The sequence below is a fragment of the Podarcis muralis genome, chromosome 1, assembly GCF_964188315.1.
Source record: "Podarcis muralis chromosome 1, rPodMur119.hap1.1, whole genome shotgun sequence".
NCBI lineage: Eukaryota > Metazoa > Chordata > Lepidosauria > Squamata > Lacertidae > Podarcis > Podarcis muralis.
This window is the reverse complement of record NC_135655.1, coordinates 90991660-91481129: the sequence shown is the minus strand read 5'-3', so window position 1 is coordinate 91481129 and position 489470 is coordinate 90991660. Positions and strand designations below refer to the sequence as shown.

At 42.2% G+C, this 489470-nt stretch overlaps 4 protein-coding genes and 3 long non-coding RNA genes across 20 annotated transcripts in view; 5 read left to right on the top strand and 2 right to left on the bottom strand.

Annotated features, from left to right (window-relative positions):
- The first annotated feature begins 4251 nt into the window (after positions 1–4251).
- On the top strand, positions 4252–186551 carry ADCY5 (adenylate cyclase 5). 4 transcript variants are annotated; one of them, XM_077934935.1, is made up of 22 exons: positions 4252–5746; positions 6249–7113; positions 109653–109802; positions 113789–113910; positions 133336–133447; positions 133607–133734; positions 138415–138573; positions 140363–140504; positions 146802–146942; positions 154864–154886; positions 158656–158800; positions 159963–160060; positions 166502–166589; positions 171261–171377; positions 171933–172097; positions 173543–173718; positions 177529–177561; positions 178323–178455; positions 179413–179676; positions 180706–180910; positions 182481–182605; positions 183584–186551. In XM_077934935.1, the coding sequence occupies exons 1-22, from the start codon at positions 5712–5714 to the stop codon at positions 183713–183715; spliced, it is 3558 nt and encodes a 1185-aa protein (XP_077791061.1). In that variant the 5' UTR covers positions 4252–5711; the 3' UTR covers positions 183716–186551. The 4 variants fall into 4 exon arrangements, with proteins under 4 accessions (XP_077791061.1, XP_028599192.2, XP_028599183.2 ...); XM_028743359.2 differs by having other exon boundaries at positions 4252–7113; positions 173597–173718; XM_028743350.2 differs by having other exon boundaries at positions 4252–7113.
- Positions 186552–187143: 592 nt separating this feature from the next.
- On the top strand, positions 187144–192790 carry LOC114603916 (uncharacterized). Its single transcript, XR_003708183.2, has 5 exons — positions 187144–187224; positions 188330–188381; positions 190254–190396; positions 190859–190917; positions 192618–192790. It is a non-coding gene; the product is annotated as an uncharacterized LOC114603916 (long non-coding RNA).
- On the bottom strand, positions 188200–210628 carry SEC22A (SEC22 homolog A, vesicle trafficking protein). Of its 3 annotated transcripts, none has more exons than XM_028743373.2 (7): positions 210490–210628; positions 200862–201065; positions 197550–197713; positions 196337–196531; positions 194113–194231; positions 191713–191778; positions 188200–190794 (listed from the first exon to the last, which is right to left on the bottom strand). In XM_028743373.2, exons 2-7 carry the CDS (start codon positions 201041–201043, stop codon positions 190594–190596), a joined length of 927 nt encoding a protein of 308 aa, XP_028599206.2. In that variant the 5' UTR covers positions 201044–201065; positions 210490–210628; the 3' UTR covers positions 188200–190593. The 3 variants fall into 3 exon arrangements, with proteins under 3 accessions (XP_028599206.2, XP_028599222.2, XP_028599216.2); XM_028743389.2 differs by having other exon boundaries at positions 188200–190641; XM_028743383.2 differs by lacking the exon at positions 210490–210628 and adding an exon at positions 210203–210320.
- Positions 210629–210689: 61 nt separating this feature from the next.
- On the top strand, positions 210690–214123 carry LOC114603911 (uncharacterized). The gene is made up of 3 exons (XR_003708182.2): positions 210690–210828; positions 212907–213067; positions 213839–214123. It is a non-coding gene; the product is annotated as an uncharacterized LOC114603911 (long non-coding RNA).
- A 15743-nt stretch (positions 214124–229866) lies between these two features.
- On the bottom strand, positions 229867–385509 carry PDIA5 (protein disulfide isomerase family A member 5). Of its 3 annotated transcripts, none has more exons than XM_077934924.1 (17): positions 385377–385509; positions 356398–356524; positions 350897–350984; positions 331667–331750; positions 328981–329026; positions 322732–322824; positions 312619–312679; positions 305823–305890; positions 302342–302433; positions 302172–302243; positions 297878–298014; positions 268666–268736; positions 267297–267460; positions 264258–264388; positions 252175–252245; positions 234805–234939; positions 229867–231479 (listed from the first exon to the last, which is right to left on the bottom strand). In XM_077934924.1, exons 1-17 carry the CDS (start codon positions 385446–385448, stop codon positions 231399–231401), a joined length of 1593 nt encoding a protein of 530 aa, XP_077791050.1. In that variant the 5' UTR covers positions 385449–385509; the 3' UTR covers positions 229867–231398. The 3 variants fall into 3 exon arrangements, with proteins under 3 accessions (XP_077791050.1, XP_077791055.1, XP_077791053.1); XM_077934929.1 differs by lacking the exon at positions 385377–385509 and adding an exon at positions 384972–385010; XM_077934927.1 differs by lacking the exon at positions 385377–385509 and adding an exon at positions 371546–371648.
- Positions 385508–402693, top strand: LOC144328986 (uncharacterized). Its single transcript, XR_013394377.1, has 4 exons — positions 385508–385647; positions 386036–386087; positions 397662–397745; positions 401339–402693. It is a non-coding gene; the product is annotated as an uncharacterized LOC144328986 (long non-coding RNA).
- Positions 402694–423366: 20673 nt separating this feature from the next.
- SEMA5B (semaphorin 5B) overlaps positions 423367–489470 on the top strand; it is a 358315-nt gene continuing 292211 nt past the window's right edge. For 3 of the 7 annotated variants that reach the window (XM_077934894.1, XM_028743299.2, XM_077934871.1), the window contains exon 1: positions 424505–424853. The gene's annotated coding sequence lies outside the window, so the exon portion shown is untranslated. Of the gene's footprint in view, positions 423387–424503; positions 424854–425102; positions 425373–489470 lie in introns of those variants that run through there. The other 4 variants (XM_077934909.1, XM_077934914.1, XM_077934877.1 and 1 more) reach the window with 3 other exon arrangements.

The window sequence follows — 489470 nt, the reverse complement described above, 5'->3', positions numbered from 1 at the left end:
CCTCTTTTCTGACAATGATTGTTCCCATGATATAGTCAAATTCTTGAAATTAGGGGATGTCCACCCTTAAGAAGGGTTGCCACTTCTTACGCAGCAAAAAGGAATCAGCTGCAAAATCTGGGTATGGTCTGCACATGCATGAGGCTACCACGTTGCCAAAGCCTAGCTGGTCTGGTTTTCATCCATGCCTGAATGAGAGGCCACTTGAGAACCACAAGTACACTAGGCTGGGTCCTGTGATGTCAGGAAAAAAACAACAAGAAACTGCATGCATTTTCCATGAATATAATCTTCTAAAATCATCATAAATATTACACAGATAGAGACTTACATTTTTCATGCAGATGAGGCAGACACAGTTACACCTGACCAACTGTTCACTCCCAAATGTTGGTAGTATATTCCTTCCCTTCAACTGCTGCAACATGGCTAGAGACAAAAACAGGGTGTGCCAGGGGCAGTTCAGGCCAAGTGTGCCCATTCTCCCATGCTGTGAAATGCCCTTCCATGACAGATTTGGCAAGTATCCTCTCTGCCAACCTTCAGAAATCTCTATAAGATTTTTTGTTTGTGTTAACAGGCATATTCAGTGGTTTAAACTTTTTAAGATGAGCCAGTGATTCTTGCAATTATTCTGTATTTTTATGGGATTTTATGCTTCTGGAAATTTTGTTATACACCACCCTGATATTTATGTGAGAGGCAGTTTATAATCTGTTTTATATATAGAAATGAAAAAACCCTAACAACTCATTTCCAATGATAGGAAATTGTAAAAAGAAAGACCTGGAGAAGGGGGTGGAAGAAGAAAGGAAATATATCACTGCTCTCTTTTTTTCTGCCCCATGACTCACCGTACACCTTCAGATCCTATACTTTGTTTCTTCCCATTCCCGTCCTGTTCCCCACTACTCTGTTAATCAATTAAATTTGCAGATAAGACAATCGTTCTGAAGCAGAAAGTACATTTTCTTTGCTTTTTAGGTGATTCATGCATGTGTTGTAGGAGGCATTGTCTTGGAAAAGTCATTTTCCCTTGTGAAATGTAATTTTTAAAAGTAGTAAAATATAATACATTATAAAATTGCTGTCTGATTAATTGGTCATTTTAATTGGTCAGCATGTTAAAGATATTAATATAAACATGAGAACATTCCATGTATGCTTAAACAGCTGATGCAAGAACTTAATTGGTATAAATAAGAGAGACAAATAGCTAAAGCCACATTTACTGTGGTTTTATTTTGCAAAATAATATAATATATAATACCTTTATATAATATAATATATATAATACCTTTACCTTACTTTGCAAAATGTATATCCTCTTCTAGGTGCTGCAGCAATGTCTTAGGATGCAATCCTAACCACTGTCACTATGTGGAATGGAGTGATGGGGCCTCTGCTACATCTGCAGCCACACAGACGGTGGGAGGGAAAGGGGGAACAGGTAGATTCCTACACTGGCCTGGATTTTAACCTGGATTTCCTCATACCTGGTCTGACACTTTTAACACTTCACTACTCTATCTCTTCCAGGTGTTTGGTTAACTTTTGTGGAAGGGGCAGGAAATGAAAATGCTATTTATTAGAATGCTGACAATACTACTAATTAGGATGATGGCATTCCTTATTAGCTGACACTTCTCAGTTTACAGTATCAATTTTTTTGTTATGAAACTCCTTGCTTTCCTCAGTGACAATGTGACCCATTTCCATTGCCACCATTCTCTAATACCTTTAAAGCCTTGTAGTTTGGTATAATAGGTCCAGATGTGTGATAGGCACAAACATTGGAGAAAGGATGAAAGATTAAGCATAATTATTTAAGGGAAATTATGTACATAAGAGAATACTGATATTTACATTGGAGTCTTTAATGTTTTTAAATGTAGCTGACTACACCATCTAAGTGGCTTGTAAAGGTACCCCTGCCCGTACGGGCCAGTCTTGACAGACTCTAGGGTTGTGCGCCCATCTCACTTAAGAGGCCGGGGGCCAGCGCTGTCCAGAGACACTTTCCGGGTCACGTGGCTAGCGTGACAAAGCTGCATATGGCAAGCCAGCGCAGCACACGGAAACGCCGTTTACCTTCCCGCCAGAGCGGTACCTATTTATCTACTTGCACTTTGACGTGCTTTCGAACTGCTAGGTTGGCAGGCGCTGGGACCGAACAACGGGAGCTCACCCCGCCGCGGGGATTCGAACCGCCGACCTTTCGATCGGCAAGCCCTAGGCGCTGAGGCTTTTACCCACAGTGCCACCCGCGTCCCGGTAAGTGGCTTTTACCTCAGGCCAAATTCCCTAAACCTCCCAAGCTAAATTCCCTCACACACTGGTCCAGCTACTTGGTATAATACACTTCTGACTGACCCAAAATCTCATCCATGTTTACTTCTGGGAGCTTGGACAGTTTAGCTGACTTTAAAAAAACAACAGTACTTGTGTAGTCATCTTCAGATAGGACCATTATACAAGGCAGCATTTTAGCCTAAACACTTGTGATAACGAGCTTAAAACTCAGGCCTCCATAATCCATGTTCACCTCAGTTTTCTCTGCCTCTCACTTCCCTCTTCAGCTGTCTTCCCACACTGCCTTTCCCAATTGACATTCCTCACTGAAAATCATCTGATTGACAGTTAACTGTCCAGAACCTCCAACCTTTCAGAGTGTGTTGTCTCCCAGACAAATCAGAATTAATTTATCTTATCCAAGCCTTGTCTAAAAACATTAAAAGCAATCATCGTATTTTTCTTTCACCAAGCAGGTTCTGCTAAACAGACCTTAAATGGGAGCATAAGCCCAAGGCCTCAAACTTTATACTCTGACATCAACAGAGCTCACTGAAATATTTTTTCAAAGCACAAAACATAAGCAGACAATCCTATCCAAATAATTTCTCCACATGCCCTAAATGTTGTAACTCTTATTATTATTATTATTATTATGAGTTGTGGGTGCCAGGATTTGTGGGTGCCAGGTTCTAAATTCTTGAGTCTTGGTGTTAGAATTTATCTAATGTTAGAGTGTTACAACTGGTGGTCAGACGCTGGATTTAACAAATTGTTAAAATACAGGCCAAACCACTTTCCTGTGTTCAGGAAATTGCCTGAGAGAATGGGCAATTCACAAAGCAAAGACTCAGGGCCTGACAGCAGATGAGTATGAGCCCCTCTTTCATCTGGGAAAGAGTTTGCAGAGACAGAGCAGGGTTGAGTTTTAGGATTGCAGTTGGCTGGAAAGAAAGTTGGCGAGCCATGGCTGGTGTCATTTGAATCCAAAGCTGTGGGGGCTATGGGATAAGCAGGACTCTCTTAGGGTGTGAATGCTGTGAGCCCCTCCATGGTAGGCTCAGGTTGTATATACATTATGTGTAAAGAAAACATATATCATAAAGACACCGCAGTCTCAGCTGTGCCTCATTTCCAAAAGGAAATAGAAACCCTGGGTAAGTGCCTGAAACCCCTGGACTCACACCACTTGGATATTGGGGTAGCAGGTAGTAATAATAATAATAAAGCTAAATGGTAGATGATGCTGGGGATGCTTGATGCAAATTTATTTCCTTGTCTCTATATGGGACTGGCTAAATCTTGAAAGAGATTTGAAGTTTGACCAGAACAAACAACTCCTCTGGCTCCCCAGCTAAAAAAAAAAAAAACACAACACGAGGTAGCACGTGCTGTGAAATGCCCAAGAACCGCAGCTGCCAGTCAGAGTAGGCAATACTGGGCTAGTGATCTGACTCAGTAAAAGGGAACTTCGTATGTTTATCCACGCAGGTTGCTCCTCAGTCAGTCTAGGTGGGTATTCTAGCTGAGCTTACAAACACAGAAATAATACAATCAGCGTAGCAACAGTCCTTAGGCAGGTGATTCCTATTCCGCCCTGCTGTGATGAGGGCGCTTTCCTCTAAGATCCGGCTCAGCGGCAATGCCCCCGAAGGAGTTAAAACTACACCAGAGGAGGGCCCCTCCCCCCTCCCCAGCTCCTCGCGCGCGCGGGAGGCGGCCATTCTTTAATTATTTATCTGACTCTGATTTTTTTTGCAGATGCCAGCTGCAGCCGCGGCTTCCAACATTCCCCGCCCTCCTCCCTCCTAACTGGGCAACCTATTGGAAGGGAAGCCGATTCAGCCGCCCAGCTCCCTGGAGCCCGCGCTGTGGCGGAAAGCGGCGGCTGGTCGCCAGCCAATCGGGCCGAGCGTGAGGCGGAGCCATGCCGGCCAGCAGCTTCTGTGGAAGAGGGGCCGTACAAAGCCTGGTTTTGAAAGGGGCGGGTTGCCTCTCTCCTGCGAAGAGGAGCGTGTGAGGCAGCGAGCGCGCGCCGGGCCGGGTGAGGCAGCCGCCGCCGCTGCAGCTTCGCTGAGGGGAGCCGGTCCTGTTATCTGCTAGGAGAGGCCGAGGCGGCGGCGGCTCTTCGCGGGAGGTGCCGTTTCTCTTTGCAATGAGATGAGGACCACTCTTCTGGCTGGCTGCAAGGGGCACAGAAGGCTGCTCCCTCCCTAGCCCTCCACACCGCACGCCGATACATTGAGACCCAGTAGAAGCAGCAGCAGCAGGAGGAGGAGGAGGCTGGTGGAGTGTGCATAAGCAGTACGGAGTCAGCCTCGGCGGGTCTTTTTCCATCCCCTCCCCTCGTTGTGGAAAAATTTGTGTGGTGCTGTGGGATTCCCCCCACCCGCTTTGTTTTTGTATTTTGCATCGCTGCTTCGGCGGGAGAGCGAGCCGTGCTGCTTGTTGCTGGCCCCTGCAGTGGAGACAGCGCATCCTCGCACGGAGGCAGCAGTGCAACGTCGGCTTTTTGGCGGAGGACTCCCTCCATGGATCTGTTCGCTGGAGAGATGATATAGACGCAGGAATCTCTCCTCTTCTGATCACCCACCTGCGCCTCTTCTTCCCCTCCCCCACCTCTTCCCCGCCGTCCTTGATTTGAATCACCCTGTAGATCTTGTTTATTTTTATACATTTCCCCCCCTCCCATGTGCCATCCCAAGGGCAAGCAGCACTGCCGTCCCAGCAGCCTCAGCAATCCCACCCATTTGGTTCATTCGAGCAGGGAAAAGGATGATGCCTCCGGCACTCCAGTCTCCGATTTGAGTCGAGAGCTTGCAATAAATACATTTAACTCAAGGCTTCGAGGGCTGCTGCTGTATGCCATTCCTTCCCCATTGCAGCAATGTCGTGTTCGCCTTGAGAAGGAAGAGCCGGGAAAGAGGGGTGTCTGGGAGGCTTGCTTGCTTGTGGTTCTCCAAGCCAATTTGTAGGGCCACCTTCCTTAAATAGGAGGGATCAAACAATGACCCAGCCGGCTTCCCAACGCCTCCAGCGCTGCTGCTGTGGCTGCCCTCTGCACCACCTCTCTAGATGACCAACAAATAAGCAGTTGCCCGCGGGGCAAAATTAAGAATGACGGTACTGGGTCGTTTTGCTCCGCTTCCTGGAGAGCGTTATCAGCGACTGAAATATGCAGCCTCTTTAGGACCTTTCTGACCAGCAGGTCCCTTTTGCGGCGGCAGGATCGCCTTGACCTCACACTGAGAGAGGAATTATCGTGGTGGCTTTTTCCCTGATGATGCATTTCGACTGGAAGGTGGTCTTTGCTTAAGGTGCGGGAGAAAACAAAACCCCAGCTGCCTCCATCACATTTGCTTTTCTATGCATGGAAGTCGTGTTTCAACAAATGGCCAAAGCACTGGGGACTTGTGAAAATGACAGAGTGGGAATCCTCACCAGAGTTCCATAGGTAGGGGAACTTGCCTCCCAGCTCTCAGTGGATCTCTTTAAATTCTGGTTGAATTTTTTTTTTCTATTCCCAGCAGCCTCTGGAGGGAAGGGGAATTCAACTGGCTGGCGAACCAGTCACCTTAAGGGTTTGAATTCCTTTATCACTGAGAACTTTGTTTTATTTGGACTCGGCCAGGACTCACACACACACACATGTCTTTCCTCTGCTGCACCTTCCACCATAGGGTGAGAGAAACTGCTCAGAAGTGTTGGTTCTTCCTTGCTATGAGTGGAATTCCTTGTGATTTTATTTCTCTCCCTCCTACTTCTTTATAACTTGCCCCCACAATCCCTCCCCCTTCTCTTCTGCCTTGGCAGGGCATGTCCCGCTCCAACAGTGTGAGCCCTCCGGGGTTTGCAGCTTCTGCTGTGCCCAGGGGTGGAGGTGCGGAACAGCATCGTTCTGCCTGGGGAGAGGCTGACTCCAGAGCCAATGGCTATTCCTATCCTCTTTCTACCAGGGCCTCAGTAAAAAAAGCTTCCCGTATGGAAAGCAGGTGGAGAAGTGATGAAGACTACGAGTCACCGAGCAGCAGGAACCACGGGGTGAGTGGCTGCAGGATGATGAGCTTCAGGTCCAAGTCTGCCTGGCAGGATCATGGGGTTGACAAGAGCCAGCACTCTCGCCGTGCAGGAGATCCATCGCTTGCCATGAGTCCTAGACGCTATGGTGTGGAGCAGGGTGAGGTGCATCCACGCTGTGTGGAACTGGGGCTAGAGGAGAAGCGGATCAAAGCCAAGATTGATGAGTTGGAGGAGGAGGAAGAACTGGATGGCGAAGGGCGGTCTGAGATGGTCTTCTCCATGGGCAGCTGCTGTGGTAGCTTGCTGCAGATCTTCAGGTCGAAAAAGTTTCAGTCGGAGAAACTGGAGCACCTCTACCAGCGCTACTTTTTCCGTCTTAATCAGAGCAGCCTGACCATGCTGATGGCAGTGTTGGTTTTAGTGTGCCTGGTCATGCTGCTCTTCCACACCGTTCACGGCTACTACCAAGTGCCCTATGTGGTGGTGCTGTCCTTGGCCATCCTGCTTATGGTGGCTCTGGGTGCCATCTGCAATCGCAATGATTTCCACCAGGACCACATGTGGCTCATGTGCTACTCTGTCATTCTGGTGGTGTTGGCCGTTCAAGTGGTTGGCTGCTTGCTGATGCAGCCCCGAAGTGCCTCGGAGGGCATCTGGTGGACTATCTTTTTCATCTACAGCATCTACACCTTGCTGCCAGTCAGGATGAGGGCTGCGGTCATCAGTGGTGTGGTGCTGTCTGCCATCCATCTGGCCATTTCTCTCAAAGTCAATGCAGAAGACAAGTTCTTATTGAAACAGGTAAGGCTGGGTTTTTGGATGCTTTCACAGCTTCTGGTTGCTAGTACAAATTTGGACTTGGTTCAGTTTGAGAAATAGTTGTTTTCCCAGGAATTATGCAGCTACCAGCTATTATTGTGGGGATTTGATTTATTGATTGCCCTGAAGTGTGAAGCAGTTATTAATGATGACGATCCCTGTAATCACCTGAGTTTCATTCCCAGTGTTTTTCATGGCTTCACACTGAATGATATTGTTTGCCTTGAAAATACAAATGTTAAAAATATGTTTACTGTTATGTGCCTGAAATTCAGGACTGATTTCACTAGAAATCACAGAGAAGTAGAAATAAGGATTTCCTAACTTGCTGCAAAATTTAGCTTCTTATTGCTGAAGATATAGATTAGAATAGTCTAGCTACTTATCTGCTTTTTAGCAATTAAAGCGGCATGGGAAGGTATCCTTACTATTTACTATGGGTGGTATAGAGTCAAAAAAATTACATTGCAATGCACCATTGTCAGAAATAGCATTTTTTGGATAATGCATTTTTGCATTGAACCTGAAATTCCTGCCTCTGCAGTGCTTGGGAAAGAAAGAAAAACTTCTGTTTAAATATTCTGCATACCAAAGCTTCAGAATTATTTTTTTCAGCAACCAAGTACCCCAGAGTTGTCTTTCTGTTTAGTAAAAATAGCAGTTTCTGTGTGGAAGTGCGTGTGCACATGTGGGTTGCTTGTAGCTTTAAGAATACTATTTTCACTTTAAAAGTTGTGTGCTGTTCTGATGGGTAGGCATTCACTTCATAAAGTTAGGAAGCAGGTGTTAAGATTACCCTGTTGCAGTATTGACTCTCCACACACAACTACAAAAGGACATGTGAGTTAATATTTAAAATACTCAGTAATACATTGGTTGGATGCATTGTACATAGCTCTTTATGTCCTGAGGAGGTAACATTTGAAATCTGCATACCTGGACCTGCATACATATTTACTGCCTTGGGTGCAAAAAATTTCAAAGTATCCTGTGAGAAATTTCTCCTTAAACATGACTAGATTATATTTTGCTGAATACTGCTTTATTTGCAAAGTATTCATTCACCTATGATTGATTAGCATTCAACCACAATTGTATAGATAAAGTAACTGGTTTATAAATACTTTGGTAAGAACCATCCATGGGGAAGGGGGGGAGAATCTCTTTGGGTAGAAAATTGGAAGTCCCTTGTGCTACATTGTATGAGGAACCCAATGAAGACATGTGCTGTGTGTTTATATATCCATTACTTTAGGAATTGCTGGCTTAAGCAATTTGGGATTGTTTTATTTTGCCTCCATCACCTAAAGAGAACATGTAAAATCTTCCCATACCTATTATTCATGGACATTGAACAGGCACATCCAGATTTCTTACAAGCTCATAGCTAAAAGCAGCAGCTGCAAGCCATCAAATCCTTGGTTCAAATCTCACCTCAGTTATGAACTCATTATGGAACTTTAAACAAGCTGCTAAATCTCACAGCTGTGGCCCTCACCCATCAGCAATATAAGAATTATAATACTGGACTACCTCATAGGATTGTTGTAAAGTTCCTGGATAATTGGCTCTCATTTATTTACTTCCCCATTTAGTACAAACATAGTTCGTACTAACATATAAAGTGGTAAACTATGGTGACCTTCTGAACCAGAGTAAGAAACCATAGTCTGATGGATGTAATGGCGAACTGTTCTGAATAGGACAAAAATAAGTTTATCTAAATGAATAAAGCAGTAGTGAAGGAAAGGAGGGGCTCAGGGGGATCGCTGGGCAGCACGGGGGTGGGGCTGTAGGGAGACATGGCCTTTGGTGGGTGTCTCAGGCGTTGCAGGGGGGCAAAGCCACTGCCCATCCCTCAAAACATCAGGTATGGAAGTTTTGGTGATTTGTTCAAAAAAAAAGCTCAGAAATGGTGGCGGCTCCCCAACTGGGGTTGCTATGCCACTGCATAAAGAGAAGGGACAAGGGACTGTGCAAGCCAAGACTGACCTTTTAAATGGCATACTGTATTTTGATGTTACCTGTGAACCTGCCCAGTGTATGTGAAGTATGTGAAATGCCTGAAACTTGCTGTGTAAAAAATAAGTGTTGCTAGCCAGCAATAACCTGCAGCTTCTAACTATGAAAATGTGAGCCATCTGTGCTATAATTTAGTGAACTTTTTATTAGGTTTTTATTTAGGTTCATGCTATGGAACAGGTCTTCAAATCTAAGTCGATTTTTTCCACACACAAAAAAGGTTTGTAATGATATCTATTGTGCGTTAAGGCTGTAGGCAAGAGCTTATATTTAGAGCCATCTGATACTAAAAAATCCATATCGGGAACTGCCTCACAACTGTTAGCAGGCATTTTTGTTACCTAGGCTGTAGCTTGTTACCATGGAAATCTAATTTTTCTTTGACACTGCCCCACTGATGCATACATTTCCTTTCGTTTTCTTTCTGGTTTGTGGATTTTAAAAAGTGTGGCGATGGATAAAAGCCAAGTAAATCAAATTATTTTCATGCCTTTCAGCTGCTGCTATTTTTGGTTTTCATTTCATTCTTTCCTAATGAAATCCTTATTGATAAGTTGCTTGTTGAGGGGTTATATTGCTATTGATCAGTAGTGAAACTAATGGCTGATGCTGCAATCCTTTTCACACGGTAAGGCCCGTTGAAATCAATGGGAAGACATGCATAGGATTGCACTGTGAGTGGCTAATAGCTGTGGCTTTATTTGAATCAATGGTTATATCAAGAACAGGTAGGTGTGTGTGCCCCTTCTTTTAAGATCCTGTGATTATACAACATTTATAAAGATCTCTAAAGTTAGAAACATTTGCATCAAGCATTTTATTCTTCACTCTTGCTTTATTATCTAAATCTACCATGTCCCCAAGAATCTAGTGTGTCATTGTAATAACATAAATATAAGGAGGGAAACTCTGACAAGATTCATTAGTCTTTATCATAACTCTTTTTTTCTTTCTTTCTTCAAAATTCCTTGCATGTTTTTACTTCAGGAAGAGTCTCCAAGTTCACATCAAAGTTCACTTTAGGTGAAAGCTCAGTGGCAGCACTAAACATTTCATCTTTTTCTACCTTTTCATTGTTTGCTGCTCTACAGAATTCTACTGGAATACAATGGGTGGTAATCAACCCTATTTACATGAATGGTCCTAAGTTAGTCATGGCCATTAATTTCTATGGGTCTATTTTTGAATATGACTGGATTGTATTCCATGTTAATGTGTATGAGGCAGATTCAAAGCTTAACAGGCTCTTGTACTATTAGTTCTTTTTATGGCAAGATTATTTTTGGTGCAGCGCTGAAGTATCTAGGCATGCATCTTAAAGGATGGTGCCAATATATATAGTTCACTGAAAATTAAAATGCACCACAAACATCACTCTATTCCAGGGCAAAAGCAAAATATGAAGGCACTACTTGCTTGCATATAAGTTTCTGTGTTATGGCCATATGCTTTTTTTGTGCGATATAGGAATTAACATTAACCTAATATTAGCCGTTGGTGACCTAGAATAAGGTGTAGTTAGAGAGTCATAGCAACTGTACTTTTGCTGCTTCCCCGCCCATTGCATTTTTATTCTAGCCCTTTTTCTTTTCCAGCAGAGTCCTGATAATAGTTTTCAAACAGCTGCACCATCATGTGTCTTTGTTTTATAATTATTCTCTGATCCAAGCTAGGCTCCCAGCTGTTTAGACCTTTTAACAACAGCTGTGTCACAACAATACTCTATTTTAACGCTCTCTGACCTTGAAGTCTGAGAACAAGCTACATGTGGTGTCTCTTCACCCTACAGGCTTGCATTAATTAAACATATTTGATCCAATAGTATGCTGAGTAGCTTTACTATGGGTGTAATAATAGCCTGCTTGTCCCTTCATGAATGGATGGAAGCATGCATGTGAGTTCACATGTGCCACTTGCATTCTGTAAGTGGTACATCATTCACACATACAACTCCCTCCAAGAAAGCTTGTCTCTGTTTTGGGAAAGAGTGAAGCTGCCTGTTCTTTCCAGTGAAACATCAACTGACATTCCAGATAACCATCTCATCAAGGTGCTGCTTGTTGAGTAAGATCTAATTGGATTGTAGTGTTGCAGAATAGCCTTAATAGTAACACAGCCATGGTTCATGGACACTTCCTACTGCCTGTCTATTTTTGCTGATTAGGAATCAAAAATCTGGTTTTTGTCTCACTTGAATTGTCTTTTTATGCTGTAGGCCAGACGTTGCCAACCTTTTTGGGCTAGAGGGCACATGTGGACTTTTGAGAGAGTGCAATGGGTGCCAGTCCTAAAATGGCATAATACGAAATGACTGCCATACCTAAAAGAGCAGAAAAAGACAAAGTATGTTGTGAGCATCTGTTGCCCCATTTATGCATCGGGAGGGTGGGGGGGATATCTATATTGCCACTGTTACACCTGCTCACAGAGAAAAACTCTTTGCACCTTTCCGCTGTTCAGAATGGATGGCAAGGTGGGCCATCCAATATCCAGGCACCCAATAAAATGTGGTATGTTTAAGGGGGCATATTCAATGCAGAAGAGGCTGAGGTAGTGCAAACAGGAACTGAGCAGGAAAAGCATTTCTTGTGGCTTTTTGAACCAATAATTACTTAGGACTTTTGTGAGTGTCTTAAGAAGTACCGGTGAGCACACTGGTGCCCTTGGGCACTGTATTGGCAATCTGCATGCCAGAATTGAAGTTCCTGTCTTAAAAAGATGTGTGTCAGGGAGGGGAGGGACAGTATGTGATGCTATGTAACAGAAATAGAAGTGTCATGGTGTGCCTTATTTTAGAAATGTTGAACTGAACTTAATTTACTGCCTACTATTAACTGTGGCAAGAAAAGCTCTAGAGTTGGCATTCAGCAGACCATCTGAATATTGTCAGTTAATCACCTATTTGTCTCTGGTTAAATACAGAGAAGCCAAGATTATCCTTCTGCAGGAAGCAAGCAGCCTGTCTTTTTAATTGGATCGTGGTTTTATCAGATAGGAATGAGGGCTTCCTTCTATCTGGTGGTCTACACATATTCTTCATTGTGATCCCTTGCTCGGTAGTAAAACCCACAACCACATTTAATAGCTGATCTTTGTCTTCTAAACTTTTTTATAGTTTAAAACAAAAATTGTAGTTGTGCAACCTGGGTTTTCTTCCCCCAGGACAGTGTCTCTGCTGCATTTCTCTGCTATCCCCAGCAATGTCTCTGTGTCTCTGTATGCAAAGTGTTTATCTGTCCCCTATCTGCGGAATGTGTGCCTCCATGAGTGTATGCACGTTTTTGTCATGTGATCTGTGGAGGAATAGCCAGCCTTTAATGGTGCCCTGAGAGAGGTTAGCCACCTCTGCTTTAGAACATATTAATTTCATTATTTCACAACTGTTGATTAACCTTTGCAGTTAGCATGTCTTTCACTCTCTGTTAGCATTTTGCTAAGTTAATTCTTTAAATACAGTACTTGGTAATGATATTGTCCTTTGAACCCAGCCTTCCCCCACCCCCCCGGCCAAGTGAACATGCTCACTGAAAACTGACCCAAATTAATTGAGACACTGAAGCATTGTTCACTTGCCAAGTCTTTAAAAGGGAACATCATTCTATATCTGAATGGATAAATGATATCTTAAAAATCTGTTTATAAAGGGCAATTATAGATACAAAAGTCTTATGAATGTCATTCTCACCATCACATAAAATGAGCTCGTTTCTGCAAGCTCACTACAGAATAGCTTGTGCTCTTTGAATTTGATGACTAGGGCACAGATCATAGAACCAAAGAGTTGGGAGGGACCCCAGCTGTCATCTAGTCCAACCTCCTGCAATGCAGGAATACTGCCCACTGCCATACCTGGGTGGACACAAACCACCAACCTTTTGATAAACTGCCAGATGCGTAGCAACGGTAAAATGCATTCTAGATCATTCCAGAATCTGACACTGAAAAAGATGGCACATCTAGAATGGGTGACATTGGTTCAGATATTACTGTAAATCATAGTTAAATGTTATACATGTGAGCTTCCTCCTCCTCCTCCAGTATAGCCATTTCCATTTTCAAATAATTGCCATTTGTCACTTTGTTCAGACCATGAGCTACAGTTCGTGTTTTAACTATGCCTTATCTGAACAATTCATGATTATTAACCATGGCACAAAGTTGGCTTGTTTGGTTTATCTACAGTTTAGATTGGTTACAGTTTATCTGTATTCATACATAATTCCAAATCACAGTTAATTGAGAATGGAAGTATATGCTTCTGATCTCTTCTTTATAGCTGTGTGGGACGGGGAACACACAAGCCCAATGATTCCTGCATATCGCAGGAAACTTTGGTTTAGCTTTGCATGCAAACACAAAAACATGTGAGCTTCATTGTCCAAATGGACATTCTTGATGGGTACTGGTTGTTGTTTTTTTGCATAAGTAAGTGAAACATAAGCCGTATCTGTTAAGATCTCTTTGGCATCTATTTTTCTCATTTTTACATCTTATTTTTCCAATTTCTTACCGTTTCTGCATTTAAGTGTTAGCCTGTGGATTGAGGTTACCTTTTAAAATGTTTTGCATGGTGCCTAGTTTTTTTTAGTTCCATGGGAATAATAAATAAATGTAGTAGCAGTAAAAAATAAGTTATTGTAGCTTTCAGACTTCAGCTGCAAGAAAGTTATTGTCTATTATTTATTAGCAATTTTCTGTAAACTTTAATAATTGGTTTATTGCTGCATCACAAACAAGGCTATTTTTTCTCGAACCTGTATTATGTTTAGTTAGCTCTTCAAGCAGTAATAGAGAAAATTGTAGCTGGGATAAGAGTGCCAAGGGCGGAGGGAGGGAAGCAATACAGTGGTACCTCGGGTTAAGAACTTAATTCGTTCCGGAGGTCCATTCTTAACCTGAAACTGTTCTTAACCTGAAGCACCACTTCAGCTAATGGAGCCTCCCACTGCCGCCACGCCGCCGAAGCACAATTTCTGTTCTCATCCTGAAGCAAAGTTCTTAACCCGAGGTACTATTTCTGGGCTAGTGGAGTCTGTAACCTGAAGCGTCTGTAACCTAAAGCATCTGTAACCCGAGGTACCACTGTACAACTGTTTGGGGAATATGCACTTCGGTCATCAGGGCATTGCTTAAATGAGTTAAGCTAACAAGTAAAATTTGCCTTCTTATTTTACTTTGTAAATTGGGAGTGACTTTAAACTTGTTATCGTTTGCAGCTTGTCTGGGTCTTTTTATAAAGCTGGAACAGTTCTGGAATGTTTTTTTCCCCCTTGCCTTGGTCAGTTCAACAACGGTTTCTTGAGTGCCTGCCATTAACTGTGCTTGGCATGCAATTAACGCAGGAGATTTTATTTGAACATTGTAGACTAGACCAGTTATCAAACAGTTGGACTTCTTGGTTGCAGTACTGATGATGTGCTAAAACTGGTCTGTGTTAACAAGTTCATGAGAATCTAGGCAAGAGACAGGACTGCTTGTCTTCTGTGGTGTCATGTCTTGTATCTGCATCTGCAAAGTGCGTATAAATGTTGGTCACTTAATGGCTGCAGCATCAAGTGGTGACATGTGTGAATGTGCCATGAGCCTCTGCATGTATATGAACAAGTTAATCCATTGAGAAGTGGCATATTATGAGATTCTATAGAATCATTCAGCTAATGCTCAAAGAATTAAGCCTTTTTTTAAAAAGGAGAAAATAAATGGTTAGAACTGCACATTCACAAATGGTTAGAACTGCACATTCATAGTTCATTTTTTTATAATCTTAAAAAATGCAAGACTTCATATTTTCCATATAGGCACTTGTGTGCGATTTGTGACCCACCAAGCCAAATGCAGCCCATCAGTTATATACGGCAATTCCCCAGGACATTACAGATGCCCTACTTTTGCTGACTGCAACTGCAGAACCTGAAGGGAATGATTCAGACCCTGCCTCTCCACAATGCATTGTGAAAAATCATTTTTTAAATTCAGTCTGTATTAATTTGCTCCATTGGGAATATGGACAGTGACCAAAAGCCAGAGCCACAACTAAGAGAGCTTAGCATTTCTTAAATACAGTGCTTTTTTTCCTGGGGGGACACAGGGGTACTCATTTCTCTAAACATTTTGTGAATCTAAGTTTGGCCTCATTGAGGGGCAGTATTTCAATATGAGTAGGAAAAGGAGAGTACCCCCTAAATATAACGGACAAGTGGTGAAATATTGTAGATACCTATTTAAAACAGTGAAAGTAGGATTCAAAATAAACAATGCATTAGATTAAAATGATTATAATACAACAGATGAAATTACTACATTGAGGCTATAGCTATTAGCTGCTTAAGATGAAAAGTGAAATATAAGAAAGCAAACATCATTTTAACACCTTCCCTGCAGTACTTCTAATTTATGAGCAAGAACAGTGAGAATGTTCACTAAATCAGGGATGGCCAACTCCTATGAGACAGCGATCTACTCACAGAATAAAAACCTGGCAGTGATCTACCCCTTTTGGGGGGGGGGGTGTTTCAGGGCAAAGCTGTTAAGATTTTTATTTTTATTTTTAGGGAGTAAAGTCCTGTGTTTTGGGGGGGGGGTTTCGGGGCAAAGTTGTTGAGCTCACCTAATTGTCACTGATGAAACAATCAGCCTCACTGCAAAAACTCCTTCTGTTCTGCAGATCATGCAGCAATGGAACACGGGGCAAGGGGGCAGGGCAGGATTCTATCTATTTTAACATCTCTAAGGAAAGGGATCCAGCGATAGACCGCAATCTACCAAAACCTGTTGGACATCCCTGCACTAGATTATAGAGGCAGAAAAGCATATTGAAACAAGATAGGAAAAGTTACTTGAGGACTGTATATATTCCCTTTACGTTGAGAGAGACTTGGGATCTTTGGTGAGTAATGAGTTTAAAAAGATTGTAAATTTGTAAAATATTAACCCAAGGTGTCAGAATTGTCATGGCTTGTCCATGACGATTGGGAGAAATTAAAAAATAGGCTACATTTTTCTCATATTGTTGCTATGTGAGCCTAATTGTAGCCTATTTAAGGCCTCTCCTGGAAGCAGACAAGCTTGCCTGATGAAATGCAAAAAGCACAGACCCACTATCTTCCAAAAACACTAAGCCACGATAATCGAACATGTGACCCAAGAGCCGGATGCAGCCCTTGAGGCCTCTTTCCGTGGCCCTCAGAAACACTTGGTGCCCCCCCCCCCCCCGCCCCGCCAGCCCTTGTGCTGCCTTTCCAAAGCCAGCTAAGCAAAGTGCTGGGTTTGAGGGCTCTCACAGTGTCCTTTCCAAAATCTAGTTAGCACTTTCCCAGCTTTGAGGAGCAGGTGAGAGGGTTCTAGGACCTTCCAGAGTCTCAGGCCTGCTTCCCAAAACCCTGTGCCTTGCTTAGCAGGCTGTTGCAGTCCATTTGGTTATGTAAGGCTGGACCACCCCGCACTTCAGGGAAGGTGCTGTTGGGACAGGGAGTAAAATAACCATAGAGGAAATCCAATATCAGCTAAAGGTTGTATGAAAGATCATGAGAGCAAAAATGTGGGCTCTCCCAAACGTTATTTGTTAAATAGGTCCAAAAATCTAGGAAGTCGTTACTGTACTCTTCATCTGCCCCTTCATGCATGGTCAGTTTATAATAACATTCAGATCAAATCTTTTCCCTATAGGAGGAAAGAGAACAACTCATGCTGGCAGGTTCACATCTTTTTCTAGACTTCTTTTTAGACATCATCCTCTGCAAAACGTTAAAATGCACATGGGAAGGCAATGTACAGGTCTACAGAGAACTCTTTATGTTGAATGGCTGATTAATGCTGGTGCATGGATATTGTTTAGGAGTTATGGGTGGGGTTTATTACGGTTTAAGAATTGATGCCTGTTTGATCCCCCCCCCCCCCCCGTTCCCTTTCCCTTGCATGATGTGGGGCTTTTTTGTTTTTGTTGTTAACTGTAAGATATGGGCAAGAGCTGCCTTCTTTTAAATGACACCATGAAAGCTAGTATGGGAGCCTTTTTGCAGGGAACAAATGCTCTAAATAAATAACTGATTTCTTTATTTATAAATATATGATGTAATCCACCCTGACGTTTCAAGTGAAGGCAGGTAAAATATATAAATAAATGTAATATGTCACAAGCTCCACAGGACTGAGTGCTGATAATACGTATGACCATTTATTTTTCATTTTAAGATTAATGTAAACTCTGTGTCTTTCAGGTTATTGCTGTAATTCAGAGGAAGTAGTAATAAAACAGCCTGTGACACTGTCTTTGTTTGTTTTGGAGTAACTAGTCAAAAGTTCAGTGCTTGTACAGTGCGCTGTATTGCAGAAATTACTAGTTCTCTTTGGTGGTTTTTCCAAAATAGTATTTGCTATTATTTTAGCTTTTATTTTTGGACAGATCTTACCTTACAGTAATCTAATGAACCCCTTAAATCAGTATTTAAGCAATGATCTACCCACTGAATAAATCCCAGAAACATTAACTGATCCAAAATGCCATGCCCATCTATTGTTGGGTAGAAGTTTCAATAGGCAGTATATGATAAGCTTAAATTGTCTTTATTGGTTACCATTTTCTTCCCAGACTCAACTTTTAAGGTGTGGGTTTTTCCCTTAAAGCAGGAATGGGAATCTGTGGCCCTTTGGCTGTTGTTGGTCTAAAACACCATCATCCATGGCCATTTTGGCCCTGCTGGTTGGGCCGATGGGAGTTGTAGTTCAAACATTGGAGAAGGGGGGAAATTAAAATTCTTGCAATCTGGGTCCTGAGTATCTTGTCATAGTTTCCCCCTAGGATTCTCCTGTGCATTGTTGTTGTTGTTTAGTCGTTTAGTCGTGTCTGACTCTTCTTGACCCCATGGACCAGAGCACGCCAGGCACTCCTGTCTTCCACTGCCTCCCGCAGTTTGGTCAAACTCCTGTGCATTAATATCAGCTTAATGCTCTGCTCCGAATACCAGTGATTCTTAAAATTACAGATTTTGGGGTGGACACCCCTGAACCCTAGAAATTAATAATTGTAGGATTTTGATTATTTGAAGTATTGATGGGAAGATTGGAGGTCAGTGGAAAAGTATAGGCTAAGTTTTCTTTCCAAGTCCAGGACTTCACCTGGGATAGAGGCATCAACATGACAAAAGGGATTGATGGCCCATCTGAGAGGCTGGGTGTGGGCAGACAGAGGCTGCCATGGTGATGGGATATGGGTTGGAAGTGTCAGGAAAAGAAAGTCTTTAGCAAGGTGTGTTGGGAAGAAAAGGGGGTAGGAGTGGGATCCATCTTGGGCAGGCTGGCTGAGAGAGATGACATTGACTCCAGGGCACTGGCGGAGGAATGGGGGGGGGCGGGGAGCACACTGCCCCCGGCACCATAAGGGAGGGGGTACCATCGCAGCTGCCACCCAGACATGCACCATGCACCCCCCACAGTGCTGGGCGCCATGCCCCCGCAAACAGCACGCCACGACCCTGTGGGTGGCATGCCATGCCCCCAGGATGCACGCCATGCCAGCCACGCCTCCGCCCCCTCTCCGCCCCCCGGTGCCAGAGCATGTAGCTTCGGCACTGCTCCAGGGTTGCACTGCTGTGGGGGACAAGCCCCACTGAAATGGCCATGCTGTAAGATCTTGACTCCCTCCATTCAGACTGAAGGTGGGGGGAAAAATACTGTTTTAAAGCTACAACACTCTTCACTGTGTCTCAATTCTCCAAAGGTACACAGACCCTGGGTGAATGCCTGGACCCCCACAGAGTCTTGCAGAGAGTGGGGGTGGCACCCAACTTTTGTAACAATATTGTCTTCAAGGAGCAAGGCAGTTTTTACTAAAGTAATTTCCCCCTCTATTTAATTTTTATTTTATTTTTTGTCACCCTTGCAGATCTGTCTGCCATGGTTTTTAGTTGGCACATGACTTCTTTCTTTTTGCAACAGACAGTGGGAATTCTTTGACTCACCCCACAAACTTCTGAAACCTCCAAGAGTGCCTGAAGTCATAGAGAAGTGTTGAACAGCTCTGTAATGTAAAATTTGCAGTGTATTAGTCTGAAGTGTATTAGTCTGAAGAGACAAAAACAGTGATAATTGAAGAGGGAAATGAACATTCCTTATTTAAAACAGATATCCTGTTCCCAACGAAGGCAGCTGGGCAAATGATTTGTTCCATCTTTCCTGTTGTTAGTATTCTCTATCTGTGATGTCATGTCTAGGAAGCGATAGAGAAGAGTCTCTGACAAAGTTACATGAATTTTGTGTAACAGGTTTTTTTCAGCTGCCACACCTAAAGAACCAGCACTGGACAGGTGAGATAAGCTTTCTTGTCTTCGTCTTTGGATTAATGTATGCATGTATGTATTACATATGCATGCTTTCTTCCTTTGATTAAGCATTTCCTAGATTGCTATTTGCTTTGTCATCTCAGGATGACAACTATGCAATTGGCTATTATCCAGCTTTTGCAACACTCCAGAAGACAACACATTTTTTTTTTAAAATCAGGCTCCTGTCACCTTCAAGCTACTCAGAAATATAGAACTGTAATCTGGGAGGAAAGGGAGGGATTTCAAAGGTTGCATAATCTGTTGTGCTATTGCTTGTCTAAGATCGCTGCCTTATAAAACAGAGTGCTGCTAAAGCAAATAGAAGCATAGCTCAGTTGGAAAGCAGAAATGACTGAAGTGTTGGGTAGTTCTGTATTTCTCAGATAATGCAAGCAGCAGGTTGTTAACCTGCTACCAGAGTAGCCTCTATGCTTCCATGAAACCAGTCACTTCTCAGAAATATTGAAGAGAGAAATGTCTACAGGACTGAGAAAATGGTTTCATCTACAGAGGTATTCTGCTACTTCAGCTGGCTTAATAGTCATTCCCTCAATTAAGTGGGGGGTGGGGAGCAGGGGGAGACAGAGGATGCACTAGGGATCTTTGATGGATAATTATTCAACACCAGAATATGACTACATACAATAATCCAACAAGCGAGAGAAACATCTCAGGTGGCTATATCTAAACTAGGGATGGGCACACTTGCAAATGCAGGATCCCTACTTTTTTTTTTTACTTAGAACCCTGAGATCTACTAGAAAAGAGAGATGATGAAGTGCTGAGTTACTGAGGAGCGAGTGAATTACGGATGAGTGATTAATTTCTCATATCTGTCCCTGGCTACTTCGTTCTCCTCTACGATGCAGCTCAGGCCTCTTGGCTAGGGAGCTGCTGCTGGAATGAAGGAAAATACTGCTCTCTCTTCCACTGTTGTTTTTATCCTATCACTTTCATCTCCCCACTATTCTTTTTCCTTTTTCTAAATCTGCTTAGTTATTTGTGTGATGGTTGGGGGGGGGGGAGCACCACCATTATGGAAGGGAGGAATTTTTTTTGAAAATTTGGTGGTGGCAGCTTTTATCCTAATTTTAGACAAGGTGACTGAGGGTTCCACTTCCCTTTTTCCAGCTTGTAGTGGCTCCAAGACACTACAAGGCCCTCAGCATCCTCCCTGCCACATCCTTCTTGCCATGTTTCCAGGTTCAGAATGTCTTTGGCCAATGATGCTGCCTCTTGGCATTGCATGTCTTTCCCCTGGGCACTCCCAGAAACTGAAGACTGCAGAGAAGCTCATGAGCCATGGAACTGTTTTTTAAACTGTAAACCCATTTTATTGTTTCAAATACCTTTTCTGTGTCTTTCTCTAGCCAGTGTGGTGTAGTGGTTAAGAGCGGTGGTCTCATAATCTGGGAAACCGGGTTCGCGTCTCCGCTCCTCCACATGCAGCTGCTGGGTGACCTTGGGCTAGTCACACTTCTTTGAAGTCTCTCAGCCCCACTCACCTCACAGAGTGTTTGTTGTGGGGGAGGAAGGGAAAGGAGACTCCTTAAAGGGAGTGAAAGGCGGGATATCAAATCCAAACTCCTCTTCTTCTTCTCTAGTGAGACTCTCTGCAACCTCCCACCTTCCCACAATGCCTGGTATTCAAAGGCATGCTACTCATGAACATTTGCTATTATGGCTAAAGGGAGGTGTTTCCTTGTGATGGAGCAGATAGGAGTGGCTCTGTGTTGAAGTTGAGGCAAGATGCAATTGGTATAAATTGGTGCAGGATAGGTTAGCATCCTCATGTCTTGAAGGTACAAGCCATCCTTGCCTGGTGTTTGCTGCCTGCTTGACTGCTGGATGGCTTTGGAGCAGCAATCCCATGTTGTTTATTTAGCAATTATATCATGTACGCCAAAATCGGTTAGGTTTCTTTTGTTTACAAAAGTGAATTTGGTTAGATGCCCTTGATTATAATTGTACTGTGCACTTCTTTCTGACCTGGCATTAGATTTGTCAGAACTTTAATTTGTGTTTCTACCTTTACACCCTGTAGTCTCTGCCTGGCTTATAATTAAATCCTTCTGTCAAAACCAGGCAGTCAGAGATATTACACGGCTTGTTTCATTATTTCTCCCCAGGTGCCCAAAGCTTGCCTCAGGGTTTGGGGATTTTGTGAGAAGACAGAGCAATAATGAGTTCCATGTTTAAATGAGCAGCAGCTTTTAAGGGGAAGTCCACCTCTGTGTTATTTTCTTTTTTCCAGAGTGATGCTGTTGTGTGTGGAAGGTAGACTCTGGCCTTCCCACTCTTTGTAGCACTCCCTTTTAATATATTCATCAACACTGAATATTAACGAGTAGCTCTTGTTTACTGATCCAGCTGTAGCTCAGCACTTTAAAATCCTGCTGACTTAAGTGCAAAGAGATTCAAGCACATGTTTACAGACGGATACATTTGTGTACTGCCCTTTGACATCAGTTTCCAGATAAAATAGCCATCTAAAAAATAAAATGACAGGGACCACAATTAAAAGTGGGACCAAGAAGCTTAAGCCTGGAATAATGGAAAAGGACTTTGCCTGGTGCCAAAAGGATAACTGCATAGGTGCTGAACAAGCTTCCCAATGCAAAGAATTCCCAATGCAAAGAGTCCCCCCCCAAAAAATGTCCAGTCCCTGGTTGCCCCCTCCAGGTTAGATAGGAGGAGGAGGATGTCATGGGCAGGTGATTTGGGTCCATGTGTAGGTTGATTCAGGAGAGGATGTCCTTGGAGATACATTGTTCCTAAACCATGTAGGCCTTCATAGGTGAGTACCAACACCTTGTATTGAGCCCTGAAATGGATCATGATCTCCGATCACATGAGATTTAAAAATACTTAATTTTTTATTAGCTTTAGTATCTATATATCTTACAATGTTGTTGCCTTGGTTTTTTTCTGAGAAAGACATCTTAAATCACCATAGTGTGTGTGTGCTTACAGTTAAAGCTGTCTTATTCATATGGCTTTTGATCTATCCAGAATGATGTGGCTGAACTGGACAAGTAAAACGATCCAGTTCATAAATGTAATGTAAGACTGAAGAATCCCTTGAACATCAACCTTGACTTTCTAGTAAACATAATGTGAGGCTGCCACAGTGGGAACCTGTGCAGTGTAGACTGATTCTGCTGTGTCACACATGTTTTGGAGATCCAAATTCAGGCACTATTTCCCTATTTCACAAGGTTGTTGTGAAGTCAAAATTTGGGTGTGAGTGTGTAGAAATGTATGTAACATAAGTTGATATGCCACACTTACATCATTGCATAATTAGGAGTATATAAATAATATCAAGTATCAATTGGGGTCATCTCATGCATGGGTGTTATAGATTTGGGTTTAGTTTGTGTAAGAGATTCTTTTTAGACAGTATCTTGGCACTATCTTGCCAGGTGGAGAGTGGAATCTAAGCAAGTAGGGGAGTCTTAAATTTATTGCCACTCCTTGGCAAGGCACTATGGTAGTTAATAAATGGTTGTTTGTATCCATTCTGTCTATTGAATATTGTTTTTAATCAGTTGACCGATTGCTTCATCTAGTGCAGGCACGTCCAGTTCCCAAGAGACTGTGATCTACTCCCAGTATAAAAACACTGGTAGTGATCTACCCATGGAGGTGGGAAAGGGGGAGCAAAACCAAAGTTGTTAACCTTTTTGGGGGGGAGGGGACAAAACTAGTTATGATAATTAAGGGAGGGGGGAACCACTCACTGAAAACTGCGACACTGCGATTTAGCCAGCTTCCGTATCAGATCTTGCTGCTGCTGCTGCTGCTGCAAAAAAAGGTCAAACAGAGAAAACGCCAGGGTGCAGACATTAAATGCATTGCATTTGGAGAGCAATTGCTAGGGAGCACGCGATTGACAGCAGACATCTGGGGATCGACCTGTCGATCTTGATTGACTGGTTAGACATCCCTGATCTAGTGCAATATTGCCTACACTGCCTCGCAGTGGCTCTCCCGGGTTTTAGATTAGAGTCTGCCCCTGCCCTACCTGGAGATGCAGGTGATTGAACCTGTAATCTTTTCCATGCAAAGTGTATGCCATGGGTAGGCAAACTAAGGCCCAGGGGCCGGATCCGGCCCAATCACCTTCTAAATCCAGCCTGCGGACAGTCCAGGAATCAGTGTGTTTTTACATGAGTAGAATGTGTCCTTTTATTTAAAATGCATCTCTGGGTTATTTGTTGGGCATAGGAATTTGTTTGCGGTTTTTTCCAAAATATAGTCTGGCCCCCCAAAATATAGTGGACCGGCCCCCTGCTGAAAAAGTTTGCTGATCCCTGTATGCTGTACCACTGAGCTATTGCTCTTTCCTTATTTCTCTCTAGCTGGCCTGCAGAACAGCAGTGTTTTGCAGCACAGTTTAGCCAGCCAGACCTGCATTCTGAACTGTTTGGTAAAATTAGAAATGCCAGTATCATGAGACTGGACTGTCAACACTTGTTCAACTTTCTACATAGGGTAACAGTAATTCCAGGTTTCTCTTGTGGTGCACTTGAGAGCTATTTATTATCCCAGTCTGGCAATTAGTAAAGCAAGTGCAAACAACCCAGGTGTATTCTGGTTTCTTAATGCCTGTCTCTTCTTATCTCTAAATGAGTATAATTGAAGAAGGGTCTCAAAGGAGGGAGCTATTTTGAATATACTAATTTAATTTACCTAACACTTTATGTGATGCTGCCATCTGTTTTGCTGCTACTCAAGGAAGCTGGCTGTTTTGTTGAAGTGATTTAAAACGAAAACATTGTGGGGCTCACCTAATGGCAGGAAAGTTGTGGCTGGATTAGATATCCAGGAAAAGTATGTTTTAGAATCATAGAATTCTGCAGGGTCATCTAGAGCTCTAATTTTGTCACACTTGTTTCTGACCTAGCCTCTAAAGAGCTGGTGTGGTCACCTTAACATTTGGCTGGTGCCCTTAAGAAAAGATTGGTACCACTGTTTATTATTTGTATTCCTCCTATTCTGCCTCTTTTAAGTTGACAAACTCTGGAATACTCTCGGGGACAGGCAGCTATTTTAAGATATGAGTTACAGAGGACTGCATGTTACTGAATGCTAATGTTGTGTTGATAGCTTTAGTAGAATACGTGAGTATTGTCCATCTATACTCATGAGTGTACACGCCATCTTGCAGATCACAGTGAAGGCCTTTAACAAAACTACATTCTATGAGACACAATGAAACATTGTCTACATGGCCAAGAAATCTTTTTTGGCACTTCTCCCCAGATCTGTGTTAAACTGGATCATGCTTATTGTTTCCATGGCCACTGAGGGCATAAGCAAGGTCTCCTTTTAGAATTTCCTCTATAAAGTCACCTACTTACCTGAATGCTAGCTAGGTATGTTTTTGCTCATCAGCGATATTAAATTTGCACTTAAAGAAAACAACAACAACAAAAAGCACTCAACTCTTTAAAATCTGGGAATAAAATTCCCTGTATTTGACAAGTCAGTCCTTTGTCTGTGGATATGGTAAGAGTCCAGATAGGGAAGGGCCAAGTTTCTTTGGTAAAGGTCCCCCTATCTTTGCTTTGCAGTTGCAGTATTGGGATGGATGGGGCGTGTTCAATCCTCACCACCTTCCTCCCAAAGTAGTTGTGGCTGAGGGATGCACATCTCATGCTACCATTTTGCTCCCTTAGAAGAGAGGTCTGCCAAGTGCAGTGTCTCAACTGACTAGGCTGGAAGTTAGCCTTAAGGGAGTTGTCTGGCTTTAATGCTTGCCGCCCTTCAGCCTGGGTTTTAAAGTAGGAAAATTGGGCTTGGATCAGACCTGCATTTAGATGTGCTTCTACCAAGTCCCCCACCTACCCAGAAAGGATAATTTAAACTACAAGAGGCAGTGCCCCTTTATGATTTAAACCATCACAGGAGGGACTGATTGGCTTTTCTCTAAGCCAGATTTTTACCTCCTGGTCCTGGGATAATGGGGCACAACAGAGGCTATGGTGTCTTTATGATACATGGTTTATTTATACATAAAGGTAAAGGGACCCCTGACCATTAGGTCCAGTCACGACCGACTCTGGAGTTGCGGCACTCATCTCGCTTTATTGGCCGAGGGAGCCGGCGTATAGCTTCTGGGTCATGTGGCCAGCATGACTAAGCCGCTTCTGGCGAACCAGAGCAGCGTACGGAAACGCCATTTACCTTCCCGCCGGAGCGGTACCTATTTATCTACTTGCACTTTGACGTGTTTTCGAACTGCTAGGTTGGCAGGAGCAGGGACTGAGCAACTGGAGCTCACCCCGTCACAGGGATTTGAACCGCTGACCTTCTGTTCGGCAAGTCCTAGGCTCTGTGGTTTAACCCACAGCGCCACCCATGTCCCTTTATTTATTTATACATACATACAACCTAAACTTAGATGAAGGGATTGCAGAGCATTCACATTGTAAGTGGGCCCAGCCCCCCTCCATAAGCACAGCATTTAGAAGTGTGTCTTTTTGTTACAGCTTCTTCCAGTCAGCCCATATTGTGTTCCGCCCCTTGCTTCTCTGCTTGTCAAGCTGCTGGCAAAACTGACACTTTTTTTCCTTTTCACTTACACCATCCACCCTGAAATCCTACACCCCTTAGGCCTCTGCCCCCCAATGCACAGCTGGGCAAGTGACTCTTCTCCTTTTCTGGCTGTGTTCTTTCTTTTTTGATGGTTTCCTGTGTTTTCTGCTTTATTCCTTGCAATAGTGTCACTTTGTTCCATCTGACTATGGCAACTCAGGTATTTTTAAAAGTAATTATGTCATGTTGTTTATAATTATGTTAATCATAATGCTAGCATTGACAATCCTGTGGGTTCCCACATCTAGTCGGATTAAAGGGAGATGACAAAATCTTGTGGGTTCCCACATCCAATCAGATTAAAGGGAGATGACAAATTGCTGTGAGTTGCCAGATCCAATTAGATTAAAGGGAGATGAGGACAAATAAGGGCAAGGAAGCGAAGGGCAAAGAATGGTGTTGAAAAGCACAGTATTAAAATAATGTGGGTGTTGTTGCAAGGAGAGCTAAACGTTGCTGAAAATGGAAAACATTTTCCTACACATCGAGAAAACAAAACGAGGCAATAGCAGTCCTATTGTAGACTAGCTACAAAAGAATAAGATGTCAACACATTGTTGTTGAACCAAAAATTTTATCATTAGCTAAAGTGGTGCTTCAGGTTAAGAACAGCTTCAGGTTAAGAACGGACTTCCGTAACGAATTAAGTACGTAACCAGAGGTACAACTGTACCACCTTGCTACAGGATGTTACTATGCACACAGTATCAGCAGCTGCTATTGGGTTTTCAAAATACAGTGGTACCTCTGGTTACATACGCTTCAGGTTACAGACTCTGCTAACCCAGAAATAGTACCTTGGGTTAAGAACTTTGCTTCAGGATGAGAACAGAAATCGTGCTCCGGTGGCGTGGCAGCAGCAGGAGGCCCCATTATCTAAAGTGGTGCTTCAGGTTAAGAACAGTTTCAGGTTAAGAACTGTTAGAGTTAAAATAGTTTGAGAGGAGAAAAACTTCAACAGCAATTGCCTGTTTTCTCCTCTGGAATCTGCCCTCTTAAGGACATAATTGAATATCCTTGCTTTAAAGTTCTGTCAAAAAGGATGTTGGTTTTGAGTTTCAGCAGGCTTGAGATGATCTGACCTTACTGTTTGCAGTATGCCTGTACAGTGATCAAAATATTTTTTCCTCCAGCACAACCACAATTAAGAGAAACAAGAAAGGCTGCTACAAATTGTGGAGTTAGCACAGTGAGATCATTTCTGTCAGAACTTTGAGATATACATACCCTTCCGGGTTTAATCATTCATTATCCTTTCCCTAATTGAGGCCTTGACCCAGTTTGTGGCTTAGCTTGGGCCCTCTTGTGAATTCTAAATGGCAGTAGGCTGTGTGTCAGGAGATAACACATTCGGGCTCTAACCTCTCTGTCATACGAGTGATGAGAAAATTAAGTTCAGTAAATACAATCTGCATTATATTATGCATTCAGTTACTCTGAGTGAAGCAACCATTTCAGGATTGGGAGAGAGAATAGCACAGTAATGGGACATGGGAAGGAAACACAACGTGATGCCACAGCCATTATCTCCTGTCTGTGTCCTTTAATTGAGCAGATTTAAATGACAAGGCTGTTCTGAATTCCCTCTTTTTACGAGGCTTCAGGCAGTTCCCATGTATTAGTGATTAATATCTGTCTCTAAAGATTATACTGTTGATACAATTGTGTAACAGACACCTAGGCACTGTGAAAATAATTGCATCTCATTACACAACAGATGCGTTGTGTAAAGGAGCAAGGCCCTATAAGAGCCTGCCTCAGGGATTCCTTCATATTGGGCTTTATTGGGTCTTGCTTGGCTTTCCCAATACAGTCCTTAGGTTTGTCTGTACTTTCATTTACATGCTAAGTTCATGAGTTCATGAATTTTGTTATTCATGTGCAAATCACCTGGATATTCTCCCGCCACACTCACCACACAAAGGAAATACATCACTGAAAAAAGGACAAAAGAGGAAAACACAGATTTGTATAAAACTTGTATGAGCTAATTTATGCATATAGAAACGAATTAAGAAATAGTTGCTATAATTTACATAGAACAATTTCACTGTACTTCAATAGACTGTAATCAAGTGACCTGTATGCCTGTTAATTGTACTGTCTAGGTGCTCACTGTTAATGCTGATTTTGCTTTGATGGCTTCCTTTGTTTCTTTTTTTACAATCAAGCGGTATATAAATTTTACATAATAAATACCGTTCTGTTGCTAAAGTCAAATTACGTTTTCCATATCCTTGGATTACACAGAAAAAGTGGCCTTTAATATATCTTTTCTGCTTTGGGCTCTGCTGAAAACAGTTGCAGAATTCCCGATGCAAAGTAAAATATTTGGAGTTTATTATTTCCCCAGAAGATTGGGATGTAAGGGCAATGTAAGGGCTGAGCTGTCTGTCATTCAGAAGATTCTGAACAGTAGGGTATCCAGTCCGATCTTCTCATGAGGTGGTTCTAACCAAAGGAAAAAGCAGTTCACTTAACTTTCAGTTACAGAATAAGACCAACTTTTGATTTTTCGAGAAAACATGTTTATGATGTGGTCAGGGACAACAGACACAATCTTCCCCACGTAATTAAATCTCTGCTTAGACCACTACACAGGTTAAATAGCAACTGCATTGATAGCAATGATCAGAATCAGCCTAGGTGGGCAGCTTTGCAAGCTTTTTAGAGATACAGTGGTACCTCGGGTTAAGTACTTAATTCGTTCCGGAGGTCCGTTCTTAACCTGAAACTGTTCTTAACCTGAAGCACCACTTTAGCTAATGGGGCCGCCGCGCCACCAGAGCACGATTTCTGTTCTCATCCTGAAGCAAAGTTCTTAACCCGAGGTACTATTTCTGGGTTAGCGGAGTCTGTAACCTGAAGCGTATGTAACCCGAGGTACCACTGTAATAATAGTAATAATACAGTAATAGTCTTCCTTCCAGCACTCAAGGCAGCAGCAATCTCCCTCCAGCCTCCCGGGAGCCTCTTTTAGTTGTTCAGGGTGAGTCTGGGCCCCGCCCTCTAGGTTAGGTGGAAATGGGCCTTGCGGCAGGGAGATCTGTGTAGCTTTCCTCTTAGAATGTTTACTAGACAAAGTGATTGGTATGACTCAGCTTGAAGTGCTGATAGGGATCAGTCCCATCTCTGAAACTCCCTATGAGACTCTCAGTTGCCCAGATTTGCTAGAAATGAGTACTCGGTATTTTGACTGGCCCTAGATTATTTTTTCAAGTGAATTGTGTCCTTTCAAACTGACTCTGTCTGATCTCATGCTGAAAATAGGCAAAACATTTATCTCTGCTTTTCATTTGCCTTTTGGCTATTAAATATGAGATTTGTGTGACCAACCATGTTGCTGAAGGAAAAATCCATTGACAAGATTTGTAAATGTTGTGTCCGAGTCAGTGGAAATTCAGGCTCTATTTTTAAGTGCTTATTGCCTGAGATGTTGTGCACCTCTTGTATCATTTGGAGGAAACTGGTACCTGAATTGCTTATATGAGAGTGTGTTGTATGGGTATGATGGCTTTTTACATTTGAAAGTAAGAATTATTCAGCTTTCTCATGAGAAAAAAACAAGAACCTAGTACATTCTAGCCAGGAGATGTCAGTCCCTGAATAACAAATTAATGGCGGCAAAAATGGCAAGGCAAATGCGTTGCTTGCTTTGCTCTTGCACCTGTATTGATATTGTCACAGCTGCCCATTTTAAACATTGCTGCTTCGATGAGATTTTAGCTGTGGTTTATGACAGCCTCCTGAGATGACTAATTAGGATTAAAGTCTCCATAGGCCAGTGAGTGTGGGAAACATTTCTTGGTCGCAGATGTGAGCCTTGTTATCACAGAGATGTATAATAAAATAATAATCAAAGCCACAGGGGATGAGAACACAGTGCCTAGGCAAAGGGAAATTAAGAAGTGAACAGTGAAACAGATGTTGTGATTTCTTTGTAGGAGTGGAAAACTGCCCAAAATACAGCCCTGGAACTTATTTAGTATAAGCAGCTGCAGCATACAGTCCAGTTCAGATATTACAGTTGCAGTTCATTAAAACAAACCAGGATTAAACAGTTTTCTGATAGCTTGACTAATCATAATTGGAACGAACCACAGTTACGCAAGTTTTGAGACATTACAAGGAACTGTAGCTAGTTTAAAAGCAAAAGCTTTTGACCTGTGCAACTAAGGAGACGGGTGGGTGTATGAGTCTGAGGCTTATTAATGTTGCACCCATGCTTGTTGTAATGCAAAAATGTCTTCATAATGGGGGAAAAACATATTTCCTTTCAAATATATTTCCTTTCAAACTACTGCAGTTACTCTTGCTTCAGATGTGTGCAGGGCTGTAGCTAGGTGGTTGTAAGGTGGGCCCCCGCCAGGGGTGCAGGGAATGGGGGGGGAGGGCAAAATCAGCTTAAAATATGTCCATAAATATTAATATTGATTATTGCCTCGTAAGAAATGGTTTTAAATAGAGGGTGAATTTAATGGGTAAAAAGGAGAGGAGGGTTGGAGGAGAGGCGGAAAGAAGAGCTAATTTGTCCGTGGCTAGGGTGCGCAATCTGGACGGTTCTGCCAGGGGCGCAAGGTTACCTAGCTACGGTTCTGGATGTGTGGAATCATTCAGTTATGCACCACCTATTGCTGGGGAGGGAAACAAATGTAGACTAAAAGAGAAACAGAGCAGTTTGATTATTCATTGTGTTTTACACCCACCAACCAACACTCAACAATCATTGCATTTTACACTCACCAACAGCGGATTGTATAAGAAGAGGGCACGGTCAACTATGCCTGTGAACATGTGCCCTGTGCTTCCTAAGTTTCTGGAAGTATGTACCTAAAATGTAATATTTCTGTTGGCATACATTAAGTTGCCCATCTGGGTAAGAGTTCTAGAAGGGTCCTAAGTTCATAGGTCAACATAGAAGTTGGTTTTCATCTTCCTGCTATACAGTGCTTTTTTTCTTAAAAAAATTGTTTAGGGGCACTCTCATTTTCCTACCCATATTGAAATAGTGCCCCTCAATGAGGCCAAACTTAAATTTACAAAATGTTTAGGGGTATGCGTCCCCCTGAAAAAAGCACTGCTGCTATATATAAATGGAGGCAATGGATGCCTGAAAGCAATTTCGAGTGAATCCCTTCTTTTTCACCCCCCCCCCACCCGGAAAGTGACTTCTGAAAGGTGGGAGAAGTAGAGTTTGAGCATGTGACCCTAACTTGTAGACGAGGAGTTGGGAACCAGTGTGACTGGGCTACAACTCTCATCATCCTTGGCCATTGGCCATACTAGCTAGGGCTGATAGGAAATACCCAGCAATATCTAGAAGGCCACAAGTTTCCCATCCCTGCTAATGAAATGCCCCATCTTTTTTGTGTGTGTTTACTTGGTCAAATATTGAATACCACCAAACCAAAAGTTGCCATCTACATTTTGTAAATGTTAATATGAGAGCAGTGGCAAGGTAGTTGAGCCAGCTTGACATCCACACATGTATGAGCACTATTTGTTGCATTACCTTGACAGCTTAGAGAGCTTATTGATATATGAATAGCAGAGTTTTGAAGATTTGACCATCCCAGTTCAATCTCTCTATTTTTTGAACAAAAAAGGGACTTCAGTTATGTTTCGTGGTTTCATTTTTCTGTGGCAGCAATCTTTAAATAATGGAAGTCTTAACCACAGTCTTTATGCTACAAATCATGTGATTTGTAGCATAAGGACTCTAGTTAGAGAACTTACATTTTGTTGTTCTGCTTATCAGCCAGTGATGGATGTGACTTGATTTATGGTGGTAACCTAAGTTGTTTGGAAATGATGCCACCATGAGATTCTGTATGCCTGCCAAAGTCCTCTGAATTATGAGTATCATAAAACAAATCTCTTCAGTCACTGGAAGAAACAATTGAGAATGGAAAAGGTCAAAGCTATACTGTGAAACCTGCGTACCTTAAATAACTTTTGTGTGTCCTTTGGTAGGAGTGGCTGTTTTCATGTTTGCTTAGAAGCCATAAAACAAAATTACTGCTGCCCATTGCCTGTAATTCAGAAAGCAGCTAGCATTTGCCTGATGATCTTGGAAAACCTAGTGAGAGAAAACTGTTATATAATGAGGTTTTGCTATATGTATATTTATGCCTTTTCTGATTCTGTTGGTGCTGTAAATGAAAAGTATGGATGATTTAAGTTTAATGGTTTGGAAATGTTATTTCTTTTTGCTCCACTTTGTGCCCTTTTGAATCTCTTTGCATCCTCAATATATTGCCTTGGAGATTTAGAGTATGGTATGATAATGGAGGTGTGTACAACCTCAAAAAATTAACATATATTTTAGTGGTTGGAAGACTGATTGCAATATGTGACACAGTGATGAATCAAGCTGTGATAAGGCCATGAATTTCATACCCATAGCCAAGGCTACTTGTTCACCCTAACTGGTTATTGTGATCAGTCTAGACGTCACCTTTTGTAGTGTCAATTTCTGGAAAGGTATTTGGATACATAGGGTAGAATCTCACATTACCAACAACATTTCTAGATCACCTGCATTGATGTTCAAAGTAATTGAATCATAGTTTAGAAATACGATCTTTTGCTCCTGAGTTTTCTAAAGCTTTCCTGAGCTTTGCCATCACATTTGCAGGGCCTCTGTAACCCTCAGGCTAATTTTTTTGTTCATTGAAAGCTGAAAGATTTTAAGAACCCTAAAGAGAGCCCAAAGAATTGCACACAAAAATGCTTTAAGAGCTGTGTGCAACTCATTTGTTGACAGGTTGTTAGTCTGCACAATGGCTGATCGGTCTATAGTTTGACTTCATATACAGCAGGCATGTTGATCTACTCCCACTATAAAAAAAAAATGGCAGCAATCTACCCCAGTGTTTCCCAACCTTTTTTGGGCAAAGGCACACTTGTTTCATGAAAAAAATCTCGAGGCACACCACCATTACAGCCCCGTGACGTCAGCGCGCAGCGTCACGCCGGGAGGGACGCACGAAAGTGTAAGTTTCAATTTTTTTCCCTCCCCCTTGCCTTCCTTCTGTGCCAACCGCCAAAAAGCCAAGAAAAAAGCCAAGACTTTAGGGCAGCAGGTTGACACGGAAGAAGCTCCTACCTAAGGACAGGTGCGACGGCCGTGTCCTCTTCTGCCACACTTGGCAGCCCTGCCTCACGGTCGTGACTCCCACCCTGTTTTCTCCCCGCAGGTCGAGCGGCACAGGCAGCCCAATGTGTCCAGCCCAGACACAAGCCCCGCTTCCCCACTCTAGATCCTGAATGCGACCAAGTGCTCTGGACTCCCGAGCAGGGTGGGAAAGAGGACTCGCATCTGGTAGCCTCCGGGCTCCTCGCCTGCTCGAGGGATGGCATTGCAGGCAAGCTGCCGGCCGTCGCCATCGCCGCCCCCTCATGCGAGTGGACCTGCCCGGAGTGGTGGGCCGGGGGAGGCTCGCTCTCTGTGGGGATGTGGCCCGCACGCGCGGCCCCGCTTCCACCTGCCCAGGGCTGAGCTCCTTACCCGCGATCTCGGTCTCGCGCACGCGGATCCCACTTATTCTGAAGCTCGCGCCACTAGCCGGGGCTCTCACACTGTGCCAGGGCGAGGCGGCGCGGCCCACTGACGTCATCACGGCTCGCCGCCGCCCTCGACTTCCCTGTTCCCTCCCCTCCCTCGGGTCGCCGTGGTTACTGAGGACTGCAAGCTGCTCGGGCGAGCGTGGGGCATTAAGTGGGAGAAGGAAAATTAAAATTAAAACTCGCCTGAAGGCCGCCTCTCCGGATACAGTGGTGCCTCGCAAGATGAAATTAATTCGTTCCGCAAGTCTCTTCGTCTTGCGAGTTTTTCGTCTTGCGATGCACGGTTTCCCATAGGAATGCATTGAAAATCAATTAATGCGTTCCTAGGGAAACCGCCTTCAGACCAGGTCCGGGGACAGTCTGTCCCCCGACCTCTTCTGAAGGCTGGGGGGGGGGACAAGGGCTTTTCTTCCCACCCCCAGCATTTTAAAAAACCCCGGGACAGCAGAGGACTTCTCCGCTGTCCGGGGCAATCTTAAAATGCTGGCGGGCAGCATTTTAAAATCGCCCGGGACAGCGGAGGACTTCTCCGCTGTCCGGGGCAATTTAAAAGCCCCTGGGAAGGCAGGCAGGGGGGACAAAGATTTTCGCCCCCCGCCCGCCTTCAGAAGAGGTCCTGGACCTCTTCTGAAGGTGGGCGGGGGCGAAAGTCTTTGCTCCCCCCTGCCTGCCTTCCCGGAAGAGCGGAGAAAGGCAGCGCGTTTCACCGCTGTCCCGGATGGCTTTAGAAGGTCCTGGACCTCTTCTGAAGGCGGGCGGGGGAGAAAGCCTTTGCTCCCCCCTGCCTGCCTTCCTGGGAGAGCGGAGAAAGGCAGCACGTTTCTCCGCTGTCCCGGACGGCTTTTGAAGGCAGGCTTTTGAAAGCCGTCCGGGACAGCGGAGAAACGCAGCGCACCCTTGCCGCTGCCCCCCGACTTGGCTGGAAGGCTGGCGGGGGGAGAAGCCTGCTCCTCCCCATCGCCAGCCGCGCAAACTCGGGGGACAGCGGGAGAGGCGCAGCGCGCCCTTGCCGCTCCCCCCCGACTTGGCTGGAAGGCTGGCGGGGGGAGAAGCCTGCTCCTCCCCATCGCCAGCCCCGCAAACTCGGGGGACAGCGGGAGAGGCGCAGCGCGCCCTTGCCGCTGCCCCCCGACTTGGCTGGAAGGCTGGCGGGGGGAGAAGCCTGCTCCTCCCCATCGCCAGCCCTGCAAACTCGGGGGACAGCGGGAGAGGCGCAGCGCGCCCTTGCCGCTGCCCCCCGACTTGGCTGGAAGGCTGGCGGGGGGAGAAGCCTGCTCCTCCCCATCGCCAGCCCTGCAAACTCGGGGGACAGCGGGAGAGGCGCAGCGCGCCATCCCGCTGTCTCCCGACATGGTTTGGAGGCTGGCGGAGGGCTTCCTCCTCCCCCAGCCCCGCAAGCTCCCAGAGCGATGCCAAAGCTGCGCGCAGCTTCGGCATGGCTCTGGGTCCCGTTCTGGGGGAGGGGGAAGCTCGGGCTTCCCCCGCCCCAGCCCCACGCCTGGCGGTGGGGGAATAATTTTTTCCCCCTTTATTCCCCCCCCCCGCCAATTTTTCCCGCGGCACACCAGGCAACGTCTCGCGGCACACTAGTGTGCCGCGGAACACCGGTTGGGAAACACTGATCTACCCATTGGATTGACTTTTGTTGTTGAGCTTTTTTGGGGGCCGATCAATAAGGATCACGTGATCGACCAAGGATGCCCCACGATCGACCGGTAAATCACGAACGACAGGTTGGACATGCCTGATATATAGCAACAGATTTACAGCTTACTCCTAATTATGTTTACTTTGAGCTTTGTCCCACTTCAGGTGTTTAGTTTGCACATGTAAAGGGGCAAGTAGATACGTTGGGGAGCCAGCACCCACTCCCTTGATAATGCGAAACCCGCTAAGCACACTTCCCAGTCAGTCAGGGTTCCTATCCTTTTGCTGAAAACTCCTAAACTTGAGTAGAACAGTACTCTTCCGACAATGCTGATTGGCCAAGGAGAATGCAATAGAACACAACTCTGTAGGGGCCCTTAGTTACCCCCAGTTGGCAAATGAGGGAGAGACCCTATTTATTTTGGATCCCTGTTTCAGTTTAGGATTGGCCCCTTGATTGGAGGTGTATGTGAAATGGAAATCTCAAACCAGATGCTGGCGTTTTGGCTCATTACATCTGTTTCTGAAAACAGCATTGTCTCCCCCCCCTGCAAATTATCAGCTGTTTTCAAAAGTACTTGTCAGTGTATCAAACTGTGTATAGTCTCACATTCCTTGCTGCTGTGATTATGACAGTACTTTCAGGCCTGGCAGGTGTTGTCATTCGTTCATGGATGTAAGGATAGTGTAAGAACGTTCAGCAGCAACTGCTATACCTGTCCATGGGGCAGCACACCCAAGACAGGAGTTATTATAGGGCTCGTTGTGGCATCAGACAAATGCAGCCCTGCATATAAACAGTGAACTTGTAGAAACATGTTGCCTCATTTAAAATGTAAACGACTTGGATAGCTGGAAATAGAAAAGTTAATTCAGATTCTCTTTAATAGTATGTTACTGTTTGCAAGATGTTTTTGTTTGTTACTGAATTCATTTTTTACTATTATTATTTTTTATTAATAAAAGAAACCAAATATAAATAACATAAAGAAATACTGTTATAGCAGGTTGACTACAGTATAAGATTGGATGTTATCACTGAATTCTTGTTATACATGTATCAAAGCAAATTTTGTTATACCTTGTTTATCTGTTAATTTTTGCACTCAATTATTCAGAGTTGCATCCTAAGAGGTACTGCTATTATAAAATATAATTGGTGGGGAATCTAAAAATATTACTAGTTCACCCCCCACAATACTAAAACCCTCTTTGCAGACATATTTATGTTGGACCCTATTGTTCTGAGAAGGAGCAAAACAACCCAAGTTGATAAAACTTCTGTGTTCAGTCACCTAGAGGCAAATCTTACCCTGCCACAGGCAATCATTACAAGCTATTACAAGCTGGTACATGCATTTAACTGAGAACGAGAATGTAAACCTGCTGATGTGGGGGAGTAAAACAACATTTTCAAAAGAGATTCTATACATTTAATTTAACTTTGAAATATACTTTTGAATATGTCTGTTTTGCACATGTAATGGGTTGCATATTTGCCACATTGGCTCAGGGTTCTGCATTATGAGAGGATGTTAATTGCTTGGGGGGAAATGCCCCAAAATAGCTTTGAGTTTTTATTAATTTTTTGCACTAGTCCTGCACAACTTGAGGACGAAATTACTATGATTCCTCTGCATCTTTGTTCTAAGTAACCTTTCTCCAGTTATTATTTTTTACATAACTATTTCAAATGGAAAGAGTGTGTGTAGGCTGTGCAAAAAGTATATTGCCTGTGTGCATTTCAGAGGAAACCAACATATTGTATATTGTATTGCATAGTAACAGGGGGATGACGTGATGCATACAGGGAGCAGTGTGAACTTTCACGTAAGCAGTTCTGTAACAGTCTCAGTTACAATTTGTCTTTGGTTTGAGCCTTTTAGCTGTATCTTGTGCTTCTTTTAATTAATGGGACATAAGAACTGTCAGGGTAAAAACAAATGACTAATCTAGCATGATATCGTGTCTCTACTGGTCTTGGGATCAGATAGATGAGTATGCAGGAATGTAACAGTTATAATCCATCTCTGCTGGTGATTCCTTGCTTCAAATGAAGAGCAACTTGTTTAGTGTTGTTCACTGTGTCTCTGGTGGAAATGGCTGTGTCACTGTTAATGGGTGCTGGTGGCATAGATGACTTGTGGCATTCTTGTGTATGCATGGAGTTGGGTATGTCTAGAAAAGAGGAGTCTGAGAGGAGATATGATAGCCATCTTCAGATATCTAAAGGGCTGTCACATGGAAGGTGGAGCAAGCTTGTTTTCTCCTGCTCCAGGGGCTAGGACCCAAACCAATGGATTCAAGTTGCAAGAAAGGAGATTCCAACTAAACATCAAGAACAACTTTCCGAAAGTAAGAGCCATTTGACAGTGGAATGGACTCCTTCAGAAGGTTGTGGACTCTCCTTCATTGGGGTTTTTAAATCAGAGATTGGATGGCTTTCTGTCATGGAGACATTGCATGGGGTTGGACTAGATGACCCTTGGGGTCCCTACCAACTCTGTCTTGTGAACCTTCTCTGCTTCTTCTCAATGGCACCAAGCAGTGTGAGCTTCCCTGTCTGCTCCCCACCCCAGCAAGTGTTTATACAGCTTTACTTGAGAGCATCCTGCTTGCTGAGGGCCTGGAGAAGAAGTGGACAGATAGATGTTCATAAAGTAAGCATATGTGTCCTTGACTTGAGTGACCTGACCATGTTCAAGTATTTTTAGAATGGCTTACCCAGAAGGGAGAGTGGGTCATAATGAAGATCTGCTGCAGTTACTTTGCATTGCACCCTCTGCATAGGGTTCAAGCCAGAAGCTTAGATTTCTGATAGATCTGAGTATTATCAGCCTTCTTATGCATCATTTGCCTCATAAACACTGGGATGGTTTAGGTGCACATCAAACATTAACTTCAATGCTTGAGCAGAAGGTGAGAGAACCCTTGTGGTGTGTTTATGGGAGTTTCAAATGTTAAAAACACACACACTATATGTAGTTCTTTACATGTCATGTCCTCAAAGAAAAACTTGATTGATTCATCTTTTGAACTATAAAGGTCATGAACACAAACTCATCTCAGATGCTTGCCAGTTCCCCTTTTATCTGTTAGGAAAGATACCAGAAGTAAGTCTTTCAGTTTAGTAGGAGTATGTGATTTTAACTATAGAAGAGTTTTGCTTGTGACTAGAAAGACTTAAGATATGTTTAAAGGTGGCTGTATAAAAGCGTAATATCTGACTTCCATCAGTATCCCTGTTATTTGTAAAGTAGAACACATTACCAAGCCTTTATCCTGCAGGAAGTGTTCCTGGCTTTCAATAAGACATAGAGGTTAGGTATTCACACACACTTTTGTCTCAGACCTCCAAGCTACCTCTAATGGGTAAAACCTAATGGTGCAGAATCAAGTGAAAACAGACAGGGGACACATTAACTGGCAGACAACCCCGGTAAAAAACAGCAGTACATAACCAGCTACTGGCACCTCCAATGAACAAAGAAATGGTAGACTAGCTACTTTCTAATTCATAGGAGTATTGCAGTCATGAAAGACAACTCTTTGCATTGGTGTGTGAACACAAATTTTCTTCCATTCATGGAATGACTAGGTTGGATTCCACCCATTGTGCTTTTTGTGATATTAGGTGATTTGAAAGTCCTCTCTATGCTGTTAATCTGTAATGGCCAAGTTGCACATGTAAATCATGTGTGAACCAGACTCTTTCTCTTCCCCGCCCCCTCTTTTTCTAGCTGCTGACAAATATGGCTCATGTTCTGCAAAATTTCTGTATGTAAATGAAATTCTGCTTTGGTTTAAAAAATCTCACTATCTACTTATGTTGGATGTGCCCCAAGCTCTTTGGGAAAACGGGATTATATTCCGTATAGCTAACCTAACACAACCTCACGTTTTCCAGTTAAATGAGAATATATAAATAAAGCAAGTTTAAAAATGCATACAGCTATTTGTGTCTCCCCTGTGCATACTATGCCAAATATTTCTGCAATTGCTTCGTTAAATCTTACCAAATACAATACTGTATAGATATAGCATTTTCCCAACACCACCCTTCCCTGCTTAAACATTTTCATTTTAATTAGTTGTTGACATCACACGGATTTGTTCCATCTCAAGCTGCATAAGACCTGTAAGCTCTGTTCGCTGTTGAACAAAATCTGATGAAACTTGTAATTTTATACAGGGAGTACTTTCCAAGGTCAGAGTTGTACATTATTGGAAAAATGTATTGCATATGTGAGCAGTATTAAATGGTTGGTGTTGGACAGTGCTTACTGAAATGCCTATGGTGAGTTTTTAGAATCGCAGTGTCCCTGTGTAAGGGGCCTGCTTGAGAGAGAGAGAAACTGGGAGACAAACGAGGTTTGTCAATGACAAACCTTGACTTCTGTGAGTACTAGTTTGCATGTAACACTAAACCAAGCCTCATGGTTTTTTTCCTCTTGGCTCCAGGCAGGGAAGAGCAAAATGGAGGTGATTGGATAGTGGGTATCAGCATGTTGCTTGTTCATGTTAAGCCACAATTTATTTCTTACTGCGAATCTGTGTGTGAACTGTGTGAATCCAAATTCTTTTACAACTTCATCCAGGAGAAGATTCAGTAATACTGAAGGTGTAATTAAAATATTATTGGGGGGGGGGGGCAGGGAGAAACATTATATATATATATGGGAAGTGCCCAACACTGCCTAGGAATTCAAAGAAACATACAAATATTGTGGTTTTTAGATGGATAGGGTACCATATTTGTTCGAGTCTGATGTCCCATCAAATCTAATGTGCACGTCACTTTTCAGAACCTTGAAACCAAATAAAGTATTTGCTAGTGAATGTAAATGTGCCATCAAATCTAATGCACACTTTGTCTTTCACAGCGTAATTTGGCCAAAAAAGCTGGGCATTAGATTCAAGTAAATAAGGTAATTTGCACGCACATTCACACATACCTCTCAACCCAGGTGCAACATGACCAACAAATGGGCAAAATCACACCAAAATAACCTTTGGATCCACCATTTTGATTCAAAATGGTGCCTGGTGTTCCAACATCAATGAATATCACTACTGCCACCTCATGCCAAGTTTGGCGACAATATCTCAAGAGGTTTCTGAACCTATAAATAAAATATAAAGCGGATAATGATCAACAATAGCACATGCTCACTGCCTAGTTCTGTCTCTAATGGTCCTGATAGAAGTGACCACACAACTGGATATAATCAAATCCACAGAAGGTGTATTGAGCAGGAGGGAAGCATGTCACACTCTTACTTAGTAGTAAGGTTAAACATTGAAATGCCAGTCTCTATTTCTTGTGAAATAATTAGATGGTTTGAATGGGCTTCCAAGGTTAGGCTGTAATTATTGTCTGATGGACTGAACTGCTGGAAATAGGTTTTGAGCCTTAGTCAAAAAACCTACTCCATAGGTGGAATTAACATATAACCATTCTAATTAGAATAGGCTCTGTCCTCCAAAGGATGCCTGCTAGGCAAACTTAATTATTCTCTTTGCAACTTGCACAAGAGCCAAAGCAATTTCTACCTGTTTCTTCAAGCACCAGGGATGGTCCAACAGCCAGAAAGCAAATACCGTACAGATTTCTTGCTCCCTGTACTAATAGTATGGAGCTCCCCCAGCTGTCTTTTATTTCCTATAGTGCAGGCATAGGCAAACTTGGCCCTCCAGATGTTTTAGGACTACAACTCCCATCATCCCTGACCACTGGTGGAAAGTGGTGGGAAGGTTAGGCACTGAAAAGTAAAACTCATAAAACATTGCCATTCTCTGTGTCTGAGATAGTAATGTCAGCTGCAGGAATTATCTTGTCCATTTGTCATTTCACAAGGTAATATTAATTACAATTTATAACAGATTCCAATGTGCTGCTCTCTCTCGTGATTCTACATTGTGCTTTGGAATAGCATGGGAAGTGAGAGGGCACACACCCCTCAATTTCTTTCTGTGTCAAACCCAACAAAACCAGAAGTGTTTGTGTACAAAACAGAAGAAATTCTTTGCTAAGAATAGAGAGTATGTTGCCCTGTTCACATCTTTCGGGAGTCTATTTTTAGTCTCCTATGGAAGATTCAAGACCTGGCACTATTTTGGAAACAAGAGAGAGTTAATTTCACTCTTATAGGCACAAACATGTCAGAACTAGATGAGTTCCCGTCTTTGCTGGTTATTTACAGTGGTATTATCTCCCTCACTTGTCCTTGATGTTCCACCTAGACAGTTCACAGCGGGCCAAACTAGACATTACCTTGGCAAATGCATTTTCCTCCAAAAGCATTTTATTTTAAAAATCCTATTTAAATAATAATAAAAAATCACTTTTTTGATTATTATTATTTTTAAAAACCATTGATTTTTATCCACCCTGGACTTTATCATGGATGTGGAGCCCTAATTTCTGTAAAAGCAGGTTGAGTTAATTGCAGCAACTTCTCTTAGCCAGCTGTACCTGTACCTAGAGTGATTTGAGCTTCATTCCTTTCTCAGCAGTAAATACTTTTGGACTTTTTGCAGACAACTGCTGAAAGGCAGTGCCTTAGGACATACCACCTTAGGTATTTGGAGTGAGTTCTGGAGGCTTGCTTTTAGAGCAATGCATTGCTAAAGAGGGCTCTGGAAGCCCTGTGCTTTTGTTTAGGTTTAGAGGGGTTGCTATTTACTCTGACTTAGTTTTTAATTGCTTGGGTATATAGTCCTTCCCTGTGTGCCCAGAGGGCTCCCCTTTTGATTTAGTGATTATTTTCTGAACCCAAAACACACACAGGTAGCTTTCCAGGGTACAGAGATGACTAGGAAGTCTGTCTGTTGTTCCTATATCTCCTTACAGCTTGTGCTCCTTCACTCAGTCAAGTTACAGGAGCTCTGTAGCTCCATAACGTGATCAAGCGGAGGCAAACTGCTGGATGGGTGTATGGGAGATGTGGCCAGACCTCCCTTTTCCCATACTGGGATGTTTTGCTGCCAGCACATCCTGAGAGGTCAAGAGTAGAGAAGCAGGGCTCTTTTGAGCCCTGTGGGGATCCTCCGTATGCAATGTAGTATACTAGACATTTAATTATTTGCAAGTGTTTAACTTTCTGAGCACTAGAGGACTTAATGTTCTATTTGTGTTGAAATATTATGGATGCTATTGGCATAAGCACTCTTTGGCAGTTTAAAAATGGCTCTGAAAGCTTTTAGTGTTTATATTTCAAGAGCAAAGAAATCTTCTCAAGAAGCAAGGCAGGTTTTAAAAGTTATTAGAGCTGGTTCTGTTGTACGGGCAATGAACTGCTTGTGTTCAGCCTCTGAATCCTTGCTCTGTGTCTTTTCCACCTTTTGGAAGTGCGCTTGGTGGTGGTGGGGTCAAGAACAGGCCCTGAGTGCTTTTCTGTGCATTCTCAACCTGCACTTTTGTCCTTCACTACCATTTTACATTAAAGGGACACGGGTGGCGCTGTGGGTTAAACCACAGAGCCTAGGACTTGCCGATCAGAAGGTCAGCGGTTCGAATCCCCGCGACGGGGTGAGCTCCCATTGCTCGGTCCCTGCTCCTGCCAACCTAGCAGTTCGAAAGCACGTCAAAGTGCAAGTAGATAAATAGGTACCGCTCTGGTGGGAAGGTAAACGGCATTTCCGTGCGCTGCTCTGGTTCGCCAGAAGCGGCTTAGTCATGCTGGCCACATGATCCGGAAGCTGTACACTGGCTCCCTCAGCCTCAGTCTTAGGGTAATTTTAAATGTCATCACGCCAGTTTTATCGCTTTGAATTTTGTTTGGCTGCTTGTCTCTAGCATTTTTTGTCGTATCCTGCTATGGCTGTATGCTAATGCAATAAAGGTTTGATTGGCTCCCTCAGCCAGTAAAGCGAGATGAGCGCCGCAACCCCAAAGTCGGCCACGACTGTACCTAATGGTCAGGGGTCCCTTTACCCTTTACCTTTACCATTTTACAGAACATGTAGAGGGAAGCATGCAACTCCCAGTGAATCCTGTGTGGAACTTGTATATTCCACAGCTATGAAGCATTCAGTGAGTCCATAATATAGGCTTCCATCACTGTTCTGTTTCTTCCCGTTCTAAGCACCCATAATGTGGGTTAGTCTGGGGCCTGTGCACCTTCCCTTAATGTAATCCTCATGGATAATGCTAGTTGCCACAGCCGTGTCCACCAACAATATAACAGCTGGGAAAGTTACACAGACCCAACTCCTTCCTGCATTATAGGTAAGTTGTACCCGCCCACCCCCCAAAGACCTATTTTGTGATTCTTATGGTTCTTTAGTTTTCCTTGCCTAATGTCTTTGTCATTTATGGTACAGAAATTTGTCTTTCTATTTGATCTGCCTACTTTGAGACTTGAGACAAGAGTTGCTAATATTTGTGTTCAAAAACTCTTAGCTCTGAACAGTTCTTTGTTGATTAACACAGTTTAACAACAGATTTTGTGTAATGCCCATAGTTGCAGTAGTTAATGAATAATGGTTAAACAGTGCTTTCAAAGCTGTAATTGCAGTTCTCATTATGAGGAACCTGGGGTATAGTTAGCTTAGGGCTGCAATCGTAAACACAAGTACTAGGTAGGAAGTACATAGTCCCATCTGTAGTACTTACTTTTGAGTAGGCAGATTTTGGATTGAGCTGCAAATGAATACAGAATAACATAATCAAGTTTCTTCATACATTCTCTATTTTGCTTTAAGTAAGTTTGGAGAGAACAAATAATGTTTTCCTTTACATGAGTTGGGGAGAATAAATAATGTATCTCTAAAACAAACAGACTAAAACTGTTATATTTGGGTTTCCCTGGCCCACTGCAAAAGCATCCTGCCACTTCCAGTTCATAATCTAGATTCTTCTTAGTGAAATTCTGTCACCTAACAGTCAGTTATATCACCATTTTTGGATTTCAGCCAATACATTTCCTCTGTGTGTATGTTTTAAGTTGTTTACTTATAAGAAGAGCAAGCTAAGCTTATTAATTGGTCATATACTTTTCCAGATGGTAATAAAAGTGTACATTGCTGGCCAAGATTGGCTTTGGGTCTTTTACTACCCCACCTTCCAAACCCATGGGATTTCAGGTAAACATGTTGAAATCATCTTGCAAGTTAGACAATAACAGTAGAGCAGGAGAAACTGTTGCCTGGCAACCAAAGGAGATGCTACCCAAAGACTTAAGCTGAACAGTTTTGTGTTTTGTACACACTGTGGTGGTGGTGGTGCAACTTTTTTGAAGGCAAGGAGGACAGAAAGGGAGTATGATTCATTGTGATTAAATGGAAATGTCTTACTTTGTGTTACTTCAACCTGAGCAAAACAAAGAGGTGTGTATACTGTGTGCTGTGTGCACCTGCTCTTGCACTGAAATACTAATTTAATTTATTTATAAATTATTCCTTTTTTACAGATCTTCAAAATATGCTCATTTTTACTTACACATTTTCCAAACACAGGCTATCAGTTCCAATATACGTGTGTGTGTTCTAATGTGAGCTGGAAAATGCACAATGTGACCTCTTATTCTGAGTTAGTCATTTAATACTTTCATGAGCAGAGCAAACTGACCCTGATATTTTGCCATGTCGGTACTTAATGCATTTAAACAGCCTTTTTAAAATTAGGGGGGAAATGAAATGATTGTTCGAAGTAGCTGGTTAATTACAGATTTTACAATGGGTTTCTACAATCTTAAGATTTAAGGCCGCTTTTCCTTTCTCAGTGGTAATGCTTAGAAGCACCAGCCCCCCCCCCCATTCAAAATCAAATTATTTGATGTCTTCAGAAAACTCTGAGCCTAGGAACAGTCAAAATTTGAATGTACGCTTGTTAATGTTTCTATTGAAATTGCCTCCTTTCATCATAAGGGCAGGAGCCCTGAAGGTATCACCTTAAGTATATATATATATATTTTAAATTATTTTTATTAAAAAATTTTTTCCATAAAATCTCCAGTCATCATTTTTCCACATCACATATTTTGGTTTGTTGAACCTCCCTCAACTCCTCTGAAATCATCCATAATTACTCTCCTATCTACACATTTCTTAATTGTAATATCGCCTTTAAATAAAATTGAGTCCTCATTTGCCTTCTTGCGATATTCATTATTTTTCACAAAGCCTCTTTAAAACATACTAGCGTTGTATTCTCCTCACATACAGTTTTCAAATACTCTCTAAATTTTCCCCAGTCCTTCAAGAACTTATGATCTCTCTGAAATCTAATTTTTCCAGTTAGTTTGTCCAGTTCCGCATAATCTGTTAGTTTTGTTCTCCATTCTTCCAAAGTCGGTGCTTGTTTTTGTTTCCATCTTTGGAAACAAGATGGAAACAAGATGGAAAGATGGTCACCTTAAGTATATTAAGACCACAAGCTTTCTTATTTTACAAATAATGCCTTTAAAATAAAATATATTGTTCCAATGTTTTGCTATACTTTATAAGCATTTGGAGAACCAAAAAGGGAGAGAATTGTAAATTCATTTTTCATAGGGGGAAAGTGCTTAGAAACACAGCTAGGTCATAAAAAATACGACTTCCCCAAGTTGTTGATTCCAAAGCCCCAAGGCAAATACTGTACAATGATTTTTTTAAAAACAGAAAAAGTGTTTTTAATTTAATTTTTACTTTTATAACACACTTCACATTATTTCCTTGAAATTTGCTTGTCAGAAGCCATACTCCTGCTTGAGATGTGAAAGGTTTGTTTTTTAAAATAATGTAGCAATTTATAATGCAGCACTTTGCAATGTGCGTTGGAGAGATTATAAGTGGGCAACAGAGAACTTTCTTTTAAAAAATAAAACTTGCTAGTTCTAAAATAACTTAACATTTAGTATGGCAGTGTCTTTTGAAAAGCTGTCCGCCCACTTGAATCCAAACTTTTCCCGGATGTCTTGTGAAAAAACAGGAGAGAGATTATCTGCATATCAATTGGGTTGCTTCTTACTCATCCAAACAATAACTTCCATGCGCTGAAATGTATATTAAGATGATATCAAAGTTTAAAAGCAGGAATGGTGGGGTGGTGCCATGGAGCCACCCTCCTTAACACTGGTGTTGCTGCCTCTTACTGGGATGGAGGCAGGGCAGGGAGACATGGTGCAGTTCTCCTGTTCCGTGTTCATGCTGTTATTCCTCTCTCTTAGTTCCCCCATTTTTTTTCTTTGTCCCCATGCCCTTTCATCATCAGGGTTTTGCTCACTTATTTTTAACCCCTAAAGCTTCTTTTTGTACTTCTGCAACCACAGGGTTTCCCTGAGGATGCTGATACATCTCCCCTCATAGTTCAGAAGGAGCAGTACTTGGAGAAATCTATTTGCAGTTTTGTTTAATCCCTTTTGTAGCCCAGTCCGTAAGCCCTACCATACGGGAGCCATAGATACAGTGGGCAGCTCTAAGTGCTGGTGCAAGGAGGTGTCCTGCTTTGTCTTTGCAATCAGTGGCACTGCTTTGAGGAAGCACATAAACAGCATAGCTTTGCCTCCTGCGAGACTGTTGTCTCCTGGTGCATGGTTGGTTATGTGTTGGCCTGCATATTTGAAGAGCTGGCATAGCAGCTAGTTCTTTTCCAACTACTAGTGCTTTAATTCACCATCAAGGGGTTAGTCAGTTGTATTTAAAGAGCTATCATAAAGTTGGATAATGCTAGTACACTTGCCATACAAAGGGTGTTGCTTTGGTTCATATGTCGTGGGCTTTTATTAATCTATGGTCACAAAATAATTGCAATAGGATCAGGTTACCTATCTCATTTATAACCAGAGACACACACTATTATGTGTAGTATTTCATTTGCTGCTCAATAGCAGTGTAATTTGGATGGCATACAAAAATAAATATTAAAATGCAATTGTCAACAAAACAATAAAAAGCAGAATACAATTGTCAGTGGCAGTGTGTAAAACTGTTTAATAAGGTGCACATCATCACTAAAAATATAGTTCAGATTGCTAATGTTCCATGGATTAAAAGTGCATAGATTTGAAAAGATTAGGAAAATTAAGGGGTTATCTGGTACTGAAAAGTGTATAAAGAAAGTGCCAGCCATGTATCTCTAGAGATGGGATCCCATAACCGAGATGCCACCACCGATACTGTCTCCCCAATAGCCACCAGTCATGCCCTGCTTGGTGAGGTCACCTAGGGAAGGGCATCTGAAGATGATCTTGTACAAAGAGCTGATTCCTCAAGTAACCTAGTCCCAAGCCTTTATGAATTCCTCCTTACATTGAATCTGTTTCATGTTACTGTTATAAAGCTTTGCCAGTCTCATTTTATCCCACTATCACAGTCATGGTGGGAAGGACAATAAAGTGCTGTCAAACAATTTCCTGTGGCTTTCTCTTGCTTTCGTAATATTCTGTTTGACTTTGGATTTTTGTTTGAATGTAATAATTTATCTTCACTCTCTGTGTACATATAATCAGTTTTCGCACTTGACATGTACAGATATTTATGTTTGCCTTTGGAGGCAGGTGTTCCTCTGGCCACTAATTCATTACTGCAGCAACTCCCAAACGTTTCCTGTGGGAACCACTCTTTCTCCTTTGCAGTGTTTTGAGCACTGCTGCCTTGTAAATGGCCTGAGATGCACTCACATAAAACACGCTGTAGGAACATGAAGTATAGGTATGCCTTGCCTTTAAAGCAGAAATAATTCATGGTTCTCTGGCTACTGTATCTTGCTATTTATTTATTTGAGAAAATTATATACCGCCTTTCATGGCAAAGCCATTCAAACATGGCTTACAGGCATAATTAAAACAATTTTAACATTGCCAAACAGTTTTGTTGTTGTTGTTTAGTCATTTAGTCGTGTCCGACTCTTCGTGACCCCATGGACCAGAGCACGCCAGGCACTTCTGTCTTCCACTGCCTCCTGCAGTTTGGTCAGACTCATGCTAGTAGCTTCGAGAACACTATCCAACCATCTCGTCCTCTGTCGTCCTCTTCTCCTTCTGCCCTCCATCTTTCCCAACATCAGGGTCTTTTCTAGGGAGTCAAACAGTTTTACCAATTGCCAAACAGTTTTACTCTTCTGCAAATGAATGTGATTGAAGTACATACAGCAGTAGTGTAGCAGGACAGTGCAGGATTAGAATAAGTGTAAAATAGCATCACATGGCCAAAGGAAAGTGCTTTTTTGTATTGCTCTTTGTTCTTCCACAGCTCTATGTATTCTCACTTGATTGCCTTGCAACCCTGAAATAGAAATTTTGTCTCCCTTTTCAGTCCTACTTTAGCTGATCTGTTGTGAGCATGCACAAGTTTTACTTTCTCAGTAACTTCCAATTTAATATTAAATATTATATGAAATTGCCAGAATAGAGTTGGCTTTTATCTTGGCATATTCCTTGTCATGCCATTATGCTCTTGGGACATAGCGGCTGTCCTTTGTTTCCATACTTCTATAAAGTGTTATTTGAAGTATCTTATCTTCAACATGTTTCTCTCTTTTAAAACACTGAAATACCAGCCCTAGTGTTACACCAAGAAATTCCAAACATGCAGAATCATAAAATACCATTTCTACTATCTCTCTTGAGTGGTGGAAAATATTACGCAACAGAACAGTATTTCCCTGGGAGATCCATAATCACAGCATCAGAGCAAAAGAAAGAAACACCTTGTGGGAATTATTTCCCTTGTAGATGTATGGTTGCTACACCTTTATGGTCAACAGTCCTGTGGCAAATCAGTGTTCCACTTAAGAAGTGTAATCTAGTGGCCTCCTGGTGGATAAGTTGCATATTGGTTATGATGGACCCATTCCTTAAGCTGGCAAGTAATTCAGACACTCACTGCAGCGGGCTTACTCATTTCAGAACTGCTGGAGCAGCAGAATAAAGTAGACTGGCCCACCAGGAAGCCAAAACATGTTCAGCCACTAGGGGAACTGATTGTCAAATAAAAGTTAGTTCTCAAGAAAATGAAGGCCTTGAGAAGGATGGGAAACAGACAAACAAACTCAAAAGTAAGTCCTATTGAGTGTGGTGAGACTTAACTCCTAGGAAAGTGGGGTTTAGGGCCTTAAAGAGTCCCTGAGCCTTGTTTTATTTTTATATTTTAATGGTTTTTACACTACTATACATAATAGTTTTTGGGTTTCCCCTCTCATTTATATCTGTAAGTGTTCTTAGATTTGTTAGTTGCTTTGAATGACTCTTGGTGGAAAACCGGGATGTGGGTGGCGCTGTGGGTTAAACCACAGAGCCTAGGACTTGCCAATCAGAAGGTCGGCGGTTCAAATCCCCGTGACAGGGTGAGCTCCCATTGCTCGGTCCCTGCTCGTGCCAACCTAGCAGTTCGAAAGCACATCAAAGTTCAAGTAGATAAATAGGTACCGCTCAGGCGGGAAGTTAAATGGCGTTTCTGCGCGCTGCTCTGGTTCGCCAGAAGCAGCTTAGTCATGCTGGCCACATGACCCGGAAGCTTTATGCCAGCTCCCTCAGCCAATAAAGCGAGATGAGCGCCGCAACCCCAGAGTCGGTCACAACTGGACCTAATGGTCAGCAGTCCCTTTATCTTTTTAAGCACCTAATAGTGATATACTTCCCTCAGAAAGCCTAGAGGCCACACCAACTGCTTTGCCAGTGGAAAAATAGGTGCTGCTGCTGAAACAGAACTATCTCTTGCATGCCACTTTTAAGAAACGAAATAGCATGCAGTTTTCTTTAAAACAATTTAAGATCAATCTCTCTTTAGCTTAGGGTCACGGGGAACAAAGCATTTTCCATGTTAAATGTCTTAGTATTTAAAAAATACATAAATGGAAAACACTGCCATTGGTGCAGCCTTCCACAGCTCAGTGCCCTCCTCCTGCTTTGAGCAACAACTCTCCTGCTAGGCTACTGTAACCCCTTGGAAAGCTCCAAGGCTATAGTACCTAGCAGCCAGAAAACTTGGGATGATTGGGAAGGAGGACTTGCCATCTCTCTCCAGCTTTTCCCCATTTCTGTTGCACTGGAGGAGAGACAAGGAAGCATGGAAAGAACTATCTAGACCAGGGGTAGGCAACCTAAGGCCCGGGGGCCGGATGCAGCCCAATCACCTTCTCAATCCGGCCCACGAACGGTCCGGGAATCAGCGTGTTTTTACATGAGTAGAATGTGTCCTTTTATTTAAAATGCATCTCTGGGTTATTTGTGGGGCCTGTCTGGTGTTTTTACATAAGTAGAATGTGTGCTTTTATTTAAAATGCATCTCTGGGTTATTTGTGGGGCATAGGAATTTGTTCATTCCCCCCCCCCCCCAAAATATAGTCCAGCCCCCACATGGTCTGAGGGATGGTGAACCGGCCCATGGCTGAAAAAGGTTGCTGGACCCTGATCTAGACCCCACCCACAGGATGCCAACGGCATTTAAGCCAGCCTGCATTGCCTGCTTAGAGTGCAGCAATTTATGGGTTACTTTCCCCCGTCTGAAGATTTATCTTGATTTTGTACCTGATATTTATAAAGTTTGACTGACACTGCTTTACTATAATATGGACTTTATGCTGTATCATTCTCATCAGATTGTTGACTTTATCCTAATTGTTTGAGAAGTTTTCTAACTAATTGTTTTTCAAATTGCTGCAGTGTTTTTATACTTCTTTGATTGTTTACTCTGAGCCACTTTGGGCATAGCCTACCATAGTAAATCTGCATATAAATTAGTTTCAATAATCCAGAACCTGTTTTATAGCAGAGCCACACAAATACACTGTACATAGTCTAAAGGGCATGGCAATGCATGCTTATAAGGCTCTGGTCTCTAAGGCTCATAATCTAAGGCTAAGCAATGTCAACTTGGGCTAGTTTGAATGTAACGCTAAGCCAAATCATGGCTTAGGTTCCCAGAGAGGAGGTTGTGGCCAATCTTCCTGCTGCTGGCTGAGCTACCATGAACTGAGCCATGGTTTGGGCTTAGTGAATCATCCAAACCCAATATCATGGTATGTCTCCCCCCTTATCCTTCAGGCAAACCACTAGCTGTAAACCCAAGAACTAACCTTGGTTAGAGTTCATGGAAGAGATAAACCATGGTCTGGAAGAGATAAACCATGAGCCTGGGTTTGGAGAATATTCTCAGCTAAACCATAACACAGCACCAGGAGCAAAAGGAACTAGGATGGAGTGCAGCGGTCATGGCCACAATCTCTTCTCCCGGAGTTTGGTTTGGTTTAGTGTGCTGTGCAAATAAGGTAATTATATGCAGACTCCACAGATAACTTGTTTCATGACTTCTGGCTGTGGCACAGTTATTGATTTCACACATAGAGTAAAGTGAAGTTTACTCTTACAGGTTAAAAATAATAATCAAAGACTTCCATTGTGAGGTCCAGAATGCACAATCCGAAAAATCCATTTTACTGATGGGGAACACCAAGAGTGAGGCTAGTCCTAAGGAAACCAGTGAATCCATTGCAGAGAACTCACTTTCAGGGCAACTATCAACCTACACAAATGCACTGCATTGCCAATATATTAAGCATCCAGAAAATATCTATTTTTTGCAAACTAATCCAACACCCCACATATCACACACACTTTCTATCTCACACACAACAGAAGTCAAGTAACATGTCTCTCACGCTCTCTTATGTCACCAATTCTGGCTCCATCAGCTAGGTTGGCTCTTCTTTGGCTTGCAACTGTTTGCTACCTTACAATACAAGAGAGACAGGCTGAGTTGGTGCCACAGCGCCACCCGCGTCCCAATTAGGTGCTTAGCACCAAGCAAATATTAACTTTCACAGTCTAGTGAACCTCTGTCAATGCTTTTGATTATTGTTCATTATTAAGAGGTGTTGTTAGACATTTGTGCAGTAAATAATCAGTGTAATGCCAGCCATTAGGAGCAAACCAATGCACCCAGTCAACAAATCCACCACACCCAAAATGGTTGTGTAGCATCCCATTAAACATGGGAACTCACTTCTATAGGATTTGATAATGACCTGTGATATAACTAATTCCACAAACAGGATTTGATGAACTTATGTAATGTATTGTCTAATGAGGTTAGGGCACCTATCTTTTTACTGAGGATTGATGCCTTCAGGCATTATGTGAGGACCTTTAATTCTAAAAGCAAAGTGTGGTCAAAGTGGTTTGGAAACACATTATTTCAAAACAGAAGTGCCGGGGAACGCAACAAATGCATGTTTGTTCAAAAAACTTCCACCACAATTTAGAATATCTGTTTCTACATTCATAGTATACCTCCCCCCTTTTAACCTTTCTCTTGTTATGTTTAGTTCTGCCTGTTATAGATTGATTAAACTTCATTCTTGGCAGTGTGATCATTGGTAATCTATACATTGATACCTTGGGTTACAAACAACTCGGGTTACAAACGCTTTGGGTTACAAACTCCGCTAACCCGGAAGTAGTACCTCGGGTTACAAACTTTCCCCCAGGATGAGAACGGAAATTGTATGCCAGTGGCGCAGCGGCAGCGGGAGGCCCCATTAGCGAAAGCGCGCCTCAGGTTAAGAACGGTTTCGGGTTAAGAACGGACCTCCGGAACGAATTAAGTTCGTAACCAGAGGTACCACTGTACTATCTTGCAGATTCAATCCTATGTACTCTTACCTGGGAATAAGCGCCACTGGATTTGGTTGGGTTTTATTTCTGAGTAGACATGCATAAGATCACATCATAAATCTCAAAGGAAGAATCTATATACCTACTTAATACATTTAAAACACATTCCTTTTAAATGTCCCCCTTTAGATTATTGTCCAAACTAAGAGAGTGAAGTTCTCCCATCTGGTATGCCTTGGGGCAGTGTTTGAAATTAGCCAGGCACATTTTGCTACTGGCATGGGTCAAATTTCGACCACATGGCTGGCTGGCTCCTCCTGCTTTCTTAAGCAGTTAAGCAGGATAACTTTCTCTCTCTCTCTGAGTACATGGTTTACCCCCTCCCCAGTTAATCCCCACAACAACTCTGGGATGTAGATTTAAGAGGCTATGACTGGCCCAAGGTCACTCAGTGAGCTTCATCACTGAGTGGGGATTTGAACCCTGGTCTCCCTGGTCCTTGTCCAACACTAACCACTACACCACACTGGTTTTCCAGAGGACTTCTGCTATGGGGAAGCTACATAAATTAAGCAGGGTAAATTAATATGGGGAAAGCAAAATGTCACGTAGAGAAGGACCTGAAATATTTTCCTTCAAGCTTTAATTTGTTTTATTCTGGATTGTTTTATTTGTTGTTTTAATGTGTTGTAAACCACTTTTTTTTATAAAAAAAGTAGTACAGAAATGAAATGAGAGATAATAATCTCATGGGGGGGGGGGATGCACCTAGATAGTCCATTGTGGCTACCGTAACCTAGGTTTAAGGCGCCAGTTGGCAATTAATTTACATACATGAGTTTCTAACATTGCTTGGGGGAGTCCTCCTTCACTCTATCCAGGCGCAGAGTTATTACTAATAAAATAAGGGGACTTCTCTGTTGTAGTCTGGAAGGCAAGTGAGCCATCATTACACAAATAATTCAGCCCTTGATAGAAGGTGACAGTTATTCAGCATCTTTGCACTCAGGGGATGAAAGTGAAATTGATGAATGCATGACTAAATCTAAGACATGCCTTTTAATTTTGCCGCAATAGAGAGTAGGGGGAAAGTCAATTAGGAAGTACAAGAGAGGATGTAGCTGGCAGGCAGTCTTCCCTTCTACCTAGTCCCAGCTATTCTCAGGAACAGCAAGACTAAGACAAATATAGAAACTCTGAAAACCACTTATTGTATTTTTCTGGAGAAGCATTTAGGTAAAAAGGGATTTAATTTATTTCCTGGACTTGGATTGCAAAGAGAGGAAAGGAGGGGCAAATCTGAGAATATATATATAGATGGGAACCAGCACTACTGGCCGTGCATTTTTAAAAATAGCATATTGGGTAGTGAATCCCTAGAGGAACGTGTTTTGTCCATGGCTCTTACTAATTGCCTTCATGATGAATTTCCTGGTTGGATGCTATCAGGGTATTTCAACAAAGACACTATGGATTTTAATGTAAACCCTACAGAAAATAATTTCACAAGAAATGGCTAAGTGAATATAGTCTCCTGGCAGTCAAGAGTCATCTAAAGGGTCGAGGAAGTGGGGGTCTGACCACCTTTATCTCACTGGATCTAGCTGGGGAAACCAGCATTGTGGCTAAGTGAATACCACATACATTACACTTCACCTTGCCCCAGGACCCTGGAGTTGAAATGCAGCTGCTGTGTCCCATCTGTTCTGAAGGGTCTTCCTAACTCTCCACAGTTAGATATCACCTTATATATGCTCAAGGTGTACTAGTTTACATTTCCAAAATGTGTGGCTTTATGTAAATCCAACTTGTTCTTGCATTACTGATTTTTTTAAAAAAATCATCATGTTTGGCTTTTAAAAAGCAATAAAGATAAAAGCACTCTCCTTCCTTTTCACCCCAAGCAATCCAGTATCCTTGCATTTCTTTCTTTCTTTGGGTTTCTTTTTCCCCACTGGTCAGCTCTGCAAGTCAGTACTATGTCTGAAAGCAAGGATTTGATTTTCATACTGTGCAGGTTCAAAAAGCTTCCCAAAAACCATTAAATTGCCCAAACTAGAAGATTGCCTGGGCTGATTTAACAATGGCCAAACTTTTCATTCAGGTATGGTTTATTAATTAACATGAATAAGCCTGGGTGAGCCTCAGGCGGCCCCGGTGGTATAGCAGCCAGGCAATTCCATTTTCGGTCACATTTTTGTGTTACTTGTGAATACTAAGCTATGGTTTATTGAAACAAGCCATACTTAGAAATGAAGGTTTGAAGTTGGCGTGCTTCAGCAAACCCTATTTAAAACTACAGCTCATCTATGTTTGGGCATAACACTCAACTTAGTTAAAAACGAAAGCAAATGCCTCCAATCGTATCCTCGTAAATACACTGTCCTCCTTTCCCCAGGCTCATCCACATTATGTTTAACAAGACCAGTAAATGAAGCTGGTGATAAGTTGGTGGCTGGATTGCAAACATTGAATTTCTCTGTAACAGTATTCAAATAAACCAACCTTTAAAGTGGCATTATCTTGTCCTATAGTTAGCATATTCTGGCTCCAGGTTAGGTTTCTTTAGGAACTGCCTAACAAGTGCCTTTTTTCCCCAAGGAGGCTGTGACTGTTCCCACACTCAAAGAGGAATTTACTAACCCTAGGGCCCATCCAGAAAACTCCCTATTTCTTGCAGTAAGACAAGATGGGCAAGGGTCCAGCACACAAATAGTTGGCTGAACCTGCCTAAGCACCTCATCCACACCCTTGGGCCTCACTGACTGAAACTGATCCAACAATGCTGGATCAGGCAGTCTTCTGGACACCTAGTGGAACTGCACTAAATATGGAGTCTAAATCATGACAGATGCGAGGGACTTTATCTTCAAAATGTCCTGCAGAAAGTTTACAGATACAGTGGTATCTCGGGTTACATATGCTTCAGGTTACATACGCTTCAGGTTACAGACTCCGCTAACCCAGAAATAGTGCTTCAGGTTAAGAACTTTGCTTCAGGGTGAGCACAGAAATCGTGCTCCAGCAGCACGGCGGCAGCAGGAGGCCCCATTAGCTAAAGTGGTGCTTCAGGTTAAGAACAGTTTCAGGTTAAGAATGGACCTCCGGAACAAATTAAGTACTTAACCTGAGGTACCACTGTACATGCTTGGGGTGAAACAAACTAAAACAAAACCACTGTCACAAATTTCACCATTACAAGTGGTAATAGTTCTTGGATGTGGTCTGAATTGTGTTTTCTCCTTGCACCAATGTCAACAACAGGTCACACGAAGAAAATGCTGTTCTGGAATGGTTTGAGTTCTACTCCTCTTATATTTCCTTTTCCTGAGGGAAGGGAGTTTATTCAGACCTTCCATTAGCGCAGGAATTTGAACCCAATAATTTTTGTACTTTCCAGTTTTGAGTCTAGGTAATTGTATTATATGTAACAGTATTATTTCTAAGCCAATTTCAAAATGTTCCTGATGATGGAAAGCCAATATTTGTAACCAAACCCTAAGAATAATGTAATACACATTAATGAAGTAGTTTGTTTTAAATCTTTTTAAAACTTGTAAATCTTCCCTGCCCCCTTTGGACAGTTGAAAATTATTTACTTGGTGGAAACCTTTGCTGCTAAATGTTAATACATTTCCTTTTGTACGATAGTTTGGGAATCAGAGTTAAAGATTTAGGAGAGTGAGTTATTGAATCAAGCTATTGGTAGGCATTTGAATATTGCTTTTATCTGAAACACTTGTGGTTCTAACAGGAGGGGTGTGTCCAGTGTTCGAAACTCTCATTGTTCTAGGTGCATTTTCGACAGGGAATTTCATTAGCGCGAGCAGTTTCTGAGCTCTGGGTGCAGTACTGCGCCTAAGATTTCAGATTTAAACTGCAGAGTGGAAGGAAAGGAGGACTTTTTTCTGTCTCCCCACTTCCAGCTACTCTCTGAAGACTGAAGAAGAATATTCTTAAGAATATTAGGGGGGTGGGCAGGGGAAGGAGTAGACCATGTGAAAAATGAACATAATATTTTAGCTGCAGTTCGTTCATTTTCAGCTTTGTATTTTTGTTATTAAAAAAAAAGCATGCCTAGACATTGTTGTGCCCATGACCTAGGTTTAAGGTGCCATTTTCATATTTCAGTTTCTAACACTGGGCGTGTCCTGTTTTGCCACTTGAGGCAAAATAGGAAGTGCTGCCTTGCTGCCACTACCTACCTGCTCTTGCTGCCACTGTGTTCCTTGCCACCACAACATGCCCCATTGCATCTGCCGCTGGTGGAGAAGCATTGTCGCTGCCATCAGCACCAATATCAAGCAAGACCACAAGTCTTCCAAAATGGACACAATCTTGCCCAAAATCTGCACCAGTGGTGGCAGTGCTTCTCTGCTGCAGACAGAGGTAGTGGGCAGGCAGGGCTCCTGTGGATGTGCTGCCTAAGGGGCTTCTGAAGCCCCACCCTGTCTAATGGCTGGGCTGGCTCTGGGTTTTAGGTTATTCCTGCTAAGTGAGTAAATCTGTGAACTGAAGTGCAATTGATAACATCATTACTACATGAAAACTCTCTAACAATTTTATAAAAATATAGAATTTTGCAGCAATGGCCAAAAAAGTTTGGGGGGGGGGGACAGGACATAAAATATTGACATTATTTGGTTCATCCCAATGATTCCCCCCCTCCCCCAAAGAACAGTGGCCTTAAAATGGCCTCAAATCAAGAAAGTTATAAAGAGATTTGCAAATGACCAATGTATGCAATTCAATCACATTCAAATATAAGAACTCTGCCTCTGTTTATCAGCCAGCTGTTTCTATTTCTCATTAGGTGTGTTGTTTGTTTGTGCTGAATTTGTATTTCATAATGCAGTTTATTTGCTAACTCTAGTCTAATACTGTTGTCTTATTGTGGAACTGTCGATCTCTTTCCAAATGTCAGGTTCAATTTTTTATTTTTTTTTATAAAAGGGGGAAATACAGGAATTGGAAAAAATGGACTTGTCTGCCATGTAGCAATTAAAATATTTTAACCCAGTCAATTATGGGTGCATCAGTATGTTCCTCATACACCTTTGAAGTATGGGTGCATGTGAATGGGAGTGCACACAGGTAACCACACCAGGCCATTTTGAGTACCTTCCATATCCTTGCCCATCCCACCCTCTCTGCTTAAACCCATTTACCAATGGAACATCACAGCCAACTTAATGATGCCCCCAAAATGTCTTCCATGTTTTCATATAAAGAACATGTAGCCTGCCATGGATGTTACAGAACATTTGCAACTGTGTCATGGCTGATCTTCTAATCAGTAGATGTTGGCATTTACCAAGTTTCTAGCATCTACTATCATATATTATATACATGTATCTGTTTATGTGTTGAAACCTCATGGAAGTTGAATTTCTTGGAAGTATCTAATGTATCTCTGAAAAACAAAATAAAAATAAAATAGTAGTAGTGGTGGGAATAATAATAATAAAGATGATGATGACGACGACAACAAGTTCTAGAGCTGGGGGGGGGGGACCTAGGTTATGGGGTTGCTCTGGTTTGTAATTTTTTTTACTGAGTCCTACCGAGTTGACACTGACTCTTAAGAACCTTAGGCTTTGCTGTATATCAGAGGGAGAAAAAGAAAGGTTTGAAAGTGTACCACTTGGATTGTGCTCATTACTTGCAGAGATATGCTGTATAGCCTAAGGAAGAGGCTTCACCCTCTACTAGCTGCTAATTTCTGTAAACATATTAAGGAGCACACACTGGGGTGCAGAAGGAAAAAGGCAAGGACAACAAATGCAGCATGGGGCTGGCGAAGCCTTTGGGGGTTTTGTTCTCCCCTTTCCTTCTCTGAGTTAGGCTTTTAATAGACCTACTGTCTAAGTGGGAAATATACTTTCCCTGGCATGGAACACAGGCATGTAAACCGCCTTCTAATTGAATTTTCCTTTTTGTTGGTGAGATAAAATGCCCTACATACATCGAAGGGATGTCTTGGTTGCCTAGCTGCTATGTCACCCAGTGGCAAAAGCTGAATGCAACACAATCTGTGTACATAAAGCTTCGTTTTTCCTGACCGTTTCTGCCATGCATTGCTGGAATGCCATTGTTTCCTTATATGTTCATCTGATGCTCTAAATGAGTGCATGAAAGGGAAAAAGTACATTACCCTCAGGGTTTGGGGCTGCCATGTGCAAGATCTGTTTTCATTCTCACTTCCACCAGAGCAAGCTTAAAGCTACATTTTCAGTGGCTATGAAATGCTGCAGGCAAGTTTTTAGTCTACTGCTTCTGGCTCTCTCTGAATCCTAATGAGTTTCTTGGTCACTTCATTTGCTGGAACTTAATTTACAGGAGCTCTTATTTATTTCCTTTTTGTGGCCAAGCACAGAGAGGTCACTAAAGGTTATATTGCCAAGTCCTTCCTTCCCGCTTCCCACATATTTTACCTACAGAGATGAACAGATGCCCCAAAGGACAATAACATAATACTTTATTATCTAGATTTATTTGTTGGTGTTTAACACATGCTCATCTGAATGAAGTTTATTAAAATGGTTCTCATCAGTGTCAGACGTGTGTGGCCAAGATGATGCACATATCTGGCTTATTTGGTGTTCCTGCCTTGACATTTTCTGGGAATAGTTTCAACACACCTCCACTTTGGTGGCCTGATCCAGCATTCCTAAGCAAATTTTGCTGGGCCTCATTGATTTTGACGGTGAGAGCAAAAAGGAAATAAAAACAGATACTGCACAGGGGTGGGTGGAGCCCCACTAGTAGTACGAGTATAAATCATCAGATGGATAATTTGATGAGAAGTGATGTGGTGAGCTCCCCCTACTCAGTTGGATCTGCATGGTCGGGGGGGGGGGGCTGTGTGAGGGTAGCCACACCAACTGCTGGTATGTGCCACTCCCCCCTAAAGGTATTCCAGACGGGAATGCAGCCCTTAAGCCATAAAAGGTTACCTAACCTCCTGCAATATAAAATTTATTGAATGGTCATTTATGTGATACCTATAGATCCCATAGTTAAGTTAGGATGCAGGCAATGCCCAACTTATGTGGGGGTTATGTCCCAAGGCACCACACACTTAAATGAAATAATGCATATTTGAAATACCATTGAGAAAGCATGCAAACACCTTGTTTTTCCTCTGCCCCAATCCATCCCGTTTAGTAATGTTTTCAGGTCACTTCTAAAACATGAAGTCAGGACAGTAGCAGTGCATGTCTGACTCTGTCACTGGTGGTGCACCTGTGGCCCCCCAAAATCTCCCTGCCCTGCACCTGCCTGATAAACTGTAGGAATTTCGTTGTTGGGAGATTGGATTCCAGCCCACTGGCTGCTTACTGTAAGAGGAATTATTCTGAGTAAACTGTGGTTGACCTCAAGGGCATTCATTAACCTGCATCTCTTCCTGTCAGAAACTGGAGCTTCTTCCCACCTCTTCTGCTCTCCCTCCATGCCTTGCCACATTTATAGCAGCTTGTGTTGCAAGAGAGTGTGGCAAAGATGTGGCTATCCTTGTAGCTTCTGCTATTGCTTTATTTGTAAACTAGTGAGATCTTTTGAATGGATGAAGTTTATGTAGATTTCATCATGCAGTTTAGAGAGACCAGCTTTCTATTTTAGGATTTTACACTTTCATTCGTCAGCATGGTAAAATCAATAAGGAAATGTGAAATCAGTAACAACTGTGAAGTGTGTCAGTGTCTCACTCTGTAGTGCTGAATAATCTCTCTTGTAGCTGCTGGTGTCATGCAGAGAAAGGGACTTGTTTATAAACGATTAGTCCACAGGGCTAGGGCCAAGAATTAATTTGCATGGAAGTTCTCTACATCCTCGCACGTGAGACCCTTTATATAGCTTAGTGCATTGCATCTGGTTAGCCATTGATCAGTGTTAGCCAGGACAGTGTATCTTATTTTGGTGCTATGCTCAGATAAACTAACAGACAAAACATTGCTTTTGATGAAGTAAGGAATTTTTCTTTGGAAGAAGAAGAAGAGTTTGGATTTGATATCCCGAGAACTTCTGGTGTAGTTTGTTGAATTCCAAGGGACAACTACAAGGGATGTTGGAGGCAGGGTAGGCACAGCTGGTGAGTGTAAGGGCATCGTTTAGCTTCCCCTGCTGCACATAGAGGAGAGGTAAGGGAATCAGCCCTTAGGTATTTTGTACATCTCATGCAGATTTTCAGCAAAAGTGCAGCTACAGTAATGCCCTCCAGTTTATGTTGGCAGCTCTCCTGACATTTATTTTAAAACAGTGATGTTAAGAGGTCTTGGTGGTAAATCAGTGCTACCCGCAAATTTAATTTTCCACCTAAAATTATAGAGTGCAAGCCATACTCTCTTGAAGTTAGGGTGAACCCCATGAAGTAGTGCTCAGCGGTAGAGCATCTGCTCTGCATGCAGGTTCAGTTCCCAGAATCTCCAGGTAGTGTTGGGAGAGTTCTTGTCTGTAAAACTGTAGAGCTTCTGCCAGGCAATACTGAGCTAGATGGCCCAATTCAGTATAATGTAGCTCCCTGTGTCTTGTGAACTTCTTGATATTTCCAGGTGATCTGTGCCCTGTATTCTAAATCAGGGATTCCTCACTCTCTTGGGAACTTAAAACCAGCATTTTGGGGTCTGGCTTTGCACAGATCTTTCTGTTCTGAGATTAGAGAACAACAATTCAGTGAAAAACAGAGTCTCCCCCCCCCCCATTTTTGTATTATTTCCTTACCTGTTAAAAAAATTCCTTCTTGAACATTAAAATATGGGCGTGAAAATTGAATCTCATGAAAATTTGGCTCTATTATTTCCCTCCCCAAAAGGTTAGGTGAGACTATTTATAATTAAGCATATTATTACATATGTTATATGTGTGCCTAGCCCAAAATTGTTCCACCCATTCCTGGCTTTTAGGAGGTGGGGTGGCATACTTGGGGTTTACTTGCACAGAAATTTTCATGAACCTTATTCAAATATTATATCCATGCATGGACGTCTGATTTATCTGAGCTGAGACAGGCATATCTAGTGAAAGGATGGGGGCACATTTTCTTGCTCTCTGATTGCTAATGGTAAAAAGATAAAGCAGGGTCTCACCCAAACCAGGGCAACCAAATTTACCTTAATGTTGTTGCCAAACTGCATTGTAAATGTGGTCATTGAAATTATTTAAGGGGACACTTAATTCAAAGTGCTATGCTTTCCCAATCTTTAACTGTCATCAGAAAGGTTTGCATATATATTAAGCGATGCCAGGAATGCTTATTCCAAGCAACAATTTGGAGTTGCATTGGGGTTGGGGTTGCTTGTTTCTCATCAGCGTCAGGAACCTAGTTTGGACATCAGATCAGTTTCAAGACCCTGTAGCTTGTGTGTCTTTCATTTGCTGAAGATCGAAGCAATTCAGTTGTGAGACCACGGGGGGGGGAGGAATTACCCAAGGTATGTGTGTGAGTGTGGTCCATGTTTTGAGACAGCATCCATGCCCTCTTTCCCAAGGGCATCTGGCTATCCACTCTTGGAGGCAGCTGCTGGGCTGAATTGGCCTTGTGCGTTCCAGCAAGTCATTTCTTAGTATATGTATTATTAGATAAGCTGCACTGCAGTTCTCCCAAATCAGATGGTGGCAGCTGTTGCTGCTTCTTCCTTTAATTTAATAATTGTCAGCACTTAGTCATGGGTTGCCTAGAAACTATTATATCCTGTCTTTAACTATCTCGAAATGTTTCAGTGGTAGATATATCTGTCATGCAAATCTCTCGCAGCATGCCTTCTAGTTAATTTTAAAACGAAACGGCTTGGTCAGGCACACTGCAGGATTGCATAATGTGTCCTCAGACCATGCTTATGGATTTCCCACATTAAGTCTGATTTAGCCTTGGAAGTGGTCCTGAAGAGTAATCACTAATCAGTCACAAATGCAGAGGATGTACAGATGGTGCCCATACGTGGTCCCCTGGGCTTATGTAAAATAGAGATCACTATCTCCTGTGTTTCTTTGTGAATCTAAAGATAAATGGAGAACATGTTTTAATGAAAGTATTAAGAGAGAGAAAATGCGTAAGTTGGGTACATTAAGAGGTATTGCTGTTGGCTGATTTATAAGTGTTTATCTCTCTTCCTACTAGGTACAAGCCTTCTGATCCCCAATCCTTGCAGAATTAAGTACCTTTCATTGACTAGGTGCGCAAACTGTTCCGAGGTTCTGAGGGCCAGGGAAGGAGAGCTAGCTAAGCGGAAAAGACAAAAGTATAGCTAATAGAAAAATAGACTTCCAGGAAAGCGCCCGAACCCATGTTGGGAGCAACCAGAGTTTCGTCTAGGAGAGGAATAGGAACCTGGGTCATAAGAAACAATGCAGAAGTCGAAAGCAGACAATGAGGAAAACTGTGTCAGGGTCACAGGAAATACAGAGCCGGGACACAAGGCCACACGAACCTCCCCATGTATTTCATTTATCATGTGAAGCCTTCTGTGAGTCCCCCTAACCTCTGGAGGTAGGCAGATGGTGACTGGAGAAACCCCCTTCTCATTTCTGGCCTCGTTTCATGTCAAATACATTTCCTAGCAAGCTTTGTCTGGCACCAACACTATTTTACTTTTATTTCATTGGGTCTTTTGTTGTATCAGTTACCTTAAACTAGTTATTTTTATTGCCATTACTGAAATTATTGTGTTCAGCCATTTTTAATAGGATAGTGGTGTTGGTGTTGTTTTTGTTGTTGTCATTTTCTCAGGTGTCCTAATTTAATTTATATAACTCATTTCCAAATGTATTAACTAAATTCAAGAACTATTTCAATAATATTTAATTTGGAAAGCATTCACTGCTTTCCAACTGAAAGATGGCCTCTAAATCTTTGAATCAATCAAATAAAATATTTGGGGGGGTGCATTTTGGGGTCTGCCTCCGGTGCTAAAATGTCTTGTGCCAGCCCTGACAAAATCACTCCTAGAGTTCATAGACATCTATTTTACTCCTCCATTCCAAATGGGAGACAATAATGACACCAGGCTGCATAGCTTCCACTCATATTTAGTAATCTTTCTCAGTGGCTACGCTTTTCTGAGTCTTCTGGTTCTCTCCCCTCCCCCTCCCCACCTAGGAGCCTAGAGATAGGGGTCAGGGAAAAAGAAAGTTTCTCAGTGGTCCCTTTCCAATCTCCAACGAAGTTAGGGCTGCAATTGTCTTGTCCTAAAAAGACCTGCTGTGTCAAGGTAACTTTGTGGCCTACAAAATGTTATTGGAGTAGATACACCTACACTCAGTGCAATAAATGTATCTGAAGGAGTGGTGCTCAAGTTAAAGGCTTGATAGCATTTGGCTACCTGACATATGATGGCAGGGGCCATCAAAAACAGAGGCCAACAAAAACAGAAAGGGTATAAGCTCAACAGTTGGTGAAGTTTCTTGAAGTAGCTGGGAAAAGTGAGGAGCTATGTCATAATCATGTTAACCAATAGGGGGCAATTTCAGTCACTCTTGATGTTTGTAATTTTATGAAAACTTTCAGAGCTAGAGCATATTATTACATACATATTGTGTCTCTCAGTGTGTATAAACATGCACACTTAATGTGTTGACTTAATAATTGTTGATAACATACTGAATTACGAAATTTAGATGAAATCTGCTATTGCTGAATAAAAAATCTGGGAAGAAATTTGACAGGAAATAATTTTATAAGCACACCTTATTTGAATGTGGATTATGACTTTCAGATCATTCCAAATTCATGATACACCAGGATAACCTGGAAATCAGGATGTATGTTGTAATGGTAACATGTGAAGACCAATCATGAAGGTTTATCTTATTACTCGTCCACCTCCCACATCTATAACCAGTGAGGTTAATTACAGGATTGGCCTTGTACACATTATTCAGGGCAATGACTGCATGTCAAGTGAGTTTTTGAATCCTCTGGGCTCAAGGAATGCTGCATTTCATAATATTTAGGGGTGTGCCTTCTCTCCCATTTAACCATAACTGAGCTAGGGTTGAAATTTTTGCCCCATTTGCTAACATCTGTTTCACAATTCTCTGTCTGAATCTTAGACAAGACTCCACAAGAAGGGGAGAAATACTTCTCCATTAGCTAATTGGCAAACATGAGATTCAGTCCAGTGCTAATGGAACAAACTGCACTTTCCAGACAGATAACAAATATATTTTCCTGGGAGTTTTAGAGGACATTATCCTAAAAACCCAACTGTCAGCTATTTTCTTCCACCTCACCCTGCTTCTACTTCCTCCTTTTTTAATGTATCATCTTAGGTCTATTCAGATATAACTAGAGTCCTACACAGCTAGCACTGCACACTACATATTCAAACTTCATGTGCTAATTATACATTAATCTGTTTCACTGTATGTACAAATGTAAGGGAAGCTACAACAGACTGTGGCCTCTTAGCATATGGATATACATTGAAAAAGATACACGTACAGTCATCATGTGGTTTGCACAGGGATGAAACACATCCCATTTGAATGTGCCCATATTTCATTCGCATAACTTTTTGTTTCACACACTTCTGTTTTAGCATATGCAGTTTGCATATAGAACTGCTATCAACTGATTACATAATCTTAAAAATGAAGTATGTGCTAAAGTATGCTAGCAATCTGGTAACGTGCTGGATCACATCATAGTGTGTGAAAGACAGCAGTATGCCGTTTAGCAAACATCCCAGCAAAGGTAATGCATTTTACAGGCTTGAAAAACAATACTTTTGCTTGAGGCAGCATTCTGTTCTGGACTATTTAAACTGGGGATTTGAGTTGTCTGTGCTAAATGCGCAAAATGTATCAATTTTTTTATTTATTTCTGCAGTTCTGCATTGTCAACGTAGTCTTCAAGCTGAACTATTGTAATGCTCTTAAATGTTTCGTTAATCCTATTTTGAGGACAAAATGAACTGACTTAGCAAAATTGAAAGCTCTTCTAATTTAAGAGTGAATATTCAGAAAATACACAAATTGTATCCCATTACTTCAGAAGGTACATCAGAATAATCTTTATTTGCATCAGCCACTAGCCATAGCAATAAAATAAAATAAAATGTACTGAAGATAGAGGTAAAAAATTAACTATACAAAATACATTATGGAGGTTTACATCAGTAATCAAATAATAGATTCCTTCCAGTAGCACCTTAAAGACCAACTAAGTTAGTTCTAGGTATGAGCTTTCGTGTGCATGCACACTTCTTCTGTGTATCTGAAGAAGTGTGCATGCACACGAAAGCTCATACCTAGAACTAACTTAGTTGGTCTTTAAGGTGCTACTGGAAGGAATTTTTTTTGTTTTGACTATGGCAGACCAACACGGCTACCCATCTGTAACTCAAATAATAGATCTTATTCTAATTGGCCCTGCTAAAATTTTTGCAGTTTTTGCTGTTACCTGATTAGCTTGATCTCCTAGAAGAAAGGACACAGTAGCAACAGTTGAGCAACCTGGTATGGATAGTAAAGAAGGTAAAGGGACCCCTGACCATTAGGTCCAACCATTAGATCCCGTTGCGGATGACTCAGTAGAGGGGTAGGAACCTCACTCCTCAAATCTTTATAAAGAGTGCAAGCTGGAAGCACATGAGCTACTGATGCAATACTTCCATCTCTACATGGACATTACTACTTTTTCAGCAGAATTTTTTTGAAATTGACCCTCAAGTACAGCTGAGGGCAGTATATTTAACCTTTCACAAGTGAAAGCACAACTGTATTTTGGAATTGTTAAATTCCAAAATAGGATGCCAAAGTGTCAAAATGACTAGGTGGAAAATAATCATACCATGGACAAAATTTCCTTTTCGTGGCCAAATTATTCTGTCGCTCAGTATCATATACGTGCTGTCTAATAAAATTATTTGCTTTAGTGAAGCTCAGTGTTAATAACTACTGTGGTGATAAACCAGAAAAGTAAAGCTTTTGGTTGACAATTTTAGTCCAAGCGTGCTCATGACAATCTTGTAATACTAAGGGTAGTAGACCAGTGGGGTTTAAATTTAGCCAAAGCCAATAATTAAATGTCCTACCTAGACCAAATCTGTAATTCAGCAAAGGAGAGACTAGCCTCCAGGCGCAATGAAACATTTGGAACACAGGATGGAACAGAATTTTTTTTGCCTTAGGAACTTAGATTGAACAGTATCTGTAGATCCAAGGTGAGCATCTGTCCAAATCTGCCCCATATAATAACTCTGCTAGGGGTTTAGCTTTAAACACTTCAAACGCTGATGGTATGTGATTGCCATCTTTTGTATGGAAGAAGCATGTCAGAATTTTGGTGCTTTAAGATGCTTTTTCCTTTGCATGTTTCTGATGTGCTCCCCATGACCCTGTTGACTGAAAAACAAGGCCAAGGTATTTAAAGACTTAAATTGTTCAGTCAGCTGATTATCCATATACCATCTATGGGCCCTATAGTTTATTGAAAACACCATGACTTTAGTTTTCTTGTAATTCACAACCAGCTGTGTTGTATCCCATTATGAGATCTTTTGGACAAGGGTCAAGTTTCATCAGGACAAAAAACAATTTCTAGTAATTAATGAATTACTAATTTCATTATACAAGCCATCCTTTATTTGTTGAACTTTTGAAGAACACTGTGTATAGTTCAGCTAACTTCTAGAATTGTTTACACAATTATTCAATCCAGAGGATGATTAAAGTGTCAAGTGGAATGTCATATATATGCAGGGCTTTCCCCCACCCCCAGCAGGTTGGCACTATTGACATTATAAAAGAACAAAGGAGGTGTTCATGGTGAGTTCTGGCACCTTTCTTTCTAGAAAAATAGCTCTGTATATATGTATAATTAACTTTTCTCTCAACATGATTTCTTAAGGAGCATCACTTTGGCAATCCAGTGCAGTTCGCTTGGGGTGTGATTCATGTTATCTCCCAAAGCAACATAGATGGAATGAGGATACCTGTTCTTATCCCTGTTTGCAATCTTGTCTATTTCAGTGTAGGAAGTAGGTGATGAGCTCTATAAATTGTACATGTCTCATTACTATAGGAGATGTTGAATTAATATTCTAAGATTCTTGCTATCTTCTGCTCTCATTTCTTTCATGAGATGGCCATACATACTTTCAAATCCATTGTTTATCAAATGAATCTGATGAAGTAGGTTGTTGCCCACAAAAGCTTATGCAACAATGTGTTAAGACTTGAAGGTCCTACAAGATTCTTTGTTGTTTTGCAGCAACAGACTAATGTGGTTATTCATCTCTTGTGTTCCCCATGTGAATGACTGTGCACCCACCACACAATTAAAGTACACCCCCACCCCAATGTGCAACTATACTTTATTAAAGCTGCTGAGAATTGTAGCTCTGTGAGGGGTAGAGTACAGCTCCACGTTTCTTTTGGGCGTGAGTGTACGCAGTGTAAATGTATTGTGCAGGCACAGTTCAAATTTACCTCCCTAGAGGAAAATGTTACATTGGTAGGGTAAGAAATCCCTCATGTGATATTATCAGCCTTAACAGTTGCATTTGGATGTATTTTTTTTCCAGTTTCCCCACATCACCTGGTACAGGTGATGACCATTTTAGGCATCTCCAATTGATGCATGATCCAATTGATGCACGGGTCCTTTTGGACCCAGAAGAGGGCGGAATGGGGCAGAGGCACTTATGCGCACTCCGCTGACACATGCAAGGGGTGGGAATGGAACCCCCATGTGAAATGATCGCCACATGTATTAACCTGAGAGGAATATTTATTTATTGTTGCATTTATATTATACATTTCCACCAAGAACCTCAAGGTGGCATACATGGTTCTGCTGCTTCCCCATTTCCCCCCAGCAATAGGTAGGTCTGCTCCAGAGAGCTTCCTGAATGAGTGGGGATTTGAACTCTGGTCCCAGTCCAGCACTCTAACAAGTGTACGGCACTGGTTTTCTATACAGAGAGCATATTTTTTTACAAGTCTTGCCCTGCCATTATTTCATTAGCTATTTTTACAAGGCTAGTCAGTGAATTCAAAGAAGTAGCAATAGAAGAAATGGCACGTGGCTCTAGCGCTCGGTGTAACTTAAGAAGAGAGAGACTCACTTCCCTCCTGGGTTTATCCGTAAGCCTCAAAAGCTTCTTTGGATGCATATGAATTGGCTCTTTAGTCTAACCTATATCTTGTCAACTAAAGCATGCCTTTTGATTAATCGCCGTTCCCATCTTTTCCCTCCTGTAGCATGCATTTGACATGCTGACATATTTCTTCATGGGAGCTTAAATGTTTAGACATTTCACAGTAGGTACAAAAGCCTTGTAGGTAAAACCAGCCTCTGAGATACTTAAAAAAAAACCATTAAAAGTTCAAGCAAGAACAGAAGCTGTGGTTCCCTTTCCTGCTTTAATTGTTCCTACTTGTTGACTCATTTGCACTTTGTACTTGCACTTGGCAGGAGCGTGGGTGAATAATGCCTCTCTTTAACTTACTTGTGTGAGTGCTTGCTTCAGTGTGAAATGGGGTTACAGTGGAACTATTGGCCTGGAAGGAAAGTTTGAGAATGTAACAATTCTTTGCCACTGTGACATAGTAGCTGGGGTTGATGGGAGTTGGAGTCCATCATCTGGAGGGCATCACCTTGGCCATTCCTGTGCTGTGGACATAGTTTATGATAAAGAAATTCCATACCCTATTTGATGAAATCGCTTGCATCCACCAGCATCTTGACTCTGCTGTTATAGCAAATGAATCTCAAGGGGGGTTCGGAGCATAGTCTAGTCCTGTTGTGTTGGATGAGTTTTCGTTGGTAAGGATTGAGGATGTGGACCAGGATGCTTGGATCGGTCAGGCCAACCACTTGCGCTCAGAACCTTTGCCCCTATTTACAAATAATAATGTAGATTAATATCCTTCTTTAGGGGCTATCCAGTTTACACATGCCTATTTACACTATAATGCTGTGTTTTGTCTTTGAGACTCCTGAGGGAAACTTTAGAGAGAAGCAGAAACTTGACTGGGGGGGGGGGAGAATCGGTGCCTCTCCACATGTTCCTGGACTACCTTTCCCATCATCCATGCTGACTGGGACTAATGGCATTTGGTAGTCCTGTTAAGTAATTGCACTACTATAAATTCATGGTTGCTGCTGGTTTCCTCCCCAGGTAGGAAAGGCAGCAAGAAGGGTATGTATCAAGAAATTGGGGGTGGGTGGGTCAGAACCACAATATCCGCAGGGTCAGTGTTCAAGCTTTTGTTCCAGAATGACTAGTAGCTAGTACACTGCTTGTCCACAGTGACAAACTTCATGAACTTCAGCACCTGTTGATAAACAGAGTCAGAATAAATTCATATGCTGCACCTGTCCCATCTGCCTTTAAAAAAATCTGCCACGTTTTCTAGATGTGCATTGTTTAAAAAACAGTTTGACAGAGAGGTTTATTCACAGTAATTATTTAGGCAACCAAAACAGATGGTACAGGTGTGGCAATGAGGAAAAGAACATTTCAAGATATGTTTATTGATTGTACAAGGTTAAGAAAATGTACTTGTCTCTAGACTCTTGACTCTAAACAGGTTTTGCACATGCTTAAAACTAAGCTTATGTTGGGTATTTAAAATAACAGAAGATACTAGAAAAGTACAAGGTTTTTGAGAGTTTATCAAACCAAGGAAGATGCATATTATGGTATGTATGTGCACATACAGAGATATGTAAAATAATCAAAATACTCAAACTTGATTTTTTTATTTTTAATACTTGTATATGCACATTAGCAGCAAACAAACAAAAACACTAAGCCAACAACTTGATTTTTTATTTTTAATACTTGTATATGCACATTAGCAGCAAACAAACAAAAACACTAAGCCAACAATAAATGAGAACTTATATAGGACACAATCCATGATACAAGGCTCCATAGCGATGGTTCTGCTGATTGAGTTCTGTAATTATTTTATTATTATTTATTAAATTTGTGTGCCACCCTTCAACTCTAGATATCAGGGCAGCTCAGAACATAAAAATACTATATTTAATAGGCGGAACTGTCTATTGAATTCAAATTCACACTAATCTGAGCAATATGTATATAATAAAAAGAGCTTTACTCTTAAGAGAGAGTCATTACAGAGCTGACCAGATGTTTACACCATTGGGTATTAATCTCTATGGACACTGTTGCTCTGCTCAGTGAACTGAGCCGCAGCAATTGCTTAGTATTAGATGTGGAAACATGAGAACAGGAACAAGACAGGGTAAGCCAGACACGCTGGTTCAACACTTTTCCTTGTTCAGCCTGGTTGGCACAGAAGGAAGACATGAATATGGGCCGGATCCACAGTGAATCACATCCATGTCACAAAGAATGAATTGTGCAGCTGTAGACCAACTTCATCCACATATGTTGTCAGCGTTGTACCAATAGTGTTTCCGGTTCTCCTGGGAAGATAATGAGGGAGGTGTTTGGTAACTGTGAGCTTGCTGAATAGAAGTGACACAAGACTTTTTGGTACCTGAGGCAGAAAAAGTGAAGTAGTGCTCCTACAGTGTTAAAAATGTCGTAAACTTTCTGTACTTGGATGGTACATCAGATTTTGTCAACTGATGTGATACCAGTGATTTCATTTCCCACCCCTTATTTGTAACTGCTTTTAACATAAGAGGATGGGGTTTTTTGGGGGGGTGTTTGTTTTTGCTGATTTACCCCTCCCCAGTGAAGCCCCCCCTTCCCTAAAATTATGTTTTAGAGAGATTGGGATGCAAGAATACAACATTTTCTGTCTGGTGTAGTTGGGTAGATTGAGCAAATGTAGGCAGATTTGTTTAGTTTGCATAATACTATATAATCTGTACAAGTCACAGAATGTATTTAGCAATCCCCCCGCTGGGCTCAATTTGGAATCAGGCTTGTTAAGAAGAGGTTGTTTTTTTTCCCCTGTTCCCCCCACCACCCCTGTTCTTATGCTGCTTGAAATCTATTTTGAGGTGGAATAGAAATTTACAAAGGAAAGCTGTGTGCTGACTATTTAGAAAGATTGTTAAGGAAAACTGAGATCCAAGTTCTGCAATAACAAATGGGACTAATTTGCTTCTCTTGCCTCTAATGCATCTACCTTTTGTCTAGCTAATATCAGTGCTTTTTGAAACTGGTAATTGGGATGAGTTGGTATAAGGGATTCATTCAAACAAAGCAATAATTTCAGAATGTTTTATTTCAGCACATTCCATGAAGCTTCTCACTGTGAGGGAAGATAAACTTATATAAGTACGAAAGTTTTATTTAGCCAGAGTTTGCTATAATAATAAGCAGTTATATTGACATTCCTAACCCCTCACACTCACACACATGGTTCCCTCCCCTTTCATTCTTCAAGAAATAAAATTGATTTAATTTGACAGCTCTAGACATTTTTTGCCCCTATAAGGAAGTTCAATTCATTTCAACAGAAAGTTCCACCCCTTCCCATCTGAATGATAGCTTGACTGGGTGAGCCCTACTGACTTTAGCTTCCACTCAGGAATTCAACATACCACTGTTTGTTTGAAAGACAGTGTTGCTGGTTCTTTGCTGATACAGCTGCAGTATATAGTTTGATTTGCAAATGTGAGAAAAATCCTGCCGTCCTCCAAAAAAATAAGAAAAGGAGTCAGGGAATAAATATTGGTTTATTCTTTCCCGAATTATGAGTCAAATTGGATCCATATTACATCACCAGAAGTGTGATGGGATCCAACCCTTCCACATATACCTCCAAATCCTCTCCCAAGCACCCACCTGCTAATATTGAAATTAAGATTATAATTCTTACATTCATATTGGTAAACACTTTGAGCTGCCAAAATTCATAAATCGGGTCTTTGGAACTACAACTTTTGATGTCATTTCTAGTTTAGTTAGAAAGGATTTATTCTGAACATTCAGCTCATAAAAACTATGGGGTGTTATTTGCCATACCTAACAATCAAGCTTTGCACTATAAATGAAACCATGGCTTAGCATTAATGCAAACATGTGTGGGATCAAAGAGAGAAGATTGCATCCACTTTCCTCCTTCCTGATAGCTGTACTGCTGTGCATCACTGAGCTATGCCATGTTTGGCTTATCAGATTGTCCAGACTAGGTTTCATGGTTTACCTTTTTGGGACAAACAGTCTGTACGCTTGTGCTTATCTGTGGTTTGGCTTAACATGATGTGTGAAGCAAGCTACTAGGTATATACAGATGACCCAACTACACTGCAAATGAGTATGCATTACACAGCCAATGAGGGTGAAAATGGGTATGTATTACACAGCCATCAGCTGCAGTTGTGTAGGTAAAATGTGTGTGAATTGTGTGGGCTTGCAGAGTGCAGTGAGATAGCAATTCTAGATAAGGTGGTAGTTTGAACACACACACACACACACACACACACACACACGAGTATACCAGTAGGAGAGGAAGGAAAACTGGTCCTATTCCCTGGTTGTGGTGACAAGAGACTATGCTCTCCTGGACATTTTCCTTTTTCTCTTGTCTAGAATATGGCAAGTGATTTATGGTGCTACAGAATCTCAGTTCAGTTTTTTTCAAATTAAGCCCATCTCTCATAGTTGTTGTCTCCCACCACAACTCTGGAACAAATTGCGTAGCAAATCCTTCCAAGCCATCTCATTAGTAGAATTTAGGCTGTGAGAAAATACCCTATTAATTTATTGTGCACCATAGGCACCAACTCCTTGGGGCCAAGGCACTTGGAGGAGCCCCAAATGTTGTTTTTTTGAGAGGGCAGGCCCCCCCAATGTTCAGAGGGCGGTGAAGGGTGAATGTGGAGCCAGGTGCAGCTTAAGTGGTTGGCAGCTCCTCCTCCTGCCATGTGCAAGCGGGACGGGGAAAGCAGCCCCCCGCCAGTGGCACAGCAGGAGGAGGAAGAGGAGGCCAGTACTGGAGCTGAGCACAGCATGGCGTGGCTCAGTGGTTGGCAGCTCCTGCAGTTGCTGCTGTTGCTGCCAGCACTAACCAGGGATAGCTTCCCTTGTCTTTCCCTTGCGCAGCAGGGGGAGAGGGAGGAGTGGAGCCTTGCTGCTGTCATGTTCAACTCTGGTTCCTGATACCTTGCAATGTCACACTTGTAACATCAGGATGTTGCATTGGGCCCCCACAATCTTTTTCTGAAGTTGGGGCCTCTGTTCTGCACTTTAACGTGGTTGTAATTGCGTTCCTGTCTTTTGCACTGGTTCTATTATTCTTTTAGTTGTTTGAATGAATTGGTTTTTATTGGCTTGTTCTATATAATTATTGAGTGCCTTCTTGGCAGAAAACTGTTTAATAAATTTTATGCATACATACATACATACCTACATAAATGGGGGGGGGGCATTTTAATATGAGAGCAATGGCCATAAAGAATTTGTCAGAAGTGAGCTTAGCAGGTCTTCCATCATGTGTTTAGGAATTTCTGTCCCTTGTATAGCTCTGTGTAACTGTAGTCTTGTCCAAACTGCCCCCGCCTTCCCCATGCCATTTTGCTTTGCTTTGTAGCTGACAATCTAGAAATTTTATTTTTTAAGAAAATCAGTAAATGTTGCAGATATTGCTATAAGAATGTACTTGATTAAAGTTAATATGATTTGCTTATTTGGTATAATATTGCTTCATCACTTCTCTCTTTGTGCCTATTGCAGTGCAGAAAGCGTTTTACAAACCTTACTTACCCTCACAACAGTTCTGTGTGATAGAACTATAGGATGAGTAACTTGGTAATATGATATGCACCTGGTGTCCTGTATGACCTTCCTAGTATTGGAATTGAACTTGGTTCAGCTCCCACATCCTATCTTAGTACTTTTGCTAGTATACCTCAGTAATGTACCGAGTTACCGTATTTTTCGCTCTATAAGACGCACCAGACCATAAGACACACCTAGTTTTTGGAGGAGGAAAACAATAAAAAATATTCTGAATATTTCACTGCGCAGCGAAAGCAGCGATCCCTCTTGCTGTTCTGGCTTCTGGGATAGCTGCGCAGCCTGCATTCGCTCCATAAGACACACACACATTTCCCCTTACTTTTTAGGAGGGAAAAAGTGAGTCTTATAGAGCAAAAAATACGGTATGTACTGTACTTGTTTTCTCAATGTAGAATTTTGTTGAGGGCACCTGTATGAGTCCTCTCCCCACTCCGTTCCAGAACATGTGTGATACCCACTATAATGTGATACCCATCATAAGTTGTTCGACTGTTGTTCGGAAACATGGAAGGTGCCGGAAACATGGAAGGTGCCGGAAACATGGAAGGTGCCCGGAAACATGGAAGGTGCCGGAAACATGGAAGGTGCCTAAAGAAGCCAGGGTGGCTATCTAAAGAACTTTTAACTGAGTTAAGATTAAAAAAGGATGTGTACAAAAAATGGAAAAGGGGGGAAACCACCAAAGAGGAATTCAAACAAATAGCCAGCACGTGTAGACACAAAGTCAGAAAAGCTAAAGCACAAAATGAACTCAGGCTTGCTAGAGAGGTTAAAAGCAACAAAAAAGGCTTTTATGGGTATGTTCGTAGCAAAAGGAAGAACAAAGAAACCGTGGGGTCACTCAGAGGAGAAGATGGTGAAATGCAAACAGGGGACACAGAAAGGGCTGAACTCCTCAATGCCTTCTTTGCCTCAGTCTTCTCCGATAAAGAAAACAATGCCCGACCTGAAGAATTTGGAGCAAATGATTCAGCAGAGGAAACACAGCCCAGAATAACTAAGGAGATAGTACAAGAATACTTGGCTAGTCTAGATGTATTCAAGTCTCCAGGGCCAGATGAACTGCATCCAAGAGTATTAAAAGAACTGGCAGATGTGATTTCAGAACCACTGGCAGTCATCTTTGAGAATTCCTGGAGAACAGGCGAAGTCCCGGCAGACTGGAGGAGGGCAAATGTTGTCCCTATTTTCAAAAAGGGGAAAAGAGAGGACCCAAATAATTACCGCCCAGTCAGTCTGACATCAATACCAGGGAAGATTCTGGAGCAGATCATTAAGCAAACAGTCTGTGAGCACCTAGAAAGGAATGCTGTGATCACCAATAGTCAGCATGGATTTCTGAAAAATAAGTCATGTCAGACTAACCTGATCTCGTTTTTTGACAGAATTACAAGCCTGGTAGATGAAGGGAACGCAGTGGATGTAGTCTACCTTGATTTCAGCAAGGCATTTGACAAGGTGCCCCATGATATTCTTGTAAAGAAGCTGGTAAAATGCGGTCTTGACTATGCTACCACTCAGTGGATTTGTAACTGGCTCACTGACCGAACCCAAAGGGTGCTCATCAATGGTTCCTCTTCATCCTGGAGAAGAGTGACTAGTGGGGTGCCACAGGGTTCTGTCTTGGGCCCGGTCTTATTCAACATCTTTATCAACGACTTGGATGATGGACTCAAGGGCATCCTGATCAAATTTGCAGATGACACCAAACTGGGAGGGGTGGCTAACACCCCAGAGGACAGGATCACACTTCAAAACGACCTTGACAGATTAGAGAACTGGGCCAAAACAAACAAGATGAATTTTAACAGGGAGAAATGTAAAGTATTGCACTTGGGCAAAAAAAATGAGAGGCACAAATACAAGATGGGTGACACCTGGCTTGAGAGCAGTACATGTGAAAAGGATCTAGGAGTCTTGGTTGACCACAAACTTGACATGAGCCAACAGTGTGACGCGGCAGCTAAAAAAGCCAATGCAATTCTGGGCCTCATCAATAGGAGTATAGCATCTAGATCAAGGGAAGTAATAGTGCCACTGTATTCTGCTCTGGTCAGACCTCACCTGGAGTACTGTGTCCAGTTCTGGGCACCACAGTTCAAGAAGGACACTGACAAACTGGAACGTGTCCAGAGGAGGGCAACCAAAATGGTCAAAGGCCTGGAAATGATGCCTTATGAGGAACGGCTAAGGGAGCTGGGCATGTTTAGCCTGGAGAAGAGGAGGTTAAGGGGTGATATGATAGCCATGTTCAAATATATAAAAGGATGTCACATAGAGGAGGGAGAAAGGCTGTTTTCTGCTGCTCCAGAGAAGCGGACACGGAGCAATGGATCCAAACTACAAGAAAGAAGATTCCACCTAAACATTAGGAAGAACTTCCTGACAGTAAGAGCTGTTCGACAGTGGAATTTGCTGCCAAGGAGTGTGGTGGAGTCTCCTTCTTTGGAGGTCTTTAAGCAGAGGCTTGACAACCATATGTCAGGAGTGCTCTGATGGTGTTTCCTGCTTGGCAGGGGGTTGGACTCGATGGCCCTTGTGGTCTCTTCCAACTCTATGATTCTATGATTCTATGATTCTATGACTGCAACTTGCACCATCCCTGACCATTTGGCAAAGCTGGCTGGAGCCAACGAGAGTTGTAGTCTGACATCTAGAGGGCATCATGTTAGCCACACCATGTCTTATGGCAATTATGGTAGCCTCAACCTTTCAATCCCATCTGCTGCTAGTTGCTTAGCTGCTCTTCTATCCACACTAGTCCTTTTCAGTCCGTATCTATCCTCAGCCCCATAGAGTTGTGCCTATGTCTCCAGCCATGCACTATGTTATTTCTGTTTAATGTATAGTGCCTAGAACCCCTGCTGTCAATAGGAGCAGTAGATAGAAATGGATGTCCAAGGCATTGCATCTTCTCCAGCCACATCATCATGGACATCCCAGCTTAAGTGAAAAATCAGATATGGGGCAGTGAATATCAGAACAGCAGCCTTACTTCTTTCACCAGCCTTTCAAAAGCTTGCTCAGTTCTTTTTTCTTTCACTTCTGGTTTATTATTGGAATTGTTATTAAAAGAAGCCATGATTCATGTACGGAAATATTAAAGAACATGTTTTAACTGAAGGCATTGTTTTATATTCCCTAAAAATATTTAATCAGCACATACAAAATTTCCATCTGGCATTTCTCTATTTGAAAGCTTGTCTGTCACAGTGGGAATTAAATGACTTTTGAAAAGGCCAGTTGTATCCTGGGTGTGCACAGTAGTTCTCTTTCCAAATAGTTCTAAAACAGCAAAGCAAAAGCTGATTGCAGTGCTAGAATGATATAATTTGTCGGAAGCAGCCTGTAGAAACTAGAAATGTAGCTTCAGCTGTATACTGTATGGGCAAAGTATTTTGCAACTGCAGCAAAAAGTGTTGGCCTCAACACTGGCATTAAGGGTTGAAATAAATGCAGAATGAGCTGTTAGGATTCAAAATCACATACGTAAAGCCCTCAATGCGATTAACACACACAAAAATTACCGTAGATTCCGGCGTATTAGGCGACTGGGCGTATTAGACGACCCCCCAAATTAGCAGCTGCAATTTGGGGATTTGTCTTATAAGCCCAGTCGCCTAATACGCTGGGCAGCTCCGTGTCAGGAGAAAGCCGCCCGGCGTGGAGCTGAGCCTGCCGCTCGCTGCTGCTGCTTCGGAGCCGCCGCCGCGGCGGGGGGGGGGGGGGGGGCTCCGATCCGTTCCACCCATACCCGGTGTATAAGGTGACCCCCGACTTGTTAACCTCTTTTCCGGGGTTAAAAAGTCGCCTTATACGCCGGAATCTATGGTATTAATGTGAGTATATTCGTTAGGAAAAAATGTGTACCTTGCAGAGCATGTGTTTATTTGCTTTCATCATTTGCACATATGACATATACCTTTTTCTACAGGGTTTTAATGCTCAAGTCAAATAAGGGCTACACTGCACATTTATGCTTAACATTCAGTGTTAAGCTAGCTCTCCCCTTTTACTACAGTGGTACCTCGGTTTACGAACTTAATCCATTCGTAAACCAAAACCGTTCTTAAACTGAGGCGCACTTTCCCTAATGAGGCCTCCCGCCGTCGGTGCCCTTCCACTGTTCGGATTCCGTTCTTAGACCAAGGTAAAGTTCTCAAACCAGGACACTATTTCCGGTTTTGTGGAGTTTATAAACCAGATCTTTCTTAAACCGGACTGTTCTTAAACCGAGGTACCAGTGTATTACATGTTGTGCAGGGATCAGTTCATTCTGAAAATGCAGAGAGCCGGGAGTGGAGCCTTATCTCTTACTTTTCCCGTGCATCAGAATTAAACCCTACCCTCTTTTCTCAGTGGCTAGAAGGCCAATGGGATGCGCCCCCTCCCCCCAGAAAACACTCTTGACATGAATTTTTGTGGCCTGTGGGCACATTTGGGATTTTGGGACATTGTCATAAGCCTTAACCCCTCTTGTTTCCTGTCCTATCACTCACCAAACAGAGAAAGCAGAGTATATGATTTCCCATGAGGTCTGTATAAAGTCAGATTCAGTAGAATTAAAATGGATCCTCTTGAATTTGCCTGATTTCACACACTATAGAATATCTCACTTCACCTCTGTGCAGAATGTACCTAGAGCAGAAATTTATTCTTTCATTTGTAGTAAAAGGTGGTTGACACTTCTGCACAATACTGAGACATCGTTATCACCTTGGATAGTGTTGTGAGAAGGAAAACCAAGGAGTGAGATTTTGATTTCTTTGTCCTGTTAGAAAAATACTTTTTTCCAAGGCTCATGAGTTAGTTTGAGCACAGGACTGATGAAATTTAATTAACCATGCTTTTCTTGAGGCTAGGTCCTGTGAGCATCAGCTGAATCAGATTATGTAATTCCAAATATAGTTGATATTTGACCACACTGAGTACTTAAGATGAGTCTTTGCCTTGAGGTATTTTGAGGTATTTCCAGGTTTTATAGTAGGGGACCTAGAAGAGGAAAAGGAAATGAATATTTCTTCTAAAGAGTTGTCTCTCTTGGTTATGTTATGAAAAAATAATATAGGTATTGTGCTACTGGAATGTAAACTTCTATTGATACTATTGGGGCTTGAGAATTTTGAAAAAGTGCCAAGGTTGCCAATCACAAATGATTGCAGCCAGGGATATAACATGACTGCCACCTCCAGTGGACCAAGAAAAGGTACGGGAATATAAAATGGAGCAAAAATGAGGGGAAATCTGCTTTACTTTACTTTTCTTTGTTAACAAATTGTTTGAAAACCTTTTTTCTTTTCCAGACAGTGTTAAGACTTGGCTGCTATGTTGTCTGTTGCTGGTGCTCTGGTGTAGATAGGAGCTAGAAAATGAAAGCGAACTGTATCCAGGAATAATATTTGAATCACTACAGACAGCCATACACATGCATAGTCAAACATAAAAAGACATACAGTACTTAATGCCGGATGGCAAGTATTTTCTTTTTCTATCTTAATGGAATAGAAAAGAATAGAAATGCTGGGGAAATACACAGAAAATACATAAGACAACTCACTAGAGCAGTAGTTGAACCCTCATGTGGCTCTGAAGGGTAGGACTCGAACTAATGGCTTCAAGTTACAAGAAAGGAGATTCTGACTAAACATTCGAAAAAAACTTTCTGACAGTAAGAGCTGTTTGGCAGTGGAACAGACTCCTACGAGAGGTGGTAGACTCTCCTTCCTTAAAGGTTTCTAAGCAGAGGTTGGATGGCCATCTGTCATGGATGCTTTAGCTGAGATTCCTGCATTGCAGGGGGTTATACTAGATTACCCTTGAGTCCCTTCCAGCTCTAAGATTCTATGATTCTATGTAAGATGTGAGTTACCTGTACTTATCTGAAAGTAAGTAAATAAAATATTGCACTTCATGTACAATATTGCGAAGCACAGTTAAAATGAACCCGATTCTTTAAAAAATAGAAATGGAATATGAAAGTTCAAAACTGTTTTAGATTTAGCACACACCATGAAGAGTCGGACATGACTAAACAACAACAACATAGTTAAAAATGGGCTTTGGGGTCTAGATTTATTGCAATTACTGTTAGCTGATTAATCTGGTGACCTTGCTGCTAAGAGGCAGATAAAAAAATTAGCAGTGATTAAAAAAAAATAGCAAAAGGGTTTCTAGGTGAAATTGAGTATTTAATGTGTTAATTGTGTAGTTAGGGAAAAATGAGATGGCAGACGTTAATGGATGGAAATAAATTGCTTAGATTAGTCCACATCTGCATCTTTGAGGGGCATCTCCTTCCTTTTTGGTCTACTGAAGAATATGGTAATTCCCTTAATTGAGTAGATCAAAATAACCCAGCATTGTAGCTGCAACAGTGGCCAGCGGAGCTTCCAAGGTCATGACTCCCATTCCATTTTTGTGCTAGTTTTGTTCCACAGGCATCTATTATAGTTACCAGTAGTAAACCATTTGATTGTTAGCTATCAAGTCTAATAACTATTTCTATACCTAATTGTCATGATTTTGGAGAATTCACCTACTAGCTATCGTTATATTGTGGAGCAGTGGAACAATTTATTTATTTCGTATGTTTAGGACAGTGGTGTCCAAACTTTTTTCAAAGAGGGCCAGATTTGATGAAGTGAAGGGCCGTGAGGGCCGACCAAAGGGCCAACCAAATTTGTTGACTTTTTTTTAGGATTGAAGAGGGGTTTTTTTTTAGGATTTTACCCCAGGAAATAAACTGCCACAGGGGCCGGATTAAACCAACCAGTGGGCCATATTAAGCCCCCAAAATGGACTTTGGACATGCCTGGTTTAGGAGGATTTTTATCCTGCCATTTCAGGATGTAGAAACAGTGAGGGGAACTGCAAGTCAAGCTTCTGAATATTTGTTGTCCTGCTTTTTTTTTTCCTGGTTACAAAGTTGATTGTTTTACAACCTGAAGCAATCAGCAGTCGTAGAGAAGAGAATCTGGGAACAAGATTAAATTAAATCCATTTATCAGAAGCTGAGGTCTGTGTATTTAGGTATAAATAAATAAAAACAGCAAATAAATATGTCACTTTATGAAATGAAAGTAAGAAGTGAAGCACTTGTAAGAGGAGGGAGAGAGAATAATAATTACTAGTAAAACATATTGTGAATGTTTCGCACTGGCCTGCTGGGCTTAGCTGAAAGTGGGAACCATTTCATTAAAATCTTCTCAGAATGGAAAGACACAACTCTTCTTTTGCAAAGGATGTGTGGAGGTTGTTGAAGTAAGACAAGATAGTGAAAATGTTCACAATGAGATCCCCAATTGACTGGAATGTGTGTCTTATATAAGAAGGATTTCCCTCACACTAGATGGGCTTTATTTGCCATTAGTTATATCAAACAGCAACAATAAATAGCATTGGGATGTGATTGCACCCAGTACATGACCCCTGATTGGCTGGGAGTACTTGATGTGTGCTGTATGTTTGTTGTATGTGTGCTGTTTAAATATTATATAGGACACGGTTGGAGAATCTGTGGCCTTCCAGATACACAGTGGTATCTCGGGTTAAGTACTTAATTCATTCCGGAGGTCGGTTCTTAACCTGAAGCACCACTTTAGCTAATGGGGGCTGCTGCTGTGCCGCCGCTGCACAATTTCTGTTCTCATCCTGAAGCAAAGTTCTTAACCCAAGGTACTATTTCTAGGTTAGCGGAGTCTGTAATCTGAAGCGTATGTAACCTGAAGCATATGTAACCCGAGGTACCACTGTAGTTAGATTGCCATTTCCATCAACTCCAGCCAGTATGGCCCATATATCTCCTTTTCCAGGTATAGGGTTATTTGATGCAGTGTTGGCAGGGGTTGTAATCTGTACCATGTGTGTAAGTGGTGCTGTTTCCCACGCAGATAGAAGAGCTGCATCTGCCAAAAAACACACATACCTGCCCTCCTCTCCATGAATATTAAAGGTATTGGAGCATTGTTGCCTTGCCTTCTTTTAATCTTTTGCACCACTTGCCAAGATGTTCACAGCCTGCCCAAGTTTAACTTGATCATGCTGCTCCTGGCATGGTTTCTTTCGTCTCTGTTTCTGATAGCTGATTCTTTCTTCAGCTCAGTTGTTTCCTTTTTGGTTTCTGGTTTTCTTCCATCACTATTTCCTCACCAGAGCTTTGCCTTGTCAGGGTCAAATAGGCACATGTGGAAACAGCATTTCCCAATGGACTAGTCAGGGTTAGTGTGGTCATTGGTTTGCCTTTGTATCTTGCAGACACTGAAGCCAGACTGTGTTAAAATAAACTATGATGGTATGTTCAGATTTTGGTAACTATGGTCCTTTTATTGGCTGCACACCATCCATTACCTATCAACTATTTTGCCCATTGTAAAAAAATGAAACCAGACCCCATTTACCTAATCTTTGTCATTGACTTTACCCCAAATCCTGACAGCTGGTTTTCATCTGCTTTGGATGAATAATAAGAGTATAGTCAGGCCTATTTTTGGTAGCAGACTTTAATTTCAGATCCCCAAATAAGGCACAGGTGTAGTTATTTGTCCTTTCTCAAGACCTCCCAACACAACTGAGGTATTCCAAAAAGTTAATTTTGATTGCATTAATTTAATACACAGTTCTCCAGTTGATCAAATTTTAAATAATATTTTAGAACTGAGCTACCTGATTAGCAGAATCAGATATGATAGCTCTTGTGAGACTTTGCCACTTCAGGTTACAGAGGGGACACATGTTTTAACATTCCCATATGTTAGAGGTACCTGCTTACTGCCCTCCTGCATGAGGTGGGAGTAGCAGGAGACTGATAAATCCCTCAGGTGTATGACTAGATGGTGATCTGGCTGGGCTGCTAACTAGGTACACCATGGTCCAGATCCCATTCCAGGAACCAATCAGTGATGCTGGCTGGTCTTCAGAGAGTGGGGCCACAGAACACAGCAGAGGAAGAACCTCTTCTTTCTGATCTGTTCCTGCGATAGAAACTGGGGATCTGGCCCAGGTTTCAGCACTGTTAATCACTAATTCCTCTCCCACAGTGCCTTTGTTCTTATCACCTTATCACCACAGTGTACTTATCACCTTGCTATGGACAGAGATTAAGACAGCTGATGTGGCTAGGAAAGAATTTCATCTACGTTCATGAATGGCTTCAGCGATGCAAGACTTTTGCCATCCCCATAGCAATATACTTTGTGATTTTAAAATTACGTTCATAGTATCATCACAACTTTCCAGCAGGCCCTGGGGGAATTGGTCAAGATTCATAATTGGGGTAGGTGTGGGTGCCCCCCCCCCCCAATTCCTCCCTGGGGACTCTCTTCAGGGATCTTAAAGTAACAGTCCACAAAATATCAGCCCACACCAAGGTGGGCGCGAGTTTGCCTTCTTCACACTAATGTTTCCCAGCTTCTGGACTGAGTGGTTGCAATTGGGTTGTCGGGTGTTTGGATCCCTACCATATGCTGCACCAAACTGTAAGATCTAACCAATAATTTTGTGTTCAGGTAGGTAGCCGTGTTGGTCTGATGCAGTTGAAATAAATAGAAAAAAATTGTCCAGTAGCACCTTAGAGACCAGCTAAGTTTGTTCTGGGTGTAAGCTTTCGTGTGTATGCACACTTCTTCAGATACACTGAAACACCAAATATACACAGATACACTGAAGTCACCAAACCCTTATATATAGTGAGAGGGTGGGGTGGGGTTTTTCTCAGAAGGGTGGTAGGAGATAATAAAATATAATAATTTTAATAATAATAATATCCACAAAATATCCACACAAAATAATTTTGTGGATTTAGATAATTATTGCTCTGCCAGACTGTTTCTCCCCTTCTTGCTGTGGGTACATTAAAACTCTGCTTAGAGATAACTAGTATGCCAGGGAGGTGGCTAAGCTACCACAATTTCCTTAGGCATGCTACTTTTCCAAATGTAGGGAGTTTTTCTTTTCTAAAATAAAGGGAAACGTGTCTTTCACTCAACCTGCACAGTTCGTGCGATTCTGCTGATGGGGTTGACTTTACTCTTAATTTCAAGCCACAGCAACACAGCTGAAGAGTAGTGAGTAAAGAAGGTGCAGTACTATTTTCACAAGTAACTGGATATGATCTGTTTTCCCCAGATAAATCAGTGCTGTTTGTGTAGCTGCTTTGGGAATGTGGGATTGTAAAGCTAAAAAATTCAGTATTGTGGCAAACGTCAGCCTTCATGCCATTTAGGATAAGGATTTTCAAGCCTGTTCTGTACCAGGCCTTAATCAAGTTATTGTGAATGTAAACAAACGTTTGTTTGAGTTCTAGTTTTAGCTCACTCACAAGAGAAATAATACTCCTTAAAGGCAAGTTGTTTGTTTTTGTGAACCAATCCTAAATGCTCTGCTGAAGGGTGGTATAGAAATGTTTTCAGTCAAATAAAATAGAGGACAGGACAGGGCCACCCGAGGCAGCTGTTACCTGAAATATTAGGGAAACTTAGTTGTGAATTGAGATGTCAAGTAATGTTCTCCATCTTAAATCATCTGGAATCCCTGCAATCTCTTCCCAAAACACTGAGAGGATTGTTTGGGAAGTTTTGCAGTTGCTCAGAATCTCTATAAATATCACCCTGCATGAAATTTTACATATATGTTCCTACCTTCATAGTTCTGTCTTTTCTTGCACATAAACCCTGTCCTTTGAATCTAGCCTCCCTATTTCCAGATAGAGAGATGGATGTCCAAGACTTGGTGCAGATCAGTGTTTTTTGCAACATAGGAGTCTTAGTGCCTATGCAGGGGTTTGATAGCACCAAACATCTAAACAGAGGTGTTTTCTTCCTCAACAAGGATCGTAGCTTTTAGATTTCTCTTCCTTCCCCAAACTTGCATGTCTCTATGCACATTTACAGACAGTACTGCTGAAATATTAAATTCAATAATAAGGGGTTGGGTTGTCGAGCGTTTTTTGTTTTTAAATAAGAATGCTTTTTTAATGTGTTTGTTTATAAAGCTAAGTCTAGGAATGAACTACATCCATGTTTTAGCATTTGAGATCCAACCTTTTTGTTTTTTCCTCTCTTAAGCATGCCAACTCCCTTGCTTTGTTCTAAAGACCCTGGCACTGGGATTGTTTCTGTTCTCTGCAGGAACCAGATGAGGCCCAGTACAGCTGATGGGTTCAGAACACACAGGGTGAGACCTGAAAGTCATTTTGATTGTTTATGCTTTGCAGGAACAACACAACAAACGAAACGTCCTGGAATGCCTTGTTCTGTGCAGATTCCATTATAGAATGGAATCTACCCAGTAATAAAGTTCTTATCTGCTTCCATGATTGATATTTGGGCACTGGCCACTTTGCTTTCAACTTTGAGTGCCTGCCTATTAATATGAATGTCATCTACTTCTATTAACCAGTTCATGAATTTCTGTATACCCAAAGCAATGTGTAATGTAGGAAATGGATGCCTCATGTTTGAATCCACTCACCTAATTTAGACAGCAGCATAAACTGATTGTGTAGTTGTGTTGCTTTGCTTGTAATTGAACCCACACTTAAATCTGTGGTGAGAGTTGGCAGGAGTGGGCTTATCAATATAAGTTAGGGTGCAAATTGGGCAGGTTCACATGACAACTTGAGTTTGGGGCAAACATTTCTATTCAAGTGACATTAACAATTCTATACACTGTATACCAGAGATTCTCAATTTTTCTGCCCCTGTCACCACAAAGTGACAGGGCAGGGTGAGTGGTGAGTGGAGGTAGAGTTTACATAATCAGCTGACAATTACCAACATAATTTTCTGTTGACATATGATCATTCTTTGGAAGTTCTCTAAATTCTTTGAGACAGCAATTTCCATGTCTGTCTATCTATCATCTATCTATCTATCTATCTATCTATCTATCATCATTCATCTTTCTTTCTTTCTTTCTTTCTTTCTTTCTTTCTTTCTTTCTTTCTTTCTTTCTTTCTTTCATCATCTATCTATATCTATATCTATCTATCCATCTATCATCTATCATCTCCCCTGCAGAGGACAAGCCTCTGTTGTGAAACACAGCAGTGCAGTCCTACCATTAAGTCCTGCTGAATTCAATGGGATTTCCAGGTAATGCAGGTTAGGTAACATTTGCTTTTATGTTCTTCTTGTGTGCTTTTCTGGGGGAAATGCTTTAACACCCCCAGATGTTTAGCAGTGCAGGACAGAGGAAGGAGTGGTTAAGAGGTGCATGCCATTGCTTAGTTCCACCTTCTCTCTTGGGCCCCATCCCATCCCCTGTGGTCACTTATCTACCCTGCCTTTCTAGTTTCTGATACCCAATGTCAGGTTGCTCTTCTGTGGTGGAGCAGGGAGCTATTGCACCTGGACTCAGCCAGCAGGAGACCAGATTGCAAAGAGTAGTGGGTTGTGGGAGTGGGAGTGAGTATGTGAATCAAAGGTGTTAGAAGACACAGCAGATGTCCCAGGCCACTGCGTGAGAGGTGGCCTCCATCCTGCTCTTTAAATATGGAGCAGGGCAGGAGTGTCAAATGTTGGGACAGTGTATTTGCTTATCCTAGTCATGTATCCTAGAACTCTGCTTATAGACCTATGAACTGTGTGTCCTGCGACCGTGTGCTGATTTCTTTAAAAAAGCTTTCTGGTTTCTGAGTACTATGTCTGAGGTTGGGAACCAGGACACTCTTTTAGTCAGCTACTTGGTCTATCCATCATAAGGTCCATATATTTCATTCCCCCGTCCCCTCTGACTTCACATGCTCTCTAACCAAATCCCACTGTCATGAATGTGGCAAGCTGTTGGTGCTGGCCCTGGTCCAACCAAAAGCCTATGTTATATGAACGGGGCATTGCAAGTAAGTGAGGAGGCACTGGGTGGAGGAGGCTCACTAATGGCCCATGGCCTACCATTTGAGAAAGCTGCCATTTGCAATTTCCATAGCAGCAGCCAGGTAGTATCAGTGGCTGGGACAGATTTGACACTTGCTCCCTATAACACACGATTAATCACTCCAGAGGCAACTTCTGGAATGTGTGTTAGTTCTCAGTGCAAATTTTCTCCAAATTGTGATTAAGCAGCTCTTTGGTGCCACCTTTAACTGCAGTGAAAGTTAACCTCCATTTCAAACTGGCAAAGTTTGAAATAGGTTTCAGATCCTGTGTTAAGGGGAGCAGTGATCAACAGATGAACTGCTAAAAGGAATTTGAGGAGGAAGGGGGAGGGTGGAATTTGCTCTGGAGAGATGAGGGGCTATGAGGTAGGAACATGTGTTCCACAGGCTGGGTGGTTTATGATAATAGTGGGTTAGCAAGGGGCCAACATTTCATCTACACTGGCCTTTTAAACCTGGACCATGTTGTTCTTTTGCTTTATGTTAAGGGTACATTTCTGGATTCACTTACTCGTTTTATTTTATTTTTAAGTACAAAAGTGTTGCCTGTTACATGCATAAAATGCTGTTGAATTTCGCATGATTTATATGATTACATAACTGGATTATAGCCAGAATCTTGAGAGCTCCAGCCTAGCTTTAAAAAATTCAGTTTGGCTATAAGCTAGAACTTTGTACTATCCAGACTTCTCTGTACAGCCTTTGCTATGTTTGAAGGAATGCAGTCTTTCTCCTTGAAAAAAAAAAAATAGATTGCTCTTCATGCGGTTTTTCACAGCTGTAAGGCAAAACATGGCTCACTTTTGCTCTTTTTTTCTTAAGTTGATATTCTTGTTCTCCCCTCCCGACAAAGCCATATAAACATTATTGCTTCTAAAAGATAACAACGTTTTGATTTGTCACTGTACAAAGCTTAGAGATTTCAGATTTATCCATAAAATTAATTTTTCAACAACTGTCATATAGTAAACTAGTACTGAGGCTGACTGAAGATGATTCATTGGTGGAGACCAATTTTAGTCACTGGGTCTGTGTGAGTTTCATCTGCACTGGCCTTTAGGGCACACTTGCTTATTTTTAGAGGCTATTTTTAGTTCCACTGTGTTACTGTAAAAGGCAATAAAAAATACCAAATGTTAAAGATGGCCATCCTTTGTAGCTTTAGTTTATAGAAGTATATGTCGCCTTGGATGCCCTTCAGAATCTCAAAAGGAAAGATGGGCTGAGGTGTTTTGTCACATGCAAATTTATTAAATGTATTAAATAAATTTAATTGATTAAAGGGCAGACGATAAGACTTTTGGCATTTTGAACTGTATGACTACATACATCAATCCAGATTTACACTTGCTGTCCTTTTCCACTTTAGTCTGTAATCAATGGAAATGTAGACACTATCATCAAAGATGAAAGATGCCTCTATCACTCACTTTCACTATGAGATTGTAAATGTCTATGGGTTATATACAGTGAAGTTGTCCCATTAGCTCAAGACCTTTGGTTTGTGCAATGGAACTTCCTTTCCCTCTCCTCACCTTGTGTGTTTCCCTAATTATGCTCTGGAGGGTAGGGGAAACTTCCAGAACAGATTTGCTGGGGTGCATGGAGGTGAGGAGAAGGAGGGGGAATCTTCATAGCACAAGCCAAAGTCCTTCCAAATGGAACAACTTGGTTGGATACAACTCCAGATTTTCTTCTCTGTCTTTAACATGGGGAATTAAAAGTTCTTTGCTTCAAAGTAGGTACAGATAAATAATTTTTAAGTGTTACAATCCAGACACTAAAACAGGGGTATCCAATGTAGTGCCTTCCATATTTTTTGAACTACAACTCCCATAATACCTTATCATTGGCTTTGCTGGCTGGGGATGATGAAAGTTGTAGTTCAGGAACTGAAAGGCTATCCCTGCACTAAAGCAACAGTCAGTTTGCTTGGTTCTTGGTTGTTCATGTCTTTCTTAATATCTGTTGTGCAGGACGCTTACCGGTAACATCCTGACCATTTGCTAATCTCTCAACCATGGTGGTATCTGAAGAAGTGTGCATGCACATGAAAGCTCATACCAAGAACTAACTTAGTTGGTCTTTAAGGTGCTACTGGAAGGAATTTTTTTGTTTTGACTATGGCAGACCAACACGGCTACCTATCTGTAACTCTAAACCATGAGTTAGTAACCTGTGACCCGAGGATGAGAGGATGGGAAAATTCGTTATACTAAGTCAGACCACTGGTCCCTCTATTGTCTACGCTGACTGCAGCATCTCTTCATGGTTTCATTTTCCCAGCCCTGCCTGGAGATGCTTGGGATTGAGCCTGGGCCTTCTGCATGAAAAACAGATGTTCTGCTACTGAGCTACAACTTTATCTTTGTCTAATTTAATGAAGAGTGGCAAGGGGGGGGTGGAGGGCAAGCAGTTGGCAAGGGGAGAGAGAAGTGCCTTTATGTTTTGACCCTGCCCACTGACTTTGGCCTTGTCCACCATTAAATGGATTCACATTTAACTGTTTTGGGGTGGTTCTTGTATTCCTTAATTTCTCCCCTAACATTTTTGCTCTTCTGCAAACTCTACCCAGGCCTGCTGATTCGACCCTCTTGTGTGGGGGGTGATAACAAGTTTGTTGGTGTGTGAGGGAGGGAGGGAGGGAGGGAGGGATGGGATGGGATGATATCCTTTTGCCATCCCTGTAGCTTGGAAGAGAGTAGCCTACAGTGGAATCCCAGCTGCAGCAGAAGCCTGAGCTAGGTTCCTGCATATACAAGAGGCGTATGATACTTTAATAGTAGCTGTCAGATAACATTAGGACATTGTTGTCACAAATAAATCGAGCAAGAGCTACAAGCTACAAGAAGCCAACTGAGCAGATACAAAAGGGCAAGTTTGTCCATTGGTATTCACTAAGGCTGCAGAGAGAGCTGCCTGCTCAGCTGATTGCTGGTTTTACTGTTTGAGGTTTCAGAGCATGAACTGGTAGAATCACATTTATCTACCAATTCATTTTCTTTTCTAAATTGTCATAAGCTCAGTTAATGGTTTTTAAAAGTGAGAGTATGTTTGCTCAGCTCATGTAACTACTGGGCATGTATCTGAAACAAGCCACTCAAATAGACTTTATAGAATTTGACCTTAGAAACCCTTCCTGCTTTCCCTATTTAATGGGTACAGTATTCTCAACCCTGCATAGAACTGGATGCTTTGGGAGGAATTGAACACCACAGTAAGGCAAACATTTTGGCATGCCAGACAGAACACTCCCCTCCTTCAGTCTTACCATACTTTCCTAGACAAAAGGGGTTTGGAGTCAGGGTGCTAGGGTGATACTAAAAAATGGCAGTGAGGCTGAGCAGTTTGGTAACACACTATAGGAGAGTCTCAGTTATTACTGACTTTCAAGTTGCAGACCGGTTTCTTTAGTTTTAGACTTCTTGTTTTTTGAAAATGGAAGTATTTGTGAAAAATGCTCATAGTGGCTATCTTTAGAAACAATTAATCTGATATATTTTGTACAAAACTTCAGATGGCAGAACTGAGGCTTTAGAATGTTATTGCAGAATTGACAAAACTATAAGCTATTTGTAGAATCCTAAATGGAGTATGACACCCTGAATTCAGAGACTGCATCTAATTCAGAATTCCCTTTACATTTTTGTTTCACCTTTAAGGGAAAAGTAGACAGTTAAATTCACATTGTTTATGAACATCTCTTAGTGGTTTTTACTCTTTTAGTACTGTAGCAGGAACCCCCCCCCACCCCAATCATTCTGTTTGCACAAACTTCACACACACTCACACTCACACACTACATACGCCACATTTCTGTTATAAATTCATAGAAAATCAACCATACATCGGATTTGCACTGTTCCATTTTTTACTCCATGTGACAAGGACTATCAGAGGGGGGTGGCTTGGTTTCTGGTCCGCCATAATCCCTTCACCATCCCAGCACATCCACAGGAGCCCTGCCCAGTTGCTATGTCAACCCTGATAATCCCAGACAGAAGACAATCAAAATCACAAAGAACAGTGGATTCACCACAGACTGAAACAAAGGACAATGATCAGATCTTCCCTCTGGGGGCAGGAAACTGCAAACTCCCCATTGTCACCTGGAAAGTACTCATGGGGAGGGGGAAAGGAGGAACCAGCTGGGTGACAGGACACTCAGGTTACCACCACAACTCCTCCCTCAACCCCTCCTTTCTGTAATGTATGCATGATGTTTCTGGGGGTGGGCTTGACCTAGAGGAGGGGAATTTCAAAAGTTTTGATAAGGTCTGGCACACCATCTTTCTGGGTCTTTTCCTCTCTCCTGCAAGTGAGGGGAACACCCTGATGCATCAGTTCAATAAAGGCCAAGCCTACAGGCTGCTGTTTTGCTCCAAGTTATCCTGGTTGGTGTCTTTGTTTTTGTCCAAGGGAGCCCTCAGATTTTTTCCGTTAACAGTACAAAAAGTTAGAATGTTATACCCAGTTTGAGTTTTTGCAAGTAGTCTCCCTTTAAAATTCATTTAATTTACAATGACTGACACATTCCTTATATTCCTCATCTGACAACTCTTTTGTGTCATGTTCAACTGCTAAAAGATTTATTGCGCATAATTTGACAGGCTAACGACCAAATAGGAAATCATGTGACTGTTAACACTGTTCTTGAGATAAAATTGACTTTTTAGCTCTGTCGGTTAAAATATGGGAAAATTTATGCTTTTGAAAATCTTTTAGAATTTTAAACAATGTTTTCAGTCTCAGTAGTGATAGCACCTCATGTTAGACTCAAAATGCACTAGGCAGATGTAATTTCTAAAGACATTCTTTTTATGCTCACAGTGTTCACACAGATCATTCTTTCCTGGTGGGGACTACCTGATCTGTTTGTTGACACAGTGAGTGTGGGATACTCTTAAATGTTGAGGCCCCAAGTAATCAGCTGCCTGGATTTAATGTCACAATACTCTGTGACATCAAAGGGTATGAAGTCAATAACCCTTTGTCTGCCTTTGTCACAGCTGTCCTGATGCAAGAGAGGAGTATTAGTGCCTAGAACAGTGATGGCCAAACTTGGCCCTCCAACTGTTTTGGGACTACAACTCCCACCATCCCTAGCTAACAGGACCAGTGGTCAGGGATGATGGGAATTGTAGTCCCAAAACAGCTGGGGGGCCAAGTTTGGCCATCACCGACCCTAGAAGAAGACAGGTGAGTATTTTAAGGGCAATGAGAAACTTTTTTACTCCTAATTCCAGCGCCATGAGCATCTTTCCCTAGGTTTAAGTAATCTATTCACAATACTAGTTGTGGGTTCTGTTGTATTCAGCTCACAGTAGACCCTTTGAAATTAATGGACCTAACATACTCATGGGACGTGTGTGGCACTGTGGTCTAAACCACAGAGCCTAGGGCTTGCCAATCGGAAGGTTAGCGGTTCGAATCGAATCCCCGTGACGGGGTGAACTCCCGTTGTTCGGTCCGTGCTCCTGCCCACCTAGCAGTTCAGAAGCATGTCAAAGTGCAAGTAGATAAATAGGTACTGCTCTGGCAGGAAGGTAAACGGCATTTCCGTGCACTGCTCTGGTTCACCAGAAGCAGCTTAGCCATGCTGGCCACATGACCTGGAAGGCTGTCTGCAGACAAACGCCGGCTACCTCGGCCAGTAAAGCAAGATGAGCGCCGCAACCCCAGAGTCATCCACAACTGGACCTAATGGTCAGGGGTACCTTTACCTTTAACATACTCATACTAATTTCAGTACGTAATTTCCAGACACTGGGTAGACCTTTAAGTGCTTTCTGGCACAACAATAAACAATAGGTACAAAACAGTTCAAGAAATAGCCATCTTTGAGAGATTAACAAATAAATTATGCTAATAGAATTGGTTACCTAGCGCTACATTGGGTACAACACCAAGACTTTGGGAGCAGCTATAGGTTACCACTAACATGATGAGAAGGCATGTGACTGCCACCTTAGGCTAAACTAAGGTCTGGACTAGACAAAAAGCAGATCACATGGTAAACTCATTCTTGGACTACTTCATATAGTAGATGTGGGCACTCAGAAAACATAGGCAATTGGCATGTCAGGGATGTGTTTAAGTTACTCTGAAGGCATGTGAGACCTTGGTCCTCAGGGTTTAGACGGGAGACCACCTGAGAATCACATGTATACCCTATGTTCCGTGACAGAAGAAAGGTGGGATATTAATGTAAATAAAGAATACATCTCCATGGCATCTGGTTTCCTCTCTGCATGGATTTGTTTATTTTAATTGGGGAGGAGCATTCAAACATATTGCTCCCCACCAAGTGTCTACAGTGGTGCATGTTGGACAGTTTGAATAGACTACCTATGTTTATAAGAGTAAATGTCATAAAAACATAGTTATTGCGCACTTATCCCCTAATCTTTGCGTGTTTTTGTCTGCTTGGTATCATTCTTCATTAATCAAAAAATAAAATCTGCACATATTTGAGTATGTAAAGTTCTGTCTTTATTGCTTAATTAGCTCTGCTATGCATGCCTCCTCATTATCACTGTTGGAAATAGAACCAGGTCTGGTGTATCTGGTGAGCATCAGCTGTCGAAACAGAGTTGAAAGCCCGCAGAAACAGCTAATGTCAAAAGTGTTTGAACTACGACACGATTCTTGGCATGTCTTACACATGTCCTAATATGCCTTGATTTGGCAAGGGGCCTGAATATGTTGTGTCCAGCCAACCATGCAAAACTGCATCATTTTTTGGAAATTATATCCTTTCTATGGCTTCCAACTCTTCCACTTGCTTCTAGAATCTTATCTGTTGTCTTTTTTAAAAGCCACTAATGAGCTCTTAGTTTCTTTGCTTCCCCCGTAACCCTCCTCACCTCAAGTCAATTAGTTCTTGCAAGAACACTGCTGTGGAAAAATAATAGTTTCCCATAAGTATAGTTATACAATATAATACATCTACCGAGGGGGGTTTATGTAGCCAGCTTGCATTGTAATCAAGTATTGAGGTTACATGGGGCAGGGGTGGTGATGGAATGGATATTCCTAGATCTCAGGAATATTCAGGACCCTGAGAGCCTAGACTCTTAACAGTTACAGGTGTACCTAATCCTTTCACCAGCCATCATTATCTTAGTCTTAGATATGGAATGAAACGGCTTCCTCACACATCTATGCACCAACAAGAAACTATGCAAGGAGGAATGACTGTGAAGTGAGGGACTCCTTTCAAGGAAAGGTGGGTGTGGATGTCATCACCACTCTGATGGAAACCTATTCCACATCCCAAATATCACTCCACATGAGTGTGATTGGAATGAGAGTTGGCACTGTGGGCCGAGAAGGAATCCTGAAGCTCAGGCTCTACAAGATGTGTATTCCCCCCTGCTGTCACATCCCCAGCTTTCTCCTTTCTTTGCAGATAATCATAGTGAGAGAAAAATGACTTATTGTATGTCCTTTCCTTTATAAGAATTGTGTGGAAAGGGCTTTTGGGTGGGAAATGGATGTAAGGCAGCTGCATGAGGAGGAGAGAGGCTTTAAAGCAGTATCATAGCACTTTAAACAGTCACAGAGCTATAGTTTGTAGAGTGGTTTCACAGGCAATCCCTCATCCTAAGGAACTCTGGGAACTGTAGCTCTGTGGAGGGAATAGGGGTCTCCCCCATAACAACTCTCAGCACCTTTAACAAAACTACAGTTCCCAGATCCTTTTGAGGTGGCACAGCTGTTTAAAGTGGCATGATGATGATGCTGTAAATGGCATAGTCCGCAGCTGAGGCCTAAGATTATAGAATAAACTTCAGGGTGAGGCAGGAAGTTGACAGCAGCACTCCCTTATAAGACACAGCAGCCTGATCAGCCTGGAACAAGCTTTGATTTTGAATTACCTTTCATGTTGAGGCCTCACCAGTTTAATTGCTGTAAGATGTTCTATATATTCTGACAGCTCCTCTCTGAAGATGATTTGTTTCACTGTATGCTTCTGTGATCATTACAACACTTGCAGCCCTCACTTTTTTAATCTGTTCGCCTCTAGCATGCTTGGTTTGGGGTGGGGTGGGTGTGTAGTAATAAGAGGACAAATGCCCAATTAAACATAAAATTGTTTCTGATGTATGTATATTATGGGTTGGATTCCAAGATCTTGTGAGTGAAATTCCACTGGCAGAAGGAAGCAGGGGTAGCAATTTTCATTTATTCTCTCTTCCCCCTCCTGTTCCCAAATATGCACCAGAGGGTTGGGGGGGGGCAGGTAGCTGAGTCTGGGAGGTAGTGTCAGGGGCTGCGGGAGTGGAGGAATCAGCAAAAAATCTCTTCCTCCACTCCATCCATGAGCAGGACAACTTTGGATCCAAGTCCATGATGATAATTAGTTTCAGCTGCTTTCAAATATAAGGTGGCAAATAATGTAAAGAAAATGAATAACTATAAATACAGTGCAATAAAAGAGTCAAGTAAGTGAATCTTTATAAAAAGAATCAATGTATCATGAACAGAATGGAACTTTCTTCATAGTTTTTTGTTTTAATTAAGGCTGCACTGCTTGCTTGTTGTCGCACAAACTGTGAGTAGGGTGATAGTCAAAGAGAATAATTTGTCCATTCGTTATCTATGGAATTTTGTACCTGAATTGGGGCTTCCAACATGGACCATCCACTTTCAGACCCCAAACAGGCCATTTTCAAGTGCTGTGGTCAAACTTTTCAAAACTTTGGGCTTGATTCAACTAATGGGTCCTACCAGGGAAGCCTGCGCAAAGACTGTGGGGTTTCCTCTTGTTGCCTTGCCCTGAACAGTGCATTAGGAGAAGAGAGGGGAGATCATTCCAGCTGGTAAGTAGAAGTACTTTTACTGATGGACTGATCTAGAGCACTGCATTGACTTCGTCTCACAGTTTATTTGCTCTGAAATAAATAAGGCATCATAATGCAGGGTGTTTAAACACATCCCATTATTGGAAATATCTCCCCACTCCCCCCTTTTTTTTAGTTTATGTTGGTGGTGCTTGAAAAAGCATTTTTTGCTGAGAATGAGACAAAAGAAATGAATATATATGTCACAGGCATTTACGCCTCCATCCTACCCTATTAAAAACCACCTTTAGCCTCCAGCTTTGCAGAAGGAAGCTGTCCCAGTGTAAAGTGCATTATCTTTGAGACAATCAGAGCAGTAGCAGTTTATGCAGGCCTGTGCAGAACTTGTCCGAGGCCTGGGGCACGAGTCATGTTAGAATAAAATTATAAACTCAAACAAAAAAGCAGCCGGTCCCTGGCAGGACCTCCCAGATGATTTAGCCCTCCAAGGCCTGGGACAAGTGTACCCGGCTACCCCACCCATTGCACTGGCCTGAGTTGATGTCACTTTTAGAGCTCCTTAAAAGGGATTTTTGTAGAACATCTTGTGCAAGAAAGTCAGATGAGAAACAGCTCGTCTTATTAGGTTTTGTCTGATTCAGAGCTCAGATGCTTTCTGTGGAATATAAGAATAGCTGTTCTAATTTGGTCCTCATTGGTGTATTTTGTGTTTGTGTACTTGGAACACTTGTATTATAATAGTAAAAGCATAATTTCCCAAGAAATTGCAGGGCAAGAGAGGTCAGGGACTTGATGCTGTCATCCATTGCATCCGTGTTCAGGCAGGATTTTCCCTTTTTGAAGACTTCCTGCTGGGTTTTATTCTCTATTTATAAATGTTGAAAATTAAACTGTCAAGTACAAGAGATCTGCTATGAAAATATTATTTTTTTAAAGTAGATTCCTGAAGGACCTTTATCAGTTACTGTCAGGGCTGGCCCAAATTAGTTTGCTGCTTAAGGCAGAATTTCATGTGTCAACCTCCTCTCTCCATCATCTCCTTCCTCTCCTCCCATATACGCAGCTTCAAAACCTGTTCTGCAGGGTTGGGGGACCCCCTCCCCTTGAACAGATTTTGGAGCTGCACAGAGAGTTCTCATTGTGCAAGTGGAAGTCTACTTGCATGGCATTATTTCACCCAATAACAACAAATTAAAAAGCAACAATTTGCTGAACTTTCACATTGCCTAAAATCAGATGCCTGGGGCGTCCACCTCATTCTGTCTATAGATAGCAATGCCCTACAACAAAAGTATGTTGTCCATATCAAGAGTTATTCTTCCTGAAGTCATGGGCTCCTTTGGGAGGAAGTGCAGGAGATAAATTTACTAAATAAACAAATAAACAAGAGGGTGATCAGTAGTAGCAAAGCTGTGATCAGATGAAGTTGATTAATACTACTGGGGAGGAGTTGGTGAGACACTCGTTATGATTTCTGGCAAGATACGGATATGGAAAATAAGTGAAAGCAGTGCATAAGACTTTGATGCCTTTGCATTGGTATCACATCTTCAACCATACCCCTGAATTTTCTGGCTTTCACCAAACAGCATTCAGTTACCTTCAGTCTTGCCATTGGTAGCTGCTGAACTTAAATTACTTTTGCAAGTAAATGCCAAACTAGATGAGATGTTGGCCCTTTTTGATTTCATCTCCCTCCCTCCCTCTCTCTCTTTAAAGCAACAAAGGAAAGTGGGCTTGGATTGAAGCTGTATCGTAGGTTGATCGACTTTCCCCCTATTTTCATGCTGTAAATTCTACTACTAATATACTATTTGTTCTTTTAGGGGAAACTGTGGGTAGAAGAGTGTTCCTATCATGGCAAATCTATCTGTGTGTGATTAAATTGGGAATGGCATGGAGTAAAATCATTAACCTTCTCCCGCACTATGGCCTTGATAAGAGTCAGGGTCTCAGCTGCTGCTTTTAAAAGGAATTAAAAGAGATAGATGATACAATTACAGATCGCCAATGTCTCATCTAGTTTGACTCTAAATTTGTGCCAAAAGTTAAATATCATTTAACTTGTTTCATAATTTCTCCTGGTGCTTCTATATATTGATCAATGTGTTAGGGTCAGTGCAAGACCTCTTGTAATTTTCTTGGTGGTGTATTAATCAATTTTCTACTCAATGAAAAAGTGTGTCATTAGCCCACTAATATGGTAAAGCTGCTTGCAAAAGACATACAGTGGTACCTCGGGTTAAGAACTTAATTCGTTCTGGATGTCCATTCTTAACCTGAAACTGTTCTTAATCTGAGGTACCACTTTAGCTAATGGGGCCGCCGCGCCACCACCGCGCGATTTCTCTTCTCATCCTGAAGCAAAGTTCTTAACCCGAGGTACTATTTCTGGGTTAGCAGCGTCTGTAACCTGAAGCGTCTGTAACCCGAGGTACCACTGTATATCTTACATGTATTTGTTTAAATTGTCAAAAAATTACTTTGATATTTTCATAATTGGTATTTATCTGCTAGAATTAGTACAAGTCAATTTTAATTTGCAGATTATTTGCACATGTGCTATATCTCTAGTAATGGTGTCTTCGCAGGTTTAAGTAGGTTGGAAATGGTAAAGTTGGAGTAGGACTTTATCTGTAGAGTATCAGTAACTTCAGGTTCATTACCATCTCCCCAGCAACTTTCTCATTGCTATTGGTAGGAGCTGGGAGTGTGGAAGAGTGTGTTTAGAGGTAGAGCCTGCAGGAAGGTAAGAGATTAGTGGGGAGAGGCTACTGCAGCTCAGTGTTACAGCACATAGTTTCGCACACAAAAGGTCCGGGGGTCAGCCCTTGGTTTTTCTGTTAGAGCTGCTACCAATCAGAGTATAATCTGTTAGATTGGCCATTGGTTTCATTCTGTTCAGTAACATGTCCAGCTGCCCCTTAACGTTGTGATTGCAGTGGAAGGGCAAGGCATACGTTTTCTTAAAATAATAAACAAACTGGGGTCTTCTACCTGTGAAACAACCACCCTGTCTGTACACAGTCCACTAAAGTTCTCCTTCTTGAAAGAGTAATGCCACATGGATTACTGTCTCCAGACAGTAGCCATTTGGAGACTGCTTTATGTAAGATGTATCATCGATCTGCTGCAAGTGTTTTCAATGTACTTTTTCACTCAAAAGAAAATGCAAGTGGGAGTACATATTCCTATCACAAACCAATTAATGCATCACCAGGGAAATTAGAAGGAGTCTTACACTGACCCCGATACATTACTCAATATGCAAGAGCACTAAGAACATTTTATGAAATGTGGAGAGACATTTAGCATAAATTGGGTGTACAAATGAGTGTTTGGAAAATGGACTTAAGTTAAGATAAAGTAGAGATGTTGCAAGTGGCAAGCCAAAGAAAGAAACTGAGTGACCTTTGTCACCTTAGCAAGTACCATCCCTGACTTATTGGCCATTCTGGCTGTGTTTGATTGGACCTTGAGTTTCAAAGCCATGAAGTTGTGCAGAACCAAAGCAAGTTAAGGGAGGGAGGAATGTATTTTTTCCCCCAGGTGATCGTTGCCTTTTCTTCCCCTGCCGCTCTCACAGATCTTTATTTTTCAGATATGTGAGTTTTTTGCTTTGGCTTGTCTTAATGAATAGCATTCATGCTGTGACACACCATTTCTTCTTATAATTTGCTCCTTTTTATTAGGCAATTATGTAACTGATTACATGCCTGTGTTGTAGAGTGCCTTGTGTAAACTCATTTGATCTGAAGTGAGCACAGGTTTTTTTGTTTTAATTTAACAACCTGTTTGAACTCCTGTCAGTAAGGCATCAAGGCATTTACATGATTTCTTTCCATGAGCCCAGCTGGCCTTTTTAAATCAGCAAAAACAGTTGTAGTCCATAGCTGTCAATATTTCCCTTTTTTAAAGGGAAATTCCCTTATTCCGAATAGGATTCCTCGCAAGAAAAGGGAAAAGTTGAAAGTTATGTTGCAGTCAGGTCCTTCCTGAAAGATTCCAGAGCTTTGTGGGCGGCAGAACAAACTTACACAAAATTCTAGTGACAGAGAATCTGTAGTCCTCCTGAAGTTTTTGAACTCCAGCTAGTCCCAGCAACATGGCAAAAGGGCAGGGATGCTGAGAGATGGAGTCATCAAAGTCTGCAGGGCTACAGGTTCCCCATCCCTGTTATAATTGCTTCTAGGATTGTGATTCTGTTCAGTGGCATTGCAACTTCTCAGACCACCTTTCTTCCCACTGTTCCTTTAATACAAAATTCCAAAATCCATATTAGGACAATACGTTTATTAGGCCAAACAATATATCACAAAATAGGGTTCAAGCCTTTGAGTTCTCCAGAACTCATCAGACTAGATGGGGCGTGGGGCGGACTTAAATTCAGTAAATCATTGCTGTAGCTGATTCCACTGGGAAGAAAGTGTAAGTAGCATGTTATGGATCCAACACTGTTCTTCTGTCTATATGACATATGTAAAATCTTTCTTTAAAAATGATAGGGCAATTTGTAGAAAATTGTCTAGGTAGAAAAGAGTTATCTACAAAGTGTTTTTTCTATAATTGTAACTATGTTGAAAAGTCTCCTGCCTTAAAAAGTGCCAGGATCCTTGCTGTTTATTAATTAGAGAGGTTGATTATGGCTGAGGAGTGTGGAGGTACTCCGTAGTGCATGAGTCAGTGAAAGCATCTCTTAGACAGCTGTTTCCCTACACTGCAAAAGGAGAACATGCAGAGTTCATAATTGCAGGAGACAGACAGCTAATGAAAGTCCTCAAGGACATGGGATTTGTACAAACTACTAACTATTTCAAAGCAATCTGTATGAATCTTTGTTGGCGATGTCATCTGAGATGATTACTTTGAATAGTCTCTGTGCATCCGGCTCTCTAGAAGTAAAGTGCTTTGAGGCATATTCATAATTAGTTGCTTTGTATCATGACTGTCTAATGACTTCAGCAACATCAACAAGCAATACAGAGCAATGACAAAATGCCAAGTGTGCATGAATTTCACTGGAGCTGTTTTGCAGATTTTTTCTATAATTTTTCATACACAGCTCTTCTGGGTGTATAGAAACTACAGTCACAAAAGCCATATTCAGAATTAAATGTGCACAGGGAGGTCCTGGGGATCAGTACACTAGTTCCTCCTCCTGTTGTCATCCCGTGTTGTGAATCAGGGAGCCTTCTGTACAGGAGGCTCCCTGCCTTACAGGGTCACCCTCCAACAGGAATGGTGATGGGTTTGTGGACTTAGCATGCTCCCTGTGTTGTGTGTTTGCTTCACTCTAATACTGAATGCCTGAAGAGGCATTATGTGATGCTCTCCAAGGTCTTTTGTTGGATTCCACATTATTGACTTGGTGTTTATTGGTACTTCCTGTACATATTTTTACTTTTCCATGACGTTACATGAAGTCTGTGAGGTTCAAGTGATACCTGGGCTTTCCAGTATAGTATGAATATTGACTTTCCATATTTGCTGTATGCCAGAAATTCTTAAGGGGAAATTGTCTGGTCTTAAGAGGAAAATTGTCTGGACTTCAACCTGGCTGTAGCTCCCGGAATTTCTCAGGAGTCGCAATAAGAGAGGTCAACCATGTGCAGGCAGCCTGCTAGTTTACTCCACTGGTGGATAGGTTTCATATCAGCTGTACCTCTAGAGAACTGTTATCAGGGAAAGATATTGACAGCAGAACTGGTTGTCAAGAGAAATCAATTAGAAGTACAAGAAGTGAATAATGGGAGAGCCTTGAATCCTTTCAAAGTTGTCAGCCACAGTGCTGTATCTCTCCATGACAATGTTACCTTGCTGGCAAGGTAACACTGGCAAGAAATCTGTTTCCTGATCTTTCAACGCTAATCCTGGATAGTGGACAGCACTGTATAATATGGAGTAGAACATTATTTTAGAAGACTATAGGGTCTAAAACATCAGGCAACCAATAGAAGAGAAAATTCTTTTCAATGGGAAATTTTCGTTGCTGTCAAAATTTATAATTATTTCTAAGTATATATATTGTTAAACTAAAGGGGGCAGCAGTAATGCAATGGAGCTTTACATATTTTTTCTATTTTATTTTGCAGCTGATTCCATTGCTAAATTCGCTGACTAAGCTTCAGGTCCATGGTCCATATTTGGTATCATGTCCCTTTGATTCATCTGCCAACTTTTCTAGAAGACTTGACCACTTAACATGTGTCTGTAATGAGGGTGTTCCAAAATTGCAGTCCATAACTTCTGCATAACAAGGCCCTGAAATGGAAACGGATCAAAAATAAAATTGCCAATATCATAATTTCTTTATGCAAATTCATGCTGCAACCAGAGCTTGAAACACTATGTATAGTTCTGGTCCCTATATCTCAAAAAGTATGTTGTTGTGTTGGGGAAAGGTGCAGTTTGAAAAGGGCAACCAAAATGATCAAGTGGCTGAAGCAGTTTGCCTATGGGGAAGGGTTACAACCTTTGGGGCTTTTTAATCTAGACAAAAAATAATGTGTGGACTTTGTGCAGGTGTATAAAATGGTGCGCAGTGTAGAGAAAGTGGATAGTCATAATACTGGAATTTATAACCATCCAATGAATCTGAATAGTGGAAAATATATCTGCTTGCTCCTGCACCAGTTTCTGCAGCTTAATAACTTGCATTGTTATTCATGTCACAGGTAAGAAAATAACAGAGGTTATCTTGACACCATCTCTCTTTTAAGCATATTTTCTGCCTATAATTGTCTGTTGAATGGCATCTGGTGTTTGAATAATCAAATACAAATGTAGCAGAGTGGTGCAGCATACTGACACAAGATGGTCTTTCGCTCTGTTTGTGGTGACTGTACAGTACCAGGCTTTTTCCTCTGAATTACTACATAATAGGGTTACTCTACCTATTCATTTCAGTTTTTAAAGCAACAGGATGAAACTGATGAAGGAGTTCTATCTTTTGAAGAAAGTATCCTTGGAGAAAAAATAAAGCAAATTAGATACAAATGTAATTTGGCAAAATCTTACCTTTTTATCCAGGCTTTTTGCCCTTAATTTGAAGTGTTTTGTGTATTTGCAGGTTCTTTTATGGGATAGGACCTAAGACCTGTCCTTTATCTTTGTAGTAGTGTTTTTCGGGTTTTATTGATTGGTTGTCATACTTGTTTTTAGTGTTTCAGTGTTACTGTAAGTCGCCTTGAGTCATTTTTGTGAGCAAAGTAACAACAGCAACAAAAATGTTTGCTTCAAAAACACAGCCATGGATTTCACTGGTTTATGTCATATTCTGTCAGTCTAACTTGCCTCACAGGATTGTTGTGAAGATACAAATTGGGAGTGAGGTTAGTCATGTATGTTGCCCTGGGCTCCTTGGAGAAAGGATAGGAATAAAAATTTAACAAATAATCTATAAACTACCCGTGTTGATGTCAGGTGTGTTGGCCCCTTGCTGAACTTTTGTTCAGGGGCTGCAGTCTCTGCTTCAGGTTCAGAGGTTGTTATCATATGGGTGCTGGGGGTTCCCAGTTTAATGGTGGTGCTCAGGGCTTCCACTTGGTAACAATGGTCCTTCAGGTCTGAATCTGGGTCCAGGTCACTGCTGGCCTTTCTGATCACAGCAGCTACCTCTTTTGATGCATGATACCTCTTCATATGATTCATGCATGAAAGGAACTTCTGTAAAATGAGGACTAGTACATGCATTTATCCCAACTGGCAGAGAAGGGATATCAGATGTTTTTGTTGGTGGGATTGTAAAAACAATGCCCTGTGTTTCTCTGGTGTGTTTTTTGAAAATGTTTCTTTAAGCACCTTGTTTCAAATGAATGCAATACCTTCTCAGACCCAGGCAGAGAGACTCCATATGCTTTTGTTGCCCTGCTTGACATCAGTCATGCAGATTTTATTCTGAAAACAAAATAATCATGTGGCAAGAGAAAAGGAGTGCAATAGCTGCATCAGAAGAATGGGATCATGACAGTATGGCATAATTTACGATCCCATGTAATAATATGGCCCAGTGTTTATTATGCTTTAAGCCTTGGAAATGGGCAGCATGTTGGGACGCTACCACAGTTTTAGAAACATTGGTCTATGGCAGTGGCTTTCACCCAGTGTGCCATGGCACCCTGGGGTGACTTGAGGAACATTCAGGGGAGCCCTGTCGGGGCATCCTTTCATATCTTCCAGTCCATATCTTCCTGAATTATCTGTCTCTGTCTTTCTCTCCAAGGAACATTCAAGGGAGCCAGCAGCTTTAACTTGCAGCCCATTATCTTCCTGCATCTCTCCCCCACCATGTTGATCTTCTTAAAATCACCGCCCTCCCCCCCAAAATCCTCCCTGGCTTCAGTAACTAACAGTTCCTTAATTTTACACCAAGGGCTTGAGAGATGCAATAAAAATAGCAGAGTAGCTTGATGGTGTGTGTGGAGGGATTTAAAAATAACCCTGAGAGTGAGGAGTGTTTTCTGTGTTTCCCTCTCCTTCTACCCCAACATCCCTCCCCACTATTTTCTCTACCTCTCTCCACAGGCAACACTCCCCCCCCCCCTAACAGTCACCCAGCTTTACGGGGAAAGGGAGAATGTTGCAGAAAAGAACCATGTCTCCATGTGTGTCCAGCGCTGCATTTCTCGCTTTCGTTCTCCACAATAACAAAACCTTTCTGCTTCTGATCTTAATCTTGTTTTGCATTCTTCTCCCCATGTGCACACTAATTTCAGGAAAGGCAGGCTGGGGCTACCATGTGGAGTATGTCAGCTCAGCTCTGCAAAGCAGCAGTGTTGCTTGGGTTCCCATCGGCATGTGTGCTCCCACTTAGGCGCTTGCCAAAAACATCGCCCAAAAGAAGGCAGGGTGGAAAGGGGAAATTCCCCCTTACACGCAATGGAACCTGAATGTAAGTGGCTCCCACAGGTTAGCCGTGGACTCAGAATGGTTGAAAACCACTGCTCTAGGGATTATTCCAAAGAACTTGGGAAAGGTGAGTTTTGAGGAAACACTGGAAGGAAGAAAATAGGTAGGTAATTAAATGCCTGGGATACCTGTTCAGGGATGTAGTTCTAGGCATGAGGTGCAGCAAAGAGAGAAAGGGCAGATACCTTTTAGGGAGCGGGAAAACTTCAGACATTGTAGGGTTGTGACTAGCCAAGTGAAGATTGCAGTGAGATCACAATTATGTACAGCTAAATTGTACAGCTGTCGTGTGAATAACATGACTACCAGTGCACTCTCAGTAATTTTTTGACAAAAAGTCTTGTGTTCTTAAAAATCCTTTGGTGCCCCTATCTTTTCTAGTTCATCAGGTGCAATTCCTGTATTTCACTCGTAGCTAATCTTGAGCAATATTTTTAGTTATAGGTACGTTAGAAATGAGTCAGAATCCATTTAATTCCCTTCGGAATCTCAGCTTCGGTTTCCTAATTGAATTTCATCCCTTTACGATGATGAGAATTAGTATTTTTTGCTCTTGTCTCACTTTAGTCAAGTGTTGCATAAAACACACACATATACTGTTTCAAGAATGGCTATTTCAGACTGTTTTTGGGTGCTTTGCCACCTTGACTTTGCAGAGAATTACAGTAGAGTGATTTGTATAATCACTGTTCTTAGTGGTGTGTAAAAGGCACTAGAGACATGGAGGGTAGTTTTTCAATAATGCTGTGTGCCTTGAGTAACTCATTATAATTAACTGCTGTGTTGATGGGAAGACTTGCCAATGCCTTCCCATGTTATGGGTCTTTGATTGCTTGAATATATGGACTCTAGGGGGGGAAATTCATAGCATGTGAAAGCTATAAACAAAGCAGGGTGGTATTGGGTTTAATTCAGTGTAAATAGATACTGTAGGGCAATGAATTACCATATTGTCAGTTTTACACATTTAAAGATGTATGCAGAAAGATGATTTTGTGTGTGTGCAATCTGCTATACATAACTGTACAAGGAAAGGAGAACAGTCTGCAACACATCCTGTAATCTGCTGTTGCTCACTTCTTGCTTACTAGTTTTTAGAGTTCTCTGTGAAATTGTTATTCCTCATTAAACAGTTTGCAAAGTTTGTACTAAGAAGCTACATGATTTCAGTGGCGGTCCTACACAAGAGTTAAAATCCATTCTGCTGTGTGAATTTTATTAGCAAATATTATGTGAATGTGTGAATATTCAACAAATATTTGATATTCAGAATCAGCTGCCAACATTTTACAGCATCTTACATATAACAACCAGCATTTAACGGATTCTCGCAGCTGATACACAGTCAAGTCCATATTTGACAGCATCTGACAGCTAATGCAATAGCATTTAATAATCTTGTACTAGCTTTATTTATTCCTGGCAATCAGTCAGAAAATCTCTCACATTAAATAGGCTGCTTTTTCTGTTTTTAGGATGTTTGATTTGATCCATTACTGTTGCTTATGAATATTTTTAATACTGTTTTACATTTATTATTATACAAAAAGAATAAAAAGATAAAACTTTGAGACAAAACCCCCCACCCTTATATGACATTGATACTATGATTTTTCTCTTCCTATAATTAGTAAAAGGACATTACTCTATAATAATTTTTATTTGTGCTGACTTCTCTTCTTTAAGCTTACGTTTTTGTTTGCTTAGGCAACTGAGCTTCAGTAATTGCCAAATTTCTTTACATATACATGGTTTAGTATTTCTCTCTCTTTGCTATTACAAATATTGAAGCAAATAAAAGGTTTGAAATGAATGGGTGGTGTGTTTTTGATATGATCTGCTGAGTGAATTTTAGTACATTTAGTACGTCACAGGGATTCGAACCGCCAACCTTCCGATCGGCAAGCCCAAGTCTCAGTGGTTTACACCACAGTGCCACCCGTGTCCCTATTATATTGTTACATTACTGAAATAGCATAAATTAATTTTAAACTACAGTATTAACAATTTTAAAAATAAGCTTCTTTCTTTGCTTTGTAATATTCAAATCTATCCATCCATACAATTCTACCTTATATCTTGGATTTTATAAAATTCAGATCAGCCACTTGCACATCTGAAAAGCCTTTGGAACAAACTGTCTCCAGACTAACTATGAGCTGTGTGTTTAAACAAAACACTAAGCAAAACTTTGGCTTACTGTGCAAAAACCTTGGTTTGTAGCAAAAAGACTATGGAGAAGCAAAGCAGTTCTTCTCTAGGAGTCCACTTACTCACATAGGCCTGCTAAACCGTGGTTTGGCTTAGTGTGACATGTATTCCCAGTCTTTAAGTCTTGCAATGATTACAGCTAAAGTTTCTTAACTTAAGACAGATAATTGGTCAGACATAAAATGGGCATGAAATTTGTATATTTATTCCTAATTTTCCCCTTCACATCTTTATATATTGTTTTAATGTACTTTGAAATATTGCCTTTGAGTTTGTTTCTGTAAAATGCAGAACAAATGTAGCTATTCCAAGTAACCAACTGATTTATACTGTTTTAGTGATATATGTGAGCCACTTTGAAGATCAAATTTGTGAATAGATGGGATATAAATTCCATAGCTCATTTGCCTGGAAATAATATTTTGCTGTGATCTAACAGCTGAATCTCACCAAGAAAGCATGTTTCTGGGAGTGGGAGTATTTGGAATGAAATTAAAAGCCTTTCTGTCAAAGAAGTTGAAGCGCGACTTTGAAATACGAGGGAAGGAAAAAGAAAGGCTATCCTATTTTCAGCTCTCATGCCATATATGCAAATATCAGTAAGTGCTAATAATTATAGTCATCCATCATATATTTTATAAAATTCTGAGCTCATCGCAGATTCCACGAATGTTGAAACGTTTATGCAGTCGGGCACAATAATTGAAGGCATCTGAACTTTAGCAGGCCAAGATTAAAGTGTTCTAATGAAGTGCCAGTGCGGTAATGGCATTCTAAAGAAATACATGTCTAAGGATATGTTAAAAGGGCAACTCGGTAGGTTGAATGTCCTTCTAAGGTTCTGCCAAGGAACATTGAAATAAAACACTTTTAAGCAGAGGCACTTTGCCTTCAAGAAACTAGTCTATGTTAAACATAGTGCAATAGGTACAAGACCACAATCAAAATTTCAAAATCTGAGAAAGGAGTTTGGAAGCCTACACAAACCCCTTTGTTAAAACAATTTTGATTAAAGGAAGGTATAACTTTCTCTAGCATAAAATGCCCTTAACAAGTCGGTATCCTTTCTGGTAAAATGAACTAACACTGTGGTCCTTTCCCCCAGCTTAGTTCCTTGAGGGCCGCCCGCCCCCCCGCCCCCAGTCTCAAATGATGGTGCAGTTTTGCCTGGGTGTTTCATCTTACAACCATTCTGTCCCTTGTCACTGCGTTTTTCTGCATCTATCTGTAACAGCCACAGCCAGAACTTGAATGCAGGCTCCCCTCACCAGGTGTACTGCTTCACAAACTCAAAACAACCCTTTCTTCCTCAACAGCCCACCATTCTCTTCTCCTTTCCTGGCCCAACTGCCCCCAGCCCCCGACTGTCACTTTCCCAATGTTCCATATTCCCTTATAAGTGATTTCCAGGACTCCCCAGAACTGCCTAACTACGGTACCCCCGTTTTCCCTAGTCAACTTGCTGTATGAGGTATACAGTACTACCTTGGGTTACATACGCTTCAGGTTACATACGCTTCAGGTTACAGACTCTGCTACCCCAGAAATAGTACCTTGAGTTAAGAACTTTGCTTCAGGATGAGAACAGAAATTGTGCTCCAGCAGCGCGGCGGCAGCAGGAGGCCCCATTGGCTAAAGTGGTGCTTCAGGTTAAGAACGGACCTCCGGAACGAATTAAGTACTTAACCCGAGGTACCACTGTAGTTATATATGTATGCCTGTCAGTAGACTAGGTTAGGGCCGGGCAGAAAAAAAGATATAAATCTTACGTTAGATCTCTGAGTGATTTGCAGTAGATTGGCAAGGGTTTTGGAGTCCAAAACAACAGCTGCACAAAATGATCCCTGTACCTGTCACTACCTTAAATTACATTACTGAAATGAGGTGTGATTAGAGTACATAATCAAAAGTGGACTTCTTTGTGGAAAGACTGGGATATTTGGCCATCTCTGAGTTAGGTGCTTATTCATCTCCCTAATGGGATTCTTTAAAACTTTCCAGAACTCAGATGCTGATGGCTATTGCCATGTGTATGACCATATTTTAAAGCAAAGCAAGAGGTATCTTCAAATCTGTTAACCAAAACAGCAGGAAAATATCCTGTGTCTGGCTGCCTATGTGACCTCTTCTGTAAGCAGGACCAGAGGATAAATATTGCTACTCTTTCTGCAGCTATTGACTTCCATAAAGATAATTTGCTCGGAGCCGAAGACAATGATTAGATATATGGTTCAGAAGAGGGCATTCTGGCCTTGGATCTGGTGCTATTCTTACCCTGGTTTCTGGACTGTAACCAGTTCTGTCTTTCTTTCCTTCCACTATTTCTTATGCAGCTGGTGTCCAACATCCTCATCTTCATCTGCACGAACATTGTAGGTGTGTGTACACACTATCCTGCTGAGGTGTCCCAGAGACAGGCATTTCAAGAGACCAGGGAATGCATTCAAGCTCGTCTACATTCTCAGAGAGAAAACCAGCAACAGGTAAAAGAAAAATGATGATGATAATATATTCAAGGATGAGGGTTTTTTTAGCTTGATTGTCTTATTTTGTTTTATATATTTTTGTGGTGAACAAATTTCCGGGCTTTTTGTGTGGCAATATAGGTCTTGCATAGGAAGAATACAGAATGTTCAAGTAATTCTGATTGAAGTTGTGATTTGATAGAGACCTGGCTTTTGCTGCCGTTTGTGGCTGCAGGAGAAAAGTTCCCAGGACTATGATGATCTCCAAGGTTCAGCTGTGATCGTTGCTCAGGCAAAGCCCAAGTCTGACCCAAAAAGCTTTAATATATCTATCAGGTTAGGAGAAATCAGTAGGTGGTCTGTGGGGTGAGGGAGGTAGCCATCATGAGCTGAGAAAATATCCTACTCCTGAGAACATTTTGATTTGTAGCACTGAGTGGTTTGCCAAAACTGTGTTCCTGGTTCCAGTCTTATCACAGAACTTTAATTTACTTCATCAGCTTTAATTAGTAGCATTCTTCTGTAAGTGTGGCTCATGATAGAGTGTCTGTGAGCAATCTAGTTAATTTGAGAGCATCTTTAAGATGCATGTAGGAAATTGTCAATAATCTAAAGAGGACTGATGATACATCTATAGACAGAAATTAAGTCTGATTCCACCCACATTGCATAGATGCATGTTTTGTTATCCTGTACCAAGCTGCCCAACTCTATCTAATGTAAATACAGAAAAGTAACTTGGGGTTGCATCTAATCCTAGTCCTACTTAAAGTAGACCCATTGAAGACAATGACTAATTTAGATTCATTAATTTCAATGGGTCCACTCTGAAGAGAATTTACTGTATTTTTCGGACTATTGGACGCACCGGTCCATAGGACGCACCTAGATTTGGGGGGGGAAATAAAGGCAAAAAAATTTATTCCCCCCCCCGCCAGGCGCGGGGCTGGGGCGGGGAAGCCCGAGCTTCCCCCTCCCCCAGAACGGGACCCAGAGCCATGCCGAAGCTGCGCGCAGCTTTGGCATCGCTCTGGGAGCTTGCGGGGCTGGGGGAGGAGGAAGCCTTCCGCCAGCCTCCAAACCATGTCGGGAGACAGCGGGATGGCGCGCTGCGCCTCTCCCGCTGTCCCCCGAGTTTGCGGGGCTGGGCCAGCCTTCTAACCAAGTCGGGGGACAGCGGGAAGGGCGCGCTGCGCCCCTGCCGCTGTCTCCCGAGTTTGCGGGGCTGGCGACGGGGAGGAGCAGGCTTCTCCCCCCGCCAGCCTTCTAGACAAGTCGGGGGACAGCGGGAAAGGCGCGCTGCGCCTCTCCCGCTGTCCCCCGAGTTTGCGGGGCTGGCAACGGGGAGGAGCAGGCTTCTCCCCCCGCCAGCCTTCTAGCCAAGTCGGGGGACAGCGGGAAGGGCGCGCTGCGCCTCTCCCGCTGTCCCCCGAGCTTGTGGGGCTGGCGGTGGGGCTCTCCTGAAGCCTGGAGGTTGTGGGGCTGGTGGGGGGGAGAAGCAGGCTTGCTTCTCCCACCCCCAGCCTCCAGATCAGGTCGGGGAATAGCGGGATGGCGGAGCGCCGCCATCCCGCTATTCCACGACCTGATCTGGAGGTTGTGGGGCTGGGGGGGGGAGAAGCAGGCTTGCTTCTCCCACCCCCAGCCTCCAGATCAGGTCGGGGAATAGCGGGATGGCGGAGCGCCGCCATCCCGCTATTCCCCGACCTGATCTGGAGGTTGTGGGGCTGGGGGGGGGGAGAAGCAGGCTTGCTCCTCCCACCCCCAGCCTCCAGATCAGGTCGGGGAATAGCGGGATGGCGGAGCGCCGCCATCCCGCTATTCCCCGACCTGATCTGGAGGTTGTGGGGCTGGGGGGGGGAGAAGCAGGCTTGCTTCTCCCACCCCCAGCCTCCAGATCAGGTCGGGGAATAGCGGGATGGCGGAGCGCCGCCATCCCGCTATTCCCCGACCTGATCTGGAGGTTGTGGGGCTGGGGGGGGGGAGAAGCAGGCTTGCTCCTCCCACCCCCAGCCTCCAGATCAGGTCGGGGAATAGCGGGATGGCGGAGCGCCGCCATCCCGCTATTCCCCGACCTGATCTGGAGGTTGTGGGGCTGGGGGGGGGAGAAGCAGGCTTGCTTCTCCCACCCCCAGCCTCCAGATCAGGTCGGGGAATAGCGGGATGGCGGAGCGCCGCCATCCCGCTATTCCCCGACCTGATCTGGAGGTTGTGGGGCTGGGGGGGGGGGAGAAGCAGGCTTGCTCCTCCCACCCCCAGCCTCCAGATCAGGTCGGGGAATAGCGGGGTGGCGGCTCTGCGCCTCCCCGCTGTCCCCAGCTTTTGGGTGCAGGCTGCTGCCCGCAAGCCTTGCGAGCCCGCGGGACATCCCGCCGGGCTTGCAAGACTTGGGATAGCTTCCTGAAGCCTGGAGAGCGAGAGGGGTCGGTGCGCACGGACCCCTCTCGCTCTCCAGGCTTCAGCAAAAGCCTGCATTCGCACCATAGGACGCACACACATTTCCCCTTCATTTTTGGAGGGGAAAAAGTGCGTCCTATAGTGCGAAAAATACGGTAGTTGGCTACAAGCCTTTGGAATTCACTTTTAGAGACTCACCAGTATGCAATAATTACTTCTGAAACTGAGGTGTCAATGATTCATATGTCACCTTTTGAACCCTTTTGGTTCTAGTGTACACAATAAAGATTTTAGTGCTTTTTTAATATTCTGAGTAAAATGTGTTACTTTGCTATCTTTCTGCTCTGGTTGTTTTGGTCTCATATAGGGACTGAGAAAATGCACTACTGAGAATATGAAACTGGTGTTTTCCACAGCAAACGGTTAAAATGTGAAAGGCATCCATGCATGTTTATGCATCTTTAAACACATGCACTTTGGCCCCATAAAATTTCCCAGATGCACACTTTATGAACAATTGTAGTGTAGTGCAATGGAGAAGATTATCTTCATGCTTTTGTTGTAATGTGCAAAGCAGCAAAGTACACGAGTTTCCAGTAGCGAGATAGTGCTTCTTATATTATTTGGCCACAATTCCCTATCTAGCTCAGAGGCAGACTCAAGAGTGAAAGATAATGTGGGTTTACTGGACTTCTTCATCGCCGAGGACACTAGTTCTTTCTTCACTGCCTCCAAGCCATAGGAGCCAGCAGTTGCAGAACAGGGCAATGGTCCTTAAAAGAATACGCAGCACCTCAGGGATGACTGAACTAATAGGAGTCTTCAGAAGGCTTCAGCCTGCTGCTGAGACAACAGCTCTTCCTAAGTGAGTCCTAGCAAGCATTGACTGGTGTGAGTTCTCCAGGGTGCTGACAAATTACCCAGCCCATAATCTGGCTGGATTTGACTGGACATGCCTTGCTGTGACCCTGCTTTTTAGAATATGGCTTCTTTCTTATCAGCATTAACCTGGCCTCCACTGGGACTGTAAGCCAGAAGAAGGCAGGACAATGCCTATACATTTCAGTATCAGTAGAGAGTTCTGATCTTCAACCTTCACATTTGACACAAGAAATACAAAACTTGGATGCAAGTCACTTGTTGTCATTTCTTCATAGTTACTGAAGCCATAAACGTGTATAAGAAATTGGATTTGCTGCTACATAACAAATAAATGAAGCCAAATTTCATGAATGATATTTTTTCCTTTGGCCTACATAGGGCTCGTGGAATGGCCACAAACAATGCACAGTCAACATGCATTCTGTGCACCACCAACTCCGTTAAAACAGCTACCTTTTGATGTTGCTAACATTGGAGAGTCTAACTTCTATGAATGGCAGTTAAATTGGAACTGGAGAGAAATCTGATGGATTATGGCTTGCTTAATTACTGAGTGGAATAGGATCTTAGATAAAGGCTGGCTTTATGGAAAATATCCATGATTCTGCCCATTCACTGCAGAACTGATAGCTTCATTTTGTTTATATGAGATTAGAAGAGATGTGTGTTTGTGTTGTTAAATAGAGAGCAGGCATGTTAATTGGCTCATCTGTCTAACACCACAGGAGCGCCTCCTGCTCTCCGTACTTCCTCGCCATGTTGCCATGGAGATGAAAGCTGACATTAATGCCAAAAAAGAAGATATGATGTTTCATAAAATATACATACAGAAGCATGACAATGTCAGGTAAGTGCAACAGTAAAGGCGTGGAATGAACCCACAACACAGTAGCATGTTTTAAAAAGAAACGAAACTAAAGCAAACAATATGTATGTCTGAGAGGTAAGCATAAATGGAATTTCTTTGCCATTTTTAGCAGCAGAACTGCAAATCACAGATATATCTTTAAGGGAGGGAGGGAAACAAAATTCAAAGCAACTCCAAGCAGACTTCAGGCCTTGGTGTGAGTTTAAGGATGACTTCTTTTGCCTTTTCCTGCCTTTCCTTCCCTTCTACAAGGTTTGTATGTGAGAGTAGAGAGTGAGAGACTAATCTTTGCTGGTGTCACATGTAGGGAAAACCATGCACATAGGAGGTAAAACAGATTTGATTTGTCTTTACGTCTTGTTGTTTAACCAGTATAGAAATTATTTGACGCTCTTATCTCAAATGTCGATGCAAAGCGAAGTTTCATTTTGAAAGTAATACAAAGCAGTAACTTACCACTATGGATTTATCTGCCTAAGTCATATGCTGAATAGACCTATTGAAATTAATGAACATAACTAATTTAAGTCATTTGGTTTTAATGGGTGTACTCTTGAGTCAGATACAATCCTATGTCTTCTTCTTCTTCTTTTTTAAAGCCTTTTGAGTCCTAAGACTCATAGGTTATTTGAAAAATACTCTAATAATATTTTCTAGCCTAGGCAGCAAGTGATTTCATGCACTGATAATCTGATTATCTTAATTTGCACTAAAACCTGTGTGTTTGCCTTTAAAATGACTTGGTCCCACTGAGTCAAATTAAACCAGTGCACCAATACTCAAACTATTTAAGCAGAAATTCTTGGACTGACTTAATTAATCTTATCAAATTAATTGAAAATTAATCAGCTGAAATCAAAGGAGTACAGCATAACTGATCTATGCATTTCAATCTGTGCTCTTTAATTAGAAGAAACCTGCCTTAATTGGCCTTGTTGACTCCAGCATTATATACATTTGACACTTTTCTGTGGCATTTGAAATGAGACTTTCAAGATCAGAGTCCCCATCCAGCAACCTCACTGGATTTAAACCTTATTTATTAATGTCATCTAAACAAACAACTAGTTTTAGAAGGAGGCCAATTTGCTGAGATGAAGGGAGAACAATTAAAGATGAGAGAATGGTCACAAGGTGGAGGAGGTTTGAAAAAAGATAGCTGAGAAAGGGAACATAATTAAGTATGTGTATCTTAAGATAAACAGATGAAAATGTTTGCTGTATTTAGCTAATTGTGCCAACACATAAAATTGCGAGTTTTATAGTATCCTTGTATCTTAAATATTGTGTAACTTCTCCAAAGGGTAGAGATTTATAACTGAGGAGGGTGAATATATGCTTTCACATGGTTTTCTTATCTGAGTTCACATTGATAATTGCTGACTTGTAAGTAGCCATTTTCCTGGTGTCTAAGTTTTTTTCTCCCTCTGCCCCTCTCAAGACATCAAAACATCACAAATAACTAAATCAGGCTATTTAAAATTTCCTGAGCCAGTAATTTCTGAGGCCTTCATTACAAGGATAGGTGTACATAGGAGACTTGTATTTTTTTTTTTATAATATTTTTTATTGCGTTTCTTTTCATAATTTTGTACATTCCAATCCATACAGAATAAATTAAATACAAGAAACAATTTTTTGATTTTTTTTTTACAAAAGAAAACATTGTACTTCCCCACACCTTCCCGATCTGCATTCTTTATAATAACCATGTCAGCAATTTATTACCTTATTTCAAACCTTGTTACCACTTTCAATTATTATGTAACCGTTATTCAATAAATTATATCTCAAATTTGATGCCTTTAAAATAAACATAATATGGTTGGTTCACTTTGTCTTCTTTTCTCTTTTATCACTTATTTTGCCATTTACTTAATCATATTTGCTAAAGCATAACATTTCCAATAACATGCACTATCTTAGGATTCATACAACTTATAATATTTTTGCAAATAGTCTTTAAATTTTTTCCAATCCGCCTCAACCGATTCTTCATCCAAATCTCGGATTCTGCCGGTCATTTCAGCTAATTCCATGTAATCCATCAACTGCGTCTGCCATTCTTCCAACGTGGGTAAATCTTGTGTCTTCCAGTTCTTTGCAATGAGAATTCTTGCTGCTGTAGTAGCATACATAAACAACGTTCTGTCTTTCTTTAACACTTTCTGGTCCACCATGCCCAGCAGGAAGGCCTCTGGTTTCTTAGGGAAGGTATACCTAAATACCTTTTTCAATTCATTATAAATCGTTTCCCAGAAAGCCTTCACTTTTGGGCAGGTCCACCAGAGATGAAAAAAAGTACCTTCTGCCTCCTTACATTTCCAACATTTATTATCAGACAGGTGATATATCTTAGCTAGCTTGACTGGGGTCATGTACCACCGGTATATCATTTTCATAATATTTTCTTTCAGGGCAGTACATGCCTACATAGGAGACTTGTAAAAATATCAGTTTGTCTAATAGAAACAAAATTGTTGTTGTTATTGTTTTATTTGTACCCCGCTCATCTGACTGGGTTGCCCAAGCCACTCTGGGCAAATATAAATATATAAGCAATAGCCCTAGACACATAGTTATCCTAGTTATGTTTGGGATGTCCAGTTTGCCTTTAATAAAAACAAGGCTCTAGACTTGTAATCAGAAAACAGGTTAGACATGTTTGGGTAGTCACTAGCAACAGTTCAGAAACCAGATATGGACCTAGGCAAATGTTGAGAGGCCAAGTCCATCTAGTTCCAATACCAATATCTGACCTGCCTGTCATCATTATCATTTCTTTGAAACTCAGCGTCTTGGTTGCATAACAAATGGCCCAACCTAGGTATAGTTGTTATACTACTGGAGTCAGCCTCTCTGTGGTGAGTGATCCTGGTCCGTGACATGTATAGGACTTACTGCATGGAAGTTGGATAATTTCACATTGAACTCCACAGTCCTGCTCCATATTTTTTTTATGGAGAGCTATAGTGACAGCTAAGATCTGTGCAGTAAGTGGGGCTTTAAATAACATAAAAACAACATGTCACACAGAAGGAGGAGGCAGTTTTCAGAAGTATCCACTGATAGACACTATGAACTGTGCTCTGGCCATTATGTATCTGAAGTTGTATTGGCAATGTGTGGTGAATAGGAACAGATGGGGAGTAGGGGAAGCAACTGAGCAGGTAACAACAACAAACAATTAATGACTTGAAAGATTCAGCACTAGCTCCCCCCTCCCCCAAGAACAAAAGTAGCCCTACTTTTTTCTTTTTTGAGTTTGTAAATTTTATTTTCAGTTTTTGAAAATTTACAAATATACACCTTACAATCACATATTTCCAATACATATTAGACTTCCATCCCCCCCTTTTCTGGTTTCTTATCTTATTTAAATTTTTAACACTGCATTTTCCACTTTGCTCCATTTTTAAATTATTCTACAGTTAATCTTGATAATACTCTTAACTTCTTGATTTAAGTTAACCCTACTTACTAATGCACTTACTTGCATGCCACGATTTTTGAAATACTGTATATCACAAATGTTCCCCACTCTTTAGTAAATTAGCTTTCCTCTTGGTTTCTTACCACACCTGTTAATTTTGCCAATTTTGCCATTTCGACATAATCCATCAATTTAATCAGCCATTCTTCCTTTGCCATTTCAACATAATCCATCAATTTAATCAGCCATTCTTCCTTGGTTGGAACAGCATCCTCTTTCCCTCTCCGAGCAAATACCATTCTGGCTGTGGTTGTAGCATACACAAATTTCTAAGGTCCTTCGGAATTTCTGTATTAACTATCCTTAAAGGAAAAGCTTCTGGTTTTAAAAGTAGCCCTACTTCAGCCTGATATAAACGTATACAGTATCTCTCTGGTTGCTTCAAATCCACCTTAAGGGTTGCTCAGCTAATGAACACTGATCTGGGTGCAGTCACCTTTCATGTATGGTGGTCCTCCAGGAACTGAACAAACCTATTTTTTTCTGTCTTCTAGGACTGCAAAATAGCAGGCTTGTTAGCTATTAGGTTGCTTACAGTCCATGCTTGGGGCATTGCCTTTGGCTTATTACACATTGGTAATAATTGTGAAGGCTTGTCCTAAATGCATGCTTCAGCAAGGCCAAGCTTTTGTACTTAAAATATACTTTGAGCAATCACTTATTTCTGGTTCCATACCTTCACCTGCAATTTTCTATACAGTGTTACCTTGGGTTACATACGCTTCAGGTTACATACGCTTCAGGTTACACACTCCGCTAACCCAGAAATAGTGCTTCAGGTTAAGAACTTTGCTTCAGGATAAGAACAGAGATTGTGCTCTGGCGGCGCAGCAGCAGCAGGAGGCCCCATTAGCTAAAGTGGTGCTTCAGGTTAAGAACAGTTTCAGGTTAAGTACAGACCTCCAGAACAAATTAAGTACTTAACCCGAGGTACCACTGTAATTAGCTACATGTTCTTTAATGCATACATGTAGGTTCCTTGCACTTATAAGCTGCACACAGGGACTAGCTCCATATGCACACTAGGTCCTCTGAGCTGGCCTGCTTAATCCACCTTTTTCACACAGTACATAGTTAATCAGTAGAACTCACTTCCACAGGAGGGTGTGCTGGTCATCAACCTAGATGGCTTTAGAAGTGGATTTGACCAATTCATGGGGGAGCGGGCTACTGATAGCTACCAGCCATGATGGCTATGCTCTGCTTCCACAGTTGGAGACAACTATGTACCTGAATACTAGTTGCTGGAAAATCCAGGAGGGGAGAGCACTCTTGTGCTCAGCTGCTGCTTGTGGGCTTCCATTTGAGACACCTGGTTGGCCACTGTGAGAACCAGATGGTGAACTAGATGTGTGGCCTGATCCAACGGGCTGTTCTCCTGCTCTTATGATCTCTTGGTACTCTGCTGGTGCTCCATAAATGCTAGCTGGTGCTTTGGGCTGGCAGAAGGTTGGCGCCTCAGTTGAACAGGGTTTTGTGTCTCATCTAGAGATGTCTCTTGGGGAAAGATCCCTGCAAATTTTTCTGGTGGTGGTGGGAATGGGACCAGGAGGTGGCATTGGTTAAGTTACACAGCAGAGAGCAACCAGAAGACAACGGCTCCCTGTGACCTTGGCTGGTTTAGAAACCATGCCATGCAAGGGAAACATCAGGTTGGGAAAGTCCTGCATTCTTAGGCATCTGTGAAAGCCACAGATCCATGTGTGCACACAAAAAAGGGCACCCTCTCCAACCTCTCCAGTTGTAATGCACACATCTCCCGGCTAATCCATCTCTGAAGCATCTGCGGAACACCAGTCACATCTGGCAAAGCTCACAAATGCTCTAGTTCAGTGTTTCCCAACCTTGGGCCTCCAGCTGTTTTTGAACTACAATTCCCATCATCCCTGACCACTGGTCTTGCTAGCTAGGGATGATGGGAGTTGTAGTCCAAAAACAGCTGGAGGCCCAAGGTTGGGAAACACTGCTCTAGTTAATCCAGGGTGTGTGCAAGGAGCAGTTCTGGACACCTAAGTTTTTTCTCGTATGACAAGTGGATACCAGGGAACAGTCTAGAGGTTCAGCTAGGCCCATCACTGCTTACCTTTCAGCAGGCAGCTTCAACTTACCCTTTTTCAGCGTGCATTTTTTGCTGTTGTCTTTTACACTGGGTCTCTGACTGCTAATGTTGCAAGATTGTGGTTTTTACTGTTGATGATTTTGGCTTTATTGTTTCTAATTTTGTTGTTTCTAATTTATTAGCCAGCTTGAGTATAATTTTATAAAAATGGAGAGATAGAAACATTGAACATAAATGCATAAAATAAACAAACTCAGGAATGCGACAATGAGAATTACAGTTCTAGGGGTAATTTACCCAGGATTTCCTGTCATGCCTGCTCATAAAATATTTTAATCTAGTTGCTGTTACAGTGTTGCGTAAGTAGAAGTTAGTGATGCTGTGAAATCTATCTCAGGCTCATATAGTCACTCGTGATGTGAATTATGACTATACAGTATATTGACATTTCATGGGGAAGCAAACATTCCCACTCTCAGAAAGTTAAAATGTGAGAAACTGCTTTCACACAAAAACAGTCTTGCAGCAGAAATTGATCTTTGCCTACATCTGTTTGTGAAAAATAATGGTCACTGTCAAAAAAATTAAAATGGGATTTCCAGGAGCTCTCAATTCACTTTTTAAAGTAAATAACACAAACTGCACTGTTAAAGCAGTCCTTTTTTTCCATCTTGGACTAGTTTATAGCAGACATAAAAGCACTAAGATATGCATAGATTGTTTTTACCTCGTGGTTTTCAAATGGTATCCCATTGCCACAATAACCCCTTAATGGTATCTGGAATTTGCCAAATATAGTCATCCTGGTACTATAAAAAGAGGTGTCAAGCTCAAGAACAAAAATTACTCACCATTTATATGCCACTAATTTTTTCTCACCAATGTGTTCTTTTTAGAGGTTGTACCCAGATGCAATGAGAATGACAATTTCTGTTAAGTGTTGTGAAATATACTTTGATTAAGGAGTAGCAGTTGTTGTCACTGTCAGTTAATTAGAATGGCTTGGAAGGTGGAAGTTAAACCAGCATTTGCTGGAATACAGCAGTGGACTTGTCAGCTCTGTAAATAAAATACATGTTTAGCTTTCTAATGTGGTTTGCTTAATGTACCAAAACATACCAATTTGTTGCTTCATTTATCGCTGTTTAAATCCTTTTAACAATGTAGTTGTAAGCAGTGCAATCTGCTTCAGAATCAGTTTTTCTGGCTTCCAACCATGGTTTTGTTTTTGTTTTTTGTTAAATCATTTTTATTAATTTTCCAATTTAAAAAATCCAATTAACATATCAAATCATAATCCAATTAAAATAAAAAACTAAAATTAAAAAAGACCATGGTTTTTTACTTATATTCTCAATGCAGGTATAGGGCGGTATAGAAATTTAATAATTAATAATAATAAAGTCTGTCTGTAGAATGGTTTTTATTAAATTTGTGTGTAATTATACTGGGTGTCCTTTGTTAAAGATTAATAAAGTTTGAGCGCGGGGGGGGGGGGAGTGTTACTTGTATACCATATCTAAAGTGTCAGTAAGGTAAAGGTAAAGGAACCCTTGACCGATAGGTCCAGTCGTGACCGACTCTGGGGTTGCAGCGCTCATCTCGCTTTATTGGCCAAGGGGGCCGGAGTACAGCGAACCAGAGCAGCGCACGGAAACGCCGTTTACCTTCCCGCTGGAGCGGTACCTATTTATCTACTTGCACTTTGATGTGCTTTCAAACTGCTAGGTTGTCAGTATAAAACAGCAATAAAACAAAAATGTGTAGTAGCCAAACACAGTCCATGACAACATTAAAAACTTAAAAAGAGTAGACAGTAAAACATAAAAACAGCATTGAAAACTTGAAGAACCAAAAGGTCTTCACATCTGGCCCAAGCAGTAAAAGAGTTGCTACTGCTAGGGATGGACAAATCTATCCATTTTGGTTTCTCTCTTTTTCCCTGTTTTAAGTTCAGTTCACCATGTTTCACCATCAGTTTGCAATTTTTTTAAAAAAAAATCTCAGCATTTCTTTAACATTTTCAGCATTTTCATGCACGTTTCTCCTAATCTACACACTTTTGTATGCAATTTTTCACGATAGAATGCTGTTTTCTACATTATTTTCAATAACAGATGCACTTTTATCCACTGCTCTACCCAAGATACAAATTTTGTGCACCTTATTTGGTGAGACAAATGCCTAGCAAAATTTGGAGAAGTGTCTTGTTTGGAGAAGTACAAATGAGGTAGGTTCACATTAAAATGCAGACTAAACCAAATTCCCTCCATCCCTAGGTGCCACTGATTACATTTGCTTGATAATGGTGCTCTATTGCTGAGGGCTCTCCCAAATATCCTGTCTGTTGGCCATTCATTCTAGGCTAGGCTCATTCATGGCTAGGCTCTCTCTGGTCTTGATTAAGCAATTATTCCGATTCCATTGCTGGGAGGTTATACAACAATGATAATTCATTCAGTAATTGGCTTACTGAGTATTTATATATCTTCTGTTGACCATTCATTCATTCCATCCTTTTCAGTACAGTTCCCCATAATAGCAAATAAAAAATCAGTTTTTTAGAGCAGTTGTTTTGTTGCACTAGGGTGACAGAATGATTTAAAGTTAAAGGGAATTATTTCCCAGCAAGGCAGGTGCCTTAACATTTTTCGGATGGTGATAATTGTTTGAAAGCTTCCTGATAAGCCTGGAAGTGCAGCGGTGGCCTCACACTTGCTGTCTGTAGCCTGCTTATTACTCATTGCTTGAATCACTGGCCACGCTCCTTATTTCCCCAGATAGAGGGATACAATCTTTCATGCTAAAACCAGACTGTGAAAAAGGTACCCGCACCTAGCAGCAGTCATTACAATAAATTGAAACCAGCTTCAAAGGTATATTATAGCAGAATGAGCAGCTACCGGGTATCAAAGGAAACACTTTCAAAGTAGTGCTGGTGCCAGATTACTCCCTCCTGGAGATACCTGACATTATAGAAAGCACTTATAAGAACAAACACTATTTGTTAAATCATCAAATGTCCTTCAAATCCAGAACTGCACACTATTGATCATTTTACAGTAGAAAGACATTGTGACCTGACATCTGGAAAGGGTGTCCATTGATGGCACTTGCAGTAGGTGAGGTGGAAGAATGCCTTGCCTAAGAGCGTGCTTTGTTGCTTCAAATATAGACATTTCACAGCCCCACCAAGGAAATGAGGCTCTGCTGTGCCTTTGTTGTCAACAGGGAGCGTAAAACTTGTGCTCCAATTGAGACTGGATGGGGCTGTCTGGCCTTCAAAACCAGAAGAACATACCAACTGTTGTACTCGGCCCACCACAACCGCTTTCACATTGAGTACATATTCAGCAAGAACAGCTTCTTTTATGAATTTTCTGCTTGATTGTTCAGTGTGGCTGCTTGAGAATTGAGCTCAGTTGGTGCTGACCAATGTTGTGAGCAGCACAGTGGTGCTTATGGTTATTTATTTATTTATTTGAAATGTATGTGCTGTGTTTTCAACATGGGATCAAAATGGCTCACTAGAGAGAAAGATTAAAAACTACATTAATAATATAATTTTTAGAAAGATAATCCAAATGGCTATATGGACTGATTGAGGCAGATATTATCTGGTTAAAAATATCCCAGTGGCATTCCATTGTGTCAAAAGCTGCTATGGGGCCAGTATATTGACTATTAATGCACATTGACTAATAATCACTTATTTCACATTCAAGCACCTTTAACTAAAACTAATTCATCCAAGAAGATGGATGGTTTTTCTTTGGGATGCTTCCACACTAGCGTACTATTCTGGAATTGCCATTTTTTATTCCTTCTTTACTGCTTTCTCTTCTTTTTGCCAATCTAATTTAGGCAGTGTGTGTGTGTGTGTGTGTGTGTGTGTGTGTGTGTGTTGTAAATAAATAAATGTGCTCAGTGCTTTTTTTCAGGGGGCACTCAAGGGTATGCAGTACCGGCACCTCTGTTGTTGTTGTTGTTCTTGTTCTTGTTGTTGTTGTTGTTGTTATAAAGTGTTGCACTTACTGTAAGAACTTCACAGCACCTATTTTTTTAGGGGGGAAAGCACTGCATGTGCTTACGTGCAAATAATTATGTGCAAACAATATTCATTGTTATTACACTGTTATACGAATAAACAGTTGAATGCAGTGATTAGAAAACTGCCTCTTAGGATTCTATGTAAATGTAGGGGGGAAACTGCCTGATTTGTTCATTTGGTGTTGTGTGGAATCACAAAGTTCAAATAGGAATTCATGCTGTGCAGACTCTTCAAGCATCTCTATCTTACAGATCATTAACAGAAAGTATGCTGAGAACCTTGGTGGTGCTTTTAATTTCATAAGCTGTGAAGGGCAACTAAAATATTAATAGAAAAATTGCAGTTAACAGAAGAATTGCCAAGATAGTAGCTCTGCAGCAATGGTCAGCATTTTGGTCTTTCCCAGCATCTTGTTGAAGCTACCGTTGCTGGGAAAGACAGCTGGCCTCAGAGCCCCTGAGAAAGAAAGAGCTATAAACTCCAGATCAGAAATAACTACTTTGATAATATTTTCTACTTGAAAGATGGCTCCAGTTGAGAGACTGTGTGAACATTTATGCCTGTTACAAAGTTGTGAATAAAAACCAGACAACTAACCACATCTTGACTTTGAGCACTTCCTTGGAGTATTGGGCTAAATCATTCATTCCCAACCTGGTGCCCTCTGGGTGTTTTGGACTACAAATCCCATCAGCTACTTGGAGCATAACCAGTGTTCAAGGGTGAGGGGAACTGTAATCCAAGACCCCTGGAGGGTACCAAGTTGAGGAAGGCTGGGCTGAACTTCCTGCAGACAATCAGAAGCCGCACTTTGGTTTCCGAACGTTTTGGAAATCGAATGGACTTCTGAAACGGATTCCGTTCGACTTCCAAGGTACGACTGTACAAATCAGTTGGAACTCCAAGTGATTATTTAATACAGCTCCTGGTATATAGACTGCAATAGCTAAATCAAAACTGATTTAGTTCACTACTTCCACCATAGACAATTTACATATATTAAAAGAGAGGGGGGAGAACTTGAGTATAAACATCCCCATTTGCTTGTTTTTCATCGCTCAACTATTGCTTATTATTCTCTGAAAAACTCACTGAGCTAAAATAGCTTAACTTTAAAAGAATAGAATAGAATAGATACACGTTTTTTAAAGTATTATACGTGAATATACCATAAGCACAAATGTCTCTAATAAGCATTAATGTACTAGGTTGCGAAATACACAAGTTGACCCTAGTGCTTCTGCTAACTAGGGTTGACAGCTTACTAAAATAATGTTTAGAGATACAAGATGCATTTTAATTGTGATGATGCATGCCTTCAGATAGTTCAGGCAACCTACTTTGGAACCCTGACCAGTTCTTAAAAGTCTTTTTCAACTACATGGAATAGATATTTTTTGGAAAAAAAACTGCTGACATATTAAGACCAGGAATAAGAAAGTTGTACAATGCTTCCGGAGCACTCTGCTTCTTAGCCAAGGCTTGAATTTTGTTGTTCTGTGGCACTATAAATAAAGATATTAGCATCAGTATGTAAATAGGCTTCTATTTTTGTTCAGTGCATTGTTTAGGAAAACTAGGCCAGTTATTCAGTACGAAATGTTTGCTGTGCAGCACTGAGCCTTACCCGTTTTTTCCAGCCACTATAGGCTTCTTGCTTTTCTGCAAGATATCTCAATTGTGCTTTATTTAAAATGGGGCTGGCTGTGGTAGGCAAATCCAGATTTCCGGAGACTTTGATGATCCTTTGAAACAAAGAACCAGCTCTTCTTAACGGAGCTTTTGTGAAGGCCAGGGTGGTCCAGTCAGTCAGTGCTTGACAGTGCTGTTTGCTCAAACGCCAAAAGCAAGTCTTTACCGCTTATTTTCAGTCTTTAGTCTGTAAAAGGCAAATAATAAGACTTGGCCAGCAGGGGTGTTGCAAAGAGGAACAAGAGCTTAACTGATAAATGACAACGTTTAAAATATTGTGATAGAGAGGTGACACACTCGAGCTGGCCTTCTGGGTTGATACAAAAATCTCTTTGTTTGAAAACATTAGAACACTATCATTACGTCAGGAATGGGCCCAGAGACTTCTTAGAAGGCAATCCATGCAGTTCTGCTCTTTCAGTTAGGAGGGTATGGCCATGTAAGTTGCTTGTGTGTAGGGTGCCAATGTGTCCTACACTACAGAGGACGTCCTTTTATTTGAAGAGCTGTCCATTCCAAGTCTAGTTCAAAGATAAAGATCCACATGAAGGGATAGCAAAGCCCAGAAGTTGCCCAACATCTGTTACAGTAAAGGTAAAGGTAAAGATACCCCTGCCCATATGGGCCAGTCGTGTCCGACTCTAGGGTTGTGTGCTCATCTCACTTAAGAGGCCGGGAGCCACCGCTGTCCAGAGACACTTCCGGGTCACGTGGCCAGCGTGACGAAGCTGCTCTGGTGAGCCAGCACCAGTGCAGCACACGGAAACGCCGTTTACCTTCCCGCTATAAAGCGGTACCTATTTATCTACTTGCACTTAGGGGTGCTTTCGAACTGCTAGGTGGGCAGGAGCTGGGACCGAAGAACGGGAGCTCACCCTGCTGCAGGGATTCGAACCGCCGACAATACGATCGGCAAGTCCTAGGCACTGAGGTTTTACCCACAGCGCCACCCGCGTCCCTCTGTTACAGTAGAACCTGGCAAAATGAACAGGCATAAAAGTCACCTGATTGTAGTCTGCTCCCCATTGTGGTGAGATATACTGTATTTCTATTTAAAGAACAGCATTCCCCCCCCCCTAAATTTGCACCTATACGTATAAATTAGCTTTTAGAATTTTAAAGCAAATCTCTGTCCTCTTTTGTCCACACACAAAGCATTACCAAAAAAGAGAACACCTAGGAACTCGTGTTGGCGTTTCACTGAGCTCCTTAAAGGAAAAGTGACATATAACTGGAATAAAGGAAGGAAGGAAGACAGGCAGGCAGGCAGGCAGGCAGGCAGGTGGTGGTGGTGTGTGTGTGTAAATTATTGTGTTACAGTGCAGTCATAACCCTATCTACTGGGGCGTGCTATTGAATTCAGCTTGAGATTTCATAACAAGTAATGAAGAAACAGTAAACGGAACTCCTAGACCCACTCTATAAGGTACAAAAATAACCTTTTCATGAATTTAAATCATAATGTCCAGCTCATCAATGTGAGATGTATAGATGCTCTATTTATATACTGTTTATATGTGTGTGGGGGTGCAGGCGTGTGACCAGATCAGCAGAAAGTTGCCTTTTTGTTTTGGAAAGCACAGTGGGAAACCAGAACTAGGAAAGACATTATATAAAGCTAGTTTTATTCTTTCGCTCAGTAACATTGTGTTGAACTAAATTGTTCCATCGATATCCAGCTGTCTTGTCATTGTGATGGGAACACTAAGGACCTCAGTGATGACAAATAGTGTTTGTGTATCTTCTCCTTTTATATAACTTCAGGTCTTTCACTTGCACTCAAAGGACTATTTTCAGATCTGCTTTTATATAGTTTATTTTCTTTAAGATTTCTGGCTTCCTAAGTGGTCATTTGATTTCATGAAGAAACAATCCAGCATTTTATCTTTATTTTCTGGTATAGCTTTTATTTATCTTCCTGGGTCTGCAAATTTAACACCAGCAGGTAGCTTTCCAAGCACAAGTTAGTAGAAGTAGTGATTCCCCTAAATTATCCATTATTCTCTGAAAGGCCACCATAAGGTATCTTTAACAGAACTATGCTGTGCTTAGTTTAAGCTTCTGTAAGTTTCTCCCAAACCATTCAGTGATTTTCTGGTAACGTTTTGCTAACTGTAGCTAGAATTATTTATTGTATGCAATAAAGTTGGAGATCAAAAGTCGTTTAGAAGAATGGGATTTTCCTGAGACTGAAAAATTAGCACTAAATAATAACTAGTTCTTCTAAACACAATTCCTTGTAACTTCATTGATAGTTTTCTAATTATTTTGCTAATGTAAATTAAATTGTATGTGACTGAGGTGTCTAAGCCAGGGGCCAGCAAACTTTTTCAGCAAGGGGCTGGTCCACTGTCCCTCAGAGCTTGTGGGGGGCCAGACTATATTTTTTGGGGGGAAAGGAATGAATTCCTATGCCCCTCAAATAACCCAGAGATCCATTTTAAATAAAAGCACACATTCTACTCATGTAAAAACACGCTGATTCCCAGGCCATCCATGGGCCAGATTTAGAAGGCGATTGGGCCTTAGTTTGCCTACCCATGGTCTAGGCACTGCCATAAGAAAATATATATAGGCTTTTTTTCTTATGGCATTGGAAATTTTTAAGCAGGTATTGGATGGTCCTCTGTCACAGATGCTTTAGTTGAGATTTCTGCATTGCAGGGGGTTGGACTAGATGACCCTCAGAATCCCTTTCACCTCTACAAATCTATGATTCCCTAGTATGGAATTTGCCTTTTCCCACTCCTGTCGTACACTGGGTTGACAACTTATTCAAGCTATCTACTGTGACCCCAGAGGGGACGCGGGTGGTGCTGTGGGTAAAACCTCAGCGCCTAGGGCTTGCCGATTGCATGGTCGGCGGTTCGAATCCCCGTGGCGGGGTGAGCTCCCATCGTTCGGTCCCAGCTCCTGCCCACCTAGCAGTTCGAAAGCACCCTTAAGTGCAAGTAGATAAATAGGTACCGCTTTATAGCGGGAAGGTAAACGGGTTTCCGGTGCTGCTCTGGTGCTGGTTTGCCAGAGCAGCTTCATCACGCTGGCCATGTGACCCAGAAGTGTCTGCGGACAGCGCTGGCTCCCGGCCTCTAGAGTAAGATGAGCGCACAACCCTAGAGTCTGTCAAGACTGGCCCGTACGGGCAGGGGTACCTTTACCTTTACCTTTACCTTACTGTGACCCCAAGGCCTCATTCCTAGTGTGTCACCCTCAGTTCAGACCCCATAAGCATATATGTGAAATTAAGATTGAGTGGGACCAGATAGACCTCAGGATCCCTTCCAACACTACAATTCTATGATTCTGTTAATTCTGTGAAGTGCAACTGCTATATTTATTTTACAAGGTTAGAATCATACAGTTAAAATAGAAAGGCTTTTTCTAAAGAGTGGTATTCTTTTTGTGAGCATTCATTGTCATGATACTTAAATGGGCACATTTGAAATTTCAGTTAGCCGAGGCAGATGAAATTTGTACTCATGATCCATCAGGCAGAAGCAAGAAACTTCTAGCTCAGTTTGTGGAGGCAAAGTCATAAGCTGGTGTAGTTATTTTGCACATGAACTTCCTTGTGATATGTCAACATGGATATCTTGGGAGGTGGTGGAATCCTGGGCCAAAGAGTACTGCTCTTCCTTTCCACAAATAACTTTTCTCCCAGAGAGGAATTTTGCACACTCACATATTTTCTGCAGAAAATCTGTAGGTGAATTCCAATGGAAGACAACTAAAGCAAATCAGTTTTACTGTGTCAACATATAAATAGACCATTTTATTTTGTAGTCATATGCAAGGTCAGATCATTCTTGGAAAATCTCTAAAGCTATCACCTGCTGTCTGTCTGGATGCTGCTGTTGTTTTAGTGTACTGCAATTTCTGTGATGTGCCATGGAAAAAAATTATATACCCATTATTATGGAACTGTTCTGGTATTAGAAATATTTTTCCCCCTGAAGTCCATGTTTCAGATCTCATTTCAACCACACATTGGTCTTAAGGCAAGCCACTGTTTCTCAACCTCAGCAACAGGACTCAGCAGTACTGATCCGCTTTAGAAGATGCCACTAATTAAGTGGACTCTAGCCCACTAAAGCTTAAGCTGTAATTAACTGGTTACTCTTTAAGGTGCTATGAGTTAAGTACTCCAAACACTCTAAAATGCTCTTTGAATAATTGGTGCCTGTTTCCACCCTGTACCTTTTCTCTTGTGCGTTGTGTCTTTTCAATTGCAAGCCTGCATAATTGTATGAAAGCCACTCTGAGAGCATTTTTGGCTGAAGAGCAAGGGTACAAATGCTCTAGATAAGATCAGAAAATAAATAAAGATTGAAATGTAAAATGGAGTGAGCTAGTCTTGACCCATTCTTGGCTTTAATCAGATCAATAAATAATTACATTAGTGTTTTCTTTGGCTATCACTCGTAGCCAAGTAATATTGTCTTCCATGAACATGATCTTCACTTACAGTGAGTCCGTAAGTGACTATGGAGGCCAATTCTGGATCCACACGTCCTTCCACATAGAAAACATAGGTTTCCAAACAGAAGTTGATCATGTGAGGGTTTACCAAACTCTTAGCATGTTTCTCCCTTTCGTCCTGAGTTTGAGCATCTTCAAAGTCCATGACACTTTTGGTAAAGGCTGTTCTCCGACTGAGTGCTCGCAGGCCAGTGTTTCCCAATTGTCAGTGTTTATACTACATTTTTAAAGATTTGCCTTGAGAGAGTCTTTAAACCTCTTTTGTTGACTACCAGCATTATGCTTTTCATTTTTAATTTCGGAATAATAGTTCCTTTGGAAGACAGTATTCAGGCACCGAACAACATGACTAGTCCAACGAAGTTGAAGTTGAAGAATCATTGCTTCAACACTGGCCATCTTTGCTTCTTCCTGTACACTGGCATTAGTTCACCTGTCTTCCCAAGTGATATGTAACAAATTTTGGAGTCACCATTGATGGAATCTTTTGAGGAGTTGGAGATGGCATGGTCCATTTTTCACAAGCATACAGTAAGGTTGGTAGTACAATAGCTTTGTAAAGAAGCATTTTGGTTTCCCCGCAAATGTCCCGGTCCTCAAACACTCTGTACTTCAATCAGGAAAAAGCTGCACTCGTAGAGCTTAGGTGATGCTGGATTTCAGCATCAATGTCAGCCCTTGTGGAAAGATAACTGCCCAGGTAGGAGAAGTGATCGACACTTTCCAACGTTACACCATTGCGTTAGATTTGTGGCGCTGCAGAGGGGTTGTTTTGTGCTAGCTGGTGCAGCACTTTGGTTTTTTGGATGTTGTGCAATAGGCTAAGCTTTTCGTATGCTTCTTTGAATATATTTAGGATGGTTTGGAGGTCATCCTCTGAGTGTGTACACACTACGTTGTCATCAGCATACTGAAGCTCTATGACAAAAGTTATGGTAACCTTTTTCTTTACTTTCAGCCTGCTCAGATTAAAGAGCTTTCCATCTGTTCAAAGAATGATTTCTACTCCAGTAGGGAGTTTCCCTTCGATAAAGTGTGGGATCATGGTGATGAATATAATAGAGTTGGGGCGATAACACAACCCTGTTTAACACCTGATTCCACTGTGAATAGTTCACTTTGAGAGTCATTGTTATCTGCAATTGTTGCTGTCATATCATGGAGGAGCCAAAGGATGTTCACAAATTTATCTGGGCAGCCGATTTTCAGAAGGACAGTCCCCAGGGCATTATGATTTACAGTGTTGACTTTGTCAGGTCAATAAACACCATATACAGGGGTTGGTTTTGCTTTCTGTATTTTTCTTGAAGCTGTTGAGTGGTGAAAACGATGTCCACTGTCCCCCTAGAAGGCCGAAAACCATTTTGGGATTCAGGAAGGGTAGACTCAGATATTGTTAGGAGATGTTTTCCTAAGATCCTTGCAAGAATTTTGCCAGCCGCAGCTAATACAGATGCCTTGACAGTTTCCGCAATCCATTCTATCACCTTTTTAAAGGAGATTGGTAATTTTGGCATCCCTGAAGTCTGCTGGGATCTCCTCATTAGAGTCATTGAGCTTGGTATGCTGCTGAAGCTAAATAATGTTAGTTTGCAAGGTCATGTATAAAAAGCAATGCAACTTGGAAACATACTGTGAGCCTTATTATTTCCTCCTGTGGATTATGTAGTACAGTGAATATTATAATTTTTTTATAAGAAAAATAAATCAAAGGTAAGGAGCATAAAGAAATACTATTACAGCAGCTTGTAAGCAGCATAAGCAGGTTGAACATTATCATTGAACTTGTTCCAAAACATTACCCAAAAAACCACCAATATTTTCTTAAACCTGTTAAAATGATTTACATGTATTGTTTTGTAATCAGTTACAATGGACCAAATTTCTAAGTTGATTTCAATATAGTAAGAGAGATGTTTTGCCTCTCAATTTTTAGCTGTTATAATCTTAGCAGCAATTATAATGTTGGACATTATTTCTTCCAAGAGAACAGAAGAGGTGGTTCAGCACCACCCTACCCTCGTCTAGTTGACTGTGCTGTGGGAGTCATTGCCTCTAAAGCGATCTCTCTCTGTGTCCATTGTCAAAGAAGGAGATACAATAAATTGCCCCTGGGATGCCCTTCTAGGGACCATAGGAGTGCAGCCTGTGTGTGTGTGTGTGCGCGCGCCTGTGTGTGTACACCCACACCATCCTTCTGTTGTGAAAAGAAAGTTCATGGTGGTTCACAACTTATTAAAAATAACCAAAAGAGGTTTCACAGAATGCGTAACAGTGGCTTCTAAAATATGGAGGTGATCAGATAATAATAATTTTTATTTTTATTTATACCCCGCCCTCCCCAGCCAAGGCTGGGCTCAGGGCAGACCATACACAGTACATTTCAAATTACTATTAATCCTCAATAATTATAAATGATCAATAATAAATTCAGGTGGAAAGTAGTAGAGCAGGAGTTGAAAGGTCCTCTGGTTTCTACCTACCCAGTGAAGTAATTTCACAGGCCTGTGAGGCAGGGATTAGTCTTTTGGAGGCAGGGCTTTCCTCACTTGGTTTAACAGTTATTCTTGATTCTGCTATAATCATTATTATTTAACTTGTGAGTATCTTAACCTGTTAATATGATGAGCTTAAGCAATGCTTCACATTTCTGACTCAGCATAAGTGGAAAGGGATGGGGAGCACCAAGTAATGGTCAGCTGAGTCACTGAAACAAAAGTACAAACCAGTGTAAGTACAAGTATGCAACCTTTATTTTTTTAATGTTAATTTAGTGGAATCAAATGAGGTGTATACTAGTATACTGGTCATCTATAAATATAGATAAAGTTGACCATGTTTTTATTATATGCATTTTAGTATTTTGTGTAAAAATGCATTATATCCTTGTAATGAAAAAATAGGTGTGGGTGGGTGGGTGTTGTGCATCACACTGACAACGACAATGATGATAAATTTATATACCACTTGGTATAAACTTGAACCACTATATCATTTGTTAAAATTTAAACTTATCCCAGAATGGCATAGAGAGCGATTAAACTGAGCATTCTTAAAGTACTAATTTGTGGAATGTAAAGCAGATATAAAATATGCATTGGTCCGAATTGTCTTGTGCTATATCTTCAGTCACTTGTTCTTCTTTGTGGTCATACGACCCCTTTCATGTTAAAACGCAGAGCACAAATAGCAAAGAAGAAAACTAAGAGCCATGCAATATATGCAGTTTAGCTAGCACAGTCAACCCATTGAGCTCTTACACACAGAGCTTTTTTTTTTTGTTTTTATAGCTACCTGGTCAGAGATATTTGGGACTGTATCTGAGAAACTGTATATAGCCTGTCTCTTGTCGAGGTGCCCTGATAAATTCATCAAAAGAGGATGAGTAATAGGATGTCTCAAACAAGAAAAAAATACACTATGGAAAAACATATATTAAGAGTTTTAGGGATTCACACCTATACTGAAACTGATTTCTCAATGGTATTTTAAGGAGTCCAACATAGGGGCATGCTCTTATGGATAAGGAAAGTTCTGCATAACTTGGTAGATGGCAGAATGAATGAGAAGCATTTATTTACCAATATCTGTGTTTCCCACGGTTTTCTTTCCCCTTTACTATCCTTGCAGCATTCTCTTTGCCGACATTGAGGGCTTTACCAGCCTGGCCTCCCAGTGTACTGCCCAGGAGCTGGTGATGACGCTGAACGAACTCTTTGCCAGATTTGATAAACTTGCAGCTGTAAGTTTCCCCTCTTCCTTCTGCTTCCCCAAATGTATTATAACGGTGCCTTTCGCATGATGTTGCTTTAGACTTCTGCAAAAAAATTCATTGCCCTAAGCGGCAAACTGTTAACATCCTGAAGTAAAAGTGCTTATTTTTCTTCTTATTGTTTTGCAGGAGAATCACTGTTTACGTATAAAAATCCTAGGCGATTGCTATTACTGTGTGTCTGGGTTACCCGAGGCAAGAGCAGACCACGCGCACTGCTGTGTTGAAATGGGAATGGATATGATAGAGGCTATCTCGTAAGTACCAAGCACCACAGGGAGGGGCAGTGGATAAATAACAAATATAGATATATATATATATATTGTGTGTGTATATGTGTGCTTCCAATTAATTTTATATCTTGTAAATCAATATGACTGTTTCATACCAGCAGGTCAAAGTCTAGCTGAGACCAAAGTTTTGGGTGGAATAGGAGAGAGAAAGCTTCTGGTACTGGGGGAAAGCCCCAGATACAAGTGCAATAAAGAAGACTGGGGGGAGGAGGACATTGTTCCACTTGCAGCAGCTGTGGTGTGACCCACTGAGTACTTGTCATCCCTGCACTATACATGCAGCAAAGTACTTCTGCAGCTCTTCAGCACAGGGAAACACAACACTAGAGAATATTAACTTGACTTGTCAAGTGCAAAAAAGAACAAAACAAATGTATGAAGCAAATGTCCCCGAAGAAGAGTGTATGCTTGAAATATCAATATGATGAATGTTTAAGGAATTTAAATATACTGGAATTGGGGGGGGGACACACCTTGCATTGTCCCTCCCCTTTTGTAGTTCTACTTCCTTCATGTTGGTTTTTCAAGAAGTCGCTTACTATTGTTTGGAGTCAGTAAAACAACAAACTGACCATGGTGAAGTTTTTGGTAAACAGATCCTCAGTGCTAATTTACAAGTAGCTTATTAACAGCGGCCTATGGAAGTGCCAAACCTGGTGAATGGGAGGAGCATATTTGGGTCGTGGGTTCCTCTTAGGGCAAAGTGGTGGTACAAACGGTGTATTGTCATCACTTTCCATGACTGCATATTCTGGCATACATGTCCAGCATCCATGCTTGCATGATGATGCAGCTGGTTCCTGTCATGCAGATAGCAACTATGCAGGGCCCTGATCCAAACTGGGATCAAAGTGGGGCAAAGCTGGTTCCTGTCATGCCATGGACTGGATGCAAATTCCCCTCCAGAGTCTAGGTAAAAAATATTCTCACCAAAGTGCTCAGCACTTTGCTGAGCTCTTTAGCTTAGCTTGGCTTGTGCAGATGCTCTTTGTGTCTAGATGGCTGCTGGTGTTACAACTGGAATAGCTGCAGTTAAAGTTCTCTTTGATCGTCTGCTTCAAGCTGAAGGGCAGTTTGGGCAACTAGATTGGGCAACTAGATTGATGAGCATGGCAGTGGCCCAGCTAATGTCCCAAAACAGCTGTGTGCTAAGATGCCAAACCTGAAAAAGTAAGGACATTATGATCTCTTTTGTTTTATGTTGAACTTCTTTGCCTGAGGAAGAGTCTGTGGGTGGTCAAAAACTTGATATTTCACACGATTGAAGGCTCTGTTAAAGATATTGAGCAAAATCCCAACAAAGTTAGGGGCACCTTGAACTTGCATATGCAAGCAGTTGATTGTCATCTTAAATCATATAGATTTCTGTATGACATAGAGCAGCAACTTTTCTTTGGATTGCACACATTCTTTCAACCAATACTTGACATCTCCATTTCAAGGTAAACAATCTGCTTCTTAGTTATCCTTAAAGCTCTTTACATGAGACCTCCAAGTATAGGGCAGTATATAAATTCAATAAATAATAATAATAATAATAATAATTTCCACGAAATAGATGCTGAAAAGCTACGAAAGCAAAATAGTGCTGTGTTAATGTTTCACAAGCATAAAGAGCATCCTAAAAGGACCAGCAGTTTTAGTGCTTGCCATTCCAGCATTCTGATTTTTATTACCTTCGCTTGTCTGAGAAGCATTCTCTTTTCATCAGAGAATATGGAGGAGGCAGTGAGAACAAAAAGTCTCTCACTCCAGATTTAGCAAAGAGATAAGATTGTTGAATCCTTTTCATCCCACACAAAGTGGGAACCAGGTTTTTCAAAGCTGACAGGGAACAATTTGTAAACAAAAATGGAATGCACTTCAGTGCCTGTATCGGTGCTTTATATAAAACACACTGCTGCTCTGTGGAAATGCCACAGAGCCTTGCTTGCAGCCCCAGTGAATTAGAGAAAGCACCACATTGTATCAGGGTCAAACTAGAAAAGATTCATAGTGGGATGGGGAGGAATTATGTGGGATTTAGGCACCTCAGGTGCATTCATATATACTCCCCTCGAACTAAGTCCCATTGAAGTCAGTAGGGCTTACTTTTGAGTAGATATGAACAGGCTTGCACTGAATGTTGTCAAGGACAGTTTTGAGAAATGCGACAATTGCTTGGCCTGATGTGAGCAGCACTAAAATAAACAAGGACCACAGCTTAGATTCTGCCCTCAACAACCAAGGCTTGATTCACATACTTTGTTTTGCTGTATGCAAAAAAAACCCTAGCCATCCTCAGGTACACAACCATGTGGAACACCATAGGATAAAGATGAAAGCAACCTGTTTGGAAGTGTTCTCGCTGCATTCATTTTATCAGTATATTCCTTGTGAGGTAAAAGTTGTGAAAAATGATGCTGCAAATTTTTAGCAGAATTCAGCAATCACTGTGCAGATCACTGATGGACCAACATCAATGATGTCATCAAGAAGCCAGTGTGGTGTAGTGGTTAAGAGCGGTAGTCTCGTAATCTGGTGAACCGGGTTCGCATCTCCGCTCCTCCACATGCAGCTGCTGGGTGACCTTGGGCTAGTCACACTTGTCTGAAGTCTCTCAGCCCCACTCACCTCACAGAGTGTTTGTTGTGGGGGAGGAAGGGAAATGAGAATGTTAGCCGCTTTGAGACTCCTTAAGGTAGTGATAAAGCGGAATATCAAATCCAAACTCTTCTTCTCTTCTTCTTCTCTCACATCTCTGCAGCATTTTTGCCCTCAAAAAGAAGTTTGTCTTTATTATTAATAAAGCAACCAATCAATGAATAACCATACATGTGCCTTTTTAAAAAGTGACATGGTATCTGCAGCATGAAGGAAGGGGCAACACTATAACTGAGCCAGTGTTTGAGTCATACAAATGCTGCCATACAAATTGTGAAGCTAGGAGAAAGTGAAGGTTACAAGGAGCTCCTCTGATTGCACATAATGTTTGAGGGGAAATGTGCAGCCAATGGTTACACTTTGGCTGAGAGACCTCCTGTGAATTATGTTTTTATGTTGCATTTGTCTTCACACCTAATGTTCAGCATGAGGTTCACAGGGGAAATAAATGTCTGGTGTTATCTGATGCCTGGGGAACACTGGTGATCTAAGATCATAGCATCCACTAAGGGCCAACCCCAGCCCCTGGAACAGATTTCCTATAATTTGTTCACCACAAGCCCTAAATTCCTCCCTCTTGGTTCCTGTCTGTTTCCCAGTTTCCCCAAAGCTTGGAACAGGAGAGCTTAGATCATGCAAATGATAGAAAAGTTGAAAACCACTTCTGAGCTCCATGACCCCATTCTGAACTGGGCCTGACAGCTGTAAAACTCCACGGTAGAGCTGATCACAGATCTCCTGGTGTCACATGTGGTTTGTTCCTAATACAGTTGCATAGAAAGCATGTCAAGTACTCTGATTGCTGCACACAACACTATATCAGAACTCCCATGAGTTGTGTTAGCAGTATGATCCTCTCATTACAGATATTACACTCATTACTCTGAGGCAGGAAGAACAGAGCTTGATACTACCTTACGGGCAGCTAAGGCAAGAGGCTTGAACGAAGAACCACTCAACTCGCTCTGCACTAGTTCTATTAAATCAGTAGCTAATCTGAAATGACACCTTCCCATGTCTGCAAAACCTTTCCACCAGTAAAGTTGCATTCTGCAAATAAAAGGCAGAACTGGGGGAGCAGAGTGCAGAATGCAGTTTCTGTCTACAATGCGGTCATGCTTGATTCATTAGACAATCCGACCCATGACATCTTCTCATTCCACTGAAGTTAACTGTTACTCTCTGTACAGCACAGCCATCCTGGAAGTGGCTGAGCTATGGCGGCTCCCCACAGCAGCCATAACATGTCCAGTGACAGCAATCACGAGCAAGCATTTAAGGTCTTTCAAGGCCAAGAGTCGCCTCAGTGGTTTCCTCCCTAATCCCTAGATATAATTTCATTGCAAATTGCTGTGTTCTTCCAAGTAAACTTTTGCCCTAAAAGGCAAAATCCCACAAAGGATTCCAGTGATAATTTTGGGAGCAAGCTTTGTACATCTGAGAGCTCATTAGCATTGGAGCCTGTTGGGAGTAACTGAAGAAGACAGACCTGTCTGCTCTGCTGCTGCAGCAGCTCAGCATGTCTTGCTACAGTGAATAATTCACATATGTATTATGTTTCATCTCTGGAACATTTGATGCCCGGTACTCTGTGAATAAATTGAGAGCTCTGGAATCTTGTTCTTTTTCTCTTCACAACATGGCTATTATGTTTAATGAGGCTCTGAAAGCTGGCAAGTGATGTCCAGCTTTGGTGTGGAAATCAGAGGCCAGAGCTCTTTGCCATGCCCCAGATATCCCCCCTCCACACACAAAAACTGTGCTTTGAACTGAAAGCAAATTGACATCCTTGGCTAACTCCTCCATCCAGTGATTTGTGTTGCTGGTCTAGCCAACCTTCACAGTGTGGTTTCTGCCTTACCTAGTGAAATGTAGCATTTAAGCAACACTGTATGTGTGTGTTTACATTATTTTTTAAAAAAACTGAAGACAGTCTCTTCGGTTCAAATGTGTGCCCTCTTCAATGTCTTTTATTCCCTCCCCCTCCTGCATCCTCTTCAGATTAGTGCGGGAGGTGACAGGTGTCAACGTGAACATGCGAGTTGGGATCCACAGCGGGAGAGTTCATTGTGGTGTCTTGGGCCTCAGGAAATGGCAATTTGATGTGTGGTCAAATGATGTCACATTAGCTAATCACATGGAAGCAGGCGGCAAAGCGGGGTAAGAGAGTCCTGCCTTTGAAGTCTACTGTTCTATTTGATTTTGCTCCAGTAACTTCTCTGCAGCCTCACATTAATACATCTACCCTTTAATTATATTCTTGGATATGGGAATTATGGACAAGCAATTCTACCTAGATTCGGGCAAATTACTAACTTTTGATGTTGCGCTCTCTGTACAAAAGGAGAGATGGGAAGTACAGCGTGTCCAAATAAAAACTTCGGATGCCATTTCTTTGCTTCTTCCTGTTCATGTTTGTTACCAAAAAGTGGACTTTAAAATCCTGATCTGGCCCATAGAAATGGTATAGCACAAATGGTGCAAAACTAACTCCTCTTTCTCTGGGTCTGATCTGCCCATGTAGCAGAATGCCAGACTCAGGAGGTGGTGTATCCTACACAGGGAAAGGATTGCTACAATTATCCAAAACTTTCACACTCCATTGTTCCTTTCTCCACAACTGCTTTCTAAACCACAGACACTAAAACTCAATCCGCAGAGGTTTCCTTTACTGACCAACCATTCCAGCAAATCCTTTAACTGGAGAAATATTTATGAAATTTAGAGCTGTGCTGAATGTTCACATGCAAACAATGTAACAAAAACAAGTCTGGTTCAATGGTCTGGTTTGGCATGACACACTAAACCAGGGGTTGTCAACCTGGTCCCTACTGCCCACTAGTGGGTGTTTCAGGATTCCAGGTGGGCGGTAGGGGGTTCTTCGGCACAAGCTGAATCTTCCTTCCATCAAGCACTGGTGGGCGGTAAGGAAATTTTATCGTCAAGAAAGATGCATTAGTGGGCAGTAGGTATAAAAAGGTTGACTACCCCAGCACTAAACCAAATGGTTGCACAATCTGACTAAAACTATGCAACTATGAGGGTCCTTGGAGAGGCCATGTTTTGCTCTTCCTGAGTCTTATTTGCTGCTGTGTCATGCTAAGTTAAGGATGTTGTGCTTGTTGTGCAAAGCTGGGCCATTGTTTTCTGCTTTCACTTGGAAACAGAACCTAAATAGGCATGTACCTGAAAAAAATGCAAAAAGAGGGGATGCATCCCCTCTTTTTTTCCAAAGTGTGAAAGTATTAATAAAAAGCACTTGCACACACCATTGCAGCTTAGCCCTAATGAAACTACAAATCATGGTCACCAACACAAGTTGCTCCAATATTTTATTCCATTTTTATTCCATTTAAAATGTTTTTGCTCTGCTTTTATCTCCCAGCTGAAAATTGAAACAGTTAACTACAATAAAAGCATCAGTAAAATATGCATGTGTGTGTGTATGACTAATAGAACCCCCCGCTGTAGCCTCATTAAATTTTCAGTATGTATATGTCCCCTAAAAATTGTTTAAAAAGAGAAGCATCTACCCTTTCCTTGAAAATCTGGAGTCAGGTGAAGGGTCTCTTTGTAAATGAGCCAAGAAGCCTTGACCCTAGCTCTCATAGGGTGTCTCTTGACCATATCAAAGAGAAGAGGGATAGTTAGGAGTGGCAGTGAACCATTGCCTGTTATTGGTGATCTGGGGAGGCATAGGTTGAATGGTTGAACAAATAAAATAACAGTTTAGTCAAGGGATACTTATAAGCACAGGAAAACATAGGCATAACGTTTGTTTTTATGTTATTGACCTCTACGTTAAGCACAAAACTGTGGAACGATTATAGTGGCAGGGTAGGATTTCAGTACAACTTGACCATTCCATTGCATGTAATAGTTTTCTCTTCCAGACTGCTTCTTTCTCAGTTCATTTTTACTATTTGGTTGCCTTTTGTCTCCATCCAAGGCGAATCCACATAACAAAAGCTACACTGAACTACCTGAATGGTGACTATGAAGTGGAGCTTGGTTTTGGAGGAGAACGTAATGCTTACCTCAAAGAGCATAGTATTGAGACCTTCCTCATTGTACGATGCAGCCAAAAAAGGGTAAGAGTTAGCCAAAAGTTATAATAGGTTAATAGTCCAGCAGTGGCATATAAAAAGATGGTACCATAGCTACATACCCATGACAACCTGCTAAGCAGGAAGTGGAAGAGTCCATGGTGTAAAATGGTTCATATTGAGTTCATGTTGCTCTCACTATTTAGAGGATTAGATGCTCTCCTTTCTTTTGATGAGTTTACACATTCCATTTTTTTGCATAGTTTAGTTGCTGCAATAATAATTGTTTTCAATGTGTCCCCTTCTGGTGAAATCACATTTTTTTTCTAGCCTGACCTGAATAATATTTTATCAGAAGTGCTGTACTACTGATTTCACAAAGGTTTATTACTTACCTTAAATCCTAAAAAGTGCATTTAGAATTACAGATTTTGGGTGCTAGTCAACTAAGATTTTCTCAGAAATTAACAAATGTGACTACAGTAAGTTACACAGTAAGTGGAAGGAATTCAGGATCACACTAAGACAATTGTTCCATCAGGGCAAACATTTCAGCTTGCCAGACAAAACAATCCCCCCTCTTCCCCCCCATGTGCCATTCGAGGAGTTTTCCCAGTCTGCCCCCCCCCCCGGCAATTGAGGGGTTCAGGAGCGGGGAAGCCCTGTTTCCTTGCACAAGACTTCTGCTGACTGGACCCATGAGTTGACTTGCACCCAGAAGACCACAGTAATATAACGGGGAAAGTTATTGTATGAGATAGATTGAGCACGTAAACAAATAAGCATGACTCATTTGGAAGGTTTACCTTGTGGATGTTCCTCTTGAATGGATTTACCTATCAAGAATAATGATCATGGCAAGTGGTTTCCCGGTCAGTCATGCTGTATTGACTGCAGATGCTATGGTCTATCTGGTTTTTATTTATATTTCTATAGAATTTTTGGTTGATGGAGAAATCTTGTCTCTAGAGCTTAGTGCACAAGCTTTTAGATGCAAAAACCTGTATCCATTTATCTTTTGTCATCCAATTATTTTGCCTTGGTACCATTATTACAATCTAGCTCCCTGGTGAGTCAATCAATGAACATTCTGGTTCCTCGTGATCTCGCTAACAATGTTAAGCACAGAGAAATCAGCTACAACTGTATATGAGATCAAGGCAAGAGGTCTGTTTCCTATGGTTGTTCACTTGTGCCAAACCCATCTTTGGTTCACTCCTGAACACAAAATGGAGGCTAACAGTGAAAATTTATAACATCACCCTATGTAGATATCTTTTTATGGGCAAACAAACAAATGTCCTTCAAAGACCTCTCTATAGGCTGTATCTGGATTGTGTCCTACTGAACTTGGGTACAGGTTGCTTGGGGTTTTCTTTCTAAAAATGAAGCAATAATGTAATCGAACAAAAATGTTGAAAGTGATGTTTAGAGCAGAAATAGTTCCATCAACTCCTAGGAGTTCAAGTCAATTGTTTTCCAAGTGGTGTTCTAGAAATCCACCCAGCTGAACAAACAGAATGATTACTGAGATGACTTTCATGTGATCCTAATGCAGCAAGATAATCAGATAATCTTAATATCTCAGAATTTATTAATTTCAGCCAAGTTTGAGTCCAGTTCATATAAATTTACTCTGTTACAATGTTGCTGTTAGAAAAACAAATCAGTCTAGAAAGCACCACTTAGATGGATTAGAATGATGAATCCTACATTGCTTTGGGCAAAGTAGCTCAGAGGGTGTCATATATGCATGAACATGAACTGAGTGGCATGTCCACAATTTACACAGCAGAATAGAGAGCTTTAATTGAAATGAAGAAGAATGTGGAACAGAAAGAAGCATAATCAGAGACAGAAAGATGTTAATTTTGTCTTTTATCTCAGCTTAGCACAAAGAACAGTCTTCAGAGCTAACAGCAATGCCTCCTTCTGTACCTTTCCCTATCTGAACCCTGCATGCAGTCTTTCCCTATGCTGTGCTTGCGGTGGAATAAATAGCTTTACATCTGTTCTTTGCTCCGATTTGAGGAATCTCCCGAACGCATAGCTAAAAGAGGCTGATGTTGGTCCATGGTAACACTTAACATTTGAAAGTACAAAAGAGCTAATGACAAGGAACAAAGCATTTCTAAGACTGCAATCTTGAGTTTCCTTACCATAAGAGGCTTGGATACTTATGAATTGTCCTTGTAAATCATTCAGAGTTTTGGGAGAAACCTTTCCCTTTGTGTAAAGGGGGAAAAACAAACTGTCTGAACATAGCGACCTTTATAAATATTTCAGCATTAAATTAGGGAAGCTCTGATTTTAATCTCAGAAGGTTCTTAAAGTAGATTGTTCTTCAGATACTTAAAAATAAATATGGCGCACTCCATTTTGTATCAAGAGCTACAAATCCAGGCAATGACAAAAAAAAAATGCTACCAATCATTTCCAGACAAATAACAGTAAGTTGTACCCTGAGCTTCAGGACACTATTAAGAAGACAGATGGCCGCATTTTTAGGAATGGAGCATATATGTTTACAGTTTCAATTTTATATGAGCTGCTAAAAGTTTGCTGCATTTTTCAAGAGAATGGTGACTGTGTTTGTCAGCACTCGAAGTGAATGACTTCATTTGCATAAACTTTTTACAATTAGCAGCAAAGTTGGCAGGTTTGCAAAATGTGCTTTATTTAGCACAAGCAGCTTGGCCTGCAGAAGCTGTAGGCTTCTCCCCCCTCCCCCATACTGTGTTTTATCTGGTGGGAACTGCAACACACCTAAGACAATTTGTGGCCCATTGCAAGAGTTCCTTTTATTGACTTGGAGGGCTATTACATCACTTTATTATAGCCATAGATAAGTGTTTTCCTTTTATCTGTTCTTAGCTATACCCCACAGTAGAACTGCCAATAAAAACACCCTCGCTACTACCTCACTACCACCCTGGGCCCTGTGGTTGTAGCTCACAGTAAATCTGGAGAGAGCTCAACCACAAGTCTGAATTCAGACAACATCCTAAATCAAAATGCTAAATCAAACATTTCCTTAGCTTGCCATGGTATAGCAGCTGCACGCTGTGCTATGGGAGTTCATTGTTCCCCCTAAGGCCAAGGCCTGGCGTGTGACATGTGGACCAGGCCTTTGTCTAATGTCTTTTAACTGGTGCTAAGAGTTGTGGGCTTGTTTGTTTGGTCGGTCCCTCCCCGATTACTGTTATAGACAGAATAATATTAAAACAACACAAACAGAATATAGAAAGAATACCCTCCAAAACAGAAATGTGCATTAACAGTGCAATTCTGTTTACTGAGTTGCAGCTTCGGGGCAGGATTCAAACAATGATTCCTGCTAGCAGAAGCCCATGCAAGGACTTCCGCTAGTATAGTTGGACTTTCCCCTTCTGTCTTTCCTCCAAGGCTGCAGAATTGGCTGGGGTGGTGAATGCCTGGAAGAACCCCCAGAACAGTGTGGAGGGGGAGGAGAGCAGGGGTTGTTCCATCTGGCAAGCTGAAAAGCTTGCCCTCACAGAATGATTGCCATTGTGCTAGGTGGAAATTCTCTCTATTTGTTTTAAATAAACAAACGGCTGCACTGGTTTCATTTGATGTCCCAGAATATATCAGATTAGCCTTTACAAGAGAGGTAGCTGTCCTAACTAAGGCATGTCAGAATGGGTACCGAGGGAAATACCGTATTTTTCGCTCTATAGGACGCACTTTTCCCCCTTCAAAAATGAAGGGGAAATGTGTGTGCGTCCTATGGAGCAAAGAAGCCATAGCCCCGCGACCCTCTCCCAGTTGGAGAGGTAACGCGCGGCTGTGGCAGGAGCCTCTATAGCCGCGCGTCACCTCTCCAAACGGGAGAGCGCGCGCGGGGCTAATGAAGCCCTCCGCGACCCTCTCCCAACTGGAGAGGTGACGTGCGGCTATGGCAGGAGCCTCTATAGCCGCGCGTCACCTCTCCAACCGGGAGAGCGCGCGCGGGGCTAAAGAAGCCCTCCGCGACCCTCTCCCAGCTGGAGAGGTGACGCGCGGCTGTGGCAGGAGCCTCTATAGCCGCACGTCACCTCTCCAACCGGGAGAGCGCGCGCGGGGCCAAAGAAGCCCCCCGCGACCCTCTCCCAGCTGGAGAGGTGACGCGCGGCTATGGCAGGAGCCTCTATAGCCGCGCGTCACCTCTCCAACCGGGAGAGCGCGCGCGGGGCTAAAGAAGCCCTCCGCGACCCTCTCCCAACTGGAGAGGTGACGCACGGCTATGGCAGGAGCCTCTATAGCCGCGCGTCACCTCTCCAACCGGGAGAGCGTGCGCGGGGCTAAAGAAGCCCTCCGCGACCCTCTCCCAACTGGAGAGGTGACGCGCGGCTATGGCAGGAGCCTCTATAGCCGCGTGTCACCTCTCCAAACGGGAGAGCGCGCGCGGGGCTAATGAAGCCCTCCGCGACCCTCTCCCAGCTGGAGAGGTGACGCGCGGCTATGGTAGGAGCCTCTATAGCCGCGCGTCACCTCTCCAACCGGGAGAGCGCGCGCGGGGCTAAAGAAGCCGTAGCCCCGCGACCCTCTCCCAGCTGGAGAGGTGACGCGCGGCTATGGCAGCAGCCTCTCCGCTGCGCGCCTTTCCGCTTCTCCCCAACCTGCTCTTTGGGGCTGGTGGTGGGCTTCCCCCCCGCCAGCCCCAAGGAGCAGGTCGAAAGGAACCTGAAGCCTGGAGAGGAGAGGGGTCGGTGCGCACCGACCCCTCTCCAGGCTTCCAAGGTAGCCGCCTGAAGGCGACTGAACGCACCTTAAACGGCAACTTGTTTTAGAGGGGGAAAACAAAAGGGGAAAATTCTCCCCCTCTCTGCGCAACGCCTCCTGCCGCTTCGCTGAAGGGGCGCTGGGCAGAGAGGGGGTGAATTTTTTCCCCCTTGTTTTCCCCCCTCTTAAACAAGGTGCGTCCTATTGTCCGGTGCGTCCTATGGTGCGAAAAATACGGTATGCTATCCGTGCTCAGCTGGGCTGGTCTTCCATCTGTCTTCACTGCCCCAGCGATGAGACCAAGAGACCCAGTCCACTCTGAATATTCTTCTGAGCTGGATTGTTATTGGTATTAGAAAGTAAGGCGAGATAAAAAAAATTGCTGCTCCATTTTCTCCCACATCCTGCTCCAGTGAAGTTAGGACTGCAGGATGTACTGGCAAACCCTGAAATGAAGAAACCTCTTGAAATAATACAAAGTGTCTTTCCTAAGTGCTCAAAGCATTTAATACACATTGTTCTCAGTAAGTCAGAAATATGATCGTTAGAGAAAGTTCATGATATGACAGCTCTTATCTGTGAATAGGAGGGTTTTATAATGTAATGAAACAGTTTTAAAGAAAGATAAAGGCTTGGTTTTATGGCAGCTTTTTAGATAACTACTAGTTGCAAAACCCCTAGCTGGGCTATAATAAAATGTACAGACAATGTCATTTGTTCATGCCATGCAATAAATATTTAGCTGCAGATTACTGATTTGCTCTTTCTTCCTTTTTTGGCATCTAGTGAGATATATTTTTAAAATCTGTAGATGTAAAATCACTTTCAGCTGGAAGGCAGAAATAGACAGACTAGGAATGTAAAATAAATCATTGTGGCTATTTCTGAAAGGAAAAAGCCAGCTAAATACATAACTAAGTGAGTTCATAGTATTATATTTTTAGAAGCTCTTGAACCTCACTTTCGGTCATAATGCAGCATTCTCGTACTAGACATCTGTAGTTGGAGCTCTTCTACATTAACCAGCACTTTTTGGATGCAGAAAAGAGAAGGCATGGTTATCATGGGGTTCAATTCTCCTTTGCTGATCTTTCTGTGATTTGCCATTTATGAATTTTTTGTTTAATGCGGCCATGTTCAAATTCTTCTAACAAATTTTAACCCTAAATGACTCAGGCTCCATATACTTGAAATACTACCTCCTTCCCTATAGACCCTTTTGGGTGCTAAGATGGGGGGAGGGTTCCATGGTGGGATGGCGGCCTGGGAGAGGCCATTATCCGTGACAGCTCCTAAGTTGTGGAGCTCCTTTCCCACACCTTCATCATACAGCTTTCAGCGAGTGCTGAAAATCCACCTCTCCTTTACCATGGCTTTTGACACCTTATTTCTGTAACTTTTGCTATTTTAAACGTTTTATTTGTTGTAACCTGCCAGGGGACCATAGGGTGAAGGGAGTGTAATATAGTGAGTAACATGAGAAGAATACTTATCACAGCCATTCAGTCTTAAAGATTTTGGTTAATATGCTGGTTGAGGATTATAAAGAAGTTAAGACAGGGTTTAGGATGACATATAGCCACTGAAAATATAATCTCTTTACTATGTTCTTCTTTCTAGAAAGATGAGAAAGCGACAATAGCCAAGATGAATCGTCAGCGCACTAATTCCATTGGCCACAACCCACCACACTGGGGAGTAGATCGCTCCTTTTACAACCATCTTGGCAGCAACCAAGTTTCCAAGGAGATGAAAAGAATGGTAACGCTGTTCAGTTTTATGCAGCAATGTATTGCTGTTGTGTGTGAAGTTTGCATGTGTATATGTAAATATATATTCCTATATTTAGTCTATGGTGGCTGTGGCATTACTATGTTAGGGAGCAATTGAGGTACAAATCAAACCAGATACAACATGCTCTATAAACCCCGAGCTCATAAACAGTAGTTCAAACTTTAAAGAACAACAACAAACAACCCCCAAGTAATACTGTTTCTAAAAAATAGTGTCCTTTACGTAAACTGTGAGGACCAGCCAGAGGGTTGGATTATATCTCATCAGTATCTGCTGCTGGGCTCAGGACTGACTGACGGCAGCAGTAGGAAAAGACTGGTACAACCCGAATTGCATCAAACATCTGATGCTAACACTTATCCTAGACAAGGCCATTCTTACTACACAATCTGAAAGGTAAAGTAAACCCTGTAATTTATCTTGCATTTTCGGGGGGGTGGGGAGTCCCACAAACAGCACTGTCTAAAAGGGAATGTGGAATGGCTTACTAAACCCTATTATGTTTCTTGCAAAGCAGTCTACGTTGGGTCTACCCTGTCTAATCTGTTTTTAATTTATTTCTGTTGTTGTTGATCTCCCTCCTCCCCCAGTTAGACTAAGCAAGGGTTTCTCACACAATGATGATGAGGCAGAAGATGAAATGCAGAGCTCTTCCAGATGACCTGTTGATTGAGCATTCATTTTGATTTGCTTGGACAAATCTTAGGGAGAGGTTAGACTATGTCTGGTCTTTATTGAAAATTCATTCTGATTAGTTTGCAAGGCGGTTATTTGAAAATGAGCATTCATACTCATTTGTTTGTGTGGCAGTCATACTTCCCATTAATCATTCATTCATCCCTGTCATTTTCCTAACCATGAGAAGTCCACTTTTAAAGTGGGTTTGTTGCATCAGGGCAACTTTAATCCAGTTTAATTGTGTAAACCTAATTTTCCAGTATGTGCTTGAATCCTTTTGGCAAAATACCGGCAGTCTGGAGGCAGCCTCAGCACAGAACAACAATTAAAGGGAAAGTTTCACATTAAAGAATAAGAAGTACTTTCACCAACAGCCCAAAGTTCAGTGTTAAAACTCAAAAATGTACTGTGAAAGTGGCTTGTGGGCTTGACTACTGGGGAAAACACAGTACTTGCTTCAGCTGTATAATCTGCTGGTCAGACATGAAGCAGGAGCCCCTCACCCATCTTCAATAGAGGCATTATTGCTTAGCTGGGCAATGAGTTTGGGAGCCTAAGGACTGCCAAGAGTGGCACTGTCATTCAAAGCTCAGCCCAGCCCCTTTAGAAATGAGAGACACCACATTCCTAGGTGTAACCCACCACTAGATAAGAACATAAGAAGAGCCTACTGCATCAGGCTAATGACCCATCTGGTCTAGCATCCTGTTGCCACAGTGGCCTACCAGATGCCTGTGGGAAACAGAATATTCAGCAAAATTGACTTGAACTCTGTGAGTTCTTCTTAGTGTGTCCTGTGGATGGTCCATAAACCCTTCCCCATTGGGTTGGAGGAGTCAAACAGATATGGAACTTGTTCTTTTGTTTGCCACAGAACACCAGGTGTTTCTAGGGTACAGTGTCCAAAACCAGCTTAAAGTGCAGTCCCCTGAATATTTACTTGGAAGTGACAACACTCTTGTTCAGTAGGACTTACTCACAAGTAATTGGACCCAATTTTGACTGGATAAGTTGCCATTATGGGACGCGGGTGGTGCTGTGGTCTAAACCACTGAGCCTAGGGCTTGCTGATCGGAAGGTCGGCAGTTCGAATCCCTGCGGCGTGGTGAGCGCCCATTGTTCGGTTTCAGCTCCTGCCAACCTAACAGTTTGAAAGCACATCAAAGTGCAAGTAGATAAATAGGTACCACTCCGGCGGGAAGGTAAACGGCATTTCCGTGCGCTGTTCTGCTTTTGCCAGAAGTGGCTTAGTTATGCTGGCCACATGACCTGGAAAAACTGTCTGTGGACAAACGTCGGCTCCCTCGGCCAGTAAAGCGAGATGAGCGCCACAACCCCAGAGTCGTTTGCGACTGGACTTAACTGTCAGGGGTCCTTTACCTTTACCTTTAAGTTGCCATTATAGGAAGTAAGTAAGTAAGTGGTGATAGAGAGAGAGAGAGAGAGAGAGAGAGAGAGAGAGAGAGAGAGTGTGTGTGTGTGTGTGTGTTGCAGTATCTAATCAAGACAGGAGCAAGCTGCTTTCTTAGAAAGTTTATATACTATATTTATTCATAGTTTAGTGCTGAGCAGCTTGAATACCCTCTTGGTAGTCATATTGGGAAATTCACTGGGCATATCTTAGCTGTGAAATAGACACTTGCATTCTCTTTACATGTTATTTATATGTTTTCCTCTCATGTTACGTTATGATAGATTTATGGAAATTATTGAAGTAAAAATGTAACATTAGAAACAACATTAGAGCAACTCGCAACCAAATTTCTTGCAACACCCTGGTTTAGAGGATGTAGGCTTATCATTCTGCATGCATCAGGAAGACAAACAAGATAATAAATCCTCAAATTACTTACTGCATAGTAGTACTATTGAAAATAAGTAGGCTTATTAACAGAAATGCACCCTGAGGAAAACAAAATATTGAAAAAGCAATATCAGATTCACCAGTGCTTTTTTTTCTAGAAAAAGAGCTTTTTTTAGGGGGATCACTCCAGCACCAGCAGCGCTACAAAGAGTTGCCGGAACTCACCAAAAAGGTGAAGGAGCTCTGTTCTGGTGAGTTCCAGCTGGGGAAAAAAGCACTGAGATTCACTTCTATTTTAGTATTCTTATTATCATACCCACTTGTTTCACATAATGTTCTTTCAAATACCTGTCCCTGAAGTTTCACATATTAACTGTGAATTAACAGAGGGCTTTACCCAATAAATCTGTTTCCTTTTTAAAATAATGGTTCTTTCAAAGATAAAGATACATCTGCACTGCACACTGACTAGAACATGTCTCATATTAAAACCAACTGCACAGCATGTAGGGGAATGCAAATTATGTAATTAACTTCATCCAGGTATGCAATCCTGCACATCCAAATTAAGAACATGCTTCTGAACCTGCATCTCTTTCAGAATATGGCATGAGACATAATTACCTGTAATGTTGATTCTGTTTAAAAAAAGATGGAAAAAGCAGAGATTTCTACTGGCTGTAATTGAGTTGATCATATAGCACTGTATGTTTTTTGCAAACATATTACTATGACTAATTGTACATTCACTATTATGCAGTTTAACCAGCTTGAATATATTTGGTAATATGGCTTAAAAATGAATGTTGCTGGTGTTTTTTCCCTCCTTTCTTGTTATTTTGCTTTTATGCTCATGCTTTTCATATGCAGTTTTGTCAAGTAGGAGTAGCATAATATCAGTGCAGCTGCACCCTTTGTTCACATAAAACCTCTCTTGGCTTTTTGGTCATGCAAACTCACAAAGCATGATGTGATTAAGAGATTCTAATCAAGCTAGCATGTAATTATAATTAGATGTTGCTTTCAATTGGCGTTAGAAGGGTGCTTGCATCATCCTATTCATAGGAAAAGGGTAGTTGTGCCAAGAGGTGTTATGCATCATGTTGTTAATTAGAGTTTGCTATGTCTAGCTGGTGATTCAGAGGGAAAACATTATTATTTATTGTAATATCAAACTGCAATTTTTTTAAAAAAAATACCCTTCACTTTGTGCACTGTATGAGTAGAAGACATCTTGAAACGTGAAGATTGCGCAACTTTTCTCTCTTTAACTTACTTGCAAATGGATTTTTTGTGGGAATTGCATGTTTCTGCATCATAGCACTAGCTTTGGAGAATCTGACACACAAATAACATGCGTGATTTGTGTTTCTTACAGTGAAAAATGTGGGGATTTGTGTACTGAGTATGGGCTCAGTGTTGTGCTAACATTGTACTGATACAAAGAAGAGTTTATTTGTTTCCTTTGGCTGACAGCATTTCAAATATGCATGTTGTGACTAGTAATTGTGCAAGCTGGAGGGAGTATGATAGGCTAGAGAAAAGGTTAAAAAAAATAAGGATGATATCATTCTCCCCCTATTTTAGTGATTTTCAAATATAACAAAACTAAAAGCAACAGCAATTACATTATTTCCAACCCATCCTTCTCCCAGAAGTATAGAGATAGCGTTAAATTATAATTAAAATACAAGACTTAAAGTGATGCCTATAACAAGAATGAATCAAACAAATGTATCATTCAACAATGTCCCATGACAAGCTGGTAGAGGGTAGCTATGTGCAATAGATTGTGCATATTTTATAAAATCAAAGGTAATTTAATAGATGCAGTTGTTATCCTTGGTATCCATATTAATTTCCCTTGCCTACTATTTTAAAATACTTTTTCCTTGTTTTTAAAGCATCAAAAAAGCTTGCAAAGTGTGTTTACCAGAGATGATACTGGAATGAGAATGCACATTGCAGGGAACAATGCTTCTATTATTCCACCTTCAACTCTCTGAAAAAATTATCTCTGTTTCCAGCCATTGTTGTCTTTCTTTGTAGAACATCATTTCTTTCTTAACTGTTCTCTCTTTGCTCTTGGAATAGTGAAGACCTGTGTTTTATGATTAATTTGCTTCTGGATAGCTCCACTAACTACAAACCTGCAAATCTCTTTGCCCCACTCCTACTTCCCCCCAAAAACCTATGCCAAAGCTGGTACTGTTTCATGTTACAAAACCCAAGTTAGGAGTTTATAATTAATCAAACTTTTCTTAATTATGCTTCCATGCAATTGTGCAATGCACTAGAAAAACCAATAGTATCCATCACAGAAAATTACATACCAAATAAGTCACAAAACAGAAGTTCCTTAGCCTACAGTGCAAAGCAAACATTGCTAAAATAGCAGTTTATCATACTGGGTTAAATAAAAGAGTCTGAGGTCGTGAACATGCACCAGCTGCAGGTATATGAGTAAAATAACTTGCTCAGCACTCTCAGTGCTGTTTTCCAACACAGTGGTTATGTTTGGGCACAGTGTCACGCCATAAACCATGGTAAAACATATTAGTTCACACACAGTTCTAACCCTTTCCCAATGGAACCACCTTGTGGGGCTGCATGGGGTTTGAGGCAGCTGAAGCTGGCTGGTGATCAGCCCCAGGTTTCGCAGCACCTCCTGGGTCCCATGTGTGGTTTTGTATTACCTCCCTAAAACAAACCTTCACTTGTTCAGATATAATGCTAAAACAGTTGCTCCATGACTTGTTTTCCCGCTGGAGGAAGACAGGAGTAAAATACTTCACTGTCTCTTGTTGCTTTAATTGGTGGGGCAGAAATGTGTGAAAGAGAATCAAGAGTTTCATAGTTGTCTCTTACGTTTTTAATGTAAGGAAACTGCTTATTAAGTTAAAAAGAAATATGACCTTTCACATGAGATACTGTTCTTATCTCTTATCTCCTGTTGTGGGAAGCAGCTCTTGAACTGCCAGCATTACTCTTTCCCTTGTAATTTTACATCTTCATGCTGTTCATCAGACCACAGATAGCTGGCCTACCTGTAGCATCTTCTGGTTCCTTCTCTCTTTTAAGCATTGCTCATGTCTCTGTTTCTAATTTGTAGCTTGGCTTGCCCCCTCATCCGAAATCATCTGTTGTTCCATTCTCCTGAACTTGGCTTTGATTTGCAGCTGTCACTAACCAGCCAAGACTGGACAGCTCACCTACTTTGTTTCCATTACTTTGTTTCCAAATCATTATCTTACTGTCCAAGATTATGTTAAAGTGTGTACTTCCATAAATCCACAGGCCCAATTTTGTTTGTATCTGTGTGTGTGTGTGGTTTTTTTTAAGGTGACAATTTGAAAATTTGCTTGAATAAAGAAGTCTCATTTAGATTATCTGAAGCTTTATATGAGGGGTGGGGAACTCGCTCCCCTGTGAGCCAATCAGAAATTATTTCCAGGCACCTCTGAGCCGAGCTTAATGGGTGGGAGCTGCTGAATTTCCAATCACCTGACGTTATTATTATGTCAGGTGACCCATTTTTACCTACATGATTTGAAATTGAACCGTACAGGCAAAAAAACTGTGCTGCAGCACTTCCCACGCACTGACAATCAGCTGTTATTTGGAGCTTGGAAAGTACTGCACACACTGCCAACACTCAGCTGATAGTTGGCATGTAAGAAGCACTGTACAGACTCCGCTGATCCATGGTGCTGGCAAAGCTCCTATTGTCCAAATTCTGCCTTTACGTTTCCAATACCTGATATGACATCAGATGTGGGGCAAGTGAGTGTGACTTGACCAAAACAGTCTGGCAGGCCAAATGGGTTGGAGGTTCCTTACCCCTGTTTTATGTGAACAGCCTTTCTCAATTTTTATGGGTTGCTTTTCATACATAGGTTATATATGTGGAGGGAGAGCAGTGGCAGGCCACATGCTTTGCACACAAAAGATCCCATGTTTAAGTCACCAGTATCTCCAGGTAGGGCTGGGAATTTCCCCTCGGAAATGCTGGAAAGATGCTGCAGCATCATAGACTGTACTGAGCTAGATGGGCCAGCGCCCATGTTTCTTCTTATGTCAATGGCACCTCCAGTATGGGTTTTCCTAAGGAGATATGCTGTCGTTCCCCTTAAAAAGCAACAAATGGGAAGTGTCCTCAGTTGTGAAAGATTCTTCCCTCTTGTAGCAATGTTTGTTGCCATGGTTTCCTTGATGGTGGTGTTGTGGAGTGGGTAATTCTTTTTCCAGGAGTCTCTGCATAGAGCAATTTAGGAACTCTCTCATGAGCATTAGTTAGCCAAAGTGGAAGAGATCTGGAAGTGATTGACATAGAGATTGTGTGCCAAACATGAGTGTGGCCAGAGTCTACCATCAGCTTTAGGAAAACCTCTGCTCTGAAATGCCTTCACTGTTTGTTGCTTTAAGGGTTCCTTTTCCCAGTCCAAACAAAACAAAGTAGACCCAGGACAAGCTAATATTTACCAAGTAGCCAAGAATCATATTTTTGGCATATATCTGTGAGATATACAGAGGAGTTTAGTTCCCACTCTTTTTTGGGGGGGGGGAAGGTTGGGAGAGTGCTCTTTCCCCCTTTTTATGCTAGTGTCATGTTTCTGAACATAATCAGGGAGATATTTTTGCAGCAAGATCTTTGCAGAGATGAGCAGTTGCTGTTCTGTTCCCAAGGTAACTCAGAAATTGTTGGCAATTTTGAATATTTCAAGAAGGAGGCCACTGAAGGACTGGTTTGCCCAAGCTTTCTTTCTTTCTTTCTTTCTTTCTTTCTTTCTTTCTTTCTTTCTTTCTTTCTTTCTTTCTTTCTTAAGATACCTGGTATCTGAAGAAGTGTGCATGCTCATGAAAGCTTATACCCAGAACTAACTTAGTTGGTCTCTACGGTGCTACTGAATCAATTATTATTATTATTTACTTATATTGATTGTTTGAATTAATATAAACAAGTTTGATTGAGTTAATTAATCATTCAGAATGCACTAAGCAGATCACTAGCTGGTATCAGTGATGATTTCAGTTTTTTACAAGGTAAATATCCAGATCGACCTACCAATCAGTCACTACTTTAATACATCATTTGTAAGGACACATAGTAAAAAAATGAACCACAGTGCATTGTGGAAGAGTTTTAGATAGAACAATATGATGTTTACATCAGCTGGTGTATGACACAGAAGTTTAAGTGACCAACTTTATAGCCTTTATGTTGAACTTTACTTTATGTTGAACTTTACTTTGACTCATAACTGATAATGTTGCCTTCTTTTGGCATGACTGTTATCACCGTGATATGGACAAATGGAAATATTTAGTAGGGTAATGGTTCAGAATTCTTCATTGTACTTGAGGTCATTCTGCTAGCTAATTTGTATATATATTTTTTCTTTTCAGGGCTTTGAAGATCCAAAAGACAAGTAAGAGAAAAAATATAATTGATTCCTCTTTATTATAATGAAAATTTTCAGGCTGGCCATCTACAAATTGTGGAGAGGACCTTCTCGTTATAATACATCGCCTTAAGTCACAATTTTCCTCATTCAATGTTTATTAGGTTTTGGAACACAATACATAAGAGGCTCATAAAGCCCATGTGATGAATACATACATAACCATTACACCATCCTGCCACTGGCATTATCTTTTGTTCTTTAGGGGAGCTTTGATGAGCCACATTTTTAAAAAGGTTGCACGTGTAGAAAGGCTCTTAAACTGGGTGTCACCAGTTTGAGAAATTCAAGAATAAGCAGCTACGGGGGAGGGGGGTTAACTAAAAAGAAAGTGAGAGGGAAAAGAAGAGGAACTAACTCTCAGCCTTACCTAACTCACAGGGTCATTGTGATGATTATCTACAGCAACCCTGCATTCCTGAACAACTCTGTTTCAAGATGGACACCAAGCACTGTTTGGTTTCATTCTCTGTGACACATCTAAAGTATTATTTGGAGCACTCCAAACATCTTTTTCACATGGCACAAAGGAAAAATGGAGGAGAAAGTTAATAGGTGGGGGAAGTGTAGAAATCTATTAGCCCTTTTCTGCATAACCTCAGAAGTTCAGGGATGCCACAGTTTAACTGCTGATTGTCGCCTACAAGAGCCCTGCAGAGATTGCCTGATGTAAAGTCCTGTAAGGCTACTTCATGTTAAAGGAGGGGAGCACTTGTAGTTCTCTGACTATGAAGGATGTGACTTCATTGCCAATTTGCCAGAAAGGAGATGCTTCTTGATTAGTCAAAACATGAGCCCTGCTGCTGCTGCTGCTGCTGCTGCTGCTGCTGCTGCTGCTGCTTGTATTGTTGCTGTGTAGCTCCTGATCCAAAGATGGGAAGTGGAGGAGGTAGTGACTTAATTATTGATCTCCAGCTTTTGTATCTATGTGCACGTGAGAATAAAAGTAATAAAGAAGGATAAGGTAATAGCTGGATGCCCCATTACTTTCAAACTGTATAAAGGAATGAGGAAATAGGAAGAAACCATCTCTATCACGCCTAAAAAGAAAAATGTTGGAAAAAATCAAGTGCTTTTTAAAGTGTTGAATTCAGGATCTGTATAGCTCCTTCTTCCCATTTTGTTTACTTTCAACAAATATTTGAGATTTAAAAAAATATTATTTCCCCCCTCTCTCACAATTCTTAATTGCTTTCATAAGACTAAAAGCTCTATAAAATGACTGTGGTAAGAGCCATTATACAAAGCTTAATTAAGAATCATTTTCCAGGAAATATGCCCTTCTTTTGCAAATTTATTAACAAGGGTAATTCCCACTAAATGTCTGGGCCTTCTTAGGATCTTTAACATGTTTGTTTGTTTGTTTGTTTGTTTGTTGGTTGGTTGGTTTGTTTATCTAAATCTTTTACCAGGTCAGACTGCCTCAAATTAGTAATAATCTTTTGTGTTTGAATGAAAGTGTTTTTTAGAACATAGATCTTTCTTGTGATATGAAAATCACTTATGAAAAAATAACTTCACTTTAAAGTTTTTTGTCTAATGAATGCCCTAAATTCTACTATTTTTATCAGGAAAAGTTTATACTAGGGATTATAGTACATCTCTTTAAACATATTTTATCTAGATTTATGAACAATAAAACTGACTTTAATAAGCATACCCTATCTAATACTTAGGTTGCTGCTGTCTGTAACCCCAGTATACAAATTAGATTGTAATGGCATCTGAGGAATTTCAGATATGAGTTATATAAGGCAGGAGTGGGATGGGAGACAGAGAACTCCAAATTCACCACCAGTTGCCTAATTAAGGGTGTTTGTTAAAGCAGCATTTTTATTAGAGATGCCAGAGAAGACCAAGTGAAGTTTGTTTGGCTATGAAAATCTGAGGTGAATAATTCAAGATCTGGGCTGTGCAGTTGTTTGCTGCCATTTTATTAAAACATGGCTTGTGCTAAATGAGAACATTCATGGCACAGAGGTAAAATGGCTTTGAAGTCTCTGCAAAGGATGTGAGGTAGAATGTTATAGGTTCTCTTCCATGTGCCGTTGGTGAGATTTTTAATGTCACCCCCGCCTCCAAATCAGTGGGTGATATAAAGCACCCTACCACCTATATATATTGATAGTTCCCCTGCTGTCAGGAAGAATGAAGGTGTTGGGGAAGAAGAGCGGTGTCTTGAGGTAGCGGGAAACATTCCCTTAGAAGGGATCCATTCCTTGGGGGACAAACAGCTATCTTCTTGTGCAGCCCCCCGGGGCACCAACTTAGATGGATTTAAAAGAGAATTGTACAAATTCATGGAGGGTAGGGCTATTGATGGCTGCTAGCCATGGTGACTGTTCTCTGCCTCCACAGCTGGAGGTAGTAACGCTTCTGAATGCCAGTTACTGGGAGCCACAGAAGGGGAGAGTGCTCTTGTGCGAGAATCTTGCTTGCGGGTTTCCCACAGGCATCTGGTTGACCACTGTGAGACCAGGATGGTAGACTAGATGGTCCATCAGTCTGATCCAGTATGTTCTTCTTATGTTCTTGGAAACAGAGCTAGTTTTAAAAATGTAGAGATCCCTAACTAGATTGCTCATTCATTTCTTAATAAAAGAACTTTAATTTTCTTAAGACAAATTTCAATGATATTTTTAACATGGTTAACTTGCTATCCAAGGCTTATACTATTTCAGTTTTCCCATAGCAAATATTAGATTTTGACTGTGAAAAGAGCTGGAATTCTTTACTTTGGGTGTGATAAATCGTGATAGCATAATACATTTATTTGGTCTTATTATTTGAACTATGAATTATGAACATAAAATCATCAACAAGTTCAAAAAAAATTGATACTACCTACCATTCATAAGGGGTATACAGCAGCCATGAGGTAAAACTGAATTATTTACCTTTGGGTATGGGGATTTTGATTTTGTTTCCTTTGAGACGGAGCTCTTCTGCTCTACTGAATAAGGTGACAAAATAGAACCTTTTTCCTCACAGGGTTTACAGGGCATTGTTTCTTATCAGATGTGCAAAGATCCCTTGAATGTATTCTGTAGTTATGAGTGTGGCTTCTAAAGAGGTCAGTAATACTATTTCTGAAGGCAGGCAGGTTAATATTGTAGCTTCCCTCTGTAGTTCAAGAGGCTGACAAAAGAAACCTAGGTGTTTGTCTTCAGTATGATCTGCTACAGTCAGGTTGACTTCTTTCATATGAAGTCGTCAAATCAGCAGCACTGAGAAAGCAATGTGGTCCCTGCATGGTTGGGTGAGCCCTGCAGTATACAGAAGGACCATTTTTGCAGCTTAGAGAATCCTGAAGGATGTGTGTCTGGGCCACTGCTGTTAGCAGGTGAGGATACACTGCAAGGTACCACTTGTAAATTTCCTGATAGCAAATAACAGTAAAGGGAGATGCTTACTGCAATTCATGAAACCCAAAAGATTGCAGTTTCATAAGTTGTCACTGGGTTCTCCTTTAGGGTCAGCATAATGTGAAGGCTTATAGGGCACTGATGAAGCTTGGAAAGGCAGCCTTACGTTGAATTACAAATGCCGCCTACATTGCTGCAGAATAAATTCATGTTTCCAAAATGACAGTAGAATTCTTCCTTCAGACTGTCAGTAGAAACCCAGCGTAGGCTTGCAATAGGCAAAAGTGATGAACTGATTCATCCTTTGGGTGACACATTGTTGAAGGCTCTTCTGGTGTAAATACCCAGGCTGACTGGTCTCTGCTTTATAGGAATATCCAGGAAAGCATGAATCCGGAAGATGAAGTGGATGAGTTTCTAGGCCGCGCCATTGATGCAAGGAGTATTGACCGCTTACGTTCTGAACACGTTCGCAAGTTTCTCTTAACATTCAGGGAACTTGACTTGGAGAAGAAGGTAATATTCCTCAAAAAGAGGTGTTTCTGTGGAGGTCAGTTAAGAATGAAACCAGACAGATGATGGTGACAAATCTGTATCTTTAAAGTTGTAAAATCTGAATCGGTGCAAATCATTTGTAAAGCAAGGGGCATGGTTTAAAGTTCAAGAGAGGCATGTGAATCAGATGCATAGACCCCCCCCCCAAAAAACCCACTGCTTCCCCCCCCCCAATCTCTCTGAAAGCTTTCCCCCCTCAGCTCTTTCATTTCCAGTATTGGAGCCCATTGGGGAGAGTGGGTAAAAATTCCCTTTGGTATTCAGCTGAGGTAAAGAGGTTCACAGTTTTCTCCCCACACACCTTTTTTTTTAAAGCTTTAAATTGCAACCCCCAGTCTCCACTTCTCACACAATTTGGGAAGACTTTTTAATGATTTCAGTCTGCCATTGTCATTTGTATTTCGGCCCTCAATAATCTTCTGTTTTTTCTTCCTCTTCCCCAGTCTAAACATCGATACTTAATAAATTTATATTGCCCTACTAAAGAACTTTGGCCTCTTTTTACATACCAATGCTTCTCAGATGGCTCCTAGATAGCAAAAAGCATGTTGTCAGATATGGTGTATTGGGAGACAGTATTTGTACATTAATTTCAGCTGCTTTTCCAATTGCTTTATTGCATTTGGTCCTGGGCCATGAGCATATTTGAACAGGTGAGGAAGAACTGATGAGCTGCTTTTCTTGAAACTTTGCATATATCTACAATGTTACATGAGATCTCAGAATTCATCATTCCTAATAAGAATGCTTCTACACATTTTTTCATAGTTTTTCCCTTTTAGTTTCTGAGTTTGTTTAAAAAATTGCCTGCAAGCAGCCCTTTTTTGTTGATATTCTCTAGGGGAGGCACTAGTGAAGGAAACCTTCAGCAGATGTTTGAAGAAGGTGATCTTGGCACTGGGTATTTTGTGTGAGATATGTGTCCTCCTATCTAATATATGAATTTGTAGTAATTGCCTATAAAGGTAGTATCAGTTTATTTCCATTTTATAGCCCCCTGTACCACTGTCAAGCTGACAACACAGCAATAAGGGCAGAGGCAAATCTGTTAAGAAATGCAAGATTCAGAAAGGGGCTATAACATGAGAATTCACTATCTAACACATGGTTCCTTTCCTTGCAGTACTCCAAACAGGTGGACGATCGATTTGGTGCATATGTGGCTTGTGCCTCCATAGTCTTCCTCTTCATTTGCTTTGTTCAAATCACAATTGTGCCACAGTGAGTAGATCTTTATATCTTCCCTTGCACAATCCATCTTCCTTTTTACTATCCCTGGCTTCTTTGCACTAAAGTGAAGTAAAATTCTTTCCCATTATGTGTGGCTGTGTGGCAAACTGCAGTGCTCATGTTGACATTCATTTCCTTTGGTATTGTAATGTAATATTGGTTGATACTAATATTATAGTTTATGTCTATTTATTTCTGCCTTTGAGAAATATGATTTAGTCTATTTTCACATAAATATCACAGGAAAAGACCCTGTGGGTGCTTATCTAGGGTACTACACTTTGCAACATTGTAATCTATGCACAAGTAGAAAACTCAACACCTGCATTTGAAATGAATCATGAACATAAATAACATGCATGCAGCTTTGACCATAACGCCTAAACTTGCTCAACACAGAATACATAATCAAAATAAAAACAGAAACAACCAAATAACTCTCCCCCATGATGTATAGCATAAAATATTCTTATAGTGATATATCCTTTTCAGCAATGATGGCTGGCTGTGTCATTTATTCAGAGGTACAACCTCTCCATTTGCTTTTTTTAAATTAAAGCCATTTTAAGTAGTATTTATTCCACATTGACTCCATTTTTTTCTGATCAACTTGTTTCTCCAGTATCTTTTCTGCAAAGGTTTTTGATACCATTGTGGTATTGACGCTGAGTAGTTTATGCATTTTGGATACTATTTCCCTTACTTGCAAGTGTTATAAGTATCTATATCAAATGTTCGAATTCTGTTATTGATCCAGTTGGTTCAGTTTTAACCAAGATTGAAACTAAAATGTGTTATTTGATGCTTTGAAACAAATCACTTTTATGTTTACTAATTATTTTTTTTAATAAGTTATTTCCTGCTTTGCTGTTTGTCCTTTGGTACAAATGTTTTAGTCCATGACCTTTCTCTTTCCGCTCATGGTATTGTTTGTCATCTTCTGGATCTTAAAATATTGATGGAGAAATGGTATGAGTGGAGTGGTTTTTTATGCAAGTTTTTTGGACTACATATTGGAGTTTTGCATTATCAGCAGTAAAGGTGGCTGCAATTCCACCAAGAAGCTGGGTTCAGGAGAGTGACAGGGAAGCAATGTGAGGTGAGGTAAGGGAGTGTGGAGATGAAAAGGATGGAAAAGTTAGTGGCAGGAAACAAGATGTGGCTGAAGTCACCGTGTTCCCCCCCCCCCCCCACATATGAAACTTCTTAGGCCTTTTACTGCTGCTTTTATCATCCTGGCTTGTTCTTCTTCGAGGCTAAAGAAAAAGCACTGTGCAAGGAGAGGCAGAAAATCAGTTCCACAAAGCAGCGGGAGCCAAAAACATGTAATCTAAAATTTAGACGGCTCCATCTAGGAAAACTGAAGAGAAATCAAAAAAGAGGCTTGCAGCTAAATTTAGGTCGATCTCTTCACTTTAATGTGTGATTAAAAGCTACTAAATTTATTCTTTCTGGCTTAGCTCAGCATCTCTGAGGCTTTAGATCAGGGGTCTGTGATTTCCATTATTCTTCAGTAATCACAACTGTTACAGGATTTGTGCCTTTTCTGAGCTTTTACAGAAATGGCCCAGTAATCACAGGAATAGGGACCTTTGCCATGTTCCTTGAAGGTGCAACGCACCCATCTTATGTAATGTTGGGAAAGCATCTATTGCTGAGGCAAGGTCTGCATTGCTGTTGGCTTTTTTTACAGATGAAGCAGACTTTCCAGTTTTCCTTTCTGACCAAGAAACAATTTTTTTTTTTTGAAGCTATTTTTACTTTGGAATGACTTTCCATTATGTGCTACATGTGTCTTCAGGTGCCAGGACTTAGTGGATCCTAGGATTACACCCCTAGAGCAGCACATAGGGTGGGGAGAGGGTAGATTGTTCTGTATGGCAAGCAGAAATTATTGTTCTGACTGAATAATTGTAATTGTTCAACATTGATTTCCACCCACTGCCTAAAGATTCAGTGTAACATATTACACATTGCATAACTACCCATATATATATATATATATATATATATAATCATTTCTAGTTGTCTTAGCTAAGTAACAAATATGGCAGAAGTTGAGCTGGCTCCAGAGTTTGCTTTTAAGAAAGATCTCAAGCAACAACCATATACTGGGTCATCCTCACAGGCAAGTGATCTGCCTACAAACCCTTTGCAATGAGCACCTACAGATTTCATCACTTTGATAATTCTTAGTACCCTTCACTTCTTGTCTCCCAAACGCCATAAGAGCAACAAGAAAGGTAAGTCAGGGAATTGTGCTATAACAGCATAAGCAGTATATTCTTTCAAGGAATGGGGACTGCTGCCAGGACAGTGGAAAATTGTATGCAAGCAGCAAGACCCTCTCCCTCCCAAGTATGTGTCTGTTTGCATCAATGATATGATGCTGTTTCCCTGATGGTCTCTGTAGTGCCAGGAGAAAAAGAAAGTGGATTAGATTTGAGCCGGATCCAGGGCTCATATTGGCAAAGCCCTCAAGCATCATGTGCTTCAGGCATGGTAGTTTGTCTGGATGTTGCTAAGGCAATCCAGAACAACGTGATCTTGGAAGCTGCCTGATGATAAGACTTCGGTTATATTGGAGAATGCAAAGATAGCCACAAAAATGTAGCAATGTCAACTAAAGTATTATTTGCTGAAACTGGAAATCCCAGGCACATCTTACTGTAATTCAGTTCACAGGGTTGTAGGCTGTGAAGCAGGACTCTAGTTATAATTTTACCCATAATAAAACTGTGGTACTGTGGTGTAAAGAGGCCAGCTTTCTACTTAGTGGTGGTTCAAAATAGCAGAGGTGTTGACAGTAGTTTGGCAGCCATGTCTAGAGTCCGGAATCAAAATACACACTGCAAAAAACGATTAGCAGCTAATTTTCACTTTTGCTCTAACAGCTTTGTGGGGAAGGTGAAAGCCATCAAGTCTGAGCTTTAGGACAAATCCTTGGAGAGGTCATTTTCCCAGCTAAACTTACCCTGCAAACTAACTTTGGCTTTAAAGCAATAATGCTGTCATTACTTCCACTGCTGGAGAATTCTAGGAATTGTGGTTTGTTGAGGACCCTCACAATTCTCTGTTAGACAGCCACTAACTCTTTCTCACAGGACCACTTGGAGATTGGGGTGGCATGCAACAATATTAAACTGATTTATCTGCACCCTTTTTGGTTATCCAGAACTCCAGAACTCTTCATCAGGCAATATGCCACACAAAACTGGGGTGAGGGGTGGGGTGAAATACAGGGAAAATTAAGAAGTAAAAAATTTAGACTAGATGTTGACAAAGCTTCCTAGTTAAGTAGAGAGCAAGAAATAGACAAACACTTCAGTCTTTATATCAGCAAAATTAAAAATAGGAAGCAGTCCTTGAGTCTTTATCCCAGAATCCTGGGTGTGTAGCCTGATAACTGTAACACCTAGCAGAGACTTGATGAAGGAGCTAAATATAAAAACTTACCTTATGGCTGCAATATCCAACCTGATTATGGTACATTTCCCCCTCCCCCCTGCTTTGTGTAACTTTTTACCTGATTAAATGTTCTGGAGAACTCAAATGTTTTGCCATTATTTTGTGGCATTTTAATTGGTCTTCATAAAGGTATTGCTCAGCTGTGTATTTTAGAGGTTCATTGCTTCATTTGCTTTTTATTTGGAGTGTAAATATTTGTCTGTAGTGCAGACATTCTCTAAGAACGGCTGGGACAACCAAATTATACATATAAGATGGCTCAATTCAGACATAACCATCTTGGTCTTGTAAACTATAGTTCATCAGACAAAGAATGAGGCTTATGCCCACATGCTCCTCTTCTCTCCTCTCTTTGCATGTCTAGCTTCAAGGAAGACTTCTGCTTTGTAAGCAGCACTTAAACAAGAGTTTCCTGGTTCAAACTAGTTTAAGAAAACTTCATTGAAATTAGGTACTCAAGGAGAGATCATTCTTGGCCCCCAAACCATGGATTATCGGATTGAAATCATTATGTCTGAACCAGTTCAATGTTTGTGATATTGTGTGGCAATGGATATTTGTGCGTTGAGCACTGTAAATGTCCATGAGATACTGACCAAAAGCATGGAGGGGTCCAGAAATGAAAACTCTCAGCAAAATGGCAGTGATAAATTTATTACAATCAGCAGGAAAGCCACAAAAGCCTGATGAATATATTAGCAAGTAGAAATGCTCTTTGTAGTCAGGGAAGAGCATGAAACCCAGCTGGCTTTCATGTGGTTAGCCTTAATGTTACCGTGCGTGATAATGATTGTTGTTGAATTATGGATGAGGTTGAGCAATAGGAAGGGAAGGGTGAGCCGGTTTTGTTTGTTTGTTTGTTTGTTGTTTTTAATAATGAGGTAACATGGAAATGTTTCACTCATAAATCCTACATGGCAGTGATGTTCTGAATTGAAGTGGAGGTATTACTCTGAACAAGCCCGTATAACCTGGATTCTATATGGTAGCTGGGAAACCGATCTACCCAATACATAGGTATCAGTACTGGCACAAGAGAAAATATTTGTTCCCTGCTCTGGCACTATCAGGACCTGGCCCCACCTTCTGTGCTGAGGTGGCAAAAGTCACTGTCATTGCTGTGCCACTCACTGTTCAGTTAAGATATTCTAACCAATGCAACTGGGCCACAGACTGGACCTTTTTTCAAAATTGGAAGGGTGCAAGGAGGGGTGATGAAGAAAGAGACAGAACTGTCTGATTTTACCTAGTGTTCTGTGCACCATTGAAACAGTTCCCTTCCACTAATGTGACATACCAGCCAAGTTTCATACCTCTACTACACTTAATAAAAACATAAGAAGAACCTACTGAATCTGGCCAATAGCCCATCATAGTGCAGCACCCTGTTTTCACAGTGGCTAGCCAGATTTCTCTGGGAAGCCCACAAGCAGGTCACAAGTGCAACAGCATTTTGCCTGTCTGTAATTCCTATCAACTGGCTTTCAGAGAGGCATAATGCGTCTTGACGGTGGAGGTAGAATTTATTGCAACATGCAAGCCCCCCTCCATTTAAAACACATATAAAAATTCCAAGGACTTCACACAAAAATGGAATGCTACATGGTTTGATTATCAGTTAGCTTGGATAGCAGTAAAACAACAACATGTAAACACTTTTTTAGTTATACTCAATAGTCATAATTAATTTATAGATGCAACTTGGTTCAAAAGTCATTCACATATCTAAGGGTCAAAGTAGAACTGGTGCTGGGGGATCCAGAATCTGATCCCTTTTATTTTATATTCTAGGCAGCTACGAGGGGACGCAGGTGGCACTGTGGGTAAAAGCCTCAGTGCCTAGGGCTTGCCGATCGAAAGGTCGGCGGTTCGAATCCCCGCGGCGGGGTGCGCTCCCGCTGCTCGGACCCAGCGTCTGCCAACCTAGCAGTTCGAAAGCAACCCCGGGTGCAAGTAGATAAATAGGGACCGCTTACCAGCGGGAAGGTAAACGGCGTTCCGTGTGTTGCGCTGGCTCGCCAGATGCAGCTTTGTCACGCTGGCCACGTGACCCGGAAGTGTCTCCGGACAGTGCTGGCCTCTTGAGTGAGATGGGCGCACAACCCTAGAGTCTGTCATGACTGGCCCGTACGGGCAGGGGTACCTTTACCTTTACCTTAGACAGCTACACAAGGCGGAGAGGCCAAATTAGACTGGGGAAATAGCTATGGGGTGGTGGTGTGTAGAAATGAAATTCTGCTTTCCCCCACTCCCAATTTGAAGCTACATGTTGCCCCTCAGGAGAAATGTAATCTCCAAAGAGAAGATTTGTTCTTGAGTAAAACCAACAACAATCCATGATCCAGATGCAATGTTCAGGTAAATATTGTGGTTTGTTGCTCCTGCTCTCACACTATGAAAGGAACATAGTAGAGTGATCTGTGCACTCACAGCAAGTTGTTAATTATGGCTTACTGTGGTGTGTGAACTGGGTTATTGATGCAAAGGAAGTGGCCAGAATTTGTTTGGGTGTTTGCTCTGTTTTTCATTTTTCTGTTGTTGTTTTTCAAGTGCTTGACAAATAATTCATCTTTAGATGTTTTAGATCATTTTAAATAGAACCAATGAGAATGAAAATTGTACCTGGATTTTGGAATATAATGTAACATACTGATTAAGAACAGTGTGAAATGATTACAGTGGGTTGCAAATATTTCTTTCTCAAATTTACTAAGCTGCCATCCAGTTTTGTTGTTCACTACCAACTTGTGGATTGACCTACTCTTAATTATAACCCTTTTCTTTTTTCACTGTTGGAGCTGTTATCTCAGGAGGGTGGTGCTTCCTCCTATATTTCTTAGCTAACATAAAGAGAACAGTGATCTTGTGGTTTTCTATCCTCTCTTCCTACATCTTCCAATGACTCTTCTATGCCTCCTTTCATTTGTTACACTCCTCTCACATGGCTGTTTTTTCTGGTTTCAGCTCTGTGTTTATGCTGGCATTCTACCTGACCTGTTTTGTGATCCTCACCACAGTAATATTTGTTTCAGTCATCTACTCCTGCGTAAAGGTGAGTGGTAGTAATTTGATGGTATAATTCTATATGTGTCTACTCAGAAGTAAGCCCCATTTAGTTCAATGGGATTTATTCTCCGGCAAGTGGGTGATGATTTGCTCACTATTTTGTGGCAATTTGATTAGTCTTCATAAAGACATTGATCTGCTGTGGATTTTGGATCTCTTACCTGTCCTTCACCATAAGGGTCCCAGATTACAACAATACAAAAATACAATATTAAATCCGGTAAAAACAATTTTCAATCAGAGGAATAGGATGGATCGTGTGTGTGTGTGTGTGTAAGACCAAGTAATACATACAGCATACAGTGATAGCTATTCCATGATGATGCTAGACACCTCTGTGGGAAGGGAATTCCACAATTTAAGGGCTGACACAGAGAAAGCCCTCTCTTGGGTTATCATTCTGTGTACTTCTGTCAGAACTGCCAGGACGGCCTCCTCTGCTCATCTTAACATCTGACAGTCTGTAGGTAAGGAGCCGATAAGATAATTGGCTCCTACATCATTTTAGAGCTCTAAACAACAAAGTGAATAGAAACTAACTATTAACCAGCATAGTTGTTATATGAGCTTGAATGGAGCCTCAGCCAGTAATTGGCTGCTGCATTTTGAACCAGTTGAAGTTTCAGGATTGAAGATACCCAAGCATGGAGTACGGAGGCTGAGTCACAAAGGACCAAAGCCAGAGCTGGTGAACCAGTCAGAGCTGGAAATAGGCCCTCTAGTCACCAAGGCCACTTGAGTTTCAAGTAACAATGTTGGAACCAAGAGTATCCCCAAGTTGCGAGCACCACCCACCCAGAGGAGTGTAACCCTTTTGAGAAGAGGCCATCTCTCTCTCTCCCCCCTTGAACCAGAGAACTTAGAACACATAATACTTCTGTCTTATTGGGATTTTGCTTCAATTTATTGGCCCACACCCAGCCCATCACCTCTTCCAATCACTGGTCTAGCACCTGAACTGCCTCTCCTGATTCAGATGGAATGAGGAAATAGAGCTGGGGATCATCAGCATATTAATAACACCTTGCTCCAAATTTCCTGAAATAGCATGGCTGAGCAACAGCCTCCCTTAAGTAGGAGCAGAACCACTATTACACAGAGTCCCTTGCCTTTTTGTACTCTATAAAGCATTGTCAGTACTTGGAATGCTGTTTGAATTTCTTTCCAGTAAGAAAAAAACAACAACCAGCTAATGGAAAAGTGACTAGTAGTGACTCATGAAATACCTAGTGACAAGTCATACAGCTATAGTTATAACCTTTATTTTGCCTTGGTTTGCTGATTTCAGTGCTTAGGCTCTGAACTATTGCCCTAGCATCCAAAAGTATTTTATTGCTGTCAGTACTGAACTTCTTGATGACCCATTCTGACTCAGCTTCCACATTTCTGAGATAGGCTGCTATTTGTAGGAAATTAGCTTCTATTTCAAATACAGTCTGGTTTGCTAATTGAAAACATACTCTTTAAAGGTGTCATAAAGAGAATAACTAGGCTTTGTGCTTAGACTATGCTTATTCTTAAGAGATTTAACCAGTTTGTTGGCGTCTCATGTTAATCCTAGTGTTCCCTTGTCCAGTTTAAGAACATGCGTAGGTGATCAGTGATGGGGAGGGCAGCCTGCTTGAGCATAGTAGTTGGTTTGCATATAATTCTAAGCCATGGTTTGTTTGATCATTCAAACACTGTCCAGTGACCTAGCTTTGGTGTGTTTACTGCCGACAATCCATGATCTGAAGCCATTTTTTGTTGTTTACTCACAGACTTTAACTTGCTTTAACTATGACTTGGTATTATATGCATATCCAGCACTCTTCCTTAACCATAGTTTGTTTGGCTACTTCATCTTAGAGGCTCACCAACCTACAAAGGCCTGAGGCAAGAACATCTGAAAAACAAAACAGGTTTACACAGAACAAGTCATGGGACAACTTGTGGTTCATTCATGGCTTGTTAAACACCAATAGCTTATTGTTATGTGTGAACCAAGCTAGAGTGTGACAGTTAGGAATTTTATACCTTCTATATTGATTCGTTTTTGTTTGCCCCCTGCTGCTGCATGATTTGGGTGTCCTGTGTAAATTTCAACAAAGGTCATAACTAGATTGCAAGGCCTGTCCTGCAGGGTTCATTGCTTGTTACCATCATGACTCTACTTATTTCATTTCTATAACAATATCAGTCATTGATTCTTGTCATTTGCTTCTTAGAGTTTCCAATGCTGGATTTTTAAAAATATCGGCCTTCTGTGGGTAGGGCCAGGTAAGAACTTTGCAGGTTAATATCCAAGGAGAATTGAACACCCTGCACATCAGCTGATGTGCATGCAGGAAGTACCCTGCACCCTGCAAAGTAGCTGAACCCGTGGGATTGAACTCCTTGTGCATCACTCCTTGTGTGAGGAGTTCTGTCCTGCTTTCTGCAGCTGATCCAGTTGTGCCTCTACCTGCCCCACAACTGACATCACATATGATATCAGGTGTGAGGCAGGTGTGCCTGGTTTGGGAAAAACAGCCTCATGGGCAAAATGGAGAGGCTTGGCAGGTCAGACCTGGTCCACAGGCTGGAGCTTTTCCATCCCTGACTAGTGGTTTATGACCTCAGATTTTGTATACCACATTCCAGGGCAATGAAAGGTAAATGTTTATGAGCAAATGGTTTTTCATACATTGCATAACATATTCTTTGCCAACAAATCTGGGTTTTTCTACTTCAGCTAGACCATTTTGAAAAATGGTTTCCAGATAGTCAAATAACGAGCAGTTAGGTTCTCAAATAGAAGAAAGCAGTTCAAATGCTGACATTTTCCAAATTTGGGATTGGATGAATTTCTGTATTACATAAATATGTAAAATTCTAAATATGTAATTATCCAGTCCTTGCTTCAGAGCTTGATGGGAGTCTGATTAGGCTGAAAATCCTTACAGTACTCTAAAAAAAAATTGTGCAGGCAGAGGTAGTATGAAAAGCCTGCACCTCATGCTGCACATAATTTAAACTTTCTCCTTGTCTGTGTAGAATAGGGTGGTGTTTGACTGTGATTCATCTGTCGCATTGAGAACTACTTACAAGCTTGATTTAACCACTTGGAAGAACATTGCTAGATTTTTATTATCATCTTACAGTTTATTGCTATCTTTTATTATGTCAGTGCCTGGTATGATAGATGATCTCCCCCCTTCCCACCCCAACCAAAGAAAAAATCTGGTCCAGTGATTTTAGAGAGTTCTGTAATGGACGCAGGTGAAGGCAGCAGCTTAAAAGAGGCACAGCATTGTCACAAGTTGTATCTGTCTCCTTTTGTAATAGGCACCAGCTAATCAGCCCTCCTGTTCATCAAACAGCTTCATAATTGTGCTTGTGTAGGAAGCAAAATGCAACTCTTGTAACCGTGCAATAAAAAAAAGGGGGGGAGCAAAAAGGAAGAGGCTGGCGTGGTTAGTCATTGCTAAAAAAGCAATACACAAGCCATTTCTCACTGTCTTCTTTTAAAAAAGAAACCACTTAGAAGCCTAGTTGGTGCAATGATAATGATGCATATTTGAGCTGCTATTTGTCTGTGTCTCAGATTTCTCTCTAGGGATTGAATTGGGGAGCATTTTGATGAGGCGAAATTAACAGCAGGGAAGCCTTTTAGTTTTACAGAACTCAAACATCTGAATTCTAGAAATGTATCCTTGTTATCTCCTTGCACGGGAGATTTGAGTGCTGGGGTGGGGTGAGCCACAAACAAAAACCTATTGGAGGAAGATGTGCGGGAAGCAAGTGAAGGAAAATACGCTCCCCTGAACTCACCAGGTTAAAACTTAATATCGGAAGATAATCTCCAAGATCCCAAACTCACCGGTCAGCCAAATACCATTTAGAGTTAATTTAGTTGAAGTTGATGATTCCTGAACAGCGTAGATAAATGTTAGTAGATCCCAGAGGGTCACAAGATTCAGTACAAGCCAAACTCTGATGGCTCCAAAAGGTGATTAGACAAATTCATGGAGGAGGAGAGTATCCATGAATGCTAGTCATGATTACTATGCATTACGTCCAGTATCAGAGGCAGTAACAGTTGCTGGGGAATCATGAGCAGGAGAGTGCTGTTTAGCTTGGGTCCTGCTTACGAGTTTTCCATAGGCATTGTGAACTCAGAATGGTGGACTAGATAGGTCTTTGATCTGATGCAGCTGGGCTTTAATGTTCAAATCTCTGGTGCCTTTGGAAGTTTGAAAACATTTGCCAGTGTTATTGACTACTGTACAATTCACTGCTGCAGTTCTACCTATTGTCCATCTAAACATAGTAAGAGGTGACATGAAGATAAAACTCAATTCTAGCTAGAATCTTGGAAGCAAAACAGATTATTTCAAAATGCATGTTTATATATCCATTTATTCTGAGATCAGAATCGGATGTTTTGTTTTGTTTTGCACACCATTCTTTCTGGTTCTGATTTAGAAACCATCATTTTAATCAGGGAGCAGCAAGTCAGTATGCCAAGCAATTATGCATTTAGCCTTTCTGCTCCGAAAATTACCTAGAGGAAGACAGATGTTCAGTGATCTGGCATGTCAGCTTTTGTACTTTCTAATGTGTATTGTTCTTTAGTGTGCAAGATATTTATCCAGAATCATGATTTCAAAGATCTTGCTTTCTCTTTTTTGACAAGCTTTTTCCAGCTCCACTCCAGACTCTCTCAAGGAAGATTGTTCAGTCCAGGACCAACAACACCATAGTTGGGGTCTTTACCATTGTATTGGTTTTCCTCTCAGCCTTTGCCAACATGGTATGTTACACTGGTTGTTAGTTTTATTTAGCATCACTGACCTATCAGTGCCCAGAAGCTGTAGGGTACAACAGAAAGCATAGCTCCTGGTGTATGTGTGACCAATGAAATAAAAGTAGGCGTGGGCTCAGTAATTTTCCTAATTCTTCTAACCAGTCATGGTTACAACTTAATGTCTCCAGTGCGTTGGCCAATATTATGTCTTTAAAATAGACAGGATCAAAGCAATGCTAATTGTTTCACCTGTAAACGGAGCACCTCCTGGGAATTCCCAGTGCCAGGTTCATGGTATATTAATTAGATGGGTTAGACAATACTTGGGATGTGGGAAGAGGTAGATGATGTTTTGCATACCTGCTAAAGCAGTCATTACAGCCGCCGCTGTTTAACTGGTGGTTTATATTGTCAGGCCCAAGAGCCATCTGTGCTGGGCCACTTTGCCATTGTGCAGAGAACCATCTCTTAATGCATCTCTGCTCTGAGTACATTCCATTGTAGTTAGCTGTTTTCTCTTTTCCTTGCCTTTTTTTTTTTAAATCACTTCCTTTCTGCCAGTTCACTTGCAGCACTGTGGATCTCCGTGATTGTGTGGCTGCAGAGTATAACATCACCCCACGTGAGGTGAACATGTGCCATATTAGCTACTCTGCCTCCAATTACAGCCTGGGGACAGTACAAGGATTATGTGCCAGCTCCCAGCCAAGCTGCAATTTCCCAGAGGTGGGTGTGTTTAAGTTTTTTAATTCGTACAAACTATAAGTGGCCCTGTTTTATGCTGAATGAGACAGTTAATCACTTAGCCCACTGTTGTCTGTTTCAGCTGTTTTCAGCTCCTCTCCATTGTCTTCAGGTAGAGATCTTTTTCCAGGTAGAGATTCTTTCTAGCCCAGCTACTTAAAGGTAAAGGGTAAAGGGACCCCTGACCATTAAGTGCAGTCGTGGACGACTCTGGGGTTGCTGCAGTCATCTTGCTCTATAGGCCGAGGGAGCCGGCGTTTGTCCTCAGACAGCTTCCATCATGTGGCTAGCATGACTAAGCCGCTTCTGGCAAACCAGAGCAGCGCACGGAAATGCCGTTTACCTTCCCACCAGAGTGGTACCTATTTATCTACTTGCACTTTGACGTGCTTTCGAACTGCTAGGTTGGCAGGAGCTGGGACCGAGTAACAGGAGCTCACCCCGTCGCTGGGATTCGAACTGCTGACCTTCTGATCGGCAAGCCCTAGGCTCTGTGGTTTAACCCACAGTGCCACCCGCGTCCCTTAGCCCAGCTACTTAAGATCCTTTAAATGAGAGATTACAGGTTTCAGACCTAGGGCCTTCTGCATACAATATCCTTTTGCCACTGATAATGTGTCAAACCAATTCTACACTGAATTCTCAGCTTTACCACTCCAGACAATAGGTGGGATAGTGTTATTATTCAATGCTGCTACCACACCAGGTTTAATGTAGCTGCAGTTTTATACACACTTACCTTGGGGGTTGGTTCCACTGAGGTCAATGACACTTGCTTCTGAGTAGACATGTAAAGAATCACACTGTTCTGATGCGCTCCTTTATAATTAAATACCTAAACAAACTTTTAAAGGGAGTGACATTTGAAAAATATAAGTCTTGATCTGAGGTGGTTTCTATGAGTTCGCAATGCCACCTTCATTATGCATCTTATGTAGAATTGACTTTGGAGCAGCTGACAGCTGTCACACAAAATTACAAGTTAATGAAAACAAAGATGCATTAAACACGTATGCATATATGATGTATGTACATTCAAATAGGCATGCATGCACATACCTTACAGAATAAAAGGTGGACTTTTAACTGCCAGAGGACTAAACTGCTGCTGAGGCTTGGTGGGTCAGGCATTGTGTGGGCCTGCTGGAAGCCCAGCTAGACAAATGTGCCAGTCCCAGTATAAGCATCCATTGAAGGATGTTCAGTGGCACGCTGGACCTAAGGTACCCTCAACCAAAGTTGTTCAGAGCCTTATATTAACTGACATGTGACATAGCAAAAGAAGAATAATTAAAATAAGTTGATGTGTAACCTCATTCTTGCAGCACTGCTTAATTGATGTTTGCTGTGCTTTACTGATTTGACTCCCGTTTGTTCTCTCTTCCTCCCTCCACTCCTCTTCCGCTTCCCAATCCCTCCTCTCGCAGTATTTTACCTACAGTGTCTTACTGAGCCTCCTGGCCTGCTCTGTGTTCCTTCAGATCAGTTGCATTGGGAAACTCATTTTGATGTTGATTATTGAATTTACATATGTCCTTATTGTGGAAGTGCCAGGGCTTACCCTCTTCGATAATGCAGATCTTCTGGTCACAGCCAATGCCATGTAAGTTACCCTTAAACCTTTGTAAGTTTTTTTTAATATATAAACCGAGAGAAAGGTCACCAAGTTGAAGTTTTAGTAAAGCAGGTGAGGAAGTAGACTGTTTCTGGACTATACCGTTTCGGAGTACCAGTAAGTTATCACATGACTGGACACACTTCAGTTTAAAAAAGTAAAACTTGCACATAGTTTAAGAAGTCAAGGGTTTTTGCCTAGCCAGTTTTTTATGTGTACGGTTTTATGAGAGGGGCATTCAGTCATGTGAGGCCCCTACCCAGGGTCTAGAGTGGAATAGTCCAGAAACAGGTTCACCGCATCATTTGCTGCTTGGGAAAACCAAGTCAATGAGTCCATGAAAACAATTTTATGTAAACAGAAAGAGTGTGCAGCATCAACAAGTGAGTTAACACTGGAAGTTATTTAAGAACCCTCTATTAGTTCTTGCTCTTGGTTCTATTTTGCTGGTATCTAGAATTTGAATGTCATAATCTGCATGACTGTTGCGCTCTCAGATAAGGACCAAACATGTATATTTTGCATCAAGTAGGAGGCTAGTGCCTTAGTTGTGTTGAATGTTAACACATATCTTCCCTTTTAAACATATTTAGTCATTAAACATTTTTCATTGTAGGAGTTTGGCTTGTTCACTAATAAGCAACACTACTTTTATTGGCATTATTTGTATGCCTTATGATTTCCTTAATTCCCTTAAAACATACCAAACAACCAATTTGATGAGATCTTTTCTGAAGTTAATAAAACAACAAAAGAAAGAAAGAAAAAAAAGGCCATTCTGGTTGAACCACAGCCCTGCCCTTCTCCATTTTGGATTGCTTAATTCTGATTAATCCACTCAGGTGTGATTTCTGCCCTTCATATAAAAAATAAAATTGATAGCAAATTAGGGGCAGTCATTTGAAGGGATAATCTCAAAACAAAACATCCTTTAGGCATTTTATACTGCATGGAATTTTGATAAGCCAGGAGCAGACTGAATTAGAGCACTTAAAAGCAATTATTTGCATCACCTCACAATCAAGATGTCAGTAAAAAGGCGGAGTAAATAAGCAGCTTTTTCCCAGAAATAAATTTAGGAGCTGCAGTCTTACCACTCATTAAATTAGCTTTGCTTGCTCTGAAATCTCCATTTATTGTTAGTCTTACTGTGTGGTGAACCACTTACGGCTCGTGGGAAGTATTTAGTACATATGCAGCCGCCACAGTCTAGGTGCAGATCTCTTCCAGATGCAGGGAATATTGTCCTATATTAATTTAACTGGGCATCTGTCTGATCCATCTAATTATTCTGTATATGACATGCACACTAATTAGCAAGATGCACAGATGCCTCTTTTCTCACACCCCTATACAAATTTACCGAAAACATAAGCCAAGAAAAGGCTGGTGGTAAAACTTAGAGTGCTCCTGCCAGCCAAAAAGAATTGTAACCATGCAAGCAGGTCTGGTGTCAAACTTCAGGGGGCCCTCAGCATAGTCCAGCTGATGCCCCCTGTTCCTGTCACACTGGAGCTCCTGGAGCTCTCATCCTTCTCTTTGTGGCAGCAGCTATGCCTCCAGTCCCTTTCCTCCTCTTCCTTAAAAACACACACAAAATTGGTTTTTGAACAGCTTGGTTCTTGTACGTTTCGGCTTCCGAACACTACAAACCTGAAAGTGAGTGTTCTGGTTTGTGAATTATTTTTGGAAGCCGAACATCTGACGGGGCTTCAAATTGGCGGCAGGAGCTTCCTGCCACCAATCAGAAGCTGTGCGTTGGTTTCCAAACGACTTCCAAGGTCTGACTGTAGTGGCTAATTCAGTGGTAGCTTCTTGCCACCTTGGGATGAAGAAGAGTCCTTGAGAGCCGGGAATTCTGGGTAAGCTGATTGTGCTGCTGCTGCTGTGGTTTGCCATGGCATCTAGGAAAGCTTTTTTTAAAAAAGAGATTTTTTTTTAAAAAAAAAAACATCTAAATTTGAAAGGCCTTTTTTAGCAAACTGCAGCAACAGCACTGGCATTTTCCAGGTCACCTTTCTCAGAGTTCAAGAGAGGCAGCAGGCTATGCAGTTACCATGGATGGGAGCCAAGTTGGTCCTCAAGAAGTGTCTGCATATATCCGCCTGGATCTCATGTTAAGACCCATGATGGGCCTTTCTAAGCCCTGGGGCAATCAACCAATGCCCAGCAAGGCTAACTGCTGGCGCCAGGCCTTCCTGCAGGAGCCATGTGGGGTCTGAATTTCAGCTGGGAGACTACAGCTGCTTTTAAGCAAGTTCTACTGACTCAGTGAGTCAGTAAGTAAGATAGATAGATATAACAGAGTTAACGTGGAAAAGCAGTTTTTAAATTGTCACTGTCGGATTTTATGGTCTGTTTTTACTTTGTTTCTTTTCTAGAGAATACTTTGTTAGGTGACTCATAAACTGAACAAAATAAAAAATTTAAAACGAAAGGGCAGAAGAACTGGAACAGGAGCTATGTTAATTGGATTATAAAGTATCTGGTTCTCTGCTGGAGTGATCTGGTGATATGACTTGGATAAAAATTTCTGACAAAATACAAGAATAATACAAGAAGTGAATAAATATGAAGGAACTAGATTTCAAGGCACTCCCTGCTTCTCCAGTACCATCTAGAATGAGACAGTAAATTTGCAAACAAAGGGTAGAATCCAGCTTTATGTGGGCAGATTCCAACTTGTCACGTTTTATCTCCTCTTTTCTGCAGCCCCAATGCAGAATTCCCTAAGTGCAGAATTCCCTGCACTTGAATCCCATAATTCAAGTTAGGGAATTAATTCTTAGGAATTAATTCCCTAACTTGTCCAGGCAGCTTTGTTTTATAACATCCTATCTAATGTGCCAACTTTCCTTGACTCCTCACTTCAACGATAATCAAGCTCAAAGTCAAAAAGCGATCCTCTTTCACTGTAGCGAAAGGCAAGTAGAAGAAAATTTTAGGAAGTGGTTATGGCTCCACATAGTGTTCAAAGTGAAAAATAGTACCACTGATTTTGTGGAGCAGTTGATTATTACACTCAATCCTAAATGTCTTTATTTTAAAATATGTGGCATCCTGGATTCCGTGGAACTCTGTGTAGGTGTAAGAACTGTTTTAAAAAGAACGGTGATCTTAACCATGTTTGGAAACATGTTCCATTGAAATTGCAGCAGGACCTGCAATAAAGTGAATGCTTTGAGGCTTTGGTTCTAGTGTCACAAGGGGCATTAGGGATCCCTCCTGTTGCATCATGCATTTCAGAACAATCAACACAGAGACATATAAAACAACTTCCCTGTAATTTAAATGGAGTACTTTGCACACATGTTCATTTGATTAACATCAGGCAAGTGATCCAGAAGAGACATGGACCTTTGAACTGCTGAAGTATTAGAGAGGCACTTTTGTTTGGATAGCCTTGGAGCAGTGAAATGTACACCTTGATTTTAATCCAAAGTCAGCAGTTCCTTGCCAGCTGGGAAGAATACTGAAAAATTAAAAAGACAGCTTGTGCAACAAATAAGGGAAACAGCATAATCATAATAGTAATGAGGAGGAGGAAAAATTTTATATCATATCTATTTAGTGTTCAGACTTCTTCACATATATTATCTCAGTATTCTTTAGAAGATGGTTGCTTGATAAGGCAATCTGAGCTCTGAACCAGGGTGTTCCTGGCTCATTGCTTATACTCCTAGCGGTATAGGAGGGCACTAAATGTGGAATTGGGAAGAAAGCAATGGAGTCAGTGATTTATAAATATAGCAGAGCAGTCTATATACATTGTCTAAAACCTATCTCTTGCTATTTCAGAGTATTTTCCAATGGGACTGAGAATGGAACATGGTGAGTTACTGAGGGGGCAGGTAGCCGAGGTTGCTTTAAAAAATGGCTTCAGCCATTGGTGGGTTTGGGTTGTTGCAGACATAATGTGGCTCATCCTTTAATGGTGCTTAAGGGATATGGGATGGGCACACCCCTCTCTTCTCAAACACAAGTCCCCTCCCTTGCTGTCTGAAGCACTGTTAACCATTTTGAATGCTTGCCAGAGTTTGAATTTGAAACAAACTTGAAATGCAAATTAACGTCAACCACAGTTAGTAGCACTGCTACCTAGCCTTCGTTGTATTCAAGGGTAGGAAGAATTTGACCTCATAAAGGCAGGGAGAGTGGGAGAAAAGAATAGAATCTAGTGGTCTCTCACAAATCCCCTATGATTCAGTAATGGAATGCATTGACTGTGCTGTGGCCCTTGTCTCCCTTCCTTGCCTAAGAGGCAGTTTTGATACAGTGTGCCTCACTTCTAGAGCCACTGAAGCACACAAAAAATGAAGATTGATGGGGCGGCCTCATGCAAAGTAAAAGATGGCCACCTGGACTTCGCTGTTCACGCTGCATCAAAAGCAAAAACTAAATGATTCAGAGTTGAACAGAATAAAATAGTCAGTGGATTTTATTGGTCAGCAGCTAGAGCCCACCCCTTGCTCAGCCTGTTGCTACACAAAGAAGTCAAGAAATTGCTTGCTTTGAATTATACGTACTCCTCCAGTTTAGCAACCGGCATCCTAGAACATCCAGAGATTTATATATTTTATTTTCCGCCGCAGTCCTCCAAGTGTGTCCAGGGTGGCCTTGAAGATTGTGACTCCCGTAGTTATCACTGTTTTTGTCTTGGCGGTGTATCTTCATGCGCAGCAAGTGGAATCCACAGCAAGACTTGATTTCCTCTGGAAGCTTCAGGTGTGTGTTTTTGAGTGTAATTTTAAAATGCCATTTATAATCAGCAAACAGTTGCTATTCACGCTGTTAATGCATTATCTTACCGTGCTCATAAATTATCAAGGTAGAAGCGCTAGCACAAAGGAAACTCCTACGGTATCAATTTTAGCTGAGGATCACAAAGATTGTGCTCTTAGTTTTGCTTTATATTGTATTGTAAAGAATACTGTCCGTGCATGTGTGTATCCATCCCATGCATATAGTTTGGACGGAGCCACCCTTAGTGTGTGCAAAATCATATTCTGTTGCTAGCATGTATTGATGGGTTGCATCTTAGACCTTTACCAGTAGTTCCCAACCTTTTTTTGGCCATGCTCCACCTAAGCAACTCTAAAATCCTGATGCCCTCCCCCATGACATATAATTATTATTGTTCAAAAAGTGAACTCCTATTCATGAGGAGGAAGCCTAAAAGGCCATTAACTGTTAATAACTCATTCTCGAATTGGCCCCCCTCTTAAAAATCAAATTGCCCCCCTGTGGGGCATGTGCCCCATGTTGGGAACCACGGCCTTATACAATAGATGCGCAACTTTTGCAAGAGTTATTTTCCAGGGATAGCACACAAAGCCAAAATCGCATAGTCAAAACAACCCTTTAAAAACCATTAGTCTATCCAGCCACCTCTGCTCTGTCTCCAAAAGCTGCACACACACTCTCAAGGCCACTACACCTTGCACCATGGTTAATGCAATGGCGGGTGCGATTGCTGACATTTCCCCCCTGCTCTCCCTCCCCCTTATGGTATCTCCCCTCCCCTCGCCCCTTTTTCCAGTCAAGTCCATAGAGCTGCAACCACTCAAGCTAAACACGCATAAGTTGTGTGTCCACTGTATATGCTTCCAGTCCATTTGCCACATAAATGAACCTGAGTTGCAGGCTGCATCTTTTTCTCTCTCACCCTCTCTCCCTTTTCAGGCTACTGAAGAAAAGGAGGAAATGGAGGAATTGCAGGCCTACAACAGACGCCTTCTCCATAACATCTTGCCAAAGGATGTGGCAGCCCACTTCCTTGCACAGGAACGGAGGAATGATGAGCTGTATTACCAGTCATGCGAGTGTGTGGCTGTCATGTTTGCTTCCATCAGCAACTTCTCAGAATTCTATGTAGAGTTAGAGGCCAACAATGAAGGAGTGGAATGCTTGAGGCTTCTCAATGAAATCATTGCTGACTTTGATGAGGTGAGCAAGTTTTCTTTTTCTTTTTTAAGAGTTAAACCTCAGTGTGGTCTAGTTAATGTTTAACTGATTCCTGCATTGCAGGGGGTTGGACCAGATGGCCTTTGGAGTCCCTTCCAACTCTACAATGCTGTGAATCTATGACTGACCCTTTTGTATTGTCCCGATGCACACAACACCAGTCGTCTCTGACACTTTTGTTTTCTGTGCTAGATTTCTTTCATATGCCAGAGGTATCAATAGAAATACAGTACTATACTTTTCTTTCCTAGAAGTACTATATGAAGTACTATATACTGAAAGGTGCTGCTGAGCCCAGACAATGCAATGCACTCCTAAATAAACTCTTCATCCATGGCTATGGGTAGGACCCAGAAAGCTACCTGGCTTGCAAGCCTTCCTCAGCTTATAGATCTAGTTTCCTAGTTCTTGGTATCCTGGCCTGTTGACTTCATTTCCTGGTCAACAGCCGTTTTAATCACCTCATGCTCTGCTCCCATGGATCTGTATAAGTGCAGCAGTGGAAACAATAATTTGTCCAGGTCAGCTGAAATGGTCTCATGCTTGTGCAGAGGCTCCTAGGAAAGTTCTACCTCCTCTATGATTACCAGTTACAGTGGCACTGGCCACTGTTGCTTTTATTACTCAGAAAGCTATGGTTAAAAGTGCAAATGGTCCTAACTCAGTCACCTGACAGCAAGTACTGATACACTCGTGCCAGGACGTGATGTAGATCCAAACTGAAGGGGCATTGCATCCCGTGACCTGACATCCTAGTGCAAAATCTTACTTTTCTGTCCTTATCAATTTGAAGAAGCAAAAATAGGGTCTAGGACACCATCCTGTCTATGTGCAGGATCAAAACAGTTCATGAACTTTCTCTTCATATGGGAAGCACATTAGAACATGTGTTATGCAAGCTACAGTGTGCATGATCATATCTGGGTCTTATACAGATCAGTCAAACAGTGTACCTTATATTGATTTACACATGTCCTTTTCAATAACTTCGTTCCTTTGTTGCCTCTGCAGATAATAAGCGAAGACCAGTTCCGACAGCTGGAAAAGATCAAAACTATAGGCAGCACATATATGGCTGCTTCAGGCCTCAATGATTCCACCTATGACAAAGTGGGCAAGTCACACATCAAGGCCCTGGCTGACTTTGCAATGAGGTTAATGGATCAAATGAAATACATCAATGAGCATTCGTTCAACAACTTCCAGATGAAAATAGGTAGATGCCTTTGTTATGGTGTTACGCTTCTGGAGTATTTCCTCTGTGGTTAAAAGTGCAAATGCCATGTGTTAATTGGTGCTGCCTCTACTGAATTAAATTAGCACTTAATGGAGTATTCTTGATCTGTAGTGTTGGTCGTGTTTCCTGCAGAAATTTGACCCCATTACATAACATTCCCAACTGGACATTAGTAGCCAATTGAACATGGGAAGATCTAAAGCCAAACAAAATTAGCTTCCTGTCCACATTAGTGCTTTAGAAAGGACATGGCTGTTAGAACTGTTTTGTCGTGTAGAACACTGGAAAACTGTCTTTCATATTTGAATCTGAAATATGCACACACACTTGAAGTGGAGGCGGAGCAAGAGCTCTTTCAACCTGATCCTGTAAGGCCAATCCGCATGCCTACAGGTGCTTGACACCGGGTTCCTTCATTCTTACGGGATTCCTAGAGCCATCACCATTGTTTGGGAAGAACTGAGTTGAGCACCCGTACTTCCTTCTTCCACTCAGTCAAAACCGACAAGGCCAGCCATCTTGCATTCAGGCCCCTTTTTTGAAGCTGGCCACTGTGAGAACAGTATGCTGGACTACACGGGCCTTTGGGCCTGATCCAGCAAGTCTCTTCTTATATGCTACATTTTTATCTGTTTCACTGGGAATGCCTCAGGTTCAGTCGGTTGATTCACAAGGATGTCTGGAGTGAGGCTTCTTATTCCAGGTATGCTCCACTCCCCACAGACCAACTAAGCTTAGAATGTAATGTGTAAATTGAGAACGTCTGCCAAACAAGCAGATTTTATAACATTTTTTATAGATCATTTATTTTGAGTGTAGAGCATGAGTGTTCTTGGCGCACTGTTATTCATCTTCATAATTCTGGATATCAAGATACAGTATATTTTAATCAAGTAAAAAATAAGCTCCAGTGAGTTTTCTGAGAAGCAGTTAGATAGTGTAGGACAGGGGTTCCCAAACTGTGGTCCCCAAGCTTCATTCAGGTGGTCCGAGGTGTGCCTGTGAAGAACACTTGCCGTATGAATTCTATGGAATTCAAATTGTAATACAATAAAAATTTTATGTATACATATATATGTGTGTGTGTGTGTGTGTGTGTAATAAAAATCATTCAGCATCTAGCATGGTGCATTGCAATTGCTACAGCAGGCAGAGAAATAATCAGTTATATGCAGATATCACAAATTTCAAAGATCACAAATCTTTGATATCACAGATTTCAAAGACCAGGGAAGGTCGCACTGGATGAATTTACCTCACTCTCAGCTGGTAATGTTTCAAAGTCTTAGGAGTGCTGCACACATTACAGCCACCATGTGGAGTCTGCTTTAAACCTTTGTTCATTTATAATAATACCTGATCATAGAATCATGGCACGTTTTGTCATATAGCCCTCAAAAGGTTGGCCATTCAAAAATTAGCTGTGGTCAGTTTATGCCTGGGGAGGAATCAGATAGTTGCAGTCCTTCTGCATATGTGATCTGGTAGTGATAACTTATAAGATGTACTTTATACACTCATGTCTAATTCCATACTATTTCTTTGCTAGGGCTCAATATTGGCCCAGTAGTAGCTGGGGTCATAGGCGCACGTAAGCCCCAGTATGATATTTGGGGGAATACTGTGAATGTAGCCAGCCGAATGGACAGCACAGGAGTGCCCGACAGGATTCAGGTGAGTCTTCTTGGCACCTCTCCTCCTCCCTAAAACTTTTTTTCTCTTATGAATATTTACACAAGCCACTAGTAGAAGCGAGAAGTAATCTATATGTACATTTTATGTATTCTACTTGCAGTTAGATATTTACCATCCCAAGCAAAAACTTTTAACCAAGCATAAAAAATGTGGCAGCTGACACATGAAGTCACTTCAGATCCATGTAACTTGTCCTCCTTTCTTACTTTACATATTTCATGCTTTATCCAGCTTAGTGATTCATCTCTGTGTTGGGGGTAGGGGGTGAAATATGAAGGAATCTATGTTATCATGTAATATGGAGTCCAGAACAGAGCTCCTTGAGAACCTCTGCATCTGTTTCTTCTTTTGTAACCCCCCCGCCAGAGTATTTTCATGTTGTTCTTGCTGAGCAATAACCAGAAGAGGGGATAATTCACCTTGCTCTGATCCAGAGATACATACCTATGTGATAATACCTATGTGATACTGTGCTTTGAACACTTAGCCACCTAGTACGTTGTTCACGCAGTTATAGTCCACACTGAGAGATGGCCCAATTTCAAGCTAACATGGATCGTGCTTACAGGATGGGAAGAGAATGGGAAACTTGATCCAGTCTCTTGTCCTCTACAACAGGTGATTGGCATTGTCAAAGCTGAAAAACAAGATACCGAGAGAAACCAAAATTGATAGATTCACCTATTCCTTCTCCTTACCCACATGTCTCTGACTTGCCATTGTCCTTTTAGGAGCCCAAGGGGACGTGTGAACACGATGAGTCTTTGTCTGAAATGATCTGAAATTCACTTTTAATGTCATCAGCCCTTTTTCGTATGGGTGCAATCATAGTACTTTTTAGTGAAATGACAGCTCTTCTTCCATCAGCACTGCTTGAGAATACTAGACTTGTGTTGAATTTTGTCAATTGCAATTTATTCAACTCTTTTCTGATCCATTCTTTTTAAAACTCCACAGGTGACCACAGACATGTACCAAGTTTTAACAGTCAACAACTATCAACTAGAATGCCGAGGGGTTGTTAAGGTCAAAGGTAAAGGAGAAATGACCACCTACTTCCTAAACGAAGGCCCCCCACTGGCAAGTTAACAGCAGTGGGCAAGAATGACTCAAGAATGGCTCAGTTTGATTTAAATACAACGAGTTGGCAAAAAAAATCTGCTGCTGCTTAGCAGCGAATCTAATACCAAGGCACAGTTGAGTATTTCATATGATGCCTTCCTAGCAGGAGTGTGTGCAAGAAGTGGGGGAGGGGGGACACAGTTTGGGCTATGTGGCACACCATTCGGAAGTTACCTAGCACTGCTGTGGATTTTTTCTAGGTTGAGTGTAAATGAATTGACCAAAGATTTTTTGCTGAATGGAATTCGAAATGAAGACGTGGATTTGAGATCTTCAGTGAGGCTGCTACACAGGACTTAAGATATTTAAGTATTTATTTGAAGCAACACAATGTTTTTTACTTGGTTGAAGGAAAGTTTGATTCATTGCAACAAAAGGACAAAAAGGAACAGCATTACTCTGGAAAAGCTGTGCAGTCCCATAGTATTTCTGGTCTATGCTGTTAACTCCTTGACGTGTGCCACTGTTCTCTTATTAGCTGTTTGAGTGGACTTTTGAAATTAAAAACACCACCAACGATTGCTCTACAAAAAGGGCCTTTTTTAATGACATCACCAGTAATGGTTTTTTAATGGAAAAGATGCCTTGTTATGTACTCTTGCCATCCCTACCCTTACACAGATAGGAGGTTCCTTCTTTTTACCAGAACTGATATACTGAAAGTGAAAGGTGAGGGGGAAATGATGCTTCAAGCATATTTATTAAATGAGGAGGCCTTCTCACTTCTGTTCAGCATATTTTGGTTTACACATGAAAGACTAGCTGCCAACGTGAAACACATGGAGAAACACAGGGAGATTTCTCTGAAATGTGTAGGGTTGTTGGTTTTGAGGTGCAGTTTTTTGTATTTTTTAATATGGAAGATTATGAGATCTAAGAAATACACCAAAATTCTATATTTTGAACGTTCTGTGTATTAAACAGTTGCCCCAATGGAGCAACAGCAATCTATGTGTAGCTCTGTTGTAGTGAAGTTCACAGAACAGCTGTTTGAAGGAGACGCATATCCAGAACTGAGCACCCAGCAAAGCATCTGTCAACTGTTAGGCAGGACAAGAGCAGGGGCACCTTGACACAATCCTGAATCCCTTATCAGGCAGTCAGCCCTTGACACAGAAGCTGATAGTCACTGTTAGGAAGAAGGGAACGGGCACCCAGGCTGAGTTCAAGCACTTCTGTTTCCCTGTTGGAAGGTTGATCAGGGCTATGGGATGTTTCTGCCCTGCAGCTCTGTTTGTCTTCATGAGTCCAGCAATGGGTGTGAAGTCTTCTGCTGAGCTCACAGTTCTTTGGATCGGACGCCAGGTACATTGGGAGGTGTACATAAGCTATAGAATTGTGTGATATTCTTTTCATTATCTCTGAGTTGCAGACTTGGCAGTTTTCAAATAAATATTGTACAGTCCAGCAAACAAGCTGAAGTAATAATAATAAAGCTCAAGTTTGATTTTTTAAAGAGGAAATAAAGTGAGGAAAACCTACAGTTAGACAGAGATGAAATAGGAAGAATGAGAACAGCTGTGCTCATTCCTAACGTCAGAGGGAGCTGAATGCAACAGGTAAATTGTGTATTCAAAATTCTGAAAGTTATTTGACCAAGGGTATTAGGCCTGAAGCCACTTCGAGTGTGCCTCTGGACAGTAGCATAAGAGGAACCACAATCAAATCAAGAATTTCTTTTTGAAAGAATGTTTACAGTTTATGTAACAACTGTCTGTACAAGTAAGTGCCGCTGAATATTACCTAGAAATTTTACTCTTCTGGATTGATATTGTGGGAGCTGAATTCCATTTGATATATTATGAATTTCAGTTTGAAGACTTTGGCAAGTTTTTTTTCCATAATAAAACATATGTATTGATTGATTCTCTAAAGATATTGATGTGGCCTATCCTGCTGAACAATACTTATTTTTTAAAAAAGAGGGGGACTGTTAATAAATGTATAAGTGAGTTAAATACATTTTCAACTTTTAAAATCAAGGTCCCCTTCATATTTTATTAAAAAGTATAAAAGCATAAAAACCTATATTTTTATATTTCAGTGGGGGAAAACTTTTGATATTGAATTTGGCAATTTCAAAAATGACTCAAACATTTTGACACATACTTTTCCCACTCTTCTCAGGGCAGAATTTCCATTACCTAATGATTACCCAGCACTGGCAATTATGACATTGGAGAGGGGGCGGGGGTTAGTGTCACCTGTGACCAAAAAATAAGGTAAAATCCATGGTCTCAGTGATATGTGTAATATTGCTATTAAACTGTTTCAGACTAGAGTGTCAGTAGCATCCCACTTTCCTTTCACCTCCTCCCTTTCTACTAGGGCACACCCTTGGATAGTATAGTTGCCGGATTCCTAGAAAACTGCCAAGTCTGTCCTCGTACTATATTTTTGAACCTTTTCAAGAAATGCCATTTGATTTGCACAGGTCTTTATTTACACAGTACTGCAGCTTGTTCTTCATCACCTTCCACCCTTCATTCTTACCGTCATTTACCACTTCCAAATTTTAATTAATAGCACAATATAGGATCATTTTGTTTTAGGTTTGCCTCCTGCTTTGAAATGTGCATTCTTAACATTTGAGCAGACCACCTTGCGCAATTGTGTTGTCAATTCAGTTTTCAGTTACCTGTATCTCTCGACTGTGATTGATGACTGTGTCAGGATCATTTCAAGGGGTATGCAGTCTTTTTTCTGGCTCTTGCAAAAGGTGATACAGTTATGATTTCCCATGGAAATTGCAATCTGTTTAAGTAATTTAACAATTATATTAAAACACTGTTTCACTTGTGAATGTTTCTATTTATTCATTAGAGTCTGGTTTGTTTTTTAAAAGCTACAAAAGTAGGAATGTAATTTAATGTTTTGTGGTGGGAGTGGCAATAGAATTTTTTGCATCACAACGGTATGATTCATCAGTTCAGTAAGGGCAGCTCCAGACTTGTGTAACTTGTCCCAACAAATAGTCCTGCTCACGTATGAATTTCTGGATGATATTTTGTGCCTGCTGCATCACAGAAAGAAGAGAATGGACTTTGTACAATGGTTTCTCTTCACTTCTTTGCGACTGGATGAAAAATGGTAAAATATTCAGATGAATACAGCGAAGGTGGTTATTAATCTCAGCCCCTTGGTTCTAAATGAAGGAGCTGATTGGGATATTTCATTTATATGTCAGATTCAACAAAACTGTATTTTAGGGAGAACTTTGGCAGCTGGAAGCAGTAGGCTGTGGTCTAGTCCTACTCAACTAATTGAGCTAGTAGCTGTGTGTGTGTGTGTGTGTGTGCGCGCGCGCGCGCGCACAAGAGCATAGCCATCTGCATTTAAATACAGGTCTGGGTAATTCAGTACAGATGAGCAACATGGAGCAGAATTGGATTTAAGTAGAAGTGCCCGATTCAATCTATGTTACCTGTGCATGTAAAGGAGCCTTCACCCACATATGGATCTCCTTCACTGGAATGGTAAGTCTCTTCTGTTTGAAATTATGGTGCTTGGCTGCATATTGTTAGGATAAAATATTCTGAAATCAACTGGTTATATTTTCCGATCACTGTAACATATTTTCTTCTGTTTTAAGATAATAACACAGGTGCCCAATATCTCTGAAGGTAATCTCTAGATATTGGGAGGGAAGGTTGCTGGCTCAACAGTAAGGGAGAAACTCATCCTGAACTCATATTTAAGTCATCAGTGGGGTCCCTGCATGCTGCTTTTCCTTGTGCTAGTCCCTGTTAAGGTGAGTGGGGAAAGCAGACAGGCAAATTGCCCTTAGTTGTTAATTTTGCAAGCACAGTGGTGGTCTCCAGCACAGATGAGGAACATTTTAGATGTTCCATGCTAGCTAAAGAGTATGGTCATGAGTGCGATTTGCACTTAGAAAGCATGGGAGCCGTTACATAACACAACATTAGGGGGATTGCTAGATATAGATCTTTTCAGTTAGGATAATTAAATCATTTGGCATTGCATAACTCTCAGCATCTTTCCTAGTTCCGCGCCCCGCCTCCCAAATTGGGCTACAATCCAGCACAGTCACTTAATGGGACTTATGATAGATAACACTGTGTTCTGTGATGGGATTCTTTTTTTAATCCTTAAACAAATTCTGCTAGCCCTTGGATTGTGTGCCTGCAAAATGCATCTGTAAGCATATTTTATGTCAGTGCTTCTAGTGACATGTATGAAATCCAAGATGAAGGCTTACTACTTTTTGGAGAAGTCAGAGCCTCAGCAGAGTTGCATGCCCTGAACATCTTCATGCTCAGCCCTTGGCTATGACTCTTTAGAGACATGAAAGTATTTAGGGCAGGCTCCAATTGCCTATAGTGCTAGCTGTATACCCACCACCACACAGTATATATCATTAATGTCCCAGTCTTGAAGTGTTGGCTGTGATAAGCACCTTCATAAAAAAAAATCCACAAAGACCCCCTGTGTAAGTTGCAGTGACCTCACTTCAGAAGTCTTGACCATTTTATAGCTGCTTCTGCATTTATTTATACAGCACTTTTATTCTACAAAGCACTTTACATTTTCATTGAAATGATCAGTATTCCCATTTTGCAGCTAGGAAACTGATGCCCAAAGTCATCATACGCAGCGTCCCATGGCAACCAGAGTGAGTCTTTCCCTCGTTTGGCAGGAGGAGTTCCTTTACTTATATTTTAAATTATCATGAAGGTAAAGAAAACATAACATACAAGAACAGCAACTAGACTAGGGCAACTGGAAGACCCAGTTTAGGACTCTTTGTATGCCTATCATGATAAATGAAGAATTTGTGTGTATCGTTATTAACATTTGGGTCTACAACAAACATACTTGGGCTACTTCACACATTACTTGCATGTGGTTTCAAAATAATGTCTGACCTCCAGATCTAGGGCCTGATCTGCCTCTACCCCCCCCCCCCAATAAGCTTCATCCATTTTGGCAGCAGTGGCAATCTCCCTAGCAATCATTTGATGAGCAGGGAGAGGGTGATTAACCCTTCCTCTGCTGATCTATGTAGATGAGGGAGTTCCTATGTGTGCATGCAATGGTTTTGGGTGGCCACTGTCCAGAGGTTAGTCAAGAATGAAAATTGCTGCTGGGACAAAAACAGTCAGCCACTTCTGGGGTACAGCATCTAATTCGAGGGCAGGGGTGTTCCAAGTCGTGTGGGAGTAAACTGATTGGGTAGTCTCTGCCCACTCAGTATTGTCCTACAAAATAATGCTTTAGAAGTTATTGTAATGCGTAAAGCAGCTTAGGATTCATAGTAAAACTAAGACTAGACAATCATATTGCTTACTGGAAAACTACCACTTTTGTGTAGGTGACATCTTACAATTAAAGACTAGGAGGATCATAAAACGTTAGAGATGTGGTAGGTAGGACAATAGAACTTCAGTCTGGCATTGTCGCTTTCTTGCTAGAATCTCTACAGAAAGTTTTCACACTGAAAGCTTGTGCCTAGATCAGTGGGAGTAGATTGTAGAGTTTATTAAATGCAAGCATAAACATAGAACAGGCTTCTCTTGAATCTTAAGTTTGTCTCTGGGAGAAAAGCTTCCTCATCTCATGACTGACGTGCGTTTAGAATGGCAGTGGATGCTGACAGTACAGATCTCTTGAACCCCAGCTGCTAAAATCCTCACAAACCCTGAACAACTTTTATCTGTACATGAGGAAACTTCTGCAACTACCTTCATTGTGAAGGCATTTTGTTCTCATGGCTGCTACTTAACGTACAGGATGCAATGCAATCCAGCAGGTTTACTTTTCTCATTAAGGTGAGATTAGTAGGGTTGTATCCAGTGATAATCCTCAAAATGAGAGAGGCTCATTGAATCAGCAAAGGTGGCCACCAATGGAATAGGGAAGGAAACAGGGGTCCCCCCCCCAATCTCTCTCCCTGCAGCTAACCCAAAATCTGCTCCAGAGGGTTAGAGGAGGGTGGAAATGAATAACCATCACCCTCCCTCATTGGTCTGCTGATGGCAGGCTATTTTGGTCCACTGTAGGATTCTGTCAGGTTGCTCACCTCTTCTACAATAGATCTGTTGTCCACAACCAGTACTTTTAATTTCCTTTGTTCCCAGAACAGTTTTTCTTAGACAATTAAATTGAAATTAGTAGAAGCTAGGCTCTTTCCTAGATGAGGCTAGTCAACTTCTTTTCATCCTTCAAGCATTAGAGAAAAGCATTAGAGATTGCTATTGGGGCTGCAGAAGAGAGAGGTCACTTTCCAAATTTCTTTCAAAGCAAATTACACAGAAGAAGTTGGGGAGGGGTAGAAACAAAGCAATTCAGAATGAGCACTGCACTAGATGGTAGGCCTTTGGGGCCCAGGAACTAATCCCCATGAACAGATGGTTCTGGGTTAGATTTTAATTAAGGAAAATGCAGACGCACACCATTAAACTTATGTGCATCCAATAATCTCGCATTTAGAAATTCATTCATATTGAACAGTTTGTTAATATGCAACACCATCCTTTTATTTCAGCCTTTTCTACTATCTCACAAAGGCAAACCTGGTGTGGGACTGAAGAAATCACTTGATATGCAGAACAAGCTCCTTGCCATTTTCAAACTTCTGGATGTGGAATTTTCATGCTGCCCCTCCAAACTTCTCACGTTGCCCTTGAGGTACATTCTCCTGCACAGGGTTTTCATTTGTCCCGCAACAGGGTCCTGAACCATTTCCACCTCTTCTTTGAAGAAGAATTTCTCTGTCATTAATGCCCTAGACTATGGGAAGCGTCTGTCTTGCAGAAAAGTGTTTCATTCCTCAGAGGAATACTGCTTGGATCAAGTTTGCCTTGAGACTTGCTGGAGGACAACCATCACACATTGTAATCAGGGGCCTTCCCTTGTGGCTGCCTCAGTCGGATCTGTAACGTTGAAAAAGCGCTCACAGTCACATGAAAAAAGATCTGCCAGAGGTTGCGTAGTTCATAGAGATACATGTTGCATAGGCAGATTAAGCCAAAACTTAGGAAGGATTTGATGTTCCGCCAGCCTGTGCAATACACAAACAGATAGCACTGCAAAGGGGAAAAAAGTCACAAGGATGTAAGTAACCTGTTGCATTTTCTCATATTTCTATAGCAAGCGGCATCCAGCTAATGTGCCAAGAGATTCCTTTCATACCTTTCCACTCAACAAAGGTAAGCAGGGGAGTGCAAATGTTACCTCCACAGTGTGAGCTCCCTTGACAAAAGCTATGGCTTTCAATTTAAAATCTACCATTTGCTGTGGCATTTTAATATCTTATCAAATTACCGTTGCCCAAAATTTGTGCACTCTAGTACGACCCCTACCACAGGTGGAGGTACGATTTCTGAACATCTGTCCCGGCCCCCTGCATCTTGGAGATGCAGTTGAAGTCTACACAAGAGTCTTCTATGAGCCATATGAATCTTGTATAACCCTTTAAAAATAATAATAAATATTTAAAATAAATAAAATACCACAGCAGCTGAAAGTAAGCTGCCTCTTACCAGCTATTTTGATTAAATATTACCTGAAGCAACAAATATCTCCACTAAGAAGATACAATATGCTGTCTCAGGAAAGTTAGCATAATAAGCTTACCTGTTTACTGCATGGCCATAAAATCATTAATGAAAATACAGAAATTTTCAGCAGGCCTGTGCAGAGGGTGTGGGTGGCCAGGTACACTGAGCCTCAGGGTCTTAGCCAGGGGCCTCCACCTGGGACCAGGTGCTTTTTTGTTTGAGTTTATAACTTGATTCTAACATGTCCAGAAATGTCCAGAAAGACTAAACTAGAGTTGCAGTACAGTTCACCCACTACCAACCGAACTCAGAAGGAAACTTTGAAAAAAATCTATTTACACTCATTTAATTTTGGACTCACAAGGTATGATACAACATACCCTAAGTCAGAAAGGAATTACAACTTTTAAGAAATCATTCAGACTTGTAAGAGGAAGATCCTACCTGATATAAACAAGCTGCTGTGCCGAGGAAAAAGGCAATAACATAGCTGAGGTCCTCTCTGTCGTTCTGGGGAAACAATTGGTGTCCTTATTTAGTAACAGAAGTTGCACAACTGGTCCCAGTGTCAGCCAAGCAGCCAGCACTTAGGTCATGATAAATGCAAGGCAGTAAAACACATTTAACTGCATTGCTTAAGTAATAATAGCTAAATGGGTATGTCTACATTCATTTAGCAAAATTCAAGTGAGTATTGCCATCTGTTCACCATCAAATTAATGTTATTCTGCATTTACTGAAATTGGTATCTGAAATATTCCCACTGGACCACTTTTTTTTCAATGTACAACAGCTATCATTGGGGGAAAACTCTTCCTCTCTTTAAATGCAGATCAGCAGAGATCTCATTTTAAGAGGAAATGGAGTACATGGGTGACAAGTGCTAAACTCCTTCCCCCATCCATTTTTTATCTCCCTGCAGCCTGTCCCCACCAATCTTGATTTTTCTCTAGCCAGACTAAGTAGAAACACTTGGAAATAAAAATTCAGGAGACAGACTATGAAGAGGAAAGCTGGTGTAGGGCCTTAGCATCTCTCACAAATGTGCCCCTTTTTCTCTTAAAACAAACAAAATGTCCAGCCCATTTTCAGCAATAGCCACAGATCAACATTTAAAGAGACTGATCTGCTGCCATCACATGCATCCACTAGATGGTGCTCAGCTCCTGCAAAGTAAAAAGTAAACTGGTAATGAAGAAATCCCACAAAGCAGTATTTACACAGATGGCAGCTAAATATTATACGATATACTTTCCTTAAGTTGTAATATCTAACAGTTGTATGAGCAGGAGCTTTGGATCTGGGAGATATGGGTTCCAATGGATTTTGGTTTGTTTCTCACATTACAGAAATCCTGACTTCCCAGAACGTGTGTGCACATAACAAAAGCAATTGTTACACACAAGCAGCACACTATTTCTTAACTGAAATATGAGTTCCTTATGAGAAAATGAAAAGACAACAATGGCTGTTGAAGACCACTTTCAAAAGGAAGAACAATAAAGACTAGAATTGCATTCTTCAATGATAATCGGGAAGGTGTAATTTCTAACTGTAATCTGTGGGCAATTATAGAGTACAAGTCAATATAACTTTATGTTACATGCTTAGTGGAATATTGAAAAATGAAACAAGACCTCAAGGACATCTCATTTGTTATAACCGTTGCATGGGTAGTAATAACATTCATATATTACTTTCGTATTATATTATAATTTAGTATCCTGAGCCAGAAGAGAAATCCAGAATAGTGTGTGCAGTTCAAAATGACTTTTCAAAAGTGTATTTTAAATTTCACTGAAAACATTTACATTTGAATTGAAAGGAAAAAGTGATGCAATTCATCTGAAATGGGACTAGAACTCACACCTGCCAATTTAGCTCAGCTGGTTAGAACATGGAGCTGATAACTCCCATAAGGCCCAGCTGCAAATTCCTGCATTGCAGGGGGTTGGCCTAGAATCCTCTGAGACCCTTCCAACTCTATGATTCTAGGAGCTCCCAATGTGTAGTGCAGTCCTCCAAAACATTTCCCCAGAGTGGAGAACATAGGAAAGAACAGTTTTAACTAGTGCATCCAGAGCTTTAGCTTGGATTGCTGTAAGTGAACAGTAGAACTTCCCAGATCCTTCTCTCATCATCTTTCTATGATCCTCTCAATACAGAGAGTACTTGCAGCAATCCTGTGTTCTAAAGGGATTCACTGAGAGAAGGTACTCCATCATGGATTTCCCTGATGCAAGAGAGCAATTCACTGGCCATGTGGATCAACATCCCCACAGAAAGCTGCTTGTCCCTAAACAACCTGTCACATGATTCAGTGCTATCACACTGAGAGCTTCCTCCACCACCAGCAATGAATGTCATTGACATCCACAGCAGGCAGGCAAACTCACCATGTAAACGGCCCAGAAATGATGGGGTGGTCAGAAACACACCAGGGAAAACCTACTTCTGTTGTAAAGTTTAATAGCTAGACCAACTCAAAGAATCTTATTAAAGTCTACATGTGAAACATTCTGGACTTCTCTACTGGCTCAGCTTCCCTACAAAAAAAAGCTAGTGACACAGGTCTGAAACATGTCAGTAACAGAAAGATATATTGCTCCACCAGCTGAGATGTCAAACAGCTTAGCTCAGAAGGACAAACCCAGCCTGCAGGCCATAGTTGCCAGCCCTCTGTGGGAAAAGAGGGGTTTCTCCTTATCCAAACAATATTCAGAGAGTGATTTAACTCTATCACTTATTGCAAGAGCATTTTAAAAAAAGAAATTGATAGGTAGGCCTTCCAAGACTGGGCTTTTGTTTTTCCCTGCTACAAAGTCATAAACATTGCTACAGTACCTGCAGAAGACTCTCTATGGCATGAAAACCACGAATTAAATTCAAAGCCCCACATAAAAGGCTGAGTAGAAAGGAAACAATCCCTGACAGAGTCACAGGTTCCAGTCGCTGGTGAGGGGCTGGAAGGCAGAGGGGAAAAAACACTTATCAATATTTAAATATGTGTTCCTTAGTATTTAAGCCAAAAATGTTAATGCTATTTTTCAGTGACTTCCTGCTCAAGATTCTGTAACTTAAATGAGAAAATACTCATAAGCTTAAGAGACTCCTTTTTCATTTATTTTAAACTGAGTACTTGCTTAGAGAATAAAACAGCAAGCTGAAGAAGCATAACTCTCAGAGCACATTGGAAAAAATATATTTTGCATGAGCAAAAACTGAAACTCTCCAAGGCCTGGTTAAAAATAGGTTTTGAACGAATGCACTCAAGTTCTTCAGTATTAGGCTTGGATTACAGCACAGCTGTAAATTTCCACAATGTAGAACTAGCTGGTGAAATTAGTCTGCAATTAGCTACTGAGTAGTTAAGTCTCACCCTTGAAATAGGGCTCTCAGAGTTTGCTTTTCTGCTCTACTAATGCATAAATTACAGCTCTTAATGAATGATTTATAGCCGACCCTAAACATGCTTACTCAGAGGTAGGGTCTCAATGGTACTTACTTACTTACTTGCAAGTAAGTAAGTAAGTGCACAGAAGTTGACAGCCTGATCCTTTTCCATATTTTTAAATGACAGCAATGTGGAATATTACCAAAAAAATGAAAAGTAATATACCCATAATTGGTATTCTAGGAGACAATGAATGGGATCCATTCATCTCCTAAAAGTCTTCCAAAAACTATTGTCAGTTTATCCTTCTCCAGCACTTTTAGCCCCTTAATCAGACACTCCTTTGTTTCTCACAAGGAAGTCCAATTGATCCTAATGGACTTCCTCCCAAGTAAATGTACATAGGCTTAGTGCCTTAGTGTATGTGCTAAATGGGGCACTGTGAAGCAGAAGGAGAGGTAGGCTAAATATGATAACTTCTAGCTTCACTGGCAAATCCACAGAGGGGCCCACTGTACAATTCTCTTACAAACTATACTGACGCTAAAAGATGTGGAGGAGGTGGCTGAAAGTAAGCATTTATGCAGACATTCATCGGTGCTACTGGAGAGCCAACGGTACACACAAATGTCTGCCAATTCATAGTGAATGTGTGTACAAGCAGTTACTGTGCTATTCCGCAACAAGTGACAGAAAATGAATATGAAAAAACAGGGCAAAATCCACAGTAGTCTAGGCAACACAGAGAGAGTGACAATGAGGTTACTGAACCATATTTAAATCATTCTGTTTAAATCAGTGAAGTGTAAAGGTGCCAACAATGAAGTTAATGAGCTGGAACATTAATATTGAGAGGGGTGTCATTCCATGTTGTTTGCATTGAACAGCTGCAGCAGAAAAAGGCTCTCCAAAGCAGTTCATAAAGTCAGAGAAAGCACAGCAGCGACAAAGGGAATTTCTCCAGAAGAAGAAAACTAGACTGTGTGAGCATCACTGTTTCCAAACTCTGGAAGGAACACACTAATCTGTGCACAGCTTAGCTGTTGTTTGGAAGAAACATGTTTTTAAAAAAATACAGATTTCTATTCTACATGTATTTTACTCTAAAACAAACATGTCAGAATAAACAGATTATATGAGATAACAATTCCATCAAACCTCAGTGAGTTAAATAGAGACTGGCTTCCTCCCTACATTCATGTCCATCGTTCTAATCCAGAATCACATATTCTAGAGACAAGTGAAATTTTGCAGTGGCTTTTTACTTATAGTCACAAATTCAAGCTTGTTGATTGTTACAAGAGTGGAATAATATGGTGGAGCCATTAGCAAGACCTCAGATTTAGCAAAATGTAAGGATCAAATTAGACATGTCATTTGACCTTGAGGGAAACAATAGGACCTTTCCTCCCACTGCAAACTGAAGGTGCTGTGTTGTGGGTGGGAGAGATTCTAATCAGGAAAGCAGCAGGGGCAAAGGGTTAAAGTAGTCTCTCCATGCCACACTCCTGATCCGGAATAGGCCCATTGCAATGGCCATTTATTTTATTTTAAGACAGGCTAAACAACAAGAATGACATCTAGTTTGGTCCCAAGATTTACAAGACTGGTATAAGCAAATTGCTCCAGTTTTGAACCTTTCAAGCAAAATTATGTTTAAGGAAACAAACTCACCTGTAGATATTTTCCCAGTACCTTTGTATTCTGGAAGAGGTACATGTGGATACCCATTGGCTGAACCCAATTCTGACAAGGAAATTTGATAAGGTGGTCTCAGCCTGATTTCCGTCTGCATGTCAGCAAGGTTTATCTTTGTCGACAGAGACCGTGGGTTGTTATATCTCTGCTTGGTTCTCTGAATGAAATTATCTGTGTAAAATTAAAACAAAACCCCCTTAAGACATATGTTAATAAAATCATCTGAGACCCCATGGCTTTATGGGCAATATAAGTCTCTGAGACACATTTAAATTCATTATTTGGAATTCTTACATCCATTGTGGAAGGTTTTAATATTGTTGCTACTTTATAACTAATATATCATGGGCTAATTAATTTTGCAGCACCAAAAAATTAAGCGCTAGGAATCTAATTATAAATAAACTAATGACTCATGCACTGACAAGCCTGAAAGTAGGGCTAATATAATTAATGAATTGCATTTTGTTTAGCTTTTCATGCAATTCAGAATATATTCTTACAAAATAAAACAAGAGCTTGTTCTGAAAACAAGCCTGTTTTACTTCGACACACATGATATGAGAATTAACAGCACCCATAATGATGAACTTTCTTTCCCAACAAAAGCATATGACTATACATATGTAAGAGCAAAATACATGCTTAAAGGGGAAAGCCCACAGGCTTCTTCATTTTCGACATATTCTTAGGTCATCTGGAATCTAAGAAATTGGGGGATCCCCAGCACAGCACACAGGGGGAAGAGAGTGAGGACTGCTGCATCTGGCAAGCTGAAATGCTTGCATACAGAACATATCTCATACATAACACAACAATGAATTCCACCCTGTGATTCCACCCCCCCCCCCCAAAAAAAATCCTTCCTGATTGTGGCATCACCTCTGGCTCCCTTCCTAGGAAGACCTACCTAAACCCACCACTTCAAAATGTCATTAAACAGCTGAAAGCTCTCTTTTTTTGGTAAAGTGCTGGAAGAAAGGGCTATATATCACAGTAAAGGTTTGTGGCTCAAACAATGGTTATGTTTAGATTTTAACTGCTAATTTTATTGCGTCAGCTGAGTAATAATAAAAAGGCTTTTTGTAAGCCACCTTGAACACTTTGGGGTGGAAAGATATGTTACAATTATATATCTATAAGATCTAAAACAAGTTCATCATTAAAGAAAGGGGTGAATCCTCCTTACCGAACTCAATGAAACAGTATGGTCTAACAGCTGTATTTGTCTTCATCATGTTGTATGTGGTGATGAACTCCTTTTGAAGCTCATCCAGGAAACAGAAGGCCAGGACACTGGGGTAATTTTCAGTGCAGAGCATCATGTAACTCACTCCCAAGGAACTAATAAAACTACAAAACAGAACAAAAACATTTTAAAATGTGTTTAATGTTTCAGAATTAAATTCATGCATCTACAGCTTGACTAGAGGAGCTCTCTGTGCTGTAAGAACAAGAAAAATGGCTCTGAGTGTAATGAAAGCATCAATATTCATGAGAAATTGTAACACTGTTTTCAAGAGGAAAAGGTCCCGGGTGTGTCCCACCACAAGTAAAAAGCAGAAGAGTATGAGGATTTTTCCTCTCTAAAGTGGGAAGAAGGAAACAGATCAAAGAGGGCAGGTGGCCTTCCCCTCTTTAACCTCTGAATGTTTTAATTATTGGTTGTGCATAAAAGGACATCTTCATTCCAAAACCCAAAACGAAAAAGCTCTTCAGAATTATCTTTATGAGCCAGAGAATGAAATCCTGCCCTAGCAATGATGCTTCTTCGTCAGTATTCAGTGATGGCGTTAAAGGAACTCATCAGAAGCTGGAAAACTCCCCAGATCTAATTGAAATTCTGGCATATGCTTACACTCTTTATTTATTAAACATTCTGTTAAAACACTGCATTAGTTCATCATTCCTTGTGCAATTCAAAACAATAATTCTAGGACAATTTTAGGTACATACTGTACATCTGACACTTTAAAAATAATTAGACTGATATACTAAACACCAGAGATTTATCAAGAGTACTAAGGGAAGGTCAGTGCCAGAAATGTACACATCAGATAATAATACGAATTATCTAATTTTGAACTGTGAATATTGATTCTCTTCCCAACTCCATTTGCATCTACTTACAAATAATTCATTCCCCATTTGGTCTAGGACCCACTTAATTATTAAGATCATGAAACAGACACACTGTAACACACACACACAAAGTCATTTCAAATAAACCATTCCAAAGGATGGTTTTGGTACAAGAAAAATGAAGGCAATGAGAAAGGCTTGAAATTTATGTTTTCAGCTTAAAGATACACATGGTTTTATGGCTGCTGTACACTGCTGTAATTTAATCCAGATAAACATAGTCCATCTAGGTGTGCATAAGGCATGCTGGGTTTTTCTATAACCTATTGGAGAAAAAGAAAAAGCACTGCCAACAAACTCATGGTCTTAGACACAAAATATATTGAAGTCTGTAGGAAAATGAAAGAAAAACTATAGGCAGGAGTGACCCAACACTCTCAGCAGGTGAAGTCCCAACTGATATGCTTCAAAAACTAAAGGTAAACAACCAATGAAACAAAATGGCATACAGTGGTACCTCGCAAGACGAATGCCTCGCAAGACGGAAAACTCGCAAGACGAAAGGGTCTTCCGTTTTTCGAGGTGCTTCGCCAGACGAATTTCCCTATGGGCTTGCTTCGCAATAAGAAAGCCCATAGGGAAATCTCCAGGGACCTCTTTTAAAATCCTGGCGGTCGGGAGCAAAGACTTTTGCCCACCGCCGGCCTTCAGAAGAGGTCCTGGACCTCTTCTGAAGGCCGGCAGTGGGCAAAAGTCTTTGCTCCCGACCGCCTGCCTTCCCGGGATAGCGGAGAAGCGCAGCGCGTTTCTCCGCTATCCCGACGGCTTTTGAAGGCAGGCGGGGGGGAGCAAAGACTTTTGCCCACTGCCGGCCTTCAGAAGAGGTCCTGGACCTCTTCTGAAGGCCGGCGGGGGGCGAAAGTCTTTGCTCCCCCCCGCCTGCCTTCCCGGGACAGCGGAGACTTCTCCGCTGTCCCGGGCGATCTTAAAATGCTGGCGGGCGGCAGCGAAGGCTTCGCTGCCGCCCGCCAGCATTTTTTTAAAATCGCCCCGGGACAGCGGAGGCTTCGCTGCCGCCCGCCAGCATTTTAAAATCCCCGCCGGGACAGCGGGTTTTTAAAATGCTGGCGGGCGGCAGCAAAGCCCTCCTGTCCCCGGAGCTTGCAGGGCGGGAGGTGGGGAGAAGGACTTTTCTTCCCACCGCCAGCCTTCAGAACAGCCTTCTGTCCCCGGACCTGGTCTGAAGGCGGTTTCCATAGGAACGCATTGATTGATTTTCAATGCATTCCTATGGGAAACCGTGCTTCGCAAGACAAAAAACTCGCAAGAAGAAAAAACTCGCGCAACGAATTAATTTCGTCTTGCGAGGTACCACTGTAATGTGCTATGACATCACACTACTGCTCCCACCATGTGTTCACAGCATATTTTGCCCCATTAGATTCATTTCATAAACACTTCAAAGGAAAAGCATCTCTGTTTCCAGAAGGGTAGTCCAAGGCTTGGCTGCCTATGATATACTAGGGTTTCTGTCAGGCCACTATATCAAGATAATCACTTGATTTGCCTTCTGATTAGTCTGCCGTTATATGCCTTATATATCCACCCACATGGTTCAGCCTGGACACTGAGATCCAGCACCGAGGGCCTTCTGGCAGTTCTCTCACTGCAAGAAGTGAAGCAACAGGGAACTAGGCAGAGGGCCTTCTCGGTATTGGCTCCCACCCTGTGAAATGCCCTCCCACCAGATGTCAAGAAGATGAGTAATTATATATCTTTTAGGAGACATCTGCAGGCAGCTCTTTTCCTGTGTTTTTATATGTGCTGGAAGCCACCCAGAGGGGCTGGGACAACCCAGTAAGATAGGCGGGATGCAAATTATTGTTATTGTTATTATTATTATTAAGCAATACTGAAACAATATTTATTTTACTGTATTTATAACAATTAAAATTTCATTACAATTAAAAACTGGGGAGCATTGAAGAGCTATATAAAACAGATTCTCCTCTCCCCACAAAAATGGGGATCTGAACAGACAAATTTAAAATAACTAGAAGACTGGCAGAAGAAAAATGTCTTAACCTCTTGTTTTAAAGATATCAGAGATGGGGCCAGTCTAACCTTTTTTGGGAGGGAGTTCCACAGTTGAGATGCTGCCACCAAAAAGGCCCTGGCTCATGGCAGTGGAATGCAAAACAGGATCTCTGAGGATTACTACAATTTATGTGCGTACATATATGAGGAATGAAGCAGTTGTACAAATGCCTTCATGTTTAAGATTTATGAAAATACATCATCATTTAAAGCTAACCTAGTTCCCCCCCAAAGCAAATAGTTGTTTCACTCCCTATTATAGCAGCCAACAGTTGTATGTGAAACAAGATAAAAACAAGATAAAATCCCAAATAAAACTTACTTTAGGTTATACAGTCCTGCATGAAGTGTGCATCTGTCAGGAAGGTGAGAAAGTCTCTTTGCAATAGTTTTGAAGTATTTTTGGCACTCCTGCACACCAACGTTTTGCTCATAATCAGTAGAAGCAGATAGAGGGAGTCCATCTCTCACACGGACCACCGAGGCAGACAGGATCATGGACATTGCCAGCAGGCACAAGGAAAATCTGAAACAGAACATACATATAGAGTTTGATTTACCTTTGCTTTCATTCACTACATTTCCAGTAAGTGCATCTCGGGGTTCTAGTAAAATCCTGGTTCAACCCCTGAGAATATCCCATCTGAAACTCTGGAGTGCCACAACCAGACAGTGTACTGTACACAAAAGTGAGCTAGTTAGATCTGACTTCCTATGCACCTAATTCTATTTCTTATATTCATATGGCATTTAGCAAACCATCACAAAAGTAATTCTGTCACCACAACTGGGGGAAGAAGAGCAGTCACAATTTGTTCCAACCACAAAACTGAATCACCACTGAAATATATATAAGTGGGCCCTGCAACAAAATGTTGTAAAGTGTTTCTGTACAATATTCCAGCCAGCCATAGCCTCATCCAGGCTGCTCTATTCTGTTTCACCCACTTTTCCATTCACGCACTCAATGAGTGACCACTAAGCATACTCAGCCTTAACTGAACTGTTTTGTGGAGACCAAATGGTCCCTAAGATTTTTTTGCTAACTTTGGGGTTCTCTTGAACATGCTGGTGCCTCCCCTCCTGTTTCACAGTGTCCTGGCTTTGGCTGTCATCCTGCTTGCATTCATTTATAACTCCTGCAACAAATATTGCAGTGTGGAGTGCTCTTGTTCAGAGTTCTAGCCAGCCAATCAATCATGGCCTATTCCAGAACAGTCCTTTCCATTTCCCCTCCACACTAGTTTGCATTCCCCACCTCCAGCAGTCAACCAGCATTGCATGGTACACCGAGATGACTTAGCCTTCCTCCTTTAAACACAGAGCCTGTCAATAGCTTCCTCTTTTGCTTTTGGGGGCTACGTAAGTTGGAGAATGAGTTTGCTCTTAGCATATGGGATTTGCTCCTAGCTGGATATTATTCCTAGCTGTGAGATATATGATACTTCATAATATGTGGAAAACAGGAAGAGCTTATTAAAACATTCATAATGCAGAAGGTATCTCTAGTAATAACTCATAGCAGGCGTTTAAAATGCCTACTAGGCAGTCTTTTTGTAAAATATCCCAAACTGTAATTAAGAAACACTCAAGTTTCTCTTTAAAGTACTCATAAAACTAGGAGAGCATTTTGAAACTTACCAAACAGAATGCTTTTGGTATCTACAGACTCCCACAACTCCACTTGGATTATCACAGTTTGTGAATTGTCACCCGGCCTTGGCTGGGGAGGGCGGGGTATAAATTATTATTATTATTATTATTATTATTATTATTATTATTATTATTATCATCATCTGTACTGCTTCCCAGCTCCAGGGTTGCATGCTGTTCCCTAAAGATGCTGCAAGTACATTAAAGCAGCAGCACTCGAGTATACTCAACCGCATGTACATTTCTCTTTTCCCTTGGGAAAGGCCAGTGGGTGGAAGAGGGATGTCAGCTGGAAAGAAGGTGGCAGGAGAATGATAGGCAGAGAGTAGGCAACTAAATTTTTTGACATAGCTGCCAAGCCAGCCCAAAATTGTAGATCAGATGCAAATATGTCACTTATTCACTGAATACCATAGTCTGCCTGCCCAATTTCTTATGCATAGCGGTACGGCCCTAAGAATGAATAGTAGCAAGTTACTTTTAAATGTCATTAATGGAACAAAGCCACGTTTAGCTCAAACCACAGCTCACGAAACCACTTTTAACAATGGTTAATGCCAAGCCAGTTTGCAACCATGGTTAGAAACATATTTGCAAATTGCAGTTTGATACAGTACAGATGTAACATGGGTTAGCTTTGAAAATGAAAGGGAGAGGAAAATTCACATCCAAGAGGAGAAAGTTGTGTCTGAACCTGTGGGGCATGCATGAATTTTTAACCATTATGAATGATTAAGAAGCATTATGAATGCGCCAGCCAAAGTGTTTAACACAAAGCTATTTTTGTCAGCTTTTTTAAAGAAAACAATGGTTGCGCATGGAGACAGATGCAACTGGAAGTACCAGTGTATCCGTTCCTCGAAAACAAACTAAAGAAAATACTCACAACACTAAACAGGTTCACACAATCCATGCTTGCCAAAAACATGGCAAGTCAAAAGTTTACACAGCCAAACAGACGTCTACAAAAATGACAAATCCATACTAACGCAAAAAATAAAAGACAAACTAGGGGAAACTAGGTGTCCCCTAGTTTGTATACCCTGGCTGACCCAACACCAACTGCACACCTTCTTAAATAACCCAGCAGTCAAAGGACTCTGAACACCTTCGATAAACTTCTAACAACAGAGGGACACAGAAAGGGAATGGAATCCACAATATACAAATTACTACTCAAGACCCTACAAAATTGTGTTCAAAACTCTGTTTAAACTATGGTCTAAACCACCCTTTAAGTCCATCTCAACCAAAAGAAGAGAACTGACTTTGAAACTAATTTATAGATGGTACCTAACAACTCAGGATGCAAGTGGCGCCGTGGGTTAAACCACAGAGCCTAGGGCTTGCTGATCAGAGGGTCGGCTTTTCGAATCCCCGTGACAGGGTGAGCTCCTGTTGCTCGGTCCCAGCTCCTGCCCACCTAGCAGTTCGAAAGCACAAAGTACAAGTAGATAAATAGGTACCGCTCCGGCGGGAAGGTAAACGGCGTTTCCGTGCGCTGCTCTGGTTCGCCAGAAGTGGCTTAGTCATGCTGCCCACATGACCTGGAAGCTGTACACTGGCTCCCTCGGCCAATAAAGCGAGATGAGCACTTCAACCCCAGAGTCGTCCGCGACTGGACCTAATGGTCCTTTACCTTTACCTTTAACACCTCAGAAGCTGGCGCTGATACACCCAGCAACCTCACCTAACTGCTGGAGAGGCTGCACCACTACAGGCACATACCTCTGAAAACAGAGAGGTTGTATGTACCCTTGTTAACCATGAAAATCCTTTAATAAAAACAATTTTTAAAAGGCAATGTAATGGTGTGTTCTGTAAGACACTAGAACTAGACTAGTTTTGTTCATGAGGCTAAAATAGTTTAACTGCACATCTGTCAGTTTAAATGGCCTGTAATTCACAAATGCAACATGTGTTCCAACAGTTCACTTGCAAGATTGCATACTGTATAAACAAATTTCCTACAGTAAAAAAGTCCATGAGTTCAGTCTTAATACTATTCTACCTAGAAAGAGATTTTTCCTCCTATCCTTATCCAAATTTCCATAAACCAAAATTAACCTTACATGAGAAAACAAAGTATAATTCTGGTGACCTTATTATATAATGCAATTTCTGTTATTTTGAAACAACTCTGCAACGTATAAAGCTAGTACAGAATCTCCTTTTCTCTCAGTAGGTTTTTGTATTTTAGGACCAGAGATACAAAACAAAAAAAATCCCAAATACTAGAGAACTGGAGGAGGTTAGAGCTTCACAGGACTAGATCTATTTTACAAAATCTTCCCTAAATCCTGGATAAACAGCATTCATTTCCTTTGAACTCCTATTTATGCAAAGGCAAATTAGTCACTCTTCCAAAAGATAAGCTTCCCTAAAACCAGCAAGCTGTTTTCCATGCATTACCAGATGATAGTAGCACAAAGCTGTATTTAGCTACAGCCCTATCTCATATCATTAGTCAAAGGGGTTCTAAGTGAAACCGTGTTCATACCTCATTGCATGATATAAAATGTGCTTGTGGATTAAATTCGCCTGTGAGCTGCTCCTCTATTATGTATATCATTTGAGAATGCTATTATCCTGTTATCTCCATCCTTACATCTTGCACTTTTAGAAATACTCTGGTTGCTTCCAGATGAACTGTTTATTGAGCATTTATCCTTATTAATATGCACAAAGATTGTGGGGAGGTTAGAAGATGTTGACTACTTACCGAGCATTCATTTTTATTAATATACGGGGAAGTTACATGACATCAAGCAATCATCATTCCCTACTTTCTGGTGCATGCAATCACTTTCCTTATTGTGAAATGTCTGATTTGGGGGAAAGAGTGGGTTTGTCATGCAAGAGTCCTCATCAACTTGAATTGCATAACTTGGATTTGCCAGTGTGTGAAATAATAGCAACAGTTTAAAAAGCTCCCTCTGAGACAGACTACCATATGCACTGCTACTCATCCCCGTTTTTTTCTGTGGGGAAGACAGCTCCACTCAAGAGAGTGAGGACATCTTCGCAGGCTGCAGCACTCCATATTTGCTTTGGAGCACCACTCCTCAATCACTTGGTCAGTTTCCTTGGCATTACACCTCCAAATGTATGGCTAAATTGGCCTCTGCTCAGGGATAAACTATGCAATGTTAAATGTGTGTCTGACTTAAACTCCTCTTAAAATGCACTAACTATCCACTTGGGAGGGAACTGAAAATCACTGGGATCACAGCAGATGTGGAGCATTCTCCAGATGTGCTCTCTGCATTAAGGGAAAGCTCCCAAAGTGCCGATGGGAACTTTACAGGTTTTCACGAAATTATTTCCATTGTAACTGCAAGGCAGAAAATGGGTAAAGTCTCCCTCCACATCTCCTCCATCCCAATATTTATCAGCCATCCATACAGCTGCTAATAGCATTTTTAAAAAATCTGTATGTTAAAGGCAAAGACTGCCATATCTAGTTTGCCCCTCAGAAAATGTAACATGCACAGCAAAGTGTTGAAGAAGCATTGCAAGTTGGTTCAGAGTAAGGGTGGCTTACATATCGGGACAGAAGAGGGTCCGGAAATATATATATATAAATGAGTGATGGGAGACCCTAAAAGTTAAGCTGTCAGTAATCTTACAGAAATATATTTGGGTGAAAATATTTAGTACTCAGACAATTTCAATAGATTACTATCACAGTGTTGTCTAACACTCTAATGGTAGCGAAATAAGTTCAAAGCAAGATGAAAGAAAGGTGGGTTTTGCAGACTGTTGGGGGACATGTGTGTAAGAACAAACAATATACTTAAACTCATATTTCTCCAAACCAAAAATTAAGTTTAATAACACATTGTGTTCAGTGGGGGCCTACTCCCTAGTGAGTGGGTTTAGGATTATGCCTAAAGGTTTTCTGAAACAACTATTCCTGAAAGAAAAGGGCACTGTTACAGCTATACTTTTATTTGCAACATACTGTACTGGAAAACTAAGGAGACAATTTCTTTTTCTATCTCTGAAAGAATGGTATAGAAAATTATGGGGCAAAGAAATCATGAATAAAATTACATAATATATTTTTGTGTTAGAGAAGAGAAACAAAATTGATGTGTTTGGAGAAGAATGGAAATGGCTTAGAAACTGCTGGAATGCTGAACGAAGTATTATTAAGCAAAATCCTTTTCCTTATTATAAGGTTTCTCCTTTAGTGTCCTTATGTTTATGTTTTAATGATTTTTTTCCTATTTAAATTTGAATGGGTATGAATACATCCTTTTAAAAACTTTTGGCTTTCTCAGAAACATAATAAATAAAGTAATGGGCTGCATGACAAATGCTTTTAAAATAATACTGTGGATAGGCAGCCTGTATTATGGTACATAGTGATACACAGAAGGCAGTAAATCATGTGCCAATACTGGCAGATATTACAGTTGTCTGGCTAACATTTTATTATGTTGTTCTTCATAAGCCCACATAGGCAAGTATAATGGCTGAAATCTATTATTTAATAATGTGTTCAATTGTGTTGACTGGCAGTCCTTTCAGCAACCTAAAAGGGGCTTGCATTAACAACAGACTGTTACTTTATTTTTCATTATTTACAATAAAATAGGCTTGTAATCAGCCACTTGCCTGTTTGCCTCAACTAAGGGCTGACTCTAAGGTCCCAGCTGAATCTCCATTGCTTTGAAGCTATAACCACAAATGCAGCTGCCATAGCTCTGAACCATATTTTCACTAGGCTATGCTCACGTTTCCAGTCTCAATACCTGTATCTTGAAAGGTGGAAGACAGCCCCATACTTTAAGGCAGTGTTTCCCAACCGGTGTTCCGCGGCACAGGAGTGTGCCGTGAGACATCGGCGGGTGTGCCGCGAGATGCCTGGAGGGAGGCGGGCGAGTCGGCGGCGAGAGGCGGGGCGGCGGCGGCGAGGAGAGGCCGCGCCTCCTGCTGCTGCCTGGCGCTCCTCCTCGCAGCCGGCAGCGCTGCCTGGGCGCCTCCGCGCGACTCTGCCTCGCTGGGTTTGGTCTCCCAGCAGAGACGGGTCACACGCGCCCCTCCCTCCCTCCCTCAGCCTGCGCGGAGGGAGAGCCAGAGAGAGGCATCGCTCCTGCGCGCCGGGAGAGGGAGCAGCCGGAGCGATGCCCCTTGAAATCTTCGCCCTGCCTTCTTCTGGAGCGACGGAGAGCCTCTTAAAACTCGTCCGTCCGCTTCTCTCCCTGCCAAGAGGCGTCCAGCAAGCCGGCTTTGCCAGCGGAGCCAGCCTTGGAACAGACCCATCCGTCAAGCGGGGATTGTGCGTCCTCCTGGACAGAGTGTAAGCAACCGGGTTTAATTTGGGTTACGCGGAACTCCAGCGCTCAGGGCGGGAGTTTAGGAAATCCAATCGGGTGGCGCCGCTCTTCCTTGGGACCCCATGGGGAAACACTGGGGACCTACTTCTAAGCAAACGGGTCTACACGTCTCTCTGCCCCCCCCCTTTAACCTTTAGCTTCAAAGCCAGAGCAAACCGAGGCTAAATCCGTATTTACATAGGATAGCTTTCGTGCGTCCCTCCCGGCGTGACGCTGCGCGCTGACGTCACGGGGCGGGGCTTTAATGGTGGTGTGCCGCGAGATTTTTTTTCAGTAAACAGGTGTGCCGTTGCCCAAAAAAGTTTGGGAAACACTGCTTTAAGGCAAGGATAGGGAACCTGTAACTTACTATCCAGATGTTGCTGGACTAGAACTACAGTTGTCCCTGACTGGCTGAGGCTCATGGGAGCTGGTATCCAACAGGATATGGAGGGCTATAGGTTCCCTATCTATGAGCAACACCAAAGCTAAGATCATATGCACACTTACCTATGAGCAAGTCCCACCTAGAAGTCAGTCATTGTATTGCCAATACAAGTTGAAGCCTGGATATCTGAAGGAGCATTTGCTTCCATATAGACCTACTTGTTTGTTAAGATCATCAAAGGAGGCTCTCCTAATGGTGTCACCACTGGCTGTGGCACAGAATGCGGCAACCTAAGCAAGGGCCTTTCTTGTGGCTGTATCCGTTCCACAGAACTCCCTCTGCCCTGAAATATGCTTGGTGCAGATTGTGTTGGATTTCAACACCTGCTTCAGATTTAGCTCTTTATCTCAACCTTTGCTGACTATTATTATTATTATTTCATTTTAATAACTGCTTGCTATGTAAGGACTTCCTAAGCAACTTGCAAAATTTTAAGAGCATAAACATAAAGCAGAGCATAAAATAAGGAAAAGTAACAATACATAACAATTAAAGAACCCTATATTCCATAAATCAGACCCAGCTTGAAATTGTATTTATTGCTGGCTGAAGTGGGTATAATTTTATAATGGTTTTAATATGTATTTTATCCTATTGTATTTTGTGAACCGCTCTGGTTTTACTTAGCTGAAGACCAATATATAAATAGCTTTAAATAATCTAACCAACTCATTCTTTGGGACTTCCTTCTAAGTACATATACATAGGATTGCACTTAAAATCAAACTACATTTAGCAATCCCACTGACAGTCAATAAATATTTCAGAAGGGTCAAATGAAAAGGTTATTCTAGGATAAGATAACAATGAATCTCATGTAAACCACTGAAGGAGGAAAAATTATTTCACTTTAACACCATTTTTACACTGCGGTACCATTTATTTGCAAGATCTTGTAAGAAATAGTGTGATCTATCCTTGATGGAACAACTTCCTCTTAGAGGAATACACTTGTAGCTTTTTGAGTTTACACTATGGAATAATGTTACCATATGAAGAGAGTTGCATAAATGTAACCTTGGGGATACACAGCTCAGAGTAACATATGGCCAAATCAGTAATTACCACAGTATTATTACATTCATTAAGCAATAAAAACATGCTCAAGAAGCTGAGGCCTAACCCACAGTGGTAAGGAAGACCTTCCTGGCACGTACTCCCTCAGGATGTGGTGGACTCTCCTTCATTTCAGGTTTTTCAACAGAGGCTGGATGGCCATCCATTAGGGATTCTTTAGCTGCAATTCCTGCATTGCAGGGGGTTGGACTAAATGACCCTTGGGATACCATCTAACTCTGCAGTTCTATAATTCTATGATTCTACTATACCTTTGGGACACGCGTGGCGCTGTGGTCTAAACCACAGAGCCTAGGGCTTGCCAATCAGAAGGACGGCAGTTCGAATCCCCGCTCCTGTTGCTCGGACCCTGCTCCTGCCAACCTAGCAGTTTGAAAGCACATCAAAGTGCAAGTAGATAAATAGGTACCACTCCGGCCCAAAGGTAAACGGTGTTTCCGTGCGCTGCTTTGGTTCGCCAGAAGCGGCTTAGTCATGCTGGCCACATGATCCGGAAGCTGTACGCTGTCTCCCTCGGCCAATAAAGTGAGATGAGCGCCACAACCCCAGAGTTGGTCACAACTGGACCTAATGGTCAGGGGTCCCTTTACCTTTACTAACCACTTAATAACTTTCCACAGCCATACCGACAACAATTGCCCTAAAACGTCACAGCATTTCCTCCCCAGTATTGTATTAGGGAAAGCTGAGGGAAGGATTCTCTCACCCCCTTTTATTTCAATAAATCATAAAGCAACAAACAAATAGTCTCATTAAATCCCCCACTAGTAGCACCCTGCATGGAAGGGCAAGGGATGAAAACTAAAGGGCACCCTTGTTTTCCACAACTACCAAGAGGCCTTGCACTCAGAAATGCAGTTTTTAGTGGTAGGCCTAAAATCCTAAATATATATCCCTCATTATGCAAGAGCACTTCGTTCTCCAAATCCTCCCCAATACGCCTTTTGCCAAAACGTAGAGGGGGATATGCGAATCGCAAACACACACCCAGCTACATTAGCTCAGGTATTTAAGGGCAGAGTCACTCCTCCCCCCCCCCCCCGCCTTGCCTTCTGGCACAGTTACAGTGCCTTGAATTGCTGCATGGCGGGCAAAACATCCAACAGCTGCAGCGTTTCCCTCCCACCCCTAGAGAGAAAACTTCCCCTGGTGAACTTCCACCTGGTCAAGGGGCTCTTGAGGCACAGAAACGCCACAAGGGAAGACGAAGCAGCAGCAACTGGAGGCTGCAGACGTCCCCTCCCAGGTCTCGAGGACCGTGCCAAAGGGCGCAGCTGTGGGGACGTCCCTGGGGAGGGAGCCCTATGCCTGCTCCCTCCTCCACAGGAAGGGCGCACCTTCGCCCAGGCCCACAAAGACAGGGCCCGCGCTCCTACGGGCAAGCTGGCTCAGTTGCTAGGCAACCACTCGGGGCTGCAGCGAGCGCGCGGAGAGGGAATCGGAATTACCTTGCTTAATCGACCCGGCAGCATCCGTAGCCGGACCGCGGCTCCACAGCCTCGCGCATAGCGTTCTTGGGCGTCTTGACACGTCACACTCAACAGCGCTCGCTTGTAGAATGCGACGTCACATGACGCCGCGTAAAAGTCGCCATTGCTCTGCGGGGGTAAGGAGGGGAAGGCGTAGCTTAAGCCGCCATTGCTTTGTGGGGATATATGGCTGTGGGAGCAGCCATTGGTCTACGCAGTCGCGGGTGTGGTCTGAATCTGCCTATGGGAATAATGGTGGAACGGCGTAATACTGCTCAGAGGTAAAGTCCTATTGCATTCAGCGGGGCTTGCTCCCAAGTAAGTGGTGCCGCTGGCTAATTAAATTGCCGTATACCTTAAAAAAAAAAAACAACCCCGCCCGATAATTCGTATAATCCAAACCATGATTTTGGGAAGTTGAAACAAAAACGGTACACCTGGATTTGAAACTAGCCCCACTCACCTCACAGAGTGTTTGTTGTGAGGGAGGGAGGGAAAGGAGAATGTTGGCCGCTTTGAGACTCCTTCGGGTAGTGATAAAGTGGGATATCAAATCCAAATCCAAACTAGGAGGGATATTAATTGGTTATAATCGTATTGTCTTTATTAGGGACTAGCGCCTTTTGAGATTTCGGGGTTTACATGGCAATTGTCAATAGAAAGATCCCAAAAGAAATAAACAAACTACTGTATACAATTAACTGGATATTGATTAGTACTTTCTAAAATAGTAAAATCTAATTTGAGGTGTTGCACAGTGGTATATGGATTTTTTTAAAAAAATAATTTTTATTAACAGACCAATCAAATCAAATCACATAAATTACAAATTACAAAGCCGAATTTTAAATTTTTTGTTGGGGGTACCCATATTTCAAGTTCCGAAAGGGATCCAATCATGGTATATAGAATTTTTTTTTAAAAAAAATGTAATTGACCTAGAATACGAGCAGATAATGTCATTTTAATAAACTTTCATGCCCACTCAAAAATACCTTTAAACCAAGAGCTAAATCCTTAACATCTTAATTATCTTTGAATAATCGACACTGGTGGAAATGAGCCAAGATGGTTCTGTTCATAAAGTTCCTGCAATAATGACATGTCTTCCTCCAACACTGTGTTCTCAAAATATTGTCTGTGGAATGAGGGCAAGCGGCCTTTAAAGGTATGCTAGGATCCCAACCTGAACTGAAGAATGCACATCTACAGTATTCCTTCATTCTAAGTGTGTGGAGACAGGAAAGGTAAGGTATTCTGTATATATGCCCAGAAGTACTCACTGTATTTATATCTGTGGCTATACATGGATAAGTCTGAGGGCTAAGGCTATGGGGCCAAAGCCAATACTATCTTCAAGAGATTATTTCCCCCTACACCACTGCAGTGATAGTCCTTTCAATACTGTTTGATAGTTATTATATTAGCTTTATGATTGCTGAGCCTAATATATAAACCACAGGCACATGACTTAGAAACTTTTCTTTATTAAATCTGAGTGGTCTCTCCACAAATCTAAAAGCCTAACAGTCTGGTTAAGGGTTTATGGAGAGCATTAGGATACCTACAGACATATTTAAAAACTTGTGTCATAGTACAAATTTCCCATTGGGGTGTGTCTGCTTTCTTTTTATGTTGGGATGCTATGGACAGACATAAAGGCAAAGTGACCCCTGAACATTAGGTCTAGTTGCGGACGACTCTGGGGTTGCGGTGCTCATCTCGCTTTATTGGCCGAGGGAGCATGACTAAGCCACTTCTGGCGAACCAGAGCAATACACGGAAACACCATTTACCTTCCCGCCGGAGCGGTACCTGTTTATCTACTTGCACTTTGATGTGACACTTCACTTGCTTTTTTTTTTTTGTTTTTTGTAAAGCCACTCTTTTTTAAAAGCCACAGCTTTTTTTAAAAAGCTGAAAAAATTAAAAGGGGAATAAGTGGCCTCATGATGTTGTAAGCAGCTAGCCAACACAGCACAGCCAGGTTCAGCTACAAACAGGATGGATTTTCCTTAAGGAAAAGTTGAACAAAACCTGATGAATACTCATCCACAGCGGACTCACAACTCAAGTTACAAGTATCTGGATGCGCACTTAGGCTGCAATCCTAAATGCACTTGCTGCAGCGTAAGTCCCACTGAACATTCTGCGACTTACTTCCAAGTAAGCATCAATAGGGATGTCAGTAGATGACCCATTCCCACCTGCTTTTTATCCTTTTTTTGATAATTTCTGAAGTAAAATTCAAAGACAGTGGTAGGATTTCGCTATATAATACACTGGGAAAACTGAAAAACCTAAGGATGAGATGTATGACCATACCTTTATTCCAATATTTTCAATATGTACCAGTTTGTATTGATTTTCTGTACATGTTTGTATTGCTTTCAAAGCACCAAGGTTGATGTGTTCCGTGGCTCACCAAGAAGAAGAGTGTACAACCTGCAGAAAAATTGACAAACTGTCAGGTTCCTGTTGGGGAGGATGCCAGCATTTGCCATCTTTTAAGAATAAAGACTACATATGTGCTGCTATGAAGAGAGTGATATAGCAGGTGAGTGCTCAACATTATACTACAAAAGTCCCCCTGAAAGAAAGAGAATCTTTAATATGCACGTGTAGCTAAGGCAATTAGCTCATGTAAACACATCATCATGTATGTCGTGATTTTGTACGTCTTTTAAAAGTCGAAAAGCATAAAATTATGCTAAATTGTGTTTCTGCTGTTTAAACATGCTTTTTATATATAACAAGTATGTTTAAAGTAATATTCCTCCAAAATGTCTGAAAAAAGTATGCAACATAATTTTGCATACAGAAGAGGAACCACAAGAAAATAATCAGTCCATTGATATCTATATTTTTTAAAGTATCATGACAAACTCATTATTTTATGGTGTATAATCTGTTATTGTCAAACATCGAAACTGCTGCTCAGCACCACTGAAGTCAGTGGGAAATTTGCCAGCAACATCAATGTATAGCAGCTTCTATATAAACTAAGCAACCAGATATTTTAGGGTGTTCAATGTGCCAAATATATACCCAGAATTAATTATTTGGCAACAGCCTCACAGGTGAACTATGCAGACATTTTTATTCTGAATAGAACAGATCTGACCAAAGATCAGAGTTAAAATGGAAACTGTTTTACCCTCACTTACGATTGTTGTGAATTCCTCATCTCTAATATGGAGCTATTTGCTTGTTTGCAAATGCCTAGAATAATTTTTCTTCAAACATTATATAAACTTCATATATAATCATCTTTGGAAGAGAAGTCTGAGAATCTGTACTAATTACAGTGATGTTTTTTCTTATACAGACAGTTGTCCTTGGGGAGTGGAGCTCGACCACCTATTACATCTCACAAAGGCCGACAAACAATCTTCAGATCTCAGTAACTCCCCATCATAACTGAGCTGCACTAGATTTGAACTGACAACTTTGAAGAAGGATTCTCCATATCCAATTACCCAGGTCCCTGATGAGCTCAATGTTTATCTGAAAGCTCTGCCTTCTGAAGTGTGATGAGGGGATTCTTCCCATCTTCAGCTGGGTTGCAACTTGCCTGCACTCCCTTCTATCAAATAAAACTTTTATTCCATTACTCCTCATCTCATTTCTGGCCTTTTTGTTCTCACAAGAGACCGTTGCCTGCTTAATTTCTCCCTCCATCTAAATTAGTGTTTGGCCATGTAATTGAATATATTTAATTGTAGAAGGAATTTTGGCTATTTGCTGATTATATTAAAAGGACTGAGAGCTACATTCAGCTCATCAAGCTAGGCTGAGCTAGAGTTGAACCCTGGGGACCCCCTGATGGCTGTCAACAACACAGACAAAGCCCTTCAAGGTTCTCCTTCCTGCCCTGTTACGAAAGAGGAAGGCAGCTGACATTAGGGTGGACTGGCAGGAAAACAAATCTCAACAGCCCCTGTTGAAGGAATGGAGGGAAAAGGCCAGTCACATCTCCATAGAAGAATGGAATAAAACTCCCTGTCACTAAGCTATTGAGGCTCTCTTCCCTTCCTCACAAGTCTCCTGCCTTCACCTAGAGCCCTCCAGGTGTTCTCAGATTCTAGCCCCATCATCCTGACCATTAGGCTGTGCTGTCTAAGGCTGATGGGAGTTGGAGTTCATAGGGTTACAACAGGCATAGGTAAACTCAGCCCTCCAGATGTTTTGGGACTACAACTCCCATCATCCCTAGCTAACAGGACCAGAGAACTCAGACCTTCTATTCGCCTTTCAGCACCCTTAACACTTCCCAGGATCCTTTGGGGAAAGCCATGACTGTTTAAAGAGGTACAGTACTATTTTCTATATATGGTGCGGATGTGGCCCTAGAGTAACACAGTAATGAGAGAAGACAGGCATTTTGATTGTAAAATAATGATAATTTTAAAAAATGAAACACTGACAGGTAAACTTTCATAGCACGTGACAAAGGAAACAGGAAAGGCCAGGGATGAAATTCAACACTGAGCTCTTCCAAGCGTTCCATTTGCCCAAGCATTTCAGCTTGCCAAACAGAACAATACCCGTTTGTCCCATGTTCTGCTTTGGGAGTTTTCCTGATGCCCTACAAGCTAATTTTGGGGGGTGCAGGTGGGGTGCAAGGCAGGAAAGGGAAGGCCCAGCTGAGCAAGTGGGTGTTCTCACGCAAAGCTTCTACTTTACAGGACTGGTGAGGTGAATCCCACCCATGGTCTCTTTTTATTTCTTTTTAGAAAAGTGGTACTATTTTATTACCTACTCAGACTTAAAAAAAACAAGCCAGTTTTTAAAAAATACAAAATCATTTATGAACATGGGATCTTTGTCAAATGAGAAAGGGAGAAGAGGAATAGCTAAAAAGAAACTGGACAAATGATGGAACTAGTTCCTTGAACTTGGGAGAGTAGGAGTGGGGAAAGAGTACCCAAATCTAATAAACAAATTTAAGTGTCCTTTGAATCTCCTCACCTTTAATCCCTTCTTCAAAACCATTTGGCTGAGCTAATGATATCTACCCCCCAGGGTCTTCCCTTCTGAGTGCATTTCAAAAATTTGTTATAAGGTTAAATACAGTTGTAGAGTTCAATAATAACTATGATGGAGAAAGAAACTAAGAAGTGCTGGCAAGGGAGAAAAATTGTTTTCACGTGAGACTGGAAATGAGATAGAGAGTTGATGAGGCGGAGAAGTGGCCACCACAGATAAGAATGTCAGCTGTGGTGAGACTGTGTGAAGGAGACTCTGTATCAAATGAACTCTGGGAGTAAACAGAAGTGAAGTCTATGGTAGTGGAGAATATAGAATTAAGCCCTGTAATAAATCTGAGAACCTTGCAGCTGGCTTAGAGGAAGCTGACATCCAGCCTTTCATTTTCCTCTTGTGCAATGTAAGGGCTAGGCAAAAGATAATTTTCCTATAAATTAATACAATAAAATGACCTACATTCATCAACAGTCCCATTTATGCTTATGACTTTACTTCTTTCAGTGCATATGAATGTGTGTGAATAAAAAGACTCGTCAGGGGAAACCATTCCTATTATAGATAAAATTATGTAAGCTGCGTTGTGTGTACTCCATGCCTGCAAACTTCAAATTCTGCTGAAAGGTAATCCAAATTCTGCACTAACAGCATGATCTGCATCCTCTCTATACATTAAGCAAATTCACCCATTTTTTCATTTTGTGCAGCTTATATTCCCCATAAAAGTGCCAAAGTGCAAAAAAAAACCCTGGCACTCTCCCCTGAAATATTTCATGCTGTTGCCACCACCCCTCCATTCCTGCCATGTCTCCATCTTCAGTATCAACAAATACTCAAGTGAGCCTATGCACCCAAATGCTCCATAGCAAATGAAATTATGCTGTGTAATGACAGGTGACATGCTGATATTTTCAAACATTAATAATTAAACCATATGACATTAGCCAGCCATGGAAAGTGACACCAGTGCTACCCTGTGCCTAAATATAGGCGAAAAATGTACAAATGTTTCAACTGGTGTTCCAATATATGTATGTGTGCCATGAGCTTATCAATTGGCTGCCCATTGTGTCTCCCAAATGTGCTGTACTGTGTATTTGCAATCTCTGATTTAGCATCAATGTCTTAACAACACATCTCCGTGTATTTATCAGGAATGCATGTGGTAGTGTGGAATGGTGGAGGAGGAGCACGGCAATTGAACATTTTTACTTGAAATGCTGAATTTTATTCTTACTTTAATGTTTTAACATGATTTTAAATTTTCATCAAATATACCTGTAATTTTATTTTACTACTTAATAATGACATGCAAGACAATAATCACAATATGAGCAACCTGCAGATGAATCACAATTGCCTAAGAACCAACCAGGGGTGCCAACTTCAATAAAATATTGGGTGGGGCTAGGTTAGCCCCGCCCTGCATTATTGATCACAAGCATACCATTTGAATGGCAGTGCCCATCAACTTTGAGGAGCCCAGACCCCTCAAATATTTTATTGGGGAGGGGGCAGAGGGACCTCGGCCCCTAGGAGTTGGCTCCTATGCTAAGTGCAAATACTATGAAGCTATGAAGAAAGATGTCTGCACTGTAAACACATAGGAGCAACATAGTTACTGAATGACATACTGCAAAAAGACACCATATATCCTCATTGGTTTTCAAATAATTAAAGACCACTGTCTACCCATTATTTCCACTCACAATTTCCAATTTATTTCCATTGTGATTTCTTTTCAGGACTGTCAGCCTTGTTACTATTAGAATTGCTGGCTGGCAGGTTTTTAAACGCTCAGTCCCAGATGATTTTAAATGGACTATTCCTTAGAGCCAATAATTTTAAAAAGACAGTAATCCTTGTTATCGTGTTTAGGAATAATATTCTCCACATCAAAGCACCAGGTAGGACCTGAGAACATCCAATGACCCTTTCAATTGTGTGAATTTGTTCTCTGTTAAGGAGTTGTCACTCCCTGGAAAAGTGGAGATGACAGGAAGAGTCACTGGATAGCAACTGAACAGGGGTTGGTTAGAATGACATTTTTATTACTACAGTTTTATCCTGTTCTTCCTCTAAGGAGATTCAGACAGCATGCAGGGTCAGCACCTCACCACCAAGGCAGGTCACCAGGTCAGCTTCAAGGCCAAGTGGGACTTTGAATTAACTACTGCACCACACTGACTCTTATTGTAAACACTTGGTTCTTTAGTGTATCAGCAGAAAAATAAGGATATCTCGATTCTTCCCAATGACAGGGGACAAGCAGTGGTCCAACAAACCTGCTACCATTTTTCTTTTCACATTTAAGTGCTCAACAGAGAATATTAAGGGAGCTTATGACCGATGTCATTAAGTACTGTAGATACTTGGGGTTCTAGAACTTGCAGATTTAGGTTCAAAACAACCTTCCCCCCCCAATGCTTCCAATCATTACCTGCATTTCTTAATAAAGATTTCAGTGGGTTGCAGAAGGCTGCAGAAAACAGACCCACTTCAAAGGAACAGTCACTTAAGGGATAATCACATATAACTTCCTGAATCTGGAAAAAGAGGGATCAAGTCTTGCTAGTGAAGCTGCTAAAACTGAAAAATATGGGGCCCATAGGGCAAATTGACCCATCTCAAAATACACAAATGCATTTCAAGGTGAGTTTCCTCACCCCTAAAAATGGCCTCCTACTCATAATTTAAATGAAGAATATTATACATTTATGTACCTATTTGCTGCCTATTGTAGTTTCCAGTCCACAGTCCAGGCATTTGGAAAGGCAGCTGCCAGCTGCTGTGTTGGCACATGTTTGTTGATAGCTGAAATTGACTTGGATGTTATAGAACAATATCCTGACTCCTGAGTCCTTTTGACTGCAGCAATCAATCTACCCGCAAATTTCCAAGTCAGAAGAACTCACATACACCCCAAGGGCAGGGCATGCATCATGCAAATGTGACCTTTAAAAATGCAAATCATGAGTCCAGACTGTTGAAGGGGAAAATTCTCTCATAAACAACAAGCCAATCAACCAATTTGCAGGTTTGGGGGGGGGGGAGTGGGGGGACATGGCTGGCTGCCAAAGAGTCCCTGGACCAAAAGAGAGAGCAGATAGCAAGGTTCAAGGAAATCTGGGATAGACATGAATGCAGTATTCATGAATGCAGCTGGAGGAGAAGTGAGCAGAGGCTGGCAAAAAGGACAGTGAGTGAAGGGGTCCCATTTTCTCACCCACATGGACCCCCCCCCCCCCGGGAAGCTCACCAAGTCTGCTGTACCTGTGTGAAGACGGCAGATGACTGCTGAATGGGACACAGCTGTGGGCAGCCTGAGGTTGTTTCATGCACCTGTGGGCCTGCTCATAAAAAGCAAGCCCAAAGTAAAAGACTAGGGTGATATCAGCTGTTTTGTAGAATCATTATTCCTTGTTAAATTTTGTGGGAGAGTTGGAACTGATATTGATTTATATGCATTAGTAATGATGTACTAATGCAATATTCCCCCCCCTATGTAACTGTTCATTTTTGTAAAAATTTCTTAATTTCTTGTTGTCTGATGTGACCTTAGTTTTCCATGCACCACTTAGAGATAATGTAATATATTAAGTAGTCTAAAACAGTCTAAGTAAAGAAATGAATAATATTCTGCTAAGGTGGGTGCAGATTGGTTACTTGGCTAGGAACCAGTGTTTAGTATGTAGGATCTGGAAAAGGAAATGGGAAGTGAGGGTCTAGGGAAGGATGAGGTGTTTCCTGACTTCTTATACATTTATAATTTATTTGCTGCAATTATATCCCTCCCTTTTTATGATGCAACTCGGGGCAGCCAGCACAGTGTTCCCAGGCGACCTCCTACCCAGGCGCTGACCAGACCCACAACTGCTGCTTCATATGACTTTAGACCATACATTATCTTCCAGACCAGACTATTCGTGGTGGAGGGTGGGGATCTGGAACCAAAATCAAATCTTTGTCTGCAAAGCTGGTTGAAGAGGTGAGAGAACTGTACCTTAAAGGCCCTTGTGGTGGTCAGCCTTGGGATGGGGTATAGAGTGTGTGAAGCAACCTTCTTCCCACACAGACTATTTTGTCCTCTTAAGGGCTTGGGGGTTGAATAGGAATGGAGCTAGAAAACATTGCAAGGAAGAGGAGGATGCAGTGCACAAGCTGAGTTACTATCTGAATAAAATGAGGAGAGAAAAAAGACTTAATAGACCTGCCATTTTCACAAATAAATCTGGACAGTGGTGCACTTGGGTAATTTCAGACCCGCCCCCGCCCCCCGAGTGTCCCTATTTTCCAGGGATGTCTCTGATTTAGAGAATCTGTCCCAGTTTCCATTTTGTACCCGAAATGTCCCCCTTTTCCTCAGGATATCAATGTTTTAATTGGAGAAATGTTGGAGGCTATGGAGTTATCTGACCCCCGAGGTGTCTAAGGCAATCCTATATAGGCAAGGTTTTAAAAAAATGTTTAATGTTTTATTATGTTTTTCTATGTGTTGGAAGCTGCCCAGAGTGGCTGGGGCAACTTAGTAAGATGTATGGAGTATAAATTATAAGATTATCATTATGGAATGGGATGTCCCTCTTTTCATCAAAGAAATATTGGAGGGTATGTAATTTCACCCTCTAGACATAGTAGTCTCACAGGGAAGCGGGTGGGCTCTTCAGGTGGCAATGGGATTATAGCTACGTGGCATATACAGTGTGTAAATAAATAAACAAACCAGCATGTATTATATTCAAATTGCACTACGCCCACCCTTTGATCATCCCACTGGGTGGTGGCCCTAAGCCCTATATTCCTGCCCTAACTGCACCACACAATTCAGAGAGGAAACCCATCTCTGCTTTTAGAAGCAGTAGCTGCATTTTATGGAAAGACTCTTACCGCAGTGAGGCTCTGCATCCTTGTGCATGGCAAAGGCAGTCTTTCCTCACAGTGCATCTCTCTTAGCTTGCAAAGCAACAAGCTTCCTTTAGGGTGATATATTATTAGTATCGTTTCATTTTCAGGGTCACAGGCACTTTGGCTGTTACGCAAATAAAGCAGGTCTGTTTTCTTTTGGTGATCATGTAAGGGGGCCGATCCAATCACAGAGGTCTCTCTTCGGGGCATTCCACCCACCACTTGCCTTCTTCCTTCTCTGGGAACGAAATTGAATCCGAAAACCACATTAATACACTCCTAGCTCATACAGTCCCTTTAGATTTCCTGCTACTGTAATGGAACACATTGTCAGATTTTGTTTACATTCAGATATTTCTGGAGAGAGAAAAACTCATTCCAACCTGATTGTTTCATGTATCATTCTTCTCCACCAAACTTAATTAGATTTCATTTAAACAATTAAAGTAAATGAGAAAAGCATTCATTGTAAATAAGATTGCCCCATAAACAATTTATAGTCAAACAGCTTCATATCCCTAAGGCCAGTAAAAATAATACCTGCAGCAAGCAATGCACAAGCAGGAAGGGGGAAATAGCTTAGGAATCCAAGGATACAAGAAAATTGCTCAACTGTATTTTTTAAAAGGGTTTCTACCCCTCATGCAAATTCATCAGAACTTGCTAAGGTGTCTGGTGACCAGGATATTGGACTTTTATCTCCTTGCATATCTTATGACCTCTCCACAAACTCAAGCGCTTTCCCATTTGCCACCATATATGCCCATACCCACGCTACTCCTCTCATATTATAATTTTTTATATAAGTTTTTGATTTATAAAATCACTCATTCTCACATTTTTATTTTTCTTCTACAAAAAAGCAAACAAAATAAATGCACAACATCAAAGTATATATATTAAAAATGTGGAGTCAATATTCCAGATTCACCCTTGTGAAAAACAGTAAGGTAAAAAGATAAGTTCTTCCATGAATTTAGTGTTGGATGAGTCAAGCTAAAACTGCATTGCCCAAGCATTCTAATAGGTGCATTTTGCAGTTTTAGCAGTTTACTGATATCTTTACCCTTTTCTTTTGTATAGCAGATAACTAGTCTGAAGCCTGTGCTGTTTCCGAAAGAAAAGGAGAAAAAGTCTGAGTTGGTGGGTGATGGCTTGTCTTCTAAAGGCTGCATATAATTAATAATTCAGAAATATAATTCATATTTATTTTTCCATCAGAAAGAGGCAAGCAAATTAAACAAACCTAGGAGAAAAATGAAAACTGAGTAGACGTACACAGACACTTTGCTATAAGGGTCCTTGACCAGCTTTAACTCTGCCAACAAAGCGGAATTCAAGGTTTTGTGCAAACAGTGTATCCTGCTTATCTTGCACACCCCGTCATAAAAAGGCACAGGCAAGCTGCTCTGTTTGAGACAAAATAATGTTTTGCAGACCCTTGCCCTTTTTGTGTCCTCCCCCTTTTTACAGTTGTTCAGCTGTGCTCCTCTCTGCTTTATTTTACCAAGCTTGCCTCCAAAATAAAAGTTTCCCCAAATAAAAGTTGGCATCTTCCAAGAATGTCTGCAATTGCCATGTCACCACCCTCTCGATCAACGCCCTGCAAAATGGGGTATTTGTAAGTGGTCGGTAGCTGCCACAGACTAGTACTATGCCAGTGGCTCTTTAAAAGACGAGGGGAAACTACATCACTGGCACAAAGATGCATTAACCACCCACTACACCAAAGCATCCAGGCTCTGCTAGCTAGATTTGATAAGTCACAATGGGCAGGGATTGAGAGGGCATATAGTCAGTCATAGGTATGCTTGCAGCAATGGGGGTTATCACATGTGGACTGGAAAACAGACAAGGTGCCCCTTATTGGCAGGAAATCTCCCAAAGCCCTTGGCTGCTACTATATGGTGTTTCAGCCAATCAAATGTGACTCTTATGAACTGGGCAAAGGCAGAATAAATTTCTTTCTAATAAGGCACAGGAGTTGCAGCTACAAGCCATTTCCTGGTGTGAAATTTCTACCTACAGCCAGGTATGGTTATTATTTATATAACATCATCAGAGTGCACAGTACTGTACAAAGTTAAACTGGCACTAGTGAAACGTCCCTGCTCACAAGGAACTTACAATCCAGGCAGTGAGAAAAATGCAGAAGCAGGGGGAATAAAAGGTGAGTGAGTTGTGTTACACATATTTAAAGTGTGCTGAAGTGGGTTTTGAGGAGGGATTTGATGGATGAGAGACAGCGAAGTAGAAATATGTTCTTGAGTTCCATTATGAGTGTGCACATAAAGAGAAGAAGCAGAGAGGGCACACAGAAAATTGGGAGGTATATCCAATACATATGACATTGAACTAGAATTGTGTGGATAAATTGAGCTTTACTGTAATAGGCATTCGAGTGAGAGCCCCAACTTCATTAACATGTGCAATTCTGCATGATGATCTGATTAGCTATTACAGATCATTTAGCAGCAAATGTATAAAGGCACCACATCCCACATACCAAATATGTACACAGTTAAATTGAAGAAAAGCAAGAGAAAGTGTAATGATAGTCTGGTTTATTTGCAAACAGAGGTCTATAATCCCAAGCAACAGAGGGTAATTTATTTCCATCTGTGACATCTCTGAACAGTTTCTGATAGACAGGCTGAATCCCTCTAATGATAGAGCTGATCTGTAGGTTCTGGTATTTTGGGCTTCTTAGTGCATCACAAAATTAGAACACCCAAAATTTCAATATTCACTGACGGAGGTAGAATTTTCAAGAGAAACATGTAGTTAGTTCCCTGCCCTATGTTTTGCTCATAACACAAATGCAGAGAGGAGAGACACATAGTCCGTCTCCTGCCTACCAATTCTCCCATGCAAATACTTTCCCACAGTTGTTTTTAAAGCTTTCCCCTCCACACCCTAGCTCTGAATTAATAATTCAAATTGTGAATTTACCTTGTTTGTGGAGCAAATGTTTTCAGTGGAGAATAAGTGGGCATGGAGAAGGGTTTTCCTTCCAATTTCCAAATTACCTCAGCAGACGCAGATCTCAAAACGCACCCTTGGTGTGGTACCATGTAGCTCAGCCCTTTAGAGTGGGCAGTCATGAATGAGCAGCAACTGCCATTGAGAAATCTTTTATATGTGATTAAATTATTCCAGCTCAAATGATCAGGGATAATTTCATCCCATGTAAATTCAGTAAGCACATTATGGAACGTTGTTTATTTAGTGGTTTACCCTCATGAACCAATGTGATCTAGTGGCCAGAGTGCTGAACCTTGACCCCAGAGACCCCATTAAAATATTTGTCCAGGCAAGAAGCTCACCATATGATGCTGGATCAATCCATCTTCATCAGTCTAATCTACCTGATATGGTTCTTGGTAGTCTATGCTGAAAGAAGCAAAATATGGATACATGGGTTATGTAACTCTACCCCCTGCGAAATAATGCCTATGTATGCCACTACCTGGTGGAAGAAGAGCCAGCATTATACTGTACCAGCCAATTTTCTCATAGCTTGGATATTATTTATCCCAGAACAAATCTTTGAACATTTCATGTTCACCCATGTTTATGTTGTGGGAAAATACAGTTGTGTAAGGTGGCAGCAAAACCCACAAGTGCCTCCCCCTTCTGGGTAGTAAAATAATAATAATAAAGTAAATAACAATTGGCTGTCCTTTTATGACACCTAAAATCAGCTGCTGCACCCTCCTGATTGTAGGGCTTGTTGTGGCCTATATAGCAGAAACAAACTTTTTTGGTATGAGTTAATCTATTGGGATGTTTGATTACAGAAAACCTGCCCTAAGGTAGGTTGTCCTGGGCATCTACAAAATCCCTGTGCTTTTAAAACCCAACTTCTAAGAGAGAGTTAAAAGGCTTGCATGACTTTAAAATATTTCAGAAACATTTACATAATGCCTCGGAGGTTGGTATAGATATTTTCTAGTTCCTTACAGGTATCTGTCCCTTGTGTTATTAAAAGGCGACACACAATTATTACTCTATGTGCTACTGAAATGTAAAAACTCATATTGGCAAGTTTCTTATGTTATTTTAATAAATACGTGCACACATAATGGCTTCTTTCTCTTCCATTGATCTGGTTCTAAGGAATATTAAGATGAATGCCAGTAGCCTACATATAGATAATGAAATATATATTTCATGGAGAACCAAGTCACAAGATGAAAATTTTTATTTGGAAATGCTACTAAGGTCCAAACTTGTAAAATCAGCCATGGTTTGGCAGAATACCTTGCATATCATACTGAGAAGAGAAAGCTATGCTGTCTTTACAGTTGTGCAAAACCATTAAGATGTTATCTATATAAATTCATGCATGGATGTACATGTGCATACATCTATGTATACCATATCCTAGCTAAGGGCCCATCAATCATGAAGCGGTGGGTAAGGTCGGTCCTTTTCCTATGCTTATGCACCACTTCTAACTAAATCCTTTACTACTCCATTCCCACTCACTACTACCCCCTATTTTCTGAGCAGAGAAGCAGGTAAAGGGTTGTTGGTTGTGGGAATGAATTAAGAAAGCCAGCCTGCTTTTCTAGACCAGAGTCTATTCTGACAAGTTCACCAGATGCTTAGGGGTGCCTTGTGGGGAAAATCAGATGCAGAGCAGACACTCTGCCTCAAATTGGGCAGGCCATCATGAAAAGAACAAGGATTTTTACGCTACCTCAAAAGACTAACACATTTGTTACAGCAGAAGCTTTCCTGTATTGAAGTACCCATCATCAGTTGCATGGAGCATTTTTCTCAGTTGGCAGGCATATAGGTGCAAAGAAAGAAAGGTCAGAGGGAAATTAAATGGGGGGAAAAAATCAAAGTGTGACAATTATGTCAAAGCTTAGATGTATGTACAGTGAACTCAATGTCCTTTCAAAGTGCACATTTTATTCTCTTGAACAAACACAGCCCTGATATCCAGGCCAGGTCTTTTGTTTTAAACTAGCCTGTGAAATATAATAGTTGCCCTGATCTCTGCTTTTAAGAAATCAGCTCACCAACAGTGTTTACATTTGAAATAGGAAGGACTTTGGCTTTGATCAGCACAGGAAGAACAAAAGTACAATTAGTCCTAAACTGAAGCGTCGATTGTAGCTTTTTCCCACCTCCACCAACCCCTCTTTTCGTCTACAATAAACAGACACATCGTCTGTGGATTCCAGTGCCATTGGCTGTGTCTATATTTGTATTAATTGCTGAGAACTGCAGACATTTATTAAAAAAAAAAAAAAGTTGGAACTTGCCAATGGTGACTTCATCTCTTGGGATTGCTCCGAATCACAGGCTTTAGTGCATGTCTAGGACAATTGCTCACTGTGCTTTAGATAAGTAATTCTTTTCAACTGGTTACTCCACAATGACATGAAAATTGTGGAATCCAATTTTCCCATTGGGATATTGTAATGGAGTCTATTGGCCTTGGAAGATCTCCCTTCCTTCCCCTGTTTCAGTTAACGTGCAAATATAATTTACCTCCTATTTATAGTTTCATGACCCATTTCATTCTCAGCCAAGATGTCTTTTGAGTGAGATGATTTTAAACGAGATGAACAATTAAACTCTAATGGCCTGCAAAAGCTTTAGGCACTACAAACCACTGTGCATCAACTTGAACTCCTTAGCTGTTTAATTAGGAAAGGCTAGGCCAAAATCCGATGTGAAATCCACCAAGTTTGGGGTGGTGGAGGAGGGGGGGAACTAAGTGAAGAGAGTTTGGCTTACAAAGTTTAATCTGCTCTACTCTTTATTAAAAACTTGGGAAGTAACTTTAAAAAGAAATTAAATGCAAATTAGTACAGTGGTACCTCGGGTTACATATGCTTCAGGTTACATACACTTCAGGTTACAGACGCTTCAGGTTACAGACTTGGCTAACTCAGAAATAGTACCTCAGGTTAAGAACTTTGCTTCAGGATGAGAACAGAAATTGTGCTCCGGCGGCGTGGCAGCAGCAGGAGGCCCCATTAGCTAAAGTGGTGCTTCAGGTTAAGAAGAGTTTCAGGTTTAGAACGGACCTCGGAACGCATTAAGTACTTAACCTGAGGTACCACTGTATTTGTATCCTTTCATACAAAACAATTTCCAGTGCTTGCTCCTTAAATACATACATACATACATAACTACCTACCTACCTACCTATAATCTATCTCCTGGTACTTCCATCTGACTGCCTCTCAACACATGCACAAGTTTTTCCTAAAGGGAACTTTTTTTTCCCTTTAAAGGACTATGTGCCTTTTGTCTTCTGTCAGATTTGTAGGAAGCTTCCCCCCCACCCTGCCCAAAGAAATTCATTTTAAGGAGTATGTCTTCATGTATATGCAGAATATTTCCTACAAGAGTGTCATATTTGTTTGAAGGAAGGAAGGGAGGAAGGAAGGAAGGGACTACAATGAAACCACTGGGCTTATTCAGTTTGATCCAGACCAACCATGAACAGAGTTGTGCTCATGCCCACATGCTGAAGGGGAGGAAGGTGAATTGTGCAGATTCCTCCTGTTTGTAAAGCCCCAGGAAAGCTGCTGTGGGTGACTGGGGGACCTTCCATGTGGGAGGTGACATGGGGATTCTTTTGGGAGGAAGTGCAGAATAGAAATTTAATAAAGAAACCAACAAATAAAAAACGGATAATACTGGGGGAAATTACCTCCATCCCACTTGTGGTGGGGGCCTCCACTGTATCTCAGTCATTTGTGCAAATGGAAGGAACCATTCCATTTGTAGGTGAACACATCTTGATTCAACCATAGTTATTTTCTGCCTTCCATTCTGGCAACTGGCAAGGAGGATTAAATGCTCACTCAGCCAGTGAAATGTTGGCCAGCTGTCAGTCCTACTTTATGGCTCCTAAGTGCCAATATCATCAAGCCACAAAGAGAAGGATTTGTTGCTGCTATACCACAGATGTGGAACTCCCTTGAAACTTAAATACCACAAGTAGGGATCATTGTGCATTTTGTTCAGTCCCCATTTTAAATCAAACAATCCTAACAGCACTTCCCAAACTAATATATGGATCAGAACAGCTTTCTCTGATTTTTGTGTTGCAGTTCTCTGTTGAGAAAAGTACCAAAATACATTTTAAAATGTGCATTTTAGGTTAAAGGAGTAATTTTTGGATACATACTTTACATAAAGTGCAGATTTTTCATGTGGTTTAAAAATGGAAAGATAGCGTGGAAACATGTCTGAATGGACTTACGGACATAGGAATGAACACGTGTGAAACTGTCTCAGACTGGAAATAATGATCTGTCCATCTCTACTCACAACTACATCAGCCTAAGAACAACAGAAAGGAAAAATGAAGATAGTACTAAGTGGTAAGGACAGGTTCTATAGAGAAAAGAAGGGTGGGGGGAGAAACACCATTCATTTTCCAGACAGCTAATTGTCTGGCTAATAGGAAAGTTCATGCGGAGTCTAATAAAAGAACCTGTTTGGCATGGAACCATTGCTTAGATTTATGTTATGGTTAACAAGCTTACTACCACACAAGGCAAATCACCCTATCATCATTCACTGATTACATAGCAGGGGCTCCAGCAGATTAATGAGTGCCAAATACATAGAAGCAATAATTGGGCCAGAGAAAAAGCAGGAAGTGCATTGAGAATGAAAAGTGGAGTGGGAACTCCTGTGAGGTCTCCTCCCACAGTCTCCCTCGGCAGCACAAAAGCACACTGTTTTGAGAGTTAGTGTTTCACTAACAGAGCGAAGGCCAGGAGAAAATCACATATGATTTAGTAAGTCTGGCAAAGCACCACACACACACACACACACACACAGAGAGAGAGAGAGAGAGAGAGAGAACAATCAAACTAAAATTAAGCATTATTCCCATTGAGTTTAATTGAATATATTCAAGGAACCATGATGGGAATGTTGCAGCTCCACTGTTGGGTGGTAGGATGCTTCCAAATACTATTTGCTGGGAATCACACATGGGGATGATGCTGTTGCCCTCAGGTCCTGCTTGCAGGCTTACTGTAGGCATCTGGTTGGCTACTGTAAGAACAGGACTCTGGGCTCATGGGCTTGGGCCCTGATCCATCAGGGCTCTGATGTTCTTGATGTCAGCGGCACTTGAACACATAACTTTGCTAAATGTCCAGGTGGGAAGGATGACCCCCCCACACACACTTCCCCTTCCAGCTGTAGATCACCTGAACAGCAACTGTGCTTTACAGCAGGTCATCAATGCAGACCTCCCTGCTCGCTCACTAGCATTCAAAGGAATACATAAGAGGAAAACCAGGCCACTGGTAGCTTGTTAAAAAGTGAGAATCCACACTAGATAAAACGTGGAGCCCAAACAAGAGTGAAAAGAAGCAAGATCAAGCAGACAGTGAGTAGAGATTGTTTCTCCCCTCAGAATACTCCAGTAACACTCTTGGCTTCATTCATGCCGTTTTACGCATACTATATTCAAAAGTGACAGTGTATGTGGGTCATACTGTACCACTACTGCCCCTTTTCTATGCATGCATCCTATAAGTATTCCAGCAAGTTTGTTAGAGTTGCTAGATCCAACTTTCATTACTAACGGACACCCCAGATTGATGGAGTGAAGTAAGGAAAATTTTCTCTCCTTTGATGGAGCTGAGACTATTATGAAGGAAGGAACATTCCTTTAAAACCCTGATCTTTCTATAGGTGATCCTCAAGCGGAACCCATCTCACAGAACCTCTTCAGGTGGCCTACAGTGCTTCTGCTTGCACTTGAGAAGTTTCTACAAGGTTGTAAGGAAGAACACCAGATTTCAGTTAACCAATGGGCTATAATCACTTCCCATGCACCTATGTACTCTTCTACAGCTTGTTATTTCCTGCAGGATAGCTTGGTTGGTAGAACATGAGACTCTTAATCTCAGGGTTGTGGGGCTCAGCCCCACGTTGGGCAAAAATATTCCTGCATTGCAGGGGGTTTGCAAGTAATTTCGTTGTCCCCGAGAGGGGGCAATGACAATAAAGACATTATTATTATTATTATTATTATTATTATTATTATTATTATTATTATTATTATTAGGTTGGACTAGATGACCCTTCTGTTCTCTTCCAACTTTACAATTCTGCAGATCTATGTACTGGCAAGAAGTAGCCCCGGTAGAGAGGCTGTGGGTTTTATTTCATTACAGATTTCCCGAATTTATCTGCATCTTCCACCAGATGGAGCAGAGGAGTCAAGAAAAACAGCTTTACAAAGAGTCTTTTGTTACTTGTAACTTGCCTTAACAATTAGGTAAGACAGTGGCAAGGAGACTTTTGTTCTTTCCCCACAGGGACTTTGAAAACATGGAAGTGGAGACTGGAGATGCTTGACCTTTCTGGTGTGGCTAGCGAGAACGGCTAGAAGAAATGGTTTTTAGTCACCAGCACAGCAGCTTCAGGCAATCTGGCCTACAAAATGTTGAATAAAGGCAGCAATTAGAGCATAATTTCAATCTTTTATTCTTTTTGATCAAATTGGAAATCACAAAAAAATATAATAAATCCCATGGAGACACAATGTCCAGATCACCCTCACCTCACAGAATCTGCACATAATTACGGACTTTTAAAAGCTAGTTCTAGTAATGCTGTTATTTTCTTACATCACTGACAGGGGCTAAACAATTTTTTTTTTAAAGCACAACTTGCTTCTATAGAATTCTAAAAAAATTATACTTTCCTTTTGTAGTTAACTCACATAGACAAGCCTTTGGAACGTAAACAAGTATTGTTGCATGATGTTTCTTCATATCAAAAATATCAGTGCCTCTGTCAACAGTCAAATGGAATGCTTAGCAAATACGCAGTTCCTATGGTCAGATCATAAATTAAGTAGAACCTTATTTATACCTGCACTACACCACTCCTATGCTTACAGGAGCATTGGACAACGTGAGAGCAAACACATACACTGAGAGACATTCGGTGCTTGATATGTGCCGAATGCAGAGACATTTGTTTGAAATAACCCACACATTCTATAAAGATATGTAAACAGTACGGCAGATTAAAAAAACAAAAACAAAACAAAAGCCACCACTACAGTCAATTAAGATCTGAAATGGCCAATCAATGCTTCTTCATTATTTCCCTATTATCCCTGAGCACCTTAAAAATTGCCCCCCCAATCTCTCTAGGAAGGAAGTGTAACCTAGCAAGACCGCAAGAGTATGTCCCAGTCACAACTAGTCGTCTTACCAGTTTGGCACTGCTGAGCACAACTAGAAATGCACACACACTGTTCCTGGAAAAGGCCCCACTTACAAAAGATGCTTGCGTGATAATTGTGGCAGATCTGTCATTCAGACGCCACACACTACCCTGTTCTGGCAGATGTCCGATTAGCCATGCAGAGCAGGAGTGAGCAGTGCAGGCTGATGTCTGCTTAGTACGTGGACTATAAGGACTGAAAGTGCACTTAATCTCACCTGGTTCCTGAATTAAGTGCTGTGCACACAAGTGCTATAACTGCACCTGAAGAGGCTTGGGGCAGAGTCCACTGGGACCACAAAGCTCTGTCTGTTTCCATGGAACTTGCGCCTGATGGATCCATTGCACCTTCCTTTCATCCTCACCCTCCAATTTTTAAAAGCCATTTCACATATAATATTCTTCAAAAATTAAAAAAAATGCAGAAATCACCTTGTCAGGGGGAAATCACTATCAAACCTACAGATTACAAAAAAGATTGCATAGGAGTATCAAATGGGCATAGGTGCATCAAATGGAGAGAAAACGCTCTTCTTTTCGTTTTCCATAACAGAATATGGCAACAATGATGTCATTTATTTTTTTCCTTTTAAAAATCAAATGATCTCACTTTATTTCAAAATTGTACAAAATGGCAAATGGCTGTTTGTAAAAAAAACCAAAGTCTCTCTTTTTAAAAAGATGTGGAATCCCAGGCATTGTACCAGTGGCCCTGAGACCATTCACAGTGCAGTGGAAATCATCGTGTGAGGCAGAAATTACAACTCATCTTTCCTCTTCCCTATCTTTTCATGGTCCCGTTCTCTGAGCGTCCGCATGAAAGTCGAGAATCCGGACTCCTAGAATGTGAGAGGTAAAGAAAGGCATTGGTTGCATAGTGAAACTGGAACTCTAACGCATCTTCTACAGGCAAATGGACATGCAGTAGTGCAGGCAGAGGTAAAAGGAGCAGGTAAGGCAGGTCCTTGTATTTATATGACAAGTGACCATTTTGTCACAAACTGAACACTTCCCTTAAGTAAAAGCAACACTCTACAGCATCATGGTTGCTCTGAATGGATGGATGGGGTCAGAGTGGGAGTTAAGTGCTTCACCACTCTTCCAGAATCCTAAGTGGACACAGCTATGTGAAGGATGCATGGTGTACACTGCTGCTGCTGCCTTCCTCTCCCCTGGCTCACTCTTGCCACACAACTTCCCCCAATTCCAGTCTGCTAACACCCGCCCCTGGTCTTGGCTCACTATTTTCAAAAGCCTCCTGCCTCCACCACTAGAAACTGTATAATCTTCCTTCCTCAGAGTGGTAATCTCACAGTTCAGTCCCCACACTGCCCACACCTGGTCATATGTCCTTCATTATCTCAGTCCCCTCTTAAAAGCTTCCTCTGCTGCCGAGCCATTTTTGAGATGGAATAATCACTACAAGGAAAAGCTTCCAGCTAAACTCATCAGATGATTAAACCGCCTTGTGAAGGCTCCCCAATGTGAAAATACTTGAAAGGTGTAACCACATTCTGAAACAAGTCATTACTAAAAATGAACATGAAATTTGCAGGGCAGGGGAGTTCTGCTGTTATTCTGCCATGTCTGTGAGAATTCTGCAGCAAAGAACTGTGCCTTTAATCTGCAGCATATTGTCTCTTTGTAAGTGATCAAAATAATGAGGTCATGCTCCCAAAACAGTGAGAGTTTGAGCCAAACTACCACAGAAGTCTGTAAGCTTTTCCATTAATTTCCAAGGGCTTTAGATTAGACCTGACAACTCATCTGATCTATTTGGGCACATGATGCAGAGGGAATGGAACCACTGCTATTCTGTCGGCTGCATCTGTCAATTTTAATTCAGAATGTTCCGCACCACTAGTTGCGAAATTTGAGATCCTAGTAAACACCCCAAAGAACTAGCTTTTGATTAGCAATGTACCTGCTATTACAAGTGTTATCCGAAACACATTATCCAGCCCAGTGAAGCTGTGTGTGATGTTTCTTTCTCCATTTCTAACAAAATGTCCAATACCCAAGTAACTGTTGAAAAGGATATATAACCACAATTAAAATAAGCTCCCCCACTCTTTTTTAGTGCTCCACTTCAAGATGTGTTTAGCAGGTCCTGTTTTCAACACAGTAACATTGCATTGGTCTGTTATCTGCCTTTCTCCAGGTTCACTGCAGTGTAGAAGCAGTCTGGGATCCAAAGAAGTTTAGGTGCATGGATTTATTGAACAGCAGCCACCATCACATGGTCAATTATTACTTTTAAAACTGAAGGGACCATTAATACTGCTGTACGATATGGGGCCTGTGGCTCAAAGACTGGGGGTGGTATCTAGTGGTGACTGAGAGAAGGAATTCATCAGCAAAACAACCAGGAATGTAGTCTTCAGCGATTTCCCCTTCCTCCTACACCTATCTTAAATCTATTCTGAATGGTTGAAAGACCTCAGATAAATATTCTACTGGGCCTGCCCTGTGCCTAAAGCAAGATACCTCTTTGGAGCCCTGTAAGACAGATGAGCCAAAGTGAGTGCCATGAGTCCCACTGACTTCACAGGGAACGTTCTCTTTCACTGCATATGAGAAGCCCAGACTACTTTTTTAAAATGAGAGCTAGTAAGAGATTGTATCCTTATTTGCAATGTAATAAATACAGCCTTGCAACATATGAGTACAATGACAGTATATTAGCAGTTTGCTGCTGTACCAAAGATGCACTGTTAGACTCTCAACAGGGATAACACTACCTAACATAAGCTGAAATGTTGGCCTAGGAGGAAAGAGATTGGGGGGAGGGCAAGTTGCTCATCGCCACAAATGGAAATATTTTTAAACTAACGAAAGGATTTAACAAAATCTCCAATTTCCCAGTAAGCACTTGGCAGTTACAGTCTCCTCTGAGCACATAGGTTCCAGCTGGGTAGAGGGAGGCAGCCCTCTGCTAGTAATTGAGAGAATGAAGATGGAGAGGCACTCTGTGCTAACTCAGATGTTAAGAAACGAAAAGGACAATTGAACACTAGGACAACTAGCCAGATTCCCCACCCCCAAAGTGTGATTTTGAAAGAGCAAGATTATACTTGTTTTTTTCTTCCTCAGCCAAACAAACAAGATCTGTTGGTTTTCATAAATCCCTTTACTTTTGTAAGCACATTTATAAAGCCAAAGAGATGTTGTGGCTTAAACTCAATTCCCTGATATTTATATTTAGGCGGATAAAGCTTCATTCTAAAAGCAAAGCACAACACTTGATCCATGACAAAGTTTACAGTATGGCTTAGTTCATTAAGGATCAAATTGTGGAGGTGTTATCCTGAAAGAATTCCCACATGAACAACCTGTAAAAAGCCTCAACGAAGACCTATAGGATCGTACCACAAATCCTCTCTTTCTATATATCTACAGATTTTTTTGTACCAGCAGCAATAATATTGCAGCCAAATGTTTCTCAACAACGTTTACTGGCCATATTAATATACAAAACAATCTTTCCCATTAGGTCCCCATCTTCTCCAGGCAATTATTAACAACCTAGCTATGGACCTTTAAACTGAGCATTCTCGAGTATCTGGTAAACTTTTGTCTCCTCCATTTCAAGCAGTTCAAGTGAACTGGTAATAATCTATCTCTGCAAAACCTGAAATGTAAGGAGACATCAAGGTCACAAGCTAAAGGTGCCCAGTGCAAACTGCCCAGAAAATGTGAGTTTTGGTCACAAAACAAAACCAACAAACAATCTATTATCATTTGGCTGTGTGTAGTGAATTTCCAAATGTGTACAGGGCAACCAAAGGCTTAGATTCCTAATGAATATGGAGAGCCCATTGGAACAGCTTCTGCACTACGTTGATGTGGAATTGGCAGGCGTTCAATTTTTGCATTTTCATTAGTGCTAAATTTTTAATAAATTATAAGACTCAAAATAAAAGCCTCCAAAATTTTCTACTGAGTTAATTCCAGATGCTAAATGCATGCATTATGTGTGGAATAAGGTGACACAGTCATGAGGAATTCATAATGGAAGCATTAAACTCATTGGCAAAATAACTGGCTCTGTATTGTGTCCCTGTTGTTGCTGGTGGTGATTTTACTGTTTGCTGATGAAACCACTTAAAAAAGATACTCCCTCCCCACACCAGTACATCTTTAAGAACAGCACCATGTACTTACCCCTCTGTCTCCATTATATTTTTCTATAAATTTTCCATAGTTGTAGTAGTTAAAGGTTGGGTAACCATCCACACCTTCCTGCTTACACAGGTCGTGGTTCTGTTCTTTGGCACAGTCCACTGCAGCATAGGCAATCTAGCACAGGAAGGAAAAGCAGATCAGCTGTCACCAAGTGTGATCCCATTCTATGGCACTCAGATACTTTAAAAATGAAACATATGCAGTTTCACATAAACTAAGATATGGGAAATATTTCCAAAGGCTAATCACTACCAGAATCAGAATTCCGAGTTCTTGTTTTGCCAATTCCTGGGCATAGGTGCTCAGGGCAGATCCAGCACCTTACCCCCCTGTGCATTAGTGGAAAATCCTTCCACTTGCGCACAAAGGGATGATACAAAGCCTCTATTTGGTTGAGCGGAATCACACAAACATGTGTGCTCCTGGACATGAAGTTTCCTGCTGCGGCACACTAAGCTGTAACCAAGGTTTGTTCTGAAAGGATCCTGTCCCTTAAACTACAACAATTCTTTAAGCGCATGAAGAGCAATGTCACTGCATCTCATAGAACAACTAGATATCTATGTACTGTACTTAGTTTCATTGATCTCCTGCTCTACATCCAAACATTCTCTGGGCAGGCAACAATGATATTCAATAAGACAAAGTAATCTCATTTAAAGTCACAGCAAAGCACAATAAAAACAGGACGTGAACAGTTTCACATTAAGCAGGCCAAAGCTCCAAACAAACAGGCAGATTAAACAGTGGATGGGAAGGCATTCCAGAGCAGGGATGCTGCCAGGGGAAAGGATTGCCTACGTGTAATTCCCAAGGTTAGGACATTAAGGAGAGCCTCCATAGAGGATCTGAACTCCCTGGACTGCCACATACTGGAAGAGGATTTCCCTCATGCAAGTAATCCAGGGCTTTTTATGCCATTTGTAAAACTTTGAATTCAGAGTGGAAATGGATTGGAAACAACTGCAAATATTTAAGAACTGGAGAAAGATTAATCTGACTGGAGACTCTGCTCAAGAGATGAACCACCACATTTTGCACCAGCCGCAATTTCCAAGTGGTCTTCAAGGGCAGCCCTGCATAGTATGTATGGCAGGAATAAAAATGAAAGGTTATCAGAGCATGGATTACTGAGGCCAAGCTATTCCTGTAGCTTCGTCATAGTGCCTTATTCAGTTGCTACATTTTACCTTCACCTTGCCCCCAGCTGAGTTCAAGCTGGCATAAATGAGATGTTCTCATTTCATCCTTTAACGTAAGGCTGAGAGGTGGTGAAATCCAACAAGAGCTTTGGATTAAGGCATCAGCTAATGAAAAGGGTGAGGGGATCTCTGTTGATTCCACTGTCTTCATGTAGACTTGCATACCACTCCCCCCCCCCCCGTTCTGGAGGGTCCCCCAACAATCTGGAACAGATTTTCAGAAAACACTTTCGCCTGCAGGTAGCAGGGGGCGGGGAATTGCCTGCTCTCCTCTTTTGCTGGTGGACACACCTCTGCTAAATCAAGAGCTCTTCTGTGAGCGCATGAGCAACAGATGGATTCCACCCAGTGATATGCAACCCAAAGAGCTTTGTGGATGAGCAGAGACTGAACTCCAGGTCTCCCCAGTCCAAGTCCAACCCACAACCCTCACTATTCCTAAACCATCAGTGGAATAGTCAGAATCCAAGTGACAGGGATAGGATGGGGAAACCTCAACACTGAACCAACGTACAGAAATAATGTACCTGGTTCAGGAGCATGGGTTCAGTTCCTAGAGGCTGGCTATAAGATGGGCTGGATGCAGATTACTCAGAACCCAAGGCAAAGTCCTAACACATAGGTATTATATGCTACATGACTGGGTTCTAGCATGTGAGTATGAGACAGTGGCTAAGAATGTGATCAAATCCTACCTGAGCCACAAATTTACCGCATACCCTTAGACAAGCCACTATTCTGTCAGGTCAGCTTACCTTCTAAAACAGGGGCATAAAACTGGCCTATCTTCCAAGGCCACCAAAGGATTACTGAGATTACATTAAGCTCCTTTGAACACATTTTTTAAATAAAAAAGATATACTTGAAATATACATTTGAAAGGTAATGCAAAGTATTATCATATGCTGCCTCAATTATAGCTGCTACATTATGTCTCAGGAAAAGGCCTGGCAAATGTTAATTCCTAAGAATTATCCTGCAATGCTCTGCTCTCTCACTAGGGCTCTCTAGATGATCCTTCTGCCTTTAGCGGACACTGATAGGTCAACACTACCGCAACAGCACTTTCTAAGACTATACTGCTATTAATACACATTTGCTTCACTACATCTGCCAGGCTCAGGCTTATTCCTGTAGAAAAGTCATTTGTTCAGTTTTAATCCCGTTTAAATACAGATATGGGAGCCTTCTACTTTAATTTTATTGTGACTGCTGGCTAGAATCTATTGAAGGGAAATTTAATGCAGTTTTAAAATTTAAGATTCCATTACACTGCTTCTTTTAGACTATCTGCTCATAATACCCCCCTCTTGCCTTCCGGACTGTTATTGAGCCGCAGTCCCATAATTAAATGTCATTTAATATTCCATTATGACCTCTAACTTCCTGGTGATATGCAGTAAACGTTACACATGCACCTACAGTGGCATTCTTACTAGTTATTAACAGTTCTGGACAAGTCATTTTCTTTCTATTCCATTTGTTCACTCTGTGCTCCACCTAATTACTCCCTTGCTTGAATTGTTGCTGCCTTTGACTCTTCTTTTGCTCTAGAGCCATCTACTGCTGGGCAGGGAGCACGTGTTGCTTACTTGTCAATGCAAACTCATCTGCTGGGTTAGGCAAGCTGGCCAGTATCTTGGCTGGCAGCAGCAAAGCCAGTTCACTTCCTTTAGGCATACCCAGCTGGCATGTGACAGTTAAAGTTATTTCCACTTAGGATTGTCATTTCCACTCAAAGTGTACGTTCTCAATGGGATTGTCCCAACACAGCTGACTGGCCCTTTGGAACCCTTTGTAAATGTTTAGCTGACAAATGCTCCTTCTCTGTGGATAATGAAGCGGTGTAGTCCCCAAGCCAAAATAAGAGAGAGAGAGAACGCAAAGGCTCAGAGAAGCATGCAACCCAACTGAGGAAAAGCTCAGTCAGTCTCTTTATACACTATTTGTAAACCCTTCCTCAGCCCATCTCTTAATTTTCCCAGCTGCATTATAACCCTTAAAGTCTCTCAATATGAACAACTAGTAGCATTATTTAGGCTGAGTCCATACTTGTTATTATTTCCCATAGTAGGGCTAGGTTGTGTGATGTCCTTCAGGTGTTGCTGGATTCCAGCTCCCACCAGCCTCAGTCAGCATGTCCAACAACATCAAGAGGAAAGATGTTGTGCACTCTTATCCTACACCTTTCTCTATGAAGGGAAGATTCATATTAGAAGGAAAAATAAAATGAGATCTGGTGAAGCACTGGCAGCAGCAGGAGAAGATAGGTGGTGGCACTTTTTGTTTTGCCTCAAGCAAAGAAACAGGAGGCAACATCCCCTGGCCAGAAACCAAACAAATCAAGCAAGAGAAAGTGCACTAATAACACTACCAGCTGATGAAATAGCTACTGTATGTTCTACTACTATTAAGAAGTAGAATTGCTGGTGAAGTCCTGGAAAGTGCTGCATGCTCAAGATTTCTTGAAGCCTGAGGTCAAGGCACTTCCTTAGCCATTCATGTGAATCATCTGAACTGTGGAGGTTGTGGAAACCTTTGTAGCAAACCTTTGCTAGCCTGGCAAGGATTGTCCTAGATTGTTCATGTCTGCCTGTCAAAAGATTCATGCAGCCAGCAGTGACCTCTCATGGCAGTACAATCAGAGTCTTTGACTGTCGGAATCTATGAAGACATGCATGCTTTCCTGGCTGCCAAAGGCTTTCACTACTGTCTGAACAAACAATCTGTACTGTCTGGACAAATGGTAGCCACCAACAGGAAGAAACTATGGAGGCTTGCAAGGCCCCTCAGTACATGGTTGTGAATATTTCCTGTGTCCAGGAAAGTCCTCTTCTTTTTGAATATCAGAGGGTGGGAGCAGTAATGGATTAAAATTTGGCATGGCAGGGAAGTCAGCCATTACATTTTAAAAATATATTTTGCATGAAAATGGCTTATTTTTGAGCCACAAGGTAGCTTTGCCCAACTCCACTTACCGACAGTAGCAGACCAAATAATCCCAGCAACAGAAATGTACAAGCCACCAACTATCATTTGAGTGTTAACATTAAGACGAATGCTAGCACATGGCATGTCCCCAGACTTAAGAAATATTATTTACACAATAAAGATAAGCTCACTCAAACTGAATTTATATAAGCATGTGCCCAAGAGATCAGAAGCAACCAGCAATTACCATCATTCTTAAATAGCTGCCTTTCTCTTTCTCTCTCTCTTTTTAAAAAAGCCACTATAGGGATGGCTGCTACTTATCTAATTAACACTGTAGCTCTTAAGATATCCAGTTGGTATATACAGTGGTGCCTCGCAAGACGAAATTAATTCGTTCCGCAAGTTTTTTCTTCTTGCGAGTTTTTCGTCTTGCGATGCACGGTTTCCCATAGGAATGCATTGAAAATCAATTAATGCGTTCCTAGGGAAACCGCCTTCAGACCAGGTCCGGGGACAGTCTGTTCCCCGACCTCTTCTGAAGGCTGGGGGGGGGGACAAGGGCTTTTCTTCCCACTGCCAGCCTTCAGAAGGCTGTTCTGAAGGCTGGCGGTGGGAAAAAAAGCCCTTCTTCCCACCTCCCGCCCCGCAAGCTCCGGGGACAGGAGGGCTTTGCTGCCGACCGCCAGCATTTTAAAAGCCCCTGCTGTCCCGGGGCGATTTTAAAATGCTGGCGGGCGGGAGCGAAGTCTCTGCTGTCCCGGGGAGATTTTAAAATGCTGGGGGGCGGGAGCGAACGCTTCGCTCCCGCCCGCCAACATTTTAAGATCGCCCGGGGCAGCAGAGACTTCTCGCCCAAAGCAAGGGGAGCTCTCCGAAGGGCTCCCCGTGCTTCGGGCGACAGGCTGCCGCCCCAAGCCTCGCGCACCCGGTGGGACCTCCTGCCGGGTGCGCGAGGCTTGCAGACACTCGCCCGAAGCAGGGGAAGCCCTCCGGAGGGCTCCCCGTGCTTCGGGTGACAGGCTGCCGCCCCAAGCCTCGCGCACCCGGCGGGACCTCCTGCCGGGCGCGCGAGGCTTGCAGGCACTCGCCCAAAGCAAGGGGAGCTCTCCGGAGGACTCCCCGTGCTTCGGGTGACAGGCTGCCGCCCCAAGCCTCGCGCACCCGGCGGGACCTCCTGCCGGGCGCGCGAGGCTTGCAGGCACTCGCCCAAAGCAAGGGGAGCTCTCCGAAGGGCTCCCCGTGCTTCGGGTGACAGGCTGCCGCCCCAAGCCTCGCGCACCCGGCGGGACCTCCTGCCGGGCGCGCGAGGCTTGCAGACACTCGCCCGAAGCAGGGGAAGCCCTCCGGAGGGCTCCCCGTGCTTCGGGTGACAGGCTGCCGCCCCAAGCCTCGCGCACCCGGCGGGACCTCCTGCCGGGCGCGCGAGGCTTGCAGACACTCGCCCGAAGCAGGGGAAGCCCTCCGAAGGGCTCCCCGTGCTTCGGGTGACAGGCTGCCGCCCCAAGCCTCGCGCACCCGGCGGGACCTCCTGCCGGGCGCGCGAGGCTTGCAGGCACTCGCCCAAAGCAAGGGGAGCTCTCCGAAGGGCTCCCCGTGCTTCGGGTGACAGGCTGCCGCCCCAAGCCTCGCGCACCCGGCGGGACCTCCTGCCGGGTGCGCGAGGCTTGCAGACACTCGCCCAAAGCAGGGGAAGCCCTCCGGAGGGCTCCCCGTGCTTCGGGTGACAGGCTGCCACCCGGCGGGACCTCCTGCCGGGTGCGCGAGGCTTGCAGACACTCGCCCGAAGCAGGGGAAGCCCTCCGAAGGGCTCCCCGTGCTTCGGGTGACAGGCTGCCGCCCCAAGCCTCGCGCACCCGGCGGGACCTCCTGCCGGGCGCGCGAGGCTTGCAGACACTCGCCCAAAGATTTTAAAATGCTGGGGGTCGGGAGCGAAGCGTTTGCTCCCGCCCGCCAGCATTTTAAGATCGCCCGGGGCAGTGGAGAAGTCTCCGCTGTCCCGGGAAGGCAGGCGGGGGGGAGCAAAGACTTTTGCCCCCCGCCAGCCTTCAGAAGAGGTCCAGGACCTCTTCTGAAGGCCGGCTGTGGGCGAAAGTCTTTGCTCCCGACCGCCAGCAATTTAAAACAGGTCCCCGGAGATTTCCCTATGGGCTTTCGTCTTGCGAAGCAAGCCCATAGGGAAATTCGTCTTGCGAAGCGCCTCCAAAACAGAAAACCCTTTCGTCTTGCGGGTTTTCCGTCTTGCGAGGCATTCGTCTTGCGGGGTACCACTGTAGTTAAATCCTGCTCAGCCTCTTGTTGATTTGAGCAAAGTACATACCCGTGTTTTTTTATCACTGGGACCAAGAAATCCTTTTATAATGTTTAAGAATTACTGTAATCAGTCCTTTTTTTCTGGGGGTACTCAAGGGTACACAGTACCAGCCCCTTCACACACACCCCACCTCCACAAATGTTAAAAGTGTGGCACTTATTATAACAACTTTATGGTGAGTTCCAGAACCATTTTTCTATTAAAAAAAGAAAAGAAAGAGCACTGACTGTAATTCACATCATTAGGTCCTGTTTTTTAAAAGCCAATCTAGGTTTGTACTTCACATGCATTGAAGCTGGCCTTGGAATTCTAGGCTGCATCACTGAAAACAACAACTCAATTTTAATCTATTTCTATTTCACACAGCACTTCATGGTGGATCCAAACATCATTTAACACCCATTTAGAAACTTTCCACATGGTAAAGTCAACCCAGTTTTGCTAAGGGAAACAGTGATGCTGGGTTTCATGTAACCAGATGTGACAAATAATTGCATTTCATTAGAGCCATCACCCAACAATTTTTAAGTGGCCACTGCTGACTTTACTGTCACTTGAATCCACCCTTGGCCATCTCACAGGTAACACAGAGGTGTGAGTAAGCAAAAATACCCAAGTCAAAATTTACAAGTGGTGCAGCCAAGATTTATTGCACAAATATTAAAACCCAGAAGTGAGCATTGCATTAAAAAAGAGACTCCTAGTGTTTCTGAGCCATTGCATCATTTCCTCAAAATAGTTATTTGCTTCTTTATGTTACGATTTAATGCTTAAGATTCTCACTCTCTTTTAATTTGAGAAAAGTTTGCAAGCTATATACTGCCTAAATTTATATGCTGCTTGATTGTAAAAAACACCCTCAAAAAAACACAAGGTGGTTTACGAAAAGAATGCAATTACCAGTAGAAACAGCTATTTAAAAATTCAAATAAAATTAAAATCAGTGATAAGCTAAAAACAGATTAAAACACATGCAAACATTCTACATATCTGGGTAATGTTTTTAGCAAGCACTGGAAAAAAATACAATGAATGTGCCTGTCTGATGTCAATAGGCAGGGCATTCCACACTAAAAGACTGATTTATTCCAAATGTGGAATGAATATTATGCAGCACCTATAACCGTGCCAGTTCTGCTGATCGAGTAGACCTATATGGGGCAAGGCGATCTAAATATTATTTATTTAGTTCATTTTCTATCCTATTCCTTCTCAAGGTCCTTGAGCAAGTATCAGCAGCTAAAAAGAAAAAGAGGAGTATATTGACAAAATACCCAATTACATTTTATCAGATGCCTGTTCAACCCTAGTTGTTGAACGCCAACCTGAAAAGAATTTTTTACAGTTCTTCTGGAAAGTATTCAGCCCTGGAATTTCACAGACCTCTAGGGAAAGAGTTTTCCATCTTGCTCTTCAAACTGAGCACACGAATGATACCGTTAGAAAGCTGTTCTTGGTTAATTGCACAATGGTACAAAAGGAGAGGAAGTGGTCTAAGCTATGTAGCGATGAATGAAGTACTCATTAATGCATGATTTTACCATACAGATGCTTCTGAATTTACCCCCTGGTTAATCAGGTAGCAGCAGTGGTTAGGGATATTTTGTGACGTGCTCTGGCTCAAATGAAATCTTCTTTTTTTGCCTATTGGTTAGAAAACTTTGTTCTTTATAGAAAAAGGTGTTTTGGACAATGAATAGCTAAATTGAATTGGGGGGGGGAGGAAAATGGCATGCAACTGGAAACAAATTTCACATTTTAAACATTTTTGTGTGTTTAGTTTCCCCCCCCCCAGCAATGGACATATAGGTGTAAACAATTATTAATAATTACTTTTCATTAGAACTTTTGATAACTTGATAACTTTTGATTCATGCCATATATTTTTATATGTATATTTTTCTTTATGCTTTATCACAGTGGTGGTTAGAAGTTTTATCAGCAGATGATTTTCTGGCTGTTTAGCAGGTTTTTTTATTATAATTTCACAACTCCCCTGAAAAAGAACGTAAATTTGAAACATACTCTGATTTCAATAAGGCTTTTGTAACATTGGTTGCAAAAATAAAAACATTATCTGCACTGCCTATAGCCTTTATTGTCTAAATGAGAAGTTTCTTTGAAATGTATTATTATTATTATTATTATTATTATTATTATTATTATTTGTTTACCATAGGAAAAATAATAAATCCCTCTCCAGCAACATCCTTGGGAAGAAATGTTCTGCTAACTTTTCATAAAAATCAAGAAATCAAGGGTGAGATGCAAAAGAGAAGGAAGTATGCACCTCCAAGACCTGTGAATTTTGCCACTCTGAGATCTTGTATTGTACAAGTGCATAGTCTGGTTGTGATGATGTTAAAGTGGCCTGAAAACATCAAACCATTTATTTGTATAGGGACTTTGCTAATCTTACTCCAACTGCTTTGCTATTCCCCTGATAATTGGGAGGTGTTAATCAACAACAGCAAAGCGTCACCATATTAAGTGGATTAAAATCATTTGATTTACATACTACATTAGCAGCTTTTGTTTCCACTGCTCCCTACGCCCCCACTGAATATATATTAAATAGAAAATGAATAAATATTTTTCACAATCGGTACACCAGAAGGCCAATGGAAAGAGGAACTGGCTGCAAATATATACACATTTGTTTGCCTTCAAGGCAGTCAGATGTCAGCAATATTTCCACAGAAATAGGTTTCTTTTGGGTTACCAATTCAGGGGTGAAACAGAAATAAATTTCCCTCATAGTTTTTATGGCCTTGATGGAAGAATAAATGATCAAGTGAGGAGTAAACAAATTCAGCAATATTTTTTTTAAAGACTTTTTTAAGGGGGGGAAATGACATTGGAAAATGAAAAGAAGCAACTCCTAGCAGTGCTTTATTTGTAAAACTAGGGCTGCCATATGTCTGGAATTACCTGAACAATACCGGGATTTCAAAAGCGGAAGTGACGTCGGGGGGGGGGGCATTTCTGGAAGGCATTGGTATGTCATGGCTCTCAAGTCAAGTAAACTGAACATTTTTGGGTTTTCTGGAGTTTTCTTTTGGGGGGGGGGGAGCTCAACAACTTTCAGATTTTCCTAAAAAGAAGCTTGGGGTGTCCTGGTTTTTACTCTTTGAAATATGGCAATCCTACCTTATTCACCAAGCCTATATTTGGAGTATGCAATGTCTGAGACAGCAAGTCAAACCATTGCCTCATGTCCAGTATGAATCTGGACTCTTAAAACTTTGCACAACAAATGGGGATTTATGCAGCTTCTGCCTTGCCCCTGCCAAAAAGTACCCTTGTGTAGGAAATGTATACTTTTTGTGCCTTCCACAATTTCCAGTTTTAATTTAAATAATATGAAGCACTCAGGAAAGACATGGGTTGTGATATAGGGAGCATCAGTGGGATGGGGGAACTGGTGGAAATCAGGGACGGGCACCTTGTATGAATAAAGCTGTCGCGGGAGAAGTGACAAGTATACTTTTTCTTTTTTGTGGAACTCTTAAGTGGAAATAAACCAAGTAAAGAGCACTGAAAATTTAAGACTACTACTTTTATCCACAGAAGATGCTCCAGGGGCTTCTCCATTCATTTCCATCACTGAAGACACTATACATGTGTAATGACAGTGAAGAGACTGGGGAATCCCCTCCCTACCTCTGTGTGTGTGTGTGTGTGTGTGTGTGTGTGTGTACACTGTTTATACCTGGGCCTTGGATTAGAACCAATGGCTGATATAATTTGAACAGTAGCTGCTGTGGTAAGAATGAAAGCAAACCAGCTATGCTGTGTTTTAAAAAAAAATATCAAAAAGATTACCCACTTCTTTGTGTTCAAAATAGATGGCTTATTGTAGCTTCTAAAAAAAAAAACCCATCGTCATTCACGTTGTTAGATTCAAAAGGAGATGTTGAGTTTCTTGAAATGTGAACATTAAACTGTCAGTTCCTCAGTGCCTTATCTGAAAATTGCAGCTAGTAAGTCCCTGCCTCTGTGGGATTTGCAAGAATAAGTTGGAGAACCATTTTCAGCACTATTCATATCATGACTTCTTCAAGCGAAACATATTCCAGGAGAGCAGTAAAACACAGCTTTCTGTTCTAGAGTGATTTATAGATGCAACTGTGAGACGTCTTTGGCCCGTGTTGTTATAGTATCTGAGTGCTTCATATTATTTAAATGCACTTGTATCTACATGATCCCTTGTATCACTGACAGCTGATATAACTGGTGGTTAAAACACTCAATCTGTATTCCAAGTGGCAATATACATTTGAGTCTGAGGCCAGAACTAGCTATTTTATTACATTTATGTCTTCTGTCAAAAGCAGCCACTTTATACCCCCCCTCCCCCACTTTCTCTGATAATATAAACCTGATTTGGGTGCTGAATCCCCTCACTTGCAAACAAGCATGTGAAGAGAAATTAGGTGTTCTGCCAAGCCCCACCCTCTCTGGCATGTCAACTCTACACAAGTGTGAGGGCAAGGGCCTGAGGGAGGCAGCCTCTTGTACTCATGGACCTTGGCCACAAGATTAATAATCCTGATTGTTCAGGGTTCAAAATAGTGTGGGGAGCCTCAAGTAGACATTTCTCCTCATGTCAAACCTTTGTCTTCATACTTGTGGAGGGCTCAAAACTATTGAGAGAGTGGGTTAGTCTTGGCAACACATCAACCCTTATTCTCATGTTTTGTTTTACACACAAGACTGGATCCCTGAATAGGGCTCTAGTAATTGTATGATGTGACATGGTCATAATCCATCTTTCCTTAACCCTGAAAACAGCCACCAATGAAGTGGAATGGGGGTGAGGCCTCATAGTTGCCAAAACTATTCAGTTCTGGCCTTACTGCAACTCTATGGTCATCACTTGCTTGATACATCATAATAAAGCAAGTTAAAGCGGTCAGATCCATCAACACGTTGCAATTATTCCCTCCCGTTTTAAGGAATCCTTATGAAATCCTTGTCTGTCAGATTCCCCTCCAGATTTTAGCATTCAGTTTTATAGTTTGACCATCCCACAGCCAACTATGTATAAATCAGTTGTCTTCTGAAGGTGTGTTGGAGTAAAAATGTGGAGGAGCGTGGAATGAACTGATAATACAAGGTAAATACAAAATTTAAAAGTGATTTTGAGTGTGTTAGAAATTACAAATAAATATAGACTAGCTTTAGGGTTGTTGTTTTTTAATTCCTGTGCAGTGCTATTTCCTTTTCAGAATTGTTCAACAGAACACCTGGAGTATTTTTTTGAAAGAGGGAAGTTGCACATGGCACTTATCCATGGGTGGTGGCCTCTGCCATGAAGTCAGAATTGGGTAGTAGCCAGGAGTCTAATGGGGTCATGTGTGATCTCAGAAATGGGTCAGTGTGTTATTACAACGGCTTGCCAACCCTGAGGAGTACTCATCTTCAGCACTTTAAAAAAGAGATATTATACAGTACAGTATAATCAATTTTTCTTTTTGTCTTACATCTTTAGTAGCAGGGTTTTACACCTCGACTCTTCAACCAGATTTCCTTCCTGGTCTAGCAATTCGAGCAAGCCTCTGCTAGTGATTATTCGAACTCAAATGAGCAAACGGCAAAGAATTAACTACATACTCAGCTTCACTTCGCTTAAATGACTCCATTACATGCAGACTTCAGGGCCAAAGTTCAGGCCCCCACAGTCCCTGTACTTGGGTGGGTAGCTGAGCAAAAACACGCTACGCTCTCCACTCCCCAGATGATACTATAAAGTGAGGAGCAGTTGATTGTGGGCGGAGGAGGAAACTGCACTGTGCCTTATGAAGCAAATCACTGTGCAACCCAGGTTCCAGTAGCTCATCAACTTCCAGCTGCAAATGGCAGGCTGCTGGAAGTTCAGCCAGTAAAGTGATACACAGCACTAGCCACTTGGTTGGTCAAAAAGGTTTTTTAAGAAAACACAAGCGGAGTAGCAGCAGCAGTGGAGTCAGGAGAGAGGAAATAAGAACGGCCCTGCTGACCAAAAGGTTTAAAATGTGAGGCAGCAGAAAGGGGGACACCATCATAGAAGTGGAGGTAGGAGAAAGCAGTGGGCCAGGGCAACGGTGGTGGAGAAATGACCAGAGCAGTGTAGGCCCTTTTGCAGGGGACCCCTGGCTCGGGTGCATTCTCAAACCTTGAAGTGCCTCTGGTTTACACCCATACCCATACCCACCCCCACCCCCACCCACCCACCTCTGTCCAGCCTTTCCCCCCTCTTTTCACAGACTGGCTTTCTAGCTACCACAGGAGCCTGTAATAATAGAAGTCTCCTGCAGGAGCACTTGGCCTTTCTCCCATTAAAATATGTACCACCACACATCAGCTTATTGATTCAAGGAAATAAATCTCTGCGGGAGCAAATATTGACTTTTGTTATGAAAATGGAAGTGAATAACTAACTGAACATTGATTTTGGAAAGGAATGAAAAAGGGCAGGTTTTTAATTTCTCCCCCCTTCCTAAGTGTTCTTTTAAAAAGGATAACATTTCAGTCAGGAAAAGAATAGCTTAGAAAGTAGTCAACTAAAGATGACAAATCTCTGCTTACACAGAAAAGGATGTTGTTGCCAAATGACTTAAAGGTTGGGTTCTGCATGGGGCGTATTGCAAATCTTCTGTTCCCTGACAATGACTGTGCTGTTGCTTTATTTCTGTTAAGTATTATACATCATAAATACAGTGCTTCTTGGCCAAGCTAACCGTGGAGCCTCAATACGTCTTGGGATTTGAAGGGGCCTGGTAGAAGGCACAAGGGGATTTCCAGGAGATCAACCCACACTTGACTGTGAGGGCTGTTTAATATATAACATGGCTGTGACAAAACTCATGGTTGTCACCAACTTCAGGGAACCAAACCTAATTCAGTCTCACTAGAGAGTACTATGACGTATGATCTGTACTATGATGGCTGCTGCCCATTGGATCTGTAAAGCTGAAGACAGGGGAACCAAGTAGTAGGTGGAGCCAGAGCCAGTGGCAGGCACAGACACCCCATGACTGGTTTTAAAAAAGAAAGAAAGCTGCTCGAGGGTACATGAAGGTTAATAGGGCAGTGGCCATTCACCCTAATGAGCCAGCTTCTTCTGTATCTGTATAAGACATGCATCTTTCCAACACATGCTTATGTACACAGTGGTACCTCTGGTTACGAACGCTTCTGGTTATGCACGCTTCGGGTTACGAGCTCCGCTAACCCGGAAGTAGTTGCTCCTGGTTGCAAACTTTGCCCCAGGATGCGAGCAGAAGACGCGTGCCAGAGGCACCATTAGCAAAAGCATGCCTCAGGATAAGAACGGCTTCAGCTTAAGAATGGACCTCCGGAACGAATTATGTTCGTAACCAGAGGTACCACTGTATACAGAAAACATTTTACAATGGCATCTTGAGTTTAGAACACTTAGAACTAATTCAAATTTTTGCTTGTTAAACTTAATAAATAATAAAGAGCATGAATTTGCCAAGTGCTGTACACACTGACAGTCCCTCCCCACAGGATAACAATTTAGAAGACATGTTGCAAAAAGGGATGTAGGGGTGGGAGCAGCAAACAAGCCCAAATTATCAAAGCTACATGGCAGTTCTTAAAAATGATCAGCTTGGATGGAAACAGTTCAGGGAGGGAAAGAGCCAAATGATAGCTGATTGCTCAAAGAATCCAGCAAGGTGGGGGCACGGATCCATCTTGCCTTCTGCAGGAACAGAATTGATTTCATCACTAGATAATCCTTATGCAAAATGCCTCCACTAAAATGCATTCTCTACTGATGTGAGTGATATGAAAGTTCTGACCTGGTGTCATCATTTGAAACCATAAATAGGAAAACATTCTTAGATAGGGGAAAAAAAACCTCCTCTGAAATACCGCAGAAAGAGTAAAAGTTCACAGATATGGAATATCAAAGAAAACAAGCTACTGAAAGTCTAGCCTTTTGTTCTTCTTCTTTTAAATTAAACCTTACTGGGTTTTAGAGCAGTTATTTTGGAGCCCTGTTCACTTTCTCTGTAGTGAACTGCAGAGCAACCAGTCCACAAAGACACTTGTGTAAACTTTACAAAAGAATTGTTAAAAAAAGAAGTAGCTGCAAAGAAATTATCTAGCACTTGCATTCCTGTGCTGTGCTACAGCCTCTGTAAATTATCCATTAAGGACATTAGCAGACCACAAGAAGTACTTCAGCAGAATTGGATTGTGTATGATTGAAGGAGGAGTCCAAAATTATCAATCTCTACCACCTTGAAAAGTCAAGAGGGGGAAAAACAAAGCTGTTTTTCCTGTGTGCCTGGCCTTGAGGAACCCCCACCAAACTCAATATTCTCAATTTGAACTTTGGTTCCACCTCATTAAATTTTATACCACAGCACTTTAGCTGTTAACTACCACTGGCTGAAATAAGGGTTCCATCCATCAATCATCGTCTCGAGGGCTAAAAGACCCTCTCTCAATCTTCAGCAGTTTTTGAACAATCAGACATTTTACCCAGCGGAAGGATTGAGCATGTGGAATTTCACCCATCTGTTTAGCAGCATTCTTTGATATTAAGCACACAGGCATTCTGGCAGGGATCTCATTGGTTGATAATGACCCACATAATTCCCTCTCCCAAGTTTGTGGTATTCACACACAAACACACACAGCAGCCATGGGGGGAATAGCATCTCATGTGTGGAAGGCTTTATTTGAAGGAATAAACGGTTTTGTTTATTTAGAAATTGCTTCAAGATGATGCATAGGAAAGGATTCCCTCATTCATTAATAAAGATGCAGTAGATGCATTGCTTAGCACTGATGGTGTGGGCAGGGGGAAGCTGGGTGCACACTAAAAGGGTCAGGACCTTATTCATTTAGTCATTCTACAGTATCTTAGTCAAGAAGCATACCCATAAAGTAAATATCAGCCAATCAAAACATTCTTTAAAAAGTAAGTCAGCCATGTTTCATTTTTTCAATATATCAATTAACACAATCCGTTTTCTCTCTCTCTCTTCCCCTCCTCAGATAGTAACGAGCCTTTCATAGGAGTCCAATCCATCCATCCAAATGTTCTCTCTGGGTTCATAAACTTAACACTTGACTCCCCAGGCCGAATAATTCATTTCCAGGTGCACCCTGCCCACCATTATTTGTGTCAGGAGGTGTTGGCTCTGCAGCACAACTAGGAATCATGCTTTCTGAGCCACAGGCCATAGACAGGGAGTTGCATCTTGGGAGCAGCATTATTCCTCCTAAAGAACCTCATGAAAAGTAGGAGAGAAGTGAATTCACTGCAACTTGTTCTTTGCGTTTCTTGCTACTGAAGGGGTAAGCTGAGATGCCCAGTTCCTTCTCTCAGCCTATATGGCTGCAGTTACGAGTCCTGCTCTAGTTCAGCTCCTATCTCTGGTGGCAAAATGCTATGCATCTAATCTGCATTTAATATAAAGTCTTGGGGGAGGAAAGTGTACCTGCTAGAGTACTGCCTCACAACCTTTTTTTTTTTTGTTCCTTTTAAATAAGTCCTGCCCTTTTAAACAACTCTTTGCAAAGTTTACCTGAGTGGGTTTGGTTTTTTTTTACTGGCCTCAGTAAAACTTCTAGTTACATGATCAACAAACAAAGTTGTTACTACCCTATAAGGTAGTAAAAGAATAGCTAAAAACTAAAATTAGAGGGCTTAATAGAAGCAGCTGCTCAGTCATAATGGGGAGCATCCACAATCTTGATCAGGGGAATCTACAGTTAGGTAAAGTAAAGGTAAAGGTACCCCTGCCCGTACGGGCCAGTCTTGACAGACTCTAGGGTTGTGCGCCCATCTCACTCTATAGGCCGAGGGCCAGCGCTGTCCGCAGACACTTCCGGGTCACGTGGCCAGCGTGACAAGCTGCATTTGGCGAGCCAGCGCAGCACACGGAACGCCGTTTACCTTCCCGCTAGTAAGCGGTCCCTATTTATCTACTTGCACTCGGGAGTGCTTTCGAACTGCTAGGTTGGCAGGCGCTGGGACCGAGGAACGGGAGCGCACCCCGCCGCAGGGATTCGAACCGCCGACCTTTTGATCAGCAAGTCCTAGGCGCTGAGGCTTTAACCCACAGCGCCACCCGCGTCCCCTACAGTTATCTGAGCTCTAAAATGAACGCCTGGAGGCCTTTTACCTCTCTCTCGAAACTTAAGTTAGCAGGGCCAATGAATAAGGCACTGAATTATGTGCTAGAAGACAGGGGTTTTTTGGGTGGAGAGTGAGATTCCCCCCATCCTGAAGAGTTATCTGAGAAAGTCTGTACATGTTGAGCCAATTCTGCATCAAGCCATGGAAGGTCCACTGATTAATAAGGACAACCTGAAAAGCAGGTGGTCTCTTTCAGCAGGAGGATCAGCTGCACTAACAGCAGGAAGCAAAGCTCCAGAGTTTCTCAGGTGTCGTATTTCCCTTCTTTGAATCTTGGCCTTTGAGTTTGAAATGAACTGTATGTCTCAAGTTGAGACTGAAGAGAGAGAGAAAAAGTAGTATATCATGGGAGAGTAACATGAACCAAACCACATTTATTTAAGCGACAAATTAGGAGAAATGAGTGGAATTTGTTAGCTTACTGCAGGGGTGGGGAACCTATGGCCCTCCAGATGTTGCTGGATGACGATAACTCCCATCATCCCTGACCACTGCATATTTTGGCTAGGGCTGATGGAAGTTGGAGCCCATCAACATTTGGAGGGCCACAGGTTATCCACCTCTGGCTCACTGCCTTCGCTTTAGATGATAGATTAATTTATTCAGTTGTTTTGTCACTGCTTTAAAGCACAAGCCCAGCATTTCACCATTTTAAAACCTGGATAAAAGTTGTTAGCAGAAAAGGATGGCTGTGATGTTCTACATAACACCTTAGGAACAATCCAAAATGGGATTACCTTTCGATCTTCTTTAAATAGTTCTGCAGCTGTTGTGAAATGGGGGATGGAGTTTTTACAGTGTGGGCACCCTGCAGATTAAGAGAAAAACAACATTAATCATCAAATTAGTTTAGATGTTCTTAGATATTCAGTCTAGCTGCACATGGTGGCAAGTGAGGCTTTGGGAGTGTGCAAATCTGATTCCACTTAAGTGGGCATCACCACTGGGTCATGTGTTCATACACGCATTATCTTACACTGGGGTGGAAGGATCACCGATAACAGCCCACACATTGCATATTTTCATGGTCTCAGCTTGCACATACCTGGAACTGTGGTCTCCACCCCACTACATGAAGGATATTACCATTCAGCTAAATGTATGAAGCTGGCCCAAAACACAAAGCCACCAAGTGTGCAATTTCGCATCATTTTAATTCACTGAAATATCCCAGGGTTATTTCACCAGCATTGCCTAGTAGTACCAACCTATGAACTGTACATTACATTTGTTATAGAAGATGTGAGGGATAAAGTGAGAAGTTTGGGAAATCTGGCACGTTTCCCCTTGGTGCTTGGGAAAGATGGCGATGCCCGTGCAATCTTCCTACCCACAATGCAATATCTTCTAGACTGGAGGTGATTGCATTGTCCTATTGTACTTGCCCCATGTGCTGGAGTTTATGACCATTTGTTCCTAGCTTCTCTACAATCATCAACCTTTTGTTTTTATCACAGCTCTCTTGAATTTGGACAGTCAATCATACCACAGAACCAAAGGACACCACACAAGTACATCAGATTCTATTTACAAAAAAATAAATAGAAACCTAAGGCTGGAAACAAAGAGGAAACCACAGCCATTGCTTTTGAGTGAGAGAAATGTGAATAGAAAACCAAATAGTTCTTCTTTAAAAGAGGGCTGTGCCCTCTTCTTCACTCTCCTAAGTCAAAGGCTTTGCATCACATTTATTCTAAGCAACTTTCACATAAGTAGACTACAGCAGTTGTCCCTCTTGCCAGTGCTTCTCCTTCCTTGACTAGGTTCCCTACAGCTTTCACTGCTACAGCTTCTCCTCCTTTGCTGCTCTAAAATCTCCCTGTTTCTATCAGCTAGACCTACACAAGTGTCATTGCATCCTTCTCCTGGCAGCCCTTGATCTCTGTGTACAGAAGGTGAAACATCTGGTACATAAGGTACATAAACACCACTTCTATTACATTTTGTTTCTATACACTCTCTAAAACTGGCTCAGGAGCCAAACATCAATTAAGACCCACCTCTCTATAATGAAAGAACTTGCTGCCCAACTGAGTGCCTCCCCAGCTTAACAGCAGCAGATTGTGAAATGTTGCTTTTACTGTTGTTAGCTGTGCCACATGCACATATAGGTGGCACTCTTCCCCTCTCGGTCAGCACAGAACAAAACAGGCCTGATCAGACAGAAACTGAACAGTAGACTATGTTTATGGAGACTAGTTTTACCTATTCGCAAATGGACAATGAGTGGCACAAAAAAGGCTTCTCGTCTTTTCAGAGAATGAGAAAGCCCTTCTCTTTGAACAGTAATTGTGCACTGAGGTGACACCCAGTAAGAGGCAGCACTATTTCAATTACTTCATTTCACTCTCCTTAATGGTTCTGCTAGGGCATTAATATACTAAAGAAGGTGAAACAAGCGTGAATTGACAGAACTCCTCTCAGAAGTCACATAATAAAGGAAAATGACAGCTGAAGCGAGTCTTTATCAATGCTTAGGCATTGGAACCTAAACAGCAAAACCCCTGAATTCTTGAGCAGTAGGGCTGGGAAGCAGGCTAGACTGCCAGGAAGCTGCTTCACAGATTAGCCAAAGGGAAAAAGGCTCTTTTACACATTAAAATATATAGCAGAAAATTTGATGCTCAACTGACAGAGCTATTCTATGAGCTCTGGTATGTAGACTTGAGGTGGTAGAATTTGATACTTTATCACTTGCAGCCTGAAGTGAAGGGCTGTGTTCCTGAATGCTCTTCCATGTAAAACACTCACATCAGAGGAACCAGGGAGCATTCAAAAATACCAAAATTTTACCACCTCTAGATTTTCAGGACATATACCATTTGATCTGAAAAGGGATGTTTTCCTTGTTTGTATGAGGTGACATGCCACAAATTAAATTTATAGGCTCCTGGGCACAAAGGCTTAACCATAAGCTAGCTTTCATATGGCGAGAGGAACTATTACGCTAGTTCAGGCTACTAAATAATGCTTCAGAAATACTCATTTATAAATAAATAGGTTTTAACTGTTTAGACCTCATGGTGTATTATGAAGCAAAGCAAATTACAACCATACTCACTAGAAGAATAACATTTAAAGAAGCAACTTGCACATTATAATGCACAAAAATTCAACTGCTAGGTGTTTTGCTATTGTGAGATTTTCTGAACATCTTACTGAAAATCCGATCTGAAAATCCAATACCAATCAATGTGTAGCATTGCTTGATGATCCTACCATGTTTACCTGCTATGTGTTTCATGCTGTGCAATATTCTGACTCATCACAGACATCTCCAAAAGATGACATTGATTCAAAATAACTATGAACAGAAGTTCAGACAACAGTAATTTGTTTCTGTTTTCCTAGTGACAGACAAACATTTTGCAGGAGCTGTCTCTATAATGTAGAATGAATGACTAAGGCTGGTGACAGACAATAGATTCTAGGAAAGACAAAGGAAGGATGCTAGATGCATTACTGTACTTGGTATATACATGTACTTCTTTTATCCCATAGAACAACTACTGCAGATTTTTGAGACTGAAGCATGTTTACCAGAGCTAAGAATTAATATACATACTTACGCCATGCCACCTTCAACTTCTTGAAGTGGAAAAAAAAACCATGTCTCCAGCCATTGTTTCATACACAACAGTCATCTTTTAACAGCCACTTCTGCAATGCTACACCCTTTTCTTCCCCTCATATGTTAAAATTGTGCTAATTTATTCAAGTGCAACAGGATCTATCTTTACAATAAGTATACCTTTAGCCAAAGGTATTTTTTCCACTTTACTACATCATCCAAATGTGAAGTCAAAATGTCAACATATGAGTTTTTATGTACCACACAACTTCTACACCCAATGGGGCGTTTTTACTGGGCTTTCAACCTCTCTCCAAACAGAACAGATGTGAATCCTGCGTTGAATTCTCAAGGAATTAAGAAGTCATCAGAAAAAAAGATATGGGAAGAAGCTCATTGAATGAAACAGTAGAACTTCATCTGTTACAACTTACAAGGGTTGCCAAGTGCAGGAAACTGGATAAAACCCAATTCAGTCTTTAATTCTATTTAAAAAACAGGCAGGCTGAAAAAAGCATTAGGGATTAAATTTTCACCATCCTCATTTTCTCCACACCCACGTCACGCCCACTATCACCTTTTTAATCTATTAATATATTTGCAAAGATTTTAATTTTCAAAAGAGAAATGCTCTGTAACAAGAGTGGACAGGCCATGCTTGTGGGACCTACCTTGGGGGGGGGGGGAAGAAGCTTGAACCCTGAGATTCACCAATCAGAGCGAGGTGCAAAATACCATACAACCACTTGGCTAAGCACATGCTCAGCCCAGGAATTTGTGATCAGTTTCAGAACAAGCTCATAAATCCTTCCACAAAAAAATCTACTCTTGGTTTTCCCCCAAGCCTTTCTTTCAGCATCCAGAGTGGAAGAGAAGAAGCCCTTTTGTGTTGCTACTGATAGGCAGGGAGTTGAAAGCCCTTGTCAATCCATTACAAATCACTCAAGAGATCTACTAATAAACTCCAATCCAGCTTCTACTCTACAAGTAATGTGCCCAAGTACAGGGATGTCTTTAAAGATAGCTTGGAAGACTTCAGAACATGTATAATGCAGCTGTGGGATCAGGCAATCAGAGCCACCCTTTTTTGTTTAATTTAACATTTATATATCTCTTTTTTGTAGTAAAACATAAACAGTTTACAAGAAATATTAAAATTATCATTAAAAACTGTTAAAATTAATAATTAAAATTAACAGTACAAGAAATGAAAACACGTAAAAAACTACATTTTTGGACAGAATTATAGACTACGTATGATAGAAAAATCTTAAATATAAACAAGGGAACATCTGGAGTGCCCATTTGGCTTGATATAAACATTGACATAAAGGAGGCCTGGATATTATGAAGACTTTCATGTAAGTTTCAAGGGCAGGGCCCTGTGTGGTACACTAGCAATGTTCATGGCTGGTTTGCAGTAAGCACTAGACAACTGGATTTGATATAGCCAAGAGAGGCTCCCCTCATTAAAATGACAGGTTTAAAATTTACATGGAAGATGATTAATTATAGGCTGAAGGACGAATTTAAGAAGTACAAATCTGGAGTAGGGGCTGTTTAAGATCAGTATATAAAAGCACAGATGGTTTGCATATTTTAAGAAGGCCAACCAAAAACGTCAAAAAGGAAGAGTACAGTACAAGGGTTTAAAAGGAGGCAAAAGGAAGTGCCTTTTGAAACCAAGAATACTCTCTGAACAGGAAGCAGATGGGAGTAAAAGAAACCTATGTTGTGCAAATTGCTAAGGAAAAAAAAATAGATGGAGGAGAATAAATAAGGAGGACCATACTTCAAAAGATTAGTCTGCATTCCAACAGGTTGCATACCCTACTTACAGTGAGAAGATGGCATTCCACAGCTGAGATCCCTTTTTTCCTGCTATAGTACAGCCCACGCACATGGCAATTTTGTGGCTGCAGACAAATTGAACTACATTAAATGCACAAATGTATTTTTTTCAAATAACAAGTCTACCCAAACAATGTTGTGAAGTCATCTCATTGAACAATGCAGATGAGGCTTGCTTCTGCAAATGGACAGGGCCATGCTTTTGTTATCGTTCCCAAGTAGCAAAAGAATCACTGTTTGGTATGGCAGGAGAGCTATAGCCAGCTGCTTCCCTAAACTCACCCCTCACACAACTGTAATTTATCTTGCCACAGTGTATCCCCACCACCACCACCACCAAGGTTTATTGCTGCATTCTAGAACACTGATGCACAAATATTACTCTGAAGCTTAGGACATGTTTGCATTTACTCTCTTGAAACAGTAATGTCAGCAGCAAAACACTTAATTTCCATACTGTCTGCACCACCACTGTAGGAGCGAAGTGCAGCTGTCCCTAACCTATAAAAGGATTTCTCACAAAGCTGCTTCCAGTCAGGTACAAACTCTACAAGAATGGAGGCAGATCCAGCAGCAATCCAGAGGTAAACTTCCTCTGTGAACACACTCACAGCTCCATGTTTCCCACGTAGCTTTTAAAATTAAATTTTTAGCACCACTCTGCATAGGAGTCACTTCCATGAACCATCCAACATGAATTCCAAAGGTAGATTGAGACACATTGATTCTAAGAACATAACAAGAACGCTGCTGGATCGGATCAAAGGCTCAGCTACTCCAGCATTTTGTTCTCTCAGTTCCTAACCAGATACCCTTGGGAAGTCATGGCCAACTGAAGGGCATTATCATCAGTCATCTGTATATGCCTTCCTAGTGACTTACATAAATGAGGTTGTACTTGATGTTATATTAAAATGTTACAGAAATTTTCTTCTGAAAAAAAGAAGAAGGGTTTTTTCCTGGAAAAAGCCAAGCATGAGCATGAAAGAAACGTCTCACTAATTCAGAGACAGTAAATCATTAAGCATCTACCTGCTAGTCTAAGTGTTTACAAGAACTAATAGGTGCTTGAGCCAAAGAGCATTCATTTCACTGATTTTGTAATATATATGTGGCAGACATGTACTTTGCTGGTAGACATTAAAAAATATTATGTATATTAGACATGTCTAACAGTAATATCTGCCACGTCTGCCACAAGAGGACAAGAATATCACAGCAAACAATAAATATATATTTGAAGGTTGAGAATCTACAACCTAGGAGATGCGCTATTAAGGCTCTCTATATTCTATATTAATTAACCTCAAACATTTAAATAGAAAAAAATCATTATTTTCATCAAAAAATATACATAAATAATAAAAAAGAGCTTGCCAATTTTATGATTCTGGTTCCATAAAGCTGGTAGAGTTTTGGTGTTTTTTTTTTAAAAGGAAGTTCCCCATTTTAAATATATTTATTTTGTAATGATTGGACTTTGCAGTATTGGTGCATTTTCCAAAATCCCATTTGAATATTCTCCTGAGTCAAGCATGATTGGGGGGGGGGGGACACTTCCCTGTACTCTATGGAGGAGGGACCTAAAAATCGTGTGGGACAGCATTCTGCCACCCAGCTTTGCTGCCAGTCTCCGTTGCCCCTAGAGGAGGAGAGACACCGGTGACAAAGCTCTGTGGAACACCTCCCCTCTTGCCAAGTCAGCGAAAGGGGATGTGCTTTGCTGCTGGGCAGGAAGGGTGTTTCAGGAAGGAAGCCCACCCCCGGCAGCCCAGCAGAGCCTCATGCTCCTCCATCACGGGGGTGGCAGGGGGCATTTTGCTTCTGGTGCTGAAACATTTTGGGCTGCCCCCAGCTCTAAGGTTCTAGGTGGAACTAAATTCTGCTCCACAATGATGACATTAAAAGCAGGTATTGTCATGGAAGCAATATGCTTTTGTGAGCAAGCCTCAAACCCCATATCATTTAAGGTGAGTCACTAGGGCTCTGTACTCACAACCATGAATCAGAATTTGTATCAATATGCTGAAACCTAACACTTTTAAAATCTAGTGGCCTGATAATTATCTGGCAGCAGGAACATGTTAATGGAGAAGTGAATCATTCAGGGGTAAATGGTGTCCTTCCATTGCTGAATCTAAACTGTCTGCCAAAGAGAGGCATTCATATATTTCAAAGCTGACGTAGGTGCATACTAAAGGTAATCTCCTTTTAGGTAATTAAATCACATGCAACATTTTAAGGTTATTAAATATTTAAAGCGAAAATCCTGTTGTACAAGAACTAAAAGGTTTTATGAGTGCAAAACCTGACAAATTTATCTTTAGGCTTTAGTGTCACAGCTGCTTTCTAGCCACACTTCTTGCCTTGCTAGTGTGTTCAAGTCTATTAAACTGACTCATAACTTTTGGAGTAGGAGTAATGTTGAAACAAGTATTTTCAAGGGCAGCTCCCCAAGTACTAATTAATAAATGTGAGCAAGAACAAGGATTAAATAGTGACTGTTCTAGCAGGAAATCATTTCACGGGTCCATCTGTAATGAAAGAAAAAGTGTACCAACTTTTACCAACCTCATGCTCTCCAGATGTGTTTGCTCCATTAAGGACAAACCAATTGTCACTGAAAGCAAATTCTGCGCCATCACCAATATCCAAAGAAACAAACTATAGGCAGAGGCATCTATAGTTGACTCTGCCTTGGATGAGACAGTGAGCAGGCACTCCAACTGCACGTGTCCCTCCAAGTCCACCAAACACATAGGTTTTGGTGTGAACCAAGCAGTCCATACAGAGGCCCATACACAGTGTGCCGTGGCATCCTGGGGTGCCTTGAATGATGGTCAGGGGTGCCACAGGTAACACTGGCCTCTGTCCTTCTTTCCTTCCCTCCCTGTTCTGATGCCCTCTCACATCTCTGCCTCCCAAAGGTGTGCACAGCTGTTTGTTGCAGCAGTCGTGGCTACAAGCTCCCCCAGTGAATGTTGTTTTCATGGCTGGCCAGGAGCTGCTGGTTGCCAGGAGCTGAGGCAGCCTCGGAGTACTTTGGGATAGGAAAAAAAACTACCAGTTGAGGAAAGTTGCCCCAAGAGCTTCTGAATGGGACTAGTATTGAGGCACATGACAGCTACTTTGCAATGGTACCAAGGTGTACCTTTATAGCAGCAAGAAAATTACATAAAGAAACAATCATTTTAAAAACCTGAGGCACATTATTCTGCTAACAACACCCCATCACAGTATTCTGGCACTCTCCAGGGGGGTCTATGAAAGGTAACAAAAAGCAGAACATTCATATCTTAACATGTCCAATTTTGTAATTTGGAAAAAGAAAGCTTTCTGAAAAGCAGGGAAAGATAATCATTATCTCAGGAACAAACACAGCAGTTGTTTAGCATTAATTGGTTCAATACAAATGCAGCCAACAGAAGGGGAGTAAAGGGGGTAGGTTCTGGTGCCCTCCATCTAGTGCTCATAGATCATGGCTGCAATTATCCTCTTAAAGGGGTTTCATAAGCCAACTATCATTATTTCAAGTTAACTGAAATTTTCTCTTATGATTAATAAAGCGAAGTGGATATCAGCTTTGTGCTGCAAATCATCTACAAGAAACATCAATTCCATGCACCCTGTAGAGGTCTGCAAATTGAAGCCATTCAAAAAGTTAATAATATTGGCAATTGCCATCCTTATGCAGCATTTGGATGAAAGGCAAACTTTTGTCTTCTTGTTTCTTTCTTCTTTCTACTAATAGAAAGCACTCTTGTTCTTTGGCTTAAAAAAAAAAATCTAGGGAATATAACCATTATTGTAATTGGAGTGGATCAGAAATGGGAAACCTGCAATCCCCCAGATGTTTTTGGAGTCCATCTCCCCACAGGCCCTGCTAGCATGTCCAGTGAGCAGGGGTGATGGGAGATGCAGTCCAGAAACATATGGTGAACCATAGGCTCCCCACTCCTGGACTACTGCTAATGACTCCTGCTTACAGGATTCCCTGCTTACCCTGTCCTTAAATAAAAGGAAGAATTAAAGAGGTGCAGCTTTGCTTAACCTTGTAAGGAGAAGTGGACGCTTTCAGAGTTCTCCCTTCCTCAGAGCTATCAACAGTGCAGAAGCTTTCCTGCTCTCCTTTGCATCTAGTCAATGGCTTGTTTTGTATGTCACAAACCACAACTGAGCTAAATCCATGATTTAAAGGTGAATGAATATGCTGTCGCACAGTGCTACAACTGTAGGTGCTTTGCCCATCCCCTGCTCCTGCTGCATTGGGTGCTAAATTATGGTCTGGCTTAGTGTTTCATTCAAACCAGAGTTATGGTTTGTTCCTCTCCCAACATACCCTGAGCTATAACCAAGGTTTGCAACCATAGCAGCAGGAGAAGCGGGGGAGAAGTGAAGTGCCTATGATTTCAGCAGTGTGAGCCAGAAGGCTGCGCATTCACCTTTTAACTATGGTTTAATTATGTTTAAAGTAGCATGTGGAAAGGCTATATATCCATAATAAAGACCGGTACATAATTATGTATGGTATCTGACATTTATTTAAAAACACAATTTTTGTCTCATTAGATAGTCAAGTAACTAACTGAAATCCTTTTCATGCAGGTGACCACAAAATTTAAAAGTAAAACGAAACCTGTATTACTCTTAAGATTATTATTATTAATAATTATTTATTTATTCCCCGCCTCAAGGCAGCTTACAGATAAAAACAAGAACTGCTAAAAACATGGGAAAATCAATACTCAAAATACTATTAAACATAGAATTAAAACTATATACATATATAAAATCTGTTTAAAACATACCAATAATTACAATATTGGAATAAGGAAGTATTCACAGTCAGCAGAAGGACAGCAAGGAGGGAGCCAGTCTAACTTCTCTAAGAAGGGAGTTGCAGTGATTCATGCTTACTAATAAGTGTTGGGCCCCTGTTGGAGACAGTATCTCTTTCTAAATAGATAGATAGATAGATAGATAGATAGATAGATAGATAGATAATTATTTTTCTAAAAACAACAACAACACAACACATGCTTTGTGATGCTGCATTGGATTAGATGCTAATGATGGTATATATATCCTGGGCTCTTTTGTGCAGGTGCAACAAGTCTTCCAATTTACATGGATTAAGCACCAACTGGCCAATGCCAGTTGAAGCACACAAGGGGTAGTAGAAATGGTAGAAATGGACTGCACTCTGATGAATGCAGATAAATTGCCCTGTGGTTTTAGGCATGGGGGCAGCTAGCAGTTAAAACTCCAAGTACTATGAAAAAGCCAAATGCAGAAATGGCATTGCAAAGGGAAACAGAGAAGAAATTTGGCAGTGTGCCAGTTATATTACCCGACTATTATTTATCATTATCATCGTGAGACACACATAGTAAGAGGCCTACTCTATCCTACTTTGTAATCCATTTCACCTTTTTCACCCTTTCTGCTATGGGTAATCTATTCCTCTACTTAGCGTCCTATTTCAGAAGGTTTTCTATTTCATTTCCCCATGTCTGAAATGGGGAATAATAGACAATCGTAGGAGTTCCTAAAGTGACTGAATGGGAAGGTGCAGTTTTATTAAGTAGCCACTGGGATCTTTCATGAGAGCTCAAATAAAGATGCTATACATTTCAGCAACTATTTGTGGGGATTTGCCAGCTGCAATTATACCTGCACCAACTATTCGCCTAATTAATCTGAAGGCTTTAGAAAGCATCAAAGAGTTCAAGCAGATTGAAAAACAAACCCTAATCACGCAAGGCGTTTGCAACTCTTTATTGAACACAGTATGGTGGCCTTGGCTGAGGAGCTTCACTGACCTGGAATACGGCTCTGAATAGGAAAAGAAAATTATTTGCTGGGCCATCTTAGTCGTTCTCCTCCTGCACTAAAATAAGCAAGTTAGTGGTAATTGGTAGGCATAAAAACCCCGAGAGGCTCCGTGACTGAGAAAGAAATAAACAACGATAATCTATCAAATTTAACAGAAGGCACATTACCAGTGGAGAGAAGGAACAGTCTCACTACATGATGATTTGTATTTGTTCGATTTCCCTAATAAGTATCTCACTGCAAGCAGAGATTTGAAATATTCAGTAGTTACACCATACAGTGCTTGATTAAGAAGAGGCTGTGTGTATATGAGTGCATTATATATCAAAGGTACCACATGCACTCGTACATTTTTCTGAAATAAAACTTAAGAGTCTCAGAGCCTCATGAGCACAGGAAATGATAATATTACAGCAGATGTAAATACATTAGTTATAGGATTCATCATAGCATCAAATTAAAGGTATTTCCATTACTAAATTAGGATCCGTAGTGGAGTTTTTATCTCAAAGGTTTTAAGAAACACATCCAAACAACTGCAGCCCACTTTACAGTTCTGAAATATGACAACTCATCTCAAAATTCATTGTCAGGTTCATGCCAGACAGTTAAACCATACGTCTTCCCTCAAATAATTCTGGGAACTGTAGTTTACCCCTCACTGAGTATAATTCCCAGAAACGTTAAGCAACAGTTCCTATGATTCTTTGGGGGAAGCTATGTGCTTTAGACACGTGGTGTAGCTGTGACACTGAAGACCATGACACACTTTCCTCAAAATGGTCCTGCTAGAATTAAGGAAGGACAGAGGAGTGTTATGAGTAAATGTACTGGAGAAATAATTTTCAGGGGGAAACTTGCATACATAACCATCAGCATGTTTGTGCAATTCAGTGCACTATGGAACTAGCATACATGGAACACAGCCAGCGAAACCTTCTGAAGTTATTAAAAATACAAAGCTTAAGCAAGAATTTGGGCTTAACCAGATTGTGGATTATGCTCTTCATTGTTTCTAAAAGGCAGCGTTAGAATTTCAACTGCTTGGTAGCATTGCCATAACATTCATTTAGGAATTCTGAAGTTCAGCATATTTCTACATAAAAGCTAAAGTCATTATACTAAATGTTCAGAACACCAATATGTTCTTCTCAGCTACAGAGTGGCTCATATTGGTGAAGAACAGGCTTGTTACCTGCAGTTTCTTATTTTTCTTTCAAACAAACAAAGGCTACACGCCGAAGAGAGCAACCCAGAGGCCACAGGTTGTATTGAGGAGCCCTCTCTAATGTCAGAGAGACAGTTCTGATGTTGGACCTACCTTTCCAAAACAGTTGGCTCCCCTGCAGTGCTGGCCCAATCAATATCGTGAGGGCCAAATTGGCAGAGAATTGAGACGCATTTCTGAGCATTTCTAAAACTCATCCTTTAAATGAGCAATGGACTTCTCAGAATGCACTCATGTCTAGTTTGGTGCAAAAGCACTGAAAAGTTATTACCCTTTCTGCTGCACTCTATGTATTTGCATGATTAGAGGCATGATTCAGATAAACATCTACTCACATGGAGCATAGAACATCACAAGAGCGTGTTTCTTTTTCTTCAAAGATTCCCTGAAGTCTTCTCCTGCTAGATGGATTACACTTGTTTGCCTTTCTTCCCAAGTTGGTTCAGGTGGAGGCGGCGCCTGTGGACTGAAGATTGAATAATGTTTTAGCTTTTTTTTTCTTTTTTACTGGTAAGAATAGACGCAAAATGCCAAAGCCTTCTTTGGAAGAACTTTGTCAAACTAAACATTTTATTTAAAAAGTTACCTGTCTCATTTACTTAGAACTGATTCAGACATCATGATATACCATGGTTTATCAGGTTTGAAATGATTGACAAGAAGCCTTGGAATTTGCACTCTCCTTTCCTTTTCCCATGTTGGGTGCAAAGGAGAAGATCAGAAGCTTTGCCCTACATTTTCAATCATCATCAGCTTGTCGTTTTATCCAAACCCAATAAAAAATTAACTTCAAACTACCTATTATGATTCAATAAAGCATAGTTAAGATTAACCACAGCTTGATGGGTTCAGACATCGTGCTACCATTAGAACCTGATATCCGGAGTTTAACATGTTTCCTACTACACCAAGAGCAACTTAGTTTCTTGCAGCCACTGAATTGTAGCTCTGTGGCAGATAAGACATCCTGTGGGAACCATGTCTAGTTGGAGAGTCTCTCACTATTCACCGTATTAGTATTTAAGGTATGTATAGCTGAAATGCTTTCATAAAGCCATAGTGAAGCTAAATTAATTAAACTTACTATAATGATCTTTCAAGAACCACAGATAATAAAAGTGCAAAATACTGTTAATTAAAACTCAGATGCTCAAAAAGTAGAGGGTATATGCCTCAAGGCACATGTTTCCCAATTATATAGTTTAAATTCTAGCACTGCCAAGTAGTTTTCAAAACACTAAAAGGGGTCTTTTTATGCACCCTTAATGCCAACCTGGCAAATTTAAACTTTTTTTCTACAAACCATTAAGAATTCACACACCCTCTCCCCAAAGGACACTTTTGTATTTTTCCCTGTATGCAGTAGTACATGAGTTTTCAACTCATGAATTTACCATTTGATTCAAAATGATGCAATTTGCCCTTGGCTAATTGGCAGCTTTCATAATGAATAAGCTCTGTAACCATCAACAAGAATGCCACCACCAGTAAGTCCTGCCTCTTGGAATTACACAGTTTTCAATATGCATAAAGCTTAGGCTCAACACATTTTTCCCAAACCATCAAAGTGGTGGGCCTGTTAGGGTTTGGGGCAAAATATGTTATTTCCCCCAAAAGCAAATATTTTGTGCAAAACAAAACAAACAAAAAGCACACGCAATAGTGTTTACCTACTGCTGCCAAACTTTACAAATTCACTTAAAAGTCCTTTGTAAAAAAAAGGAAGACAATTTTTTCCTCTTGGGTAGCTGCACAGTCAAACGCAAGGTACTGGGTTGCTTCAAATATAATGTTTCCAGTCTTCCAAACCAGCGGTGTGGGAACAGCCCTGTAGCCAGTGTAGGACTCTGCCCCCAGGTTTTTTTTAATTGTCTAATTTTTGACATGACAGACAATGTCAACCTCCATACAAAGGATGACAACTTTTTTTGTTTTAAGCATATGAGTGGTTTAATAATAGGAGCTTCTGAAAAATTATGTTGATAGGCAGGGCAAGCCTCATCTGAAAAAGTCCCTGAAAGTCTGCTCACTCAAGAGTTTCACTTAAGTAATAATAGGGTGATTGTGATCATGAAAAATCCACCCTGAGGGAAGGTATTGAGTGAACAGACTTTAGCCTGTAGTAAGCAATAAGAGTTTGTTTATTCTGCAGTTTTTGTGATGAGTAGAGCAGGACTGGGTACTTATTGCTAAATGTAAGGACTATTTTTGTGACAGTACTCAGGAGTAGCAGCACCTCTCTCTCTCTCTTTGTCCCCATGGCAGCTAAATGGTACCTCATCAAGCATGGAAGGTAGGCTACAGGGCTGTTTGGGTATCTGTTTTGGCTTTGTGGTCCAGATCCCTGTCAATTCCTAGCCTTGCAGGTCAAACTGACAGATAGGTGAGGCTGCCGAGCTGTCAACTGTCTGACATCACAATGACATCAAGGGATTAGACACTTTGAAGTTGGGACACTTTGAAGCAGAAGCCCACCCTGCATGGTTTAAAATGCCCAGGACTTTGGCTTTACCACCCACAGTGGCAAGCGACAGTGACAAAGCCTGTTTCCCTTGCCAGTGCACAATCAGGAACAGCTTTAAATACTCTTGACTGTGCATTGACAGCTCTGTTTCTATGCTCCCCCACCCCGCATCTTTCATCACATGTGACATGAGGTGTGAGTCAGGTGGTTTGGGGGCAAATGACCTTGTGGGCCAAATATGAACCCTTGGTGGGCCAAGTTTGGCACAGGGTCTGGAAATTCCCCACCCCTGTTCCAAACCGTAGTCTGGAGGATTAGGAATGTGGCGTAGGGTTCCTGTTCCTCACAGCTGCTAAGTTTCAGTTTTGGAGGCAATCTATGTTTTGTGCAAACTGCAGTAAACTATTATTTGTAAAGCACTATGTTTAAACAAAAACACAACCAGGGTTTTATGAAACAACCCCAGATCTGAGGAAAGTCAGCCATATCTTCCAAGTCAAAGTAGCAAGGAGGGGGTCTCTGCTCTGTCCCATCATATCCTTGATATGCTTATAAAATATATTGAAAGATTTGCAAAAAAGTACAGAATAGCTAATACATTTCCACTGTGGCAGCAACCTTCCTTCTCCCTACGATACACCAAACACTTTTGTGTTTGTTGTTCTCAAGCTACCTGAAAGCACAAGCCCATTTAGTTTGGAAAATACTGACAAAACTACCTCCTGGCTAAACATACCCCATGTTTGTTTAGCTTTCTGTGGGACACCACAGTTTGAATTGGGGTGTTTTAAATAAAAGACTTAAATGGAAAGAGATGGAGCTGCTAAAAACTTCTTTTTAAACATCTTTAAAAAGTAACCATCTGGGGCTAGTTGTTAATCTTGATGAATCTTTGGTGCCTACCACTTACTTTTGGAGCCATTCAACAATTTTACTCTTTGTTCGGAGGTGTGGCAAAGTATATTTCTCTTCTCCATCCTGGAAGTACTTGAGTGTTGGAAATCCTGATATATGAAACCTTTCTGCTACAGCTTTGTTGACAGTAGCATCTACTGCTGCCAGGACACCTGGTCTCTGCAATATAAAAAGTAATACCTGTAACTACAAATCACTGGTTGTGAAGGAGACTAAGAATTCATAGGCCAGTCATTCAGAGCCCAGAATGGGTTTTACAAAGGAAGTGCAAAGCATACATAGAAAGGTGTACTTGAACCTTTCTATCACCACAAACAGCAGAACGGTTTACTCAGTTTTGTTAAGACAAATAATGTTTTTCCACTTTAAGGGTAAATCCTTATAGGAAAATTTCCATCCAATTTACTAAAGCATTATTACTATATGTTGCAGAAAGGGAGAATAAAAGCTGTGAAACTATTAACTGGCCAACATACATTTATTTCAAAAAATTTATATACCGCTTGATTGTTTAAAAAAGAATCAAAAAAGGATAAAACAATAAAAAACATCACCAACACTTGCTGCACATGTGTAATGATGGGATGACCTAGCATGGCCCCGAGCCTTGAATGAAGAGCATTTACCCAGCAAGACTTTTCATTTGTAGCGCAAGCCTCCATGATGGTTTTTCCTGGGTTTGCAAAATTCTACCCACCTTTATGTCTAAAGTCCTTCAGCCATTAAACAGCAGGTAAGAACCCCTCCCCCTCCCCCAAATATAAAGATACTCCCAGAACATAGTTAACAAGTGCTCAAATTATGCAGTGAGGCCAGCTCTTGTTGCATGACCTATTAGTGCATGGTTTTAATTAGACTAATGATAGCAGTCGTGCCTAACTCTTCTCTGCAATACTGGAATGCACAATAGGTAGGCAGAAAATCAAGTCAAAGTCAGTAACACCTGCTTAAGCAAAAGGGGAGAACACCCTTATTCGCTCACAAGTGCACAGCGTTAAATGCAAGCCGATGCTTTCACAGGTTTGTGTTATACATGAAATCTGTAATTAATAGTGGGGACAAAATATTTCTGTGCAGCATTTGGGCTCAATCATGTTATGTACAATGCAAGGCTCTACGGCTGAATATATAAACACCCTGTGAATGTTTTGTTTGTGTTTAAAGACAGAATGTTCTTGCTAACAATTCTGGCAGAGCTCATGCATTACCGATGAGCTTCTACTTTGGAACCATCGCTTTTGCAGCCCCTTGGGAAGATGAGAACAGCTGAAATTCTTGCAGCAAGAAAGGAGAACAATTTTTATGATTTCATTTATTTATTAAGGATAATTTGGAAACAGGGTAAGAAGAGGGAATTAGCTTACATCACTGTCTGCGTGGAGCATCTCAGCGGCGTTCTCATATTCCGGCTTCATTTTCTTACAGTGCCCACACCCTGCCAGAAAAAAAAGTTTAACAGAACATTTTTCTTTACAAAGGAAATCGATCCACTACATGTTTCAGAAAAAAATCAGAGAGCTGCCTACAACTAAGTTATCAAAAATCCATTTGCTCATGTAAAACATGTTGATAGTTTATGCCTTAATCTCATTTGTCTTCTGCTTTGCAGATTTTAGATTAGCATTTCAATGCTGCATTAAACTTCTGTTTAGTGGTAAGGGTTACAATACACATGCTTAAAAAAACAACAAGCAGTTATTACAAGAAATTGCAAGTTATATTGCAAATTTAGGCAGAGATGATTAAAATGCAGTACTCATTTTGCTTACATTATTGACAGGTAATTCATAGAGCATTTTTCCTCAGCCATACAATGCACTTTTTACCAACATTACCTCAGCAATCTCTCCCAACACCCCAATAAGGCAGGCCAATATTATCATCTAGTTATTGCAAGTAGGGATAAGGCTGAAACATAAGTGTGCTGGAGGGCACTCAATGAGTTCAAGACTGCCGTGAAATTTGAAGCAGGGATTTGCTGGTCCACAGCTCATTCTATTAAACACTACACCATTCCGGATTTAAGATTTAGAAACCAGTAACTGATACTAGAGTAGGCACTGTGATTAAGATACATCTCTACATCGCTAAAGCTTATTGCTTTGAGATGCACTTGGGTGCACACTAGACGGCCAACTTTTAATCCTGGGAACTGTACATTAGTAGTGCCGTCCACTGGAGTGTGACAAGTCGTTGGCTATGGCTACCCTGTTACAGGTATAATTGGCCTCTTGCTTGCAGTCTGCTGGCTCAGAATGGATCCTTCATCTTGTCAGTGGAATTACCTTACACAAAAACTGGCTTTGCCTACGGGAAAAATGATAGCACACGTTCTACTGCCTTCTAATAAATTATAAATTTCATTCTTATACACATACCTTACCCGACACACATATTGCAAGGGCCTTCAGTGATAAAAATAAAAATAAGTTCTGTGTCGGATGGGAGAGCAAAGAGAGCAACATTATCATCCCAAGTGCTTCTCGGACCATATCAGTGATACATCAATAGCACTTCCAATGTCTGCTTCCTTGGTCTGCCGCCCCCCTCTCTCTTAATTGCAGTGGGGGACACCCTATGTTGTGCTTCTGGGATCTGTTCATGCTTCAGTTCAGCTTCACTTCGCTGTAACACAGTTTCATTTCGCCCATTATATACGTATCTGAAATTGGGTTTGCTCTGGCTCTTTAAAATACTGAGTAGCTGTAAAATGGAAAAAGTGCTATTCCCTCATATATATAAAGGCTACTAACCTCATCAGGGAGCAAATGGATCATTAAAAAGGCTCATTTACACACATGTAATTACACCCATGTAAGCTTTTCCCACCACATTCCATGTTTTAACAGATGTGCTGGTCTCCGCACAGATCTATTGACGATGATGATGCCCACAGGCCTAGTTAATGCATAGGAATGTTTGGGTGGGACTAACACTGATGATACAGAAGTTTATTAGATAAAGCAGTAGGAATCAGTTAGTTTCTTCCACCCCACCCCCATCCACCACCAACACAGGAACTGCCCTCAATTATAGACCCTGAGGAGGGTTAACAAGCTGAATAAAATATCTCAGCGTACATTTAGGAGTTTTAATCCTAAAAGGTTTTCAATTTGTACCATATTTCTCCGCCTGTTTGACCACCAGTTCCAAGAAAATGGGAACTAAAGTAAGCTGTTATAACTTACAATTCACCAGTTGCTAGCTCACTGAGCAAAATTTTATTTTACGAAAGCTGTTTCTTTGAGCCCACCAATGACTTATGTAGTAGATATGTGTGGCAAGCGAGCATTTATGGCTATGTGTGGCAAGACTGCACGCTCAAGACTGGCTCAGTAATAAGTATAGTAAATGGATTTCACAGTTCATGGTTAAAATAAGAATTCAGTACTCTCTTTGGGAAGGGACTGGCAGGTTATTGGTGGTTTAGGAAGGGCTGTAGCTCAATGGGTTGAACATCTGAAGGTCTTGTGTTCAATATCCAGCATCTCCAGGTAGGTTTGTGAAAGTCTCCCGTCTAAAACCCTAGAGAGACACTACCAGGGAGTACAGAGAAAACTGAGATTGGCCGACTCTCTATGGTGCAGCCTCTAGGCAACATTACATATAAGCATTCTTGCCACAAAGGAAAGCACGTGGCGGAAAAAACTACATAAACCCAAGTGCCTAACACACTGAAAAGAGAAAACCGTGGACTCTGAAATGTGTTCTACAATTAGTAGAAGGGATGGGGATGATTTATTTGTCAGAAACTAATATTTCTGCCTCGTTGATGGAATCGGAAGTCTCCCTTATACAACAAGGCCAAGGCTGCCTTTGGCTGACAGCAATAGCAGGGGACTGAGCATCTGTTTCCAGGGCTTATATTGTAAGCAAACAGCTTACCAGTGTTCCAGAGCCTGAGGGCAGGTAATAAGCTTACAGTACTACAAGCTGGGAAAATACCCCATCAGCATAATTATTTTTATTTTATTTAAAAAAATTCTATCTCTGTCATCATAGGCGATCTCAGCAGAGAAAATACATGCCATTAAAAGCTACAGTTCATCTCCCACCTGGCGCAGTGCAGTCCACTCGGTGAAAGAAACCTGGAGAACAGCTGGTTCTGATCTTACCAATTTTCTCCGTATTCTCAAGTCAGGAAACTGAACAACTAGGACAAAATTTGTCATATATGCTACTGATTCCTTTCTATAAACAGGGCCATCCTACATTGTCTCTTTGACTGTACAAGCTAGCTAACTCTGATCCAACAGACAATTTTGGGTCCCCCAACCTTGTTAATATTTAACCCTATGCCTTTGTTCCACATCTCCATGTCTAGGCTTTCCAGACTTTTGCCTACCCTTCCTCTCATGGGCTGAGATTCAGATCTCTATGCCTGCAAATAATTTGCCTGCTTGAATCCTGGATGTGCTTTTAGAATATGCAAATTAAATGTATTTCTAAATTATGCAATTTATCCAGAGATTAAAATAAATATTTCATTTCTACATACTTTTTTTTTTTAAACAGCAATTATTTACGCAATCACAACATTCACTACATATTATCACTGTGAGTAGAAGTCAGGAAGCAAAAGTGGGTGAGGATACAAGAATCCTCAGTTCCTTGCATGATTAAATGAACAAGCAGACTGGGCTTCCCCATAAAGGTTATAACAATGAACATAGCTACCATTGTTTCCCATGGTAGGCATAAAATTTACACTGGAAAACAGTTTTCAAGTAATAGCTTAACGTCACATTTCATTGCAATGAAGAAATGCACACTGGCTTTGCTATGATTCACGTGCTATACAGCACAGCCCTTAAAATGTAAAAGCAAAGCATAACTTTTTATGTGGAGGAAACTTTTAAAATTCAACAGCTGCAGCTTAGATTATTATTATTTGGGAGCATAATCATCACCATCACTTGAAGGGTTCTGAAACAGAAATCCCTGCCCTACAGCAGTGTTTCCCAACCGGTGTTCCGCGGCACACTGGTGTGCCGTGAGACCTTGCCTGGTGTGCCATGGGAGGGAGGCGGGCGAGTCGGGCGGCGAGAGGCGAGAGGATCGGGCGCGGCGGAGGCCAGCCCCGCGCTTGGAGAGGACGCAGCAGCCGTCGCCAAACCCGATCCTCCTCCTCCTCCTCCGCCGCCGTCCTCTGGCTCTCGGCCGGGAGGAGCCTGCGGCGACGGGGCGGGCGCCGAAGTTGGCAGATCCGCGCGCAGCCTCTCGCCTCTGCCCCTCGCCGCGCCGGCCCAGCCAGTCAGCCAGCCGAGGGCGGGCGCGCTCTCGCTCCTCGCTCGCTCTATCCGTGGCCGCGCCCGGCGCCAGCCCCGCGGGACGACGCTGTGACGGGCGGCCCTGTGTCGCGAGGGGCGGAGCCCAGGGGAAAGGACCGCCCAGCAGGCGCGGCTGAGGCGCGCATGCGTGGCTGGGGGGGTGCGCCCTCTGCTCTCTGCCTCTCTCCCCCTCCCCCCTCTGGACCCCGCGCGCGAGGCTCTCCGGGGGCGGGAAAAGGGTTTCCCTCAGGCGGAAGGTCCCGTGGGAGCTGGGAGGGGGGCAGCCGCTGCTCTGGCTCCCCCCCGCCCCGAACCGGCTCTTCCTTTCGGTTCTGGCGGGGAGCGCGCTCCCCCCCCTTGCGCTCCGCTTTCCCCTCAGAAGAGCCCCCTGCTCCCCGTAATCGAGGGTGATCGTGCCCAGGGGCTCGCCAGATCCCCCTCCGGCCGTCTCTTAGTCCCCACACGATCCCAGGAGCGCGACGTGGAAGTGTGTGGACACCCGCAAAGGTCAGGGATGCTTCTCAAACCGCCAAGAGGCAAAGCCAACGTCCCCCTCACCTGGCCCAGGAGGATATCTTTAACATCCTTTTGACACTAATCAATAAGTTACATTTTTTATCTTTTTTATTTAGCTATAAATGCCAGGCCATCTCTTTTCTCTGCCTGGAGAGGAACAGATTGCTCTTGCCAGAGGTCAGATGTGATGGACTTGAGAGGCTTCCCTGCTTTCCACCATTCTGTCTGTCTTGACTGCCCCCCCCCTGTTTCTTTTTCAACTTTCTCTCCAGACTTCCCCTATCAGCATAAAATTAGGCAGAAGAAGCTTGGTTCCCTACCCCTGATCCAGTGCAGGGGGGGGGGGGGGACAAGCAGTTGTAGACAACCTTATTTTAAAAGTTCTCTTCATGTAACTTTAGTACAATTACATCCTCTGTATATCATTTATATCAGAAGTGGGGAGATGATAAATTATGCTGTACCATGCAGCACTAGGGACGCGGGTGGCGCTGTGGGTAAAACCTCAGCACCTAGGGGTTGCCGATCGCATGGTTGGCGGTTCGAATCCCCGCGGCGGGGCAAGCTCCAGTCGTTCAGTCCCAGCTTCTGCCAACCTAGCAGTTCGAAAGCACCCTTATGTGCAAGTAGATAAATAGGGACCGTTTCCGTGTGCTGCGCTGCTGCTGGCTCACCAGAGCAGCTTCGTCACGCTGGCCACGTGACTCGGCCGGGAGGAGCCTGCGGCGACGGGGCGGGCGCCGAAGTTGGCAGAAGTTGGCGCGCCTCCTCGGCAGCGCCTTCGTCCTCCTCCTCCTGCCTCTGCTCTCCTCCGGCGGCGGGGGTGCGCCGCCCTCCCCAGCCGGGGGGCTCGGCGGGGCCCGTGGGGAAGGAGGCCATGTTCGCGGCGCACGGGATCGCGGCCCCCCTCGCCCGCCTCCGGCCCGCTCCCCTCCCCCTGCGCGCTGCCCTAGCCGTGCGGGTCTCCTCCCCCTGCGCCGCCGTCCCCTTTCCACATCCTAGGAGCCGCGGTCTGCCTACCGCCCCCGGGCCGCGGCGCGGCTCCCAGCCCGGGCTGGCCTCCGCCTCCTGGGACGCGCGCCCACCCCCGCGGCCCCCCAAACTTCGGAGCAACTCTCCAGACGCTTCTCCCCCGCCTCGGTCTCCCTCCTTTCCACTTCTCTTCCCCCCTTCCTTCCTTCCCTCTTTCTTTCTCTTTCTCTCCCACCCGCCTTTCCTTCTATTAACTTTCCTTTCCCCTCCCTTCGTCCTTCCTACTTTTACTCCTGGGCTCCTCCCCCCTTTGCGCAGCCACAAATCAATCTCTCTCTCTTTTTCCCCCTCTCTCTCTTCTTTGCTCAGACGCAAAAAAGCGCCGCTTTTTGGAAATCCGGACTGCTGTCCCCGCTGAAACGATACTTTAAAAAAGGAAGAACCCACTGGCTCTTATTTCTGTTTAAAGCAGTAGATCCCGAACTCTTTTGGCCCACTGCCCCCTTGGTTCCACATCCCCCAGTGTCCCCTATGCTTACTTTATAGAAAGCATTACAGGGGTTAACGCGGCTCGCTAAGGAAGATATTAATAGAATTCTGCATTTGGGGGGAGACCCTAACAGTCATCTACCATTACCTTCTATACTGTTACTATTTATTTTTTTTTTTAACATAAGTAAAAAGTGACCTTTCCCTATCTGGCATGGTGGTGTGCCTCGAGATTTTTTTCATGAAACAAGTGTGCCTTTGCCCAAAAAAGGTTGGGAAACACTGCCCTACAGAACAGGTGCTATAGGAAGGCTCTGACAATTCTGAAGTCAGAGGTTAGGTAGGAGTGAAATATGTTTGGTTGCCAGATGGCTGGTATTCTGTCATGCACCTAACTTTTGCTTCAAAGCTCAGCTAGGCATATTGTCAGCAAACATTTTTACAGAACTGATATCCCTTTAATGATTTTGGGGAAAGCCTAGTCAACAGAATATGTCATACCCTGTTAAAAAAAATCAAACATAACTACTGAACTCTTCTGTACTAAAAAAGAAAGATTCACAGGGCTGGACTCGAGATCTGTATTTGGGAACTCCACTGACATCAGTCACTTTATTATTAAATTTACACCCTATGGAAAACACACACTATTCTGGCTGGAAATTATTACATTATGAAATTTAAGTGTTTTTCTTGCATCAGGGATGGTAATAGGGATAATTGGTCCCAGTTGGGTGGGGAGACAGACTAGATAATCTTTCAATGTCTCATTTCTTCCTATAATTTTCTTATTTTATCATGATGGGTGTGTATCCTCATGGGTGGAACAGGCAGATACACACAGCCGTGGTGAATGGAACTGATATTTTCTCATTAACAAGGAGCCCTAAGGCAAATCCACTCCCCTCATCATTCACTATTCTATGCATGCCTGCTAAAACCTTTCAATTCCCTTGCTACTGCATGTAAACTTAACTCCAGAAAGCATCAAATATCTGTTCAATGTTCTGCTTTGATTGTTCTTGAAAATGTTAAACACCAAATCCTCCCAAACTATGAGAGAGTCACATATAAAAAACACCTAATCCCAAAGTGGTGTACATCCTACCCAACTACTGCTTTATCCATCTCTATGCAGTTATAGATTCCTTGCTATAAAGCTCCTCTTGCTTTTTTAAAAACAGAACTCTCCAAGCTGCCCTTAACCCAGATGCTGTATAATATGTTGCATAAGGCTTGCTTGGATTGTCCAAGTTTTTATAGCAAAACACCTTTGATGTGCATTATTGAAAGAGATGCCCTTTTGTGTTAAGTGAATATTGACATGACTGCAGTAAAAGCCAAAGACCAAGAAAGTGAAGTGACATATTCTGTCCCAGGAGGGGAAGAGAAAGGTCAAAAATCAAGTGCAAGGACACCTTCATGTCAGTTGCAACACACTAACATAACTAGTTCTTCCTCCCAGCTTGCCTGGAATATCCGAGAATATATAAAATAACAGCATAACTGGGAATCAGGATTCCCAGAGTATTATTAGAATTAAATCCTTGTTCAGAGCTGACTGCAAACAAAGACAACCTGTCTCTTGGACAGGTATATATACACAATGCCACATTTGGCCTTTGGCTAGCAATGTTTGCAGTGGTTATATTTATTTATTATTTGCATTTATAAACCTGCAGTGAACTGGCTCTTCCTGCAGGGCAACCTCAGTGTTTAACCACATCATTCTGCTGCAAGTCTATACAGTGGTGCCTCGCAAGACGAAATTAATTCGTTCCGCGAGTTTTGTCGTCTTGCGATTTTTTTCGTCTTGCGAAGCACAGTGTCGGGAAAGTTTTGGAAAAGCTTCAAAAATCACCAAAGTCTTTAAAAACCTCAAAAAAGGCTACCACACCGCGTTCTATGAGTTGCTCCTCGAAGTCAAGTCGCAACTGTATTAACGGTGTTAAGAAAAAGGAAACAAACTTGCAAGACGTTTCCGTCTTGCGAAGCAAGCCCATAGGGAAAATCGTCTTGCGAAGCAGCTCAAAAAACAAAAAACCCTTTCGTCTAGCGAGTTTTTTGTCTTGCGAGGCATTCATCTTGCGAGGTACCACTGTACCAGCCCTCAGATTTACAAGTAGCAATGCTCTTTGACTTATCACTGGACCACATATGCAAGAGAATGATGTGATAGGATGGACTTTACCTGTTCAGTCTGCAGGTGCATAATCTCTCTCTCTCTTTAAAAGAGCAAGTGTGGTGTAGTGGTTAAGAGCGGTAGTCTCGTAATCTGGTGAACCGGGTGTTACGATATAGAAGCAATGCGGCCGCGAGCAGCTGCTAGCATGAAAGCAAAACATAATGGGAATGTTGGGACTGTTCCGTGGGAAACAGAGAGACAGTCTATTCACAGTGTTGAGCACCGGATTTAGCTCAGAGTATAACATGAGCTGTACAGGAAGTACAGGAGGTGGGGTTTGAGTCTCTCTGCTGTTGGAGTTTGAAGAGAGCAGACGTGTTTTTCTGTAATGCTGCAAAGACAGAAATAAAGGCATGTAAATACATTTCTGTCTATCTCTTTCCCCTGCCTGGGGGGCAGGGAAGAGTGGTGTGTTCTTCTCACGCTTGAGGAGGATCGCCGATCGCGACCTAGCCTGTATCCTGCTCGGGAATGCAGACGGGGAGGTCACCAGGAGATCAAGCCGGGTGCCTGGAGAGTGACCAGTTTCTCCTGATAAAGGCTTGATTTTCTAACACCGGGTTCGTGTCTCAACTCTTCCACATGCAGCTGCTGGGTGACCTTGGGCTAGTTCTTTGAAGTCTCTCAGCCCCACTCACTTCACAGAGTGTTTGTTGTGGCGGAGAAAGGGAAAGGAGAATGTTAGCCGCTTTGAGACTCCTTTGGGTAGTGATAAAGCGGGATATCAAATCCAAACTCCTCCTCCTCTTCTTCTGCTTCATGTAGTTCTATCATCAGGGAATTTGTTACATGGGCGATTATTCAAAATTGGAATCACAACCTGGTTTTGAAGTGGTACAGTTCATTCCACCTCAATTTCTCCTGCATGGGCAGATAAAGCCTAAGGCTAGGTTCTGGGGTACCCATGGTTGCATAGCAGTAATCAGCGGCACATTCCATTGTCAAGTTTTGTGGAGCAAGCATTCTCAGTGGCTGCTCCTTAAGTTTGAGGCTGACTTCCCCTTGTCATCTGTCGAAGCCTGGAAGGCTTCCAGAGGAATGTACTTGGGGAAAAAAGCCCACCTAAGCATTTTGCCATGGATCAGTTAAGTACAAAGTAAAAATAAATAAACAAACTAATTCTGTGAGCCACAAGAGGCCTAACCTAATGAAAGATCAATAAAATATAAATAAGATACAGACAATAATTCCTATAGGAAGGGACCAGCAATACGACGAAGGGACCACAGTTCAAGCTGTAGAGCCCATTATTTATACGCAGAAGGTACCAAGTATAATCCTGTTAAAAGGCTCAATTAGCAGGTGGTGGGTAAGACTTCTGCAGAGCCAGAGAAACAATATACATTACTGAGCTAGACAGACCAACAGTCTGATCTGCTACAAGGCAGACCTGCATAAAGAGATGCCTATAGCTTTCATATGGACATTGGGCATGCTTTCAACAGGTTTACTTCCTCTTAAAAAGATATATAATTTTGTGTGTGTGTGTGTGTGTGTGGTGTAGTTGTTGTTGTAGCTTCTGCTGCTGCTGCTGGCATTCGTCTGTCTCAAGACAGAATGGAGTGCTCCTCCGGGGTTGAAGTAAAAAACCTGCATTACCAACACCAAAGTGTCCTCTCTGGGACACAAGTCTGGGCAGTGTGTATGGAGGTCTTGTGCTGATTCACGGATGTGATCCAAAGAAAAGCAGAGCAATATGTTTGGCACCAGTATGGCTGCAGGAGTTGCCAGAAGGTGGTGTACAACTGCCTTAGGGACTCCATTCTGGAATCTGGATATGTGTAGGGTTTGCCTTTTCACCTCCCAAAGAGATCCCGCAAGGTGGTGGAGGTTTAGGATTAGAATTTTCCATCTCCTAGAAGGGCTACCTTCCCACATTGATGAGCCCCATCTGCTCCTCACATTCTCTACAGCATGTGCAGAAACTGTCTTCTTGGCTGTTGGACCCACTGTTGGTCTCCACTGCTCAATCTACCAAAGCCTGCTTTCGCATGCAGGGTATCTATTTGTATCTATCTGGATAATATTGAGAAATATATTTTAATATTTACTTTTTTAAAATTTGTGGCTATTGAACTAAAGTACAAAGTATGCCAACAGTGATTAATGGTTGAAATTAGGACTGAAACCATTAAACTTTATGTACAAGAAAACTGTTTTTCTTCATCTGTCTATCAATTCTTACTATTCTATATGTAGCATTTTCTGATTGTAGAATAGCTAGTCACATTGCTAGTTGTCACATGTACTTGCCACATATACTTCTCTCACATTGAGCGATTATGGATTAAAAAGTGTGTTCACAGACTCCTCATCTAATTTTTGGCACTGCCTCATCCAGGCTATGGCCTGAAGCTAGAAGAATGACACAGGCAGGAAATACAGATCACCATCAGTCTCAAAGCAGATGGGAGAAGACAGTATCTCTGACTTCTGTACCCTAGCAACACACTGACTTATGAATGTAGAATCCCAAAACACTGATTATTAAATTTGTTCTATTGACAAGCTACTTGGAAATCATTAGCATTCATTAGCTTGCTTCCACGTTCTTTGATGGCTGCATGCCACAAATATTTCTGTTAATGTAATGAGAAGACTGGTTTAAAATGTGCCATAAACATTTCTCCTGGTCTTACCAAACAGGGAGGAAGGATGTACAGAGTTAAACTGGGTATGGGAGTGGGGCACAAGGCCTCCAATTATATTCCCCACACAAGTACTAGGCCATGTCCATTGTTCAATATTCTTGTTAAGTATTCCCTACATCTGAGGATCATTCAGCAATGTTTTTGGAAGCAGCATGAATCCAGAGAGAAAGGAGTGCATGCTTGTTTCAGGCAAACGCACTTCAGGTTCTTATTGCTCAAGGACTAGCTAGGGGAGAGTAATGGGCAGCTCTGCAGGCAATGCAGCCTTTGAACACTGTAAGCCTTTTGGAGCCTGATACTTAACAGCTCATACATTTGTATGCATTTCTACAAAATTAAGAGGACTGAACAGTTACATGTTTAACAAACTGAAGCCAAAGAGTAAGCTCCAAATATGGGTTTGTACTTTTTTAAAAAAGATGCTAACCACGTGACTGCACAAAGAGATCTGTGCAGCTTGATAGTTGTGTGTTAATGGGAATGTACTGAAGATTTTTTTCAGCCTCTCTCCTTGGTAGAATGAGAGGTTTCCATGGGGATTAGGTCCCCAAAGGGAATTTTAACAGGTTTGAGTATTCCTGAGCTATACATTCCAAGCAAAATAAATTAGCAACTCACACCTGGCAGTTGTACAAATTACCTGAGTGCTCCTTAAGACCAGGTTCTTTAAAATTCGGTGAGAGAGGGGCTGTAACCATGTTCTAACCTGCAGGAAAACTAAGCACATCAATAGCCTATCCTGTACACATCTTACCACCAGTATGTGCCTACTTCAACACATAAACATCAGGAAGGATGTGCTGCCTAAAACAAGCAGCAGTGTTAGATGGTCAGGACCAGTGGACTGGGAGGTCAGTTTCTTTACAGATCAGTTTCTTTACAGATTACTTGAAACTTAAGCAGCGGTCAAACATTAGCTTTTTTTGCTAATACATTACACTGTTGACTCGTGTTAAGCTTGTGGTCCACTAAGACCCCTAGATTATTATTATTTTCATATGTACTACTGGCAACCCAGCAATTCACACATTAGCTCACATTCACATACTACTGGACATAATCCAAATTATTGCATGCTATAGTGAAAACCAGGTGGCGCTGTGGGTTAAACCACAGAGCCTAGGACTTGCCGATCAGAAGGTGGGCGGTTCGAATCCCTGTGATGGGGTGAGCTCCCGTTGCTCAGTCCCAGCTTCTGCCAACCTAGCAGTTCGAAAGCACGTCAAAGTGCAAGTAGATAAATAGGAACCGCTCCGGCGGGAAGGTAAACGGCGTTTCTGTGTGCTGCTCTGGTTCACCAGAAGCGGCTTAGTCATGCTGGCCACATGACCCGGAAGCTGTCTGCGGACAAACGCCGGCTCCCTCAGCCCATAGAGCGAGATGAGCGCCGCAACCCCAGAGTCGGTCACGACTGGACCTAATGGTCAGGGGTCCCTTTACCTTTACCTATAGTGAAAACAGGGGCAAACACCAGCACAAAATCCATGATGCACACTGATGAATATGACCTGAAGAAAATTCCTTCTCACAAAACAGGAAGCACAATCCTTATCAAGAGAGTTCTCTTTGCTTTCTGTCTGACTAATTTTATAGCTATAGCAATCTCAAATATAAACTTCTCAAGAATCTTCATTTTAAGATGGACCATGAAAGACAGAGGGTATTATACGGTCACACAGAACATTAGAGAAGAAAAATGTGCAGAGTATTAGGAGCTCAGATAAACCATTAAAACTATACTCTCTTTTCTATCCCATATTCCCACCAATGTTTTTAAAGAGCACAACCAAATTCTGTCATATTAGAAATACAGATAGAGAGAAAAAAGTGAACCTCCAGTTTACAAAGCATTGTTACTGTCCAGTTGGGTGTCTTGTTTCTTCACTTGAATGATCCCAACTGGGCCACCAGATTAAAAACTATAAGTATATTTTTCACGTATCCTCCAATTCCATTTGAGTGTATTTCTACAAATGTTCTATACAGGCTGTTGCTGTTTGCTGATCCATTCCTCAGATTTGTGCCAGAAACCCTTCCTGCTTTCTCTGTCTCATGCTATGCTCATTACACTCTATGAATACAGCTCTGGCCAAGGTACAATTTTGCACTGCAACAATGAATGCTAGTAAAGCCTTAACAAAAACAAAAAGATACAATCCCTTCACACTTACAAAACATCATAAACCATAACAACTATTTCTTTGATGCATTTAACCTTCTATATTTCAGACTGCCTGGAAATAGCTAGCAATTTCACAATACACCCCACTGGGATTAAAATAAAGTGTACTGAAATGCCAGAAACATTAAACATTTGGATGCACAGGGAAAGCATCCAAAAGTCAGGGAAAAAACAGTCTTCCTACCAAAGTTGTTCTTCACATGCATATGCTTTAAATACAATGTACAGTAAGCACAAATATCACGTTGCACGTCACATATGACAGAATCTGACCAAAGATTTGCTGGCGAGATGCTGCTTAATGGAAGAGCCAGTTCACTATGATGCAAGACACTGTCTAAGGTTTTATGAATGGAAATAACCATAGCCGTATTTCAAATTAATTGGTATTACACACCAGGCAGGAGAGGAAATTCATTTTCAAAAGGTATAAACATATAGCTGCTTTAATGACACAAAATAGTTTTATTGGTACATCAGTCATTAGAAGCACCTAGGTAAAGGCAATAAAATTGAGCTGCAAGTTTCCTCCAGACTTGCAATGTACAAATGTTAGTTCCCGCAAATGGAGGCCCCCATTTCCAGATTCCGGAGGTAAATGCACACTGATGATTAATTAGTAGAATTTTTCTTCAATTAGCCGTTAACTGGCCTGTTGGGAAGGGTCTATGGGATAATGGAAAGCTTTTTCTTCTTAAGATCTTTGGATTTCCCTTTCTTCTGGGTGAAGACCGCTACAACAGAACATGGGCTAACGAGAACAGTGGAGCATGTGTATTTAAATATTATATTTAAAAATAGACTTAACAAATGGTACTACTGCACAAGGTGTGCTTGGTTCAAAGCAAGATATGAGGGTAATCAGCCAAAACAGGGATAAAGTAAGCCAGAATCACTATCAACAAACTAACTAACTAGGGCAAAACTTCTACTGTCTGAGAAACCCCAAGGTAATTCCATTTGACCCAACTTGATGGTACATCTATATTACACAGACCGAGACAAATTTCATGTTATTCTTCTACACTAACAATGCAAAGATATGCCAATGTGATGAGTGAGTGATGGGCAGGCTAATCTGACTTAACTGCCTGTATATTTCACTATCCAGTTGTGATCTAAGCATATGGTTGCTGAGTACACATGACATGAAATCAGCCAAAATACAACCATGTATTGATTCCATCTGAGGCCTGTGGGCGAAGTGGTTTAAAATGTTAAATATAACTATAAAAGGGTATTACAGTTTTATACAGGATAAAACAAGGCTCTGGGGATCATGCGGAACTGGAGCAGGAACTTATAGAAAAAGGGAAAGCTGAAGGCTCTTAAATTCCATACAGTATTGGCAATGGAATGGCAGGGGAAGGAATAGTGGAATATACAATTTACTAAGCATTGCTTCTGATGTGCAACTGCCTGTTCATGTCATGTGCTGAAATATTTTATGACTTGGTTTTTTCTTTCCTAGTGAGAATTTAGAGACAAACAAAAACCTCAGCAGATGAAAAAGGGTGTTGCTGGCATTATGGATGGAAAAAAGCAGCTATGCAAATGAAACATGTCAGGGAACATGACTGAAAGAAGATCAGGTAGCGTTTCTGTCTTCAGCTGATCCAGATATAATATTAACCAATTCTAAGGAATTGGTTCCTTGACAAGTATTCCTTGACTGTTGAGTCAGCATGGTAGTTAATTTGGGGAAAACATAAGAAAATGTTAATGAAGGCAGAGATCTAAATTAGCACATGCAATCTATCTCCCTAATGCCATATGGTGCAGGTCATGCTGTGGACTACTCTTCTGACAGCCTTTGTTCATTATTCCCTTTTGAGTAATGAGTTTGGTGGGGGAGCCTATGTGAGAAATAAACACAAACATCTCAACAGCCCCAACCTTTTATACCACACCTTCATGTGTGTATAGAGATAGGTAAGACCTTATGGATTCTGTTTTGCACACTGGGGCAAAAGATGCAGCAGTCCCTACCATATCTGAAAATAGTCACAGAAAGATGCAGAACCCAACACTAATTATCATATCACCACCACATTTCATATTAGAAATACAGTTCCTTTGCTCGAAAAATGTAGCCCAAAGATAGTACTACACAAAAATAGTTTAAAAATTCCATGTATATTTGGAACATAATTATTCCTTTACAGTATCAGTCAGAATGTAAGATTCTGGTCAGAAATTTGCATTGCCAGCACAACAGGGGGCAGAAATGTAATGATAAGCAATGCCCTCTCCCCCAATCTCTTTTCAAGAGACTCCCTAACAGATCTAACAATTGAGGTGTGTGAATTACCACTGTACACACAGGTGTGGGTGGCTTTTGTGGCATTAATGAGCATTAACTGATCATACATCCACACTCCTTATCTACAAAGAATGCACATTTTAAAGGGAATGGGGACACTTAGTTACTTTTGACTGCAGCCTGGAATGAGTGATTAGCAAAACAAACAAAAATATATTTGCATGTGCTGCAAAATGATCACATGAAAGCTGATGATTTCAGAAATTGCTGCATTATGGAAAGGACACAAGAAAAGAAGCTGCTGAGTATTTAAGAAAATACTAGGCACATTCTGTACCAACAGTGCCTTGTTCACACAGCTTATTCAACAGTTCAACTATGCATGGAGGCCAAATAGTCTAGATCATGGCTACTGCACTTTGGTTTTTGCTAAAGAACTTATAAAGCTGCTTTAGATCAAGTCAGACCATTGGTCTTCTAACCCAGTGCTATCTACTCTGACCTTTAGCAGCTTCCCATGAATTCAAGCAAAAGTGTTTCCTAGCTAACTAGAGATCCTTTTAGGGGGAAATGCCAGAGACTGAACCTCAGACCGTAGCATACTCACTAAACAACAGCACATCCCTCATTTATATGCAAGTATCATAATTTGCTGAACCTAAAATATTTTGTACTCAACAGGTCCACATCCTCAAGCCATACCACCTGTAACTGATCTAACAAAACGGGACTAGACCTCTTGAGATCCACCTTTTCTAATAGGAGATCATCCTCTGAGTCCCTTCTTCATGTGCCTCCTCCATAAGAGGTCCAGAGGGTGGCAGACATGAGAACAGGCCTTTTCTGCAGTGGCTCCTTGCTTGTGGAATGCTCTCCTCAGAGATGTTTGGCTGGCACCTTCACTATACACCTTTAAACAGGTCTTTGGCTGATGGACATCGATGCCCTTTTAAATGTGGAAGGGAGGAATTATTGCTTTGCATTTGTTCTTACTTTTATTATGTATTTTTAAATATATTGTAATTTTATGTTGTGAACCACCCTGCGATCTATGGGTATAGAGTGGCATACAAATAGAAGAAGAAGAGGAGGAGGAGCAGGAGGAGGAGGAGTTAAGGTCCTGGTGGATACAAGCAATTTCATCCTCAAACAGCTTTATGAACAAGCAGGCCACTATCAGTTCCATCCTTCTCTTAGGTCCAGGCTGTACTACTTAGAAACGCTCCTCCACATGTGAATCAAATGGACGAGGGAGAGCTTACTGAAAAGTGACCTGGTGTTCAGCTGCAGCATCAACAGGCCAGAAGGCTAGCTGATAGCACAACTCTAATTCTTTTGGGTAGAGAAGGGGCTAGCATGCAAAACATCCACAAACTGCCTGTGTTGCATCCCCTTCATCTGGCTTGCCCCTCCTCTCTTACCTCAAGTTCTCCCCAAGTGATATTATCCCAGGCACATGCCAGCCTCAGAGAAAATGTGAAGTTCCCAGGTGAGGCACATCTCAGCTGGGAAAGATATGGCCCCCAGTCCCCGGCATTTGAACCCAGGCAGGGTTGTCAATCAGCTAGCAGAGGTGAAGCAGGCTTCTCTGCTGGCCTATGGTGGGAAAGGGCCAGCATCTTCATGACCAGGGAGTGCAAGCAGCTGTTGAGCAGAGCTGTCTGGATCAGCACTTAAAAATGGAAGTTGCTTCAATAATTTAAAATGGGGAATGTGGTGCACTGTCCAAAGTAATAATGCAATATGCCCAAGGTATCATGCACAATATTCAGTGTCATATAATCAATAATATCACGAAGGAAGCATGGAAGCATGGAGACATTTACACTCCACAGAATTAAATCTTCAGGTGCCCACAACTCTAGTAAAAAACAGTGACACTGATGTTCTCATTCTTCATCCAGCATAGCTGCTCGGTCCTTAAAGCACTCTGTCTATGCAGACCTAATACTTCCACTTCTTTAGGTTATATGACTCTTCGAAGTTATGGATTAAGGGAGATAATAAACTATTTTTATCACCCTCATAGATTTGATTAGGTAAGCCATTAAGTTTTACTGCATAACTCAGTTGTTCAGATTTTTATTATGTTCATACCTTATTTACATGATCTTTTGCTATAAATGTGCATTGATCCCCCCCCCCCAGATGACAATCCTCACCTAAGTCTTTCAAGAGTTGAAGTAGGCAAGGGCACTGCCTTATAGTCCAAGTTATTACTTATACACTATGGGAAGGATGTTGCTGCTGGTGAACTGTGAACAACACTTGTACACAAAGTGTGAAACACTGGGTTGGAGTCAGAGTTACAATGCAATCCTAACCATGTCTGCTCAGGAGTAAGTCCTACTGAATTCAGTAGGGTTTACTCCCAGGTAAATGAGGCTAGCATTGCAGGCTCCCACTCATACAAGTGGCCCTACACCAAGTATGATTAAGTCTGGAACCAATCCATTTTGTTGGAACTAGTTTCTCAAACTATATCTCTGGGACTGATCCATAAAAAGTATACTAGACTTTAGTTGAGGTTTTTCTTGTGAAATGAATTGCAAAACAGTTCTAACCTTTCCACCTATATGAAAGTACTTAAAAAATCACTTCAGATTATCTCAGAACCCATAAATCCTCAGACTTGGAGCTTCCTTGAGCAACTTCAAGGTTGTTAGACATACACAAAGTTGTTTGCTCTGAGCCTATATTTAAGTCTTTACTGTACGTGACTGGTGAAAAGGGACCTAAGTTACTGGGATCAAAGGACTATGGGCCAGACCCAGTAAAATCCTTTTTTTTGTAATTACAGGTAATTACAGATGATGGAAGAATGGGCTGTAGATGGACAATCCACATCACAATGAGATTGTATTAACATTTCTACAGTTTACTCTTGCCTGAGGGGTTACAATTCTGCTGAAAATATGCAAAATGTGCTCAATTACAGTATGCTAAATTATTTGCAAAATACAAAGCTTATTACATGTTTCTTTTAACAAGATGGACAACAGGGAACACATTTGCCAAAAATGATATTACTACTGGGGCCCCCTTGCCCATGCTAACTAGCTATCTTATATAGCTGAACTGTTTTTAGTTTGTGACTGTTACTGTGGTAGAAAAATGCCTTTGTGCCTTTGCTCTGTGATTCAGTCTTTAATTAAGCTTTGGCATTTGCTTGCTTTGAGTATTTCACTTAGCAACCTTGGTGCTCTCTTTCAAACAAGAGTACTTGCAAATGGAATGCCTTGTGTTAACCAACCCACTGTGTAACCATCATTCCTATGCATTAAAACAACAACAACAAAGAGAAACTTGTATTATTTTAATCTAGAAGAACCTGGCACAGTTGAATTTTGCATGAGAGCCTAAGTGCATTAAAATAACCTTTTCAGGTTATGAACTAAGTAAGAATGCTTCCTCTCCATAACTATGTGGACTTTATCATTATCTGATTAGTCCAGACAATGGGCAATATCCAATTAACGTTCTGTCAGGATTTCCACTTGCACAACTCTGCCCAATTTCTGCTTCCTTTAGACCTCCCTTCCCACCCTGGTGATAGAAGAGAGGCCTGACCAGAGAAAAAAAGCGGTATATCACATAAAAAGGGCCACACATCCTGAGGTAAAGCTGGAATAGAATCCTGTCTAAAATCCTGCAGAGGCACTGCCATTCCGACTAGAAAATACAGGGTTAGATGGAATAATGGTAGGAATTGGTTTAAGGCAGCTTCCTACATCCCTAAAACAATGGAGAAATCCAGGACACAGCAGCGTGTCAACAAGAGATAGCCCAGGAAAAGGAAGCAGCAAAGGCAGGACCATATCATGCCACCAACATTATACAGTGGTACCTCAGGTTACATACGCTTCAGGTTACAGACGCTTCAGGTTACAGACTCCACTAACCCAGAAATAGTGCTTCAGGTTAAGAACTTTGCTTCAGGATGAGAACAGAAATCATGCTCTGGTGGCGCGGCGGCAGCAGGAGGCCCCATTAGCTAAAGTGGTGCTTCAGGTTAAGAACAGTTTCAGGTTAAGAACGGACCTCCGGAACAAATTAAGTACTTAACCCGAGGTACCGCTGTATAAGTTCTGGGCACTAATAGGTCTTTGTTGGGCTATTTTTTGTTGGGTCCATTGTTGTTGTTGTCTTCAGATCTGATTGACATTCAGCTTCTTAACTTTGCTATTACAGGGAATGGCAAATAAAATACTGACAGATCTTTGAAAATGTCTGCAATAACTACAGAACATATAAGGCTTTGAATCAAGCCTGAAATATATTATCACTAGATTATTAGTATGGCGTTTATATTTGCACAAGGTAAACATGGTATGTCTTGGTACTGTGAGTAAACATAAGATACAGAAGCTCAGCACCTAGATAAATCTACATTCAATGCCATCCAGTAAGCCCACAGCTCAAAATCTTTTCAACTTGCTGATGGGAGCCCTGCCAACTTCATTAATGCTCCTGCTGGTGGAAATACATGGAGGTTTGAGCTCCACATAGCTTATGCAGGATGAACAGCACACTGACAAACCTCTTGTGGACCAGCCACTAGATGGGGAGAAAGGCACACTTGATTTCCACAACTTAAAATGCATCCCTTTATTATTTCACCAAATGAATTGTTTGCATTTAAGAACAGATTATGTACTCACACGCTCTGTTGTTAACTACCGTATTTTTCGGACTATTGGACGCACCGGTCCATAGGACGCACCTAGATTTGGGGGGGGGAAATAAAGGCAAAAAAATTTATTCCCCCCCCCCCGCCAGGCGCAGGGCTGGGGCGGGGAAGCCCGAGCTTCCCCCTCCCCCAGAACGGGACCCAGAGCCATGCCGAAGCTGCGCGCAGCTTTGGCATCGCTCTGGGAGCTTGCGGGGCTGGGGGAGGAGGAAGCCTTCCGCCAGCCTCCAAACCATGTCGGGAGACAGCGGGATGGCGCGCTGCGCCTCTCCCGCTGTCCCCCGAGTTTGCGGGGCTGGGCCAGCCTTCTAACCAAGTCGGGGGACAGCGGGAAGGGCGCGCTGCGCCCCTGCCGCTGTCTCCCGAGTTTGCGGGGCTGGCGACGGGGAGGAGCAGGCTTCTCCCCCCGCCAGCCTTCTAGACAAGTCGGGGGACAGCGGGAAAGGCGCGCTGCGCCTCTCCCGCTGTCCCCCGAGTTTGCGGGGCTGGCAACGGGGAGGAGCAGGCTTCTCCCCCCGCCAGCCTTCTAGCCAAGTCGGGGGACAGCGGGAAGGGCGCGCTGCGCCTCTCCCGCTGTCCCCCGAGCTTGTGGGGCTGGCGGTGGGGCTCTCCTGAAGCCTGGAGGTTGTGGGGCTGGTGGGGGGGAGAAGCAGGCTTGCTTCTCCCACCCCCAGCCTCCAGATCAGGTCGGGGAATAGCGGGATGGCGGAGCGCCGCCATCCCGCTATTTCCCGACCTGATCTGGAGGTTGTGGGGCTGGGGGGGGGGGAGAAGCAGGCTTGCTCCTCCCACCCCCAGCCTCCAGATCAGGTCGGGGAATAGCGGGATGGCGGAGCGCCGCCATCCCGCTATTCCACGACCTGATCTGGAGGTTGTGGGGCTGGGGGGGGGGGAGAAGCAGGCTTGCTCCTCCCACCCCCAGCCTCCAGATCAGGTCGGGGAATAGCGGGATGGCGGAGCGCCGCCATCCCGCTATTCCCCGACCTGATCTGGAGGTTGTGGGGCTGGGGGGGGGAGAAGCAGGCTTGCTTCTCTCACCCCCAGCCTCCAGATCAGGTCGGGGAATAGCGGGATGGCGGAGCGCCGCCATCCCGCTATTTCCCGACCTGATCTGGAGGTTGTGGGGCTGGGGGGGGGGGAAGCAGGCTTGCTCCTCCCACCCCCAGCCTCCAGATCAGGTCGGGGAATAGCGGGATGGCGGCGCTTCGCCATCCCCCTATCCCCCGAGCTTGTGGGGCTGGGGGGGGGGGAGAAGCAGGCTTGCTTCTCCCCCCGCCAGCCTCCAGATCAGGTCGGGGAATAGCGGGGTGGCGGCTCTGCGCCTCCCCGCTGTCCCCAGCTTTTGGGTGCAGGCTGCTGCCCGCAAGCCTTGCGAGCCCGCGGGACATCCCGCCGGGCTTGCAAGACTTGGGATAGCTTCCTGAAGCCTGGAGAGCGAGAGGGGTCGGTGCGCACGGACCCCTCTCGCTCTCCAGGCTTCAGCAAAAGCCTGCATTCGCACCATAGGACGCACACACATTTCCCCTTCATTTTTGGAGGGGAAAAAGTGCGTCCTATAGTGCGAAAAATACGGTACCTTCCTACCCACAATTTCATCACTGGATGTATAAAGGCGCTTAAAGGTCACCTCTTCTCCCTGTGACACCTATCCTCTTACATATGTGTGGCGGGAGTGGGGGGTGGGGAGCGTGTGGAGAAATGTAATAATGAATGCCTGATTTGTGGCAGAGAGAAGGGTTGAAATCAGCCCTGTGGCCTTTGCATGGCTGGTTTGTCCAATATGCTGGGCACCATGGAAATTACTGGGCCTGATCTACCCAAAAGGCTTTGCAACTCTTTGAGTCATCACACTGTGTAAGATGGACCCTGGATGCCTCCATACCTACAATGCCCTTCCCAGTATGTTATGACTTGTTTTCTCTTTTGAATGTTACTGCATTGTGTGTGTGCAAGCAGAGCCGCCTTTCCCATTGGTCTTAGTGGTTCGTTGCGCCAGGGCACAGGCCTCTCAGGGGCGCCCTGGCGAGTGGGGGAGCTGCGCAGCTTTGCTGGCAGCCTCCACTTTCCCTGCACGCCTGCCAGCTGCGCCCCGCCAACTATATGGCTGGCGGGTGTGCAGCTTCCCTACCAAGCCTCTGCATTTGCTAAAGACAGCCCTGCTCCCAGTCGTTGTCCTCCTCCTGCTTCCTGGCGAAAGGCGGCGTGCAGCCTTCCTGGGCTGCCTTCTTGGGCACCCGAATGCTGGAGAGCATGTCTGCCAGCACCTTCTCCTGCTTGATCGTCACCACCACGCTGGGGATCGGGACGGTGGGGGAGGCAGAGGACATTTTCCACCGCCCCCTCCCTTGGAGTTGTGGGGGGGGGGCACTGGAGGGATCTTTGCACCGGATTAAGACAGCCTGCGTGCAAGTGAAGACAAGCACATGTTACTCTTGCACTGAGTTTGTTATCAGATATTCTGAGTTGTGGCGTGTGTGTTAAACTAACTCCTATGGAACCCACACCCAATGCACAAGGCTCTAGCCTGATGACTCAAAGCCCATCAGACTCTTGCCATATCCACCAAAATTCAACTGCTTCCATCACTGACCAGCCAAACACTCACCAGGTCCTACCCCTAGCAATCAAAACCCAACAGTTATTCCCCCTAGCTTAATTTGCTGGCCATGAAAAATTTAAAAATACATTAGTGATTTTTAAGAAGTAAAGGAATGTTTAGGGTGGAAATACTAAACATACAACAAGCCCAAACAGAACTTGATGTTTATTTGCCCACCTCTCAGGTAAGAACGCTATAAGGTTTTTCAGTCTGTCCCTACAATAAAGGTAAAGGGACCCCTGACCATTAGGTCCAGTCATGACCGACTCTGGGGTTGCGGCGCTCATCTTGCTTTATTGGCCAAGGGAGCCAGCGTACAGCTTCCGGGTCATGTGGCCAGGATGACTAAGCTGCTTCTGGCGAACCAGAGCAGCACAAGGAAATGGTGTTTACCTTCCCACTGGAGAAGTACCTATTTATCTACTTGCACTTTGATGTGCTTTCAAACTGCTAGGTGGGCAGGAGCAGGGACCGAGCAACGGGAGCTCATTCCATCGTGGGGATTCGAACCGCCAACCTTCTGATTGGCAAGCCCATGAGGCTCTGTGGTTTAACCCACAGCGCCACCCACATCCCTGTCCCTACAATACAGGCAAGTAAATGGCAGCAGCGCATGAAGGGAGAAGCAAAGCTCAAAAGGCAAGGAGCATAATATTCACAAGGCATGTCAGTTGAAGGCTTGAATTGGGCTTAGAGTGAGCCAGAACCAATTATCAATGCTGAAACACATCAGTGGAATATGTAGCAAAGAGCTTCTGAGTATGCGCAGAGAGTATCTCCAGCTGGAGCTGGAGTCCAATAACACCTGATGGACCAAAGCTCCCCCTGCCCGCCCTGGTTGTGAATGATCATAATCCACCCTCACACTCTAGGATCGGAGGATAAGGGTTATCAGGTCTATGCTCTGGCATTCTTCACAAGTTAACCAGTGGGGCTTAAGCAGGCACATATGAACCAAGACATTTCTGTGTCTAAGTTGGGGGAGAGAATAAACGATTTATTTTTTTTACCCCTGTGGGGGTAAAAACCAGTCACAGAATGAATTGATTTGTCAAATGGAAAGAGAAGGGTGGCAGTGGTGGAGAGAAGAGCCCAAGCAGTTCAATTTGAATCCCCTTAGCACCCTTAAGCGCTGCTTCCCATTTTAACACAGCAATTGCGGCAAATTGCATTGTCCATAGCTATGCTGAGGAGAGACAATTTCATATGGGAATTTATGTTATCTAAACAACCAATATTCAAAGAAGCTTGCGAATGCTAAAATGTCCCATCGCATGCTATGCTTGAGAGCTGTGAAGTGCAGTTTATGTAACCAGATCTAAGCAAGAAATGCTTTTGTGTAAATGTAGATGCACCTTGGGAACGCCTGCTGACAAGCAGTTAATAGATCTGGATATGCACCCGTGATTTACCTCAGGGCAAGATATTCCATCTTTTCTCTACAGGATAACATCTCACACATGTTATAAGCCTTCCCCACTGAAGTGAAACATTTCCAAGGCATTTTAAAAAGATCACTACTATTTATAGACTCTCAGATAGTAGATTTGAAACACGCTTGTTTTTCCTTGGTAAAAATGAGGAAGTGCTCCTGACATGGATTTAGAGAGAGTGGAGATCCATGTAAGAAAGAAAAAAAGATTTAGTAAAGCCTTGCATTTTAGGGTCAGACCCTAGTGTTGTTGGTTGTTTTTGTCTGGAACCATCTGAAGACATGCTTCTGCTTACTGAATTTCTGTGCAGAGATATTGTAATGGACTCGGGGTCACCAGGAGAAGTTTGCTTATTTGTTTGTTTACTTAATAACATTTATATTGACTGCAATAAAACAAAACCCCTCAAAGCCGTTAATCAATCAAAGCAACTTTCTCCTGGATCAAATCCAGGAGAAATCCTGGGTGATCTTAAGACCTACAAGTGGTTCAGGTACTACTAGCATTGCACCAATTATTACTTATATCTGAACAATAATCCTGTTGTGATTCCTCCTTGGCCTTGGAAACAGAATGTGCCTGTTGTTAGTCACGGTGCGAAACCACGACAAGCTTCACTGACCTAGTAAGTGGTGACTTTAGGACAGTACAGCATCTGAACTTGTGCTATGCTGCCCCTTGGCCAGGGTGACCAAAACTAAACTAATGGTCAATGCACCACTGAAGTTCACATGCTATGCCTTGCTACCTCAGTTGCCTGATCTGCTTGTTCTACCTCAGGCAACTTTATTTACAGCCATATTAACTTGTTCCGATAGATTATGGTTACTAGGCTCGGAAGTGTAAATCTCTTAGCCCTGTTAGCTTGTGACAAACGCTTCCTCCCCCCCACAACCATCACGTTGGGAATGAAATACAGCCGAGTGCTCTTTTGCTGAAGAGATCGCCAGAGGACTGGGGAAACTGGGTCAGACACAGCACACCCTTTGATGTGCTGCCTCTCAATCAAATCCCCACCCCCACAAATACACAATCGTCTTAGAAACAAGAGCTGAACCTCCCTTTCACTACTGTAGTGTTTCTGGTGGGTACAGACTGAGCTCAAAGGAACATATGTGAGCACAATTCTGCAACACACACAAACACCTCCCTATAATATGCTCTGGGGGGGGGGGGAGCACAAAAAAGGTAAAGGTAAAGGTACCCCTGCCCGTACGGGCCAGTCTTGCCAGACTCTGGGGTTGTGCGCCCATCTCACTTAAGAGGCCGGGGGCCAGCGCTGTCCGGAGACACTTTCCGGGTCACGTGGCCAGCGTGACAAGCTGCATCTGGCGAGCCAGCGCAGCACACGGAACGCCGTTTACCTTCCCGCTGGTATGCGGTCCCTATTTATCTACTTGCACTCGAGGGTGCTTTCGAACTGCTAGGTTGGCAGGCGCTGGGACCGAGCGACGGGAGCGCACCCCGCCGCGGGGATTCAAACCGCCGACCTTTCGATTGGCAAGTCCTAGGCGCTGAGGCTTTAACCCACAGCGCCACCCGCGTCCCGGGGGGGAAGCACAAAAGGTACCTTAAAAAAATATTCCCTCTGCTTCCCAAGAGGAAGAATGGAGGGAATTGTGTACCTTTAGCTTGGTAAAGAGGAGACTGAGAGGAGATAAGATAGCCATCTCCAAATATTGAAAGGGCTGTCACATGGAAGATGGAGCAAGCTTCTTTTCTTCTGCTCCACAGGGCACAAACCAAACCAGTGGATTCAAGTTACATGAAAGGAGATTCCGATTAAACATCAGGAGGAACCTTCTGACAGTAAGAGCTGCTTGACAGTGAAACAGACTCTCATGAGAGATGACAGACTCTTCTTCCTTGGAAGTTTTAAAGCTGAGGTTATATGGTCATCTGTCATGTATGCTTTAGTTGAGATCCCTGCATTGCAAGGGGTTGGACTAGATGACCCTTGGGGCTCTTCCAACTCTACAATTCTACAGTTCTATAAAGTCACAATGGGCACATTAGGACACCATGGTATATATAGCCCCTGGTTTACTGTGTATGAGCTGATCATGTCAGCTTCATTCCTCCCTATTTCTGCTGGGGAAAACAAACCACAGTCTCTGACCTAGCATTATGGTCAAACCAGGGATCATGGTATGTTGCTCTCCAAACAAGCTACAATTCATAAGCCAAGAACAAACCTTGGCTACAGAAAGTAACGGTAAGCCAAGGATGCAAACCATAAGTTACGGTTTACTGTGATGTGCAAATGCTACCAGTGGAATTCCATAGAATTTAAATGGTAATAAAATACAATATAAGAAATAAAAGCAACAATAAAAATACAATTAAAAATCACTCAGCATCTTGCACAGCACATTACAATTGCCAAAAGAGATAGAAAATCATTCAGGGATCCACCAAGTCCCTCAACAATCTTGCAAAGGTCCATTGGTGGAAAAATGGTTTGGGAATCACTGTTGGAGGGTATGACGTGAAAATCAAGTTGTGTGGAAAAATAATGGCAGCATCTAATCAAACCACCAAGGCATCATCAACTTAAAGTATGTGCTGAATCTTACCACTGGAGAAATCTTCCATGTGCCATGAAGTATATTTCATTTCAGAAAATGGCTCTGCTTTACCATTAAGTCAAGGTGAGTTACCCCCAAATCTGTTCCCTGAGCTGGGCAAACATTCAAGGACAGCAAATAGCACACTACACAGTGTATTATGGTATCTTTTACCACCAGGGGAGTCATTCTAATTCTCTTCCTCTGCTACCAAAATGTGTTGGACCTATGCTAAGAACAGTTTGCTCTGATGTGTGTAGATGAATTGCATTGCACTAATGGACTCTTAATATTCTGCCCATCTGACTACAACTTTGTAATCAGGTTACCACCAGAATTCTGTCTCCTCTCCAAAAGAACACTCTATGAACGTAAGATCTGTGGTGTGTAAACACAATGCAATTGTATACTAGTTTTATCGGCTGCGAAAGCCAGGTTACTAACTCCAAGTCAGTGTTGCAAATCTCATATCAAAATTCCCATTAAAAAAACAAATTAGATGCACACTTCAGTGTACATGAAGCACTCTTGGCTTTGGTTTGATTTTTGCTGTTCTCGAGCTAGTAAGTTTGCAACCTTTCAGGTGTCCCAAGGATGAAAGAAATATGAATAAGCTCCTTGTCTTTGCTGCATTGCTTTCATGGAAGAATCTTATCTACTTATATTTGTAAGGTGACTCCATTAGTAAATATAAAAAGTGTCTGGAGAAGACCTTTTAATCATGGAGATAACTGTTTATGATAGCTGTCTTCTGTTAATTAACTTGCATATTCACCTTCACTTAATGTTGCCTGCAGGGGATTCCTAGTAAAAAAGTGCTTCTGCATCCTGGCAGCAGTGAAATCTGCCTGTTTAGTAATCACTAGCTATTATCCTTGCCATCAGCAAAAAAATGTTCTAAATGTGTGTTTTTTAAAAGGAAGACATTGGATTGAATCCAGACCTGCTGTTCTGCAAATGGCAGGACTCCTTCCGTTCATGGCTCAGAACAAGCAGCAGGAGGAGATATCTGCCAGTTTCCCCTGCAGACCACAACACCTCCCATGCTGTTCCAGAGAGCCCTCCAACCCTCTGGAGCAAATATTTTTGTGGGGCCAGGGGCTGAAAAAGGGAAGGGGGAATCTCTCTTTGGTCCACAGGAGTAATCCATTCAGTGGAATTTTGTTCTCTGCAACTCAGAAGCTACAACGTTTAGTGTCCAAAGTTCCATAAAAGCTTTTTAGTGTGCTGTACTGCATAAAAGAACTGGATTTGCCACAGGCAGTCTGAGCTGAAATCCTGATTCATAAACAAGCATTCTGGCTGAGTGGGCTTGCAAAGTCATGATGAGCCTAGGCCCCTCTCATCTGCAAAATGGGATCACTATGAAATACAATAACCTCCACAGGGTCATCCTCCATCCTTATGTCATAAGGATGGCATAATTGGACATAAAATACATGTAATAATTCATTGAATCTATATTTAGTTTAAAAGGGGGTATTAACATAGCACAGCAAAGCTAATCATTTAGACAATCAGTTAGAGAAACCTGAATGAACTGAAAACCATATTATCTATTCAGTAGAATCAAGTGGTAATCCTTTATTTGGTCTGTAGCACTTCAAAGGATGGTGTATTTGAATGTTCTCCTGTATATAAAAATATACTCTAAACATATGGATGCAAATCTAGCGTAACAGAGAGAAACCGAATTCATTTGCTTGACACCTTCAAGCTGTTTGACAAAATAAACTGGGTTCTGAATTGAGTGGTTTGTTTTCCTGCTGCAGTGCTAAAATTTTTAACGTCTACATCTTTCCTTTTTTCATTCGTGGACACATGGGAAACATTAGTACAGAATGCTTGCAGTTTGTCCCATCGTAGGGCCAAACCATAGAATCTATCGCATGGATACTGTCCTGAACATTCATAGTAGGATTGGGAAACTATAGTTTCTAAGGTTGCTAGCAACCCTGGATTCAGTCACCAGGAAACCCTGCTGGATCAGGCAAATGGCTCATCTGGTTCGGCATCCTATTCTCACAGGGGCCAACCTATGAGAACCTGCCTATGGGAAAACTGCATGCAGGACCCAAGCACAAGAACATGCTCCCTGTCCTGGGGTTTCCAGCAACTGGTATTCAGAAGCATACTGCATCCGACCATGGAGGCAGATCATAGCCATCATGGCTCGCAGTCACTGGTAGACTTGTCTTCCATGAATTTGTCTAATCCTCTTTGAAAGCCATCTGAGTTAGTGGCCATCACTGCCTCCTGTGGGAGCGAGTTCCGTGGTTTAACTATGTGTTGCATAAATAGCTACTTTCTTTTGTCTGCCCTGAATCTTCCAACATTCAGCTTCATTGGGTATCCACGAGTTCTAATGTTATCAGAGGCGGAGACAAAAAAACCCTCTCTCTATCCACTTTCTCTATGCCAGGCATAATTTTACAAACTTTTATCATGCCACCTCTTACTTACCTTTTCTCAAAAGTAAAAAATAAAATCCCAAATGCTGCAACCTTTCTTCATAGAGGAGTTACTCCGACCCCTTGATCGTTTTGGTTGCCGTTTTCAGAACCTTTTCCAACTCTATCACTGTCCATTTATTCCTGCTCTATGCTCCCCGCAACTTAACCAATTCCTGATCCACAAGAGGTCCCCTCCTCTTATTCCATGACATCTAAGCTTACTCAAGAGTCTAAGTACACTATGTGAGCCAGATCATCTCTCAATATATTGGTGAACAATAAACAAACAAACAAATGCAGACTCACATGGTGCGTAGAACATCACTAAAACAGAAGGATGCTCCTTGGTGAACTTGTCAAAGTCATCATCTGTTAGGTGATAAACAGCATTATCTTCTTCTGACCAGGGAGTCTCTGGGGCCTGTGGCTTAGGTGGCTGAGGACTAGAAACAAACAGGTAAAATTTAGAAGATGCTACAAGGAGAAAAATAGCAGCTGCCTTCACAAACTGGATCTTAAGAAATTAAAATGATTCTGTATGTGCTAACTTGATGAAGAGGTTACCTATTCTAAGAGGGTAGCCACTCCCCATGCCCACCCACCCCGATGGCAGAACAGTTTGCGGGGGGTGGGTGAGAGGAAAGGGGAGATTGTTATGTCTGCTGACCCAAAATGCTCGCACTGATGGAACAATAACAACAGTGGAATGCTGGATTCCTCCCATCATTTCCCCACCCTTGCTGCTATGATCTTAAATTTATGATGAGTTGTAACAAAAGGAACAAATACTGAAGGTTTTGCATAATCCAATTAAGGTTAAAGATAATGAAATGAAATTAAGGTAGAGGACAACACTGTTTGCTTTGTCAATATAAAATAATAATAATGGGTGTTTGAATATTAAATACCATTGAAGAGTTTTATCCTACCAGTGTAGTGCCACCAAAATTAAAGACATCAAATAGAGTACCCTCCAGCTTACACTCAAACTACGGTACTTATTTTGCCCCCAAGTTCTAGAACTCTGATGAGTCACAAAGATGCCTCTCCCTTTAAACACTTGAAAAAAATGTGTTTGTTTACTCAGTATTGTTTACCTTCTGTCTCTTACAGTAAAATACTAAGCACATGGATTACCTACTACTCAATGTGGCTAGTGGACTTCACGTTATTATCAGAGCTGCTGCTGCTTTCTGGGTTGGATTTCCAAAACTTTCCTGGCAATTCAATTTCATGTTTTCAGCCAGAACCGCAGCATCCTTGGCAATTTTAGGATTCCAATTGTGCACAAGTGGTTTGGGCCGTTTACAATAAAATTGTTCAAAGAGTATTAGTTCCTTCAAATCACTAGAAGTACTTTAAGAAGGCAGGGACTGCCCCCTCTTGCAAGGAGTCATTAATTCTTCTGATTAAGCTATATATAGATCTTGTTATACAAAACAAATAAAATGAGGTAAAGCAGCCTTGGAGCAGCCTTTTCTCCTTTCTCTTTATATCTGTCCCCAAGGCAGGGTGCTTTTTGGAGACAGAAAAAATGCAGCTGGACTTGAAAAGTATGCAGGAGGACAACAGAAACCTGCGGTGTTAGGCCGCCCCCCCCCCCCGCCAATCCCGAATGTATTTTGAATTCAGGAATTTCATATCTTCAGCTTTCTTGCAAAAGGGAAATCAGTTATCAGTCTGCCTTTTGCACCCTCAGAGCACAATCATCACAAATTATTGGTTTTTCATGCCACTCACATGCAGTAATAAGGCAGGTGCCCCAATGAAATAAACAGAGATTCTGTGTTCACAAGTCCTTTGAGAATCAGGGCTGATAAAAGCATTATTAAAAAAAAGAACCCCCTCCCCCCCCTACTATCAGCCTCTAACAGGAGGCTGAATTAATTGGAAATGTTATTTGTTCCTGTTGTTCTTTTTAATTAGGTTTATTATTTCCCATATAGTGCCTACATATGTTGCCCCATTATTCAATTACACTTTCCAGGCCTTCTTGAATCACTGCCACAGAGCACTGGACTACCCCATATTACAGACTCCTTTGAGTAATTCATTACTATGCCTATGTGCAGGTCTTACACTGTATACAAATTATAACTGCAACCTCAATTATGGACAGCTTCCAACTAAAGCACAGCTTCTGAATAAGAATTCCTCTCCCTGCCCCCCCGCCCCCCGCAGCATATTGATTTCTTTTAGGGGAGGGAAGAAAAGCGTCTGCATCACTTTGCCTTCTGGGAAATTATTAAGTGTGCATTGGAAATTAATTGAGGACAAACAGCTGTCTTTAGCTCTGGACGACTGAAATATCAGCCAAAGCCCAGAGTGGCTTGTTAGCAGAGATTATCACTGGGAAGAGTCCGCAGCTGTTCTGCTTTGCCTTCAGTAGCTGTCGCAGCACTGATATAAAAGCACTGCATATTGCAGGGATTATCAGACTATAATGTAGGCAGATTGGAGGGAAGAAAAGGGGAGGGGGGCTCCAGACACTTCTAATGTTTCACATGTGGTAGCCAAGAGATAAGGGCCTCCACACAGAGCCAAAAGGCAAAGAGAAAAGCTACAGGTGATGAAGGCACACATCATTGCTAAGGGGCGGTGGAAGAAATGCTATCTCTCTTCCGCTCGCGGGTGCTGCTTTCTTAACAGACCAAGAGCGACATTAATTCTAAGGGCAAAATTTCCTTCCTTGATTCACACAGTAGGTACTCAATGTGTTGAGTATTCTACTGTAAGAGACAGCAGCCTGAATGCCATACAATGTCACTGAACCATGACGCCTCCAGCTCTGTTAAACACCTGCCTCATCCCATCTACAAAGCTCTTTAGCCAAACAATTGGTTATTGGACACATACCCCCTGCCCTGCGCTCCCAGTATCCTAGGACGTACAGTCTCCACAGGTACAATAATCACTGTTTCCACTGACAATTTAGCAACCTATTTACATGGATTCAGCGGCTACATAAGTTTGTTCCTTCGTGGCTATACCTGGAAGTGCACAAGGCAAGACTGTAAACACCTAGGGATGCCCATGTACATTTTCGCAAAATGAGAGGTGGAAAAGCAAAAGATGAGAGCATGATTAAATTAGGAAAGATTCCACAACTGTCCACCCAATGATTTGAGAGGGACCAAAAGATTGTGATGCTGCTGAAACATTACAACAGTTAAGAACATGAGCTATGAACTAGATGTGTCCATGCAAACAGGAACTCTTGGAGTTGCCTAAGTCAACGTCACTGTCTTCTCAATCTCACCTCTACTCTCCATTCTCTAATTTGGGAATAGCAACAACAGCCTCTACTGCAGGAGATTATTAGGATAAGCAAAAGGATGCATATGAAGAGCTCTGAGTACTTTATATAAATTCTTTTTCTAAGTAGTAGCATTACCATCGTCCAACACCCCCATCCTTACCCCACCACAGCAGATCTGCCTACACAGTCCAGATCACAATGCACTATTCTCCATGAGCCTGCAGAGCAAACGGTCCCAAAGAAAGACAGGTAGGAAACCAAACATGTAGACATGTCAAGGCACAGGAGCAGCAAGTGCAGGCAGTATACAAAAGCCCATCGATGGACTTCAGTGGCTCATACATTGTGGAGCAAAGCACACAATGAAAGGCAACACACAGAACAGTAATAAAGAAAGACGCTTTATACAGAGTCGGAGCATTGGGTACATGTAGCTCGGTACTGTTGACATGGACTGCCAGTGGCACTCCATGGTTTCAGACATCAGTCCTGGGGATTGAACCTGAGAACTTTAGCATACAAAGCAGATAATCTAGCACTAAGCTATGGCTCTTCCTCAAAGGCTGCCATGAAATGGTGTGAACAAGCCCATAGGTTCTTGCATGCTTTCTGTAATTTATGCTTTATTTTCAGTCCAACACCAAATTATAGTTTTCCTCCGATAAATATGAAACAGCTTCACTAACGATGCTCAAGACCTTGCCCCAAGGTCCCAGTGTCAATCAATTCTGCTTAGGTCAGATTTTTCTATCTCAATCAAGCATCAAACTTGCCAAACCTATAAATATATGCCAGTGTTTGCTGCATTTTGTTTCATAATCAAAAACTAAAATATCCAGCTATGCTGAACACAACATTAGATACTAAAAGCAAGAACTCTAGTGTCATCCTATGAATCCTGTCTTGCCTCTCAATCTGGATCATCATTCCTACACACCACTGAGTCTGTCTCCTTTCCCTGGTAAAAGATACTGGAACAAAAGATTCACAATCTCTCAGTCAGAGCCATTTCAAATTGTCTGATAACAGAGGTGTCCACAACAAGGGAATGAAAATTTTAAAGTCTGAGGTTTTAAAAATGAAGGTTTTGACACAGATCAATGGCATCCTTCCGATGTCCAGAAAAGATAATAGGAGAATTGCAACAGGGAAGATACTGCAAATATGAAATAGAAAGCATGGAAACTGAAGCAAACAACCCAAGTTCATCTTTAATAGTTCAGTGTGATGCTTTTATTTGCTTTTGGAGTAGCGATGAAGATGCTTCTATTTGCAAGGTGTGATACTGTTTATTCAAAATGCAGTTCTCAAAGATGTAGGAGATACACTTCAGACACTTACTCTTTCAGCCATTCAATGATGTCCTTTGCTGTAGCACCATAGTTCTCAAAGTTGAACAGGAATTTTCCTTTTCTATAAATGCAACAAAACAAAGTTTGAAATACAGGAAAACCAACAAAATACATGATTGGTGTTGCCATTATCTACATGCAGAATAAGCAGAGACTTACTCAAAGTAGCAAATGGTTGGGTATCCCCTGACATTGTATTCTTCTTTTATTTTTTCAAATTCAGCTGAGTAGACATTCATCCCTGCAAGTACCTGTAACGACAGAACCAGAAGTCTTACACCAGAAGCAGAAGCGTCTTTCGAAGCTGTATTTTATTGCAGTACCGATTATATTGTATAGGAATCTCTGCTTGCTAATAAAGCCACAGAAAAGTTTAACACATAAAAGCCAATAAAACCACGGTGGCGGTTCTCACCACCATGGGCTCATCAGGGCAAGAATTGATAGGTCTTTTTTTTAAAAAAAAACCAAAATGCTCTGCCATGTGTGATGGGGCTTACCATTCTCCGTTACAGTAGAGAATGAATTGTGTGCTCATATAGGATTTGAAGGCAGGAAAAGTTGGGGATTCTTTTTGATTCAAGCCATAAATCATTTACATAGATTATACAGTACGGATGGAGAACCTGCAGCCCTCTAGATATTGCTGGACTACAACTCCCATCACTCAACTATTGGTCATGCTGTATGGGGCTGGTAGGAGTTGGACTCCTACAATGTCAGGAGGATCACAGATTTTTTTATTCCTGCTATGGTAGGAGGAGCTTCCTCCTCATGCAGAAGCTTGGGAATAGAGAAGGGGGAAACAGTTTGCAGTGGGGCGTGGGGTGGGGAAGCATAGACATACATGGCTCATTGATGCCTAGAATCAGAGGCCCAGGGATCATTTTTAAGTGGTCTGAAATGCACTGGCTACTTCGAGAGCCCTTGTCTTTCAGCTGCTCACCTCTCTTCCACGTGTACTGTAAGTGTCCATTAACAAAGATGCTCTCTTTTTCTCTCATAAGAGACAGTGCGAACATCTCACAGATGACCTCAAGAGAAAATACTTATTTCAAAAGCCTATTATATATTAGCCTGTTAATGGATTCCTTTTTATTATTAATCAGGAACACCAAAGGAAACCCCATGTGAAGTTCACTGTGCCATTAACATGGAAAAATAGAAGGGGAAATGGGCCCTGCTTAGGATACACTGATGGTCTTTTCACATATTATGCAGGGGGGTGGGGGAAACTTTTTTGTTACTTGAATGTCCAGTTCCAGCTCTTTTATTTGTACCTGTATGATGCATGTATTTGCAATTACGAATTTGTAATGTTCAGACCACATTTTTCTTGATGTACACAAAAAAAGGTAACGCTTGTAAAGATCCTCAGAATCGGAGTGGTTTAGTGGGCAGAGTATTGGGCTTGGACCGAGGAAGTCAGGAGTCAAACCTCTGTTCAGCTATGAAGCAATCTGGGTGGCAATAAATTGCTACCTCTCAGCCTAAGATACCCCAGGGGACGGCTGCAAAGAGTCAGTGTGGTGTAGCAGGTCAAGTATCGACCTAAGACTGAGGAAACCAAGATTCAACAAAAACTCCACGCAGTCATGAAACTTACTGGGTGATCTTGGGCCAGCTACTATCGCTCATCCTAACCTACCTCCATGCATATAAAATTTGATCACCCGAGTGGAAGTTCACCATTACAAACACTCCAGCCAGGGGAATGAGCAGACCTTCTTGAGCTTGCTCATTTTTCATACCTGCTTGGAAACACTACTGCTAGAATATACTTTGGAGCCTTGCCTACAGCCACAGCTCTTTAATTTATCTTCACAGCTGCAGGCCTGGTGCCAGGCTCATCTTTTACTGAAAAGGGAGCAGACTTTTGCCCTGAAGGATGAGGAATACTAGAAAAAGGCATTTGGATACAGAGCTTGTGACTTGCCATCCTCTGCTCAGAACTGCTCCTCCAAAGCCCCAAGCACTTTTAAAATGAAACTACTCAGAGGATTGGACTGCCTCTCTCTGGGTCTAAGATTTAGACGCAAGTCATCTTGTAGCTATATTCCTCAATGGCCAGTTGCTGAAGATACAACTGGAAGATTAACTCTTGATTAATAACACTGAAGGCTTAAATCCCTTTAGCAGCACAGTGCTAATCTAACTGCACCCACTTCACCCTCCCCATCCAAAAGCAGGATTTTTCTTTCACATAAAATGCTGCTCAGACCAAATGTGCTTGGAGGTAGTGTGAAATAAATCTTAAAGCAGACCGTTCCCTTCAGAAGGTCAGCTGTTGCTCAGAAAGCATTAGGGCTTTTTATATATATACATAAATAACAAAAACAAACCTACACACAGAGTCTTGGTCTTTCCCCAACCCTTATCCACCATTCTGAGACATCAACACCTACTTTGAAGAACATCAAACGGATTAACGGGGAAACCCTTACATCAGCAACCTCTGCATTACAGATTCATGAGGTTGCTTTTACCAACTAAGCAATTCCCTGCTTCTACTCAAGAGCTTTCAGTCTTGTGTTGTGTATATAATTCCTATCTGGAGAAGAGTGCTAAGAAAGAGGGGGCAGCCCCTCTCCGCTCCCCCTCTCCACCCCAGTTTTATGCCTCATGCAAAAAGGGGCAAGACTGCAGGGCAACTTCTTGAAAATTTGTTCATTTTACAACATAGAGCTGGCAAGGCATCAACTTGCCTAGGTGGGGGTGGGGAGGGAGGATAACCTTTCCCCCATGAAATCTACAGTAAACACAGTCCTAAAAGCCTCACAGCTTGTATTCACCCCACAGTCTCCTATCATTATGTGGGGCAAATGGAGCTCTCCCCAGCCTCCATCAAGAAAATGGGCTATAGATATGACGATGCAGCTAGAGTGCATATGGGCACTACATCTCTCCCAATGGGTAAAAGTAAAGGTACCCCTGACTGTTAGGTCCAGTTGCGGAAGACTCTGGGGTTGTGTGCTCATCTCACTTTACTGGCTGAGGGAGCCGGCATTTGTCCGCAGACAGCTTCCGGGTCATGTGGCCAGCATGACTAAGCCGCTTCTGGTGAACCAGAGCAGCGCATGGAAACGCTGTTTACCTTCCAGCCAGAGCGGTAACTATTTATCTACTTGCACTTTGACGTGCTTTCAAACTGCTAGGTGGGCAGGAGCTGGGACTGAACAACGGGAGCTCATCCCGTCGCGGAGATTTGAACCACTGACCTTCCGATCGGCAAGCCCTAGGCTCAGTGGTTTATACCACAGCACCACCCGCGTCCCCATCTCTCCTAATATTTAGCTACAATTAACTGTCAGTGGCAAGCACCATGTGGACAGAGGGCATGAAAACAATATTAGGTACTGATCAATATTTATTACCCAACAGTACAACTACCAAAGTGAATACTGTCTCTTGGATTATGATTCTTTGAAGGTTTTTCATGACTATGTTTTGTATTGTCAGTTTCTTTGACTTCTTTGAAGGAAAAAATGGGTTGCTATTTATAAACTAAATATGGTAAGATCTGTCTGCATGTTGCAATAGTTGTACAGAAAGGACAGAAAACACCCACACACATGAAGCTGCACAGAAACAAAAACAAAACACCAGAACATTCATTAGTCTTGCAGCTCCTCTCACTTACATACATGCCTTTAACTTCTGTGGATGCTTGCTGGAAAGATGGCATCATTCTTTTGCAAACACCACACCCTAATATATGAGAGAGAGAGAGAGAGAGAGAGAGAGAGAGAGAGAGAGAGAGAGAATTAATGAGACCATTAAATGCATCTGCATGGACATCAAATGAAAAACACCCCTACATTTCCTGTCATTTCCACTGAGTTAGAGCTAGGGAACTTACAACTTAAAACACACTGAATTATTCTTGACTTGCCAAGGTCCAAATTTTAGGCATCTCCCATTGGCCCTATATTCTAAAGCCTTGTACACCTGAGGCGGACCCCAAAATGGTGGCCCTCTCCTCTCCAGGGAAGAAGGGGAAAAGTGGGGGGAGGCAGATTGACATTGGGATTTGCTGCCCCAGTGGATCCTGCCACCCGAGGCAGTAGCTTCACCTTGTCTTGTGGGTGGGCTGGCTCCACGTATGTCTCTTTGATGGCTTGTTTTAACTGCAATTGCTTTTTGTTTTTATAAATGCCATACAGCCGTGCCGCATCATTTAAACCACAGCATTCTGATTGGTATCTCAAATGCTGTATCTTATTCCCCACTTCACAATACTCTCCACATCATGTTGGAAGTGGTATATGCAAATCTCTTATATCAGCTCCAATTTCCTTCCAGTGAGAAAGCAAAAACTAGCCTTTGTAACTGAAATGTCTAGTGTTGCAATGATGATATTGGGGAAGATAAAAACTGGACAAGTACGAATCTCTCCCCTACCCAATATAAAAAAGAGTTAAGTTTTGAAACTTGCAAGAATCCAGCTATATCAATTTTGTACACTGAAGAAGTCGTCTTTGGATCTTGCCAAGCAACAACAAAACCAGGCCAGAGTCTCTATTAACCAAATATGTCCTAATTCTACCTAAGACCCATTGTGACAAGAAGAATATAGGACTTAAGGGGGCCTATGCTGGAATGATATAGTTAGCTGAGCCTACACATGTCTAGTGATAGGTACAGAATCCATAAAACTAGACTTACTGGAATCAAAGTAGAACTCAGAAATCTTCAAAAAGGACTCTGTAACCTAAGTTCAGTTAGGTGCTTAGAGTTAGAGATATATAAACCCTTATTTTCATAGCCATTATTTTGTATCAGCCTTCTTTTATCTTGTTTTTAATTCACTATTGATCTGTTTGCAGTGGTTTAGTCATCTTGTTAAATCCATTTTGCTTTATTTGGCTGAGTAACTGCTTTGCTTATTGTGCACGGGTTCAATTCCGAGCTCAAGGCCTCCAAAGCAACCCAGGGTACGCTAATAGGCTCTACAGGCTTAATTTAGACGAGACAAGCCATAGGAATTTAACTGAAGCACCTTTCATCAAATTAAGCACACAGAGATCAAAAAACAAGCAATGGCAATGTTGGCATGATTACTAAGAATAGTGGTAATTCAAAGAGCCACCTTCATTAGGACCCAGAAGCTTATGATGCCAGACTTTGAAGACTTGTCAGTAAAAGAGAGAATGCAGCCAAGTCATCATCTGGCTGTGGAATGCTAGAAACTACATGCATACAATGTTGAACAAATCAAAATCACCTTGCAAACTGGCACTTTCTTCTAATACTAAACAGAACACTGTGGGAGTAGGAAGCAGAAGTTCTTACACAAAGGATGGATACTGACTAAACTGAGTGACTTCTTGGACCATATAGCCTAGCAGCCTGCATCTGCTGCTCAGTATAGAAGGCAAGCCAGAAAATCCGCCTTTGCAGTCTGAATAGCCTAAAATAGATCAATCCCACGCAATAAGTTTTTGTTAACATTATTGGCTTATTCTAGCACAGGTAAAGGAAGGTCCTCAGCCTTGACATGTCCCAACTGTTGTCTGTAGGACATTCAAATCTTCCTGATCTTTTCACCACTGTCTTGTGACCTCTCCTTTCTATAAATCTTAAAACAAAACAAGGTTACTGGATACTGCTTGAATCTTAAGCAGTCCACTTCTCCCTCCCGGTACACTTTTATACACATACACACACTTAAAAGACATGCAACAAAAAACCAAAACATTACAAAAAAAAACCCCAAATAACCCTATACCTTTGTCATTGCTAGCAGTCAACATTTACATTCTCATAAGTTTGCACAGCATTTCCTAATTGGCATGTTTTGTTGGCACACATCTTTCCAAAGGCCTTTGTGTTTGAGGTGCTCATCTCTGATTAACCTGATTGTTTATGTGCCTACTAAAACTATCCCATACCACATTAAAAAGTGTCATGATTTGTGTTACCTCATAAAGCCACACTGAAACATGCTATTTTTCCTGCTAATACTATACCCCACATGATTTAATACCATAACTCGTAGTAACACACCTGCATTTTTCGCCATTCCAAGTCTAGATGTTACTAATGGTATAATGATTAGACCCTTGGTCATTAGATTTTTATTTGGCCTGACAAACAAATGACATAGAGCTACTTATGAGTCTAGGTGGACACCACTTGCTTCATGATGACAGTTCTTCATGGATGTGATGTCAGAAAAGCTGCACTACTGGACACAGCCACCATATGTGTAAATAAGTCCAAAAACTCTTACACTCCCTTAATCACTCTGCAGAACTGGCTCCTGTGATTTTAGATTCTCACTTCTTTTCTGGATGAGTCACCTATAGATCTTAGTACTAACTGTTTCTTTATGTATTAGATCTAATCTCATGATTACAGTAGTCAGCATCTCACTCTCTACATTTCTAACCTTTAAATACACTATGTTTCTCTTGTAACCATTTTCACTGAATTGCAGACCATTGTACAGGAAAGCCCTGAGAACAATTCTTTCTCAAAGAATTTCCTCACTTAATTTGTTCACACACCTCTCCTGTTGCAACAGTGTGATATTTAGAATCCACACTGGATTTTTGTGTGGCTTATCTTCAGCAATTCTCATTATTATGTTGCACTTTTCATCTGAAAGGAGAGGAGGCCCTTCCTGAAAGAAGTCATCTTGGCTGGAAGCAGCTCAGCCCCACCTTCCACCCACACTTTCAAGTACTTCTCCACAAACAAGATCAGGCAAATCAGAACCCAACAATATATAAATATATTTGTAAGAGGAGACCTTTGTAAGCATCTTTAGTTTACTAGACTTCAATTAGTGGTTTAATTTTTGTCTTGGGTATATCCAGAACACCAGCAGATCAAACTGTCTATGCTAAAAGTTATAAAATTGAATGAAAACTGGGGAGGGAGAGAAAAATTTTAAAAGCTGCTAAAATAGTAATTCGGCTCCTCCACAGCCATTTAGAAACAAGGAAAATATTGCTGCCTCAAATGTTTTCCTGCTTCAAAGGAAAGAAAACTGGAAGGAGGCAGAACAGCAGTGTGTCTAGGGGGGGATAGTTCAAACCGACTGAAGGGTCAGATGATGTACGTTGAAGAAAAATACTTTGTTGTTAAAAACAAAAAAGTTACTTGCTAGAGAGTAATAGTATGAAAGTGTTCTGGTGCTATGGACTCTCCCTGAATGAATGATTTACAGGCCTAAAGCAGGCTTGAGAGCTTCAAACCGATATAAAACAGCAGGCGGTTGCATTACATCCTGCGAGCCAGAAAACAGCGGCCATTCAGAGATAACCCAAAAACTCTGCTGTGTTTGCAGAAGTTTAAAAGTAGGCTTGTTAAGAGTAAATCTGCATGGTTGAAAAACATGCCATCACATATAATTGTCTGGGAGCCATAGGCAACAGCGGCCTTAACAATAAAGGGAGCCAGCATTCTAGAGAACACTCACTCAAGGAACAAACTGGAGATTGTGAAACGTGAGTCTGAGCAAAAGCCACTGCACTGGAAGTGGTGAGCCATGTACTGCAACACCAATTCCATATGCAACAAGCATAGGATGGTTTCCTTTCTACAACTAATCTACTCTACTCTCTTTGGTGATCAGTGGCTAAAATGCAATAGTATTCAGCCTTGAAAAGGTGAAAACAATACTAGCAGCTATTCTACATGTCATCTGAAAGAGCCATAAAACAGCAATAGACATAGGGAGGATACATACATATCCTCATGAGGATGAGTAGTAGTAGTAGTAATCCCTGGCCCATTTGATTGAGTTGCCCCAGCCTCTCTGTGCGGCTTCTAAAAGAATCAGCAGCCCCACCCCACCTCGCTCCAACTGCCTGCGGAGATCATATGTTAGGGTGTCCAGAGCCGTCTCGGTCCCATGACCAGAGCAGAAGCCGGACTTGAATGGATCCAGAGCCTATATTTCATCCAGAAATCCACCAGATATACTCTTATTTAGCCATATTTACCGTATCCTATACTTAATTGTTCCAACTTGCCCTTTTTAACAAAAAGTAATAGGCATGCACTGGTATAAGTAGGAAAAGCCTTTGAATATGGAATGATACAAATATTACTAGGAGCCACTTTACACATCAGCTGTGTTTGCCAAGGAAACACCAGTGCTTCTCACAATCCATGTATAATGGATGAATTGAGATGGTTTTAGGTCTATACCAGTGGCTCTCAAACTTTTTTATCTGGGCCACTTTCAGAATGAAAATTTGCTCACACCACACCAATTTTTTTTTCCTGATAATAAATTGTAAAACAAAAACAAAACAACTCCTAGCAGTGCTTGATTTGTAACATAGAACTAGAGTTGCCATACGTCTGGATTCCCTAGATATTGCCGGGATTTCAAAGGCGGAAGTGGCATCCGGGGGGAATTTCCGGAAGGTGGCGGTTTGTCCTGGAATTTAGGCAAGCAAACCGAAAAATCGCTTTTTGTGTGTGTTGCAACAATTTTGGGGTCCTCCTAAGAAAAGCTCCTGGTTTTTACTTTTTGAAATATGGCAACCCTAATAGAACACAACTACTTTATAACATGATAATGGGACAGCCATAAAGTATTAAACAATGCAGCTACATAAGAACATGAATCACTCTCAAAATGAAATTGTATACAAGTTTCTTTGATTGTTGTTGAATCTTCCCACCACACTAGATATCCTCTCCCGTCACACCAGTGTGGTGCACCACACCCTTTGAGGACCACTGGTCTATTGCATTCAATATAATGAAAAGATTCTATTTCTCATGTTCAATACAGTCTCTATTTCATTTAACAAGGTTTCAAATGACAAAAGCAATTATGTTCATATCTACCCACCCCACGACAATAGCCAGTAGTGGGAGAGAAATGTGGGTGCAAACTGAATAGCAATAGGCAAAACAACAAGCCACTAACATTCTGCCAGATGATAGATGGAAGTAAATCTTGCAGTAGATGAATAATGAACAAGTTCAAGATTGTACCTCAAAGGCATGTCTTTTTAGATGGGCAGTTTGGACATATTCACAGCTAATAAATTAAACCTCTAGATTCCAGTTCAGACCCTTAGGTTCTGAGTAGTAGATGGGAAGAGAAAAGTACTTGTGACATGCACGTCTTTCTTAATAAAGATAATGAGTCCAGTTATCTGTGAGCCTGCAATGGCATGTGTTCATATCTAAAGCGATGGGTTGCATCTGACCTGCACATGAACTTCCTGTTGGGATCCAGGCCCTCAATGATTCTAATGGTGATCCATCTGATATTGACCTTAAGCTTCCCCTACATCCTCCTTTATTGGTTGATTACTTTGAGCCAGCAACATTTGCCCAGGAATATTTAAACCCACCAGAAAAGGGAAACTGGAGAGGCAGAAGGGAAACTCCCTATTAATCTCTCTGAGGAAGGTGAATAACTAGACTGTAGATCTTGGACTGGCAGCTCAGATATCTCTGTTAAGAATCTGTATCAACCCAACCACCACCCAAAGCTGTCCATTCCCTTAGAGGGTTCAGTGCAAGGTCATTCACAGTGCACAACTGAAATCAGAGCATTGTCTCTATATTGATTGCAGCTTCACTGGCAGGATTCTTGTAGACATCAGTCTCTAATAAAGTTTGAAAGCTAAGGAACCAACAGCTGCTGTCACTGGGAGCTATCCAAGGTCCTGTGCCACTTAATTCTTGCGAGCTCCCTGCTAATCAAGATCAGCTTCTTCTGACTTCGTCCAGCAACTTGCAAACTCAGCCAGGCCGGAACAGTACAGCTCCCTTTGTGTGGTCAGTCTATTTGTTATAATGGTGGGTCGATATGAATTCACATCCATTCATTTTTCAGATGGATTAAGGCTGGAGCAAAGAATGTTTTGGATCAGGTACCTCAGGCTTTCTAAACTCAGTTTTTAGAACTGAGAGTACATATATGCACTATAACGGCAAGTCCAGCCAAGTGTTTTTCCTCTCTCAATAATTTAAGGAGAGTGCTCCTAGAGAAAGCAAATATCTGAAATATTCTTGTGCTATACTGTCAGCATTTACACTGAAATTTGGAGAACTGAGCTAGGAAGAATATGAAGTGGAAAAAATCATCTGCTAATTGATAACCATATGGCAATCACATACACATGATGCAAACGGCAAGTCCAGCCAAGTGTTTTTCCTCTCTCAATAATTTAAGGAGAGTGCTCCTAGAGAAAGCAAATATCTGAAATATTCTTGTGCTATACTGTCAGCATTTACACTGAAATTTGGAGAACTGAGCTAGGAAGAATATGAAGTGGAAAAAATCATCTGCTAATTGATAACCATATGGCAATCACATACACATGAAATTGAATTTAACAGACAGTCCAGATTTTACTGGACCATATGATGAAAAAAGGGGGGGGGGGAAGGATTTGAGATCTTGCATATTAGATTACTTCCAGGGGGCACAGAACATCAGCATATTAATTACTTACAGGGGGCATAGAACATCAGCAGCAGAGGCCTATCTTCCTTCTTCAAAAGTCTTTTCAGTTCCTTAAAACCCAAAGAGATAAACATGCTATAATTAGAACCCTGAATTTAAGAACAATATATCCCCACAGATTTCAGGTAAAATTTCCAAGTACATATAGTCTGGATTACATGTGTCAATATATGGAGTAAGGATTGGTCTGTGTTAGGGGCTTGAATAACAGAATTTACTGTGCCAAATTTAAGGCCAACAGGTTGATGAATTGGAGGAATTGGCTGCATTTAGATGATAATCCAAGTAGGGGTATTGATAAGGCCCTGGGTCTTTTACACCAGGTCCCTTCTCTCTCTCTCTTTTTTTTTAAAAATGCAAAACTTTTAAAAACTTGCTTACAGGACGTGTAATGGGTTTATGCCTTTTCAGAACATAGTGATACCTCCATATCCAAGGTTTCAAACCCATGTTTTATGAGCAATCGAACATGGCCACTATTCACTATTCACCCACATTAATGAGGCCAGATTTACAAATGAAGCAAACACATTGTTTTCCTGCTGATATGTTTTCATAAATGCATATAATCCAAAATAAATTAATGGGACAAGCTTCCAGTGGGATTTACTCAAAAGGGGTTTATTCAGAACATTTAAGATATAGCTCATCTGTGCTGATGGATTTATGAGTAACTTTACACCCGCATTGGATTTTTGTTCTTTGTGTGTTCTCATCACTGTATTTTACCCTATTTAAAGTGTTACATTGTGACTTTTTTGTTGCTGTAGTTATAAGCTTCCTAGAATATTCTTTAGGGAACCCATCAAATTTGGTTGTTTTCTTCACCCCTTTCTCAGCTTTATAGCCAAGAGAATATGGAGCTGAAGGGTATTTAAAAGTAGATACAAACATAATCTTCTCTTCCAACTTTCTAGTTCAGCTAACTCACAAAAAAGCTAACCAAGGCCTACTTCAGATGTAATAGGAAACCATGATTTCCTGCTAAGTGGATGAACTGCAGCTAGCCTCTCACTCCTGCAAACCCCTTTTCTCCTTTGTGTCCAAAATGGAGAAGAATGGAAAGCAACTGCTTCTAGGTTCAAATTAATCACAATTCCCTGTGACATCAGGATTCAGGGAGCTACAATTTGTTTGAACTGTGTCTGTGGTGTTTTTTTTAATGCAAATACAAGTCAGAGTCTGAAACCACAGTTTCATCCTGACTTTCCCCCACTAAATCACTGTTTAAATGAACTACAGCCACCCAAGTTTCAACATCACAGGGAACCATAGCTTGTTTAAAATTGAAAACGGAAGATTTCACTTTCCCTCTCATGAGCACAAAAGGGGAAGCATGTGAGCCTAGGTTTCACCATGGGTTGTGCAAATATCAGGAAAGTGTATCTAAATTGGGCTGGGAAAATAAATATGTTGTTCTCACAGGAGCCACCAGGGGAAGCCTATGTGGTACCCTCCATGTGTCGCTGGACTACAATTCCCATTAGCCCCAACCATCATGTCCAGTGGTCAATGGTGATGGGAGTTGTAGTTCAACAACTACATGGAAGGCACCATGTTGTCTACCCTTACAGTACTTTCTATCCAGAAACTGCCAAGTAACTGTCAAAAAATAGACAAGTATTATAAATTAGATGAGGTATGCACCTCTGGTTGATTACCCCAGAACCACAGGACTGTTTTCTTAAATGAAACAGGCACCCCACTTTTATTAAGGACAGAAAAATCTGCTTGTTTCCTTTCAACACAAACCAATCCAGGGCTATGAGAGACTATAAGGATGGATTTTTCAGAGCCAGTATGATTAGAAAGGCAAGATGAAAATTTTAAATTGAAAATGACCCCAGGAGAGATTGTAATAGAGAACAGAAAGGTGAACATTAAAAATTAATCTTCTTACAAAAAATGAATGCCAAAGTAACTGTTCCTAATACCAGAATGAAAGCTAAGAAACTGAAATGACTCTATGAAATACCAGCCAGAGACCAATCAATTAAAATTTAAAATCAATAGGGTGGGTGGGAGGGAATACAACACACATTGCTCAGAGTTTACCAAGAAAGAGGAGGAAGCAGAACGATGAAGCTAAATTTCTGCAACAAAAGTAGGTGTATGATTTAGGACTGTTCTCTGCTTTTATGAATTAAAGGTAAAGGTAAAGGTACCCCTGCCCGTACGGGCCAGTCTTGCCAGACTCTAGGGTTGTGCGCTCATCTCACTCTATAGGCCGGGAGCCAGCGCTGTCCGGAGACACTTCCGGGTCACGTGGCCAGCGTGACAAGCTGCATCTGGCGAGCCAGCGCAGCACACGGAACGCCGTTTACCTTCCCGCTGGTAAGCGGTCCCTATTTATCTACTTGCACCCGAAGGTGCTTTCAAACTGCTAGGTTGGCATGTGCTGGGACCGAACGATGGGAGCGCAGTCCACTGCGGGGATTCGAACCGCTGACCTTTCGATCGGCAAGTCCTAGGCGCTGAGGCTTAGCTGCTATTAAATCAAAATAATTTGATGGCTAGGGAAGCCTTGCTGGGCTTAAACAGCCTCTATTTGCTGCATGTGAGATCTCAGATAACCTCACTATCCCTTGCCATAGTCCTCATTTGCCCACATTAAGACTGAACACGGGGACGCGGGTGGCGCTGTGGGTAAAACTTCAGTGCCTAGGACTTGCCGATCGTATGGTCGGCGGTTTGAATCCCCGCGGCAGGGTGAGCTCCCGTCTTTCGGTCCCAGCTCCTGCCCACCTAGCAGTTCGAAAGCATCCCTAAGTGCAAGTAGATAAATAGGTACCGCTTTATAGCGGGAAGGTAAACAGTGTTTCCGTGTGATGTGCTGGTGCTGGTTCGTCAGAGCAGCTTCGTCACGCTGGCCACGTGACCCGCAAGTGTCTCTGGACAGCGCTGGCTCCCGGCCTCTTATTTTTTTTTTTTTTGTTAAATAAATTTTTATTCATATTTGCACATATTTACAAGGAAAACATAAACAAAAAATCCACCACATACCTTATACAAATTATATCCACTTCACAAATCATAAATAAGATACATAACTAAGTTAGCCTCAACTGAACCTTGGACTTCCCTCCACTCCTTTGGTAAGTATCGAATAAGTTATATTGTCGCGTACTTTTTAACTCTTTCACATAGGTCTTTCCCGCTGTTAGAGTTATTTCAACCCCGCCAGTGTCACCTGAGATTTAGATTCCATATACATTAAATATTTCTTCCAATTATCATGAAATTTCTGTTCGTCTTGGTCCCTTAATCTTCCTGATATTCTATCAAGCTCAGCATAATTTATCATTTTAACCTGCCAATCACTTATGTTGGGTATTACTTCTAATTTCCAATTTTGTGCTAACATAATCCTTGCAGCTGTCGTAGCATATAGAAACAAGATCTTGTCTTCTTTTTTAATTTCTTTACCAACCATTCCTAACAAAAAAGCTTCTGGCTTTTTGGGAAATGTATATTTCAAGATTTTTTTAAGTTCATTATAAACCAATTCCCAAAAGCCTCTCACTTTGCAACACGACCACCACATATGGTAGAGGTCACCTTCTACCTCTCTACATTTCCAGCATCTTTTTTCCTTCAACTTATAAATCTTCGCTAATTTCACTGGTGTGTGATACCACCTGTAGATCATTTTCCACAGGTTTTCCTTTAGTGCCGTGCATGCCGTAAATCTCATATTCTTGTTCCATAGTTCCAACCACCTCTCAAAGTCGATGTTATATCCAATGTCTATCGCCCACTTAATCATGGCCTCCTTCACCTCCTCATCTTTTGTATACCACTCCAGCAAAATATCATACATCCTTGACAGTGTTTTGTTCTTACCTTCTATAACTTCTACATTAAATTTAGATTTTTTATCTTCAAATCCTACTTTCTTTTTGTCTTCTTTTAGCAAGTCATTTACTTGGTGGTATTGCAACCACCCTGTAAATAGATTTTTGATCTCTTCATATGGTCTAAGTTTAATCCCTTGCTCTGTCTTCCAAGTTAGTTCTTCATAGGTGGCATTCTTCCCTTCCATGTTTATTTTTTTTATAGTTAACACCTCTATTGGTGAAATCCACCAAGGTGTCTTCCTTTCCAATATATTTTTATTTCTTTCCCATACTTGGAATAATGGTCCCCTAAAGATATGATTTAGAAAGCCTCTATGAACTTTCACCTTTTCGTACCACAGGTACGAGTGCCACCCGTACCTGTTATCGAAACCTTCCAAGTCCAAGATGTCCCTATTTTCCAATCTTATCCAATCCTTCAGCCACAATAAACACGCCGCTTCATAATATAAACTTAGATCCGGTAGAGAGAATCCCCCTCTTTCTTTTTTGTCCACCAATATTTTCATTTTTATTCGTGGTCTTTTGCCTTGCCAGATGTATCTCGCTAAGGCTCTTTGCCACTCTTTACACTGCTTTAGACCTTTTAATACCGGAATGGTTTGGAACAAAAATAACATTCTGGGGAGAACATTCATTTTGATAACCGCTATCCTCCCCAGAAAAGATAACCTCAATCTCTCCCAGATTTCAAGATCTTTCTTAATATTCTTCCAAGTGACTTCATAATTATCCTTATATAGGTTAATATTTTTCGTTGATATCCACACTCCAAGGTATTTCACTTTCTTTGCTGTCATAATTCCCGTCTTTTGTTCTAGTTCTAGAATATCTTCCTTAGTTAAATTTTTAGTCAACATTTTAGTCTTATTTTTATTAATCTTGAGGCCTGACACCGCTCCAAACTCTTCAAATTTTTGCAAGGCTTCTTTCATACTATTTTTCGGGTCTTCTAGAGTTAATACAATATCATCCGCGAAGGCTTTTATCTTATGTTCTTTAGTTCCTACCTTAATCCCTTTCACTTCCGCTGCCTCTCTCAGTCTCTTAGTAAGTACTTCAAGTACTGTTATAAATAACAGAGGAGACAGGGGGCAGCCTTGTCTAGTCCCTTTAGATATGTCAAAAAATTCTGATGTCGAGTTATTTATTATTAGCTTAGCTTTTTGTTCATTATAGATAGCTTCTATACCTTTTCTAAATCTTTCACCCAGCCCCATCATTTTTAGATTTTCTGTCAGGAAGCACCAAGAAACGTTATCGAAGGCCTTTTCGGCATCAATGAAAATCAAAGCGGCTTGCTTGTCTATTCTGGTTTCCAAATATTCAATGATATCTATCACATTTCTTACGTTGTCCTTCAATTGTCTCCCTGGAAGGAAGCCTGTTTGATCTTTATGGATTCTGTTATTTAATACTTTTTTTAATCTTTCTGCCATTACATCCGCAAACAGTTTATAGTCGTTATTTAATAACGAAATCGGCCTATAGTTTTTCACCTCTAAGGCATCCACATCTTTTTTAGGAATTAATGTAATATAGGCTTCCTTCCAGGTGTTCGGGGTCTTTCCTTCTTTTAAAATATTATTCATCACTTCACATAGGATTGGGCTTATTTGATCACTTAATACTTTATAATATTTGGCCGACAGACCATCTGGCCCCGGCGCTTTACCAATTTTCATCTTTGATATTGCCTTCCTTACCTCCTCCTCTGTAATCAGCTGATTTAGTAATTCTTTTTCTTCGGTTGATATCTGTTGTAAATGATGTTCTTTCAGATATCGTTCTATATCATAGCCTGTCTCCTTACCTCTTTTATATAAATCCTTATAGTATTTCTGAAACAACCTTTTTATTTCATTTGGGTCTTCCACTATCTTGTCTCCATCCCTTATCCTACAGATCATATTTTGTTTTTTCCTTTCTCTTAGTTGCCAGGCCAAATATTTCCCTATTTTATTAGCAGATTCAAAACTCTTCTGTTTCAACATTTTAACTTTCCACTCAATCTCCTGGTTTACTATCATAGAAAATTGGGCTTGTAATAACTTTATATTTTGTTTTATAGTCTCATCACCTGGCTTGATAGTTAATTGTCTTTCATTCTCCATTAACTGTACTAAAATCTCCTCCTTCTTTTTCTCTTTTTCTTTTCTTTTATGGCTATTTTTCTGGATTAGAAAGCCCCTCATGACGGCTTTCCCTGCGTCCCAAACCGTTTCTAGAGCTGTCCCTTTATTTTAAATTCCACTTGAAGTACTCTTCAATTGTTTCTTTTGCCCTAATCACTATCTTTTGATCATTAAATAGAGATTCGTTCATTCTCCATCTAAGTACTCTAGCCTCTTTACCCTTTAACTCTAAATATACTGGGTTATGATCAGATATAATCTGTGGGAGAATTTCAGATTTGATTAAGTTCTGTATCAATTCCTTAGTGATCCAAATACCATCTATTCTCCCCCAACTCTGGTTAGGATTTGAGAAGAAAGTATATTGTTTTACAGTAGGGTTTTTGAATCTCCACGCATCAATTAATCCCATATTGTCAACCAAATCAAAAAAAGTCCGCGGTAACTTGCCTTCCTTAATCTCTTGTTTTCTTGTTGATCTATCCAGGTTTGGTGACACCACCCCATTAAAGTCACCCATCACTATCATTTTTTGATCCATCCACTCTGTTAACTTACTACCTAATTCAGAGAAAAAGACTGCTTTTCTGTCATTAGGTGCGTATAGTCCGACGACAATAATCTTTACTCCTTGAAACATAATCTGTACTACAATCATTCTCCCTTGTTCATCTTTATACAGTAATTTTGGATCAAGTTTTTCCTTTATATATAGAACCACTCCTCGTTTCTTAACTCTATCTGAAGCCACAAAATCCAATCCTAATCTCTTATTGCTTAAAATTCTCTTATGCTTTCTTATTACGTGAGTCTCTTGTAGGCAGATTAAGTCGAGGTTCTTTTTTAGTAAAATATGCGCAATCTGGTTCCTTTTATTTTTATTGTTGAGTCCGTTCACGTTCCAGGTCAGAACTTTTAGAGCCATCACTTGTATGCAAATACTAAGATAACAAGTCTAGATTAAATCTACTGTTTTTTATCGTCTATCTCTTCTCCTTCCCTCTCTTCTCCTGAATTTGTCTCTCTCTGTCCTTCTCCACTCTCTCCGCCTCTGTCCCTGCTCCCCGATCGTTCACCCTCCTCCTCCTCCCCCACCATCTTTCCGAGTTCTTTCTCATATCTTCTTGCAAATTTTTCTAATTCTGAAGGGTTGGACAGTTTGAATCTTTTTTCCTTAAAATAGAATGAAATTCCTTCCGGAAATTCCCATCTATATAGGATCCCATTTTTCTTCAGTTGGTTAGTTAATTTTTTGTAGGCATCCCTCCTTCGAAGAAATCTCGAAGGAATCTCTTTGTATATGATAATTGGATTTCCTCCAATATATAACCTTTTGTTATAATTCTGTTTCAGTATTTCGTTTCTCATATCCATCGAATTGAACATAACTAATACATCCCCTGGCAATCTTTTCCCCCTGGCTTTAGCTGATTTTGTTTTTATCCGAAAAATATTTGCCAACGAGTAGCTTATCTCTTCTTCCTTTCTATCTAACCAGATTGCCAGCTCTTTCACCATTTTAAGTCTTATGTTCTCATTTATCTCCTCTGAGATCCCTCTAAATTTCAAGTTTGCTGAATTCTGTCTCATCTGGGTCATTGCCATACTATCCAACAATTCTTCCTGTACTTTACCTATCTCCTTAACTTCTACTTTAATCCTGTCCAAGTCCCTCTTATTATCCTTTGTGTCTTTTTGCACCCTTTTCATTGAGTCCTCAAGCACCTTGGCTCTTACCGATAGATCTTTAACTTTTCCTGTTAATTCTCCCACCACCCCCTCCAATCTTTTGTCCAACGTATCTTGTACTTCCAGTAGTTTTCTTTCAATATATTGCTCATTATGCTTAAATTCCTTCCTTATCTCAACCATTAAGCTGTCATAGTCCTTGATTTCCCTCACCTCCTTCCCATCTTCTTGTCTAGATGGCCTCCTTTCTGATGGTGTTCCCACCCCCTTTTTCATATTGAAAAACTCTCCCTCCCCTGGCAGTCGCTGAAAACCCCTGCTGGCTTTCTCTGTTCTTCCCGTAGATTCCTTCCGATGTAGTCCCCTCCGCTCTCACACGATGGTGCCTTATAGACTTTCCAAGTCCTAGATCTATTATCTTCCGTAGGGTCTCACGGCCAGCTGTCTCTCTCCCCGCGCCACACGACAACTGTTCTCATAAGTTACTGGTCATCCGCCATGGGGGGCCTAAGAATAAGGAGGTACCGTACCAAAGGAAAGAAAAGAAAAAAAAGAGACCTATTGGGAGGATAGGGGAAAGCGATCAAGATAAAGAAGGTAATCAAACTATGGGGAGAGGAAGAGGGTGACCAAAATATCAACAAGTGGCACAGAGCAAAAAAAAAAAAAAAAAAAGAAAAGGAACTTGCAAAGTTCATAGAAAGGCTATATAAGAGACACAAAAATAACTGCCAAAGTTGCTGGGACCATTGGCTTGAATCCCAGTGACCAATAGTCTCCTGGAACTTAAACAGAGTGTGGGGTGGGTCTTAATCCATAAGCAGGCATATGGGTGTGGGGCAGGACCAAATTAGGACGTCTCCTGAGGGGAGAAGCTTTTATATATAGCAAAAAGTCCTGACCCACCGTCCTGATTGCGCTTTCACCTTTCCAAAAGTTCTCAGTCTCTTTCCGCTGTAGCAGTGAATTAATATAGAAAGTAAACCCCCTCTTCTTCAGCCAAAATATTAGGTTATAACTCTTTATAACTCCCGGCCTCTTAAGTGAGATGAGCGCACAACCCTAGAGTCGGACACGACTGGCCCGTACGGGGCAGGGGGTACCTTTAAGACTGAACACACCATCATACATAGTTTTCCCATTGGTCTTATAGTGTCCTGCAACTCAAAGGGCTTTATCATGACCCTTAAATATCTGCCAGTGATTCAAACCTGTAATCTAAATTTTGGTTACCATGCCAGTCCCTCCACGGCTTTTAAAAAGGATGGCACGAGAGCACTCTGGGGAGTAGTCGTTTTCCTATTCTGTCACTTAGGTCAATTAGTACCTTGCCAAAAAAACTAATTCTGCTCCAGTTAAAATATTAATTGTGGATTCTATATTTTATCTCAACATGTTACAATCCAAAACGTTCCAACCAACCCCTGTGGTATGACTCAGAACCCATTTCCCATGGGATAATCCAAACAGAGGAATATTCCCATGTTTAAGATGTTTGATCCATTTTAATTCACGTTCTGTTGTATCCTAAGGATTTGCTGATTACATATACCAATTTTGAACTTCATATATAAAAAAATTTAAAGTGCGTTTGCATCCTTAAACAATTTACCATTTGAACCATCACTTCTATAAAGGTCAGGGTGATAGTCAGTAGTCCATCTGTAGGAGCACAGCACAGCCTTCAATGAAATCAGCCTGCGCTCCACCACTAAGCAACAAGCCTTGGCTTTTCACCCATTCCTCATTCTATCTCCATTTAAACTGGATCATATCACCCATTTAATCACAGCCTTCAATGATTAATATGCTCATTTTGCTCAGCCTTGATGATGTTCAATTCAAAACTGTAACCTGTTGTAAAAACCTAAAGGGTTATCATACTACTTATACCATAAAGATTTATAATGATGCCAGAACCAACAGGTGTGCCGAGCATAAACAAATTAATGAAGTACTAGAAGTCTGAGGGCTTTGCTTATGTGATACCCACGTGATACCCAACCATTTATCACAACCATTCCATGTTGTAAATATCAGTGCAACTACCCCACAAGCCAAGTAGAAAACTGTAAAGTTCAAGGAACTATCAGCTGGGAGAGCACAAGTTATATTTGGTGCCTAGAGTGGCTGATGCAGTTAAGGCATGCTGCAAGGGGGTATGCACAACAGGCAATTGCAAAGCATCTCTCTCATGTCCCGTGCAACTTCCTTGGTGCCCTTAAAGCATATTAGCTTACGGAACATGGAGCTCTGCTAAACATGCCTTCCAAAAATTTATAAGCTTAAGAGTAACAACATTTCCCTGATTTTCTCAAGCTCATGTGAGTGCAAAGGGTTCTGCATTCAGTATGTGCAGGAGTTAATTTTGTGGAAGAACTTTGTTTTGTTCCAAGCACTTCACAATTCTGGTTAACGTACCTTTTCACTGTCAATGTGGATAATGTCTTTGGCTTCAGGATCTTCCTCCCACAATGGAGCTCCTTCTGGATCCTTTAGAAAGGCCACCATTGACTGCACAGAAATGGAAAGACAAACGTTTTTAACCCCACGACAGAACTATCACCAATCCATGGAATGCTGACTTTGCCATTCTACTTCCAGTAACAACATTCATTGGTTCACCCTTGCACTTCAGACTTATTTAAAAAATAAAAAGAAACCCAAGCAGCAAAGTTTTTAAACAGATTCCAGAAAACTTTGGCATGATGATTTTTTAAAAAACAACACTTTTTAAAAAACAACAAGTGAATATTGTTCTGGAAAGCAAGCAAAACAAATTCATTTCTGACTAGTTTGCTATAAATGACAGAAGCCTACCAAATTGCTCTCAGATGTTTGGGATGGGGGAAATTTATTTCCCCCAAACCATACAAACCATACAAACCAATTAAAAAAAAAATCTAATAAAGTGCTGCTGCCCCTCCCAATTGTTCTGAAACCAAATAAAAAAGATAGGGAAACAGTTTTTAAACCTAGGAAAAATAAGGAGGAAATTAATAGGAAGGAATTAACTCTGATATGGATTGGACAAATGGGGTGTGAGATGTATAAAATGAGGTGGGAGCTGCAAGTTGCCTGCCTGTGATCTATGTTGCGTGGCGAGTTCCCGCCTCCCCCCAGTAGGAATAAAGACTCACGACACCATTATTTTAGGTTAATGGGCTAAAATTGGGCTAAATGGGCTAAAACACCAGCAGGGGGAGTCCTGCTGATGCACATCAACTAGGAACTCCCCCGGGGTCACCGCTTGGGGGCGTGCCTTAGCCCTCACCTCCATAGGCTTCAGACAGGTGGGTGGGAAGGACGGGTGGGTGGGAAACCGGAGCAGCTGAGCGGCAAAAGAGGGAGATCCCCAGCCACGCCTGCATTAAACAGCGCAGGCCACACCCCCTGGGCCAGCCAATTGGCTGGCCAGGGGATGACGCGGCCAAGGATTCCCCTAATCGCGTGGAGGCTGAAAGCCAGCCTCCACGCGTGTGGTGGGGGTGTAAAGCCCGCAACACCACCTCCTCCCTAGGTCGGAAGTGGCTTTATCCCACTGCTGTTAATAGCTTCTAAATATCTCCCATGCAAAAGAACAATACTATGCCTGCTGTGTTCTAATGTGAGGTTGCCATATTTTAAAAAGTGAAAAATTGGACACAAAATGGGTATGCCCAGCATAACTGGATCGAAGAGAGGAGGACCAAAGGGAGCAGAGATAATGTCTTCTTCAAATTCCATGGAAATCTAAAGGTGCAGCTTGTAACCTTTTAATGAAAAGCTGGATCCACAAGCAGGAGGACCCCAGGCAATCTTCCCTAACAACCCAGCTTTCAATATTTTTGTTTCCTTCTATTTTCAGTAGGTCATCAGCACAGTCCTATGCAAGTTTATTCTTAAGACCTATTGTATTCAGTAGAGCTTTCTGTCAAGTTTGCATAGAGTTACACCCTTAGACTTAGTGTGTGAGGCTCCCTCACCAGTTAAGAGTGCTGGGAAAGTAATCCACACACCAGAGAGATATCAGGCTTGTTTCCCTCCTGCCCAGCATAGGAACCCTGTGTGTTTTAGTGTGCAGTTAAGCCCCACACCCCTGTTAAATGAAACAAACAGACAGTTTGTTTGTTTCAACTAGCTTAGTAAATTCCTAGCATATTTAGCAGGTGTTTGAACAGCACTGGCTTTCTCTTTTTATCTAACTGCCAAAACTAACATAAGCTACTACACATGAAGAAAAACAAACAGGAAACACTGATTGCAACGCACACCAGAAACACGAAACGGTGTGCTGCCATATATGTGGTTTTGCCAGTGCTGAACTTTCCAGTGACAGACCGCAACAGTCTAAGTGGATAAATCTGCTCCACTTTACATAAAATTAGGTCCACAAATCTGGGAGCTGGACATTTGTGTATATAGCAGACCTACAACTTACGCAGGGTTTACGTTCCAGGGATTGTGTCTAAAGCCAAAATCACATATGGTCAAAACCTACTGGGTTCAATGGCAGGTGGGATTGCCAAAGTCATTTCCCCCCAGAACCTCACCTCCTTTGTAATTCCCCCCCCCCCTGCGTAAAACTGAATGCACACAAGTTAAATGTGTGCAAGTTGTGGGCTCATTGTACATCACACCTCTTGATTCTTTTTCCTAATAGAGGCTCAGAATGAAGCTTGAGGAACTATTCTCAAAACCTGGAATTTAGTTTTCAGGCGAGGCCCTCCAAACATTGATGGGCTACAACTGTCACCATCCACAACTATTGGCCAGGCTGGCTGGGGCTGATGGGAGTTGTAGTTCAACAACATCTGGAGAACCACAGAAAAGTTCCCCAACCCTGGTTTTCAAACTAGTTTGTGATGCTGTTGGAGAAGGGAGGGGTGAAGGGAGGGAGAAATTCCAAAGCTCTGCTTGCACATATGAAAGGGTTTCTGTGTGCTTAAGAGGGCTCTTTGGATTGCAGCCCAGGAAAGAAAGAGTGCTGGGAGCAGCGTGGCAGCCTCATTAGAACAGCACACCCCACCTTACTGCCAAATGCATTTTCATATTGCCTTAAAATGTAACACAGCAGATCTAGAGAGCTTTGTTCGCTATTACTGATGTACTGCAAAACGAAGTGTTAAGTTAAATCTATTAACAGTTTTTAAAATCTACACACACTTGAAGCAGCAGGGTCACAGAAAACAGGAATACCCGATTAAAAACAAAACATGTTCTGAGATACACATACCTAAATATAAAACAATATTAAATAATCTGCTATTTTCATGTGTTCTAAGCCTTCTCGGCATTACTGAACAGACTGCTTCTGTTTCCTTCGCTACCCGTCGTATTGTACTAGTTAATTTTTAATTTAGGGATTAGGGAGCCAGATTTTTTAAAAAAAATATATTGCATAAGTAACTAGTTATTTTAGTCACTTTATGAATAAAACGGAAGATGATGATAAGTGTCTTTTTAATGTCTATTCTCCAACGCAGCAACATTTCCTGTGGCCTAATTGTATAGTGACAAAGGTTCCTAAGGACTGATCCACACTTACCTTTCTTCCGCGCTTTCCAGGAACTTTAAAGCTCCATGTTTGATTGAGCACCCCTTTTTATTTTGTTCCAGGGCTTTCCCCGTGAAAACCCATGCTTTAAAGCTATTCGGGTTTACTGAGGATTGCCACCTCAAATGGCTTTGCAGGGGGTCTAGGCAAGTTACTAGATGAGAAGTCTATCAATCAGTGTTAGCTGACTAGGACTTTGGCAGTATGCCACTGAATACCAGTTGCTGGGAAGCAGCAGCAGCAACAGGGAAGGGCAGTTGCCTTCATTCCCTGCTAGTGGGCTTTCAGGACGTTTATGGTTTGTCATTTTAGGAAGCAAGGTCACCAACAAGATGGACCTTGGTTTCATCCAATAGGAATCTCTTTATGGGTAACAACTGCCACTCGCATTTCCATTTTAGCCTCTATTATTGCTGCATAAACACAAACTACATCTATTTCCATAAGAATAAATCCACCTTTTGATTGATTTTATATTCATAATTTTATGGGAGGGATTTAATAACTGAATGGCTATTTTATTGTGGTCTGCCCAGTGAGCATTTATTGATTCAAAGGTGCTGTAGGCATTTGAAAAAATAATTTGACTAAAAGGGAGGGGAAACAGCCCAAATGCTTGACCATAACCTTTTATGATAACTTCTGGAAGCAGTCAGGTTCACAAGCATGTTAACCAGATCTTGCCAAGCTCTTCTGCATGCTTATTTTAAAGATGCCTCCTATTAGTTTGACATGTCATATTTTTTCATCATATCCTCCCCCGAGAAGAAGACAACAGCTAACTTTAGGGGAAAGCCCTACTTCTGGGCATGGAGTCAGATTCTAAACTTTATATTCAGAGAAGGAGGAGAGGGGCCTTGTGCAAGCCTGTTTCCATCATTTTAAAAAAATGGAAACAAAAAAGGAAGAGGGAGACAGTCAGTAGATAATACACCAGATGGGAAATATCAATCCCAGTGGCAGCCAATGAAAGCAACTCCTGAGGGAAGGCAGAAACACACACACACTCCGCTCTTTTCTGCTTGGCAGAAGCCAGCCAGAGGCTGCCAGGAGTGCTTGGGCTGATGCTGTACAGGTACCTGCCTAAGAGCACCTAGCTCCAACAATGCCTAGAGCAGCTTTCCCTCCTAGGGCAGCTGAGGAGAATGCAGGTGCCGTCCCTCTGGAACAGGGAAGAGACTTTCACTGCTTCTAAACCCCATAAGGAATGTGTAGTTTGCGAACACTTCCCAACCAACTGATTAATAACACACACCCACTCAATAATTAGAACTTATGGAATCATTTTACACATCATTTGGGAAGACAGGCTAATGACACACTAATATCAGTGTATTGGAAGAAGCAAAGATCACCAGTGTTGAAACAATGATTCTTCAACATCAACTTTGTTGGACTGGTCATATTGTGCGGATGCCTGATGATCGTCTTCCAAAGCAACTACTCTATTCCGAACTTAAAAATGGAAAGCGCAATGCTGGTGGTGAACAAAAGAGGTTTAAAGACTGTCTCAAGGCAAATCTTAAAAAATGTAGTATAAACACTGACAACTGGGAAACACTGGCCTGTGAGCCAGTTGGAGAGCAGCCTTTACCAAAGGTGTCATGGGTTTTGAAGACACCAGAACTCAGGACGCAAGGGAGAAATGTGCTAAGAGGAAGGCATGCTTGGCAAATCCACACCGTGATCAACTCCTGCCCGGAAACCAATGTCCCCACTGTGGAAGGATGTGTGGATCCAGAACTGGCCTCTACAGTCACTTACAGACTCATTGTGTAACCGTGTTTATGGAAGACAATCTTACTCGGCTACGAGTGATCACCAAAGAAGAAGAAGAAATCTGTTAATGAAGTACAATCTGCAAAATGTGGTAGCAGTTGCAAAACTAAGTCTCCTCTAATAAGGCAGGAGGAATCAGTGTTGAGACACTGATGAGTGGCAGTTGCCACTAGCTTCAATAATGATGCTCAAATCTCGTAACTGCCACCGTACTGTGAACTATGAGCAAGCCAGGGTCTGTGCAGATATATTTATCTGTTTTGTTCTGTTATAAAGACCAGAAAGAGAGAAATTTACGCAAAGCTTCACAATTTATTCACTTTGTATAATGCCTGGGTTATGCACTGCTGGCTCCCCTCCCCTATGTTTCCTCTTAGTAATTCTTCCCAAGGCAAACAGCGCCAAACACTTCAGCCTCCTCTTATAGGGAAGGTTCCCAAATACTTCCAAAACTAAATATAACTTATTTTTGTTGAATCTATTCTGTCAGTTTGAATCCCTCCAATGACTTTTGGGGAAATCCTCTAAGTGCTGGAGAAGGTTGAAGGAAACACACCAGGTGAATTCAACTGAGTATCATTCGATTTGTCAATTTTTTAAGGCTCTTCTGGAGTTTAAAAACGCCTCCTACAATCATTTCAGGAACAGAGCCAAGACCTCCTGAGGTCACTTTTGTGAACAAAGCTTTTTCTTAAGCCACCATGAGGAAAGGCCTCCTATTCTAGGAGTATTCTCTGGTGTTCTCTAGGATACCCCTTTTCTCTGAAAGCTGCTTCAAAGGGCACTTCTCCTTTTGCTCTGTGCAGTCTATTATGGCTGTGCAACAAAAGGAAAGGAGGCCAGTTTACCAATGCTGTGCACTGGGCATCTACCTAGGACTTTAGTCCATGGTTGCAATCATATCTGAGAAAAGGCCACTTCCTCTCTTTTCCAAGCTCATCTCATGGCAGATGAAATAGAAGGGGAGAGCATTTTCCCAATCACTGCCAGGGTAATGCTATTAGATACAAGCTGGCATCAAAAGGGATCTTGCAGCAAGACAAAAATAATTTACAACACACATACTAAATAAAAAACCCACTTTATTTGTTAGCAGATTGCAACGAAGTTCACAATTTATATTGCAATTTAACAGTGTCTCCATCTAGTTAATCACACACAGCTTTGCAGGATGTTTGCCTGGCAGATGTGCAGGAGATATGAGAATGGAGAGAAACCCTTTAGGTCACCCAAACAGCTGTTCCTGAAATGTATGGGGGGGAAACCATCCAAATATAAAGCTGTAAGCATTAACATCTGTTCTACACCCAAACACATCTCCCTGTTCGGAAGATTTCAAACTACTGTAAATTTACCTTCAGTGTGAGTGCTCTGTTATATTCAGTGTGAAATGCGCCATCCCTGTCAAGAAACAGTATGGGGAAAAACAGCAATTAATTTTAGGAGTGCTATTAGAAAATCATGCAGCTGTTTCCTCTGGTCTGGATAAATTAAGTTTTCCTCAGCTTGCAGGGCTGTGGAAAACACAGCCATCGAAAACAAGTTCTTGAAGCAACCAGGTCTCTAATGGGCAATCACTTCCACAAAGCCTTAATGAGAGCATTTAGCACAGGCTAGACTTGGGGAGTGGCAGTTTCAGGGGGCAGTTCTATTTGCAACAATGCACAGCTATATTTATGCATGTTGGTTCCTGAAGAACAAAAAACAATCACATGCTAAAGTCTCCTGAAATCAGCTGGGAAACCAGCCTCCAACTGATTTAGGTAACACAGGTAGGGACTGTCTCATTAAAAAGAATTATGACGGAATACTAGAAGAGGAGACAACACTTTCTTTAAGTATGGGTGTAATTTTTCAGGGGGTAATTTCTTCCCCAAACTCATCTGCCTTAAAAACATCCCTTCTGATCCCTAATAATAATAATGTGACGAGTTTTTCTATTTCTCTCAGGGAGGGTTAATTTTTAACTCTTAATGCTGACCCAGACTACTAATATTAATAACAGTGTATTATTTAATCACACACACATTTTTATTCAGGTTACTCTCCTGAGTATGTAACATGGTCTTTGAAATTCACAACAAAACTTACATTATCTATGTATGCACCAGTAGATACAGTGCAATTATGTCTAGGAGTTTACAATTTTACTTGCCACTTTTGTGGCTCAGAAAGCCTCTTGGGTAAGTCCTACTTCAAAGCTTGAAGCTGCGAGGGGGAAGGGAATGACCCTGCTCCTCCTTGCCTCCACACTTCAGAGGAGGCTTGGGATGTGTTTTGGATCCAGCTCCAAGCTAGAAGGAGAGGCAGGTGTCTTGACATCTGCATTTGACAGGTGCTTCAACTGCCTAGCAAACATACAGACAAAGCAAGCCTGTCCACTTCCCTCCAACTCTAAACTGGAGGGGGTTGAAGGCTTGCTTTCCCATTGCACGGAACTCTGAACCCTCCTCCAGGTTTGGGATTGGGACAGGAATTGTCTCCGACCTTGTGCTGCATTTCAGATGTATGGTGCAAGGTCAGAACAAAACCCCAACTGTTGAGGAAGGTGCATGGTTCCGGCAACTGCAAGAGATAAACAAAAGCATTTAATATTCTTAAATATTAGCAAGCACTAAGATCTTAGTGGGACCGAGTGCACCAACAGAAATTAGCTTTCAGCCACCAGCTCATCACAGCCAACCCATGCCATGTTGCCTGCCCATTAAATGTCCATTAGCAGCCCAATTTTGGAATGCAGTACATATGAAAATTATTATCTCTGCCTTACGAGCTTTTGTTATTTTTGCATAGCCACTCTGGGCTGTATGGGGAGGGGTAGTACCTCTGGTGGGAGACATATTGTGCTCCTTCTGGGGCAGTTTGTCCACCTTTGGTCCCCACTCTGCACTCAGCTCTCACCTGTGGCTCCTAGAAGCTGTCAGCATGCAACAGCAGCTACACCCCGGGAAATGGCTTTGACTGGCTGACTAAACCAGGTGAGGGTAGCCGATGGGCCTCAAACCCTCGTTGATTTAGGGACTTGCCCTGCATACAAAGACAGGCTCCGGTGGATTGAGCAGACAAGACCAATAGTGGGTCCAATAGCCAAGAAGGCAGTTCCTGCACATGCTGTAGAGCAGTGTTTCCCAACCTTTTTTGGGCAAAGGCACACTTGTTTGATGAAAAAAATCTTGAGGCACACCACCATTACAGCCCCGTGACGTCAGCGCGCAGCGTCACGCCGGGAGGGAAGGGCGCCGGGGCGCTGCTGCTGCTGCTGCCGCCGCCGCTCCCGGCAGGCATGGGCCCAGCTGAGGCAGCGGCGGCTGTTGTGGTGGTGGCGGCGATAGCGGGCGGAGGAGGGAGCGGCGGCGGGGCCGAGGTGGCCGGCGGCGGCGGGGGAGGCGGCGGCGGGTGGAGCAGGAGGCCGGCCGAGGCCGGTGAGGGAGTAGGGTTGCCCGGGGCTTGAGGAGCCATCGCCGGGAGTTGCTGCTGCTGTTGTTGCTGCTGCTGCCCGGACATGCCGGCCTCCTCCTCGTCCGCTGTCTCGCGCTCCTCCCTTTTGCGCGCGCTGCCTCACCGCCGCCCCATTGGCCGGGGCCTGTCAGCTGATCCTGTGTGTGTGTGTGAGGGGAGAATGGAGAGAGAAACCTCGGCACCACCACCGCGGAGCCGCCCCCAGCTCGACGCGGATCCTCGCCGCCGCCGCCCCACCTCTCGCCAACCGACTCGCCCGCCTCCCTCCCACGGCACACCAGGGAACGTCTCGCGGCACACTAGTGTGCCGCGGAACACCGGTTGGGAAACACTGCTGTAGAGCGAAGTGAGGGACAGATGGGGCTCATCAACCCGGGAAGGTAGCCCATCTAGGAAAAGGAAAACACTGATACTAAACCTCTGCTGCCTTGCAGGGTATCTTCAGGAAAAGATAAAGCCAATGGCAGCACAGCCACTCTCAACACATTATGTTGCACTCCTTGACAATCTTAGATAGGATTGTAATTAAGCAGTATATAAATTGTCTCAACAAATAAAATAAAAACCCGTTCTTGCACTTACTTGTAATGCAATAACTCTACCCCTTTCTCCTTCAAACTAGGGTCAACTTTCATCTTCTTGCATAGTTTTCTGCTCTCTGAATCACTGCAAGAAAAACAAACAAAAGCATTTGATATATTTTTAAAAATATTACACAACATTAACTACATTAACTACATGTGAACAATTCTAGTTTAGCACCTCTGCCGTAATTACTGATAATTTAACCTAGGACACAAGCAGCAGCATGGGACTGCAACATTCAGGGATGCTTTAGTTGGATTCCTGCACTGCAGGAGGTAAAACTAGATGACCCTTGGGGTCTCTCCCAACTACAGTTCTATAATTCTATGACGCAACCCTAAACACACTTAGTAAGCTGCACTGAGCAGAGTGGGACTTACTTCCAAGTCAATACTCAGTGTTAGAATAGCTGGGTGCAGCCCTGATAGCACTTCTTTCTGCCAGCCTTCTCCTTAATGATTCAGTTGCTAAGAGTTACAGCCAAAGGCAGCCCCATCCCACACTTCCAAATCATAGCACAAGGCAGGAGGGATGGACAGACTTACTCAGCAACACCAACCCACAGTTTTCTGTAGCAACCAAGCCCATGTCAACCTTCCCAGCCCAGAATGTGCCCCACAACATGAAAATAAAAAGAATGCAACACAGCCACAAATCTGCAGAATGATTAAAACGCGAAAAGCTCTGAAATTGGCTTCTCTGGGAAACAGACAAGATTAACATCTAAAAGGACACCATAAAACGGCTGGAATGCCATGAATGAAATCCCGGGGAACATTTTACACATTTCCCAATACATAAATTTGTCACAAAGTTAATTGAGCAAGCAAGAGCTGCAACAGGCTAATGAAGGAGCAGAGAAATGCACTCACACAGGAATCTTTCTCATGCTACTGCACCACGTCTCTTTATCTCATGGCAGCAGTTGGTGGCACAGGTGATTGCAGTATGATTCAACTGCTCTTTCTGTTTCTGTCTCTTTAAATCTATGGGTGACATTTATTATTTAGTTTTACTACTTGCCTCAAAAAAAATATCCCCAGGTGATGTTCAAGTTTAATATATATATGGGTAAAAACAAGGTCCACTTTTCCTCTCCTGCTAAATCTGCTCTGGAGGGTTAGATGAGTCCTAAGGACAGGTTTAGGGGGCACATGGTAGGAGGAGGAGGAAGTTCTGTTTGTTAGTGGATCTTATTTCCTGTATTCATATACCCCAGTTTGTGCTATGTTGAATTCCACCCAATACAGTGGTACCTCGGGTTAAGAACTTAATTCGTTCTGGAGGTCTGTTCTTAACCTGAAACTGTTCTTAACCTGAGGTAGCACTTTAGCTAATGGGGCCTCCCGCTGCCGCCACACGATTTCTGTTCTCATCCTGAAGCAAAGTTCTTAACCCGAGGTACTATTTCTGGGTTAGCAGAGTCTGTAACCTGAAGCGTCTGTAACCTGAGGTACCACTGTACAGTAGAATTGAACTTTAGAATCCTAAACAAACCTTCAAATCCAAGTTTGGAAGAAGAAAAAGAAGACAGGAAAATCATTTCACACATGGAAACAGTCAAAAATACACCATACACTGGGGGTGTTAAAAGTGTGGGGGGGGGGACCTCCCATTGTGCCAGTGCAAATCTTTGCACTGAGGGCACAGTTACGTAGCACTGCACTGGCTACAAGCCAAAGTTAATTAAACATGTCACTTATATATGTAAGGTCACTGATGGATACAAGACCACCCCCAAGCTATGAATTTGATCATTTAGAAGAAGTGCAATCCCATCCAGAGCAGGCTGAACCCTGCTCATCTGGAGAGAGGAAGTACTTATTCACAGAGCTAACCTCAGCTTGTTATTCTCATGTTGTCCTTTACCCTAGCCTAGCACATTCAGCACTTCGTGTGGTTTTAATGAAAAGTTCTGTGTCACCCACATGCTGGCAACAACTCACTTCAAATCCCCAAATGACTATGCTCAGCAGTTTCATGTAGATGTTAAAAAGAATGGGAGATACGATAGACCCTGCAGGACCCTGTGGCACAAGCACCATTGAGTTAAGTAGAAATCTCCCATCACCACCTTCTGGAAATGGTCATCCAGATACAAGCAGAGCCACTGCAACACATTACCACCCAGCCCCACGGAAAATGTATTTCTAGCTTTCACACCCGGCCTGAAGTACTAGGAAAATATTGGGATATATCTGCTGAAAATGCCTACATTGTCAGAAGTATTATTGGTAGCATCCCTGAAACTACTCAAAGAATATACAAACATCAGATAAATAGTCACAACCTGTACAAGGAGCTTAACAATAGGTCAGTAGGTAAATGAATCGTAGGAGGCAACAAGAAGAAATGATGTACAGTATGAAGGTGTTGAAGAAGCCAGTAGTGGCATCGCGTAGACATCACAAACACCCTGCATTTGCCTGAGAACACAGACACATGCAATTATATTTGTACATGTGTGAAGGGTATGCGACACCAGGGAAAATAAACTAAAATAGAATGAACTGAAGAAGTAACATATAAAGAAATACAGAGAGATATGGGGGGGGGGGGTTAGGCACAAAGTATAACCAGACAGTAAACAATATCAAATGCAGATCCTAACCTATTTGTTCACTAAGGCTTAATTTCTAGAATCTAGATGGTATGCTGAGCATTCCTGGAGGCCAATACAGAACAAGAGCCATGAAGATCTCTCCTTTGGGTGGGTGTCGGGGGCATGAGGGCTAATGATTATAATTGGCAATGATGAAGTTCCACCCAGTCTATTCTTATGGGATACTGGGAGAAAGTGGGGTGGGAGTGGTGGCTGCAATGCTTTCTTCTAAAGAACACTACCACTCATATATTCTACATGAGATATATATAGACCAGAGAGGATGTGCCTCTATTGGAATTAGAACCCACCTCATCAGTTTTCCCACACTAATGCTCCTAAGCATTCTCAGCAGCAGACCACACAGTCTCACAGAACATGTGGACAAACTGAGGGCAAAAAGGATCTGTGCTTTAATGCCCATATAAGATTAAAACTTATTTGGGCTCTGCTTCAGGCAGCAAAATGTCTTGGGCCGGAACTGCTTTAATCTCCACTGACTTTGCGGATAACAGCTGGTTATGGATAAATCCTGGCTAATACCAAATCCTTGTTAAGGTTGGCCCTGACATAAGGCCAGTAGAAGAAAATATGGGATAACTCGCCCAAGAGGCAGGTATAATCCTGCAGCCTAGCCTGGAAGTATTATATCTTAGACTGGCACAAAGTGGCAGGATGAAGAGCATTAATAGCAGGGCCAAAGACGGAAGAGGCATCTTCAAAGATTCTTGGATCGAGTCAAACTGAAAGGCACAGAGCAACATGCATCTGCGCACCAATGTGCCAGCATGGAACTGAAATTGCTGAGCACACATTCAACACTTGAGAAATGAGGAACTGATTAGGGCCATTCCCTACACGAAGTGCTGCTTTTGCGGTTGCTGGCATTCCTGTTAATTCTCTCGACATTTTCAAGCTGTCTTTACGGCAAATGTGAAGAATGAACAATAAATAAATTAGCACTATGTTGCAGATAAGACGGGAGAGCTTGGGTGAGAAGAGTTCAGCACATACCCTGCAGATGGTAGTTAGTCTGAGCAGGAAGACTGTAGCATATAGAAACGCATGATAATCAGCGGTCTGGCATGCACTGACATTAGCATTTTAAAGCACTAACTAGCAAAACTAAGACACTAAGACAGACTTCCTCACTTAAAGGTGAATGCTTTCACCCATTAAAGCAAAGCTTGCAATCTTGCCAAGGCAATGGCTTCTCACATATAGTGCATGCCAGACCACACGGTCATCAGAAAGTTACAGCTGACGCTGGCTAAAACATCATCCTGTCCAACACAGACCTCCACCAATTATGCAGTGTTGTACACACTGTGATGGTGGCCCATCACAAACTTCCACCTTTTTCTTAGATCTGCTAGGGCACCAGGTGATTCCTTAAGCAGCAGATGTTACCACCAGTACTAAAGTCAGCTTTATGAGGCTGATCTCATTATCATCTTAAAATGTGGAAACAAGGAGGAAACCGTGTAGTTCCAGTACATTGTGCAAATCGTCTCTTTAAAGCCCCCCAATTAAATACTACACACACAGCTAAAGTTAACTTTTCACCAGTGTAATTTAAAATACACAGAGACTCACTCACACCAGGGTTGAGAGATTGTGAGCAAGTGGGGGGGAACAGGGGAGAAGAAGAGCTGTTTAACCCTTTCTTTCTTGGCACTTTATTTTCCTGCTCAAAATCACCACCTCCCCCAAAGCATGATTTATGCTTTTCCTCTATAGACAGGGAACAGAAGTTGAGAGAATTTAAGTGCCAGTGGAAAGTGCTAAGCAGCTTTGTCCCTACCATTATTCTGCTTAAACACAGTTGCCTGACACTTCTTGATTTTTTAAGCTGGTAGTGGGGTGATAAAACACATGGCTGCACATACTAACTAGTTTCCGTCTAAGATCAGTCTTGCAGACCCAATGGAGGTGTACTTTGTACTGAAGGAGTACGGTAGATCATGGGAGAAGCCATTTTGTCCCCTGTCTCATCTAATGCCTTATAAGACTGTCCCAGTGCCATCTTTGAATGTGGTGGATCAGCAGTAGTGCATGGCTACTGGGCAGCCACCCAAAGCATCTCTTATCATTTTCAATTACATCCCAGAATGAGACAAGTCATTCAATATTTCCAATCACTGGGTTAGTTCCAAAGGTTTCCTTCGACATGTGGGAGCTTCTTTCCATCCTCAGAAGGGCTATTTTACAACTTGTACTAGAGCACTACATGAGAAAACCAAAATCAAATATATTATTTTACTTGATGCAAACGGAAGCAAAACAACTGCTATAGAACCTAGCCAATTTTAGCACTACACAAATAATTCCATCAGCACCTGTGCAAGTGTTTGCTAAACAGTGCAAGCAGCTATTTTCCTGTATCTTTGAATCCTGCTCCTTTAATTTGAAAAGAAGTCACAGCTGTGCTGACTTTAACTGCTAAATATATAGCAATTTAGCGCCCACAGAAGCAGTTGAGGCCCAAATCAATGCCTAATTTCCCATTCTGATCTTTTACCTGCATTCTAACAATGGTTTGACTGTCCCACGGATGGTGATTGAGAAAGATTATGCAGTGGGAGAAAGCAGGTTATTCATATCCTTTGAACCACATCCTTCCAGAGGCTGTTGACGGGTACTCATAAGTGTCATAACTCACATTTATTATTATTTTTATTCAATTTCTACACAGTCCCCTAGAACTGCCCTTGAAACCACTTACAAAGCATAAAGCACAACAGAAAAATACATAAAATGCATCAATACAATTTAAAACAAGATCACAATCCTTCATCACAAAATCCTTGTTAAACAGCCCTCAGGCAGGAAAAGTTTTTTCTGGACAGAGGCAACAGGCCTTTTTGCCCTCTGGATTCAACCTCACCTTGAGAAAAGCATCTTTTGAAATCTCATAGTCTGTATACATTTCAGGGGAGGATAAGGAAGCACGAGTGTGGTTTGTATCTGATCTAGACTTAACACAATGCAAGCGAGTATCCCATCAGGTGAACAGAGGCAGGGCTGTTCCAACAGTACATGAGACACTTACATTTAAACCTGCCAGTATGGATTGGCTATGGACAGAATGGCACAAACCGAAAGCCTGTTCAGACACTCAGTCTCCCCTCACCTCCGCACAGATTCTTCCTACCTAATTATATCACAAGGTCAGAAAGAGAGCTTTCAGATAATATGTGTACAACTTCTCAGTACACATATTACCTTCCTATATGCAAAGAAACCAAAGGTGCAGCTCAGTCTCACCACATACTGCACCTTGAGCACATTTTGACTGAAATGGCCATTTTGACCTCCCTCCCTCCTGTCTTCCGTCCCCTTTCCACAGATGCCCGAAAATAAACTACCTTACCAAGCATCTGCTTCAGGAAACACTTTCTGACAGCATTTGGTTAATGCCCTCCTTTATTCTGAATAACAATGTAATAGAAAAGCAGAATCAGTTTTCTGCTCTGAGGAGAATGTCTTTGGATTTTTGCCAACATCCTCTTAAGGAAAAACACCTCACCTCTAGTGTGGAAAAGGGTAATTAGGACAACAGCTCTTGTGATGGAAGAATGTGTATGTGAGAGAAGGAAGAAGGGAAGTCCTTAATAGAGTTTGTAACTCTCTTGATCTCAACACCCCTCCCTTTTACCTATAGTTCAATGCAGTAGAAAAATGCAGGTAGGCTTGGCAGAGACATCAGAATTGTGCTCTTGTAAAGAAGGGGGTCAAACAACTTTTTTTAAAAAAACACAACCCACATTACCTTCAATTCACTTACACTCAGTTATATATTTCCTAAGGTAGTAATTCTAGCACCATATATTGATATTAAGAAATACAAAACTCATACCTTTAGACATAATATATTCTATAACCCAGTTCAATCTGAAAAAAGCACAACTAGTGTATTGGTGTCTATTTTTTGCAGCCATAACTAGGAATTTTATAGTAGTGGAAACTGTTAACAGTGTGGCTCCTTCTTAAACATCTGCTGTTAATAATAGTTGAGCCATGTGATCCTTAGATCTAAGCACAATTGGAAGTGCCACAGATAATCATTACGCCTTCAAGTAACAACTAGAGGTCATTATGGCAAAGCTTCTATAAATGTACAACAGAACACAGCAGCCTTGGTTGAATACCATTCATCTAATTCAGAGCAGCATCTGTAAATACAGAAGGCGGCTGCCCTCATGTGATTAATCCCCAACCTTGAAACCACAACAGAGTTGCCAAAGGACAGTGAGAAACTATCCATTTGGAAAGAATTAGCTAAATATTCATGCTTTTATCTCAGAATGCTGTTCCTAAAATAAAAACAGAACTCTTTGTGGTACCAATTCATATATTACAAATTTCTGCATAAGTTTAATCACTGTGTGGCAAAGCAACAAGTATTTAATAGTGTATAAAGTTAGATGTGAAGGTTTGTGTTGCTGCTGTAGCCATGTTTCTTGGGCGGGGACTTGTTATTAAGTTATTAAAACTTCAGATTGAGTGACAATAACTGCCTTTCTGGAATAGACAAATACATCCTCTAACAAGCTCGCAGTCTATATTGTTCAAAGGACGTCAATTTAACAGCATGGTAAAAGCAGAAACCTTATTGCATAAAGACTATCACCCCCAAAATAGTTTGGAAATGTTTTAGTGATGCCAAAATTTGTACTTTCCTTGCTCAGAACACAAACGCTGAAGACTTGTAAAGTTGGTCTCCAATCCAAAGTGCGCACTACAATCTTCTCTGGCTTGGACGGTAATGAAACCAGAGAATATCTTCTCTCTTACTCTCCCAGTGACTGCAACAGAGGTGCACCTCGCTACCACCTTTTTAATACATTTTAATATGTAGTTTACTAAAAGTGCCTAACCTCCTTTGACACCAAAAGTCATGGAAATTATGTGACCCAGAGTTGATGTTTCCTAAAGAAAGCTTCGACGCCAGAATTCTAGCAGATGATCAAGTGATTGAAGTCCTCAAGTAAGGCCTCGTGGCCAGACTAGGTAAGTGGAATGGTGCAATGGGAGATGCGGGTGAGATCCTTGAATGCTACTTCAGTCCCAGTGATATCATCAGGAATACAACAAGGTCCAAACTGGACCTGGAACAAAAAGAGCCATTTTCAGATTTGTTTAAATTAAATTTGCTGGATGCAATTCTGAATCAAGATTGTGTTTGCTTATCACTAGTGTTGTTTTTCAGACTTTGAAGCCATGACTAGAAGGAGATTCATTGGGAATTTGGACTCAATACACTTGGCTCCCCCCCCCCCATCATTTCCCTGCTTTCTAGTAAACTAGCAATTTAACTGAAAATATAATTAGCAGTGTGTTGAACAAACCCTCTCATTGTGCCGAGGAGGAGGAGGAGGAGGAGGAGGAGGAGGAGGAGGAGGAGGAGGAGAGTGCTATGTAGATACTTCAAATGCAACCCCTTCCCAAGCAAAACTCGACAATCCTACATATGTCTACACATCAGCTAGATTGGGCTGGCACTGTGATGTCTGAAAGCACATACAGAGGATGTCGTCAAAGGGTCCATGTACTTTTCCCTGTGTCTCAGATTTAAGATCCTCTGCCAGAAAAGGCTCTTTGAAAAGATCCAACACATTATTATTTTTCTCCATATTCTCAAAGCAGCAGTGGTGGCGGTATGCTTTATGAAAGAGAAGCTAGGGAATTGTGCTAGGAAAATGAAAAACATATTGGCTTCTGCTCCAGCTTCAGGGACTCTTTTGGTGTCCCTATTATTGCTTCTTCCTAATTCTGTGGTAGTAGTGGAACCAGTAATAGCAATTCATATTTATATGGATCCTCGTGGATTAATGATATTAGGCCTTTCTGTTTCAGTCCTTTATGACAAGGAGGGAGCACCACAAAGGAAGTGTCAAAATAAAGGCTGCAAGAGCTCTTCCTTGAAAAAGGAGAGGGGGGGGCAAACCCCTGTATGATAGTGGTCTCTTGCTTCCACACATAGACAAAAACAAGAAGACCCTCCAAGACTGAAATAGAAAGACCCAAACAGACAGATAAAGAAATGCCAGCCTGAAGTCTATGACTCATCTCTATGCCTCCGAGACACAGAATCCAACAACTGAAGATTTCAATACAGCTGTATGCAGCTCATGTCAAAATGATTTGAAAAGTAAGCACTGACGGGCAAAACAATTATATTGGGTGTGGCGGGGGATGGGGTGGAGAAAAGTAAAGAGAAAAGACCAGGGAGATGTGAGTGACAGAAAAAAGAGCTCTCTTTTCCAGATTTCTCTTTAAGGAAATGAAGAAATGCCCTACTGTAACTCAGCCTGCAACTAAGCTTGAGCAGGTGCAGATGAAACAACTGCACATTCCTTACCTGTTTGTCCCTGCCTCCACTTTCCTGCCCTACTTCCTCTGTTGTCATCCCCCACCCCAATCAAATATTAGATTGTAATTTCCTTGAGACAGGGACCTGCCCTGTTGTACTCTGTACAACACTGTGTATACTGATGGCACACAGTAATCACAATCCTAAATTTATGAATGAATGAATGAATATGGGCACAATTCAGAGAAAAATGGGCATGCTTAAAAGTTACTGAAATCAATGTAACTTAAATGTGTGATAGACAAACCTGTTTGGAAAGCAAATAATAGGATAATGAGGTTAGGGAAGCCAAGCATCAAAGTAATTTTGGTCTCAATGTGAAGATTCTACAGGTATCAGGGTTATTTACTTTGGTGCAAGTCTGAACAAGACTTCACCCCTCATTAGCAAACAATTATGTTAGCAAAAATTATGCTCAAGGAAACTCCTCAGATTAAATCATCTCCTGCTGAGAAAAATCATCTCAAATGCATTGCCTGAGACAGCTTACAATCTTGCCATCAGCACTGCAGCTTTCCCCGTGGAAACTGCTGTGATAAGAATACCATTTAAAGATCCACATTAGTAATCTATGGCTAATTAATTCATCATACCGATTAATGACTTTGGCACTGAATGAGGACACTTCTTCGCTTTGCAATACCAAGAGCTGTTTCAACTCAAAGACAACAGACTAGCAAGTCAAACGCGAGGCAGGTGTCTTTGGATGTCAACCATAAGGAATGGAGAGTACAACTCAACAGCATAGCATTCCAGCTGTGCAGAAACCAGCGTGTTATAACAAATGGCATTTTCCAAGGAGAGGCATGTTAATAAGTGAATCTCTCTTGAAATCGACACCACTGCACAGAAATAAGCAGTAGGTTAAGGAGAAGTGCCAAACACAGCACAGGATCTCCTGGTGAAGAAAGACAGAGGGACTTTCATCATTTTAAAAAGAAAGAAAAGCTCTTTCATCACAGCCTTAAAACAGCTGACAGTCCAATTCTCAAGCATCTTGACAGAAGGAGCTCTGCTGGCTTCAGTGATCCTCTCACTTGCCAAAGTACTTTGAGGATCAGCTTGGTAAGAGAATGGTCCTGTCATTCAATAAACTTGCACATATGTCAGGCTATGTGTGACAAGGAACAGGAAGATGCACATATTTAAATGCAAACATTTTTGATGTCCTATTGAGTTCCAGCTTTTCATATATAGTGGGTCGGATCCAGGCTTTACATAAGTTCCATTGACAGGGTGCTTCACTGAAAGATATGGGGTGGACAAAGGTTGTTTTCTCTTATTCCTCCTCCAACCTGCAGTCCACTGTTCCCTCAGAAAAGCTGCTTCCGAGGCTTGGGGCAGGGGGGACCTTCTTGAACAGCATGGGAGCAAGGGCACACTTTGGTATTTCAAATTTCAGTGGCGCCCTATTCTGCTCAATTCACTACGTCCTACTTATGGTGCCCCCTAGTCTTGGCGCCGAGTGAAATGGAAATGATTGTGCTGCCCTAAATCCACCTCTGGTTGGAGGTGGGACTGAGAGCTGCACTAACAGTCCCTGGGATACAATCCAATTTTCACACGCCTAACATGGGGCACATGTACTAGAAAGAAATGTGAAAACTGGAAGAAACCATGGAAGAATCAACTTCCAACACCATCACTACCACAGTGGTAGATTCCACAAAATGTGTAACTAGACTCCAGGACAGCACAGAAAAGCTGCAAGGAACACAGGTTGCCCTGAACTTAATTATACAACATCATTCAAGGGCTTTAAAGAAAAGGCACAGTGGGGAACGCTTGATAGCCAAACTTTTAATTAAAAAAGAATAGTCCTGAAAATTCAGTCAATGAAACTTTAGGGAAGAATTAAAAGGAAAAAGTCTAAAGCAGTGCAGCACAGAGGGATATGAGGTGAGGACTCCTCAGATATACATAAGGATGAGGTGACCTGGGCATCACTGACTAACTGACTCAATGGCTGCAGCACATGTTCTTATTTGTGCTATGGAATCAGTCTGGAGGAAAGTAATAACACTGATATCAATACAGGTCCTATAAACCAGTTATACCTCCTAAGCAATTCTCCTCTCCTTTAAAAAATGGATGCAGTTTCCATAAAAAAAGAATCTATATCCCTTTCACTAGAGGCTGTTAAGACCATGTACTGCAGAGAAATGGAAAGACCTCAGCCTCCCTACACTAAAATTTTGGTATTTTAAAATATGGAGCATGAGAATGATTGAGAATTTATTCAATCAACTGCAACTCTTAGGGAAAAGGCAAAAATGGAGGGGGGGCAAGTATTTAGATATATGGATTCAATTTCTGACATGCCAAAAAAACCCAAGTCAGTAGATAGCAAACCTGAATCCTTAAGATGCTTCTGGGAATATTAACATAGGCAAAACATAAGAGATTCTGTACACCCCGTGCGATTTATGACAGAAAGCCAGAACATTTAATTCTGTCTCCTTTTTCGTTTCTGCTCTGTATAAAATTTCAATACATTATAGCGGAACAATGAATGCAACATCAGTGATGTATTTGTATGTGTTTGGGGATGTTTCAAACACTGCCTAAACATTAAAAGCTTCTCTCCACATTGCCTCAAACCCATTTTGCAGTACGATTCCAGATACTGCTATAAGTTTGGGGGGGGGGGGGAGAAGATGTATGCAGAGAGCCTTCTGACCCCTGGAACCAGCCAGACTAGCTTCTTGATGAGGTGATCTTCTAGGTCAGTGTTTCCCAACCTTTTTTGGGCAAAGGCACACTTGTTTCATGAAAAAAATCTCGAGGCACACCACCATTACAGCCCCGTGACGTCAGCGCGCAGCATCACGCCGGGAGGGACATGAATTGCTAGCAAATTACATAATCACCTCCTTGAGGGCTGGCTCATCTTCTCCGAAGGCAGAACCCCATTAATTAACAGCACAGACTCACACCATAGCCAAGACGAGGGGGGAAAACCTCAGTCATGCACAGTCATGCACATGTGGGGGCTAAATGAGGACGAAGACCGGGCAGAGAGCAGGGTTCAAATCACCCCACCTGGCCAGGACAATCCCTGGGTGCTCCCTTGGGCCACTCGCCTGACCCACCTCGCAGGGCTGTTGTTGCGAGGATAACACGGGGAGAACCACACGCGCCCCCGGGAGCTCCTTGGAGGAGAAAGCGGGCGATGAATGCAATGCACGAAATATATGAGAGGCAACCAGGTTTTGCAGGTGAGGGGCCCCCGCCAGCCTCCGCTTCCAACACCCGGCGCAACGACGCCGAAGTTTCCCCCCGGGCTCGGCTCGGGGAGCAGCGCTGCTCCCCCCCCCGGCTCCCCTTCGCCCTCCCGGCTCTCTCTGCCGCCCACTGGGGACCCCCCTCACCTGCCAAGTCTGGAGCGCCGGTGGAAGTTGCATGCATGCATGCAGGGCGCCGCGTTGCCATTGCATTGCACTGCACTCCATGCAACGCCTGCACGCATGCATTGCCTTGCACGCCCGCCAAGGGGTCTCCCCGCGGTCCGATGCGTCCCCTCCGGCGCGGATGCAGCATTGCAAAAATAAAAAAACCCCGACGCAGCCCTACCTGGGGGCAGCCTCCGCCTCCGCCGCTCCGCCTCCGCGGGGATCCCCGGGCTCCATCCTGCCGCCCGATCTCCGGGGGGCGCAGGCAGGCTGCGCGGGGTCTGCGCGGAGGAGCCCCTGCCCGCCCGGCCGCCGCCGCTGCGCTCATTCCAAAACGCTGCGCTTCAAACAAAACGCCCGGCCCGCCAGGCCACGCTGGGAAACGTAGTTTGCACACCCCGCGCGGGCGCGGAGCCCAAGGGCGAGGGGACTACGGATCCCGGCAGCCCCCGCGCCGGGGACGGAGGGGGAGAGGCCAGGTGCAGGGATGGAGGGACGGGTGGGCGAGCGAGTGAGTGAGTGGCAGCCGCCAAGCCTTGGCCGAGAGCCAGGAAGGGCCTCCCCGGAGGAGGAGGAGGAGGAGGAGGGAGGCGCAGAGCGGGAGGGAGGGAGGGAACCCCAGGGGTCATCTAGTGACGGCGCCCCAATCGAAAATTTGACTTTAAAAAAAAAAATCTTTCAATTTTTTAATTTTTCCCACGGCACACCAGGCAACATCTCGCGGCACACTAGTGTGCCGCGGAACAGTGGTTGGGAAACACTGTTCTAGGTGATAGATCATTACGAGAACAAAGGAAAAGGTCTCTGTGTGAGATGACAATTGGGTGGAACCCCCTCCCTTAATTCAAAATTTGTTAGAAGGAAAAGCCAGAATTGAGTAGCAGTGATGTACATTAAATCAGCCTTTCCCAACCTGGTACCATCCAGATGTTGTTAGGGTTCAATTTCCATCATCCCTGACCATTACCCATGCTGGCTGGGGCTGATTAGAGTCAGAGTACAACATCTGAAAGGCACCAGGTTGGAGAAGCCTGTACTAAATGTTGTTCTCTCTTTGCCAGTATATAATTTTACATTGTCCACTCAAGTCTTTACTAATGGAGTGGAGAATCATCCTACTAGCTGCCCTAACTCTTTTCTCTTTTCCTCCAAATCCTTAGTTATTCAATGAGATCAATTTTAAATGGCTATGAATCCAGTATGTTAGGCACAAACAATATTAGTTTTTATAATTTTCCATATGCTTCGACTGAGTTAACAGTAACTATTATCCATTTCAACACAACAAAGCTTTTACTTTAAAAATGCTTAAACACATAATACTAGGGAAAACTTTCAACATATGATGTTTGACATAGCCTGCATGAGCAGGAAGAACCACAGTGAGCCTTGGACCTGAACACACTCTCCTCCCTCTCCTCCTCCAGTGTGTGCCTGCAAGGAAGAGTTTGAAAATTTGTTCTTGGTTAACCACAGTTTGCCACGTTGTCCAGGCCTAAAATAGTGGTTAACCTTCAATACAGTTAGCACAGTGTGTGAATGGGACCAATTAATGCATTGCCTGCCCCTTGGTCACTGCATTGGAAGAATGCCACTCTGCCTAGATGACTTCATTCAGAAGTCTACCTCTGGGTCAGGGAAGAGCCCATTTGGTATTATTATGTGCACATCCTGGCAAACTGACTGCAGTGCTTAAACATTTACCGAACTGCAATGATGAACTGCACCTCCAGCCCTGGTAGTTAGCCTTTCATTTCTAATCTAGATATATTGCACTGGATTTTCCACAGTATAATGGGAACATTCTGCTTAAAACTGACAAGCAACAAAAAGTAGATATCATGCGTACACTGTGAAATCTCACCAGACATTATTAATTCAATATTCCAATGTCTCCTCCTCTGCAAATCATTCAAACATCAGACACCTTGGGCAAGGACTCTTTAATTAAAACATGGGAAGGCTACAATAAGTAAGTATTTCTGTCACATCATTTGTGGGCCTTGCGTCCTTAGTTGAACATGCTCTGTGTGGATTATGCAGAGAGCAACACGTGGAATTGTGGAGAAGAGAGAAGAGAAAAATAGCCAGTCTTAATTACCTTACTGCCTCATCAAGCTTCTGAGAATTAGATGATTCCCCCCCCCCAACATTTTAGTAAGTATGCTACCAATATGAAATGATGGGTGGGACCTAAGTTCAGATTTAAACCTAGCATTAAATCGTATTACTGTCCTATAGGAGATAGTATGGGGAACCTGTGGTCCTCCAATGCTGTGAGACTCCAATTCCCATCAATACCAGGCATCATGGCCAATGGTCAGGATGATGTGAGTTGTAGTTCAGCAAGATCGGGGAGGGAGGCACAGGCGTCCCACCCCTGTTGGTTGGGATGCTTGAGGAATTTACTCTGTGAATTCCAAAGTGAACTGACCTAACCCCCACAGGCTAATGTGTGGATTGAGCTTCTTCAGGTTCTGCACTTCTCCCAAATTTGTTATATAGCTCTAGACTGAAAAACACACCAAAATGAGTTACAGAATGGTTATTTTAGGATACAAAAGGTTTTGAAATGCATACACTGAGATAAAATATTTAAATATATTAATGCAAAAACAGGAAATAGCTTTACTATGAATAAATACATGCAAAATTGATGCTGACTGGTAACAGACTGATTCATCCACCCCTAGATGAGGGTATACCAAGTATAGCTACATTTATAATTAAGGCTTCCAAATTGAAACTGCCTTTTAGTGGGTTCACCAGAAACATTTGCTGTTGTGCACAAGGGAGATGTTCACTGAACACAACGTCAAGTGCCCTTGTGGGTTTGAAGTTAAAAGCCCTGCATGCATGGGGATCTAGAACATGGACAGAGTGCCACGTGAAATATCCCAAAACTTTTTGAAACAAAAGGGATTGGGGTGGGGGGTGGAAATCAGCATCTGTAGTAGCAGATAGCCTGACCCAATCTGCAACTATACAGAAGTGTAAGAAAATAAGAATCCTACTGGATCAGATGGAAGGCTCCCCTCAAGTGTGGGTTGGGGTTCATTATCAATACAAGGCAAACTGTCACACTTTAACACAGTGACTAAGGGACAGGCAATGCATTAGCTGGCCCCTTTCAGACACTGCACTAACCACAGTTAATGTGTATCATAATTCTATGCCCAGACAACATGGCAAACTGTGGTTAACAAAAAACATGGCAAACTGTGGTTAACCAAAAACAGAAGATTCCAAACTCCACAGAAGGAGAGCGGAGCAGCGTGTGTGTGAAAACAAGGCTTTCTGTGGCTGTTCCTAGTTGTGGTATGCAAACTGGACCAATGTATAGCTTACCTTTTGTCCCACAAAGTCTTTCTGACTGGTTCCACTATTGCCACAGTACAAGCCTTTCGAGTGAAAAGCAGTGGTGAGAGGGACGCAGTGGCCTTTGTGGACTAGATACATTGCCTGCGCTTGTTTTAACCTGAAAACTTAAGCAGTGGTGGGACTGTTCCACCTTCCAAAACACATAGGAATCCCAAGAATTACAGCCATAAATATTTTCCAGCGAACACACAAGGAAGAAGTAGTGCCACAATTTACTTCTAAGATGAACAACAAGACTGCACAATAAAGAAGCAGTTTTGAGAATAGCTCCGTGGACAATGCTGGGATCAACAAAGAGATAATAAAATGATGTCGCCTGATAATAGCTGGGGCAGCATCTTCCTTTCTCCCAAGTCAAGAGTAAAACAGTAGCTACAGTATAAGAAACAAAACACAGCCAATTTCATAAAAGGCAGAGCTGTCATCGCTGCAGGGAGAGCAGAAGGCAGCAGCCACACAGCACAGCATGCCTGCCAGCCTTGCCAACACACACACATACACACACAATGTTTCTTTCTTCCCCTGTTCAGAAAACTCGCTATACTGTGTGATATGAGAAGCAAAGCCAAAAAATAAATAAATCTGTGCTACTGGGAAAGGAGAACATAGCAGCCAAACAAACCGCTCCTTGTCAATATTTGTCAAACAAACTGGGCACACACAGTAAATACCCCCCAACATCTGTGTAATTTGCTCCTTCAGCAAGGAGATCCTTGAGAAGGAGTTGCAACATGTGTTTGCAATGGGAGGGTCTCTCTGTCTCTCTCCTCAGGCACCTCCCTGAAGCAGTTCTTGTTAAGACTTGTGGTTTCAAAGTGCCTGCAAAAAAAGCTAAGTCATTGGGGGCTGATGACAGAAAGACACACCAAGACATTTCCATATTGTGGGAAGTCTCGCAAAGTTAACAAATAAGTAAACAAACCAACATAGAACTTTCTTTCCAATAATGCCATGAGAAACAATCAAAAATGCAGAAAATGAACCCTGCCCAAGGCAAAACACTGACACAAGCTTAAATCATTGTTTGATTTGCAACACATTTCTCCCAGTTACTATTCAGATCCAGCTTCTTACTTAAACACAAACACACACTGAATCTTTTAAAAGATTTAGCAGTTTCTGCTAGGACACATACAATTGTAGAGTTGCAAGGGACCACAAGGGTCATCTAGTCCAACCCCCTGCAATGCAGAAATCTTTCACCCGACGTGGGGCTCATGATGCAAGACAGCCAACAAATTTAAGCACAAAAGTATATTATGGGAAAGCATTAGTGTTTCCCGAGACCTATCAACAGCCCCCCTGAAGGTTTGACTCCAAAGTTACAAGCAAGAATATAAGACAGTGATTTTGCTGAAGGGCATGTAGTGACATTTAGTTAGTGGCACAACATTGTCAGACGCTACATAGAACAGAGAAGCAATGTGGTTCCTGCCAAGAAGGCTCATGATCTAAGTTCAACAGGACAAAAGTGAAGGAGAGGACATGACCTGAAAGTGGAACAGTGAGGCTTGGGGAGGGTCAAAGTGATACCAGAGGTTTTAAGGAAGGCAGTTGTGTGAGAAGCAATTTAAGCATGGCAGCTAAGGCCATGTTCACTTGAACAGTTATTACAGTTCGAAGAAGTCCACAATGGAAGTAAAATCATTGAAGGAAAGGAAGGATCCACTAAAGGGATCTCACTCTAGAAAAAACAGCAGAGGGACTCTTGGGATACAGGATACTTTAGCAGAGCAGCTTCTAAAATTCTGAAGATGGGGGAACCATGTGAATCAATTGTGACTCCAAATTCATTTTTTGATACGGCGAGCAGAAACTGGAACCAATTACTTTTTTAAAATGAACTTGCCAGGCACTGATCAAAGACTATTTTTTAAAAAGATAGTTTGGACTTTGGAGTCAATGCAAGACCCAACACGGCCTCAGTGCTAATCTCAAATCTGCTTTGTGAATGAAACAATCCTGGAGCCATTCCAAGAAAAGTACTTTTGCAGCTCATACAAGTGGCATGCAGCAGAATTCATTAAGATGGGGATGGCTAACCTGTGGCCTTCCAGTTGGTGTTGGACTCCCATCAGTCCCAGACCATCAGCCCCAGTCAGCATGGCCAGTGGTCAGGGATGGATGGAAGTAATAGTAATAGTACAGCAGCATCTGGTTACCCAATCCTACGTTAATGCAGTATCTGTAAAGCACACTTAAAGGCTCGGGAGCTACCAACTATATTATGAATTATATTTAATAATCAGCTAAAAGTGATTCTCAAATAAATTCCAACCATGTAATAGAAGCATAGGAAATTCTCCACAAGCAAAGTAAAGGCGTAACAGAACGTTCAGTGCCTTACCACTGGCTATCCTCTTCTCTCAACGATATGCTGAACATATACAAAGATGTACTTAAAGATGACGCTTCTCCCCTTAAAATGGTACCCTAGAAGGTGCTAGAAGCACACCAAAAGCTTATATGCACTGAAATCCTCCAAACTCCTCTGACAGAGGGAGAAACAAATAACTTAAAGATTATTTGAATGCAAGAGCCTGCATTCTCTGGAGGTTTTAACCAGGGATGAGGAACCTGTGCCCCTCCCAAGTGCTGTTGTACTACAACCCACACAATCCCTGACAATTGGCCATGCCAGCTGAGGCCGATAGGACTCCCAGGAACATCTGGAGGGTCATAAGCTTATCAAAGGCAAGTGATCTAAATCTCCCAGGACCAACAATACCTCTCAGTCAGAACACTGCAGGTTTTATCCCTTTGTTCGGTTGTTCTCTCTAAAGCGAGGGGTACTGGGAAGACCACATAAAGCAGCAGACCCGCGTGTAGGGGACAGAGGAGGATAATACTGCCTGGATGAATGGGACCAAGGAGGAATGTGGTAGTTACAGAGTGTTGCACAGAATAGTAGCAGGTGGCTCTGCCTGTGTGATATTTTGTCACTAATATCACACCTGTGATATTAGTGTCAAAATATCACAGGTAGATCATGACGTCTGTGGTAGATCACTGGCTCAACAACTTTGACCTGAACCCCAAAAAGGGGGTAGATCGCTCTGTTAGTAGATCACAGTCTCTTGGGAGTTGGCCACCCCTACAATACAGTGGTACCTCGGGTTAAGAACTTAATTCGTTCTGGAGGTCCGTTCTTAACCTGAAACTGTTCTTAACCTGAGGTACCACTTTAACTAATGGGGCCTCCCGCTGCCACCGCCATGCGATTTCTGTTCTCATCCTGAAGCAAAGTACCTGAGGTAGTATTTCTGGGTTAGCGGAGTCTGTAACCTGAAGTGTCTGTCACCTGAAGCATCTGTAACCCGAGGTACCACTGTATAGGTAGCCGAGGGGAACAAAAGACAATGCTTTCTCCTTGCCACATAAAGCACACAACGGCAGCAAAATGTCGCTTGTTTAGACATGGGCAATTCACCAGGTGGGAGAAGGGAGGGCATCATATTGGGCAGGACATTACATACCCGCAATCTATCCATGATATAGTACCTCGGCCTTTCACCGCTTGGGCTACATCAGATAATAACCTGAGTGAAGTGTCAGCAGCAGCCGCTGGAAAAGAGAGCAAAATAAACAAACAAATAAATGTACTGTATGTATTGAAACAATAATTAATATCCAGTGCAACTCTGCAGAATTCTGTGCTGAAACACTTTCACTAAGTTCTCCCTGCCAGAAAACAAACAGTTGCCAGAGGCAGCATAGGCTTTTCCCTCAACATTTTACTAAGGGCTGGGATCCAAAGAGCCACTTTAGATATGCCCAAGAATTTGGGCATGCTCAGTAGGATTTTAGATTTTTCTTCTTCCTTCTTTGGACACTCTGCTCCATACCACACACTGTTTCTGGATGTCAGTTTCAAGTGTGGTTTACCATCTGTCATGGATGTTGTTGAAATGTCACAAGCCCAAAACCTCCTTAGGTACGTGGAAAAAATTACATTCACTTTCTGTCAATGAATACAGTAAGGCAGATGTGATGAACCTTTGGCCCTCCAGATGTTGCTGAACTACAGATCCCATCATCCCTGGCCTTGCTTGCTGGGGCTGATGGGAGTTGTAATACAGCAACAATTGGAGGGCCCTATCTGCAGCAAGGAAACTATGTTTGCCTACCTTTCATCATGCTGATCTTCATGGCTAAGCAATTTCCTCTCTAGCTTTTAGCTTCCCCAAGCAAGTATGTCCCTGCTCCCATTCATTTCCCCTTCCATGTGCTTGGGCAAGTTTCGACACTGACAAGTAAGTTTTTGTTTTAGTCAGTCCATACCAGGACACCAAGAACAGAGTCAGCACAGGTTCTAAGTAGAGGCCAGTATGAGATGCCTCCATGTCTGTTTGGCAGCATGAGACAGTCTCCCATCCCTGAGCTGTACTTGGGAAGATACAGCCAGAACCAACCCAATCAGGACCCTGCTGGTGTTCAAGAATAGCAAGAGCCAAATACGAAGCTGCTCAATGTGCATCTAGTTGTTGTCACACCACACCATGCCCATCTCTAAAGTCCCATTAACTGGACAGCTCTCCTACTATTCTAGAAACCTTATCTCTGATTCATTGGACAGCTCACCATCCTCAATGGCAAGATTGAAATCTGAGCCACGGTGATGAGAACAGGGCAAACAGTCAGATATCTTCAGACATATAAAATATATTTTCTAGGGGGGGAAAGTTGAACTCTGAGAAGACTGCCCCCTTTCCTTGCAATTTTTACTCAAGTAGGGTTTTGCATAAAATTAGTTAATATTTTTACCACAACTGCATTTAGCTATATCGTTAAGTGTGAATATTTTACACATGTAAATTTCCTCCATCTATTTAGAGAGCTAATCTTAGCTTCTTTTCCATTGCTTAATGTGAAAAATCTGATAGATTGTTTTTAACAGTCAGATTCAGCTCCGATATGTGTCATGCATCAGATATGAGACACATTTTTTTAAATAAAAAATAATAGTAAGATAACGTTTACAGCAATCTTTTAGGTAATATTAATGCCATCCTATTCTGTATGTTTGGATATGCTGTTAGATACTCTACTTGACAGCAAAAAAACAAAAGACACATAGGCCAGCACTGCTTTAAAATCCTCTTTCAAATTCAGAGAATGAAGTTAGAAACCCTGTTGCAAATTGAACTTTAAGAGTTAGTACAGAAAGACAAGAGTAGAAAATGAGCTTGCTATTCTACCTTATGCTACCAATAGCATAAATATTTTAACAGCAATTAGGTCACATGAGCATCCATTAAAAGCTATTTCACTTTCTAGAGCAATTGAGGAAAAGTTTATCCTTCTGCTACAAGTGCCTTATCTGAATTTTAAAGGAAATCTTACAGTAGAGAGGTAGGTGAAGAGGAACAGCATTTTCACTCTTCTCCCCTGCTACCATCAAACCCACTGTTTTAGAATGCATGGATAGAGAGAATCTGATACACCGTCATAGTGCTGTGAGGAGGGGAAGAATCCCAAATACCCTTCAGGAACAACCAGCAGGAGACTCCAGGTGCTCAGACTCCTACATGGTCATGTGGTTCCAAAACAGGTGAGAGGCTGCTCACACACAGTATGAATTGAGGACGTTCCTTCTCAAACATAAAAAGTGAACGTTATGGGAATACTGTAAAGGCAGCCTGACAGATGTGAAGAGGAATTCTAATTAGCACCTACATAATAGTTCTTTTCCACAAACAACTTCTACTGCAGAGAAAGGTAACTTGGGTTTACACTTTATTAAGAAATGAGGTAGCAATATCCCAACTCTGAAAGATAATTCCACTCTACAGATTTGTTGAGCTATTCCTTGTCGAAGACAATGTGCATTGTTTTGCTGATAATTAGCAATCCACATTATCTTGCAAGTTATAGATTTACTTTTAATATATAATTACCGTATTTTTCGCACCATAGGACGCACTTTTTCCCCTCCAAAAATGAAGGGGAAATGTGTGTGCATCCTATGGTGCGAATGCAGGCTTTCGCTGAAGCCTGGAGAGTGAGAGGGGTCGGTGCGCACCGACCCCTCACGCTCTCCAGGCTTTGCACACCTCTCCGCAAGCAGCGGGAGCCCAGCGCTGGGCTCCCGCTGCTTGCGGAGAGTTGCCTGCATGCCGAAGCCTGCGCGCGCTGAGATCAGCGCGCCCAGGCTTCGCGGACCTCTCCGCAAGCAGCGGGAGCGCTCCCATGGCTTGCAGAGAGCTGCCTGTTTGGGGGCTGGGGTCGGGGGAAGCTCGAGCTTCCCCCGCCCCAGCCCCGCGCCTGGGGGAAAAATAATTTCCCCCCTTTATTTCCCCCCCAAAAAACTGGGTGCGCCCTATGGTCCGGTGCGCCCTATGGTGCGAAAAATACGGTATTAATTAGTGGGTATACTGTATGATATAGTTCTGGATTTCTAAATGCTCAATGGCCTTTCTAGATCAGATTGTTCCCATGTGGTGTCCCGATTTTTTTGAAAATCTTACTAGCACTGTGGGTTTTTTTTATTATATGCAATGCACAAATGAAATTAATTATATTCTCTGATAACCAACAGCCATAGCAGACCCTAATGTTTCTGCTTTCTGCTTGTGGCATGCTGCAAATAGTATGATATACATTATTCTGTATTATCAATAAAATGTACTTATTAATTAATTATTCACTGCTATCAATGTGCATTGTGCTTTACAGTGTACATAAGGTCAGGTCCTTGCCTCCCAAATCTGAATTTGACATAGGAAATTCTACTGGACACAGTGGGTTTAAATTCTGCATAAGAATGCATGGGGCCACTATTAGTTACCTTTTCTGGAAGAGCCATAAAGACCAAAAAACAAACAAACCCCACATCAACAGGAGCAGACAACTGTATATGCTCCTGGACAGCAGTCTAACAAGATAAAAAATGTATTTAAATATCAGTGACATGTATAAAGAGATGAGCAATGAAAATTACTCTCTGGGAAGACTACCCTCTGCCAGAGGCACCATCTCCCGAATATCACATATGCTAGCTTATGTGTGCAAAATCCCACCTGACATTTATTAAAGGGGAGTGAGAGAAAGGGATGGGTGTAGCAACAGATGACAAATGGAGCTATGCAGTCCCTTAGTGCTGGACAGGCCATTTCTAAGTGTTATTCATCACTGGTCCTTCCCTAGTAACTCTGAAGAAGTTTTTTCATTGGAACAAGTGTTTCAGGACACTTTATAGCTGAGTCCTGTTGAATTATTTTGACTTTGATATTAGCACAGACATTACTCCAAACCATGGTTTGTATTTAGAACCTGAACCATGTACTGAACTTCCAAACTCACAGGCAAATCATGCATTATTTCCACTTGTTTGCTTTCATTTTCTGACAGCTGAGCAATCCAGGCTCTGGGGGGAACTGTAGACATTACTATTGTTTGTGGACTCCAACAGTACTCGAAATCACAGTCAGCATATCCCACTTTAAACCATGGCTGCAGCTTCTGGTCTGCTGGCCAATCTTCTTAATCATGGTTTTGGAAGGTGGCTTAATCAAGCATCTGTTCCCTTTCCTGTCCCCTCCATTATCTAATTAATCAATAGAAATTAGTAAAAGAGTCCTGCCTTAGTAGCAAGATGAGATGAACCTCAGTCACTTAAGATTCCATAAAATTCTGCCCTTTAATCTAATTATATTGCAGTCAATGTAATATATTCTAAAATCAGATAAGTTAAAAAAACAAAAAACTAATTCTTGAATAAGCTTCCCCAAACAAGCTACTTGGGAGAAGCAGCTCTCCCCCTTTCAGAATAAGCAACAAGGGGGCTTAAGCCTAAGAGCAACTGAAAACTGCGTAATAAAATTTAAAAACCAACATCTCTTGGCTTGTTCCTCTTCCTCACCCAAAGGGGGGACTCAAGGAGGGAATAAAAAAGCATTAAAGAGACCAATTTGATCTAATTTCCAAGCTAATGTGCAGATCATACATCTCCTGGCCAAGTAAATATCACAGCCATGAAATATTAGGCGTAATTAGCCTTTCTGCACATAGTGCCCTAAATGGGCCCAGCTCTTGCAAATAATCTTGCCAAGAGCAGCTCACAATCCAGTACAGACAATTAAAAAGAGAGAGAAAGAAAGCAGAAGAAAAGCTGTACTATAGAATCAGGGATGGAGGCAGAAGGAGGAAACCAGCAGAGAAAAGAAGTTGATTGTAACTGAAAGAGACAGCAAGTGGGTGGCTAGCAGACAAGAAGTTAAGAAGGGTATTTCAAGCGGAGGTGAAGCATAAGAAGATGCAAACGGAACAGACCAAAGGCGGGGGGGGGGGCGGGGAGAGAGAGAGAGAGAGAAGGAAACAGAAGGATAAACACAAATGCTGGTGACACCAACTTGGTGTATGGGGATGCTTGTATAACTAGGCGTAGAGGAAGGAAAATTGCTCTTTTTCACACACAGTGTTTATATATTATATATATATATGATAAAGGGCAAATAAAACTATTGCTGAGAACATCCTTGATGTGTGTTAAGAGAACAAAGGGAAAAGAAATGGTATGAAGAGTGCCTCAAGGCAAAAGAGTGGAATGACTTGTGTGATGTTAAGCCGAAAAGCTCGCCAGATCTGCCTCCATCTGCGCTTCTCGTTATAGGACTGCTCTTACAAAACAGAAGCGATACATCATTTTATTTATAAAAGTTATAAAATTAAAAAAAAAACTTATTTTGTTCGGTGTAAGGACAGGAAGGAAAATAGCAAGAGAGAAATGAATTCATTCCGAGGGGGGGGGGGGGAATCAAAAGTTTTATCAGCAAATGCTTGTATCAGTCTGCAAAACAGTCTGCTATTTATCAGATATACAGTAGATAAGGTCTGAAATCAAGATTTAACTTTTAAAAAATAATAATAATCCTTGCTCTTTTAGTGACCCTTTCAACCTTGACAGCTACTCAGCATTATTTGTTAACATATTAATTGCTCTTAAACCTTTGCTTGTTTTTTAATGAGCAGCACTCACAAGATTTGGAATATAGCACCAACACATTGTTCCGTGTTCTCAGGAGCTTCTTGAAGTCCTTCTGATCACTAATTTTCTCTATCAATGGGGACATCTTTGCTGATAACAGGCAGGCTGGAAAGATGGTCTGCAGTGGAAAGACAAAGAGAAAAACAAGCAGGCACATTACTATTACGACACAACCTGTTTGCATGACAGGGCGCAGCAGAGCCAAAGGGGGCTGAATACAAAACAGGCAGCAATAAAACATGTGACATAAGTATGGGGTTAAACAGGCCACAGCTGTATTGATTACAGATGTCAGCAGGTTTTGGCATAGAGAATGGGTATGTCTCCTGAAATCAACCAGCCCACCTGCGAGTTGTGGATCAGCAGGGTTGATCAAGGTTACAAGTCACCCTATGACATGCATCAATTCTAGGAAACCTCCATAACCACCATTTGGGGGTGCTATGGCCTGTCAGCCCCCGAGTTGAGTATCCAGACAAGTAGCTCCTCCCCAAGCTCTATAACCAGTGGAAGAACAAAGTGGCAATAACTTTTCCTGCCAACTACCCACACTCTTGCACACTCCTAGGGTGGATCTACACACAGGGAAAAAACGCTATAAATAAGTCAGAAATTAAATCATTATAACAAAGGAGGGGAGAACTATGTAAGATCACATAGAAAAGTTTTCTGCTCTACAGCACCATCTGGTGTTGCATGTTTATAACACATTCAAAACACTGTTTTTTGACTAATGTAGCTGAGTCCCTATTTAACCATGGTTTGGTATAGCATCACATGTGAACTGGACCACTGGTTCTTAGTCCACAACCTGCCTTCCCAGACACAAAGACCTACCTGAAGTCTAAAAAATGCAGATATGAGACAAATGTATCCCTAAACAGGTAAGCAAGTGAAAGACCCACTGTAGGGTAGGGATGGCAAAGAAAGAAAGCAATGCCCAAATTTCAAACCACTATGAGTCATAGGACTAGAAAGCCATCTCTAAGCAAGGCAGAACACTGGTTGACCTTGCTCAGTTTAGTCTACACAAACTGGCAAAGGCTCTCCGGGGTTTCAGACAGGGGACAATCCCAGTCCTACCTTGACACAAAACATGTGCTCTCCCAATGACCTATGTCCCTTCCTCTGCTTGATGCAGCAAGCAATCCTGGGACACCAATGGAAACAGACCCCAAAGAGGTCATGGAGAAACTAAAAGGATTTACAATAGGGATACAACAATCCCTCACACCATCCAGCAAGGTAGTGGCATTGGTTTCCATTAGAACTGCATGGTAAATATATATTAGATGCAATTAAGAGGCCTAATGTGGGCACTCAAAACAGGTTCCTATTAGGGAACCCAGCAGACACAATGCTATCCATGGCCGCAGCTTCTACACAATCCTGGAACAGGTATCACTGACCAAAATAGATATCACCTGTATTCATCTTCTTCAGAACGAAAGAGTTAGCGAGGAAGGGTATGCAGTAGCAAAGAAGGATTTTTCAGGGATCAATATGAACGCCAAAAAATCCCACTTTATTTTCATGGCAATCAACATTGCTGTTGGAGGCTATAAGGGATATTGCAATTATTGCATTGTCTGCCTCCCACTGTCTGTAGGCAAGCTGTTATTGAGTCTAACTCTTGAACAAGAGACATACATTCTAGCCCTGTAGTCTATTAAAACACTGTGTTTCTCCTGCAGCCTCTTCACTTCCCCATTCAATGCTATTACTTAGTGAAAGCCTCACCCTCCCCAACTATGTGTTTTTAATATCCGCTGCACCGGTTTGGAGCTATGAAGAGTGAAAAACTGAAGAAAGTTTGAATTCAAACACCTCACACAAAGGGGTGATCAAATAAGACGAACAGTAAATGTGTAACTTTGCAAACGCAGCCCTGCATGCACTGATATGATGGTAATACACCAGGGATGCTGAACTGAGGGCATCAGTCCCTGTGACTTACTCCTCAGGGAGTCACATACCAGGAGCGGAGTTGGTAATGGCCAGGGATAAAAGTGGGCAGGGCAACCCCTTTTCTCCCCAATATCCCTCTTCTCTCTCTCTCCCCCTGCCCCCCATTCTGCTATCCCAAGTAAAGTTGTCCCACATGTGACAGTAGTCTCTCATTACACACAACCTGCTCAGACAGAATATATGTGACCTACTGCGCTGCCTAAACCCCTTTGCCGTTCATGTGATTTCTCAGGGGAAGTGTGCATTTTCGGAGGCCAGAAAAATGTGCTGCAGCGCACTCATTTCTTTAAAGTGTGATTACAGGAACAGTTCTGAGAATTAACATGCCGTGTCTGTAATTAATGCTTGTTCCCTTCTTATAGCTATGAGGGGGTGTCCAGTATTACTTTCTGCCTGCTGAGTCTAAAAGCTGGAGTTACTTACTTTAAAATGCAGTGCTTACCTGCTCAAAGCTTCCAATACACTGCGGGAAGTCATGTGTCTCCGGAGAGTAAATAGCACACTATGTAAATTAGGATTTTAATACAATCAAATGGATTTTAACCAAGTCTCACCATCACCAGATTCTGTATCAAAATCCAGGTGGCCTTATTAAAAGAGATGCTTATAGAGGTAGCTTGGAATTATTCCTCTCAAAAATGGAAATGAGGCAGTGTAAGTTTCAGTAGAGTTTTGCTGCAGCATCAGACACCCCCTGGGGGAAACACAATCTTAGGCACTACATGCCTCCACACACTTGTGTCTTCTGTGTCACTTCTGTTGTATGACACAGCTTGCAAACATTAATTCCTGTCAAACAGTGTTTAAAACATGAATTTATATCCCAAAAGCAAGTTCTGCCTTATGTTATACCCCCAAATGATTCATGCAGTAACAGAGAATTTCCTCAGTTTCTGCTCTGAACCATGGGCACAGGTGCCATGCCATTTCCCTTGTATGGCGGGCCTCCAAGTATCCCACTGGCACTTGCTGAATAAACCACCACCATTTCCTCTGTATTAAGATTAATGTTTTGCCCTGTCGAGGCCACCAGAACCTAAATGTTCACTGCAAGTGTTCTGTGCTGGCAGGTGGAATGTGGAAATCTGCATATTCATGCTTAGGGCTCTGCATCAGATATTCAGTAGGTGATCGAGGGCATCCCAAGAACTCGTCACCTTGAGATAAGCACTGTGGACTACATGACATTTGCAAGTTGATAAGAGTTAAAAAGTCGGATAATGCAATTCTCTTTTCAGAAGCAGCTCCGTGCATTAATTCAGACATCAGGCCACACTCCTCTAAGCAAGACACCGGGCTTCCTCTGTAAACAGCTGCTAGGAGTTGTCATTAACTCACTTGGGACTCCATGCAGTTGTAATGTCTCTCTCACATGAATGAGGAACAGGAAGCATAATCTACTTAAATCTGTTCCCAGAGGTGTGAGGGGATCCATCTTAATAACTCTGGAGTATGACAAGGGTGATGGGTGTTATTTTTGACCAATGGCTTTTTTGGACACCCTTCTTCTAGGCCTTGAGAATGTCATGAGCCCAAATGCTCTAATATTCCCCTTCTCCCCTTCCCACCCCTCATTGTTTAGTTTTTTTATGTCAGTTAGTAGGGAGTGCCTGGCACTGCCTAGGATTATTATTTTTTAGAAACCAAAAAATATTGTGATTTTTAAGTGGATTGTGTGTTTTGTGAGCTTGGGCCACTCGCATAAAATACTGGGCAATTCAAAATGGCATCTTCATTCGAAGTGGAACCTGGTATCCAGACATTGATGAAGGCTGCTACCACAACCTCAGGAACCCTCATGCCGTGTGTGGCAATGGTATCTTAAGAGGTGGCCAAATCTATGCCAAAAAAACCATTGACATCACACCAAAGTCAAATTTCAAGTCCATCAGCTTAGGACCCCCCCCCCCTACAACTCAGGAACCCTCACGCCAAGTTCAGCAAAACTATCTTAAGAGGTGGCCAAGACTATGCCAAAAAAATTAGCATAGTCACCAAAGTCATGTTTTAGTCTGCCATCTTGATTCAAAATGGTAACCTTCACCCAAATGTCAATGAGGAATGCCATCTCTACCTCAGGGACCCTTGTGCCAGGTTTGGTGACAATATCTTGAGAGGCATCCAAACAAACAGAGAACCAAAAAAAAAAGTGGACAGACAGACAAAACTACTTTCCAAATTATACAGCATGCTGGTGAGGAGTGACCTGCACCACCGATAATAATAATAATAATAATAATAATAATAATAATAATAATAATAATTTATTTATACCCTACCCATCTGGCTGGGCTAAAAGATATTATTTTCTTTAAATAGACAGTGTAATTTGAGAGTATCACACTAAGAATCAGGTTAAGTCATGCCAAAGTCACATTTTAGTCTGCCTTCCTGACTGAAAATGGTGCCTAGAATTTCAATGCTGACAAAGACCACAGCTGCCACCTTGGGAACCCTTGTGCTAAGTTCGGAGATGCCAATAAAATGAGCACAGTCATGACAGTCACATTTCAGTTTGCCATCTTGATTTAATATGGTGCCTGGCATCCAAATATCAATATAGACCCCACCTCACAAACTGTTTTCTGCACCTGACTCTGGTTTGTAGGTATTGAGGCTCTAGCAAAAAACAAAGTACACCCAACAAGCCTGAATTCTATGTTAGGCTATCAGGGAGGTTGTATTTTTCAAGTCCCAGGTAGGAACATTTGTATCTCAATATATAGCTTTTCTCCATGAAAAAGTGTGAAGGTCAGAATCTAGTTCACTGTCAGCTTACAGAACAAGTAAGCCTAGTTCCACCGAAAGCTCTCTGACCACTGGTATTGGTCAAGAAGAGCAATTTACTCCATACATTCTGTTTTTGATCACTTATAGTCATTACAATGCAGATCAACTGCTAGAACTGGCATTTGGAACCGTTAACCCTATGGCTGGAGTATATACCGTATTTTTCCGTGTATAAGTCGCCCCCATGTATAAGACGACCCCTATTTTTTTTAACCCAAAATTAAGAAAATGCACTATGCTTTATCTGTGTATAAGACGTCCCCTTATTTTAAACTTCAAAAAATTAGGAAAAAATATAGTCTTATACATGGGAAAATATGGTACTTTTCACTGCCATTTACTTTCATTAAAAAACCCTGCAAATTCATCTAACATTAAATCCAGGAATTTCAAGTAAGTTAGATACAATTTTAACGTTAAACTGAATAATGAGTATATTATTTTTTTGTCATTTTAAAAGACCCAGACAGAAAGAGCAAAGAGGAAAAAGCAAAAACCTCTGGCCAAATACATCAAGACTAGTATGCTACCAAAGGAACACACTTTATGAATGCTGGGATATGACTCAAGGGATAGATTCACACTACATTGTTTGCAAAAAGACTTCACAGAAGGTGCTACAAGCCAGTCTAGGCAATAAAAAAAAACCCTCTATTCATTTGTTTTACACCCAAGGTCACAGAAACGGATGAGCACATGTTGCGAGGTCAGGAAAGTTGACACACATTTCTGGAAAGGAAATCTGTCTGCTTCTCCTGTGAAGCTCATAACAAGCAATAAGAATCGGACACAACTACTAAAGCTTGCCATTCGACGTGTGCAAGAGCACACATTCACAACCTGTAAAGTCAAAAATTACTTCTGTTGAAGGCATCGATGCAATTGCAGCTTTGGAATCCAGTTTCTGAATTACTGAAAAACAGTGCTTTTAAAAGCATTATTACAATTGTTAACATTTGTTAGATAAACAGGATCACATCAAGCCAGAAATGATCTGATGTGGGTTCCAGCTGAAGAGGGCATCAATTATTCTTGTAGGTATACAGGAGATAAAAGTGAACAAGCTGTTAAAAGGACTGCAGTGGCAGTAATGGATTTCCTCCCGTCATCATGTGCATATGCACTGTTGCTGAGAGCTGCTCTGAGCGATGAAACATTTTCTGTCTCTGCAGTCTTAGTCACTCAGCCCACTTCTGCAATGCCCCTGTGAAGGAACTCATCAACATTTTGTGTATGAAATTGTTCACATCTAACACGATTTAACTATCTTACTGTTGAAGCAGAATGCAAGCCAGAGGTGTCACTGGTACTACCTTGTTCTGTTTGCTTGGATAAGTTTCACACCATTTCCTTCTCCAATGGTAACAGAAGGCTTGAGGAAGTGCGTACAATCATATTTCTTTTGGATCCTTGCCGATCATGGATGGTTCCGACTGAATGAGAAAAGAACTGGCCCTATGCAGAAGAGTATAAATGTGCCCTTAAGAAGAAAGGTGCCATCATCTCTTAAGGAAGTAGCAATCAGGCTCATTTTGGATGCATTGCCCCACAATCAGTGGGGCAGCTACGCATAGCTGCATTCAAATATCATACAAATAACAGTTTGTTTATTCATCCAAACCAGACTGCTCGAACACAATGGGTATCAAACCATGGTTTGAAGCTGGTTTGCAAAATGCAGATTATGCTAACCATGGTTCACTGTTGTGTCAAAAATCACAAGCCATTGATAGTTCACAGTTAAGATTATTACACAACCTCCACTGCCCCATGGAGACAAGAGATGAAGTAAATTGATGAGCAGTTGTGAGAGGAACACACAACCAGGGTGTGCCTGCTATACATCTGAAAGCTCAAACTATGGTGTGATTCTGGGTGGCACAAACCTTAGTTTTGCACAATATCTGGACTGACATGGCAAAATAAGAAGGGACTTCAAAGCACTTTAAACTATGTGCTAGCCATACTTACTATCCCTAAACTCAAGAATCAAAACTCATTTATACCCGACTTGGAACATATAATCAGATTCTGCAGTTACAAATTATTCACTTTGTAAATGCCTAAGGGAACATAAGCTCTGGGATTCATGTACTATATTCAGATTGAATGACTCTAGGGTGTTAAAACCAATGTGCAAGAAATTACAAGACTACCACTTTTATCTAAAGTGTTTTTCTCTCTCTCGTCTTCTTTCCCTGATCTTCAGAACTGAATAATTATCAGGGTTTTTTTAGATTTTCCATTTAGCCTTCAGGGCAATATTTATTAGTGAGATAGTCCCTTGAGTTCTTCCATTAAATTTTCCAGCAATCTCTGTAAATTGTAGAATTGTTGCTCATGTAGGCATTGAAAGACCACTTGCCTGCATTCCAGATAAACATGAGAACTATTTGGTGTTGGTTAAAAAGATGCAGGGCTTGTGCAAGGGTGCATTTTTCAAATTTTATAAGCTGCAAAACTGGCTTACACTTGACCAGGGCAGCAGTGTCTACACAAAATCTAGCTCACTTTTACAAGCACCTGAAAAGCTCACCTTATGACATGACTATTGTAATTAATTTAACTTGATTTTCAACCATTCACAACCTGTTCTGGAGGTTTCACACAGTAACTGTGATGCCCAGAGAGCTGTTTCACTCACTGTAAAACGCTAGCGTGCCCAGCAGGTTTCCCACGCCAAGCTGGTGACTTTCCACCATATGCAGGGTTGTAGCATTGTTGGACTTAAGCTACAAGGCCTTGAACTCACATCACTGTCTAGTCATGAAGCTAATTGGATGGTCTTGGGCAAATCACTCTTTCACAGCCACTTTATTTTCTCCTTCTTTCAGGTCGTACTGGGCATTCAGCTAAATGCTGAACTCTGCAAAAAGTGAGAGCTAGAAACCAAAGGGTGGTAACCTCCATAATTAGGAATGTATATGTTTTTGGAGCTGCTCTGATCACAAGAAGGGATTGCCACGACATTTTTTTTGGTTCCCCAATTACACAATACACTGCTTAAGAGGAACAGGATATGGTCACGTGCCAACAAAGTGGGAAATGAGTACCAGTTACAAACACAGAAACGTTCTGCTCCCTATTGCTGCAACCATCTTGAGCCTACTGCCTTGCTGTTTTCCAGCTAGGAAGAGACCAGGTGTTCCAAATGACCCACAGCCCTCAGATTCCCTGTACAGCTCACTCTCAGCTAGTGATTTTGTCTTATCCGCTTCACTGATAATGTGTGTAAGAATCAGCTTGACCCAACTTGGGCCCTGATGGGGTTTTGTATGCTAAGTCAAGCTCCTGACCCATAGATTGTAAACTATACAGAGAGACAGGAAGCAATTACGCTACTAGAACAGAATTCTCTGATGAGCCACACTAAGCACATGAAGTGCAAGATGTTTGTAACCTTGTTGGCCCTGCAGACTGACACACATTTTAAGATGTAGCAGGCTTTTCTGAAGCAGCAGAGTTTTCCTTCAGGCCCTCTAGACACCAGCACTTTACAGTAATAAAATGTGAAAGCTTAACTCTGTATGCAGATAGATGTAACATTTCTGCAGCAGTGGGAGACACTGCCCTGGAAACACTACTGGGGGTACAAGACAACCCCATTTTGACAGCTAAGTATTGTTTCTGCTTTACCATCAATGCCACAGAGTAAGCTCAATAATGAGGTCTCATCCGTGTAGTAAACCAACCTGCTGCGTATCTGCAAGCTCAAATCTTATTTTGGGTTCTCAGCTATCAGCATTCCATGTTCTTGACTGGCAATGACTACCCAGGATCTTAGAGATCTTCTACATCCCCGGCTACCTGGTGCCAAGGGGTGGGCTAGGCTAGAGACACTTCTGCACATGAAGCCTGTGTTCCACCATTGAGCTATAGCCCCACCCTTCAGTTTTATATAAACTCAATTAACATGCAGCTCCTTGAACACTGTCAGAAGAGAAGGGTTTACCCTCCACATCCCACTCATTCTCAATGAAGTGGTCTCTGCAAGTTGACTTGCTTTTTTTCCTTCCTCCCACACAAGTTTCTCTTTTTCCTATACAATACCCACACTTTTAAAATGCAGTTGTTGGCAAACCAAAAGTTCTCCATGCCAAGGCAATCTTGGCATCATTTTAAAGCTCAAAGCACAGATTTGGGACAATCTAAATCATTGTGTTAATATGCACAAAAGCTAGGATACATATTAAAATACCTGAATGACTGGAGCACCTAAATCATATTTTCAGTCAAAGTAATTTGCCTTGGTCATATAAGTTCTAAGGTCAATATATCAGATATACTCATTTTGGATTAGAATACTGTGAGATGCAATACTGGTAAGTTGCTTCTAGACTGGAGAGAAGTAGCATACTTGGGAACAGATGCAGGTATCTGTGGCTTACCTGTTTTGTGTCACTTCCTTGAATAACAAACTGAGAGAATAGACTGAACAGAGAGAGGAAGATGATAATGTTTCCTTGTGAAGACTGTGCAGAGCAAAATAGTGCCACCATCAACTGCTAAGTCATTTTGATGGAAGTGCTGAAGGTAGCAACCACAGACAAGGGGAACAAAAGAGGAGGGAGAATGTACAAAATGGCGTAAGCCACTTACAGGTCATTGAGAGAGCCCAATAAACCACCAGCAAAAGGCACTCAAAGACACAAGCATAGTAGCACCCCATTCTTTTGATCAATCAACTTCAAATTGCATATCATGTTACACTGAGTGACATAACAGAACCCCACCTGTACATTTTTGTACATGCTTCAAGGGATGTCACATGCAACAAAGCACCACAGCCTAAGACAGATTCTTAAAAGTGAGCAACCGAAGTATCCCCAAACCAAGCACATTTAATTTAAATCTTCACATAAATAACTACCTACAGCTCTGCCATTGTAGGCTGACCTAAAGCCATTTCTCCCCAAATCAAGATAGAGAAGGACGGAGAACACACTAGGATTGGATGGCATGCTTTTCTGTCCTTTTGCTCATCATGCAAACTACTCCTGACCTTGTGCAATAATTGCTTCCTTTCCCATCACAAACGCTCCCTTCCATTGCTATTTACATTCTGAGCTGCAATCACCTTGATCACTCAACCATCAGTAACAAATGTCTCCCGAGACATAAAGCGATTAGTAGAACAATCCCCAGTTTTTGTTCATGATTAATAGCTAACACTGTCTGAGAATTCTCCAGACAAAATCACCCATGGAGAAACAGGAGTAGCGCCACAACCCCCGCCCTAGGAGATGCATACATTGAAAGTAAGGGTGGAACTTCTAAATATGGGGTTCTAAAATTCTATTCTAAAATCTCCTGATTAAGCCAAAAATTATTGCATTTTAGACAGTTTTATTCCACCATTCATCTGACTTCAGGGTGACCATGTGTTATCCTCACTGCTAGGTAGAAACTTTTTCTACGATCTATTCCGGCAACCCTCCAAACCATGGTTTAGAGCAGGCATGTCCAACCGGTCAAGCGCAATCTACTGGTTGATCTACCTGGAAAAAAGTAAAGCTCCACAGCTTTGGCTTCCAAAAAAAGCTCAACAATTTTGGTCAATTTATAGTGGGAGTAGATTGCAGTCTCTTGTAAATATTGGACATGCCTAGTTTAGAGAATTGAAAATGAGCCATATATTCACACTGCCTTCACATCCATTGCTTATCTCTCAGTTTTCCACCACAGTTTGAAGTGGGTTTCTGATTTTAGGTTTACAAGCGTTAACCACACTTGGCTTATTTGGACATCAAAGCAAGCTATGTTCAGTGCTGAACCAAAAACTGAGAGGCAAGCCTCACACAAAAGGAGAATAGTCAAGCACAATTTACAGTCCTACACACTATTGCTTGGATAACTGCTTGGCTAATAATATTAATAATATTTTGCTTCTTACACCCTGCACATCTGACCGGGTTGACCCAGCCACTCTAAGCAGCTTCCAGTGGAATATAAAAAACACAGTGAAACATTAAACATTAAAAACTTTCCGATACAGGGCTGCCTTCAGATGTCTTCGGTAAGTTGTATAATTGCTTATCTCTTCGACATCTGATGGGAAGCTGTTCCACTCACTGGCCCAGTATCACTCAGTGTGTTTCATAGCTGAATGAAATTCCTCAGTCCAAAACCCTAATCCATAGTACTACTATGACCTCACTAGTGAATGTTTTGCTAAGAGACTTATCCCTCCAGGGTGTGGAACAGTAGCTCCTGAGGGCACCCACTGAAAGGTGAGATGACTGCCATCATCCCCTACCACGGACCATTCTAGCTGGGGCTGATGGCAACTGCAGTCCAACAGCAACTGTAGGGCCACACAGACATCACTAATGTAGAGAGCTGACAAGTATTTATTGGCGCTGTGGGTTAAACCACAGAGCCTAGGACTTGCAGATCAGAAGGTTGGCGGTTCGAATCCCCGCGACGGGGTGAGCTCCCGTTGCTCGGTCCCAGCTCCTGCCAACCTAGCAGTTTGAAAGCACGTCAAAGTGCAAGTAGATAAATAGGTACCCCTCTGGCGGGAAGGTAAACAGCGTTTCCATGCGCTGCTCTGGTTCACCAGAAGCGGCTTAGTCATGCTGGCCACATGACCTGGAAGCTGTATGCCTTGGCCAATAAAGCGAGATGAGCGCCACAACCCCAGAGTCGGCCATGACTGGACCTAACGGTCAGGGGTCCCTTTACCCTTTACCTTTAATGGTAAAACATGAATATGGATGAAATGAAAGAGACTGAGAACAAAGAAAATCAAAGCATGGAGAAGTCCTGCTCCTAACCATGGAAAGTTCTGAAACACACCACGAAGGCCAACTTAGCTACCACCTTTTTATAGGAAGGTGGAGAGTCTCAGGATTCTCTTTAACCGAGACATCCAGATTCTGTGTTGTCTATTGTGATCAAAAGGCATATACATTTTGAGACGCCATGTCTACCAGGTATGTTACATCAAACAGCACACTTCAAATAAGAATCTCAGCTTTTTATCTAGCAAAGATGATGTCTAGCTTTGATATAACTCAGTTCTTGCTAAGTTTCACTGTAGAACTCTGTGTAAGTCAAAATCTCTTAGTACTGGGGAGCAAAAAACCCTCCCTAAAAAAGCCCATTCCTTTATTGGGTCTCATCTCAAGGCAGTTCACTTCATTATTAAAGCACACAATACAAAATCACAATTAAGAAATGTCAATTCTAAAATGGAAACAATCTCGTGCAAACATGGAGCCAAGCTTAGCAGCGCTAGATCTGACTGGAAAATCCTGTTGGAACAAAAATGCATATTTGTCTAAAGTCAACCAAGGATGGGTATGTGGGATAGCAACAACTTGGACTGAAACAGAAAATATTATGGGTCAACGTTTGACGAAAAAGAAGTTTTAGGTTTGTAAAGAACAATAAATTAGGAGTCATTTACCCTGCTCATGCTGGTTGCCATTATACTAAACGAACCAGTTAAGTTATTGGCTTCTTGTTTTCCGTGAGGCACCCTTGCATGGTCTGCCAACCATTAAAGATACAAATACCTTGTCAAAAGCCTCCATGTTCCTGACAAAGGCTACTTATCTCATTCTGGTCTTAGAAACATTAGCAAAAGAAAAAGCTATCCAGAGCATACATGCCATATGCTTCTCAGTCATTTCTAAGTTGTCCCAGGGGTCATGGAATGGGTTGCTAAGCAACTGCCCTTGTGGTCCCTTGTAGCTCTATCCTTACCATTCTGTCAGGGTTATGAAAAGAGCCTCTCGGATGGTTGCATCCAATGCTCTGCAACTCCACTCATGCAACAAGGCTCCTCTCCTCCACCAACATGCTCCCCAAATCTGCTCCCAAGATTCGCCCAACTTTCTGGAGGGTGTACAGAGGACTACTACAAGGTTGAGGAGGAAAGAGTTATGTTCTGCAAGTCTCTTGTGCCAGTAAAACAGGAACATTGGATTCTGTCTACATACTGTAGTACATGTTAGAAGTAACAGAGAAGCATATGGCATCTATGTTCTAAATAATCCCCATCTCCTGCTGCCAGAATAAGACTGTAGCCCCTGACAGGAAAAAAGACATTTGATAGGGTTCCCAAGGCATCTTTCAGTGGTAGCAAGCTGGGCAACAAGAGGCCAGTCACTGACACTACATGGCATAACAACAATCACTTCATTCAGATGTTACACCAAACCATGGTTTTATTTTTAATGACTGAACCTGTATCAGATCACAAACCATGACTTGTGAGAAACTGGCAAACAAAGACACCAAACCACAGTTTGAAACTGGTTTGCAAACCATAAGCGGGCTGACTGTGGCTTGTTTTTTTTGTCTAAATTGACAAACCATTAACAAACCAGTGATAGTCATTGCCGTGAACCAAAAGGCTGCTGCTCCATGGAGACAGAAGTGAACTTATGAAGCCATGTGCTGAGGAACTGGAAAACAAAACTACAAAAGTAGCTCTAACCGTGGCTTGTCTTTCCTGTATTTTGGAGGTCAAATGACTGTGTGGATTCTTAGCTATGGTTAGCATAAACCATGTTTTGCCACAATATCTGAATGAAGCCAGTTTCTAGTGACCAGTTGAGTAGAATCAAACTATTTGGTTGATGGTATACAGAAGCAGTAAGTCTAAGAGCTATTTACTGCACTATAAAGTAACATAAATGAAGTACAATTTACTTTACACACACACACATACAAAGCACCACGAATGCTAGCAAATAATTGATGCTGCAAATTATATGAGAAGGGTACCTTTTTTCTGATGCTTTGCTGGCAGAGGTGTGGGGACAAAGGTTATTCTAAAACAGGCATGGCCAAACTTGGTCCTCCAGCTGCTTTGGGACTACAACTCCCATCATCCCTAGCTAACAGGACCAGTGGTCAGGGATTATGGGAATTGTAGTCCCAAAAATAGCTGGAGGGCCAAGTTTGGCCATGCCTGTTCTAAAACATATGTGGTGGACCTGCACCCAGGTCCACATTTTGGCTACTGGAAAAATATCTAAAATTACTAACCAACCAACCAAAAAGGGCCCTAGAAGTAGCTCTGATAAGCTTGTTTATGGGTGAGGATGCAGAACTGCTAAATAAAAATCTGATAGGATACCTTCTGGTTGCGATACAAACAACCGTTGCTAACTTCTGGAATGACCTAAAGGGGTCTACTTTGGTCCTGGTATAGTACCAAATAGCTATAATTGAAAAACTTACATAAAAGTTACAGGAAGAGCTAGAAGGAAAAACACAAAGGTGCATTACTGGCTGTATTACTTCTTATTACTTTTACAAATAAATATGAAAATGGGAAGGTTCCTAAGGAGTTCGCTAATTTATGGAATTTGTAAACCCCAGTTCATATTAGACAGGCCCCATTCCTGGATAATTTTAAGTAGGCCTTAAAAACTCACTTCCATATTCTGGCCTAGTAATTTGGCCTCAGATGTAGGCCAATATTGTGGGTTGGGGTCTGGTGGTGGTACTTGCTGTATTATACTGGATGATTTTGGGGCTTGCTGATTTTAACAATGTTGATTAATTATACTATATTGAAATGATTATAGTGTTTTAAATGTTTTACTGTATTTTCCTATTCCATTTTGACTGTCAGACTGTAAACCACCATAGGAAGAATTACTGAAAAGCGGCAAATGAGTGTATTAAATAAATAATGTGTGCAATGTGGAGGACAAACAGCAAAGATATTCTATTTAAAGTGGCATTTCCAGTAGTCACCCATTTGTAACATAAGGATAATGCAACTACAGGGCCACTGAGTCACTGAATAGAGCTTACCCATGAATACACAGTAGTTAAATGCTGAAAGGCGTTTTTTTTGGGGGGGGGGGTGTTTAGGAAACATGTCTAACCATAGTATCTGTTGCTACAAGTTCTTTCAAGGCTCTGGGTAGCCAATTAATTATGCTGCATATTGCCAATTTTAAAATGCTTAGTGAAGGAAAGCCAGCACAACTATTTACTAATTAACAAATTATTGTAATATGGTCAATTACCTGCGCTGACTAAATTTTCCTTCTCTCTATGTATGCGGAATTCAATTCCACATCAAACTCAACACAATATTATTTCATTAACACTCTGGTTAATATTTGTTCCAGATACCATTTGTAAAAAGAATATATTTGTATAATTTTAACAATTAGGGACAGTCAGAGGGAAAAAAGAGAGCGCGTATGCCACATTATTATGTTAGAAATTAGTTTCCATGGAAGCCTAGAGCTACTCAATGAGCATATTAACACACTAATGGGAGTCAGTGATGGGAACAAATTACCCCTAATAATACTTAGCACATATACAGGAAGCAATGTCTTCAAATGCAGCACCAATATTAACTAATTAACCCATATAACTCCCCTTCCAGGTTGATGAGAATTACCAATATTTAACAGGAAGAGTAATGAGCAGCCAAGCTAGCCACAAAAGCCAACTGGTTGCCACCTTGAGGCAGATTCATAATGGAGTGTTATCATGCGGTGGCCTATGCTGACTGTTGGGAAGGTTACAGCCACAACTACAGCCAATCCTCAGCCTGACTAACTAAAATGTATTTCCATAACTGGTCATTTTTCAAAATCCAGCACTGAAGAGCATAGAAGTAGCTGGTAGAGTCTGATAAAGGGGTACAAATGTATCCTGGAAGGACAGAGCTCCACTTCCAGGTTTCACAGCATGAAAATTAGTACCCAGTTAATGTGAGATTTCAAGCAATGCCCTGCATGGTTTGTCTAAATAACACACACACACACACACACACACACACACACACACTACTGTGGCCAATGCCAGTGGTTGGAGCTTGTGTACTTGTGCTACTGTTGTTCCAGAGTGAACAGGCTGCTATGTAGCTGATCCATGTTTCTATACAGGAGCAGAATAGCCTGGCAGCAACAGAAGTTCCAAGTCCATAGGAGACCAGAAGCTCTGGGGCAAAAATTAAAGCTACATATCTATAAACATTTATCTAGATGTCCCACTGACTTCAATGGTACTTCCAAGTAGACATGTATAGGATGTACTGTGAGAGCCCAATAGTAGCAGCCTTTCCAAGCAGGCCAGAGGCAGATATACCTGGCAACAAAAATCCACAACACTTAGACAAGTTTCTCTAAGTCCCCACACTTTTTTCCTCAAGGCACTCCAGCAGTTCTTGAGAGTCAAAGATGTATGCGTGCATAGCTTTATTCAAGCCCCAAAGAACAGCTTATAGTCCTAAAAGGAGGGGATCTGTAGGCCAAGAACCAGTGGGAGGATATTAGAGAGAGACAAAATATAACGTGTCAAGGGCTGTGCCGGAGAAGAGAAGCAGATGCAGTGCACGCAGCACTGACTGTTCTGTTGCCTGTACTTCAACATGCACCAGTGATGTATCAACCACGGTGGTCAGACACGGAAATAATATGTTACAACCAAGATGAGACTTCGACAAATAAGACCCCCAAACTCATTTCTTGTGGCAAGAGCTTTTGTAGTGCTCTCATTTATGAAAAGTCTGGGCTTGCAGGCTTCTCAATCAAATCAGGAGCCTTGTGACACCTTAAATGTTAACCATTCATTGTGGGGCCTCAGGAATTTGTAAGATCTATGAAGCCGTATCTTTAGTTGGCAGACAGCATAACAGGGCTTGAAGACCATGACACAAGGGGGACCTTTTGTGTTATTTCTAGACCCAGTTAAAAGGTATATAAGATACCGATGACTGTACCCAGTAGCGATAATTACTGCTAATACAATCTTCCTAGGGCTGCTTGATAATTTAACACATTGGGAGAGAAATCCCTGCTCTTAATTAAGTTCTAAATTAATAGAATCAAACTTGCCAATATATTCTAGTTCAATCATTTCAGGCTGAAGTCTCCCCAACAGGCAGAAGTCAAGAAATTGGAGAAAACATGCAAGGTCGTAAAACTAAGAACAGCTTTAGGAACAGCACTGCAATATTTTCTTTGTTTTGCTGGTGCATTTCAAGCAAGATGTTTCTACTTTGCTGCACTGACTTTAATAGCAGATAGGGCTTGTTGAACATTACCAATTTGCACTTATCTACACCGTGCTTCTCATCTCTGAAAAATGGATTAAACTGGTATGTCAACAGAAAGTGCTTCTAATTCAACAAAAATATGCTACAAATATCAGTCACAGTAAACACTTTTTATTGTTATTTTTTTATCTTGACACTGTATTATTAGCACTGTTGCTTATGGTTCTTCAAGAGTCTTCATCATCACAATAATGATGATAGTCACTGCAAGAGAACTACAGGACTCAATGCATTTAACACCAGGGGCAAGGAAGTGGGTGACAAGCACCTGAACACCCAATAAGACAGTGCCACTGAAATTATGCAGCCTGTGATACTGACTGCTATAGAGGCCCAGTCCAGATTTCCAAAAAAATTGGAAACCAATTCTTTTTGGATTTCTTACATGAAGAATGCATGATAGGGACTGTCATTCAACTGAAAGTGTTAACTTGGGCATCTGACTTTTCATTGACGGATTACTTGATTAAATTTAAATGCACTTACAAAATGCGAAGCCAACAAAGGTATTCTTGATTAATCATGAATGAAGATGACACTTCCATGATAAAACTTGCAAGACAAGTTACCACTTTGTGCTGAAAGGCCAACTTAATGAATTCCTTGTTCGTCAAATTGGGAACATGAAACGCTCTTGCATTAAAACATCAGTGGCAAAAGGGCTTCCAAGACAAAAACAAACAACTTCAGGGCAGATCCAAGTACTGCAAAGGATCCTGATTTAAAGGAAATATTGACATTGATTTCAGCTGAGAACTGTCAGCCTCAGTTGCTTCTGCCACCTGAAAAGCGAACTCTCTGCTTAGTTTTGTATATAAATGGAAAGAAAAGGGCTCTTGGGGTTAAGTCTCTTATGAACAACAGGTATATGTTGTAAAGAAAGAAGGAAAAGAGTAATGATAATCCTGAACTCCTTTTGAAAAACCATCTGAGGTGGAAATGGGAAGAGTGTCCTTATGAATACTACTGGCACTGAGGGAATCACCATGTATTTACAGCTGCAAACTTTCATCTATTCAGTTGGCATGATCAACCAACCAAAGTAAGGCTTCTCTCCCACATCAATTAATTCAGGGAGCCGAGTACATCACTGAGGAAAACACACATACACACACACACCTGCACAGACTCCTAACTTTGAAGCAGCAGCTAAAACAGGCACGCAAATGAGTCCTCAGAAGTCACTAGCTCACCTGCCAACATACCACGGTACTTTATTGTTGATTTGCAGAACCAGTTCTCTGCCTTTGGACAGGTGGCCTCATGGGGGCTTCCAAAACAAATACAAATAAGAGGATCAGCATATCAAATTAAAACTATGAAAGAATGAGAAAGGCAACACACACAAAAACAACAATTTGGGTGGGTGCTAAAACTAGGAGAAGGATCCAATAATAGCCTGTGAAAACTGGGTGGGCTTTGCCTAGCACCTAAATGTGCACAATGGAGATGCCAGGCAAGCACAAGAGAATTCAAGAATTTGGGAGCCACCACAGAAAAGGCCATCTCTCATGTAGCCAGCTGCCAAACACTTTGAAACAAACTGGAAGCCAGTGAAGTTAATGACAGAGTAATATGCTACTGGTGTAAAGCCAAATTTAGCTTAAAGGAACAGAACTACCAGCTTGTGTATACCTTTCCCACTTGAAAGTGCTCCTTACTTACCACATGTAGATCAGTCAGGTTGTTATTTGCCAGCCTGAATTAGAAATGATCGTTGTTTTTAATTGTTAGTTTATTAGGGTTTATTAAAATCTTCACATTTTTACAATCATATTCATTGCTCACTTATGCCACCTTTTCATAGTTAAACCATGCTCAAGGTGGCTTACACCATGAAGATTTATATAATTCCAAAAATATAACAAAAGTAGACCTAAGCAATAAATAAATAATCAGGAAGTATGCAATAAAATTAAACAATCCCCATATAAGTCATGATACGGTCTATCATCAAACATACAAAAAATTAAATACCAAATAACAGCAGAAATTAAGCATCTCCAAAATGAAAACTTGACACTCCCCCCCAAAAAAACCCTAAACAATACTGCACCTCTAGGCACCCTGAGCAGCAGGAATGGATGTAGCCGTGGGGGCAGGGGGGCAGCTACCCCCTCCAGATCAAGTAAAACAATAGAAATACTCAACTAACTGACCAATCACATCGGTTCTGCCCCTCTAACGAAGTCCTCCCCGCCCCCCAACAAAAATCCTGGCTGCACCTATGGCAGCAGGAACTGCAGGACTCACAGCAAAGATGGCCTCTAGCTTCTCCATCACCCTTAGCTTTTGTAGCTGGAGTCAGTCAGGGCCCTGTGCTCCCAGGCCAGGTGGAAAAAGGCTAGCAAGGCAGGAAATTATTCTTGCAGGACTGACAGCAGTGACATAGTTCTGTCTCCCCCTCCTCACCAAGATTCTACCATTAGTGATCCCATTATTCAGTGAACTGAAAAGCTCATTGTATTCTGTAAATAAAATCAGGTTAGATGAATTTGCAGCTCCTGTGCCCTTGAGAATGCAGTCCTATACTCATCACCCAGGGAGTAAACCACGCTGAGCTCAACAGCACTTGCTTCTGAGTAAATATAAATAGAATTGAACTATGGCAATTGTACTGTTAGAATCAATTTGTAAATCATCAAAGGAGTGGGACCCTCACATTTCTGAAATCTAACCTGCATCTACCAACAACTTCCATACCATCTTAGTCAAGTGTTTCACAATCTCCAAAATAAAAATCCTAACACTGCATTACACATCCATGATGCAACAGTTAGCCAATATCAAAATACTATGGAGAACTCTGGATTACAGTTGAAAAATTAACTCATCTGCTCCTATCACTGGATGCACCATAACATTCCTTGCTGGTTATGTAACTTTCCACATAGCATTCTCCACTAGCTTTCAAAGCTTGGAGGAATCTTTTAAGGTCAAATCCACCTCTGTGATCCTACACAAAGCCAATAACCGTTTCTGACATTTTAGATAATGTTGAGAGCTATTGTTGACAATATTCATTCTCCTTAAGCAGTTAGCTTATTTCACTGCCTGTCTATTCTTAGATACTCTTCAGGATGCATAACCTAAATCTTTCCTTTATCTAGAACTTATCCCTGACACACCTGGGTTCAAATTCTAATTAAGTAAAAAATTTGCTTTGTGCCTTGAGCTTGTTACTACTTTACAGCCACTGTGGCTTTATTAGAAAATGTGATTTAGGGTGCTATCCTATATACACTTACCTGAGAATCGCCTTCACTGAACTCAGTGAAGCATACTTCCAAGAAGGCATGCACAGAATTGCACTGTACAAGTGACCTACTTCGTAGGCAAGCACACCACTTTACAAATTACGGAGAATAACTATGGTAACAGCACAGTTTTTCCTACACTTTTAACTCACAGGATCTATTAATGGAATTCTGTTTTTCTTCCTTGCTTCTTAGTCTGGGGATGAGGAACTGTAGTCTTCCAGGTGTTGTTTGACTCCAAATCCCAGCAGCCCCAGGCAGCATAGTCAACAGTCAGTAATTGTAGTTCAACAAGCTATGGAGGGCCACAAGGTTTCCATTCTTCTCTTGCCCCATTAACCTAGGCATTCTAGTTAGTCTGCCTCAGCTCCTGACCGTTATTACCTTAAACCCACAACTTGAAAAGGTGGTGATCTACCCAAAATCTTTAAATAGCCCAGCATCTGACAGTCACTACTATGACAACCATTCATACAAATCAAAGTTATTATTCACCTTCACCCTCATGATGTCCACCTCCTGATGAAAAATGTGTTCTCCAGCTTATGGCCACACTCAGGTAAATACTGAAAGCCAGAAAACTAAGTCTTCCATTTATTACAGCAGGAAAAGGGGAATCTCTAAATTAAATCACCCATGAAAAGTTTATGAAGAAATCTACAATAAAATATTTTAATTGTACTATTATCACAATTTGTCAAAACCCTTTACAGTATTAGTTTACAAAGTCATTAGTGTTGAAAGCTTGCTTGATACTTTTAACAGATATACAATGGTTTTTAGTCCACATTTTAAACCAGACCAATCTTGTAAAGGGGTTATTAAGGCAGAAGACATTGTTGTAAACTGTGTTCACTTCTCAATTTATTATATTTTCCCATGTATAAGACGATATTTCCCCCAAAAAATTTTAAGTTTAAAATTGGGGGTCGTCTTATAGAAGGAATGTTGCAATTAAATATATAAATAAATACAGTGGTACCTCGCAAGACGAATGCCTCGCAAGACAAAAAACTCGCTAGACGAAAGGTTTTTCCGTTTGCGAGTTGCCTCGCAAGACGAATTTCCCTATGGGCTTGCTTCGCAAGACGAAAACGTCTTGCGACTTTGTTTCCTTTGTCTAAATACTAATTCGCAAGACGAAAAATTCGCTAGACGGCAAAACTTGCGGAACGAATTAATTTCGTCTTGCGGGGCACCACTGTACATGCTGCCATCCATATTCTTTCCGCCCGGCCTCCCCTCACTATTGGCCTCACGACGAACCCTGGACTGGTACTCCCCCCCAGCAGCCCCCATTCCGGACATTGTCCCTTCTCCCCGGTTCCGTCAGCCGCCCCCTGGCTACCCAGACCCCCCATTCCCCAAGCGCACTCACTCAGGCAGCTCTGGCAGTCGCAGCTCCTTGATCAGCATTCGCATCTGCCGCCGCTCATGGAGTAAACAGGATACAGACCGTAAATACTGAGACAAAGGTGCAACACACAAGCGGGAGAGCAGGAGCTGCAGCTACAGTGGAGTTACACTGAGCTGACAGGAGCAGCCGCCATTACACAGCTTGTTTCACTGTTTGATGTTTAAATATACGGTACTAAGTATACCAGTGTTTTGAATATTTAATAAAATATCAAAGTTGTTCTGTTTGGTGTTTAAAATATTTATTTCTTAATTTGGGGCTCAGAAAATAGAGGTTGACTTATACATGGGGGTCTTATACACGGAAAAATACGGTAGTATCTCTTAATGTTTTCCTAACCATGGTTGCTTTGTAGTTTTATACTTAATGGGAAAGTGGTCATTAGATATTCTCCCTATATCTTCTGTATGAAGAGTCTACCATACAAGCTCTAAGTCAGTCACTCAAGAAGACTGGCACTGCCACTGGAATCTGTCTGTAGCCAATGATAACTACTTGCATGTAGGAGTGTTTCACGTTCAAAATGTAACACTTCTTTTAAAATAGTTGTGATAGTTTAAAGAAATTTAGGTTCTTCCAGGCCAGAACCTGCCCCTCTATCATTCACTTTGTTTTTCAGCTTTGAGTCTCAGGAGTCAACTTCCTTCCTAGCGCTCAGTCGGCTTTCCAAAAGTGTGTTCATAGTTCTGAGATTCAGTAGGTAAGTTCACATAACCATTTCAAGATGGCAGCTGAAATGTTTGAAGCCATTACCTACGACTGCTCCAGCAAATCTCAAAACATGTCAACATCACAATCACTACTTGGAAAATCTCGGAAACATGCACAAGGAGGCAAGCAATTTATCACCTTGCAGAACATGTCAAAGTTTGGGGGGACACTCTCCCCACACACCCAGCAATTGTAATAGCTTCATTACATCAGCCATCACCTCAAATGGCTGTATGAATCCACTCAAATAGAAAAGTAAGGAAATTGAGGGCACAGGAATACCATCACTCCTCTTGGCATTTAAAGAGAAGCAAACATCAACTTCTTACCTCTTTTGCATTGTGCCATGCCATTTTTTTTCCTCTTGTCTGTACTACTCAGCTGCTTTTATTTCTTCAGCGAGGGAAGTTTGGTTGCCTGTGTATCCCTGTGACGTTTCTGTACTTTGCTTTTGTGTTTATCTTTGGTGAGTGGCCTGTAGGGTTGAGGGGAAAACTCTACTCTCTCCCCTCACTTTGAGAGACAAAGCAACTACGTCAGAGGAATCTAATAAGAGCACAGCAGAACCTCAAGAGAACACCCTCAGTTCCTTTGCAGATGTTCTGCCAAATCAGGGGCTCAAGAAGCAAGACAACAAGTTGCTGTTCAATTGGTGAGGTGGGAGATTATCATCACTGAGGGAGGAGAGGAGTCTGCTGGAAGAATGGATGCAAGCAAGCGATGACATTAAACTAAATTTGAAAGGTTCTTCAGGAGTCATTTTAGCTAACTCTTATGTACTGGAAGGATGTCAGTAGACATAAACCGTCCTGACATACACACAGACTCATGTTCCAGGATTCCAGATTCTACTTTCCTTGGAACCATTCCACTCCTCAGTTTATTTTCTACTGAGATACTTCAATAACTTAAAACGAAAATCTGCTGTGCTGCAACCAGGACTTACTGTGTTTTGTCATCCTCAGAGAGAGGTTAAAAAAACCTTTGAATAAACATTTCAAAACAAAGCTCTCCCCCCCCCCCCCGCTGAAAAATTCATAACTGTCAAGTTCTACTTCAAGTATATTCTGTTTTTGAAGAAGAAAGCCAAGAATAAGAAGGCTGCAGTTTAGTGTCTTCTTCTTTTTAAAGCATTTTATTTACTACATCGGACAAATAGCCGAAAGCTTAATTGGCAGAAGGTGTCCTCCAGCATAAAACAACTTCAAGGCCTGACTCCAAGCAGGAGAACAAACAATAATTATGGAAGTGACTGAGCACTAAGGCTCCTCAAAGTCAGATTCTAAGCTTTTGGGTTAAATATTTTTTTCTGTAGAGTCATATTCAGCAGTCATATTCAGCAGTTCAATTAGCTACTCCAACTACATGATCTCAAGCCAAGAACACAGTAGGATAATGCCCTTTTAGTGAGACTATATGCAAACACTCAACACATACTTCCACATGGTGAAAACAAAAGACCAACAAAAGCAAGAAGCAATGAAGGGGGAAAGAATCCTGTGAAAAATAACATGCTACTTTAAACTAAAGCTGCAATCCTAAGCAAATTTGGAAAGCAAACCCCATGGCCTGGTTCACATGACATGCTAAGCCAAACCTTGGCTTAGAAAGACTGCACAAGCCTTGGAAAAACCTAGCCATTATGTTTTTGCGCCTGTAACCCAGGTTCCGGGAGCCATGTGGCAAATAACCCAGTTTCTAACACTGCTTCCAATGTTACAATTCTATGATCTTAACTACGTTGCTTGACTCCAGCTTGCCCTTATAAGTCACGTGTGCCAGTATGCAAGGAGAAAGACACACAGTGGAAATGGAAATGTGGTCTAAACCACTGAGCCTAGGACTTGCCGATCAAAAGGTCGGCGGTTCGAATCCCCACGACGGGGTGAGCTCCCGTTGTTCGGTCCCTGCTCCTGCCAACCTAGCAGTTCGAAAGCACATCAAAGTACAAGTAGATAAACAGGTACCACTCCGGCGGGAAGGTAAACAGCGTTTCCGTGCGCTGCTCTGGTTCGCCAGAAGTGGCTTAGTCATGCTGGCCACATGACCCGGAAGCTGTACGCCGGCTCCCTTGGCCAATAAAGCAAGATGAGCGCCGCAAGCCCAGAGTCGGCCACAACTGGACCTAATGGTCAGGGGTCCCTTTACCTTTAAGGCAGAGTTGTTTAAACTGTGGTCACCAACCTGGTGCCCAACGATCTCCATGTAAAAGCAATTGGACCCGTGCCAGTAGCAAAACACACCTGAGGATTTTTGAACACTCGCTACAATGTCCTCCCTAGGAGCTTGAACACTTGTGTGGCATAGCTTAGCCTAGGAGGGTCTAAGTAGCCATACAGACAGGACTGTACTATAAGTCACTCAATGCCTGTCTAGTTGCAGATCACCCACTTGAGCACAAGGCAATAAGTGATAGTTTTCCCCACCCATGCCACAATTTTTTGTTGGACAAGAAGAGGAGAGAATAATTGTTCCAGATCACTTCCTAAATTGCCAGTTGTAATCCTCAGAACCTGCAAGAATTTGGGGTAGGGAGGGGGAAAGGCTTGAATATACTTAATATTGCACTCAGTGTGCAATCCTATAAATGAAAAGTTACAAATACATACGCATATTTGAGGATTTTTTTTATAGCAACAATTTAATTTGTTTTACTGCCTTGCAAACAGGACCTGCACCACTGTACAAGATGCAGCAAGAGTATCAAATATGTATTAAATTATAAAAAGCTAAATCTGTTACAAAATGATGCCAAGCTAATACAGGTATATAAATTCAAAACAGTACAATTCAGAAGTAGCATTTAATTGCATACATTGTTGGAGCGAAATTGGCTGAACCAACCTAAGCTCAGCATAAGAGTAGCAAAGGAAATCTGGGGCTAGACAAAGAAGATAGAGAATAATAAGGATAATCTGCAATAGCATCGTGTAATTTAACCTTATCATGTAATATTCACCTCATTTCAGAAAGGGCAAGACTGCAATAAAAGGGTTCTGAGAAGAGCGACACGACTTGCATGTCTGAGAACAGATCTTGAACAATCCTAAAAACAAAAGGCCACAGTGGGAATTTTGCACATGGAAAAGGTAAGAAGACGTTCTCTTTCAAGAAGAGGGATCAGTAGCAAATATTAATATTGGGATAGGGTATTGATTCCTGGTTCAGAGTACAGGAGAATCTTTTTAACAAAAACTGCAGAACCTAGCAGGCATTGAAACATACAGGATGAAAGAACAGCATGGAGGACTGTAAAATAGCCATTACAGAAGACTATCTGAGTCATACAGATGATAGCGGACGCCCTATGTTGAAAAACCGCACCATTCCATCAGCAGCTCCACTTTGGCCAACCTTTTTATAAAAAAATAGTTCTGCCAGAATTGGAACTGAATGTCCAGATTAATCCAAGTCCTATCCTACGTAGTAACAGGATCCAACCCATCAATCACCCCCCACCCCAAAATACCAAACTGGCCCATATCCAGAAGCATTTCACAAGTTGGAAACTGGAGGAGCAAACTTACATCATTCTGACTCTTTCAAGAAGGCTTAACCCACCTTCTCTCAAAACCAAAGAATACTAGTAGTATATAGTAGTATATACTACAACCAAAAACGAATCTTTTCTTGGGGGGGGGGGGAATCCAGTTGGGTAACAAAATGTTCAGATCTATGTAGTTATGTTTTTATAAGGAAAAATAAACCTTTATTTCATTATTAGTTCTACCACCATACAAATAGGCCAACCTGTACATGGGGCTACTCATGTGATCTGCACTTGGGAGATCTAGAAGAAGGAAATCAGTTCCCACATGCAATAGGAAAAGGAGAGTAGGGAAGCAGTAATAAGGCTAAACAGTAGATAGAATCCAGGTCCAGGAGGCACATCAAACTGTGATACTAAAAGAGGGTGGGAAGTAAATACCAAACACTTGGAAATGATTAAACAAAATCCTCTTTCAATTAAGACTTTCTGCAAAGCTCTGGAAACTGACTGGAAGAGTGTGTACTATTAGCAGGAAACCAAAATTCATATAACACTTCCTGTTCGACATATGCACATTTGTGTTAAGTTAACCTAATAAAGTAACATTGCAAGCAATAACCACAGGTTCTTTCTTTGCCCAAAAGTTTCAGTCTTCCTCTGTTGAAATTAACTTAGCATTATCCCAAACAGCAGATGAGATTGTAAAGCTGTATCTAGACTGTGCCACTTCAGAATAGACACTCTTCCCTACACATATATACATACACAGTCTGAACCTTCTCCCCGAATTTCTAATTTTATATCTACAGGACTCCTATTAAGGGACCCCTCCCATCATTAAATCCCCCACCTGTGTGCTAGGGCATTGTTGCTTGAGTTTTTGTTTTTCCTTCAAAGCCAATAAAAGTGTGTCAGAAGCAAGAGGTCAGTGAAAACCAACCATCCAACTCTTTTTTCCATGAATGGCACAGCATTTGTGTCCATCACACCAAGACAGTTGAGTGGGGGTTGCAAATAAGGATTTGTGGGGAAGGGAGCGGGGGGAAATGGCAACACAACCACAATTATACATTTTGTTTGTTGTAGGCAAATTAATGCACTGCTATCATGTCACTCTGTTTCAGAAGTCCACATCTGACTGACTGAGCAGGTGTAAGAAAATTAAGAACTTACCTAGGTTATGATTATTTGTCAGGGGAGAGAAGAAAGTCTAATTTCACAGGGTAAATGAAAAGAAGTATTTATGCAAGCATTCATGTTAAACAACCTTCTGACTTATTCATGTTAAGCCTCTTTAAAGAATCAATTAAGAGTTGTAAAAGCTTTTTTCCCACCACAGAAAAAAGCTCCACTTTAGCAGCTAGTGTTATTAAACCATTTGTGGTACTGCATCCATTTAAATTATACCATACCTAGATATTTCTGAATGTGCTGTCATAAAGCTTTCCCACTCAATGCCCAAAACTTCAAGGTTTCCTCTCTCTTTTTTCTCTCAGCACATTCAAGGAGAACTCATATTGTGCAAAGTGTACCTATGCATACAGAGATCTGAGAATTCTCAAGCTCATGATTTCAATGCCACCCAGTCATATCCATATAATCATCCTCTATAAGGAATCCAAGTTACATTTCACCATGAATGGATGAAGTCTGAGTTTAAACCATTTACTGCAAAACCTAAAATAATCTGGCATGTCAGACTAATGTGGATAGCCTAGCCATGTCTTCCAAGCACTAAAAATTGAAATGATTTATTATTATTGACAACAGACAGTTCAGATTCTTCTCTGGGATAACAGTAGGCATTTGAGAGTTGAGAGGAGCCATAAGGGAAGTCTGCAAAATTCCAGTGGAAATGGAAAAACACTTTTTAAAAAATGTTTCTGTTTTGAAACGGTGGTAGGAAAAACACAAGAGAATTAAGGGAAGTGGAAAGCAAACAATGATAAGTGCATTGCACTGCAAGCAAGGTCACAGGAATTTGAGCACCCATGTGAGCCTTAAGTGTCAACCCTCCATCCTTCCTCAACCCACCTCTGAAAAGGAAATATTTATAAGTTACTGAGCTATATATACACACATCTCTCAAGTCACCTTATCTCCTAACTCTGTGACTTTTATTCTTTTCACAAAAATGAAGGCTGCAATCCTAAACACAATGACTAGGGAATGAGTCCCAATTTACTCAGCAAGACACACTTCAGAATAGCCACACCTAGAATTGCAAGATGTATAAGGTAGCAACCCAGCCTGTATGCACTTGGGAGAGAGTCCCAGTGGGGTTTATCCTTTGAGTAAACATGCAGAGGACCTGTCTGTGTTCATTTCACTCTTGAACCCATTTTCTGAGAGCAGGTTGTTCAGCAAACAGTATTTAGGCTGCTATCCTTCCCTGGGAGCAAGTCTCCCTGAACTCAACGGACTTGCTTCCGAGTAGAATAGGATTACACCGTTACATTCTATTTACCCCTGAAATATTGAACTACAGAAGAAGTCTTGTTTCACCACGGCACATTCAGTTCGTTGCTTTTATTTCTATTTAAAAAAGAAAAGGGGGAAGGAAATAGGTCGATTGATATTCTGCACAAAAATTTAGTCCAGAGCTAACCATTTGAACTAACCCAATCATTGTCGCCAACACTTCTCTCTCCATTCTCACAGAGTAGGGGAATGACTTACACCTACCTACTGTAGAATCTCAAGAGAGACAGAGAGAGAAATAGTAACAGTGCTGCTCTACAGGACACATTGTATAATCATCCCAGAAACAGCAATGTAAAACATGCAGCCGGAGAACCTGAGCTCGGGACTGATAAAGGACCCGAGCGTTAAGTGGCAGTGGAGGCATAAATCAGCCGGCAACTAGCAGCCGGGTTTCCTCCAACTCACCAACAACCGGCCACGGGGATCTCGCAAGCGTGGCAGGCAGGAAAGCAGCGCGAGCCTTTGCAAGCAGCGGCTCCTCTCGTGAGGTACCGTATTTGCACACACACATACACAAACCCCGCCTGCCCGCCCGCCCGCCCGCCCGCTTTCCAAAGGCCGAAGAAGTTTTAACTTCTGCCACCTAAGCAATGTGAGCCTGCCGCTTTCACTTTGACAGGCGAGCTGTGTGCAAACACACAAGCACACACAGAGCCCGGCGCCTCCAGAATCACCAGTTCTCACCACCAGCAGCACCAGTGTACCAGCCCAAGTGCCCCGGACAGCTCGCCCCCGCCCTCCGCCGCCCCGCGCGTCCTTCACGAAACGCCCCTCCGCAGCAGAAGCCGCTTCCCAGCAACAGCCACTTACCAAGAGGGCCAGCAGCAACATCCTCCCTGCGAAGCACTTCGTCCTCCCAAAGCTGCGCCCCGCCAGACCCATCACCGACTGCCGCTCGCGCTGGCAGAACGAGGAGCTGCTGGCTCTGGCGGCTGCTGCTGCTGCCACGTCTGGCTAGGCATGCGCAATCCACAGGGAAAATCCTGCTACACTGGAGCGGAGCGCGGAGCGGCCGAGGTGCATGCTGGGAAGCGTAGTCTCTCCGGCAGCTCAGGTCGTTGGGTAACGGGCGAGGAAACAGGTGGGAAGAAGTATCCGATTAACACGTCTGCTGCAGGGTATAGTCTAATCCGAATTGGCATAGGAAGGGGGGGGCGCGGCGGGCGTCCTCCGTGGGGTAGCAGTAGATGCTTCCTCTGCAGAGACTAAGAGCCTGAGGTCTGAGCAGAGCAATCGCTGCTTCAAATCTCATTCTGACTGGTAATCGTTTCAAAATAACCGGGGTGAGCAAAGTAGAGGGGGGGGGGGTGTAGATGCTTGGTTAAGATCTTGTTAGCATACCTGGAAGGGGTCAGGGCTTTTTCTTCATGTTTTGTAAATAAACACTGGGGGTGGGCATGCAAACTGCTTGTTGGTTTAATATGTCTATGGACATATCTTGGCTTATCATTTATATTTATTTTTTCTAGAAACTCTTCCAGTCTTGAACATTACAAAAACGAAAACAGCAGCAGTTTCTTGGTAATTTACACTGAAATCCTGGCCATGTGTACTCAGCAGTAAATCCTTTTTAATTCAATTAAGCTTATTCTCTGGTAAATGGAGTTTAGGACTGCATCCATTATTTTGTGTAAACATTACTGGTTTAAAACACAGCTAGATTGTTCTTTTCCTCAAGTCGGGCTGAAGGTAGTTTGTGGGGAAAGTGCATCGAAATGCAGTATTTCATAAGGAATAATAATAATACTCTGGGCGGCTCCCAACAGAATATTAAAAACCTGATAAGGAATACAACAGGACAGATATGGATTGTGGCAAACGTCATGTGTACACTGCTTCCCATGCCACTGTTGGGAGCACACTGGGTGCAGAGTAAACAAGGGTGTGTACCCAGCCTTCATTTCCCAGTGTTACAGTTAGACCAGCCTACCTGACTGGCACATGTACAGCTTCAAGAACCCCACTATAAAATCCCAGGCACCTTGCAGTTTTGTTTTGAAAAGCATCTCTGTCGCACACATGGTGCCTCTCACATCTCCATAAAAGAGCTTCTAAGCCCCACAGAACAAGCAGCCTCTCACAGAATCCTATACAACAAGGCACCCCACTGCTCCATGGCAGTAAAAACAAAAGAACACCCAAGTGCCAGACGCTATCAAACACCTCAAAATGCTTCCAGGATAGCCATGCCTAGGATGGATATTCCCTGCAATATCATAGTTCTGTAAAACATTACCTTCTACATATATCCCATTGCACAAATACCCCTAAAATGGCAGAAGCACTTTACAACCTGCCTTATAGCATGCCATTAAATTGAGTACAGTCTCTTCTAATTGGCAACAACTCTTTTCCGAGGTCTCAAGCACACACAGTCTTTTTTAGCCTTGCTACCTCAAGTCCTTGAACAAGTAGCTCCAGGTATTGAACCTGGGAACTTATACATATCAGCCCCAGCCAGCATGACCAGTGGTCAGGGATGATGGAAGCAATAGCAAAATCTTGAAGGTACCAAGTTAGCTACCCTGTATGCCAGGAATAGAGAACCTGTGACCTTCCAAATGTTGTTGGACTCCAACTCCCATCTGCCCCTGCCAGCATGGCCAACGGACAGGGATGATGGGAGAGAGAGTTAGGGTTGCCACCTGTCCCTAGAAGTATGTGATTGTCCTTTTTGGGGAGAAAAGTGTCCCCTGCCCTGTTTGGACAGGATGTCTTTTTTCATGTATTCAAGCTCATTCTCATCCTCAAAGCTGTGCAAGCAGAGGTTGGGTCCGGTGGGAGGAGGAGAGGCAGAGCCTGAGCAGGAGTTTGTATGGGGAGGGTGGGTCCATGAGATGGAGAATGAGAGCAAGACTAATTGTGGGATGGTGAGCAGAGAGTGGGGTGGGGACAGGAGGAGGAGTTTGAGAGAGGGGGGTTTTGTGCGGGCAGAGGGTAAGTCCTGGAGAAAGGGGTGTTGCACAGGCCTGGTCTGTCCATCCACCCAGTGCAGAGCAGGGGGGATTGGGAAGGAGTTTATGCACAGACAGAGGCAGGTAGATCAGAGAGTGAGTGCTTTTGTTGTTGTTTTCATTGAATAAACCACTGTAACTCCCATGTGCCATTGTAATGGATTGCTTTGAAGTCATTTCTGCACCCAGTGAAGTAATTTTTAGCCCCTCAATCCCTTCCCCCAACCTGTCCTGTCCTGTATTTTGCCCGACCAATGGTGGCTACGCTAGCTGGAGTCCAAAGGCACCTGTAGGGCCACATGTTTCCCATACTTGCCATATACGCATATAAAATGAAAGAGATTGTGAGAATGTGCTTTGGCTGCTCTGTTAATGACAGGGGAACAATGTTAGGCATCCCAGATCCATAGTCCAGATACAGGCACAGGAATGTTCTGATTTGCAGGTACTTAAAAACTAGGGCTGCCATATGTCCGGATTTTCCCAGACATTACCAGGATTTCAAAGGCGGAAGTGACATCTGGGTGGCGGTTTGTCCTGGATCTTCGGCAAATAGACCAAAAAATCATGTTTTTTTGTGTTTTCATAAAAAGACAGCTGAACAACTTTTGGGTTTTCCTTTAAAAAGCTCAACAATTTCGGTGGTTTCCTAAAAAAATTCAACAACTTTTGGGGTGTCCTGGTTTTTACCTTTTGAAATATGGCAACCCTAAAACAGGCTTAACTAGCACCCTTTCAGGGAAATTTAGGAGAGCTAGCTGTATTCAGCTAAGTCAGGGGTCTGCAACACACGGCCCTAGAGCCGCATGTGGCTCTTTTACACCTTTGCCGCGGCTCCGGGGCGGATACTAGCGAGGGGAGGAGGTGCATTGTGCACCCCGACACTCCCCACTGTGGCGGGCACTGTACTGGCTGTGACGTCGCATGGGGGCGGTGCGTGCGTTAGGCACGCACCGTCCCGACGTCACCTTCCCGCCCGCTACATTGTAAGGGGCATGTACGCTGGTCACTGTTTTGAAGGGGAGTCAAGAACACACACACACAAAAAGGTAACTTGTTAATTTAACGTTTATTTCTATGAGGAGGAGTGATTCTGAGGGGTCAAACAAAGAAATAATAAAAAAGTGACAAAAAAGTTATTTTTATAATGACGAGTTTTGCGGCTCCCAGTTTTTTTTCCTTCGGAAACGGGTCCAAGTGGCTCTTTTTGTCTTAAAGGTTGCAGACCCCTGAGCTAAGTCATACTCGGACATTACAATAAGTTAGGACTATTGATCTCATTGGGTGTACTCCAAGTATGGCTGGATGCAACCCAGAATGTTCAGCCCAACAGAAGTGTGTTGAAATGGGGAAAGGCAACAATCAAGCTCCCCAATTTTGTACATAGAATCACCAAGAAAATCTGAGTTGTGTAATGCAAAATACAGAAATGAGTAAATATAGAACCAAGGAAAACTTCTAGAAAGTCATTATTATTACATTCACTATGCACCCACTTTTAAAATACATTATTTTGATTGCTAGCCCACCCAACAATGAGGGCTAGGGACCAGTTGCAATTCTTCAAAGTAAAAGCATATAAATTATTCAAATAAAAATACAAGCCACACAAATAAGGTTTTAAAGAAATAATATTAGTGTCTGAGAGCCTAAGGGCAGGAGTTCTGCAGCATGCGGCAGCCATCAAGGATTTGTGTCTATATAACTTGGCATAATTGACATACTAGAAACACATCCATGAAATGTTAATGGGGTGCTTTCATTTGTTCAGACACCCAGATTAACACATTTACTTAGAATGAAGTTCCACCAATTTAAATACAACTTTATTTTCAAGTATGACTGCTGGCCTATGTTTCTTATTCAGAACTACGTACTACTGAATTCGCTGGGGTTTACTTATAAAGAAACATTGTTAGGATCATATTGTTAAGATGCTTAAGAATGCATCTTAATATCCTGCATTATGCATGTTAAGTCACACACAAGCTCCACTAAATTCTAAGGGATTTAACTCCCAAATAAGCATGCTTCAGATTGCTTCAATATTGCGGTATGAAACAGGAAAATACTTGTGCCATTGGTTTCCACCATTAGCAGCTTTATTGGTTAAAAACTATATGGCAGCAAGGCAATTGTGCTTTTAATGCTATTAGTGATGTCTCACCAGCCTGGTATACATTTCCACTGTAGCTCACAGTGCCAAATACATAGTCCAATACAATCATAGCTTTTTGCCATTTTTTCTAGTCCTTGGGCAGGCTTGGAGAAGGAAGATACCCTCAGTACAACTTGTGTTAGTTCTGCCGGTGTGTGAGAAGTGGTTTCATTTCAGCCTTGATTATGTATTGGGAACTCTTCAAAACTTCAAGTAAACAAATGAAGCACAGCCTGTCCAGAATCAATTTGTGTAACCTTCATTTTGATCATTATATTTGAATGATCATCTCATCCCAGATAACTAATTGGTACACTTCCCAAATCATAGGCATGCAGAGAGCAAGTTCTGTCTGGCATGGCCAGTAAGCCTTGCTAGGAATACTAATGCCTAGGTAAGTAATTGAGTGTATAATGTAATTGGTCACTGCATAATCAGGAAATTTCTTAACCTACAGCCAAACAGTGTGTGAAATAAGGGTAGGGAACTTGCAGATATAGAGATGTTGCTGGTTGGAGTCCAACTCCCAATGGTCAGGGATGATGGGAGATGCAGTCCAACCACATCTGGGTGATCACAGGTTCTGTACTCCTGTTGCAAAGTGTCAACAGTATAGATTTGTTAACCTGTCAGTGTAATACCCTTTAGATCTTATGAAAGTGAAAAAAGTGAAGCCATTACGAGTAATACTATTGGTACATGGCCCTTTGGTTACATGCTATGTTTACTTGACTTGTATATGTTTATTGTCTCAAATCACTAAATATTTTCTTTTTGTTAATGGTGCCTGCAGATGTGGTGAATCAACAACACTGCTAGCACATTTGCAAAGCTAAGCAGGGTCTGGTATGGTTTCAAATTGGATGGGCAAACGTGTTGAGATTCCAGCATTGCAGGGGGTTGGACGAGATGATCCTCAGGGATCCCTTCCAACTCTAGAGTTTTATGATTCTATGAAATCAAGCCTACCTTGTGTGACATTATAAAGGCCAGTTCAAACATTACCATCTGCACTCACAAACTGCTTTCTATACTCACATGGAAGACTTCCCACCATTTTTGTATTACTAAGCTCATTGTTCATATAAGCATCATACAATGTGCACTAAGAAAGCACACAGACTTTAACATTTTGGAATCTTTGAGACCATGGTATAGCAGAAGTCTATAGACTCTCCACTGACATGTTATGCCCACCTCACAACTATAGATGCTGGCAAGTGTAAAAAGTGGTGCAACATCTGAATCAGCCCCCGCCCCCAAACCAGGTATAATTCAGTGTGATCCTTAGAAATATTGGTTACCTGAGCATAAAAACTGCATGCAACCTCAACAGTACTGGTAGAAAACTGTCCATAATTCTTGCTGGGAGAGAAGAGGAAGCAGATAATAACTGCTGTTAATTCTCACTCATACATACACACGTAATTAAAAATAATACACCTCTCCACCGCTCAATATATAATATTGGAAATGCAAGTAGAGAAATTCCTTGCTATCTACACAAGTGACTCCTTTTATACAAACCAAAAATAAAATAAAAATAGATTCACCTGGTAACTCCCAGGCACTTTTAAACAGATTTCCATTTGTATTATACAGACACAATTATCCCAGCCTGTGTGCACTCTTCTGGTTTCCCATGGATTTCTGAACCTTCAATGATTATCATAACTTCTCTTTGATTCCTTTGTGCCAAAAAATGCTTACATCTTCAGATGCTCTATAGCACAGTCGCTGCTCTTAAAGAATGCAAAAGCAACCTCAGTATGAAAAATTTGCCAAGCTAGGTTGGCAGGACGGCTTTTATCAGACCGGAAAGCAGAAATGCTCCCTGCAATAGCAAAAAGAGAGAGAGGGGAGAGAGCATCTTTCAACACGAGAGTGGCTTACTTTACACGGCAATTCAAGGAGACTGCATCTGCAACAGGGAACAAAATCACATCATGTTTTGACAATTTCCAGCTGTAATAGCACCTAGCTTTTACACAGTCATTTCCAGCCAGAGACTTCAAAAACTATTCAGATAGGATATAATTGTCTTTATAATACTTGTGCAGGTTGGAAAGTGGACCAACGACAGCAATTCACACAAACTACACAGCAAGTCAATAGATAAGGCAGCTTCATTGAATTACAGCCCTGGATCAATCTGTACTAACATGTTGCCTTTATTTTTGATGTCTTGCTTTGGTTGTTTCCTCTCATAATCACTTAGTTTGTTTTGTGTGCTTCCATTATTCCACTTTGCCTTTGTTCTCATATGCGAAGTCTGCTATTGTCGAAGTTCCCTTCCCTGTTTTGTCAGTTTTCTATGGATTTCAAACCCAGTCTTAGGTTTGGCACAGTCTTTCACAACAAACTAGAAAAATGCCCTCCAAATGGTTGGCATCTGTATGGAAATATTGCCATAAATAATGGTTTGCAGCTGAGTGGATGGGTGATGCCCTATTTACGACCAGTTCCTCATGGGCCCTGCTTCCTACCATTCACATCCACACCAACAGCTCTCTTATACCATTTAAACTGTAATGTGCTCCCCCACACACACACACACACACCATGCCAGGAACTATAGTTTGTTACAGGTGCTGGGAATTGTACTTCTGTCGCCTAACAACTTTGAGCACCCTTAACAATATAGAGTTCTCCATATTCACTTTAACAGCCATGTGGGGTCCAAGAGGCTTGGATGTGGATGTGATTGCTCCCTTGGACATGCTTGCTTTGATCTGCTGCCTAATCAGCAGGGCTGGCCCATCCATAAGGTAGGCTGAAGCAGTTGCCTTGGGCAACAGAAGTCCAAGAGATGGTGTCCCATGGGCTCACTACCAGCTGCACTGCCTCCACTGTGATCTCACTGGAGTCAGGTGATTGTTGGAAATGTAATGATATGGAAGGAACTTTCTATCATATGTGGTGGACCTGTAGAGTAGCTAAGGAATGTGGTTTAGCTTAGTATTACATCCCAACATAGGTTCATGACTCATTGGACACCTTGGCTGACACTGTCACAAGAGCAGCATCTTCATCACTGCAGAGCCAAACAACTTTATCCTGGAAGTGCTAAGTCAACCAGTTCCTGTCAGGAGTGACCAACCTCCAGACCACATAGAAGAACTCCACTGGATGGCTACTCAAAGATACAATAGAAACCATTGCTGTATTTCTTTATTTTTTGGTATAATTATTATTTGAACTAGAGAAAATTGGTTCACATTAATTATTCACAAACTTTATTCCAGCTAAGCCCACAGGATTCCCATAGACAAAGATCACACATACAGCAACAATGCATAAATGCCTAACAAGATTTTCAACATAGCCAATATTAAATTAGTCAGTAATATGAACACAACAACCAGTTCATAACTACTATTAAAATGCCATACAAACCTGTGTCTCTTATTAGGTACAACCATGACTGAAACCTTAAAATGTACTCTCTGTGTACCCTGTGCTTTGCTTCTCCATTACTATCAGGCATTATTTCTAGAATATGTTTACACAATTATCCAATGTGATCGTCAACCAAACAAATTTCATCAGATGCCATTTAATGTAGGAGAAGGGGGTCCTGCTTTTCCTGAGCCTCCGAAAAGCAGCACAATAGACCTCCATCTCCTGCCTGAAGAATGTATAATCGGGGCAACCCCTTAGCATGGGATAGAGTATTGCCCCAAATTAGGCAAAAACTTCCTGCATTACATGGGCTTTGACTAGATGACCCTGGTGGTCCCTCCCAACTCTACAATTCTGTGATTGAATCTATGAAGGAGAGTGCCTCTTCTCTTTTCTGTAGTCTCCAGACTGGTATGGTCCCTGTGTTATTGAGTAGGTCTGGTGGTCAAGGAGGTGACTTCTCAGGCTAAATGGATTTCGAAGAAGGCATCCATGAGAGCCCTAGCTTAGGTTCCCCGGGCACTGGAGCATTTGCCTGAGGACCAGGCACCCAGTTAAGTTGTCCAGCAGAACGCAGCCAGCTTATCCTCCTCTGACTCTTAACTCAGGAACAGGGCTGTGACAGCAATGTCCTCTACAGCCACTTCTTATTAAAGCGCTGGTGCAGGAGGACAACTAATTAAATTTTTCTCATACATATTAACTGTTGGATTTGCTTTTAATGTTTTAACAATGACCTAGATGCCCGGTTTCTTAAACGTAAATAATGGAAGGTACTTAATCAAGAATCTCTGTGTTATTTTGAGGTTGAGGAATGTGTGCTGAAGGTTTGCAGTTTGCTTATTTCTTTATTTATGAATCACTTCCATAAAACAACTTAAAGTAATTTAACAATAAAAGCACACATAACAACAATTTCAAGTCTAGTACACCTACAGAGTGGGATAAGAAATCTTGTCTTAAAAGGCTTGTTGGAAAAGAATGGTCTTCAATAGGTGCCAAAGACTTTTCTAGAGACAGTTTGACAGATGCTTGAGATACCCCTTATTTTTGCTGATATTTTTCTTATGGCTTGCTACAATTGCAAAGACAGAATAAGTTGTAATGTGGGTTTGGGAGGGAGAGTGAAAGAGATATTATGTACCTGTTAAATTCTGTTCTTTAAAACAATTCCTTAGCACAGAATTATATTTATTACTTAAGAACAAGACGCTGGGAGTTACTTTATAATGAGTCAGGCTATTAGCCTATCTACTCCACTGTTCTGTGGCCTGCACAAGCTTCCCAGGGTCTGAAGTAGGGGCCTTTCTTTATCATTAGCAATACCAAATAATGAATGATCTACATGAAAGTGTGCTCTCTCTACTACTGAGCTATCGATCTCTCATGTAGGTTGTTAAGACTAACAAGGGAAAAGAGAGAGGAACTGGTGTTGAAGAGAGTGCATGATCTTATGTTCTGGCTCACAAATTGCAGATATTTGTTTGCAAGGAGCCAGCACTACATATGAAGAGGGATTGCCCTTTGTATACAGTTGTACCTATTTGTGCATGACCAGCATCTGGCATGGAAGCTGTAAATTAATGAGCTCAAAAGGGAATACGTATGGGAATAACCCAGAAAAGGTTCAGAGGAGATTCTTCTATAGTCATTGGCATGTCTCTTTCTACCCGGGCCTTTGCTAGGTCGTATCTTACAACTGGGTCTTCTCCCCCTCCTGCGTAGATGCCTGGTAAGAAAACTGTCCAGCAATCAAACAGGTACTCCTGTGACTCTTCCACCTTCACTTCTGTGTTCTGGGGTGATGTGGTAGAACTGGGGAATGAGGCAAGGTTTGAGATGTGGGAGGAGAGGTGCTTGGGGGACCCAGGTGAAAAATTATTGAGATGGAGCTTTTCAGGCTGCCTTTGGACTACTGCAGGTTCCTTCAAGCCTTCAGTTGGAGGGGAGATCTCCACAGAGCTCTAAGTGTCTTCTCAGAGTCTTGGTTGGATGGTCCTGATACTACTGTGTTCTTTGTTAATTCTGGAATTATTTTCAGGAATATGGAAAAGCTTAAGAATTGTTGTTGTTTTTTAGTCATTTAGTCGTGTCCGACTCTTTGTGACCCCATGGACCAGAGCACGCCAGGCACTCCTGTCTTCCACTGCCTCCCGCAGTTTGGTCAGACTCATGTTTGTGGCTTCGAGAACACTATCCAACCATCTCTTCCTCTGTCGTCCCCTTCTCCTTGTGCCCTCCATCTTTCCCAACATCAGGGTCTTTTCCAGGGAGTCTTCTCTTCTCATGAGGTGGCCAAAGTATTGGAGCCTCAGCTTCAGGATCTGTACTTCCAGTGACCACTCAGGGCTGATTTCCTTAAGAATGGATACGTTTGATCTTCTTGCAGTCCATGGGACTCTCAAGAGTCTTCTCCAGCACCATAATTCAAAACCATCAATTCTTCGGCAATCAGCCTTCTTTATGGTTCAGCTCTCACTTCCATACATCACTACTGGGAAAACCATGGCTTTAACTATACGGACCTTTGTTGGCAAGGTGATGTCTCTGCTTTTTAAGATGCTGTCTAGCTTTGCCATCGCCTTTCTCCCAAGGAGCAGGCGTCTTTTAATTTCGTGACTGCTGTCACCATCTGCAGTGATCATGGAGCCCAAGAAAGTAAAATCTCTCACTGCCTCCATTTCTTCCCCTTCTATTTGCCAGGAGGTGATGGGCCCAGTGGCCATGATATTTGTTTTTTTGATGTTGAGCTTCAGACCATATTTTGCGCTCTCCTCTTTCACCCTCATTAAAAGGTTCTTTAATTCCTCCTCACTTTCTGCCATCAAGGTTGTATCATTTGCATATCTGAGGTTGTTGATATTTCTTCCAGCGATCTTAATTCCGGCTTGGGATTCATCCAGCCCAGCCTTTCGCATGATGAATTCTGCATATAAGTTAAAAAGTCTTAATTCCATCACCCTTTGATGGAATTGCCATTCATGGAAATGGAGAGAACCATCTATGTTACTCTAATTTCTAGGTTACTAAAATTGTTCTAGACTGGCCTCTTTGAAATCTTGCCGTAATTCAACATTATATAGATGGCTTACATGAGCACAGTCCTTATGGGGGACCTAACCCTATGAAATTGTCAGCACTTTGATTTTCAAAATGAAGCATTCGGTCTTGTATTTAACAGGGAAAGTTTATTTATTATTTGCATCCTGGTTTTCTTTTCTTTTATAGTACTCACCTAAGTAATTAAGAACCCCATAAAGTATATTCATGTAGCTGAGCAGTCCTCTGACTAATGAAAGGGGAGTCAGTCCAGTTTGGTATTCAATACTGGTATGCCTAAATGTTGTTATTGCCTTATTTTTGGCAGTAACACTGGATATTTGCCTCATTCCTTAACAATGCGTCATTTCTCTCCAGAATGAAGCTGTATTGTGGTTACTGCCATCATGTAGCCAGTCTCTGCCCTTTGCATTTCAGATGTGCTAATTATTTTGATATCTTGGTGTGCTGCCAACCGCTATTGCAAGCATTCAGTATTCCCTTGGCTTTATTGTCAGTTCCTGACTTGGTGGCAAGCAGCTATACAGCAGCGTATATTTTGCTTTCACTAGTTTACCAGAGGGAGCCATAGGGATACACACATTCATCATTCCCAAGACGTCAACTTATAGGACACTATACATACAGTTCTATAGGAATGTGATGCACCCTCAGGTTCTTTATGCAAAACACACGCACCCTGTCTGAAGTGAGACAAAAATAGCTGCATGCATATCAACAAACTCTACCAAAGCTCTTTTGTTTGTCATCTTAACTACAGGGAAGAGTATTGCATTCCTCCAGCATTCTTTGCACAAGCACAATGCAAGCGATCCTTCCCCGTCTCTGAAGGAGTAACACATTTAGAAAAGTGCTCATAAGGTTATCATGAGAACGTCCATATGGATAAGCTGGACGTTCCATATGAATTTTCACCAGACTACTCAATCGTGTGAATGTTGAGAAAGAAAGTGACCTTGCAATGCCTCACACACGTGAAATAGGATCACATAGATCAGGCCATTGCCATAACCATTATTAGCTTCATGGCAAGTCCTACTATTAGGTAGAGTAAGGCGGAAGATGCTGTGGGGTGTTATTGGAGGATAGAGAATATGGCCTAGTAGATTGCCTGAACCCTCCTTGCCAATGTTGAAATAAGATCCAGTTTGGTCAACTTTTGAGTGTGGAAATGTGGGGTGGGTGCCATCTTGCCATTTGCCTTAGGCAGCAAAAAGTATTGGGCTGCTCTTGACCATCTTATCTGGAATGTAGTAAGAACTTTAATTTAAAGTGCCATTCTCTGTGCACATGTATGCTTTGTCAGTGTCTTAGCAATTTTTCTCCACGTTGTTGTCACCATCTCTCCTGGTTTCTGCTAACTACTCCTTGCCTGGCCTCAGTAGGAAACTAGCTGCCTTCTTCTTGGTAGGCTCATCCTGCACATTCACTGTACAACAGACACTATGGGCAGATCTACACTCATGTTTTATAACATTAAGATGGATACATTGCGTTTTGCTTGTAATGTTAATATTGTAGTGCGTTATGAAAATGTGACGCCAGAAGGTGCTGCAGAGCAATCAAGAACCGGCAGTAGCGAAACTGTGTTTGGACAGACAAAAGGTAAGGAATGTTTTTAACTTACCAGTATGCCCTGTGATGTTTTAGAATGATGTATCTAATATTGTGCTTATAATATTTAAAAGGTTGGTGAAGATCCAGTCTATTTCATTTAACTTTAAGGAGCCTGGGATGGATTAGAACATGCAGAGCTTTCGAAGCTCCTACACTGTTTTTTTCTCAGACTGTCAGTACTCTGACTGTCAGAACTCCTTATTAAATTCTGCTAATGACAAGATAGTAAAACCACAGCAGTATCTGGGAGTAAACCTGGTAACATGGACCCAGAGTGTCAGGGATAGACAGTATCTGAAAGCCCCAAAGTCACAGTATGGAGTTAAAAGGATAGACTGGATTTATTTATAGAAATCAAAATTGGCAGGGCATTGAAAGGAAAAGGAAGAAAAGGAATTCCCAATTTATAGAAAGGAAAAAGAGAAAAATGGGTGACCTGTTTATATTGTATCCCTTCACAACAGGGGTTTATTAATTGTATCCCTTCACAACAGGGGTTTTAAATGTACCCTTGAGTACTTCCACTTGGTGTGTTGGTGGTTTTTGTTGTTGTTGTTGTTTTTAGGTTAGGCTTGCAGAAATAGCCAATATTTTAAATGAGAAGGTAAACGCTACCAAAAAAACCAAGCGTACAGCTATGTACATGTCTGAGTCTTGGGGGGGAAAATCTATTTCTCAGTGGGGAAGACAGAGCAGAACAGAAAGAAAACTGGAAAGGAAAAAGGAATACATTCCTATCAATGGAGGATGTAATGGAATGGATGGATGGATGCAGAGGAGTGGTGGAAACAAAACAGCTCAGGCCTAGTGATCACAGCAATTATTCCCAGTAGGTCTTGCCCCAGTGAGGCATTTGTGAGGAGAGAAGGGCGTCTGCCTCCTGGCCCCCAGCCTCCCCAGCCTCCGCTTCAGCCTCGGGACCTCTCTGAGCTGATCACCTAGTAAGCTGGGCTGTGGTGTCTTGCCTGCCTCAGTCTCTTAAAGTGCACTTCCCAGTATTCTCAATGCCTCGGAACCCACCTTTTCCATGGTGACGGGGGCACCTTTGGTTCTGGTGATGTGGGCACTCCCCCCTGGCTCCTGTGAACTGGCAGCTGCCCCTTCAACATCCTCTGATGTCCCTTGAATCCCTCCTAAGTCCCCAACCTCCCCTTCCCCATCTTCAGCTTGTCCTGGTATGTACCAGTTGTGGCCACACCCTTCCTCTTCACCAGTATCCTGCCAGCTCATGACAGTCTTGCTTATTATGATAGTCTTTCCTGGAGCTTACACAGCTCTCCATGAAACCAAAACTTATGCACTGCACGTACAGATAGAGATTATCATCTTCAGCAGAGTCCCAGGTGGAATCTACACCCATATAAAAACAGTTCTGAAAATGCTTTTTAAAAAACATTTTTTAAAATACATCGAATTTCCCATAAGGCTCACTATCACCATCTAGCGTCACTTTGTATATTGCACTTAAAACACAAAACGCTTTACAGTGGTACCCCGCAAGACGAATGCCTCGCAAGACGGAAAACCCGCAAGACGAAAGGGTTTTCTGTTTTGGAGGCGCTTCGCAAGACGAATTTCCCTATGGGCTTGCTCCGCAAGACGAAAGCCCATAGGGAAATCTCCGGGGACCTGTTTTAAATTGCTGGCGGTCGGGAGCAAAGACTTTCGCCCACAGCCGGCCTTCAGAAGAGGTCCTGGACCTCTTCTGAAGGCTGGCGGGGGGCAGAAGTCTTTGCTCCCCCCCGCCTGCCTTCCCGGGACAGCGGAGACTTCTCCGCTGCCCCGGGCGATCTTAAAATGCTGGCGGGCGGGAGCGAACGCTTCGCTCCCGACCCCCAGCATTTTAAAATCTTTGGGCGAGTGTCTGCAAGCCTCGCGCGCCGGGCAGGAGGTCCCGCCGGGTGCGCGAGGCTTGGGGCGGCAGCCTGTCACCCGAAGCACGGGGAGCCCTCCGGAGGGCTTCCCCTGCTTCGGGCGAGTGTCTGCAAGCCTCGCGCACCCGGCAGGAGGTCCCGCCGGGTGGCAGCCTGTCACCCGAAGCACGGGGAGCCCTCCGGAGGGCTTCCCCTGCTTCGGGCGAGTGTCTGCAAGCCTCGCGCACCCGGCAGGAGGTCCCGCCGGGTGCGCGAGGCTTGGGGCGGCAGCCTGTCACCCGAAGCACGGGGAGCCCTCCGGAGGGCTTCCCCTGCTTCGGGCGAGTGTCTGCAAGCCTCGCGCACCCGGCAGGAGGTCCCGCCGGGTGCGCGAGGCTTGGGGCGGCAGCCTGTCACCCGAAGCACGGGGAGCCCTCCGGAGGGCTTCCCCTGCTTCGGGCGAGTGTCTGCAAGCCTCGCGCACCCGGCAGGAGGTCCCGCCGGGCGGCAGCCTGTCACCCGAAGCACAGGGAGCCCTCCGGAGGGCTTCCCCTGCTTCGGGCGAGTGTCTGCAAGCCTCGCGCACCCGGCAGGAGGTCCCGCCGGGTGCGCGAGGCTTGGGGCGGCAGCCTGTCGCCCGAAGCACGGGGAGCCCTTCGGAGAGCTCCCCTTGCTTTGGGCGAGAAGTCTCTGCTGCCCCGGGCGATCTTAAAATGTTGGCGGGCGGGAGCGAAGCGTTCGCTCCCGCCCCCCAGCATTTTAAAATCTCCCCGGGACAGCAGAGACTTCGCTCCCGCCCGCCAGCATTTTAAAATCGCCCTGGGACAGCAGGGGCTTTTAAAATGCTGGCGGTCGGCAGCAAAGCCCTCCTGTCCCCGGAGCTTGCGGGGCGGGAGGTGGGAAGAAGGGCTTTTTTTCCCACCGCCAGCCTTCAGAACAGCCTTCTGAAGGCTGGCAGTGGGAAAAAAGCCCTTGTCCCCCCCCCCCTTCAGAAGAGGTCGGGGAACAGACTGTCCCCGGACCTGGTCTGAAGGCGGTTTCCCTAGGAACGCATTAATTGATTTTCAATGCATTCCTATGGGAAACCGTGCATCGCAAGACGAAAAACTCGCAAGAAGAAAAAACTTGCGGAACGAATTAATTTCGTCTTGCGAGGCACCACTGTATTTGCAGCTGTATAACTGAGTCCCCAGGGGCTTGCCAATCGGAAGGTCGGTGGTTTGAATCCCCGCGACAGGGTGAGCTCCCGTTGTTTGGTCCCAGCTCCTGCCAACCTAGCAGTTCGAAAGCACGTCAAGTGCAAGTAGATAAATAGGTACTGCTTCGGCGGGAAGGTAAATGGCATTTCCGTGCACTGCTCTGGTTCGTCAGAAGCGGCTTAGTCATGCTGGCCACATGACCTGGAAGCTGTACGCCAGCTCACTCAGCCAGTAAAGCGAGATGAGCACCGCAACCCCAGAGTCATCCGCAACTGGACCTAATGGTCAGGGGTACCTTTACCTTTAGCCGAGTCCCCAGTGCCACAAATGTGTTTTTTGAGGTCCACACAATCCTTTGAGCCCCTTCTCATCCCAGTACCATAAACTGGCCTATTTGCTATAGCATAATAATCCATAACTACAGCCTTTCATTTGTGTGCGTGTAGTTTTTCTGATTCACTTTCCTTGCTCTGCAGCCTGTTATTGGTCAATAAATCTCTCAAATTCCATCCATTGTCTACTTTTCTAGGTCCCAGAGATGTTTCTCCACTGTTGCTGTGTCCTTCCTTTTATGCAGATGCTGGGAGCATCTGGAGAGTCTTCAGAACTGTTTTTATATGGGTGTAGATTCCACCTGGGACTCTGCTGAAGATGATAATCTCTATCTGTATGTGCAGTGCATAAGTTTTGGTTTCATGGAGAGCTGTGTAAGCTCCAGGAAAGACTATCATAATAAGCAACACTGTCATGAGCTGGCAGGATACTGGTGAAGAGGAAGATCACTACCATCCTGTCTTATCTTATCATTTCCAGCCTACCCACAACTTTATCTGCACAGTCCAGGAAAGAGGCCACACAGAAGCAACAGCAGCGCCCGCATCCTCCAAGCACCTAGTTTTGTGTCTAAGCATCCTTTGAATCCACCCTTCTCTGTTCTTTGGACCAAACTGCCACCTACCACTCATTCATTTTGAGTGGTGTGCATGCTGATTACAAGCCCATATTATGGTTTTGGTCAGCCCTGGACAGTGCCATCAGGCTTGCCTGGGGAGCCCAAGATTGCTCTGTCTTGAAAACCCATTGCTATACAATAGGGGATTTTTAGTATCTCCTGCCTGTGCTCTTCTAGCACCGGAATCAATGAAGCGTGGAACAAGGGTCAGAATGTTGCATGGACCACTCCCAAGTGACTCTGGAGTTATCAGACTTTTCTGTGAATATAAACATGCTGAAAAATATTATTATCCCATGCTCTTCCAATTTTACCTATTTAATTGTACAGTACCTGTGTGTGTAAGATTGTGTGTGCACATTCACATGCTGAGGCCTCTTTGGAAACTTGCCATGCGTATCATGTCTACACCACTGAGTGCATGGCCCTCAATTGAAAAAAGAGGAGGAGGAACAGCTAAGTGACGAAGACAAGCAACGAAGCTAGTATGTGTAGGCATAGTGTTCTGGGATATATAAACTGGGAATAACCCTGAGACACTAATAAAACACAGGCCAGCAGAACTCTTACAGAACAACAGAATGGAGTGCAGATGTAACCAAGTGGGTCATTGGAATGAGTTCAATTGCTCCATGTGTGACAGAGATAAAGCAAGCTACTTTAACAAAATAAATGCTTCAAGTGGAAAGCTGTATTTAAAAAAATAAAAATAAACACAAAGCGATGGAGGGGCCTGGATACATTCTTAATTTATCTATGGACAAAGGGTAATTGGCAGTGCTTAAAAATGCATGAGTGTGCAGCAAATGTTCAGCCTTCTGAAAGAGAGGTTGACAGTGAACAATTCTGTGATTGTAGAACTTTACATGCACCTTTGTCTATATCAGGGGTGCGGAAACCGTGGCCCTACAGATGTTGTGGGTTGGACTTCAACTTCTATCAGTCCCAACCAGCATGGCCAATGGCCAATGATGATGGGAGCTATAGTCCAGCAATATCTGAAGAGCAACAGGCTCCTGCCCACATTGATATTGTGGGGGACAAGTTTGTATACATGGTTACTTTAAGGGAAACTGGTATTTTGTAAGGAATGCCAAGAGATGGCAAAGTCTCACAATAATGAAAACTACCAACCATGGGTTAATTAAACTGGATGAGGTTAAAATTGCCAAACACTAGCAAATTTATGTGAAATTAATGAAAAGATGTGTTGCATTTATGCTGACTGCAGGAAGGAAAGAATTCCCAGCTGAGAAGGAAAGAGACCAAAGTGGGTGCATAAGTGGGGTTTGTGGGTGGGCCACATGTCCACCCATGTTCTTAACTGGGCAATCACATTTAGCTGCTCAGTCTTACTTAATAGTGTTCCCTGTTTTCCAAGCAATGGAGATTTTCAGGCAGCTCTGCAGGGTCAATTTCCTTCAAATGAGAGAGCTCTGGAGACGGATAGCGTTTTGTAATACCTGTTTCTGTACAAATGTACAACTGAGAATTGAGCAGGTGGCAAGCAAGCAGGTACAAAGCAGCATTCGTGTCAAAGCAACATCAGCATCTCTGGGGCTTCAATATTTCTGCCAGCCAGCTCCAAATTCTCACTACTGTTTTTTATTTCTCTGGACAAATATAAACTGCACAAAGTGAGCCTTTCAGTCTCCACACAGGCAGGTGGGTGAGCTCCGAATAGGGACTGTCCATCAGGGAGGATGAATTAGGACCCTATTGTTCACTGGGGTGGGGGTGGGGGTGCAATGTACAAAGCAGAGAAGTGACATGGCACCCCTGCCCTGAGACCTTTAAATCAGTCAGATATGACAAAGGTAGGTGGCGTGAAGAAAGGCAGGATTTACCGGTAGCAGAAAATTCTGAAGCTATGAGGCTGCAGAAGTATTGTTTGAAGAATATAAAGTAACTGAGAAAGAGAACTCATTGAAGGATGATAGAGAGAGACATAAGAAACAGTATAGGATCATAAAATTGTAGAATTAGAAGGGATCCCGAGGGTCACCTAGTCCAACCCCCTGCAATGCTGGTACTATACCAGCTGCACTGGCTCCCGGTGTACAGGATCAGGTTTAAGGTGCTGGTTTTAACCTTTAAAGCCCTATACGGCCTAGGACCCTCGTACCTACGGGACCGCCTCTCCTGGTATGTCCCACATAGAAATTTACGGTCTGCAAATAAAAACATCCTGAAGATCCCAGGCCACAGAGAGGTTAGGTTGGCCTCAACTAGAGCCAGGGCTTTCTCAGCTGCGGCTCCAATCTGGTGGAACGCTCTGTCACAAGAGACTAGGGCCCTGCGGGACCTGACATCTTTCCGCAGGGCCTGCAAGACAGAGCTGTTCCACCAGGCCTTTGGTCAGGGTGCAGCCTGACCCCCTCCTCTGGCAATCTGCACAGAATTTTGCTTAATGGTTGCCATCAATTTGATTTTAATTAATTTTATAATGAATGTTTTTAGAATGTTGGATTATTTTGATTGTTGTTAGCCGCCCTGAGCCCAGCTTCGGCTGGGGAGGGCGGGATATAAATAAAATTTATTTATTTATTTATTATATTTATCTTTTGCCCAACGTGGGGCTTGAACCCACGACCCTGAGATGAAGAATCTCCTGCTCTACCAACAGAGCTATGGGAGCATTCAGGTAACTTTGGGCCAGTCATTATCTCCCAGCTGAACCTACCTCACAGGGCTGCTGGGAGGATAAAATGGAGATGGGGAGAGCCAGGTATGCCATCTTGATCGCTTTAGAGGAAACTTGGAATTTGAATGTAATAAATAAATATGGTAATGGCCGCCAATTTGAACAGCTTTGCGGGGAATTAGTCCAATTCATAGAGGATAAGGGTATCAGCAGCTACTCGTCAGAATGCTACCTCCAGGATCAGATGACTTGTGCCACTGAATACCAGTTGTTGGGGGAAAACAGCGGGAGATGGCTCATGCCTTCTTGTTCTGCTTATGGAGTTCCTGTAGGCAACTGTATGACCATTGTGGGTCACAGGATGCTGGACGAGGTGAACCTTTAGTCTGTTCCAGCAGGGCTCCTCTTAGGTTCTCAGATCTGGTCCAAATGACAGACTTTAAACCAGCCTCTAACACTGGACAGTGAAAACCCATGCTTGGGGGTGGGGAGAGTTCTACTGAGTTCCAACAGGCTTATTCAGCTTGAAATACTTTTGTCTTATTCTCTTGGAGAGTAGAAGAGGCCTCCAGGAATGTATGTGCCTTTGCAATCTGAGCATTGTCTTTGTAGGTATATTGACTTTTTTCTGCTTATGGGGTCACAGGAGGTATATAGTGGAGGCCTCTTGCACCTAAATGGTGAAAGAACATCTGTGAACAATCTTGGAGAATAAAACCTTAAGAAAAGTATAGTGACATCTGATCCCATTTTTCATATATATATATGCCAATTTTTAATTATATAATCCAGATACAGAATGAATGGCAGTTGGGGAAAAGCGAGTATGCTAGGTATAGGATGGCGGCCAACAGGGTGGGGAGAAGGAGGGTGGATTTTGCAAAGATTTATCATAATCTCCAAGGAACTGGGGGAGGCTGAAACATACAGGAAATTAAAACCATTAATAGTTGGCAAGAACTGCATGGCAGAAGGTTTACATGTGAGTCAGGGCAACTTTATGAAAGGAGAGCCCTGCTCAGTAATAATAATAAAACTTAGGAAGTGATGTACAGGGATCTAGCGTGGGGAGTAAATGTTGAGTAAAAGGCTTGCTCTGCTGTTAATCAGCATAGTACATTGACGAAATTACTTTGTTTTTATATCTGCTGTGTGGCATCATCATCATCATATTAATAATAATAAGTTGCTTCATTCTCTGAAAACTATGGTGAGAATGAGTTAAATACTTCAGACATTATTACAGAAAGGAAATAAAAAACATATAAGGGAATGATGGATGGACACCAAGTCAGGTGACTGAAGCTTTTATAAGAGCTGAACACACTTAACTGATAACAAATGAAACAAATGCAACATTAGTGACTTTGATCCAATGCAGCTACACCCCGCAGGAAATATGGATGACTGACAAAAATGTTATTGCTTCCACTAATTAATGTGGGTTTCCCGTCCCATGTTCTGTTTCTTGCCCTTTGGTCCTCTCTTCAGTTTTCGTTCTTCAACACTAGTGTGTACAGGATCCAAAGAATAATGGATGAAATAAGATCTTAGGAACCAGATCACATGACTTGTTTCCTGGTGCATATGCATGGTATTTCCCACAGTGTCCAACAGGATGCTCATAATCAGGGCTTTGAGATGTTGCTGAACGACAATTCCCATCACCCTTGACCATTGGGGTTGGAGAGCAACAGAAACTAAGAGACCACACCACGGCATCCTGCCCCTTCCCATCCAACAAATAACTTGAACACACAACTCAGTTTATGCCAAAAGCTTTAATATGCAGATCAGATTAGTATAAATGGCAGGTTACAGGTTACAGAGCTAAGGAGAGTCACAAGAGGCTAAATGCATGGGATGTTGGTCCAACAAGTGATGTGCTTCCTGCACCTTCCTTTTGAAGAGTGGGGAGACACAGCTTTACTACTGGAGCCTGAAATTTAGCAAGCGGTCTTTCAAGGGAGATGTAGTTCTGTGAAGTTTGCTTGTGCCAGCACTGGCAGGAGGAGGTGCCAAAGGTGGCTGTTCAACAGAAGGCAGTGGACCAGGAGGGACAGGAGTGTAACAATCTTCCGGTAGCCCACTTGAGCCTTCAGTGATATCTAATTCTCCACACCCCCCCACCTGGCCACTGTTACGATATTGAAGCAATGCAGCCGCGAGCTGCTGGTAGCTTGAAAACACCACATGATGTTTTGTTGGGACTGTTCCGTGGGAAACAGAGGGACAGTCAATTCACAATGCGAAGCACCGGAATTAGCTCAGAGTGTAATATGAGCTCTTCCTCTTGTTCCTGTACAGGAAGTGCAGGAAGTGTTTTTCTCTCGACTGCTGGAGCATGAAGAAGAAGAAGAAGAAGAGTTTGGATTTGATATCCCGCCTTTCACTCTCCTTCAGGAGTCTCAAAGCGGCTAACATTCTCCTTTCCCTTCCTCCCCCACAACAAACACTCTGTGAGGTGAGTGGGGCTGAGAGACTTCACAGAAGTGTGACTGGCCCAAGGTCACCCAGCAGCTGCATGTGGAGGAGCGGGGATGTGAACCCAGTTCCCCAGATTACGTGACTACTGCTCTTAACCACTACACCACACTGGCTCATTTGTAACGCTGCAAAGACAGATATAAAGGCATGTAAATACGTTTTCTGTCTATCTCTTTCCCCTGCCCGGGGGGGGGGGGGCGGGCAGGAAAGAGGGGTGTGTTCTTCTCATGCTAAGAAGGATCGCCTATCGCAACCTCTGCTTGGATCTTGCTGGGGAATGCAGACAGGGAGGTCAACAGGAGATCAAGCCGGGTGCCTGGGAGAGTTGCCAGTTTCTCCTGATAAAGGCTTGATTCCCGACAGCCACTGGGTCTCTCCCTGGGATCAGATACCTTTTGAGGCTCAGATAACCTGCAACCCACTGAGTGCCTACCCAGGATCTTCCAACACAATCTCTTCAATTTCTCCTGCTTCTCTGGCTCTGACCAACCTCTCCGTGATGCTTTTGTAGGACTCAAGATACATGAGTTCATAATCCCTGGTTTTAAGGCAACAGCTTTCTCTGCCGTTGCTTCCTATTTCCATTCGTCATGTGCAGCCTAACCTTCGTCATATGGTCCCAGGGTGGAAACGCATCCAATAAATATAATAAAATAAATAGCAAGCGCTATACAAGAATGCACAAGAATGCCCTAGCAACTAGGATTAGGAGCACACTGCCTCTGTACATGGTTTGGAACATAGCGCCATGACTAACAGCCAATAAAACAGTTCCTTCCATTAATTTGTCTAATCACATCTTATTGCAAGGAATTATATAGATTAATTAGGCACTGTGTGCAAAAAAAAAAAAAAAAAAAGTGTTTTATTTTCTCCGTGCTGAATTTGCTGCTGTTCAGTTTCATAGCACAGTCCATGATATAGCAGCAGCCTTGGCTGAAGATAAGCAGGTCAGTGCCTGGATGGGAGACCAGCAGGGAACCCTTGAACTTCAAGATATAAAAAGACAAGATATACATGCAGTGAATAATGAGTTTATCTGACGCCTAACTCAGGACTGACCCAGTTTGGTACCCCATCCCCACAATGCGTGTTTGCGTACATACATACATATACATACATACATACATACATACATACAAACAAACAAACCAAGACTTACGCACACCTCAACACATTTATTCATAAAGGGCATAAAAAGTAGACAATATATCGTTTGACTACAAAGGAATCCTAATAAGTACTGTATTATGACTGTATGACCAAAGGAGAAATGAACATCCCTTCCAGTAAAAGCAAATTGTCAAAAGTAGAACTTCCATGTGCAGCAATTGTCTATCTGAGGTCAGGTTTTGAATTGGATTTATTTGGTCACAAGATCATTAAAAGACTGCATTTCCATAAGATCAGCCAGAACTGTTTTATCCAGAGGACCCTGTGAGACCAGCATCCCTGAAACCCAAGGATATGGCGCTGCCATCCTCAGACTTGGAGGACTCCAAGACCCAGTGAATTCAGAGGCTTTGACACCATAGGAAACTACTTGAGTGGGCTGGGCCTCTTTAATTAAAAGGCATCTTCTGGAGCAAGTGGGGCTAACAGTTGAGATTTAGCTGCTTTTACTACACAGGACTCAAGTCTCCAGAGCTCTAATGCAGGCTTCCTCAACCTCAGCCCTCCAGATATTTTTGGCCTACAACTCCTATGATCCCTAGCTAGCAGGACCAGTGGTCAGGGATGATGGGAATTGTAGTCTCAAAACATCTGGAGGGCCGAGGTTGAGGAAGCCTGCTCTAAAGCAACATCAGAGCCCTAGAACTCTGTACTCAATGAGTCTTGACCACTAGTTTGCCTCTTTTCAGACCAGACAAGGCACTGCCTCAGCAGGTGATTTTGTGTGTTATTAAAGGGAACCAAGTCAGCAGGTTTCTTTAAAGCCTATTTATTGTTTTTGCATTTTTGTTATAAGCAGGGTGTGGGAAAGAAATGTTTATGGTATTTTTTTTTATTTTTTTGCCTCAGGTGCTGAAAAAAACTTGGCCAGCCTTGGGTGCTTTTGAAAGTATGGGATGTTATGTGCTGCTTTACCTCAGTCAGCAAAATATATTGGGCCAGCTCTCAGTGAGAGGGGATCAATTGTGCCTTTTTAGCATTAAAAAACCAACAAAAAGGATTTGGATGTGGTAGTCTGAGAAAGTCCGCTGGGGTTTGGCATTGGAGCAATATACTGTAATATCAGAGGATTAAGGGAATGTGTCTAGCTGATCAAAGATCTAAACCTGATGAGTTGCTTTTAAGACAAGACAGTATTTCAACAGTGAGTGTGTTTTACAGGCTCTTAAGAGCCAGGTCTCAGCTGAATTTAGCTCCAGGGCCTGTTTTATATGTCAGATTGCAACCATTGGTAATTTTAAGCAATCCTAATAATGGATGGCTTCTGGCATATGCAGAGTGCCTTTCACCACTGAATAAACTGAAATCAGGCTCTATGCATTAGGCAAGAGAGGAAAGGTTTCTGGGTCACCCGGTCACTCAGGATGTTACTTGCAAGAACCAGTATGAAGTGGCTGCCACAGACTGCTGTTCTTGAAGCAGGGAAGTCAGCTCCCCCTTTTTGGGGGGCTGCTTTGCAGGCAGGAATTCGGGTCCTCGCAGCAACCTGGCAGTGGGCAAAGGAATGCAGCCCATGTCACGCCCCCTGGCTGGCCAATCAGGTTTGCCTGGCGGCAAATTGTTTAAATTGTGGTGCGGCCAGGGAAGCAGACTCCTTTTGCCTCCATTCTTCGGATCTCCCAGTCCGTCCGCCCCCTCCTTTGTTGCATGGATTGACTTTGGCTCTGCTGTGTCGGTCAGCTGGTTGTTGGCAAAATTGGCACTAGCAATTTGGTTTTCACCTACCTAGTAGCAATTGTCACAACTTTGTAAGGTTAGGCATTGGGTAAGCCTCATTATGGGAGGGGAGGTTGTTGCCTCCGCCTGCCCCTCCTCGTTAAGTGTATCCCATTAAAGGGATCCTGGGTGTGGTTCCTGTCCTGGGCCTGGGCTAGAGTGACCCCATTGATGACTCTGGGGGTGCTCTTAATTGATGTATATCATAGGGCTCCTCCTTCCAGTGGTTGACCCTTATGAGACTTCCTGCAGACAGGCGGGAGTCAGGATATAGTCTTGCTTCATCCAATTGCCTAAGCCAAACTGCTCACATCTGTAACGAATAAAGTTGTGGCCTTATTTATCCCATTAATCCGATAAACTTGTGTTTGTGTATTTATTTCGGAGGGGACTGCGGGGTCCGGGGCCTCGCCACACAAATGTATTCAGTTGTGAAACTCACTGGAATACTGTGGCCATTGCTATCACTCAGTCTATCCTATCTCACAATGTTGATGTGAAAGAAAACTTGATAGTCTGAGATAATTGAAAGAAAGAATAGTGAAAGAATTGGCTTAAGCCTCAGAATCTTTCATTTTAGACATCAAAGACTGTCCTTGGTCATGGGCATAGTCAGGGGGGACTGAGGGGCAACTGCCCCCCTAAATTTTTATTATTCAACAAAAATCAATGCAAATCTGAGGTTCTGCCCCCCAATAAAAGTCTGCCCCCCCAAAAAATCCTGGTTATGCCCATGCCCTAGGCCAATGTGTTGTGTGGAAGTAAACATCAGGGAATTATTTATTTGTGTATATTTGCTGCGCACCTAAATGCCACCACAGTTTCAAAATAATGCATCTATGAGACTATCACCTGTTAATCACTCAACTGTTCTGATTTTTGGAGATGCCCTAGTTCAGGGATAATAAATACATTTTTTTATTGTACTGGTACTATGGAAATCTGAGTTTGTGAACTGGCACCAAAACAGTAAAGTATGATCTTTGTTCTGGCTAGAATAGCTGTATAGCTCCTGAGACTGTTCTGGTGATACAAAGGTCACTGCTGCAAAGGTCATGGGCTACTTTGGAGAAAGTGGTTGAAATTGATTATACAAGTTAAAGAATTAGGCTGCTTAGAGCGAGACCTGAGAAGACAAATTGCAGCTGCACTGCTGTACAGTCTTATAACGTGTAAGAAACACCTCCCAATTTCAGTGAGTTTGGTAACACAGAGATCTTGATTACATTGTGTTCAAAGTGCTTCTTGCTCAAAATTCCTGTAATTCACTCAGAGTGTTCGATTGTTCATTGACATTGCAAGGCAGTGTATTAAGGAACAATGCCCTGCTCTTGAAAGGCAGAACTCCTGAATTGTACTTTAAAAAAAAAAAGAAAAAAGAGGCCACTGGAAAGCTGCAGGTTGCCCTTTTTTAATAGGGTGTCCAACAGACAGGATAAAGTGCCTTTTTGTCTTTAAACCATGTGCTGTGATGTCTATGCTGAATTGAGAACATGATGCTGTGCTGGGAAGGTTTGCATGTTATTAATCACTGAATGTTACAGCAGGAAACCACTCTGTTCCTGCATGAATTCCACTCTTTGCTGCAATCATTTTTCTTTATCTGTGGCTCAGATCACAGGATACTGCCTGCAAGGAGGAAGCTGGGACACTTTGTTAAGATTATGTATAGTATATGGCATTCTACTCCATTTTTAGGTAATGTAATAGGTTCTAGTGTCATGCAGGTGTTTTGTTGAGTTATCCTGACAGAATAATAATCAAACCCCTTATTTCCCCCCCTACCATTTCCACAAATGAGACTGAGATTTCTTCATAAAGCGATTCCATCATCTTCCCTGTGCAGCTGTAGTTGTTCTCTGCTCATAATTGTGTGTTTGTGTCTGTGTGAGTGAGAGAATGGTGGAGGCATGAAGGAGAAAATACAAGAATGGTTGAACCACACTCACTTTCCCCTGCAGCTTTAAAGGTCAGTTTTCCATATGGCCTTTCCTGTAATTGCCTTCGTACACACCTTGGCTGACAAAAGCTGAGGATGAATGCCAGTGAATGGAGCACTATAGTATTCCTGAATGTTCTCCTCTAGCGTTGACCAAGATATGGTTTGGACAATATCTGGATCTGACTTGGCAAATGCAGATTCCTTATTGGATGACTTCAACATCAAGTGATGAGCTGCCTTTATGAAATTGGCATGACAAATTAAACACCACAGAGGTTTTGTAGAACAATCCTTCCCCACACATATTTAGAAAAAGAAGAAGAAGAGTTTGGATTTGATATCCCACTTTATCACTACCCTAAGGAGTCTCAAAGCGGCTAACATTCTCTTTTCCCTTCCTCCCCCACAACACACACTCTGTGAGGTGAGTGGGGCTGAGAGACTTCAGAGAAGTGTGACTAGCCCAAGGTCACCCAGCAGCTGCAAGTGGAGGAGTGGGGAAGTGAACCCGGTTCACCAGATTATGAGTCCACCGCTCTTAACCACTACACTATGCTGGCTCCCATCAAGGCAGTGGTGTAGCGTGGGTTGTCAGCACCCGGGGCAAGGCAAGTAATTTGCGCCCCCTAACCCGTGGATTTTAGCACTCGAGTGCGAGCGCACGCCCCCCAGGTGTTGCGCCCGGTGCGGCCGGCCCCCCCTGCACCCCCCACGCTACGCCACTGCATCAAGGCACCTATCTGCAACTAGGAATAGCACTTCATGCATCTGATGAAGTGGGCTGCAATCCATTAAATCTTATGTCATAATATTCCCCCCCCCCCACAATCCAAAATAAATTTTATTTAAGATTCGACAATAACAATAAATCAACAATAACTAATACATCAATTCATTACAGTTGACCATCTTTAACAATAGTTAACAATCTACAAAACATCACTTTGAGTTAGTCAACTTTTCATATTTAACTTTATCTCTTTCTTAGCAAATCAGAAAGGAGACCAAAAGAAGAAAGCGAGAAGGAAGGAAAAAAACCAAAGGAGGAAAAAGGGGAGAGAGAAAAGGGGTGGGGGGAGAGAAAAAAGAAAAAGAAGGGGAGGAAATTAATTTTTAAAAAATTACAGAAAGAATAAACACATTTAACTTCCAATTAGACTCATTGTATTATTATTTCTATTGTTCTGTCATACACAGTTCCAAATTACTGCATTACTTTCTTTATTTTTATCAGATACCAAAAACATTATGTTTCTTACTTTACAAGAATCATTCTAGTTCTGCCAGGAGATGTTTATTATTACAATAGTTTTCCAGATATTCTTCAAAGATTTCCCATTCTTTCTGTACTTTCTGTTTTGGTTAACCTCTGACTCTCCCTGTCATCATGGCCAACTGCAGATATTCTATCATTTGGACCTGCCACTCATTTATTGTAGGTGTTTTATCACTTTTCCAGTTTCTTGCAATTAAGATCCTGGCTGCTACTGTCATGTACATAAAAAGTGGTCTAACATCTTTTTTAAATTTCTGGCGACATTATACCTAGGAGGAAGGTTTCAGGTTTTTTCTTAAACGAGAACTTAAATAACTTTTTAAATTCATTATAGATGTTATTCCAAAATTCCTTAATGGCTGTGCATTCCCACCACATGTGCGTATATGACCCTATACCGTCTTTACACCTCCAGCAAGTTGGTGATCTATTTTTATACATCTTCACAAGTTTTGCTGGAGTGTGGTGTCATCTGTATTGCATTTTCATAATATTTTATCTGAGATTGTAGCATGCCGTAAATTTAATACCCTCCCTCCATAATTTCTCCCATTGATCCATATAGATGTTATACCCTAGGTCTTGCACCCATTTCACCATTGTCCCTTTCACCAATTCTTCTTTCACCTCCCATTCTAAGAGGAGATTATATATTCTTGAAATTTATTTTCCTTTATATTGAATTAATTCTTTTTCAAATCTAGATGTTTCTTGTGCAAGACCTTCCTTTTTATCTAAGCTCAATCTTTCATTTATCTGAAAATATTGTAGCCAGTCTGTCAAATGCCTTCTAATTTCTTCAAATTATTTCAGTTTGAAGTTATCATTAATTTCTTCTATTAGCACTCTGTATGTGGCCCAGTCTCCTTGCATATTTTTCTTTTTAACCAATTGCGACAGCTGAGATATAAGACACAGGGAGATGACACACCACAAGCAGTGTCAGCTGTCAGTAAAGCTGTTCTTATTATACGTTATCCTCCTTTTCAATAAGAGAATTCTACATCTTTTTTTCTATCCAGAAGATGTATTTCATAACATCTACCTGCCAGAAGTTATGCTTGTCCTTCAATATTTTCAAGTAAAGTTAGAGCCTAAGGCCTGTAAACCCCGAGCTTTTACTTTTGAGAAAAGTGATCCAGACAAGAGCAGCAACTTACCGTACTTGTTGTCTTGGAAACCAATGCAGTTGCATAAGTTGTGCTAGTTTAGCCTAAAATGACCTCTGCTACTCTTTTGCCACATGAATAGCTTTAAGATGATGGGCAAGAAAATATAAATAAATAAATAAATTAGGTAACTTGTCCCTGGGCATTTTGGGTAAACACTTTCAATTTGTTTGTCTCATAAGAAAAGTGGGTTGCTCTTGTTTTCAAGCACCAGTTCTCCTCCTCTGTGGCAAAATTATAATTAAATCTTATTGCTGTTATGGTTGTCTAAAAACAATTCCCTGCATACTAATGGATGTTTTATAGAATAGTGCCCCTAGGGCTCACATTTTTCCACTATATCACCAGCATTTTAATTCTGAGATCCAAACCTATCACAAACCTTTAAGATGATGCCTATTCTGTATGATATCCAGATAGGGACATAGAAAATAGAATTAGAGGCCCACCTGATCACTCGGGAGAGCTTACCCTGAACATATTTTGAGTGAACATCTAAATGCAGCACCTAAAGCTATTTTTGGTGAGCAATGAAGTACTGCTTCATTAACAGGGAAAGATAAGAAAGCCAGACTCCTCCTATTTATGCTAGTCCGGAGGCTTCTTACAGCCTGCTGTAGTTGCATTCCTTTTTGTGCCTCAAGAAGGTTGTATGGCCTGAGCATAGGCAGTTCCAGGAAATTCATAGATCACTGAGGGAAGTTTGTAGTGATTCTATGTGTAGCATGATGATCACACCTGATTCCTTTAGGCTAATCTATCACATCCTTCTGGTGGTGACATTCCTTGTCCACAGCTGCTTATTTGCCAAACTCTCTGTTTATCTTGTTTCTCGCTTCCATTGGAAGCCATACCAGTATTCACTGTCTATGAATACACTAGATAGGAGGACAGCTTCGTCCCAGGATCAACAGACTCCCATTTGATATGCAGCTTGCTAAAATGTTAACTATGTTGCACAACACTATTATTTTTTTTTTTAAGAGTATGGTGTTTACTCAATGCCTCCAGGTTGGGGTATTTACCCGAAAAGACTGTCATATGTCCTCATTGATGTTGCTTTTTGAGTTAAGATGCCTCCCTAAGCAAAGACTTACCTGAAGATCTCTGAGGAAAGGGAACTTTTGTGAAGGTAGCATGGAGTCCATAGCTGAAACGCTGGCAGCCACCAGGAGCAGCAGGTGTGTGAAACAGGTGATGGTCCTGGGGTTGCATGTTGTGAATGGGCATCACCCCAAAATTTTAACTAACTGGCTGAAAATGACAAGAGTGGACTGCCAAATCCAACCTGCATCCCTGTAGGGTGGACATATGCAGCACAGTGACTGCCAATAGATCCTCAGTGCTGTGATATAAATGTATTTCGATTTCAGTGAATGAGTAGATTATTCCAGCACTAAGCAGGTACAAAGTAACCATTCTTCAGCCACTTACAGTAGTGGCATCGGGTAATGAACAATGCTTTCTGAATAAATATTTATGTTTGCTTTGTTAATTTTCATCTTCTAGCACGGCAGAACTGAGGGGGTCTATTGGAATGATTGTACATGACACCCGGAAAGGGGAAGAGCTTAGTTAAAATGGCACCAATTGTCAATCCCTATAGATTTGTAATTGTCTAAATGTAGAGACCCCCCTCTCAAGGAATGTTCTCCTTTCTTTTTCTTCCATCGAACCTGGGTGTAATGCTACAGCTGGTTGCAGGAAAAAGCATTTCTCTTCTTATCACTGTGTGGATCCATGGCATGAACTACTGCAGGCTAGTGAATTATAGATTTTGGCCTGGTGGGGAGAAGCACTGGCTTTACCAACTACAAGTGATTTGCAGGTTCTCACAAACCTGGGATGATTTCAGTTAATAAAATGGAGCATTTTGCAACATCTTGCTCCCTACCCTCTGTCCGCAGTCTGAGATTAGGTGCAGGGGGGAAGCCCCATTAGTCTTTTATTCCTGCTTGTTGGAGAGTTGATGTGCAAGGATGCAGATTTTTTCCCTTTGGTTCAGAGTCTCCTGTGAAAGATCTTGTAAGGCAGGGGTCAGCAACCTTTTTCAGCCGTGGGCTGGTCCACTGACCATGTGGTGGGCCGGACTATATTTTGAAGGGGGAGGGGGAGAACGAATTCCTATGCCCCACAAATAACCCAGAGATGCATTTTAAATAAAAGGACACATTCTACTCATGTAAAAACACGCTGATTTCTGGACTGTCCATGGGCCAGATTGAGAAGGTGATTGGGCCACATCGGGCCCCCAGGCCTTAGGTTGCCTAGCCCTGCTGTAAGGCCATGATGTGGTTGTCCTCGTGTCGCAGGGAGGTTAATTTATTGTGTCTGTTTCAGATCCCCCCCCCCCGTAGAAGACAAAGCATACAATGATATCCCATGGGGTGTGTGTATGTGCCAGCTTTCAGGATGGGTTTCAGAGCCCTGTGTGCCCTTTCCAGGTTCTCCACATTGAGTGGCAGGTCTGGGAACAGGGTTTTCAGCCATTGCACGACGAAACTTGTTTGGTCTATTTTCTCCACTTTTTCAAGAAAGTTGTGAATGTGAATGTTGCAGCACCCATTGAGATTTTTGACGTCAGCTAGTTTGTTTCTCATGTCTGTGTTTTCCTTCTGACAGTAGTGAATTTGTTTCTCTTGTATCTGAGTCTTCTTCTCCAAGGTGGTAAAGGTGCTGGTAGAGTCTCAAATTTGGAGTTCAGTTATTAGATCTGCTGCTCCAATGTGGTTGTTAAGTCCCTCCAGGCTTGGCACAGTGAGTCCGTTATGGAGGTTTGGATGGCTTCTGTTATTTTCTGTTCAAGTTCCTTCAGGTCTAGTTGTGGTGGTGTGTGCTTGCTGTGTGAAGTGACTGTCGTTTCCACCTTCTCCTTGATCATTGCCATTTTGACTTCTTCGTTGTCCCTGAACTTGACCGTGTGTGGTTTTGCTTTGGGGTTAGGGGTATATTGTTGGTCTCTTTCACTTTGCATCATGGGTTCCCCTTTCATTCCCCTGAGGGGCTGGGTGTTTCAGTGGGGTTCTCAAAACTCTGGGGTCAAACGACCATGATTGTCGTGTTTGAGCTGGAAGTACAAGACTTTTTATTTGCTGATATTAGTTTTAACGAGCCTCTCTTCTCTCTGATTTCTGCTTTATCTGAGCACCTCCAAAGATAGCTGATCTCCCTAGAACAGGCAGGCTGATTTAAGAGCCTCTCTCGAACAACAGCAGTAAAAGGTCGGGGGGGGGGGGGAACCACCATCACAAATTCTTTTAAATCCTGCATCCTTATTGTTGTTGGTTTCCCGCTCCCCCTCCTCCTTTCCCTCTTTCTTTCTTTGCTCTGTCTGTCTGTCTGCCTACCTGCCTCTCCCTTTCGCCTTCTCTCTCTTGCTCCCCCCCCCTTCCTTCCTGAAGTGTGTGTGAAAGTTCAGCAGCTTCATGCTACCTGACTCCTCTCTGTTTCAGCAAGTGACAGCTGGGAGTTTGCGGTGCCTTTGAGCGAGCTTGTGATTCTATTTTACTTTTAAATAAAACAAAATATTTAGAAGAAGAAGTCTCTTTTAAAAACAGAAGGAATGAACAAAACCAAAGATGGAGCTGCTGCTCACCTGTGCAGTGGTTTAAACTGCGTCAGAAGACCTGAGGGACTTGAAGGCCGGTGGGAGAAGAGTGCCTCAGGGAGAAGCCACATGGGAAACAGGGGCAAGTCAGGCTTCCCTCCTCCTGGGCACTGCCATCTTCTTCTTCAGTGGCTGTTTCTTTGAATATATGGACTGTTGAGCCTCCACTCATTACCAGTGCCCACTTGCTGGTGGAAGAAGAAGTTTGTGCAACATGCGTCAAGCCATTGGCTGAGCCTCACTGCACAGCTGCCCGGTTCCCTGGGGCTTCTAGTCCCAGCAGGCTGCCAGCAAAATCAGTCTTGAAACTGATCCTGCACAAAAAGATGTGTTGTCACGCAGTTCCTCCAGCTCTCCTGGTTTCCCTTCAGTGGCAGCAGCAACAGTGCAGTGGCAACACAATTGTTGTTGTTGTTATTATTCTCTTACTGAGCTCATGGAGGCTGCCATATTGCTGCTGTTAACCCCAAATCTATGTGTTGAGCTTCTGACTATTAAATCAAAAAAATTAACTACATTGTATATGAAGTACTGAAAACAGTAACTTCCACGGAAATGCATCCTACCTGAAACAAGGATTTTTTAAAAGTTGGAATGTAGGTTTAAAGTTTTTTCTGTGGGTGAGGAAACTATCACAACTTGACGACTTTAAGCTGCTATATTACTTGTAGTGTGGCCTGTAGAATGTAAGCACCATATAAAAGTAAGGCTTTCAAATTTATAATGTTTATATGCCCATTATATGGGGGATCCAACAGATTCATTGTGCTTCTCTGACCGTGCGGAAGGCAAGCCAGTAGCATCCATAACAAAGTAGTCTCCCTCCCCCGCCCTGCATTGAAAGGCTGCATAAGAACACATGTACTCCACCTAGTGGTTAAAAAACGAATCTAACATTTATTTGTGCTTGCAGGAACTCTGCAGGAATTTGGGCTAGAGCATTGTCTTGTTTGGGCTGTTGGAAATAAGGATACAGTGCAATGAATCTCACAAAATATAGGACATGTCGAGGAAACCGTGTAATTTTAAAAAAGAAAGAAGAGTGGAGAAATTAACCAAAAAAAAAGTAACAGAATGGTTGGAATTCAAAAGAAAAATGAATGAGTCAAAATCTATTCTGAAGTGAAACTAAGGGATGCAAAAGCAGATCCATGTTGACTGTGATATGTGCAATTAGCATTCCTACAACCTGTTCAGCATATGATACAGTCAACAAAGCAATTTCTTCCAAACCACTGGCAACCAAACACTGAATGTGTTATGGGATTGCCCATTATGTGGTGAAAATACAAGTTGTTAATATTTTTAAATTGCTTCTGCAAAGGAAATGCTTAGGAAGCAAATGGTTCTGCAAATGTCTCTGAAAATTTGTGCATGGGGGGGGGCATACAGTAAGGTGCCTTATACTGAGTCAGACTCTTGGTCCATCTAGCTCAGTACAGTCAACACTGACTGGCAGCAGTGCTTCATGTTTCTAGTCAGAGATCTGCCCAAGCTCTGCCTGGAGATTAAACCTGGCACCTTCTGCTTGCCAAGCAAACTGGTTTAGCAATTTTATTGTGCTGTGCACCAATTCAGGTGCCATGTTCACAGCCGATAATGAAATATATGCAGGGGCAAACTTTGGTAATATGGTGCCCTGAGCAAGGCCAAAATTTGGCACCCCCAAATGGATCTTTTCAATGATGCTGCCTTGGCTCAGTGCCCTGTGCAGAGGAACTGCCTGCACTGCCCTAAATCTGGTGGTTTCCCCCCAAATAAGTACAGACTCCTGCAGTTTATCAGATTGAATCAAGTTGTGCGGTTCTTAGAATACTGTTGCATATTTTAATTAGTAAAATTGTGAATTTCCTTTGTCACGGCTCATGTATATTACATGATCAATGGTTGGTGACTCTAGTTATTAGGAACAATTGTGTTTTGCTTTGCCCAGTTAATGAAATTGAGCTAGAATTGACCAAGATGCCAGTGAAATCCAGTCCAATGCCCAAATGCCAGTTATGCCGGTGACAAAAGACCTCCTCTGGTGTAATTGCTGTGTTGGTGATGAGTTGCATGGCTGCAGGTGCCAAAGCAGCTAATAATAATAATAATAATAATAATAATAATAATAATAATAATAATAATTTATTTATACCCCGCCCATCTGGCTGGGCCTCCCCAGCCACTCTGGGCAGCTTCCATAGAAACCAAAAATACACTAAAATATCACACGTTAAAAACTTCCCTGAACAGGGCTGCCTTAAGATGTCTTCTGAATGTCAGGTAGTTGTTTATCGCTTTGACATCTCGTGGGAGGGCGTTCCACAGGGCGGGCGCCACTACCGAGAAGGCCCTCTGCCTGGTTCCCTGTAGCTTTGCTTCTCGCAATGAGGGAACCGCCAGAAGGCCCTCGGCGCTGGACCTCAGCATCCGGGCAGAACGATGGGGGTGGAGACGCTCCTTCAGGTATACTGGACCGAGGCCGTTTAGGGCTTTAAAGGTCAGCACCAACACTTTGAATTGTGCTTGGAAATGTACTGGGAGCCAATGTAGGTCTTTCAAGACCAGTGTTATATGGTCTCGGCGGCCGCCCCCAGTCACCAGTCTAGCTGCCGCATTCTGGATTAGTTGTAGTTTCCGAGTCACCTTCAAAGGTAGCCCCACGTAGAGCGCATTGCAGTAGTCCAAGCGGGAGATAACCAGCTGTGTGGAATATGGTAAGAAATGGCATTATTGATTGCTCTTTCGTGGCATAGCTGTGGAGTTCACTCTAATCTGTCCACCCCGCCATGCCATGCCTTACTGTCCCCCTGGCCCTCATCTTTATGCTGCTGCCTGGTCCTGGAAAGTGGGCATCCCTGCATGTTCCTCCACATGAAGCATGGAGTTGTAGGAGGTGGGTGTGTCATGAATGGGAACCTTATGGTGAACTCCCGTGTTCATTCTCCTGTTAGAAAGTTGATATTTCAGCCTACCACTGGGAGAAGAACTGGACCATGGAGTACTCTTTGCTCCTCTATGCCATCCTGGCACAGGTCCTACTTTAAGGCCTTGTAGCTGGGGGCTGTGGAGCTCCTGATCAGGGTTGGCATGTGTGGTTCTGGGTCTGTGGTGTAATGACTTCACAGGGGCTCCCACAGCCTCTGAGTTGTGGAGCAGGCAATGGGCTCCTGCCATTGCCAGGCATTTGCTAGAGGGATTGGCATTTCACATGGTGTATCACCCCTCCATGTTTAGAACAAGAATGGGAAACCTATGGCTCTCCAGATGTTGCTGGTCCATCAGCCCCAAGCAGCGCAGCCAAAGATTATGGGAACTGTGGCAACATCTGGAGCAACATCTGGATCACCACAGTTTAGCCATCCTGCATTAGACATTAAGCTTTATTACTACTATTTGAGAAAGGGTGTGCTAATTTAGGGTATTTGCTCGTGAAATAACCTTTAATTTCTCATGGCTTCAAGAAAAAGCCCTGCCAAATAGCAGTGAGTTAAATAGCCAAAAAACAAATGCATAAGAATCCTGAATTCATATTAGTGCCTTTTAAATGGCAACGCTTGAAGAAACTGTTAAAAATAACACATAGCAAATTGATTACAGCACAGTGCACTCATTTTGCTTTATTATTTGCACTTGTTATCCAGGTTGTAATGGGGTTTTTAATTGGCTGCTTCAAGCAGCGTTAGGAAGGTACAGATAACAGCTTAAGAACACAGCAAAAAATATACTTCACTGATTTGAGGGTGCATAGTTAATGAAGCTGAGTTGATTGTTTTATTGTGCAGAATTAACTGGGGCAAAGTGATCAATAAGCAAAATTATGGGTGAAACCCCCCATTCAACATGTTTAAAGTTTTGTAATTATTAAACTTAAATGGATTATTTTTAAACATTTTGATTCCTGGACACAGAAATATAAGTGAATAAAGAATAAAAATGGGTGAGAGACTTAAAAAAAATGTACTAGTAGGCTGCATTCTAGCACAGAGGATGGGAAAGCTCACCGAGACTGCAGTCCTTTACCGACATACATGAAAGTAAGCCCCATTGAACCTATTAGGGATTACTTCTGAGTAGGCATCATGGGTGTAGCTAGGGGGGCAGGGAGGGGCAACTGCCCCCCAATCAATAAAATTCAGTAAAATACATAAGAAACTGAGGTTCTGCCCCCCATAACAAAAATCCTGGCTACGCCCATGGTAGGTATGCCCAAGATCAGGCACCCCCAAACTTGGCCCTCCAGATATTTTGGGACTACAACTCATCCCTAGCTAACAGGATCAGTGGTCAGGGATGATGGGAATTGTAGTCCCAAAAACATCTGGAGGGCCAAGTTTGGCCATGGCTGCCCAAGATTGTACCATGAAACAATCCTATGAATGCTTACTTTGAAGCAAATTCAAAGGGTCTTACTTCCTAGTTAAGTGTGCTTAGGATTGTAACCTAAATGGCTTAAATGCACATAACTCTCTGCTGGATTGGAGCCAGGGGTCATATATAAACTTCATAGCCAAGGCACCACATGAAGGTCAATATTATTCCAAACTTATGGAGAAACTGAGGCAGTGGCACTTGCAAACAAGTGGGTGAGAAAGAAGTGTACCCCCAAAACCCCTTTGAGGAAAAACCAAATAAGAGTGGTATTCAGCTTTCCTTCCCAGGGGTGGGAAACTGTACGCCTGAGGAAGAAATGTGTTTTCTATTTGGTCGCCATAAGTCTCCCCTTGCTTCTGCACCCTGAATGTTTTTTGTCTGGCTGGAAGGTGTCGTTGAACTCTCACTCTGTCTCTTGCTTCTACTGGATTGAGAACAGAGAGCAGTGTGTGAGTAGAAGCATAAGAGGTAAGATTTACGTTTGCTGTTCCCGCCACTTTTGCCTTTGGCTCCGCCCACCGCTAGCATGGCGCCCTCGGTGGTTCCTCGGAAGGGGAGGCTAATCTCCGGCTGGAAAAGGTCTTTCTCCCCTCCTCCCCCCAGTTTAAACAATGGACCATTTTACTGTGAGTAGGGTCCCCCCTCCCGCAAATGGACCTTTATAATGCGAATGTTTTCCATTCGATATCTCTGGAATGTGTGGGGCGCAACAAACTGTACTCCTCCATTCTCTTCTATGCGCTGTAGGGCGGCTTGTTTTCAAAAGGTGGCAGCAGCAGCAGAGAGGCTGGCTTTGCTCCTCAAGGCTCCCTCAGAGATGCGTTATATTCGGATGGGTCCGTATGCAAGCAATGCAGGCTTATGTAGCACCAAGGGCTGAAACGGCGGCAGAGGATTTGCAAGCTAAATCAAGCGTGCCTGGGATTACAGCTTTAAAAATGTGCACAACTGTGAGACTCAGGTGGGGAGCGTTGCCCTAGATGAGCCTCGGGGTCCCTTCCAACTCTACAATTCTGTTCGGAGTTCCCCGGGGGGGGGGGGGCTTACTCTCGCGTAAGTGTTCGCAGAATTGTAGCCATCAAAACACGTAAAAAAATTGGAAGCGAGTTTCTCTGAAACCAACACAATCGACTTCCAAGTGGAAACGATTTCGGGATCTGTTCGCACATTGTCCGGGCGAGGCGGCGGGCGGCGACAGGAGCCTGTTTTCTTCGCTGCTTCCCAAGCGCCCCCTAGGCACGATGCCCAGAGCAAGGTACACAGTTTTCTCTGTGCTGCAAATATATATATATTCTCCGTTGCAAATGGGCGTGGTTTTTTTTTTGTTTTACTTATCGATGCTTTTTGTGTGCGCGCGCTTGGGTGTTCTTCCTATGGATTTTCTAATCGTTCCATTAAAGGGGTTGACTCGTCTCTCTAATACCGCACCTCCAAATCTGACCTAAGGGGTAGGGGTGGGCTGAGGCGTCTCTTTAATTAGCCCCTTACTGCCCTCTACGGTCCACGTTTCTGCTGCAAGTCGAGCTCTTCAGCGCTTTCTGCTATCCGTGGGATTGCAACACTGCCCCACCTGCCCATACACTGAAGGGTGGGGGAAAGAGTGTGGATAGCTCGGGGGCAGCGTTTGCTGTTGCTTTTAAGGCGATCACAGGGCAAAGATCTTCTGTTTATTTTACAAGGGCTCAAGTTTCCACTCGCTGGAAGTTCCTTGCTCTTTCAAGCCGCCTTCTCACTGTCTCCAAACGCTTCTCCCCCGCCAGCTCAGTCCGGTTTCTCCCCGGGAAGCAGCAGCAGCAGCAGTTCTCTCCCTAGCTATCAGTTCTGATTTCGAATAATACCCCACGCTTAAGGAATTAAAAGAAAATGCACATTTCGTAGCCTGCTTCTTCCCGCCGCCCGCCCCCCCCCTTCCCTTTGCATTTCTGTCCTTGGTCATTTGCCCTTTTGTAAATCACCCAGCACAGAACATCCATGCATTTGCAAGGCAACTCGTACTGTCGGGCTTGCCATACAGGCAAGGCAGGCGCGGGAACGGGGGTGGGGTAGTAACAGCGGCAAACCACGAGGTCGGTAAATCAGATTCGGTATAAGCGATCGTTCTGGGATGTAAACGAGTTCAAAAAGATCCCCAAACGTTATTTCCCAAAGAGGCGCTGGCCGGATTTCTTTAAGAGCCATTATCAAGCTTCGGCATATATCTTAATTCCCACGACCAGGGTTGTTGGTGGGGAGCTGCGCGTAAATAAGTGCCCTGTTAACTCTTGAATTGGTTAGTTGACATCAGCGCAGAGTGAGAGCTGGCAGCCCCTTTTGCTCCCTCCCTCCTCCCCCCCCCCCAGCGTCTCCGTCTCCTCCCCTCCTGATGGAAAAGGGTTGTAGCGTTTCTGATAGGAGCCTGGACTGCTCCTGGCTGGAAGGGAGAGGGGGACAGAAAGAGAGAAGGGAAACAAGGAGGGTGGACTCAAGCCGAAACTCCGAGGCGGCTGCAGTTCGCAGCGGACCCTGCTTGCTTGGCGGTCATCGGGACTCAGGAGGTCCCCACGGCAGCTTGTAGGATTCGCTGGGCTTTCTCGAGGGCTGTTGTTTTCCTGGGATCTTCTGCGCGACCTCCCCCCCCCCCCCCACCGTATTACGTCTGCAGCCGCGGTAATTTCCTTCAGTGTAAATATGTGCGTGTGAACGCTTGCAAAAGCTCTATCGCCCTGGAGACATCAAACAAAGGGTAAGTTGAACCGCGTCCACTGTATGAGTGGTGGCATGCATGCGAGGGGGGAGAATATTTTAAAACATGCTACCCACCCTCCGCATTCGACGTGCATGAAGAAGTTGCAAAGTTTAGGAACTTGGAGTTGTGGGGGGTAGGGGGGAGGAGTCCGGGGAGGGAGGGAGGTGTAGTTGCCTCGGCAGAAGGATGGAGACGCAAAGCCTTTTTGTTTGAAGAGCGAGTTTGAAAGAAAAGCTTTGCTTCATTGCGTGGCCTCGTCTGTTCTAGTCCCCCTTAGCAGCAAAAGCACAAGGGGAATGGAGCCGGGCTGGCCGTGGTGGTCTGTTGTTTGTTGTCTTAATGGCTTCTGGGATGCATTGTAGTCTTGAACGTGCAGTGTACCAGGTTAAGGGGTCCCCTGACGTCCCTCTGTTCTCCGCGCACTCCCCCCCCCCCCCGGCTTTAGCGGCGGTTGTGGAAACCAGGGGTGGTCTCCAAGCAGTTGAGACGCTGAAGAGGAAATTAACTAAAAGCTCGGTTAGTGTTGCCTGATTCCGTCTAAATCTCTCTCCCCCCCTCCCTTCCCATTCCATTCGTGGGGGTTGTAAGCAATAAGATAGCTTGGGGGTTACACGGCAGGGTGGGATGCCTGGGAGCGAAGGGTCTGTAGAGAAGCAAAATATATAATTTTTTTCTTTTCTTTCTTTTTTTGTTCACGTGGTAATTTGCCTTTGTGGTAGGGGTGGCCCATTAACTTTCTGCTCACGTCCTGATGAAGATCAAAAGCGGAGGGGAGAGAGGGAAGCAGAGAAGCTTGCAGGGCTCTCTGGTTTTATGCATTGTTGGAAATAAGAGGAAGGGGAGCGGATAGAAGGAGGGAAAAATCCTAAGTCCAAACAGATCTTAGTAGATGCAAGGCATGCACCCTCTTTCCCATGACACTTTTATTTTTATTTAAAGTTGCTGATTTAGATCTCTTAACTGTTCATTCCACTTGCTGCATTGGTGTGCTACTTCATTCAGAATGTTTCTACTAAAAAGCAGGAGGGGGTGAGTTGTAAGAGAACATTTAAGAGCCTGACAGCTCTCTCCTGCAGCAAATTCTTGACGCCTGCTTGTTTGGGACAGGAGTGGAGGTGGGAGGGAGGCAAAGTGTGAAGATCCATATCTGCACAGGTTTACACCATGCAACTTTGAATTTAGAAATCCATCCTTGCACTTTAAAACAAAATCCATCCCACCCTCACTCTTCTCAGTTTGCAGGCATGTGGACTTTCAGCACTTGGTTTCTCTGTGGATTTTGTTGGGGAGGGGTGGGACACAGGACGGGACAAAATGGTGTAATGAAGCCTCCGTTCCAAAATCATGCTTATTTTTTTTATAAAAAAATTTCCCCACAAGTTCATGTTCTGACTGGAAGGCAAAGTTTGTTTCTGCCCCCCTCCCTCAATTAATTCCTCTTTTTCATGGCATTGATTGAACTGCAGGCAGAAAAGGCATCCAGCTGAATGAATTTGAAGTCTGGCTATCATGTCTTTCCCTCCCTCCCCATCTCTTTCTAAATATTTGGTTATTGAATGGAAGGGTGTGGGGTGCCTTGGAAGAAAAAGGGTTCTAGCTAGTTCTTGATATTTTAGGGGAAGGGAATCTATAGAATTGGTGAGCTGTGCCTGTCACAGAACTGCTTGTGGAGGAGTTAAACTTCATATGTCTGATCTACAAGGCAAGCGAAGAAGAGTATTCTAGTTGGCAACTGCAGAGAGACTGGGGTGGGAGGTGAATAATTCTGCTGATATTTAAGCAAGTTACTCAGGGTTTTTAAATAGCTTCTTCTTTTCAACCTCCTCTTGAATCACATGTTTCTTTCCTTCTGACTGAAACTTTCCCCTCCTCTTTCAGATTGGATTGTATGATTAATAGACTCTGCAGAGTACAGTGGTACCTCGGGTTAAGTACTTAATTCGTTCTGGAGGTCTGTTCTTAACCTGAAACTGTTCTTAACCTGAAGCACCACTTTAGCTAATGGGGCCTCCTGCTGCTGCCGCGCTGCTGGAGCACAATTTCTGTTCTCATCCTGAAGCAAAGTTCTTAACCTGAAGCACTATTTCTGGGTTAGTGGAGTCTGTAACCTGAAGCGTATGTAACCCGAGGTACCACTGTAAAACAGATCAGGCAGGGGAGGGTATGCGTTTAAAGCCTTGAGTGTTGGATCAGTCAGCAGGGGTGGTATTATTATTATTATGTTAATCATTCCAGGTGTATTTGTTGTTTGTTGTCCTGACATTCCTTGTTGGGTTGGGGTATAACTTGGTAGTACCATCAGATGTTGTGCAAAAATGCTTTAAATGAGTTCTGGTGGCATTAGTTTCGAGAACAATTTATTCCGTTGTTGAAGTTTGCGTTAAGAATTGCCAGGCTGCTCATACTTAGCACACTGTTTTGTTCAGGGATCGCTCCTTATTCCCATATATGACAGGCTGCTGATCCTAGAACATAAGGTGTGGCCTTGTTTTTCAGAGTTACTGTGGTCTTTGGCACTCAAGCAGAATGAACACTGTGGAGTCCCATAACCTTGAATTTCTGCTACCATCTGTCGTCAGGTGTGTGTATTATGAGTGCATCACCAGCTTTCAGTTCTGTAAAGCTTGATAAATGCGTGACAAACTTTGTCTGGAGATCTGTTGGGGTTTCATCATTTTCCTTGAACACGTTTTGCTGTGAAAAAGATGTACCGACTGTGAAAAGTTTTAGCTGAAATCTAGGTTGTTGACTTTGCTTGGCAAAAGGGGGCAGCATCAAACAGCACCTTTACCATCTTTTGAGTGTCTGTGTATGTATTCCATCTTAAACATTGAATAACACGTGCAGATCCTATTATTGGCTTATGATTTTTGGATGATCTCACTTGGCCCATGTTTTTTATTTTAATAGTACTGCTCATCTGTGTTAAAAGTTATACAATGAAGACATTAGTTTGTTTTGCATGGGAGAAATTACTGCTGATTACAGAAATGGAAAAAGCTAAAAACAGCAGCAAATAAAATCAATATGTTCAGCAGCAGCAGAATCAAAAGCTTGTTTAAAAAAGGGATTTTTGCTAGTGAATCTCACTCTTTATGTTCCCACTTGATCCTTTCAGTCTGTGGAACAGACACTTCTACAAGTGCCATGCGATGTCCATTATGCACATGCAAGGAATTGATCTTTTAGTGCGGTAGCCCCCTGCCTATTGACATTAGGCAATAGGCAGGCACCATCACTATATTCACCTTGATACCTGCTAAAAACCTTTTTGTTTGGTAAGTCTACCTAGACATGTAACTTTAAGAGGCAGTTTTTATTATATATGGCTGTTTTAAAACTGCTGGTTTTATTTATATTTTGACAAAAAATACATCAGGTTGTTTTTAATGTTTGCTTTTATTGGTATTTTTAATCATTTTAATCTAGGGGTCAGCAAACTTTTTCAGCAGGGTGCTGGTCCACTGTCCCTCAGACCTTGTGGGGGGGCTGGACTACATTGGGGGGGGGGGGGGAAATGAACGAATTCCTATGCCCCACAAATAACCCAGAGATGTATCTTAAATAAAACCACACATTCTACTCATGTAAAAACACACTGATTCCCGGACCATCCGCATGCCGGATTTAGAATGTGATTAGGCCGGATCCGGCTCCCGGGCCTTAGTTTGCCTACTCATGTTTTAATCAAATGCTTAGAGTTTTTCTGTTGAGTAAGCAGTAGATACATTTTGTTAAATAAAAGGGAAGATAACCTAGAGTTGGTAGAGGGGGTAGAGAGTTTTCCACATACAGTATGAGTTGCCACCATAGAAAAAGTATTTTTGTAGGTAGTCATGGACTTAGACTGCAATCCAACATCACTTATCTGGGAGTAAACACCACTGAAGGCAAGAGGGTTTGTGTCTGAGTAAATATGCATTAAAAATTCACGATAAACTCATTTATATCCCTGGTTAAAATGCTGTGTGGACTGGGTTGCAAGAACGCAGAACAAAGCCCTCAATTTAGTCTGTTCATAAATTATCTTCCACACAATTTCTATCATTTCTTTTCACATTAGAAGGAGAAATGAATGTTTTGTTCTTTTGTCCTTAGCATCTTTTGAGAACTCATTTAATTTCAGCCTAGCAGGATGTTATTGATCAAGCACTACTGATCTATCTCCATCCCCTACAAACCTTAAAGTGCATTTAAATGTTTAACTCCTTCTTTACCAACAGAGTAACAATTACAATTATTCTTATTATGCAAGGAAATATTTCACAAATCTGTGGTGCAAACAGCTTGGAAAATTGAAAGTGTATTGGTGTATGTGTGTGTAAAAATAAATCTGTTTGCTAGTCTTATTTTGAATGCTGAAATTTGGGAAACTCCGGGCTTTCTTCATCAGACGGTGTTTTATTAAATGCAATTCACTTGTCCAACTTTACAGGATTAGTTTTTGGATTTCACATCCTGAGAGGGCCTTGTCAAAACATTGGGACTGCTTTCATTGTTTACTTTTTGTGTATCTTCAGCTTTTCTATAATATTTACTCTGAGATGCTCTACACAAGCCAGGGAAGTCAGGGAAGGTATCCTCATTGTTTCTCCCCACAGGATTTATGATCAGACCGTAAGGACATATGCATAAAGAAGGCCTCCTCTGTTTCTTGGGTTTTGTAATGGTGGCCCCTGTTGATTCTGATTTTGCTTCAGGTTGGTTTTACTAGTTCATTTGTTCTAGAAGGCTGTTAGTGGCTGTCTCATTCCTCCTCCTGGGTCTCTGTTCTCTTTGCTAAGCCAGGGCTCAACATCTTTTTGGACCAGTAGGCATATACAGTACTGAATTATGAGAGAGTACTGTGGGAGCCAGTCACAAAATGGTTGCTATGAGGGCATAGCATAACACAACATGACTGCTGTGTGGAGCATGGCACAAAACAAAATTAGAGACTACAGTCATGGTGAAACTTTTCCATATTAGAAAACACTAAGCCTGTTTAATTTCTGTCTGCCATCTGTTAAGGGCAAAAGAGCCCAGTTTTGCCCAATGCCAACCCTAAACCAAAACCTAGGCTGCCATTCTATACTCCCTGTGTTTCGCATTAGCCTTTTTGAGGGAATACTGATTGTGGAGCTGTATTGGCAAAAAAAAACTTATAAGCAAACCCACCACAGAAAAGATGCATCCTGGTTGCTAGGGGAGAAGAGAGGACAAACTATGGAGATCCCAAGGACTAGACTAGATGATAAGAAAGAAGAAGGAAAAGTGCAGTAAAGGCAAAGAGGAAACTGCAGATCTTTAGGACTCCAGGGATTCCTGTTGCTTGGTGTCCAAGCAACTCACTTATCAATCATAGCTTTGATGCCACTCTTAGAAAGTTTCCTGCACACATTTTTTCATAACTTGCTATCGGGGGGGGGGGAGGTAGAGACTTAACTCTTTAAAAAAGGAAGATGAAAGCTTGAAGTCTGGAGTCTCTGCCTGGGGTGCCAGTGAAGGCTATCCCATATGCCATGGTGCCCCTGGGTGCTGTTTTGGTGACTCATGCGTAGAGCATGCCATGGACTAGCAGTGAACAGTGTGAGAGACTGAAACAGGATCTGGAAATATCCTGATGCGGAATCCAGTGACTCCACTGGAAAAATTCTGGAATGAATGGAGGAACCTACTCCTAGGTGAATGCATAAAGGGTAATAAAGAATATAGTGCACACTGTCTTCGACTTGGGTTGATCTACATACACAGAGACTGTAATTTCAAAGAATTTACTGGTCAGACGTTTGAAATCTGAGCTGAGTAAACATATGTCTAACAGGAAATAAAAGTTATTTCCCAGAGATAAGCAGCCTTTTTATAGTCGGATTTAATTTTAATATACAAAACTGAGAACTTGGAATTCTCCATATATTCAAAGCTCATTTTGGCATTTTCAGCAAAAATTACATCATGGATGTAATTGAAGTTAGAACTATCTTGATGACATTACAGGGGAAATTTAATAAGTTGCTATCAGACTGTCACAACATGGTGTCCAGCTTTTTGCCTTTGTTCCCGCTACGGCCAGGTTAGGTGCCCATGGGAAACCCAGAAGCGCAATAGTTCTCTTGCCGCAGAGGAACAGGAATTTCAGAGACTCGTGCTTTCTATTTCTACAAAATAGAACATCTGAAGTCACTGAGCTTGTATGTAATTATTAATTCATGCGTTCATTTTTCATATTTATGACCTTGTAACACCCAAGGCGACATACAGGAAAGAAAACAACTGTTCTCACACTAGCCTGAATTCTCAGGACTGCTGGCTGTAGATTGCTTTCTCACCATGCCACATATTTTGCATCACACTAGCATCCTTCCAGTAAGTTTCAATTTAGCGTTCTCAGTTGTTTTCTCCCCCTGCTGATGGAGCTTAAGCTTCTTCCATGGAAATGTGTGAATTTCCCCCCTTTTGCGTGGGACCTAGAGGCATGGAAAGAGGATGTTTGTGTCATTTGCACAACCCCTGTCACTGCTTTCACATGACATAGATAAGCCTCTTGTTAGCATTCATAGCCTTTGTAGCAACTTCACAGAGCAAAGTGACTTACAGTCTCTATGCTTGATTTCTCGGGGTGATGTCTATGAATATTATTGTTTTGCAGATGGGCAGCCAAGACTTGAGAGGGAAGGACTTGCCCAATGCGAAACAATGAGCCAAACTGGGGTTTGAATCTGGTCTTCCTGTGTCTACCTTTCAGCCCAACAGAATGTGCTATCCCTTGATAGACCTCCTTGTCAAGGAATGATGATAAAGCAAGCTACTACCTGGATATCTTAAGTGTGCATTTTTACTGAACAGCTGGAGTCTGCCTGTTCTGGCTTGTGGGAGGTAGTGGGGGGGGGGAGGACCTCAGCAGCACACAGGGGCTCTGCCCATGCATGGGTCAGAAGCTGCAGCCGTCTAATTTTCATTATCCTGATTTACTACCTGAGTGCCTCTCAAAGGTATTGCAGTGTGGTACAGCTGCCCTTGTGCTTATCATTTATCATGCCTGCAAGGGTTGCACTCTGCTCTTGCAATGTCTAGCTGGAATTTCAAACACAGTACATACCTGTTGTTAATTTGTTTCCTGTCCTTCTAAGTAAGCAGAGAGGGATCAACTCTGCAAAAAGCAAGCCTCTGATTCTGTCCAGTCCTGGTCAGTGCAAGAGGCTCAGCATTCCTTCCTTTCCAAGAATTGTACTCTGCTTCACAGTGTATAGATAATTATTATAAACAACACCTTACAACAATATTCCAGCTTAGTTCCCAGCCTTTTTGCTTTCTGCAATTCACTATTCCCTAAATGCACTGCAAAGGTAGCTGCGGCAAAAGTTAGTTTTTATGATATTTATCTAGTTCGAATGTACTCTGCATCTCCCCTGGTTTCTTGTGGTGGTGGTGGGGAGAGTTGTAAGCAGTTGTATGAACTTCAGGATTTCCCCATTCATATTTTCCTTTATCAATGCATATATTTCATTTCTGAATCACCCTTCCTCCCAATGGAGCCTAGGGTGATGCACAGTATAATAGAACAGCAAAGTACATCCAATAAATAAAACACACAAATATCTATAAAATATCATAACCATGAAAATGCAATAACCAGCTGCAGCTGTTGGGCGAAAAGGCAATCAGCAACACATGTGCTTTTGCATTGCTTAAATTCTCTTGTCCTTCAATTGCTGCTTTACTATGCCACTATCTCAAGGATGGGGAGCAACACCCATCATTCTTGATACTGACTATGCTGGGCTTATGGGAGTCCAACAACTGGAGGGCCATAGGTAGTCTATCTTGTATATAGATATTTTCCTTTGCTTTGTCTGCAGATATGCAATGATAAGCAGTCACCTGACAGGGTGTCCTTGTTTGATGTACAGGGGAGGTGAGAACCATTCAGTTAAGTAACCCTCCATTTACAATCTAAAGAGATGTAGTTGTCCCACATGATCATCTGTTCATATACAGTGGGCCACAGAAGTAGAAGAGCAAGTTGTGCTTCCTCTTTATCTTTCCCTTCCTTGTGGTTATATCTGATCAGATGTGGCTTGGCTTATGCAGTTGCTGGCAAGTTCTGATCTCCAAATTTACTTAGGTACATACTTGAATTAACACTTAATTTAGGGATGAGACATGGTGTGCCTTTTGGCTTACGTTACTGAATAGAATTAGAGGGTAGGGTTTAAAGTGGTAATGTGTGATAATTTTATTGTGGCATTTTTTTTCATAGTTCCCAAAAGGCTTTGCAAAAGTTGGCAAATTCATTTTACAGATGGCTTGGGTGGTTCTTGATCTGTATAAAAGTGGCTGATACAGTGGTACCTCGGGTTAAGAACTTAATTTGTTCTGGAGGTCCGTTCTTGACCTGAAACTGTTCTTAACCTGAAGCACCACTTTAGCTAATGGGGCCTCCTGCTGCTGCTGTGACGCCGCCACGCGATTTTTGTTCTCATCCTGAAGCAAAGTTCTTAACCTGAGGTACTATTTCTGGGTTAGCAGAGTCTGTAACCTGAAGCGTCTGTAACCCGAGGTACCACTGTATATTATTACATTCCAGCATTTGGGCTCATAACAAATATAGTATTTTCCCTTGAAGAGTAACTTGCTAGCTGTATGGTGTGGTTCAGCACCAGGAAAATACAACATAGTATTTTAAATGGTGTTTGCTTTCTCTAATATGTCTTTGAAATACTGAAACGTCTAGATTTGGAATGAGCAGTTCAAACCTACTTATCTTGGAGCTGCCTTGTACGGCTAGGCTTCGCTGCATTGCCTTTGAGAATTATGAGTTCATTATACTACTGCAACATTAATGGCACTTTGTTTTCTTTAAATTTCTTCTTCATATTTATTTATTGATTCTTCATTTGGACACAATTTCCCAGGTAATGATGGCACTGAATAGATGGAGCAAGTTAATTTGTAGAGGCCCGGCAATAGTGTGTTGCCTTCCGTTTCTTTCTGAGAACAATTACGGTGGTAGAGTTCAAATTCAGAGGCACCCAGAACTCTAAAATACTCCAAAGAACAATAGGACAAAAAAGTCAGGTTGCCCTTTTGGTTCTTGGAGCATATTATTAGGGCTCCATTTTCACTCTTCCTGTGCTTCCTCCAACCTGATCCTTTCCTCATAGCACTCCGCTGCATACACATTCGCGGTCATTTTCCTTCTCAGTTCTGTGGGGTCATGGATTTCCATGCTCTCCTTCTCCACCCTTCAGCCAGCCTCTCTCTCTCCCTGCACTTCATTGCCTTCCCCTCACTTCCCACTACTCTGCCATGTTTCTCTTGGTGATGAGCCGCCATCTTGTTCACCTAGAGCCTGTCATGTATGCAAGACCCGTTCTAAAAGCCCAGCAGAGAAAGAAGTGGAACTCAATGTACTGATGCTTCCCCACAAGCCTGCAGTGTATTATGGGACACCAGGGTCTGTAAAAGTCCTATCTCATCTCATATATTGCATTGGCGCTGTCAGGTTGCATTATCATCCAAATTAAATCTCTGCAGAACAAGATGATCGTAACCAGCAGGACTATGCATCAGGAGCAAAGGCTATCTGCTGCCGCCAACAATGGCTAAGTTCTGAATAGAGGACGAAAAGCTTGAACCCAAGGGACTGCTCTTTACACATAATTTCCCGCCATTTTATTGAACATGCACTGCCCGGTCCTGGATGTAGTCTTCTGATGTATGGAAGTGCTATTAAAGCACTATATTTTATATTGTTGCAAGTTTCCCTGGTGAAGGATGGGTGATAATTACTGCTACTGTAATGACAACTAACTTATTCTTCTTATTGTTGGAAAGGTTTTTATTTTAGCAGAAGGATGGATAAAATTAGCAAGTATAATTTATAAATGAAGATGGCATTTGCCACCTGATATTGTAAATTATTACGGTATATTATTATATATTCATAATTTTTAAATATAATCCTGTGCAATTTTCATGTTCACTGTATGTTTCATGTTCACTATGCACTTGGTGATGAAAGGATGGAAAAGTAGCTTACTTTAAAAAGATGAAAGTGGTTTGACTGAGGCATCACTTACAATATGACCAATACACATTTAATTGTCCATTGTTGTGTCTGTTGAACCTGGTTTTGCAGGTTTTTGGATTAGCCGAAAACCTGCAAAACCTAATTATTAGAGGCTTCTTATCTTTAAACTACCTTTAATTCTCTGAAAAACTACTGTCTGTCTCTGCAGCCTTACCTGAGCTATATCGGATCCATACTTGGTTCTGGTGGACTAATAAACAAATACTAGTGAGCTGGCCACTTTAGATATAATTTCCATTTTTACATCTAAGCGTGCAGCCAGCCAGCATCTGTTAAAAATGTACTGAAGTAATTTAGGCATCTTCTGTTTATTTCCAATGGCAAAGCTAACACACCACTTGGTTATGCTGGGTTGAGAGACATAATTAAAAGCCAATAGATCGTGAAAAATTGCAGGCTTATCGGAGCAGCCGAGCCAGATGAAAAGCAAGTTGAGCCATGGCATGTTTGCCATTGAGGTGTAGCAGAAAGTGCATTTGGAAGAACGCTTCATATGCAGCTTCGAAATGGTGCTTTCCTCACGACTAGCTTCTGGAACAGATTATCATGATTGTAGGAAGCACTTCAAAGCAGATTGATGTGGTAGGATATTTTACTCAAAACTTCGCCTTTCACAGAACAGAAACTGCAGATGTAATCGCAAGCTGCACAGGTCCAATAACAACACTTATTTGTGTTTTTTTAAAAAGGACCACTGCAGGTTCACACTATGCAAAACATAATTTTAGATTTGCCAGGAAGGAAGAGAAGAAGCTGTCTTAGAATATGAGGTCCGTCTATTTGCCCTACACTCTGCAGGGGTTTGGACAGAGGCCTTTCATAATACCAGCCATTTGGACCTTTTAACTCCATACAATTGCGCATGGGACCTTCTGCTTGCAAGCCATTTGAACAAATGCCACTGAGCTACAGTTCCTCCCTCTGGTGGGAGGGCTGGTGTTGCCCGTGTCTAGTTGTTGAGTTTGTGCTTACCTTGTGCTTGTGCTTCTCTGCGGTGTGGCGTGGTGCAGCCATGATGTAAGGCAAGGGAAGGTTCAGGCAGGACACCAGGTAGAGTCTAGGCAGGACTCTGGGAGAGGCAGAAATCGCTCTTAAAGGAACAAGTTGAAACTGAGCTCTCGTATAGTAATGGCAATAGGTGCAGCCTGATGGTCAGCGCAAATTGTGCTGCAAGATTCGGCCCAGCCAGCGTTAGAAACTGAGATGTGAAACTAGGAGCTAAATGGCACCTTAAACCTAGGTTGTGGGTGCAACAGCAGAATGTCTCGGCACATTTTTTTATAGCAAGAATACAAAGCTGAAAATAAGTAAACTGCAGCTAAAATATAATGTTCATTTTTCACATGGTCTAGTCCTTCCCTTCCCAACCCCCCTAATATTCTTAAGACGGTCTCTTCTCCAGTCTTCAGAGAGTAACCGGAAGTGAGGAGGCAGAAAAAGGTCCTTTCCTTCCACTCTACAGTTTTAATTGGAAATCTTAGGCGTAGTACTGCGCCTAGAGCTCAGAAACTGCTTGTGCTCATGAGATTCCCTGTCGTAACAACAACAACAACAACAACAACAACAACAACAACAACAACAACAACAACAACTTATTATTTATACCCCGCCCAACTGGCTGAGTCTCCCCAGCCACTCTGGGCAGCTCCCAATCGAGTGTTAAAAACAGTACAGCGTTAAATATTAAAAACTTCCCTGAACAGGGCTGCCTTCAGATGTCTTTTAAAGATAGGAAAGCTGCTTATTTACTTCACATCTGAAGGGAGGGTGTTCCACAGGGTTGGCGCCACTACCGAGAAGGCCCTCTGTCTGGTTCCCTGTAACCTCACTTCACGCAATGAGGGAACCGCCAGAAGGCCCTCGGCGCTGGATCTCAGTGTCTGGGCTGAACGATGGGGGTGGAGACGCTCCTTCAGGTATACAGGAATGTGCACCTAGAACAATGGGAGTTTCAGACACTGGGCCCAGCCTTCGCTAGTAGTCTCCTACTGCAGTGGAGGCTCAGATCTTCCAGGGTATGCTACAGTGGAGTCTGAGGATGGCAGTGCCTCATCATCAGGCAAGGCAGGGGGTACTAACCCCACATGTTCTGTGGGTTAGCAGCACCTATAGGCTGGCCCTGCATGCCCTTCAGGTTTGGAGTCCTCATCTCTATCTGATGAAGAGGACTCCAACTTCCAGTCCCTGACCAGATCTGGATTGTGCCATTTCACAGTTGAAGTTGGGATCATATGAGTGAAAGTTCCTCCATGTGAATTATCTCCCCAACACCTAGAAAGTGAGCATGTTGGGGAAAAGGCTATTTGTCCGGTTAGTAGTTTTGCCACTTTAAAAAGGGCCTGGGAGCCAAAAAATGAAGGAGCTCAATCTCTGCTCTACACATCAAAAGGAAAATGTGGGTTTGCTATAGACACAAAGCCAGGCTGTGTTGGGTTGTGCAGGATACTGGTGTCTGCTGGTAAATAACCAGTGAGGAATGCTTGACTTGGCTGCTGCAACCTTTGCCAAGGAAAGTAAGGCAAGTGCAAAGAGCAGAGATGTAAGCTTCTTTAAAGGTGGCTGGTGGTTCATTTCAGTCCCAACCTAACTTTCTGTTGCAGTGTTCAAAGCGAGGATGACAGAAACATTTTATATATACAAATTCCTGTGGTGCCATGTCTGAGTTCTCTTGCCTAAATGAAATATGCTTTCGGCTGTTTTTGCTCAAGCTGTTTGCTGACATTAGTTAAATCCCCCTAGGACTAATGTTTACAGATGGGAAAAGTAGGGGAAGTAATAGCAGCTTAAGTGATTTGCTCAAGGCTGCCCATGGATCAGTGGCGGAGGATTAACAGAGGCCTGGTTTCAGTCAACTGTGGAAAGGAATCGTGCCTTTTTAGTTTGGTGGAACAATATAACTGGAGTTATTTTCTGTTCAGGTGAATCTGTGTTGTTTATGATAGCAAATGCATTGTTAATTCAGCATAGAAATATATCCATCCATCTACCTACCTACCTACCTACCTACCTATCTCCAAAGAACGGTAGTAATGTGCCTCGTTACTAGATAGACGAGCTATCATATGCTTCGGTAATTTTTAAAAATATATGAATAAGGCCTTTAATTGTCTCTTTAAAAAGTTGCAGTTTTGTTCAGTTGCATGTCATGCTGGTAAATCACTCTTAGTTCTCTTTAAAACCAAGCTACAAATATTAATTTTTTCCATAAGTTAATTACTTTAACATTTACTGCGCATGCTTCTGCACAGTAGGCTCTGCCTTGATTATTAATAACCATGCTGTGCTCTTCTGTACAGCTGAGAGACCCCTAGTGGTTGATTTATTTCACTTCAACTAATAGTATACCATTGCTATTTCTGTTCCCATATGGCTGCATCCTATCATAGAATCATAGAGTTGAAAGGGACCACAAGGGCCAACTAGCCCAATGCCCTATTGTTGTATGTCACATACTTAAACAGATTTAATTCCTTACTTCTTTTCCAAGGGCGCTTCTGCTTATACAGTAGTGGGGGAGAGGGGCTGACTGGTTTGGACAACTTCATCAGGGACTTCTTACTATTCATATTCCAGGATGCTTTGGGAGAAATCATGACAACTAGACTGGTATCAGACCAATCTAAATTTGTAGTGTAGATATGCCTTTGGTGTTTCAAACTGCTTTCTCTTGTTCTACTGCCTCCAAATAGCCATCAGCCGAAGGTTTCTCAAACATTGGTCTCCAGCTGTTGTTGGACTACAACTCCCATCATCCCTAGCTAGCAGGACCAGTTTTGTTCTACTTGGTTTCTTCACATATACAAGCACAAGTTGCTTATTGAGGGAGAGGCAAAACACTTCGACTGGGTAGCAGATCTCCTGCCTCAGACTGGCTCTTCGTAGAGAGGCACTTGGCCCCCTAAGCTGCTCTCAGCCCTTGACTCCAAGCTCGCTTTTACTTCTACCTCAAACTGCTGCTTCTGTTTTTATTATTCTACTGAAAATCTAATTGTACATTCATATATACCTCTCTGTAAACTTGTACAGACATGTACATTCATGTAAAAAGTAAGCTAGCAGGCTAATAAAAGGGAAAAAGAGGGGAGAGAGTGAATTCGTAATGGAGAGGCGGAAGTTTATGTTTGAATATTACACTGGTAATAGCTGTTGCAAGACATGGTAAATGAAAGCCACCTTTCGATAAACCTGTTTATGTGGTGTTTATAGCCTGTCTCCCGTAGTAATGTTAGATAAAATTGTGATGTTTCATCAAGCTGCTCTTTCCATGCTTCACACTTTCCCAAATTAGTGCCCTCCTGTTGTTGCTGGACTACAGCTCCTGACCTCTGGCCATGCTGGCAGGGGCTGATGGGAGTTGGATCATTGGAAGGCACCCTCAGATAGCTTACATCAACTCCTCTTCCATTGGCTTGGGGTAGGGGATTTGGAGATTGAAGAGAAGGTCTGTCAGCGTTCCAAGTTCTGGTGAGTTCCCCATTCTGGAGAAATTCTGTATACCAAGAAACCATCTCCTTAGCAAAGTTTACTTTAAGGAACATCCACTAGCCATCACACCCTCCACACTTAACCCAGACTGCTAAGAAATCTTGATGTTGCTTTTTTTAAAAAAGCCGAGGCTGTGGTCAGTTCTTTCCTTAAAACAACCTGTTCTGAAAGACTCAACCTCATCTTTATCACATGCTTCTGAAAACATGGAGATACAGTGGCAGAGCTTCATGCTTCGGCATGGGGGGGGGCGGAGAGCAGGTGGGGACGGGGCGTGCCGCCTTTGGGGGCATGCCGCCCAGGGCGGGCGGGGAGGGGCAGCTGCAATGGCACCCTGCAAGCATCACGCTGCTGGGGGCGGTGTGCTCCCCGCGCACTCCTCTTCCTCCGCCAGTGTGGAGATACAGTTCTGAGATAGGGAAGGTTAGCCTGCTGAATATCTGCCGTGCAGGTATTTTAAGTTACAAAACTTGCATTACTGAAAAGGTAGCCCCCCTGCCTGTTTTATTTGTTGCACTGTACCTGGAGTGGTCAGGTTCTGTTTACATTAGTTGCCCTCTCTGTCTTTTTGTTGAGAGCATGTTCATCCTGACGTTTGTGGTGTAGCGGTTATAGTGTTGGATTAAGACCTGGGAGCGGGACGCGGGTGGCGCCTAGGACTTGCTGATCAAAAGGTTGGCGGTTCGAATCCCCGCGGCGGGGTGAGCTCCCGTTGTTCAGTCCCAGCTCCTGCCCACCTAGCAGTTTGAAAGCACCCCTAAGTGCAAGTAGATAAATAGGGACCGCTTTCTAGCGGGAAGGTAAATGGTGTTTCCGTGTGCGGCGCTGGTGCTGGCTTGCCAGATGCGGCATCGTCACGCTGGCCACGTAACCCGGAAGTGTCTTCGGACAGCGCCAGCTCCCGGCCTCTTGAGCGAGATGAGCGTGCAACCCTAGAGTCGGTCACGACTGACCCTGATTGGCAGGGGGTACCTTTAAGACCTGGGAGACCAGAGTTCATAATGAAGCTCGTTGGGTGACCTTGAGCTAGTCACTGCCTCTTAGCCAAGCCTACCTCACAGGGTTGTTGTGAGGATAAAATGGGCGGTGGGGGGGACGGACCATCTTTGCTACCTTGAGCTCCTGGAGTAAAGGTGGGAGCTAAATAAAACGAATGAATGTAGATGCTCCCTTCCTCCCCAATATCATACCTGACTAGCTGCTTGGATAATAGAAATTTCCACTGCAGCTTCTGCCTGACCTTGCCACTAGTTTAAAACCCTGCTTAGTTAGTAGTTTTCTTTAGCACGTGTATATCCTTCAGCAAGTGCAATGTAATCTACTGAATAGATAGCATTCGTGTTGATCCATAATTAATTCATATTTGTTCTCAGAGTCAGTGGATTCCTCTGGTGTAACCTGATTTCCTAAGTATTTGTTTGTTTAATAAACAGCAGAATAAACAAGTTGGTGGGGAGCAGCAGTTGTTAGGGTTTGTTGTCTTCTTTGAGGGTTAGATAATAAGCACACAGAGTGAAGGCTGTCATTTTTTCCTCTTGTTGCCAAATAATGGACTGCACTAATGCATTCACAGTCTGAGGATCTCCAAGCAGTGTTTAAAAACGCTTTAAGTTGTTATTCAAAGAGGGACAATAGCATCCTATAAACTGATGAGGAAGCACGATTGACATCATGGGCCTCCTGAGGCTTTTTTGTGCTGCCTGAGTGTTCATTGCCTCCCTGGGCTCTTTCAGGGATATACGGTAAATGGAATGAATGAATGAATGATGCAATATATTTCTCTTCTCATGCACCCCCTGGCTTATATCTTTTCTGTGGTTTGCCATGTGTTCATTGTCTACTCTGGAACCATTTTGAAAAAAATTTAGGGGTGGCTCCCTGACATAATCCCAGCCAATCAGGGTTCAGATTAGGCAGTGAAATTCAGTCACATTGGCTGCATTACATTTTATTTATTTATATTTTTATTATTTTATATATATTTATAACCTGCCGTTTTACCTGATGGGACTCAAGGCAGCTTACAAATGTAAAAAGAGTAACTAAAAACATAGAAAATAATAATAATTAAAAAACAATTAAACATTAATAGAATTAAAGCTATATGCATATAACAAATGTGTTTAAAACATTCCAATAATTACAATAAAAACAGCACCACTTTATTGGTTATGAGACAAAGCTGGATCCAGGGTAAAGACAGAATTGGCTGCACACTATTGTAAGGAAGCCGTCAAGATTTGGTTGCATTGTGGTGTCAGAGAACCAAATTAGTGTGCGAGTGATCCTTACCCTAATTTGAATGGATAGACCTTTTCGCCCATCTGTGAACAGTTTCTTAAATGGAGGGTGCATTTTTTTTGGTGTGATTTTTGAACAACTGTACATAATTCTGGAAACTTTGACATTTGGCATCCAAGGATTTCATATGGAAGTCATAACTGAGCAATGCGAATTGCAGAGGCGGTACTCTTTGTCACTGTGAATTGTGCCGCTTCCTTTCTCATAAGTAAAAGGTAGAAACCAAATGCTACTAAGATGTCCAGTGCTGTGCTTCAAAGTACAGTGGTAGCCGTAGCTCTTTTCTCCGATCCACTTATTATAATCAAGTTAGTAGGGTTGCTAACAGACCTCCTCTTTGGCCTTCAGCATCACCCAATTCTGCAGTGATCAGCAGGCAGAAAGCTGTGGTTAAGAATACATCTTTCCACAATAGTTATTTGATGCTTGTTTTCAACTTTTTAAATAGGATTTTTACTGTCTAGTTTTATGTAATTTTGTTGTAAACCACGTTTTCTTTGAAATTGTATTATAGTAATATTTTAACAAAGAATAACAGTGTTGAAGGCACTGTTGCATGTGTTGGGTCAAACATTGGTGACACTACTAGGCAAGAAATTGCAGCAAGCTAGGCAGACTGATCTTGGGCCCAGGGGTGAGGGTGGGAGAAGAGGAAACAAATGTCACCCTTCCTTATCCACTTACACTTCACATTTAGGGCTTGCGAGGTTCTGAGATGCAATCTGTGCTTTAGAGGCGCATCCAGAGTATACATCACCGCAGCGGCTATTTCTTTGTATAAAAGAAATGCATACAAAAGCCTTAGAAGCAATAACAACAGTGAACTGGAATGCACTCACACAGAAAGTGTTCCATTACAGTAAATTCTCTGTGTGTGTTTGTGTGTGTGTGTGTTTATAAAAGATTGTGGTGTGTGTGTGTGTGTGTGTGTGTGTGTGTGTGTGTGTGTTATAAGAGATTCTGGGTCAGGGTAAAGAGTAACAGAGCATGCTGCACATTTGCAGAAGCAGCTATTACCACTTTGTGACAGGTGGAATTGATTTTGCAGTTAGGTAAGAATGATTCCAGTGTGGCTTTATTGAGCTCATTGGCACCTGTTACTAGCAATGTTAAAAAGGTTAAATGCTTTGCTTGTTAAAGCCGGACATGGCCAACAAATGGGAGTAGGCTAGAAGAACAAAAGGAACTGTCTGTAATAATCTTTCTGGAATAAGTCGCAGGAGCAGAGGACCTGGCTGATGTATTAGAGATGTTTGGTGACGCTGTCTCGGTTCAGGGGCTGGACTGTGTGACCCCTGACACCTAGCCAACTATGAGCAGTTATATTCTGTCGCTTGGCATTTTCAGCGCAGTTCCAGTTAAATATTGGCTGTCAAATAGTGTACTGTGGTATTCACAGACGTTAATTCCCATAGTGGGTTAGTGCTGCTGCCCTGCAACCTGGACACTGGAATGCACACTTTGAAATACCCTGATACACTCAGACCAGATAGTCAGGAGTCACCTTGTCTGTTTCCTGTCCTATCCCTTGTCTGCTGTGGTGCATTGTGCAGCGACTGAAGGAGGATAATAGATGACAGGACTGTGGGCGGAATGAGCTTTTCATACCTTGTTTTTAACATAGCACCAAATTAAATTGATATGCATTTGACGTCTCTCTGCGTTGCAAACTGGAAAGGGCTACCTTGGATTCTACCCAGCATGCCCTGCTCCTTTTCCACGTTTACCTTTTTCTGGGTGACGCTCCACTAGAAAAATCTCTGTAGATTTGGCTATACTTTTTTTCTGATTGTTGCTCTGTGGTGCTATGTACAATAAGAGACAGCAAAATTGGAAGGCTTATTGATAAGCATTCCAGCTTTGGTATTCTGTGATCTGCACGTATGTGGCCATTCCAATCCTCCTAGTCCTTAAGGTTAAAAATCAGAGTGACACCTGCATTTCCCATATGAGAGTGACGACCAGAACCATTGGCAACTTCACATATCTTTGGCTACCTCGGGCCCACTCTTCCAAGCTGAACAAAAGCCACCAATATCAGCACTTTCCTAACACTTGTTTCTAGCAATTGAACATTTTATGGATGCCTTCAGTCTGAAGATCAATTGCCTTTGCACACAGCTTTTGACAGACTCACATTGCAACCTTGCCAAAGGTAAGGGGGTCTATGTCTGCACCTGTCTGGGAGGTTACTGTGAATCCTATGTGGAGTGGGAAAGGGAAAAGTCAGTATAGCAGAAGCCTGACAGCAGGATAATGTGCACAACGTCCCTCCCAAAAATGGTTGATGTGACTTGCCATGTGTATCTTTGTGAACCAGAAACAAGTAGTCGACTTCTGTAGCTGCTGCTGGCCACAGGCCTCAAGCTCACAGCTATTGAAATCAGGAGCGTGTGAGCTCTCAAGTCCCTTCTCCCTGTGCTGTACCATTTCCCAGATCCAAGGGACTATAAAAGTCTTGCCAAGTCTTCGGTTTTCAATGGCTCCATGTAACTCTGATTCCCTGAATCTGTCTTAGCATTGAAGTCACTCACCACAGTGACGTCTTCCATTCACTGCTTTACAAGCACTCGCCACAAAACTCTTCACTGTTCTGTGACCTTTTGATAGTTCTGTCTTTGCTTTGAGGTGGACAGCTAAACACTGTAGCCGTCAGTACACAGGAGGTCTAAAATGCTATGTCCTACCTCTCTGCTACCACAGGTATGCAACCAGACTATTTTATTTTATTTTATTTCTGTCCCACCCTTCCTCCCAAAGGAACTTGGGATGCCAAGCAACAAACCAGCAAAAACTAAATTTAAAAAAACCGAAACAATAAAACAATAAAAAATTAAAATACATGAAAGCTGTTCTCAGATTTGTCCGCAGTATTAAAGTTACATCTAACTTTGGAATTGCTTCATGTTCCTTCTCCGCCCACCACTCTCTCCAAGACTTCACCCTGATTGTTTTCAAGGATGATCTATATGGCTACAATGTATGATTGATATGAGTGATCCCATAATAGCAGAACAAGTGAAAGGACCCTAATTCAATTCTTTAAAAAAACAAGATTGTAAAAGTTACATTGCTGTACGGGTAACTTGCAACTTGTGTGTGGGTTACATTCCGGGGATGGTGTGTATACGCAAAAACATCTACAGTCATACCTCGGGATGAATACGCTTCAGGTTAAGTATTTTCGGGTTGCGCTCCACAGCGACCCGGAAGTAACGGAACACATTACTTCCAGGTTTCGCCGCTTGTACATGTGCAGACGCTCAAAATGGCATCACGGGTATGCGCGGAAGCGGTGAAACGCGACCTGCACAGTCGCGTGTTACGTTCGCTTCAGGATGCGAACAGGGCTCTGTATAGTCAAGCCACCCCTTTCAACCGAGCCCATGAGAGCAATCCTTCTGGAGCTGCCACTCCAAATGTGTCTTACCCTCCAAGCAGTGAAGAGTGCTTTTAAACTCTCTGCCTTGCTTACTGGGCTCTGGGAGGTTCTTAGGAGATCTTGTGGGGCTGTCCAAGTTCCTGCAAGATCTTGCAAGAGCCTCTCGGAGCCCGGCAAGCAAGTCTGAGAACTTAAAAGCCATTTCCATGCCAGGAAAACCCGGTGAAAAAAACAGCTTTTAAACTCTCCGCCTTCCTTGCATCCATTTAATTTGTGTGATTTCAACCAGCCTGTCTTCAGCCACAAAACGTTTCAATTGAATGTGTTAAATGTGCATAACTTGCATGTTACCTGTATTATCAGAGCTGTTGTGAACAATCTCCCCAATTCCCTGTTTTTAAAAATGATTTTTTCCATTGCTTACTGCTTTTTTTGTTTTGTTTTTGACATGGCAACACTTTGTGCTAAGTTTTGACATTCTTATTTCCTCATAGGATATAAGAAGCTGCCTTAGGTTGATCAATATAACCTTTTATTCTCTGCCCTGACTTGCAGTTACCCATCTGGGTTTAAGCAGAGGAATTTCCCAGATGTTCAGAGCACATTTGCTGAACTATGGTCCTTCCCCGTTTTTTCTTAGCCTGTACAATGCGAGCAAAAGTGCAAATCTCATTCCTTCTCCAAATAAACCTAGGTAACCAATATGGGCATATCTTGTTTACCCTCTGCTCTCTCTGTTGCCTCCCCTGTATTGAATTTATGATGGTTAACTCCGCAGGTTAGGGGCCTGTCTGTAAACTGGGAGTAGGGAACCCCTTTGAATCCAAGGGCTGAAGTTCTCAATTTGCAACCTTTCAGGTGCTGCCTGCCGCTGATGGGCAGGACTAGACAAAGGTGGGTAAATCAAGGAATGAGAGTTTTGATTTTGGCACAGTAGACTAAATGTCATGCCATGCAAAAGTCACAGGTTTGCTATCTTCTTGCGCCCACCCTCTCCATCCAGGCCAGCAAAAGGCATTATCATAGTTCAGGGACATATACCAGGCAGGCAGAAGCATTGAGGAGTGCAGAGGAGGGCTGGGGAGAGTCTCAGGGCTAGATACAGTGGCCTGGGAGGCCACATTTGACCCATGGACTCAAGGTTCCTTATCCTGCAGTGAATAAGCCACATAAATCACATGGATGGTTCAACATAAATAATACAGTGGTACCTCGGGTCACATCCGCTTCAGGTTACAGACTCCGCTAACCCAGAAATAGTACCTCGGGTTAAGAACTTTGCTTCAGGGTGAGAACAGAAATCGTTTTCAAGCGGTGCGGCGACAGCAGGAGGCCCCATTAGCTAAAGTGGTGCTTCAGGTTAAGAACAGTTTCAGGTTAAGAACGGACCTCTGGAACAAATTAAGTACTTAACCTGAGGTACCACTGTATAGGGAGGAAACAAGGTTAAGTATGTAATCTTTATAAGGCACCATAATAGTCGGAGTTGGGAATTCCTTCCTTTGAAGACAAATTTTTGAATTCCTTCCATGTGTTTGACCATTGCACTTCATTGATTCCACTCCCTCGCTTTAAAACCCTTGGTTTGCTGCCTTCCTCTTTGTTCTAAGGCTATTAGGTACTTGCATTCTGCTTCAGGAAAGAAAATAAGACATTTCTGCCATGAATGGAAGTGCCAGTGCATTACTGTAATTAGAATTGTAGAACTGTAGAGTCATCTAGGAATCACAACTAATTTTGGCTTGTATTGTTTTATTGTTATGTAAATTTTATGCATTGTAAGACACTTTGGACACAAATTCTTGAGGGAAAGCAGGATATAAATCAAGATAAGGATGAGGAAGCAGAAACAGCAACAGTATACAGTACAAATCTTCCTTATAAAAATAGCCTTTTCACTTTTATGTTCTTGTGACATGTAAACAGCATGTTGCTATCCATTGTGGTACTTGGAATCTTCAGCTATTGAGATTGTTTTGCAACTTCAGGTGGTCTCTATTATAGATATTATACAGCTTAAATCTGGAATTGATCACACGACGTAGCACTAAGTGTGCAATTTCAACAATGTGGTTCTGTATTCAGCTGACTGGGATCCATCCATCTGCTCTGAAGCAGCTGGACCACACTCGGTTAAGGGCAGGATGTGTCTCTTTCTCTGTCTCTCTCCAGGGGGTAGGCGTGCTGCTTTTGGTGTTCTCCATCTGCAAATGAGCATTTTGGCTGGCTGCGCTAAACCTCACTTAATGAGTGGAAAAATGCATATTGGGCAGTCATCAAGGGTCTACAAATTCGGTCACCGTGGCGACTCCCCCTCCCTCCCCTCTGGCAATCATCCTTTTCTACATCTGACTCCACACTGCATTTCAGAGACACATAGAAGCTCCAAAACACAATGTGTTTGACCTTGGCCTTTTAATCCCAAGCCTGGACTTGCACGATATGTGTGTTTGTGTGGCTTCCCAGTGTGTGCCAGATGACTGAGGGTGATGTGTGGGACAGAGCCCATGATAACCGTGCAGAATGCCTGGCTACACAAGGCCAGCTAACACATGGACTTGAGTTGTTTGATACCTTTGTGAGAATTGTAGGATTTGTTGGCATGATACATGATCTGTGATAGAGCAGCTGTTCTGGCATGAATATATTTTTTAAGGTGCCTCCCATCAGGTTCGAATGCTATTACATTTGTATGTGCACGTTCTTCTAATGCAGAGGTCAGCAAACTCTTTCAGCAGGGGGGCGGTCCACTGTCTCTCAGACCTTGTGGGGGGCTGGACTATATTTTGGGGAAAAAATAAAAATGAACGAATTCCTATGTGCCACAAATAACCCAGAGGTGCATTTTAAATAAAAGCACACATTCTACTCATGTAAAAACACCAGGCAGGCCCCACAAATAACCCAGAGATGCCTTTTAAATGAAAGGACCCATTCTACTCATGTAAAAACATGCTGATTCCTGGACCATCTGCGGGCCAGATTTAGAAGGCAATTGGGCTGGATCCGGCCCCTGGGCCTTAGTTTGCCTACCCATGTTCTAATGCACTGTCAGATCTGCTTCTGTGTCCTGTATCCTGTGTTGTTTTTGAAAGCTGGCATCACAACACAGTTGTTATCACTATGTTTCATTTTATCCTTTTACATCTGGGTTTTGCAACCCTCTATCTTTTTTGAAGTAACATAGCCAAAGAGTCACTGAGTGTCTTCCATAAAACTTCTGTTCTTTGCAGATAGTTTGGAGGGGCATATTATTTAGGGTGCATGTTCAGTCCATGCTGGGTGCTGGCCAGGCCTGTTGGTTCTCACTGTTTTCCTGCTTGAACTGAGAGTAGGACCACAGACATAGCCAATGCTCTCCTGAAGCTGTACATTTGGGCTGGCATTTGTGGTGATTTAATGTACTTCTGTTACAGTGAGCAGGGGAAACACAATAACATAGGAATTAGCCTTATAATGAATAGACCTGGGATCCTAAGCATGTAAGCAAGATGAATTCTGTTGCTGCTGAGCTATGGCCCTTCCCTAAGATGCCTCTTTTCATTTTAAAGAGGCTTAAACACATGTTGTGTTTTGTGCATTGTTCCAGTTGGTAGGCTTCCATTGGCCACTTCTCTTTTTGTAGCAGTAACTGGCATCCCACATGAGAAGGAGCCATTGTTATCCCAGTTTTTTTGCATGTTTATTGTAAAATAAATCATACATCAGAAATATGTATGTGAACCTTTGCTACATAAAATATTAATTGTGCCTGTGGAATCCACTCTGTTCAGCTGAAAGTAGATTGAGTTTTTTCAGAAAGAAAGCAAATGTGGGAATTTAAGTAAAGTATTGATATATCTGACATCCTTCTCATAATGGAGTCTTGAATCAATTTCCTTTCTTCTTTTAGTGCTTTGACGCTAAAAGCACAGTTTCTTACTTGGAGGAGTATGACTGATTTCCTATCCAAGAACTTGTTCAGATAGGATGCCTTACTGTACAATATCCCTATAGGGGAATGTAGGCACCAATATGGTTCTGTTTCCTACATTGCGTGCTAGGGCCTTCTTGTAAGTACACGTTCACTGATGTGTGTTGATCCCTCATGGTTTGCATCATTAATTTTTGATTTGAATATGAAACACCTATTGTGGATCAAATACAGAGCTTTCATGTTGGCTGATATTTCCTCACATTTAAAACTGTTCAGTTGAGGCAGATCACAGATTCAGCTGAGAGTTAATAAGTGGTGAGATAGATATTAAGGGATGTACATGCATTTGGGGGGAGTTGAGCATTGAATAAGAAGATATGCCTTGGGAAACCTGAGTTAAGCTAGCAACCATTGTATTATTTAAGGACCTACTTTTAATTTTTGAACATTTTGAGAGTTTTGGTAGCGCCTGCTAATGAGATGGTTTGCCATTAGATGCAGGGATGCATTAATCTGAAACTGTTTAGCCCAGTTTTCATAAGTGAGATTATATGCACAGCACACACCATTTTCTCTAAAAGTGATATACTGGGAAAGATAACTTTTAGGAACCAAGTCAATAGGGTAGTACAGCATTCTTTCATATGAAAAATAATAATATCACATCTTGCCAACATAGGATTCCTTTAAAAAATCCTCTCATTTATATCCTCCCCTGCCTCTTGTGAAGTTTTACCCATTTTATCCTCTCCTAACACCATGAGGTAAGTTAGGATGAAAGACCGTGGCTGGTCCAAGGTTACCCTGTGAGCTTTATCCTGCCAAGTAGAGGATTTGAATCTGGGAGCTGTCTTTTGCACAGTTTGGTGGAAATATGGAATACAAATGCGACACATAATAATAAAAAAGTAGGACTTTGTCAAGTGCTTAAGAGTCAACAGTTTCGTCTTACTTCAATAATACCCCTCACCTTGTTCACTGTTCTTCACTGCCCCGCTCATTAGCTGTTTTGACACCATTAGAAAACTAACAACCTTGTTATAATATTGGTTTGTCCCAACCAATCAGGGATGTAACCAGCATGATTTTTAAAGCTATTTTCCCCCAGTTTAAAAATACTGTTTTTTACCTGTCCTTCATTAAAGGCCCCAGGGCAGGTTACAACAATAAAACATACAATTATAAAAACAAATAAATCATTGCAATGATAAAACACATAAAACCATTCAAAAAGAGGCACTGGTCCAGCTGGATATATAGTGTTACGTGATAGCATCTTAAAGCCAAAGCAAGGGGACTACTTCCTGTCTTCATTATGAATTAGACTTAAGTTCCTCTTGTTGCCAAATGCAAGGTTATATTTGTTGCACGCTCAGCCAAATAACCAAAGCAGTTTCGTGACTGTTATAATATTGGTTTGTCCCAACCAATCAGGGATGTAACCAGCATGATTTTTAAAGCTATTTCCCCCCAGTTTAAAAATACTGTTTTTTACCTGTCCTTCATTAAAGGCCCCAGGGCAGGTTACAACAATAAAACATACAATTATAAAAACAAATAAATCATTGCAATGATAAAACACATAAAACCATTCAAAAAGAGGCACTGGTCCAGCTGGATATATAGTGTTACGTGATAGCATCTTAAAGCCAAAGCAAGGGGACTACTTCCTGTCTTCATTATGAATTAGACTTAAGTTCCTCTTGTTGCCAAATGCAAGGTTATATTTGTTGCACGCTCAGCCAAATAACCAAAGCAGTTTCGTGACTGGTAGTCTAGACCAGGCACCCCCAAACTCGGCCCTCCAGGTGTTTTGGGACTACAATTCCCATCATCCCTGACCACTGGTCCTGTTAGATGATGGGAGTTGTAGTCCCAAAACATCTGGAGGGCCGAGTTTGGGGGTGCCTGGTCTAGACTCTCAAGTGAGGGATGAATGGATAGATGGGGGCTATACAAGAAAAGCTGTGTACAGACACCTGAGTGAAGAAACTGGAGCGGAACCATGACAGAATCAGAAACTTTGTAAAAACAGACTCCGTTGGCTGCTTGCGTCACTTCGTCCCTGTTGAATTTTCAGACTCAGGACCCACTTTTAACCCAAACATGCATTTGGGGAACCGTTTCCTAATCCTTTACCATTTATTTGCATGGTAGTAGTGCTACTGTTGTGACTCACCTGGGATCAGACTGTGACCCATAGTGGGTCCTTGCCCCACAGTTGAAGACCAGTGCTCTAACACGTGTCCCTTGCACTCACAAAACAGGAACGTTCTGCCCCACTCATTTTCTTGGTGCCAGATGTTAGCACATCATATTTGCACACACTTCATTTAAACTTGCCAGTGGTTTCTTTTTTAGTCTGAAATAACAGGAATCAACAAATGAAAAAATGCTAAGTTGCTGTATATTAGTCAACCAAGTGATTAACATTACGGTACATGCAAGTTAATATATAGATACCAGACAAGTCACTTTATAATCTTTGAAAAATCATCTCGCTTCCTTGGCCTTAGATGCAGAGAATTGTTTACAGCAATTTAGCTAACATTGAACAGTGTACCGAGGCAGACAGCTTTTGACTTAAAATCTGATTTAAAACACCTTATTCAGTCAGTGATTAATTGAGTAATGTCTCTCACTCTAATCTAAATGTTTTATAACTACAATTCTGGTCTTCCAGGAAAAGGAGCAGTAGATAGACTTGGCAAAATGCATAGCTGCATTTAACATTTTGTTCTGTCATTCTGAGAAAACCAGCAAAGTGGGTTCTGACAGCTGATGAGCAAAAGGGACTTTGCTAGGGAGCAGTTCTATTAAAGGTGCATCTAAGTAACTTGCCTGAATGACATCACTGGAATGGCAAGTGATGTTGTTTTATATTTGAGACTATACCACCAGTTTACTGCAGCCGACCAGTCTATGGCAGTGGCAAGTACTCTGACACTGCAATCTTATGAATGTCTACTCAGGAGTAAGCTCCACTCAGTTTAATGGAATAGGGCATACTCCCAGCTGAGTGAGTAAGCTGATTTTAGATAGAGTAAAACTGATTCCCTTCATTCTTGATTTTAAAACTGCACAAAATAAAGTGTGAAAAAGCCACAGTGAGAATGTGGTTTACTTTGGGTGGGAAACTGATATATTTCCCCATTCAGAAGGAAGCCTGCATTTTTCTACCTGCTAATGGATTATGAACCAATGAAAGAAACACAAAAAGATGCTCAGATGTAATTACTGTACATTTTATACAAGTCCTGAAAGCATCCGTTAGAAGCAGAGCTCATACATTTTCAGCCCATCAACCCAGTGGTCTGTTAGCATCAGCTGAGAGCTTTCTGAGTTGGCAAGCAGATGGTGTCTTTTGCATTCCTCCAGCGTGCTAGCACTGCCAGTTGGATGTTTGAAAGGCTCATTAATTTTACTCACTGTTTGGCAATAAGACCTTGCTTGTTCTTCTCTCTGTTCCTGTTTTCTGAAACCTGGATAGTTGTGGTTTTGTGTGTTTGTTTCCCCCCAGTTGTAGTTTACTTGTTGCTTTGATATAACATAGCATTATTGGTCTTGCAGGGAAGCCAGAATGGAAAGTGGGGGTGAGCAAAGAGACAGTGGTTTGCATTCACTAGATTCAGAGTTATGCAGCCTGCACAGTGGGGGGTGGAGTGGTGCATTTTACCACTCAACTTGTTTTTGTGGGGTAATTGCATGTAACTTTTTGCTACAGGTGAATGGCTTATTCAATGGCTGTGGGATATGACACTTTTCTGAAGTGGAAATGCTGGAATGAAATATGTGGAAATAATGGAAAGGCATTGTTACTGGTTGGATTGCCAAGCATATAGAACATGTCTTGCTGCAGCAGAACCAGCATGACTTTTGCAAGAATAAGTCCTGCCCCGCTAACCTATTAAGGATTATTTGAGTCAGCCCACTATGTACTTGAGTAAACTTAACAGTCATGGAATCAAAGCAGAGGTCCTCTTATGGATCAGTAACTGGTTAAGGAATAGGAAGCAGAGAGTAGTGATAGCTGGGCATTGTGAGGAAGCTCAAAAAGCCTCTCCAAACAGAATGAATGAGCAGTAAAAATGGCAAATACAATTAAGTTTAAACAAGAGTAAAATGATGTACATTGAAGCAAAAAACAATAATCCGAATTTTACACATGATATGGTACAGTCCACTTAGCCTTCTCAAGGTTCTAACATTTTGCATTGTGTTTAGACGAGGCATGTACTTGGATTTACTTAATGTTCTTCTTGCATATGTGTATAACAAAGCCCATGCTTTAAGATTCTTGCAAATATAATTTTTCCTACATTTGCATCCCTTACTTCCTCGGTTATGGAACCCAAGGAGGTGTATGTCATGCCCACAGGTCACCCATCCAGACACGTGGTGGTAGTCAGCAATTATTACCCAGAATAGACCCACAGAAACTAATGGAGCTAAGTTAATAATGTCCATTGATTTCAATGGGTTTGCACTGAATACCACTCATGAACTGGACTAGGCTTCCTTAGTTTCAGCAAAGTGATATCCTCATATGCCTTCAGACCGTATGCTGGGAAAGACCACTGAAGGATTGTTGTTTGCCTACCTATTTAACTGCTAAGATATGCATTTGGAAAAAATGCAGAAGTCTTGTTCGCCACCTCAGCAGTTCAACAGATGATAAATCACACTCCTGGTGGGTTATTTTTTAATAGTTTAAGATAGTTTTTAAAGGTGTTTTTCTGTGCAAGGCAAGGTTGGAATGTGCACTAATAAATGCATGCATAAATCTTCCCCACATTATAGTTTTACTTTGGGAGCAGTTCTTTAAGTAAATATGTTAGCCTTGGACACAGCCCTAAGGCTACTATCGATTCAGTTGTACAGTCCAGCACTTATAAAAATGGAACTTCTGCCAATGTGTTGAGTATGAAAGGAGGGCACTGTGTGTTGAAAGAACAGCGGTTCTTTGTTTCACTGACCTAAAGTTGACTGGATAAAACTTACTTCACATGTTGAGGCAGAGTCGCTTTCACAGAATCTACAAAGAAGCTGGGAAGGCATTTATCTTAGTTTAATTTTCTTGAGGGCACAGAGTAGGAGTCCAGGTGAAAATGGGGCCCATCCTTCTCTCTTTAAAGTAGGATCGTGAGCACAATCACTTCTGATCAAAGAAGTGCCTGTTGAAGAAATTGACTATGCTTCTTGCATTAACACAGTTTTATGGTGGCTGTCAGCTCCAACCTTTTGTCAGTGCAACTTCATTCGCTCCTCTATCTCTCTTTCTCTTTCATTCCCTCTTCTCTCTCTCTCTCTCTTTCTCTCTCTCTTTTAATGTGTCTCACAAATCAAGGTGAGATGGCTGAACAATTTTGTCATGTCCTTTGCTCAGACTTAAAAGAACGCTGTCAGCTATCAGTGAAAGGAAATTGGGTGGTTCTGGAGTTTTTGCGGACCACCTGTGCCCTGATTGCATAACGAGAGCATTGCTCATTATCTTGAGCAGAGTTGGTGTGACCAATGTCCCCAAGGCTGTTTCCTCAGGCTATTAGCTAGTGATACCCAGAACATTGCCACTTTCACAAAAAACAAAATGAAATCAGGTGTGATCAGCTTTTAGAGGCAAGGTGCCGCTGTTTGTAAGACTAGATATACAGTATACTTGGCTAAATTTTGTGAGACCATCATAGGGCATCCCTGAATTTCCCATTTCCGTAATGTTTTAGAAGGAAGCTGTGTTAGTACTATTTGATCTTCTCAGCCACCATCCTCATACTGGGCTGGTGTTGCTGACATTATATCAGGCTGTAGCAGAGGAATAGTAGAATCATAGAACTGTAGTGTTAGAAGGGACCACGAGGGTCATCTAGTCCAACCCCCTTCAGTGCAGAAATCTCTAGCCCAAGAAGAGGTGTTCTGAAACATGGTTTGATTCTTGTTCACTGCGCCTTTTCAGTTCTGTGTGGGTTAGCAGCTAGGCTTACGAGGAATAATTTTCATCAGCTAGAATTGGGGTCCTGAGATGTTCATCTAAGGTTCTGAAGGCCAAGATGGACCTGGATGATGAATGCAAAACAGGTGGGTAGAATACTTTGATGCCGAGTCAGTGCACTTAATTTGGTTCTGTGCTGCTGGATTTTGTTGCTTTTTCGTGAGCTTCTGTGCCTGCTTCTTGAGGGTTCAGAACATTTCAATTAAAGATGTTCAGCTAAATGTTTTGTGGTTTGCAGAGTAATAGGAACATTAACAGTAATTGGAACATTAACTTTGCGGTCCATATGTATTCCTCTTCACACCACACTACTCAATTCTTAATATAATTTACTGTTATTAAAAGCCAAGCACATTTGGAAGATGTCATTCTGGAAAATGAAAGATTACCTTGGTATCTGGGTTTTTGCTGTCCATGTCAGCTGAATATTTCTCGTGTAGACTTCTCAGGAAACAATGAGTCCATCTCTTCACAACCTTCTGCTTCTCTGGCCAGTTGCTTTCCCAGCTATCTATAACACAGTTCACAGAGTATTTGGATTTAAGTCTACAGTCATACCTCATGTTGTGTCTGCTTCAGGTTGCGTTTTTTCAGGTTGCGGACTGCCGAAATCTGGAAGTACTGGAACGGGTTACTTCTGGGTTTCGGCAGTCGTGCATGCGCAGAAGCGCTAAATCCCGCACGGATCACGTTTGCAACCTGAGCGCAACCTGAAGACTGTATTTGTCTTCTTCTGCAGCCACCACATTTCCTGTGGGTGAACTGGTGCTTCATTGTGGTACACACTTTCAAGAAGGGGCGGGAAACCTCTATGGCACTGCAGATGATGTTGGAATCCAATTCTCATCAGCCCTAGCCAGAACTGTCAATTGACATGAATGTTGGAAGTTGTAGTCCAATAACAGTTGGACAACAACAGCTTCCCCATCCTTGACTTAAATGTACATGGCATGCACCAGATTCTGTGGGCAATAGCTGCCTTCTGACTGTTTGGAGACATCTCTCTTCTATTTTACTTATGATGTTGAGAACATACAAAACTGGAACATGCCTTCCAACCAACACACAATTTTCAACATAATTCATCACTGGATCTAGTTTTGGTTGAAACATTTTCTCAGCGACTTTTAACTTTGTCTTCCTGTATCTGGCTGCCTTTTTTCTTCTTCACTCATCTACTCCAAATGGTAATATACTCAGCACCTTCCTTCCTCTTCGTTATAGGCCTTCCACATTTTCCAAGGTGGTAAGTACCATTGCATACTAATCTTAAAGCAGTTTCCCCAGTACAGTGGTATCTTGGTTTACAACCATAATCTGTTCCAGAGGTCCGTTTGTAAACCAAAACAGGTTCTAACCCAAGCCGAGCTTTCACAAGTGGAGCCTCAAAATTTTTTTTTTTAAAAAAATGGCTCGTAATCCAAAAAAAGTTTGCAAACTGGGACACACACTTCCAGGTTTGACATGTTTGTAATCCAAAACGTATGCAAACCAGAGTGTTTGCAAACCAAGGTACCACTGTATTGCAGTGTTATTGTGAAACCAAAACCACTGATAAATATAAACTTCCATGCTTCATCTGGGACTTCCATCTTTAAATCTCTATCCCACTTCCTCACATGCACTTCCCCATCTAGTTTCTGAGTATTCAGTAATACCCCATATATTTAACTTATTTTTCTCACTTGCTCCTGTTACTTCAAATTCTGTTAGTTCTTGGTTAAACACATTTTTTTCATTCTGTTTCATCAAAAACAATTTTACTTCTGTATATTGAAAAGATAGCAGTCTTAGTGCATTAACACACACACCTGGCTCATATGCTACTACATTATTGCTTCGTACCAAATCTTAGCATCTGTCTATATTTTTCTGCTGCCATAATTTGAATTTCCATAGGTATCCACCTGGGTTGAAGCTTTCATACCTGATTACAGAACCAATTGGTGAGACGTTAGGTGCTAGTTAGGACCTAAATTTATCCCATGCTTCCAAATAGGTATTGATTATATAGTCCTCTCCTTTAAACATCATGCTCGCAACAGAAAACACTGGAAATAACCACTTGCTGACATAAATAAAAATAAAAAAGTTAAAATAGCGGTCAACTCCACAGGGATTCGGATATGTAATTTGGCACATTTTACTAGAGAATCTTCTGATATTCTATTTTATGCAACAAACAATCTTAGTAGTTGTGATCGTGGTTTATATTGTATGTGTGGTGCCTGATGATTTTTATGGTTATTGCTGTTTTTCCTTTTGTTATTTTTCTGAATGATGCCATGGCCTATGGCTAGCTCAATAAAAGTGATGATGATGATGATGATGATGATGGTGATAAATAAAAAAGCACCTCTTGTCTGAAATTGTGTTTTTTCAATGGAAGCCTTCACTGATGCAAGCTACCGAAAGGTGATAACTTGCTGGGACCATGACATGGAGAGAAAACGTTTAATATTCCCCTTCCCTGTGTCTGCTTCCCACCCCATGGTCCTGAGGTTGCTTGGGCTTCCCACAGTTGCTTATTTACTTAGCAAAAAACATGCATGTTGATTGTTTTCATGTAATGGCAGCTTCATTTAGTTTGGCCATTAATTCCAAGAACTGAAGGAACTATTCTTACCTCTGTGAATGTTGGAGTGCTGTTTGTGGTCACACACCATTCCGATATGTTGAGTAAAGGAGGCTTGCTTAGCTAGGACTCTGTTGCTCCATATTGTGGGTGGGAGGGAGGGATGAATAGACATTCTGTGGCTGTAGGTATTTGAGGGCTCTGCATACACATTGCTTTCCTCCAATGGAGATTCAGGAGTCATGCTGTGAGGCATGGTCTCTTCCTCTGTAGTGAACGCTGTAGGAGTGCTTGTCCTGGCAGTGATGGTGGTGAAGATGCCCAGTTGAGATGGACTATGTCAGGAAGAAGTGTAAGCGATATGCCCTCCTTGTGTCTGCTGTTAGTGCAAAGTACACAAAACCCACATGCCCAATTGTCTTCTCCCCAGTTAGACATCAGGGCAGAGCTGTAGCTCCATGCTTCTCATCTTGAGCTATGAACACTATACTCACCCATAGTCCTGGTTACTTGCTTTGGTTGGCTGGCACTTGTAGTGACCTCCAGTGTAGGGTAGTAATGCCATGCTATCATTAAGGGTGAGACTCAGTGACCACAGGAATCCACGTAAGCTCCATAACCTAGCTACCCATTGTGCTGGCCATGTACTACTGACATAACGGTTGTTGCATAACACCTGTGCCACAGTAACACCATTCTGATATAATCATTGTAGCGCTGGCATAAGTGTGATTTGATCTTTGCCCAGCAGATGCAATCTGAGGATTGTACTGCAGACCATTGTTGCAATCTACCTTGAATATGGTTGTATTTGATTGACAGAAAATGTGATGATGGCTTAGTGGAAGTAGCATGTAAAACACATTGGTGGTATGATAATAACAATAAACATTATCCTCCTAGGAAAAATAACTACACATTACTTTCATTAAACAGTGGTGTTCTATTTTCTCCTTTCCATTTGTACAGATTTCAACATAGCTTCTTGAAATAGCTCTTTAAAGTGTCTATTCTCACCCCCACTCCGCTTTTTACGTATTAGAATATAATTGAACTGAATGAAATCTATGCAGGCACGAAGCAGCAATTACTCAGCCGTGCTTTTTTTTTTAATTCACAGAAGTAGTTTAATCCCCACCTCCCCGCTTGAACTCTAAACGCCAGTTGGTAGTTTGAAAGTATAGATCATTAAACTAATTAGGGGCTTTTGGAGTAATGTCGAGCAGTTTGACAACCTGCGGAAATACACAGATGCTGAATGGTGTTAAGAAGCACTATGAGAGTATAGAATGTACAAATGTAACATTATTTGAAAAGTGAGGCCCCTTTGTAAGTTCACTCAACATGCTTTGTTCAAAAGAAACATTTTCTCTCCAGAACCAAGTTTGCCAAAATGTGTCTTGAGTTTGCAATGGAGCATGGCTGCGTGCAGTGATTGGCTGGCACATGGGACGTCACAAATTTTATCTTCTCCTACCCACCAGTATAAAAGGGAGATTTCTCAAGTATTTTTAATGAAACAATGTGTGTGGGGTTTTTTCATATAAATAAGATGAAATTCATACAAATAACAGATAGCTCCTAGGGAGAAACACCACCTGCTGAGCTATAGAGCCGGTCCCTGCGCTGCTGAGACCACTGTCGCCATCACCAGCTGCAAAAGGAGAGTCCAGAAAGACCAGAAGAGCCATGAAGGAACACGCCCCCTGGCCAATTTTGGTCCCATAAGCCATTTCTGAAGACAGTCCTGGCCATGGGGAGTAGTGCAGCCACCCAGCAATGCTTGCCTTGCAATGGAGTGGGGACGGCATGGACCTGCCCCCCAGCCCTGCATCTTCCATCCGGAATGGAACCGTTTCTAAAATAAAGATCTAAAATAAAGATACAAAAAGTTATATCAATAACAGCAACAACCCGCCCTCATAAAATGCCCCAGCATCTGTTCAGCAGCCTCAGTTTTTATAGCTGGAGTTGGCCAGGACCCTACCCTCCCAGGCCAGGTGGAAAAAGGGCTTGCAAGGCAGGAAGCAGGTCTTCCAGGACTCAGTCAAGACTCTGTGGGGAAGTTTGGCAGCCTAGGAGTACAGTGGTACCTCGGGTTAATAACTTAATCCGTTCTGGAGGTCAGTTCTTAACCTGAAACTGTTCTTAACCTGAGGTACCACTTTAGCTAATGGGGTTTCCCACTGCCGCCACGTGATTTCCATTCTCATCCTGAGGTACTACTTCCGGGTTAGCGGTGTCTGTAACCTGATGTCTGTAATCCAAGGTGTCTGTAACCAGAGGTACCATTGCAATAGCAATGGGCAGTCTGTCTTTGAAGACAGGTTGCCTTCTGTTTCATGAATGCCAGGGCTTATGTGCTCTCACAGTTCACCCATTGTTGGGAATTTTTCTTTTTAGGTGAAAGCACATGAGCATGTTTACTGAAGAGCAAACATGAGGCTGTGTATTTAAAAAAAGAATTTCCCTTAGAATTGAAATTGGCTAGAAATAGAAGCTGCAATCTTGTCTAGTTAGTTTCTCCCACTTCATTGACTTAGATTGGAGATGGAGAAGCAGTTGCAATTAAGAAAATGGCACAAATGGGATTTCCTCCTGCAGTGAAGCTCCTCCCCTATCCATTAGATTTGAACATTTAAAAAAACTATTGACGCTATAGATTACAGCTGGTACTGTAGTAATGTAGTAAGTGAAAAGCTGCTTCATGGATACCCAGTTTAAGGAACATGTAGATATTCTAAATCTGATGTCTTTGAGCCCAAATCTGGATTTTGGAGGCTTGGATTTGGGGTGTTTATATTCAAAATTCTGATGTAATAAATTCAGGAGTTCAACAGCAATAATGAATTTGTTTCATAATGTGAGATTTGTGTATGTATTTGTTTTCTCCAAACATTGGTAGTACTGGGGCATAACTTCAAACTAAGCTGCTTCAAACGAAGCACCTTGGTGTAAGAAGAGGGAGAAAATACTAGGCTAGGAATAACGCCATGTGGTCCTTTGTGTAAAATTGTTTTGGAAATGCTAAGAGAAATCCAGATCCACTGGAAATCAATGGCAAAAAAAATGTGTAATTTTCAGTGAGGTTATTCTATTCACAATCACATGAAGAAAGCCTCTTCATGAAGTCCAGCATTGTTAGTAACCAGTCAGAATGATCTATTTCCAGGGCGTATAAATAAATAAATAAAATAAATTCTTGTGTGGTCTTTTTCTTTAAAACCCTAACAAAGCAACAGTTCTCCATACAAATGATGGCCTGCTGGTGTAAATAACTGCTAACAAAAGGGTACTCTTCTGTTGTTGTTGTTGTTGTTGTTGGTTGTTCCCTGGAGCTTTTGCAAATTATTAGCAGGAATGTGGTGTGTAATGGCTGTTCCTCAGCAAGGTGTCACTGAATTCCTCTGGAGCTGATTTCACAGGTGAGATGGCAGGTGCTAATTCATGAGGTGCACAGAGCCTCTCGTCCTCTTGAAGCAGGGACCCAACAGATGCCAGGGCAAAGGACCAGAGCCCCAAGAGACCTGGCTGCTTCCATTGCTTCTGTGTTAGCTTTGTGTATTTCAGCCATGCCAACTTTGAGGGAGGCTCTGGCCCAGTTTGAGCTCTGGGGTGAAGCCAGCTGTGTCTGCAGGCTTTTCCTGTGTTTGTGGTGATGTCAGTTTGGCCCAGGGTAGTTAAACTTCTGACAATATTTCAACTGACCCTCTTTTATTCAGGGGCTTAGAAGCTTGCCATAAAAGTGTACTCCGTGCTGGTGTTTAGGCACACAGCAGCCCCTCAATAAAGTGTCTGGGAGGAAGGTTTCTCTCCCTGGCCTCAGTATTGTTCTTGTCTTGCAGCCTGTTTGGACGGAGATGAATTTTAAAACATCCTGGATTTAAAATAGAGTGAATTCTTTTTTTTTTTTAAAGGTACCCACCTGCATGTCTGATATTAGCACCTTCTAACATTTGCGTCACATCAGACTGATGCATTAGGTGTAATAAAGGAAACTATGCATTAGGTGTAATAAAGGAAACTTGCTTCTAGGGAAGTTTGTGGTGTCCTGGTGTATTAATTGCCATTGGTGTATGATTCATGTTAATTGTGAGCTGGTACTCTTATATGGTTGCTCGCTAATTGAGACAGTGTTTGAAACTGGAGAATTCCTTGGCATTGTGTGTGGCTGGCTGCACCTGCCGTTCAGGATTTTAACCCTAGTGTACACACATAAAGAATGGCTGAGTTCAGATAATTCTCTCGCTACTTAATAAGCAAGAGGACATCTCATCACGTTCCTCTGAAAAGCATTGAGGGATCTTCTAGAACGGCAGAGAATGTGGTGTGGGGATGGCAGCAAGACAAGGGAGTTGGCAAGATTTGGAAGGAGCACATTTTGCAAGAAGGGGAGTGCTCATTGCTTGTGCAAGACACTTTGTGGACTCAAGCCGGTGATATCAAACATACATACATACAGTCATACCTTGGGTTAAATACGCTTCGAGTTGAGTGTGTTTGAGTTGCGCTCCTCGGCAACCCAGAAGTAACAGAGCGCGTTACTTCCAGGTTTCACCGCTTGCGCATGCGCAGACACCGAAAATGATGTCATGTGCAGAAGCGGCAAAAAGCGATATGCGCGTGCGCAGACGTGCCGTCACTAGTTACGTTTACCTCTAGATGCGAACGGGGCTCCGGAACGGATCCCGTTCATATCTAGAGGTACCACTGTATTTTGATTTCTATGCCGCCTTTCCATATTAAAAGAATGCTCAAGGCAGTTTACAATGTGAAAAAAGATACATAATTACAAGCATAACAAAACACCAAAAAGTGTACAACCAAATCAAACCATTTCCACATAAATAATAAGATCTGAAACAAAGATACTAAAATTAGTACCAATAACAGTAACAACTCCCCGGCCCCCCCTGCTGCCAACAAACTCCCCAATAAACAACCCCCAAACAATTCGCAGACCCAATAGTTGTTTCTTTGTTAATCTCTGAAGAAAATTCTATGTAGGCTCACCTGTCATTTGCTGACATGTATTTTAAAGTTACAATGTTTATTTCTCTTAAATATATAGTGAAAATGAAATGACAAGTCATGGTTGTTGGGATTAAAGTACTGTATTGTGCTAAAGAAAAAACCCAATAGACTGAATTTTGCCCAACATCCATTAAGTCACACTTTAGGAGATGGTTTTTTTGTGTGTTTTAGTTTTTCACCGATTGATTTTTGTCCTATCTTGATTCAAGAATGAAGGCACTAGAAACAGAAAACTAATGAAACTGAGAGGGGGGAAATGACACTTCTACACAGTGTAAATTTATTGAAAATGAAATCATGCACCATAAATAATTCCTCGTAAATGAAACTCTGCTCTATCTATCTTGTCTCGTAGGCACATTTTACACTGACTGTTAGATCTAAAGAAGCAAACTCCACCAAAGAAGATACATTTTATAATTAAATTTCTCATTAAGAGTTCCCACAGCAGAGTTGGGTTAAAACATACAAACATTGGCTCTCTGTACAGTCCCTGCATGTCTGCTCAAAGTTAGTTCCACTTATTTCAGTGGTACTTACACATAGATAAGTGTGCATAGGATCGCTGTCTTGGTATTTGAGAGCCTGGGAATTTTGCATGCTAGCACTCTTACTGGGAACATTTTTATTTGAAAGAAAATGTTTATTCTCAGGACTGATGCCCTAAGTATAGCTCAGTTGGTAGAGCATGAAACTCTTAATTTCAGGGCTGTGAATTTGAGTCCCATGTTGGGTGAAATATTCCTGTATTGCAGAGGATCCTTGTGGTCCCTTTCAACTCTACAAATCTATGTTTTTATGATTCTGTGACCATTTAGGTGTGGTGTAGCCATGGAAGCAGAGGTAATGTGTGGACTGATCGCGTATCTTCACAAGTAGGAGTTGTTCTGGTTTAAACAGAATGCACTGTGGGAGCTGCGCACAGTTACTTTGGTGAGTGGGGTTTTCCAGAAAAAAATGGATTTTGATTCCCAGCACCCTGCGTCTATGGCAGTTTGCATCAGGCAGTTTTCTAATGTCCTTGTGCAGAGCTTTCCAAACTGTGTTTCGCCTGCAGTGTGTAGGTGTGTTGTGTGAATGCTCCCCGCAGTCCTCCTGGGGCTGCAAAGGGGTTAGTTTAACCTTCAGTTTGCTAGTAAAACTGAATTAATGTGTCGTGAAATGATGCATGTCTAAAAATTGTGTCACCAACATGAAAAGTTTGAAAAGCTGTATCCTAGTGAGGGATCTGATTCAGTATGTTTCTTTTGCTTGCATTTAGTAAAGGCTAAAAAATGGAAAACTGCTAAGCTTGCTGAATATTGTATTTGTCGTCCGTTCATTGTTACTAATTAACTTATAAAATAGAAAAATAAAGTACTGGAAACGTTCAGTTTGGGGAAATTATCTGTTCCATATTACTGTTAGATCTTTAGAATCGTCATTCTGTGTCAGTTTGGAACCTGAATATGGCAAATTTTCTCCTATGTATTTTACCTGCTAAGAAGTCATTGGATTTGGCAGTCATCTGTGCTGGGATGGATTTAGTTTATCCTGATTTAGATTGTAAATGACCCCTTGGGCAATAGGAAGAGACAAAGGGGTTAGCCTGCTGCATGCAGGCAAGAGCATGTCTTGCGTAGGCAAGGGTGTGCTTCATTAGATGGCTGAAGTTGTGGTGACTTGTTGCACCTTTAGCAACCGAGTTCATTACTAACCCCAAATTGAACTCGGGTTTCCCGTGTCCCAGCCCATCACTCTGCCTGCTTGACCATGCTTGTACTCTTCAGGATTTTACAGAAGTGATGCCAGTAAATTCTTCTTTTGGGCAGATTTCCATATCTTCAGAACAGGTGTGTTGGATGCAGTTTATTAGACGCATAATTCATCCACTTTCCTGAATGGGTGTCTAATAAGCAAATCAGGAGCACTTGGAACATTTGGAAAGTCATTTTCCCTCATTTGTTTTTTCAACCTGTTTTGCTCTCTCGGCTCTTCCTACCTTGACCTCTGCCACATGAAGGGATTCTGTCTGTCATGGAACAATAATGTATCTGCATTCCATAGGTGAGTTCCATTTATGGGGAGGCACATGCTGGAAGAAAAGGAAGTATTTCATTTGTTATCTGCAGCTTTGCTTCCAGTGGGTTTCGATCCCCCCACCCTCTGTAGTCTAGAGCCTGATCAATAACTTCGTTCATTTCACTTATTTGTGTTTTAAAACCTATTACTTTCTCTTGTAGCGGAAGGGAGGGGGGGAGAGATGTTTTATCATTCTGAATCTCCTTTATGCTCCACAGCTTACATGTTATCAGGATGTTATTTATTTTTGTGTCACCAACAGGAGTCTTACCCTCCCCCTCACGGTAGAACTGCAATTGCATGAATATTATAAAGAGCAAATATGATAGAAAAGCTAAGCAAATCACATTTTCTTTCTGAGGGTGTTGGTGGGGAAAGAAATAGGCTGTTTGCACCTGAAAGTATGTTCATGCCTTTCTGGTTGCTTTTAAACATAAATGGAAACTGCAGGTGTGCGCAGAGGGAAGAGGGAAGCTAACCCCATAATTGCAGTTGCTGTTTAGTGCAGAGGCTTCTAGTTTCAGAACTTCTTGCAGGTGTCCAGGACTAGAATGATTGGATTTTTGTGCCCGCGTGCTGATTTCCTTCTCTGCCATGTATTTGGAAGCAGTGATCTGAGATGCATATTCTTCATTTAAAGGTTATCCGACCCTTTATATATCTATCTGTCTTCAATGTAGTTGTGCAGACCGTATCTTTCCGTGTATAACACGCCCCCGTGTATTAGACAACCCCTATTTTTTTGGGATACAAACTGAAGAAAATGGCTCCCCCTGGTTCATTCCCCCTCTTCTTGCTGTCCTTGTTTCCCACAGGCAGGCAGCAATGTAACCCAGCAGAGCCCAAGGTGAGGAGGAGGAGGAGGGACACCATTGTGTTGCTATGAGGTAACTCCCATCCTCCATACTCTCCTCCCCCTCCAGCCACGGACTGACTCGCTCTGTGGCGGCGGCGGCGCTGTTGCTGCCTGCCTGCCTTCCTCACCAGTGACGGGCGGCTCACGCGCTGTCTTATTTATTGAGGGAAGCGGGGGAGGGGTGCAGGGAGAAGAACATGAAGGCGGCGGGCAACAGGCAGTCGCAGCAGCAGCAGCTGAGGTGAAGTAAGGCGGCGAAGGCAGAGGACGAAGAGGGCAGTGAGCGCAGATCATCTCCTCCTTTTTGTTATTATTATCCTTCAGCTCCCCACAGAGGGAATGGCTCATGCTGGGGCTGCGGGAAGCGACAAACCCTTGCTGGGCACCTCCGGCTGCAGAGACGACGACGAAGGCTGGTCTCTGGTGGCAGCATTGGTGATGCGGGATGCGCTGTGTCTGGAGATCATTTGGTTGACATTTTGCCATTTACAGTGTTTTTATCTCTACCCAGGTGTGTGCCTGTACCTTAGGGTTAATGCCTAGATCCTGAAGCGTTGGGCCAGGCTCCCTTGATGGGAATGAGGTATCAGATGTGCCAGAAGAGAGAGGAGATTGTAAGCTTACCCCTCCCTGTGAAGTCCACAGAGTTTTGTAGTGTATCAGATACTTGGAGGTAAATTGAACTCTGGCTTCTGATGGGTTTTTATGTTTCTTGATTCAAGGAAATGTGGCTTGATTTTAAACAAGGCCTTTTCAATACCCATCTTCTTTGGATCTAGCCAGGACAAAGAACTTCAGTAAGCACCCTTGTAGTTATGACTATAAACTCTGAGAACGTCCTTTTCCCACAATGAATTTATTTATCCTTTGCCCATTTCAGCGGTATGGCCAAGGCAGATAGAATCCTTCCCTAAGGGTTGCCTGCTCTCTTTATTTTAATGGCCTCCTTGGAGATCCAAGACACAAATGTGCAAAGCACTGTCAACATTAGATAAGAGCTACCTGTTTTACACACGTTTGCTCATCTAGTCCTTGAGGGAAGCTTGTTTTCCTGTTACTACTGTGTGAAATGCTCAGCATATTTTACACACATGAATGTGAGAAAACATGGAGTTGTTTCTTGGTTTATTTATTGAAATAACTTTAAATGCTGCTTCAACAGTTTTGGCACAATCACAGGCAAATGGTTTAATTCAGGTGACAAGTCCTGAAAAAGTTTGACTTTAACAGAACATTCTGTAAATGCTTATGTTTGATGGGGATTTCAACCAAGCCCTTTAAATAAATTTCCATGGCATCTTACAAAAAAAAAGCAACCCAATAAAAGCATTTAAAACCACACAGTATTAAAAGCATCAAATCTAAAAAGATCAGTGTAAAAGCAGTAGCAGTGATACAACAGATTGGATTAATAGACAAGTCATGGAAACGATCTCAGAATTGGCAAGAGGTAAAGTTTCCTGGAGCGATAGCATTCTACAGTTGGACACCACCACCAATAGCTCCTCCAGTGGCAGAGGTGCATGAGAGCAACCTCTACAGAAGATCTTGGTGTATTATGGTGTTCCAGGTGTGGTTACAGGCAGTTCATATACTACCTGAAACATGTCGAGCAAGATGGAATGATCTCTCTCTTCACCTTGAAGCTGTCCGTAGCATGAGAAGCATTTTGTTCAATGATTTGGCATACAGTTGGTGCCTTTCAACTCATGGAAAGGCTTTTAATCCAGCAAATGTATTTGCATCTGTGAAAGAAGAAAAGAGAAGTTTTTGGGGAGGAGTGCAATTTCCTCTCTCAGCATTCCCTAAAGGCAGCCTCAGAGAATTGGGGGACCCTCCAGAGCAGGATAAAAAGCAGGGGACTGCAGGGAGAAGGGTGAATCGCCAAATATGTCTCCCCCCCCCTTTGTTAGTGGAGTTGTCTTTTGGATCAAAAGCCCTTTGTGAGTTCAAGGGCTCCAACTGGATTCCATTGATACCTACAAGGGGGTGGGGGCTCTTTGTTTGAAGAAACTCCCAGGCTCAATTGCTGGTATCTCCAGGTAGAGCCTGGGAGAGACCCCTGCCTAAAACCCTTGAGAGTTGCTGCTGGTTAGTGTAGACAGTATTGAGCTTAGATGGCCACATGGTCTGATTTGGTGTTAGGCAACTTCCTATGTTCCTGATTGGGTTTGTGTTCCTTTCTTACTCACTGGGCAGGTTGCCTTTTAAAGTCAATTCATTGCTCTGAAGCACAAACTCCGTTTTCCCTCAGTTTACTTGCTCTTTGGACTTCAGTTCAAATTCTTGTTCCCTCATTGAGATTCATTACCTAAAAGAATTTACATTTGCATTACAGTTCAAACTCACCATGAATTCTGTTGGCATATTGTGTGTGTTGTTTACGCCTTTGTGTATGACAATCTCAAATACACTCAGTGTCTCAAACCCTTTGAAAACCATGCCACTGAAATAAATGGGAATATTGTGGGGTACATGATTTGAAGATTGAAGTGTGAACATAGTTGTGGCTGTCTTTCTGTACAAACCACCATGTAGTTCTCAAATGTGTCTTGGACCTTTCTTTTTAACTTTTTATTATGTGAATAATTAGTTTGGTTTTCTCCTTGTAAAATTGTATTTCTTGGGAGCAGGGGGAGGTTCTGTGGTTTTGTGACAAAGAAATGCACATTCTCTGCTTACTTTTCAAACTCTGGTTCAAGATGGAGAAGGTGGTTTGATCTTGCAAAAAAAGAAAGAAAGAAAGAAAGAAAGAAGAAATATAATGAACCTTGGGGGGGGGATGGGTTTACACAAACCAAGGCAACTTTTGACAAAAACCAGACTTCTTTGTATACTCTCCCAACTGGTCCTGGAGAGGTTTAACTTTTTGTGTTGTAGTCCAAGGACAGGAAAGAAACATGTTGAAGCTTTTCCGCAATCTTCTGCCACTTGATTGGAGACAAATAGCATTCTGTAAGCAAACTGGAGAGGCTTGCTTGATGCTTTCTTGCCAAACATTCAGGAGTCTCAAGAATTCACTGTGTCAGTGGAATACAATTCTTTGAACCGCTGTGTTAGTTAAGAATGCTTCCCACCCCCTCCCACATCCTTGTCCCTTTACTTCTCCTCTCTTGGTGAGCTGCATATTCCTTTTTAATCCGGAGGAATGTAACAACATCAAAATTCATTCGCCCACAAATGATTTGTCTTTTGTGAGATTGAACAATATCCCCATTGATGGCTGGGTGAATGAAATGGAAAAAGCCACAGTAGTGTTAGGATGGGAAGCGTTCTATAGAATAACTGTGTGTTTGTGTGTGTTTTAAAGCGGCAGAGAATGAACAATGCAAAGCCCATTGTTAGAAGTCCAGGAACATAAAGCTATGCCATGTTTTTTAAAAGAAAAAGAATCCACTAGGGTCAGACGTTTAATTTAAATTCCTGTCTTGGAGCTTTGTAGGACCTTTCGGTATAGACAAATAAAAAAAAACTGGGCTTTGACAGAGCAATATATTCAAGCTTGGTAACATTGACCTTTTCTAATAAGAATCCTTTATCCAAATGTTGGAAGTTTCAGGACACATAAGATGAGGTACTTCACACAGTGCATAGTCAAACTATGGAATTTGTTCCTATAAGATGTAAGTGATGGCCACCTCCAACTTGGATAGCTTTAAAAGAGGATTAGACAAATTTGTACAGGCTACTGCTACCTCCAGTGTCAGAGGCGGCATATACTGTATCTTAATACCACCTGCTGGAAATCATAAGTGGAGAGAGTGCTGTTGAGGGCGTTGACTGACCATTGTGAAAACGGGATGCTAGACTAGATGGGTCTTTGATCTGATCAGGTCTCCTCTTCTGTTGTTCTCAAATATTCCAGTGTACAATATGCTCCCTTCTGTTCCATGTCTGAAAGCTGATGTCACACTTACTAACATGGGCTCCTATCTAATATAGATGTAATACCTCACAAACGTCCTATTCCTGAATAGTTTATATATGTTGAAAACTATGTGTGCACAGTAAAGGGACCTGATGCTTTAAAGTTTAGGTTTGTTATTCCGAATGGGCTACTCTTCCTCAGGCTCATTTGACATTGTTGCTCAGAGCCCTGAGGTATAATAAAGTGAGCGGAAGACCTGCGTTGAATTTCTCTCAGCAGAGAGTCAATACTTTCCCCAGCTCGCTGTCCACCTCAGTTACTGTCTGCGCTATTATTATTTTGTGCACAGTTAGCTTAAGATGACATTTGATGCCTAGAGCTCTTTCCTTTAATGTTCACTTTGCTCAGATTTGCCCATCGGTTGTGTCAACAAACACAAAGTTGAAATCCATTAAGATCTTATCGTTGCCGCATAAGTGATAATGTAAGCAAGCCCTGAGGTTAATATGCTCATTTCAATTGACTTGGGTTACTGAAGGATTAGACCCAGTTGTAAATCTAAGAGGAAATTATTGGTATGTGTTTCTGTAATTGAAATCCAGAGACAACATTAGCTTGAAAGTAAGTCTGTATGAGTCAAATTAAAAGGTTTAATGGAACCAGCTCTGTAGAACTGATAGTGAAAAGCCATAAAAGATTCACAAGTCAGAGGTCCATACAGTCTTGAAAAACCCTCCAGAATTAGCTCAATGTCTTTAATCTGCTTCCACCACTGAACCACACCTGTAATATAAACTACACGTGTGGTCTCCTTTTGATAGAGGAGCATGCCTGGTCAGGTAGACCATTATATCTGCTGCTCAGTTATTAAACAAGAGTTCTGTTGCTCTGCAATGCTAAATATAAAGCTGTCTCATTTTTATGCTTCCTTGCATATTTCCAAACTTCAGTGACTAATGTAGTTATAAAAAAACCTCCAGTAAGCAACCTCTACCCCTTCTATTTTTTAGACACACATAATATTAATTAATAGCTTTTGCTGCCTACAAGTATGTTCACCTTTTAGCTGTTGCATTTTAAAAAATGCTTTTGTCTGCTAGATTAAGCCATGAGATATCTTTTTCTTGCATGCGTACTTTAGACTGCCACTTCTTAACCCTCTGTTTGATAAGTTGCAGTAATGAAGCCGGCTTGTTTTTAGACAAAGCTGACTTAACCACTCCTTCGATAAGCTAAATTGAGCTCTTTAAAGCTTGCTTGCAAATACTGTATTGCCATCCTGCTCTTCATGTGATTTCCTGAATTTGCTAATGGGATAAAACCTAGTTTTGTTGTCTCAAGCAGCCTCATGGATGTCAGTCAACCAGCTACAAAGCCACCTAACTGTAACCTTATCCATCCTACATTTCACCAGCTTCTCCACAAGAACACCATGGGGGACTTTGTCAAAAGCCTCAGTGTGTCTTGATTTCAGTATGTCCACAGCATTCGCCTGATCCACCAAGCTTGTAACTCAGTCACAAAAAGATGAGATTTGTCTGGCATGACATGTTTTTGAGAAACCTATACTTGGATCTTAATAATCACAGCATACTTTTCTAAGTGCTCACAGACCAACTGCTTAATTATCTATTCTAGGACCTTTCATGGTATTGATGTCAAGCTCACCTGGACCTTATTTTTTCCCCTTTTTGAAGATAGGGACATTTGCCTGCCTCCAGACTGTAGGGATCTCACCTGTTCTCCAAGAATTCTCAAAGAATGTAGACAGAGGCTCTGATATTACATCCACAAGTTCTTTTAGTACCATTGGGTGCAACTCATCAGACCCTGAGGATTTGAATTAATTTAAAGTTCACCCTCCTGACCTCCCTGCAACTGTTGGCTACTTGTGTATACTCTTCCTTTGTTATATCCCTCTTCTTCCATTGTCCTTCTTATATATCAGCTCATCTTGAAACTTCTGGTTTCTCTAGCCTACCACTTTTATTTCTAGTTAGAATTGTCTGCATTTGTGCCTTAGATATTTCACCTTTAGGAAGCTCCCACCCATCTTGGACTTCCTTCTCTTTGAGTATTTCTGACCATGGGATCTTACCCAGTAGTTCCTTAAGGTTTTTGAAATCAGACTTCTTAAAGTCTAAAGTGTGTGTCCGAATACAGTCAGCTTTCCCCTGCCTCTGTATCACGAAACCCAAGAGGACATTATCTCTGCCTCCCAAGGCTCCCTGTACTTCCACTTCGTCAATCAGTTCCTCCCTGTTGGTGAGGACCAGGTCCAAGATAGATGATTCCCTTGGGAGGTTCTGATGTGGATTGAGCCATGATAACAAGGGAGGCTGATTAAGCCATTGCTCCTGCACCCCAGCCCTAATCCAAATTACTGCCTTCTCAGAAAGAAAAAGACGTTGGGAGTTCTAGACATGGAGCTCCCACATCATGCCTAGTATGACCCTAGCTAGCTCTTTCATCTCCATGGAGCATGGAAAAACTTGATGGAAATGTTCTATAAAAAGAAGCTTGACATTGTACCATGTGCTTGAGATTTATTTTGTTTCTCTTTTCTGAGCCTGTTTTGAGGAAGGCTTGCTGAAATCCCCCCCCCCCTGCATTTTGAGATGAACAGTGCCAGTTGCAAGACACTGTACAGAGGATGCAACTTGTCAGCCAGCTGCAGCTTGACATCCATATGCCTCCTCCATTAAAAGAATACGCAGATGGTGCTAACTATACATAACTAAATCATGCAGATTAACTGCTGGCTGTTCGTTGGTAAAACCTCTTAGTATATCTTTACTTAAAGTATTGATTTCTTGAAAGCTGATATTTATTTGAATAAGGAACTTTTGGCTTATGGCATCAGACTTTATTTGAAGCAGATGAGGACGACGACATATCAAATAGGGTTCAGCCTTTTGCCTTAAAAGCATTTACTGTGAGCTCCTTGTTCTCTACTTGGGTCTGCTTGTGTTTCAGATAAGCTACCTGATACAAGATACCGCAGCAGGATGCAACCTAAGGTGTGTACGTGTGGGGAAGGGGGGTGGGGTATCAGCCTTGTATTGTATGCTGTAGTTATTGTGCTTTGTTTGCTCTTTGTGCATTCAGGTTATTAAAATTACACCTGGTGTATAGCTATATTGCATGATTCGGTAGCTGGAACGCAGATAACACTTGGATTATTGGGTGCAACGTATTTACATTATCCATTCAGCAAGATCAGATATCTGATGTGAATTTTTGTGCAAGTGTCTGAGTGGATTTTGTAAGCTGAGAATAAGTTTCTCTGCCAGTGGCGGCTCCTATGTAATCAGGGTGAATGTGTGCTGCTTACCTTTTGCTTTATCACGGTGCGCTCCACTGGAGCGTAATGAGCATGTATATTGGAAATTGCTCATTGCATGTACAATAGGAGGAAAGAGATAACTGCGGATGGAATCAGGAGCCGAAGAGCGACAAAACTTGGTGATCTTAGTTCCTTTCTATGATGCATTTTAAAACGGGCCTTTTATTTTATTTTGATTATGCATGGCAGAGATACTTACTTGGGATGTTGGGGAAAGGGCCCCAGATCTCTTGGTTTTATATCGATATGTTCTCTTCAGTAAATGTCACCGTTCTATTTTAAAGTGGACAGTTCTCTTTTTGAAGCATTGCCTAGTCCAAGTCTGCTTTAAAGATAAGGAATCATAGGAATGGAGAGCAAGGACCCTAAAGTAGCAAACCAGCAGTTAAACACCCTGGACAGCAAACTCAGCAGGGAAACAGATCACCTGGACGTGGAATCATAGAATTGTAGAGTTGGAAGGGCCTCAAAGGGTCATCTAGTCCAGTGTTTCCCAACCTTGTGCCTCCAGCTGTTTTTGAACTACAACTCCCATCATCCCTGACTAGCAAGACCAGTGGCAAGGGATGATGGGAATTGTAGGCCAAAAACAGCTGGAGGCACAAGGTTGGGAAACACTGATCTAGTCCAACCCCTCACAATGCAGAAATTTTCTCACAGCCACCCCTGGGTAGGCTCGAACCCCCAACCTTCTGGTTAACAGTCAGATGCACTGACCCATTGTACCACATGATCTTTCCTACTATGGTGAAATATATTTCATTTCCATCTACATTATAATTACAAATCCATTGCGTTATGCCTATGAAATTGCACCTGCATATTTGATGTAAAACTGTTACCTCCTTTTGGTTCTGCATACATGACCATGCTATATCACATCTATTTGGGCTTGGATGCAGGGAAAAGTTGAATGAGTTAAGTCTGATAAAGCAGCAGGAGAAAAATAGTTAAAGGTGGTGATATGAGTTGGGGACTAATAATAATAAAATAATAATAATAATAATAATACCTTTATTGTCACTACGCCACCTGTGTGCAGTGAAATTAAACGAGCCCCCCCCCATACACTCAGTCTTGTTCGCGCTCTGTGTGCTTGTCAGAAGTCAATTACACCACTATTTTTTTCCATTCAGCAGCCCAACAGCCCACGGATAAAAACTGTTCTTTAACCTGTTGGTGCTGGCCAGGGTGTGAGTCGTCCCTAAGAATTTTCCTCGCTCTCCTGAGGCAGCGGTCTCCCACGATGTTATCTTGCGAACTCCGAGGACAGCCCATGATGTCATGTGCTGTATTCGCCACCCTCTGTAGGGACTTCCTGTCTGTGGCTGTCAAACCAGTGTACCACACTGTTATACAGTATGAAAGGACACTTTCTATTGTGGTCCGGTAGAACGAGATCATCAATTTTTGTTTGATATTGTTCTTTCGCAAGACCCTGAGGAAATGGAGTCTCTGTTGGGCCTTCCTAACCACCTGGGTTGTATTGATTTTCCAAGTGAGGTCTTCACTAAGGTAAACACCCAGGAATTTAAAGGAAGAGACTCTCTCCACACACACATCCCCCCCCCCAAATATACAACTGGGCTAGTTCCTCTCTCTTCCTCTGAAAGTCCCAACACCATCTCCTTTGTCTTGCTGATATTTAGGTGCAAGTTGTTCTCTAGTCTAGGCAGCATGTGGAGACTTTTTGAACCTCCTCCCTGTACGCTGATTCATCTCCACCTGTAATTATACCCATTATGCCATTATGGTGGTATCATCTGCAAACTTAATAATTAGAGTGGATGGATCAGATGAAATACAGTCATATGTATACAACGAGTACCGGTAGGGACTCAGCACGCATCCCTGTGGGGTGCCAGTGCTGAGCTTCAGAGAGGTAGATGTAACAGGCCCAATCCTCACTATTTGTGTGTGATCCCTCAGAAAGTCTTTAATCCAATCGCAGATGGTAGGGGAAAGGTCCAGGTCCATCAGTTTTTTAATAAGAATGTTCAGAAGGATGGTATTAAAAGCTGAGCTATAATCAATAAACAGCATTCTGACATAATTTCCCGGTCTCTCCAGATGACTCACTGCAAGGTGAAAAGCTGTGGCTATGGCATCATCTGTTGACCTATTTATCCTGTAAGCGAGCTGATGTTCATCAAAATCCAGTGGAAAACATGTCCTAAGGTGTTGAAGAGCCAATCTCTCGAACCATTTCATCACTACAGATGTAAATGCAATGGGTCTGTAGTCATTTAGGCAGTTAATTGCTGTTTTCTTTGGGACTGGGACAATGGTGGCTGCTTTCAAACATGATGGTACACAAGCAGTCTGCAGGGAGATGTTAAAAATCCTTGTCAGGACCCCTGCTAGTTGATCAGCGCAGTTTTTTACCCCTGTCCCCAGCACCCCATCCGGACCAGCCGCTGTTGGCAAATGGCTGCCTTGAAGGAAGGAAAAGAACAGCAAATTTGGCAAGATCATTGAAGAAATTACAAGGGTCAGTGGTTCCAAGATGAATCAGAGTGGATTTCATTTGGACATCAGGATTATTTTTCTTGATAGTAAGGACAATTTAAGAATGGGAAAAGGTACTTGGCAAGATAGTGAGGCTTGCTTTTGCTGGTGTGTGTTTTTCTTCTTGAGGTGATTGAATGGGTATCTATCAGTGATGAAATTTGGAGTAGGCACTGTTTCCTGTGAAACTTTTGCTACCATATGTTGAAATGTATTTATTTCTTAAAATATTTATATACTGCTATTTCATAAAAAATATCAAATATTATTTTTGTGATTTCGGTCTCCTGAGAAGTAGAGATTCCTGCTTCTAAAATATCAAAGGTGAGACTTAATTTTATTTATACGGTAAATATTCTACCCACTGCCTTGGGAGACTAAGGAGTGAACCCCACACAAATCCAGAGTGGAGTCCCTAAGATGGTTGGATGTCACCTTGTACGCCTCCTTCCAGTGACACCTGCAGCCAAGCTGGTGCCAAATGTATTTCCCTTGAACCACATCAGTGAGGCTGAGAGGAGGGTCTTACTGTTTGGGCAGCCCAGGACCTCCGTACACACTGCCTAGGCTTGTGCCCCAGGGAGGTCACTTTAGTGTTGCTAATGCATCAAAAACAAACCAGGAGGTAGCAGTTTATGAGTTACCAGTCTCTGCAGCCACAGCAGGCGCTGTGATTCTTCAGCTGTTTGACTTCACCCTGGGAGGTGCACTCCATTGTCTCTCAAGACAGGTGGATGCCAACAAATTCTACCCTCCCTCCAAGAAGCTCAGGGAGGTGTACAGGTTTTCCAAAGGTTTTCACCTTTATCCTCACAGCAAACCTGCAGTCCCATGGTCACACAGTGAGTTACGTTTTAGTGGGAATTTAAACTTTGATCTCCTTCATTGGCTCTCTACAGTTCATGGGGTAACAAGAGCCCCTCCTCCAGAGTTCCACGATTCTTAAGCTGCCCACTTCTTGCGCTGCTTTAGTTGTGCTAGTCCAGGGACATCCAACTCCCAATAGACTGCAATCTACTCACAGTATAAAAAAACTGGCATTGATCTACCCATCGTCATAAAAAAGCTGGCAGTGATCTACCCAAAGTTGTTAAGCTTTTAAGTTGTTGAGCTTTGGTTTTGTGTGTGGTTCTTTTGTAAGGAGATCGCTGAGCCAGAGATCGACCGGGATCTACCAGGAACACCCCGTGATCTCCCTGTTGGACATGCCTGTGCTAGTCAAATGTTTTTGCCTGGATGACCTTTTCAGTTCATTCTGTTTGGGTTCAATCACTCTGCCACAGTTGACTTGGTAGAATTTTTTTGACCAGTTAACTTGGTGGGTAATCCTGCAAAGCCTGTTTAAGTACTTTTGATACCATGGGCAGGGTTGTAGCCTGTGAGATTTTCCATTGAAAATGATTTTGCCCACAGATGCATTCTTGTACAAAGCTGTCCACAGTTTCAGAGAAGGGAACAGAGGATCCAAACTTGGGAGGTATGGAATATAAAGCAGTACAGTTATACCTTGGGTTACAGACGCTTCAGGTTGCGTTTTTTTTGGGTTGTGGACCACTAAAACCCGGAAGTACCAGAACGGGATACTTCCGGGTTTTGTCAGCTGCGCATGTGCAGAAGTGCCAAATCGCAACCCGCACTCCGCACTTGCGCAGACGCGCCACTGCGGGTTGTGGACGCTGCAGGTTGCGAACGTGCATCCCGCATGGAACACGTTCACAACCCGAGTGTCCACCATACTGAAATACATACCATGGGAGGTGTTGCTTGGGTAAGAACATGATATGGCTAAATAAATAATTTCTTGAGGATTTCTAAAATACAGTGGATAGTTAATACTATGTACATGAAAGACCACATGGCAATTGCCTAAACTACCTTCTAAACAGGGTATTTCAAGGCACTCTTGGAAAAACGGTAGACGACTGCAGAAATTTTTATCTTCGGTATACACAAAAGGACCCCACGCTGAATTCCCCCCCCCCTTTGCCTTAAACTAAGTTATAAGGTTAAACTTCAAACACCCTTGGCATTTATTAAGCCAATAAAAGGAGTGATTAACCTATCACCTTGTGCGAGAGATTGATAAAGCAAATCAGAAAAATTGCATATCCATTAGCGACATTGACTATCTGCACAGAATTTTATTTTCTTCGTTTGCAACAATATTTTCATTGGCAAGCCATTATATTCTGCTCGTGTTCAGTGACAGACCCTCCAACATCCTTGCTGTTGTTTGACAACGGAGTAATTGTTTAATTGGGGAAAAAATTATCTCTTCATCTCCATTCATTCGTGGCATTGATGGAATTGCACAAACAAGGGTTGCAAGTGCCTGAAAGTGCCTACTCAGTTGACTGTTGTTTCAGCTTTCTACATCTGTGGCTCGAAGTGATATTGTGCTTTGGTTATCAGACAGTGGGTGAAGCTTCTATTTAAAACCTGATACATGTAATCAGAAAGGCATAAAGCTCTTCTGCCTATCCCACTCACGATCATCTCCTGTCTATTCCTGCCCCCGCTCCACACTTTCCGTATGTCATCTGTTTACCCATCATTTCCTCTTTCCTTGTTTGTGCTGGGGATGGGAGAGCAAAAGACAGATCTTAGTTTCTGCCAGAAATCATTGAAGCTGAGCCCTGACATTGTTTTCAAGGCCAGGGCTTGACCTTGGACCATTAAAAATATGAATTGCCCCAGAATGGATGTAGGATACATTCATTTTCTTCTATCATGACTGAGTAACTGCAGAGAAAAGCCTTGTGTGCTGGGGAATGGTGTGGGGGCTTCCAGGTCAGAGGGGGTGTTTCCACATAAACATTAGCTCCTTTTTTCTTCTTTCCTCCCACTCTACAACTTTAAAAGAGACTGATAGTGCAGGACTGATACCCAGTCCAAGGTAGATGCCTTCAAATGTCTTCTAAAAGTCAGGTAGTTGTTTATTTCCTTGACAACTGATGGGAGGGCGTTTCACAGATGTGGCCATGTCTCTCTCTCTCTCTCTCTCTGGGGAGAGAATTCCATAGGTCTGGAGCCACCAACCTTTGATGAACCTTTCTGAATCTGAGACACATCTTTAAGCCTGGGTGTGCTTACATGGGTGTGTAGGCTATACTTTGAAAGGGCAGACAGGCAGACTCTGAAGCAGCTAGGCTAGGGACCACACAGAAAGGATACAGGATGCCCAAGGCATGAAAGTGGCATAAGCAAGACTGGAATCTGGCTAAGGGAAGGGCTGTAGCTCAGTGGCAGAGCATCTGCTTTGCATTCACCCCCTGGCTTCTCCAGGTAAGGGTAGGAATGTCTCATGTCTGAAACCTTGGAGAGCTGCTGTTGACAATACTGAGATGGATCAGTGGTCTGACTCAGCATAACACAACGTGCTATGTTCCTCTTTTCCTGTGTTCCAAGCAGAGAGAGAGGAACCAGTTTAGGAGAGGAACCAAGACTGGAATGAACAAAGTCATGTCCTATATTATGCAACTTTGAATGCCTTACCTCAAAAGGGACTAGCATGCAGATAAGGAGGCTTTCGGTTCAACTCTTGGCTTTTTCTGCTGATATTTAAATCCACAATAGAGCATAGAAAATACAGGTTTTCCAGGGTATTTGAGAGACACATGTGGGATGTCTTACAACCAAATTTGCCACTCTGTATAGGAACTCAATTCATGTAGATATCATAAGAAAGTGTTTCTAGCCTAGCCATCCTCGTTTTTTAAATAAGAAAAAAGCACTACACCTAATCAAGTGAGCATTTAAACATGGCACAGTCCAGTTATACTTAAAGCATGGGATGAGGTGTATTTATAGACTAAATGCGGTGTGCAACGGACATTACAACAATAGTTTTGACACGTTGCATTTCTGTAGCAAGACTATAATTTGAAGGATAGTTTTCAGACCAGAATCTGACTCTTGCCCACACAAGATGCATGTTATTTTATATCAAAGATGAGAATTATTTTAATTAGTTGCTATCACCATCAATTTTTTTCTTTGTAGATAGGCCTTGTATGAGGCATGAGCTTTTATGCGTGTATATGTGTGTGTACGCGCACACACTCTCTCTTGTAAATTGATGTTTTGCAACAGAGGGAGAAAATGTAGCCTTTGAAAAAAATACATCAATTTGACTTTGCAGTGATTGATTTCAGATAGTTGCTTGTTTAATTAGCATGTCCTTGAGGAATCAGACTTGCCGCAAAGGAAACTGTATTACGCGTTCAGAGACTTGACATAAAAACTACCAGCAATCCGCTTTTGACTCAGTCCATGTCCAATGGGGCTTGGATTTAATATCCTATAAATTTTACAAATTTTAATTATTTGTGTGACGAGTAACACAGCAGGCTGTTAAAATTAATCGACTTCAAGGAACTTGCTTTCCATCGTTGATGCGTTTCAGACCTGGCTCAATAAATAATTCCCGATCAGTGCAATTCTTAACATATGTGCAAACCTGCTTATTTTCATTTTTATTTTTAACGGCCTTATCAGCTTAAGCTCTGCTCTAGCAAACAGTAACAAATGCCAACAGGACCAGATGTATGTTTAACAGCCTCATAGAGCAGCCCCAAGTTTTATTCTTTTACCGCATCCAATTCCTCCCCTGTAGGCCTGGGCAATGGCAGCTTTACCTAGAGGTATATCATGAGTGAAATCGCTGCTGCTCCTGAGCCTCTCTGCCACCAGTGCCCAGTGCGCCAAGGGAGAAACAAGCTGCAGCCAGGCGCTGGTAGCAGAGGGACTTGGGAGCAGTGGTGGTTTCACTTGTGATATACTGCTGGGTGAAACTGTCATCTCGCTCTGGCCCTCATACCTCCCTTGGCTGCCCTTGTGGGCAGGTATCCCACTTCTCCGTTGAGGGGCACACGGCTGCCCACCCCTTAGCAGAGTAGCACCAGGTGGGAGGAGCAAGCTGCCTCATCCTGCCGTGAAGCGCTGGGGTGAAACCACCTCAGTTTCGAGCAATAAAAGAAATGAATGCTTAATTGTTGTGTTCGGGGATATCATTATTTTGTTCTAGTTCTGAAACAGGGAAGGCCAACATGTGCTAGAGAAAGGAGCAAACTAAAGGTAAGTTATCTGTGTTGATCCTGGTCCAACTGCACTGGCTACCAATCAGTTTTGGGGCCCAATTCGAAGTGCTGGTTTTGAGCTATAAAGCCATCAATAGCTCAGGACTGCAGTACGTCAAGGACTGCCTCTTTCAATATGAACCCACCTGGACACTACAGGTGCTCTTCTTTGTGTGCCTCCATAAGAGGTCCAGAAGGTGGCATATGAGAAGGGGCCTTCTCTGCAGTGGCTGCCCGTTTGTGGAATGCTCTCCCCAGGTGTACCAGGTATACCTTCATTATACGTACACCTTTAGGCATCAGGCAAAAATGTTCTTTAACCAATTCACTTTAAAAATGTGTGGGTGGGGGGTTGTTACTGGGTTGCTTTGTTTTTATTTTGATTATGTATTTTGTGTATTTATATTGTGGTTTTATCCTATGAACCACCCTGAGACCTGTGGGTATAGGGTGGTATGCATATTTAATCAATCAATCAATCAATCAATCAATCTGCTTGATGGTGACAAAACCTGCTCTTGTTTTCCTCCCTCCTATACCTTGTAACATACTTTTAAAATCCTAATGGCTATATGCTTATTGAGCCGTGTGTGTGTGTGTGTGTGTGTGTGTGTGTGTGTGTGTACTTTGAAATCCCCCTTTAATGTGGGGGGTTCCTGTGGGCTTCCCATAGACATCTGGTTGGCCACTGAGAGAACAGGATGCTGCACTTGATGGGTCTTTGTTCTTTGAACCAGCAGGACCATTCTTACATTTTCCGGAACACTCAAGAGAGTATACTTTTGCAGAATAAGAGAAGTTCCATTCCCTATTCTTAGGGTTGCCTGTAAAATTTGGGGAAGCTGGAGGAATCTGTGGTTGAGCATAGAAAAGAAGTATGGGGTGTCTCTCACCCTGGACAAAATGAGCACACAAAACGGTGAATTGCATCCAGACAGAGTGAATCCTTTCAGGCAGGGAGTTGTGATTTACTGATTCACTGCCTGAATACCAAATGCAAGAGTGTGATAGCAAAGAGGCTTTGTTCCACTGGGTGCGATAGCGAAACTGATCCAGGAGGGAAGCAATAATAATTTGGTACCATTTGAGGCAGAGTCTCATTTCATTTACACCACTGAAACACTGCTTGTAATTTACTGGCTCCTGGAGTTTTGAATAAGCAGAAGAGGTGTAAAGAGTGTAATGAGCATTTTAAAGTATGTATCTGCTTGTTTAGATTTCTAACACGGTGCCAGTGCATGAGGACTGCTTCAGTGATAGCGGGAGAGCACAATACAGAAAGGCCTTATCAGTCAGCAACATAAAATGTAGCCTGCAAAATTGGCCAATTCTTAAACTTGGAGAGAGTTGAAACTTCTCACTAAATCCTTTGATGTAGATCACCTGGAGTTTTCTTTCTTTTTTTGCTGCAGTTAAGGTGTAAAAAAACCAAAAACCATAGTATTCTGACATGCCCTGTAGGGCTAGCCAACCCTTTGGGGTTGATACATGTGGAATTTTGAGAGTGCCATGCGTGCCAGCCACAAAATGGCTGCTGTGAGTGCATGTTATAACCCAAAATGGTTGTCACATCCAAAAGGGCAGGAAAGGGGGCAGGACCACAAGATGGTGAAGGCAAAATTCCCTCCACCTGAACTGTCCCTCCTTCACTGGAGGAGAAAGCCACCACATCAGCCGCCATTGTGGTTGCTCACAGAGAGAAGCTCCTTAGTATCTCTCATGTGTTCAGAACAGAAGGAAGGATAGATGTGCAAACTTGACAACCAGTGAAACAAGGATATCTGTAAGGCATTGTACTAAATGTAGGACAGACCAAGTGATTGCAAACAGTCACTTGTGCATTGTGGATTTTTGAGAAGATGTTTACAGTGCCCTTTCATGGGCGCCCTAGGGAGGTCCTGGGGTGTGTACTGGCACCCATGGGTGCTGCTTGAACACCCCCCCATCCCACGTACACTTATATATCAGGGAAGAGGACTGGTGTCCATTGCTGTATTTACCACTTTTTTTGTTAAAGTAGGGTAGGGCCGCACAGGAATTAACTATCAGCCCATTCTGATGATACATAGGGGTGATATAGTAATAATGTGTGCAGCCTTTTTAGCCTGCAGAGTGCTTTACAGTCCTCATCTGTTTCATTATGACAGCAGTCTGATTGCAGGCATACATTGTGGCTGAGGACATGAGTGTCTCCATGCTGCAGATGAGACCAAAATTAATCATTAACCTGAGCTTCAAACTCTGTTCTTCCACATCCAAACCCAGTTCTCAAATCTTTTGGACCAAAACTGGATTTCTGATACTGGTGCTATATCACTGGGGTTGAAGCTGCCACTGAGGCTTCTCCCTCATCCATCATGCTGCGTGTTCAGGCGGATTTTGTTGAAAATACAGACCACTGGTTAGATTTGAAATAGTTCAGTTCCAAATAGCGTTGTTGCCGTCAAGACTGAGAAAGCAAGTCTCTGACGGTGCAACATTTGGCATATCTACTCGGAAGTCAGTCCCATGGATTTCAGTGAGGCTCATTGAAAGTGGGTATAAGATTGCGTCCTTAGATGTATTTTTAATGGAGCAATTTATCCTGCCCTTGCAGAAGCAAGCAGTGTGCTTGATGAGTAGTGTCAGTTGGTGTGATGTGCCCCTGCTGTAATCTTTTCCACATCTGAGTTTTGGGAGCTCACTGTAGTGTGATAGTATGAAAGTTTTCAGGGTAATTAACCGGGTGCATGACCTAAGGGCACATTCCACTTAATCTCTCCATTGACTTTGGTAGGTGTGGGGGTCAGACCAAGTCATAATGCAGTTCACTTGTTCATTAACTTGCACGTTAAATGTAGTGCCCTCCCCCTTTCCCATACTCATGTTATTTAGGGTAAGGTTACCAATCATGATAACAGATTGATTAAGGTTAACTGGATAAAGTCATCTCAGTCATATTTACTACTAAACTAACTGTCCAGGGAGGTGAATTAATGATCTTTACAGAAACCTTTTAATGGTTATTTGGCCACAAGGTGTGATCCGGTTTGATCTTTTATGCAACATAAATCAGTTTAACGGTTAAGTCCGTGCAGCAAAGCCGTGGAATTTTAAATGAGGGCTCATCAAACGAAGGATGATTGCAACCTTCCCCCCTCCTCCGCCCCCTCCGCACAGAGATGCAGGAGAAATAGGGCAGGGGTACATTGCAATTAAACGGAGGGAGCTATAATTAGATAATGCTGGGTTTGTAAAACAGGCTCAGCGCAGAGATTCATAGCAAAAGCTGAGAATCCGCTATTATTAATTCACAATATTGTGGAAGGGGGGAAAGTGTAAATGGTCACTGGTCAGGTCAATTCCATATGGGAAAGGAAGGTAGTTGCAACATAGGTTTTGCAACATAGGTATAGCCTGGCTATTTTAAAATCCAATTTAAATTGCAAGTGAATACGGCTTAAGTCTAGTGGAGACTTAACAATGCTTTTTTTAAAGCATTGTTGCTGAGCCAGCAGGGAGGAAAGGAGGAAGTGTATTTCCCCAGGACCCATAAGAGGGATGGGGAACCATGTGGCTTTCCAGATGTTGTTGGACTCCCAGCAGCCCCAGTAGCATGGTGAATGGCGAGGGATTTGGGAAGGAGGAGAAATCCTTCTTAAATGAGAGGTGGAGTTCGGCTACTCTAAAATGGATTAGAAAACCCACACAAAGGAAGCACACTCAAGCCTGTTAGGCATTTTGTTGCTAACAAATAATGCTAAATACAGGGCATGGTGTCTTCTACTTTTCACAGTTCACATTTGCAATGGTTAGCTGCAGATATGAGGCCATACAGTTGACAGAGAAATTGGTGGTGAAGGCCAGTGCATGTCCAGGGTAGGCTGAATCTATGCAGAATTCAAGTTAAAGGCTTGGCTAGGTGAGTTTTTTGCCCTGTCAGTGAAATGTTTATTGCACAAGGTCCATTAACATGAGCAGAAATATACATTTTGTGATACTGGACCAGGCTGTACTAACCAGCTGTTAAATGTTTTGCAGCTCCCTGATGAGTTTCCTCCTCAGGGCCCCTTTTATGACTGACTGAATATTTGTATATCCTTCTGATGGGCTCTGAAGGGGGCCTAGTCTAGGTGGAACAGCTCTGCGTGTTAAGTTGCAAGGCTCTTAGGGCAGAGGGGTGTGCAGGTCAGTTTATGCAATGTGCAAAAGCTCCTAATAAGATTCCAGTGAGCCCTCTGGCAATAGGTCTGCAGGAGGCTGCCAGGTAGAATAAGGAAATGATTTGTCTGAGGGTTATTTGGAGTGTAAAGCACTCGCTGTTTCACTTTCTGACCCTCAAAATGAGAGTGGCTGGATCTTTTGGTGCAGAAGAAATCATAAGAGACTATAGGCCTCAAGTTTCTTGCCAAGGGAATTGGAGCTAGGCATTTGTACACACATACTGTTGTGTGTGCTGAAAGTGCCTGCCTCTCCTGTTCAACAATCTGAAAGTACTGAGGAGGGATACTGAACCAGAGGACTTTGCATCTATATGGTAGACTTTTGTTATGCCCATGAACAAACAAAATCTTAAGACACTTGCTCTGATTAAATACCAATTTATTTTGAAATACTTGACATTTATTACTTTATTTCTTTGGGTGCCTTTCTCTTTCCCCTGATTGGCTATTTCAGGGACATTCAGTCTTGCTCCGTTGTGGTTTCCCAACTCCTACTTTGACCTATAAAACTTACAAAGTGGTCAGCTCCATCCTTTCCCCTCTCTTGCTTGGCCAAAGCAATGGTCCAGTCTGTCATATTTAGCTTTATCTCATGTTCACTTCTATTTGTTTTGCAAATCAATAAAATAACATTTATTTTTTTAAAAAAAGTGCATCTGCTGTGACTGAGTTCTCAGATAAATTCTGGTGTGAGTCATGTGACTGGGCCAGGGCTAAAAGTGTGGCACTTCTTCTGAGTGAATGTGGCACTGTCCTGCCTGTGAGTAATGCACACACACAATTTCTATTGTCCTATACTTCGTAAAGGGACGCGGGTGGCGCTGTGGGTTAAACCACAGAGCCTAGGACTTACCGATCAGAAGGTCAGCGGTTCGAATCCCCGCGACGGGGTGAGCTCTCATTACTCGGTCCCTGCTCCTGCCAACCTAGCAGTTCGAAAGCAAGTCAAAATGCAAGTAGATAAATAGGTACCGCTCTGGCGGGAAGGTAAACGGCGTTTCTGTGCGCTGTTCTGGTTCGCCAGAAGCAGCTTAGTCATGCTGGCCTCATAACCTGGAAGCTGTACGCCGGCTCCCTCGGCCAATAAAGCGAGATGAGCGCCGCAACCCCAGAGTCGGCCACGACTGGACCTAATGGTCAGGGGTCCCTTTACCTTTATACGTAAGAAGCATTGTGAGTGACTCTAAAGTACAACGCAAGACAAGATGGCCAAAGTGACGGTCCCCAGCTACAACACCCACCAGCCCCAGCCAGCATAGCCAATAGTCAAGGATGAAAGGAGGTGTAGTCCATAATTATCTGGAGGGCACCATGCTGGCTACCCGATTCAAGATCTCTGATGACCCTTCTCTGACCTGAAACTCAAGAAGGGGGTGGGGAGCGTTGTCCATGCTGTGGGTGAATGACTGAATCTCTGTCCTCTCGAAGATGTGGAGAAGTGCTAATCCTCATCATACTCGCCAGAGAAGGAAGGAATGTTTGCCATGGAATTTGTGGAGCCCTCCATACTTGGCAGTAAGCCCTATTGAATTCAAGGTAAACAGGCATAGGTTTGAGAGTTTGTTTAGACTTTAACACGGTGCACTTTGAAATCCTTACTAGGGGGGGGGGGGGGGCTTCCCTGTATGCCAGGTTGTTTGTGGTTATGAAGATCCACCAGGTTTATTGTCCCTTTTGGAAATCATTCCCTTTGGTTTTCCGTAATGCTGTGAAAACTGTCAGTGAATAGGTTGTCTGTGTGGATTGCAAGTGGCCCTTGTGTGTCTGCTTATTTGTGTAAATTAGGCCTTGATGGAGAGGGTTATGGGATGAATAAATCTGTAGAGATTCAGCAAGGTAACTTCTAAAATTCAAGCACTTTCAGGTTCTTAGCCACCAGAACTGCTTGAGAGGAAACAATTGCTTACTATTTCCAAGCTGATGTTTATCAGCAGAGCACTCAGTTCAGTCTGAGGTACAGGCATTTCTTGGCCTGAGGCTGTTTCTGAATTTGATTATGTGTAGCAGAATCAAACCATGGTTGGACATGGAGTAATATTTCAGTTTTTATCAAGGGACATATCTTTTATTCTGGCTTTTTGTCATTCTGGGAATATGGAGAAAAAGCAAATTAGCTCATTCTTTCAAGGTAATTAACCAGTTATGTATTCTCATTTGGTTTAGGAATATCTTTCCCCCCCCTTCGCCAAGGTCAACCTTATGACATTTTCCACAAGTTATGCCGAAATCATTTTTTAAATTTCACACATCTCCATGATAATGTTATGGAAAGCTCCTTAAAATTGCTGAAAAGAAGGGATTTGGAGAGGTGGTATCAGTAGGCCAGTGACGCCCTTGGCTTTGTTACTCTTTTACACTGGATTCTAAATTGGGTTCTGAATCGGTGTCTGAGAATAGGAATAGATTGTTTAAGGCTAGTAAACTAAAGCTATTTTTTCACATGATGGAAGTGTTTCAGGTTCAGTGTCTGTGGATGCCATGGATCCAGCTTTGTCACTGGGGAACCAGTTGGCAACTATGCCATGCAGTGACTTTCGTTGGCTTAGGTTGTTTCACTGTCTGCAACTCCCTCTATAACTGTAACCTATAGTTATAGGTGCTCTGGGAGCCTCCAGATCAGATTATTGAAATGGGTTGTTCCTGGGGCTGACCCTGAAGACTTCTCTGAAACTTGAGTACAGTGGTACCTCGGGTTACAGATGCTTCAGGTTACAGACTCCGCTAACCCAGAAATAGTACCTTGGGTTAAGAACTTTGCTTCAGGATGAGAACAGAAATTGCATTGCAGCGGTGCAGCTGCAGTGGAAGGCCCCATTAGCTAAAGTGGTACCTCAGGTTAAGAACAGTTTCAGGTTAAGAATGGACCTCCAGAATGAATTAAGTTCTTAACCCGAGGTACCACTGTAAATGCAAAGTACCACTGCTAGGATACTTGTTGAGGTCATCTGAAAGGACTGTATCTCACTAGTTCTAAAACAGTTATGCTGGTGCTTACCATTTAAAGCCCTCAATCGTACATGAGTCTGTCCAAATGTTGTGCCTTTTCTTTGCGTTGCTCTGGGGTAGGTGGTGACTGGAGACAGGGCATCTTCAGTCATGGCTCCCTGCATGTAGAGAGCTTTCCCCCACAGATGCCTGACTGGCGCTGAATTTGATGCCTTTTCAGCTTCAGGTGAAGTCTTTTTCTGTTTGTCCAACATGACAATATGTTGCTTAAACTGTTCTAATCAACATGTATACCTGTATTCCTGAAGGAGCACCTCCAGCCCCATCATCCAGCCCAGACACTGAGGTCCAGTGCTGAGGGCCTTCTGGCAGTTCCCTCGCTGTGAGAAGTGAGGTTACAGGGAACCAGGCAGAGGGCCTTCTCGGTAGTGGCGCCCGCCCTGTGGAACGCCCTCCCATCAGATGTCAAAGAGATAAACAACTACCTGACATTCAGAAGACATCTTAAGGCAGCCCTGTTCAGGGAAGTTTTTAATATGTAACGCTGTATTGTTTTTAACACTTGATTGGGAGCTGCCCAGAGTGGCTGGGGAAATCCAGCCAGATGGGCGGGATATAAATAATAAATTATTATTATATTCTTATTATTATATGGTTCATAGAAGTTATTAGCTTTGTTGCTCTGTTGGGTTTTCAAGCTATTTGTTATTAGTTCCCCTGGGAGGGTTGTAAAAAACAAAAGGTGGCATACAAATGTCTTTAAATAAATCCATCATGGAACTCAAGGAATGGTACATGTGGTCCGAACACTGAACCGACCTCTTAGCTTCAGCAAGGTGTTGACCTCATGTGCCTTCAGACTATATCCTGCAAATTCCAGATTGTTAAAGAGCAATGCTCCTAATGCAGAGTCTTACAGTACTTCATTTCTCCTTTTCTATTCTTTCCCTCTGCTGTATATATTTTTACCAGTTAGTCTTCTGGAAGAGGACCTGTTCTCTTCTCCTTTGGCAATGAAGCTAGTTGAGGATCCTTTGCTGATGGCCTTTGTCAAATCCAAGGAGCTTCTGCTGCTCTGAGATTAGGGAAGCAATTGTTCTTTTGTGCCTGTCAGACACACTCCCACTTCACCTGCTTGCTTTGCCTGCCTTCTGAGTTTCTACCTACTTGATTGTTTTTTATTGCCCTATCTACCCTGCCTTGCTGGATCCTGGATAATTTAATGTACTGAGTACCTTTGACACATCTCTCTGTGTGTGGAAGTGTGTGTAGCTAATTCAGTAAGTGAAAAAAATTGAGTTTGTCTCTCTGTGTTCATGCCCCTGGTGTGTAGTGCATTTGGGAAAACACTGAACCCAGCAATGTTGTCAGTCCCCTTAGGACATCTTATTATTAAATATGTATCCTGCTTTTCAAGAGATGTTCTCAAAGCAGCTTACGGGGAATATAAAATACAGTAATACCAACTGGGCATTAAAAACTCAATCTTAAAATCAGTAACACAAAAGTACTATAAAATGGAGTAGTTTTTCGATTTTGACTTCCAGCATCCTACAGATCAAATGCCTGGTATGGAGTGTGGGGGGACCAAAGTGTTTCCCATGACCCCCTTTAAAAGGGGTCACTCAAAATTGAGTTGGATTCTCTCCTGTGGAGCAAATTCCACTAATGAAGAACCACCACTGCTAAGCTTGTTTTTAACCTTGGAAATTAATGGCCACTGTTGCAGAAGGGCCTGACTGATCTTTCAGTTTCAATTCACAACATAATCACTTCTTGCATTATATTTTCCTAAACAGGTATATGCCAATATAGGAAATTAATGTGTGTGCATAGCTATCTTACTTGTTTTACTGTAGGTATAAGCATCGGGAAGCTTTAATTGGCTGTACGTTTGCACATAGCAAAATAGGCACACACATAAACTGTCCTGTTTTCTCTCCCCTAGCCAGTAGTGTGATGATAATTGTCATCATTATTGTGGATTCAATTTCTTAA

Excerpts from the sequence above, each read along its gene's own strand:
- ADCY5 (XM_028743350.2), top strand. The coding sequence starts at position 6,109 with ATGTCCCGCTCCAACAGTGTGAGCCCTCCGGGGTTTGCAGCTTCTGCT. Across the intron at positions 154,887-158,655 it reads TTTGAAGATCCAAAAGACAA|GAATATCCAGGAAAGCATGA; the intron begins GTAAGAGAAAAA and ends TCTGCTTTATAG. Across the intron at positions 172,098-173,542 it reads CAAGCTGCAATTTCCCAGAG|TATTTTACCTACAGTGTCTT; the intron begins GTGGGTGTGTTT and ends CTCCTCTCGCAG.
- SEC22A (XM_028743373.2), bottom strand. The coding sequence starts at position 201,043 with ATGTCCATGATCCTGTCTGCCTCGGTGGTCCGTGTGAGAGATGGACTC. Across the intron at positions 197,714-200,861 it reads GCAGGACTGTATAACCTAAA|TTTTATTAGTTCCTTGGGAG; the intron begins GTAAGTTTTATT and ends TCTGTTTTGTAG. Across the intron at positions 196,532-197,549 it reads ATACTGTTTCATTGAGTTCG|ATAATTTCATTCAGAGAACC; the intron begins GTAAGGAGGATT and ends AATTTTACACAG.
- PDIA5 (XM_077934924.1), bottom strand. The coding sequence starts at position 385,448 with ATGGGTCTGGCGGGGCGCAGCTTTGGGAGGACGAAGTGCTTCGCAGGG. Across the intron at positions 356,525-385,376 it reads TGTTGCTGCTGGCCCTCTTG|ACCATCTTTCCAGCCTGCCT; the intron begins GTAAGTGGCTGT and ends TTTCCACTGCAG. Across the intron at positions 234,940-252,174 it reads TATTTAAAGAAGATCGAAAG|ATTGCCTATGCTGCAGTGGA; the intron begins GTAATCCCATTT and ends TTCCTGTGCTAG.